At 51.2% G+C, this 548,602-nt stretch overlaps 33 protein-coding genes and 3 long non-coding RNA genes across 67 annotated transcripts; 20 read left to right on the forward strand and 16 right to left on the reverse strand.

The window, feature by feature from the left end:
* The first annotated feature begins 15,044 nt into the window (after positions 1 to 15,044).
* DCP1A (decapping mRNA 1A) lies at positions 15,045 to 46,990 on the forward strand. Of its 2 annotated transcripts, none has more exons than XM_051811567.1 (10): positions 15,045 to 15,255; positions 16,369 to 16,409; positions 18,185 to 18,312; positions 26,552 to 26,618; positions 31,061 to 31,199; positions 34,535 to 34,654; positions 37,961 to 38,716; positions 39,145 to 39,210; positions 41,239 to 41,457; positions 42,989 to 46,989. In XM_051811567.1, the coding sequence occupies exons 1-10, from the start codon at positions 15,121 to 15,123 to the stop codon at positions 43,067 to 43,069; spliced, it is 1,752 nt and encodes a 583-aa protein (XP_051667527.1). In that variant the 5' UTR covers positions 15,045 to 15,120; the 3' UTR covers positions 43,070 to 46,989. The 2 variants fall into 2 exon arrangements, with proteins under 2 accessions (XP_051667527.1, XP_051667526.1); XM_051811566.1 differs by lacking the exon at positions 15,045 to 15,255 and adding an exon at positions 15,508 to 16,278 and having other exon boundaries at positions 42,989 to 46,990.
* On the reverse strand, positions 19,708 to 76,229 carry LOC127481837 (uncharacterized). The gene is made up of 6 exons (XR_007908340.1): positions 76,102 to 76,229; positions 71,162 to 71,229; positions 70,011 to 70,232; positions 55,246 to 55,406; positions 37,086 to 37,186; positions 19,708 to 22,510 (listed from the first exon to the last, which is right to left on the reverse strand). It is a non-coding gene; the product is annotated as an uncharacterized LOC127481837 (long non-coding RNA).
* LOC127481842 (uncharacterized) lies at positions 47,834 to 53,806 on the forward strand. Its single transcript, XR_007908345.1, has 3 exons — positions 47,834 to 48,896; positions 50,878 to 50,925; positions 53,063 to 53,806. It is a non-coding gene; the product is annotated as an uncharacterized LOC127481842 (long non-coding RNA).
* On the forward strand, positions 56,692 to 79,832 carry TKT (transketolase). The gene is made up of 14 exons (XM_051811552.1): positions 56,692 to 56,925; positions 61,735 to 61,852; positions 63,155 to 63,268; positions 63,948 to 64,045; positions 65,703 to 65,894; positions 66,707 to 66,825; positions 68,490 to 68,683; positions 69,277 to 69,441; positions 70,038 to 70,194; positions 74,423 to 74,553; positions 75,860 to 75,943; positions 76,122 to 76,215; positions 77,823 to 77,945; positions 79,529 to 79,832. The coding sequence occupies exons 1-14, from the start codon at positions 56,819 to 56,821 to the stop codon at positions 79,714 to 79,716; spliced, it is 1,884 nt and encodes a 627-aa protein (XP_051667512.1). The 5' UTR covers positions 56,692 to 56,818; the 3' UTR covers positions 79,717 to 79,832.
* A 1,691-nt stretch (positions 79,833 to 81,523) lies between these two features.
* On the reverse strand, positions 81,524 to 98,208 carry TMEM40 (transmembrane protein 40). Of its 7 annotated transcripts, none has more exons than XM_051811572.1 (14): positions 97,368 to 98,208; positions 92,918 to 92,972; positions 89,512 to 89,568; positions 88,770 to 88,909; positions 88,060 to 88,213; positions 86,569 to 86,676; positions 85,677 to 85,730; positions 84,942 to 84,977; positions 84,029 to 84,061; positions 83,541 to 83,606; positions 83,179 to 83,250; positions 83,024 to 83,098; positions 82,273 to 82,335; positions 81,524 to 81,824 (listed from the first exon to the last, which is right to left on the reverse strand). In XM_051811572.1, the coding sequence occupies exons 3-14, from the start codon at positions 89,558 to 89,560 to the stop codon at positions 81,805 to 81,807; spliced, it is 870 nt and encodes a 289-aa protein (XP_051667532.1). In that variant the 5' UTR covers positions 89,561 to 89,568; positions 92,918 to 92,972; positions 97,368 to 98,208; the 3' UTR covers positions 81,524 to 81,804. The 7 variants fall into 7 exon arrangements, with proteins under 7 accessions (XP_051667532.1, XP_051667533.1, XP_051667536.1 ...); XM_051811573.1 differs by lacking the exon at positions 97,368 to 98,208 and adding an exon at positions 93,352 to 94,337; XM_051811576.1 differs by lacking the exon at positions 88,770 to 88,909.
* A 1,660-nt stretch (positions 98,209 to 99,868) lies between these two features.
* On the reverse strand, positions 99,869 to 100,406 carry BRK1 (BRICK1 subunit of SCAR/WAVE actin nucleating complex). The gene is made up of 3 exons (XM_051811582.1): positions 100,260 to 100,406; positions 100,093 to 100,175; positions 99,869 to 100,009 (listed from the first exon to the last, which is right to left on the reverse strand). The coding sequence occupies exons 1-3, from the start codon at positions 100,375 to 100,377 to the stop codon at positions 99,983 to 99,985; spliced, it is 228 nt and encodes a 75-aa protein (XP_051667542.1). The 5' UTR covers positions 100,378 to 100,406; the 3' UTR covers positions 99,869 to 99,982.
* Positions 100,407 to 100,544: 138 nt separating this feature from the next.
* On the reverse strand, positions 100,545 to 136,585 carry FANCD2 (FA complementation group D2). Its single transcript, XM_051811302.1, has 43 exons — positions 136,565 to 136,585; positions 135,318 to 135,407; positions 135,034 to 135,168; positions 134,365 to 134,432; positions 132,858 to 132,961; positions 132,241 to 132,304; positions 131,084 to 131,136; positions 130,074 to 130,152; positions 129,241 to 129,365; positions 128,181 to 128,268; positions 127,142 to 127,246; positions 126,367 to 126,467; positions 125,770 to 125,878; positions 124,984 to 125,019; positions 124,468 to 124,611; positions 123,610 to 123,744; positions 122,439 to 122,570; positions 120,589 to 120,696; positions 118,995 to 119,104; positions 118,615 to 118,672; positions 117,788 to 117,913; positions 117,400 to 117,473; positions 117,171 to 117,311; positions 116,101 to 116,201; positions 115,682 to 115,797; positions 115,375 to 115,483; positions 114,690 to 114,788; positions 113,778 to 113,887; positions 112,683 to 112,829; positions 111,450 to 111,566; positions 110,506 to 110,634; positions 110,191 to 110,306; positions 109,627 to 109,740; positions 108,941 to 109,068; positions 107,975 to 108,074; positions 107,260 to 107,382; positions 106,346 to 106,439; positions 105,790 to 105,861; positions 104,964 to 105,002; positions 104,650 to 104,724; positions 103,803 to 103,877; positions 101,205 to 101,351; positions 100,545 to 100,693 (listed from the first exon to the last, which is right to left on the reverse strand). The coding sequence occupies exons 2-43, from the start codon at positions 135,382 to 135,384 to the stop codon at positions 100,547 to 100,549; spliced, it is 4,320 nt and encodes a 1,439-aa protein (XP_051667262.1). The 5' UTR covers positions 135,385 to 135,407; positions 136,565 to 136,585; the 3' UTR covers positions 100,545 to 100,546.
* Positions 136,586 to 136,687: 102 nt separating this feature from the next.
* Positions 136,688 to 141,664, forward strand: EMC3 (ER membrane protein complex subunit 3). The gene is made up of 8 exons (XM_051811305.1): positions 136,688 to 136,909; positions 136,989 to 137,046; positions 137,772 to 137,865; positions 138,533 to 138,637; positions 139,116 to 139,197; positions 139,350 to 139,429; positions 140,011 to 140,093; positions 141,419 to 141,664. The coding sequence occupies exons 1-8, from the start codon at positions 136,755 to 136,757 to the stop codon at positions 141,545 to 141,547; spliced, it is 786 nt and encodes a 261-aa protein (XP_051667265.1). The 5' UTR covers positions 136,688 to 136,754; the 3' UTR covers positions 141,548 to 141,664.
* Positions 141,665 to 143,184: 1,520 nt separating this feature from the next.
* Positions 143,185 to 176,685, reverse strand: USP4 (ubiquitin specific peptidase 4). Of its 2 annotated transcripts, XM_051811303.1 has the most exons (22): positions 176,539 to 176,685; positions 176,234 to 176,391; positions 175,888 to 176,018; positions 172,313 to 172,439; positions 171,071 to 171,216; positions 170,825 to 170,886; positions 164,294 to 164,437; positions 163,556 to 163,673; positions 162,173 to 162,346; positions 161,380 to 161,538; positions 160,346 to 160,570; positions 159,545 to 159,628; positions 158,721 to 158,815; positions 150,584 to 150,775; positions 149,953 to 150,041; positions 148,861 to 149,076; positions 148,711 to 148,781; positions 148,021 to 148,136; positions 147,029 to 147,178; positions 146,251 to 146,354; positions 145,403 to 145,491; positions 143,185 to 145,280 (listed from the first exon to the last, which is right to left on the reverse strand). In XM_051811303.1, exons 1-22 carry the CDS (start codon positions 176,643 to 176,645, stop codon positions 145,179 to 145,181), a joined length of 2,859 nt encoding a protein of 952 aa, XP_051667263.1. In that variant the 5' UTR covers positions 176,646 to 176,685; the 3' UTR covers positions 143,185 to 145,178. The 2 variants fall into 2 exon arrangements, with proteins under 2 accessions (XP_051667263.1, XP_051667264.1); XM_051811304.1 differs by lacking the exon at positions 164,294 to 164,437.
* A 4,565-nt stretch (positions 176,686 to 181,250) lies between these two features.
* GPX1 (glutathione peroxidase 1) lies at positions 181,251 to 182,273 on the reverse strand. The gene is made up of 2 exons (XM_051811501.1): positions 182,004 to 182,273; positions 181,251 to 181,866 (listed from the first exon to the last, which is right to left on the reverse strand). Exons 1-2 carry the CDS (start codon positions 182,256 to 182,258, stop codon positions 181,516 to 181,518), a joined length of 606 nt encoding a protein of 201 aa, XP_051667461.1. The 5' UTR covers positions 182,259 to 182,273; the 3' UTR covers positions 181,251 to 181,515.
* A 3,507-nt stretch (positions 182,274 to 185,780) lies between these two features.
* RHOA (ras homolog family member A) lies at positions 185,781 to 210,800 on the reverse strand. The gene is made up of 5 exons (XM_051811313.1): positions 210,658 to 210,800; positions 193,012 to 193,169; positions 190,133 to 190,253; positions 187,899 to 188,029; positions 185,781 to 187,049 (listed from the first exon to the last, which is right to left on the reverse strand). The coding sequence occupies exons 2-5, from the start codon at positions 193,165 to 193,167 to the stop codon at positions 186,876 to 186,878; spliced, it is 582 nt and encodes a 193-aa protein (XP_051667273.1). The 5' UTR covers positions 193,168 to 193,169; positions 210,658 to 210,800; the 3' UTR covers positions 185,781 to 186,875.
* A 171-nt stretch (positions 210,801 to 210,971) lies between these two features.
* Positions 210,972 to 218,453, forward strand: LOC127481816 (uncharacterized). The gene is made up of 3 exons (XR_007908330.1): positions 210,972 to 211,277; positions 212,332 to 212,431; positions 214,656 to 218,453. It is a non-coding gene; the product is annotated as an uncharacterized LOC127481816 (long non-coding RNA).
* A 4,645-nt stretch (positions 218,454 to 223,098) lies between these two features.
* On the forward strand, positions 223,099 to 262,309 carry TEX264 (testis expressed 264, ER-phagy receptor). Of its 2 annotated transcripts, none has more exons than XM_051811343.1 (6): positions 223,099 to 223,226; positions 224,361 to 224,414; positions 225,591 to 225,882; positions 231,181 to 231,402; positions 254,202 to 254,373; positions 261,472 to 262,309. In XM_051811343.1, the coding sequence occupies exons 3-6, from the start codon at positions 225,625 to 225,627 to the stop codon at positions 261,783 to 261,785; spliced, it is 966 nt and encodes a 321-aa protein (XP_051667303.1). In that variant the 5' UTR covers positions 223,099 to 223,226; positions 224,361 to 224,414; positions 225,591 to 225,624; the 3' UTR covers positions 261,786 to 262,309. The 2 variants fall into 2 exon arrangements, with proteins under 2 accessions (XP_051667303.1, XP_051667304.1); XM_051811344.1 differs by lacking the exon at positions 223,099 to 223,226 and adding an exon at positions 224,001 to 224,221.
* A 2,387-nt stretch (positions 262,310 to 264,696) lies between these two features.
* Positions 264,697 to 274,023, forward strand: GRM2 (glutamate metabotropic receptor 2). Of its 2 annotated transcripts, XM_051811366.1 has the most exons (6): positions 264,697 to 264,820; positions 267,628 to 268,248; positions 269,712 to 270,549; positions 271,258 to 272,321; positions 273,202 to 273,376; positions 273,913 to 274,023. In XM_051811366.1, exons 2-6 carry the CDS (start codon positions 267,790 to 267,792, stop codon positions 273,984 to 273,986), a joined length of 2,610 nt encoding a protein of 869 aa, XP_051667326.1. In that variant the 5' UTR covers positions 264,697 to 264,820; positions 267,628 to 267,789; the 3' UTR covers positions 273,987 to 274,023. The 2 variants fall into 2 exon arrangements, with proteins under 2 accessions (XP_051667326.1, XP_051667327.1); XM_051811367.1 differs by lacking the exon at positions 264,697 to 264,820 and having other exon boundaries at positions 267,570 to 268,248.
* A 1,055-nt stretch (positions 274,024 to 275,078) lies between these two features.
* Positions 275,079 to 278,517, reverse strand: RRP9 (ribosomal RNA processing 9, U3 small nucleolar RNA binding protein). The gene is made up of 15 exons (XM_051811353.1): positions 278,440 to 278,517; positions 278,225 to 278,307; positions 278,010 to 278,128; positions 277,854 to 277,930; positions 277,703 to 277,744; positions 277,416 to 277,542; positions 277,049 to 277,173; positions 276,705 to 276,797; positions 276,492 to 276,592; positions 276,238 to 276,372; positions 275,998 to 276,060; positions 275,775 to 275,920; positions 275,607 to 275,686; positions 275,391 to 275,464; positions 275,079 to 275,298 (listed from the first exon to the last, which is right to left on the reverse strand). Exons 1-15 carry the CDS (start codon positions 278,515 to 278,517, stop codon positions 275,193 to 275,195), a joined length of 1,449 nt encoding a protein of 482 aa, XP_051667313.1. The 3' UTR covers positions 275,079 to 275,192.
* A 1,709-nt stretch (positions 278,518 to 280,226) lies between these two features.
* On the forward strand, positions 280,227 to 282,532 carry NAA80 (N-alpha-acetyltransferase 80, NatH catalytic subunit). 2 transcript variants are annotated; one of them, XM_051811358.1, is made up of 2 exons: positions 280,227 to 280,254; positions 281,745 to 282,532. In XM_051811358.1, the coding sequence occupies exon 2, from the start codon at positions 281,753 to 281,755 to the stop codon at positions 282,464 to 282,466; it is 714 nt and encodes a 237-aa protein (XP_051667318.1). In that variant the 5' UTR covers positions 280,227 to 280,254; positions 281,745 to 281,752; the 3' UTR covers positions 282,467 to 282,532. The 2 variants fall into 2 exon arrangements, with proteins under 2 accessions (XP_051667318.1, XP_051667317.1); XM_051811357.1 differs by lacking the exon at positions 280,227 to 280,254 and adding an exon at positions 280,275 to 280,890.
* A 123-nt stretch (positions 282,533 to 282,655) lies between these two features.
* Positions 282,656 to 285,716, forward strand: HYAL3 (hyaluronidase 3). The gene is made up of 3 exons (XM_051811354.1): positions 282,656 to 284,582; positions 284,691 to 284,780; positions 284,939 to 285,716. Exons 1-3 carry the CDS (start codon positions 283,686 to 283,688, stop codon positions 285,290 to 285,292), a joined length of 1,341 nt encoding a protein of 446 aa, XP_051667314.1. The 5' UTR covers positions 282,656 to 283,685; the 3' UTR covers positions 285,293 to 285,716.
* Positions 285,717 to 285,768: 52 nt separating this feature from the next.
* On the forward strand, positions 285,769 to 288,497 carry LSMEM2 (leucine rich single-pass membrane protein 2). The gene is made up of 4 exons (XM_051811360.1): positions 285,769 to 285,848; positions 287,058 to 287,198; positions 287,280 to 287,489; positions 287,571 to 288,497. Exons 1-4 carry the CDS (start codon positions 285,827 to 285,829, stop codon positions 287,705 to 287,707), a joined length of 510 nt encoding a protein of 169 aa, XP_051667320.1. The 5' UTR covers positions 285,769 to 285,826; the 3' UTR covers positions 287,708 to 288,497.
* On the reverse strand, positions 287,944 to 291,596 carry IFRD2 (interferon related developmental regulator 2). Of its 2 annotated transcripts, none has more exons than XM_051811355.1 (12): positions 291,505 to 291,596; positions 291,278 to 291,394; positions 291,101 to 291,185; positions 290,844 to 290,968; positions 290,534 to 290,712; positions 290,350 to 290,400; positions 289,839 to 290,008; positions 289,642 to 289,747; positions 289,300 to 289,437; positions 289,026 to 289,154; positions 288,856 to 288,951; positions 287,944 to 288,743 (listed from the first exon to the last, which is right to left on the reverse strand). In XM_051811355.1, the coding sequence occupies exons 1-12, from the start codon at positions 291,530 to 291,532 to the stop codon at positions 288,663 to 288,665; spliced, it is 1,305 nt and encodes a 434-aa protein (XP_051667315.1). In that variant the 5' UTR covers positions 291,533 to 291,596; the 3' UTR covers positions 287,944 to 288,662. The 2 variants fall into 2 exon arrangements, with proteins under 2 accessions (XP_051667315.1, XP_051667316.1); XM_051811356.1 differs by having other exon boundaries at positions 290,611 to 290,768; positions 291,505 to 291,595.
* Positions 291,597 to 294,039: 2,443 nt separating this feature from the next.
* LOC127481749 (2'-5'-oligoadenylate synthase 1-like) lies at positions 294,040 to 296,469 on the forward strand. Its single transcript, XM_051811363.1, has 6 exons — positions 294,040 to 294,459; positions 294,634 to 294,934; positions 295,014 to 295,189; positions 295,270 to 295,508; positions 295,596 to 295,731; positions 295,816 to 296,469. The coding sequence occupies exons 1-6, from the start codon at positions 294,265 to 294,267 to the stop codon at positions 296,341 to 296,343; spliced, it is 1,575 nt and encodes a 524-aa protein (XP_051667323.1). The 5' UTR covers positions 294,040 to 294,264; the 3' UTR covers positions 296,344 to 296,469.
* A 537-nt stretch (positions 296,470 to 297,006) lies between these two features.
* On the reverse strand, positions 297,007 to 308,542 carry SEMA3B (semaphorin 3B). Of its 2 annotated transcripts, none has more exons than XM_051811361.1 (18): positions 308,200 to 308,542; positions 302,288 to 302,415; positions 301,297 to 301,454; positions 301,158 to 301,220; positions 300,961 to 301,080; positions 300,793 to 300,886; positions 300,585 to 300,704; positions 300,125 to 300,270; positions 299,917 to 300,031; positions 299,761 to 299,830; positions 299,533 to 299,677; positions 299,205 to 299,424; positions 299,025 to 299,116; positions 298,811 to 298,852; positions 298,558 to 298,715; positions 298,391 to 298,446; positions 298,174 to 298,313; positions 297,007 to 298,085 (listed from the first exon to the last, which is right to left on the reverse strand). In XM_051811361.1, the coding sequence occupies exons 2-18, from the start codon at positions 302,385 to 302,387 to the stop codon at positions 297,645 to 297,647; spliced, it is 2,280 nt and encodes a 759-aa protein (XP_051667321.1). In that variant the 5' UTR covers positions 302,388 to 302,415; positions 308,200 to 308,542; the 3' UTR covers positions 297,007 to 297,644. The 2 variants fall into 2 exon arrangements, with proteins under 2 accessions (XP_051667321.1, XP_051667322.1); XM_051811362.1 differs by lacking the exon at positions 308,200 to 308,542 and adding an exon at positions 304,118 to 304,285.
* Positions 308,543 to 316,699: 8,157 nt separating this feature from the next.
* On the forward strand, positions 316,700 to 331,030 carry SLC38A3 (solute carrier family 38 member 3). Of its 2 annotated transcripts, none has more exons than XM_051811321.1 (16): positions 316,700 to 316,839; positions 324,220 to 324,371; positions 324,506 to 324,590; positions 324,683 to 324,798; positions 325,218 to 325,291; positions 325,372 to 325,464; positions 325,561 to 325,642; positions 326,216 to 326,298; positions 326,448 to 326,506; positions 326,969 to 327,142; positions 327,255 to 327,334; positions 327,988 to 328,088; positions 328,189 to 328,313; positions 328,587 to 328,731; positions 329,209 to 329,312; positions 329,421 to 331,030. In XM_051811321.1, exons 2-16 carry the CDS (start codon positions 324,262 to 324,264, stop codon positions 329,523 to 329,525), a joined length of 1,536 nt encoding a protein of 511 aa, XP_051667281.1. In that variant the 5' UTR covers positions 316,700 to 316,839; positions 324,220 to 324,261; the 3' UTR covers positions 329,526 to 331,030. The 2 variants fall into 2 exon arrangements, with proteins under 2 accessions (XP_051667281.1, XP_051667280.1); XM_051811320.1 differs by lacking the exon at positions 316,700 to 316,839 and adding an exon at positions 322,483 to 323,673.
* A 1,665-nt stretch (positions 331,031 to 332,695) lies between these two features.
* Positions 332,696 to 347,228, forward strand: GNAI2 (G protein subunit alpha i2). The gene is made up of 9 exons (XM_051811322.1): positions 332,696 to 332,874; positions 340,975 to 341,017; positions 341,187 to 341,328; positions 341,708 to 341,868; positions 344,295 to 344,423; positions 345,578 to 345,707; positions 345,931 to 346,084; positions 346,453 to 346,659; positions 346,801 to 347,228. The coding sequence occupies exons 1-8, from the start codon at positions 332,757 to 332,759 to the stop codon at positions 346,641 to 346,643; spliced, it is 1,068 nt and encodes a 355-aa protein (XP_051667282.1). The 5' UTR covers positions 332,696 to 332,756; the 3' UTR covers positions 346,644 to 346,659; positions 346,801 to 347,228.
* Positions 347,229 to 348,646: 1,418 nt separating this feature from the next.
* Positions 348,647 to 351,934, reverse strand: GNAT1 (G protein subunit alpha transducin 1). Its single transcript, XM_051811643.1, has 8 exons — positions 351,687 to 351,934; positions 350,330 to 350,372; positions 349,994 to 350,135; positions 349,765 to 349,922; positions 349,550 to 349,678; positions 349,337 to 349,466; positions 349,097 to 349,250; positions 348,647 to 348,879 (listed from the first exon to the last, which is right to left on the reverse strand). The coding sequence occupies exons 1-8, from the start codon at positions 351,790 to 351,792 to the stop codon at positions 348,689 to 348,691; spliced, it is 1,053 nt and encodes a 350-aa protein (XP_051667603.1). The 5' UTR covers positions 351,793 to 351,934; the 3' UTR covers positions 348,647 to 348,688.
* A 2,967-nt stretch (positions 351,935 to 354,901) lies between these two features.
* Positions 354,902 to 376,667, reverse strand: SEMA3F (semaphorin 3F). Of its 2 annotated transcripts, XM_051811364.1 has the most exons (19): positions 376,542 to 376,667; positions 373,427 to 373,589; positions 364,935 to 365,095; positions 364,685 to 364,747; positions 364,104 to 364,223; positions 362,682 to 362,762; positions 360,532 to 360,625; positions 360,022 to 360,141; positions 358,951 to 359,090; positions 358,750 to 358,864; positions 358,496 to 358,565; positions 358,249 to 358,393; positions 357,932 to 358,154; positions 357,027 to 357,115; positions 356,691 to 356,732; positions 356,370 to 356,527; positions 356,223 to 356,290; positions 355,469 to 355,602; positions 354,902 to 355,384 (listed from the first exon to the last, which is right to left on the reverse strand). In XM_051811364.1, exons 2-19 carry the CDS (start codon positions 373,536 to 373,538, stop codon positions 354,974 to 354,976), a joined length of 2,346 nt encoding a protein of 781 aa, XP_051667324.1. In that variant the 5' UTR covers positions 373,539 to 373,589; positions 376,542 to 376,667; the 3' UTR covers positions 354,902 to 354,973. The 2 variants fall into 2 exon arrangements, with proteins under 2 accessions (XP_051667324.1, XP_051667325.1); XM_051811365.1 differs by lacking the exon at positions 362,682 to 362,762.
* An 18,894-nt stretch (positions 376,668 to 395,561) lies between these two features.
* On the reverse strand, positions 395,562 to 410,779 carry RBM5 (RNA binding motif protein 5). The gene is made up of 24 exons (XM_051811310.1): positions 410,625 to 410,779; positions 410,063 to 410,507; positions 409,699 to 409,854; positions 407,762 to 407,831; positions 407,194 to 407,267; positions 404,818 to 404,901; positions 404,051 to 404,111; positions 403,829 to 403,894; positions 403,492 to 403,652; positions 402,466 to 402,563; positions 401,918 to 402,005; positions 401,647 to 401,724; positions 401,489 to 401,558; positions 400,889 to 400,974; positions 400,476 to 400,554; positions 400,117 to 400,208; positions 399,409 to 399,573; positions 398,789 to 398,935; positions 398,636 to 398,707; positions 397,708 to 397,887; positions 397,439 to 397,513; positions 396,928 to 397,025; positions 396,721 to 396,850; positions 395,562 to 396,215 (listed from the first exon to the last, which is right to left on the reverse strand). Exons 1-24 carry the CDS (start codon positions 410,639 to 410,641, stop codon positions 396,090 to 396,092), a joined length of 2,718 nt encoding a protein of 905 aa, XP_051667270.1. The 5' UTR covers positions 410,642 to 410,779; the 3' UTR covers positions 395,562 to 396,089.
* A 1,065-nt stretch (positions 410,780 to 411,844) lies between these two features.
* Positions 411,845 to 420,682, forward strand: PARP3 (poly(ADP-ribose) polymerase family member 3). Of its 7 annotated transcripts, none has more exons than XM_051811324.1 (11): positions 411,845 to 411,932; positions 412,554 to 412,788; positions 412,992 to 413,117; positions 417,749 to 417,940; positions 418,231 to 418,438; positions 418,680 to 418,906; positions 419,063 to 419,209; positions 419,361 to 419,438; positions 419,680 to 419,857; positions 420,087 to 420,233; positions 420,349 to 420,682. In XM_051811324.1, the coding sequence occupies exons 2-11, from the start codon at positions 412,606 to 412,608 to the stop codon at positions 420,516 to 420,518; spliced, it is 1,656 nt and encodes a 551-aa protein (XP_051667284.1). In that variant the 5' UTR covers positions 411,845 to 411,932; positions 412,554 to 412,605; the 3' UTR covers positions 420,519 to 420,682. The 7 variants fall into 7 exon arrangements, with proteins under 7 accessions (XP_051667284.1, XP_051667283.1, XP_051667288.1 ...); XM_051811323.1 differs by lacking the exon at positions 412,992 to 413,117 and adding an exon at positions 417,209 to 417,334; XM_051811328.1 differs by having other exon boundaries at positions 418,303 to 418,438; positions 420,349 to 420,680.
* A 659-nt stretch (positions 420,683 to 421,341) lies between these two features.
* On the forward strand, positions 421,342 to 423,742 carry LOC127481734 (probable G-protein coupled receptor). Of its 2 annotated transcripts, XM_051811338.1 has the most exons (2): positions 421,342 to 422,046; positions 422,142 to 423,742. In XM_051811338.1, the coding sequence occupies exon 2, from the start codon at positions 422,200 to 422,202 to the stop codon at positions 423,202 to 423,204; it is 1,005 nt and encodes a 334-aa protein (XP_051667298.1). In that variant the 5' UTR covers positions 421,342 to 422,046; positions 422,142 to 422,199; the 3' UTR covers positions 423,205 to 423,742. The 2 variants fall into 2 exon arrangements, with proteins under 2 accessions (XP_051667298.1, XP_051667297.1); XM_051811337.1 differs by having other exon boundaries at positions 421,342 to 423,742.
* A 982-nt stretch (positions 423,743 to 424,724) lies between these two features.
* On the reverse strand, positions 424,725 to 430,593 carry PCBP4 (poly(rC) binding protein 4). Of its 2 annotated transcripts, none has more exons than XM_051811330.1 (13): positions 430,485 to 430,593; positions 428,884 to 428,999; positions 428,570 to 428,593; positions 428,460 to 428,492; positions 428,087 to 428,203; positions 427,873 to 428,001; positions 427,493 to 427,621; positions 427,162 to 427,236; positions 426,962 to 427,006; positions 426,705 to 426,780; positions 426,254 to 426,306; positions 425,657 to 425,826; positions 424,725 to 425,369 (listed from the first exon to the last, which is right to left on the reverse strand). In XM_051811330.1, the coding sequence occupies exons 2-13, from the start codon at positions 428,977 to 428,979 to the stop codon at positions 425,054 to 425,056; spliced, it is 1,263 nt and encodes a 420-aa protein (XP_051667290.1). In that variant the 5' UTR covers positions 428,980 to 428,999; positions 430,485 to 430,593; the 3' UTR covers positions 424,725 to 425,053. The 2 variants fall into 2 exon arrangements, with proteins under 2 accessions (XP_051667290.1, XP_051667291.1); XM_051811331.1 differs by lacking the exon at positions 430,485 to 430,593 and adding an exon at positions 429,544 to 429,686.
* Positions 430,594 to 431,808: 1,215 nt separating this feature from the next.
* ABHD14B (abhydrolase domain containing 14B) lies at positions 431,809 to 434,257 on the reverse strand. Of its 2 annotated transcripts, none has more exons than XM_051811341.1 (4): positions 434,129 to 434,257; positions 432,879 to 433,088; positions 432,475 to 432,716; positions 431,809 to 432,154 (listed from the first exon to the last, which is right to left on the reverse strand). In XM_051811341.1, the coding sequence occupies exons 2-4, from the start codon at positions 433,084 to 433,086 to the stop codon at positions 431,972 to 431,974; spliced, it is 633 nt and encodes a 210-aa protein (XP_051667301.1). In that variant the 5' UTR covers positions 433,087 to 433,088; positions 434,129 to 434,257; the 3' UTR covers positions 431,809 to 431,971. The 2 variants fall into 2 exon arrangements, with proteins under 2 accessions (XP_051667301.1, XP_051667300.1); XM_051811340.1 differs by lacking the exon at positions 434,129 to 434,257 and adding an exon at positions 433,289 to 433,549.
* On the forward strand, positions 433,789 to 435,649 carry ABHD14A (abhydrolase domain containing 14A). The gene is made up of 4 exons (XM_051811339.1): positions 433,789 to 434,299; positions 434,388 to 434,503; positions 434,819 to 435,054; positions 435,283 to 435,649. The coding sequence occupies exons 1-4, from the start codon at positions 434,076 to 434,078 to the stop codon at positions 435,463 to 435,465; spliced, it is 759 nt and encodes a 252-aa protein (XP_051667299.1). The 5' UTR covers positions 433,789 to 434,075; the 3' UTR covers positions 435,466 to 435,649.
* A 145-nt stretch (positions 435,650 to 435,794) lies between these two features.
* Positions 435,795 to 441,694, forward strand: ACY1 (aminoacylase 1). Of its 4 annotated transcripts, none has more exons than XM_051811335.1 (15): positions 435,795 to 435,885; positions 437,098 to 437,230; positions 437,859 to 437,923; positions 438,477 to 438,581; positions 438,696 to 438,790; positions 438,981 to 439,057; positions 439,306 to 439,395; positions 439,618 to 439,674; positions 439,784 to 439,857; positions 439,961 to 440,010; positions 440,189 to 440,333; positions 440,414 to 440,482; positions 440,577 to 440,656; positions 440,942 to 441,002; positions 441,128 to 441,694. In XM_051811335.1, exons 2-15 carry the CDS (start codon positions 437,122 to 437,124, stop codon positions 441,290 to 441,292), a joined length of 1,242 nt encoding a protein of 413 aa, XP_051667295.1. In that variant the 5' UTR covers positions 435,795 to 435,885; positions 437,098 to 437,121; the 3' UTR covers positions 441,293 to 441,694. The 4 variants fall into 4 exon arrangements, with proteins under 4 accessions (XP_051667295.1, XP_051667294.1, XP_051667296.1 ...); XM_051811334.1 differs by having other exon boundaries at positions 435,807 to 435,951; XM_051811332.1 differs by having other exon boundaries at positions 435,840 to 435,994.
* Positions 441,695 to 442,958: 1,264 nt separating this feature from the next.
* Positions 442,959 to 454,807, forward strand: SEMA3G (semaphorin 3G). Of its 2 annotated transcripts, XM_051811370.1 has the most exons (16): positions 442,959 to 443,215; positions 446,602 to 446,762; positions 447,756 to 447,818; positions 449,184 to 449,303; positions 450,004 to 450,094; positions 450,176 to 450,292; positions 450,528 to 450,670; positions 450,750 to 450,864; positions 450,968 to 451,037; positions 451,233 to 451,377; positions 451,618 to 451,849; positions 451,958 to 452,049; positions 452,294 to 452,335; positions 452,496 to 452,721; positions 453,024 to 453,163; positions 453,256 to 454,807. In XM_051811370.1, exons 1-16 carry the CDS (start codon positions 443,122 to 443,124, stop codon positions 453,718 to 453,720), a joined length of 2,316 nt encoding a protein of 771 aa, XP_051667330.1. In that variant the 5' UTR covers positions 442,959 to 443,121; the 3' UTR covers positions 453,721 to 454,807. The 2 variants fall into 2 exon arrangements, with proteins under 2 accessions (XP_051667330.1, XP_051667329.1); XM_051811369.1 differs by having other exon boundaries at positions 450,004 to 450,292.
* Positions 454,808 to 456,926: 2,119 nt separating this feature from the next.
* On the forward strand, positions 456,927 to 469,472 carry BAP1 (BRCA1 associated protein 1). 3 transcript variants are annotated; one of them, XM_051811415.1, is made up of 17 exons: positions 456,927 to 457,072; positions 460,033 to 460,062; positions 460,161 to 460,215; positions 460,868 to 461,000; positions 461,363 to 461,482; positions 461,902 to 461,963; positions 462,041 to 462,183; positions 462,861 to 462,939; positions 463,619 to 463,742; positions 464,068 to 464,185; positions 464,369 to 464,556; positions 464,836 to 464,969; positions 465,560 to 466,032; positions 466,159 to 466,319; positions 466,999 to 467,091; positions 467,615 to 467,687; positions 467,958 to 469,472. In XM_051811415.1, the coding sequence occupies exons 1-17, from the start codon at positions 457,036 to 457,038 to the stop codon at positions 468,089 to 468,091; spliced, it is 2,157 nt and encodes a 718-aa protein (XP_051667375.1). In that variant the 5' UTR covers positions 456,927 to 457,035; the 3' UTR covers positions 468,092 to 469,472. The 3 variants fall into 3 exon arrangements, with proteins under 3 accessions (XP_051667375.1, XP_051667376.1, XP_051667378.1); XM_051811416.1 differs by having other exon boundaries at positions 456,928 to 457,072; positions 466,159 to 466,265; XM_051811418.1 differs by lacking the exons at positions 456,927 to 457,072; positions 460,033 to 460,062; positions 460,161 to 460,215; positions 460,868 to 461,000 and having other exon boundaries at positions 461,393 to 461,482; positions 461,775 to 461,963.
* Positions 469,473 to 469,521: 49 nt separating this feature from the next.
* On the reverse strand, positions 469,522 to 543,313 carry DNAH1 (dynein axonemal heavy chain 1). 2 transcript variants are annotated; one of them, XM_051811373.1, is made up of 79 exons: positions 543,235 to 543,313; positions 538,648 to 538,894; positions 537,998 to 538,070; positions 535,303 to 535,477; positions 534,636 to 534,792; positions 533,977 to 534,109; positions 532,456 to 532,617; positions 531,665 to 531,917; positions 530,255 to 530,412; positions 529,213 to 529,424; positions 527,681 to 527,970; positions 526,529 to 526,679; positions 525,767 to 525,960; positions 524,560 to 524,785; positions 523,804 to 523,923; positions 522,927 to 523,009; positions 521,376 to 521,517; positions 520,104 to 520,259; positions 518,938 to 519,136; positions 516,802 to 517,055; positions 515,685 to 515,897; positions 513,877 to 514,041; positions 513,056 to 513,177; positions 512,366 to 512,471; positions 511,174 to 511,353; positions 510,167 to 510,307; positions 509,379 to 509,542; positions 508,819 to 508,932; positions 508,029 to 508,217; positions 506,875 to 506,980; positions 505,690 to 505,803; positions 505,229 to 505,378; positions 504,647 to 504,733; positions 504,367 to 504,553; positions 504,162 to 504,253; positions 503,527 to 503,681; positions 501,709 to 501,886; positions 501,399 to 501,593; positions 500,606 to 500,725; positions 499,825 to 499,983; positions 499,422 to 499,526; positions 498,138 to 498,278; positions 497,504 to 497,664; positions 496,650 to 496,807; positions 496,350 to 496,523; positions 495,941 to 495,979; positions 494,687 to 494,865; positions 493,674 to 493,904; positions 492,140 to 492,336; positions 491,626 to 491,761; positions 490,272 to 490,480; positions 489,315 to 489,486; positions 488,767 to 488,958; positions 488,134 to 488,244; positions 486,874 to 487,059; positions 481,870 to 482,061; positions 481,248 to 481,415; positions 480,437 to 480,628; positions 479,887 to 480,018; positions 479,540 to 479,665; positions 478,920 to 479,039; positions 478,002 to 478,151; positions 477,451 to 477,611; positions 477,117 to 477,342; positions 476,837 to 477,032; positions 476,105 to 476,256; positions 475,437 to 475,633; positions 474,892 to 475,036; positions 474,291 to 474,449; positions 473,748 to 473,879; positions 473,390 to 473,560; positions 472,771 to 472,950; positions 472,515 to 472,691; positions 472,167 to 472,337; positions 471,854 to 471,984; positions 471,345 to 471,489; positions 470,893 to 471,099; positions 470,240 to 470,474; positions 469,522 to 469,868 (listed from the first exon to the last, which is right to left on the reverse strand). In XM_051811373.1, exons 2-79 carry the CDS (start codon positions 538,852 to 538,854, stop codon positions 469,747 to 469,749), a joined length of 12,660 nt encoding a protein of 4,219 aa, XP_051667333.1. In that variant the 5' UTR covers positions 538,855 to 538,894; positions 543,235 to 543,313; the 3' UTR covers positions 469,522 to 469,746. The 2 variants fall into 2 exon arrangements, with proteins under 2 accessions (XP_051667333.1, XP_051667332.1); XM_051811372.1 differs by lacking the exon at positions 543,235 to 543,313 and adding an exon at positions 543,010 to 543,180.
* LOC127481765 (HAUS augmin-like complex subunit 3) lies at positions 482,582 to 485,943 on the forward strand. Its single transcript, XM_051811419.1, has 4 exons — positions 482,582 to 483,799; positions 483,975 to 484,417; positions 485,062 to 485,278; positions 485,689 to 485,943. Exons 1-4 carry the CDS (start codon positions 482,582 to 482,584, stop codon positions 485,941 to 485,943), a joined length of 2,133 nt encoding a protein of 710 aa, XP_051667379.1.
* Positions 543,314 to 548,602: the final 5,289 nt, after the last annotated feature.

Consider the following 548,602-nt stretch of genomic DNA (forward strand, 5'->3'; position numbering starts at 1 on the left):
GAAGCACACTGTGTAATAAGGACACAAATCCTACTTCAGGGAGAAATGTGGCAAAACACTTCTAGTTGGAGAAATAAATTTCCTATCCTTTGGGAAATTGAGGCATTTCAAAGTTTATTTTCATCCTTAGTGGATAAAAAAATATTGAAACCCTAAAATGTTTGGTGAAATGTGGATTGCACCACCTTAATTGAGGAATATCAACCAGGTCCTTTTGAAATATTTTTACAGTAATATTGAAATACTACAGTACAGCTAAAAGTTTGAACAAGAAAAAATATCCCAATGAAAAACAGGAATGTTGAAATGCAGCATTAAGTTTCATTTTTAAAATATTTTAAATGTTTTCCATATCAAGTTCTTCTTCCATACTACTAGAAGATATTTTGAATTAGGTATTTTCCAACAGTAAAAAGTCTTTTTTTTCTACAGCTTATTGGAAATTTTAAATTTTATCAGCTTTCAAAGCAGTAAAATTAGATAGAATCACCTGAAGCTGCCCTGACATTTAGGAATGTGTCTGCACTTGCATACATTTTATAAATCATACACCCTGTGTCTGTGATCCATAATCAGGGAGGGAGGGAAAAAAAGAGACTAGGAAGAGCTGCTACTTTTTTAGTGTGTATGCCAAATTCATAGAATATAAAGTTTAAATGTGCTTAAAATGCACTGGACATTTTCTAAACTCAATATTTTATATTAACAGGAAAAGGAATTACAATACCTCTCCTGAAAAGATATAAATAGGTACTTTTTTCTTTTTTACAAGGTTCATCCTTGTGAACCACTAAAGACACCTTAAAATTTGCTTTTATTCCAAAAATAGCTTCCACATCACCTTTTTTTACACGGTTAGTTTCAAAGCCTTAAATGACCTCCAGCCAGTCAGAAACGTGTCAAATTATTCAGCACCTATTACTTTACTATACTCCAGACCCAAAGCCCAGATTTTTTAATCAGAATTCTGAGCATACAGGAGACATTCAAGCATGAAGTCTGGGCAAGGTCAGCATGATCTCTGCCTGGGCTGGAAATGATGTGGGAACTTCCACTTGGTTGGTCTCAGTGCAGTTTGAAAACAGTGCAAAAAGGATTCTAGGGAAGCAAAGCTGTGGAGGACATTCGTCCTGAGCTCTGCAAGGTGGGAGTCCTCACAGTGAAAGGCAGTATCAGCTTTTCCAGCAAGGCATCCCAGCTTGTATGAGGGAAAGCCTGGTAGATACAGGGATATATAACAGCAGCAAAATGACCTCATGGTGGATGTTTCATCCACTGTTTCGTTCCTGTCCAAGCCTTGTGGCAAGAGGAAAAGGAGCCAGTTTCCTGCAGAATGCAGGGATAGGCCTGTTCCACCAGCTCCTCAGTGGAGGGTGAGGGAGCAGAGGAAGTGCCTCTGAGTCAGGGTGAAATACAAACACTTATCCACAAATGAAAGAGGGAAAATAAAATTTTTCACAATAGTTTTGCAATTCTTTTCCCAGTTGAAGGTTATATTAATTACTTCCTGAAGGTCATTAGAACAGATCTAAGTGTAAGATCCACAAAGTAGACAGGAATTACAGTGAAAAAACAGGAGCCAGAATAATCCTATGCTAGTATATACTTGGGGATTAAAGGCAATTTAACCCCTGTCATCAGTGTGGAGGTTGTGCAGTTGTAAAATCCCTCGCACTCAACCCTCCAGTACATTCTAAACCAACATCATCTTAAAGCTGATCCCTCAGCAGTGCAAACAGGCTGGTTTAAAGGCACCTTTGATACCCTGACACACAGGAAGGTCTCGTTGCAAAAAAAAAAAAAATAGATATGGGACAGGACTTTGAAGATAATCAATTCACTGGAGAAAAAAGCCTCCCAGGCTCTGGCAGGTCTTTCTCATACATATGGAGTGTCTGTGCATCATAAAATGTGAGTGAGATCAGTCAGCATGTCAGCATTAACGAATGAGGAGAACCACAAAGGAGAAGTCAAAGCATGAGTGCAATGGACAGTGACAGCTTCAATGAGTTTTTTATCTCACAAGTTACAGGTGTGCTTTCTGAAATATGAAATGAAACTGAGTTACAGAGTCCAGAGTGCACAATTCAAGTCCTTTGCAACATCAAATATAAGGAATCCATGAAAATTGCTTCTCTCAAACTAATGATCTTCATATACTCACCTGGAGGTGTGCATGGAGTCAGTATGAGCGGCCCAGGATCAAATCAAACTTCAGCTACTTTTGCAAAAACAAAAGACAGCAACTCCAGTGGTCAGCAAGGTACAGGAGCTGCAATAGTGACCACTGATGAACAATCCCCCAGATCTTTCCTAAGAGCTAACTGGCACCACCATCTGAAAGGTTGCTGAATTCAGCATAATTCTTTATCTCATTCCACTCAACCATTTAATTTAAATGAAAGCATTCTAAACAACATTTAAGAACATTTCAGTAAGGAGATTTTTTTTAAAATAAGAAAGAAATCATCATCATTTGAAAGGATCATTACTAACCCCTTCTACCTTGAAAACCAACTTTTTAAATAAAACAAAAATGTATTCAGAGGACCACGGGGTTCTGCTCCTCCTTTACCTGTAAGACTAGTTCAGTTTTGCTACTCATGTGGAAAATGTTCTGAACCAATTCGAGGTCAAACCCACTAAAGCCTAAAAATTATCTGGTCTGTGTTGCCCACACCCCTGATTTCTGGTCTGTAACAAGAGGATAGTACAATGTTTCAGCTTTGTTCTTTGACACATTCTTGTCCCGGTGTGAGTTAGTTGCCTCCATTATGAAAGATTTATTTTCTGTGTTGTTTACTGCCTTAATATTCTAAAATTGTGGGATGACATAACAGCAAATCTGCCCTACCACAAACATCACTAAAGAATGGGCAGGTCAAGGAAGAACCAACAGACACCAAAACTTATCATTTAGGTCTCTGCCTATTACATACGAAAATCTACAATTATAGTTTCTTTTTTTGTACCATGCACATTTCATTAACAACAAAGTTTTATGATTTCACATAAATTCAAGATGTGGTAGAAAAGTTCTAGGTAAAATTAAAATGTAAATTATTTTAACAAATAGACAAGAAAGGATTTTAAATTCTTTTCTGTGACCATACTATGGAGTACAGTCATATATATTTAAACTAGAGTTACCAAGCTAGGTCTCCAGTTTTATTACAGTTGCTTGTAATGGGGGTCTCTTCAAATTAATCTGCAGCACACTAAACTATTCAGTATGCTAAGATATGGAGCTAAACTTTGTTTTCACTGGAAAAAAATATACTGCAACAGATGAACTACAATGTCATGCAGAATAATGTTTTAACACTTGTTAAAGTGCTCAGTTTTGTAGGAATCATGTATTGGAAAGCAGTACCCAAAAACGGGAGTGTGCTTCCTCCCTGGTCAGCATATCCCAGCATTAAACTGACCACTGGTATCATTCAGTAATATCTGGGAAATACCTGTGTATTCCTTTTGTGTACCAAGATATCTTAGATATGCTGCCAGGACTGGCCCTAAAAAACAGAGTTAGACCCAACCATCAAAACTATTGACCTTCCACTTTCACAATTTATACAGTAGGATGTTATATATGTATCAATAGATACCATCTGATAAGACATTAGAGTAACAGAAAGCTTGTGCTTTTTTCAAATTGCTGAGAAGAATGACTACAGTACAAAGCCTCTCTTTTCAAAATAACAGCTGTCTGTACCCTGCAGGAATGATGAAGAAAAGAAATTGGGCTATTTGATTCCAGCAGGGGTTCAGCAAAAGGGATAAAGAGCTGGCAAATTTCAGAAGGCTGCCTTAACACATACCTGCTACCAGCAGATCTTCTGTTTATAAAACAACAACAAAAATTAGAGGGGGGGCAGCAGAGTGTGATGGTGTGACTTGTACTGACAAAACGAGGTGTTGATTCCAGACCATATGTATTGAATTCTCCCCCAGAAACCGAAAGAACAGTCACAGAGTCCATCTGGTCTCTGTAGTGCAGAATAAAGCCTCCTCTGCTCAGAGCACTCGGTGCAGCACATGTACACAATTCAGCTTCACCTTCCCGTAATTATCTTGGTACATTCCCCAGAAAGCTTGTCTTATCCACTAGACAGAGGCTAAGTGATCTGGGCAGACCCCAGTGCTGTCACTGGGCTGGTGGCATGTTAATGGACAGCCCCACAAAGATGTGACAGGGCAGCCGAGCAAAAGGTTTATCAGGCATTTCCTCCGCACATTTCCCAAGCCACTGCACCGGCGTCAGCACTTAGTGGGGCTGATTCTCCCTATCTAAGCAGCCTTGCCAGGGCTATGACAGTGACTCCTGCTTGAAATGTTATTCTGCATTCCAAACCAGGCCAAGATTGCATTAACCATGGAGGAAAAGGATAGTCAATAACTATCTGAAATTATGGCACATCCTCACTTGAGGATCTAATTCACTGAGCTCTGTGATCCAAGAGAAAGGTGTGAAAGAAAGGTTGGTAAGCAATTGAGAATATATGCCCTGTATTTCCTTACATCTCTTTTGCCATTAATATACCAAATAATTAGTGCTTTATTATAAAATACTGTTGGGGCTGCCTCAATAGTCTTGTAGTTATTTAATAAATTACTCAGCAAAAGGAGTGGATTTAGCCAGGTGTCCACTGGTGAGGAGACTGCTAATTAACTGATATCCAGGCAGGCAGCAATTACCCTTCTCCTCCCAGACAAGAAGAATATCTCTATTCCAAATATGTGTCCAGAAAGAATTAAGAGCTATAAAACGTACGCCTCTTCCAGTAGGAAGTGATTCGAAATGGTATAGCAGTCAACCTAAAGATTTCAAATCATGTGAACTAAATACAAGACAAGATAAAATAAAGAATCTGTGCTTTATGAAGGGAGTGAACTGGCTTCAGAAATAAGTTTCCAGCTGGGACCAGATTGCAAATGCCTTTATTCACTCTGCGGGAGCAGTTATTCACGCGAACAGTCCCTGTAAAGCCAGGGAAACGAACTCACAGGAGCATGTAGTCACGACTGTGAACATGAAGCTTGCCATCTGACCTCCAAAAGCAACAGAATTTTGTGATGTTTTTACTGAAAATACCCCAGGGATGTTGGGGTTGTTTTTATTTTCCTTAGATATGGTTCTGCTGCCATTTTATGTAATATGTCTTAGGAGGAAACGAACCGATTTCGTTTTCATTTATGGAGAGTTTTTCATTCTTACACATTGGGTCAAATTTACAGGCTGGAGTCTCAGCAGCAGATTTGTAGCAAACAGGATGCTAGGATTTATCAGGCTTGCACTCATTTTGGGTTTTGCAGTGTCCAGCCATAAAACAGACTTCCCACGGCCACCTGGGGCTGAGGCTCTGCTGCTGGGCACCCACCCACCTGCACATCACACAAGTGAGAGCACAAAGGCAACCAAAAGACTCCTCATGCCAAGCAGGAATCAGGGATCCCTGGAGGAGTGTCCAAACAGCTCTGCATCCTCAGTTTAATGACCCATGAGAAAAGGGATGTGTTTAGAATAGAGCTGTTCCGATTACAAGAGCTTTACATAAGGGCTGAAAGAGAACTCTAAGGAGCACAGTTAGTGCCCTAAGGGGAAAATTTCAAAAGCACATATAAAATTTTAAGTGCCAAGCTGCAATAAGCAGTTGGAGCTAATATCCAACTCCAGAATCCAAGCCTAAGACAAGAAGTGATCTGGCACCCAAAGACCAGCAGCGAGGCTAAATACCAAAGGTCAAGAGCCTGAGCTAGAAATGAAGATACAAGCCAAAGGTTGGGACTTAAATAGGTCCTGGATGCAAGTCAAAGGGCACAAAATGAGCATTTTCAAATAGCCACACACCTCATCTACTGACTAGTCAGAGAACAAATTTAGATGCTCCTCTAAATAGCACTGATGTTACCAGTGTGAGCATTCCCAGGATGACCACAGTCACCATGGCTGTGGACTTGCTGGAAGGGTCAGCTCAACCATCAGTCCTTATCAGCCCACCACTGAGGTCAATCTGGGCCATCCAGATCCAGACTAAAGCTGGGAACAGCTCCCCTGGATTACATAGATGAGTGAAGCCCATAACAGCCACACATACATTGGCAAAGTTTCCCATTGGAAAAATAAGTTATGGAGATTTACAAAGTTCCTGTCTTGCATAAGCTTGGTGGAAGTGCAAAAAAAGGCAATTCCAGACGAAATATGAGGGAAAACTGGGCCCCAAGGAGATTGTAGTAGCCTCAGAAACCCGGGAACTAACTACAGATCTTGCTACAGATCTACATTTCAGTTGCTTTTTTCCTCTATTACCCTTTTGCTGATTATATTTAAAGTCTATATACAGGCCCTGTTGCTACAGACATATAAGCAAGGTATTCTTCTTTGACAATTTTACAAGATAAACATTTTCCATTATTAGCTTACTTTTAATGAGAAATGCGTAACAAAAGTATCAAAAATAACATTTTTATGTATAAATTAAAATAATAAATTCATCTTAATGTCCCATTATACACCTCATTAGCACATCCCCTGGAGAACACTTGATGGCTTTGGGAGCATTTCAAGAGCCAGCACAATGTTGCTTAAAATGACAATTAAGAGAAATCTTAAATAATAATCTCAGTGAACAGTTTGCAAATAGCCCATTACCAGAATAGGTTTTTGCAGACATTAATAATTCAATTCTGACTAGAGATGCAAATGAAAAATCAACTTAAAGAAATAGAATATGGACAATTTCTTTATCTTCCTCTCTGATTTTTTTGTCAAAGTTATAAAGAACTAACGGGGATTGAAATAAGTTTAATAAGTCTCTCTCTGTTCTGCTGACATGATGATGATAAAATACATTTGTACAATTACCTTCATTATGATGCATTTATTTTTTTTATTTCTCAAAGTGTTTGACAAAATGCTCTTATTCTGGCAGTCATGTTTTCCTGATAAAGTAAGCATTTCAGTTACTAGCTTTCACTTGTAGTGCATTTCACTTAGTGAGTCTCTCATTGATTAAAACCAAACAAATAGTTATCACCCTTCACAGCTCTCAGCAGTTGGCTTGGGGCCACTAAGACAGGGAGAGCTCTTTGCAGAAGTGTGACCATTACACAGGCACCATGAATAGCTTGGAGCCTATAAAAGGAATATTTGAGGTTGAATAAATGTAAAAATCCTGATATTACACAATATTTGGGGGGATTTTCTAAAGGAACAAGAAAAACAGGTTATTGCCCTTTTAACTTCAGCATTCCCCACAGCTGTTAGTAAGCCAACAGCGTTGCCTGGCTCTTGTGTCACAGAAGCTCATGAATCACGTGGTGGCCCTGAAGAGCTAAATCTTAGAAGTTTAAACAGCCTACTTGGCCAGCTCCCCACTATAGCTGGAATTTAAGACTGAGTCCAAAAATAAAACAAAACAAAACAAAAAACCCAAACTCACAGGGGAAAAAAGAAAAAAAAAAAACAAAACCAAACAAACCAAAAAACCAACAGAATATAACAGGAGAATCTTACAAAAATATATGCCCATGTTATAAATGTTATAAACAGTCCCCTTACCACATAAATATATTACAAAGACATGTCTGCCTCTTGAGACCTTCCTTCAGGCTCAACTCCCCTGCTCCTCAGTGGACACTTGCTACCAAAGGCTAAGGCAAAGAGCAGGAGGAACAGCCTTTCCCTCAGCTGGTCCCTCACCCCTTTCCATGCACTGCAGGTACACTGACAGCTCTCCTTCTGTGCCCAGTTAACCTCCCAGACATAACCACCCACTAGTTATCCATGTAACAACTCCATCAGGAAAACAGAGCTGATCAGAATTTTTCTCAGTCCAACACAGGATGTCAGTTTTATCTCAGAGTGAAAACATTTCATGGAGGCAATGTTTTGTTCTATCTTTGGGCAGTTGGATTTGCATATCTTTCTGTTAGAGTGGACTCTGGCCCCTGTAGGACAGTTCATCACTTCTGGAACTCAGTTCTCCTGCTTGACAGGTCTTTTTTGTGGGGGAAGTGCCAAGCTTCCTAAAAATGCCCCGTCCCTGTCTGGCCAATGCCAGGTGCACCCAGTGACAGGGGAAAGGCAAGCATGGCAAGCTTCACCCACCCATCATGGATTTCTGTGCCAGCTGTCATCAGCCACAGATTGTCCTCCCGGGCAGAGGAGGAGCTGGGCACTCAGGCAGGCACTGTGTCACCCCAGGGCTGCAGAGCCTGGCTGAACCTGCCAGCTCTGGGAGGCGTCACACCAGAAGGAAAAAGCAAGATGAGATGTGGTCCTTCAGCTGTTTGTGCATATGTGCATTGTTTACACTGCAGCTCTCAAAGTCTGTTAGATTTAATTGTTTTGAAAATCACATGGCTTATGCAGACTTTAAAAGAGGTAGTAATTCTGAAAATGGGAAATAGTTGTACTGATTGTGAGAGTCTTGAAAGAACCTACTGGAGCCTGTCATGAAAACTGGTACTCAAGAGGTGTTTAAATAATTATTTGAGATTATTACAATCCATTGTAGAGATGCTCATCAGCTCTTCAATCCATACCTGACACAATCTATCACCTCTGCACAAACTCTTTGGATTCAACAGTTCAGTACACTAATTGCACATGCAAAACTAATTTTATTGTGACATGCCTCTGGGGAAAAATTTCTGTATGAATGTAGTGGATGGTTTCAACATACAACATATTAGTCAGCTCTTTTTCCTTGAAAACATGCCTAAGCAAGCAACCTAATGTGTAGATCAATCTCTAAAGTTACATTTATTTTCAAAATGAAAACTCAGTAAATCTGTACACAGAATTTTGTAGAAAGTTCTGCAGGAAATAACTGACTGCCATTTTGCTGTATGCACGTAACTGCACACAGCCCATCTGAAAGTAATTAAATAAGCTGTTACTGCTTTTGTTCTTAAGTAACACATTACTACCAGATCATTTATTTTCTTACACCAGAGTCAAGGGACATGAGGTCCCAAAATGAAAGGCTGCAATTGCACTTCCATCACAGCCCTCAAGGCCTGCCTGAGTGTCTTACCCTAAGCTCTGTCCTACTCTGGTTGCAAATTTCCACACCATTGTGTGTTAATGCCTCCCCTTGAAACGCCCTTCCCGTGCCACTCCTCCCACATCTTATCCACAGGGCTCCCCTGAGGATCTCTGGCAGACAACTTTATGGCTCCCTTCTCAGTGACTACAGCAAAGGAATTCTCCATCAGCCAGAACTTAATTGGTGAAAAGAAGCCAAATAAGAGCTTAGGATCTCATTCAGTTCATTTCCTTAGTCATGATGTAATCGAGCTTCCCTTTTCACCAAGTATGGTGACTCCTTCCCACTCCTTAGCCCACCTTCCTCACCCCTTGGAGGAAAGCCATCCCATCCCAGAGCAGGTGAGTCTGCCTCCAAGTTTGATTTCAAAGCAGAAACACATTATGGACTCCTGACTGCAACTGATAGAGGCAGAATTTAGCACACAACACACATTCAATCCACGTGGTTATGTCACTGAATACTCTTGGATGTGACACAACCTCAGGAAAGCTGACAAAGCAAAGAGCAAGAGATCCATGTGCAGGAGGGAACCGGTGCTGTGCCCGAGGTCTCTGGCTACACCTGGGCATGTTCCCATGTGCAGCCCAGCCCCAGCAGCAGATGAGCACCCAGAGAAGGTGTTGGGTGGCACTGAGGGGCCCGAGGACACCCCCCCTGCCAGAGCAGAGCAACCCTGCGTGCCTGTTCCTGTGCCATCATAGCACCACAATGCAGCTGCTGCCCTCACCTTCAAAGGAGATTTTGTGATACCTCAGCAACCCACCAGCCCTTCCCTGGAGCAGTGAAATATCCTCAGAACACCTACTGCTTATATTGTGTTTCGAAAAAGTATTTCAATGAAATTTATAATGATGAGTGAATGTATTGTACTCATTTTATGTCTCGGAAAATGAAGGCACAGAGAGCTGAAGTGGTTTAATAACCTATGAAATGAATGCAGGTTTACTAATTCCCATTCCTCTGACACTGGAAAACCCAAGAAGCATCAAAAGCAGCTCAAATCACCTGGCTGTTCTACATTCTATTTGTTCTCAGTTGTGTCTGAAAAGCTCCAGAAGCTATTTACTCTCAGAATTGTGTTGCATCTTCTTTATTAGTACTGTGCCACATCAAGAAAAGACTATTGAAAAATACACATTTGGTCATAAAAAATTTATCTCACCTATTTTAAACATGATTGCCCTGTGCCTATTTTGCAAGAGGGTCAGATAAAAATATGAAAAAGGAATTCTGACTTGCTATTTTACAGCAAGGCTTCAAAGATAAAGAGCATAGAAACCTACATTTTAAAATTTATGTGACAGTCTCAGTATTTAAAGGGCTAGATACATGGAGGCATCAAAAGTGGCTCAGGAACAAAAGGATGCTTACAGGAAGACAAAAATATAAGCACACAATAATGCCATAAAGCTGACAGAGTATATTTAACATAGATAACTCAGTAATTAAAAATTGGCTGAGTTAAAAACTAACATAGTTCTACCAAGGTAGCTTTCTCAAGGCTCAAGGTTTCTACTGTGATACACAATTATTCCTGATGTATTTCTCACTGTAGAGAGCAGGACCTTGTTAATCTAATTGTCTTGTTTGGGTCTTTTTTTAACTGTGCAGTCTAGAATCTATACAAGAGGGCTTAGGGGAACAGGCTACTCTGCTTGTGATAGTAATTGAATATTTTTTTCCTAATGTTATTATACCAATAAAACAGAAACTACATGCAAAATGAAATTAGCAATTGAAAATCACTGATCACCTTTGCTACTGCAATATTTTGTCCAATGGATATTTGCTATACAGTTCATTTTCAGCAATGAAATTAGCACTATCAAATATATTTAGCAGCAGGCCTTGAGGCTACTGCTGGATAAAATATCACAGAAGTGGCTAAAGATGTATGTTCAAAGCCAAATGTATTACATGAAGCAAATCAAGCAATAAAAGTCAGGCTGCAGATCTACATCTAATGTACCTACAGATCCTGCCATCACTGAAAGGCTTGTATTCAAACATAAGTTGTATTTATTTTTTTTCTAGAAATTTAGTCAGGAAAAACACATTATTGGATATTTATGCAAAGTGCAGGGTCTCAGGAATAACATTTCCTCTCTAGTTCTGATTTATGTCAATGATAAACTACTCTATTTATGCTGTCAGTGACAGATTAGAACTGAGGGTGAACATGGTACAATTTCTGAGCTGAACCTCTGCGCTCTCATTACAAAAAAGTTCATTTTACCTGTCTAATTTCACTACCTACCTTCATCAGAGAAGAGCTGTCATATTTTGAAGCAAGTTCCAGCAATTTACATGTTTCAAGCTGGCAGGCAATGTCTTCCTAGAAAAACTTGCCACCCTTCCACAACCTCCTGTGAAACGGCAAACCAGGTTAGAAAGATAGAGGAGATTGGATTACCTGTCTGCACCAGATCATTGTTTCTAGGAGATAATCCATAAATGATTAATCCTTCTAATGTTATTGAGCAATGTAAGGAGGGCTGCCTGTGACCTATTTCACCCTCTTACACTGTTGTTGTGAGAACAGCTTTATTGTATAAATCGAATTGAATATTTTCAGACTCTTGTTTTTATTGAATTGTAACTGTAATTTAATGGTTTCTCTTTGCTTCTTTCAATTTTTTTTTAGCATCTCTTAGAAGAACCATAACTGTTGGTAATACGTCCAAAATGGCAGTGAACACATAGATGGCTAAATGCTTTTTTGTGTCATTTCCCTTGTACTCTTTTAAATTATGTTATTTCAGAAAATGCTGTTGTTTTTAATGCATCCTGGTTCATATTTTCTAGAACACTTTGTCGGTTTAATAAGGAGGGGGAAAAAAAGAAAAAAAAAAAAGAAAGAAAAGAAAAAGAAAGAAAAAAAGGGAAAAAAAAGAAAGTCATGCATTCGTTTTACAGAATCATTCCTGCAAATATTTCCTGACAAAATGAGACCAAAGAAATTCCTGGTTAAATTCAGATTTCAGTATTGCAACACCTGTGAAACTCAGATACTACACATTTTATGTACAGCATGGAAACAGGAAAAAATCCCATGTCTACAGCGGGTAGGTCAGTGTGACAGCCCTCCAAAACCAGAGTTCCCTTTACACACCATCCTATCCCATGGATTTTAATTGTTTAGCTTAACACTGCTCTGGATCCCTCTGGACTGTATTCACAGCTATTTATACCACTTTAATGTGTTACAATTTAGAAAAGTTTTCTCCAGAGCTGGAAAATGATTTTTCACAGCTAGAAATAAATATTTGTACCCATGATTATTCAACAAGGTTCCTGTGGCTGCAGCATTAGTGCAGAAGGAGCACATGGCAAGCTGGAATTCCTATGAAAGGCTTGTGATCCACTTGCCACTCCTAAGGATCAAAACAACTGCTAGGGAAGGTAACTTTTCCTTATGCCATAAATTTGGTATAAACTGTTCTTGAGTAGCATGCAAGACCCTTTCTGTGTTAATCCTCAAAAGGTGAGATTTTTACAAATCCCATTTACAGAGGTGGTTCATAATGTCTAACTGCAGCAGTTCTCAGTTGTCCTTTATGAGCCTGGAAAAACACCACAGGAAGAACTATTTGTACAGTGAGGTATAGCAAGGACACCGAATTTCAGGAATGGCAAAGATCAAATGTGCTTTCACAGCAGACCAAAGAATACAACTGAAGTAAATGCTGTAATAATAATAAGCAAATAAAAACGCTCAAGTAATGCTTCCTGTGAAATGAAAGGATTTTTCAAACAAAATGGCAGCCCTTACAAAATTCTAGCATCCCCTCCCCCTTGTTTTTTTTTAACCACTCAGAGAACTAAAATGCAAAACAGAAGTTCATTGACTGAGAAAGGGCAAATTGTCCTGGTGATAACTATCTACGACTAAGCCCAAATAAAAAGTCTGTAAAATTACAGCCATCATCACTGAAATTTAAGGTAGAGATAACAATCCAATTACTAATCAATAGCCCAGGAATTGCCTCCACTTACAATTCAAAGAAAAACACCTGCAAGCAAAACAACAGAAACGAGTCATTTGCAAAGCAGCTCACAAACCCAGGAATTTCTGACAATTGCTTCAAGTGGAAAACTGCAAAGACAGACTATGAGTTCCATGAGTCACTCAGATTTGCAGGACTCGCTGGACCCTAATTCAGCCTGGAGTAATAACAGAAAATTGACTGACTGGGAGTTCTTCTCCCTCATCCCAACAGCAGCAATATATTCTTTGCTGAGGATACTCAGCTAACAAGGGAAAAACAACGGGACTGCAAATTGAAGGAGACTTTTCTGTAGGAAATTTAAAGGAGTGACTGCAGCTCAAATAAGTTCTGAGAATATGTAAATAATCTACTGTGTAAAAACAGGGGCCAGAAAAAGAGTTTGTTTAACAGAACTGTCAACAGCCAGGAGCAAACATCAACACAGTCCCAGCCACGCTGTTACAAGCAACTGAAAGAATAAAAGAAGGTCTTTATTACTTCACCTACCTTAATATTAACATATATTAAGCAGATAACAGTACTTAGGGTAACAAATCATCATATGCTGTCCTATAAAACCTCAGCAGAAACTGAAAATGTCTTCAGCATAACCAAAATATAGAACACAATGTTCTCTTCACTTGTTGAAACACAAATGGAATCTGTCCCACTCACAGAGACAACATGAAAAGGGCATTATGTGCATCATCCCACCTCTGCCTGGTTCCGTGCAAGAATCAGCAACAGGGAGTGACAGAGGAACATTTCCCCAGCAGTAACTCCTGCACAGCTCCGAGGAGGGCCAGGGAAATTTGTAACATACAATAATCACAGAACAAGCCTGAGCAGCTACAAGTAATTGCAGTTTACACCGAGGTCAGGGCTTGGCTCTGAGTATCCGACATACCTGGGTGTGCTTCAAGGCTGAGGAAGCAGATGACAGGCCACGGATCACTTCTGGTACAAAATATTTGATTCTAATGCAACAACAGTGGGATGGGCAGGGAGGATAAATTCAGTGAAATGCAGAACTGGAGTTAGTAGACGAAGAGGAAAACCATAACCAAACCCCAGCACTTCCCTTTCTTCATTGCTGCTCCCCGTGTTTCAGTTTAAGTCAAGGACTTCTCACACCTGAAGAGATTTCACACACTTTGTCAATAAGCTTTTTAATTTGAAAGATTTACAATCCTGGTTTTCTGTCAAATTGAACAAAACCCTACAAAGACAGTTGAATTTTAGGGATCTTATCTTAGAAGTAATTCATACCTTGGTTGTGATGAGTATTCTATACTTTCTTGTTCCTAAAATCCACTAATGACTGAAAAAAATTGCAGGAAAAATCTCAGTGCACTACATATTCCTTTATTCTTGTTCCAGCAAATATAAGTACATCCCACATAGGTCTGTACCTTTACATAGAACATTTTACTGTCCTGTGTACCTTTACTATACCTGAGAAACACACCTATGTACGTTTACTGTACCTGAGAAAAATAATCAATCCTAAAATTCTTCTAAAATACTGAAAACTCCCTATCCCACTCCAGACTGTGAAACATTCATATACCAGATGATGGCAAACACAGGAACGCACAGGATCACCCCCACAGTGCTGGAAGAAAATTCTAGTGAATTATCCAGATGACCCAGCTCATCACATTCATAGGCCAGCCTGCAGTAAACTCAGAAACCTCTTTATTACTAACGCGAGTAAATAAATAACAACAACGACGCGAACCCAGCCCTCGGCCCTGCCCACGGGGGTCGGAGGGGGCACGGCCCCCTGCCCAAACCGCACGGGCCCAGAGGTGGGTAGAGCGGCCCCGGGGAAGGGCTGCGGGGCCCGCAGATGTGAAGAGGAGCCCCGGGGAAGCGGCTGCGGGTCGGGAGGTGGGAGAGGGGCCGCGGGAGGGCTGCAGGCCCGAGGGGCCGAAGGGCTCTGGGCGTGTGGGGCCCGCCCGGCGGGCGGAACGGCAGGCGCGGGCCGGTTGTTCCGGCGGGCGGGGGGCCTGGAACGCCGTGGCACCGTGGCGGTTGTCGCCGTTGCGTGGGCGGGGCTGCCCGGATCCAAGATGGAGGCGGCGGGCAGAGCGGGGCAGGAGATGAGTCTGGCGGCCCTGCGGCAGCACGACCCCTTCATCACCGGCATCGCCGACGTGACCGGGCAGGTCGCTCTCTACAGCTTCAGCCCCAAGGACAACGAGTGGGTGAGTCCGGCGGGGCGCGCCCGGCTGTGCCCGAGCCCCGGCAGCCGCCCGGCCCGGCGCCTCCGCACGGGGCCCGCGCGGGGCTGCGCTCGCCCCGGGGGAACTTTGGGGGTTTGGGCGCGTTCACCACGCGGAGGTGACGAACCCGAAGGGTGTTTGTGCTGGGGGAGAGGGGAAAGGAGAGAGAGGGGAAAGGAGAGGGAGAGGGAGGGGAGAGGAAAAAGAAGGGGGGAGAGAGAGGAAGAGGGAGGAGGAGAAGGAAGAGGGAGAGGAGGAGGAAAGGAAGAGGGAGAGGAGGAGGAAAGGAAGAGGGAGAGGAGGAGGAAAGGAAGAGGGAGAGGAGGGGAAGAGAGAGAGGAAGAGAAGAGGAGAAGAAGAGAGAGGGAGAGGCGAGGCCGTGTGTGCGCTCGGGGGTTCGCTGTGACGGGGCAGCGCTGGGGCCGGAGGCGCTTTGGTTCCTGGTGCCCGTTGGCTTTTTCTCTTTTCTCATTGTACTTTGTTGTTGTTGCTCTCGCCTGTTGCGCAGCGCCCTGATTCGGGAAGAGTGGGATTTGAGAGGTGTTAGTGTTCGTCACTGCATTAAAACACAAGTTTTGGCCTGAGCGCCGGTTTTGTCACACAGCTACAGAAGCGGAAATTCGGGGAACTTCAGGCCTGGAGCTGCACGAACTTTCTGTGCTTGTGGGTCACAAGCCCGTGGTACAGGTTGCTCTGGAAACTGGAGTATGAAACAGCCGTGGCCTGTAGTTCTGTTGTGGTGTTTCTGGCTGTGCTGTCATTGCTGTTCTTTCAGTAACACTGTGGAAAACAACCTGTCTGATATTTAAAGGCTGCCCTTACAGGATCAGCTTTGGAAGGTTGTGGAATACTGTAGATCACATCATCATGTTGTTAGCATGAGAAAGTTTTTGGAAGTGAGATTAATGCCCTAATCTTTGTAAAAAAAAAAAATAGGTAGTTTCTGAAAATAGGAGATCGTTTTTAGCCCTGTGATGTCAAACCTTATGGAAAGTTAAGGCTATTGTAAGTCTCTGTAATTAAAACATTCTAAAACATAACTACATAACTGTGTGAACAAGCACATCCCTGAAATGCATTTGCTGTCTTTTGTAGGAGAAAACCGACATAGAAGGGACCTTATTTGTGTACAGAAGGTAAGGGTTGATTTGTTGGTTTGGAGTTTCTTAGGGGGGGATACAGGGGTGGTGATGTTTGTTTTCCTGCCTTAAGAAAACAAACTTCAGATATCTCCATGTAGAGCTTTCATACTCAGAGTTCCTTATTTGTCCAGCTGTTAACAGCTGTATACATTTTCAAAAAGAATAAACTCTGCACAGGGGTAAATAACTCTGTCAAAAGCTCCTAAAAGTACTGCTGAGAAATCATAAAACTTAATGAACCCACATAAAACCCCAGTTTGTTGAGCTTATTTTGTTATTCCAGTATAATTTGTTACAGTTTGTTAAATGCCAAGTTGTCCTTTGTCTCCTAAAATCCATGAAGTTGATTATGAAAACAGTAGACATGACAAATTAAATAATCTGTTCTAACCTACTTCTGGAAAATGGCAAAAATTTTTGTAAATGGATGAAGTTGCCCAAAAGCTGGAGCTGTGCTGGTGTCTGGTTTTAGGGACTATTTGATTTCCTTATGAAAACCATGAAAGAAATTTCCAGTTCTGTGGGAGGGGGGAAAGAGGTGAGAGCACATAAAACCAATCATGAATTTAAGTTTTAAATAACAAGCAAATAAAAAATCTAAATGAAATAAAACTTTGTTGAATGTAAGACATAGAAATAATGCTGGCTAAAGCCACCCTGAAGCAGACTGTCATAGCTCAGTCATTACAATAGTTTGTCCTAGCACTGTGAAGGGATTTGAGTAGCCAGTTCCTGTTACTTCAGCTCCCAGCTTCCAAATACTTAGTGTAAGAAAGTGAACCAAATTTAAGAAACAAACCCAAAAAGCAAAGCAAAGGGTTTCTGTGTAACTAGCTGATAATTTCAAACAGGTTCTATCAGGTGCATTAAAAGACTGACCTGTGGTGGTAAGGATTGTTTACCCTTTCCTTGGAAGCTCTTGATGGGTTTTTGTTGTCTATTATTAGGTAAAGGTGGCCTCATTTTTACAGAAATCTTAATATTTACTAGCTAATTGTGTCTGGTTTTTATCCTGCCTTCATCATGCTGTGTTGTTGATTATGTGACTGCTTACAGGCACAGCTGAGTGCTGACATGACATTTATGCAGCAAGAGAAAACACATCTAAAACTATCTTGAACTTCCAGTGCTTGCTTGGTGTTTTTGAACCTGGTGTCCAGCAAATATCTAGATAATAAAAATAGTTTCACTAAGCAGTATAATTCTGAATAATTTAATATGTACTTTGAGGACACCAGGGTAACTCCTTCTTTTCAGAGTTTCACTTTAGGAAGAAATTACTGCTTATGGTTCCCCCAGAAGTGCATTTCATGCTATTTAAGAGAGCAGCCCTTTTTTATTGTCATGTCTATTTACAGTAAGGGAAATGATGCTGTGTAAGTGGTTTGGGTTTTTCTCCTTTAATAAAAGAATTCTAAAATGCCTCAAAACTGTCTCATGTCAAGTATTGAATACACTTGAATTTTAATGCTGGACCTGCCCTAGTTTTTTTGAATAGGGTTTTTTTAGAGGCATATCTTTGATTCAGCAGTTTAACAGTGTAGAACTGTAATGCTAATCCTAATCCTGCTTTGAGGAAAGTGTAGTTTGAAATTGAAATTAGGTGGCAGCCAAGAAATGGCATAGAAGAAAAACTGAGAGCTTCAGGACTGCTAAAGCTCCACCTAATAAAGCAATGGAGATTTGAAGATTAATTCATAACTCAGTTTCAGAAAATTATTGATGTCAATGAAGATATTAATCCTTGGTTTTGTTTTCATTGAAACAAGGTCAGCTTCTCCTTATCATGGTTTTACGATAGTGAATCGACTGAACATGCACAACCTGGTTGAGCCAGTAAATAAAGACTTGGAGTTTCAGCTCCATGAACCTTTTCTTCTCTACAGAAATGCCAGCTGTGAGTATAACTTTCTCTAAACCATATAAACTTGAGGTTCTGTTTTATAACCTTGATCACTTCTGATTACTGTGATATCTGTTTCAAGTATAATGTAATGGGGCAGGTTCCAGTGAAATGTCTGGTGATGTTTTCTGTCTGCAGGGCTAAATTTACTTAAATAGCTGTGCTAGTATATTATGATCATCACCTGCTTTCAATAAAAAGAGAATATACTGTCAAAGTGCAATATTGCTATATTCTTTTAAAGTAATGATCTGATAGGTGTAATCTAAACATATACACAGTGCTATAGGATTAATAAAAACTAAGAAAGAATAATGAAGATTGATAGATTTTTAAAGTATTTAACAGCAAGGACAGATCTAAGAACTTCCTCTTGCAAGCAAAAAAAAAAAATATTAATCATTAGCTTCTAAAAGAAGTGGAGAAAATTGCTAAGCTCTAGGTTGAAGGTTTCTTTCTCCACAATAGGCTTTGGACTCAGCAGATAGTTGTCTATTCTAAATTTCCTGCAGTTTAGACTCCAGCAAGTTTGGGTGCAGATGAGTGGTGAAATAGTACTTGGGATCTTCTCGCTGCATTTTGAATTCTAGCAGTGTTTTGTGCCATCAGTTGAGCCTCAGTTCCAGTGTACTACGTTCCAGTTGGGTACACTGAAAGTGCTGGTGCTCCAGAGAGCTCAAAGTGTAAATTATGCAGCCCTTACAAAGAGGAGGAGGGACTATGTGGGTAAATGAACTTTACATGAGGTTAAATAGATAAATAGAAGTCACCCCATAGAGCAGGGGGTTCTCATGGTGCACAGAGGGTTCTCATGGTGCAAAGGTGTCATTTCAGAATTGCAGCTGTGAAATTGGTGACATGGGAAGCAAGGAGTTGATTTGTTTGTTTGTTGAAGCTGCTGATGGTATCAGGAGCTGCTGTGGAATTACCAGGTGTACACCAGTGGGAGTGAATAGAGGATCACTTTAAGGAAGGAATCATTGAATTGTTTAGGTTGGAAAAGACCTTTAAGATCAAGCCCAACTGTTATCCCAGCAATGCCAGGTCCACCACTAACCCACATCCCTAAGCACCACAGCTGCACAGCTTTTAAATCCCTCCAGGGATGGCTACTCCACTGCTTCCCTGGGCAGCCTGTTCCAGTGCTTGACAACCCCTTCCATGAAGAAATTTTTCTTTATGTCCAATCTAAATCTCTCTGGCACAGCTTGAGGTCATTTTCTCTTGTCCTACTGTTTTCTTCTTGGGAGAAGAGACCAACCCCTGTCTTGCTACAACCTCCTTTCAGGTAGTTGTAATCAGAGAAGATATAGGCCATGTGTGAGTTCATTAGAAACCCCAAAGCTGCTTGTTTTCCTTTGATAAAAGCTCTCCTTTTCCTGTGGAACATTGGTTTGTAAGATATGTGGGAGGCTCATGGGACTTAGGATAGAGATGACATAGAAGAGTATGAGGAAGGAAGGAATTTATGCAAAGGTGAGCAAGGAAAAATTATAGACTGGTTGTGGGAAATAATTGCATTCTGAGATAACCAAGAGTATTTTTTTCCTCTTATTTCTTTCCCACTGTCATGTTAAAAGACTCTAGTCAGAAACTGTCCTTTCTTTCATCACTCTATCCTGTCTCCACCAACTGCAGATTGCAAATGTTCAATGTAGTTAGTATGTCATTGGTTATTTTCCCGAGTGCCACAAATAAACAGATGAGTTTTTGTGTCCTCTGCTTGTGTTCACTTTGTTCAAACACAAGCTGAAAAGCATTGAAAATGGCATCTGAGGTTTTTATCATTTATGATTTCAACACCATTAACTCCCTACATTGTGCATTTAGTTGTTGTGTTTTGGGTTTTCTTTCTTACATGAGACTTTCCAAATTTTCTGGCCTCTGTCCCTTGAATTAGCTAGAAAAAACCAACTTATATGATGGAAATGTATTAAAGCTTTTTGCCTCTATCAGCATAGCATTTGTGAAACTTTAAAAAACAAGACCAAACTAAAACCCCCTTCAGGCTTGGTTTGAATTTGCAGACAAATTCCAACATGTGTACGTTTTATTTGTATGGGCAGATCAGGGGATTCTTATCCAGGTTCTCTTTGTGTGAAAGGATGTCCATTTCTGCTCAGTTGCCTGCTGGCATGAAAAACTCTGCATTTTTGGGACTAATTCAAATCAGAGCTTTAAGCTAGTGGTTAATGTAATGTGTATCTCTGAGGGCTTAATGTGCTGTGTCTCTAAGTGAAGTTCTGCTGAGATCCCTTAATGACTGAAAGAGGATGGACTGCTGGCTTGTGTAAGGAAAAGCTGCCTCTTACACAGTGTTGGCAACAGCCCTGTTTCTTGTAGAGTGGAGTTTTTTGTATCCTTGAAGAAATATACTGGGATCATTACAAACTCTTAAGGGTAAGTTGTCCTGTTAAGATTGCTGAGTGATTGAACTGCTGATTCTGTTTCCTTAGCTTACAGATGGGGGATGGTTCAAACTACTTGGTAAAAACCTAAAATCATGTTTATTAATACTGCTGTTGGGCAGAGAAACATGTTTTGCACCTGTATAGTTCGGTTGTAACAGGATCAGTGACAGAGATTTACACTTCATCAGGGCATGGTACAAATAGCAGATGATCAAAGCAAAATTATGTCACTGCATATTTGGGGAAGATTCTGTCTCAACAGTATTTGTAACTGAATAGGATACTACTGTTTTATAAACTCCACATTTTCACTTTGTTCTGGGATTCTGTCTTGACTTAAAAAGATAATAAGGGCCAAGTGTGTTACAGGCACCAGCTCAGACCTCTGGCATTTCTGTCCTAAACGGCCCGAGAGCTGTTCTGAGGATGCCGAGTAATGTGGGCTCCAGCCTGTGCAGAGCTGCTCACAAGTTATGTGAGGAACTCTGCAAGCAGCACACAACCATTGATTTTGCTTGGCTGGAGGCTGTAAGAATGATTTGCCTGTCGTGCTAGACCATAATATTTTTGGTGGGGTTTTACCATTCTTTTGTAGTTTGATTTCTTCAAATACCTACTGTTACTATACAATGACATTGTTAGTTTGCTGCATGTAAGAACTTAGTTTTGTTAAGCTGTAGACATGAGGTACTTTATCCAGTTGCACAGATGCTTTTTCACACTTAGACCAAGACTAGCTAATTGCTATTTTATTCTCACTGGAACAGTACCTTTCTTCTGTCTACCTTTTGGTGTGTTCTCTGAGCAAAATGGAAGACATTTGGGTCACTTTGTTACTCATTACACTGTGAGGTTTCCCCCCCCAATCATACCCTTCTCATATTTTAGCTGTTAATGGGGAAATCTTTCCCAACTCCAGAAATTTTGTTGTCAAAATTATTCTGTCTTCACAATGTGGTTCCAGCCCCAAAAGAACACTGGACCCTAAAAGTTCACTATAACACTGCCCCAAAGCTTACACCACTTCCTTGTGAGGCATCAGACCCTATAGCAGAAATGATAGAGGGTGTGACTAACAAGCTGTGAGACAATACACCACTTACAGTAGTAAATAGAAAAAAAGTATTCTGCTTTTCATTGTTATAAAGAATTAATGAAAATAAATATCTCCAAAGGTGAACAAAGCAAGAAATTAACAAATCGAAAGGAGGTTGTTTGACTTACTGTAACATATTTTAAATTTGGAATTCCTCTTAAAAGATAAAAATTTTTAGATTATACTTAATATGCCATTTATTATTTCTTAGTCTGCTGGGTATAGTTGATCCTTGTTGAACTTTCCCACTGGACACCTGCACATTCTTTAGAGTATTCAGCGTATTTGTTCATGAAGCACTGAATCCCATTGACCTATTTTTTTTAAATGAACCTAAGCTTGTTTTCTGTTGTCTGTGTTCTGTGAAAAGTATGTTAAACTCTGTTTCAAAAAATGCATACAGTTCTGCCAGTACTAACAGTCCAGTCTGAAAGTTCAGTACTTTCACTCAATCTATAATGTGAGAATTTGGAGCTGACAGTTCATAGTTTGCTTAATCATAGAGGAAAATTAGGCAAAGTTTCAAGGAATGGCCAACTTACCTGTTAAAGTCTGCAGGAACACTTCTTCTGAGCCTTTCTCATTTATAACTTTCCCTCTGTATCGATGGTGTTGGTCTTGATTAAAAGAGTTTCTAATCCAAGTCAGTTCACTTGGGAGGTCAGGCAGGTTGATTTCCATGGTGCTGAAAAGACAGATGCTCAGCATAAAACCTGGGTATTAAAATAAGTGGTCCTTGTCTGGTGGGGGGGGTTTGTTTGGGGGGGTGGGGTTTCTTGCTTCTTATTCCTATCCAAGATAAGAGTTAGTAATACAAAAATGGTGGATTTTGAAGAGGTTTATACGTTAAAGTGGAAAACTCAGTTACAAAGTGCTGTCTTCTGGGCTTGTATTATTGATGAAAACAACTTGTATTCAGAACAGCAAAAGTAAAATGAGTTGTATTTTAAATCTTTGAAAGAGCTCCTAACTGGTTTCAGAAGTGGGAAGGAAAGTCTCTCCTTATCACCTGTGTCCCCAGCTGGCAGCACTTTAAGTGTAACACATCTCTGTGATTGCCGAGGCTGACGGGCTCTCCAGCAAGCACATTAACCCAGTGCTTTAGGCTGAGATAAGAAAGGAGCCTGTTCTTCATATCTCTGGAGCAGGAGAAGCAATGCAAGCTGGAGGAGGGGAGGAACGATTGAAAACTGTTAAGAACTTCTAAAAATAGGTATTTTGACCTGAAAGATGGCACTCAAACTACGAGGGGCTTTCGGTTCAGTGTTGCAGAGCAGCAATCCTTCTCATTCCATACAATCCTGTCAGATGGCAGTTGGTTAAAGTGTTCCTGATCTCAGATGCTGTTTGCCACCTGAGGAATTGCTCCAGTGCTAATGCTTGTGGCATTGTGCTGTGAGCTGTGTTAGTGAAATGGCCTCAGACACTCAAAACAATAAGAAAGGAAGGAACTTTTTTTTATTCATTCTAATGATTTATAAATCTATGTGGCAAGGTAATACATACACTGAGGAAATAAAAATGAGGAATGTCAGAGAAGATACTAGAGCTGACTGAGGAGAGGTGGTACTTCAGCTAACTAGAAGAAATACAAGCTTTAAGAGAGATGGCTTTATGTGATTTTACCTTAAACTGTGTTTGAAGTGTAAAGTGATGCATATACATTCATTTCTTTATGGGAGATGGGGTTTTAGAATAGGAGTCCTTTCATTCCAGAGTTTGAAGGGTTATTGTCCTCCACTTCCAGTTGTTCTGCCGCATTGTATGGTAACACCTACATTGGAACTGTAAAAATAATGGCAAAGCTGTGGCAATGTGAGGGTGGTGACACTGCCTCTCTGCTTACTTAAACTGAGAACTGAAGTGAAACTACAGCTCTGGGACGCAGCTTCATTTCATGTTGCCAAAGAGTGAGGCTTCTGCGTTGCAGTGGCACTTGACTCTTCCCACTCTTAGTTCAGATCTCAGAGCAGTGGCACAGTGACCTGACTGTCCCATGGAGCAGTGGGAGCACAATGGAGAAGAGTCCAAGGCCTTCCTTTTAGTACCATCCAGCTGTTAGGGTTGAGCAAGAAGACTTCCACAATGCTTCTGTTCTCTCAATATCTCTCTGGTTTTCCGTTGCAATTTCAATCAAGTTTTAATCAATGAAGTTTTAATTTCAATCAAGTTTGGAGAGGAGTTTTGTTATGTGTTTAGAGAAATATTTGTGGGTCAGTATTTCTAATAAAAATTACATATGTCAGAGGAGAACAAAGATAAAGATAACAGATGACTTGTTTTAGTTTTATGAAACCTGATTTGTCTGTGGTATGGGTTACTCATTACTTCAGGTGTGTCAAAGTGTAATGTGAATCCTACTGAAAGATATTGCTGATGATGATTACAAACTGCTGTTACTTGATTTTTAAAGATGCTACCCAGCATTCACTGTAGAAAAGTTGGATGTAAAGTGTTTAACTAGATGGAAAAATGAGTCACTTAATTCAGTGGCTTCTGTTGGGTGAAACTCTTGAAAGAACTGCAAGGAGAAAGGTGCCATTAGACATGTGAACGTTCAGCTAATGTTTATGCTGGGTGTAGCAAAAAAATCACATATTTAAAAAGAGCTGGTAAGAACCAACTCTGATATAAGGCTGTTCATAGCTGGAACTGCATGTAAGAAATACATCAAATGTAGTAATGCAGTTGGGACACACACACACTCCAGGGGCAAGGGAGCTGAAGTGGTAGTACACAAGTTCCCTTTTGGAAAGAGGAAGGTAAACATTCCAGCTTGTTGGACGTACGTTAATGCCTGAGTTTACTTGTTCATAACCTGCTTTACATCTTTGCAATATTGTTAATGTTCTGCAGTGGCTCCCTACAGTTGCTTGCCAGTAGTACCAAGTGGAGATTTGGATCTACTTCTGATCTTGTGTAGGCCTGTTTCTGGCAGAATTGAGTGTGACTGTATCATTTGTCCCATTAAGATATCATTATGGGTTCCTTATCTTCCTTTCTTCAGCAAGTATGCTTTTGAAGCAGCTTTCTCCTCTTGGCAGTTGGTCTGATAATGAAGTCAGGGAAGGGAAAGAGCTTTGCTTCAGTGTTAAAATATGTTACATGACTAAAGAAGTAGCTCAAACTGGAAATTTTTATAGGTTTCTCTGCAGCAGACAATCCAGTTGTATTAAACTGTAAATTTTAATACAAGCATTTCATAAGCATTGGCTTGTATGGCTTATAAGCATAAGCATGTATGAAATGCTTTTGTATTGGCTTATGTCTTTTGTGCATTGATTTCTTTGTTTATGACTTGAAAAGCTTTGTTGTCTTGAGCTGGAACCTCTAAAGAAACAAACACCCAAATGAATACAGTTGTTATTGAGTAAAAGAAAAAGAACAATTTCAATTTGTCTTATGATATTGTTCTAGAAATGAGGTGTGTATGTGAGTTTTTGAGGATGTAAGCCTGGGATAACTGGAACGTCTAGAGAAAACATTTGGCAAATAATTGCTCTCTTTGCCATGGCTTGACATAATTTTGAGTGGACTGGCTTGAGGCTTTTGAGTATTTTGAGAAGGGAAAAAAAAAGTGAGTGAAGAAAGAAAAGGATTTTGCTTTGAAATAAAAATCTACATCTGGCTGGAAAAAGTTGCGTATTTTTTTTAAACATTCCTTTCCTTCACTTTAAGTTATATTTTTATAATCAGTGATTTCAACTTCATAATAACATCAGCATTAACTGCAGTATAAACGTGAGTTTTACAAGGCTAAAAGCATTTTTCCAGAGATTAAAGTACTTTAATGGTAACATATATAAAGTGTCTAATTGCCTTTAATGTACTTGCACACTGTGCATTGACAAACTTTGTAGGTGAGTTAAGATTTAATATAATCTGTTATGTGGGTTGGATTCAATACAATTCTGAAAAAAGTTCTGCAGCTTTGTGGTGTTGACACAACTGTGGGACAGTGAGGAGATGAGCTCGTGTGTGGGTGAGAGGCCTTTGGAAGTGGGATTCCTGGGGAAGGAGCAGCACATGGCACTACTGACAAAGTTTCTCCCTCTGATGGAGTATCTTCAGCTCAGCAGTCAGGCTCCAACTCTGCCAACTTGCAGTGGAATTTTACTTCTGAAAGCCAGAATGGGGCTGAGTGTCTTGCTGAGCTGGAACCCCTTTGCCCTCATTGCTTTGTCCTTGATACCTTCAAAGAGTAGGGGTTACTATGAGTCTATTTTGAAGCTGCTCCGTGGCTGTGACAGCGTGATTGGAGCTTTGGTACTGCTTCCTTCTGGATGGGGAACCTTCCAGAGAGCCCCTGAGGGAACTGTCATTCTGTAATTCAAACTAATATTTTTGTTGATTTTCAGAAATTGACAAACTTTAAAATTTTTTTTTTTTTTAAATGGATATTCTTTGGCCTAGTTTAAATGGTAAAGTCAGCAATTCAGAACAGGAGGCTGCAACTGCAGACGGCATTTGCTGGTTCAAACTTCATTTTCTTGCCACTTTTATTTACAACCAGTATCGGCATTTTGTAGTTCTTGTTTTTATTCTAACTAAAGATATTTGTGTTTGCACAGGTGCTATTTCTGATTATTTTATAGTCCTTGGTCACACACAATATTTGAGTGGAAATTGATGGTAATTCACGTTGCAGATCTAATTCACTTTGGTTTTTTACTTTTTTCCTATGCATTTGATTTCTTTGCCTTACACTTTTTTTCTTATTTTCTAGTGTCAATTTACAGTATTTGGTTTTACGACAAGAATGACTGTCATCGAATAGCAAAACTCATGGCTAAGTAAGTACTGGGACCTTATTATTCTGTAATTCTTTTATGCAATACAGGAAAAAAATCTGAACCTGTTAAATTGCCTGCTTTTTTCTCACTCTCCTAATATGGAGAAATACAACATTCTTGCTGGTACCAGGTTTTTTAGTAATGAAAATGATAGTTTTGTTTTTAAAAAACCTCCAAGATTAAAATTTTCTGTTAAGTGATAAGAAGAATCAGTTAAGTATTAGTTGGCATTCTCCAAAGGAAGCATGCACGAGCACTGTTCATTATTTTAAATTGTTTTGTAGAGGGATGCTGGCAAAAGACTTTCTAATACAGAAAGTATAACGAAATAAAGGATGGTTGGGGTTTTTTTGGTTGGTTTTGTGGTGGGCTGTTTCTTGTATGAGTTTGTGGTTTGTTTGGGGTTTTTTTTAAGAGTTATTATTCCTGACTAAAGTGAAGAGATGGGAGAATAGCAGGAGAACTAGGTAGAATCTTCCAGAATTAAAACAAATCTTCAGTGTCCTTAGGATGGAGCTCGAATTGTGAGACAGGGTTGTTGCACCACCACAAATGCACAATGTAGATGTCCTGCACAGGGTGTCTTCTCATCCCTTGTTCTTGGCTTTGCTTCCCTTCACTATCACACCACTTTCCTGAACTTCCTTAACTATTGTGTGCCTTAATCAGCATGACATGGCTTGCAAGTCAGGGCATCTTGAAGGCTTGCAAAATTCTATGGAAATATATAATATTTAATTATATGGAAACCAGTCACAATGTAGACATTTTCAGCTGAATTCTGATTTCCTAATCTGGAGTTCTTGCAGTGAGTTATTTTGGCTTTTCCACACAGAAGCAGTGTGAGACAACATAAATTACAGACTTTGATATCAAGATCTCTTTCTAAAATCTTTTTCTTTTTTCTTATCCTGATAACCCCCTACAGTTCCCATTTCCTGCTTTTGTTTTTTTCTTCCCAGTTGGGTTGAACTTTTTGCTGTTACTTGGCTTCTCCAAATATAAGGAGTTAATGGAAAACATTGGGTGAAACAGACTCTTTGGATATTGTTACCAAAACAAATAACAAAACCTCGCTTGCCTCTCCTCTTTATAAACAGAGCATCAGAAGGGCATGGGTTTCTTTGTTTAATGCACCTTTTAATTTACAGCCATGATTCATGTTTGAAGTGGGAGAGAAAGCTGAACCCTTCAAACTCTGCCATGTTGCTGTTCTGTCATGCACAGCTGCAGTGCAGCTCTAAGTGGCACAGAGCAAACCTTGAGTCCATCTGGTGTTAAACGAGTCTGGCCACTGTAGCACCAACCGTGGCTACAGATACCTCAGGAATCTTTAGAAGTATCAGGTAACAGACCAGTCCAGCCATAGCATAACAGTCCATAAAGCACATTTATCCTTTTTGCTGGATTGCAATATTTACATTTTCTTCCAAGGGTATTAATTTTTTTTCACAGTTTTTTTGTCTTTGTCTGGAGTGGAAATTTAGATTTATACCCTTGTGTTAAGGTGAGTTTTTCTTAATCACTGATAGGAAGGAGTACTGCCTTTATAGTACCTCAGCACTTTAAAAACATAACCATAAAAGGTTTCAAGGAGATTTGCATTCTCTTCCCTGCTGTTTGACTTGACCTTATTGTGCCAGACTGAGTTAACAAGATTGCAGGCCATCCATTTATATTTTGGTGGCTTATCTTTCAAAAGAAAAGCAAATTAGTGTTTGCTTTGTAATCACAGACGTCACTTCTCACTCTCTCCCTGCCCCCTGCCCTTTTGTGAGGTTGTGCCAGGTATGTTTTCAAGGCTTTAACTGCAGATATTCTTCAACAAACTGTCACAGCAGCTCCTGTGTCCCTGAAGGAATGTGTGCCTCTTCCACTATCCAATATAATGGAAAGAAACAGCAGGCCTTGCTTGAAAAAGATTTAATCCTGGATTGCACACAGAGCGTGCTCAGTGTACACATTTGCATTAGTTGGCTATTTTTTCCCAGGAAAGGTATTCAATTTACAGAACTTTTTGTTCTTTTTTTTCCAAAGAATTCTAGAATTTTCTGAAATGAAAACATTTTATGGCAGTCGTCAAGCTCCTGACTTCAGAAACAATTAACTTGGCTCTAGTTAAGTCAGGATGATTGATTGAGGGATAAGCTTTCTAGAAGAAGTAGGACAGAAACTGGGGGGTTTCAAATATTTGTGAATCTATTGCATTCTGACTGATAAATCAGGGAGGGGGAGGTATTTTTAGCTTTGTTGATAAGCTTGTTTTACCCTGTTTCAACTCAAAGTGGCTTCTGAGATACAGGCAGCAGGCTAGAACTGGGAGAGATCTCAGAGTTCTGGGGATGCAGTTTCACATTTAGTCATCACCACCATCTAAATGTAACCTGCACAAGACAGGATGGAGTTGGAGCTACCACACAATTATCTACATGAGAAAATAAACTGTTATTCTTCAACAAAAAAAATAAATTTTAAAAAGGTAACAAACACTTCATAATGAACAAGAGAAAAATATTATGAAATGTTTTTCAGAAATATTTGTGAAACATTTCTGTGAAATGGATGTACTCCTTGAAGATGTTTTAATATGAGACCAACTAGTACTGTTTTCACTGGAGGATGTTTCATTGAAACCTGGGCCAAGTAGTTAAGAGCAGACAGAGAGTCTCGAGTGAAGCCTTTGCTTCCCTATCAGGCAGCACTCATGTGACCTCAGTTGTCCAGAATTTTTCCTTTAACTGAAGTATTTCTTTTTTCTCATACAATTATACTAACACTTAAAAACACAGCCAAGTATTGTGATTTTTTTTTTTGTACGTTGCTCTTTCTCATCCTTAGTTCTGGAGTGAGTTTAGACAGGTTCTAAGTCAGGACTGGGTGACCATGTGGGATGCGTGAACAAAATGTTCTCTCAGGGTGTCACCATAGAAACACTTGTGGAGTGTTGAGCTGCTCCATCCAAACGAGCACATGCTGCAGTTCTTGGAAATTGCCAGGGTGTAGATTGGCCCCCCTACTGTGAGTTACCTTTCTAGGTGTCTGCTGCTTGCAGAGAAAGCTGTACTAATAACCAGAAGCTGGTTAAATAACCAGCTTGTGTCATTAAAAATTCTGAAAGCAACACTGAATTGTTAAAAGCCAGATCTAACCCTTTTTCAAATAAACACAACTAAACTCCAGTGAAGTAAAGGGGCTTGGTTGTTAGAAAACTGGGAAGAAACTTCCAAGACTTGAAACTATTTCTTTCCTCAGAAATATCAACATAGAGGTGCATATAAATAATTACAGTCTACAAAATCTAGAGTTTGTCCTGAATCCTAACTGACCCAAAGAAACTGGAGGCTGGAATGATTGACACTGCCTGTGATTGTTGTGACGGCACCTCTTGGCTCCCCCATCAGCCATCAGTTCCACAGCATGCAAGTTCTCAAGTGACATGCCAGCTCCAGAGCTCTGCCCTGTTTACAGTGCTTGTTTTTTCTTAACATATTTGATTAATGCAGGCTTAAAAAAGAAGGGATTACAGGCTGGTGTGTGTTTATTTCAAGAGGATAAGCTCTAGCGCGTTGCACAGCCATGTATATCTTGTGAACTGCATATGGATTAGGAGTATGTGCTGCCTTTCCTTTTATTAATGAAATGTGCCACGTACACATCATCTTCCTGCGTACCTTAACTATCTTTTGAATTGAAGTTTTGGATACTTGAGGCAAGTAGGAGTGGAATAGAAGTGGTGAGTGAACTGTAGGCACCAGAGGCTGGCAGGAACACCGTGTTTCCAGCCTGCAGGTAACTGGAATGACTACAGGGCAGCTCCGGAAGAAAATGGTTTGCTGTTCTCTCCAGAGTCTTGGATGGGGCTGTGAGGAGTCACTTGCTCTGCATCTCCTTGCAGACTGACTCCAGAGACATCTGGTGTGAGCCAACTCTCTTCTTTCCCACTGTCTTAGTTTTGTTGTATAATGCTCAGCCTCATCCTACATTAGAACTGTTTGGTAATAGATTCTGCTGAATAATACAGCTTGATTTGGCTAAATATGGAAAAAATGCATGTGAGGAAGAGTAAAACAATGTATCTTAACCTACACTATAACCCATGTTCTTTGTATATCACATGTTTGGATGTCCATGTATTTTATTATAAAAATGTCTAAACAGGAGAGTTTTATAGAAGTGGCATTTACTGTAGGCAAACTGTGTGAGAGAGACAGCCTAGTGCTCTCTGAGTTGGAGATAAATCCTACAGACCATTTGACAATTTGACTTGTATAAACCTTGTAGCAGATGAAATCCTGAGTAACTTTGGTCAGATGAGTGTTACATTTTTATTCAGGCAGAAGAAATGTGTTAGTATGCTGAGAGTACCTTTTTCTATACTGCTTTTTGCAAGATGTTAACTCTAGATAAAATTTTTAAGTGCTGTTTCTCCTTTCCTGTTACAGAGTGGTTGAACAAGAAGCTCAGAGATCACAGCAAGTTTCCCAGGACAGAAAAAGTCCCAGCAGAACCAATGGCTGCAATGAAAACAGGCCCATTGACATCCTGGAAATGCTCAGTAAAGCCAAGGATGAATATGAACGAGTAAGTAAATGTCTCTTTTCAGGAAACTAGTTTTTAGCACATCAGCTGTGCTTTGTTTAAAGGGTGGGCTGTCTCTGCCATGTTCCAGCAGCCTTGTTTTCAGACTGATGTCTTGTTCCCTCCCTCAGGTACACTGTACTAGGAAACAGTCTCTGCTTTCAGGCAAGATGGATTGAATACTGATCATGTGATCCAACTTGAAGTGTAGCTTGATAGGCCCATTTTACAGTGATTTCTCCTGCTGTGAGAAAATTTTGTCTCTGGGAATAGCAAATAAAAATTGCCCAACAGCATCTGTCTCTTCTTAGTCTCAAAAGATGTCTTGTGATATTACAGATTGAGTCATTCAGTACATCTGTAGGCTCTAAGAAACACATTTTTAATAGTTGTAGACTAAATGTAACAATACTGTGCCCCTGTCTTTCTGTTACCCAATTTACTACTTCTGTCCTGTCTACTGTGTCTGTGCTTTTAATAAATTAACTCATTTTGGAAGGAAAAGTCTGTTATCTTTTGCCAGTGCTAAATTCACAAGATTACATAGTGAAGCATGTTAGTTCCCTTAGGAAAGAATTACTTTATATAGTTGTGAGGACCAAATTCATACTGCAGGATGAATATAAAGGTAGTGTGTGGGAGATCCTAAAAAGGAAACAAAGATTCTGAACACTCCTCTTCCCAAGTACAATGATACAGGAATGTGCAGTAGTAAAGCCACGTGTGAGTATTTCATTGCAGAGCTGTGCTGTAGGTTCTTGGTGGCAGAAGGGGGGGCACATTAGTGCAGTGCTTGATTCCTTCCAGAAGTTGCTTGTGCAGCAGAGTTCCTTTAAGCACTTGGGATTCGAGGCTTTGTGGGATTCTAGGTGGTTACAGTACAATGTGGGATGAGGAGAAAGGAATAAGCATGTGGATTAAGCCTTGTATGAACCAATTTATCTTGTCACTGTCTCATGTAGCTTGATGGCCAGTGAATGTGACAAACAATCCAATATCTTTGACCCAGGCTAGATATTAATGTCCAAGAAAAAGCCTGTCTTTTTTCAATGCTTTAAAATACAGATTAAAAAAATAATTCTGATTGTGTGTGCATCAGTGCTGTTTGGGGAGGTCTTTGTGTGAAGGCCAGCATTGTGGAAGTAGCACCTTTTGTGAGATCGCAGAAGGAAACGTCGAAACCTGAATGGTTCATCTTTCAATGGTGTATCAATTTAGACAGATTTGAAGAAACTGAAGTAGTTTTGGAAAGGAGGAAAAAAAACCCCACCACAAGAACACCTGTTTTGGTGCCCTCTTAGGATGTGATGAAGCAATATTGGTTAATACACATTTCCAACAGATGGCTTATGGAGACTTGGGATATTCCACGTTGTCTTCTAATTTTCAGATCTTTTTCATTGAGACTACTGAAAAGCTAGAAAAAAAGTTACAAGAATCATGGACAAGTAAAATTCTGTTAAAGAGGCAATGGGTATGTGCAGATTATTTTTAGTGGACGGTCAATGTCTGTGGTATCAGTAATACAACAGGGAAATATGCAGGGCATAGGTTACAGTAGAGTTACTTCAAAATTAGGGGGGTTGATTTCTTGTTGTTTTATGTGTGTGTGATTATGTCTTGATGCTTGTAGAACGCTGGTGAAACTGCAATAGTGACTTCATTTCCTTTTTGTGTGACATGAACTGCAAGCTGGATCTGTTCAACATGATCCCATCATAGCCCTCTGTGACTGTAGTTGTGTAGCAGTTGCCAGATAAGCAGAATTGAACAATGTTGGTCATGTTTCAAACAAGCTTCTTTGGAGAATGTTTTGTTGACCACCTCAGCTTTAACAGCAAACCTCTGGCACGTTAACTCTGGAACTCCTTGTAGCCAAGGTGTGCCAACCTTAACATGATAAAGAAACCAACTCGTTTGGAGCATGGCTTCTTGAGAGACCTTTCCTGTCTTAATTTTTCCTTTTTAAGGAATGTTATGGCACTTGGTAATTACACATGAATTTGTATTTAGGAGCAGAAAGTACTTATCTGCCTGGTACATTCCAGATGGATCATACAGTAATCCTTGTGTGCAGCCCACATGAGATTGGCAGAGTGTCAGCATGAGAAGGGGGCAGAGGGAGTGAAAAAGAGATTTATGAAGGTCTGAGTGATTTAATCTAGGATTCCAAATCAGCTTAATCCTTCAAGTACACACTACATCAAGCCCATATGTGAAAATGAATGAACTCTGAAATTTTTTTTTTTAATGAAGTGAATGGATGCTTTTTATAGTGTGGTTTGGGTGTGTATTTCAGTATGAGCATGGAAACATACTGCAGCTCATCCTCTAGTGAAAAGAACACTGCCTTTCCTGATTTTGTAACTAGAAGGCCTCCAGCATTTCAGGCACAAAGAGTTTTGACCTTCAAGTTGGTGGCTAAACGAAAGATGGGACAATTTGCTTCTCGCCTCTCTCCCTAAATCACAATATATCATCTTGATTTTGTATTTATTGCTTTCAATTAGAATTTGAAAACAAAAGAATAAAGCTCAGATTGATTTTTAATCTGTTGCTAAAAAGTTTAACCTGTATTTTACTGCTGTAAGTGACCAGGGCAATCATTGTGTGTTGTCCAGTGCTGAGCTATATCATGTGCATAAGGTGTAGTTTATCCACTGAAAGCTGGATTGTTTTACAGATTGGGGTTTTTCAGTGGTGATGTAAACTGTAATACAGTTTCTGTAGTTGTTTATGTATATATTTATTAAAGATGAAAGTCAACTCAATCTGTAAACATACTGCCTGTTATAGTGCAACTTGCTTGTCTGTTTTTGTCTTGTTCACAGAAAATTAAATTACCACCTGAAAATATATGTACATGTTTGGTTAAACCTGGTGGAAATAAGATGGTGACAAGCTCTCTTTCAGCCACTTGGAGTGATTTCCATCAGGATTTTTTTTTCTAAGCAGTTCCTAGATTGGGTTCTTGATTTAAAGAAGTGCAGCAAACTTCCTCATTAGGAGCTAATGCAGACACAGGATGTGAAAAGCCCACCTTTTCTTTAATATGTAGTTTTCTTTCTTGGTGAAAACGTATAAAACCAGTCGTGTTTTGGTTTGGGGTTTTTTATACAATAATAAAGAGTAAGAGCTTTATGACTACATAGCAGATTCTGGATGTCTTGGTAGGATTTTTATTTCCTAAAATTTGTGAATTTGACAGTGTCTCACAAGAATCATTGCTTTGTACATCTGTATTTCAGTCCAAGTGCCATGTAAACAGGATTTTATAGTGGGTAAATGCAGATTTTAAACCTATGTATTTATATTAATTTTTTTTTTTGCCCCCTCAGAATCAGATCAGTGACTTAAGTATTGTATCAAGTTGTGGAATGCAACAAAATTCAAATCCTCCAAAGCCAGAAAGCACAGAGCCTTCAGAACAAAAGCCTTCATTACAAGTGCAAGAGCAGGTATGTTTCATCCAACCCTAAATGAAGGGCTCTTTTTTTTTTTCCCCATTTAGAACTTTGTTTCAGTACTAAAGTTGGTTTGTTTGGTAGAATGCCTGCAGTGTTTTCTGCTGAATGTATTATCACGAATAAACTAATGAGTTTGAAGACTTTTAGGATCCTAAATTCTGTCTTTTGACTTAGCATTTTAAAAATATGAGGAAATGTCCACACTGCTGTGAATATCCAAGTATGTTTAAATGGGCCAGCTTGAATTCTGGAAGAAGTCAGACTGTGGTAATGTGCAGGATGACTTGAGAGACAGGAAGCAAGAAAAACTGGCCTGTGCCACAGTATTGCAGTGAATCAGTCAGGTGGACATAATGTTGCAGCCTTTCACACATGAGCTCAAAGCCCTGAGTTCTCATGTCTCAGACCTTAAGGCTTGTCTGTGCTGCCTTCGAAGTTACAGTTACCATCCTGCACAAAAAGCTGTAGCTTCATACAAGACATTTTAGAGATAAATTTAGGAAAAAAAGTAAATTCTGCAGTAAGTAAGACACGAAGTGCCTTGGGCCTGCTTGCAGTGCCACCCAGTGGGCACGGGAGGGGCAGTGCTGGTGCTCCTCAGAAGATGCCCCACAGAGGAGAGGAGCTTTAGTTCCCTGCCGTAGTTCACTGGTGTGTTCGTGATGCAATAAACCACCGTGTTGGAGAAGTGAAGTGCCCTATGAAAACGTGGGCAACCTTGCACTTAGTACTTTTAAACACAATACTTAGTTTGGAGTAGTAGTAGTTTCTAGTGCAGTTAAGGCTGGGGTATGGGCAGCAGGAATCTGTTTTAGGGGATGGGGTAGGAACAGTTAATGAATTAAAGTAAGGGGTGGGGAGTTTGCTGGGATATTCGCTATCACAGCACCTCTGCTTTTGGGTCAGCATAAGTGCTGGAGTGACCCCTGGCAGCAGAGTTGCCTGAGGCTTTGCTTTAAAAGCAGATATTTTCTTTTGGGTCATTCCATATAGACTGTACAAAATCAGCTGAAGTGCTCCACCTGACAGCACATGGAATTGGGGAACAGGAATCAAATAACTAGTAAAGGAAAAACTGGAAAGATAAGATTCTAACAAATTGCTCTGGATTAATTAAAGGGAAAGTCGATTTATAGAACATGTAAAATGTCAGAATTTTAATTCTGTTGAGCTATTTAAAATATTAGCTGCAGAGATACTGGAAAAAATTACTTGGGTAGCATAAATGATAATTCTGTAAAGCCAGTTAACTGGCTTTGAATATATCACAGTTGTGTTGGTGCTGAACCACATTTTTAATAATGTGGACAACTGGAAGACTACTGGAAAGACATTCCATTTCAACTATAAAAATACATTTTTCATCTAATTGAAACAGATGCCTAAAAAATAGTGTGCATATGCTAAGTATGGTGAGATTCCTAAACTCCCTCCAAAATGTCACACTTGAATGTTGATTGACTAACTTCATCTCATGCTAAAGATACCACATGTTTGGGAATAAAAATAAATGTCTGCTCTATGATACTGTGAAGTGAAGTGTTGTATCTTGGCCATTCAAAATTAAAATCAGTTGTATCATGCAATGCTTTCGTGCCAGCAATCAGCAAAACTGAACCAGAACACTGATACTGAACCCTGAATTGGCAGTCAGAGGTCCTACTGTAAAGTTTAACTTACCTGAAATGATTTCTGGAGAAACCCTTTGAGCAGCAGCAGTTGCACCTGCACTCTGTTCCTATCAAATAAAGTGGTCATGTTGCCTTTTTGCAACCCCTGTTGATCTGTCTTCATGACACACTGAGTTGATGATATGCTCAAAGTATACTTCAGCCAGAGGTGGACAAAGGCAAAAGGTGGGGTTTGTACTTCATGCTGGAAACTAACTTCATGTTTGAGACTATCCATGTAAGGGGGCTGGTCTGAGTTGGCTCAAGAGCATGGCAGAGATGTCAGTTGATTACTTGACTGTTGTAATGTATTAATAAAGGAAAGTTAGTCAATTAATCATACTGAAGTCAAAAGCAGAGTTTGAAATGATCTGGAACAGTGATTTTTCTCTTAATGGAATCTTAATAGTTGAAGCACAGGTCTCTGGAACAGTAATACCAGTGGAGGAAAGTAAGAACAACTTTCTAGGAAAAAATTCCTAACATAATTAACAAGGTTTATAAACTATAGAATGTCTCAGCTGCAAAATGAAAGTGTGCCTGACTAGAAGCTGGCTAAAAATGAGTAACAATGGCAGTAGAGGTGAGTAACAAGGGCAAAAGTGAGTGTGATTTCAAGCCCAAGGTTTTTTTAGGCACCTGTATTGCCATGGCTTCACTGCTGTTATCTGTGCTGGGAAAATTGGAGCCAGCAGAGCAATGTCATGGTACAGTAGTTGTCATTGTGAAGTAGTGTCTTTGTTTAGACATACCATCAGAATACACTGGAATTGTGCTGCAGGCCATTCAGGCTTCTGAACAGAATGTTGTATTTCAGTCCAGCTGTTTTACATAACTTCTAGTCCTGTGCAACCTCAAAAAAAAAAAGGAAAGAAAGGAAAATTTTGAGATTATGGGTGGTATTAATAGTTGTTTCTTTTCTCTTTAGTAAAATACATTTTAAAATATTTTCAGTAAAATATTAAGAAGATGATATCCTTAAAATCATTTTTCTAACAATGTCAGTGGTGTAACTAGATGCATATTTTTGGGAGAGACTTAAAGGACTGGTAGATGTAACTGTCTACATGTATATACACACTTTTCAAGGAGGTATATACACATATGTTTAGGTGTATACAGATTCTTTTACCTGTTGTGACATCTATTGCATTGTTAATGAAAAGGGTGAGGAAAACTGTCTAGGCATGTATTGCTAGTTCAGTTGTGTAGCTTCTATTTTCTGTGTTCCTTTCCCATCTTTTAGGCCATTTCATTATTTCCAACTTCATAAATTCAGTGAGGATTTTGTTCAACATGTCTGTTTTTCCCCACATCCCCCCAGAATGCCTTGTGTAGTTCTGGCTGATGGATGATGGCAGGTGCCATGTTCATGACACAGTCCATAGCCTTCCCCCTTCCTTACTGCTAGTGCAGTCTGTCCCAGGAAGGCTGTAAAGAAAAAGCATCCATATCCAGGATGTTCCTTGTAAATTAAATTAATTTCAAAATTCCTGTAAATAGGGCACACTTGATTTTACATGCATTTGACCTAGTTGTCTCTTGTAGTTTTCTTGAATTTGTAATAGACCCTGGGAGTTGCTGTCTATATTTCTAAGCTTAAAACTTCTTTTTCCCTTCTTTTTAGCCATTTCAGTCAAGGCAGAAGCATCTGACTTTGGAGGAACTGTTTGGAACCTCTGTACAAAAGGAACAGCCCACTGCTCCGTATCCCAACGCAGAGAGAATGGAGAAGCTGCAGACAGATGCATCTGCCAGAGAGCAGCACAGTTTGCTTTTGCCTTTTTCCTTTGACCAGTCACCAGTAATGCAACAATCCCTCGGGAAATCAGAAAGTCCAGGCGTTAAAACCAGTGCCAATCAGCAGGACTGTTTAACACCTATGCTAATGCCTCCAGCTTCAGTTTCCCAGCCTGATATAAAAAATGTTTCAAGCTATTCAGTTCGTTTAAGCCCTGTTCTTAATTCAGCCTCGACAATGGAAGCTGCCCCTGCTCAGATGCTTCCTGGCCTAAAACAAAGCAACAGTATAATGCAAGTTATGCAGCAAGCTGCCAAGCCCATATCCCCACTGGTGAATCAGCCGCCGTCTGAGGGGAACCACGCTCCACAAAACCTAATGGCTGGCCAAAGCCAGCTCATAGCACCCTTGACAACAACCAACACGGGAACTGTCTCAAATCCATCTCATACAAGTGTTGATCTTCTCCAGAAACTCAGGTTGACCCCCCAGCATGACCAAATGCAACAGCAGTCTCTCACTAAAACGTCCTTAACACCGAACATCTCTGCCTCGGTTGGCCAACTTGCAACACCAGAGAGCTTCAAAGAATCTCACACTAAGCCATCAGCCTTGAACAGCAAGATAATCCCTCCCCTTCAGGTATTCTGATATCCCTGAAGTTTTAGGCTGTTTTTAGACTATGTGTATTTTTCCCTTGGAAACGTGCTGTTGTATAGTAGCCTTTTAGAAATAATGAAGGACTTCCACTGTGTCATATTGATTGAATTGCCAAGTTAGACATTCAGTTCCATTAGTTCTATATCATTAGCATCTGCTACCAGTGACAGACCTGTCTGTAGAGGAGGAGGTTTTTCAAACTAGTGCTTTTAGTGGGTGGTGAGTGGGTCCTAAAGAATTCACCTGTACTTGTGTCATAAACAGACTGCTCAGAGCTGCTGATCTGAGAAGGGACAGAAGGTCACAGGCCAGGGGTTGCCAGGGGTGATGCTGTGGAAGTGGAGCCTGTACCTTATTTAAAAGTATAAAATTAACAATTTCCTTTTTCTTTTTTTTTTTTTTTAATTTAGACTGTACAACAAAACAAAGAACCAGAAGTGTTTCCACAGCCGAAGACTTTGTCTAAGGCAAGTCAAGTAAGTGAACAAGTACCTCTGCTAATTGTTTATTGGTTTTCTTAGAAAAGAGAAAACCCAGCTGTGGTTCACTGTTGATCTCTCAAATAGTCATCACCCACGGGCCATATTTAAAGAGCTGTTATGAAGCAGAAAGAAGCTGCACTAAAGGAAGGGGGAGTTCTTGACTGCCTCTTATTGTTGGTTCTAATGTGGAAATGAGAACACATTTTTGGATTTGCAGCCTTGCAATGAGTTTGCACCATTTGAACTGGATTTTTTTAATGTTTCAAACAAGCAGTACTAATGCCATAATATTGTAGCAGGGGCTATTAGCCTTAACCCAGCCTTAAGGACCCCAGAGGCATAAAATGTAGCCCTTGCCTTACTGTCACTTAGTTTTCCTGTGGTAACCTTGTATTTTATGAAAAGATACAAAGTGAAAGAAATGGAAGATGGAGGAAGAAAAGAATAACAAGCATCTGTTATTGCAAGACTGTCTAATAGCAAGTTTTAGTGATCTAAATTCAGATTTAACATTATTAGAACTGTCTTGGGTAAGAGTTCAAAATAATGTCAATTTTAAATTTCAGATTGCAGTTAAAAAATAACTGGTAATAGTCAAGCCTTCAAGAATTATTTTAATTACCTTTTTGTTATGTGTTATTTTTAGGATACCATCTGTAATTTAATTCTACTTTTCCTTTACCCACCCCCTCCTTTTTCAAATCTCTGAAATTGCCTCATTCTTGTCAAACTTGCACTACATGAAAGCAGTTTTAGTAGCATGCCCAGATCTGATTGTGAAGGCAGTAAAAATGGTGCTACTTAAAGTAAAATGCTGTTCTAGCTACTGGCCTGCTATGAGATAAGATCTACAGTCTGTTCATGACCCAGTTAGTAAATAATAACCAAACTAAAAACATTTTATATGGATTTGGGAATTTTAAGGAATGTGTGCATGTTGTGTAGTAAACGGTATTTGTGGGTTTAAACACATTGTCTTCAGCTGAAATCCCACGCTATGAGTCTTCACAGTTTTGACTACAGCAAAATCAGTTTTCTGGTTCTGCTGCTCTTGATGTTATTAAATACACATTAACTTCAGATGGTCTTGGAGGGTTTTTTCTTCTGAAAATCTTTGGTTATCCAAGGGGAACTCCTTTTACTGGCATATCAAATATCTATATATATCACATTTAGTGTTGCTGTTCTTTTGAGTGAGATTGGCTTGTTTATTTTCTTTTTTCTTTCACCATGTTGGTCATTCTGGAGGCCTGAGCAAGACATTGATTATGACACTGACTAATGATTGCAGTTATCAGGAGATGGCAGAGCTGCTCAAAGAAGATGTTTACTCATGTTCACTTTATGCAAATATAGTAGTCTTATAAATTTGCAATTTTTTGTTTAAAAGGAAAAGTGGTAAAGGCAGTATGTGGATTTTTGTCATGAAATGGAGATAGACCTGTGGAAGAATGAGGTGGGATGATGGTCCTCAAAATATCCCCATCCCATATTCCCCACAAGGGAAAATGTACTTTAAATGAGAGTATTTCAGTGTACTCCAACAATTTAATTATAATTCAGCAATCTCTTTAAATATTTTTGAGATACATTTCGAATTTGAAGTAAAATATTCGTAGGAGACCACAGAAGCAGGGGGGGCAGGAAGCAGGACTGCCTTTCTGTGAACCCCCAAGGAAAATAATAATCTGCAAAACAGCTACCAACTCCTTTGATTAGCTCGGTGAAAAGCTCATCTTTCATTATATGTGTTATGTTTCAAAAATTCTGGAAGGTAGCAAGGAGTCTGCATGCAAGCATGTTCAAGGCTGCTGCTTTCTTTAGCTTTGAAAATGAGAATTACTATTGGTATTAATCTTCATAGATAGATATTTCTTAATTAACAGCACCTGTTTTGTAATATCTGACTGAATTATTGTGGCTACAGTTTATTTAATTTTCTTTTTGCTTATCTCTCCAGCCTTTACAACATCATTCATTCTTACTGGAAATGGTGCTTATTAATTTTCTGTTCTCTTACAGGTCGCACCCCCACAGTTTGTTACAGCCACGACAACAGTAACACCTTCAGTCCTCTTGTCTCCCAGTGTGTTTCAGCAATCAGCTACAAAGGCTACTGAAGTGGAGAATAAAGCCAGTTCTTCTTCGCCTTTAACACTTGGAACAACAGAAATTCAAACTACACCTCCTACTGTTCTCAGTAGGTCTCAGCTGCAAGAAGCACTGATACATCTAATAAAGGTACTGTCTATACAGAGCTCAATCTCTGAGGGAGAGTTCCAAGTACAGAAGCCAGCACTGAGCAATTCCATACCCCTGTAACTCCTTTTGCTCTGAAACATTACAAAATACGTTCTTTTGTCTTGGAATTACTCCACACTGTGCACATAGTATGGCACAGTTTGCTCCTCTTGGTTGAGATGTGGAGCAATTAGAACAGAGTTCATGGGATGTGTCCTCTCACATCCATATGAATTTGTAGAGAAGTGATGAATAAGTGATGCTCTAGTAGAAGCTGGTGTGGGGATGGAGGGAGTTGATTTTGCTGTCTTTGTAAGTTTTCTGCTTCCCCAAGGAAAGCTTTCCTGTTTTCAGTTCCCTAGAACCTCTCCTCATCTTTACCTGAAGTATTTTTCTTTGAAATGGAAATTGCAAAGTTTTACTTCTGCTATTTCTAGGGACTAAAAAGTTCAGTTGCATTAAGCCTGTGATGTTGGGAAGCAGCCATACATTGAGATGATTTTGACCTCTAATGCCATGGTGAAGTTGCCATGAATGACAAAGGGTTCTTTCTTAACTTGGAATTCTCTTGCCCTCTCCATGCTGATGTGCAGAGCTTACACTCAAAATGCAAGTCTAAAAATAACAAACAATATCTTCCCAGTGGTCAAGTTTTAGGACCAAAAAGGGCCACTACCAGATCCCATCACTAGGTTGCTTGATTTATCTGTTGTTCCATTTTACGTAACCTTTTCCTGTATTGGTTTGTATGGGTTTTCTCATTAAAGACTTAAACTAGTCTTGCAAGCAAGGCTAAGTGCCAGTAGTCTGAGTGATAACTTTAGAGAGCTGACAGGAATCTTTGTCTCCAGTCTTTATAGAGAGAGCTGAATGAAGACCAAAACAGGCATATCCTGCAGCACAGGAGTACTCACACAGCACTCCAAGCAGGATACCAAATGTGCTGTTCAATCTTGTAAAGAGAATATTACACCCCCAAGCTAGTTGGTTAGATACCAGTTCTGTAAACTTGTCATGTGAATGAATTAGACTCAAAAAATATCTCTAAATATTGTCTCTAAGTTAAACTAATCCATTGCCCAGTCATGCTTTGCCATGAGTGTTCTTGTAGAACACACTGCAGTCCCATTCAGGCTGCTGTGACAGACAGAAGTACCATCACTTGTGATGCTCAGGCAGACTGTATTTGGGAACCTGTACACAGAATGAAATTCTTTGTGTCTAAGACTAAGGTTTGGACTCTGGAGGGAAGTGAAATGTGAAAGGTTGTTTGTTTGAGCACCCAGTGTGCTCAGTGATCCCTTCACCTGTCTGACAGCGCTGTGGTTCACAGCCCGTGAGGGGTTCAAACAGCACTGCCTCTTGTGTCCAGCTACTTCCCTTCTCTTAACTCTGGCAGCTGCCACTGTAAGGAATCTTTATGCACAACTTAGGCATTAAATTAAACTTTCTTGCTTCTTTTTACTAAGGCATTAAACTTTTTTGCATCTTTTTACTAATGTTTCTAATGTGCTTCTTTTTTTTCCTGCAGAATGATTCCCATTTTCTCAGCACTATCCATGAAGTCTACTTGCAAGTCCTAACCAAGAGTACAGACAACATTAAGCTATAATTGAAGCTGAATCTATTTAAAATGTGTCCATTTTAGAAACAATTATGCCTCATCTATAAAACTAATATTTTTGTAAAAGAATATTTAGTTTTCAATGTCTTGAATTTGAACCTGTTAGGAAAGACTATTCCTTAAATAGTTATGAAAGTAATGTTCTCAGAATGATCTAGGTTTTCACTGTGATCATCACCAGCAAACCTTTCTTTTATTGGGGAGGGGACTTAAGTTGCATTTGAGCTCTCATTAGCATTAAGTGAATGTGCAAATGTTTGCTCTGGCTCTCATTCCCAGCTGTATTCACTGTTCAAGGATTACAGACTCAACACTCTTTCAACCAGCAAATACACAGTACAGTACACTACAGCACACCAAGACAGAATTCAGTTGTGGGGAAACTAGTTCCAGTTGAAGGACTAAGGAAAAGGAGAGCAAAATGCCTTGTGATTAAACTGGCAGGTGTGGGGAAGGAACAGATCTGGAAGCCAGGCCTTTGGAGCTAAATCTTTAACAAAAGGTCTAAAAATGTGATTTGCTCGATACATGCAGTTATTGCACGTAAATTCATCTTTCAATATTTCATTAATCTTACTTGCTTTTGTGTTACTTGCATTAAACAGGTATCCAAGTGAGTAAGGCCATTTTCTCTAAAAAGGAAAATCTGAAATATGCAAAATCTTCAGTGATTGTATAATTTTTTTTAAAGTAGTTCTGTTGCATGTTGAAGTTCTCTTGTTTTAAATTTATAGTTAGGAGACCACCACTGGAAAACCCTCTTCCTCTTCAGCGGTGTTTGATAAAATTTAAATACTTTGTTCCCTTTTAGCTTAAGGATGGACCACATCATAGTTGGTTTTCATTCCTCAGTTGTGTTGGAACTGCAGTGTTGAAGACTATGCAGATGGGAAACAAATGCATGCTTTTCTTCTGTTGCCCTCTCCCCAGATTGTTAGTGCACACTTCATAGTCTGAAGTTTATCTAATTAAAATGTTATTGCTTTGTATATGTGATTTAGTAAGTCCCTATTCACTAACTAAGAATTTAACTGGTTACCTTCCCATTTGAAATTGGAAAATTTCTAATTATACTTTCTTATGCTGCTGTGTTGGTTTATCCATGGCTTGTATTTATTTCTTAAAGGCATGCAGAGGTGATTAATCTGACTCCAGCTTCCAACTTTCTCCAGCAATAGTAGTTTTAAAGGATGCTTTTTCAGTAGAAAACTGTTGGGTTATTGAGTAAAAAGATAATCTGTAGTGAGTTATGATGCACTGCTTTGTTCTTTTCCCTCAAGCACTATTGAAATATGAGGAAAAATATTGTTTGGCTCCTTGCAACATATATGTATGATATATATATATCCTAAGGATTAGTTAATATTGCCATAGTCAAGGTGCATGGCCATTTCATTGGAAACTAGTAACTGAGCTTTAATTGTGACTTGTTCACAAATTGGGATGTTTTAGATACAACAAATATTTACATTTTTATGTATTTGATCTATTTTAGTTTTTTTCATAGCTTTTTAGTGGAAAATATATTTTGTTTAGCACTACCTGCCTTCTGAAAATATTTTCTCAGCCTTTGAGTTCAGTGTTTCCAGTTAAAATACATACTGTATTGTTAGAAAAACGTGCAAGATTCAGGGAAAGATGCTAATGTCATGCACATTCATCCAGAAATATATTGGATTTAATAGTAGCATTTGAATTCAGCAATATAAACTCAGCCTTGTTAAGGAAGATAGAACCTTCCTCCATAAATCCTAGAGTTGTAATACTGTGTATGCACATAAACAGTGAGACTCAGATCTAAGGTCTAAATTAATTTTTGTGTTGGGTTTTTTAGGAAAAGTTTCACTAAAAGGGTCGAACCAATGAGCAGTTCCTCTGAACAAAAATGGACAGTCTAAACCAAATAGAGAGTTGCTTTTATCTGGATTTAGCAAAGATGCCTTCTCACTTCTCGTGGGCAGCTTACAGTTTCTTCAAAGAAAGATTGGGTAAAAGTTTGTCAGAATAGAAATGCTGGAAGCTGATAGTGTTCATGGGTGCTGTTTGCTAAATACAGTCATATCCAAAGATCTGTAGAAATGATATGAAGGAGTTGTATTTTGAGTTCTTCAGCCACCTACAGTTGACAAAAGTAATACTGCTCTGAATATCCTTAAGTTTTGAGGGTGCCTGGCCAGCTGGAAACAAGCAGTGGCAGATTCTTCCTTGCCTTTGGTTTTGTAGTGTCCTGGTAGCAGCAGACTCTTGGTTTACCCCCCCTGCCCCAGCTTTCAGAACGAACTGGCAGAGAACCAGAGTTGAAATCCCAGCAGACAGACTGTTCATCCTGGACACGTGCCCGTGTTTGTTCCAACCTCTGCCCGTCCCAACCTCAGTGGCAGCAGACACAGAACCAACCTGGGTGTTGCCCAGCACTGCAGAGGTTTGACAAGTGCCAGGGTAGTGGCTTTAACAGATAAACTCCTTGCATGAAGAGTTAATTGTAAAACACAAGCTCAGTTATAGTGTAAAATTTGAATATTTTTTTTAAATGTGGACTGTGTATTTAAAAACTTTTTTTTCCCTAATTATTTTAACTTTTTGTATAAGTTTAAAATTACCAGCTTGTTGAAGTGCTTGATTCGTGTTTTCCACATGTAGGGATAACCAGGGTATAGCAAGTTACCAGGGGTCATCACAGGAAATGATTGTGACCATTTTCAAGTGATTTTGATTTTTTGTTTTTGTTATTTTTTTAGCTACTGGCTTAATGGGATTTTACCTGTTATTTCTGAGAATTAAAGATTATTAGTTCAGACTGTAGTCCCCAAATTAATTCTTATCTAAGCATGTGTTTCGTGGCTCATGTTAAGTCACTTCTGGGGAAAAAATGAGAGTCCAAACTCAAACCTAATAAAAGACAGTTTTAAAACCTACAGATGCTTAATTGTTCAGGAAAATCAAAATTCTCAGTTTTGTAGTTAGACTTTCTCTGCTGTTATTTACAATGCAAAGTTTATATGAAAGGTGCCTAACAGCTAATAACTTTAGAAGCAGTATATCTTTCCAGATTAAACAAGATTTGCAGAATGAGTGATAAAGTTTAAAAAAAAAAATTTAAGTGATGCATCTTGATTTCATAGAAACTGTTTAATTCTCTGTATAAATGCTCAGTATTACATTTAAACACTGCTGGATGTTTCTCAGTTTTGCTTGCATTTCTAATTACTTCATTTTGCTTTATTTCTGAAACACATTATGCCATGTGTAGCCACTGATACAATTGCTGAAATACTCTGGAAAGCAAACTTTAATTTGGGACTTGTTGGTTTTTAAAAGTATTCTAAACAAATCAGCCACCTTTTTGCCAGGTATTTGAGTTGCTTTGTACAGCATATCTTAACAGGAGGAATGTGTGCAATATGTATCACCTCAGTTTTGTCTGGCAATGTTACGAAAATGTTAAGATGCAATATCTTCTTTTCACTTCAAATTTGAAAAACTGCAGTATCTCTGATTTGGTGGTGTATTTATTTTTATCTATTCAGTGTATGGACATATGGTTAGTTAGGTTTTTTATGTACACTATGTGCTTTAGTAATTTCTGAGTTTTAATCACTTCTGTGGATGCACCAGTTGTAGCCATTTGCATGTTCTTTCAATATGAAGACCATGGGGAAGGGAGCTTCAGGAAAGATTTCTGGAAACCGGAATAATTGTAAGTCAGTAAATGTAGATACTGCATCATTAACGTTTTTGGTATGGTATGGATTTTATAGCACCTATGTATGTTTGCAGTTATTAAGTTATTGCATAAATGTTTAAGAATGAACATTTTTTTCATCCAAAATTTTGTATGTTTGCAAATATATTTTTGTAATAAAACTTCAAAACAAATGTTTCAGCACCTCCTAAAATCTTGTGATGTTTCCTTTTATTTCTAGAGTCCTGTTAGCCTACTGGAAGATTCAGTTTTTTGTTTAGGGTTAATATTTTCCAGAGGAGAAACTCAAATTCCTTACTCCATACTGGGGGTAGAACTAATTTGCATTTGTCTGCTAAGGAAGTGCAACCTGCCTGCTTGAGGGACAGTTGGGAATAGCCCCTGTCACTTGTAACAGCTTCTGTATTGCTGTCAGCGTGCTTGTGGTTTGAATTTGCTAAACAGATCCATTTCCTTTCACACTGAGAAATGCAGCTACAAATTCACTGTCATAAGTACAGCTGTAACTGGGTTTAGTGCCTTTCCATATAACTTTTTTATGGTATCCCCCTCATCCACAGACATGGCATAGGATACTCAATCCCGTGTTGGTCTTTGATCCAATTCACTGGAAATTGCAGTTGTCCTGTTTCCATATCTGATATTATGCAACAGATCAATCCAAATTTCACAAAGTCAAATTGGGAAGCTGATGAGGAGGAAAACCATAGCAGAACTTCTGCTGAAAGCATCTTGAAACAAAACCTTATCCCTAAGTCCCTTAATCTTAGCTGGATGCTTGTTCCCATTCTAACTACCCATAGGAGCTGGGATTGTGGGGCATATCCAATGTCAGGGAGGCCACTGGAGAACAGGTTTGTTGCTCTAGTGGTTCATATTGAACTGATTCCTGCACTATATCCAAAAGCAGATTCTTCTAATAGAAGACTACAAGTACAGAAGTCATGGGATTTACTGTAAGATAATTGAGGGAAAAGTGGAACCAACTTAGAATCAAACTTGAAATTCTAGAATCAAGATTTAAATTCTGTGTTAGGTGTGTTGCCTGTTTGGTCAATAGCAAGAATATTTTTTTATTGTTGATGCTGTTAATCTTTTTGTCTTCTCTGGATCCAGGTGTTCTCTTCACTGTTATTCATGTGAAGTGCTCCCCTTTGATTTGGAAACAGGTAATACTTCTGAATTTGTATTTGTAGGTCCAGCTAAACCAGGCACTGTACAAAAAGTTTATGCAAACCAAACTCTCTTGGGCCTTTTCTCTCTTATCCTGTGTCCTCTACAGTTGTGTTTTCTGAAAGTGCCTGAGGGAATAGTCAATCCCTGCTGTGATGGTGATATGCACTGGGTAGAACCAGGGTGAAAACATCAGGCTTCCTAAAGCTCATCCCCTAAAATTCAGATTTTATTTGCAGGCTTGCAGAATGAAATAACAAGTTGCAGCTTGTGTTTATGGGCCATTAATTGAAGTCAGTGGATTCATTTATTTAGTAAGGATTCAACTACACTTCCTGCTCAATATACAAGGTACTGGGTCAGGTTAACATGAGTACAGAGTATAAGACACCTCATTCTTACAGCTTTTCTTCATTTGTGAACAGGATGCCTTCAATCACTAAATAGCTTTAGTATGGCTGAGGTAAATTTCAGTTTAGTTTTCTAACCAAAATATTAGAAATTATAAGATATGTTAAACAACTTTGAAAGACATTTTCAGTGTCCAATACTGGAAATTTTTTCTTCTATCTTCACCCAGCTACAAGTGTGAATCAGCTTTTTTCTCTCTTCCAAGTTTTGATTGAGGGATTTTACTTTTGCACTGACCTACTAATTTGGGAGAGTTAAAGTGCAGTGATAGACCTGTAACTGAAATACGGCCCTTAACTGTAAAGCTCATCCTTGGCAGTTATGCAACGATTTTTCACTTCCTCTTAGAATCCTTCTTCATATGACACCCCTAATTAGGCTCAAAAAGCATTGAGAAAGGAGGGCAGTGAAGAGATATTTTTATCAGTTACTGCATTTTGAAAGAGCACTTGCAATAAAACAAAAGGGAAAGAACCAGTGGATAGAAGATTCCTGAGAGGAGAACAAGGGAAGGAATAGCAGAAGAGTGTAAGTAAATATGAAAGGGAATATTGTGCAGAGATAAGTATGGCCTGTGAAGGTATTTCCTGAAGCAGAGAAAAATTTGAATTACAGTTTTGTTTCTGTACTGCTACATGTCTCCAGGTGTCCTCAAAGCTCAAATGTGGATTGCCTGTAAGAATTCAGAATATTTCAGGGTGTGTTAAAAATGACTGGGGAGGCACAATTTCCCTGCTAAGGGTTTTTTTAACCTCTGGTAATGAAGCAGCATAATGGAATTGGCTGATTCACAGCAGTACCTAATTTTTATCTCTGCTTGATGGCCTCACATTACAGCTTAAAGTCTGCTACAAAGAACAAGGCTGCTCATACCTAGTTGCATTTTGTCTTTCATTTTAAATAGACCTTTAAAAATATTTCTACCATAATCCATTATTTAAAATTCAAGAAAAGCTTCATTTTACAAAACCAACCTTGGGAAATACAACCACAAAAGGATGAGCTTTATATGCTGGCTGAAATGAAAGCACTTGCCCTCAGGCCTTTCTTGGAAACACGCAGGTATGTGATGTAAATGCACAAGTTGTGTTTCTTTTCTCCTCATAAATAAGTCAAGAAGCTTTAAGAGCATCTAGAGAGCAAAGATCTCCTGTATGCAAAACTCTGTGTGGCCTTTATTTAGAGAGCATATGACTTGCACATCCTGCTCTACTTCTTGTGGTTCAGAAGAGGAATGGGAGAGGCTTAGCAGGTTATCCAGCTTTCTCTGAGATTTATGGATGATGCTACGTGCCCCCTCTGGTTTACTTTTTAAGCATCAAATAAATAAACTTCTGTTCTCTGGGGACACAGTTCTCTCATGTAACAAAATTGCTGTAAAGGAAGCTTCTGCTATCTTAAACTCACACAAGAATTGAGATACAAGGGTGCACTTAAAGCCTGCAGGATTTGGATGTGTCTGGAGCCTGTTGTGGTTTACAGCAAGCCCTGCTCCTGATGTAATGTTCAGGATGGAAGGCACAGGGCACCCACTATAAAGACAGATCTCTGCTTTCCAATGGTTTAATAGGAAAATCTTGCCACAAGAGAAGCCTGAACAGAAATCCCAAAGGTTTGGTTAGAAACACATGCAGTACTTTTGATGGGGGGTCGAAAATAAATTAGTATTCTGCAGATGTGAGGAAAGTTGTCTGAGGGGAAACTGCTAAGATAAAAGAAGTATGTGAAAGTAATGTAGATTCATACTATGTAGTGCCTGAGCCTGGGCCTGTGATGTAGCTTTATCTGTAACTTCATTTTAGATAAAAAAGCTTGATCTTACTACTGCACCTCTGCCTGTTGCCATGCAGTACGTATCATTTCTTACAATTCTTGATGCAATGCTGCACAGAAATTGGAGATTTTTTTTTTTTCACAATTCATTAGCAGCTAACTAATGTTATTACTGAAGATGAGCTGAACAATCTGTTCCATGTCTAACTGAAGCCACTGTGGTTTTGCATGTGGAAGGATGCTCTGGTGATGCATAATGGTCTGAATAATGAGAGAATGCTTTGGCATCAGTCCATCTCATCCATTCTTGAACGATTTCCTTCTTGAAGGGCTTCTAATGCAACTGCTCTTTCAAAGGGCAAGAACAGTCAAAGCCTGTTGTGCTGCAGAGGTCAAGCTGAAGAAAATTTTTTTCACTTCCTTTCCACATGCATTACAGCACAAATAAATCCTGCTTTTTTTGGTCATTATAGCTCTTGTACCTTCTCTCTGAATTTACACAGCCTATGAAACTGTTGCTGTTTTGGGCGATTTCTTTTAGCACAAGTTATTGTTGGTAACTTTATTCTTTTGATTTTGCCAAATTCAGTTATTTGAATACAGACACTCATTTAAACCAAGACTAAAGAGACTAATAACCTCTCAGCTTGTTTTAAGAGTGTTATGGAACTTGAATTAAGAATCAAGTAGAGAAAGCAAATATGATGCAGTAACTTTGGAACATCTGTGTATTCAGGAGGACTTTCAAGCACAGATGCAGGCAAATGCCTCAAACTCCTATTGTGTAAGTATTTCTTACTTATCTTAAGAGATAATAGGAAAGAATTGCAACAAGTGAAAAGTCAGATTGTAAATTTAAAAAATTTTGTCAATAATATTATTGTGATTATAGTAAACCAATCCAAATACCCCAAAATACTGTAATATTGGCATTACAAACTTCAATTTAAATAGTGGCATTTTCTTGCACTGCTAGCAGAAATGCTTTCCTAAATATTATCAAATAGCAGAGCAATTACCAAAACCAGTCACAGGGAGTTCCTTTTAACTGTGTGAGACATGCAATGACTTGATTTTTCTCTGACGGGCTACATGTTAGATAGAGATAAAAAAGTCTCATTGTATAAACCTTTTCTCATATTATTTGACCTATTTGGTTTAATCTGAACATTTTTCATGTATCATAAAATTGTGATAATATTTTGGAAATTTTCCAATTTTTTGTTTGCTTTCCAGTCTTTTTTTTTTTTTGCTGTTGTTGTTAGTAAATGACATTTTATTTAGAGACAACATAAAAATTACTGTGTTTTAAAATTATTTTTATCCAGCATTTGTCTGCCTGTAACTCAAAAATGGTCTGTTCTGTTAAGGAGCTTCTCATAAACATTCTTCCTTTTCCAAATTACTTTGCCAGCTGTATCAGAGAAGGTTTTAGTTGAGTTGAGCTATGAATATATTCTGCTTGTATGTATCTTTTTCCTGTATTTTGCTCTTATAGACCTCAAAGGTGAACTGATTTCCCTGTCTGGGTATTTCTGGATCAGGTGCTCCACGAGAACCTTGCATTTTCCAGGTTGCTGGTTAGAGCTGTTTGTAGCCTGTGTAGCACAAACTGCTGTTCTATGGCAACTAAAGGATGTTTAGAGTGTTTTTCATGCTCCAATGGGAACTGCAGAGCTGATCATTATTTCACAGCCTGCTGAATATTCTTTTCACAGGGTATTTACTTGAGTGTGCACTTGTGCTTATCTAAAAACACTTGCTATCGATGATGAAAGAACAGAATTTATTTGGAGTAAGATGTGACAGCATGGACTGAATCTCTGGAAAAGCTGCAGCACCAGATTTGCTCTGAGAATGTACTGCCTTCCCATCCAACAGGCTACAACGACTGGAACTCCACCACATAACTTCTCTTTTTTAAGGTCCCCTGCAAATGGAATGAACCCCTGTGCACTGTGCAGAGATGTTCAGGACTAGCAAGGTTACAATCCAGGACAGCAGTGAGTGGCAGATTCCAGCTCCGTTTGGAATCTGTACAGTGCTTAAACTGCAGTTGCACAGCCTGTTGGTCCCTTCCCACGCCTGCACACGTTTTCTTTACTCACTACTGTTTGGATTTTGTAGTGATGAGCTCTTACAAGACTTGGGTTTGGGAATTTCTTTTGAGAGCCCCTTGGTAGCCAACTGGCCTGAATTCCAGCAGTGCTCAGTGCATGCAGCTCCTGCTCTGGTAAACAGGGTTGCATGTACTTATGTCAGCAATGCATTTTTGCAGTATCTCAGCAAATGACAGTCATAGCTGAGCTTTCATGCTTCTGCTGCACAATAATGCCCTGCCACTGAAACATGTGGAGGAAGGGATGGAAAAACCCAGTTATCCTGTGTATGTATTTAATAAGCTGCCTAGTCTAGTAGTTAATACTGAAGCTAACGAGATGTGATTGTATGTTCTGAAGCAAGACTGTTTGTCCATACATCTGCATCCTTGTTTTAATCATATCTTATGTGGTTTCAGAGGCAAATCCCAGGAATGTGGAAGAAATGTTGACTGCAGTATGCAATGTATACCATGACTTTAGCTATTGCTTTACAGTCCATCACACTTAGTCAGAGTTGCAGAAATAACATGCCTCTTCAGTAGATCAAAGTGGAGGCACTGACACAAGGTGGAATTTCACCCTGTGTATGCTTGAGCTGCTGTTTTAACAACACAGAACCATAATAAGCACTCGGTGATGCAGCACAAGGATTCAGGGAAAACAGGGTGAGTTGTGGGCAGTAATCTCCCAATGACATTATCTAAGCTAAGTCTATCTTAAAGTCTTTCTACCATCCAGATAACAATGGAGGAAACAAAGGAAGTTGTGAGCCTTAGTAATACTGGTCTGATCCAGATCAGTCCCCTTATTTTCTTACAGGAGGGAAACAAGAAAGCACCTTATGTCCAGCCTGAGAAGGCACTTGTTAAGACTGCTATTGATAGGAGAGACAGTTTCATCCTTACAAGAAAGACTCAAGAGCATCTTCACTGTAACCACAGAGACTTGATCACAGGCTTTGCTCTTCATCCATGAATGGAATCAGCCTGGCCCAGTAAAGTCAAAAGTGAGGCTGTGATCTGGCCAGTGTATATTTAAAAGAATTGTGAGAGAAAATGAAAGCCATTGACTAAGGAGGAGGGAGTGATTGAACTCTTTCAGTTCACTATTTTATCACTTTACCACTAGCACTGATGTATGCAGAGAGAAACAGTAACAGCCTGGCAATGCTGACTTCCTAATCATACTGTATAGACAGAAAACAGGGAGTAAATTAATCTATAAGAAGCAAACACTTTGTGTAGAAATTACTTGATTGTTCTCATGATACCTGCTGCTATTATATTTTTCTCCCGGGTTTATAGATACTACCAGCCATCCAGAAAGATGAAGTACTCATATCTCTAAAGTAAGCTTTTTGTTTCCTGATGCAAATATGTTTAGGAAGTTTTTTGAAACTTATTTTCTGCAGCTGAAATTGGGTGTACAACCATGTTTTCTTAAAGTATCTTCAGCCAATACAAAATACTGTGGAGTTTGGCATCATAACCATGATTTCACTTACACTTGGCCTCATTTGAAGAACTTATGCACCTCTTCTAAATCACTGATTAGGGAAAACCAAATTATCCTGCCTAACCTCACTCAACTGACACAGAGAACTCCATGTCACTGAGATGATGGTTGAGCCAAATGTCATCTGTCTAAAGAACAGTGTTTAAGCAGCAGGGGTGTAAATTGTCGTTTACTCCCCTGGCACAGGTAGTATTTTAACAACTGCTCTTGATCAGTGAGCATGGAGCAGAGCTCAAGCTAAGAAATGCTGCTGTGCTGCTAAAATGACTCTGTGGCTTCGACCACATCAGCAGGTGGGAGATTCCAGTGGAGCAGGTCTAGAGAGCACCTGAGAAAGTACTGAGGGCTCCCCATCTGCTCTGTGTGTGTTTGAATTCTGCTCCAGACGAGCTCTTGTCTGGCTTGTTGGACTGAATATTCATTAACAGCTGGGCTGCATTAGCTGCTCAGACTGAATATTCTGTTTCATCTTTATTTGAAAGGAATCCAGTTCATGAGCTATGGGACTGCTCAGCAGGGAAAGCCAAAGCACTGTGAGCAAGGAATGATCAGGAGCCTTGATCCAGGATAGTACTTGTGGCTCAAGCTACCTTAGACTTACCTTCTGACCATATGGCTGCAGCCAGACTCAAGTGTGCTGTTGCCTTGAGAAAGACTGGCTCAGACTTCTCTGAGCAAGTTGCACAGTGAAGTTGGTTACCCTCACTCTACAAGATTAGTCTGGTTTTAGGTCTAACTGAGACTATGGCACAACTAGATGCAGATATTTGGTGGTGTATAGCATATACAAGGTTCAGTTAAGGATCTTTTACTGGGAACTTAGGTTTGAATTTACTGTTACCTTGCCAGTAGTTAAGGCAGATTTTATAATTGAAACTCTGCAAAGGAGGAGCCTTAAATCAGTAATTCCCTTGTAGATGCTATTTGCAATCTTTAGATCTTTCATAGTCCCCTACTGACCATATTCTTGGCACTGCTCTGCCTTTGAAAGCTCTTGGCACTATAGGCCATGTCTTCAGAGTCCCTAAATTTAAACCAGAGTTCCTGAACTTAAACCAAGGCTTATGGGGTTCTCATCAGGTTCTTCCATATTCCAATTTTATTGTCATATCATTTCAAAGTGTATTACTGAAATTAAAAGATTTGGGTAACTAGTTCTACCAAACAAACAAACAAAAAGTAGTTGGCCTACCTAATTATTGTAAAGTTGGATATAGATTGGAGCACAGCAAATGGCAGTTGCAGCAGTTAACCTTTGTATAGTGCTCTCTAGAATGAACTCTGCACTTTGCTACCGTCAAATCTGGTTGTTCCTGGCATGTAGCCTATTTCCAGTCTAGTGTTCCTTCTGAAGTATTTTATTAAAAAGATTTTTAAAAAGACAACTGATGAAACAGTCTATGAAAGCAGTTAAGCTAAGGGAGTGGTGTCTGCTTTTATTTCTTCTAACAAAGTGGTTTGTTTAGGGAAAAAAAGTTTTCTCTTACCTTGCTGAGAGTTTCACATGTTACTTCTCAGTGGCAGTTTGCCAAGTGAGTGTGGCTGGATGCTCTGCACATGGAGGTGGTTTCTTTTGCTGCTGAAACCCAAACTCTGCAGTTTTGAAGATCAAAGTGTAGTTTTTCTAATGTCAACATTTCAGTGTATTCTGAAATTAGATGATGATAGCATTAGTTCACTACATGTAACTGTTTAACTTTAAAACAGATTTTAAAATATATTAATATTTTTAAATTTATATAGTACAGCTTCTAGGACAAATACCAGTGGACAGAACACTGAAATAGAAAAGTGCAGTGCAGGAATACCAGGTTTCATGAGAAAGATCTGAAGTATTTGTTTTTATTGTCTGTTTAAACTTTTTTTGGTTTTAGATTGTGACCTCTAGTGCTGCTTAAGCTTTCTAGAACAAATATGAAATATTTAATTTGCCTAGTTAAGTCTGTAGCTCTAATCACATAGTGTTCAGAATTGCTAGAGAAAATGTATTTGCTGCAATATTTAATGCAAAAGACTCCATATTTGTCACATTTTTTAACATATATTATGGAAATATGAATTGTTTCCTGGAAGGAAGCCACATGGGGTAAGTCTGTTACTGTTTCTCTAGACTGTGTGGAGGAAACAGGTCACTCTTAAGGTGTGGGATACTGTGAACATTCTTTTACAGACAGGAACAGACCCTTAGCAACAGTTTTATTGAACAGGGGTTGAAGTGAAGAGGTTGAAGGAGCTGATCCTGCCCCTCCACTCGGCCCTGGTGAGGCAGACCTGGAGTCAGTTCTGGGGTCCTCAGTACGAGAGACAAGTAGCTCCTGGAGAGGGTCCAGCAGAGATCATAAAGATGATGAGAGTCTGGAGCATTTCTCCTATGAGAGATGAAGTAGCTGGGCCTAATTGGTCTGGAGAGGACTGAGGGGATCACATCAATACGTATAAATGCCTCAAAGGTGGGTGCCACGAGAATGGTACCAGACTCTTTTCAGTGGTGCCCAGGACCAGGACGAGTAGCAATGGCCATAAACTAAAACGCAAGAAGTTCCACCTCAAGATGAGGCAGAACTTTACACTGAGGGAGGCAGAGCAGGGGAACAGGCTGCCCAGGGAGGGTGTGGAGTCTCCCTCTCCAGAGACATCAAACATCCACCTGGACGCGCTCCTGTGTCACCTGCTCCAAGTGACCCTGGCAGGGGGGTGGGACTGGGTGATCTCCAGAGGTCCCTTACAAACCCGAACGAGTCCGTGACTCTATGAAGGGTGGAACACAGGAGCGCGGGTCCACACCCGCACCCTGCGCTCAGCGCTCCCCTCCAGCACGAGGGAAATGGCGCCCGCGGGCGGGGCTGGGGGAGCCGCCGGGCCCGCACAGCCCCGTCCGCCCCTCCCGCGGGCGGGCCCGGCCGGGGGCGGGAGGCGGGAGGCGGCCGCCCCTCGCTGCTCTCTCCGCCCCGCGCTCGGCCCGGGTGAGCCGCGCCGCCGCAGCCTTCGCGGAGCCCAGCCCCAGGTGCAGCCACCGCCGCCCGAGCCTCGCAGCCGCCGCGGCCCTCCCGCCTCGCCCCCATGGAGGATTACCACAAGCCCGACCAGCAGACGCTGCAGGCGCTGAAGGACACGGCCAACCGGCTCCGCATCAGCTCCATCAAGGCCACGACCGCGGCCGGCTCCGGGTGAGGGAGGGAGGGAGGGAGGCAGGCGGGCAGAGCCCGGCCGCACACCGGAGCCGCGCTCCCGCAGCCCGGGGCGGCATCCGGGCTCGGGATGGGGCTGGGAGGGGCCCGGGCACGCGCCCGTGTCCTGGGGCAGAGGCCCCGCTCCGGCTGTGCGGGGATGCTGCGGGAGCGGCGGGGATGGGGAGCGGGGCAGGGATGACCCGGCCACAGCCCCGCACCCCCCGCGCCGCTGGATGCGGCGGTGGCACATCTGGAAATGGCGGCCGGGGCCGGGGGCTGCGCGGGCAGAGCCCGCCCGGGCCGCGCCGGGCGCCGGTGCCCGCGGGTGTTGTGACTGCGAGAGAGGCCGGGAATGCTAAGTTGGTGCAGGACTGGAAACCAAAGAATTTGTGCCCGAGGCGCAAGCGGCTTCTTTTTCATTGCGTGCCCGTCAGTTGGAACTAATTCTGTACAGAATTTCAAGTGAGCCCAAGTGGGATTATCTGTGCCATGCCCGCGGTCTCCAATGGGCAGCTTATTCAGGCCTCTGGACAGGATTTAGTGTGGGCTCTGATGTGTGCAGATTCCAGGGTTATCCTTCCTTTGATCGTGCTTTACCTATGGAAAAAAAATCTCTGCAAACAATCCTCTTTTACTCATATAAAATTAAAGCCGTTTTTTCTGCTTGAATAATGTATTTCAGTACCTCCATATAAAGTGCTGGCCTTTTTTTTAATCTCTCCCATCTTGTTGCAATTTCCTCCTTTGGACCTCTTTGAAACTGGCTGCAGTGTTTAAAAAAAAAAATTTTAAAAGTCTGAAGGAATCTCTTGGGTGCTGAGGTTCGTGTGGAGAAGGGTAGTATGTAAAAGGTTATAAAGCTTCTTTGAATTGCCTTACAGTCTCCACCCTGTGCCTGGCATGAGCTGCCTCACATGGCAGAGAAACTGAACTTTACTCGTTCTGTTTGCAGACAGCGAATGGAAATGCTCCTGTGGTTCTTCCTGCGAAATGGGGTGTTGGGACGCGGGAAACCTCTCGGCCTCCTTGGGGGTGGGTTTTTTGGGTCCAGTCTGGAGAGAGAAGTGCTGGATACCCAACAGCTGCTCTTTTACTTCTTGATTTGTTTCAAAGCTGCAGTGTACAGGCATTATTACACAAGCCTGTGTGAAATTGTAGGTAAGAAAAATTGTGCTAAATCTGCTTAGTAGAGCTTGGGCTTCAGTATCGAGCTTCTAGTATGTATTTTAAGCAGGCCTAGGGATGCGTGGTATTACTTGTCTTATCGGCAGATAAAATTATTTCTCTGCTTTGTCTGATATGCTGTTGAAGGATAAGGTTCATGCTACAGCCTCTGCTTCTCTTCTGTGGTCCATGGAATTCAGCAGTAAAACCATTCCCATCATACTGATGAACAGACAGTAAAGTATTTTTTCTCAAGCTTTTTATTCCCGGTTCATGTGTGCTACAATACCGAGTCCTTCTTGCACAAAGGCATTTCATTAATCCCTCTGGTTTATTCTGCCACTGGAGTTGTGTAGTCTGAAATTATTACACAACCTGATAACGAGCAGATTATGAAAGATGGACTCTGGAGGGAAGGTTCTGTTGGCAAGTCATTTATTTTCTTAATAAGATTTGATTGCCAAGATGATGGTGTAGTAACATACCTAAAAGACAGTCAGTCTGTTGTGGAGTTAGACAAAGCACACGTACTTCTAAAACATCTGTACATTATGAATATGTTTCCCAAAAATTGAAGGAGACAGTACACTTTGATTAAATTGCTGGTGTGCACCAAGAATACGGAAAGATGTTTGAATGCAAGTTAAATAGAAGCTCACAGTTAATTAAAAAAATAAATTGTTTCATGCTTGCTTTGACTTTGGTAAGGAAATTTGTGTTTGTTGAAGGTGTAGTTGGTAAAAGCTGAAGGAAATACTTCCAGTAAAAGCACTTCAGACAAAACAGGACCTGCCTACTACTTTCAAGGAAGTAATTTCTGTAAAATGTGGTGTGCATTGCAACACAAGTGGTGCTGTGGTAGATCCGACACACCAGTTCTTGCAGCCTTTACTTGTCCTACCTTTTGTTAAAAAAAGTACAGCCTTTGCCTGGGCAAGAGCAAAGTCGGTCTGATCCTGAAGTTGCTCAAACACATCACTTTGAGTGCTTCACCAGCCGTGGTGGAAAAGTTCAGTGAACTGGAAAAAAATTTTGTGTTTAAAATGACTTACGTGGGCAAAAAATTTGATTGAGTTAGTTGTAAGGATTGAACATACTTGCTTTGGGGCGTGGAAGAAGGTGGGTTTTTTTAGATAAGTAGTGCAGACATTTCCTTCAGAACATGTGGAGTCTCTTCTGTAGCTGATGATACATTTTTACAGTTTTGAAACAGTTTTTGGGCTTCCTAGAGGTGGCTGGTTACATTCTTAAAAGTGGAAGTTGTAAGAGTTTCTTAAGAGGCAGTTAAGTTTCGTAAGTGTGGTGTGATCACTTGTTGCAGATTAGTTTTTCTTCAATTTTTTAGCTTTTCTCTTGGACTCAGTGTTCCATTTTAACTTTCCACCACAGTCCTTTTTAGTTGAAATGTGGACATGTGTAGATGGAGATAATTGATGCAGAGTAATAAAAAACACCTACGAAACTACTTTTTTGGAGTAATCATCTTACTCTTGGTTTATGTGGATCCAAGATTTCAGTGTCCCAATGGACTTCAGTTTGGTTTCCTCCTGAAGGGCTGTATTTCAAAGTTAAGGCTTCAGTAGGACCTTTCAAAGAGTAGTAATGGGACCAGCACCACGAGGTTCTGGGTTGTTCATCCATCAGGATACAGTTGATTTTTACAATGATTTCTGATATCTGATAAGCAGTTAAATTTTTGGTTATTTCTGATAGTAGGAATTCATGTAATTACCTGTAGCTTTAACAAGATTTTTTTTTTTTTCAATTTTCAGGTAATTTATTAAATTTTTCTGCTTTTTTTTTATTTCCACGCGCTACCATTTTAGGTGGTTTAAAACTTTTTTTACCAAGACCAGGAGTTCATAGAAGTATGGTTAAGTATAAAGTTAATAAAATTAAAGGAATGAAAGCTTTAAACAAGCATGTAAGGCTTCTTGATTAACTCAAACACATAAATATTTACTAATATGTTTGAACCATGGTTTAAAGCTAATTCTTTTGTTTCCCTGTGTGAGTACTTACTAAGGGATGGACACTAACTGTAATTTGTATTTTGCTAGTGTTTTGCATGTTTTTATTCTCTTATTACAGCACCGTTGGGGATGTTGGGAGGGAAGGTTTATTACTATCAAAAGAATATTCTGGTTAAAGTTCTAGTGAAAGTGTTGTCTAATCCTAACATGCATGGTAATGTACATGTGGGAAATGAAATGTGACACTTTCATAGTCAGTTCGTCCTGTTTTATAAGTAGGGTCAAATATTTTAAGAATATTGTGTTAAAGATGAAAAATATATGTTGGTAAAAGAGAAAGTGAGATGAAACTGCAAGTTATTTTCAGCCTTCTTACTGTTCAGCATCCACTTTCCTGTACTTCAGTAGCAACAACTGATATCCAAAATGATCCTATTTACACCAGTAAAATACGAAAAATGCTACTTTCCACATTTAATAAAGATTTTTAAAGAGCCTCCTTACTCCTTTTAAGCTTTATTGCAACTGAAAAGCCAAGGCTGGTGGTCAAGTAGTGCCATCCCTTCCAGGTGCATAGCAACATTGATCAATATTTTAATTACAGTAATGTAGATAAATAAAAGTAATTATATGCCCTTCTTTTGCACTTCAAATGAAATATAAAACTCGTTATTTGCCACTCGAAATAACCCTTTTCAGGGAGTTCTGTATTTGCTTGTTGGTACTTATTGGCACAATTGCCTCTGGGGCCTGAAATGGGCCTATGTGTTTCTAAGGCAAGTTGTAGTTGAAGTATTAATTCATGCTGCTGTTGAAGAATGTTCCAAATGTTATCCCAGATAGTTCAGTGGGAGAGACTATCTCACATCACAGAATCACAGATACTTATAAATGTTTGATGAACCAACTAGTACCATATTTCAAAGTGATAGAGATGTTCTCCCAGCCAGAGATTAAGCAAGTTAGTATTTTATAGCATGTATCTGGGTGTTTACTGGAGACAGTAAATTTCTGAATCCAGTTTCAGTAGAAGATGAAATACAAGAGTTGCATTATTTAATGCCCTCTTTAGAAATCAGAATTTTAATTCTGTCAGCTCTAACATGGTAAAATGAAGTGGTTCCTGTGTTATACTATGGTAAATGTTCCAGAACTTTCTGCAGAAGTTAATCTGGTGTTACCAATCCCTGCCTGTGCATCAGGGCCTGAACAAGTCCTGGTGCCACACTTTTAATTCCTTCACTCAGTGAGTGGCTCAAGTACTGTGGAAAGCTGCCCTTGTTTCCTCTGCATCCGTGTGAATTTCTGTGGGATAAATCTGTGGAGTCTGATTTCAGGCCCAAGGTTGTACAGGTTCCTGTGCTTCATGGTCACCCCTCAGGGTGGTGGTCCTTGGCATGGAGAAGAACAGAGAGCTCTAAAAGATATGTCCTTGAGCTGTCAGCAGGGTCTAGATTGAGCATCCACTTCAACTAGATAAGAGGCTCCCTTTGTCTCAAAGTACAACTAATTTGCATTGGGGGAATGGCAGATGGGATGTGTTTTCAAACACTTCAGGTTGTATATTTTAATTCTGAGGAGTTGGGGACTGGTAAAGTGATATTTTAAAGATATGGGCCTGAGCAAACAATAACAAGAAGTGGTAATCTTGGGTCTTCTTGACTTGTAGCCACCCTACATCATGTTGCAGTGCAGCAGAGATTATGTCTGTGCTGTTTTTCCATACCATGAGGTACAAAGTGCAAGACCCCAGAAATGCCAGCAACGACCGGTTTGTTCTTTCAAAGGTAAATAATAACTGTTTTGTGATCCTGTTCACTCTGCTAGGAAAGAGCTGCCTGTCTGTAGATTAAGTTGACTGGTCTTCCTTGACTTGTGCGTACTTACACTTGCATCTGCACAGAAATTTATTGGAAATATTTGAGAGCTTGGAATTGCTTCAGAAAGACAAATAAAAGTTGGTTGAATTAAGATGTAGCATAACTTAAAGATGGTTTGAAAGTGACTGTATAAAGTTTCTTGATAAGTCTTCGCTTTGTTCTAGTGTTAAGTAATAAATGTTATTATATTGTCTATAAAATCTATCAGGATACATTAAGGTCTGTTTTATTTTGGCATAACCAATTTTCTAACAAGGCAGTCAGCTCCTGTGCTGTCCTTGTTAACTGCAGCCCTGCTGTTCTGCCTGCAGCCACATCCCAGTGGGCACTAATTCCTGCCAGCTTCTCAGGGCAGTTAGTGAGTAGTTTGCATTCCTACTGTGCCAGGATGATATTAAAGTCAGTGCTACTTCTGAAGCCACTGTGGGTTAGAAAACTGTAAATCTCATGTCTGGGCTGGCTGTTAATGTTTATATCCCCTTTTACTTTATGCCCTTAGAAATCGCAGGGGCATTTTGATCATATGACATTAAGGCAGGTGAGGGGCCTTCAGAAAACATAACTGTGTAAAACATGGCACATCTCTCCTGCTCCACTGAGACAGAATTCTTCATGTGGTGGCTCAGAGTAGTGCTGTGTAGCCCATCATGTATGTTCTGGCAGTGGATATAGCAACTGTTGCCACTTCTGATGCCCATTCTAAACCAAGGAATTTGGTAAGAAGCAAGCAGCTGATGCTGAGGGGGTAAAAGCACTGAGAGTTGCTTCTTCATGTTTGCTTTACCTCTCTAATTAATCAGGGTCTCTGCCCAGAGCTGCTAAATGGCTTCAAACCTCTGCATGCTCTTGTGACTCCTGATGGCTCCAGGGTGGAAGATGACTGCTGCTTTAGAGTTATCATGTTGGACCTGGCCACAAGGGTCTGAGGGTATAAAGCTTAAAACTTTGCCTGTTGTCACACACTGCATCTTACCTGAGTACACTGAAGAAGTTCTAGGGGGATAACACTTGCTCATTGATCTGGGATGCTCTAAACAGGGGTGTGGGAAACTTGGAAGCAAGCATTAGTGTGAATGTTGTGCTGTAAAAGTATTTTATAATTCAGTGTTACAAGAACACAGGAACCTGATTTCAGGGTTTGTCAGCTTTGTATTGATCCTAGGAAGTTGTGAAACTTGTGCTTTGTTTAAAATTTCTGTTTCTCCCTAGGGTCATGCAGCACCAATTTTGTATTCTGTTTGGGCAGAGGCTGGATTTCTACAAGAAGGAGAATTACTGAACTTGAGGAAAATTGATTCTGTCCTAGAAGGACACCCAGTTCCAGTAAGTGCTTGTAACCTTTGATATAAAATGATGTTTTCTGTGAAACAATAAGAGCATGTATTTTATGGCAGTTCTTGGTTGCCATCTGTACTGTACAGGAAAGATAAAGACTTTTAAGAAGGATGATGATACTTACGGCTTCACAACTGAATTGGTGTCTGTGTTTGAGTGAACATGTAAAAATTACCTTTATTGTTGTAGTAAAGTTCCCCCACAGTCCTGCATGTCAATATTTTCCATTTTAAAAAAGGCTTATGTAAAGTTCCATCCAGGCTTTACTTGTCCTTTAAGCAGCTTTGAGGTATTTCAAGAGTTTACATCCAGTTTTGTAACCTCGTTGGTCTTTCCATTCTCAGCCAGTTAGTTGTTTCTTTTGAAGAAAGTTGATCCTTTTTTACACAAAATCATCAATTCTTAACTGCTGCCATCCAAAGCATAGCTGAGAAATTTGTGGCCATAGTTACCATTCCCTTTCAGAGAACCTGGTTAGTTTGTGACACTGACCATCAAGGTACACACATTGCAGAGAGAGAAGGATTTTGGGGCAAGATTTAGAGAGACTTGTATGTTGTTATGGCTGAGAGGCTGCATTTTGATGTATGTTGAACCATCTTCTAGCACTGGAATTTAGTTCCTTTGTTTCTTAATTGTAAAATAATTGCTCTCTTCTTATTCTCAGAGACAAGCATTCACTGATGTGGCTACTGGATCCCTTGGGCAGGGTCTTGGTGCTGCATGTGGAATGGCATACACTGGCAAGTTCTTTGACAGAGCCAGGTAATTCCATCTTCATATTTTATGATTATAGGCATTCAGTGGGAAAATTTTGTGAAAATAAATCCTTAGTCAGGGAAAAACAAAACTACTTTATTCTATTCTCCATTCCCAAATCTAATTTCAAATTCAGGTTTTCAGTGATAGATTACGAGCCTGGTAATTACGAAGCTGTTGCCAGCGAAACTACAAGGGTTTAAAGGTTAACAAGAATTAGTGCATATGTGTGTTCCTGTTGTAACCTGACAGCATTGCAAGGTAGTATTCCTGAGTAGAGAAGACAGTAAGTTGTTGGAACAGCCTCTAACTCCCAGAGAGTAATTGATAGCCATGTTGAGGCTGGACGTGTCCCCTTAGAAGAACGGCACAAGCCAAAAATGTGTCTGTTCAAAGTCAGATGACAAATAATGGAGAACATTAGATAAGGAACTGTTATGGTCAATAATAACATCATTGGATCATAAAGTAGGTCTCCAAAATGTTATCAGAAAGGCACTCAACTCCACAGAGACAAAAATGACTGCTTCTGCCATTTGTTTTGTGCACAAGAAAAGAAGATGTCTAAAGGCAATCTGTGTGAGGAGGAAAATAGCCTGATGTAGTTGATGTATTTTATGTGACAGTTCTAGTACATTCGAGCATAGGCTGCCCAGTTAATGTGTCCTACACTTCACTAGCTTGAAATCATTTCTGTGAAAGATGACTTGCTGATTTTAATTGAGTTTAACAGATGCTACGTGTGGAAAAAATCTAACCAGTGCTTACATGACAAAAGGAAAAGGTGGTCTTGCGTGCAGCACTGGGGAGCAGCTTCAGTGAAAGGAGTTCAGATTTAGCCGAAGGCAGGTGGGATTCAGAGCAAGATTCTCTTACAGCTTAATGTCTAGTAAGAAAAAAATCTCCAACAGCCATCTCGATTATTTTGTTTTAAAATTGTATATTTGAAGGCTAATTTACTATTCTGTTTTAATTTTAGTGGGTAATAAACATTTACAAAGCTTTGTCATCCAAAAAAAAGAGAGTGGTAATAGAAGAAAAATGCAGGGGATGAATTCTGCAGGGATGAGGCAGTGCTCCTGCTAACTGAATTTTACCTGAATAAAAGGCTTAGTGTTTAGAGAAATAGTCTATGAAGTCATATCGTATTGGTTATCTTTTTCCTGAATTCTGAATTTGGTTATGCAGCATGCTTTAAACCATAGCTGAATTCATCCACAGTTTAGAGTTGCCTGAAATTCAGGTGCTGGTTGCCCTTCCAGAGAGTCCATGGTAGGAAGGAGGAAGCAGCCAGTAACCGTTCCTGCATTGTTCAGATCCTGCTGAGTCACAGTGACAGTGTTCAATGGGCCTGTTCAGTCAAGCCTTGCAATGGGAGGCTTAAGACTTGAATTTTTTGAGACAAAGGTTTGGAAGGCAAAGCAATGTTTCTCATCTTATTTTTCTAATGTGTACCAGCTCAAAAATATTTTAATTTGATTTGTCTAAGATTACTATGTAATGTTATCTGAGGTGAATGCATTGAGCAATGGGAGTTGAGTTTGGGATAGAAAAAAAGCAGTGAATTCTCACTCTGAATTGTTTAGAGGGGGTTTGGTTTTTTGTTTAATGGTGTTTACACATCAAACTTAATTTATTTTCATTTTTTTTTAATTTCTTCTAGCTATCGAGTGTATTGTCTGCTTGGAGATGGAGAGTTATCTGAGGGCTCTGTTTGGGAGGCAATGGCCTTTGCTGGCTTTTACAAGCTGGATAATCTCGTTGCCATATTTGATGTTAACCGTCTTGGACAAAGTGACCCCGCTCCTCTGCAGCACCACGTGGAAATCTACCAGAAACGCTGCGAGGCCTTTGGGTAAGTGAGGGGAAGGAGCTCAGGATAATCTCTCAGTCCAAACTGTGTGTTTTATTTGCTTCTCAGAATTGTTCAAATGAGCTTTCAGCTCTAAAGGCTGCCATCACCAAGGAAGGTGGTCTTTCGTAATCCCTGATATTGGTCGACTTAATGGGTACGGCAGGAATATTAAAAGGGGCAGAATTTGTTGTTTAGAGGAAAAATAAGACTTGTTTACTCAGATACATTTGTTAGAGGATCTTAAAACTGTTTTTATCATATTAAATACAGATTTTATGACTGTGTGACCACATGTACTGTCATAGCAAGTAGAGCAAAAATACAGCATGGAAATGATGAGAATTCTTTGTGTATTGGCTTTCATTTAGTTTCATATTTCTATGTAGATGCAAAACCCATGATAAAAAACTGTCATATACAATAGCAGCCATGCAAATTATGATGGAGCATTTTTTTTTTTAAATCAGCTTCCATTGTCAGTTTTTATCTTATTTCTAGATGTTTGATTTGCTCTTGTTACTAAAAATGGCCATTATATCTGAAGAAATGTAGGATAACTTAGTTATCTGTGGGCTGTGAATTTTGCTTGTAGCTGTTGATGCCTCTGTGACTCTTTTTTTATTATAAAAAAGCGACTGTGGTATTTTTTATGATATCAAATAAATGCTAGTTTGTGTTTCTGGCACACTTTGGGTCCCTTAAAAAGACACTGCATTGGAATGGCATTAGTATTCGTTATTGTTATTGCTGACTCCCAGAGAGTGTCACATGCTAAAACCCTTTAGAAACAGTTGATCTGTTTGTGTTCTTAGCTGGCATGCTATCATTGTGGATGGACACAGTGTGGAGGAGCTTTGCAAAGCCTTTGGCCAGGCCAAACACCAGCCAACAGCCATCATTGCAAAGACTTACAAAGGCAAAGGCATATCAGGTAATAAAACATCTCTTGCTGTGCAGGCTCATGTGTATGATATGTGCATGGTACTGCAATAAAGGTGCCATTAGTGAAAAATAAAGAAGTTTAACGTTTCATACATTGGAAATACATTGTATCCTGTCAGCTTTTTGACTTGATAATCCTTCCATACAATCTGAAAACTCAGAATTTCACCCTATTGTCTCCTTCCTTTGTTGCCTTTTCTTAAGGAGGACAATCAGCCTGAGGCTTCATTGGAGGCCGGCAAAGATGTGACTCAGTTCTTCATGTTACCAGGGTGCACTTGGACTGGGCTGTTACAGCTCCCTTGTTGCAGAGCAGGATTTCCTCTGCTGGCAGCTGTTCTTGAGTTGTTACTTTATAAAAAGTCTTTTCTAGTCTGGAAGGTGGCTGGGGACAGGGGAAACATTGAACCGTATGACTTGCTCTTGAAAGTTGTCCTGGTAAATGAGGGCCACTTTCTTGGTGTGCCCTTGATCCCTAGACTCACAGAGACTACTCTGAGAAGGGAGTAGCTTTGTCACAGAAGGTCCCTGTTCCCTGTGTTGCAGGTGGCTGGGTCTGCTGTTCCCACAGGCAGTATTTTCCAATGCATGGAAAATAAGGAGCAGTGTTGCAGTTACAGCTTTGACAAAGCTGCATGAGACAGGGTCCATCAGCTACCAGGTCATACTGCAGCTGAATTCTTATCTGATGTGGAATTCATTGAGATAGAGGGTACAGTAGCCTGTAGAAATTATTTCACAGGTTAGCAGCTGTTTGAGTTTTTTCACAGTGTCTCTAAGATCCTTCGGAATTTTTACATGGTGTGAGACTCACATAAATATCACTGTCCAGGGGACAGGTGTGTACCTGCACATCTGAGCAATAGCAGGCAGAAAGTCTTTCAAACTCTCTGCACTTCTCAACACCATTATTGCTGAGAAAGTTACCATGGTTCTTGCAAGTGAGATGTGTCCCAGCTAACAGAGCCTTGTATCCATGGAGTGGAGTAAATGCATGTTCAGTTGTCAGGGGTTGCCGTGATTCTCTTCAGCTCCAGCTTTCAGCAGCACTCTGCGAGTTTGCCTTTCTGACCAGATAAATATGAATAACAGGAGTGAATATGTTCATTCCTTTTCTTTGAGTAAGCAAGCAAAATTCATTATTCGGGGTAACTTGCTCAGGGAAAGCAGTGTATCCATTAGAGAGGTAATTTGGCTGTTAGTGCCAGGTGCACAGAGAAGAGTCATCAGAAACTATTAAAATAAAGCTGTAAAACGTCAGCTTTTTGAATTAGACAGCTTGGTTAACTGTTGTTTCAAACTTAACTGAGTTTGTTTAATCAGGCCCAACTGTTAAATTTCATGTGAAATGTTCACACTGATTTACTGATCGCTTCCTGCCACACTTACAGACCAGGTCTGTTAGGTGCCAATTTAAAAGTAGAAGACACTGGGATTTTGTCACAAGTTTGGAGTAAATTATTCCTCTTATGTGTTTAAACGTGTCTGTCTTAATATAATTGATTACTATTGTAATTGTTTAAGGAATTTCTTCCTTGGAAGACAATATTAGACTGTCATACTCCACTGCACTTACCTGGGTAAAATCTGCAGCTAAAAACCTAGATTGTTTTTATACTTTTCTTACTTGTAATGTGATTTTTAAATACACAGGTGTTGAAGATAAGGAAAGCTGGCATGGAAAGCCCCTTCCAAAAAATATGGCTGAACAAGTAATTCAGGAAATAGATGATAGAATCCAAAATAAGAAAAAGCTTTCTCCGGCCCTCCCAGAAGAAGATGCACCTATAGTAAATATTAGAAACATTAAGATGCCATCTCCACCAACTTACAAAGTGGGAGAAAAGGTATTCCCTTCTTTTTCACTGTTTGTCAGATATTTCAAAATGTGAGACTGTATAAATGCATGGCAGGAGGTTTTGTGTTATCCCTTCCCACAGTTTCAACAACCCACCTCAGCAGGCAAACACCTGCTTCTGTGGTGTGAGACAATCAACTCACTGGCTATTGAAAGGGTATATTAAAATAGGAAGACTCAAATCACTCTTCTTCATTTTGTGACTATTATCAATTATCTGAACTACTTTATGTGCATTTAAAATTAAAGAAATTCCATGAAGTTCAGTGAATTTCCATGATTAGAAAGCAAGGTTTTAAAAATTTCCTAGCTGGATTGGTAGGGAGTTGCCAATTCCAATACATTAGGACACAATGTGTCCTAATGCTGCATTGTGGTTTTCTTTTTCCTTTTCTTATTTACTCTTCTGTGTGTCACCGTTCTCATATGTACTTTTGATACTGCTATCATTTAAAATGCCCTTGGCTGTGTTTTGGTTCTGATTGTATGTTCATAGACTTAACGGCAAAACAAAACGGGAAGGAAAAAAATACCTGTAGAAACAGAAAGTTCCAACAGCCCTGCTGTGTTTTCCTTTCCCAGTGGGCTACACGCAAAGCTTACGGGGTTGCACTGGCAAAACTGGGCCATGCCAATGATCGAGTGATTGCTTTGGATGGGGACACGAAGAACTCCACCTTCTCAGAGCTCTTCAAGAAGGAACACCCCAGTCGCTACATCGAGTGCTACATTGCTGAGCAGAACATGGTAACTGCCCTCCTGCCTTTACCAAAGACTGGTGTTGCCAGGCAGTGAGTCTCCATAGAGTGGGGTTCTAATACTTGCTTGTCAAATAAATATATGGGGTAATTGTAGCAATAAACAATTTAGGAGTCTTGTTCTAGTTTCCATTTTGCTAAAGGAGAGCCCTTTTAGTAAATACCAGTCCAAATAACACAGGTAAATCCATTCCCTCTCGGTAATGATAATTTTTGCCCGCTGGAGATAGCAAAACTGTGTCCTTTGGGCTGAAAGTGTAAGCTTTTGATCCAGTAAAAGAAAGGGGGATAATTCTTAAAGTTCAGTGAAAGGCTGTTTGGAGCAGATAGAGAAAAGAAGCTGCCAGTAAGAATCAACAACAGCTAGCAGTTGAAGCAAGGAGCAGAGGAGATGCAAGAGGATAAATAGTGGGAGAGCAAGTTGCTTCCTCTCCATGTTGGAAAAGCCAACAATTAGGAGCAGGACTGGACAGAGACTTTTAATCTGCTAAATTTTTAGGGCAAGGAGTCCCACGGATGGACGATGTCTCAGAAACAACTGATAAATGAGGAACTCACTGTTCTTGTACGTTCTCCCTGCTCCAGGTGAGCGTTGCAGTCGGCTGTGCCACTCGGGACAGAACCGTTGCCTTTGCCAGCACCTTCGCCACCTTCTTCACGCGGGCGTTCGACCAGATCCGCATGGCCGCCATCTCCGAGAGCAACATCAACCTCTGCGGCTCCCACTGCGGCGTCTCCATCGGTGAGGGCACCTCCCATCCAGGCAGGGGTGGTCATGCTCTGGGGAGACAAGCAGTGCTGTAGCTGGGGTGCTGTAGCAGTGTGACACTGATGGCAGGAAGTCATATTTGCAAATTCACTTTTGTGAGACGCAGTGTTGTATTTAGAAAGAATGAGGCAGATTTCAAGCCCTCACCTGCTTTTTTTTCTCTTTGGCCCGATGAAAATAGGATTTTTTCCTACAAGCTTTTGTACTGTGCCAGTAAAGACTGATATAAAGGGATTTGATGGAAACTGAGGAGTTTAGATTCCTGTTCATCTTTGCAGTCATGTGCTTCTATTTTGTTTCCCAGTCTCTAAAGAGAGAAACTAATGATACTCTTCTTGCCCAGATGCTCTTGTCTATCAATCTCAAAAACCCTTCAAAGATCACCAGTTTGAAATAACTGCTTCAATGTATCTCAGTACTTTTTACTACTGGAAGTGTCCATGCATTGATTAAAAAAAAACCAAAATCTCTAAGTGTGATGAAACAGGAACTGTGAAGCTGTTATGTAATTTAGGTAATTGAATCATAGAAAGGTTTGGGTTGGAAAGGAACTTAAATGTCACCTTATTCCAACCCCTCTGCCATGGGTAGGGACACCTTCCCTTAGACCAGGTTGCTCAAAATCAGGTAGGATGTCCTGAATCACCTCCTGTGCTCCATGTGCCTTAGCACAGCTTCTAGGAGGATCTGTTCCAGGATCTTCCCAGGCACAGGGTGGTAGCTGGTAGTTCCCAGGGTCCTCTCTTTTCCCCACTTTAAAACTGGGTGCAGTGTTTCCGTTTCTCCAGTCACCAGGGACTTCACCTGACTGCCATGACTTTTCAAATATCATGGAGAGTGTCTTGGCAACTACATCAGCCAGTTCCCTTGGGACTCTGGGATGCATCCTATCAGCTCCCATAGATTTACATATGTAGAGGTTCCTCAGGTGGTAATGTACCTGATCTGTTGGGGTTTAATCCCAGCTGGCAACCAAGTACCTCACAGCTGCTCTCACAGTCCCTGCCCCTACAGTGGGATGGGGAGAACAGAAAAAAACTCGTGTTGAGATAAGAGCAGTTTAGTAATTGAAACAAAGTAAAATATACTATTACTACTACTAATAATTGTAAATAAAAAAATAACCCCCAGGAAAAATAAGCACACTACAATTGCTCACCACCCACTGACTGATGTCCAGCCTGTCCCTGAGCTGTGATCAGCCACTTCCAGTTAGCTGTCCAGGCTGTGCTCCCTCCCAACTTCTTGTCCACCTCCTCACTGGCAGACATGAGGACACTGAAAAGCCCTTGACTTAAGGTAGACAGCACACAGCAACAACCAAAACATCAGTGTGTTATCAACAGTATATACCAAAGCAGTGCAGCCTGAGAGCAACAGGCTGAGGGCCCTTGCCAGCAGAACCTTCCCTGGTCTTGGCTTCCCATCCTAGCTCTTTGGAACACGTCAGATCATATTAGGGTTTGACTTTGGTTTGAGGAAGGAAGGGAGTTTGTTTGGTTTTTTTTTAACATAAATGTGTAGACATCACCCATGAAAACAGGAACAGACTTGCATACCAAGAAGGAAAATGCAAGTAGACATTCATGCTTGAAAAAGTAGTGGGTATTTATAGGGAAAACGAAAGGGAGGCAGAGCTGACAGGGGTAGTAAATGAAGGCTCTCTGCATACATCACTTTTGCAGTTGATTTAATAGTTCTGGCTGGCAGTATGGTTTGGAGAAAACTTGGAGGGTTTATGTTTAAAACAAAATAGTTAATTTGACCTGTAATATTGGTAAAGATTTAAAGATACTTTGTAAATGTGTGTACTATCACCCAGAGCCTCAAACTTGCTACATATATATACTTGATATAAATTTTCTGCTGTGTAGAATATACTGTAGTAGTGGAGACTGTATGTAGAGTGTATCAGATTATGGCTTTTGTATGTCATTAAGGGAGGGATTCTTTTACAAGTCTCTTTTCTTGTTAAAATCAGTCCTCCCACCTCATCATAGTCTAGTTCAATCCAGTTTAAGACTTTTAGCAAGCAGCAAAGTGTGTTGGGGCAAAAGCCAATTAGTTTTGGTCTTTGCTCATTTAAGAAGATAAAACTCATTTGAGCTACCCAAATTGTCTCCTAGAACTACACTTCCAGGTTTCAATTTTCAGCACTTGGAATGTTCTGCTGGGAGCTGTGATTGCCAAGTGCATACTTGGATTTATAAAGTCGTTGGAATTACAAATCTCATTCAGGCCTCAACTTTGATTTTCAAAAAAGAATTTCAACCCAGAGTTGAAATGCAACTAATATAAAGAATTGCATAAAGTTTATATAAGTTTTACAACTTATATAAAGAGTTATAAAGAAAATTACTCAGAGAAACCGTTGAGCAGTTAAAAAATTCAATTTTAAATGGAAGGGTATGAATTAAGTGTATGTCCTACTAGAACTTTGGGCCTGCATGGAATTCAAAATCTGCATGGAATTCAGAATCTGATCTGGATCTGTGGTGAAAATTGAAGTTTTATGTATGCAGTTCTAGGTAGACCTGGGCTTCTACTGCACTGAAATTTGGACCCATTACATTTATGAGAATTGACCTTCTGAACCTGTACTAAGTTCACTCCTAGACCAATAGTGGCTGATGGACCGAAACATTAAATAAGTTTTAAGGTCGTAAGAGAGTAATGGAAAAATCTGTATTTTCCAAAGTGAATATGCAAGGAAAGAAATCATAGTGTACATCTGTCAAAAATAGAAATATCAGTTGTTTAGACAGTTTTATATCCTGGACATTTGATACTGTTTATATTAAGCACTCACTTTTTTTATTAAGCTATGAATCGAGGTTTTGAGAGTTATTCTCTCTTTTGATCTATGGTACTCTAAAACCGTGTAAATTGGGATTTTCTTAAAGACTTGGGGCCAAACAACTTAGTACTACTCTGTAAATTTCTGGTATGAGCTATGAGTGCTGGTGGTATTGGCACCACTGTAGCAAAAGCAGGAAAAGCATGATACCTTGGATAAGATTCGAATTCAGGTACCTGATAATTTTATTCTTCATAATTACACTTTTCTTCTATGTCTGCATTGTGTGGGTGCATTTTAGGAAAGGCAAATGCCCACTGAGATCCCACTCATTCACTCAAGAGTGCACACAGATTTAGAAGCTGATGTTGAGAGGTTTTTCTCATGTCATGACTGAAAGCAGAGAAGCTCTCCCTGGTTGGTGGTTACTTTACTAGGCATGTACAGTGGCAGAGTTCAATGCTTGATTTCTTTAACATATTTAAAGTTCTTCAGAGTTTTGTGCTGCCCTTATGAAAATAGTCTCCTCCTTCCTCGTGAACTCGTCCTTCTTGACTAACAGGTAGCGGGTGCATGTGGGAAGGCTCATGGCCCTGCTGCTGCAGGCTGGGACATGACTGGATTCAGAGCTCTTTGCATGGCTGGTTTGGAGCAGTGCCATTCCCAAAGCTCCCTTACATAAGGTCACTGGGGGCGGGGGGGGTTGTGGTGGTTGTTTCTTTAACCATGGAAATCCATGGCATCCAGCACGTGTCCTGGCTAGGGATTCCTTTCCATGGATCTGCAGGTTATGCCATGAGGCGCTCGAGTTGTTAAATTAACAACACGGATGCCCTGCTGCCCCTTAAAACACCTTGTTATGGTATTGAAAAATGCATACATACCCTTCATTTAATCTTGAAATGAGCCCAAGGATTTGAGAGCAGTTGCACCAATTGCACTCTCCATTTCTGATGGAACACATGCCATTCTCCTTTCACATTTCCAGCAGTTTAAATCTGGAGGAACACTTATTGACAAGTATCAATTTTGCTTGTGTAGCCTCAATACATGTAAATCTGAAGATGCTCAGATATCTCGTGACCCTCTTTCTGTATCTGTACCCTTCCAATTTGTTGTATTCCTTTTGTGTTGTTTTATTGTTACACTTTATTTCCTATTTTTCTTTTTAATCCCAGCTCTCTTTCTTTTTAGTCTCTTTCTATCCTTATTTACTGTTTAGATGGTTCCAAGTTTAAGGAGAAGATGATTCTTTTCTCAAGCAGGTAGACTTGCATGTCGTGTGTGTGCCTGATTTTATACTTTTCTCTTTTTTGCCTGGTTTACATTGACCCTCACTGCTGTGTTGAGTGATTGCCAGAAATGTGCACTTGCCCTTTTGTAACCCTGGTTTAATTCTTTCAGGTGAGGATGGGCCGTCTCAGATGGGACTGGAGGACCTGTGCATGTTCCGGGCTATTCCCAACTCCACTGTGTTTTATCCCAGTGATGCTGTAGCCACCGAAAGAGCAGTGGAAATAGCTGCCAACACCAAGGTTTGCATCACAGTATTTCTGAGCCAGAGAATAATTCTGTCTTTTGTACTACTCTTGTTGCTTCTGGCACGTTTCTTGCACGTCTCTACCCACATAAATTCTTTCAAAGGCTCCAGTGTGGCAGTGGGATGTTTTCTATGCAAGGAAAGGTTGCAGACATTCTCTCCAGGCTAGTGCAGAATGAACAGTCTGGAATGCTGTGGGCCAGATTTAGGGAGATGTAAATGATTACAGGGCAATTGCAGTTTGAATATGTACTGGCTCAGAATAAGGTTAAGTGTAACTCTCTTAGGTATCAGCAAACTTAGAAGTGCACTCCCAGTACGACGTCTCTGGGGTCAAAATTGAAGCTGGATGTGGAAAGATAAATTCATCTTGAGGATTTTGATCATCAGGTGCCTGCAGGTGGAAGCTCAGGAGTCAGGTGCTCTGTCAGTCTAAGGCTACAGCTCCTGGGGGCACTGGGAGCTGGGGCTCACACGAGTTCCCAGTCCCACGGGCCACCCTTTGCTCCCCTGTTGCCAGTGATGGATTGCAGTTAAATTGAACTGTGGCTGAAGACAACTAAGACTTCCCACTTGGCTGTGAGAGTTTCTGATCTCTCAGACCTTCAGCTTGGACATAGCAATGGTCAAATGCCATGGGCAGCACTGGGTTGGATCATCTCCTTAATGTAGCAGTATTTCTTGAGAAAGGAGCAAATAATTTGAAATTTTTCAGTCTTGCTACTACAGCTTTTCAGTGAAGGAGTGTAGAAATTTGGAGTGTAACAAATGTAATGAACAGTTTGTGACAAAAAGATGGAGGGTAGGGAAAGGAGCGTGAGGGAGAGATTAAAGTACAAGTTTGTTCTTCTTGAAGGGCATCTGAACATTAACTGATGGAAAGCATTTTTCCTTTCAGCCCAGCCTTTCTTCTTTTGCTTTAAAATTGATAAGAATAACATTTGCACATATATGGCAAGCTTCTAAGATTCTAATTAACTTGAGTAGGATTCTCCATTTCCATGAGAGAACCAAAGAGAAATAAAGATCTTGGAGTCAGAAAGGAAATTGTAAGTTATCAGTGTGCTCTAAGAGGAGGTGAAGTGTTTTGTGATGTTTGAAACAAGCAGCTACCAAAAAAGGACTAATGGGAATTGGTGGGGCAGGGGGGAGTTAACTCAGTAGAACCAGAGGTGACATAGAAGGATGAACACTACACAAATAGAAAGTTGGTTTGCTGTATTTTTTTCATAGGGTTTACCGACTAGAATGTCAACACCTTTCTATTTTTGTAACTTCTCACATGTTTACTTTGGAAACAGGGCATTTGTTTCATCAGAACTAGTCGTCCTGAAAATCCTGTCATTTACAACAACAACGAGGACTTCCATATTGGACAGGCAAAGGTAAATATTGCACAGATAAACAGAATCAGAAAAAATATTCACTGATCTTCTTGTAAAAGCCCTTTTCCCTCTAAAGCACTGCAATGCCAAAGATTTGATCTTTTTAATAAAATCTCTAGAAATGTAAAAAAATCTGTGAGATTTATTGTTAAAAATACCTGGACATGTTTTCTTGCAGGTGATTTTGAAGAGCAAGGATGACCAAGTGACTGTGATCGGAGCAGGAGTCACTCTGCACGAGGCTCTGGCTGCAGCAGAGCAGCTGAGGAAAGGTGGGGCTTTTTTCCTTTTCTGTCATTTAACACAGCAAAAAAAAAAAATCAATACCAGTCAGCCTAACTGCTCACCCTTTGTACTGGTAAACATTAATGAAACTGTTCTAGGCAAGTAGTCAATCACATGGTACCCACCTGCCAGTCTTGCCTAAAATGGAGTGGGGTTTAGTTGTCTTAGCAGCATTAATAGCCATGAAAATTGCCAAACTGACCAGATCAAGGTCTTCTTAGAACTGCTAATCTGTGTGATAGTGCGCTGGGCAGAGGCTTGCAGACAGCGTGTGAGAAGCAGGAGTGCCACATGGTCACAGCACAACGGGCTGCAAACAGGCTGGGGCCAGGGACCAAACCACAGCCTGTCCCCGTGTGCCAGGACACTGCCCCGCAGGACACGGCCCGGGGTCGCGGCTGCCCTGGGCTTCTCTGAGTGAATGGATCAGCTCTGTGATAGCCTGGGAGGAGGCACAGGTCCACTGCAGTGCTCAAGTGCACTGACATCTCACAGCCATGATAATCCTTCAGTGAAATAAGAAGAAAAAGAACCCGTGAAAGCCCCATCTGTGAGTCAGGGGACTGCACCCAGGAAGAGATTACAAATAGCAGGAGATAATACAGTTAATGCTGCCCGTGGCTTACGGGGAGCTTTGTGTGCAGTGTCTGGGTGGACTGATGCTTTGTCATGACCTCGAGTCACCAGCCTTAGGACATTTTAAAAGTTGCATTTTCAGAACCATTGTTACTTTTCTGCATTTTACCATGCTTTGCAATGCTCTGCTGATTTTGAAGTGTGAGTTACCACCTCTGGAGAGATAATCCCTCAAGGCAGAGGCAGTATCTAATACCCAAAATGTATTGGCTACTAAAGAGCCTTCAGTCATAAAACTGTGACAATAGGGCCTCTTCATGTGTAGGAGTTGAGCCAGTGTTCAGCTCCCCAGGGTCAGACAAAACCTCAGCAATTGCTATTCTTTATAAACAATTGCCATTTGTGTGCAGTTTTAACGAGCCATCTGGGCCTGCCTTATGAGCACAGAACAGATCCTGGGTTTGGTGCCAACCTTAAGGGTGCCCCAAGCAGGGCTGGGGCAGTTCAGACAGACATACCTGGGACGTGGCAGCCTGCAGTGAAGAAAAAACTCAAAATGCCTACAAAAGCAAAGAATCAGGAGGAAATTATGCCTGGCTTGACAGTAAAGTTAAAGGTAAAATAAAGGTCCAGGAAAAAAATTGCGGCTGACAATCTGAATAAGGAGGGTTTTCTCTGAGTGGATTCTGCTCTTACCTGGGGGAAGGCCAGTTACATGTCTTGCTGATGGGCACTCCTAGTGACCTTGAGTCACTTACCCAAGGCTTTTCTGTCTTGTCTGTGAATGAATGGATGTTACTATGGATATATATGGATATTACTATTTCACAAGAAATGGAGAAAGAATGCATACAAAAAAAATTAGGGTTGGTTGAGTTCTGTGGTAGACAAGCCATAGGTTCAGGTACCTGGGAGTTTTCATAATGGTCTAGTAGGTCACAGTGATTGCCTGTGCCACTGGCATTGTCCTGCATGCTCCACATTCATGTTGCAAATCATTTCATTCTGTTTTCTGCAGAGAAAATCTTCATCCGTGTGATTGATCCCTTCACTATAAAGCCCCTGGATAAGAAGACAATACTTGAAAGTGCAAGAGCAACCAAGGGCAGAATCATCACTGTTGAGGACCACTACCATGAAGGTGAGCAGGGTCCAGGAGGTTACAGCTGTCAGGGACTGGAAGCTCCCAGCAGAGGAGTAGGGGACCTGATGCTGTTGTTCCATTAAAGCCAAAGAGAGATTTCAGCCTTTTTTGTTGCTGTTAGGATTATCAAGTGACACTGAGGGTTGAAAGTTTCCTCAGATGCAGTGGTTTAATCAGGGCTGCCTTTCTGATGCCCTTCTGTGCTTGGTCCAAGTGAAGTCTGGATTCGTTTGTGCCCAGTGAAATTGTAAATTCCTGTTGTGCTGCAGGGGCTCTGCACAGGAGTGTTCTCTGAGTGGCTGTACAGCAGCTGCTCTGCAGGTGTGAAATTGCAGGAGAGACCATTGCTGTGCAAACTTCTTAAGTATTCCCTGTGTCCAAAAGCTTGGCTCCATGTTGCCTGAAATCAGAAGTTTTTGGCAGTTTCTGCAGTCCCTCTGGGATAAATTCCTCCCTCTTTCTTCTCTGCTGTTGTAGATGTCTACTACTAGAAATTAGTAGATATAATTATGATAATATTGCTTACCCTACTTTAAGGTGAGCATCACTCTTGCCAGGTACCTGAAGTGAGCTAGATCTACCATAAGTGCTGGATACAGCATACTTTTGTTCCAGACTCTGGATGGTGATAGGTCACTGAACCTCATAATTTTCAAGCTTAGTGTTCAACTCTGGACAAGTATTATACTGCAGATTTGCAAGATGGCAAATCATGACACTGTGAGGTGCTGAACAGGCTATTTAAGCTCTCTGGAGCAGGCAGGGCAGGGCAGGGCAGCTGTACGAGCATCAGAACCCTGAGTGTGTTGCAGGCCCCATCAGGCTGATCTTACCAGCTGCCCTGCAGAGGTGCCCCTGGCTGCAGGCTCAGTTCGACTGGTTACATCCCACCATGCCCAAGCTGTGGGAAGGCCTCCCAGATACACCCTGACTGAAGGGCAGCACCAAGGTGTCTCTCCTACCAGGTCCCAGAGCACGTGCTTTGGACACAAGTCACATGTTTTCTTCTTCCCTAGTACTCTTGCTTCCAGGGTCTCTCCTGCCTCCACGCAGTTCCCGTTGCATCCTTTGTCCCTGTCAGTGATAGTGACTCAGTGTGAGCTGAGCTCCCAGCAAAGGTTGCAAGTGTGTTACATAACCAGAGAGGTGCCCAGCGGCACGTACAGCACTGGGGAGAGATGGAGCTCTGAAATGCTACTGAGATTGGTTGGAATTTCAGCACGTTAAGTACACTCCTAAATACTCTTCAGTCTAAATGTATTTTTAAACCTATCCCTCGGTGGCTGCTGCCGAGGTGCTGAGAGCTTGCTGACACTCCTGTGCCCTTGAGAGGCAGGTGTGTCTGGCTGCTGATTGGGAAGTACTTCAGAAATGTCAGGCTGCCTGTCCTCGAAATGCCTTTGATACAGGGAAAGGTTTTCATTTCACACTTGGCCAACTCAGATACACGTGATTGGTGTTTTCATAAGCCTGGGGACCGAGGCTGTACGTTGCAGGGCCCTTTGCTCAGGCACACACAGAGCCTGTGTGTTCCCTGCTCAGATGCTCTGGTCTAGGCCGTGTTTGCCCTCTCTCCGCAGGTGGCATCGGCGAGGCCGTGAGTGCCGCGGTGGTGGGCGAGCCCGGCGTCACCGTGAGCCGCCTGGCCGTGTCCCAGGTGCCCCGCAGCGGGAAGTCAGCGGAGCTCCTGAGGATGTTTGGCATCGACAAGGATGCCATCATGCAGGCTGTGAGGGCGGCCGTGTCCAAGTCCAGGAACGCCGAGTAGATCGAAGCATCTCGTGCTGTGTTACGGAAGAGCTTGTTCGGAGAGGTGCTGTCAGTACAAGGCAGGCAAAGGTGCTTTATGTAGAGAGTTCTAATAAAAATACCAGCTTAAAAAACCTCCTGGGCTTTCATCCCTTTTTTTCTCTGTGGGGTTTGGTGTGGTGGGGTAACAGCTGAGTGTTTTCAGTCCCTCCTCTCTGTGCTGCCCCCCAGCCATTTAAAGCCAAAGGCAAGGAGGAAGTACCTGATGTGCTGGGAAAGTGGGGATGAGGGCCAGCATAGCACTGGGAATGAGCAATGAGCCCTGGGCTCAGGGAGGACATGCTGAATGGTGGTGCAGTGAGCACAAGCTCATGAAGGAGGTTGAAACTTTTCATAGGAACTTGTATTTTTGAGTGCTTGGCCAGTGCTGCAGCAAGGGTGACGCTGAGAAGGACTAAAGGAGGATCTGGAAGAAGGGCAGGAAATTCCCAGGTACCCAAGAGGAAGCAGCTGAACGTGTAAGTTGCTTTTTTTCTATCAAATTGACTTTTCTCAGGTGAGCTGCTCTAAGCTGGCTGAGCATTTCATTTTGCATAGTGGGATGCACTGGGTCATTTTTTAAATTTTTTGCTGTTTTTAAACGTTTTGCTTGTTTTACCCTTAAGTTTCTGTTAAAAAAAAATTTAAAAATTCATTGTTGTGACTGCAGAGTACCCAGTTAAAAACATTTAGTACTGAAATATGTTTCTCATCCTGACTGTTCCACAAATTGCCTTTCAGAAAGATGTTACACAGCAGAGAACACTAAAAAAGCCTTTTTCATCAGAGCAGGGTAACTGTAGTTCTCAGTTCACCCAAAAGCCATTTGCCATTGACAAGGCTACACTGGTCTGAGCAAGGCTGTATTTGCAGACTAACACAAAATATACAGTATTTTAGGATGACACAATATTTCTGCAAAGACATGGAAATAGTACACGTAAATGAGAATATAAGTATTATGAAATAACTGGTATTCATCCTTCTTGCACAATTTAGCCCTGAGGTGTTGGGTGGGTGCTGTGCTGTGTTGGTGCAGGCCTGGGTGCAATTGTTAGTGTTTCTGGCAGTGCAGGTGGAACTGCAGGACCAAGTGATTGACACTGGTGCTTAAAATTAAGCACAACCAAAAAGGCATCTAATTTTCTGAGCAAGGCTTGAAATTGTTTGTCTAAACCTCTGGGCTGTTTGGGTTAATGGTTTTCAGATCCGCATTTCCTTACAATCCCATGTTTCATGGCTTTTTCTGTTCAACTTGTTGCCTTCATCATTCTATGGGTATGAAGACCTTACATTTTTACTAAAAATTTAAAGGTACACTTTTTGTTGCAGTCTGCCTATGATTGCATTAGCCCTACATATATAATTTGTAACATGGCCCTATAAAATGAAAGGGATGCCAGAGTTCCACTTTATTCTACTCAAACACTGGGGGATGAGTCAAATCAAGCACTTTATTTTTTCCCCTCAGGAGAAGAGATGAAATTTGCTGTTGTTAATAATCTCATTACTGCACCATTATGTCAGTGCATGTAACATCTCCCCAGCTCTCCCCAGGTGCAATCCTTGCCCGCCCACTGCTCCGAGTTCTGCCACAGTTAATCTGCCTCAGCTCTGCTGCACTGCTGGGGCTCAGCTGTGAGCTGAGCTGTGAGCTGTGCTCTGGGCATCACAGGGAGGGAGGAGGAGGTGCCTCTGGGGCTGCCAGGATTCCTACTGAAACATCCAGAGCCTCATCCAGAACCAGCACAGGACATTTTGTTGATTTTGATGCAGGCAGAATCACATGGAGAATGTGTTCATATTTAATGGAATTAAGGCAATCACAGTCTACATGTTGGTTTGTGTTTGAGCTTTGCTGAGCCACAAACCCCTTCAGAAGCAAGAATGGGCCCTGTACCCCTGTTTCAGGTTTATTTTTGAGGGGAAGGAGTGATGTCTTTCAGTGGTTTGACATTTCAATATTTCACATTGGCCATTCAGTTTTTAGGTTCACCTCATAAAGCAGTTCTTCTAGTACTGAGAATTCAGACAGCATGGTTTGTGGAACTCTCCTGAAACGTTCCTCCTAGGCAGCTTTCCTCACACCTGTGTCATGAAGAAAAAGACAGCTGTGTTCAAATTGTCCTGTATCCATGCAGCTTTCCAGCATTCTTCATGCTTTGTGTCCATGAATATGGATAAACGTGAGCCAGGAGTCTGTTTGAAGACCCGACGTGCAAAAACTCCCCCCACTCCCTGAGTTTTATTTGAGCTATAGAATTCTTATGCAGACACTGCCAGGAGTAGTTAATACCCCATACGGGGGTATTAAAAATGTAAAAATGCTCTGCCACAGGGAAAGAGTCAAGAATAATCCATTTTCAAACCCAAGCAGCTGTAATGAACTGTAGTAAAATATTTCTTTTTTTTTTTAACTAAAGAAATAAGATTGGAAATTGTAATTTAGAGAACTTGATCTTAATACTTGACCAAACCAAAGTACCCAGGAAGGTCTAGGGAAGACACACACTGTCAGTAAAAAGAGCACTGTTACCTCTTGGCCTGAATTTGTCAATCAGAGGAACAAAGCTGTCAAGGACGCTCCGAATCCGATACACTGGTTGTGAAAACAAACACATTTACATAAAACATAAAAAAAACAGGAAAATGGCAAAACCCAAATACTGACACTTGTTTAAACAAGCACCTCTGTGATACCATTAATAACAAAATAGTGACCAGACTGATTCCTGAGAGAACCACCCCCAGCCCAGTGAAATGGTGGCACCAGGTTACAGAGGATGTTAAAAGTTCCTGGCTGGGGAGCCCAAACTGGCTGCTGTTTGCACCTCTCCTCTGCCATCCCTAGGGATTGCTAAAATGCTTATTTTTTTAGTATTCCCAGTAGCTGCTGCCATCCAGGTTCTGCTGGGAGCTGTCCTCAGTCCCAGGGGAATGGATGGCAGGCGGAGTGAGCAGAGTGAGCAGAGCATCTTATCGGGTGGATCTGGGAAGACTCGGCCTTGCTGCTAAAATTACCCGTTGTCATGGCAACACAGCATTCGGCCATTGCTGCTGAAAGAGGTGACTCAGGGTCTTGTGAGCATTGAGAAGGAAAAATGAGTCAACCTCTGCCTTCAGGGGCACCAAGGCTGCTCCTCTGCAGTCCCACTGTAACTGTGGAGGGGATGTTGGGGGACAGTTCTGCAGGGAGTTATGGAATCTCAACCCCCACAGCCCCGAGTGGTGACTGTATGACCTTGTCCTAAGTGCAGGGACAGAGCTGCTGCTGTAGGGACACTTACCTAGACCAAAGTATATCCCAGTGGTTTCCAGGGAAGCAAAGGTGATTAAACCAATTCCAAGAGAAATAGTCCAATCTAAGGCAAAAAAATAAATGTTGGCTTTGTTCATTTTCCTAGAGTTCAACAATTTATCCTTCTATTGAATCTTGCCTTACCTTGGTGGTAGTAGTAGCAAACTAGTAAAGCTCCAATTGCAAAGCAAAGAATGACAAAATGAAAGAATTCATCTGAAATTGAGAAGGAAGATTAAGTCACAACTGTATCCAAGGCCATCTGGAAAGCACCTTCAAGTCCAGGCTATCACTGAGGGAATAGTCTTGTGCACTAGGACCAACTGCACAATGGACCTGCACACAAGGTGCTGGGAGAAGCCTTGATGATTTTCATCAAGAAGTCTTGATGCACTTCAGCAAAGTACTCATGTCAGGAAAATAAAGGTTTTTTGAACCAGAGATCTTATTTGTGGACTGGACTAAGGTTCAACAGGTTCAATTAAAAAAAAAATCAAAAAAATTACCATCCTTCCGTATGCCCATCCACCGAACTGCCCACTGAGTGTGGGGAGTGCTCTGGTTCTCATATGCTGCAAAAAAAGAAATGTCTTTTATTGCCATGGAACTCAGAAATTAAGGAGTTTGAAGTTTATTTCCCTTTTTGTATCTGAAATAGATTCTCAGAGCAGAATATGTGTAAAACTGTTTGTTCAAATAAAAGACCTGTGAACCTTTCAGAAAGATCAAATTAGCAATTTTAAAATCACCTCAAAGAGCAAGTTTTTTTAAAAAAATTTAAAAACAAAAGTGTAACCAGATGGCTGTATTAACAATACTGAATTGTTTTAAAGCACTCTGGGTCTCTTCTGTCTCTTCTGGGACAATCCATAGTCTCAGAATTACAGCGGGGGAATAAAGCTGTAGTACAAGGGAGCCTCAGTTTGATTCCTGGGTGCTTTGCACAAACACAGCTACAAGAATACAAGATAAACTTCTGTTTGCTTGTACTTACCATCTGCAATTGAATCTTCTCTTCTGGTAATCTCTGAAAAGCAATATAGTTATGTTATTTGTGATGGTAAAAATACCAATTAATACCAATAATACACAGCTGCTAAAACTGAAACTAAACCCGGGCAGAGCTGGGATCACGAGCTGCAAGTGTGTGTGACCTGAACCTGCCCAGCACAGCAGACACAGTGTCCTGCACTAGACAAACATTTTCAGTTTGGAGTATTGAACTAATCTAGAACTGAAGCAACAAAGGCTGGAGCAAGTAGTAGAGAGGCCAAACACCAACTGGAAAAGTACTGGGACCCTCTTTCTGCACTTGGCAATGTGGGGAGAATATGGCACTGCAACCTATTCTCTGCCCTGGTGTTTTGTGGAGCTCCTTGGGGACAGGTAAAAACCTCCTCAAGGGGTTATGCTGCAATTTATATCTTCTCTACTGCACAGAAGAGAAGGTTAAGCAGGTGTCCCCTCAAAAAGGCCACTCCACTGGGCTGTCACTCCTAACTCATGCATGTGGCCTCAGCCTGGATGCAGGAGGAGTGGGGTCAGTAATGCAATTAAGCCATGAAGACTTCCTGCTCTGGGCTTTTTACATCCATTCTGCTGCTGCACAGAAGTGCCTGGTAAGAGGAAATCTGCCTTCCCACTGGCTGATGCAGCCCATGTAACCCTCTTATCTGGCACTGTTCTGTTGCTTGTCATCTGGCTTTCACCTGGCACCTCCTGCTGGGAATGCTCTGAGCTAAGGCAGGAGCTTTCTGCAACAGAATGTCTGCACCATGCCCAGGTCTAACTGGACAGCAAGGGATTTACAGCCAGGGGTTATTTTTTAGTGTATCAGCAGGTCAGTAAGAAGATTCTGCAGTTATAAACATCCTTCCAGCAGGAGGAGGTTACCTGGGAACGCTTACCTGAATCTCTGTAGGGAACCATCTCTGCTGGTGTGCCTAAAACATGATGCAAAGATGATATAGGTTAATATTTGGAGTGAGTGTGGTGTCTGGTGCCAACCTGCCTGAAATCAGTGCAGGTGTGTAACGGTGACAAAGTAGAGACCAACTCTTAACTCCTTAGAGAGGGCAGCTCTGCTGTGGGTTATAGAGTTTGAAAGTGAGAAACATGACTGGATTATTACCCCCCCCACATTCCATCCCTCAAGTCAGATAGAATCAGACTCCAGTGAGACAAATTAGATCTCCTAATGTCAATTTAAATGAGCTGCTCTTACATCTGGGCTGAGCTCAGTTTAAGACATTAGTTAAAATATTAAAGCCTTACATTTTTTACATCCATAGTTCTATAGCTATTTCTGTGTATTGACACAACTCATTTTCTTTATCTGCACTATCCTTCTTTTCCATCTTTCCTTTGGAAGGGAGAGAAAAGCCTCAGGAACAAGGTGGTCCTCAATGATAATCTTGTTCAACTCTAAGCACAAGGCATGGCTGAGTGTCAGTATCAGTTCAGCTTCATCTTGTAGGAAATGTCCTTCCTACAGCCAAATTCTGCCTTGTCATGCTCCTATGTCTACACCTGTTAATATACCTTTGTTCAACAGTCAGAACAAAGAATGCATAAAATTATCCTTTTTTAGTTTATGTTGGTTGTCTCCAGTAAAAGCCAATACTGTTGCCACTTTGTCCTACCTCCGAGTAATTGGCCTTCAGTCTTCTGTCTTCCTAAATCTTCCTCATCACTGTCTGGGTAGAGAAGGTGTTTTTTCATCAGATTAAAGAAGAATGTGCCAGAAGTATCAGAAACAACAGCACTGTAGTTGTTTGCTCATAGTATAATCATGTGAAGGTAAAAATCAAAGCTTTCAAATGTAAGGATTGCTATTGGTTGCTTTTGCCTCACAGCTCTCTTCAAAGCTGGCTGAATAGCTGAAACCCAACAAAATCTGAATAACTTGAATAAAGGGGTGTAGTGAGAAAGTTCTTATTTAAAAAACATACATCAGCAGCACTGCTAATTAGCTTGAAAAAATTATTTCTAAATACAACATATTTGAAGTTAATCAGCTTTCTGTAACAGAGTAAGCCAATATCAGCATTACCACTTCCATGTTGCCTGTCACTTCATCTCTCTTGTTTTCCATGAATGAAATGGTCTTTGGTGGCAGCCAAAGTGTCTCTTGACACACAGTTGATGTTTGCAAATAAGAAATGCTAGAGAAGTACCACAGCACTGCCAGCTACTGTCATACACTGACTATTCTTCCCCTCCTGCTATAGCTCAAGCTTCAGTCACACCATAAGCCATAGGAGGTCACAGATCTTTTATTTGGGAAGGAACCCTGCAGTAGATTTCTATGCTTCTGAAACCTCCAGCTTCCCACAAGAGTGGGAGGCAGCCACTGTTTTGCTGATGTAAAGGTACTGATGATTTTCTGTGTTCTCTTTTTTGCACCATTTCCTACTTTTTTCAGAGCTCTGCAGAATTGCCTCTGAATTGCTGCACATCTGCTATGTCAATCTCTTATGAACATGCAATCAGACTAAGTTATTTATCAGGGAAAATAAAATAAATCCTCTTTACCTTGTGTATCTTCATCCATGGATTCATGGGATGAATTTTCAGCCTTTTGTTCCTCCTGTGAAAGTACAAGATTCTTTTCCAGTCTCTTCAGGAGTTTCAACTTTTCATCTGTTTTATATATAAAGAAAAAAACATTATCAATGACTACATTTTCTCTCTTTTTCAGCAACAGATTTCACCATGCTTTATTAAGGTTCCCTGACAGGAAATCAGACCCTTAGTCTTACTTCAGCTGTATTTTTGCACACAATGAGTCATACAAAGCATTACAAATAAAGCATCGTACACGCTACAGCTTAGACTTTCTTAAATGGTTGTGGTAGATGCCTAAAGTTTCATATTCTGGCCTTTAATTTACTCATAATGTCACCCCTGTGCAAATTCCCACTCCCTGAAACAACAGCAGCTGCAGCTGAACGATGCTTTAGCTGGAGAAGAGTGGCTCACCCTTCCCTGGGCTACCTGTGCTGTCACCCCGGTGGCTGCTGCGGGCTCCCTGTGCCGATGCCGCGGTTCCAGCTCCCTCTCGTGGCACAGGAGCACATCCCTCAAAGCCGGATCACCAGGGCAGGCACCTGCAGGGCGCTGAGGCGGCCCAGGCACTTTAGTGCAGGTGAATCCTTACAGCCTCACGTCCAGCTCAGGGCTGAGGGCCGGGGGTCTGAGCAGTGCTCCATTATTAGGGGCAGTATTTGGGCACAGAAAGGTAGATGTGATTCCTTCCCCCTGGCTGCTCAGGCTCTCACTGCACAAGGGTAGGAGGGTCCTCCTGTGACAAACAGTCCTGCCCTGACAGATGACCAATGCTGGGCTGTGCTCCGGGGTGGGAGGTCTTTCCCCTTCGGGAACATGTTTGATCAAGGTAGAAAAAGGAACAGGATGTCCTTAAGGATCTCCAGTTAAATTCAAGGTCATCTTAAGTGATTGCAGCTCTGTCATCTATTAAAGACAATTAATGACTTTATGGACCCTGTGGAACTGCCCTTAGTTTCTTACTAGGCAAATAAGAAATGCAGTGGAATCTATTTGTATCCTGCTGCTAGATTCAGCATCCTGAGTGCCATCCTCTAGCCATTCCTTTTAGTTTTACTACATGTAAACTATTAGTAAAAATATTTTTAGTGGCTCAGCTCTGATTTCTTACCACTGTAAGAGTTCAGAGGGGTCCTGGGTGTCATCAGTCCAGCCAGATGGGAACACTGGGGCACCATGGCAAGTCAGAAATTTCTCTGGCAGCATCATCCCAGGACATCCTCTCCCTAAACACACAGGGTTTTTCCCCCAGAAGAAGCCAATTCAAACTACAGTAAAATACTGTCTTTGGCTCCCATTACCACCATACATAACTGCCCTTCCTAAGCAGTACTTGTAGACATTTCAGTTGGTCACTAACAATCACTTCCAAGCACATATCAGAGTTTTCAAGCTGCTGTCAAGTGCCACTGGCACTGCAGTAACAAAATAGCTGACAGGCAGACAGGGAGGACTCACCCTTTCCCTTGGAGCTGGGCAGCTGTCTGTATCCAGATGGATTGGATGCCTTCAGCAAGAGGTAAAGAACAGCCATTGCCCTGACTCCTTTCTCCTCTATGGCTTTCAGGCAGGCAGCACAGCCCCCAGGCAGGACATTGCAGCTGTTGAGGAGCTGAAACAAAAGTAAGTCCTTCCAATAACACACAACCTGGAAAAACCACACCCTGATGTACAAGTGAATGTATCTCATCCTGTCTGTGGAAATGTAACCCCCTGCCCCTACCATACAAGTGGGAAATCAGGGGCAAAGAGTAAAGCCAAAGATGGAAAGAGAATGTATATTCAGAGTAGAGCTGTCAACTGGGAACAAAAAGCATGATGGGCAATATTTAACTATTTAAAGAGCTGGAGAAATACAGCTACAGGGTCTGAAAATGGACATGCAATCTCTGCAGTGCCTTACAATAAAATGTCACTAACAGTGGTCCTACCTAGAAAATAGCGAGCTGAACTGATCCTGAGGAATTTATACAAAGCCAGTTATTTTGTACATGGAGAGCAATGAAGTAAAAAATAGTGCCCTGAATCTCATTTATCTAAATGCCCTTTTAAACCTTTTAGCATATTTCAGCATATCAGATGACTGGACTACAAATTTTCTCTCCCCAGAGTATAGTAGGAAAGTACAAAAGTATATAACAAGGATACATGTTCCTTTAGTAACTTACATTGTTCTTTTCTTCAGTATTCAGGATAGGTGGGTCAGTGGTGGCTAAACATTTTACAAGTGATTCCCAAAAGGACTGGTTCATTTTCTCGTGATTCTCCAAGTGATTGGCATCAGCAGTAAAAACCCTCTGGAACATGTCTGGGAGAAAAAACAAGCCTATGACTGTGCAGCAGCAGAGGTGGGCTGCATGGCAGTGTTTCTGTGGTGCTCAGTGTAGGTGTGGTGACAGACACCAGGCTCTAACATGTTGCCCAGCACCAGAACACAGGAAAGAAAGTAGTGCTTTATTGTATAAAGGGTCTTGGTCTGCCAGAAAACAGTAGGAGAATATCCATACAAATAACTGATGCCCCTATGATGCCACTGTCTCAGAGAAACAGGGCACGTGTTTCCAAAGTATTCCTAGCTATTTAAGGGGTGCTTATTCTGACCATGCTATTTTACAGACAGGCACAAAGACCCCAAGGGCTGGATACCAGGGTACTGGGATTGCTCATTAGGCATTTGATGTGCAGCAAAGTCTCCTTCGTGCACCTAAATTCCCACTATCACATGCCCAAGGTCTGACAGAAGTGTGTGGAAGAGCTGGGAACTGACTGCTGATCTCTCTTTCACAAGCGAGGGCATGGATGGAGTGTGTTTCCAGAGGAACCAGATTTCACTGACTCACGACCACCCTGGCAAACACTGCTGTGGAGTGTGGATGAGCTGAAACTTTGATATTTGTGTGCTCCCCTTACCTTGCTGCTCTTCAGTAAGATCTGAGACCAGGACATTCAAGTTCTCCATTGCTGTGCCTGTTCAAAAGTGGAGAAAAAGCATATTAGAATCACATCACTGACCTTCTCTGGTTTTCTGTCTTATGTTCAATTTTCTGCAAACATGGCATGTATCTCTGGCCCTTCAGCTATTAAATCACTTCCCTGTTGCAATGGGAGTTTCACATCATGATTCCTTTACCCTCCTGGGACCCAATTCTCGATTCCTCTGAGTGAGTCCTGCTGGGTTGGCCTTTGGTTATTAGGAAAGAACAAAAGTTTGATCATCGTGAGTAAAACAAAAAGAAGTTGGACTTGATCATTCACATTGTTGTTTTTTACAGCTACCAAGGTGTCTAATTAACTATTTACCACAGATGTGAGTAACTTAATAGGTCCTGTTCCATTCACAAAACAGAATGATTATTTTGTATCTTTGACATCTTAATACTTCAAATATATTGACCAGGGAGAATAGTTCATAGGAAAGTCCCACAAGACTTTGAATTTTTGTCTCACAGAAGACTTTGATGCTTCAACATCTGTTCTTCCCAACAAGGAAATTTCCATTAACTTCAGCTTTATGCCTACTGTGGTCCAGGTATCCCACACTGATGCTTCTCCCCTCATGTAACATTTCAACTAATTCACTATTGTACTGAGATGCAGAAGATGATGCTCAGGGAGCCTGAAGCACAGTTTCTATTATGTAGGGTGCAACAGGAAAGCAGTTTATACATCCACACTTTTTCTTAAAATATGATTTTTGTATCCATTCAACAAAACATTTCAATCAAGTAGTTTAAAAACTAAGTATTTCTTTCAAATATTCCAGAGGGAAACCTGGTTTTTTTCCTACAGGCACTTTCACTTCTCTAGAGACCACCACACCAATCAAAAAAATATTCTAATACAAAACCCCAGACAGGTCAGTTAATATCTTCAGAAGGACAGTGTAACACACAATCAAACATTCAAACAGAACAGCTTTTTAGGGTGCCAATTCTCAGAGGAAATTAGATAACAAACAGACCCCAAAGTAGCTGTAAAACCCATCTCTCCTTTGGGACTAAGGTCAAGATCCCACATTTTCAGTATGTTGGTAATTCTGGGGGCTTTCTCCTTTCCTAGCCTGCAAGTGCTCTTCAAGTGATGAGGTCCTTAGTTTGAAACTCCTTTCAGCCACTGCTTAGGCTCTGAGAAAATTACATAAACTCTTTAACCACTTCTAAAGGCTGAGCCCAAAAAACTGCTTACCTGCCTCTGAGGTGTATTGTGAGGAAACACTTTGAAATTATTTCCAATGATGAGTCCATGCAAAAGCTCTACAATGGCAGATCATCCCTTTGCCTGACTTACATCCAGCCTTTGCTGCTGTGGCTGTGGCAGCAGCACTGTGAGCCTGTGAGCACCTGATAGGGAATGCAGGAAATGCATTTGTCCCCCTGCCAGGTCAGCAACCGCTGATGTTGAAATGCAGGAACCCAGCACACCACGCCCCAGCCAGACTCGTTCTTGGCTGCACAACGAAGAGCGTCACTTCTGTGCAGTTATGTATCTCCACCTATGGTTTCTGCCTTTTTCAGTTTCTTTCTTGCCTTCCTATTTGCTCAGCTTAAACCTTGCAACAGTGTTTGCTTGTTTAAGTTAAATCCTTTAGGCCTCTTTCTGGACCGCAGGGTTGAAATACCAGACCTAAAGGAACAAAAGTACTTACAATATAAACACTTCTTTTCTGACTGATGAATTCCACTTCATAAAATAATTTACAAATATCCACAGCTTTTATTGCTGAGTGAAATTCAGGAGGTTTGTCTTTGGGGTTCCTAATACCTGGTGAAGGCCACTTTCATTGGCACATTTGAGCCATGTTGCTCTTTCTGTGACCTGAACACAGAAAGTGCAGCAGCTGCCCTGTGCCAGCTTTGTGTCATCCCTAAGACAAAATGAGCAGGTGGGCACTACCTGACCTGTCCCACCACACTCAAGAGCAGATTGAACATTGAGGGCAGAGCAGACACTTCACCCTCATGTGCTGTCAGAGTGATTTACCTTAAAACTTCCCCTTTGCTGGCCCAAATGACTGGAATTTCCAGGAACAGAAACACCTTTGCCTAATGCACTTATGCATCCTGCTATGGTAAGGCCTGGATGCCACAGGAGGATTCAGGAGCAGCCAGCATCTGCTCCCATCTCCCTTTCTGTGCCTCCAGCACAGCTCAGCCCAGTCAGTCACCAAGATTTACGTAACAAAGGAAGTTGGGCACCTAATTTCTCTTAGACTATGCACAGTTAATTTCCCTGTGGCTCTTCTGGAAAGAAAATCAGATCTAAACAAAGGATAAGTATAGGTGCTTAGTTATTGTATATTTTAAAAGTGATTTAGTTGATTATACCTCATAATGACAAAAGGATGATAATATACTGACAGTTCACCCTGGCCATGAGCTCATTGGAGAATGACACAAACAACAGACCTCACCTTGCTTTCCCCACAGTAAATCAGAACTTAATTGCAGTGAGGTCTTCTTAGCAAGTTAGAATAAAATTTGTGTGCAGAGTCAGATTTAGAAAGTGAGGCTAATAACTGGCATACACAAAAACTTTTTGCTTAGCTGCTGAAATATATCTGAAGGAAATTGCTCAATGGGATTACAAAAATGTAAATAAAGTAAAATAAGGTTGTTTTGATTTCAAGACAAAAACAAGACAATCCTAAACCTTTCCCCTTTGAAACTACTTTTACCTTTCATTTTAAGTTATATGCAGATACTGAATATTGCTAAATTTTATTTCAAACCTAAACGTTAAGTCCCTCCCTGCCTTTCTCTAAAACCAAACCAAACCAAACCAACTTCTTAAAGCACACCTGCAAGTCTTAGGTCACAGCAGCTGCTTCCACACAAAGATGTCCTGGAGGGCTGTGGTGAAAGCTGTTTCTATCAGTGAGACAACAAAAACTTATCCACGCTGGCTCGGTTTGAAACCATTCCTGCTCCAGTCTCCTCAGGCTGTGACACCAGTGAGGTAATTCTGCTACCCCTCTGCTTGCCTTCCTGCTGCCAAATATAGCTGAAATGCGACACAGAAGTAGCAAAACTCAAAAGACTTCATTCTTTACAGTGTCCTTGAACACAGGCATGTGGAGAGACCCAGCATGTCCCTGCAGGAAGGGGGGAGAAGGGAGCAGGCGCAACCCACCCACTCCTTGCCACAGCTCCATCACTTCCTTCCTCTCCTGGCTTTCACAGCAAGCCCAGACACGGTGGCTGCACTGCTGCCAGCCTCACACCTGGAAACCCAGAGCAGTTTGCTCGCTGCCTGTTTTCCAGCTCTGCTGGGAATGGCAGTGCTCCCATAAGCATTTACATACAACATTCGAAATTACCTGGTTTGTATTTCTCCTTTAGCACTGTGCGCTTCTCTGTGGTCACTGCAAAGTTCTGAAGGAAAGAAAATGAGCTCATCAGAAGCCAGAGGAGCTTGTAGTCTTAAGTTAAGGCAAAAAACTCTTCGTTCCTTAACTTAAGGCAAAAAAAAGTTAAGTTAAGGCAAAAAACTCTTCCTCTCATTCAGTGTAGGGCTTGCCATGAGGATTTCAGAGAAAAAAAATATTTATAAGATGAGGAAGCTGAGTCAAGAAGTCGCAGAGGTTACAGGGAAGTCCCGTGGCTCACCCCCCCAGCACCAGAACCCTTGTACAGTGGTTTGATGCCTCGGACAGCAACCAACAACCCAACTGTGTACCAAAAGCAAGGACACAACCCTGAAACACCTCGAGCTTGACCCCAAGAAGCTCCTAAACCCCTCCCAAGCACTCACCTGCAAGGCTGTGCAGTGGTTCAGGATCCCAGGGGCAGAGATCCCAGTGCCAGCCCTGGCTTGTGGTGGCGGGTGGGCGGGAAGGCGTCGGGGCTGGTGCTGGGGCCTCACGTGGCCACCCCTGACTCACAGGGTGAGCAGTGGCAGCTCCGCAGCGTCCTCTGGCCACTGCCAGTTCCACTCATGGTGTGTTCTCATGTCCCTGAGCTCTGGGGAAGGCACCAAGGCCCAATCCCACCAGGGGAGAGGAGCTGGGCAGCTCCCAGCCTGCTTCAGGTACCAATGGGCTCAGCTGCCCTGACTAGTCAGCACCCCTCACCCCTGCCCATGGCTGCTCCAGCACAGCCCGTTTGAGCTGGAGGGCCAGGCCTGCTTGTTTGGCTTCTCTAGGACATGAGGAGGACACTGGAGATGCAGGGATCCCACTCTGAGGAGAAAGGCCCTGGGCTCCCATAAAGCTGAGCAGTGGCACCATGACAGGGGTTCAGAAGCCCAGGCATGTTGCCCTCCTGCCCAGGGCATCCCCAGGCTCAGGGAGGAAGGCACACGTGGAATGTCTGACAGGGAAGGGAAACATGCCCTCTCTCCCACCTCCAGCAGCCAAAGAGAGGGTGCTGAAAACACAAAGCCTCTGCTTGGCTCTACTCATCCCATACCCACAGTAAGCTCATCAGTGCTCCCCTCCCAGCTCTTCTCAGTCACCTCTAACTCACATCACTCTTTCAGCACCATTTTCACTAGAGCCACCCCAAGGCTGTTTAGAGGAGCTGCTCCTTCACTGGCACATGATGGTTTCTGACCCAGCCAGCCTTCAGCAGAAGGCCACAAGAGTAGCAGAGGAGCAGAGCCCCCTGGTGCACATGAGCCAAAACAGGCAGCACGATGCTGGTCACCCGAAAATGTGTGTGAGGAGCAACAGCAGCGTCACAGGAAAGTCCCAGGCACAGGATTCCAACAGCACAGTGCCTATTGATTACACAAGGTGTGGTCGTGTTAAGTCATTTGTCACATTAAGGTAACGGTTTCACCCTGGTGCAGTTGGTGCCCCAGGAGGGGTGTGTGGGGCAGGCTGTACACCTTCCCTCTGCCCTCCTCACTTCTTCATCTACTGATGCTTCTGGAGAGCCTGGGACACAGGTAAAGTCAGTCATACTTCCTGTAGTACACGTGCATAGATTTTTCTTTACCAGTTTGTTTGGGGTTTTGTTGGGGTTTTTTATATTTTTTTAGAGGAAGGATTGGGTTTTGGGGTTAAGTCGTTTCACTAGTTTTCTACAAGTGTTCAAGTGCCTTGTCTCACCTACCCTGCCATATTTAATTACATTTAACACTTAAAAAAGCTAATACTCTGCACCTGCTTCTGCTGGGAAGAATATTATCTCATGAATTATAATGTTTTATCATGTATTACATGTGTTAATTTGGCCCTTATTTGGGAACTGTCCTCTGAGAGAGTTAGCAGAATGGTGATTTATTCTTTGTATGCTGGGAAAATTGCTTCCAGGAGGGGTTTAGAGAGGTGAGACACATGCAGAGCAGCTCTTAGCTTGACACTAATTGGGTACAGCGTGTGTATGGATTTGTCACATGGGCAGGTTGCATGAGAAATGTAGAAATACTTCTAAGTGAGTGTAGGAGAGGCCCAGGGATGGTACATAGAGCAGTAATTGCTCCTTTAGTCATCACATTTCTGACAGATTAAAACATTCCCAAGACATCTCTTGCCCTACCCTTTTATCCAATGAGTTGGTTACATTAGTCCCTTCTGTGCACTTACTTAGTCGCTACTTATTTTCCTTTAAATAAAGTCTGCTTCAACAATTGTTGTGAGACTACAGAGCACAAGTAACTGAGGGGGGATTATGCCTCACAGTCAGCTGCATTTTGCAGACTACAGCTAATTTACAGCTACCTTTTCACTTTTAAACTCTGAAACTTTTGAGAAGGAAAAAGCAAGAAGCAGTAAGTACAACCCATTCCCTCACTTTCCAGACCACCACCAAACTAGTAACACCCTGAACACCCTGTTATGCTGAGATCATGAGAAGGCAGCTGTTTACCTCTGGCAGAGAGAAAGCCTGAGGTTTAGCCATGAAAGCCTTTGCAGAACCATATGGGAGAGTGGAACATAACATTGCCCCTTACTTAGATCTTCTGGAATTTTTTTTCTCATTCTGTACTCTTCTGTGGAATTACTTGCCATAATAAATAATTCACTATATTGGTATTTCAAATTAACACAGTAAAATTTTAGCTAAAGCCTGTTAAATTTAAGAACTAGGCCTGTCTGAACAGGTTAAATCAACAGAAACTGTAGGCCAGGATGTATCACTCACTCCCTTGATGGTTATTGACCTCCTCAGGTTCTGTTGTCAACGGGTCCTGAGGCTAAAGAATGAGTGATTCCAGTACTGAGACAAGCACAAGATCCCCTCCAGAACAGCTGTGGGTAATGATGGTAATGTTCTCTCATTAGGGGAGCTCCCCTTTGTTATGGGTCGGCTCACAAATTGCTCTGTGAGCTGAGGCTCTGCAGGAGGGAGGGGGTTGTCCAGCCTCTGGGGCAGTGGTTGCTGCTCCTTCTAATTTAGCTAAAATGGCAGTTTTCCAGTTAAAGGGCGGCTGCTGAAACCCAGGGCCATCAGTGGGATGGATAGTGTGGCCCCAACACAAAGCATAAGTCCATAAAGGGCAGGTAATATTTAGTCCCACAGTACCTTAACAATATTCCTGAACCTCATGCTAATGACTGAGTTTCATAGGTAGACAAAGACCGACCCAGCCTTTCTCCTCTCCCTCAACACCATTTTCTCCTGTCCCACCAGCTGCCTCAGCACTTTCTAGCTGTGGTACCTCACTCTGTGAGGATGCCTTTCCCACAGCAAGCCAGGGCTCTGGCCTTCTTATACTCCTTGGAAGAGGCAAAAACAAAGGCTGAAAACCAGTCCCAGTTGTGCACTTGCTACAACCTGAGCCAGGGTGCAGGAAATACAGGCAGAAGTGGGGAACAGTGAGGTGCACCCAGCTGCTGGCCTGGCTGAGCCAAGTGCTGCAGCAAGCACAAGGATCAGGAGCTCTGAGGACAATCTCCCCAAAGGACTGCTTCTAGGAGCAACCTGCAAAAAAACCTGCTCAAAATCAGGACCTCTCCTCTTCCTTGTTCTCCCAGTTCCCTGGGGTCCCCTCACATCTCCATTTTTTCTGGTCTAGCAATAGGGCTGGAAGTGCCTTGTGGAAGCAGAGCCACAGGCAGGGGAGCACACATGCTTCCTGGGAAGTAAAAGGAGCAGGAGGGACAATTCCCTGCTTCAGCTGATCCTCTTGATAAAGCTCCTTTCCTCAGCCCTTCTAAGCACACAGGCAACGCCAAGGATTTCGATATTTAATCCTGACATTTTGTGGAATGGGTTTGGTCCTAGAACCCATTTTGTAACCCTGTCGGCAAGGCAAGGCAGGCTGAGACCTGTCCTCGCACTGCTTTCTCACCGATGTGCCTGCTGGGAGATGGCAAGGCCAGGAAGCAGAAAAGCTTCGGGGTAGTGAAGCACATGTGGGGTTACCTGTTGGCACAGCAGGGCTGGGGCTGGGCCAGCAGCTCCGTGCTGCACCGACAAACCTGGCTGGAACATCCCCCAGCCAAGGCAAACCTCGAACCTGCCACAGGTGTGACTGAAGCCGACAAGACTCCAAGTCTGATCTATCCATTGTTTCCCCAGGATGTTACTGTCAAACTTTTGCTTCAGGATATACCCAGTGAGAATCCTCCCCTTCCCAAAAAGAGGGTTTGTGTTTCTGTGATACAAAGTGAAAATGTGTGGGCTGCATCAGACTGCACAGGGAGTGATGGGGAAGGTGAGCTGACACCCTAAAGCTAAATATGCTCTAGGACCAGGTCCCAGGTCCTCAGGCTCTGCAGAGCTCAGAGCAGTACTACTGGCAGCTTCTGGAAACTGGACACAGAAATCTCAGTGAATCTGGAGACCTCCCATACCCTGTGACCTCCCCAGCTCACTGACCTGGGGATCAGCAGCAATCCCAGGCAGGCAAGGCCAATCTTCTCTTTGGGAGACAGCTACCTTAGTACCAGGATGCAAGCAGACACCATCTTCTGGGATCTTTAAAATTCAGCTCTGTCAAGTTATTAAAGTGCAGCTCTCCCTCAACACAGCTGTGTCCTAACACATTCTGCTCTCGAGATCACCTCAGCTCACTGAATGATTATCAGCTTCAATCACCTGCAACATAAATGGGATGAAGGTACATTTGACTTTAAAGTCGTTTCTTAAAATCAAGACTCTGCTCCTAGTAGGCACAGAGAGAGCCCAAAGGTTTTTTATTAGAACTATTTAAGCCTGATCCAATCCATTCATCTCAAAATATGTGCTTTGGAACGGAGACTACAATCTTGGAGGGTTATGCAAAGCTTGAATTCAAGCTCTATCTCCCTCTTCTGCTGACACCACAAAAATGGTGATGCCAACCTCGTCTCCTGCCCGAGATCAAAATGCTACTGCTCATTCCCAAATCTTGGAACCTCAAATGGGGACTGCCCAACTGTTCCAGTCGCTCCATGAGCGACAATGAGCACGACAAGCCCCCTATTTGCCATCTGAGTGAGAAACTTTCTCAAGCTACAGATTGGCTCAGGCTCTGTAGGTCCATTCTGGCACCTTTGTAAGGGGCTTCAAACTGCTTCCTCTGCAGTTCAGGCTCTGGGAAAAGGTCTCAGATACCACCAAAATGTCTCAGATACAAATAATCAGAGCTGTGGGGGTGCCCAAGCACCCGTCTCTCTCAGGACATGCTCTGAGCACACAGAGCATGTTGCCATCTCCTGCTACATTAAGTGTGAGGTGGGGATAACAGCAGCACCAACACGACACATAAATCAGTCTTCTAAATTAGAATACACAAATCCACTCCAGAAAAGTTTAATGTGGGTTCCTGGGGCATCATATTCTGAAAAAAAAAAAAAAAAAAAAAAAAAAGCCAAAATACAGTACAAGGAAAAAAAGGCAAACAGAATTCCCCAGTCCTTAAAATAATGAAATATAATCAGAGCTACATCTATTTACAGGGCTGCACATCACAGCAGCTGCTAGAAAAAGCAGTGTCACAACCTGAGGACCAGAAGGCTTCTCCACCTCCCAGAGATGGCCTGGCAAAAGCAGTACTCAAACCAGAAAGCCTAGTCTTGCAGAGTTCTAGGGAACTACTAAGACTTCCTCAAAGGAAAAGGGCAGAACTCAGTATCACAGTGAGCTGCCCAGCATTCCAGCTGGGAGATGAACCAGACAGGCTGATCCCAGAGTGCTGAAGCTCCATGAGAGCACAGGTCCTGGGAGAAGTGGTACCTTCTATCAGATCCCTGTTCCAAAACTGTTTGGCCACACCAACTGCGTGGCAAAACCTACTCCTTTGAGAAATCCTGGGGTCAGAGGAAAAAGAGAGAACCATTACAACAGCCTGTCAGGAGACCAAGGAGGGATCCAAGGGAGACACAGCACACTACGAGCTGGGAACAGGAACAAACAATGGATCTAACAAGGTCTACCCAGAACAGCCACAGTCCCAGGGATGTCTGTGGTAGCCATTCACTCTTTGGGTGAAGAATCTTAATCATTTCCATGGGCCTTGTGCACTAAAAGCAGCTAAGCCTCCCTGATGTGCAGCCCAACCTGAATGTAACCACTGAGAGAGCTGGGGAAAAGGCTGGAGGAGCACTTATTCAAACAATGGAAAACACAGAGATTCCTACAGAGAAAAAAACTGTGAGCTTGGAGGAGAACCTATATTGAGGAGCAACCAGCTGATGTCAGACAACCTCAAAAATATAAAGAACATTAAGTTACCCAGGTGCTCAGTAAACACTGCAAACATCACATGGCCATCATGAAAAAACTAAGATTTCAGTTGGAGAATAATATACCAAGACATTTAAAGCCCACTGGGAAGCAATAAAACCTTTACTGTAGATACCAACTCCATGGACTTCCCAACAAATGCTAAATATGAGCAGTGAGTGTGCAGATCTAGATGCCCACTGGAAAACTGAGATAAAGAAAGGAGTGGTGGGAAGGGCTGAGAGACTTTCTTCTCCTTGCCACTCGCCTCCCAGAGATGAGGATAAGCACCTCTTCCCAGGTGCTGGCAAGGGGCTCTCTCCTGTGGTATGTGCACTGTGCACCATGCCAGGTGAGCCTCCTGTCCCCACATTGCCCTGGCGTGTGCACGTGAAGGCTGAGACATCCTCCAGACCACTGGGATCACCAGATTTCTGCTGTGACCCCCAAAGGAGCACAAAGCACCTCAGAGGCTGGTCAGGTACTTCCCGGAGCTGACAACAGCCAGGCCCGCGGCCTCTGTGGCACAGCCCCCACGTGTGGGGAGGAACCGTGGCCAGACCCCATGGATCGAGCAGATGGAGGGGCAGGCTCTAGACATCCAGGATGGTGGCAGGGAGCCGGGCATCCCTTGGCCCGGCCCCAGGCAGGCAGGCAGGCAGAGAGCAGGCAGGGCAGGAGCACAGCGGTTTATTGGCAACACGAGTAGAGGCGGCGGCGGTGGCGGCGGGCCCCGAGCGGGGTGGGGGGCGGCGGTGCTCCGGCGGGGGGCCGGGGCCGCCCCGGGCCTATGTCAGCGTCTCCCCCTTGGTGACCTATGGGAAGAGGAAAGGCCTCAGCCAAGGCCGGCCCCAGGCCAGAACCGCCCCCCCCACCCTGCCGCCGCCCCGCTGCTCACCCGGGCTTCGATGTACTCGATCCTGCGCTCCAGCGCCGTCAGCTTCTCATTCAGGGTGGCCAGCCGGGACCGGCACGACATGTCTGCGGGGAGGCGGCAGTGAGACACCGCGGGCCCCCGCCCCGCCCGGCCCGCCCGCAGCCCCCGCCGCCGCCCTGCGCCCTCACCGAAGGAGTTGAGGAAGTCCGCGATCTTCTTGATGGAGCTGGTGATCACCTCGATGTACTCGCGGTTGGCCCAGTCCTGGTGGATCTCCCGCTGCACCGGGTCCTCCTGCACCGACATGGCCGCCGCCGCCGCCGCGCCTGCGCGGGGCCCGGCCCCGCCCGCCCGCCCGCCCGCCGCCTCAGGGCCGCGCCGGCCCGGCCCCGCCGCGCCCCGCGCTGCCTTCCGTGTCCGTGTCCGCCTCCGTGTCCGTGCCGCTGCCGCTCGGCTCCTGCGGGACACACCGCCCTCAGAGCCCGCGCTGCACCCCCTGCTCGCCCCCGCCTGCGCTGCCAGGCGGCCCCTGAAGTACCTCCTCAGTGGGTCCCGCCGCAGAGTCCTCCGAGCCCTCGTCCGAGTCCCGCTCCTCGGAGGGCTGAGTCAAGATTTCTTCTCCCTGAGTTGAAAGCAGAAGACCTGCACTGAGCGTATGAGGGGCAGCCTCTGTTCCTTCCCCCGGGGTGGGAAGGAAGTAATAGGCATTTTGTTGCCTTCTTAAATAAAAAGCTTTCAAGTAAAAAAAAAAAAAAAGAGGTTTTGTTTAACTATCTTGCTTCTACAGTGAAAGATGAAGGCAAGAGCCAAGATTGGGTTCTGTTAAAACCACACACGAGAGTGTGTGAAGGTGTTCAAGTGACCTTTATCTCCCCCATACCAATTCATTACAGACAATCAAATCTGACCCCTCAGTGTGAGACCCTCCCAGCAAAGCAGCCCCAGAGATGCAGGTCTTAATCTTGAAATAAAATGTTTCTTTCTGCTGCGCTAGACATGATTGTACTACAGTCACACTGAATTTGGCCTTTTAGCTCTGTCCTTACACAAAGGCAGAGTTACAGTTGTCTGGGAAAGATGAGCACTGTCCTTTCCCAGATTGTAATTGCCCCGGGCAGGGCAGTAATTCTCACCTGGAGATCCCGATTTTTGAGGATGCCGACCCAGAAGGCCTCCTGGCAGTGGTTGAATGCCAGCATTGCCTTCACTCGGTACACAAATTGTTCCAGTGACTTCTTCAACAAAGGGACATGGTTGGTCAGTCCAATATCTTGGTGAATCTATGAAACAGTAAAACACAACTATGATTGATTCTTGCCTAAGTGCTCTGGCTGTTTAAAATCCATTGGTTATCAGGTGGGAAGGATGGGACATGATCCCCACAAAAGGGATCCATGCCTGGATTGTGTCACTTCTTGGCCAAATTATGGCTATTGTTAAAAAATAAAGCTCTGATCAGTGTTTGTGTAAGGCTGCAAAATGATCCCTTGCAGCAATCCAAATTAAAACAGAAGGAGCCTCAGCTTTTGTCATGAATTCTAGAGAAGAGGCTAGTATCTCTCCTCTGCTGAATTCCCAAGCTCAGAGGAATAAAAATGGAAAAGGTACTGAGTATACCACTTCAATCACATCTTTTCTTGCTCAGTGCCTCATGCAATCCCTTTATCCCAGCTACATGGAATGTGTGCACACTATAATCTACAAAGCCAGTTTCTCCAGATCAAAGAAGCTGGGCTTTTGGAGAACTAGGACAGGAAGGAACAGATGGAGTTGGTGTGAGAAAAAACCATGAGAGGAAGGGCAGTTATGCCAGGTATTGTGTGAGATTCAGCTCCAAGTGAGCACCTCCTCCCGACAGGCTTCGATCTGCAGTTCAGAACAGTCATTGCTAAAACAGAAAACCTGCCAACCTGACAAAACCTGCAATTATTTTGTGCACAAGTCTTTTCCTCTTTCATGAGAATACTTTGTAACCTTCTGGCATTAAGATGCTCTCATTAGCTATATTCTGAATTCAGGTCATCTGCATTTCTTGGAAGATTTCAACATGTCTGGGCACTGCTTTGCTTCGAGTTCTGCCAACAGGGAATGAGTAACTGATTTCCAACAGCAAGCTGTTCTCTAGCCTGTGTAACAGGCAGGACCTAGCAATCACCAGCACTAATCAGAACCAAATCAGCAAACCCTTGCTAAAGACACAATCAACACTCACAGTGCTCTCTGAGTCCTGGAACCTGCCCAACTGTCTGCAGGCAGTCTGGAGACTTAAAGTACCACAGCATTGGCAAAAATCTGCCTCCAGAAACTGTCCTTATGTCCAGCATAAGATATGTAAACAGAAGAGAGGCTTGGTGTGAAAGAGGAAATGACGAATACTTAGGAAATGACAGGTGAAGCTGATTGCTATTGTGTGATGCTCCTTAAAGATACATGTTCTGAGGGAGAGTAACAAGGTCACACTGCATGATACCTCAGTGAGCATCTGCTAGGTCTGTATGAAAGGGAAATCAAGGTTCCTCTGACAAATGTTGGCATGAACTCAGTTTGAAATGGGTATGGAGCATTCACGGCATACATTTACTTGACCATATTCAGCTTCTCCCTTCTCATTCTTGCAAAATGATTTGGCACAGAGACCTGTTCAGACTGCAGCAGGTACAAGAGCAGTGGCAGAACATGGGTGTTCACTAATGACAGCTCTGTGCTAACAGGGACCATGGGACATGGCACTTGAAAATGCTGCCCAAGCGCAAAGACAAACATGACATGGCAACCTGCAGTGCTGTTATCCTGCCTCCAAGGTGAATTGTGACTTCAGAGCAGGCATGAGGATTTCACTTTCAAATGCAAGGACATTTTAGCATCTTCAGGGTTTGTGCCAGCTCTCTTCTTGTGAGAGCTGCAATGGCATGTTCTGATCTCAAACTAAATTTCTATGCTCCTGATGGCAGCTCTGGACTAAATTGGTAGCAAATCTGGCTGAAGAGCCAGTCTGGTAGCTGGCTTTCTCCCTTCAACTACTTTGGCAAAGCTCCCTTCTCAGATGTGTTCTTGAACCTCTTAGGAGTCTGACAGGAACAAAGCAGCACACATGGAGTTCTTTCCAACTGCCTTCTCCCATGTGTTTCTGTGTTGCAATAAGCACCATCTCTTCACACTGTAAGCAGTGTTAATCCTCTCCTTCCTTCCTGTCCCAAGTCTCCTAAAGAGACTGGCAGACTGTGTGTTACCACCTTCCTCTCCTCCCTTTGCCCTCTTCCCTGGTATCAACATAATATCATAAAAGACACCTCAAGAGGACTTTGAGCATCATTTTTCCCTGTCTGCCACCTTTGCTGATTCTTCTGACTCACAAGGCTGTTGATCTTTGGCAAAGCTTCTCTCCCATATTATCAGTCTGGCATCTATACTTTGTGTAAGGTCTGTCTCTAAGGTCTTAGCTTGAGTCCTCAGAAACACCCCTTTACAGATGCCAACAACCAAAGATGTCCAGAACCTCTGTCCCTAAAAATGATAACCTGATCTGAAATCCAAGTTAGCCACTTCCAGAACAAATGCTTCAACTTTTGGGCCATTAATCAAGGCTGTTTCACCTTCTCTCAGAGTTTTTGCTTATACAGACACTGCTGGAAGCACGCAGGTAGAACCTGCCTATGCCCTGGAAGAGCAGTGGAAGGGAAAGAAACCATTATTAGGACAGGAGTTCGTGCTGCAATTGGAACTTATCTTACCTTGGAATGGCCACACATGTGATGAAGTTGTCTGGTACTCAGCTGCAAGGTTTTCAGCAAACTCTGCACATCATCCTGCAATAAATAAGTAGACCAGCAAATCATTCTCAGAGAATTTTTCCATAAGGGAAACAAGAATATTGAAACAGCATTAGTCCTAGCAATCCTTTCCAAGGGTTATGGGACAGAGGTATGATGTGTGTGTGCAGGAAACATCAGACAAACAGGATCAGGCCACAGGAGACTTGCACTGTGCATCTAAGTCAAGTAACTGGTAATAAAAGTCTGACCACATGTCATAAGGTCAAGCACTTTAAACTGAAACTCATTTTGAACTGAAGTTTGGAATGAATGCCTATCAGTGAAAGCTGAGGCAATTAAAATTAAGACAACTTGGTCACATCTTGGGTACAACTTCTGAATAGGGGAACCAGAGAAAAAGTTTAAAACATACTGCTGGGTTGTGCTATTTGAAACACATCCAACATGAACTCCAGATATCAAAGCTCTGTATTGAGCAACCTGCCTGCTCACACAAGCTTCCTACTCTGAGAGTGACACCTCTGTGGTAATTACTTTTGAAGCAGATGGAGGCTGAAAGGACTTCATTTGCTAACAGTGGAGTCATTCGACCAGAGTGATGGCAAGTTGGGGAACAGTGTTTGCTGGGAGAGCACTGGACAGGCAAGTGAACAGGGCAGAGCACAGCTGGACACATTCAGACGAGTTTGTCATAAGGGTCACAAGTGTCCTGCCAACATGTGGCCAGAGACAGGAAGCTCCTTCTAGCAAGTATCAGTCATGCTTCCCAACTGGTTCCAGACAGTTCTGCTCCCACAAGGCTCACCCTGTGCTTTTTAAAGCTGTGGTCCAGGAGAGGCATGGCAAGCTTCAGAAAGGCTTCTACAAATTGACGGCCGTACTGTAAGAGAATGATAAATATACCAAAAGGTAAATTTAAACTCCTTTTCAAAGAACCATCCCAAAGTCAGATGAGATAATGATATATTCTTTCAAGATAACAATACATTCATTGCCAGAGGCTTAGTAAGACTACATCCATGTGAAGGTTGTACTGGAATATACAGGATCAGTAATGGGCAATGATTCAAGAAAGCTGCTATTAAACTGCTTTCTTCAGTATTTTGAACACTTGCTCACCTTCAGGCAGATGCTGAGTACAGGCCTGCTGTCAAATACCTACTCGGGTGAGAGGAAGAAAGAGTCAGATCATTCCACAAGTATAAAGGAAGCAATCATTACTTCAGCTATGACAAAAGCAAAGAGTAATGATGAACCTAAGCAAGGAGAAAAGTGCAGTTGTATCTGTCATCTTCTGCCCAAACCAGGGTCACACTCAGTGACACTGAATGAACCAGCCCCAAAACTGACAGAAAGAAGGGAGTATTTCATCCAGTGGGGCTGGCCTTGAGTTCATCACCACAGGATGGCATGAACTGTCAGCAGGAGTCAAAGGAAGATCCTATGTTACCACAAGAGAAAGTGGAGCTGAGGGTTATGAGGCAAGTTACAGACAGGAATCCAAGCCTCCTGTTCTGAGTATTTGCCAGCCTTCAGCTGAGTACATCAGGAAAGCGTTTTCTTCTGGCAGATGTTATTCCAGATCTACCAGAAGGGTTTGTCCCATCTGCCTCCCGCACAGCTGGCAGTGGACTCTGTCAGTCACAAAACCCTGTACTAGGAAATTGGGGGTTTCATCCAGTCCTTTTTCTGCACTTCCTTACATCACCCTGTCTTTGTACAGGCTTATTATTTGTGTAAGAACTGTGGTAGTAAGGTGTGCAGGCTGTAAGAATTAAGTAGTATTGAAGTGAAAGCTAAATGGGAACCCTTGTACACAGATTATAACCGGCTTTATTCACCACCTTCAGGTTGTTCCACTAGTCAGCCATGCTTCATGAACCTGGATACACCAGGCTTTGCTGGGAATTTGAAGGTAAAGGCAGAAAAACAACCAAAACCTCACCTTGACCAAGTTAATGAGGATATGGAAATTCCGCACAGCGATGTTCCAGCGCAGCAGCTTCTCCAGTTGCACCTACAGGATGCAAGGGGACAATAACCCAAGATGAAGTATTTCCTCTCACCTTGCTGGATGTGCTTTCAGCAGTGTTGAAAGCATTGTTGTTGAAGACAGAGGAACAAAGCTTCAACACAGACAGATTTATCACAGCAAAAACACTTCATGGCAATTCCAGCCTGATCAGTGGCTTAAAATGCTAAGAGTTAATTCACTTCCTTATTCTCAGAGCAGCTCTTGGTTGCAAAATAATGTTGTGCTCCCACACAGGAGTTCACACCAACTGCACATCTACTAGATTTTTGGCATGGTACAAATCAGGAAAAAAAGGTGCTACTTATATGTTACCCTGTATATCCAAGTTTGGTGATGAATGAAGCTGTCTGACTGCATTTCCTAGACAAAGAAAGTAAATTCCTTTCCAGTTTATACATCTTTTTTGTACTGTGCAGTTTAACTTGTCTTCTTCGCCTCAAAGAGTCCAGTGGATTTATTTTCCTACCTCACTTGAGTCCGATGGTTTTCCAGCTGGGATGCTTTTCACTGAACTTTCTAGCTGAGCCATCATTACTCTGAAGAAAACTGGGAATGTGTGCCTGTGGAGAAAGTGAAAAAACTAAAAGCCAGCTCTGAGCCTCTAGATGAGCTGTTTGTCACCAGAATGATGTGGAAAATTTGATGGTTATCCAGCTGGGCATCCTCAGTCAGAAATCACAGGAGATTGACCCTGGGACTCATAAGCATGTCTAGCCCAGCCCAATTGCCCAGACAGATGGAGAATCCTGGGAAGTCACTACCACTTCCCCAGTATGAACCACACTTAGACACCACCACTTCTTTGTAACTCTGGGGGTGCACAGTGGAAGGTTTGCAGCTCTCAGCATAAGACAATTCTGGTAGTTTTAAAGTGCAGGAACTTTGTTCATCCCTGTTTAAACCATGCTTCCAAATTCCTGTGCTAGAAGCAGAAACACTCTGAAATCCACGCTTCCAAATTCCTATGCCAGTAGCAGAAGCATCCTGAGAGTGCTTTTCCACACTGTATACCAGCCCAGGTTTCCCTACAGACACCCCAGGCCTCTGATGCTGACTTTTGGAGTGCTTTATACCACCACAGTAGCACAGAGAGAGACAACACACCTGACAACAGACAGCAGTTCATTCTCCAATTAAAATAGCTCACAGCAATAAACTCGACATTGTGTTAATGCTCAGGACATTCCACCTTGACACAAAGCTAACCATATCCTATCTTGCTGTGTACTGCCAAAAGAATGTTTACAAGTGCCCAGAGAACCCCACTGCAGTACTAACATGAAACCATAACAGACCACAAAATAGGAAAACTAAATATTTAAAAGCAGAAATTGCCATTATGCATATCATAGAATTCCAAGTTTCTATTGATATAATTACCTGCTTAGTGTAGGATATGTAGAAGAACATCCATCTTTGGCAGAGTCGATCAGTTCAGAAACACCAACACTGGAGATTTCCTCGATAGCTTTCAGGATGTTATCTGTGTGCTCCAGGTAGACACTAAATCCAAGACCAGCAGAGTTGATCAATAAATATGATGCAGAATAACACAACAAGGCCTTGAACACTGGCTTAAAATAGTCAAGCTCTTCCTTATGCCAAAGGCAATCACATGTAGGAAATCCAAAGCAATACTTAGAACTGTCACAGTGATGTCATTAAAAGCTACCGGGATTCTTGCCATGAGGCTGGAACAGGGAGACCTCCAGAGTCCCTTCCAAGCTCAACCATTCTGAGTCTGTGATTGTATTTTACCTAATACTCAGTCCTGCTCTCCTTGACTTTAGGGAGAGCTTACCTGCTTTCAGCTTAGTGAAAGCAAGACACTTTGGTTCAGACCCACATTCATATGTGTAGGTATGCACATAAACTTACAGATGTGTTGATACACCCTGACAAGGTCTAGTCTAGTAAACATGGCTAACAGTTCTTCCTATCACTCACTGTCTTTCAATGCTGTAGAAACAGTGCTTTAGGCCAAGCTGTGTAAGCACGAGGGTTATGATTCAGAGGGGTCATCCCTCTGCAGCAACAGTAATTATTAGAAAAAGAGTGTCTTGGGCATTGCCTGGGGCAATGGCTCGAGCCTTACCAGAGCAGAGTGTGCAGAGCACTGTTGAACTGGCTGCCCTTCTCTCGGTCTCCACTGGGCTTCACCCACGACTGGCAGAGGAACTGCTTTGCTAGTGAAGCTGGGAAAGATAAGGGATAACTTACTGAAAGAAGAATCCAAGAAAATCTCCTTCATCCACACAAAAGCAGTGAGTCCAAATGTCTTTTTAAAAGATGACAATATCGATACCCTTCACGTGCCTGAACTTTGCTAAGTCAGAATGCATTTTCTCTAAAAAGCAGAAAGGTCACATAGGACATATATCACAATAACAAAATACACGCCTATCTAGCGTGTTCCTGGCCTGGAATACATGTAACATCAGAACCATGATCCACCTCTGGCCATTTCTCTACAAACTCATGTTAAACCTTATTTGTTTGGTAGCTCCTGCAGTGTGCCATCTGTTTGTTTTTAATTAGGCCACATGCAGCCCTTCAGGTATCCATTTCTAGAAATGGAATTCCAATAACAAGAGACTTGACCTTTTGGCCACAGCACTGTAATAGTAAATGTGAACAGACAGTGTAAAGCTTACAGATTTCTTAAATCAAAACTTCTAACAAACCTGACAGTCTCTTGGTCTCCAAGCTACATTGGATTAAGTCTATGATCAATCACCTCCATTACCAATGATTAAGCTGGTACCAAAATTGAACAACAGGTTTGTGCTTAGAACTCTTAAAAGTTGATTTTTAAGATGACCAGCTGACAGAGTTGGAGTCTGCCTGTGGCTGAGGCACAGCAGAACAACACCAAAGACATTCCAATATATTTACTGCTGTTTCTTTTATTAACAGCTAGGACTGTTTACCCAGTGAGATTATTAGGATACAGAAAGGAAATCTTTCCCTCAGAAGATGCACTCTCTACATAGAACCCAAGATTTACAAGGAGAAGATCACACGAAAATTAATCTGAGATTAGTGGTTCTTCACAGATTACCCATTTTCTCTCTCTTCCAGCCAGCCATTGGTTTCTCAGCGATGGCAATCAGGAGCTGAGTGAGGATGTGTGCACACTGGAAGCTGGGAACACTCTGCTGGAAATTCAGTAGGTACTGAAAACTGTCACTAGATATGACAGGAAAGGGAAAAGGTAAAAACAGGGTAGGCAGAGTAATCTCTCAGAAACACATCAATAAAAAGGAAGCATTAGACCATCTCAGATCCAAGGTCTCCCTATCCCAGTATTCTGGCTCCAGCAGTGCCCTTCTGAAGAAGGGGAGGTCAGCCACTAGTATGTCAAAATTCAGTCACTGAGAAACTACTCTCAAGCCCCAGCCACTCTAAGTGTAGCAACATCTTTATATACTGCTTTTGCCTAGTGTACCTGTAAGCATCCTAACTATCCAGAACATGCTCATTCCTTCTGTGAATCCTACTAAACTCCTTGTCTAAAACAGCCTACAAACAAATGAGATCCATAGATTCATGCATATTTTATAGTCCAGTGTCTCCTTTTCATTAGGTTTGACTGCACTGCTGTTCAACTAAATACAAAGCTCTGTTTGAAGCAAACGTGGTCTCCGTGAGAGCTTCCAAACACACATTTACCCACTATGCCCACACAAAACAGGGAAAAGTGCTTGAAATTTGTCCATTTCAAACCTTGTGAAATACAGATTTTACCTTATCAGTTCCTCAAGAAGAAGAAACTCTGTCTCTCCAGGCTTTAGCCTGTCTGCAAGCACCTGGAGAGCTGATCTCAGCAAGTCAGTATTTTCATGTTGAGAAAAACCATTCCTGAGGGGGGGGAAAAGTCCAGTTCATCATCAGACTAGAAGGAAGAGTACAAATCAGGTACAAATGCATATCTGGGCATATTGTGCATATTGTGCAAGACGAAAAATAAGGAAGCTGGATACTCAAGAATAGTCCTGCACAGGCTTTTTGTCAATGAAATACGAAGTTTGCCAGTCTGCCTCATGCTGGTCTTGACCCAAAAAGCCCATTGATTGAATTGTATCAGGTCAGTGCTTCATCACCTACAGTTGTAGCTCAGCTCAGGATGAGACAATAAAGCCTGGCCTAACTATGAAGTGCTTAAAAGTCTCCAGCCATGCAGTGGGTTGTTTTGCATGGCTGACAGGCCACTGGCAGGGTACAAACACTTTAAAGAAAAGGAAAAAGAAGAGGAAGCAATAAATGGGCTTTCCTCATGGAGGCAACTGTATACTTTTCTTTTAAACTCACCAAGCAAATAAGGAGCGAAAAGTTAGAAACAGCTGTTGGTAGCAAGAGGACATCAGCTGGTGCTCCTGGATGTTCACTCCTAGTTCATCTTCTGCACCCTGATTTTGTACAACTGTCTTTAATACAGAACAAATAATTCATTAAACACCATCCCAAAGAAAGATAAGGGCACAAGAATCCATTTCCATAAATTCCATGTTTAAAAAAACCTGAAGAAAACCACATGACTCTTTTTCCCCACAAACAAAATGAAAAATATCTTCACAGGAGACAAAACTTGACAGTTTTTTGAGTCAAAAAACTGAGCCCACTGACCTGGAAGTAGTTGTGCATGTTCTCCATGTGCTTACACAGTGGCTTTAGTAGATCAACTACACACATAGCAACTTCCTTGGGGGATCTCTGACACAGATGGGAAAAGCCAATATCCTTGTAGCCTCTTTCCTGCAGCAAACCCAAAAGATTAAAGTTGCTTCATCAGCCTTTCTTGAGAATAACTTCAAGTGCTACATCTTAGACTGTTGCCAAGCAGTGCAATTCCCAATGTCATACATGATCAGGAAGAGTCAGAGAGTTGAAAAGTTGGCTTCTGCTGAACAACCACCACCAACTCAGACACGTGGACAACATTTGACTACAAGAATAAAACTGATGTGACACGTAGGATCATAGAATCATTTAGGTTGGAAAAGACCTTTAAGATCATAGAGTCCAACACTTTACTCAGTGTTGAGAAGGCAGTCTCTTCACGTGGGAATTAAGATAGGTAGAAAGACAAGGAGAAAGAACAACAAATATGACTGAGCCCATCAAGTTGTAGTGAATTTCTCATAGTTTAACAGTGGGAAATGTGTTTACTTTTCTCCCAAAGGCATCAGCAAGGAGTCCCTGCACTCAGGGGAGTTTTTCTAATGCAGAAAAAAACCAGAAACATGGATGCAGCAGCAGCCAGTCTCCCCAGGGAGGGCTAAGAAAAGGGTCACTTGAGTTTTGAGGCTACAAGAATTTCCCTCCATTAAATACCCTTTTGTAAGATATGCAGAGAAGGAAGTGCTGCAAACACTTCAGTGAGGGCAGTGGTACACAAGTCTCTTCTGAAAGAGCAATTGCTGCTCTGGCACACAGCTAGGCCTCAGACTTCCATTTAACTGTCAGGTGAAAATAATCCTGAAAAACATCTCTCTCGGGAAAGGCCTGGAGGCCTTTGGTGTGCTCTGCCTCAGCCCAGGCCTGGACCCACTGCCTGCTGCTGTACTTGCCTTTGGAAAGGGCACTCTCCTTGTGGAGCCTGAGGGCAGCACATGCTCCAGCTTCCAGCACAGGTCATCCAGAAGGAAGCAGAGTTCAGCAGGCCCCAGCTGCACAACTTCACGAGCCTGCAATTAAAAGAACAGGCAATCCCAGGACCCAGATGTAACTGTAGTGCCTTGAAGCTCAAGTTCACTCTCTCCATTTCCAGTTATGACTCCTGGCTCAGTTAACCTCGGGAGGGACCTGTTTGGTATATGCTTGGGTTTTATGGCTCCCCAATGGCAGGTGTGGGACATTGGTTCTGGTTACAGAAAGCATGAAGCCACCCTGATGCTCTAAACATAGCTGAGGCAATGTCAGGACAACTTAACTACTGACAAAGAACTGATTTATATACATTGATGTTGAAAATTATCTCCTAAGGATAAAAAGAGGTTTCAGCCCAGAAATTTACCAACTGAGTAACAGCCAAGAAGTAATTTGAAATAATGCCACATGGCTCAAGAGACCTGTCAAAGTCTTTCAGTTGGAGGAAGATTGCATGCACAGAGAGAGCTGTCCTGCAAGGGCAGGCCAGGCTGTGCTCCAGCCTGCCATGGCCTTTTCACATTTTATGCATTTTACTAAAGCCTGACAAAATGAGACTCCAGATGGACTCAGTCTGCCTACAAATAGGTAACAAAATGAAGCACTTCTACTTTCCACATCCCTAGTGATGCAGTTTTATATAAGCTCCCAGATGATACACAGGACCCTGCTCTCTGATAGCACCTCCATGGCACCATCCCACATTTGTGCTGTTTCCAGTCTCCTGATGCCTTGAGACATCTGTCTTTTTGCACCATGGGCTTTACTTAGATGTCATAGGTTCTTTTTGATAGGCAAGTGGTCACTCAGTGTATTTTACACCCTGTGGCCCAGCAGTGTTCAATATTAAGGCCCTTTTCTTTCCATGAGGTCTATACATGTTATACTGCATCTTTCTCCTTCTATGTGATATTTACATCACTTTCTTTTTAACATTGCTACACTACATGTCTGCTCTTCTCAGGAGAGTCCTCTTTTCCTCAGTGCCTTGAAGTACTTGGCTTTCTTTAGGGTCAAATGCTGTCCTGGTCCCCGGACCAACACATCTTAACACCAACCTGCTGTCCACTTAAATGGAGCAGAAAGTGCCAAGGCCTCCGAGAAGGGTTGTAACACAAAGCCTTATCAGTGTGGCTTTAGGCTGTTCCACTCACCTCCGTGTGCATCTCTGTGTCCAAGACAGACTTGGTGAGCAGCCCACAGTGCAGCACAGTGAACACCTCGAGGTCCAGCTCTCGGAAGTACGGGCGATAGCTCTGCAGCTGGGCCAGAGGATTTCCTGCCTCTCTGTCAGCAGCACTCTGCAAAGGAAATGGCAGGAGTAAGGCTGCAACCTGCAAGACTTTTGACCTCAAATAAAGCTTAGATGAATTCCTTTCCAAACTTATTTGAGATTCTGCTTATTCCCTGTAACTTAAGTGACTTTGTTATCATATCTGACTCAGTTATCATCTCTGTACAACAGCACAGGAGAAGTGTATTTGCCTGGCTGAAACTGATAAAATGGACTCTGAATAACATTTATTAGTAGCACTGGTAGACATGGGAAGTTATGGGATGTTTATGAGATCCCAGCATCCAGGATGCTGAGCCCAAAGCTGGGCACACTTCCCTGGCTTCTCTCTTTTAGACAGCACAGATCTTTCACTCCAGACATGATAACAATACTGTAAGAGCTTATTCAAAAGAACAAGAAATAAAATCCAGTTCATTACATGATAGGTTTGGGAAATAGTTCTTAGCAGGTGATGAAAATGCATAATTTTAAAGATGCTTCATCATGAATACATTAATTAAATACCTCAAGGAACGTTTGCAAAATGAGCACCCATGACTGAAGCAGACTAGAACAGCAGGAGGGATGGTCCTCACCAGGGTTTGCATTTTCCAGATTCATCTCACAATTTCTGACCTAAATCTAGGAATGGCAGGTTATTGCAGTAATTTGAGAGATGGGATGCTGTCTTAAACAGAAACCCTCCATAGTCTCAATCAGAAGTAACTAATAGTATTATTGATAATCCTGCACTCTGGCACTGCCCTGGCCCACACTCCCTGGTGGAGAGTGGTTGGCCTCTGCAGGCACAATTTTCAAAATTCTGAGGAGAGGCACGTGCCAGAAAGCAGAATTGAACTTCATCATGATTAACTTTTGAAATGAACAACCCCTCTCTCACAGCTCCTGTTTATGTTCTATGCCACCTTCCCTAGCCCATCTTCCCTGCAAGTCCCCAGGGATATACACCTACCTTCTCCAGCTCAGAGAGCTCAGTATCAAGCTGATTTCCCTCAGAACTATCATCCACTTGAGAACGATCTGCAGAGCTGGCTTTGCTGCCATCAGCCTTCTTTTTCCTTCCTTAAAGAGAAAAGCAACTTCAGAATCAAAGGCTACACTGTGCTCTGCACTAGACAGCACTTGCAGCCAGGCAAACAGCACAGCCTGTACTTTAATGAGCATTAAGAAAGCATGGAGCATGCATAGGTTGTGTCATCCATAGCCAGGATCACAGACAAAAAATAAAAAGAGTCAAATGCATTTGGGGTTCCCTCATAATCAGCTTCTCTTTTACAAAGTCACAATACAAAATTAAACCAAGTCTCACTGTTCTCAATGTAGTTTAAGTATTATGAAGTGATTGCAAAAATGAGTGGAACATCATCTTAAAAAATGCTTGAACCAAAATTTAATGCTTCTTCCTCAGACACAGTATTGAGAAAGGAAGAGGACCTGGAAAAGGAAGATGACACAACTACAGAAGGGACTTGCAGGGATGCCAAGCCAACAGCAGAGTAACTCATTGAACCAAAGCCACAGGTTCAGGACCAGACAATGCCATGAATCCATCAAAGACAGAACTTACTGCTGCAGAAAACACTTTGGTAGGTGAAAACAATCAGTGAAAGCCCTAGATTTTCACTGTTAAACACTATGCATCCGCTTTCCCAGGAAGACAGACTATCCAACACCTGTTTGGTGTAGGATATTTTTACATCTCCACTTCAGCTGCAACAGGAGTTGATGAGGTAAAATTTCAAGGTAGACAACACTCTGCCAGTAATTTAGTGCTTCACACACACACAAATGCAGTGGCTGCAGTGCAGTACCCCAGTCAACTCCCATCTCATCTGTTTGCTTAAACATTTTAAGCTTTCTTTACCACTCCTTTTTCTCGCTGGACCAGCAGCATTAACAGATGGTGCGGCCTCTGGGGCTTCAGAGTCAAAAGTAGCTGGTGGTGGGACATAGCCAGGGGTTGCTGGAAGAGCCAAAACGTAGAAGTGGGGTTAGGTCAGCTCCCAAATGACAACATACAGGCAAGATACATATCCAAAGGAAATACCATACATTTCACTGTCCTGGTGAATGGCCCTGTTTTTCTGCTGCAGTGCATTTAGCTCCAATTATCTTTATCATCACCGGTCAGAACTGTCAATCAGTATCTTGGTCTGGCTGAACTCTGTGCCTGATCACCACTGTCCTGTCTTTTTATCAAGTACTTTCTTATCTGTATTTCAGTGTAACTTCGTGATCATCTGTATGTGCAGGCATGTGCTGCAAGGACTAAATGCCAACTACTGGAGAGAACTGTGTGAGTAAATGTGAATGTTCCTGTGCTTGGGGCTCTAGAGTGTGTCATTTGTGTGCTCCTCACTGATGAGGTGATTGAGAAGGGCAGTTTGGACTTGGACAAACTGAAAACAATATCTCTGCATGCACCAACTCTTAGGCCATTGTAAAACTGCAGTGTGTGTTACCATAGACTTCCCCCATTGATGTCGAAAACAACCCCTTTCACTTCACAGCAGGTACAGGCCCAGAACGTACAAATGTTTCATACTCACCTGCCAAGCATTTTCCCAGCACATTCTGCAGCTCTGTGATGTTCTGTAATCGAGTCAAAACTTTCCCCTTCATCTCAGCATCCTGTTGCTGGCAGAAGGCATTTACAACCTAGAGACACAAACCAAACTCACTGACTTAGGGAGATTTGTACCCACTTATACTATTGTTTCTTTTCTGAATAACATTCTCAAGTCTTGAGTAAGCACACAACACAACACAAATGAGCTGTGCAATGAGGTCCTGACTGCAAACAAAGCTCTGCAGCAGCCCATAAGAACATGGACATAACTGGTGCAATCTACTCACCTCACGAAACCAGTTGAGAGCATAGAACAGGAGAGAGCAGAGAAATTCCCGTTCCTGTTTGGACAAAGAGTCCAGCTTTCCTTCAACCTCCAGGTCTGTCAGGTACAGGGGACAACCTGGCAGAGAGTAAGAGAAGTACACATTGAACTGTGTTTGCTACCCATGCTTTGGTCTCTGCATGGACAAAGTCTTTCACCACAGCCTGTATCAATTCCAATGCCTCTTTGGAGTAAGCCCTGTCAGCCACTCCATCCCCAGGCAAACCAGTTGTCTCCCCTGCCTCTCCTCCACTGTGTGGGCACAGAACATCTCAGCCTCCTTCCCAAACTGCACAATTCTTCCCACAGCTGCAGGAAGTCTTTGCAGACCTGGGACAGGAACAAGACAGCCAGACTCCATACAAAGTCCCTTTCCCATACCTAATAAGGCATCAATCTCCTCCAGGCTTCCACTGTTTTGCTCTGCAGTGTAGAGCCTCAGCAATCGGAAACAGGGTGACAGACATATGGGTGACACTGCCCTGGGGGAAAAAAAGAAATGGAGTGAGTCCTGTGTTTTATGTATCTCCAGAATGCCCATCACTTCTCCATTATGTCCTCTGTCCTCCCCAGGCCACCTTGCCTATGCCTTCTATTTTGCTTCTTGCAAGTCCCAGCAACCCAGAGCAGAAATGCACTGTGTGGTTAGAGAAAAAATATAAAACACTGGTGATTACCAGTTTTCTGGAAAAGCATATAAGGGCAGAAAAATGGTTGTAATGAACAAAAATGGGGTCAGATTTATTTCTGGTGGAAACCAAAAGTTGAAGAATTCAGAAAGAACTGTAAGAAATTGTGCACAACACAGCTGTGACCAGTGGAGAAACTCCCTTGGAAGTTTTGTAGTGTGCCACTGCTCACATTCTCAGGACAATGAACATTTTTCCATAGATGCATGTAAAATAGCTATATTTTCTTTTATTTTAAAGTACTTGTGTCTTTTTAAAAGCACAACTGAAATCTCAACAAAATCCTATGATAATAAATTACACAGGCTGAGAAGCTGCAAATAAAAAAAAAAAAGCCTTGTGTAACCTTAATGATCCTATGATTCTATGATGCTTTTTAACTTTGATGCCCTACTGTTTAATTACTTTTATTTCTTATGTGCTTCCTGTTCCATTTTCCAAAAACAATGCCCTTATTTCTCAGTCAAATTTCATTTTTGGCTGCATGTTTGTGGTTTTAGCACAGTCTACCCACATGACTTACCCACAATCACCTAAACAGCCTGAGCCACAACAGACTGACAGTTCCCAACCAGCTTATGCCTCTAGACCTATCTGAATATGTGTAACAGCAAGAGAAGGAAAACAACACTGCAAACTGATAAATTCTCTGACCAGCTCTTTATCAGGCACTTTGGGAGGCAGGGCTGTAGCAGTGAAGTGCAGCAAATGAAAACAATTATTTTACCTTTACAGTCACCCCACAGATAAATGTCAAAGTACCTTTTACTTTGGCTACTCACTCCACCAGTGACCCTGCCAAGCTCACTCTGTGACACCAGTGGTAAGAGGTTAATAGCAATTGCTTCCTGACTCTGATCTTCATCCAGATTATATAAGGACTTCACTGGGAACAAGAATGAACTGCAAGGAAAGACAGAGAAGCTCTTGTTGACCACCTCAGCTCTCAGTGACAGAAACATTACCAATATTTTATCTATGATTAGCATACCCATCCACTGTGGGGTTGAGATCCACCACAAAGTCACTGGGAAAATCCTCCACCAGACTCTTTCCAAATTCATCCTATAAAGGAAGGAAAAAACCTGCTCAGCAAAGTTTAAAGTTCTTTCAGATTCTACTTTTGTCTATGAATCTTAACAGCATGCTTAATTTCCTTTAAAAGGCTTCCCTGTTGTCAGGTAAAAACTCACATAAAGGAAGCTATTAAAGCACAATGAAGAATCTGCCACAATCAAAAAAAGCCAGGAGAGCAGAAAGATTATTTTTTGTATCTGACCAATCTCTTACAGAACAAAAAAAGTTCTCAGACTGGAGTGAAATCCTCAAATCAACTCTGTCCTGCCAATGCCTGAAGAACATGTTTCTCTATAACCTACCAGGAGCTGCAAGTCCAAATTGCCCTTCTGCTTCTCAATCAAATTGGCAAGTTCATCATAGTACAGAGCCAAGACTTCTGGTCTTTGCTCACAGCAGAAGCCCACAAGGTCCAGCAGGGTAGACAGCTGAAAGGAGAGAGAACAGTGTGCAAAAAGGGTAAGGTTAAAGATCCAACTCAGGCTTCAGTCCTCTTCACATTAATTTATTCTGAGGCATATCCAAAGCTTTATCTCTAGAGTAACAGTCCATGGTGAACATTCTTGCAAAGACCCAGTTTTTAAGAAGGAACATGGGCCTTTTAGGGTCCTTGCCCAGCTCCCCCATGAAATAACACAAAAGAGTCTGCCCACAACCACTGACAGAGTGCCAGCCTAGAAGAAGGTTCTTCAACATGAATTAAGGACAAAGGCCAAGGCTGGGCCAACCCTGTACAGCAGAAATACTTTCTCTAGGTGGCCTGAAAGGCACAGCTGCCAAGCTCAGAGGATGGCAAAGCCTTTGGCTCACTGAAGCAGATTGCCCTGTTTCTTTCCTCTGTATTTGAAAATAACAGCTGGAGAGAAGACTTCCACTAAATGGCTGCAGTGTTGCTTGTCCTGGACTAGCAGTAAGCAAGACCAGCAGGTCCTATCTTAATATAGACTTTTGTTTCTCCAAAAACATTTTTAATAGACTCTTGGCTCTGCAGTCAGTGTACAAGAATCCAGGCTCAGGAAAGGTAGTTCCCAGAGCCACACACTACTTCAGTTAAGACTGTGTTTCCAACACCCCTCCTTGCTGGCCATACCCTCCCTGTCTCCCACAGTGCCCCATTCTTGGCACTCACCTGCCCATCACGCTCACTGTTCAGCTCTGGTCTCTCCAAGGAACCATCTCCTTCAGTCCTGAAAGCAATTGATAACCTTGCTTTTGTGGCACAACACTCAAGAGACAGGAAAACCCATCACACACACAGGGCTCTCTCTCCAGAAATTAGAGAATTATGCATGAAAGGGATGGTTTCTGGAACACATGTCTTTGCTGTTAAGACACGGGTTATCACCTGTAGTCATCACTTCTTCTGAAAACCATTGACACTCATCACCATAAGCCTGATATCTGTGGCTGTATGTGCATGATCTCAAAGGCAATGCATTCCTGACTTTGTTCCACTCCAGGTTTGGTCTGAATTGAAAGTATGTTAAACTCTGCTACGTTCTCTCTCACCTTTTTAATGCCACGCTGCCTATCATGGTAACAGCACCAATAATCCCCATTTGCTTGTGGTTGGGAACTGTGCTGGAGAGCCATTTCCTGATCACCATATGCATGTCATCCTAAAAAAAGAGACACAGATAACATCACCACAAAGGTACTTGAGTACATCAATCACACTTCTATTGGTCTCTTTGCTTAATGTCATCTCCAAAGGTTACAGGGGATGGTTTATTGGGATTACAGTTTTGCAAAAGCAAGGTGCATTCTGATGTTTCCTTTACTATGAAAATACTGGTCCCAACTCTAAGTAAGGATGCAAACAGCATTAAAAGTGACTTGCTTTTACTTTTGTCTAATTACTTGGGTTTCAGAAGTACACAGAAAAGGTAAAGAGGAAGCAGGCTCCCAGGATATCAATTTCTTTCGTTATGTACCCCGAAGTCTTTGGTATCTTGGAAGACAGAGTCAAGTTGCCAGCCTTGGATCTCCACGGTTACCAAGTCTCAGCTCAGAATAAATTCTAGAGCTTACACTCCTCCCCTTCTTTTCACAACTTATGAGGGTGTCAGGCAGAACACTTCTCCCTGATGGCAAGTCCTCCTGGGCTGCACAGTCCTGTGTTGCCAAGGCAATTTTCACAAGTCACACATATGAGAGATGTGGGGTAGGAGGTGGGGAAATCACTGAGGAAAGTAGTCCAGAAAGGAGCTAAACCTGCCACACAACTGGAAATTTAGGCAGTGAAGAGCTCCAATTGAACAGAGTGGGAAGGTCTGAAATGACTACAGACATGCTGTTTTACATGCCACAGACCAATTGGGAAGAAAGAGCAGTTTTCCTTTATAGTCTCAAGCTGGTGTGTGCAAACATACCCACAAACTATGCAGGGACTCAAAGAAAGACAAGCAGTCCTTATTTCTAAGAGCTGAACTTTATGAATGGGAAGATTTTAAACCCAGACATCTCCATTGTGAAATAAATGTCTTTGAGACATTTCTTTATCCGATCACTGCTGTGCTCAAGGTGTGAAGTCTGCCACTTCACAGCAGAGTCCTCTGCTCTGGGTAGTTCAGTTCTTTTAACATGAGGGTCTTTGTTGTCTCTGGTGTGCAGACATTAAGCAGCTGAATCAAGACGAACATCTCGGGGAAGAAGCTGGACTCTGCTTTCTGAATGCCTTCAAGTGATGGAGAAACAGAGTTTGGGAAAGAGGCTGCTGAATTTACACTTTTACAGGCCTTCGAGGCTCAGCTGGACAAAGCATCAGCCACCCTGATATAATGTGAGTGACAGTCCCACTTGGACTGGGATGTTAAGATTTGAGGATGCCATCCCTTCCACCACCATTTCTAACAACTCTACCTTTCTCAGATGTGCAAGTAAAGAGGATCTTTCTGGGAAAGATGCAAGGCACAGTCACTGTGATAAGTCACTGAAAAGTCTGGAGCTGCAAGCTGGCTTGCAGCCACTAAGAGAGAAGAGAATTTTAAGCCGAAGGACATCCTGACATCAATCACTGTTCATAGATGAGACCACTAGTTAGTTAATCTAGCAAAAGAACCAATGCACAGCCTGAACAACTTTCTGTTGTGTCTCTGCTTACCTGAATATAGCTGCCTTCTTGCCTCTGGCTGAATGCCAGCGTGCTGAGAATGTAGAAGAGCTTTCGGATCTGGCAAGGATTCAGTTTCTGTGTAGAGTCCAAAATAGTCTGTAGGAGAAGCCACAAATGAGCTCAGATGTACAAAGAATCCCTTTCCATATTCTCAAAACCACATCAGTTGTCAACCTCAGGGAAGACTATTTGCTTTACCTTTTTTGTATGTGCACAAAAAAGCTACATTCAAATTAAATACACATAAATGCCAAACTATTGCTCTGGCCTTAATTATGGCAGTTCATTTTATCAGAGGTTGAATGGGAAGAACAGCTTGGCTACCCTAAGCATTTTAGGAGTGCTCAGCACAATAGCACAGCTATTTATCTTCTATCACAGGTCTGGTTACAGGATTAAAAGTATTTGACAAAATTAACATTATGAATTTCTTACTAATATCTCCATTACAAGCCCTGTAGCAGTCAAGTTGTTGATGATCTAAAGTTTGAATTTTCTCTGCTGGGCTGGCATCTTCAGGATATTTCCTCTTCCAGTGCTTCAGTGAAAAATAGTCCAGCTGTTTCCAGAGGCAAGCTAGTTTTCCTACCACTGACAGAGTTTTTCATTGCCATTATTTTTCTTCTACAAGTGGCCAACCTCAAGCAGGATTTGGAACAAGGCGTCGAGTTTGACAGGATTAAATAACCAGTTTTGCAACCTCAAGAAAATTCACCCAGTTTTAAGATTAAGAAATAGCTGTTAGAGGAGATGATTCATGCTAAGATCTGCATGTTCTCTCTGTGCTGGAGAGGTTTCAGCTCAGTGTCAAATAAGCCAGGCACCTGCAGCTCTACAGACCTTTAGAGGTAACTGGCCAGTGTCTCAATCACCCCTGAGATGCAGGTCATACACTGCCAGCCCTGAGGTGTGGCCAGAGCCCTGATTAATGTGTTTCACATACCAGCTTTGGTAACACATCAAAGATCATCCTGTAGAAATCATAATCTGCAAGTGATTTGCCAGCACAAGAACATGCAAACAAGGTCAGGAGGAAGATCAGGAGGAAGGTCAGGAGGTCTTAGTGGACTGCTGTGAGCAAGAACTCCCCATCACACTTCTGACAACACATTCCATTATGGGTAGGATTTCAGGTTGCCTCATTCAAGGACTACTGTCAATCCTGAGTCCTTATCACATCTACCCTCTGCCAGGAGGCAAGCCAGTCCCATTTCTTTCTGTTATACCCATCAAATGTGTGACAGATTGCACTGCAAATTCTTATGGTAGATCTTAATGCCTTTTTAGCATATTTTAAGCAAGTAATTTGGAAACAGGTGACTGGGCAGGTGTGACCCTGCCTGTCATTCTCAGAAGTCAACAGTCCATTTTTTTTCTCCCTATTGAGTACTTTCTTCTTTTAAATTTTAGGACATAAGTCTTTTTCCACCCCTGCCAGGAGTTTATCTTAGGACTCAAATACTGGGTAAAGTACTATCAGTGTTTCAATAGGTAGAACAGGCATTCCACAGAGGGGGCAGGTTTTTGCCAAGTATTTGAAATAGTTCACGTTAATAAAGACAGCATTTTCCCTCCATCACAGGCATCATTCCATGCCTGCAATTTAAGCATTGTCCATCTCAATTTCCCCTGCCAAAAAATCACACACAGTCCTGTCTTACAGCTCACACTTTGACAGCAGACATCTTGCACTTCTGACCACTGCATTTCTCCAGGCAGCTTTACAGGTACCAGTTGTTCCAACACCTCTGTTTCAGAGCAGCACTGACCTATTCTGGGCCTGAGGCAAAGTGGTGTAAGGACCCTTAAATCCAGAAAGCCCCCAGAAACACAGGTACCTTCACGAAGGCAGCGTAGCGCATCAGCAGGGCCGTGTGCAGCACCACCAGGTCCCTGAGCACATCCAGGGAAATGTCCAGCTCTGTCTCACTTCCACTGCACACGTGAGTCACCAGAGCAGTCACAACCTCCTAAGGAAAAAGCCCCCAGAGGAACCAGAGTGAAATACCAACCAAAAAAAGGCTGCGTTGCTCTGTTCCTACGTGATGTGCTGCTCAAGTACAGACTGTCATCCTGAAACTCAGTCATATTATTCTAAAGCCCTTCTTGGTTTGCTCTTTAATTCTCAATATCCACAATACTGACTTTCTCCATGAGCCTGAATTTTATTCAGTTCTAAAAGTTCCCATGATTCCATAAAGCAGCTCTTCCCCAATTTTTGCCTGCCTGTGAACACTATCACAGCTTCTGCTCTTTGCTACAGCACATCTGATGACAAAAATCCTCCCTATTTTCTTAGGCATACAGAACACTGCACCATACCCAGGTGGACACCATCTCTAACTTCAGCAGTTCCAGTGTCTTCACAATCTTTATCAACAGTAATTCAAAACTGGCAAAAGGTTCTTATGGCCTTACTTTAGTTTACTTCAGGACAGGAATCTCTCTCCACTACCACTTACTGTCTTAGGCTCTAGGCCTTTCCTGTGCCACTAATTGCTACTACTCCTTTGAAATTCTTAACATCTCCAAGTATTACTGGACTCACTAACTTGTGGCAGATGACACAGTATGTCTTCACATCTCAGGTTTTTCCAACTTGCAATTTTTATTTATTTCTTAATTTCGTAGTAATAACTAATATAGATACAACACTGCAAATAGTCTTAATTACAAACATATTGTGCCCTAAAAAGTGCAAACACATTAAAAAACTTCGGCAGAGCTGTCTGTCTTCAATCCCCAAATTTCCTGATGTCAGCAAGTGTGAAGGAACTCATACTCAGAGCTAAAAGTCTAATCTGTGATTAGTTCAGAGTACACAGCTTGATCCACTTGCTACCAGTGTTGCTGTGATTATTCCCCACCTTCTTCCTGGCCTGTTCCATGGCACAGACCTCTCTCTGAAGGCTTCCAACTGCCCCAAATCCTCTCCCCCTAAAGGATCATGCCATACACTAGAAGAAAGTGCAAACACAAAGCAAACAGCTGCCACCCATCACACTCTACCTGCTGGCAGTAAGAGTCAAAGGCTGCAAAAGCTTGTTTGTACATGCAGCTGCCAAAGGAGACGATGGCTGGGTGTGCAGAGTGCAGAAACACCTGGGCAAGTGCCAGGATCGAAGGGAAGAAGTCTTTGATAACCTGAAATACAGACATCATGAAAGACTTGCTGCTTGTTTACAATACACTCAGTTCTCCAAAGAAAGCATGTGCTACAGCCCATCCCAAAAGCTTTGCACAGTTTAGTAGGAGCTTTCCCACCTTTTCCAACTGCCCCCATTCAGAAATGGGAAACGAGCAGGTAAGGCCCACCAGAATGTGTTTCTCCAACCTTCTCCACAGAAAGGAGTGACAGATTAGTCAAGAAGCCAACCTGCAAAGCTGCAGAGCTCACAGCAGCATATCACTTATGGGTGACACTAAGCAAGTCCCAAGCAACACTGTGTCCTTTTTTCATTAACCTCTTCAGTAATGGTAATACATACATACAGCAAATATATATATTTAGACCTATAAAACATTGCAGTTGAAAAACAGTGCATGTAAACATATGAACTTCTAAAAATACTGTGGGAGACAACAGCATGCTTGGAACACACAGTGAAGCTCTTGGGCTAGATCAGGTCTCTTAGGCTGAGAGATTTTGCACCACAATAAAAAGTCCATCCAGTGCTGAGAAAAGGTTGTCTCTAAAAAACCACGTGACAGTTACAAAAGGGCATTGATCTGGGCCAAAAATTTTTAAAAAAAAAGTAAGTGTAAATAACTGGAAAGGTATAAATAATGCAGCAGAGGGTTAAATCATCATGTGACAAAGTCTTTGAGAGAGAAAAGAGGGAGTCCCAAAGCAGAACCAGCACTGACCGTTGAATGGTTTTGGAAGGTGTTCTGCATCAGCTGCTCTGGGATGCAGCCCAGGCGGATTTTGCTCTTCAGTACCTTCTCAGTTTGCTTTCTGTTCTTGGTGTTTGTAGAATGGATTAGCAGCAAAACTATCAGATCCAGAACCTTTCAGAGGAAATAACCACCATTCATTATGCTGAAAAGATTAAACAGTCCAGACAACTACAAGTCTTGAAGTCAAAATTGAGAAGAAAATCAAGACCTCAGAAAGTCCTGACAGATGCAACTGCAGAAAAACCTTATTAGCCCAACAGGACAGAACTAAAGCAGGATAACTCTGTCCCTTGACATTTAGAAGGGATGAACCAAGAGTTACAAAGATGGTTGTTATACTGGGAACAAGTCAAATACCAGAAGAACCATCCATGAAACATCCCTGGCAGTTTCTGCTCCAACTGGAACAATCTCTTCATCTACAAACATGAAGAAAGCCCTTGAGAACACCAGCAGAAGAGGGTACTCCCAGAGAAGTATTACCTTATGGTCAGACACAGATGTGCTGTTCTCAATAGCCTGAGAGAAAACAAACAAACAAACAAACAAGAAAGCTGTTATGCTACAGTACAACACTATATTTCAAAACCAAATCAAAAAAGGTACACACCAAAGTCTGTGACACAGTCACAGACTTCTCTCCTCTATAGTAGGATACCTATCAAAGCTAGCAAAGTGAATCTTGCCAAAGAATCCAGAAAGCATTCAAAAAACAAGCCACAATTTGAGTTTGAACAAGGACATTCTCAAATAACATCAGGCTTGACAAAGGAACTGAGGTACTGAGCAATGAAGGACTGAGAACAAGAAACAGTGTCATAGTTGATACTGAAGTGCAATTTTAAATTAAAATTAGACCAATACCAGCCAATATTGATTTCTAGCAGAACATTTTTAAGCACCTTAAGGCTTCACACAGCTCAGTCTCAATATATGGATATATAGCTTTCCTCTCTTGCAGACAGAAAAAAAAAAACCTACTTTTTCCAAAACACTCTCCTGAACATGTAGAACCAGGTTTGCCCTGCACTTCAAGAGTCTGTACAGAGAAGCCTCACAGCCCTCTTGCAAACACTGTGAAATTGGTAACTGAGGAAGAAAGCAGACTCCTGAAAAGTCACTGCTAATTTGGAACAGAATTAAATCTGTATCAGTAAAATGAAAGGCTAACATTTGTCTTTTGATATCACATCTGATTACAAGAAAGGCTCAGGCTCAACCTAGGAGTCCAAATAAATAAGGAAGCAAGGACTTAAGCATGTATTTTACCTTAATCCATGCTTCAGAGACATCTTTCTGAAATCTCACAGCTAACTTGATCACATCAAAAAGTAGCTTCACACAATTCTGGCTGGTGGTTACTTGGCTCGTGGAAGAACTGCAAATGATCAGAAAGGAGACTCAGTCTCTGCAAATATTGTACAAGGAACAAGGCAGCACAGCAGTCACAGCAGTTACTTGAAGCAGCCATTCTCTAGAGGGAATGCTCTGGCAACAACAGGGAGTTTCAGAAGAGGGTGGAAGGAGAGGTCACAGAATCAACTGAAAATATACTGGAGGGAACTTAAAACAGATTAACTGGCAGCAACATTATTATAAATGAAGTTTCTTATCCCCCTGCAGACGTGGATGCAGGTAGCTCAAAGAGAACTACATCCATGGCAGGGGAAGCTGGCTGGGCAAGGACTGGCAAATGTTATAATAGTACCAAGCAGGAAGGAATAAAGGTGACACTCTTATCTATATACATAAGATAAATTAGGCTCATGTATGTAGCCAATTGTGCCAGAGAGACCAGATAAGGGAGAGTTGAAGTCCTCTTGTCCCATCTTACCCTTGGAGAATCATGTAAACCTATTCAAGTACCTGGCCTGGACTTGGCTTTTAATCTTTTTCTGGGAACTGAGGATCTGGAGGGGCAGAACACATGATGACAGATCCAAGTTCTTACGAAGATCAGAAATCACCTGTACAATACAAATCCATGCACAAATCACTGTGACATATAAGGGAGGAACAGAAAAAGCTGAGGAAAAGAAAACACAATTTCCCAGAATAACTCTAAAATTACAAATCAAAAACCTCAAGTATTTGTAAAGATTCATAAGTATTGACCTGTGCTCAATTACTTTTTTTAAACTTAGAAAATGAACCAGCAAAAATTTGCTGTTCACTCACGATGTTGCAGATGCATGCAGAAAAGCAGGAAAGGATTTTTCAAGAGTTACTCCATGGAATTCCCACCTGTATCTTCTGTATGCTGCTGTGAACTACTTTTATCCTGTTTAGCAGCTGAGCAAGACATTAGACAGCCACAGGAATTCTGGGCATGCAAGTTCACCAACCTGACTGTTGTTGAATTGCAGTGTATCAGCACAGACTGGCTTGCATGTCACAGGCACACTGTTTGCATAGGGGTGTCCCTGAAAGGTTTGGGCAGATCACAGACCTCATCTGGCTTAGGCTGAGGTTTCCTCAATGTATGAAAAACCCTATATTAAATAATTCAGCAAGGCTGGCTTGGATTCTTGGCAATATTAAAATTGTACTTGAAGACATTAAAACATACAGCTCTGTGTATGAAGCAAATTCTCTCTGTTAAAACACGGACTGGCCCTTTAGTATGAGAAAAATACTGTACCTCCACTGCATCTGCTGCCTTGACATTTTGGAGGATGAATTTTACCACTACAGGCAAATCTTCCAGTTTTACAGAAGGCACAATGGTCATGGCAGACTGTCGCACCTGAGGAGAGAGCAATGCTCCATCAGCTGGAAAACCACGGTTCACAGTTGTAGTCATGTTACTGGGAAGGAATCTTTGGAGAGTTATAGTCCAGCCCTCTGCTCAGAGTGGGAATATTGTCGGTACCAGATCAGACTTGCCCTGGTTTTCCTGACTCTTGAAGATATCCAAGCCCTGCCACCTCTCTGATAATTTCTGTCAGTGCTGCAGACCCTGAGTCATTTTTCCAGATGTCCAAACTGAACCTCCCAGGCTGTCATTTGTGGTTGTTGTCCCTTCACTTGGCACTCCTGAGAAGAGCTTGGCTCCATCATTTGTTAACTGCCTTTCAAAAAGGAAAAGCATGGAGACGAGCAGCCTGTTATGCAGCATCAGCCTTTTGGGACTATGTAAAACACTAGTTAATGCACTCAAATGAACCAATTTTATTTTTATTCATAAGAAGCCCAACTCCAAGAAGTGCAGCAATGCAGCATGTCCAAAAGGCACAAGGCACATCATCATCTCTTCTCCTTTATCAGCATTCTGCAGAGAAAACTTACTTAATTATTTAATCACCAATCTGCCTTTACTTAGAATATAACAGTCTAGTCTGGTCACTGCACTTCAAAGCAATGAATTATTGACAATAAGCAGGTTTGAGACAGGCAGTAAAAATTTACTGGAGCAGGACAAGTGCTTTTGCATTTGCTAAAACAGCTGTGTTTGAAATTTCTGAATGCACATTGTAACAGCCAGAAAACTTCTCTCTGCTCTTCACTGAAGCACTCATAGATGTTACCTTCTGACCTCTTTCCAACCTCAGGAGTTTGGGACTTCTGAAGGCCCACAGGAGTCAGATTTAGCAAAGTACTTTGAATGACCAAACAGCTGCAGCTCTCATGTTTCTAAGCAGGGGCTGGGGTCTGCTGAACTGCTCAGGAAAAGCTCTTACCTCAGCCAGAAGTCCTGCATCAAGATCCAGACGAGAAAGGGCATCCAGGATTGGAACTGTCAGCCGTCTGCCCTGCTTCAGTAAGCCACTGATAACATGGAAAAGAAAACAAATGGTCCTCTTAACAAAGTCATTGTGTATTGTACAGTTCCAGTAGCTTTTGTGGTCACTGCAAAAAAAAGCTCTGAAACTGCCAACAGCATGTGTCCCTGGCATTATGGAAAACTTGTTCCCTAAATTATTACTCCTCATGCAGGGAATGCACCTGTGTTTAATCGCCTCAAGGATTTCCCAAAATCCATCTAATCATTTTTGGCCGACATCTCAGTTTCTTTTAAACTTTTTCTAGAAAGAAGTTCTACTTTATCTGTGTAATAATAAGAATCAGAAACACTAAGACTACTAAAATTATTGTGTAAAACTAATACACTATTAAAAAAGACAGATGTAAGGGCTAGCCTAAGGCAGTGGTCCCTGGAAGGATAACTATTGGTATTAGGTTCTCCAGTTCTTTGGGGTATTAAATATGCTTGAGAAAAGTACATAAAATAGTCAGAAAGTTCTGCTTTATGCACACATGTTCCGTGTTTGGGTGTTTTTTTTAATTAAAAAAGTGGGTTGTTTTTTTTTTTTAATTAATAAAAACAGTGTTGGTCCTTACTACAGCAGAGTCCAAGACAAATCAGAAGCTGTTAATCATAATATCCAAGTGATTGATCACAGACTGATCCAGCAAAAGCAGTGAGTACTTAACTGGATTCTACCTGTGCTGTATCCAGGTAGCCAAGAGTTTAACAACTGTTTGGATAAAAGCAGTTTTGGAGCATTCTCTAAATACAAAGTCTTTTGCTGCATTGTCTATGGTCTCTTTAAGAGCATAACTGCACAAATGAAACATCCCAAGCCAGTGCTAGGTGTCTCCAAATGTTAGCATACATGTTAACAGGAACAGACTGCTGTCCTAATACTTCAGTCAGTCCCAGAGCAACCTGCATTAATGAACCTTGTGCTTTTCTGCTGAGTGCAAGGGGAAAAAACAACCAACCAAAATCATCTGTACCTGAGCTCTCTGGCAACCTCACTTTGCTGGGAATCCTCCAGGATCTCAGGTAAACTGGTGATGATATCATGCTGGATTGGTACTGGAGAGACACTGATCATCTGCATTAACTTCTTGATGAGATCCTGCAGACAAGAGCAGGTGAAAGGCACCAATCTCAACATGAGCAAGCAGTTCATCAGCACTACAACATTCTGCTCATAAGGTCACTCAGTCCAACACCTGTCTGGATTTTTGCCAACTGTCCCTTAACTCATCATCCCACTGTAAGTCATGAAGCACAGCACAGACTTTTGTGGAACAATGGTATTTTACAGGTAGGATATAATGATGTTGGGGAGCAAAGGAAACTGGGAAACACAACAGCAAGCTTCCCAGTGTTTAGTACAATTTCCTGATTCACTTAATTCTAGGACTCTCCAGTAACAGCCCTCTAGTCCAAAGTAAACCTGACTGACTTAGGAAAAGAAGGAAAAGAACCACCCCCAAATGTTTGTGAGTATCCAGTATCTTGTTAAAATTAAACAAGAGGACACTGTAACTTCCTGCCAGCAACATCTTTAGAACAGGATCACCTGTGTGAATATATATACAGATAGAAATTGATGTAAAAGACTTAAAGCAAGGAAAGAAGAGAAATAGTAAAAGGGGATGTTCAGAAGTCACTGAAGGCAACCATAACAAAACAGAAAAAAAATAAATCTCTGCTTCAGCATGTGAATATAAAACCAATACCAGCTCTCACAGCATAATAACTGATCTAATCCCACTTGACAGGCATTCCAGAAGTTGTTTGGAAAAAGCATACATGTGATTACACCATTGGTACTCACCTGGCTGTCAAGAAGCCTGTCAAGCCACTTAAACTGGTTGACAATGAGCCGGGGGAAATTTGTTCCGAAGGTGCCCACGCTAAACCAGCAGAAAATGGCACAGATTAGTCAGACCTGCAGACTCAAAAGCTTTGCTGCTGGTCAGCAAGAGCAACTAACCTCATTTTTAACTGGTCATTAATACATAGAAAAAGCTTCACTCTTCTTACAGTTTGACAGGACACAAGTGTAACAACACCCATTTTTAAGAATTCCCAGTGCAATTAATAACAGCTTATGTAGATCCTTTAGAGTTCTTAGGTGAAAACAGTTCAGTCCCTGTGACTGTCTGTGTTAAACCTTCCTCAAACAAGATTTCATTATGAGACAATTTCTTGGACTCAACCTCTGTGCAGCTTATCCTGTTTGATACTCAGCACTGGAGCAAATACTGTGTCAGGAACAGTCTCAGCTTTTTTCTGCCCCTTGACCTGCTCCACTAACTCCATAGTGAGCATAGGACAACGGGAGAAGAGCTTAAGTGTCCAAGTCTTGCCTGTGTTGTGCTTCAAGATCTCTCACTCTGCTATGATGTCCTATGTTCAAAAATCAAACAGATGTGTCTTCAATTTTCTTTGTTTGAGCACAATCTGCATTTTTAAAAGGAGGTCTGTTTGCATCTCACAGCCTCCTAAAACTCTGCCAGCCACTTTTATCTTTTCTTTGAATAACAAGACACTCCATAGTCTCTCTGCTGAAATAATTCCCAAACTTATGTCAGTAGCCACAAAAACCACAATCAATCACAGGGTGTGCCTGTGGTGCTTCTGGAAATTTGTCTTCTGCTTTATGCACCCACAAATTTGGAGTCATGGTGCCTCACATATAATTTTACACATGTATGAAGAAAAAAACCACATAAGTGCAAACAGTCATTCAGGTAAATTTGAAGTAACAGTTAAAGTCAAACAACTGGTGATTGTCCAAAAGAAATTTAATTTCAAGGCAGAGAGAGGCCAGTTTATACTCACACGTCAAAAAAGAATTCAGGGATCTTCTCCAACAACAGTGTTATGACAGCAGGCTAAAAGAAAGGGAAAAAGACAGTCTTAGGGTGATTTACTGGTTGTGCTGTGGCATTGCCACCAAACTGAACTTTCACAAAAGATGAAACAGAGAATAAAATACTCCAAAAGACCAATAAAAGTATTTCCTGTGTAAAGAAATCTCTTGCCTAATGCCAGAAAGGAGGCAAACAGCCTGAAAAGTGAAAACCACCAATGCCAAGAGTGGTATAAACTATCCACTTAATCCAACAGAATCAGAGCATACAGGCAGGATGTACAATGCCTCTGGGCCAACCTCTCTTAAACCTCTCTTTCTCAGACCCAGCTGAGTTGTTTTTCACCACACAGGAAACTAAAACATCAACTTTAGATAAGTTTGTAAATAGTGCCCACATGCTTTTGTCATTCCCTTTGCAGCTCTAATTCTTTGCCCCTTTAATCCTGGTCCAAATGCAATTCTAAAACTGTATTTAAGATAAGAACTTTTAAAACATTTTAATTATAAGAGGATTGAAATCCACAGCTGCACTCAGGTCTCCCATGCCTTGGTGAGACATCTGTCATCTTCAACTCCATACACATCTCTGTGCAATCTGTATACAGCTTAACAATTTGTTCTTGCCAGCAGGTTGCTCGGTGTCTTACCCATTTTTAAACACTTTTAAGATTCAAATTCCTCCAATAATGGAGATTCAGTCACCTCTCTAGCCTACCTGTTCTACCACTTAAAAAAACCCAACATTGTGCAGAGTGGAAGTGGTCACATCCTATCAGAATTTCCCATGGTTGACCTGAGCCATCATCTCTCATTCTGCCCCTGTTCACCTTTGAGAAGAGCCTGTCTGTGTTCCCTACACCATGCAACCAGATATTTGAAAACCACAAAATTTCCCTTAATCTTCTCTTAAGACTGAAGAAACACAGTTCCCCTTGTCTCTGCTTGTATGCCATGTGCCTCAGAGCCTGGGCATCTTTGTGTCCCTAAAGAAACTACAAACTGGGCACTATTCCAGACACAGCCTCACCTGCCTCACAAACAGTTCTATTAATCCTTTATTTACATAAGCAAAAGGATCCCTACAATCAACACCAATTTAAAGAGCAAACTAAGGTGCCCCTACCTGTAAGATCTTAATTCCAAGCAGCAGTTTAATGAGGCTTTCACAATACGAGTGCACCAGATTCCTGCAAGATGAAAGATTCCACCACAGTTGTAACAAAAACATGTCAGGAGAACAGGCTGTAACTCTTTCCATGACTGTTTTTTTTGAAAAACCACATATGACAAATTACAGTAACATGTGGTAACCACAGTTTTAAAACTGCACTTCAGCTCTGAACCAGCTCACTCTCTACAAGACTAGTGTGAGTTGGAAATGCAAAAGTCTGTGGTTAAGTTCTATCTCCTGGAAAAAAAAAAAAATCTCAAAAAAGGAAATGATCTTCACCAGCTCTGCCAATTTTTTTTTTCCCCTCCAGTATGAGGTTCTTGCCATAAAATGCCATGGAGGCCAACACGTGCCATGGGCAGAGAGTAAACTCTGTGACTTGCCACTTGGAGCTCACTGCTACTGAACAGCAGTGCACTACACCAGCCCCTCCTTGTAGTGTATGAGCTGGAGCTGTGGCCCTTCCCTCCACTCTGCTCAGTGTTACAGGACATTTGACTGGAGCATTTAACAGGACATTTAACATTTAAGCTCTGACTAAAGGGGAAGGAAAAATACATTTTCTCTACCTCGACCCCTCAGTCCGTACGGGAGCGCACGGCAAAAGGCAGTTCTTGAACTGGTTCCTGTCCTTGATGTGAGATTCCAAGCCACTGATAAACTGCTTCACAACCTGCAAAGCAGAGGGAAGTTATCCATCCTGAAGAGATGCCCTGCTCAGCTGCTGGCCTTTAGGAAGCATTTTGCAAGAAGATACTGAACACAGGGAAGAGGTAAGCCAAGGAACTGCAGACAGACAGAAACTGTGAGGAAGGGATGATGGATAATAAATGAACTCTAGTCTAGACCATTTCCAAAAGGAAACACTGATTGTTCTGCAAAATAACTCCAAAACATGTGTCTCGCATTTTACCTTGATTTAAAAAGGCTTTGCCTTTCTTCCTATTCAGCTGAGACAGTACCATTTCATATGACAAGACCTGCACCCAAAAAACATTTGCAGTTCAATCATTGGCCCCCAGACTTTCACACTGGGCTTGCTGACTGGAGAGGAACCACGACGTGGCAGTTTTAATGCTGCCAACTCCCACCCAACACAAAACCAAACACAGCCTCCACCACAAAGCTAAGCAAGTGATTTTCCTCCCATAAGAGTCTTTATCTATTGACTAATACTGCCAATGAATTATTCTGATAGGGTATAGTGGTGGAAATGCAGAACTTTTCCTTGGAATCGTGCGAAGGCAATCTTGGAGTATTGTCCTGGTTTCAGCTGGGATAGAGTTAATTTCCTTCCTAGTGGCTGGCACAGTGCTGTGTTTTGGATTTAGGATGAGAACAGTGCTGATAAGCCACTGATGTTTTAGTTGTTGCTGAGCAGGCCCTGCACAGAGTCAGGGACTTTTCAGCTCCTCACCCCAGCAGTGAGGAGGTTTGGGGGCACAAGAAGCTGGGAGGGGTCACAGCCAGGACAGCTGACCCCAAATGGCTCAAGGGATATTCCAGGCCATGTGGCACCATGCTCAGTATATGAACTGTGGGAAAGCTGGATGGGGCCACTGCTTGGGAACTGGCTGGGCATTGATCAGCAGGCGGTGAGCAACTGCACTGAGCATTAATTGTTTTGTATGTTCTAATTTTTTATCATTATCACTGTCATCATTACTATTCTCTATTCCATTTCTGTTCTATTAAACTGCCTTTATCTCAACTTCCAAATTCCCCCCCCTCAATTCTCTCCCCATACCACTGTGGGAGGAGGGAGTGAATGAATGGCTGTGTGTTCAGCTGGTAAACTATGACCAGCACACACACCAAGGCTGTAATAACAGAGGCACAGGCTGGTCATCTTTTTCTGACTATTCAGATATAGCAGCTGAGAAGAAACAGAAGCAGTAGAAGGACAACAGGACCAAAAAGCTGGAACAGTGACATTGAGAGAACTGGAAAATCTGGACCACAGAAATCCAAGATAAGCTCCTGTGTTGCACACTTTTGTCTGGACAGGCAGCTGCATTTGCATTTTTTGCTACTCAGCAAACAGTTTGAAAGGGGGTTCCTGCCAAAGTTACTTACAGCTGGGTAAGTAGGGTGCTTCTCCAGGGCCAGGCAGAGCTTCTTCTGGAAAGCCATTTGATCAACAGCTATGGAGAAAGTTTAAAAAGAAAATAAAGAACCTGACACATTTTATCCACAGAACATCACAACAACAGCTACACCAAATACAAGTTCTCAAGCCCATCCACCAAGACTTCTGCATTTGCTCTACTGAGAAGTCCAGTTAGCAAAAGCCTGAGTGGAACCACCATTTGTGCTTTCTCCAGTCAGGGCTGAGAGTAGCTGACAGCATTGAAAAGGTTTAGCACAAGAATTCCTGAAAGCCTTGTCTGAAAAGCAACAATGGCATGTTTGTTTTCCCATCTTGGAGTTCCTGACTCTGTAATTCAACACTGTAATCACAGATGCAGTCTAATCTTTTTCCATACTCCAATAATCTTTCAGAAGTCCTTAGACTTACCATGTATATACCGAAAAAACTGGTATAAGGGGGGTTAGGTGATGCACTGAATTCAGTAGGAATAAGAGGTACATAACAAATAAGAGGCCAGATGAAGGTTTGCTTGAATTTTGGAACGAGCTGGCTTAAGCATTTTTACTCTGCAAGTAAAACACATCTTTTTTTTATACCAGACATCTTTGCAGGTTTTCAGCTACAAGCAGAAAGAGCAAGTGCTAAACTCCTACCTATTTCATTCTGTCCCTCCCCAGCTTTCAGCACAATTCCTGATGTTCTAAGGAGCTCTTCAAAGACTCCTTCACCCTCCACTCCGAAGTGGGCAGAGACATTTTCCTTATCACAAATCCGCAACTTCTTTGTTTCTGTGAAAACAAGACATATATTAAAAAAATAAACAGTGTCATTAACAATCAGCAATACCAAAATTGCCACTTTGACCTTCTCCCTGCTCAGGAGTCATTGCCTCTACCAAGGGGTTTCCACCCCTGTAAGGTTATACACGAGCACCTACTTGCCAAGTCTGTCTTGCAGCTCTCTTCAGAAGCTTCACCTTTTGACAATTTCCTTTTTGAAACCATGGTAACAAAACCTTTGTTGCTGCCTGTAAAAAGGCAGAAAAGATACAAGTTTTTAGTTCATGTTTTTTTAAGCAAATCAGGGATGTATTAGTGAATAGTTAAAGGGAGTGTTCTAGAGATTGAAAGTGTTCAAAGAAAGACTGCCTGGGTAACCAGTATCACACACATTCTTCTGCTGTACAGTCTGGAATTTCAGAGCTTGTCATATTTAAACTGCTTAATACATCACTTTTTTCTAAAATTCAGTTTCTCAGAAAACAGAGCTTGGGTTTCCACTCATACACCAAGCAAATTATATGGCAAGTTAAAGTCAGCAGCTATGAGGTCTCAGATCATACACACTGACCTAAACTCGTGATCCTCTCCCCGTGCCTGGACAAAGCAACAAAGGATTCACAGGTGAGTGTTTATGAGCCCAACCTCGTTAACTGCCCCTGTTCATGTACCACGACAAATGAGTTCTGTCAGCACAAACCTCCATCCAACCTGCCCTCTTCTGGGGGGTTTCAGTGATTAAAAAGAAAAAATAAATCTTGACTTACCTTTAAAAGTCAAAGGTTGTTAAAAAAAGATGTGTGATCACCTCACACTAACTTTCAATTGCTCAGCAGACATTAGTAAAATATCAGTGTGGAACTGTAAAACTTCAAAACCAAAAATGCAGTAAGTATTTTGTGGCTGTTCTAATAATATAAATACCTCAAAGGCAGGTGCCCAGGCGATGGTGCCAGACTTTTTTGGGTGGTGCCCAGCGACAGCACGAGGAGCAATGGCCATAAACTAAAACAGAAGTTTCACCTCCACGTGAGGAAGGACTTCTTTCCATTCAGGGTGGCAAAGTACGGGAACAGGCTGCCCAGGGAGGGTGTGGAATGTCTCCAGAGAGGGAGACTCCACACGCACCTGGACGCGCTCCTGCGCCACCCGCTCCAGGTGAGCCTGCCTGGGCAGGGGGTTGGACTGGGTGATACCCAGACGTCCCTTCCAACCGTGACAATTCTGTGACTTGGCTCTGGACGCGAAGCGCACCCTGTCAGCCCACAGAAGGGAAGCCTCTCTCCATCGCACCTGCTCCCAAAGGCTCGGCAGTGCCCGCGGCAGCCATTTCACCTCAGCTCAGCTCACCTGAGCCGAGTCCACCCCGCCGCGCCTCCCCTCACCTCCCCTCACCTCCCCTCACCTCAGGGCGGGCGGGTCCCTCCGCTCTCCCCTCACGCCGTTCCCGCCGCTCCCGCTCGAGTTTCCCGCCCGCCCCGCCCTCTCCTTTCCCGTTCCGGCGGCGGCGGAAGGGTCGGGCCCGGAAAGGGAAGCGGCAGCGGGGCCTGCGGCGGGGCCGGGGCCGGAGCCGGGCCCGAGGCGGCACCGCCGCGATGAGCGAGCCCGAGCTGCTGCTGGACTCAAACATCCGTCTGTGGGTGGTGCTGCCCATCGTCTTCATCACCTTCTTCGTGGGCATGATCCGGCACTACGTGTCCATCCTGCTGCAGAGCGACAAGCGCCTCACGCAGGAGCAGGTGTCCGACAGGTCAGGGCCGCCCTCACTCCCGCCCGACCCCCGGGCCCCCCGGCCCTGCCCCCGCTAACGCCGCCTGTCTCTCTTCCAGCCAAGTCCTGATCCGGAGCAGAGTCCTTCGGGAAAACGGAAAATACATTCCAAAGCAGGTACGGAGCTGCGTGGGTGAGGTTTTACGAAGAGGATGGCTGTGGAGGGAGCACAGAGCGCGGGGTGTGTCGGGGCAGTGCCCCGGGCGGAGCGGCCTGGGGTCGGACACTGCCGGGTGTCCCCTGTCCCGGGGCCGTGTCCCGGGAATCCTTCTCCCTGATATTAATGTCTGTTGACGCTGCTCGGTGTTTTAGCTGCACGTTTTAGCTGCATGCTGAAATGAGGCCTCTGCCCCTGAACTATCGTGTTTAATACCTGCCAGCAAGCGCAGGGATGTAATACAAGCTTGGGATAACGAGGTGGTGGTACAGTGTCAGCTGCAATGTTTGCTTAACTAAAAATCTGTTGCTCGTGTTGGCTCTGTTGCTGACAAATATGTAATTTTGTGAAATCCAGAGGTCAGCTGGGGGGGTGAACATATCCCTTGTACTGGTACTGGGGCTGAACCAGCACAAAGAATTTGCACAAAGGGCTAAAAGCTCTTTAATTAACATGGACTCTTCTTCAGAGACTTCTTAGGACTATTATAAGAATTTCAGAGAGCTGATACTCTGGATGCAGGGCAAAGTGAGGAGCTTTAGAGCACATGGGCAATGAAGTACCTCTCCAGGAAAGAAGGATGTGCTGTGAAAGAGCTCATAAGATGTCTGCATGTCTGAGCAAGAAATAATGCTTCTGTCCTTTCATTTCTCATGGTGTTGGCATTGGCTCTTTCTGTTTTCAGTCTTTCCTGTCCCGGAAATATTTTTTTAATAACCCAGAGGATGGATTTTTTAAGAAAACGAAAAGAAAGGTAGTGCCTCCTTCACCAATGACAGGTATGTTGAGGTACCATAACTGCAGCCAGGCAGAAAAGCCTGTCACTTTGTGTCAAGGGAGGAAGGTGAACCAGCTTTGCAGGGAGCTCAGGGAGTGTGAGGGAGGGGGTGGGACTGTTCAGCTCTGTACTGGAGAGGGGGAGCAAGATCCCTCTCTTGGGTAGCAACACATTAGGTCACTTCATTTTGCTTAACTCCAACCTCCAGCTGCTTGCAGTGTCTCACGAGAGCACAACCACCTCCGTGTTGCCAGAAGTGGGAATTCCAGCTCTCACTTGTGTCCATTTGTCAGTGTTTTGCACCAGCTCTTGCAGGATCTTCTCTAAACTGATTTAACTTATGTGTCCACAGCAGCAAAACAGCTGGGTAGTTAATTGTCCTTTTTCTACCCAAATCATCTCACAGAGAGGTCAAGCAAGTTCTGCAGTCTGAGGCAAGGGATGGGATCAGACACAGCACAGAACACAACACCCCTTTGGCAGCAGCCACTACCACATTGGCTGCTCATCTCATTTTACAAATAATTTTCAACAGTGGAAAATAAAGTTATTGGGATAGGACTGTTTTCTCTCTCATGCAGTTTCTTAATTAAAGTAGCTGACAATTAATGTCATGTTTCCCTTTATTGTGATACACTGCTACTTCACACTGAGTCTGTGATTTGCAGATCCTACCATGCTGACAGATATGATGAAAGGGAATGTAACCAATGTTCTGCCTATGATCCTCATCGGGGGTTGGATCAACATGACATTTTCAGGATTTGTCACAAGTAAGTGTCTGGAATAACATGGGTTTGGCTGTGTTTCTGACCTTGAGGGTCTGGGCTGCATCAGAGATTTGCTCTACCTGAAAGCAGTCAGTTGGAAGCAGCATGAATTTGGCTTGTGGCACTGCTGCTCTTCACTCCATGGACTTGCTGTGTAATGCAGGGTGCACACATCAAAAATACTTCCTTAAATTCACAGTTCTGGGTTTTATTCTATAGTGTTTATGTGATAACTGTTTCTTTAACAAAATACATTCCCCTTCTCAGTCATGAAGCAATACTTGTGAGGGTTTGGTCATCTAAGTTTCAAAAGTTTCTATGTTTCAAAAAACACTTCATATTGAAATGAATACAGAACTGCAGCTCACAAGTTAACTTGTTATTGTACACATTGCATTCAGACCAGATAAGATGTAATAAAAGATACCATGGCTTTGCAGTGTCACTTTGTGAAACTGGGCTTCTTTTCTTCATCCTGCAGCAAAGGTCCCATTTCCTCTGACACTGCGTTTTAAGCCAATGTTGCAGCAGGGAATTGAACTGCTCACTTTGGATGCGTCCTGGTAAGCCTGTCCTCAGCCAGCAAGGTGGAATTCCCACTTGGAAAATGTTGAATGTGTTAATAATAACCCTTGAATGGTCTGTACGAGCTGCTGGAATGAGGTCAGGAGCCAGCTTTGAACTGACATCAACCCTGCTTGTTCTGATTTGTCAGGGTGAGCTCTGCTTCCTGGTACTTCTTGAATGTGTTTGGACTCAGAAGCATTTATACTCTTATCCTGGGCCAAGATAATGGTAAGACACTGTCCTTTCTGGGAAAGAACTGGATTCTCCTTCCACAGGATGTCTTCTGAGGGAGGCTGGGGAAGGATTTCTAAGTTTTCAGCCAAAAAGCCTTTGAAAGCCTTTCACTCCTGTGAGGTTACTCTCCCAAGCCAGGTTTGATATCACCTGCAGCAAGTACCCAAATCTCCTGCACCAGCCATTGGCTCATAAACTTGGTCTAGCCCACACCTTCCTTCCCACCAAAACAGTGTGCAAAAGTTCTGCTCTCAGGCTTGCTTTTATTTCTAGCAAGTATTAGTTTTAAGGAAAACTGCAAAGATTTCTTAATATTAGATGTGGGGCAGGACAAATATGTATTGGGAATATAGAAGACCGTTATTTTCCTCAATTGTTCTGCGTGTTTTATGTAAATCTGGCTCAGATGTAGGGGGTGGGAACAAGATGTCTTGTGAGAACTCTTTCTGGCATGGTAGTATCGCATTCTGGGTGTTTCTGCAACATTCTCATCTGTAGTCAGATACCAGCCTGCTGGCACTGTGCTCTAGAAAATGCTGTTTAAATGACACAGAAATCTCATTTCTCATCTGCAGCTGCAGATCAGTCCAGGGTGATGCAGGAACAAATGACAGGGGCAGCAATGGCCATGCCAGCAGATACCAACAAAGCATTTAAGGTACAGTACTCCCACCTGCATTCCTGTTTGCTGTGAGCTTGCAGGCTCACAGGCTGTGTGTAACTCAGCCTCTCCCTATGTCAAGTAAGGGAATTGCTCTGAATTCCTGTTCCTAAAAATAGAGCTGACAGCTGATGAAGGCTGTGGGAGTTGCTCTAGGTCTGGCAGAGCCCGAATACCCTGAAGTAAACCTGATAAGTCAGTCATTCCTGGTACAAAAGCTGAATTCATGGGCCATCTTCTGTTTTTTGCAAAGGAAGGGTTTTTTTTTTACCTTGAAGTATAGCTCCAAAGCAGAAGCTGGTTCCTCAAAAGTTATTAGTGCCACTGAGCAGAAGTCCAGCAGGCACCTGATGGAACTTGTGTAAGAAAATAAGTAAGCAAGTCAGCTCAGCAGAAAATCTGTCAGGATTTGACTGTGTGATGGAGTTCTCCTAAGCACTCTCCATAGGCACTGCTTGTTAGACTCCCTCTGCCTTTCACAGCCCGAGTTTGTGCATGAAGGGACAGTCCTGGTTTCCTGTTTTATGTACTGTAGTAGAGGTTTAGCCACACACAACTTGCTGCCTGGGAGGCTGGGATGGTCTGCTCCCAGTTTCCTGTCTTCAGTCTTTCCTGGTTAAAAAATCCCACACCACCCACCCAGAGGCTCAGCCAGGGAAGGGAGTGGCTGCAGTTTGCAGCTGTGCTGAAGCAGTGGCTGTTCTGTCACCGACTGTCAGCACTGAAGTGCAATTCCAGCCAGTACCATGAATTCCCCTGGCTCACATCCCTCTGCTTCCATCCTGTACTGCCTACCCACAGCTCTTCTGCTGTTCAGCCCTGCAGGGACCTGAACCCACAATATGCTCCAGCAGAACAAGGGAAAAACCCATATTGCAGAAGTGTTCTGGCCAAGAAATACAAATCTCTTGCTGGGCATCACATGACATGATTTTGCAGGCACAAGTCTGTGACTGGTTGCAAAATATTTGTCCTCTAACTTGTTATTGAACATCTCTAGACTAAAGAATTAACTAAGTACAAAGGACTCAACCCCCTAGAACAGAACTGGCTGTGTTTCTAGAAACAGCTGCACTGGACTGTTTCACATTAGAGGGTTTGCAAGAAGTAGATAATGTAGTTTTTCCAATTTCTGTGATGCACTTTTTATTGATCAACTAGTATCTAATTAAGCATAAAACACTGATTTCAACAAGTTGACAGGATTGCCAGGTTTTTAATAGAACTTGGGGTTTGTTGCAGTTTTTTAAGTGTAGTTTGTGTAGTTCTTGTCTAATACTGTGTTGCTTTCCCTTCTCTACCTCTGTTCACTGCCAATGCAGACGGAATGGGAAGCCTTAGAATTGACAGATCATCAGTGGGCCTTAGAAGATGTAGAAGAAGAGCTCATGGCAAAAGACCTCCACTTTGAAGGCATGTTTAAGGAAGAACTTCAGACCTCCATCTTCTGAATTTGAGAACATGCTTTTGTCTCTTCTCGTGAAAGTTATTTGAAAAGAAATGTTACTTAAAACTATATAATGTATTTTAGCAAGGCTGAGAATAAAACAAAACCATCATGTTCAGAACTGCAGAGTGCCCTCACTTTGATTTGAGCCCCAGGACTGAGGGTGTTGTATCTCAGCCAGAGGCTCCGTGTGGGTTTTGAGCTGGAGTTCTGTTTCTCTTCCTAGGAAATATATGCTGGAGAAAAGACCTAAAATTTCAAGTTCACAAAGAGCAAGCTTGCTGGAGTTAAGGTTTCTGAGAGTAAAAAAGTACAAGTTGTGCCTATTTTTCTTGTTTTATCCTTTTAAATAAATGCACAGCGAGTTATCCTTTGCTTTTGAACAATTAGGACATCACATAAGCAATTCAAACTTGGCTTAGTGACAAAGTACCTACTGCATCTTCAAAAGTAGCATCAAGATTCAGCTTCTGAAAGCAGTTCTTGCCCTCATTCTTTTTTCCTGTTAAAATAATCAGGATTTGATGCTTTCACAAGAAAAAAAGCATGAGGGGGATACTCACCATGTGCCCACAGCAAAGCATAGGACAGCTCACCTACCTTCCTCTGGTATCCAGGCCTGGAAGGCTCCCTGGAACTGCACAGTCCCCTGTGCCTGCTCCTGGTCCAGGCAACCTGCTGGGCATCCTGGCACCTTCTGCCCCCTCCTTGCTGCTCTGGTTCCTGGGCAGAGCAGATCCTCAGAGGCCTTTGGGCAGCAGAGAGCCAGAGATGGCACTGCTATGCAGAGGTAGCAAACACACACAATTTCCCCACTAATTTAATCCTTCCCAAGTCCATTTATAAGCACCTCAGAGTGCCCACATAGCCCCTCCAGCCTGCCATGCCCAGGGTGACCAGGAGCAAGGGTGCCTGGCTGCTCCCTGCCATCCCTGTTCTGTTCTTTACTGGGCAGGTGGGGATAGGAAATGCCTTAAGTGCCTGCCTGGCCATCTTCTTGCACTGAAGAGAACAGGGAGCAACTGTTCCTGGCTTGTTCATCTGCAGGAGCTCCTCAGAACTCCAGGGAAAGCAGTCCTAACCTGGGCAAATGCTTCAACAGAAGCTCTTCCATATTCTGTGGCTGTTGCTTTCTTTTTTTTTTCCCTCCTCTTTATTCTGAGCACTTTTCTCAGGGTCAAACTGCACATTCTCTTCAAAGCAGGGGCTGAGCCAGGACTGTGACAGAGCCTGGTTTTAGTTCTAACCAAACTATCCCAGTGGTCCAGACACAAGCAGCCCCAATACTGTATACAGAGAAAACAGACAGAAGGAAGACCAGGACCCCCAGGGATCTGCAGAGGAAGAGGAATGATGATGAAACCATAGCTGAGGCTTCCCAGTGCCTCAGAAAAGCAAGGACAGGCTTTGCTGAGCACCAGATACCAACAACCCAGCACTGCAGGCAAGAAAAGGCAACCCTGGAGCAAACACAACTCTCAGCTGGACAGAGCAGTGCCCTGAACAGCTGATCTCCAAAATCCTCACTGGTTGCCAAGGACTCGCCCTTCCCCAGCCCAAATCAGTCCTGGAGCACCAGGCACCCCCACAACCAGCAGTCTTGGGCCACATAACGAAAGCTGAAAATACAACAAAATCCAGTTTCAGTGCAAACCACTCTTTAATTTTCCTCTTTGTACAACAGAGCCAGCCACTTACAAAGTGCTAGTCTAAAAAAACAGTCTGGTATTACAGCACACACACATCAGCTGAAGCCCAGCAGCTCAGAGGCAGAGAAAGCAAGAGCTGGGCCACTTGTTCTGCAGTACAACAGAGTCTGTTCAGCATCTGAGCATCACAGATTTAGCCCCACGATGCTTTTCTGTGTCAGCACAGGCAGGGAGGCGAGAAGGAGAACAAAGGCTATTTCAGATTGATTTCTCTTTTAAAAAGGACTTGTACTCCCCTCCCTTTCCTCTATTCTCTATTTTGGAATGCCCATATGACTTACTTTTAGGATAAAACGAACAAAAAAATGCTGATTAGAGTAATTTCAGTGCAGTGCTACAGCTTAAAAATTGCTTTTTGGATGCTCCCATCGGTAATGAGGAAAAAAAAAAAAGAAATACAATATTAAGAGTTGCAAAAAAACAAAACAAAAAAACTCCACCAGAACAGCAGAAGCAACTAAGCAATTGTGATCTCAAAATTCAAATTTCAATGTTTTAAAAGCAAAATTCCACAGAGGATCACACCAGTAGCATGCTGGCTAGAGGCAGCCCTCCCTTCTCCAAGAAAGAAAAAACCTCCTGTTTGGTTTGTCATTGAGCTAGATTTGTCCCTAAAAAAAACACAGGCTAAAGCTCTAGATTTTTTCCCATTTTTCACATGGAAGACCAGGTCTCCACCAAGGAGAGACTCACAGGAGTCCACATTCAAGAAGAAAGCTGGACTTGAGTCTTACAAGTACCACAGACAGCAAAGGAGGACAGAGGGAAGAGCATTTGCCACTTGAGCCGAAAGGATAGAACAGAACCATTGAACAGCAAAGGCAAAGGGGAGCTGGGACAGGACTGTCACACCTGCAGCCCCACAGAAGGTGAAAAGGTGGGGATCTAAAGGGCAGCGCTCAAGGGAGGAGGAGGAAGGCTGAAAAAGCAGTCCAAAAAAAACCAAAGTTGCAAAAGGCTGAAAACTCACACAATCCATTGCATTGGGCTGTCACACTTACAGGTGACACAGTGCTGAGCCTGGCTGGAGAAAAAGCTCCAAGGAACCACATAAACGAGCAAAAAAAGGATAAAAATGCTGTCACGGCACAAACCATAGGAGAAAAGCCGGAGGCAGAAAAGTGCTTTACAGAGCAGCCCGGAAGTGAGGGGTGTAGGAGATGGATGGAGAAGACAAGAAATCATCAGTGTTATGGATGGTATTTTCTCTGCAGAAGAACAGGAGCCAGATCAGCCTGCACATGTGCCACACCACAGGCAGGTATGAGTCACTTCTGGCCAAGGTTCCTACATTACAGGATTCAGTGTTCACATGAAAAAGGCTGAGTCAAAACTGCCCTGAAGAGCATAAAATGCATCAGTGAAAAGGATGGAAGCAAGAAAAATGTTTGCTGCTTAGCCAGGGAACCAAGGTACAATGGCAGAGACTGCAGCAGACAGGCCAGGTGTACAAAGATCTGAATTGAGCTCCAGAAAGGGTGTAGGAGCCTCCCTGACACAGGCAGGGCCCAAAAGCAACACCAGAGTTGGCAGGAAGCCCCAATGCCGATTCACAGAATCGTACCCACCACACTCCTCCCCGGGCCCCTGCGAGGCTCAGCTGTGACTGGCCTCCAGCTCAGACTGTCCTCTCCCGACCCCAACTACAACCAAGAACCACAGCCCCAACCCCTGCCTCTAGCCACACAGCTCAGCCAGATTTTAAAAAGAACTTTATTGAAGCTCCAATATATATTATTTTTGGCCTCTAAATACCCAAGTGTCAGCACCTATTCCTGGCTCTCCAGTGCTACTCTGCAACCCCCAGCACTGAATCTTACAGCGCTCGATCTTCTGCTTGACCCCTACAGAAGGAAGGAAAATTTTCAGATGCCTCAGGCATTGCTTTAGAAGAGGAACTGCTACCATGGTGGCTGGAGGTGATGCTTAGTTGGTGTCCATGCCGTCACACTCTTCCTGGGGAGGACATGGGGCACTATGTTCCTCATTGTTTCGGCGCTGATAAAACAGCACATATGCAGCTTTTGTCTACCAAACAAAAAGAAAACCCATCTGAAACCATCTGCACGGCTTGGCTTGAAATGTCACACCCAAAGCAGGGAACCACACTTTCAGCACAAACTCAGAATGGCCTCGGGCCAAATACTCACCACTATTTGGTCTTCTGAAGCCACTGATACGCTGCTGTCATCGAAGTAGTACCACTTGTCATTCACTTTGTTCTTGGCGTAGGCAGTGTCTGCCACGGGGAGAAACTGAGCTCAGCTTTGACATTACCCACCCCAAGCCTAGTTCACCAACACACACATCTTCTGCAACATGCTGGCTGGTCCTAGTCTAGGACAGTGTCCCACATACCAGAGAGACACAGGGCAAAGAAACTGAGGAAAAGAATTATAGTGTTTTGTTCACCTGCCTTGAGCCAGAGTTTTCCCAAACACATTGTTTAAGACTCTGCATTTTCACATGAAGGAGAAGTTTTCTGTTGATGATGGATCTGATCTACTGTTTGCACGAGTCCTCACTCAAGAAGTAAGTTAAAAGTCCTGCAAAATCTCGTCCAGCCAAGACTTCTGTGACTGTGATCCCCAATCTCAGAGCATATCCCCCTTCAGCTGTGACCCTCCCCAGCACTCTCCAGTAAAAAGGTCATTTTCATAATTTCAAGTTCAGCATTGAAAAGTCTTGACTTCACTCATAAACTGGGGAACACCATCACACACACTAATGACTACTAACCAGGATCCCACAGGCATCAGAGTCAGAGTCAGACCTCAGGCAACTGCAAAGTACACAAACTGGTTATCTGCCCTACAGAGCCTAACAAGAAGGATATTACCTCCCAATATGGTATTCACCTGCACACAGAACACAGGTACATTTTGGGGACTAGAAACCCTTAGTGAGGGCTACTGCAGGTGTCCAACACACAGAGCCCTCCCAGGACCCTTCTGCCCACATTTCCTTGTGCCCAAGGGACAGAGCAGCAGTTACTCACAGTGGCCCACTCCCATGGCTCCATAGTGATTGGAAACTGCAATGAGGTCGTACACATACGAGCCTGCTCTTGGGTCGCAGACAAACTCGGACATGTTTAAACCCCTGGAAGGAAACCCAAAAGCATCAGCACAGCAGTAACCAGCACTTTTTAGGAAGAGCTGCATGACACCAGTGAAGCTCTGCAGGCAGCACTGGTGCAGCAGGGCTGCTCTACTGCTCAAGGGCCAGGCATTATTAGCGTGAAGACCAGACTTGTTACCCGTCCCACACATGGCAGGTCCTGGTAAACACATCAAGCACTGCCAAAAGGTTTAGAGGGAGGTGCTGAATAAAACACAGTTCAGTGTGTCCCTGTGTAGGCATGAAAAGTGAGATAGGAGTAAGTAAGTAATACGCTTCATCCCACAGCAAGGTGCTGACAAGCAGAAACAGAGGGACCAGGCAGGCTTTCATCTTGTACTTGTGCAATACTCAGTAGTACAAGTGCAGCTCTGCCCAACAATTTTTTTAAATCACTACAGAAGTTCTCATGGTCCAGCAGAATCACATTAACTAATGTTCTTTGAGATGTATAGAACTGATTAATCCTAACAAAAACAACCCCACTAAAAACTAACCAACTCAACTCATGCCTGCTGTCGAGCTGCTCAAACCCAGAAGACAGCTGTTCCAGTTACAGCTTTCATAACAAGCCCACCCACCAACAGAAACATCAGAAGCAGATTCTTCTTGACCAGATTCTTCAAATTCTTCCTGGCTTGAGGGAAGAATCCTACCTGATAGGGAATTCCACAACAGTGTCAAGTTTATCCCTCCAGTATCTGCTGTATGAGAAGCGTTTTAAATGCACCACCAAAATCTTGGGCAAAGACCACAGGTCAAACTTCTTTGTGGCCTGTTGATGTTTCTTACAGTTAGGGCAGTACCTGAGGAAGGAATAACAAATAAGGAAGTTAATAACTACATTAAAAGAAAAGCTTCTGGCCTTCCATTAAAGATTCCTCACTAGCACAGTACAGTCCCTGCCTTACAGAAGGCACATTGCTGTGGAATATGCAGGTGAACACACTGCCTCAGAGAATTCCAAACTGCAGCTTGCTTTCACTTCATAGGCAAAATGCCCTATGACAAGTGTATTAACTGAACATTGTACAAAAATTAATTTTCCTTTCATAAATTAAAAAAAATAAGTTTAAAGATCCCATTACTTTTCTATTATCCCCTGATGCAGCTCAAACAGGTCACAGTTGCAAACATATCTGCACCATGTAATTGGAAATTAGTAATAAACAATCTCCTAGTACACTTTAAGTTATTTTCTTACACAGCTATCAAACAACTTCCAAAGATCCTCTGCACACATGGTAATCACATTTTGGTCACTTGGGATCTGCTGTATCTCGTCCCTCTGGACTAGGCAATTTTGGTAGAGTTGGGAGCAGGTCAGGAGTGGTTCAAGTTAGAAATAATACAGGATTAAATACTAAGGTAGGCACATACTTTCAGTCTTTATTACCACACTGTCTGACACTGTCTAGAAGACAAATGTATGCCTGGGAATTGAAAATGACCTGATCTTTGGAAGCTTCATATCCCCTGACACTTTGCCTGCAGCCTATGGAGTCAATCACTTAGTAGAGATCTTACAGACTTCTCACAGGTGAACATAAAAGGACAGACCTGGGAAATTATCAGAATCCCGTGACAAGTAACATGAACTCAAATAGTTATAGCACTTTATGATAAACATGCAGGCACAGGCTCCTACCATGGGTCATGTTCACCAAGTGTTTCCATAGTAGTGAAGAGCTCTATGCAGTCTCTGAGGGCTACTACAGCCTTCTTCTTCTGTGGTTGTAGCATGCTGCCATGTTTTTCAAATGCCTAGTGAAAGAGATGGATGCTTTATTCAATTCCATATACTCTGTAATCCTTTACATCACAAAATTACAGGCTCACCTTCCCCATGCCGCCTGTTTCTGCCCCCTCCCTTCCCCAGCCACACACTCCTCTCAAGCTTCCAGCCACTCCTTTCTTGTCCATAAGAAAAAAATATAAACAAACTAAAAGTTGGTGGGTTTAGGGCTTTTATCAAGACAATAAAACCAGCTTCTTTTGTTACAAAAGATGATCCAGCAGAGCTCTCACAGAAGGAATACTGAGCTTTGTGTTAGGCTCTATGAATTTGGCTTCAGATTTGAGTTTTGTTTTGTGAGTGGACCATGAACTAGACCACTTAGTTTTGAAATTAAAAGGTCTGCTTTTTTTCAGAACACACTAGAAACAGATCAGCAACTACAGATCCATAGACTTTACTACTAATAGATTTTAAGTAAACCTATCTCATGCCAGTGACTTCAGTTTTTATGGAGGGAACTACACCTAAATTTCACCATTTACTGTCATCTTTTAAGTACCATGCAAGTTTACATATAGATTATTTATGAAAAGAGCATACCTGTGCCTCCTGTTCATCATAAAGTAGCCTCCGTGTATCAGAATCCCAGTCAATAGCAACTGCAGAAAAAGCTACAAGAAAGAAGAAACATTTATTGCAAAGGTGTAAGGAGAAGGAAGAAAAAAAAAAAGACAGCAAGAAAATAATTACCACTCAGTTTTAAGATTTTTCCTTCAACAATGGAGTTTATCTCAGAGGTCCCAGAGGAATTCACGAGGCTAAAAGTGAAATGCTGTTTCTTGCAAGGCTGCAGGTCTCTTGCTGCCTCCACCTGCATACAACCCTCGGAGTGGCAGGGATCAGCTTCAGTCAGCTTTTCCTTGCCTTCCTCTCCACCATCCTGATGCTCCATCTCTTCAATGTCACCTGGCAAAATTTACAACAAGGACAATATTAAAGGGCTCACAGAAAAAGAAACCCCTGCTTGCTGCCCACTCCATCTGAAGTTGTATTTTTCCCTTTAGCACATGCCAGGTAATGTGCTGGATTTTATATCCTAGAATCAGATATGATGGAGAGTGCTCAGCTGGTAGTAGGTTAACAATGACACCTTCTGACAGCACACCCTAAGAAATATCCCCAAGAGAGAATCAACAAGGTTGCAGCTGAGTGTCTTTACAGAAGGGAATATGTAAGTCTCCAAGAACGTTACTTCCATTCTTAGGGAAAAAATGGGCAGATTTTTTTCCCCCCATTTAACTTCTTCTAGTTGTTACCCTCAGGGTTACAGGAGTGAATTATTTCAAAGAAGAAAGGGAAACATGCATTTGCCATCAGCATTAAAAGTGTCTTAGTAAGCATGTAGCCTTGGGATGAGACCTCATGATTCTAGGTCCTCCAACAGAAAATACCATTTCCACTTTATTTCTCCACAACTTATTTTTTGTGACCTAACAGGCCAATTTTCATCAGCAAAGGACACATCAAGAAAGGATTTGCCTCTGGAGGGAGGCACCTGAACACCTCACAGGTAAGCAAGGACTTCCCTAACATCGAGGATGAATGCACACCACACCTTGTTCCCCAGATGCCTCTTACACACATCTGATCTCCCTGTAGAGGAAGATGTTCTACAAGAATTCCCCCCCATCCCATGCAGAAGTCCTACACAAATAGTGTGGTTTAATCATGGTGAAGAAACAATCTGCTGAAGTTTAACTGAATACACATAGCACAAACCAAACGCCAATAAAAAACTTAAAAGTGCTGAAAAGTTTCCAACCAATTTTGAAAGAACTTTACCTTCAACCACCCCATTGGAGCCATTGCAGGTCCCTCTGTCTGGGCAGGGTGCAGAGTATTCTTCTGCCAAAGGGAGTTTCACATAGCGGCTAAAAAGAGGGGTATGTTTGTCACACAACCAGACTGAAGCTGAGCATCAGAACAGTAGCACCCCCCTGTCATCAGTTCTTGCTGCCCTGTCCCCCTCAGCAAAGCAGAACCTGTCCTGTACAGCAGCATTTAGAGGCCAAGAGCCCTCAGAATGAGTCAAACAACAATTCAGTAAGTCTCTGCTCTCGCTGCTTGTTCTGAGTTTTACTGGCAGTAGACTGAAAGGCAAAAGGAAGTTATGGTGGCCCCATCTGTCAGCCTTGAAAACATGGCCTGAGTTCTGCTCCTCACCTGTTTTGCAACACTGAGCAAACAGCTCCCCTTCTGACCACCACCAGAAGTGTCTTTTAGAGAGCCAAAAAAAACAGGACCTTGAAATGTCCCTGGGGCCTCCAGACAGCAATGCAACACAAATCCTGGTTTACACATCCCACACAAAAATTCTTCCTGTTAGCAAGGATGCAGTAATCCTATTACAATGTAATTGAATAAGTGACCTCTAGAACTTGGCACAGGATTCAAAGGCACAGACATGACTTACCTGATCTGCTTCAAAACCACACTGTACAGGTGATCCACAGTGAGTTTGTGTTTGGGCACAGATATGAGCAGAGGCTGCCCAAAGAGCACAGTCCCTGCAGTGTTGCTGGATTGTCTTGTCGTCTTCTCCCGAAAGTAAATAGAGAGAGTAACATACTCTGAGCTGTCCTCACTTGGCTTGCAAACTTCATACCTGTTTGAAAGACAGGCATTTCCATGGGTTATTTCCACTGCCAAGAAGCACAGCACATAGAACCAATATGAACTCAATCCAGTAACTCTCTGCACCAGGTACAAAGGGTTGTACTATGTGCTCATGCTACAGAGCAGTTTCCTGAACACTCCCCATGGCTCACAGTGGCACAGGATACAGACCTGCCACCAACTTGACTGCCACCTGCCCTCTGTATTCCCAATTCAAATCTCTGCTGCCACTCACCTCCCAAGACACACCCTGACAACTACACTGTGCTTCAACCAGATCACAGCATCAACACAAATACTAAATTTACTTGGAAATTCCTCTGACTGTTTGTGTCCCCTGGAGAAAGACACCCACTTGACACCTTTGGGTCTTGCATTCTCACACAGTTTAATGGCCTGAGCTCCCATCACTTAGCAGCTAACATTTCACAAAACCAAGAGTCTGGAAACATCTGCTTCACAGAAAACTCCAAGGACAGGAAGCAAACAAGAAAAATTCTAGAAGACAACAAACAGCTAGGCAGAGCAGAAAGGAGACTGAGATGCAGCTCATGAACTGGGTGAAACAGCAAATGAGATATTTGCAGAGGTCAGAATTGAAAGAAACCACGTGGTCCAACATTATTGCACTGTTTGCTTCAGGGCTATTCATTACATAAGGTTCATTTTCAGGAATGCCAAGTCACACTACTCTTTAATTTGGTGAGTCACCTGTCTCAGAATTATCTTAAAACTGAAAGAGAAAGAAAGATTTCATGAAAGATGTCACTACACATAATGACCAAGACCACAATCACACATCTGAATGCACTCAACTCCTAACAGTCCTCTTACATTAGACAAGCCACTTCCCTTCTCTCAAGAGCCGAGAAACATTTTTATTCCTGTGTTCAGAATGGCCTTGCAGAGCAGGGAAAAGAACAAATTTCAGAGTTGTAGTTCTGGTTCATCCTAATTAAAACAAAAAAAGATCCCAGTCTGGGGTTTGCACTGAGTCAGTAGAACATATGAAGGAAAACATCCTTCCAGAGAGTCCCAGCCCACCAAGAGCACAAGAGCTCAGAGTCAGCATAAGACAGTCCAACACCAATGGCTCTGTGGAGGTTTTCTAGGCTGTCAGTGCTAATCAGCTGGACACCAGCACTGCATACAGTTCACATTTTCTAAAGTTTCCTGACAAATGGCACCACAAAGAGGTGAATTATTTTACTTAGTACTGTTTAAGTAACAAAAGGCCATACTCAGTCCCAGAATATCATCTGTGATTAATTCCAGGTCCTACGAGACCCTTAAGTTGGACTCACATAACACAGCTCAGAACATGACACACTCAGGACATGACTGCCTCTCACACCACCTACACTATGCTCTGCAAGCAGCAATTAATGCAACCCCCACTTACACTCCACCCTCAAGCACCTGAATGAAGCCCTGCCCATGGAATGGAACAGATGGGACAGAGAGAAAAAGCTACTACACCAGGCAGAAGTCATCTATCACCAACAGCCAGCACACTGCACCCCACAGCACTCTGCAGGAGAGCATCTTGCACACTTCTCACCAAAACAGAACAGATTTGGTTACCCAAGTGTCCCTCTACCCACTCCACCTCAGAACAGCTTTTACATACTAGTACTAGAAGCAGACAAAGCAGAATCAGGATCTGTCATTTTTCTGATCTCTTGAGCAACAGCTCAAACATTCCCTGTAAAAAAAAAGAATCTAAGAATAAGTACTTTATGTACAGTTTAAGGAAGGTTATAGAGCTGATACTGGGAATTACTGAACAATAAACCATAATTCTGTATCTTACAACTTCCCTGAAATAATAGAACATAAAGATGATGCTAGTCCAGACTACACAACATGGTTTTAAAAGTCAGGGACATCAGTTCAGCTGCTACCACACCGCAAAATACTGGCTTGGCTGCCTTTGTAATTACCAACAACTCTAAAAAGTGTCTGAAAACTGCTAAGCAATAGGGTAGGACTTGACCAGCCCTCATCAGCTTTATGAAGGCTTCAGGTCTGTGGTTACAATTCAGAAAGGAGGCAGTGAGCAATGAGGGAACTTTTGTTCCCTTGCACACTTAAGTTAAGCAAGTGCACAGGAGCATGGAAAGCTACAGAAGACCAGGCAGAGCTACATGAAAGGGCACTGAAAGCAAAACATATTCTGAGCTAAACACCAGGTTGTATGTTACTGAAACATTCCCTCCCAAGTGCTGGGGTCTATGATATTAACTCCAGCTGCAAAAACACTGTGTGGACCCCAAGTCAGTCTCCAGCAACAACTAGGAAGTGTATTTTGTAAGAGAATGGAGAAAGGCAGGAAAAAATGCCATTGTAGAAGCTGAGAAACAGATCTTTCTGAACAGGGTTACTACTGCACACCCACCCAGAGATGCTGTTGTGAAATCACTACAGGATCAAAAGTAGACAGTAAGAATAAACAGAGACCTGGAAAAAACCGGGTGAAACTACTGCACATATTCTGATCTCTTCTAGGAAGTGGAGATACTCCTAAAATCTTTTTACTTTCTTTCATAATACCAGAACACCCACCATAATACCAGACAAGTAACTGAGGAGATAAGAGACTGCATATGTAGTTTTTAAATGTTTTTTACAGGGCAGCTTGCCCTGTAGAAGCTGATCACAGGATTTTTCTAGTCTTGCAGCAGAATAAGATTAAAAGTGATGAGGGAATTCAACCAGGAAGATTTTTACAAAGCTTAAAAAAATACAAGTTCATTGCAGAAAGGACCCAAACTCATTTCAAACACGAAAACCCCATTTCAGCAAGACCAGTCTGCTACAAGATCTCATACATGTTTCACATGTTTCACATAAAACTACCAGACTAGCTGGTCTGCTGACCTCATTAACTCATTCAATAATTGCTGTAGCCTCAGTCACATTAACAAACCTACATTTCTGCAGCCAGTCATGGTTTTGCAAGACCATGAACTCACTTAAATGTACCACACAGTATGTTGTAGGAGAAGGCAGAAAGCATGGCATGTATGGCAAAGTATATCCTACTCAAATATGCACACTTTGATAGGTTAAAGGTGACCTGCAAATCAATTTGTGAAAATTTCATCAGTGTAAACAACACGTTATATAATAATGCCCCATTAGCCAGGCTAAGAGAACAGCAGGATCTAGTTTATCCATCAAAACAGTTTTCTTCTTAGTTCCTGAGAACTAAAAAGAACTACAATGAGGGATACCCTTGAAATGGGCCGTGGAGTTTGTTTTCAAGTGGCACTTACCTGACCCCTTGTACCGGCTCCAAGCTCCAGCAGGATCCCTGGTGATGGGATATCACCAGCATGGTGCATGTGTGGGGGTTACACTGGAGCGGGAGCCGGAGGTCCTACTGGGGCTGGACTTCCCAGAACCTAAGGAAAAGAAATAGCAAGTGTTTGGGTTGTGTGCTGAACGCTGTTCTCTGCTTAGCCTGGGGAATGAGAGCATTCAGCACAAACACTGAACTCATGGCACCAAATTGATTTGCAGGCCACCTTTATGTGAGTGAGCTCTGAGCATTTGCCACAGACCTCCCTGTCCTGCCACAGAACGAGATGCCTGGAGAGAGACATTTCCAACACTATGAGAAGCTGTAGTGTCACTGATTTTTGCCTCAAGGCTTCTACCAACTCCTTACATTTCTGCATCCCACCTCTTCTCTGATGCTAAATATTAATACATCTTGCACCAGGACTACCCAACATTTCCAAGCCTGTCATGATGAGAAAGAGACAAGTGTAAAGCCTCATGAAAGAACAGGTTTGGAGAATTCCAGACCCACATTCTCCTCCCCTTTCAGGTGACTTGGGGAAGAAAATATATAGTGTTGTCCTGAGGAGACAAATCTTGAGGAGAGCCAAGGCCCACTCCAGTTGCTCTGCTCCTGCTGCAACGTGTTGTGCGAGTTCCTGTTCAGTGACATTTCCAAATACAGCACTTCATGGAAATCCATGTTCTGCTCATAACAGAGGCCTAAACTGAAAGTTGGGATTTAACAGACACTGGTGTCAAAAGCAAGACAACAGTACTTTAATTTTTTTTTTTAAATCACATCCCTGCTGGGGCACAGATCTCCTGTGGTGTTAAGTCTTCAAATTTTGAATTGAGAGATGTGCTGCCAGCTGGCCAGAGCACAGCACTAAAATCAGAAGTCTGTCAAACCACAGGAATACTGTTGTCACATGCAGACCCAGGGCTGACTACTGCCTTCAGCAAAGCAAACCTGCAGAAATACTGTAAGAAACTGACATTTATATTTAAAGTTTTCAATCCTGAGACAACTTAAGGTGATTGCAAGAAACATAAAGAAGGCAAGAACTGCCAGTTTAAGTTACAATCAGACCCTAAAAAGCTTCATAACCATTGAAACAACTTATTTCTGTTACAGAAGACAGTCACACAGGTGATCAACCTGCTGGTCTCTGTTTGGAGGGGGGACAAGGAAATCAAGGAACAAAGGAAGAATTGGATGGCAGTTGCTCATAAAATCAGAGCCTGAGGGCCTTGTACTCCCCCATCACTACATTCTTTGCATTCTCAGAGTCCAGCAAATAACCACAGACAATAAGAAACACAACCTTGGTTTGCTTATGCCAGTGGAAAAGAGGAGTGCTTTTCAAGTGAGGAAACTGTTACACCTTTAAAAGGACAATTAAACACCAGCATGGAAGGGTGCAGTCTTCAGTTTATCACAGCTTCTCTCAGAATTCACTCAGTGTGGCCACCAGGAAGGAACAAATGAAAAGAACCTGAGAGTACATCCAAATTCAAAGACCAGGCAGCAAAACCCTTTAGGAAAAGACCTCAAAAACTGGTAAGACCCACTGAGCCATCTCTAAAATTTAAAAGTACAAGTTTGGGGAACGCACACATAAGTTGTGGGAAAATACACATGAGAAATCTATTTCTGAATATGTTGTACTGATTCAACTATTTTGGATCACTTCCTTCTCCAAACTTTGTTTTCTAACCAGTGGAAGAAACTTAGCATCTAACTTCAATTACTTAAAACAAGGAGTGAGATGTACACATTACAGTTTGCCAACAGGGAAGTCTTGCCACTGGACATCGCTGGAAAATAAGAGCATATGATGAGTATATAAAAGGGACAGGATCAATAAAACATGAATTAAGAAAGAGTTCAAGTACATGAGACACTGCATACCATGCTAATTTAAATACAAGAGACATCTGGATTCTAGTAAACATCTCACATAAATACAATTAACTAATGGTCCTCAGTAATATCCCAGGTTGCATATTATATGTCAACTTAACACACATCTAGGATAATATTTAGTGCCCAAGAACACACCCTGCAAAAGGTACCACGACTACCAGACAACCCCTCTCCTGTTTGTTTTTCCCTGACAAAGCTCTCACTTTGGTTTTTAAGTCATAAAAATCTTAAACTAAGATTTAGAAAGCCTGAAAAAACTTATATAAGTCAGTTTCAACTTAATGATAAGTTTAAATTCACAGAGATCTCATAGGATTCCTCAGACCCTGGGCTAAATGAAAAGAAAAAATGAGAAGCACTTCTTCAAAGGAGAAACTAAAGAAAAATCAAAATTTCTCATAAAGATACTGAAAGCACATAAAATATGCTGTAACAACAACAAAAAAAAAGCCTTCTGCATATCCTTCATGTGGTCAGTTTGAAAGAGCACAATGAACTAAAAACTTAACAGTCACGTCCTCTCATGGACAATTTTGAAAGTTTCTCCCAGTGCCACCACACTGTCACAGCCTGCTCACATCAGGCTCTACAAGCAACAGCAAAAGGGTAAAAATCCCTAAAGTAAAAGGGTAAAAATCCCTAAAGTAAAAGGGTAAAAATCCCTAAAGTAAAAGGGTAAAAATCCCTAAAGTAAAAGGGTAAAAATCCCTAAAGTAAAAGGGTAAAAATCCCTAAAGTAAAAGGGTAAAAATCCCTAAAGTAAAAGGGTAAAAATCCCTAAAGTATCACTCAAAACTGCAGCTCAGAAATCCCAAATTGAAGACCCACCCCGAATGATCCCACCTTTGTCCAATTTTAAGATGAAACACTGTCTGTCCCTCCTTTCACACCCACGTCAGCAGATGACCTGAACAGATGGAAACCAAAGGGAATTCAAGAACCTTCACACTGCTATTACCATTTCTTGAATGATTTCATTAAATCTTAGAACACCTAATTGCAGACTTTTTATAACCAGAGAAGGTAGGTAGATTGTCCACAGTGAATGTAACTCTGCCTTTAAAGAAGCTTTGCTCTTTATTGAACAAGTGTTTCTCTCTTGTGTTTTTGAGACAAGACTTCCTTTCAATAAAAGAACGTTGGGTTTTAGCTGTAGTTAGAATATTACTTTATAGATCTTTTTCCTGGCAGAAACACCCACTAAAGGGACTTCCTATGAGTGGCTTTTTCCTAATTCTTGCCCTGGTGCCTGGCTGCTTTCTCTTGCCCCTTAGTGCTGAAAAGATCTTGGAGGGTGTACACGGAAAAACAACAGGATTCGCAAAACTTCCTCCTGCTACCTCTCCTCTTCCTTGGAGGGTTATTTTTAACTCAGGTCAGTTCATTCACCATGACTCACAGCATCACCTCATTTACAGTTGCCCTGCACATAAAAGGAAGTGCCAATTGCAAAGGAAAATACACTTGGAGCTGCAGTTCAGCCAATGCTTCCCCCACACCCCAGAGCAGACCTGATTCAGACACTTGTTTTCTGTGCAGGGATATGATGTTATGCCTGTAAGAAAGCAGGGCTTTTTTGCAATTACCATTGTAATATCATGCTTCTTGTTTTTTCAGTGTTTTATTGGCTTTGGAGACAGACTTACAAAACTAACACTTCCCAATACTCTCCCAGACAGATTTCACAGAAGCCAAACATCCTCCCCAGCCATCCTAACCAGCCACACCTTTAGATGCAATTGAGGACAACAACAACACGAGAAAACTTTTCAAAACAAACTCCTACATTGCATCTCAGCAAAGAGGTCACACAGAGAGCAGGACAACAGTGCAACAAGCAGAATGTCACAGCATCCCACCCAGTGAAAGGCTCCCAGTGCACCAGAGGATGTTAGGGCACGTCTTCACAGTGACCCAACAGTTTCATGGAAGCTACAATCTTGCACTGGAATGCTCTCATGTGAGGAAGACTGGACCTGTGATGGAGGGCTGGATTTGACCCTTCAGCCCCAGGTTCAGTTGTGAGCTTCAAAGTCCACTTTGCACTTAACATGCAAAAGTTTTCAATTTCCAGCTGCAATAGAGGAACAACTTTTGCTCTCCTCACTGGATTTCAGAGGTGACTGCAGATATCTCATCCACCACACACAAGTAGAACATCAAGCAGAACCAAATCCTCAGCTTCCCTTAAGTCCTTCACAACCACACATTTAAGAAACAAACAGTGTTTAGCACCAGTCAAGAGTCTATAAAGAACCCCCAGTCAGAGTTAGCTGGGTGCTGTTACAGCTATGATGGATTTTGGAAAGGCAGAGTACAACATCTTAAACTCCACACTCCAAGGCTCTTGGTTGATTTGGAACATAACAGTAAGCCTGAGCTAGACGAAAAATGCCAGTGGGAGTATAACTGCAATCCAGACATAGATTATCATCTCTGAAAGAGGCTTGTAGGACGTTCTAAACAACAGGACACACACCAAACTAGAAGTTCATTATTACCCAATGGTCATGACCTCCTTTGCATTAGAAAAATATCTACTAAACATTCCACGTGCTGATCTGCTGGTACGAGCAGTGCTGCATTACTCTAAGTCATGCAAAAGGTCTACAGGAAAGCTTAGGGTTTGAGGGGGGACAGGAGTTGGGTTTTATAACCTGAAACCAAAGCAAATGTTTTGCAGTATTCTTCACATGTGGTATCTTCCCACTTTACTCACACAAAGATGTCGTCTTTTGGCATGATATGATTTAACCCTTCATCCATTTGGAAGATTTTGTGGAACCGGTGATTATACACGTCTGTCACCACCATCTAGAACAGCAAGGGATATTTGCAAAGAGATTATAGTAAAAGTTCATGTAAATTTAGGCAAACTACCTTTAAATTCAAGCAACAGTTTATTCTAGTTCTCTATTTGAATTTTCAGTGCACCAACATCAGTTGTATCTGTTAAGACTGATCAGAAAACCAAAGCAATTAATAAGATTGATTTTATGCAGGTACTGAGGGGATGCAACTCCACGTCAGTCTGGTGGAAACAGCAGCACAGATCCCAGCATCAAAGTGGCACCAGGCTAGGAATTCAGGCATGGCTCACTCACATCTGTAACTAACTGAAATAAACTGAAGTGCTGCACTGGCATCCTAAAAAATACCCCACCAATTGAATTCCCCCTGGAATTCAGGAAATATTCACCTGATCCTTCATTATTAAAAGGACATCCAAGAAGAGTTGGACCCAAACCAGACATTGAACACCTCTCAGTACTAAGAAACTACACTATCAGAAGTGTTGGGGGTGAGGGCTACCTTTCTGTTCCTTTTCTTAAACCTCTCTACTGCACTGGAACTATCAGGATAAACACAGATTGTTTCATGAATCTTCTTCATTGTACAATCAAAGCACAGCATTTCAACTTGTCAGGGTTTTGTCACTAGTCCATAAAGTTCAGCTTATCACCCATTTTTAAAAGCTAAGCCACCAAAACACTTCAAGAAGAACAAACATTTATCAAAATTACTGTCTCCAGTTATCCTTACATTTTCTGCAGGAACACCAGAGAGTTTGGAAAGTGATTCACACAGATCTGAGATGGCCCCCATCATCGGCACCACAATCCGGTACTAGAAACAAAGAGAACATCATGTTTTACACCAGGCAAAATACACCAGGCAAGGCAGGGAGCAAGAAAACAGAAATGAAATCTTAAAAACTCTTAAATCTTTCATTTATAGGAGTTCAGTTCAAGTTAAGGTCACAGCCACACACTTCAAGATCTTTTGGATCTCAGGTCTACCTTATAAAGCAGGGATTTGGAGGGAATGAAAGCCTTGCACAGTTGGCCTTCTGCTGTGATCAGGCTCAGCAGTAGTAAAACCCAGAAAAAAAATAAAATCACCAGACACAGCAGCCTGCTCAGAACACAAAATTGCTTTTTCTTTATGTGATAAAAAACATCTTAGAACCATTCTCTCCACTGCCGCTGGAGGTCAAGTCAAAAGTCTTGAAAGACATTGAAATACTGTCAATCAGTTCTTCTAAAACTGCATCAGGGCATCCAGTCACTCTGCATGGGCCCCCCACATCTTTAAAATCAGTCTATTGAAAAGGCTTTAAAAGCAAAAGGACAATTTTTCTTTTTTTTTTTTTTCTTACCAAGAGGGATTGGTTTTTCATTTCTGTTTGAAATTCAGAAGCCTTACCCATTTAGAATCATAGAATATGCTGAGTTGGAAGGGATCCATCAGGATCATCGAGTCCAAAGTTGGCCCTGTCAACTTTGAAACCTAAGAGAAGGGTTGGGATGACTTAAAGAAATCTGTGTCTTCAACAAGCCTCACCTGGACAGGTCTGCGCTGTGGGTCTGCATATACCAGGGTAACTTCCATGAGACGATCTCTCCTCAAGGGCAGTGGGAGGGTTAAGTAACAGAAGGGATCAAAGGTCACAGAAACTTTGGAGCATTTGGGACAAACAAGGGTAGACTTGAAAAGACCATGAAAAATATCCACAATGATAGAATCGTTCCTCAGCCTATGATTCTCCCAGGCCTCTTTTGCCACCTCCTATAAAAATATAAATAAAAAATTATTAGAAGTTATTTCTTTCAAAGATTTCTATAGCAAGGTGAGCACTGGGACCAAAGAAAACTCAGGAAATTGATACTGATGGGTAAATTACACAGGAAAGGGGGTCTACCAGTATGTCCAGCACAACACACTGGGATTTCTCAGAGAGAAAAAAAAAGATTAAATAAATATACTGCTTCTTGGGGTGTTGCCACATGCACTGTATTGTACAAGAAAAGACACACTGCCTGTTGAGAGGAAAAACCAGTCACATACACTTCCTAAAAACAGTTTTTGCACCTGGCTTTTCAATGTTCCTAAAGCACTTTTTCACCCAATCCACTTACTCTGGACTCTGCAGTTGTCAGTATGTTGCAGCTGTGTGACTGTGACAAGCCACAAAAGCCTGATCAGGGGAGCATGAGTTCACTGAGGAAAAGACATTTCACCATTATGTGTCTGATTGCATGAGAGCAGGGTGTTTGCCAACTTCGGGGGAACAAAGTGTCTGCAAGGGGCTCACATATCAGTGCTGACTGGGAAACAGGATAGGAAAAGGCAGGAAAATAAAACAAACAGAAGAGACTTTTTGGGTCTCTATAAGGAAAACCTCATAAGAGAATTACTCTTCTCCATTTAGGTAGAGTGCCACAAAGCATGACAGGGTTCTCTCATCCCAGGTACACCACTTTGTAGGGAGGATGTTCGTGTGGCCTGTGAGCAGGAAGGTCAGGAAGTGTCCCAGAATCCAACTAAACACCCTGGGAAGCACCACCTGCCCTGTGCTCAAGTAAAGGGACCCATACCGAATCAGGTCTGCCATTGGCATCCTTCAGCTCCAAGTAGGGCTTCTTCTTCACTCTGTTCAAATCCTCGTGCAAACCATCTAGAAGAAAAGCCAAGAGCTCCTGGGAATCTTGCTGCTGGTATCCTGAAAACTGAGGAGCAAATCGGCCAACCTGTGTCTGAAACACAAAGGTAAGAGTGAGGGGGGTGAGCATTACCTGTGTGCAGAAGATAGAAATAAAACCACTCAGGTCCTGGCTTTTGCAGAGATCAACTCCCACTACCTTGTGTTGGCAGGAGGCCACAGGGAACTGGATGCTAACACACTAAAGGGTGCCAGAACAATTTTCCCTTCTACTTACAGTATTTCAGCTGAAAGCAACTCTTCACACTAAAGCAATGAGAAATAATGTTACAGACTCTGGGGATGCATTTTGCTCGCCACTTTTATAATTTCACTTTTTAGATTTGTACCTTGCACATCTTTTCTCACTGATCAAAGCTCAGAGCTGGCAATTCACATGACCTGGTCTAGTTTTGTTGCAAAGATCATTCTGATTCATCTGTAAACAGCTCTCAGGCTTGGAGGTCATTTACTAAGTAACACCAAGAGCAGAAACCAACTCTGAGGAATGACAGTACTCGTTGGCAAGTTCCTGCCTGTACCCTGGAAAGCATTTATACAGAACATGAAACAACACTGAAGCAATTCTGTCCTTACTGCTTTCACAACAACAAAATGTGTGGCAGGCACATCAGCTTTCACTGTTCCTTCTGCCTCAGAGCTGTGCTCCAAGAACACGACACACTTACTTTAAACATCCGTGGGGCCACGTGGGACTGTCTCCCAGACCACATCTGTTTAATGAGCTCCGCGTAGGCTTCTGCAATCTCTCCCCTCATCCCCAGTGGGTTGTTCTGATTTATTTCAGCTTCATATTTATCTTCCAGGAAATAATCAGTCAGAGGAGGAGTATTGCTCAGACACTGAAAAAGCATTAAGGAAATGAACTTACTGCACAGGGCAATAAATCTGTGTGACAATGAAAAAACAAATTCAAATTTCACATCAGAACGGGTACCAAGTTAACGAAACTGGGGAGACCTAATTTGAGTACATGTTTAGGAAAAGAAAAAAAAAAAGAAAGAAATTAAGGCAGAAATTTGTATTTGAAGGACTGACGACTAGAAAATTAAAGCCTAATGTAAATACAAGAAAGAAAGTAACTGGTCCTTAACATGATTAGTTTGCATGATAAATTAAGCTTGAAGTGCGTTTAGATTAAGTTACTTTGACAATGAAAATTAATTTTAGAAACTCTGTCCTAGCTATGAAGTCCAAAAAAGCATAAACTGATTTAAGGTTACCACGGTACAACTGAAAATACAGTCATGTTGAACAAAAAGAGGGGCAGTCCAAGTTTATTGTGGTACCCTGAATACCACATGCATAATGCATTAGCTATTTTAGGGCCTGTTCTATCTTTCAAACCTACCACAGAGTGACTGAAGCCATTCCACAGTATTTGTACCACGCTAGAAGTTTGCCCATTGCTTAAATCAAAGTTCATACAATTTGGCTCACAGTTTGTTTAGACTTCTTAGGAAAAAACTATCCCTAACAAGTTTCTGCACTGTTTAAAATGAAGAAAACAATCCCAAGCAATTAAGTTTAAAAGTAAAGAATCAATTATCAGCTTTGCATAACTGTTACAACCTCAACACCCCACACAATGACCCTGAACCTTTCCTGTGGCCATACATACTCCTAATTTTTCAAGAATCTTCAAACATGGACCCAGAACTGCAAGCAGTGACCTGCTCATGTGGCTTTTGCAGCCCACACGTGTCAGAATATCCTCCATGTCAGCCCATTTTTGGCAGAGCACAGCACTGGGACCTTATGTTACAGCTGAGCACCTTTCACTGCTTCCCCCACAGCCTGTTCAGAAGCCACATATTTCAGATCCAGTCCCTAATATTGTAATATGTTTCATAGTACTAGTGTCCTGCACATAAGCCAAACTCAATATGAATTGATTTTTTTTTGTCTGGGTTTTTTGGATTTTATGAGTTTTGGGAGGTGTAGTCTCCTCACTGAATCACATTAAAACATCCTTTTATTTTCACCAATTTTAATCCACAATCTCTATGATCTTTCATTTGATTTTAGAGAGGGGTCTTTCTAATTCTCACCTGTAATGCAGAATTCATGAAGCAGGTGTTTCCAAGGTTACTGAGTCCACAAAGTCCAGGCTGTGACAGGGAAGCACTGTCCCTGCAGTTGTAAGAGTTACAGACAAATCCAGAACCTCTGGAAAAGAAGACAGCACAGTGAACTCCACAATGAGTTTATCAAGTCTCAGTACTACTTAAAAGTCACAGCAAACACAAGTCAAAAAACTGTTTAATGAAATTGTTTAACCAGACTATGTGTTTCTGCTGCTTCATAGTGGCTAATACTGAATACCAGGAACATGAAGTGTACGTGCTAACATTGGAAACATTAATCCTTACACAGTCTATTATTAATTTATGTCTCATAACACATAAATTTCCTCTAAGTACACAGCACACTATCCTAATGCAGCAAGAGTCTATGTAGTACAGAAAGAACAAGAAAATTCTCATCTGTACCTGGAAAGGCTTCCACCATAATGGCAGACGGAGAAAAGAATATAATCCCTTCCCTCATACCCCCAATCCCCTCAAAATCAGGCAATGCTTTTGCAGTTAGTAAGCTCTGGAACTTTTGCAAGTGAGCAAGGAAGAGCAGAAGGCAGTGGCTTCCAAGAGTAAAGTCTGATAAACAGGTACACAAGAGAGGTAGAACTCCTCACAGGGCACCATCACACTCCTTCTCTGTGCTGGCAAGGATGCAAGGGATTATTCACACGAAGGATGGAGAAACAAAAAGAACATTCCTGCTCTTACCCCCTGCCCAGGTGGGAGCTGTTCAGTCCATAGGAGTTACTGCTATCACCGTTAGTAATGACAGAAGTGGCAGACACTGAGGAATAAGAACTTGATGATGATTTTGAAGAGGTAGTAAAGTTTCTGCTAGTTGCAGTGCTTGATCTGGGAGAAAGGAAAAAGAAGTAGAAACAGTGCTACTACTTTTTTCATCCCCAACCCCACCTCCCACAAAAGTCCAAGGACTTGCCACGCTACAGTTAGTTACCCCATGCAGAATTTACTGCTTTGATTGTGCAACCACACTTCCAAACACTTGTCTGGAACAGAACATCAGGAAAAAAGTATCAGAAGCAGGAGCAACAATTCTTGCTTAAAGCAAAATCTGGGTCCTAGACAGAAGTAAGTAGCAATTCAGATGGTGTGAGTGAGAGGGAAGCAAGCTTTAAGTTTATCAGTAAATCACCTTGAAACAAGCAAGCAAAACCCCCTAAATCTTAACACCAAAACACACCCAATCAGCATTAAAAAGTGACCAGGTCAGTCCTTCCCCACCTGACACCCAGACCACCCATTCAAACAGAACATTAAACAGAAAGAAGATAACCAGGATGGGCACAAAGCAGTTTTTTCCTTAGCCTGGTTGATTCAACTACATTGTGGTACAACTACACATTGCAGACAAGACACACCATTATGTACATGTAGCATGCACAGCAACCCTCAGCATTTTGAGACTGGAGATATTGAAACAGATTAAAAAAGGTCATATATCCCAAGTTTATCTGGTTGTGAATCCCACACTACTACTGTCCTCACCCCCAGAACAGAACACAAGACCAAAAAAGCATTAAAGTTCAACAGTGTCTTGACATAGACAGCTCCATAAAAAAAGCAAACCTACAAGATAGTAATACACTAATAAGCTTAAATAAATTATTTGGACACTAATTAATTTATCTACAGCAAGAGCTGACTGGGAAATGGTCTATTCTCTCCATCTTTGCCCAAATAAACATGTAAAACCAAAAGCAAAAAGTGCAGGACACCAACAGCCACTCAACAGTGGCTACTACCCCAACGCAGAGTAGAGTGCCAGCAGAGGACAGGGCCCTCAAGTTTTGGTTTGTCCACTTATCTTTTTTAATGTGGCACTCATTCTCAAATGATGCTAACTGAAAATGCGTATTCATGGCTCAGATGGTGCTAAAAGAACTATGTTGGAAAACCTCTGTGGGGCAAAAACTATGACAATGAACAAGCCATAATGGCCATGACGAGGCAGAACAGCTAGACAGCCTTCAAAGTTTGGAAATATAACAGCAGTAAATACCAGCAAAATAAACACAGAAGTAAGCAAGTTACAACAGGATCTTGCAGATGAAAACACCAAACTCAAACACCATCAAAACCTGAAATATGTTAGGGGAAAAAAAAACAAACACCAGCCAGCACAACCAGAAAGTACACTGGAAAGTATCCTAGAAAGAATGAGATCTACCAAAATAACTAAGGTAACCGTTTCTGGGACAATAAATGCCTTTCTGTCATTGCATGTTGGAGGTGGGACTTCTCAAGATTACCTGGACACAAAAATAAGTTCAATGAGAGAACCAAAGGGGTCTGGACTAAACAACAATTATCACACTCATGCTGGATGAGTTTCAAGGGTCAAGAATAAACTAATTTAGCTAACAACAGCATGTAAATCTGCTCAGACCACATTTTAAAAGTTTGAAGGAGTGAATTATCTAGAAGCAAAGAAGGGCAATCTAGAAAATGCTAAACTTGAAAACCCAGCATCTCCGCTTGACACGTTTGATCCCAGTGAGAGAACAGAAAAAGATGTTCAGAAAATAACATGAAGAAAATCTATTAGGGAAAAAAAGAAAAGGAGGGCAAGCTCTTAAGGGATTTCAACGTTTCAAGTAGAAGCACAGAGACAGTGCATAATCAAGAGTCACATGGCAACAGAACAGTCACAAGCACTTCAACAGTATCCCACACACACACAAAAAAGCTAAGAAATATGGGGGAGGATAAAAAAGGGATCAGAAAGCAAAGACAAGAGACAAGTCACAGAGTGGGAGAAGGTCTACCTACAAAGACATCAAGGGCCTCAAGCGAATTCCTGTTAGAAAATTGCAAAGGTTCATATAAGCAGTAAAAAAATAGAAGAGAGCCCAAAACAGCTCTTCAAGCAGGGAGACAAAAAACCAAATCAAATACACTTGGGAAGATAAAAAAATTCTAAGTACTCTTATATTTTACAGGTTATCTATCTGTAATATCTGAAGGATCTAGTAAGCACAGCTGCTCCCCCTTATTTCACAAGATGTTCACAAAGGGAGTCATGATTCCAGGTGAAGGGCATAGAAAGCAGCTGAGAAAAACATTTTTCTCTGAAAGCTTCCCATTTTAAGCCTGGGAAGCTACTGTCAATGACCCCACAGTACTGCAGGCTCTCAAGAAGACTGCCTCATTCACATAGAGGTGACAAAAGAAGTCCTGGATGCCAAGTATTTATCCCCAGTGCCCCATGTTTCACAGAAACATGAAGACTTTGACTGGTCAAAGGCATCTGCCCTCTCCACTGACATGTCTCACAGGATGTGACTTCTGCTCCCTTGGAAATGGAGGCCCCAAGACCTTGCTCTGCAGGAAAAGACAACTGTTATTTCTTCTTTGAAGTTTGTGACTTAGTACCTTCCCAAATGTTCTGGGCTATTCAGTGGGTTACCACTGAAACTACCCTCAGTTTGCTTAGTTTGCTCTTTGTATGCACAATAGCCACTGGACTGGACTGGAAGGTGCCAAGCTCCTGCAGCTTCCCTTTGACCACCACAATGTTTCTGACAGGGAGAAACACATTCATTTACATCTGATCAACAAAACCTATACAAGAGTAAACTATAGTAAAGAAAGACTTCATATAACCATGCAACAGTACAGGGCTTGAGAAAGTAACTTCACAGCTTTGAGGACAAGACTCCAAGGCACAACTGCTCAGTCAGTCTTCCTGCTTAAGCACAATTTAAGTCTCTCAAATTAAAACCTGTCTGAGCTAAAATACACCTAGAAAAAACTCCCACCACAGTTTCACAGTGGCCAGCACCAGCCAATCCAACAGAGCACAGATAAACTCTCCCAAGGATCAATACCCCTTACAGTCAGAAGAAATGTGCATTTCATGTGCAGCACAACTCCTGGCTTCATCATCTGGACATTGGTTTTTGCTCATCTCTGTCTGATGCCTGGAGAGTTCCTTCTTCAATTTTCATTTCTCATATCCCATAGAAGCCTTTAAGTGTTACAATCACCTTTTAAATTTCTCACCAGTATAATACTTTAACTACCAGCACAAAAACTCTTTGCTAATTCTTCAACAATTCTCTTGGCTCCTTCTGAAACCTCTCATAGTCTACTTTCCAAATTTCCTGACAACCTCACGGGACATGATCATTTCCACACACAGTTTTATTAGTGTGCATCAGAAGACTTTTTTGGTAACTGGCACACCAATTCAGGAGAATTGGCACTCCCAGGAGACTGAACCAGGACTGGAATCACATTCCTACAGAGTCCAACATGTATTTGGGGCTCATGTTCTTCACCCCATGTACACAACTTCATCTCACAATACTGATGCACACTGCTCCTGGCTGCAGGTAAAGACAGTTGGTTTATGTCTCGCTGCAAAACACGTCAAAACCCCACATAAATGACAAATGAGGAGAAATCTGGACAGTTGCAGCATAAAGAGGACAAGGTCAGATTAATCTAGTACAGAAACTGAAGCCATATGGTTGATAAGCAGAAAAACTGCTAAGCTGAACAGCTTGAAAAAAATACTGTAAAAGGAAAGAGAGGGATAGAAAAAGTGTTTCAATTGAGGGTTCCTTCAGAGCTTACAATAGAATTAGTCCTCCTCCTTTAAACTACCAATAATAAAATACTAATACTGTGACAAAGGGTTTTTGTCAGAGCGAGAAAAACTAGGATTTCCATTTAACTGACAATAAGAGATTTTAATTTAGGAAGTTCCTACATGCAAATGCCTCCTTAGCTTATGTTACACACTTAATGCTCCTCTGCAAGCTCGGCATCTGCTACAAACTCAAGCACTTCAAAGTCAGGGAATAAGGATCTGCACACATAATATTTAGCCCAGTGGTTGAAGGGGTCCTTTATAAATCACACAGTGTCAGGACACAGTGCCATCAGTCAATAGAAGAGGAAACAGCAGGAAAATTCTAGCTCCAATCAAAGAACCAAACTGTATTTTACTGCTGAATATTGCAAAGGGAGGCAGACAGTTAACGAGGCAGATGCTAAATACATATTCACTCCTGTTTTCAAATATACCACCTCATGGAAAAGATGCTATTTTTATAGATCTAACAATTTCTTGTTTGCTTTTGATAAGAAAATGATACCAAGGATAAAAAAAATGTGTGCTAAGGCTGAGCTGGAACTCTGCTAGCTCAGGATTTTATTTTGGAGTCTTGTAAGTAACAAAGAGTACCAAGTTCCACAGAGTCATTGATAGAGTCTCCCTTCAGAAACAAAGTATGCCCCCAGTTCTGAAATTCCTACAATGAGTATAATCAATTCTGTCTTCTGAAACCTACTTTAGTAGTAAAAATGGTTTCAAACTACAAGAAGAAATTATTTTTGTTCTTTAGGGAGCAGCAAACTAACAAACAGGAGTGGCCAAGCATAGGCCAAATATACCACCCAAGGACTGCTGTGGAGTTTAAGAGCGTTTTTCCTGTAAAATATCAGCCAGTTGATGGTTGGGGAAACACACAGAAGGCTGCCAAACATGTGGAAAAGCTACTTCCTCTGGCAGGGGCCAGTGCCTCTGACAAGCAGCAAATGGTGTTGAAAAATGCTCACTACACAGAACCCACCCACCCCACAGTCACCTTGCACACAAGTGCTGTGAGCAGTGACTGACAAGAATTCCCAGCTTTCCAGACCTTCTTTAGGCACACAGGCAATGATTCAGGGGCTCACCATTTCTCTACCAACACTCTGTTTGGTTTATGTCATCAAAACTCTAAATTTGGGGCAAACTCTCTCATAAGCTTCTAGCATTAAAGTGATGCAGCTCAAAGGAAGAATACCAAATACTGAAGTTCTCCATGGTGTTGACTAAACAGTATTTTCTCCAGATGAGAAACAGAACATTGAAGTTGTCAATGTTTGCCTGAGATAGGATTAAGCACAAGTACAAAAGAACAGGTAATCTTGTACATATGACATAGAACAATTCTTTCAGCCACCATTATCAGCATCAAGTCAAACACTTTCACAGGTTTCATGTTATAATAAGCAAATATTCATTTTTTTGCCATTGGAAAATATTAATCTGCATACCAATAACAATTTTCATTTACTTATCACTGGAGATTAAATCAAAGCCTTTACACAGCAGACTTGCTGTTGAAAAAGGACAATTCTGAAGCCTGGGAATGCTACAGGGCTTCTTTTTAGCTTTGCTTCATGTGGAAACAAAACATTATGATCTGGTCTTGCACAGCTGTCTCTCTAATACTGTCAACCAGTACTTGAGTAGGTACATGATATGAATGTTTAGTTGCTTTTCACGTGATACTCCTACAGAAAGTTCACTGTAATCCCATTGGAACTCTAGTGATTCATTTACCCAGTATGATCTCTCAAAAGTGTTGTTTCAAAATAGGTTTCACTGACCTACCTGATCCATTCTTCAAGTTTAACACTAGTGTTATCTTGACCTCAAATGAGATCACTTGGCAGCAAGTTCTGTAAGTTAACTGTATTGTACAGAAAAGCATCATCAGTATCAAGACTGATGGCTCCCAGGATGGGAACTGAGTAAGCCCATCAGACCAGGAAAAAACCTCAAATTCTGCTTTCTGTAGTAGGACTTGATACGAGCAGTTCCTTATCATTCCAAGCAACTTCCATTCTACACCATTCACTCTATACACACATTATTTCACCAAGTCCCCCTCCTACCCATCTCTTCCCTAAATCAGACAGCAGCAAGAGGATCTGTGTCATATTTACAGGCTTCTACAATTGCCTCTGGGGGCAGTGGGGTTGGTCAGCTACTTATCTACCCTTTTAAAGGGGGAACTCCCAGAACTCTGAGCATTCACTACTGGCAGCTTTGGAAATATACTCAAAGATCCTTTCTGTCCTACAACAGTAAAAGACAGATTGTTTCTCCATGCAGTCTGCAGAGGTAGCTTTTTAAGTAGACCAGTTCAATGCAAATAGCACTTTTGTCTTCTAAGCACTATAGAAACCCTAAGCTATTTAATCCTCACACAACCTACTGGAAACAGGCTTTCAAACAGAGCCATTTGCTAAGACAAGGGACCAGCAACGGAACCACTGAAGAATATTTATATTTGAGATTTTCTCTGCTTCAAAATAACCAAAGCAAAGCAAGCCACAACAGCCATTGATAACCAGGCTTCCACAGAGAACACGTGGTCACTAAAGCCTAGCAAACAAGCTGGACAACATAACAGAAGCCTTTAGAACATGCTTGCTTACTTTGCCAGGAAATGCTGTCCAGGCCACGTGCCATCTTCATTTTTCACTTCTATTAGAACCACCTGAAAGAGAGTGCAGGTAATAAAGGTAACTGCAAGTCTGTTACACATTTTGCAAAAGCATAAACAAATCACATTATCAATGTTTGCTCAAAGCACACAAAAGCAAGTTAAAAAAAAAAGTACATGAGACTGAAAAGAAAAAAAGAAAAAAAAAACAAAAAAAGAGAAAAGTTATGCCCCTTACCTGACCCTGATAGAGCCCTGCATCTTGCACTGTGCTATCCAGCTTGCTGAGCTGTTCATAGGTGTTACTCATATACCTGTTCCATAACCTGGTTTCCTTCTCAGCTGGGATATTAAATAGTTTTCTCATTTCTTTCTCGATGGTAGCTGTTCAGGAGGAAAAAAAAAAAACAACACCAAAATCCCTAAAACATGAGTGCTCTTGAAAAATAACAAAGGCAAACCAGACATTTTACATCATTGATCCTTCAAGTTCATTTGAGTAGAAAATGTATCGTGGAAGTTATAACTACTCATACAATCTGTCTAATATTAGGTCTGAAAGAATGAAAAACTTCTGGTTTACATCATGTATATGCCTGTCAAGCCTTCAAATCAATAAAGTGCAGAACACATTGAGAACTTTCTGCCCCAAGGACAACTTCTATGAAACAGTCAATATTTGACAACACAGGCTCAAGACAGGAGTGTTTTCAGTTACTCCTGTCAAGCCAAACTGAAAAAAGCATCTTTATGGACATAGAGGACAGCTGACAATTCTGCATTTTCACATGTGAAAAATATAGTAATGAGAGAGAGAGAGAAACCAAATTTCAGGACAAGAGAAGTGTAGAAAAAGCCAATAAGATGATGTCTAAAATACTCACACACTAGGGAGAAGGAATTGTAGAAGAATCAGAGAATCAACTGCTTTACATGAGTGACATGGATGTTTAAGGACATGTTAAGCCATGTGCTCCATAAGCTCTCAACCACAACTCCCTGTGTTGCACACAGAATCACTGTGGCTGGAAGAACCTAAGGAGGTTCCTAGTCCAACCACCCTAAGTCAGGGATCAACACTGAATTCAGACCAGGCTGCTTGGGGCTTATCCAATCAGGTGTTCAACATTCGCAAGGAGATCCCCACCCCTCTGGGCCCTGCTCACATGCCTTGCTGTCCTAATATGGAAAATGTTTTTATTATTTTCAGTTGGAATCTGTCCTGTTTCAATTTACAACTATTGCCTGTTGTGACTCAGTAAACAGCCTGACTCCAAGTTCTCAGTAACCTCTGCATAGGTGCTACGAGGTTCCCCCAAAGCCTTCTCTTCTCCAGGTCAAAGGCAGCTCCCTCAGCCTCTTCTCACACACCACATGCTCCAACCCTGTCCAGTTTAACAGCATCCTTCTTGCTCTGGGGGTACAAATCACCTCTTGAAGCTGTGCTCTGAGGCTGCCTCATCTACCAGAGAATACTCACCCACAGTATCTGCTTTGCTGAAGTGGCAGCTGACGACATTGTCGGGGTCGCTGCTCTTGCACAGCTTCAGCTCCAGGAGATAAACTTCAACCTTGTAGTGCTTCACAAACAGCCCATACTCCACCACCTGCAACACAGAACAGAGCAGCACGAAGCTGAAATCCTGGGCAGTCCTCTGTGGTACACTGCTCTAAACAATGCAAGCTTCTAAGAGTCCTGAGAGTCAAGCCATGAACTGAACACTGTCCTCAGTCCAGATTCAGTCACCTGTATCAGCTTGTTTGGGGGGTTTTTCTTTTGTTTTTAAAACACAGGAAATCCCAGTGCTTTCCTTCCACAGTGCAAAGTTCCCAAGGTCCCCCATCGCAGCTGAACTGATAGTGTCAGCTAATTATCCTTGAAAAACATTTGATCACACAGAGAATTCTAGAAAAAAAATTATCTTTTGCCTCCTGCCTTTGGCTAAGGTTTACATAGAGAAGGAAACAAGCCTGGAACACTTGGGCAAAATCTCTTCTATTAGAAGAGAGCAAGACAAAGCATCAATTGTTTTTCTGCATGGTACACAGAATCTGCCTCATTACTCTCTCCTTGCAAGAACAGAAAAAAGCCTTTGAAGTTGTTTTGATGACATTGCTTTACTTCAGAGTAGTTTTCAAATCAATTTTGCATTGGAGAGAATACTCCAGTAGGTGCATTTACCCATCCCAGGATATTCCAGCACATTTTTAGAAACGTTTTCTCTAAGACTGGAAACCACTTTTTACCTACACATCATAAGGCACACTGAGCCAGAAAGAAAAGCACATTCCAAGGGCCAGTTATGAGACAACTGCAACATAACAGGAGAAGAAAGTAAAAAAAAAACACACCTCACCCAACAATAACAAAGAAAAAGAAAACCCCACACCTCAATTATCTCCCAGGTTCTTGGCAGCTATAAAGCCTCTGAAATTGAGACCATATTTCATTGAACAAGCTGGTATAGTTTTTAAGAGTAACAGTGTTTGAGAGGCCTTTGGACAATGCCCTTAATTTGCATTAAGTTTCAGTCAGCCCTGAATTGGTCAGGCAGCAGGACTAGATGATTAAGTCCCTTCCAACAGAAATATTCCATTCTATTCATGTGACACCAGACTTGGTATGAGCTCCATCTTCAACATTTTACAGAAAAAAACTTCACCCAGCTTTGAAAGGAAACAAACAATTAAGTGAGAATTACACTAAATTGTGCTTCCCTCTTCTGAGCTTTTAGAGGGTTGTGTTAAATATGCAAGGTGCTTTAAATTAACAAACACATTTGGAAAGATCTTCAGTATTTTGCTGTTACAACAGAAAGAGAAACTAAAGCTCCCTGGTTCAACAGCTTCTTGATAGGCAGAGTAGACTTTTTTTAAGAAAGCAAAGGAACTAAATCACAAGTTCTCCATTTCTTTTTCAGAAGGAATTTCACTAAACATGACTTCCTGTTCTCCAGTATTACATAGTTAGGAACAAATAAAGAGCCATATTCAGAAATGGAAGAGTGCTTTCCAAGAAGTTCCTGTGTTCATTAGGATGAATGAAGGGTAAGAAGAGTCTCTAATCACCTGCAGATGCTTTTTAAACACTCTCTGAGCAGTCTGTTTGTTCTCTGAGCACAACAATTCAACAGCTGAGGAAGCACATTAAAACACTTTCTAGTGGGACTCTATAGAAGACTGATCAAAAATATGGTTTGAGACTATCAAAAGAAACCTGAATCACAAATAAATCTAATCTAAGCCTCCTGTACTTGTTTTTGATCATCAAACACAGAAATGGAAGAAATATCGCCTTGTAAAATCGAAGATGCCTGAAAATTACTTCCCAGATCCTACTTTTATGGTTATTTCAATGTATGAATTACAGTTGATCCAGCTTTAGGAAAAGGCTTAAAGCATTCAAGGACCACAAGTTTAAGTGCTTTACTTCCAGTGCTACCTGGAGAATACTGTAACCAGATCCTTCCCATGTTCTACTCAGGTGCAGCGCTGCAGCTCCTGTGTCCCACTGACCCACTCTGTATTTTGGTAAGAGGCTCTTACATCCCACAAACCCACTGTTCTGCTGCATTTCAGCATCTTTTTAGATATAAAAATCCACTTTGGTTACCAGGTTGACATTTAATAGAGACAGTCTCATAGCAAAACTTTAAAAACTGACTCTTAACTGGACCAGGATAACGTGGCATGTTCTGTCTGAACTCTACCCCTTGGTAATTACAGTGTTGAAAGTGGCATCTGATACCCCAAGAAAAGGAGGCTCATACAGTTAAGCCTGTCACACAGGTGTTTCCCCAGTAGCTCCCAAATCCCTTGTTAACTTCTAAATCATTCAGAAAAGGGAGTGTGCAATAACAGGACAGGCTTTGTGAAATCAATTAGCCAGTTTAGGAAGGAAAGCATCCCCACTGAGAGAGGCACTGATCAGTAACAGTTCCATTCTCCCTCTCAGTGCAGACTTGCTATTCCTCAAGAAGTTCTCTGTTTATCTAAACCCACATCTCCCTTATGTGCTGTAATTAATTCTTTCCCACTTCCCTGCTTCTTGTTTACAAGGGAGTTTTGTCTACTCAGCTGAGTGAACCGAGGGTCACCTGGTGATCATTTAGGGGTTCTGAAGATGTCAGATTTTCTCCTTACATACCATTTCTAGCCCACACTGATTGACAACATTCCACTACCACTGACCAGCACAAGCAGGCCTGCAAGAAAGGGATCATAGTTCCTTTCCAGTGCCACACTTTCCTGGGTCTTGCACACCTTGAAGCAACCCTTACTGTAACACAGTGCTACTTAAATGTAAGAGATACTAATTCTGTTCATGTACCAGTGCTATTTCACTTGGTGTAGAGATTAGTCTTTATGAATCCCCCAGACTGGCACTGCTCAATTCAGTCCCTGCAAAAACACAAGACTAAAATAAAACAAACAACCCCTTTTGCCCATAAACAAGAGTCTGACAGATTTCCAAAAAAGCAACTTACAAATTCCACCTTCTGGAACTCCGAACACATAAATTACTGCATTTGCCAGACAAAAGTGAGACTTACAGGACAAAATCACAAATATGTCTCAAGATTTTTGAATCACAGAATTTTGGAAGAGAAAACAAGAATCACCTTAAACTCCAGAGGAAGTTCCTAAGCCATCTGTACCAGAAGACAATTTATTCAAATGCCTCATTCTGTCCTGGAAGATCTACGGGCTTGACCAACAACCTGCATTTGTCAACAAAGCACAAACTATTCTATGCAACTTAAAAGCACTGCACCAGTCCAAACAATCATTATGTAAAAAGTTAACCAGGACAAGGTTCATGGTTCTCACCCCTGAATAATGTATCAACTGAGAACCCCGGAATATTCAGGCATTTAACTGCAATATAGGCAGGTCATTCATTCAGACAACAAGGCAAAAAGACCTCTTGTTATTATCTCCAAAGAGCTGCTGAGGATCCTGTCTTAGCTGATATCTACAAAATAAACCGTCTAAGTTTGAGGGAGAACAGAAAATGAAACCAGGACGAGGAGAACTCGATTCACCCGTACTTACTTTCCTCACAATAGGCTGCTGCCCGTCTATGCAGCCATACCACGATACTAGTTTGTTCCAGGCTTCAGTGGGCACCAACACGTAATCCAGCTCATCAATGAGGTGTTCTTTCAAACTCTGAGTTTCCGGATCTAAAAGGGAGACAGAGGGCAGAGCGTTCGGCATCAGACAGCACCTTTACATCCCCAGACCCACACACGCGCTGCCAGGGCAGGCAGAGCCCCGCCGGTCCCGCACGCACAGGGCGGTGCGGCCGTGTGCCCCCTCCGAACAGCCGGCTCCGAAAGCGAAAGCAGCGCAGGGAAGTTCCCCGGGCGAGCCCGAGGCGCGCTGCCCCAGCACTCACCGTCGAACAGGCCCGAGTTGTCGATGGGCCCCGGGAACAGGCCCGCGTTGTCCACGGGCCCCGGGAACAGGCTGGGATCGCCCGCGCCGAACATCTCCCAGTTGTCGAAGCCCACGTACTTCTTCCACTGCTTGAACCACCGGCTCTCCACCAGGTACCTGTAACGCACGGCCCCGCCCGGCGCGGCCGCTCAGCGGCGGCGCGGCCCGGCCCGCAGGCCCCGCCGCCCGCAGGGGAGGGGGACGGGAGAAGGGGACCGGGAGGGAGGGAGAGAGGGAGAGGAGGGGAGGCCCGTCCGCGCTCACCAGGACTCTCCGGGCCGGAGGGCCGTGGCCAGGAGCGGCCCCAGCTCCGCCCGCTGCGCCGCCGGGTCCGGCCGGGCCCGCTCCGCGCCGCCCGCGGCCGCCGCCATGTCCGTGCGCGAGACCCGGCGCGGGCGGAGGTCGGGGCGCGCGCGCACGCACTCGCGGACACGAGCGTGGGGAAGGGGGAGGGACGGGACCCGCCCCGCCCGCGCGCGCCCTGTGACGAAAGGGCTGGGCGGGGCCGCGCGCGCCGTGGCGGCGGCCGCCATGTTGGGGCGGTACCGTGAGGGGCCCGCGGGGGGTGCGGGAGCCGCCGCCATGAGCGTCCAACCCGGGCCGGGAGCCGGGGGCGCTGCGGGACTCAGCCCGCGGGGAGGGGTCTCGTTACCGGGGCAGCCTCTTCAAGTGCTTCAAATAAAGACACACCTGCCAACACTCTGTTCCCTTCTGTCTCTGCAGCAGCACCAACCCAGTGAAAGGGGTTGTTATCACTGTTAAATATTTTTGCTTAGCTTGCCCGAGAAACTTGCCAGTCTCACTGTTGAGTGAATTCTTTGTTTCACCATCATTCGCCAGACCTGCTGCCAGCCCGCTGCTCTGGGCTCCAGACACCTTGTGCTTTACTTTCTCACCAAGAGTCTTCTCCCTGAGCTATGGCTCAGTGTTTTCCACAGGCTTTGAAGATTAAACCCCGTTCTTCATAAATATTTTATTCTTCTCTCTCCCAGGGCGGCCTCTGCGAAAGCAGGTGGCAGAAACACTTTGGTTGGACTGTGGCTCCACTTCCTCTCGTCCTTCAGGGAGCACAGTGGTCAGGGGATAGATTGGGGAAAGGGACTTCAAATCGTTATGGTAGCAAACAGGAGATTTTGAAAGTGTCTCAGGAGAAAACTTCAGGCATTTTTCCCTCAAGTAGCCCATCCTGTGCTGTTCGGGGAGCCTGTCCTTGAGAAGTGGGAGAATTGGGAATGACAGTTCAGACTTTGAAACGTGCCTTAAACGGATACCCCAAAGAAATCCATTCACCTTATGGAAAAAAAAAAAAAAAAGAGGCAGGGGTGATGTGCTGAGGCTGTGACTGCCTGCACCGGGAGAGTTCTGGTAGCACCATAGGCTGGTGGGCTCTGCCTCCTGCCAGCAAGCTGGGCAGTGCTGCAGCTGTGGGGTAACACGATAAAGGGTTCTTATCTTTCTGAGGGCAAGTCAGTTTACTTAACACTGAAAAGGCCATTTTCTCCTTCCAGTAAGTGTTAAGTGTTACTTATTCCAGTTTTCCTCAAAGGACCGGCCCCTTTGGGCTCTAACACACCCTGTTATGGCAAGGGTGGGTGTGTTTTTAGAATGAGTCAGCTATTCTGAGATAGTGCTTACATGGCTGACCTCACTGCTAATGAATTACCTGCTCCTCACAGAAAGTGTGGTAAACAATTAAATGCTTTCATTCAGACTTTTCTGATTCAGAACAAGGAAATTATATTGTTACAGTTTCACTGTAGAGAGGAGTGTCTCCATTCTCCTCAAGCACTTTCAGCCATTTGACTTCCTGCTCTTGCCTCCAGCTGAACCCGATGGCTGCAAGAGTGGCACTGACAGGAGCAAAGCCCTCTCAAGTGCCACACAACTGGAAGCAGGTGTTTCCTACCTGCCTTACAATGGCAATGATCAAACACGGTGACTGAAAGCTGTCTTAAAAGTGACTGGGTGCAACAAAGCTCAGCAGGAGGAGAAAGGGATTCTAAATAGCTGAAAGAACCTTGAACAGGCTGAGTAAGGATGGTCTCAGACTCCAGCATTCCTGTTCAGAAGACACTTCTGAACACCACATCTCACCAGCCAAGATTTCAGGAGATGGGACAGGGTTTGGTGGGCAGAACACTAGGGAATGTGGGAGAGAGAGGTGGGGAGCGGAAGGATAATTTTCCTTGGAACTAGTTAACACCTGACAGCTTCAAATATCTGAACTTTAGTTTAAAGATTTAAGAAGTTGGTGGCAACCACCAGCAGCTAAAGGGGGGAGGGAATCATTTGGAGGGGAGAGGAGAGGGGGCAAACACTTTCTAGAAAGGAGAGAATATATGGAACTCGCATGGGTAGAGGAATGGAAAAGCAGGGGAATACTGGCAGAGGGATTAGCTGCTTGCAATAAAAGTGTAGAAGGAGCGAAAAATAGTGTAGGAGTATAGATTTGACAGATGGGAGATGCTGAAAGGACAACATCCTCAAGCCAGGGAAGCACCCAAGTGTGCTAAGGTAGTGTTTATTTTAAGGTTTCCCTCTGAGTCAGTCTGTTTCTCTCTGAAATTACAGAAATTACAGAAATAGAACTGGGCTGGTTTATAATCCCTGTGGAATCGCCTGGGATTATTCATTTCTCCCCTCAGCACAGAGCTGCTCCCTGTAGTGAAACATCTTCATCCCCTCTGGTCACGACACCAACCAAGGTTTGGATGTGAGATCCTGTGTGTGGGCCGTGCTCAGCTGCCCCTGTCACTGCCAGAGGGCTCCAGCCCGTGCCCTTTGCACCACAGCCCACTGGAGCCCAGAGCCAGCTATTCCAGGGAATGTGAAACATGCCAGGGAATAACAAGGCTGGGTGGCTTTCATCCACACTGCAGAGTTCCTGCTGGTGTGCTTACACTGGGAAGGTTCATTTTCCTGCTAGCATGGCTGATTTTCGTCCTGGAATCACGTCACTGTGCTGCTGCTGGCATGGCTGGATCTGTTCTGGAGCTGTTGCTTTGTTTTTCTGCTCTCACAGCCCCTGCAGCCGGAAGGTAAATAAATCCCTTGGCCTGAATAAGCACAGTGTAAAGTGCCTTTCTGACCAGCAGGGTCGGCCAGAGGCCCTTTTTGGCAGGATGGAACAGCAGCAGGTGTTGGGGTGTGCTCCCTGTGGCAGTGGGGCTCAGTCAGAGCCTGGTGAGGAACTGGCAGAGCAAAGGAGGCCCCACTCAAATGGCTCGAGTTTGGTGAGTCAGGACTGAGGAAGTGCCACAGCTCACGTTGAGAAAGATTTTTCAGTGCCGTGAGCTCCTGCTGAGAGCCCCTGGGCTCTTCACATATTTCAACATCCTGCATTAGTGAGGGAAGTGAACTTAACTGAAAAAATAATCCCCTAAACCATATATCATCTGCTCTAAAGCAGAAATAGCTGCTGAAAACATCCTGTTGTTTTCTACGAAGCTGCACTGGAAGTTAAGAAATAGCCCGGTGAGGATTGTGCAATCTGAATTCAAAGCTCAATGACTCAGGGGTACAGAGTGGTGCCAACTGGAGGATCTGCCCCAGTCTCTCCTCAGCCTCGAGAGAGCCTTGGATGTAGGTACAGTAACAAAGCAGCTGGTGAATTTGTGAAGTGAGAAGCTACAAACAGGAAAAAAAACCCCAAACCCTCAAATCTCAAATGTTTTTATTATGAAAACTAATGCTTGAAAGTGTTACACCTTCCCTTTGAGAGCCCAAGTTTCTAGTCTGGGTTAGGACTCCTCAGTCCCACACCAAGTTTATAATCAGTGCTATGAGGCCTTGTGAGGAGTGGCTTGTAATGAAAATGTGCTCACAGAGCCATTTAAGGAGTGAAAATGTCCCTGCAGAAGGACCTGAGCCACTGGGCAGAAGGACAGCCAGTAAAATTTGGCACAGGCTCACAGTTTTTCAGGGAAAACCAATCCTAATTCCAGCCATTCAGCAGCAGTCTATAAAACTGGGATTGCTGTGCAGGGACAACATGCAGAATTATTATTGAATCATAGAATCATTAAGGTTGGAAAATACCTCTAAGATTATCGAGTCCAGTTGTAGCAACTCCATTAAATACTTTGTCAGCTTAGTGGTTGCCAGAAGTCAAAAAAGTGTTAGGGAAGGAGTAAGAAAAGAGAAAATATTTCGTGAACCCTGACAGACCTGCACTTGGAGTGTCACATGCATTTCCCATGCCCAAAGGGCAACAAGGACACTCCAAGGCGAGGCACAGTTCCATGGGAGAAGTGGCTGAATGGGCTGGTATTGTACTGGGAACAGGACAGAACTGGTTATTTGTGTGATTCCTGCACTGCAAGGTGTTGGGGATGCACAAAGGGGATTTAGGTTTCACGTAGGGCTGAGCTAGTATGTAGGGATCCATGCTGAGCTACCAGCAGTGCAAAAGGCCATAGAGCCAGGAGACACTAAGGCAGTGAGGGTGCAGTGGCTCTGGGACAAGGGGAGGTGCAGCAACAACAGCAGGTGCTGCTCCTGTTCTAGGTGCACCCGCTAACAGAGGGCAGATAATGAGATGGGCCTTGGCCAACAGGCTCTTCTTACCCCAGCCCAGGCTGCAGGATCACTCATCTCCCTGCCCCAACAGTTATCAACGTGTTGCAGCCTGTCGCTGGTAGCTACGCTGGGAACTTGTCAGTGTAAAATCACCCCCTGGCCATGTGCCAGCATGTTCCCTCTGCAGGGAAGCTCTGAGGGAGGTCCAGTAAGCAGTGGGGTGAAGTCTGTCTGTTCCATGCCACCCTCCCGCTCTGCCAGGCTCGCTACACAGGGGGCAGACTCTGGTTCACAGCTTGCAGAGTTCATGAAGGTTGTTTGCCCGTCACGCTGCCCTCAGCCTGACTGCACCACCACACTCGAGTGCTCTGAGTCTGTGAGCACCCATGCAGGCTGATGAACAGCTAATGCACCCACCACGTTTCACCCCATTCACCCAGATTTATCAAGCCACAGCCTTAAAGGAAGTACACATTTTTTTATTCAGAGAATCACAGTAAGGTACTGCGATTCACAGCTGCTTGCCCTGGCTTCGCTTCCCAAACATTCCCGTGCAACTTTTGAAAACATCAGGTACACTTCAAGGATTTGGAAGATGCGCCATCATAAGCAAAACCTGCACGAGACATTGGGATTTCTGCCAGAGCAGCAGCTCCCTGCGAGAAAAATAAGAAGGTGCACAGTGAGGGGAGCGGGGAGCGAGGGGAATGGGCAGAGGACTTTCTAGGGAGCCTTCTGCAGAAGCAACTCGATGTCGTCCTGGATCTTGATGGTTTCGAAACGCCGGCTGTAGCGTTTGAAGGGCACCCCGTCGGGGCCGATGAGGAACTTCTCGAAGTTCCAGGCGATGTCGTTGCGGCAGACCGGGGACCAGATGATGTACTGCGGGTTGGTCATCAGCGAGGAGGGGTCGTCGTGCGGGAAGGGCAGCGCCTCTTTCAGGAACGTGAAGAGCGGGTGCGCGTCCTTCCCGTTCACCTCGCACTTCTCGAACACGATGAAATTGGGCTTGAACCCGTTGCCAGGACGAACGTGCTCCAGCATGGGCAGGATCTCATCGTTGGTGCCATTTTCCTGGGGAAAACAAAAACAAGCCCGCCCCGCGCAAAGCCCGTGAGAGCCCGCATGGGGCGAGTGGCTCCTCCCCGCTCCCCGGTCCCGCTCCCCGGCCCCGCTCCCCGGCCCCGCTCCCGGCCCCGCTCCCGCCGTACCTGGTGGCCGAACTGGTTGCAGGGGAAGCCGAGCACCTGGAGCCCGCGGGGCCCGTAGCGCTCCTGCAGCTCGTTGAGCTGCAGGTAGTCGCGGGTGGTGGTGCCTCAGAGCGACGCCACGTTCACCACCAGCAGCACCTTCCCCCGCAGCGAGCCCAGCGACAGCGGCTCCGCCGCGCCGAGCGGCCGCGCCGCCAGCCCCGCCAGCCCCGCCGCCAGCCCCGCTGCTCGCCCGCCCGCGCCCGCCGCCGCCATGGTCCGCACTGAGCTCCCGCCGCCGCGATCGGCCTGCCCCGAACCACCGGGACCCGCCTCCGCCACCGCCCCGAGCCGCCGGGACCCGCCTCCGCCACCGCCCCGAGCCGCCGGGACCCGCCTCCGCCACCACCCTGAACTGCCGGCACAGCCCTGCCGAGCCCTGCCCCGCCCGCGGCATCGGCGCCCGATGGAGGAGTCCCGGGGAGAATCGGGCCCCAGGCGTGTCGGCTCTGAGAGGCTCGGCGGGTCTCTGAGCGGTGGAAGGCACGGAGCGGGGCGGTTTGTTACATCCGCGGGTAGTGGATGTAGCATCCACAGGGAAGTGTCGCAGCTCCTCGGGAACGCTGTGGAAAAAAGCAGCAAAACGCAAATTGGTCAGGGAGAGTGGTCAAACGTTGGAATGGGCTGCCCAGGGAGGTGGTGGATTCACCGTCCCTGGAGGTATTTAAGAAGAGACTGGATGTGGCACTTAGTGCCGTGGTCTAGGAAGCAAGGTGGTGTTAAGTGAAAGGTTGGACTTGATGATTTCAGAGGTCTTTTCCAACCTAGCTGATTCTGTGATTCTGTGATCCCAGGAGCTCCAGCCTTTGTGGTGACAGCGCAGCACCAGGGCTGCAGCATCCTCCGAGGGCACTGCTGCTACTGAGAGTGGCTTCAGGGAGAGGAACACCTTCAGTTTGTGTCCAAGAGGGGCCATAAATTCCCTTCTAGTATCCTTCTATAGTTTTTCCACTTCTTTGAGGCTGGTAAAGCGTACATACATAGGGCCATAAGACTGCTCTTTTTTCCCATGGATTCAAGGCAGCCCTAAGTGAACTAGGCTGTGCCCACACCAGGCAATGTGGCCCAGCCCCTCCTCCACGGGTCTTTGTGAAACACTGCCCTCCTCCAGAGCACCTCATGGAGGGGCAGGTCCGGGGTCAGGCCTCGAGGCCATGTCCATGGGTTGGACCAACAGGGACCGTGGGGAAGCACAGCTTGGCAGGGACAAAGAGCCAGGGCCTCAGCTCCAGCGCAGCTCCCAGGGGGAAGCAGGGAGCCCCTGCTGAGGCTCCTGCCAGCATCTGTGCCAAGTGAGCTCCGTTCACAACAGCCCAAGGTCAGACAGCTGCTTATCAGCCCTGGCTCCCAGCCAAGGCAGCCTGGGCCCCGCATGGGGGATGCACTCAGGCCCCCCCCCGTGCTGTCTGCCTCTTTCATGCTTGGGAGCGGGGACTTGTCACAAAATGCCAGCTGTCACTAACGGGCACCACACAATGCTCTGTCTCTGGTCTGGGTGCCCAGGTGACTGCAGGGTCTGGGGGTTTTGCTTTAAGCCACTTCTGGCACCTGCCCTCACAATTGGGAGCTGGAATAGTTCCACTTCCTGGTTGTGGCAAGTTCTGGGGACTTGCCCGATTGTCTTGCATCTTTGGGGACCTGCAGTGTGTTGCAGCAGCAATGGCATGAGCCATGACAAGTGTCCTGAGAGAGATCAGAGCTGGAAAAACGGCTGATGGATGAGCAGAAACACATGACTTCTTGAGTAAATTGATGGTTACAGTCTGCACAGACTCCTCCTCACCTGCCCCCCTGGGCACGGCAAGCCAGGGTTCCTGAAGAAGAGGAATTGCCCTTCGGGGTGACCTCTAGGGCAGGGCCACAGAGGCATCTCTGCTGCCACTTTTGACACTTGCTCAGACTGGCACCTTCAGTCCTGTCTGGACTTGAGGAGTTCATCTGAAGTAGGGAGTTTACTGCTGGGGCCCTGCCCTTTTCAGAGAAGTGCAGGTTAGGGCTTTCCTGTCCTTGATGAGCGAGTTTAAGGACACAGAATGAGCTGAACTTCCTTTTTGGCTCAGGGTGATGGCCTGTGCCTGGACACATTCTGTGGAGCCAGCTGAACTTGGAGCCAGAGGAGTGCCAGAAGCTCCCGAGGGACTAGATGGGCTCAAGGGACACCTTTTGAGGTGTGTGACAAGTGACAGTTGTCCTACAAGGTCAGAAAACTGCTGTTTAACAGCAGTGAGGAATCACAAAGGCCACAAAACCACACCTTCTGGCCTCCTGCTTACACCATCTCCCCAGTTCAGGCGATGAACTCCCTCCCCTGCTCAGGGGGCTGGCACTCCCAGCTTTTCCCTTGCCCCTTGCCAGCCTGGATCACTCTGCACAAGTGCCAAGCTCTCATTTCCCAGGTCAGGTCTGGCTGTCTGTCTCCTCAGCTCGGTTTCATCCAGAAAAAACGTGGCTTCCAGAGGTGACAGATGTGGCAGGAACCAAAAGGGAGCCAGGCTGCCAGCCCTCGAAGGCAGGAAGGCTGAGGAATCAGGTGGTGTTGGAGGTCAGCAAGAGCTTAAAATTGGGATAACAGTCACTGCTGGGTGGAAGTACATCCACAGATACACAGCTGGCTCTGAGGAGCAGGCCTGACTCCAGGCCCCTGAAGAGCTGCTCTGTAACTGTGACCACAGCAAATTGCAACCCTCTTGCCCTGCAAGACTGAAAAGCCCCGGTTTTGTTCAACTGCAACACCTCCCCAAAAAAGGGAACTGCAAGTGAGTAACTAAACTTGTCAGCAGGGCAGCGAATGAAATCCTCCCAGGCAGCCCCCGCTGCAGCTGTGAACTTCCTGCTCTGTTCAGCACAGTCACCCGCGGGGGGAGGACAAACACCCAGGAGAGGAAGGAGGGAAGGGTGGGGCAGGTGACACCATCGGGCTGGCCAGAGGCTCACTCTGTGGCTGCACAGGGAGCACAAGGACCAGAGGTACTGGGCACTCCTATGGCTGGGTCTGTGTCTCCTTTGCTGCAGGAAAAAGAATCGGGAACACTGTCCAGAAAAGAAAAAAGAGTGATGTGGGTGTTTTGTAGGCCATTATGGGATGCAGCCAGGTGCTCACTGACATGGGCTGTCAGCAGCAATTGGACTCCCTCCTGCTCAGCCCAGCGTGGAGGCTCTTGGCTCAGCAGCAGCTGCTGTAAATCCCAGTGTGAGTGTGGAGATGCCCGCTGCTGTTCCCTGTCATTTCTCCCCCAGGAGCAGCACAATCTGCTCTCCAGCCTGGGTGCAGCACAGGGCCTACACTTTGAGCCCAGCCCTTGTTGCAGCGCTCCAAGGCATCCCTCATGGAACAGCCCAGCAAACACCTTGCCAACCACCTGCAAACCATCACATGCTCCCACAGCAACACTGCTCCTCCCTTCCTCCTGCACAGCCTCCTCCTGCTCCTCTAATCTTGTGCTCAGAACCAACAAGTTCAGCTCAACTGATGGCCTCTTGTCTGAGTATCAAAAGCTCCTGGGAAGCTTTGCTGCTCACTGCAGGGGCCAGGTGAGATATTCCACCTCTGCTCTGCTGCAGCACTCGGAAACCACCGTGAGCAGTGGACGGTATCACTTGCTGGGAAACAAAAATGAGTATTAAAGCACTTGCAACTGCTCAGTGAATCCTCTCACAGCTGTATCAAAAATGGTATTTCTGATTCAGGCTGTCAGATGCTGGGCCAAAAACCCAGAGTGAGGAATACAGACACCAGGATACAGGGAGCTTAGAAAACTGCCTTTATTCTATTAGTTCTTGGAAAAATGAAAATACAGAAAGAGTTTAGTTGGCTGCAGAACAGCAAGAAGTTCACAGGTTAGGAGTCTGATCACTACATGGTAACCAAACTTACACAAAAAGTTTCTTTTTTTTTTTTTTTAAAGTTTTGAAACTGGGTCCAGCAATGAATTTAAGGCAACTGAACAGTTCAGAAGCTTTGAGTGTGAGCAGGCTCTTTTCTCATCCCTACATCACGTCATGGAAAAAACTCCTCCTGGGTGTGCAGACCACTCAAATCATTCGAATGGGTCAGACTCTTACAAATGAACGGGGAAGAGGATCAGCTGCTTTCCATCGGACTTTATTTTCAAATACAGTTTCTTAAAAAACCCAGAACACCTTAACGCAGAGGTTACAAGTAACAGTATTAGGAAATCCAATTATACAAAAAATACTACATCTAAGCTGGGGTAAATAGATTTATTTTTGGTAACATACATTTAAACTGGCACTAATTACACAGTAACTAAAAGGTAACTAACATGAAACCACAGAACCCTCACTTTTCCTTAGCTGAATGGGACTTGGTCATTTCAGAGTGATCACATTTTCAAACTCATGTTTTTACACCACCGAGCCATGAAAATCAGATCTTCCTAAATGTGATAGCACTGAAGCTACGCTCGATTCCATACAGCCTTGTAACTGTTGTACTCAATTAGAATAGGACGTTAGTTATAAAGTAGTTACAGACCAATCCTCTGTGTTGACAGCTTTTTCTCTTTCTAGAGAGAAGAAAGAAGATAGAGAATTGTCTTCAATTAGCGCCTGGCATATCCTGTGAGTGCAGAAAAGGTTTGTTAGAGGAATGTTGAGGTTAACCTTGGGTGCACAGATGAATTTGATGCAGATTGTTATAAAAATCATGGTTGGCTTCTAAATACTGGTAGCAAGATGACTCGATTTTTAAATCTCTTAAGTAAATTATAGATAATGAAAAAGGCCAGTAATCATACACTAAGATTAATAAACAGCACTTCAAAATTACTCAAGTGCAGGGTGCTGCTTTGGCCATCTTCCTCTGGCCACGCTTTATAAGAGAAGGCACCCGGACTTTTTCTTGCCACGCCGGGCTTGCAAAGCAGCTCTAGTGGCCATTTCAAACACCTCCCTCACACCGTCTTTGGTCTTTGCCGAACACTCCATGTACCCGAATGCACCAATGCGGTTTGCCATATCCCGGCCTTCCTCGGGCTTGACAGGCTCCTGAAACAGCACAAAACCAGCAGGTGAGGTCAATCCAAACCCACACTGATCCTCCTCTTCCCACCCGGCTTCCCAACAAATGCAAAGGAATTTCTGGACTCAGTGCACATAATTAACTGGATAGTTAAGAATCCAATGCCTGAGGACATGATCAGTTTTCTGACACCTCTAAGCCTGAAGGCTGCAAGACCCTTTGCAACTTGAGCAAATGATTGCTTATTTCTGAGGAAACATTTATGCAATTCTTCACTACAACTGCAAAAAACCCTATGAACAAATCCCAAAATTAATGCCTCAGTCTTTGTGTAAGAACCTCAAATATTATGCTGCAGGAGCAAAAATTCCAGGACAGAGCAGAATATCTGCAGTCCCATTCCCAAGATGGGGGTTTCAGGCTCAATCTGAAAATGAAACCTCGTGATAGGCTCAGGAATGAGCTACAGCACCTGTGGTTATCACCTCAGAACACCCACCAATAAAGCCATTTCCTTTCACATCCTGAACACACCAAATAAAGAACAGCTCCGGAGTGCCTGCTCTGATGTGCTGATCGTCTCCTAATTAATTCCTTTCTACCTCAGGGATCCAGCTCTGCAGCAGAGAGCAGCTGACTGTTAGTAACCCCATACAGCCATTCTCATTGCTGAGGATGCCTTCTCTAAAAATTACATCTCCAAATAGGAAAAAAGAGACAGTTAAAGGCAATAGATACTCGTGGTGTCTGCCATGGGCAGGTGTTGATCACACAGCCCACAGCAGCTGACAGCCAGCTGTGGGTGCCTGTTTAATGTTCTGCTACAACCACCACATGTGTCTTCCTTTTATTGTAAGACTCCCAAAGGAACCTGCCTGCTTCATTTTGGCCAGCTCTCGTCTTGTGTGCTCGTCATTCCTCAAGTCCTTCTTGTTTCCTACCAAGATGATAGGCACGTTGGGGCAGAAATGCTTCACCTCTGGGGTCCATTTCTCTGGGATGTTTTCTGAAAGAAATAAATAGAAGTATGACTGTACTAAAACTCACTTCTGGGGAGTTTTATTTTAAAGCTTTTACCTGAGTGGTTGCATCTTGCTAATCCACACCGATGCCCTTTTTTTTTTACTCAACATGGGAAGCAAATAAACTGTTCTGGTATTGCCAAAAAAACCAAGCCTGTCTGTGGTAATTTGAAGGCTGAAGGGCACGTAACCTCTTGGCTTCTCTACATCTCTCAGTAGATACCTGGCAAGGGTTAGCACAGAGACTGCAAAGAACAGCATGCAGAAGAATTCTGAAGTAGAAAGTTATGGAATATTTTGCTTCAAGAGAAACATTTTATTCATCTCCAGAAGCTAAAGATGGGTGCAACACTGAAGCCTAAGTTTTAACTTCACTTCTTTTTATAAAGCAACATCAAACAACCGCTCCCAACTCTGCCATTAACTGTAGCAGAAATGTTCCACACCCTAATTACAGATATACAAAACCAAATGCTTTGTGTAAGTCATTTCCAATCTGCCATTTCTCCCTACCTGTAGCAAATGAATTTGTGCTCATATACAAGAAACCTTCTTCTCCTCCTCACGGCCCTCCATGACTTTATCTTTTTAACGGAAGGATGACTTAAGGGCTTTTGAAAGCAAAACCTTGATAAATTGTGTAGAGCAGGAAGTGCTGAACAGCCCAAAACATCTGGCTTTGCTTTCAGAAGCTCTCAGACATTTGAGATTCACCTGTGGATGTACTTGTAGGCTGTGTAACCCCATTTTATCTTCATGAAATTACATTCAGCTTTTGAACAGACATTCACTATTATGTATTATGGTATATTTTCTTGCTTGAAAGAACAACTTAAGGATTTTGAAGCCAGCTTTTGCTCTACAGCCAAATCATCAATTCTGCAGCTGCACCTGGAGTGCTCAGGTGTGCTGGCCTTTAGATACTGCACAGCTGAAAAGCTCTTCACTGCTCCCAGGCACCCTGGGATACTGGTGAGCAGGAAGGGAGGAGAGGAAAGAAAATTTTTACAGAAACTTACTTCTTTGAAAAAATGCTACCACCATGTATTTGTTTAGCAGACTACACTGGATGGATGGAGTAATTACCATTTTAAAGGGACAGAAATCAAAGTTCCAGAGATGCTGAGTCTTAGAAATGAGAGTATCTCTATCTCCTGCTCCTTATCCTCTTCAAAAACATCTTTGCAAGATCAAGTACATCAACATCTACAAATTAGATTTATATATCAATCAGTGAAGACTTGGACTGCACACAGAAGAGGTGCCCATCAAATACACACTTTTGAAATGTATTGTTTTTAGAGCTCAGAAGTCATAAATCAGGCAACTCTTTTCTCCATCACAAGCAGATGGAAATCTCCATCCCTTGAAAGCAGCCTAGGAGAGTGTAAATCTCCAGTCCCTGATCATTTCCACCCATGAGAGAGCCCCCTCCAGTGCAGCTCTAGCCCATGTTTTTAACTCACGAAACAAAGAGCAAAAACCCTGGGGTTATTTGGGACCAGTAACTCACAGTATTTCAAGCTTGAACAAATGGGAGGGAGGGTGGAAGGGAAGAAAACACAAAGCTAGTTCTCCCATTTACATAGAAAGTTACTCCATTTTCCTGGATACAGTGTGGTCTTGAGTGTATAAGAACCTACAACTTCCAAAGAGAAATTAAAAAAAGAAGTAAAATTAAAACCTGGGAGGGCCATACCCCTCAGTGGTCCCCTTCTGTACTCACAGGGCTCCTGGACACAGCAGTGTAGCTGCAGCCTCTGTGTGCTGGGGGTCCCCAAGGCAGCCCCTCCAAGGGACAGGCACTCAGCTGGGCTGGGTGCTGACCTAGGGGAGCTGCCCCCCCTGCTCAAATTAGGCAGCAGAGCCCTGGCAAACACAGAGTGTGCTGTGGCTCTCGTGACCCTCAGTGCTGCTGAAGAACACAGGTTCCTTTAAGGTCCTATGTCTGACAACTGTACACTCAAATCAGCCCGAATTCTGGAACTAGGAAAACTCTCAAGTGAAAATATATTCCACAGCATGATTTCCAAGGGGAATACAGTGATACAGAGAAGTGGTTCCAACTCAGTGAGTGATCTACTTACCTAAACTATCAGGACTATCAATTGAAAAACACATAAGTATAACATCAGTATCTGGATAAGAAAGCGGTCTAAGTCGATCATAATCTTCCTGTCCTGCTGTATCCCACAAAGCCAACTCAACCTGCAAAATAAACATAAGGAGTTAGATCACCAGAGATGTTCTGATTCAGAAGCCAGTTACCAAACAGGAGTGGATAAAATATTTCAGTCAACGCCGCTCAAAAGGAGGAGACTATGGCACGAACCGCTTTGACAGGAGAACTGTGAGGAATTTTACATTCTGTAACCCCAAAAATCAATTTATTGCAGCTTATGACATTTTTCTTTATATCCGTGACCAGTGTCAATTCTTTGAAAAGCAAGACAGAAGAATCAAAGTGAATCAGCTCCAAAGGGCTGGTAATCTCTGACAAGCATCCCAGAAACACCAGTTTGCAGTGAAAGTGGACTAAGTATATACTTTTTACGATTATGCATGTTTTCAATGGGTTACAGCTGGAACCTGTAGTGACTAAGAAATGTTAAGATTGTACTTATTTGTGCACAAATTCATTACAACTCCATCACAGCAGAAATGTACACTTGTAATTTGCTTTGAAACAAACCTGATTTGTGTGCAAAGCTTCCGGTTACTAAGAAGAAAGTACAGTACCTAATGTTCTGAATATTTCTACTTATGCTGGAGCCTGGGGAGAACACACCCACCATAGGATTGTTTAAAACTACAGAAGGAATTAGCCAACATTTAATCCAGGAAATTTAAAAACTATAATCAAGCTCTTGAGGCATACTCTAGCTTGAGATTCTCCGATGAGTCTGCCTTCGCAAAGGAGTGGGTTCCTTCTTGTTTAAACTCTTATGTTCAAAAACTCCAGGAAAGAAGTCCACAGCAGCTCAGATAAAGACAGATGGGCAGAACTGGAACGCAAATGTGAGCCTGAATGTGCAATGCAACTGTTTAGTTAAATTGTGAAGAGACAAAGCCTTAAGTTGCACACATATACAAAAATAATGTTCTGTACTTCTGTCAGAAACACTCCTCCTCTCAGAGTCACTTCTGCACTTGCAGATGTGAATTCTGTGGCAAATGTTTATATTTTTTAGAGAGCTGTCTGTTGAGGGTTCCCTCTCATGACACTGGAATCGTTTCCTTTGCTCTACCTAAAAAACCACATCTCCTTCCATCACTTTTTTGTCTTCATGTGATTTCTGGACATTTCTGGTAATTCTCTTCTAGGAAAACAGAGGTAAGTGGCTGGCAAACAGAACAGGCTTAAGCACTGCTCTTCTATAAACTTCTGTAATCAAGTTTTCTGAAGACAAAGTCCTTGGATAAAATATATCCTCCAGTTACAAAAATAAAATCAGCTGACACTGCTCAAGCTGCTCATGCAATTTTTCTTTAGCTACCGGCTGCATATAGGCATGACTGCTGATAGGGCATGACTCCCTGTTCACTCATTCAGAGATGCAGAGATTCAGGCAGAAGGGAATGAGGAAGTTTGATTCAGTGATAAGAGAGAAATGGATCTCATACATGTTTCAAACAATACTCCTTAGAGTCTAAGATACAATATAGAAACTGTAGAAACTGTCACTTGGGGAAAAAGACATGTTCTAACATTAGTCTAAAAGTAAATTTTCTCTTACCAATTTATATTATGGGAGAGATAAGATCAACTAGCATGAACTATCACAACTAAACCCACAAGAAACCCATCCCTGTAACAGCAGGAAATCAAATGTAACATAAAGCCCCAAACTAGCCCAAAAAACTTTTTTGCTCCGATGAGGATCAAAACTGAGCAGTTTCAATCCATCAGTCACTGCATCTAAACTAGAATGGACTGAAAGATGTTCTGGCTGTACCTGAACCCAGAGCAAAGGCACATGTCACAGCAAGAGAGGACACAGGGAAGCTCAGCACCAAACCTGCCACAGGCCTGACCTGCAGATCCACGGCACCGAGTCAGCTCTGTGTGGTTACGGGAACAAAACAGACACAGGCTGTGGCTGCCTGAGAGGGTTTGGAAATAGCTGAGCTTTCAAGGTGCAAACTTTCTGCTTTGTGTGCTTCCAGAGTATCCTGGAAAGTGACAATTTTACACATCACCCAGCACCTTGCTGACGTAAGTGCAGAAGGCAACCCACCCAGGGATCAGAGAGCAGCCTGGCAGCTGCCTCTGGGAGCAGGTGTCTGGCATGTCTCCTTGTTTGGTAAACAAAAGGACTCAAGAGCTCCACAAATTGAAAACCAATTTTCAAAATATTTAAAATTAAAATGAAATATTTTAATGATTAATTTACTGAAGTACAAACTAAAGATGAAGCTCAGTGAGCCCTGGGCATGCCTGGCTGCTAAGAATTTTGCAGAACAGATGACGCTGATGTGCACTACAAATATCAACCACCTTTGAAGCCTGTCAGTCTTCTGTTCTCAAAAGGATCCTGCACATGTCCAGGAGTGGGCATGAAATAAAAGACTCTCCAGGAGTTAGTCTTTGTTAATCCAGATAGGTCCCTATCAAAGGAGGGACTCCATTCCAAAAGCCATTAGCCCTGGGTTCTCAGCATGTCTTTGAATTGCTCCATCCCCTCCCACCTGCTGCAACACTCTACTTGGACTAACTACGTGACTTTTAGAACCTCATTTTGTGTAAGGTTAGAAGCAGGTTGTTAAACACACATTGGATATGAGCAGGCTCTAGCAAGGCAAATATTTTTTCCACAGGAACGTGCTTAATATTGAAAAATATATTTACAACAAAAGAACTACTCACACTTACTTATTAAACAACTCATTAAAGGAGCACGGAGATCTCCACGCTATTCTGAACAAACACAAGTTCATTCTGGCTCTTACAGAGGGGTTCACATACCTGCTTTCCATCCACTTCAATATCTGCTACGTAGTTTTCAAAGACGGTGGGAACATAAACTTCAGGGAACTGGTCTTTGCTAAATACAATCAGCAGACAGGTCTTTCCACAGGCACCATCTCCCACTATAACCAGCTTTTTTCGAATGGCTGCCATAGCTGAAAAACAAAATGACAACTTATTAATTCAACCGCTACAGCTTTTCACTGAGATGCTGCTAATAATTAATAACCACTAAGTTTTCAATTAATGAGAACTTTTAAATCCACTCTACGTGTCCGTCAGAGATGCAGACAGATGTCTCGAGTGAGTTCAAATTCCCATCCCTTTAAGAAAAAACATTCCCCAGAACTTGTCAACACACTGATAAGCCACTAGGTGCAAAAATAACAGAAAGGAGAGGAGATGGGTCTGGTTAAGCATTTATTGATCTGTTCTAAAGGTTAAGAGAGGAACACCCAGAGAAAGTGAGTGAGTGAGCAGCACTGTCTGAGAGCACCTTCTCAAAAGTGTATTCCAGGCACTCAAATATGAGATGCTTCGATTCAAGGGCAGGAACATCATCTTGTTGCACTGAGTTGCCTTAACTACAAAGTGCCAGTCAGCTGGACTGAGGAGCACCTGCTGCCACGTCAGAGCACCAAAAGCAGGATCTTGAGGCAACCAGCCTGTTCCTCAGATTCCAACCACCACACTGCAAAGGATTTGGGCAGGGCACATCTCACTCCTCAACCCACTTTCCCCGGCATTGCTGCTACCAGGTTAATCCCCCCTGCTACCAGCCTGCAGTAAGTAAAGGGGGGACACAGAAGGGGAGACCCCCGTGATGCTCCACACAGATCTCTGCTGTGCAATGGGTCAATTTGTACATCCATCACCTGCTCACAAGCAACTTTGACCTTTAGAAGATAGTATGGAAGCTTTAAAGGTTTAAGGAAAGCCAAGAGTCAGGGTGAGACTGAAGAGGATGTTTGTATTGGATCTGGCAAATCAAACAAAACCAGCACTATATATGTGCCTGCTCTCTTCTTTCTTTTCTCCAGGCACTTATTTGTGACCAGTGCTGGAACAAGCCAGAGATTTAGGGAGTGGCCTGGCTACGAGGGACTGGAATGAGGACAGAACCATAACTACTTTCTTCTCCATAACATAAAGGCACTCCAGGGGAAGCCGCTTAGTCATCCTGTGAAGCTTCCTGGAAATGGAGCAAACAGCAACGCCACCACAATACCTATGACTGCATGACCAAAACACCACAGAGAGAGCACTCCTCTGAGTTAACTTTTGCCATGACAAATCCAGAACAAAGTTTATGAGGATGACTAGGGCTGCTGGCGAGGAGGGAGGGGCTCAAAGAAGCACAGAAGAGATTTAAAGGATACAGCAAAAATATATTCCCCTTTTCACCTCTTCTCTTGCCTTATGAAATTAAGTAAAAAGGTAGAACTACCCATCTAAAAGCAACCTTTAGTACTGGTATATGGTGAAGAAGCAGTGGATTTTACAGAGATTCTGTACTTCTGCAAACAGAGAAGGACCATTTCAGCCCATCAAGCAGCAAGGGCTCAAGGATTTGTAGAGCATAGCTTTGCCAGACACCACTGCTCAAGAGATCCAAATCTATCTCTAAAGTGAGATTCTTTCACCTTGTGAATATATATGTACACAAACTCAAGTTTTTTACTCTGGGGATTTGGGGTTATTTTTACATTTGTGGAAGGTTTTAAATGATCCAAGCTTTAAAAAGGTGGGTTTTTTTCAGTGGTTCTAGATGGGTTTGAACACTTTCTAGCAGTGGTAGTATTTGAATTTTACAGAACTGGAAATCATCTGTCCTCTGTACCACATCAAAATCAACTACTTACAAGTTCTACCTAACATCAGCTTTGGCTAATCTGCTCTTCAAGTCCTACAAAACCCTTGAAGCCGTCTACTCTTGTGCTCCACAATATTTAATAGCAGAAAACTTCCCCCAATAGTACCCTCAACCTTCTTTGATGTAAGCACATTACTGTTTATCCTATTTGTCACAGCCACTGCAGAATAGATTATTCCCTTTCCCCAGTGCAGTTGAGAATACGTGTCTTCATTTAGTCTTCTCTTCGGGCAAAACAATTCCACTTTATTCAAGCCTTCTCTGTAAATCGTATTTCTTAGACCTTCCCGTTGCTCCCTTCTGGGCAGAGTCCAATTGGTACAAACGTACCCAAGGGTGGAGCCCAAAAGCTGAATCCAGTATTTCTCCTAGGGCTGTATGAACAGTGCCTAGAGCTGAAGGATTATTTCACACTGATCTTTCAGGATACCCTGCTGCTTAAACACCAATCTGGAAGTGTATGACTTTTTCTTCCTTCCTCCCCTCCTCAGAAGACAGCACTGTTGATACACCCAGGTTTTAATTCCTAATAACTCCCAGATCTTTTTCATCTGGACAGCTATACAGTAAATAGTCCTCTATTCACACAGCTGAATGTTCCAGTGTCAGGCTTTTATTTATCCTTCCGCTCATTGATGTTTTATTCTACCTCCAGGTCCTAGCTCTGTCCTCCAGCTTAATCACAGTCTGTCAGATGCAAGTTTAATAACCATGATTCCCAGATAATTATCTAGGCCATTGATGAAACCACCCTGGAGACAAAGTAGGTGGATGACGGAATGGGATAACCTGTCCTTCCTTGGTATCCTCCCTCTCTCTCCCCTCTGTGCCAGTGGCTGGGGCTCTGGCCTTTGATCACCTGTGTCACCTGCAATAGCACTTGGGGTAGGTGACCTTTTTGGCATCACCTACGGATAACTGTATTTTTCAATGGATTATCAGATCAACTCTTCCTTTATCTTCCTCTAAATACTTCCATCACTCAGATTATTTTTTAAGTGCTCCTTGCCAGTTCAATCTCATTTTATGCTTTGGCCTTCTACATACTTATGCCTCAGGTCTACGAGGAAACTACAATTCTGTTTAAAAAAAAAAATCATTATCATCTAACGTATTGCTTTCTACAAATCCTTCCCTATAAAAGCTTGAAAAATTTATGTATATATATGTAAAAAAATTATTTCAGCAGCTTTATTTTATCTCCTCGATATCTTTTTCCTGAGAAAAGCTTATCATGAAACTCTCCCTGCCTGAATGCTTCCTGAGATCCGTTGACATCATTCTGACCCAAGATGCCCTTCAGCAGTGTTTGCTCAACCACTTCCTTCCCACTGCTCAGGACCCGCCCCATGAGACTCTCTCCTGCTCACAGTCTTATGTGCAGGACAGTCCTCAGGGCATCTCAAACCTGCTGAGCAGTCCCCTCCATCTAGCACACTGAAAAACTAGGGAATTAAAATTCCCTCATTGCCAGCTTCTAGAGGATCCTTCTGGACGGTCACAAAAAGCCTCCACCACCTCATTTTTTTTTTTGGTGACTATGGCATCCTCATCTTTTTTACTTTAGTTTCACCTTTGAGAGCAATACCACAGAAGAATTCCTTCTGGAACAAGTGTGTTGTATAAAATTCAATTCAGGATGCAAAGATCACCACTTATAACCTCAAATTTTCAGAAACAGCCCAGATTATAAATGCTGGGTAGACACAGATGCCTCAGGATGTCAGGTCTGATCACTAGATAGACCCCTGATCCGGCTCAGAAGGAAGTCACCAAACACCACGACCATGTCTTCCTTCCTGACGTTATCAAGGAACCACAGAATGGTTTGGGTTGGAAGAGACCTTCACCATCATCTCGTTCCAACCCCCGTCATGGGCAGGGACACCTTCTACTAGACCAGGTTGCTCCAAGCCCTGTCCAACCTGGCCTTGAACACTTCCAGGGATGGGGCAGCCACAACTTCCCCGGGCAACCTGTGCCAGGGCCTCACCACCCTCACAGGGAAGAATTTCTTCCCAACCTCTAATCTAACCCAACCCTGCTCTGTCAGTTTAAAGCAGTTATCCCTTGTCCTATCACTACATGCCCCTGCCAGAAGTTCCCTTTCCAGCTCTCTTGTAGCCCCTTTAGGTACCACAAGATGCTCTAAGGTTTTCTCAGAGCCTTCTCCTCTCCAGGATGAACAGCCTCAACTCCCTCAACGTGTCTCCAGCCCTCTGATCATCCTTCTGTCCCTCCTCTGGACCTGCTCCAACAGGTCCACATCCTTCCTGGAGGTACTGGAGCCCCAGAGCTGGATGCAGCACTGCAGGTGGGGTCCCACCAGAGCAGAGCAGAGGGGCAGGATTAGCCCCCTCCTCCAGCTGCTTTTGACACAGCCCAGGACACGTCTGGTTTTCTGGGCTGTGAGTGCACATTGCTGGGTCACGTGGAGCTTCCTGTCAACCAACACCCCCAAGTCCTTCTCCTCAGGGCTGCTCTCAATCTGTTCATCCCCCAGCCTGTACCTGCACTTGGGATTGCCCCAACCCAGGTGCAGGGCCTTGCCCTTGGCCTGAACTTCACGAATTTAACCACATTAGTGGTTACAAACTTTACAGCTTTATGGTACCTGAAGTTTCTTCTCTCTGGTGAGGGTGAACTCTTACTGGCTGCCAGAACACCACACTTCACTTCTACTGAACCTGCTCAGGGATGGACATTGCTGGTGAGCCTGCAACCAGCTTTCTTCTCATGACAAATTCATCTTGTCTGGACCACTCAAAGTGTCTGTGTATGGAAACCGGTCTACTGGTGCCACAATGTCCCAAATCCCCACGTGTGGTCCTCAAATTTTAGCAGCTATCTGGCCATGGCAACAGCAGCCCGTCATTCATGCATTAACACATTTACAGTAATAATTTCCTAATTTAGAGGATTCGGCCTGCAGATCAGCATCTTTCAGCTGGTTATTTTTAGATAAAATAAATACATTCCTCTCCAGTGGGCAGCTGTAAGGGATTGTCGGGTCTGGCAAAGACTCAGAAAAACAACATCTTGGTAGTACAATAGAGAAAAAAATTGATTGTTAGGACGGAGCTATGTCTTAGTGGTGAGTATCACAAGGACAACACTAAGAGCATTCACAGCAGTAGGGTCTTTCTGCTGCATTTTGACATGCCCTGGTTTTCTTAATCAAGTATTCTGAAACATGGAAATACATCAAATTTGTACCAGCAGTGTGTGGGAATCAAAGCACTTTGCTGGGCTGAAGAGTTTAATTTAAGATGGCCATTACACACAATTTAGTATTTGCTGCAGCCCAGCCTGTCACCAGTGAGTGTGTGTCTACATTTAAAGCTAAAAAACCTAAGAGGATGTAACAAATAGACCAAATCCAAGCTACTACTACCCCACTGGAACTGCACACAACTGCTACACATTCATCCTTTTACACAACACGTAGAGCAGGGAGAGACCAATAAATCCAGAAAGCTGCTGGAACTGCATCACTGATGATGCACACAGAACATTGAGCAAGAAATGTTCTATCTCAATTAGTGTGGCAGAATGGCTGCAATGATCTTCTAGGAGAATCTGTGCTGTCTTCTGCAGCAAGACAAGAGATCTGAAATTTTTCCTACTCTTAAATGAACCACTCCTCCCACCTTTGCATTTATAGGATTCTCAAAACCAGCTAGTCTGCTAGATTCAAAGTGGAAACTCTCACAGTGTGACTCAAGTGACTCATCTGAATGGAAGAGATTCAATTCTGACATTTCCTCAACCTAGGCCAGTGTCTTTCACAGGAGTTTTAGCCATCATTTACTCAATCCCACTAACATCACAGGAGGTTACAACACAAGGAGCTCCTGTTTGCAGAGTTGCCACACTAATATCCTTGTTACATTAGGCTGCTGTTTCTAAGGGCAGTAACGCTCCCAGACCTCTGCAGCATAAAGCCCTGCTTGTTAAGGGAATCTACTCCAGAAGTACTCCAGAAGAATTGGAAATGGGAAAAATATTTTTTTCCTGTGTTTTAAATGTACTCCCCCCCAAGTATTACTGTTTACTGCAAGGGAATTTGCCTCTTCAGCATGCTATTTATTTTTCCAAAAAACAACTTTTCCAGTGCCTCCTCTCCTGCAAATCCCAAGGCCACATAGCATAAGTGAGGATTGTGGACACTGCTGACATTCTGAAGTTGGATAGGCTGCCAGGTTTGTCTGTCTCACTACAGATCTCATCCTGGAGAAAGATGGAAGAAACAGCCCTTTACCATCACATAGATATCATGACTAGATTTAATTTCAATTACCAGTTAACTACTACCAACTTTATACTGCCTGCTTTACCACAGGGGCAGATCCCTTGTATAATGCAGAATTTTGTCCAAAAAAAAAATCTGGATTATTGCATGTTAGCAAGTACCCAGTAGAAGCAGTTCAGCAGGATCATTAAGGATGTTTCTGATGCTGGGGTAGGGGAAACATCCTTTAAATCCTTTCCCACCTAATCTTTCTGAAGTCCTTAAAACTAGAACGTTGGAAGGCAAAGGTTTTGAAATCTTAGAAAGGCTGCCTTGCTGCTGACTCCTCCACACAGCACTTACAGAGTTTGCTGCTGAGTGAATTACAGCCTGGCACTCTTCTTGCTTGCTTCATTTCCCCTTCATTCCCTCAGCCCTGCCCTGGGAGGGACCAGAAGACAAAACACTGCTCAAGTGTCCCCCACCCTGACCAGTCAGGCCCTGCCCTCTACCTACCACACGGGAGAACTGCCCCTTCACCAGCATCTGAACTGCCTTGGCACCAGCACCTGGATTTACTCTTAAAATAGACTCACTTTTGTTCAAGTCTGAGGGGAACAAGGAAAGATTTTACCCAGAGACTCCAGTGATGAAGAGTGGATAAGCAGGTTTTTCCCATAGTTTTCTTCTGGCCATCTAGCAAGATCCAGCATCAAAACTGAGAACTACCAAAGCAGTTTGGAGCTCAAAGCAGATCAGCCCAGAGGCAAATAGGTCTGCTTTTAGGGCAGTGTGTACAGCCAGTGAAGAAAAAGACTGAACATGGAGCATCTGACTGGGTGAAATGGTCCAAAGACCATGACCAGGGAATGGGGAGGGGACAGGCAAACATGCCAGGAGGAAGATGGCAGAAGAGTGTAACAGCTCAAATCCACTCTTCCCTAGAGCAGAATCCAGGATTCCCACATCTCCCAACAGGGGGCAAGAGTCTCGACCTTCTCCACGGAAGTCCCAATGGAAAATGTCAGGAACTATACATTTTGTAATTCTTTTTCACCACTGCACTTCTCATTAGTGAAAACATGTATAAACAGCAGTCAGAAACATTGCAGCTTGCTGCTGAAATGCTAATCCTGCTACCTTAAATCAGCTTCTTTGAGCATATGCAAGCCTATATGTGCTGTCATGCCTTTTCTTTCCCACATAACCAGCACAGGATGGCCACGCTCTTACACAGCGATAGTTGTGAAGTAAAGGAAAGTAGGACCCCAATTCACCTCTTAGAAAAGGTGCCAAACAGGGAGCAAACAGCCTTGGGACTGTAACAAGAAAAAAAATTAAAGAAATAGGTGACTCAATCACACCAAGGAGTCAGATAAAACCCATGTTTCTGCTACAGGGTTCCTAAAGGATCCTGGAAGAAGTACACACCCCAAAACATTCTGCAGGTGACCACTTATTTATTGTCCTGAACTTATCTGTACAGCTGCACTGACAGTAAACCCAGACACACTCTGTGCTCAGAGTGATCTGCTCTTTTGACACCACGTACAACCCGAAATCAAGCACTACTGGGGTGGAAATACAGCTCAATTACAACCCACTGGAATACAAACACTAAAAACATGAATGCAGTCTTTGCTATTGAGGAGACAGTCAACACAGTTTATTGCAATAATTGAGATTTTCTTAATTCTGTGCAAGTTTGCCTGTGAACACTTGCACTCATAAACCAAAAAGCCACGCTATTTAAAGCGTTGCTAACAAGGCCTTTGGGAAACAACTATATTTATATTTCTTACTGCAGCCAGCACATAAAGCAGTTTGACAGTACTGCAAAATAGACCTATTTCTAACTACAGCACTATGTGGGAGCAGTTGGTGAGAAAAAGCTATCTGCTGGGGTTTTTTTGGACGGTTACATATGAAATTCAACACTTCCAAAAAGTCCCAAAGCTGGCAAATAACAGGGCAGGCTACTGATGTTGCACGTTAAATGTAATCCACAGAGAAATGGAAATTTTCTGTTTTAAGACTGAAGTACAATTGAAAAACTGACATAGAAGGACAGTGTAGTATCCAACAGGATTAAATACTGAACATGGGAAGGTCCTTGGACAGGGCAGGCTGAGTCCTTTCTGCTAGCAGTTCATTCAGACCGTGTGTTAACCAGGCTCAAGTCTGGCAAATTTTACTAGTTTGGAAAAAGTGCCTTGCAAACAGAGCTGTACATTTCCAGAGCCAGCTTTAAATCGAGAGCAGGGCAGCTGTGTTCACCCCCATCTAATGAACCTCCCCAGGTCTCAGCTAACTCCACAAACAACCAGCTCAAGCCTCTCCGTACCACATCACCAGAACTGGGAGCAGTGTCAGCTTAACTGCATTAGGTCTTTGCAACATTGGCTGCCAGCCCCAGTGAACCCTTAATGACTGAATAATTTTATACTGTCATTACGAGTTATCAAAAAATATAAAATACATGTTTCATAGGCACAGGCATACGATGCATCTCCGTTCAGCACACTGTGTTGTTCATGCTGCCTCTGCAGTGGCTGAGATGGGGCAGGAGATTCCACATCCAGCACAAAGCCTGCCAGTGCAACTTTGGAGGAAACCTGAATCACCTGTCAGCACTAGATCTGTGTTGAGTGTCATGTGGACACAGTACGTCTAATCCGAGATATCATGTGAAGTCTCAAAGCAGGATTCATCCTATCAAGTTGCAGCCTTTGCCCTTGCTTTCCTCTTCAGGATAAATCTGTATGACAACACTCAACTCATCTCCCTCTCAGAGAAGAAAATTGCTTTGGATTCTAATAAATTTCCTTGATTTTTAACCACCACAGGGAAGAGCAAAACACTGTGCTTTGCTCTCCTGCCCTGTACAGCCCACCTGCCCCTGCTTTATGGGAACGACGCCCCAGCACCATCAAACTGGTGAGAACACACAAACTAGCTTTTGTTAAAACACACAAACCACAATCTGTGCAACCTTCTACACCCAGCACTGAGTCCCACAAGCAGCTCCAACACAGACACTGACCACTGGACCAACTTGTCCTTGCAGCTAAACTTAACATTTCCTATACCTCGAGACTCACAGACCATCCTTTGCTACAGGTCTGCACACATACGGGAATGGGTATTTGGAACTGGAGCATTCCAGATGACCTTAGGGTTGGATTCCTTTGCAAAAGGAAAAGAGGACAGATGAATGAGAAGATTCCCTCTCCATGCTCTCCAACCATTTTCAGCTCAGGAGCTTCTTGGGTCAGATGTGGTTCCCATGAATCTGGTAACCTCAAACAGATTTCTCTTCCACGAGCTTGTCCAGACTCCCTTTGAACCCATGTAAACTTCCAGTACACACAATATCCTGTTGGAGGGAGTTCCCACAGCTTAATTACACATTGTGTGTAAAGCCACTTCCTTTAAATTCAAGATTGTCCCTATTAGTTGCTTTTACTGCCTCCTAACTCTGAAATGGAAAAAGAATGAACACTTTACCTCACTCACCCTCTTCCTGCTGCTCACGCAACAGACTTTCCAGACTGCAGCATCCTAATATAGAGCTGGTTATTTTTTTTTTAAATTACCTTTACACCTTTGACAGTAGTTACTGTCTGCTCCCAGCATAAAGAATAACAAAGTGGTAGAGGTGTCACAGTGAAGTGCTTCGGCTGGGAGGGCTCTTGAAAGCCCAGCAGCACAGCTCCGTGTACCTGCCCATCCCTTCTCCATCCCACCCCCAAATGCCCCTGGGCTGCTGCAGCAGCTCCAGGAGCGGGAGCCTGGAGGGACACCCCTATTTTGACAAGGTGTGCTGTTAAATCCATTTATGCCATATCAGAGAACCACACCCTGAGCTGCGCTTCAAGTGCAAACAAGCCACAGCTTGGCCATTCCCTGGTACACGTCTCACTTGGTGCATTAACTCAAGTGCAGACTACCTTGACTCTAAAATAGAAGTAACAGAGAACCCTGGACCAAGCTCCTGCTCCAGCAGTTGGTTACATTTTCTGCATCACAATGAGGTTTTACTTGTCACTTCCTCATTTCTTCAATCTCTGCCAACTTCCCATTATTGGCATTTTACGTTTTCTCCAGGTGACCACTAAGAAACACAACCCAATAGCCCAAATCCTTCATGTTCTCACTAGACACAGACTTACCTGAGCCTTCACTTGCCTTTTACAGCTGTCCTCTTTCTACTAAATTTAATATGAACCATATTGATTTTGTTCTGGCTTAGTTTCTCACTGAAAATGATGTGCAATTACTGTCAAGTGCTAACCGAAGGCTAAGATGAACACTTGCACTTAGGAACCAAACTAAAACAATTAACACCAATTGTTTCTATTTCCCCCACTCCAGGTTGAGTGACATTGCCTTAATTCTTTCCTGAACGCTTTGTTACTTATGCCATTATTGTGCCTGGGATTGATGTCTTAGTCTGATGGGATTATAATCATTAAGCTTGTCCTACTTCTCTTTATTATTACTGCATATTAGCATTCTTTCAAACTCAAACTGTGGCAGTATGTAAAGAACTTTCTGGAAAAAAAAGTTACATAAACCCCCTCCATTCTCAGGCCTGAGATCTTCAGAGCTGAGATACATCTCAAAACAGAGGTGTCAATTACCACCATTAGGTGTGCAGTATAATTCAACCTTTTCTTTTTTTTAAACTTAATGAGATAATCGAAATACCTGATTACAGGGAAGTTCCCTGTGTATAGATAAATAAGTGCCAAAAGATAGGAAACTGGATAGAAAGAAATGCTCAGCACACTAAGAAAATCACCCGCGGAACCTGCACAGTTTGACATTCATAAATGACCTGAAAAAGTGAGGAAAAACAGCAATACAACAAAATTTACTGATGATGTCAAGATTTACAGGTAGTAAAGGCAAGGGCTTAGTGTGATGAATTTCAGAACCTTAACAGGCTCTGTGCCTGAGCAATAAAATTTGAAATAGATAAATGTGAAGTGATACACAAGGTAAAAACCAAATTCAACTTCCTATGTGAAATTATGGACTGGGAGCTGATCACTGTAACCCAAGGACAGTATTTTAAGGTTATAGAGTTAACTCCTTTAAAATACAAGCTCAATACTCTGAAGTGCTACAATTTTTGTTTAAGATACCAGTATTAAGAACTAGGAAAAAGCGACCAAAACAGATATCTTTAACATGATGTGGGACTAACGCCTGTATTTTCTGACAGTGTGCAGCTGTGATCCTGCCCGTGTCAAAAGGCTGTACAGGAACTGGAAATGACTCAGAGCAGAGCACACGGATGATTGAACTACATAACAGTGACCATATGAGGAACAACTATGGCAGAACTGGGAAAAAAAAACTGGAAGAGACGCGACCAAGGAAGAAAACGACCAAGCACTGTGCTAAGATCCTAAGGAGAGGTGAGGAAAGCTGGGCCTGAAACAAGGACAAGGGTACAGGGGATGAGCCAGGTTGGAAGCAAAGGCAGGCCCAGCAGGACACATGGCAAGGCCTTGTTGTTTCTACCACATTTAAACTTTTTAGATTCCATAATTTCTTAGTCATCGGCTTCTCTTTGAGCTCCCTTTTCCTCCCAGTTACTTGCCATGATTTTGAGTTTCTGTTTTCTATTTTCTACATTCAATTTCTGCTTTTCTCCTATTTCATCTGTAGGGCTCTCTTGCATTGTTTTTTAAGTGTGAACAAAACAGATGCCTTCATTTCCTTTCCAAGCCAGGTTATTTAATTCACATTCAACACTTGATGGGGGAAAAATAGCACAAAAGAAGGTTCCTGAAAAATCTTTTTTAAGCATGTTTAAGCCAAAATTGTTAGAAACTAGAGCAGCAATATGGGCAAGCAAAACTCTCTTTTAACATTGTCACTGTGCATCCTGTTTTGCTAACACCAAACTTAGCAAGGCCCTCCTGATCTACTACAAGTTGTTCTGAACTATCTGCAAAGTTCACCTCACACTGTTCACCTCCCTATTGTTATATAATTAGTAAATTAACACTATTTCAGAACCCAAGGAAGAAGCCTAATTTGAGCATTTCTCCCCTGCCTTACTCTACCACGCCAAGTCCCTCTCCAAGGCTGAAGGCAAAGTTTGGATTACAGGGGCAGGAAGCAGGATTTTGTCCTCAGGATCTGTGGCTGCCATTGCTGTCCTTCCACCCTCACTTCACATTCCTGCTACTTTGCCCCTGACTACATCTTTGCTATCTGCAGGCACGGGGACTTAAGAGAGCACTTCTCTTATGCAATACCGAGTCCCAAGATTACTTGGCACAAAATGAGATTAGGGCTTAATATTGAGGTAATTATAGTAGATCTCTGGATTTCCACGTGTGTGTAATCTGCAAAACGCTTTGCATTTGGGCCAGTTTTTTCTTGGAGTCCTCTCTTCCCAGACACCTCCAGCATGTCACATGGGATGTGGGGCACCACACACTGAACGAGGCAGGTTCTGCTGGGGTGTGAGGTGGCTCTGTCTCCTGCTGCCCCACAGCAGGCAGCAAAGCACATATGGACAAGAAAAACTAACACTAACTCTTCTAGACAACCATCTTCTTGTACCCACAGCTGACACTCACCTGTGTTCCTTCTCCTCTCTCACCACAAGATATCTGCTGCAACTGCACAGGCTCAGATCAAACACCCAACAAGTCCAGCACCCTGCCTGACACATGCAGGGATCTCAGATGACTGAGTAAAAGAAGGAACAAACACACTGATGCCTCTGAAAGTGTATTTTCTCAGTTTCCAGTTTGGGGGGGTTATTTTTTGACAGCATTTTCTCCTGTGATTTCATCTGTTGGGCTCTGGAGCCACGTAAATCGTTGTCATTCAGAGCACTCTGTGGCGCTGCATTCTGCGGTCTCGGTGCAGACTGAGGGAGAGGCACCATCGGTTTTGATCTAGACCAGACTGTGCTCAGTCATGTCTTTGCCAAGCTGAAGAGTTCAAATCTTTTTTAAGCATCCCTTGTATGGAATCCATTCCTTATCTCTGATCACTTTTTTCAGCCTCATCTTTGCTTTTCCAGTTGCAATGTATCTCCAAGTGCATCTCCCTTTGTGCCAACCCCCTGTAATCAGTGTGCTGAGAACTGAGCCGTGATGCTTTCCCCCTGTTTTCCTTTTTTATTCCTTTCCCAAAGCCTCTCACACTTGCTCATATGATCACTGTTGAACAGTAAACTTGCATTTTCACAGAATTATGACAAGCTCTTCCTTTTAAGTGGCAATAATTAACTTTCACCCCATCAGTGCATAAACAAATTAAGACTTCCCCCCCCTTGTATTTATCTGGAACAAATTTAATTTGGCATTTTGCTGCCTGTAATTCATGTCAGAAGGACAAGTTGCAATTCTTCCTAGCCAGCTCTTGTTGTTTCTTCCCTTTCTACTCAACACCTTTCTCACCAGAACATTTATGAGTATGCCGAGCAGTAGAGGTGTAACACACATCCCTATTCTCCTGCCCCAAACTTCCCTTCTCTGTCCTTGTTGAGTCATTTAAAACCTCCAACAGATATAACCTGCACTGTTTCCTTTGCAAAAGTCACACCAGCTTTCTCCTACTGTAAGTTTATAGTCCATCTGGTTACTTCCTTTTACCATTTATTTTTTAAAAAGGCATTGAACTCTGTGATATCCTGCTGAACTATCTTTAAGAACTGCTACCATGTAAATCATCTTCTATTTCTCTGGCTTCAAGGTATTAAGTGAGAAGTTACACAGCGTAATTAATAATTTGGTCATTTCAGGCCCAAGTTTCCTTTGGAACCCTTGGGTGAGCACCATCTGGTCTTGGCATCTCGTAACTGTATTTATCACTTTGCTCTAAAAATTACTTTGCTGACAATTCAAGCACAGACAGATCTTCCAATGAGTCCTGTTCCCCATAAAGAGAATTTCTGGCATAGGAACCTCTCTGGACTCCTGGACTCCTCCACGGGAAACAGGAACACACATAAGTCATCTAACTTTCTACTCATGCCTTCATCATCAAATATTCCTTTCACTTCTTCACTCCAGCACCTTTCTGCTTCTGATGTACTTGGAAAATGGTTTTTTTGGGTTTTTTTTGCCATTAGTATGACATTGCTCAGAGTCTCTCTGGCAAGTCCTTGTATTTTTCATTTGACTTGCCAGAGTTCACGTTTTTATTTACTTTTCTGGTCAACTTCATGACTTAAAACTTTCTGAAGGCTGTACTCTTATTTCTAATACTTTCTTTATCCCAAACTGCATGCTCATTCTCATCTGTCAACATTCCACGGTGTAATTTAAAATCTTCCCAAAAATATTTTCAATTTCAAGCGCAGAAGCCTAGTTCTGCTGCGGTTTACATGGAACCCAGCCTTTCCAAACAGCTCCTGGACTGAGGTTCAAAAAATGAGCCAATTCACTTGGTCAGTACCAAGTCAAGATCCCACTGTAAGATGGCCTTCTCACCTCCCACAGTTGCAACAGAGCAGACAGGAGGTGAAGAATAAAGAGCCTCCAGGTGTGAAATGTAAGAAAAACGAAATGTTAGCACAGAATGCAAACAGAGATAACTGGTACTTGGAGAGCTGCTGGTTCTTTCAAACCCCTGACACAGGCAAGGATAACTTTCATTAAAACTGTGAAGATGAGGAGGAGGAATCACTGTGTACACATCCACACTGGTGACCTGCTCCAAATGTGACAGTTCAGGCCAGGTGAGACAGAACTATTTGTGGTTGCAAAGCACTGCTAATTAACTGAGCAAAGAGATTGAATTGAGCCCTGTTTCTGATTAAAAAACAACAATAAAAAAGCAAGCAGAAAACCCACAACTGTCAGAGCCTGAGGAAAGCAAAACCTCATATTTGTTGTGGGTGTACTGCCCAATTCTACTGGGTATATTTGTGACTTTCCATCTGTTCCTTTTACCAGGGACCCTGGTCATGAAGGATGGTCAGGGAAAGACAGCAAACCTTCTCCTCATTAGTTTAATTAGATGATTCACTTAGGAAGGACTGGCTGTTAGTTGTGTGGATGGCAAATATCTTAATTAAAAGGTGGTCTATGGATACCTTAGTTCTTTTACAGTCTCAAATGTTCTTCCCAAGTGAAAACATGGTGATAGTAAAATGACAGAAGAGAGTATGGACAATGCAGTGTTGTCCTACCAACTCCAATTAAGCTTTTGGTACTTTTATTCAGAGTCCAGAATGAGTGATAATAAAGGCCAGAAAGCACCCAGACACCTGGCACTGGTGTAAAAGCAACAATAACTTAACCAGTGTACCACAGTCTTTTAGGATATTTGTGCTTATTTTTGAGATGATCTCAACAGTAATATGCAACTACTTCTTTCTATTTAGCTACTCAGCTATTCACAGCAGGAGAGGAATCCCATCAGCAGGCAAGGAGCAGAGGATTTCCATCCAGGTGTGTGCAGATGCATGGCTGTACCCTGGGAGGGAAGGTCAGCTGCCATTTGGTGCATTTATTTGTTCTGTATCAGAGAGTTTTACCCCTTACTACGTGTTTACTGGGACAGAGTCAAGGAGCTACCGTGAAAAAACACGAGCAAAGATGACGAACGTTCCAAGCCCCCTCCAAAATATCAAACTGCTTTTTATCTGGAATTTGCTTATCTGAAGAGCCATCACCAGTCCTACATCCTCGTGGTGGTTAGGATCATTTAGGATGTTTTTACTGTCAATTCCTGGCTCAGAGAACTCCCCGCCTCTGGCGCTCGGCCGCTGTGGCACCGAGCCAGAGCGTGAGCTTGGAGAACGAGGAGGGATAACATGAGAGCTGCTCAGCTGAGCTCTGCTGTGACTGAGTTTATTTTGCCCCTCGTGTGAAGGTGCATTTATGTCTTGAGAAACTTTTTTAAAAAAAAAACAACCCTCCATGTATTCTAGTGTTAAATGGTACAAATCGCCTGTTCAAATTAATTTACGTCAAGCGTTTATGCTGAAAACGCTGTTAAACATCCCAGTGAACTAATTAAAGTGAAATAAGGCTAATGGCAGTTTTTCTTTTTTTAAACATGCAGCCTCGGTCCAAATCAGAGCCAGAATTAGACTGTATATCTGAGAGAAGAGAAATGTCAGTGCTGTGTGACTGGAGACCTGGGTAAGGCCAGAACAGGGCAGGAGGAAGGCACACAGACGCATCAGAGGAGCCTTCAACAGAAAGCAAATATTTTCACAAATAATCTTTTCAGAGAGGGAGAGAGTTTATATTTCCATACTGGGAAAAAAATCCCCAAATAAAGCCATTGGAGAATGTAATACTTTCAGTCACAAACAACACTTAGGGCACGTAAAACTAACTTTTGAGATTTTTGAGAGGATAAAAGTTTGCTTCTAGAAGAAACAGGCCATTTCAAAGTCACACAGATGGCAGAGTTGTTACCTAGTTAAACCTCTGGGGTTAAAAAAAAAAGCAACAACAAACATAACATTCCCTAGATAGGTCTTAGGGTTTAGTTTTCTGCAAATCCTGTATCACACAGAGAAAGGGTGGGTGGGAACCACTACTCATGAAGAGTTCCCTAAAACAAACAGGTGAACTGCACCAGAGAGAAACAAAAGCTGGATATGAGACAGCAACTAAAAACAAACAAACCTCCCCTCCAGACACCTCGCAGGGACAGACTTAAAGGGATATCAAAGTAGCTGTGGTATCATTTGAGTGGGAAAAATACTTTGTCCTGAGCCTCTATAATGACTTTAACTCTGCAAATCTCTATGAGAAGTTTTTGGGTCATTTTTTCAGACTGAAACACAACCGCGAAGTGGTCTCGAAGCTCCTCTCGCCCCTTGGCACGCACGGTTCGGGCAGCTTGTAGTTTAAGGCCGGGCAGTTTCAGGACCCCGATTGTGCCAAAACCCGCCGGGCGCTCCCCGGCACACCCGCCCCGGCAGAAAACCACCCCCCAAACTTTGCCGTCTCGCTCCGGAGGGGGATTCCTCCCCGAGCTACAAGTTGAACCCCGCACAACCCCCGGGCAGCCCCTTCCGCAGGGACCCCCGGGCGGGACCCCGGGGCGACCCCCGGGGCGGGCGGGGCGCGGCCCCGGCGGCGGTGACGTCACACCCCGGGCCGCCCCTCACCGGGACACCCCCAGTGCCGCCCGTGTCACCGCGCGGGGGCCGCGCCGCCCCCGCCTCGCCCCGCACCGCCCACGGCCGGGCGGCGGCACCGAGACCCGGGCGGGGCGCGGGCGGCTCCGCCGGGGGAGCCCCGGGGCCGCGCCCCTCCGTCTCCTCCCCTCCCCCGCTCCCGCCGCCCGGAAAAGGCCCCGTTACCGGGCTCCGGCAACTCGCGGAGGGGCCGCCGCCGCCCGCCCTCCCTCCCTTTTGTGCGCGGTGGTGGCGGCGAGAGGCCCGGCCGAGCCCGGCCGCCCCCGCCCGCAAGGCCGCGGGCTGCCGGCGGGGGCGGGCGGGCCCCACCCGGCGGCGGCAGCGGCGGCGGGAAGGGAGCAGAGAAGCCGGCGAGCCGCCCTCACACCGTCCCCGTCCGGCGCGGAGCCCCCCCAGTACCTGCGGCCTGCGCTGGTCCGGCTCCCGCCGCCTCCTGCTCCACAGGCCCAAGCGCGAGCGGCGGCGGCGGCGGAAACGGGCGGGGCGGGGCGGGCCGTGCGCGCTCCCGGCTCCGCGCGCCGCGCGCGCCCCCGCCCGGCCGGCCCAGCCCCGCCCGGCTCGCGCGCGCCCGCCCCGCCCCCGGCCACTCGCGGGCCAATCGGCGGCGGCTGCGCGCGGGGCATGCCGGGAAGGGGCGCTATAAAAGCCCCGGTGCTATTTACGCCGCGCGGTTTTGGGGTGTGGCGGGGCCCGGGGAAGGAGGAGTATGAGGAGATCTGAGCACCCGACGCCGGGGATTCGTGTAACAGTGCCTCGTTTGCCTGCAGTCCGCTCAGTTCCTTGTTTTCTTCTAGTGGATTCCTATCTCGAGTGCTGTGCCCAGCTCTGGGTCCCTCAGTTCGGGAGGGACTCTGAGGCGCTGGAGCGGGTCCAGACAAGGGCAGCAGAGCTGGTGAGGGGTCTGGAGCACAAGTCCTGTGAGGAGCGGCTGAGGGAGCTGGTGGTGTTCAGCTTGGAGAGAAGGAGGCTCAGGACTGACCTTATAATTCTGCAGCTCCGTGAAAGGAAGTTGTAGCCAGGTTGGGATTGACCTTTTTCTCCCAGGCAGCCGGTGATAGGACAAGAGGACACAGTCTTAAGCTGTGCCACGGGAGGTTTGGGTTGGACATTAGGAAGAATTTCTTCACAGAAAGGGTGATTATTGGAATGGCTGCCCAAGGGGGTGGTGGAGTTGCCATCCCTGGAGGTGCTTAGGAAACACTGGATGTGGCACTTAATGCTGTGTTGATTTGGTGTTTGGTCATAGGTTGGACTCGATGATGTCAGAGGTCTTTTCCAACATAATCGACTCACTGGAAGGCATACATGGACTTGTATCACTGTGCTCCATTTGCCTTTGGGCCTTTCAGTTCCCTCCTGCTTCCAGTGGAGCCGGTGAGCTGTGCTGTTGACAGACACTGGGCAGAGCTGTTGGAGCTGGAGGAAGCCAGGGAGCTCACAGGCAGTGTAGGAGGGGGCTGGAAGGGTTGGATTCACTGCCACTTCTCACTGACAGGATCTCCTGAGCATGTCTATGGTCAGCCTGATGGCAAGGATTGCCCTTGTCCCAGGATGCAGAGCCCTGTGGTTGGTGCAGTGTATCCTAGAGGAAGGGTACTACCTCATTCTTGTTTCCCTCCTTGCCCACCTGAGAAGGTTCAACAGGTGGAACTGGCACTAGGGGACTTGGGGGGGCATCACTGGGAAGGGAATGCGTGTACAGAGGGGGTTGATGACAAATACTGTCTGCTGTCTTTCAGGGTTCCCTTGTGCAGCAGGCACAGGAGCCTTTAGCTGGCATGTGGGGATAACCTATTTAACCTGGGTTTCCCTAGAAGCTGGTGCTGTGCCAATCCTCGTACATGATCTTAAGTGCTTGTCCCCATCCCTGCTCCTTCCTTATTTGACAGCATTTGCATTGCCAGCTAACTTTAGCCTGACCTTTTTATGGCCTGCACTCTGTCTGTAGAGGAAGGAGCTGCTTAGCTCCTGTCACTAAGCATGTCCCTGTAAAGCATTGCAAGGAACTGACTTTTTTTAATCAAGCAAATGTTTGATACAAACTGGTAAATGCTCGGTACTGATTCTTGACAGACAGCTGACAGCGTGCACAGTCAAGAGGCCTGTGATAGTTTTCCCTGTGACTGACCAGTACACCTCCACCTCTGACATTGGGACAGAAGTCCATTTATCTGTCAGTGTTGTCTGTTCTAGAGCTATAAGCAGAGCAGTGTGTTTTACTGTCTACCCCAGTAAAAATGTGGGTTTGTGTGTGGCATTTAAAAAAAAAACCAAACCAAAAATCTCCAACAACTTACCCTTTGCAGCTGATTTGGATATCCATCTCCTCCTAAAGTCAGGAACTTTCATCTGAACCCAGGCTGCTCACATTCATAAAGGATGAAAATTAGCAGGTCAAGCCACTCCAAATATACAAAGTGTCTTCCCAGGTTCCTCATATGTGACCTAATTAAGCAAATGGGAACTCTCCCAATGGTGCCAGTATAAAAAAAAAATGAGCAGCAGAGCCCAAACCAAAAGGAGATCTATTTCTTCCATGTAGGACATCATTCTTTCTCTCTCCCCAGTCTACACCGCATTTGGGCCAAGTGCAGGCCTTGGTCAAGTTAGTTTTTGATCTGTCTCACAGATAAAGAATCCTGAAGGGCAAGTCACCTGTCTGAAGTCCTGAAGGAAGTGGCCACCTTGAAAGCCAGACCTTTAGCCTCCTCCTTCCCTGTTGCTGTAGCAATTAACTCGCCTGTGTCTGTCCATGGGCGGTAGCTTCCAGCTGGGCCTGTGGGTGCTGTCAATGTGCTGCTGCCACGACAGCCCCAACAAAGGGGAGAATTCCAGTGCTCTGGACAGGGGGTTTTCACAGAGAGGGTTTTCACAGGGATAGGGAAATCCAAAGCCTCTGATATGCAGAGGGGGAACAGAAGCTCCCAAAAGTTGCTGGCCTCTAGTCCAACACAGGCTCTTGGGCGTGGTTGGAGAAATGAAGCCTATGAGCCCCAGCTCAGTGCAGTTGAAGTGTCTGACACAGACACAGGTTTGTGTGGGGCACAGGCACCTCCAAGCTGGCATGGGTCAGGCTTCCCTGTTGCAGGATTGCAGGAGAAAGGAGCTCTGTATTTCCCACTGAGAGAATCCCTGCTATGGAAACACTCGAGGCTCAGAGGAACACAGGCCTTTAAAATCCTACAGCAAAGCCATCAGAAATCTTTGTGTTCTGTACTCTCTGCCCAAGTGTGGGATCCTCCTGGTTTCCTCCTGTGAAGATTTATTACCTGAACTGAAGGTTTATCTCGTGTCCCTACCTGGGATTGTGTATCCAGGAGGCTGTACCTCTTCGAGACCCTGGCTGGCTCTTGGGCATGACAGCTCCAGACAGCAGTGACTTGCATAAGCTCATCCCTTAATCCCAGTGTGACCCATCTTCCTCTCTCCCACAAATAGAGCACAAGCAGCTCCTCCTGCAGTCCTGAAAGCCTTTCCCGTATTTCACTATCATTGTTTTACAAGTTGTTTATTTTTTGCATAATTCTCTTAGGTTGTGTCTCAGTTGAAAGCTGAACAATTATTTCATTTATTTCATACCAACACAGCAGCCTTGCTTCAAGTGCGTGGTAGCTGCTGTGGCAAGAAAATGCAATGGCAATGAGTAAGCTTACCTTGTGGTATGTGCAGAGAGACTTAATTGAATTAAAAACCCTATCAGAAAAATCTACAGTTTTCCTAGCAGGCAGCAAGCAAGACCAGTGAAGTCCAGTTTATGCTCAAAGACTAAATTATCCCAGAACTCTGAGTTTGTAAATGGAGCAGAACAGACAAAATTCAGAGATGTTTAGTAGGATCCAACAATAACTCTGTTAGACAAACTTTAATGCTTTGTAAAACAATAGAGAATAGAGGGGGAATAGAAGATTTGAATTGTACAGTAAGGCATCTAATATTGACTCTTTTTGTGCAGTTTAAGATAATCTGATTGTTTTCTTCCTGTTTTCTGAATTTAGAAATATTTGAAGGAGCTCTAGTAAACTATACCACAAGACAGTGAAATAAAACCACTTTCCACTTTAAATTTTAAAGGATAAACTGAAGAGAATATATTGATGCATCTTGATCCTGAAATAATTAAGCTTCCCCAACATTTTACTAGTATTTCAAAATTGTTTTTTCTGTGAAGTGCCCATGCCCTCCTTTTCCAATTTTGTTTCAAGAACCAGCATAAAAGCCCTTTAACCCTAAGCATGAGGCACAAAAACGTTCAGCACATGCAACACTCCACTTATATCCCAGGCTGGCATGTCAGCAGTGGGATCACATCAGGGATAGCATCCCCCTGGGACTAAATTTTCATTTGTAGTTTCAACCTCCCACTAAATTCTCAGTAAATCCAATATTTTTTCTTGCAGGCAGAAGGAAAGGACTGGTGGGTACCCCCTCAGTGTGAAAGAGGCTGTAGCTGGGCAGGAAGGACAGACAGACCTGGCAGTGACCTACTACAGGAACCTGCAGTCCTGCCTGGGCAGGACAGTGCCTGTGCTCTACTCCCTTCTTGCTGCTGCACTCTGGAGAAGCCAAACCTCAGAAGGACAAGAGCAGGACACATGGCATGAGCTTTCACAGCTGGAAGGGAAAGCAGATCCTGGCCATACCCTGCTCCTGTGAGAGGCTCACCCAGCTCAACTGCAGCAGCGCAGGATGAGAACTGGAGCTTTAGCAGCACTCGGTGCATTTGGCAGGAGGGTCCTGTACCACCGGGAAACTCCTGTCTGCATGCAAAAGGTGAGACAAAATGCATAATAACCTTGGCTATTCAAGTCTCCTGCTCCAAGTGACGCTCGGACAGACTTTTAGGCCGCTCGCTTTTAGTGCTTTCTGACAGAGGAGGGAGCTGTCAGCTCAGCTTTGAGTTGCTCAGCAGGCAGACGTGCCCACCTGGGAGCTGACTAAGCTGTCCGGGCAGCCCACCGAAGGGAGATGTTAAGCCTGACTTGCAGGAGGTGGAATGCTGACCTGAAAGTGCTTAAATCTTTTGCTTTAAGTGCATCTATGGGGTGTTTTGTGTCCCTGTACAATGAAAACCACAGTCACCGGCCTGCAGGGACAGTGGGAGCAGCAGACTTGAGCTGTTTGAAGGTGGAACATTTGGCAGTGGGGTCTTGCACTTTCCCTGGAAAACTGGAGCCTGTGCAAGACCTTCCTGTTAATGTCCAGAGCCAGAGCAGCCTCCTCTGTGCCTGGGCGATGCAAGCAGCCCTTTTATCTGGGAGACCTGCCAGGCAGCAGAAGCAGGCAAGGAAACAGCAAAGTTAAACTGGTCTGAGGTTGACTCAAGCCAACGTGAACTGGTCTGAAGTGGAATAACAACCTGATCCTATCAGCCATTTCTCCTGGTACGACCCGTCAGTGGCCTTCCTGCCACAGCCAGTGGCAGTGTTACGAGGTATGGCTTAATTACAGCCCTGAAATAAAAAAGAATTTCTTCATTAGATGTTGCTTTACAGCTGCATCAGTCATCTTCTGTCCAGCTGCTCGTGGCAGAGCTCCAGGTGGGCTGAATGGGGCTGGTTTGGCAGGTAGGAAGGGAGGTGGTGGTTGGAGCGTGCAGCTGGGCAGAGCGGGGCTGAGTCAGAAGCTCCTGGTGACGTTGCTAAATGCAGTTTGCCACAAAGATCTTTTTCTCCTTCACACTGGAGCTGTGTTTATGCAGTCTTTCTGCCTTCAGAAATGTGGCTCGGACCCAGTCCCTGAGAGTCACACTCATTCATTCCTTGAACGTTGAAAAAAGGCAAGTAGGAAAACGTGGTGTCTGTGTTACATATTTGGGGACTGGTTTCCACCACGCTTGTCTTCTGACAGTAGTTAGGCGACAAAGATTGAAAGCCTGTCTTCCCACCCAGGGTATTGTGCTTTATTTCTCAAGCCACAGAGATAACCCCTGGCAGATGACTTCATTTTAAATTGTAGTGAGACCCTGAACTGATGATTTAGGAGCACCTGTTTTCTTTGTTGTGGTTCTGATTTTGGTGTGTTGCTTTGTGCCCCAGAAAGATGGATTGTTACTTGGCTAAGGCTAAATGAGGAGGTTATACCAAAAGCTGTGTGAAATGGAATCTCTTTCCAGTCTGAGTCAGTCCTTCCAAATCCTGTTCCTCTTTCCCCCAGGTACTGGTGCTAGAAACCAACAGCCTTTCCTCCACCTCAGTTGATGCACCAGCATCAGCTTAGTGCTAATGTTCTGAACTGCTCTGAATTAATGGTAAATCTTATGTGTCTTGTATAGCAGAGACTGACTCACATCAGCTCACTTGATCACTTATTCCAGGAAAATAACACTCAAATTTGCCAGAGAACTGTCCCTGACACACTGAAATACTTGTGACTTCAAAGCTTTTGCAACTCAGAATGGCAATTTCTGTATGTTTTCCTTTAAAATTGTTCATATTTAAATATGGGAATTGCACCAAGAACCTTGAAAGACTCTTCAATTTGAGAAGATTTTAAAATTGATCACATTCAGGAACCTTTGTTTCAGGCAACTCAGCTCAGACTAATGTAGAGTTGCACAAAAACCTCCCTAAGAAAAACCAAGGCATAAACTTGGGATTTAATGTCTCAAATTCATGCAGAGTTTGTTTTAAAGAATATTTTAGTCTCAGTAACCCAGGAAAGGGCTGTATTTATCTGGAAAAAGCGTCTTTTCCCAGTGATAGACTTAATTCAGTCCTTTTACATTTTTTTTTCTGTCATTTTTTTTGGACAAGAAGCAAAAGGTGCAGGAGCAAATACTGCAGAGGCATAAAAGTTCCCCTCTTGTATGAGAGGAGCAGAGGTTTAAATGGGAAAAAGGCTTGCTTTTAGACTTCTGAGTTTTGGCACAAGTCCCAGTGGGATGTGTGTGACTGGCCCTCCCCAGCTTCTGCACAGTGTTGCATTTCTTCACAAAAATAGGACCTTTGCTGGTACCGGGGTAAACAGGGAAAAACGTAGGGGAAATGCTCTGGGCAAGGGGGAGCAAAGGGGGTGTGAGGTGTGTGACAGATGGCTCTGGGTTAACTGCTCCTGCTGAGTACCTTTATCATTCAATATGCTCAGTAAGGCTGTATCCCAGGGCTGCTGGACCCTCCTGCTCTCTCAGACCTTGAGGGACTCTGTAAGGGTAGTTCATACGTGGCTGACTGATCCCTGCCTGGCAGCAGGACGAGTTACATCTCAGAACCACCTCATAAACCTCTAAAATCTTGGAAAACTGATTTCCTTGCAAAAGCCAAGACAAAATATGCAACGTTGAGCCAAAATAACATTTTGTTATTTGGAGATTGACCTCAACCCAATTTCTGACGCTGGGTCCAGGCTCAGCTGCTGCTTAAGAGCCAGCCAGAGAAATTGTGTGTGTGTGTGTGTGCTGTTACCCCCTGGAAGTGAAGGTGCTGAGGTGAAGCCTGACCAAGCCACAGAGGGTGAAGCTGTGTTATGTAGAGGAGGGCAGTGCAATTTCTAGTGGTCACTGCTGTTCTGGTGCAATGCAAGGGTTTCTCACACGTTATCCTCCCCTCTACAGCAGCAACAAACTTTATTGCAGATGTGCAATATAAAAGACAAGAACATTGCAGTGCTTTATTGTGACACTCTGTTCCTTCTCCTCCCCATGCTGCTGGTAGAGCTCTGCACTCAAAATTCAGATGCAGCTCACATTTGGCGTGATAGCAGAATAAACCATAGGATTAAAAATGTTCCTGGATCTCCCTTTAAATGCTTTCCCTTCTCGCTATGGCATCCTTGGCATCCCTGGGGATGGGATTTGCACTTCTGTGCTCTGTTGCTGCAAAATTAAGCCTATGGCAGTGACACTTGGAGGAGGGAAGGGAGGTCGTGTTGAGGTGGACTAATGTCAGAAATCACTTGTGTTTAATAGCTTTTGCTATGAATAATATGTCCCCTACAACATGAGGTAGTAGGAAAAGGAAGGGAAATATGAGAGTATATATAATCAGTTTCTGAAAATCCTTTTGGAAGTGCTCCCCCTCCTCATATTTACAGCAGCTCCCTACAGATGTTCTTTAGCTGGAAGAGGTTCATGAAGTATTTTTTCAAGACAGCTTTTTTGTCAGGAAGAGATGAAAATCTTAAACCAAAAATGTCTTTCAACTTTAAATTTGGAGTTGTTGTCATAATGTATTTCTTCACAGAGCTGCCAAAGAGGTTTTTAAAAGCGCTATTTATGCATGTGCATTAAAAGCAGGAGCACACCATGGCTATATGAAATTAATTTTCTGGTTTTGAAGCTTGCAATTAAGGTTGGGACAAATGTTCCTGCTGGTTGTTCCTCCTGCAGTCACTCTTGTAAAACTAAAGGAGAACCACTGACATGAAAGCTCTGTTGGTGTCGTTACTGCTGGGCTGCTTTGCTTTGTGGAGCGTCAGCTCCTCTCTGGTTAGAGTGACATTGTGTAAGGCTCTTAAAATCCTGCTGAAATCCCTGAAGCCTGTGAGGGGATCCCTCATTAAAAATGCTGGAAGACAGTCTAAAGTGTCACTCGCTGTAGAAATGAGCTTGTTGACAAGACCACATTAAACTCAGCACTTTTCGCAAGCACAGTTTGCAAACCCAGAGAGATGGAGCATAACGTGTTCCTGCTTCCCTTCTTGTTTCTGTCTGGATGGAAAACGGAAAAACACTCTGGGGAAACTATCTCATGTTTTCAGTGAGAAAAAACCTAGCTTAATCTAGACTTCATGTACAAGAGAGGAGGTTAAAAACAAAGACAGCAAGACCTGGTTTGTAGATGTGTATTCTTGTGCAGCTCAAAGGCAATGTAAGATCATCCTCAGGATGAAGTAGGAAGTACACAATCACTGCTAAGACAATGAAAATTGAAGACATGCCACAGGAGGAGAAATTAAGATAATATTTCAATGCAAGTGTCCCTATAAAATACATTTTTCACCACGAAAAGATGTGGATAGCCCTGTGCTTCGTGAGCGTGTGATACGCTGCAGTAGGATCTACAAATATTCCCGGCACAGGTAAAGGGAGAGAGTCTCCTCTGGATCAAACACAGATGTCTGTGAGAAGCATTGCTACTGATGTGAGAACAGAGGATGGCTGTGGAGCAGAGATCCCTCTGAGCACTGGCCCTTGGCTGGCATCACCAAAGGAATTTGGCCAGACCTGTTTGGTCATGAGTCAAAGTTGTGCACCTGAGTTCCAAACGACTGGAGCTATAAACAGTTTAAGCTGATTTTCAGTGGAGTTCAAAGATGAATAATGCATCTCTTCAGGCTCGTAAGTGATCTTTTATTCACAGAAAATCAAAGCGATGTACAAGTGCAGTTGCTGGCCTTGGGGAGGGGAGTCTGAATGACTGCTCGTCATTCACAGCAGCTACCAGAGGTGATGTGACATCTGAAAGGAAGAGATGAGAGCTCCATGGCAATTTGTTAAATAAAAAACACCTCAGTATCTCACTAAATAGCTGATAATCAAAGGTGCAGAATTCTAATCTGCTGTTCAGGGCTTCAGTAGCAAAAAGAGGAGCTCACAGGTTACAGCCTACAAAAGTTTTTCTTCCATAACTTCATGGAAATTTGCTTGTATCCATGGAAATTCCCTGTGACAGAATTCCTTGTCCTGCTACTGTAAGTCTGTGCTGCTCAAGACACTCTGCAGGCACTACTGAGTGTTTTGTCCATCACTGCAGTCCATTCTGTTTGGTTGGGTGGCTAAAGTTTTGTTTTAGCCACTAGATCCTACACCATCCAGGATGGTGTATGGTTCAGGACTGGGATCTGAACACAAGGTGAGAATCTAAACTTGGCCCTTCTGGTTTCCAAAGGCAGGAGATAGGAAAACTTACATGTCTGCCTGAAAAGTTCCTGCCATAACTTAAAAATTTTGCATTTAATTATAAGACTATTTCTGCTAACAGATCAAGGAGAAAGATAGTTTGCTCTTTAGCATTTGTGGCCTAAATAGACAGTTAACCATATTTTGCATATTTCTTAACACTTTTGAGTTTGTTTGAAAAGATGTAAATGCCTTTCCTTACTCTGTAACAGTAAATTTTTTATTCCTGTCATGAGAAAGAAATGTTCCCCTGCCCTGCAGTGGGAAATGAATCTAAATCTGAGGGCAAACTAACAGATCAATAGTTAATCCTTCAGTGCATCCCCTCTTTTGCATTAGCAGAGGCACGAAAAGGTGAAGGGTTGAAGTGCTCCTCACGCTGCTTGCCTTTCACAGGCCTGGCTCCCGTGGGGTGTCAGGACATGTGTGAGCCCTTCCTAGTCGTCTCGAGTTTTCCCATCAACAGCAGTTGCATTTTGACAAATGAATAATGCTTCAGAAAATTTATTGATTGGTACAAGAAGCTCCAGAGTGGCAAATACTAAAAGTTTGTGGTACCAGTACTGGGTGATGAGAAGTGGAATCCTTTATGCAGAGGGGATGCAGACCCTTTATGCTGTCCTGTGTAGCCTTTGGGGATGATTCCCAGAGAGTCTTCTGCTCTCAGCACCTGCCAGTGACACTAACTCTGTGCTTTGGGGGGCCAGTGGCCAAAACCTTACTGGCTTAAAATCTGAGCCATGGCCTGGTCCTGGCTCACTGGACTAAGCAGCATCTGAATATACGTCTGTGCCCTCACCCTGTGCACACAGCCCAGTCCTGCCCTCTACCAGCTCAGTCCCTGCCCTCCACAGTGTTTTTCCTCTGTATAGGACCTACCAGGTGGGCATTTTCTGTGCCTGTGCTGCCTTCCTTCAAGTTACTCCTTCAACTGATGGTCTCCCTTGGCTGTAAGGGACCCAGTGCTGGTGCAGTAATGTGGAGTTGCCGTGTTTTGGGCAGCCAGGAAGGACTTCGGAGTGGAGCCCATCTATGTCAGTGCTGATGGAAAATTCCCAGAGCTGTGCACTCTGTTCCAGCCTCTTGCCTGCCCCTCCAGGGAGGGTATTTCCATGCAGAGTTAGTCAGAGCTGTTTGTGTTTTGCCATGTTCCCAAGGCAATCAGCATCCTTATCACACCTATTTGCCTGCTGGGCAACCAAAGTGAACTTCACAAAGCTCTGCTCACCTTGTCCAGCAGGTAAAGGCAACTGAGAGAGGAAGGACAACGAAGTATCTTGTTGGGTCACTGGAGCAGGTGAGGGCAGAACTGGGAGGCCAAAGTCTGGGCCACAGGCTGAGCTGAATGTCCTGGCACAGGAACCACGTACCCTGCTGAGATGACGTGGAGCACTGGGGGAGGGAGATGTGATGACTGCTCTGTTGAGCATCATTTCTGACTGTTACTGCTGGGATGAAGCTGGAGTCCCTCCCTACAGTGGCTAAGGTGGATGGAGAAATATTACCTGGATCTTGAGAGGCAGGACTGTGCAAGGCCAGCTTGCCCACATCTGCTCCTGCTCAAAACCCACCTCACTTTCTGACTGCCACTAAGAGAATTTAAATGTGAATGGGCTGATCTGCATCCCCCATTAGAGATGTGAGGGGCCCAGCAGGGCCCAAAGAAGTCTGCTGAGACGAAGTGTCTGCCATAGCCCAACACCCAGGGCCTCACTGGACAGTACATCCTTCTGCCTCACCTCTTCTCGATGTACTGGATCAGAGTGAAGGCACAAAGCTGCTAAATGAGACCAAATTTTAGGGACTAGTGTTATAATGGGAAAACATATGCTAAGTATTAAATGTGTGCTGACAAATAACTTCAAGACTGGAGGAAGGAGAAGTGTGTGATGGTCAGAGCTGGCAGTTACAGGGCTTTTGAGTTCTGTTCCTCTTCCTGCCAGTGATTCACTGCACGGCTCCAGGCGAGACACGTAACCAAGCTGGAATATTTTCTTCCAGCTGCAAAAGAGCTGTAGTGCCACACACAAGGAGGGCCTCTGAGGTTTAACTAATTCCAGTTTATGGGAAGCCTCGAGGTCCTCACTAGGAAGCTGCTGGAGAAAGGCAAGTATGACAGTATTTCACACTGCTGTTCATAAATGAGCTGCACATCGGTGAAAAGCACCAATTGGTGCTGGACTCCCCCTTTAAACAGCCCTGATGGAGGAGGCTGGGATGGATGGGAATGGATGTGAAACCACAGCAGGAGAGGCAGCAGCAAACTCCACTGCTCCTTGTTGCTGCATCTGAAGGTGGCTCATGTGCCAGTAGAGAGCAAACTTGCCCTGGTAAGAGGGTTGAAGAGGTTGGAGAAAGATCAGAGAGGTGCGAAGGTTGCTTTTATACGGGGGAAGAAAAGAAGTGAAGATGTTTCTGACAGGTTGTGACAGCCCCAGCAATGGAATCTGCAAGTGGCTGCTCAGAACCCTCTCTGGGTTTGGTGGGAAGGGCTCGGGTGCTGCAGAGCAGCTCTGCCACTGCCCCGACCAGCCAGGCTGTGTGGTCAGGGCTGGTGCAGGGTGGCACCTGATTGTCCAGGGCCCGAGGGGAGGGCTCCAGTCACCAGAGGCTCTGGCTGTTATGGAGGCTGAGGCTCAGGGGTCACCCAGGCAGGATGCTGCCGCAGCCCCAGCACAGGGGAAGCTGTAGGACACAGCGCTACCATTCACGACCAGCAGTGCCGTGGACAGAGCACGGGCGGGGGGGGGGGAGAGGAGAGCCCGCCTTGCTGCAGGGGCTTGGGGGTCCTGCGCAGTGCCAGGGTTGGGCGAGCGGGGAAGCGCTGGGAAGAGCATGGGAAGGGCCGGGAGGAGCAGGGGGGGCCAGGCCCTTGGAGACCCGGGAGGACTCGAACCCGCGTTCCCGTGATGGCCGAGCCCGCCCGCCAGGGGGCGCTCTCCTCGCGGGGCGTTGCCGTAGGGGGGGCGCGAGCCTTCGGGGGCCCCGCCCCCAGAGGAAACCACGCCCCCGTCCTGGCACCGCTGGCCCGCCCTCCGGCGGCCCCGCCCCCCGGCCCCGCGCGTACCGCCCCCTGGCGGCGGGGCGGGGCGGCGCCGGGATCGCTCCGGGCCGGCCGCACCGGGAGCCCCGGGTGAGAGCGCGGGCGGCGCCGGGACCCCCGCCCGACATCGCGGCGGGGGCGGCTCCGCGGGGCCCCGCGGGGCCAGGGCGGCAGCGCCGCGCCGGGCCCTTCCCCAGGGCCGCGGCCTGCTTGGCGCCGGGGGGCGCCGGCCGGGTCCCGCACCGCCCAGGCGGTGGGTGCGGCGGCGGCTGCACCGGTGCCGGTGCGGAGGGCGCTGCCGCGGGCAGGCGCGGCCCAGGGCTGCGGCTCCCGGCGGGCAGGCCGGGTTGCGGGGTCGCTCGGGGCAGAGCCTCCCCTCCGCCGGGCACGGGCACCGGGAGGTGGACACACCGGCCGGGCAGGGGCCGGGGGACTCCCCTCCGCTGCCCGTGGGGAGGGCAGGGGGCAGCCGGCAGTGCCGGCGGGGAGCGAGCCACGGGAACCGGGAGGAACGGCCCAAAATACTCTGCTCTCCTCTGGGGCGGCTGCCATCAGGGCCCTGGGGCTGGGCGTGGGGCCGGCGGCTCGGGGGAGCCACCGGGGCCGTGATTGGAGGTGCCGGGTCCGTGTCGGTTACAGGGAGGAGCCGGGGCGCTGCGGGAGCGGTGCGGCCACCGGGAGCGGTGTGTCCCCCCGCGAGCAGTGTTGTTCCCCCGGGAGCGGTGTGTCCCCCCGGGAGCGGTGTGTCCCCCGGGAGCGGTGCGTCCCCCCGGGAGCGGTGCGTCCCCCCGGGAGCGGTGCGTCCCCCCGGCAGCAGTGTGTCCCCCTGGGAGCGGTGTGTCCCCCGGGAGCGGTGTTGTCCCCCCGGGAGCGGTGTTGTCCCCCCGGGAGCGCTCCGCTGCCGGGGCACCGGGGAGCAGCCCCGGTGCGGCTCAGGTGACCCCGGGGATCGCCGGGCTGGGGCGGCTGCAGGACATCGTCCTCCTTCGCCGTCCCTTTCCCGTTTCCGTGTTTGTCGGTGCCTCGTGTGTTCAGCCGCAGAGTTTTGGGAAGAAACCTTGGCCTGCGGGGTCCTGCAGGAGCAGGTGCTCCTCGGGACACCCCTGCTCTGGGCAGCTGGTCCGAGGCCACCGGGTGCCTTTCGGCTGCTCTGGCGTGGCTTGTTTTTCTTTTGGTCTCGTGAGTTTGAGAGGAAGCAATGATACTTATTTTTTCCTGCTGCAGCGCCGAAGATCCTGCACTCCTGTGGATGCCGTGAAGCGTTTCTGGGTGTTTCAGGTGAGTGGGGTCAGGGTGTGAGACGGTGCCTGGCCCAGGAGCGTGGCCGGTGCTGTGGCTCGGCAGGGCTTGGTTTTGCCATCCCTCTGCCTGCTGGGGCCGAGCAGAGCGGAGCCGCCTGCGCTTCCTACCAGGATGTGGCTTTTCTCTTGCCATAAAGCTGAGCGAACAAGCAGCAGCCTCTGTGAACAACTCTTTGTGGACAAAGTGTGTTTATAAAACAGAGGTAAAGGTGAATTGTTTACTTCAGCGTTCGCTTCCAAACCTGTCTCCTGTGAAAGTCCAAGGGGAGTGTCCCAGCTAGTCCCTGTGGCCAGAGCTGTGTTTCAAGGGAGTATAAAACACAAACAACTCTCCTGAAATGTTTTGGGTTGCAACTCCTCAGAGTGGTTGCACTTGGTGGGTGACAACAAGCAGGAGGCATTCACCAACCAGGCTGCTGTGTCCCACAGTCAGCACAAGAGAAAAGATGCCAAACAAAACAGGAAGCCTTTGTTGGGGTTATAAAAACTCTTCTAGTTTAAAAAAAAAACTATCTAAAAGGAATACCAGTAATTCATTGCACCTGAGTGTGTTGGGGATGCTTTTTCTAGCTGGGTCTTCAGCTTCCTCTGAGTGTCTCTGGGTACTTGGATCTGGATACAGGGCTCAGTTCTGAACTGGCATGGTCCTCATTTGGATCATTGCAGGAAGGCCTGGTCTTCTAGATTTGCTGACAAAGACGCTTCCCTGGTCACAACCTTGGGCATGGTATCTATAAATGATAAATTATTTTACTGTGATCCCCTGATCCTTAGCCCAGTGCTGTGTATCTGTTACCTGTTGGGTGATGCAGGCTCCCAGGGTGGCTTTTGGTCTCTCCTGGATGCAAAATTGGACTTGAGCAGTTCTGAGGAGATGGGGATGGTGCCTCTCTGTCCTCCCTTCATAACCACCTTATTCCCAAGAGGCACTGAAGCAGTATAATTTGTACCTGGTGACCAATTGGAACAGGCTGATGCAATGTGAGACTAATATACAGGAGGCTTCTGGGGGGTTTCCACTCCTTTCAAGCTTCACACATCAGAGGAATTGAACGAGAGTGCTTTTGCTGCACATAAATAACTTCAGAAAGCGATTGCTTGCCCAAGTGCTGGCTTGACTGCCCTCCTTTTTCTCCTCTGCCCTTGCTGCCAGTGCATCAGGAACCGTGGCGCACCAGGTGTCCATCATGACCGACTGGGTGCTCCTGGGGCTGATCGCAGCGGTGGTCGCGCTGCTGCTGCTCACGGTCTTCGGTTTCGTTGTGTACTCGGGGCTCTTCACGGAGGTGGTTGTGAGCGCTGGCTCCCCCCCTGTCGGCACCATGACTCTGGCCTACAAGTTCAGGGTGGGCCCTTATGGAGAATCCGGGCAGCTCTTCACGGACGGCTGCAGCATCTCCTCGAAGCTCTGCTCCATCGGCGTCTACTACGACAACCCTCACACGGTAAGGGGTGCCCCGGGAGGCCACGGGCTCCCACAGTCAGCACACGGGTTCTCAGCTTGGGATGCTTCCTGATCGTGTTTCAGGCACTGGCGTTCACAAAGTTCTCCCAGGTCAGCAGAGGATGATGCTTTGTGAGGAAAGGCACCTGAAAGCAGATGGGTTTTTGGATAACCCTAACTGGAAGGCACTGGGTGAGCAAAGCTTGCTCTCTTCTGATAGCCTCTGCTGAATAGGTTATCAGCAGGATAACGGAGTTGGTTATGGAGCAGAGGGGAATGTTTGTGACCCCAGGATGAGACATAACTTGGCAGATTTCTTGGCTGCTGGAAGTGTAGTCCTTCTGGGCTTGCAGCTCTATGGTTGAAAGCAAGTGGTCTCTTCAGCTCGGTCTATTCTCATCCCTACTCCTTCTCTTGTTTCTAGTGCTCTCATGTGTTTCTGAGCTTCCCTGTAGTTCTTCCGTCCCCTGAGAGTTGTTACTGAAACCTCAGGTGCTGCCTGCTGAGGGCTCCTGTCTGATGAAACAGTTGCTCCATGATTCTCTCCAGGCTGAGAGGTGAGCGGAAAGCGTGCTGCCTGACGGCTGTCAGCCAGAGCCAAGTACTCTGATGGGAACAATCCAAGACAAGGAACAAACAGAAGTGCATCAGAACTCGCCGGGGGGTGAGGATGGGTGACACTGGGGTCTCCAAATTATGGCATGTGGGCATTTGTCTGGGGCAGACAGCCTGGCTCCCCAGTAATTCTGCAGTAGCTAGCGTGACCGTGGAGGAATCCATGGGGAGGAGGGATAACAGTGGCCAGCAGCTGTGCATGTGTGCTTGGGCACGTGTGTTGGGTCTGGCACAGGGCACAGTGCTTGGGCTGATAGCTCTCACCCAGCACTTCTGCTCTGAGAGTGGCTGGCCCTGTTTTAGGAACCCTGTTTCATGGTTTGCAAGATGGTGCTCCCAAGGGTTGGACCTGCTTTGAGGGAACTTGTCCGTGAAAATGTAGTGCTGAGAGAACTGTGACAGGAAGATATTGGAGGTGAGAAAGCCTGAGCTTGGCTGTGCTCAGTGGAGCCTGGTGTGCTCAGCCACCTTGTGTCTTGGTATCCTGTGACGTGCTGACTTATCTTTGCCTTCCTGGATCATGGGAGGCAGAGAGGACACTATGATGCCTCTTCCTGGCCTGGGAAGGAGGATGACAAAGAAGACTCCTCCCCTAGGGATGAGCTGGGCCGAGGCATGGTTTGACTTGGCGTGCTTAGACCGTTTTCTCTGAAAGAAGTGTCACGGCTGGAGTGGGAGCTGTGGGGAGTGCCCGGTATGTGAGGGCCCACATGGTCAGTGGCCATTTCACCACCTCTGCTTTGTGTCCTTGTCCTTGAGTGAGGTCCTTGCCTGGAGCTGAGAATCCTGGTGCTGCTGTTTGTTCCCCATGGTCTCTGGGGATGGAGCAGGGCAGTCAGTGCTGTTGGAAGGGCTCAGTGTCCATTCCTGGTGCTGTCCTGCTCCAGGGACCTGATGTGGACATGCCTGTGGTTGCTGTGCAGACCTTCTGCTGGCATTGTGGCAAAGGCATTGTGCCTTACCTCTTTGTTTGCCAAAACCTGGGCTAGTGAAAGCCTGTCCTGCTGAGGCCCACAGATAGGGATAAGGATATTTGTGGTAATGCTTGCCCTGGCTGGCACAGGGAATGCTCTCCCTGGTAGCACCAGGTGAGGCTGGGAAGGAGCAACTCCTACCTGACCATGAAAATTTGGGCTGTCCATGCAGGATCAAGCTGCCTTCCCTTTCTGGTCCTGTCTTTTTTCCCCTCTTCCTGCATCTGTTGCATCTCTGCCCTCATCCCTGTGGTTGGAGCAGGCAGTGGAGTTGCTGAACTTGTCTCATGTGGCCATCCAGGGTTTTGAAAGCAGCTGTTTCTCTTTGTGGCAGGAGCTTAACCTGCCCTCCAAGGCTTGGCAGGCAGCCCCATGGACCTTGCCCTTCTCTGGATGGGCTGCCTTTGCTCGTGACACTGGGCAGGTGACGTGGGCCTGAACCTCCTACCTCTGTAGCCACTGTAGTGGCTGGGACACAGGGGACATGCAGAATGAAACTGCAGTGCCTGTGGCTCTGCTTGGGGACAGGAGCCTCCTCTCACCTGCCATCCCTGAGCACAGTGTCACACCTGGGTGTGCTGGAGCACCTCTGGTGCTGGTCAGACCTTCCACTTGCTGATCTGTGGCTCCTGAATTGATTCCCACAGAGATTCATGTCTCACCAACAGGCAGGTCAGGCCAGGCAGGGTGCTGGGAGTGAGGATGTCTTTGGGCAGATGGCCGTCTTCCCTCTGGGCAGGTGAAGAAAGGGCCAGTTTTGGGTGGGTCACTTGGCTGGAGACTGGCTCATACCTGATGTGCTGGCTCAGGTGCACGTATCCACTGAGTCATGGTGGCATGGGAGATGGTGTGCACTGCTGGCTTCTTATTTCTTGGAGGTCCAGCAGGGTGGGATCAGTCACCCAGACTGCCTTTCCCCTGGAAGGAAGATATGACCTCCTCCTCTTCCTCCTCATTCTCAGTGCTCTCCTGACCTCAGTGGAGCACCCTGTGGCAGGGCTGGCCCGCCCAGAGCTGGCGACCTGCCACGGATGTTGACTTGTCTCCAAAAATAGGCCTTTTGTCATCAGGCAGCAGAATGTGCTGGCTGTGTCTTGTGGCGTCCCTGGCTGAGCGCCCATGGGCCCTGCCCAGACAGCCGCCCCCAGCCCAGCTTTTGGCTCCTGGGGGTTTTGGTGCCCCCAGCATGGTGGCAGGAAGGGGTCGGTGACCAGCAGGTGACATGTGGCGAGTGCTGTGCTGGTGGACTCATGGTCGAAGGAAGCTCTGCCCAAGAGAGAGGATGGGAATGCCAGAGCTGGAGAGCAGGGTCGACCTGCTGGCTCTTGGCTGGGAGTGGGGCTGGGGGCAGCCCATGACCTGGAACGTGTGGGCTGCCTCAGGGTCATGCCAGGTCTCAGGGCAGCCACTGCCACCAGCATCCCTGGGGCTCCCTGCTGACTCCTGGCTCTCCAACATTCACACAAGGATGCTGCCTGAGTGCTGCCGAACCGCTGCCAGCAACGTTTTATGTGTTTTAATGGACAAGATTAATATTAATTTGGACTCCTTTTTTTTTCCTTTTTTCCTTTTTATTTAATATTTAGCAGCCCAGAGGACTTCTCCCTCCTTTTCCCTCCTTCTCCCACCTCTGGCAGGAACAGAAATAACTCCTCAGCAAGGACTGATGTGGCGGGCGGGTTTGTGCTCAGCTTCAGCCAAGCCCCTGCTCACATAGAGCTGTAGGCACGTGCCAGGGCCTTTTGCCTGCAGTCCACGTGCTCAGCGACCAGCCTGTGCCCAAGTGTTGGAGGGATGAGGCCAAAATGCTCTCTGAATGCAGGAATGGGTTTTGCTCCCATCGGCAAAGCTGCCAGATAGGTTAACTAATCATTTCCAGAACTGTGTCAGGATGCTTGGGGGAACAAAGGCTTTGATCAGCACCTGCCTACCGGAAAGATTTGTTAGGGAAAGGCTGGTTTTAAGTGGAATATTTCCTTCCTTCCCTTGAGATGGGCTTTGCCAGGCAGGGGAGAAGGCAAATCTGCCTTGCTGCTGCCCTTGGGAAAGCGCCTGTGGGGCTGCACAGTATGAAAAAGAAAGGTAAAAGAAGAAAGGAGGAAGCAAATGTGCCTAGTCCCAGTGGTGCTGCCTGCACCATCAGCTCCAGTCATGACAGTTGCTCTGGGCCTGGGATTGAACTGTCTTTGCTCAGGACATAAATGGAGATTGCATATTTGAAGAAATTTTACCTAGATTTCCCTTATCTCCTTGATTCATCTGGGCCTTTCCCCCATGGATGCCTTTTACTGCTGACTCTTGCTGTCTTTGGGGTGGATCTGCTTCTCTTTCCCTGCTCGGAGCGTGGATGGATGCTGGGCACAGCCGTGTCTGCAGCTCCCTCTTGCAGCGCAGGAGGGCAAGAGCGAGCCGTGAGGCGCGTCCTCAGCCTCATGGATGCTGCTCCCCAGGCTGCTTTCTTCCTTCCACTTACATCTGCTTGTGTTCCCCCTCCGGGATGGTCCTGCTGTGGGACATCAAAAGGTGTTTAAGGGAAAAGCAGGGGAGAGTAGTTACACTGCAGGAGCTTTAGCTCACTGTTGGTGAGCACAGCAAAGTTAGGGATGAGATTGGGAAGCACAGAGCAGAGTTCCCCTTGTGGGAGTGTGTGGGGATGGGAAGTGGTAACACACTGGCCTTGTGTGCATCCTGTCTCTGCTTCACATTGTCCCTGCAAGAGCTTTGTGCCACCTTTGTGCCCTTAGGTGGTATCAGGGGAAGTGGTTGGGTTCTCCTGCCCATGTTCCTGCCCAGTGCCATGGGTCAGCTTGAACTCGAGTGGTGGGATTCTGTTAAAAACCAGAAATGAAAACTGTGGCCTGGGTCATCTTTGGTGTGGAGATTGCCCAAGTCCTTTGGGCCATCACTGTGTTGGGAGCAGAGTCTTGAGCACCCCTATTTCTGGACTGGGAGCCCTGCACCCAGTGTCTTACTGGGAGGAATTCCCAAATTTGGAAAGAGAACATGCTTTAGGTTCAGCATGATGTTGGGATCCAGGATAGAAGTGAATGTGTTTCTGTTTGTGTTACTATGAACAACTTGGTGGCTGCCTGCAAGTCTTACCTGCCTCAGTTTCCCCACCCCTAACAGTGCCATGCTGAGTGTGCTTGCTTAGGAGGGACCCAGCAGCCTCTGGATTTCTCTCCAGCTTAGTGCCAGTGGCCTGTGCTGGTTGGTGGCATGTCCAGGTGGCTGTACAGTGACCTCCTTGGGGGTGGAGTGGAGGCAAGCTGGGCAAGTTGTGGTCACATCTCTCAGCCCCTCCCTGAGTTTCAGGGTGTCCTGCAGATGGCAATGGTGGTGAGCACGTCTTGACAGTCGGGTCTCTGATGGGGAGTCGGGAGAGACACTTCCTGCAGTGACTGTTGCTTGTGGCAGGTTTGGGTGAGCAGCTCGGTGGGGTTTAGTTCTTCTCTGCTGCAAGTCCCTCTGCCCTCCAAGCAGGGATGCAGCACCTTCCCCACAGGGCTGTGCACTTAGGCTGGGAGGAATGTAGATGATTTAGGCCTGGCTCAGCCTTGTTTGGGAGCAGACACCTGCTTTGGTGTGCCAGATTGTGCTGGGTCACTGCATTTACCCTGGTTCATGGTGGTCTCCTTTCTCCATGCTCAGCAGGTTGAGGTTTTGGCCAGATTAAGCCTCTCCTGACCCTGTCTCTCCCCTTCCATCAGGTGTCTCCAGAGAAGTGCCGCTTTGCCATAGGCCGAATCCTGAGCGAGGGAGACGCGAAGCCGTCGGAAGAGCAGATCAAACGGTTCCAGAAGTACGGCTTTAAGATCTTCACCTTCCCTGCTCCCAGCCACGTGGTCATGGCGACCTTCCCGTTCACCACACCGCTGTCCATCCATCTAGCAGTGAACCGTGTCCACCCAGCCCTTGACACTTACATCAAGGTAAGTGAGTGTGGCGTGAGGAGCGTTGTGTGTGTTTGGTGGGCTGTCAGAGGCTTCTCTTCCTGACAGCTGATGGGGCTGCTCTGACGTGTCATCTCTTAATGTCTTCCCTTGGGCACTACCATCAAGATCTCCTCCTTTTCCAATCTGGCAGGTAGTTCCCCAGTAGGGATGTCCTTCCATTCGCTCTGTAGATGCAGGGGTGTCTTTTCTGCTGTTTTGTGTTTACGACAAGCAAGTTCTCGTCTAATGACTTGCTGCTTTTCTCCTTAAGGCAGAGATAAAAGCTGATTTTCCCCTTGAGTCTCTTTCTTGCTGTTAGGATCTGGCAGGTATGTGCCCTTCGGTGTAATGCTTTGTGCCATGGAACTTCTGTTTTGAGTGCCAGCCTCACCAGTGGGGCAGCTGTCTTCTGCAGGGACAGGAGGAGAAGTTAGAAACTTTCTGACCTGTGGGTTTATGAAAATTTTGTTTCAAGCAATGCATTGAAATTTGTGGCCCTTGGCCCTGGCTGGGCAACTGGCTGCTGTGAGCTGTGCTTGCCCTTGCCCCTGAGTGGAGCACGTGGCCATCCCCACTGCTTCTGGTCTTTTTGAAGCCAACTCTGCTGCCGTGTTCTGTCTGCCAGACCAGCTGTGGCAAGGGTGTTCCCAAGCAGCACATCTGACACAGACACCTCCAGATCTAGGCTTTCCAGAGAGCAAGGAAGGTCCTGGCCAGCTGGGTGATGGAGAGAAGGGACTGCCCTACCTGGTGTGGGAGGATGCTGTGGAGGGGCCGGCACTCAGCCCTTGGCTTATCTGACTGTCGAGTTCTGACGCTTTGGTTTGTTCGTGTTGAAACACACTATTTATAAACTTGCTTTTCCTGGCGAAACTCCCAGCCTTGTGGGGGAACGGTGTGAATCCCTCCAGCCTGTGCTGTGCTGCAGGATGGCTGCCTGGGTGCCAACCCTGGAACTTCATCCGGGGGCTCTTTGCCGACCCTCTTGTCCGCCCCAGCCGCAGGCAGCTGCCTGCTGGTACCGGCAGAAGACGAGTAGGTGAGACCACCACCTCGTGCCCCCTGTGCTGGGGAGCTGGTGGGGAGCAGAACCAGTTCCCCATTCCCATGTTCTGTGTCTCTCCCTGGAGCTGTGCCGGCTGTTTTGCTGCGGGGGGTGTCGGGCACTGCTGCCAGCCCTGCGGATGCGCGGGCGGGCACGGAGGGGGCTGGCTGGGGTGGGAGCATCAGGTTGGCTGCGGGAGCGCTCGGCGACGCCGGGCTGACGCTGCCTTTGCTGGGGAAAGGTCCCGGCAGCGCAGCTGTCGCGTGAGGGATGGAATTGTTAAGAGCTAAAAAGGGAACCACGGGTTGTTCTGGGAGCACCTGGCAGCGTTTAATGGGAGCGGCCGAATTTGAGTTAAAATAACTGGAATCCTACGGAAACACAGCACCAGAGGGAGGGGACGCATTTTGATCTCTGCCCCAGTCCCAGCAGCACGTGAGTCAGGGTGTGTGCTTGTGTCTGTCCAGATGTCCTGCAGCAGAGGACAGCCTCCCTGCCTATCTGGCACTGACTGTGGGGACACAGGCAGGGGGACAAGGGAGTTGCCTTGCTGGGTGGAGCAGGGGGCAGTGGGCTCACCGTGGGGATGCCCTGCCTTTCTCCAGTGTGAAGTCAAGGCATGGAGGACTTTGGAGGCTGTTTGCACCCATGCCAGGAGCATCCCTGCCACTTCTCCTGCATCGCTGCTGCTTCTCCCTCGGGCTGGACTGCCTGCACCCCTGGGGCTGTGCTGGCACTTCCTGGGGTGGAGGGATGGGGAGGGAAGGGGGAAACTTTAGTGGAAACAGGTGACCTGTGCCCGCTTGGTGGTGGGAATGGGGGTTGCCATGGAGACAGCTTCTCCAAATAGCATCCTTCATCCCACCCCCAGAGCCCAGCTCCCTTAAGCAACCCGAGACAGCGAGACAGAGATTTGTTTTATTTATTTATTTCATGCTGTGCCTGCTTTGAGAAGGGCGCTGCTAATGAGAGCCGGGGGTCAGGCCTGCCGAGTGCGGGTCCCTCTGCTGTCCTTCCATCCCAGCAGCCACAGGGAGAAAGGGAGTGGGATGGCAAAAGCCAGGAGGCACAAAAGGGGACTCACTGGCAGAGATGAAACACTGGCTCCTGTTAAGAGAGAGGGAATTAGCTGAAGTGGAGGGAGGATGACATGGCTGCCTAGTCATAGAAAGGAGGTGTGAGAGAGCAGGGGATGGAGAAGGAACTGGAGGAGGCAGGGAGAGGGGTGGAATGTGAGGAGTGAGGGTGGAGAAACCTTTGGAGATGCTGAAAAATAGGGAAGAGGAACAAGAGGAGAAGGGGACTGGAGGGGAGATGTGTGGGGCAAAGGAGCTGAAGGTTTGGGGTCCAGCTGAGGGAACAGGACAGTGATAGGTCGTAGGAAGTCTGGGGCCAGAGCTGGAGGAAGCCTCACCACAGCTGGCTCTCCAACAGCATTCCCACGGCATCCCCTGAGGTTAACTTGGGGACATCTAGTCCCAAAGGCTGGTGGACAAGGAGGAGGAATGTGGCTCCCTCTGAAGTCACTGGTGCTGAGCGGAAGTTACTGGGAATGCTTGTGTTTCCTGAGCAGTGAGGGTGCAGTGGTGCCGGCTTTCAGCAGGCTGGGCTTTGTGTTTCCCAGTCTGCTGCTGCTTCAGAGGGATAGGAAACATTAAAAATAAAATTTATAACAATAATTAAAAACAAGACATAGGATGACAGAGTCTCCTTTCATTAGGGATGGAAGGGAGATGAGCTGACATGGAGCAGGATGTATTGTCCATCCTTCCCACCCTCACCCCCTCCCCCAGCTCCTGTGGGGCTCAGGAGCTGGCATTTCCATATGCAGGCACAGCTGTCAGGATCTGTGGGGAAATGGCTGTAGCCATCCCTGGCAGGTAAGAGGACATCCTTCCCTTGGGATGGCACATTGGCAGCAACTTGCTGGCTAGAATGGCCTTTGGAGAGGCCCAGGAGAGCCCACTGGCTTGTTACTCTGAGTGTGGGTTATTTAAGGCATAGACATATTTAGTGTCCTTTGAAAGAATTTCTTCCATAATAACTCCTGCTGATGCCTCTCCCTGTCTCCAAGTAGGTATGCCCTGCTTTCCTGGGGGGTTACACTCCTGCACCTTGACACAGCTGCCTGTCAGACCTGGCAGTGTCGACTCCTGAGCAAGGAAGAGCTCCAGCAAAGCTCTTCCCTGGTGGGAACCCTTTCTGACAGCTCTGGAAGCTGTCCTGCCATTTCAAGGAGTCCTGTAGCCTCCTGCCATTTCAAGGAGTGTTTATTCTGGTTTGGGTATAATGAGCTCTCTGTGGTGGGCTGTGTGTACCTCCATCTCTCTGCTCTGTGCTGGCATCCAGCAGGCACTGCCAGGCAGGTGGGCTTGGACCTCCCAGCCCCTGGATTCCTGTGGCAGCCAGAGAGGTGGCTAAGGCAGGGCTGAGGTGTCTCCTGCTGCAGCCCTACAAGAGCCTGGCTCAAGCTGGCCTCTTTCTGTGGGTTTTAGAGTCAGTTTTGTGCTTTCTTCAGCCAAGGAGGATGTGGAGGTGGAGGGGTGCCAGTATCATCCTGACTGCTTTGCACCATCCTAAGAACCAGAACACCATCTGACTGGCCTTAGGCTCTGCCTAACTTGGAAAACTGTAGTTTAACCTCTTTAGATGGTCTTGTAAGGGTATACTCCAACTTCAGCAAAACTTCAGCTTTTTTTCTTCCCCTGGGCTCTGTATTCACACCTTCCACACTTCTATGGGTTGTGAATCGCTCCTTTGCAGTGCACATCTCGGGCAGCAGTGGCTGGTACGGGCTCTGTGATGCCAGGGAGGATTTGGGAGGCTCTCAGGTTGGCTCCTGCCTGACACAGGCTGTCATGTTCCTCCACACCTTGGCTCCCTGCAGAGGGAGCAGGGTGCTCCACAAGGTACTAGAGAGACACGGCTTGCTCCTGTTCACAGCCAGGGAAATGTGTTATTCCTTTGACCAGTAGCTTGGAGCAAGCTTTGTTCCACTTGTCAGCTACGGCAGTTTAGGATGCAGTCACCTCTCGCCTCTCTCTTTGCTAAGCTAAATATACAGAGCTTGTAAAGTCCTCCACTGCCATATTTTCCAATGTTTTCCATATTTTCTGCTCTTAATTCCTGGGTTCTTTTTTGGACTTTTTTTTTGTACCTGCTTTCAGCTTATAAAGTTCTCTGACTTGTCAGCAGCACAAATGGATCCTTTATTTCAGCTTTGGTCTTATTGCTGTGACACACAGATCTCTGGTGGAGATCTTGTCCCCTGCCAAAGCCCCCCCCAGTCATGGATTTGTTCTGAGCCAGCTAATAGCATCTTCAAGTGCATGCCTCTGTCCTTTGATGGAGTTGTAGTTTCTCAATTAAAAATGGGAAATGATGCCAAGTCCTGCATCTTCTCGGAGCCTGATTGAGTGGCATGGGTGCCGATTTGTTTATCGGTCAAGCCTGCCTTCCCCACAAAAATAAATCATGTTTGCCAACAGGATCTGACAGCTGTAAACGTGTGTTGGTTGGCAATAATTATGCTGGTCTCCTGTGCTTCTTAGTGATCTGGTCCAGTTGCAGCCATCCATTTATTTTGCCTTGGCTCAGTCTTTTCCTGACCAGCCTGTGCTTACCCACTGAATGTTGGCAGGTACAGGCTGCTGTCTCTCCTGGGACTTTCCAGCATCTCCAGCTGGCCAGAAATCACCCTTTGACATGTGGACAGCTTGTTAGTGGGGAGTTCAGCATGTTGAAATGTGTGTTATCTGGGCCTGTGAGCTGTGTTTTATATCTTCCCATGGAAGAGCAAACATTTCACTGGCATCCTCTGCCCATGTCGTCTGGCTTTGTCCTAAATTCAGTACAGAAATACTCCATGAACACTCCTCCCTTCTCTCTGGTGCTGCTGTGGTTTCCCCTGCTGACATGTCCGGGATCTGTGCCATCCTTGAGACTCTCCTCCTCTACCCAGTGCCCCAAACAGCTCTGTAACGTGGATGCCTTTCTGTCTGTGGGGGACTGGGAACCTGCCCATGGTCCATAGTCCAGCTGAGCCTCGGTGCCCAGCGCCCTTCTTGAGTATGGCTGCACCTTGTCTTTCCCTTCCTGCTTCCCTGACCACACTGCTGAGGCTGCTGACTTTGCTCAAATGTGTGGAAAATCCTTTTCTCCCAGCTGTTACAAATGAAGGTCTGTGGAGCTGTGTTCCCATTCCAGGTTTGTGTTTTAAAGGCGAAACAGTGAAGCAATCTTTTTGCTTGGCTGTGTCAGGAGGCTGAGGCTGGGGGGTTGGGAGCTGGTAAAACATTTGCAAACAGGGCTCAATTATTTGGATGTTTTTCCACTTAAATTCTTTCTCCTGGATGATTTAGTTTATTTATTTTGGGCTCTGTGCATGAAGCATTTTTAAATGTCAGCTTGTCGTATGAGAGCAGTCCAGACTGCAGTCTGCACGTGCGTGAGAGCTGATCACAGTGGTAGCTTCAGATGATCAATTCCTGCCTGAATTTTCCTCCAGAGGTCTAGGAAGCACTACAGATGCCCAGCCCTCTCTGCTGGTGCTGTTCTTCAGTCACAACTTCATTTGTCCTCATGAACTCCTTTGGTCTCCTGCAAGCTCTGGGGACTGTGGGCTGAAGACCAGTGCCCAAGGTGGAGCCCTTACTGAGCCAAGGCCACTCAGTCTCATACCTGTCTATCCAGGCAGGAGGAGGAGCAGGGTATCTTTATCCAGAACTTAGAACCACCAGCTTGGGACTATGCTGCCCTCAATGCCTCATCATGTGGACTGGAAGGACTCATCTGGATGACCTTCTCCCTCCTTGTATCGATGGATCACACTGCAGAATATACCTGTGTGGCTTTCTGGGAGATGGAGCTCTCCATCTGCCTCGTGCCCTTTTCCCATGCTCCAAAATGACTGTGGGGATTGGTTTGCTGAAAGAGGATGCTGGGGGGAACAGGTGGTGCCTCAGCTGCCTGGTTGAGTGGGTTGACCATCAGTTTAAGCCCATGTGCACTTGGAAATAGGTCTGTAGAGTTCCCAGGAAGACAGGAGGTTACATGATGCTGTTGGTAAGTGATCCTTGCACACCAAATAATAACGGGGGAAAGAAGTCCTAGAGAGTCATAGAGGATTTGACGTGTCTAACTCATATTGATGGTGGGGACGAGACCAGAGCTGACAGTGTGACAGGCTGCTGGGCCCTGGGCTGGCAGGCATTTGGAGTAAGGATACAGACTCCAGGAAAAGTGTTTTTGGAGCCCTTGAATGGGTTTCAAGCCAGGCTATAGGTCTGGTCGCACGTGGCTTGTGCACTGCACACAGACCATTCCTGATTGCCCACCAGCCTGGCTGGTGTTGAGGATGAGCACTGGAGTGACTGGATGGAGAACACCTTTGGTATGTGCTCTCTGCCAGGAGCCACTGAAGCTCTGGATCTTGGGCTGAGTGGGAGGAGCAGGCAAGGGGTGGGCACCGTGATGCTCCAGCTGAGCCTGTCCGAAAGGTGACATGCAGCAACAGGAAGAGGAGAGGGACCCTGAGGGGTCTGTGCCTTTGCGGGCACGTTCATCTCTCGCTGACCTGCACTGACAGCTGGTTTTCAGTGGGCCCTCTCTCCAGCAAGGCTGCTCGCTCCTGGTTGGCAACCCCCAGCTGCATGTCACATCACATCAGTTCGCGCGTTCGCAGCGACTTTTATTTATTAAATATTTTTAGCGACGAAACCATCCGAGGATGTTTCAGTCCTGTGACCTCGCCTTCAGCATGGAGCGGGCAGGGGAGGGCAGGATGCCCACGAGGTCAGACTGGGAGCTGAGCCAGGTGGGGAAGGGAGTTTTGGTGGGCAATGTCGTTTAGCGCCGCAGGGACCTTTGGGCCGTGCTCGGAGTTGGCTCGTGCAGCGGAGCAGGTCCGTTTAACCTGAGTCTGCAGGGGAACGTGCTCCTCCTGCGCGGCTAATGGAACATATGGGGATCCGGGGCTCTGCGTCACATCTCCTGCCACTCGCAGCAGGCATCCCCTGTTCCCCATTTCCCCAGAGGAATCTGGCAGCCCCAGGCCACTACTCATCTGCTGTCAGCTTCTCCCTGGTCCTTGCGGGTGGGCGGTGAATAAACACTGACCGTGCTTCATATTCAGCGCTGGCATGGCCAAGCTGTGCCAGGCACACCAGTGAGTGCCAACCGATGTGTGCTGGTTTCCCAACCTCTGCCTAAGTGCCATTCCTGCTTCTCCACTGCCTTGTGCCTGCAAGCACCTTTCTTCTTGCAAGCACAAGTGTGCAGTGTCTGTTTTGGCTCTGCTGTTCTGTTGCACGGGGGGGCAGGTGTAAAACTGCAGCTCTGACAGCATCACTGCTTTGACCAGAAAAGGTTTTCTGACCAGCTTTAAGTTTTGGTAGTTACAAAGGCTCCTTTCCTGCCTCTGCAGCTGATGTCATGTGAAATCACCCATTTTTTTTCCCCAAATTTTTGTTGACTGCATGCAAGAGTCTGTTCCAGCAGCAGGCAGGGGAGTCCTGATCCCGGGGAAGCAACTGGTGTGTGATGCAGGCTCCTGGCCACTGTGGCCTCCCCAGTTCCAATTACTCACAAAATGGGAACAGACTGGGTTGTAAGATACCTGGAAAAAGAGTCTGGTCCAACCTTTCATGGAAAAGGGAGCATGGAGGAGCTTGTCTAGCATCCAGTTGCATCTTGAAAGCCTATAGTGATGAGGACATCACCACAACCCTGGGGAGGTCATTCCAGCTGGCAGCTCAGCCCCAGGTCTCTGCCACCCTGGATGGTTTCCTGTGATGCCCAGCAGTTCAATCCTATTACCATCCTGGCTCCTTTTCCAGGAGCATTTCCAAAGGCAGCTCCTGGAAGAAGAACAAATTTCAAGCACTTGCTTTCCCATGCATGCCAAACTGTGTGGGCATCTCTGATGACCTGACAGCCAAAAGCCTGACCCAGTGCTGGCTGTCATTTAGTGGTCCTGCTGGGGGGCTTTTTCATCCCAGGAGATAGCAGGAAGCCACCTCACTCTCCCAGCTGCTGCTTTGGAAAGCTGGGAGAGCAATGACTTACCCAACCTTGCAAAATTATCACAGAGGTGAATCTGCTCAGAGACAAAGATGTTCTCTCCTCTCTCCTTTGCAGTGAGGATTAATGATCATGGAGGAAGCCGTGGATATTTCATCCAGCTGTCCAAGGGAGAGAAAGAACTGAAATGGTTTGCCTTGGGCAAGGAGGGACAGTAAAATACTACAGTGCTTTTCTGTCAAATCTCTTTATCGACTCAATCTGCACGTATGCTTTCCCCAGATGTATTTATAGAGAATCCCAGAGGATACAGTCAGCTCAAAAGGTTGTCTTTGTCAGGCATTAGAGATGTGTCTTGCTCTTTCCAGCAGCAACAGTGTCCCAAACCTTGGGGTCTTCCCTTCTTGACAGCTAGTCAATTAATTCAAGGATGAGATTGATCTGCCTCACTGCAATTATTTTAGCTGCTTTCTAATGAGTTTTGTCTGGACAGGTTCTTCCCCATAGCCCTCTGAGCCAGACCTTGCCAGCTGTGCCAGGCTTGAGAAGCCGCAAAATGAACCGGATGAAATGTGAATCACCTTCTTAGAAGTATTGCTCTTTTCCAACAAACGCTGTTGGCCCAGTTTCCCTGGCTGTGAAGCTCCCACTTTGAAACCTGTGGAGCAGGCAGATAATACATTTGAAAGCAGTGGCATTTTTACCTCTAGAAAAGGGACCATTGTGCTATGACTAACTTGCACTTTTTCCTTTCTAGTTAGGTATAAAAGGACAGGAAAGGCCCCGCTTCGGGGAACTCAGGAGAATGAAAACATTTCTCTTCTGCACAGAGTCAAAATATGGATGGATGAGTTGCGGGGTTGGGTAGTGATTGGATCACAGGGATGAAAGAAAATAATCAGTTCTTGCTCCTTCTCCTGCTGGGAGCTTACGTACCATAGGCAAGGCACAGGCTCTGGGGTTGCACCGGCAGCTGGAGCACCAGAGGGGCAGCTGAGCCCAGCTGTTTGCTCCAAAGCAGAGGGTCACACTGGAAGTCCCTCGGGGGTCTCCTTTTGACAGGGAGATAAATATACATACACACAACCCCCTGTCATCTCTGCCTGCCTGCAGCAGCTGCTGCCCTGTGGGTGCTGTTTGAGTTGATGCCACTGCGTGCTGGTGGCCCTGGGCAGAGGCAGCAGGCTGGAGGTGTCCAGAGCTGCCAGTCCTTAAGAGTGTGGCAGGTGTGGAGGTGCTCACATCCTGGGGAGGCTTTCATGGGCTCAGTGTGTGCTTTTCCTCTGTTTGTGCTGTTTGTTGCCTGGTAGTTGTCTCTCTGCCTGGACCCATAGGGACTCACAGCTTTTGAGGAGTGGGTGCAGGGTACAGAGAGGTGCAGCGGTTCAGTGCACACCTACATACAAGCAGTACCTCCCATCCTGCTTTGAGGAGCAAATACCCAGTGCTGAAGTCAGGTTGTCCCAACAGGCTGTGGAAAATCATGCTGCCAAATCCTGCAGCTTGCAGCCTGGTCCTCCTTGAAAGAGGAAGGTTGAGCTGTGCTTAATTATTGGCTTGCAGGTTTTTGGAGAGTGGCTGTAAACCCTCAGCTCCAGGACTCCTTTTGTGCCTTTTCTTTTCCAGTATGTGGCAGCTTATTCCAGCCTGTGCTTCAGCCAAACCAGAGGAAATCAGAGCCTTTAATAGAAATGTTGGCAGTTTGTAACTCCACCACCCATGCCCAGGGCTACCAGGCATTGCTTCGTGGCCAGTGTGCTGGGTGGGTAATCATCTGGCCCCAGATGTGTTGGGCATCTGACTTTGCCTGACTATGTAGGAGTGAGGAAAGCCTTTCATTCCCCTGCTGTCAGACCACAGTGGGCAGAGGGGGCTGAGCTCCCTGGAGCCTGGCTGAGCCATGAGTCAGTGCTTGTCCTCTGTCACCCTTGAGCTGACTTCTCTCAGGATCTGGTGTGGTGCCTAGTGATGGGAAGACACCGAAGGTACCCATAACCCCCCAGAGCAGATCAGCACCTGATGGACCAGTGCCTCCAGCTGTGCCAAGGCACCATCCTGTTTCTTTGTCCCCAGCCCACCTGATGTTTGCCTTTCCTGGGCTCCTCGATGCTGCAATGAGTGTGAGGAGGTGGAGGCTCGTGCCTGGCTTGAGCATGGGCTCATGTTTTCTGCTGGGATTGCTGGAGATCAGCTCTCCCTTAGTAGGGTGCCTCTGCTGTGCCAGGGCTGGTAGAAGGGCTGGGGCTGTAGTCCAAAAAAGGATGTGCCTCCAGCACAGAGGAGAGGAACAAACCTGCCTAAGAAGGGAGATGCCAAGGGGGAGTCACCTCTCCTGGGTACCAGAGACGAACTGGAAAGAGGTTTCTGTGCTGACTTGGAGCAGAGCCCTGATACAGCTTTTGGGATAGGATCTTCCTCTGGCACTGGGATGGCAAAAGAGAGACACTGGGGCCACAAAATGGAGTCACTGGTGGGGCTGGGGTGTGCTTGTCTTCCAGGCCACTGACATCTGGGTTTTGCACATGTACATTTTGCATGGCTGCGTTCCTCCTAAGCTCAGCGAGGCTCTGCTGATCTGAGGCTGAGCTCTAAATTAAATGACACCGAACAGTGCAGCTTTACATTTCAAAGGCTCGGAGCGGAAGGATGCCTGGGACTTTCTGGTGCTATGGAGTAATTGGGGTGATTTTTTTTTGGCGGCTTGCACGATGACCGCTGGGTGCTCGCTCCGCAGATGGATGGTTTCACCTCTTCATCTTCTGCTAATGCGAGGAATTATAACAACACTGCGGGGATGAAGGGGGGTGACAGAACACAGTGCACTGGGGAGAGCAAGTTAGTAACTGCTCTGCATCCCTGACTCTGACTGCTTATGACAGTGATAACTTGTGGATGGACACACATTTGCATCACAGGACCCCTGAAAACTTCTGCTTCTCTTCTCCCCTTCCACATAGCACCAACCAGAAGATCTCCTGGTATATTTAAAGCTGCTACAGTGTCTATTTCCCTTACCTGCGCAGCTCTGCAGGATGGATCCTAAGGCAAAAGTGCTGCTTGAAGGTCAAAGACAGAACTCTAAGGCAGCTGGGAGAGTGGTTGGTCTGGGAGTCCCTGTCCCAGCACTGCACTGGGGGCTGTTGCCTTTCAGATTAAACCCAAAGGGATGTCCTGGCCCTGTGGGAATGAAGAGGATTGGCTGGTCACAGAACTGCCCTGTCTGCAGCTGCCTGCTGGCTTCATGCATTTGCTGATGGGCTCTGTTCCCACCCCATGTGGTTATAAGGTATCCTGGGAAGGCTGGAAGGAGGAAAACCATGGCTTTGTTCCCACTGTGGATACCTGCATTTTCACCCTGGCACTGGATGGCCAGTTACTCTCACCTACTCCTCTGGGCTTTGTTTCTACCGGGAGCTGATGGCAGCTCCTTGACATGCAGGAAGGTAGATATCTATCATCTGCTGTGGCCAGCTGCTCTGCTTTTCACGCTGTGCGCATTCACAGCTTGGGGTAACGTCTGCCCAGCGATACAGTAACCAGAGCGTGAGTTGGCAAAAGCTTATCAAGAGATCAGTGTCGGAGAAACACTTGCTCCGGTACTTTTTTGCGGTTCAGGCGAGGAACAAAGAGGAAGCGGCTGCTGTGGCTGCAGGAGCTGCCTGATGCTGTGGGCTCACACTGGAGGAGCCATCGGCTCCTCTCTGTGCATCTTCCTCCTCCTCTCTCACATGCACCTGTAGCTGCCATGTTCACCTGTCCCTCCCTTGCTCAATTCTTGCCACCCCAAGAAGCCCTTGGCTGTGTCTCCCACCAGTTCCCCTGCAAAGCTCTGTCTCCTGGTGGGAGCTACTTTGGGACCCATAGCATTGGCTCAGCTCTGGCCTTGTGCTGCTGTTCCATGGGGCTCAGGACCAGTGTCCAAATCCCTCCCTTCTTGCTATCCAAGAACCAGCACCCTTCCTTGGACAGGGCTGCAGAGGGCAGTGTACATTTTCTGCCCATGACAAGCCACATCTGCTTGGGGAAGGGCAGATGGGGACAGAGGACATATCTGGGGATAGATATGCTTCCCCAAAGCCCTCCCCATCCTCCAGGTACCTGGAGCTTGAGGAAGAGGACATCACAGCACTGGGAAGAGGAAGGATGTCCTGCAGGTCTCAGAGGGCACTAGTGAGGATCTGGGCCAGCTCTGGAGGCTGGTGTGCTGCCATCAGTGATGTTACACAGGGCTGTGTATGGTTTGGGGTACCTGGGAGAGCAGAGCAGTGATGGAGGTGGGGAGTTGGCTCCCTAGCAGGGGAAGATCTGGAAAGCTGAGAAGATCTGGTGCATCCCTGGAGTGTTACCAGCTCGTTGCACCTTTGGGAGCATATGGGACCCAGAAAGCCACAGGCTTTTGGAAGGACAGTGAGGCTGGGCTCTGTCCTTGCCTAACTGCTTCTATTTCACCTCCTGATTGATCTGCGCAGTCAAACTGATGATCCAGTGCTGGCGGAGGAGCCGTCGCCAGACTGCAAAGGTCGCTGGAAGCAGCTGCTCCCCTCCCCTGCTGCCTCTGTTGCCGGCAGAAGAGCCTGGCTTTGGAGGCACTCGGTTTGTGTCCCTGCTGGCACCGCCAGCCATTGCCTCCCCGCACGCCCGGCACACCGCGGCAGAGCGCTCAGCAGGCGCTCTCTTCTCCAGACCGAGGTAATGAGCCCCCTGGGACCCTGTGCTGGGGTCCCTGGTGGGCCGGGGTGGAGGAGGTGAGGGCTGCAGAGGACAGGCAGGCGCCCAGCCTCACCTCGCCTCCCCATGTCAGCTCTGAGCAGCGCGGATGGAAAGGTCAGTCAGCACGTGCGGCCGCCGAAATGGCACATCCCGGCTCGGGGACACCTGGAGCTGTCCCGAGGTCCCTGATGAAGTTGCCTGGTGCCGCTCATTCACCTCCCTTACCCCCTCCTAGCCTCTCGTGCGTTCCCACCCCCTCCCGCATTGCAGGCAGCCTGCCCGTCCCTGTGCCGTTCGCTTTCTGCCCGCCAGCGCTGTTTGTTCGCACTGGGGATTTCCTCGGGCGAATCCTTGCCGCCGCTGGCGTGCGGTGGCTGGGGGCTCTGGGGGCTTCGTTAGCCGAGCTCACTGGAGGAATTGTCACTCTTTGCCCTTTGCCCCGCAGGATTGCCGCCTTTTTGGGGAGAGGTGCAGGCTCTTGGACGTGGGGGTTTGTAGGCGGCTTTCCTGGAAGCCTGTGAGGAAATGCCTCTTGTTCATTTATAAACATTCAGAAAGGAGCTTGTCCCGGGCTCTGGCTTGCTTTTAAAACATGGGGATGTCTGTCCCTGGAGCAAGGGAAGGAGGAGCAGGCAGAGCAGTGAACCGAGGGTGAGTGGTGGCCCGTGGTTGTGTGTTTTACAGCAGAGAGCCTGGGCAGGATCCCTGTCACTCAAGTCAAACCTGGATTTCCCTGAGCAGGAGCTCAAGCAATCTTTCTCCACTGTTGGCTGCACTTAGCTGATAGCTTGGAAGATCCTCCTGTCCTGAAAACTTGCTTTCTGATGTCAGATTTGCCAACGTGTTGTACTTGGGATGGATCATCTTGCCTATTCCTTCTCAGAAAACCAGGCTGAAAACTGCTTGATCTTCCTCTTTGGTGACTTTCCCTGCCTTCCAAATGAGGCCAATAAGCCTGACAGTAAGTCCCCGTGGGTGGGGAGGGAAGGACTATTTTGTCTGGGAATCAGACGGTTGCATCGTGGCTTTGCCCTGAGATGCTGGTGGCTTTATCTCTGCAAGTTCAGCGAGGTTAGGTTCTTCAGCTTCCCTTTTTGGCTTTCTCAGCTGTGAAGGGATGGTGTGAGGCTGAGCTTAGCTCATCGTGAAATGTATTCCATGTAGCCTGGGAACTGGGGGCGTTGCAGAAAGACAAGGTTGTTCAAGGAGGTAGGAAGGGACAGCAGGGTATTTATTCCACTGCGCCATTTTCTTCCTGGGGGTATTAATGTGACACGTGTCCTGAGTTTGTCCTGGTGACAGACAGGCTGTGGAAGAGCAGCTGGAGATGCCTGCAATCCAGAGAGCAAGAGGAAAGGGTTGAGATTTGGAAGGGGCAGCCTGGTCCTTGGTTCGGGAGACTGAGAGCTCCCACATACTGTGGACACCAGGCAGTACTGCTCCTGCTCCATCTCTGTTGCTTTGACTTTGCCACTCAAGGATTTCATCACAGGACCTGTTGCAGGAGAGAAGGCTGGGAATGAAAAGCCCCCACCGGACATCCCTGTTGTGGAAGGGCAGGTACTCAAGCAAGGGGTGGCCCAGGAGAAAGCCATCCATGTGGGTTGGGAATGTCCACTTGGATGAGGAGAACTCCAAGTTAGCCGTGGAAGAAGATCTCTCACCAGAAGAAACCACCTGCTGTTGGGTGTCTCTGGACAGGATGGGGCAGATTACTCTAGGCTGGGGCTTACCCTCCCTGCAATCAGCCTAACAAAGGCACGTTTCAAAGAAGCTCTTTTTAGCTGCGTGGTGCCCCACACAGAGTGGGAGGCTGCAGTGCAGTGGGCTGCCTGGCCGAGGCAAGACAGACCGGAGAACATCTTGGATAATGATCCCTTTCCTGAAAGGCCCTGCCTTGACAGGAGTCAGAGAAATTGCCACAGCTGCTGCTCCTGGCAGCCTCGCCGAAGCAACAGAGCAGACAAAGCGATTTAGCATCACTCCAGTCACCCGTGATGGCAGAGATCATGGCATCAACCCCTTCAGCTTGGCGATTAATGCTGAAGAAGCATCCTCCGAGGGCTGGGAAGAGCGTTGGTCCCTGGAGATCTGCTCTCCGAAGCAGAGGCAGCCCTCTCCAGCTGTGGTCCTCCTCTCCTGCAGTCTCATCCACCTCCTTTTGTGTGCAGCTGTTGACCCGTGTGCTCCCACAGTGATGGAGTTCCTAGGAACTGGGGCAGGAGCACAGGACTGGTTCCTCTGGCAAGGAGAGATTATGTGGATTTACACGGGTTTCTTGTTGTATAATGACTCAAATCCAGTATTTGAGCTTTCAGAGTGGTTAAACCCAAAGTCCCCTTCAGAGAGCTAGCGTGTGGCTGTGATGGGGAGGGAGGAGGAGAAAATGGGATGTGGTGGGGTCGGGTAGGAGGAAGAGTGTGAGAACATAAGAGTGGAGCTCTGGGAAGCTGGTGAGAGCCGTCAGCTCAGCTGGCTTCACTTACCCATGGTGGGTATAGGAGCAAGGCAGAACTAGGGGATGTGGAAAGCACTGAGTCTTTAGGAAAATACGTCTTTTTTAATGCAAAAGTTTGCTTCACTTCTGAAACTCTCTGCTCCAGGACTAATTACTACCAAATAACCATAACACCAGGGGGGACCCAAGCCCCATGAATTGTGTGTATTTGCACCATCTGCTCCTTATTTTGCAGGTGACATTCCCATGGTTGGAGGCAGTAGGATACATCCCTGAAAGCACATGGACTAATGTACCTGAGCATGTCTGGGCTGACAACTTTGTCCAGGGCTTGTCCTTCCTCCACACTGGGCACTCTGACTGCTCCTGGCTACTTTCTGAAAGGTTTTATCTCGTTGGGACTTGCTGCTCATCTCATCTCTGAAGATGGGGGATGCTCCTGCATGTGCTACAGAATTTCTCTTACAGCTCAATTGGGTTCTGAAAGGGGAGGAGATCCAGAGCATGTCTGCATCTGCAGTGAGGCAGGGGCTGGAGCTTTCTCCCTTTTGCTGGAGGATAGGATGTAATGTCCCACCATGCTAGGGAGGAAGAAACATGTTCATGACTCTGACAGCAGCTTCCAGCAGTGACCTGGGCGCCTGTGCCTTGTCCCTGTCAGCCTTCTCAGGGTGCTGGGACCTCACAAACCCACCAGCCCACCCAGGCTCATTCCTTTGCCTCTTAGTTTGGCTGTGCCGTTTTGCAGCTCCCACCCGGAGGAGCCATGGGAGCAGCTGGGTGATCCGGCCCCGGGAAGCGCAGGCGGGCGAGGTGTAAATTGCATGGCGGGCTGCCTTCGCTGAGGTGAAAATGAAAAACTCTCCCAGCTATCGAGCCCGGTGTTTCACAGCTCCCGTGGTCCAAATGCACTCCCACTCCCTCTCAGTGCTGGGGAGAGGATCTCGGGGGCTGATTTTCACCTGCCTGTCCCGAAGCCACAGCGCTGCCGTGTCGGCAGGGCAGTGTGTCCTGGCTGCAGGCAGGACACGGGCCTGCTGTGGGACATGTGTTAGTGCTGAGGGCAGGGAGGGATGCTGATAGCGTGGGAGGTGCTAATTGCCAGGCGCTGTATCCTGCTACCTGGAGGATTTGTTATCCTTTGGCAAGACTTTGTTTTCTGCTGCTGTAGTGCTGGTTCTTCCTGCTGGCTGACGGAAACGGCCTTTTCGTGATTGCAATAATATCACCTTCTGTTTCTGAAACACCTTGCAGCCCAGAGGATTTGAAAGTAAAGTGCACGTGTGTGGGAGCAGTTTCACTACCTCTGAAATGTGCGTTTCTCCAGGCTGGGAAGCAGCAGCTGTTCTGCAGCCCTTGGCAGCCTGGTGTTGGCGGCTGTGCCGTGTGCTGGAGCTGGCTCTGAGTGCCATCCCACCAGGAGGCAGGGCCTGCCCGGCTCCACGTGCACCCAGCTTGGCCTGCAAGCTGAGGCATTGGGGTTTCCTTGATGCTTGAGATATTAAAGTATGTCTGCTTGCCTCTCCCTCCAGCAACGTGTCCTCCCTTCTGCCCAAACCATCTCTTGGGCTGATGGCTCCTTCCCAGCCCCTGCCTGACTTCTGTCCCTTGGCAGGCAGTCCTGGGCACCCAAGCTTCATCCCTGTCTCCCATGGTCAGGCTGTGGCTCAGCAGGGAGGATCAGAATCAGGACTGGGTTTGGAAGGGGCCTTCAAAGGTCATTCAGTCCAACCCCCTGCTGTGGGTAGGGACATCTTTCACTAGACCAGGTTGCTCAAAATCCTATCCAGCCTGGCCTTGAACACTTCAGGGATGGGACATCCACAGCTTCTCTGGGCAACCACTTCCAGTGCCTCACCACCCTCATCACAAGGCATGTCTTCCTCACATCCAATCTAAACCTGCCCTTTTTCAGTTTAAAACCACTACCCCTTTTCCTGTCCCTGAAGGCCCTGGTCAAAAGTCTCTGTTTCATACAAGCCCCCTCTAGGTACTGGAAGGCTGCAGTGAGGTCTCCTTGGAGTCTTCTCCAGGCTAAACAACCCCAGCTCTCTCAGCCTATCTCCATAGGTGCTCCAGCTCTTGGATGGTTTCTGTGGCTTCCTCTGGACCCACTCTGATGTGTCCACAACTGTCTCATGCTGGGGACCCCAGAGCTGGAGGCAGTATTCCGGGTTGGGTCTCACAAGAGTGGAGCAGAGGGGGAATATCCCCCATCCCCTCCCTCAGACTGCTGTCCACGCTGCTTCAAATGAGGCCCGGGATGTGCTTGGCTTTCTGGACTGCCAATGCACGTTGAAACCAAGTTTGAAACCCGAGGAGGAAGGGATGCCTCTACTTTTTTTGCTTTCATCATCTCAAATGTGGGACCGAAGCGGTGTTTAGCCTCAAGCTGCTGTCTGGGCAAGGAGAAATGGAAACAGGGACATCCCTGGTCTGTGTACGGGACAGAGGGATGGCCCAGCAAGGAGTCTGTCCCCTGGCTGAACTGGGAGAGTGCTGAAGGGCGCTGGGTGCTGTGCAAAATGAATTGCAAAGCCTCCCTGGACTACCTAGCGCCCGTGTTCTAAGATAAGCAGGGATGACACACCGAACATGGAGCTTGTGAGGAAGCGAGGAGGATGTGGCACACAGCGCGCTCCCTCCAGTCCTCGCTGGTGGCTCAGTTTCAGCTTTTAATTTTAGCAACTGATTTGGGGCCGTTCAGCTCCAAGCAGTTTTGTTGTTTCTTTAAAATCCCCGGGACTGAAGCGTCCGACCCCATCACTGAGAGGATGGATGCCTCCAGCTGGAAGGAAGATGTGGGGGAGTTATGTTGTCTGAGCAGGCAGGAGCTGCTGGCGTGTGAGGACAGAGCTGGTGGGTCCCCCGGGGGTCTCCCCACGCTCTGCCAGGTGCCAGCTGACTTGCCAGCACTAACCAGAGCAGCCCAAGAGCCAGAAGCACAGGTGAAGGGAGGCTTGTGACAATGAGGGTGTGATGATGCTCCAACTGGTTGGGGGGATGCTGGTGAGACTCCCCAGCTTAACCATCACCCTGTGAGCTGTACCAGGAGGTCACGATGAGGACTCAAAGGGAACTGTGGGGACAGAGGGCTTGTAGCCAGAAGCAAGGTGAGGACAGTAGCTGCCTCTGCACCACCATCCCTGCAACCCTGGAAGCATTCTGGGATCAGCTGGAGCCTGGTCGCCAGCGTGCCCGGGCATGGCGAGGATCCAGAGAGCATCCACAAGGCTTGTTTGTGGTCTCCTAACAAGACGAATTCTTCCAGCAGTGGGAGATGAAGCAGATTCAGTTGGTGACATTTGAATTCCTGAGCAGATGAGCTTCACAGAGTGACAAAGCCGGTCCCCGCAGTGCCCCAGCTCACCTTCTGCTTCCCAGCAGGTGCTGAGGGGCACAGTATGATGCCAGCACCCTGCCGCCTCCTTCCTCCTGTGCACAGTTCTGCTGGGATTGCAACGACTGTGGGTCATGTCTCAGCCCCCTGGTCATGTGTCCCATAGCCCTAGGGCTGCTCTCCTGCCCACCTGGGAAAGTGGGGGCATTTTCAGTCTGGGAGGCTGTGTCCAAAGCCATTCCATGGGCAGATGATGGAGTCTGTTCCCTATGGACAAGTAGTAGAAGGAAAATTTGTGCTGCCGAAGAGGTGCCACCTCCTGCTGCTTGGGAAGCTCTCCCAAAATTCTGATTCGGTGCATAATCCTGTTGTCCTTTCTGATGCATGAGGCCAGGAGGTTCTCCATTCCTAGAGGGATGAGAGCAACCTGAAGGAAGGAGAGTCAGGGAGTCAGTGATGGTTGGTGATTTGCAAACAACCTGGGGTAAAGACTGGGTAAGATGCTGTTTCACTTGGGAAACAGTATGCAAGAGTCTTCCCTTAAAAAACCCTTGTTCCCAAGAAGGTGGTGAAAAGCGGCCTGCCATGTTCCTCAGACGGGCCGAGAAGTTGGCTTTGTGGGAAGCAGTGGGTCTGACACAGCAGGAGTATTCTGGAGCTGCCGTGCCTGTTGGGATTGAACATGTGGACTCTGGATGCATTTGCCTTTGCTGGGTGTGTGTAGATTGGCTGTATGGATTATGTGCAGTGACTCCCGTGCTTCGGGTGCCTGGTGGAGGGTCCCGCAGAGCAATATCTTTGTGTGCGGCGCTGCCGCCTCCGTCTTTGCTGTAGGAAGGGAAAGTTCCCAGCACAGGCTGAGGAGGGAGGTGTCACCACATGACCTTGTGAAGGGATGAATCCCCTTCTCTGCCCTACTTACTGGTCCTGCTGTCCTAGCCAGCAGCCTGGCCTGACGCCGTCGGTGTCCCACTGTTCACCTCTCGCTGAGCTCCTCCGCCCGTGTGAGACAGCATTGGATTTGACTCCAGGGCTCTGCCTTGCAAACTCTGTGTCCCCCGTGCTGCTCCATCTGTTGGTTTAGCAGCACAGCTAGCGAGGGGCTCCCTCCTCAGCGGCACTGCAGCATTGCCTGTTGAGCCTCTCTGTTGTTTTGCCATGTTGTTGAGCCTTTGCTAATTCGCTCTCTGCTTACGCCTTCGCCTTTGGACTCTGCTCTCCAGTCTCTCCGAGTTGTTTCTTTGCCTTGCAGCAGCCTTTCAGCCTTTCTCTCCACTGGGATAATCCCAAACATGTTCTGTCCCGTGCTGGCACCAGCCTCCTGATTGCATTTTGCTTCACTGTGCTTGCCCGGCCTCTGCCTGCTTCCTAATCTCCTTTGGTATGATCACAAGGCTGATCTCCCTGATCCCCTTTGGATGATCCCCTTGTCCATTTTTTTGGATGATCCCCTTATCCATTTCCATTGTCATGACTCCCCATTTCATTGCCTCTGCCCTTTCCTCAAGTCTTTAGGTAGCCTCATCCTTTTGTCATAGGCTGGATGGGACAGCATTCCCAGCTGCCACCTCTCTGCTCCTTCTTGGGGATGTTGTCGTCTCCTGAGCCCACCTGTCAGTGCTGAGCTCTGTAGCAGCCCTGCCAGGAGCTAGGGCCAGCTAACTTGCCTGGATCCCAATTTGGTTTGTATAGGCATAAATTAGCATTGCCAGATCTGGTTTCTCTCCATTTCCTTTTGGGCAAAACCCTGGATGAAATGGGAAGAAGTCAAGTGTTGTAGCTGTCCATAATAAGGCAGGTGTGGGTTTTACAGTGAGTGTTTGGCCACTTCAGTGTCATCCCACCGACCTGGTTCCTGGCCATGGGTTTTGGCTCCAGGGCACTTGTGCTCCTCTGGCTTCAGGGACACAAAGCTACTTCCCACTCTGGCAGGGTGGAGCATCCTTATATCTCTTATGGGATAATCTGTGAGTATGAAACAGCATTTAGCTCAAGAGCCAGTCCAGGACTCTGCTCTTCACAGAGGTGTGCATTTTTATTCCTTAAAAAGCCAAGATTCCCGTATTTCATGTGTGTGGAGGGGGTGTTTTTTGTGCTTTGGGGGAGTCACTACTATGGCTGTGTGATTGGAAGGGCAGTTGAAGCAGCCTAAATATACTGTAGGGAGAGTTTATGTCCCAGATCTGCTCTTTTGGAGTCTCAGGATGGCCTTTGGAAAGTCATCTTGGGGTGTCTTGGAGGCCAGGGTGGAGCCCTGAGGTTTTAGACTGGTTAGAGACCTCATATGAGTTTAGTGAAGGTCTCTTTGCTCTAAGATCCTTTGAGTTGTCCCCATCTGCATTAAGTGGTGGAGGGCCAGCTGGATGCATCCAAAAAAAACCCCTGCAAATCTTGGAGATACCCGTCTCTGGTGTGTGTTGCAGTAACCTAAAATAACGAGCTGAGCTGAAGATTGGCGGATGGGCTTGTGGTTGGTAGAGCAAGGGGCAGAGCAGCGGGGAGGGTTCTTGTCTGCGTTGTTGCTGAAAAAGCAGGAGTGATATGAGCCGCCTCTGCTCTGCTGCTAAAAACAGCCCGGCTTGTTTTTATTTAATACAGTTTTGATCCACAGGCCTCAGTGTTTCACCTGCCCGCGAGTGGGAACTCCGGGCTCCAAGCTCCTTGGAAGCCCGCCCGCGTCCCTGCGCGTTCCTGCGGCACCGGGAGCGCGAATGTGGTTCCTCCTCGGCTGGAGGGGGAAACTGTGCTGGAATTCAGGCTCGGAGACATTGGGATGGGATGGGTAAAGCTTCTGCTGGAGTCGTGCTTCTGCCGCTGTGGTGCTGCTGGGTAAACTGGGGCTCTGCATTGCCAGCTCCTGCAGGCTTTCCCAGGAGAATGGACCCAAAAACTGCTCATGTGGGATTTTCTCTTACTTGCGCAGCGTCCTGGCAGCGTGGAGGTGGCTCTTCAGGTATCCTTGCTGCCAGCACTGGGAAGAGGGTCAGTGTTGGCCTGTATTGTGAATCCTGCCTGGTGCCGGCATTTGTCTAGGAAATAAATGATTCTTAATCACATTGGTCCATCCCCAGGGGTGAAGGAGGTCAGGAATAAACAGGCTTTTGTAAGGTCATGATTGATGTGCCTATAGAGCTCATCCTTGGAGCGGGGCCAGACATGGCTAAGGAGAGTCCCAGAGGGATGGGGACCCTGCTGGAGGATGTCTGGGCAAGCCACATCAGTGGGCTGTGATGGAGGAGGATAACTGAGGATAGCTGAGGAAGAGGAAAATTGTTGGGTCAGGGAAGAAGAAGAGAATAGTCAGGGCAAGAGGGAGGAAGAGAATAGGGAGCAGGAGGAGGAGGATAATCGGGGTGGTTGCAGGGTTAAATAAAAGCTGTCAGTGATTTGAAAAGGGGAAAGAAAGAAAAAGAAAATCCGCTGAAGAGACACTCTCCTTTCTCACCCGGCTTGTAATCAGCCGCCCCCTCTACCAGCGAGCAGCTGGCGGGCAGGCGGGTGAGGAGGGGGTGGCAAGAGGGGTCCAGCTGCTCCTCGGCCCTGCCCCGGCACCCTGAGAGTCCCCACAGCCCTGGCTCGGCGTGGGCTGCACAGCCCAGGGGGACATGCCCCTGTCATGGGTCCCTGGCAGGCTGGGGAGTCTGAGGTCCTGAGGAGTGCTGCCAGGGGGAGGTGGGGCGAGGAAGAGGAGGAGAGGGACTTGTCTGAAATGCCAGGGATTCATCTCCCACTCCCCCTGCCCTCGCCGTTCTGAAAGGAGCTGCTTGAGCTGTCGGCTCTGGATTATATTAATTAGTGGAGAAGTGCTACGCCTGCTCGTGGGGCCGGGCTGCCGGGGGGAACCAGAGATTTGGCAGGTCTCTGCGAAGCAGCTGCCCGGCTCCCCAAAACCCCTCGCTCCAGCCCAAAATGAGTACACCAAAGCCAAGGCTGAGCTGGGGGAAATGAATCTCTCGTGGTCTTCTGCATCTCCTCCTGGAGCCTGACTGGCTGCTTACCCCCAGGGCCAAACCTGCCTGCCCTGGTATGTGCAGGCTGTTGTGACAGGGAAGGCACCCTGTGGTTTTGGGATGGGACCCACAGCTCCTCAGTGGGTCTCCATGTCTGTAGGCAGAGTGGGTCAGTCTATGACACAGCCAGGCCGGCAGGTCCATGTAGTGGGGGGCTGCTGGGGTGGGGGGCAAAGGCACACCCCTGACTCGTGGCTGCCTGCTGTCTTTCAGGAGAGGAAGCTGTGTGCCCACCCCCGGATCGAGATCTACAAGCAGGACCGCATCTACTTCGTGTGTCCCCTGGCACGCCAAGGGGACTTCTATGTGCCTGAAATGAAAGAACTGGAGAGGAAGAGCAGGGCTGCTGCAGCTGAGGCTGAGGACGCCCAGACAGACATCACAGGTATCCGTGGTTTGCACATGGGCTCCATCTTCAATGAGCATCAGCCCTCACAAAGGTGGGGGTCCTGGTGTCCTCTGCCTGAGCAGACAGAGAGGGACTGACCTGTGCCTGCCTGGTGCCCAACCACTGAGTCTCAGCACACATCTTTCCCTCAGCCTGGGCTGATCCCCAAGGATCTTGTCTCCAGGGTGTCATGCCGTGCCTCAGGGAGCACCCAGGAACCCCTGCAGTGTCTGGGCGAGGACCAAGCTACCACTTGAGCCACTGTCCTACTGTTGTTAGTGCAGAGCTGAATCTCACAGCTTTTGGTTGCAGCTGGGCTTGTTTTTCTCTTTGTCATATACATCTTCCTTGATCTCATCTTCATCTGTTACATATTGGGACTGCAAAGAGCTTAAATACCAGGTTGCTGTAGCTGGTGGTGGAGTTGCCTGAGAGCATCTGCTCAGCAAGATCTGTTGGAGCCTGGATGTATTCATACAGGAAGGGACCACAATGGCTGTAGGCGCAGAACAGGAGTGCTATAGTAACCTAAAATGCTGGTTGCTGTCACCAGCCCACGTGCTCCCGTGCCTGTGAGATGTGGGAGCCGACTATCCAAGCATTCCCAGGCGCTGGACAGCGCACCCGAGCTGGCTGCTGGCAGGGGCAGCCGCCTCCTCGAGCCCCACATGCTTGTGTAATGGGCATGAAAAAACCATGATGGCTCTACTCGCCTGCTGGGCAGTTGGGTCATTTATTTTAACACGTCTTCAGGTTTGGGTTGCTTTAATTCTTAATCGCGTGCGGCGTAAAAGCAACCCAGGGAATTGCTTTCTGGGAGCTCTGTCCTTTTAGCGCCGCAGTAAGGAGTCTAATTGGAGCTGTTTCCCAGCGCTTTGAGGTCCTGTGTTTTCACAGTGCTCACTCAGCTCTTCTCCTCTTTTCCTTGTGTCAGGGTGGCTGCTGTGGGCACCAGCGTGGCTTGGCCCCAAAGCCCACTTGCTCTGACTTCTTCCCGTGGTTGTTCCTTGGTTTCAGAGACGGATGGCAGGACCCATGGGAGCAAAAGCAGCTTTAGGGTGGTGCCTTCCGTAGCTGGGCGTGCTCCTTTCTGCCCCACTCAGGCAGTGCGTGATCCTGCAGAACATTCAGGGATGCTGGGAGCAGCCACTGCCCTGCACCGTGGCTGTCTCAGTGCTTTCCCTGGGATGCCACTGCCAGCGTCCCTGTGGTGTGGGAGTACCCTGCCTTGCAGGAAGTAGTGCTAGGAAGGTCTTCCCAGTTTTAGACAACAAATGATGTTGGACTTTCTCATGTGGGAGACCCCAGGCTGGGCTCCCTGGCAGCAGCTGTGGACCAGCTTCTCCAACCCCCCTCCCCTTCCAGCCACACAGATGAGCTTTTGTTGGTGCAGTCTGATGCAGTGTCATCTGCTGAGTCTGCACAAAACCAGCTTAAAATAATAATAATAGCTGTGAGGTTGGCCCTGCCTCTAAGGCTAAAGAGCTGGGCTTGGATGTTGCACTGTGATTGTCACTGCTGGGCACAGTGGCAGAGCCAGGTCTGGCAGGGGGTCACATCCTTGCTCTGGCCATTGGAGAGGGTCAAGGATGTGGCAAGCCTCCGAGTTGCTTGTGCAGCTCCTACCTGAGGATCTTGGTGGTCCCTGTGATCTCCTGCATCCCTGTAATGTCACAGTGCCCCAGACTGGCACAGCTGCTGACAGCTGGGGAGGATGGTGCTGTGTGGGGAGGTCCTGGGCTTGTGCAAAGGGAAATGGTGCCCAGTGAGCATCCTTGTCCCACTGCCACTGGCCTGCTGACACCAGGAACTTGGTTTGTAGCTGTCAGGCTGCCCCTGGTTCAAAAGCAGGGTCAAAGTCAGGAGGTGAGGTGGGAGTGGGCAGCTGGTCTTGTCAGGCTTCACATCTCCCATCTGCCCAGCTGCTCCCTGGAGATGCCTTGAAGGAGATGCCTTGAAGATGACACCTTGTAGATTGAGACTCATCCTCCCTTCCCAAGGATTTTCTGTGTTGGGATCTGTGCAACCACCTCTGAGTTGAAGAAAGAGAAAGCTCCAGTCTCTTTTCACATCGTTTTTACTCCTCCTTCCCTGGGCAGCTGCTCAAGGAGAAAGGTCCACTTAGCCACAGCCCCTTCAACAGGCATGACAGCCATGAGATCTTCATGACCCAGCAGATCCCAGGGTGCCTGTGACAGCTTTTGAGCTTTCCTCTGCCAGATGGAGGATGGGCACAGCAATGTCCCCTTCTGCTTGTCAATATGATTCCCCCTCAACCCCAATTGCATGGATTTGGATGATTTCTTGATCCACTTCAGCTCTGCCAGTGTTTCAAGTGGTCCTGCCCTGATGGAGGCTCAGGCAGTGCTGGAATGCTCCTGGGAGAGTGGGAGAGAGTGGTAGTCCCTGATGGTGGCAGTCAGCTTCTCTGGCTGTGCAAATCCAGGTGTAGGGCTTTGACACCCTGCTGCCTTGTAGAGTGAGTGGAGACTGGGAAGGTGCTGAGCCCCCTTTTCTCTCCCAAAGGCAGCTGAGGATGCTGTATGTACAGCAGCCTTGGGCTCTCACTCCTGATGTGACAGCAGATGAAGCCTGCTCTTCCCCCCTCCAAAAATACTGTAATAACAGCATTAAGCCTGTGATTTCAGAGTGAGCATCATGTTTAGGAATGCTCTGTGTGGACACAGCACCTGTTGGTCATAGCTCATGAAACTCCCTGCCAGCGGCTGGATTATGCTTTCCTCGCATTAAAGGCTTGAGATGTTCCAAGTGGAAGGTGTTGCCATTTCTCCTCACCTGTTGTTGTGGCTGGTGCCAGACAGTACCGAGTGACTTGGATGTGTAAGAAAAGCCTGGATTTGTTTTCTTGAACCTCCTGACCTTGGAGCACATCTCTCCATTCAGGCTGTCATCTGCTGTCCTTGTTCCTGAGCTCACCCTGCAAGGTGCTGGGTGCCTGTGGCTCTGAGCGAAGCCAGTGACCACAAAGGCTGTGGTGTATGGTCCAAGGTCTCTGCTTTCTGCTGCTGCTCTGCACAGAGCAGGGTGCTGGCAGCTCCGCTGAGGACAGACACACTCAATATGCAAGGAAGGGGCCAGGGGCTGTGGCTGCCTCTGCAATAATTCTGTCCCTTCTTCGGGAACGTCAGGGTCATCAGAAAGACAGGGAGCATTTTTGGAAGGCGGCTGATGGGTCTCCAGGGGGCCAGTGTCAATCATGGTTAGTTGTTTTGTGCTTAATTATTTTCTGGGGCCTTGGCATCAGCACGGTGCTCAGCGGGCCCTCGCTCCCGGCTCCCTCTCGGCAGCGCTGACCCCGCTGCGGCACATGGAAGGTGAAAGCAAACGAAAGCAGCCTCTTGACACAGGCTTGCTGGCAGGAACATAGATGGTTCCTGAGCACGTGGCTCTGCCCAGAGTCTCAGGTGATCATTTTGCTCGAGCTGAGTCTATCCAGCAGCGTTCAGGTACAACTGATGGATGGCATCACCCACTGAGCCCCAGTGCCATGGGGGGGCACCTTCCCTCATGCGTTCTGCCTCATCCCCACTTCTGTCCTCTGAAGAGCTCTGCCTGTTCCTGCCTGCCCCTACATCCCAAGAAGGGGCTCAGCACACAGCTCCTGCCAAGCCTTCCTGCTGGTCTGCCTGCGCCAGCCCCTCTCCTGGTGGCTTATGTGCGAGCTTCGGCAAGCATGGAGGAGCTGTGCCCCCAGCAGCACACTGATCTAGTGTTCAGGGACAGTGAATATTTGGTCAAACAGGGGAAAAGAGAGGGCCTGGGAGCACCAAGAGGAGAGCGGTGCTCAGGCAGCAGTGTCACACTGGGGCAATGCAGAAGGGGAGGCAGACCTCATTCTGGATCTGGAAATGGGATGACACAGGGCTGAACTCCCTTTATGAGTGGTTCCTCTTGCATCCCTGGCTGGTCTCTTGAAGCTGGCAGCTTGACTTCCCTTCTTCCTAGGTGGCCCTGTCCTTTTTGGGGCTCCTCAGCACCCTGGCGTGGCTTCACCCCAGGCTTCACCCCTCTGTTGCCCAGATGAAAGCTTCCTGGGTACCGTGTTCCTACGGAGTTAAGGTGCAGTGGGATGGCTACACCATCCTTGGAAGAGCAGAACAGAGGAGGGGTTTCCACAGGGTGGCTGGCACCTTGCTGCGTGCCAGAGGGAAAAGCCACACTTGGTTGGGGTGCTGGTCTGGCTCTTGGTGCAGGAGCTGGCCTTGAGAAGGTGGATGCAGGGAATGGGCAGTGGCTCATAGGGAAACCAAGCAAGGTGTGCGGGGAAGGATGGACAAATGGGTGTGACAGCTGCTGGAAGCCTCTGCCTGTAAGATAAGAGCTGAACCCCTGCTCGCCCTTCCAATGAGGTTTTTGGTTGCCTTCTTGGAGCCCCCTGCACTGCCTGCCTGGCCTCCCTGGGCTGTGCTGGGACAGCTGGGTGTTCCTGCCACATCCTCTGCCCGAGCTGAGCCCTCACGGTCCCCAGCTCCGTCTGTCACCGTGCCCACCCCAGACATCCATCCCGGCCAGGCGGAGTGGCCGCGCCAGAGCTGGCCTTGTCCTGTGTGGAGGAGAGCGAGGCTGCTGAAACGGGCAAATTTGCCAGCTGATGCTGCTCAAACATGATCAGAAGCGACAGAGCAGTGACAAAGTGCTTGGCTGAAAGGAAACAGGACTCGATTTATTGTCACCCTTTGAGCAAGGGAGAGGGAGGCGGCTACGAGGGTGAGGACATCAGTGCTTTCCCACGGTGGTGGCTTGGAGCAGTGTGTAGGTCAGCTTCATCCGCATCTTCCCCTTCCTGAGCTGCTGCTCCTCTCCTCAGGACCTTCTTTGCTGTGTGGCATGGGGTTATGTGACAGCTTCTGACCCAAAATGGCCCTGGAGGTGCCAGGGGAAGAGTGCTGTGCAGGCAGGGCACAGCTTGGGGGGTCGGTGTCACTCCTGTCCCGGGTTTCAGAGGGACACAAGATGACTACAAATGACGTGAGCTGTCATGAAGCTGTGGTGGGAATGTGTCCATGTCACCTCGGGCCACCACTTTGGCCAAACTGGATTATTTCTTTTCTTGATATCTTCACTAGAGATCTGGCAAACCCTTAGTTGGCTTCAAAGCTTGGGGGTCGCACACTCTCATCCATCTCCTGCAGCTCTCTGTCTTCCCAGAGGCTCCCTGCTGACCCACTGCCCTGCCCAGGTCCTGCCAGGTGGGACAGCACCTCCCACCTTTCTGCTGCCCACTCAGTGGCTGCCGTCCCCTTCAGCGAGCGCCTCACCACAGCGTGCAGAACATCCTTTTTAACTTAGAGCAAATGTACTTTCCGTGTCGAGGCGCTCCCTGATGCTGCAGCAGAGGCGGTGCGTGTCAGCGGGCAGCCGTTCGCTCCTTTACGTGGGGGGGTCACCAGACATCGCCTGGGGTGGCTCAGCTGGTGGCAGCTGCCAGAGGGTTTGCACACTATGGCCAAGGTGACAGGGTGGAGGCTCAGGCTCCTTTCCGAGCGGGATGAAGCCAATATGCCATCCAGGTGGGATGGAGCAGTGGGTGCGCTGTGTCTGCGGATCTTTTCTGGCTACTCCTCATCCCGCTGCCACTGCTCGGTCCTCTCCGAGCAGCCGTCACTCAGCCGGCAGGACCGTGGGATGATGCTGCTCAGAAGGCAGAGGACTGCCATTTACAAGCAGTTCTGCTGGCAGCTGCCCAGGCTGGGAAGAAAAACAGCTCAAAGAGGGATTTAAGGATGTTTGGAAGGCAAGTTCCCTCCTTGGTGGGTCTCCTCCAGATCAGTGGCTGCCACACAGCTGGAGGAGAGTGAGCAGCCCAGCCCTGGGCACTGCGGAGGGAGGCTGGAAATGCCTGTGGGAGTCTGGGACAACCCTGTGTCTGAAGCTGAGGATGGAGCTGCACCAGCAGGAGACAGTGTGGAGGAGAGGACTCTCCTCTCCCACCTGGGAGCCTCTCTGTGGTCATTGTCATCTTCTTCACCACTCCCCAGCCCTGTTGGTGGCAAGCTGCAGCCCTCCAGCAGTGCTGCTGCTGAGGGGGGCTCCTCCTGGTTTCCCTCCTGGTGTGGGGCATGATCCTCGGCAAGGTCATCCAACCTGGCATGGATGGAGGTGCCAGGAAGCAACAGAGCCCGGCACACACTTCTCATCAGTGTTAGGCAAGGGGGGAGAAGGTGGAGCAGGGAGGGCCATGATGGAGGAGCCTGTCCAGTGTTTGCTGCCGTGTCGTAATTAACAACATGTATCTGTGATGTCATAATTAACCATGGGGATCTCTGATGTCGTAATTAGCAATGATTAACATTTTTTAGGAGGGTTTTGTCTCCTGGCTGGTTGCTCTGGCAACAGCACCGAGCTGCTGGTCTCAATCTGACACGTTCCTCTCCTTGTCGACTCCTTAATTGTGTTGTCGATGGAGCTAATGAGACAGGGATCCAGGGAGGGGGCGGAGAGCCCAGGGGTCTGCCCCGGCAGGCAGGGGCAGCCCCCGGGGGGGCTGGGTCATGAGAGGAGGTGTGGGCTGGCAGTCAGGTGATGTGGAGAATCGCCAAGTAAGGTGGGAAGGCTCCCCCCATCCTCTGGCGCCCTGAGTCCTGTCTGCTGCTACCCTGCCTCCCTTCACACTGCTGCCAGAGCTGCGGGGAGCCACGGAGGGAGTGGGAGCAGGTTGTTGGGTGCTGAAGGCACCAGGATGTCCTGGCACGAGGCTAAACCTACACCTGCCTCTGACAGCAGCACATCTGAGAACCTACCCGTGTGCCACCATCCCCTCAGGCGCTCGAGCATGGTGCCCTGCCAAGGGCAAGGTTGTCCCCCAGCTCCCAGGCTATACATTCTTCCTAAAAAAGGGCTTGCCAGGTCCTTGGCGTGTGCATGGAGAGCAGCCATGGGGCCAGGAGGTCAGGGCACGGCTGGAAGCTGGGGGTTGTTTATACTGTTTATACTTGGTGCCCTGATTTCAGGGAGCTGCTTGAGTCCAGCTTCTTGTCTTAGCCTGGTCACATCTCAAAGGCACAGGAGGTGACAAGACATAGGAGCTGGTCCTTCCCGCAGCATTCACTCCCTCCCCTTCTCTTTCCATCCCAGGGGTCGACACCATGAGTGAGGCAAGCTCCATCAGCATGGAGGCTACAACTGACAGCAGAGACACCTCGGTGGCCACCTCCATCCTGCTGCCCTTCCCAGCCAGCCGTGGCCGGGAGGAGGCGGACAACCGCAGCGAGCACAGCTACAGCGAGTCGGGAGCCAGCGGCTCTTCCTTCGAGGAGCTGGACCTGGAGGTCACCGGGGACGGAGAGGGAGCCCCGGGTCTGCTACCTGATGTGGGCTACGCAGGCAACCAGGAGGTCGCAGACAAGTGGACCAAGGAACCCATTGCTGCTGAGAGAGGAGAGGAGTGAAGCAGAGACCTGGCTGCCTCGCCTCCCGCCAGGGTCTGAGTTACTGGGAACCAGTCGCCTTTCCCACCTCCTTCCTCTCCAGCCAAGAGATTTCGGTTGCTGATTCCCCCCAGGACCTGCTCTCCCTCTTTGCAGAAAGGGTGTTTGACTGTTTTGGGGGTGCTGGGAGGTGGGGGGGTTTTCTGTGGCGCTCGGCGGTGCCGGGTGGGCGCGGGCTGGGGGAACAGCGAAATGCATTTGCCGTCTGTGTGTGTCTGGGTGCGTCGCAAACTCCTCGCAGGTGTCTCGGGGGTGGTGGTGGATGGTAGAGGTGTCCCCCCTTGTCTCTGCCTCTCTCACCCACAGCTCCTCTCTGCCACACCACCACATTTTCTAGCACCAAAGAGCTGTGAGGTGGGTCGGTTGGGTTTGTTCCTCTCTTCTCTTCCCCTTGCTGAACAATGGAAACATCCCATGTAAACGTGGTCCTCCTGGCACTGCCATGGGCGCTTTGGGGTCTGTAATAAAGTGGATGCTTTTCCTCACTGGTGGCTGGTGTGTTGCTCTCTGCCTCTTGGCCAGTCGTGCCATCCTGCCTCATGGTGGAGAGTGGGCTGTGGGTGGAGGCTGCTGGTGGGCTGCCCTGTGCCCCCTGACTGAGCCAGGGAGCTGCCCAGGGGCTCTGCATCCCTGCTGCTCACACTTGCTCCCTGCCTGGGCAACCCAGTGGGGCCACAGACACCATCCTGAGCTTCTGCAAGTGGTGGGGGGAGCAGAGAAGGGTCCCAGTCACTGTGCCGAGCTGGGCTGAGATGGAGGGAGGTGGCATCCCTGCTCCTCATGGGAATATGCAGAGAGTAACACCAGTAAAGCCAGGTCCCTAGGCTGCTGATAGGCCTCCTCCTGTGGCAGGCGACACCAGACTGCCTGCACTGTGCCTTCCTGACATCCTATCTGCCTGGTCCTGCACCTGTGGAGTGCAGGCAGGGAGGGCTGCCCATGCTGGTCCCAGTTCCCTGTCCCTCAGCTTGGGACAAGGGAGCAGCCTGGACATCACTGCCATAAGTGTCCCGGGGCAATCCCAGCTGCCAGAGCACTTTGCTGAGTGCCTTTGGTGCCTCCAGCAGCCCAGGGATTGTTTCCTGGTGGTCAGACACGGCAGCCCAAAACCTGGGACTTGGGGTGGGAGTGCAAGGAGCAGGGGAGGCCTGGCTGTCCCTCCGTGGTGGGAATGTGTCCTCCCTGGCTTGGAAAGGTCATGATTAGTCCTCAGCCAGTGATTGACATGAGATTGTTCATAAATATTTTGTGCGCTGAGTGATAAAATATTAAACTCCTCCAGCCCACATGGAAAAATATTGCTCTTCCTGGTGTTTATCTTTGTTGCTGGTTATTACAAAACTGCCAAGCCCCCTGAAATATTTATACCTGGCTGAGGCTCTATGGGGGGTTGGAGCCAGATAGCAGATCCCAGTGCTGCTGGTCCCCTAACCCTGCTGAAGTTGGGGGCCAAGGAGGCTTTACTGTCATCCTCCTGACATGGGCAGCACCAAAGCAGCAGCAGCTGGGACGATGCAGCCAGTGCCAAGGTGTGTGTGAGGCTGGTGCCAGGTCCCATCTGCTGGGGGAGAGGTGGGACCATGGCAGGGCCAGCATCCCTTGGCACAGCACATCCTCAGTCCTCCCCAGCTCTCTGTCCCCCCTGCCTCGCAGTGACAAGGTCACCCAGCCCAGGCATCCTCCTGTCCCCAGTGTCCTGCTCCATCTGTGCTAACAGTCTTGAAAGGAGACAGGCTGGTGGGGTCTGGGGTCCTGCTGCCAGGGGACTCCTGGGGGGATCTTGCCATGGGAGCTCTGGGTTCTCTCCCCCAAAACAGGATTGCTGTGGGAACAGAGTCCAGCAGAGCGGGTCTGACTCACTGAAGTCCCCTGACCCACAGCCTGCAGGTGCAGGAGCTGGCAGGGAGGCAACTTAGGCAGGGGCAGTGAGGTGGATATTTTGATGAGATGTCCCAGAAACACTCCTGTCCCCTGTGTTATCCCCTGTCCCATTCTTGTCCCGAAGTCACAGAGCTCTCCAAGGCAGCTGAGCTGCCAGCATAGGGACAGGCAGGGTCCTGGGCAGCTGAAAGGCTCTAGAAGGAGTTTGGGTAAGTGGTGGAGACCTGGAAAGCTAAACCTTGCCAGTGCCTTTGTCTTTGGATGGTCCAAATCCTTCCCCAGCTGGGTGCTTGGACTGATGGTGAGTGCTGAGGACTGTGTGGAGTGCAGAGGGGCAGGGGGGTGATGCTTGGTCCCCGGGTTCCTCCCAAGGGCTTGAGGAGCAGGGGCAGGCCAGGCAAGGGAGGAACAGCACCTGAGGCACCAGCTTGTGGCTGTAGAGCTTGAGCTGGGGCTGGAACCCCTCTTACTGGGCTGGCAGTGAGCTGGGGGGTCTGAGGCCAGGGGAGCAGGTGCTGAGCTGTGCCCTGCCAGGTCTGCCAGGGTGCAGAGCAGGTCCTGCCTGCTCTGGCCATGTCCTGCCTCTGCCCAGCCTGGATTTGACCATCCCTTGCCTGCATCTAGCCATGCCTTGCCTGTGTCTTGCCTGGATCTGGTTGTGCCCTGTCTTCTCTGGCCATGTCCTGCTTGTGTCCCGCCTGTGCTCTGGCTCAGCGTGGCCATCCCTTGCCTGGATCTGGCTGTGTCTTGCCTGTGTTCTGCCTTCTCTGGCCGTGTCCTGCCTGTTCCCTGCCTTCCCTGCCCGTATCCAGCCTCTACCCTGCTCGGACCTGACCATTTGCCCCCGGCTTTACCCCAGCCCCGCCGGTGCCCTGCCTGGCCCTGCCGGTGCCGGAGCGAGCGGAGGGCAAGCGAGGCGGCCCCGGGGGTGCCGCTGCCCGCCGGGCCGGACCGGGGCCGGGCCGGGGCGGGGGCCGGGGCCGGGCCGGGCGGGGGGCGGAGCGGCTCTGCTCGGCTGGGGCTGGCGGAGTGTCAGAGGCGGCGGCGGGAGGCGGCGGCAGCCGCAGCTCCGAGGCAGCCGCGGCACCGGCACCGGCTCCTGGCACATCCCCCAGGTAAGGGATGCGATCCCACCCCGGCGCTCCTGTCCCCGTGGCCTCGGGCCCCGCCGTTCCCCGGTGGCGTTCCGCCGCCTCCAGAGCCCCAGTGCCCGCGGCGAAGCGGCACCGCGACCGGCGATCCCCCGCAGCCGTCGGGGCCGCGGCACGGCGGGGCTCGGCGAACAGTGCCCGGTGCCGGGGCTCCCGGAGCCGCGGGAGGGGAGCGGAGCCCGGGCATCGGCACCGGCACCGGAGGGTCGGGCGTGCGGGCGGTCCGGGTGGCACCGGGGCCGCTCCCGCCGCTCCCCGCTGCCCGGCGCAAGACGCGAGGCTCTGGCAGAAGGTCCTGGGGGGTCCCCGTTCCCCGCCGTGCCCCGGCAGCGCCGAGCCCGCAATAGGAACCCAGCGGGACCCGTCGCCGCAGCCCCCGGCCGGGGCCGCCCGCCGGCACCGGGGCAGGGGAGCGGGGTGACCGCCCGGCGCGGCGGGGACAGACCCCTCCGCCCCTGCTGTTCCCTCGGGTCTCCCCTCAGGGTGTCCGTGCGGGGGGCAGCAGTGGCGTTGCGGGGGGCTGTGTTTGTGCCGGGGCAGCCGGACCTCAGGGCGCGTTTGGGACGGGATGTGGGGCGGCCGCGGTGGCGGGGGGCGCCGGGGGAGTGCCCCGGGAAGGCGCCTCGGTCCCGCGGGGCACCGGGGCTGGCAGCCCGTGGGACAAGGGGGAGATGGGGGCTCCTGGTAGAGCTCAGCGATAGTGGGACCTCTGGGACCCCCGTGGGAGGTGACATTCTCCCGGCGCTCCCGCAGCGCTGCCGCTCCCGCACACGTCCCAGTTCTCACCCACCCCCAGGGGCGCTGGTGTCGGAGAGGTCAGAGCACCTGGCAGAGGATGGGAAGCTCTCAGGGCACGGAGGAATCACGGCCCCTTCTCACCCACCCCACTCGTGATGCGTTTGAGAGGGGAGGCTGCCCGCAGCCGGCAGGAGCTTCCCACTGTACTGTGGCTGTAGGGATGGACTTGGCTCTGCCCTGCCTGGTGCTTCACCTCCCCAGATGTTCTACAGAGGTTCCCGCGGGCTGTCCCCCTGGCACTATGCCAGCCCAGCTGAGCAGCTGCAGGAATGGTGGCAGCCCTGCTCACGCATCCATCAGGCTAGGTGATGGTTTGCCCTTCAGAAGAGCTTGGCCTGAAGGTGCCTTTCATGTGGTAGGTCCTGCCAGCTGCCCCAGAAGAGCTGGACCACAAGGACCCGATCTGGTGCCACCAGACCCCTGTGTCAGGCTCAGCCTGGCAGCGATGGGCTCCATCAATTATCCATGTGCCTGTGCCCTCTTTCCTGCTTTAGGAAACCCTGGGTCCCTTAAAAGCATTCACTGCCTGAAATAAGGCAGGGACTCCTGTTTGTCTGTTCCCCAAAGTCCTTCAAATTGATGGGTCAGGTAGTAGATGTCCTGAGTCGGCTGGAGGCTTGTCACCAGCAGGCAGCACCCAGGGACAGGCACTTTGGGGTGTGGAGGAGGAGGTCTGCGTGTGTCTCATCACCCCACCCTGTTACATCCTGTGGCACACTGCTGCCCACATCCCCCTGGGCATCACCACCAGCTCTGGCTGCTTGCCAGAGGGCTCCTCCAGCACGGTCATTACCTGTCCAGGAGCAGCATGGGGGCATCGAGGGGTGCTCTGCTCCTGCTCGGGGAGAGAGGCCTCAGTACTGGCTGTGGGGAGCTGCAGGGGGGACCAGCACTCTCCAGCATCACCCTCCCACCCTGTGTGCCCCCGTGAGCTCTGCTGAGCTGCAGGCGAGCCCTGAGTCCCACCGCGGCACCGGCAGCTTCCCGTGCCAGAGCAGCCTGAGGCTTCTGGGCTGCCAAGGGGTTTCCTTCTCCCATGGCCCCTGAAACATCAGCCCTTTGGGATTTCAGCAGTCAGCTTCAAATGGGAAACAAATCTCTCCCGATCTGGGAAAAGACAATGGATCTCTGAGGGGACTGCACCTCCTGCCAAAACAAGGCCTGTCTGCTGCAAAAGCCTTTGATTCCCCCGTGCCTCCATGCTTTCTGCAGAGGGAGTCAGCAAACCTGGCTCTTACTTTTACTGAAATCTCTGAATTTAGTATACAGGGAAGGAAGGGGCGGTGGTGAAAGAACAGACTCTGAAGCACCACGACTGCCAGAGCCCCGCATGTCGCTGCGGGAGGATGAAGCCAGTGACGAGTCCCTGCTCCAGCCCTGGTGCCATGGACAGCCCTGGGGGCAGCGGCAGGGCGGGTGGGCTCCATGGTTATGGGAAGGGGATTAAAACAGTGTGGGTGCTGGGTGCTGCAGGCACGGTGAGCTCGTGGCCGGCTGCTTTTGGCAGCGCTCTTGGCTGGAGGTTGGGAGCTGTCGGCACCCCTGATGCTGCTGCGTGGGTTGGGGGCTCAGCTTGGAGCTGGCTTTGGTTCTACCCGCCCAGCCTGGGCTCCCTGTGCCAGGTGATATCCCTGGCTCTTTCCCCCTCCTTGGTATTTTAGGGCTGGCAAGCTGCCCCCTGGCAGGCTGCTCTGCCCGGTGCTGTCAGAGGGGCTAGCTCTGTGCCCACCCCTGTGCCAGTTCATCCCTGGGAGTGCTGTGGGGAGACCAGTGCCTGTGCCCTTCCTTGTCCCCTGGGATCTCTGTCACTTGTGTATGTACTGGGGGTCCCATGTCACTGTGGGAACTATTGCACCTCTTCACCTCACCCTTCTGCCCTTGCCCACCAGTGCAGCACCGACACTGCCCCTGGGGACGGTCCCTGTCTTGTCTTGCAGCCCACAGACCTAGTGGCTTTTCTTTTGCTTTTCCAGGTGCTGAGGGCTCTGCTGGGGTGGTACGACCCCTCTCTCAGTGACACCACGCCGCGCCACCCCCTGCCACCCAATGCCTGGGGACTGCCTTCCCTTGCCTTGAAGGGTGGCAGCAGGTGACACGGGGTGGCGCGGGTCCCCCAGCTGGTGCCAGCACACCCCATGGCGGTCCCCTTGGCCGCCTGGCTGTGGCTGATGCACCTGGCCACCTGCCTGGCTGCAGGGCACGGCATGGCTGGCAAGAAGGAGATCAGCATGGATGGGGACCTGGTGATTGGGGGCCTCTTCCCTGTCCACGAGAAAGGAGTGGGGAGCGAGGACTGCGGCAAGATCAATGAGCACCGGGGCATCCAGCGCCTGGAGGCCATGCTCTTCGCCCTGGACGAGATCAACAAGGACAGGAGCATCCTGCCGGGGGTGAAGCTGGGCGCCCACATCCTCGACACCTGCTCTAAGGATACCTACGCCCTGGAGCAGTCCCTGGACTTTGTCCGTGCTTCCCTCACTAGGGTGGACGGCTCCGAGCACATCTGCCCTGACGGCTCCTACGCTGTCCACGATGACGTGCCCACTGCCATCACCGGCGTCATCGGGGGCTCCTACAGTGACGTTTCCATCCAGGTACTGCCCAGGAAACCCAGCTGTGGGAAACCTCCAACCTGCCATAAGCCATGGGAGCCAAGCCTGTCCTGATTGGGGGTGGTGCATGGCACATGGCTCAGCTCCTCATCCCGGGATGATCTTGATACTCATGTCTATGCTGTGGCAGGCAGAGCAGCACTGTGCCCTCCGCCACCCCAAAATCCAGCCTGAGAGGTGCAGCTGGCTGCAAGGGATATACACATCTGAGGGGCTCAGCCATAGGGCTGCTTGGCCAAAGCAGGGTGGGCACACGAGAGCATTGCCCCCACATCCCCCATGATCCCATGGGAACAGGCACCTCAAGCCTTGGACCTGGCTGTCACCCTGGATGGGATGCAGCTCAGTCCCCAAAACCCGGGGGTGGCCATTGAGCCATGTGCCTGCTGAGACCTAACAAGTCTCCAGCATGTGTCAGACCATGTCTCCCAGTCCCTGGGGTCCCTGAATCCCCCAGCCACAGGACGAAGGAAGCTGGGGCTGGATGATGGAGGCAGCATCCTGGTCCAGCCCACCTGGCCGTATGTCCCTTCCCTTGCTGGGGACCTCGTGTGTCCCCACAACAAGGGGCACTCTCCGGACCCTGGACAGGCAGGTAGCAGCAGGGGCAGAGTGTGGGATGGCTGGGGAGCATGGGGGTCACTGGGGGGTGCATGGCAGGCTGGCATTGCTGTGCTCGGGGACCTTATTGCCGTTAGGGGACTTTGTTGTCGAGATCATTTGTCCACGTTAATTAAGCTGTGTCTCTTGCCTGGGGAGCAGTGAGATGTGGGCAGGCTCCGCAGCCCAGCCAGCACACCCGAGCCCCCCTTGCTGCTCCCAGAGCCTGGGTTTTAACAGCCTCATTAGCAGGCTTTTTTTCCCCTTTGAAGCTAACAAGGGCTTCTGCCAAGGGCTGGAAGGTGCCAGTCCTGCTGGGGCTCCCAATATGCGATGCACAAGTGCCAGTCCCCTTACCCAGCTCTGCAGCATCGCCCAGACTGGGTGGGGGGCTCTGTCCTGGCCTCCAGCCCTCAGAACCATTCCCACCCTGCGCTGTGGGGCTACCAGGCATCCTGGCTTTCTCCTTGCCTACAAGCATGTCCCACAGGTCACCCACGGCAGAGTTTCTGCTTTTGCCACTGGTCTATTTGTCCCATCCACAGACCCAAATTTCAGAGGGGAGTTTTGAAATACTAAAAAAAAAAAAAAAAAAAAAAGAAAAAAAGAGAAATGTACATGTCTGAGGGCTCAGGCACTCTGTGGATATTCCACCTGCTCTTCTTCTCTGGTCCCTCCACAGACCAGGATGCTCCAGGTCAGGGTGGGTTGCTCATCAGCCCATGGTAGTGCTTGGTAGTGCTTGGGAGCACCGTGCAACACTGGATGTTGGGCAGGGGTCCTCCAGTGGGAATGTCCCTTACTGGGCCACATCTTCAGGAACTCACCTCTCCTCCTCCACTCAGGTGGCCAACCTGCTGAGGCTCTTCCAGATCCCACAGATCAGCTATGCCTCCACCAGCGCCAAGCTCAGTGACAAGTCCCGCTACGACTACTTTGCCCGCACTGTCCCGCCAGACTTCTACCAAGCCAAAGCCATGGCAGAGATCCTCCGCTTCTTCAACTGGACCTACGTCTCCACCGTGGCCTCGGAGGGTGACTATGGGGAGACGGGGATCGAGGCCTTTGAGCAAGAAGCCCGCATGCGAAACATCTGCATCGCTACCTCGGAGAAGGTGGGGCGCTCCATGAACAAGAAGACCTACGACGGGGTGGTCCGGGCTCTGCTGCAGAAGCCCAATGCCAGAGTGGTCGTGCTCTTCACTCGCAGTGAAGATGCCCGGGAGCTGCTGGCGGCTGCCCAGAGAGCCAATGTGTCCTTCATGTGGGTGGCCAGTGATGGGTGGGGAGCCCTGGAGAGCGTAGTGGCCGGGAGCGAAGCGGTGGCAGAGGGAGCCATCACCATCGAGTTGGCAGCCTACCCCATTAAGGAGTTTGCTTCCTATTTCCTTAACCTCCATCCCTACAATAACAGCCGAAATCCCTGGTTTCGGGAATTTTGGGAACAGAGGTTTAAGTGCAGCTTCCACACGCAGGACTGTAGCCGGTATTCCCTCAAGGCAGGCAAGTTTGAGCCGGAGTCCAAGATCACGTTTGTGATCAATGCTGTCTATGCCATGGCTCACTCTCTCCACAACATGCACCGGGCACTGTGCCCCAATGACACCAAGCTCTGTGATGCCATGAAGCCCGTCAATGGCAAGAGGTTCTACAAGGACTTTATTCTCAATGTCAATTTTGATGGTGAGTCCAAGGTGGAGGTGGGGTTTGGCTGCCAAAGTGGAAAGAGATGGGTGGTGGGACAGGAAAGACGGAGACCCAAATTTGACCCAAGACCCTCCAGTTCCTCCAGCCTGCCCACACCCAGGGACCTGTGTGCCATGGGCTGTGGTTGTCCCAGGCTGCCAACAGCCCACCATCATCCTTGGGCCTTGTGTCCCCAGTGGAGACATGTGTGGAGAAGCTGGTGAACAATTCCATCCTGCTTCAGCTGGATGGGACCCGCTCCACAAGGAACCCTTCCTTGGAGCGTTCGCTTGCAAGTGTTGTGATTTATTCACATTTCAGGGATTAAAATGAAGGGATACCCTTGATCAGGGACTCACATAGTTTGGGGTGAATTAGAAACATGTCCTCTATGACTTGGGCTGAGCCTGGCTATTCAGCTGTCACTGAGCGCCATGCAGGGTGCACAATTCCCCTCCTTGCCCCTGCAGAGCTGACTGGGGCTGACAGCCTCTCAGGCAGGTGGGGAGGTAGTTCTCCACCTTTGCTTTCCTGCTCCTAATATGTACACAGGCAGCAAGGATGGGACCGAAGGCAAGAAACAGATTAGACATTAAAATGTGGCCATGATAGGATGTGACCCTTTGAAGGAGCCCTGCCTCCAGGCTGGGAGCAAGTGTTCTCCTGCCTCATGGCAGTGACAATCTCCCCTTGTCCTCTCTCCAGCTCCGTTCAGGCCAGCAGACACGGAGAGTGTTGTTCGATTTGATCGCTATGGTGATGGGATTGGGCGCTACAACATCTTCAACTATCACCACGTGGACGGGCGGTATCGGTACCAGAAAGTGGGCTACTGGGCAGAGGGGCTCATCCTCGACACCAGCCTAATCCCGTGGGCTGAGGCCTCCATCCCTGTGTCCCAGTGCAGTGATCCCTGCAAAAAGAATGAAATCAAGAGCATGCAGCCTGGAGATATTTGCTGCTGGATCTGCATCCCCTGCCAGCCCTATGAGTACTTGCTGGATGAGTTCACCTGCATGGACTGCGGTCTTGGTTACTGGCCCAACGAGACCCTGAATGGCTGCTACGAGCTGCCCCAAGAGTACATCCGCTGGAAAGATGTCTGGGCCATTGGTCCCGTCACTATCTCTTGTCTGGGCTTTATCTCTACGCTCTTTGTTATCGGAGTCTTCGTGAAGAATAACGACACCCCCATTGTGAAGGCCTCCGGCCGGGAGCTGTGTTACATCCTCCTGACTGGAGTCCTCATGTGCTACAGCATGACCTTCATCTTCATCGCGAAGCCCTCCACCGAGGTGTGCACGCTCCGGCGCCTGGGGCTGGGCACGTCCTTCGCCGTCTGCTACTCGGCCCTCCTGACCAAAACGAACCGCATCGCCAGGATCTTCAGCGGGGTGAAGGAGGGGGTCCAGCGCCCCCGGTTCATAAGCCCCACGTCACAGGTGGTCATCTGCATGGCCCTCATCTCTTGCCAGCTCATCATCGTCATCATCTGGCTGCTGGTGGAGACCCCCGGCACAGGCAAGGAGACTGAGCCTGACAAGAGGTACATCGTCACCCTCAAGTGCAACAACCGCGACTCCAACATGCTCATTTCGCTCACCTACAATGTCCTCTTGATTGTCCTCTGCACGGTCTATGCCTTCAAGACACGGAAATGCCCTGAAAACTTCAACGAGGCCAAGTTCATTGGGTTCACCATGTACACGACCTGCATCATCTGGCTGGCCTTCCTGCCCATCTTCTACGTGACCTCCAGCGACTACCGTGTAAGAGCTTGAGCTTTGGGGGGCTCTAATAGGGCTTGATCTAAGTGGTCCTGGAGATTTGGGCCCCGTGGGGTTTGTGATTTGGAGATTTGTGGGCCTGGGGAAGGGTCTTCATCCGTACACCTCTGCACTGATGGTCACCTCTGCACTGGGGCATTCGGGACCAGGTGAAAGATCTTGAAAGGCTGTGGCTGAGGGGGTAATGAGTCCTGGAGAGAGGACCCACTCCCTTCCGCTTTGCTAGGGTGAGGATGGAAAATGGCCCTGAGACCTCCAGAGAGCCCCTCAGCTGATCATGGAGGAGTGATGTGTCATCCTTCAGCCTTGTGACATGAAAGCATGAGTCACTGGCCCATCCAGATGTCTCACCCCAGGGCATGAAGGTCAACCCCAGGGCCAGCATGGTCCCTGGGGAGCTGGACAATGCCAGGGACTAGAGAGCACAGGATGCACCCTGCAGCACCTCAGGCTCCCTGGCAGGGCAACCAAACATGTTTCTGACAGGCCTTGAGGACTCGGTGGGGGCAGCTACAGCCGTGGGCTTCCAGAAAGGATCTGCATCCTCCAGAGGGAGTGGGCACTGGGGTGGGGGGTTCTGGGCTCTGCCCCCAGGCACTGTACCAAAGCAGCATGTTGGCAGGGCTGGGATGCTGCTCAGGGTGTACCTGCTTTGCAGGGGTGACATGATCCCAAAAGGGTATTCCCCATCTTCTGCCCATGGGTCTGACAGAGGGATGTGGTGTGGTATGGGGTGGGATGTCCCTGCAGGGTGGAGTCCGTGCCCAGTGGGGCTGGCCAGTGCCACTGGGGCTTCATCCTGCCCTCCGTGGGGTAGACGGTTCGTGGGTGGAGCACCTGATGCCCCCCACTCTGTCTCCAGGTCCAGACCACCACCATGTGCATCTCAGTGAGCCTCAGCGGCACCGTGGTCCTCGGCTGCCTCTTCACCCCCAAGCTCCACATCATACTCTTCCAGCCGCAGAAGAACGTGGCCAGTCACCGCGTGGGCACCGCTCGGTTCAGCGTGGCAGCTGCCAGCTCCAGCCAGTCCCAAGGTGAGCACAGTGAGGCTGGGGAAGGGCTGGGGGGGCAGCATCCCCTTCCTGGTGGGGGTGTGTGTGGGAGTACCCCAGCATGGGCTCCTGAAGGAAAGTGGAGGGTGGGGTAGGGCCTGATGGGAAGTGGGGAGGATGAAGGATGCTGTGTCCCCAGCAGCTCTTCCCTGTCCCTTGTCCCAGTGCCTCATCTCCCAGGACAGCACAGCTGCCAGAGGGGTACTGCTCCTGGGGGCATGTCATTGCTCTGAGGGAACATGGCCATCCCCCAGCACTCTCCACCTCAGTCCCAGGGGGACATAGCCACTCCAGGCACCCTCCACCCCAGCCCAGGGGATTCAGCTGCCCCCAAGTGCCTGTCACCATCCCAGGAACCCTCCACTTCACCCCCCAGGGGCTATGGCCACCCCTGGGCACCTTTCATCAGCCAGGGGGTAAAATAGTCACATTGGGTACCCATAGCCCACTGCAGTGGGGTGCTGTGAGGTGCTGCTGCCAGACCCCAACCCACCCCTGACTGCTGCCTTCCTGGCCAGGCTCAGCCTCGCAGTACGTGCCCACGGTGTGCAATGGTCGCGAGGTGGTGGACTCCACAACGTCGTCCTTGTGAAGGATGGGGGGGCCAGGCTGTGGTGCTGCCACACGGCACCTCCCCAGGGAGAGCAGTGCCCACAGCATGGCCCGACCGGGTGCCGAATGCAGCCGGGAGGCTCAGCCCCTGCCCCAGCACGAGCTACACATCCCACCTGTCAGGTCATGGTACGTGTCACCCTTCCCTTGCACCGAGCCACGTTACATGTCCTCTGCACCCTGCACTGAGCCATGGTGAACATCCTCAACCCCTGCACTGAGCCATGGTGAACATCCCCAAGCCCTGCACTGAGCCACGGCGCATGTCCCTCTGCGTCACCTGCACTGAGCCACTGTGCTCCCCCACCCCCTGCACTGAGCCATGGTGAATGTCCCTGTCCCTTGCACTGAGCCGTAGTGCACATTGCACGGACCTTGCACCAAGCTGTGGTGTGTGACCCCCATTCCCTACACCGCCTGTGGCACAAATACCCCCTTCCTGTCCCTTGCACTGAGCCCTGGTGCACAACGTGACTCCCTCTCGCAAAGCCACATTCCAGCTCCTGCTTTTCTTGTGCCAATCCACGCTGCACCTCCTGCTCCCTCCACGCCGAGCTCCATGCTGGCACACACTGCCCACCACGCTTTCCCTGTCACCCTGTGGCAAGCTGTGCTCCACGTCACACTTTTCCTGGCGCTTCGTAGTTTCACTTTTCCTCCTGGTTTGGGCCCAGTAGAGCTGCCAAGCGTGGCTGGGCTGGGCCCAAGCCCCCCATCACTCCCCTCCCTGTGAGTGGCACTTCTCACCCCTGTATGGGAGACGGGGCAGGAGCAGGGGCAGATGAATTCCCGCTGGCCCCCAGCCCCGGCAGATCCCAGAGGGGCCGTTGGAGGCTCAGGGCGAGTAACGGGATCCAGGTATTTGAGCCCAACCACGTTTTTAAGAGTAGATATTTTTCTGTGAGCAAGAATGTGATTTTTTTTTTTTTTTGTAATTTATGTAAATAAAGTCGTTTTGGTGGTTTGTTTTTTTTACAAAATGGACTGTTCCAGAGCTCAGGTCTGGCCGAACCTGAGGGAAGGGGACAGACCCTCGCAGAGGGCAGAGCCACATCACAACACGGGGGCCAGCAAGGCTGTGTGACACCCCCTACTCACATCCTGCCAGCCCCAGGGGGGTGGCTGCACCAAGGATGCATCAAGGTGCAGCTCCAGGGACAGAATGACCTGCTTCACGACCCGGGGGCTAGGAGCTGCCAGGAGATTCAGGGCCAGAGGCCGTGGCTCTCTGTTTAAGGGGGATGATGCAGATGCTGTTTTTGGCTTCTTTGATTCTCCACCACCGTCCAAGCCTGCGGATGAGAGAGATGAGGGTCACACTCCAGCAAGCACCAGAGGAAAGGGGGCTGCACCCCCAGGCAGCGCCAGGGAGGAGGGTCAGTACCGGTGCTCCTGCCCGATGCCAGCCACCAGGAAGTCACCAGATGACGAGAACTTGAGGCTGTTGACAAAGCCCACCTGGAGGGGACAGGGCAGGGTGAAGGGACAGGGCAGGTTAAGGGGATCCCATAGCCTCCTCCTGCTGACCAGGGAGGGGAGCCCCTGCAGTGAGACCCTCCAGCCCAGCTCCAGCATTCCCAACCTGCCCATCAATCCATACCAAGGGGATGTCCCAGAGGTGCTCCAGCTTCCGAAATCCCTCACCACACTTCCAGAGCTTCACGCTGGCACTGTGGGATCCTGGGACAGAGAAAGGAGATTGTCACGGACCCCAACCCAGGGATGGGAGGAGGACCTCCCCCACACCCTCAAAGTGGCTGCCACACACCTGTAGCCAGGAGGTCACTGTTGCGCAGGGCGGCCACCGCTGAGATCCAGTAGGGCTGCTCCAGGCCCTGGGCATCCTGCATGCCGTGCGCCTGCCGAGCCAGCGCCAGAGGCTTCTTCTTTGTCAGCCCCCAGAGGGCTAAAGACCTGACGGGGACGTGAGGGGTGAGGGGGCTGAGGGGGCACCCTGCCCACCCCTGGCACTGCCCCAGCCCCGTGCTCACCCGTCATCGGCGCCGGACACCATGTGCTCCTCATTGATGAGCTGAATACAGTCGATGGAGCCCCTGTGAAGAGAAGGGGTAACTGTCAGCAGTTACAAGTGTGCTTTGGGATCCTGTTCAGATGTGGGCTCGCCAGGGTATCAGCATCCCCAGGGTGCTCCCCGAGATGCTTGGCAGCCACACACCACTGCCCCAGCTGGGCATGCCTGCCCACAGCCTCCTCTCCCACCCCAGACCTACTGGTGCCCAGAAAACACTAGCTGTGTCTCCTCAGGGATCTTCCAGAGCCGCACGGTACCATCCCGTCCCCCCGCCGTCACACAGCACTCCCGGCTCAGGCTGTCCAGCCCCGTGATGACATCCTGGTGCCCAAATCTGGAGGAGGAGATGGTAAAGAGACGTGGCAAGCATGGCCCTCTGCCCCCTCACCTTGCCTCCCCCAGGGATGCTGGCACACCCTTTGGCAGGGTCAGTGGGATCCCCCCCGGCCTTACAGGGTCTCCACATAGGCGTTCTCTGCCACGTTCCAGACTTTGACGCAGCGGTCATGGGAAGCGCTGTACAGCTGGTGTGTCCCCTTGCGGAAGGACAGGCCCTGCAGACAGACAGATGGACAGGGCACAGCAGTGACGGAGGGGCACCAGAGAGGATGGGGCTGCCCAGCCCCACAGGCATCACAGGCACCACACCTGATGCCCCTGACTCACTGAGACAGCGTCACGGTGCCCTGTGAAGATGTGCAGGCGCTTGCAGGTGGCTGTGTCCCAGATCATGATCAACTTGTTCCTGTCTCCTGTGGCCTGGCAGACAGCAGGGGATGCCCAAGACCTGCCTCTCAGAGACCCATGGCCCACCCCAGCCTCCACTCCCATGCCAGCCTCCATTCCCACCCCATATGATTTCGGGTGATCCCGGGGACCCATCCTTAAATCTGCAGCGGATAGGGGCTGCTTTAACCGGGCAAGGCACATCTGGGCATGAGACACAACCCACAGGACCCTGGGAGGAGATGCAGTCCCCATGGCCACCTCTCTGTCCCCTGTCCCCGTACCAGGTACTTGCCATCCGATGAGATGGCCATGCAGAGGATGTGGGATGCGTGTCCCATGTGCCGCTCCTCCGTGCCCTTCTTCCCCCCGGGCACCACGCACAGCCTCTTCCCGCTGTCCACCTCCCCTGTGGGAAAGGTACGGCCACCATCACCCTCTGGGAGCCTCCCACCACTCCCAAAAGTGCTAATGAGCCTCCAACGAAGCCCAGAACCATTCCCAAAAGTGCTAACGAGCCTCCTACAGATCCCAAAACAATGCACATTCCCAGAGCAGCCAAGGGCTAAGTCACCACCACAGGCACCCACAGCCCTGATGCTGCAGGGTCCCCTGCAGAACAGCCAGTTGCAGCCTCAGGTGAACACTTGCATTTGATGAGGGAGCCGTCCTTGGACCCAGAAAAGATGAACTTGTCATCGGGAGAGATGACCAGGCAGGTGACAGGCAGCTGGTGTCCCCGCAGCACACGGATGCTGGCTGGATCCGGAGGCTGCACCTGCAGGGAGAGTGGGATGTGAGCTGGGCTGCCCCGGCCCCTTCCCCAGGCTTGGGAGTACCCCAGCACGGCACTGTGGGCAGGAGAAGGGCCGCGGGGTGCTGGCCATGCCCGAGTGTCCCCCAAAGCTGGCACTTATGGTCTGGCACCGGGCACTTACATCTTTGGCGACCAGGCGCTGCAGCCGGCCCTTCTGCTCGAGCTGGGGGAGAAGTGGGAGGCTCAGCGGAGGCGGCCCCAGCCCCGGTCCCGCGGGAGGGGCACAGAGCCCACCACCGGGACCGCGGGGCCGCGCCCGCCCCCCCGCTCACCACGTCCTCCTTCAGTCGGTCGCCGATGAGATCCGCCGGCTGGGTTTCCTCCTCCTCCTCCTCCGCCCGTTCCTCCTCTGCGGCGGGACAGTGCGTGAGAGCCGAGCCCAGTGCCCGGGCCGCCCCGCCGGGGCACCGGGGCCGGGCGGGACTCACCGAGCTGGCGGAGCTCCTCCAGGTACTGCTTGGCCAGGCGCAGCTTCTTCTCCTGCGGCGTCTCCTCCACCTCCTCCTCCGCCGCCGCCGCCTCTCGCCGCCGCCGCCCCAACGACAGGCTGCGGGGACACGTGTGCGTGAGCACCCCCGGCACCGACACCCTCCCGGTACCGGCACCCACTCCAGCACCGGCACCTCCCTGGTGCATCTCTTACCTCTCCGTCTCGGAGTCGCTGGACACCTCCTCGTCGGCGGGCCGGCCGGCCGCCGCCCGCGGTCTCCCCTGGGCGTTCGGGACCTGCGGGACCGGGCGGATCAACACGGGAACGGGCGCGGCGAAACGCGCGACGGCGGCCACCCCGCCGGGACAGCCCCTCCTCGCCCCCCTCCCTCCCTCCCTCCCTCCCTCCTTCCCCGTGCCGGCCCTCACCGCCGGGCGCTGCCGCCGCCGTCCCGCGGCCCCGCGCGGGGCCTTGGCCCTCCTGCCGCTCGCCGCCGCCGCCGCCATGCTGCCGGGACACGTGGGGCCGCCTGCCGCCCGCCGGCACCGGGCCCCGCCCCCGGCAGCGCCCATTGGCTGCAGGCGGCCGGGCCCCGCCTCCCATTGGCCCTCCTTGTCTCGGAATCGCCTTCCCGCCCTCCCGCCCGGGCGGAGGCGGTGCTGTCACTCAGCGGTGAGGCCCCGCCCCCTCTGAGATAGACCACGCCTCTCAGCTCTTAGCCCCGCCCATGCCGAGATAAGCCCCGCCGCGCGTGTCGGGGACCCGCACCCCGAGCCCGGTTGTCACACCCCTAGCCCTCCCTCCTCTGCCCCCCATGGCTCCTCGGGCCCTGCCCCGCAGCCCCCGTCGCAGCTGGTGGCCCCCAGACCTAGAGTCGCGATGGCGGTGACAGGGAATGGGTGGCTGCTTCCCAAATCACGGTCACCTTCTGCCTCTCAGGGACCCTCAGCCAGGGGGGCACGGCCTCTGGTCCCGTCCCGTGTTCTTCAGGGGGTCTCAGGGACCCGTCCTTGGCTGTGCCGGGGTAGTGCCTCTCTGTCTGGGAGAGGTGATGCTCTAAAGAGCTAAAATCTGTTTTGGGGCATAAACTTTATTTTACACAATCAGCTTCTTTTCTCCTTGGCACTAATGGAGGCAGGGAAGGACAAAGGGAATGTCCTGCACTGGTCTCTGTAAGGCGACAGGCTTAGGAAGGGAGCAGCTGTCTGGCTGCTCTCTGGAGGATTCTGGCTGAGGTCTCTTCTCTCCTGTCAGATTTCGGGAAGAGCAGATCCCCCAACCTGCAGAGCATCCTAGGGCTCAGACTGCTGCTTTCTTGTGCCCCAGCAGAGTCCTCGCTGGAGAAGCTTACTGAGCAGCAGAGATGCCACAACCACCACCATCAGGGACACAGTGGCAGTGCTCAGAGCCTGTCCCAGCCCGTGCAGGTAGATGCACCAGCTGGGGAATGATGTTATTCCCAGGCTCAGCACCCCAGGACATACAAGGGGAGCCAATCTCTCTGGCTGGGGCTACAAAGTTTTGGCCTTGGTGGCCCCAGGCTGCTGCGGAGCTGTTGTCCAGGCTGAGGCTGCAGGAAGCCATGCCAGGGGCGGTCTGGAGGCAGATAGATGGGCAAGGACTCACCACCCCATCCATCCAGGCAGCAGGTGCAGAAAGGCAGCAGTGGGCAGGGAGGGGGGCTCTGCCTGGGGACTCAGCAAGCTGGACCTCAGGGGGACACATCTGAAGGGTCCAGTGCCAGCACTGCACTACCCAAAGGACCGGCTAGGTGGGGAATCCCATCCTGGCCACGCTCTTGTCCTGGTCGTGCAGGTGAAGGAGCAGCGGCAGCAGCAGTGCAGGGCTGTCCCGCACCTCCTTTTTCATCAGCTTCATCTCAGCCATGAGGCCCATCACCACTCGGAAGAGACGGATGGAGAGCTCCCCCACGGTGTCCGACTCCTTGGGGAGGAGGGAAGGAGGACCTCGGGCAGCTCTGCTCCAGAGGGAAGCGGAGCTGCGGCACTGCAGGTCTGCCATGGGGTCCTTGGGGCTGGCGGCTGGAGAGGAAGGCACTGCGGAGGGCCGGGGGCTAAGGGTGGGTGTGCCGCCGTCCTGCCACGGCCAAGGCTGGGTGAGCGGCTGCGGGGAATTCGGGATCGGGGCACGGGCGGTGCGTCCTCCGGCCGCCCGGGGGCGCGCGGGGTGGGGCGGGGCGGGCGGGGCGCGGGAAGTGACGGCGGCGGCGGGGCCGGAGAGCGGTACGGGCGGGACCGGGCGGGACCGGGGCACGGCGGGAGGGGAACGGGACGGGGCAGGGGCCGGGGGCGGGGCGGTGACGGGGCAGTGGTGGGCTTGTGGTGGTTCAGTGCTGGGGTCTGTGATGAGACCAGTGATGGGGCAGTGGTGTGGTCAGTAGTGGGATCAACGATGGGCCAGCGGTGGGACAATAATGGGGTCGATAATGTGTCAGTGATGGTCAGTGCTGGGTGATGGGGTCAGTGATGGGTCAGAGATGGGGTCAGTGCTGGGGTCAGCGATGGATCAGTGGTGGGTCAGTGATGGTCAGCGATGGTGGTCAGTGGTGGGGTGGGTACCGTGTGTTCAGGACGTGCAGCCATGAGGTGGGGGCAGCGATCAGCTGGGTGAAGCAGTTTCTATTTGTGCACCATGTGTGGGTGCTGAGTGCTTTGGAGCGATGGCGGGATGCAGGCAGGATGGGTGTCCTGTGTCGGGGTCCAGGGTGGGGAAGTGGGGTTGCCGCGGGGCCCTGGACAGACGTGTCACTCACACCAGGGAAGCAGAACCAGGCTCTGTGGTTGGTCATGAGCCTGGGCTGCTTCCTGCCGTGCTGCTGCGCAGGCACCGAAGGCACAGGAGCCGGCAGAGCAGGCAGGGTGAGTGTGAGCAGGGTGAGTGTGGGCAGGTTAAGTGTGGACAGGGTGAGTGTGAGCAGGGGGAGAGCGAGCAGGGTAAGCACAGGGAAGGTGAGTGCAGGCTGAGTGGCAGGCAGGTGCTGTTGGGGTCCTGGTGTGGGTTTGCTGGGTGGATAGAAGAAAACCATCACCCACTGAGGGTGCCAGTGGGGTCTTGGGGTGCTGTCTGGCCTCTGAAGGGGTCATTGCAGGCTGAGCTGGGAGTCAGGGATCTTGGAGCTAGGGGGGCTACTGGGGGGCACCCTGAGGGTGTGGGAGGGCGAGCCCAAGCTCTCCCCACCCCCCAGAGGGGAAGTGGAGCAGTTTGCTCAACCCCATTCTATAAACGGGTGTGGCGGTTCCTCCTGCCTTTTGCCTGCGGCTTCTCCTTCACAATGGGAACAGCCACTGGGCTGGGAGAGGGATCCCCACCACATGGTGGTTGTGACCCCTCAGAGGCTGTCAGGACCCCCTGGAACCCCCATGCTGGGGACACATGTAATGAGCTGGCTGGTCTGACAGGTGCCCAGGTGGCAGGAGCTAGTGGCAGAGCTGGGGAAGGGGCAAGGCCAGCACTGTGCCTCCTGCCCCTCTGCTGGTTTGGCAGTGCCAGACCTGCCTGCAAGTCTCAAGGCACAGATTCCTGGAGCTGGCACCACGTGGCACTTCCCTACCACTGTTGTTTGGCCTTGGACCTGCCGCTAATCCCTATGAACTCATCTGTCTGCACTGCTGGGGAACTGTGCCCGCACTGGGGCCAGTGCTGGGCTTGGGGGGGACGCACACGATCTGTCCCCCACTGCCTCTAAACTGTGGCCTGCTTGGTTTCCTGTCAGTGAGAAGAATGGGCTCGGTGTCAGAGGAGCTCAGCTTGGTCCCCCTGCACCAGAGGCCGGAGCTGCTGGAAGCCTGTGCCGAGCTGCTGCGCGAGGAGTGGGGGAAGAGCCGGGCGTCGCGGCTCCACACGCTCCAGCGCTCCTCGGACGCCTTTCCCATCTGCCTGCTGCTGCTGCGGAGCCAGGGCCCCACCGAGATCCCTGGCCCCCGGGAGGGTCCCTGCCAGCTGGTGGGCCATGTCCGACTCTCCCGCGTGGTCGGCCGTCCCCGTGACCTCTACGTGGAGAGCGTGGTGGTGGCCCGGGCACTGCGGGGCCAGGGCTACGGGCGGCGGCTGATGGAGGCCACTGAGCGGTGGGCCCGGGCCCAGGGGTTTGGCTGCCTGCACCTCACCACCCACGACAAGCAGCATTTCTATGCCCACCTGGGCTACGTCCTGGGTGAGCCGGTGCAGAGCGTGGCCTTCCTCAGCCCTGCCATATCCTCCGAGGTGCTGCGGCTCTTCTCCGCCCCTCCTGGTGCTGCCATCACCATCAGGCCAAGGGTACCCTCTGCCCCCCCGCCTCCCCTCCCACCCCTCACTGTCCCACCACCACCCCCTCCACCGACTGTGATCTGGGCGAGGGGTGTCCTGGCTGAGAACAGCAAGCAGAGCCTCCTGAAAACCCCCCACCGCGACGCCAAAGGGCTCCCCATCTTCTGGATGAAAAAGGACATCTGAGGGCCTGGGGCCCCAAGACGGTGATTAAAAGCAGTGCAGGCAGGAGCTGCCTGCTGTGGCGCTGCCTGACTGCCTGCCATTCTTCAGGGCTGGCACCAGCTCCCCCAGCCTCCCTGGTTCACCCTGGCCCCATTGCTGGGTGGGTCCTCACACCCTGCCCTGCCTGGGCACACTGATTCCACTCCCACCTGGCTCCCGGCTCGCCTGGCCATGGCTCTGGGACCACCAGTGTGGCAGGGAGCCAGGTCCAGTCTAGGCCGTGGGGCTGGGACTGATCCCAGGAGTGCCACCCAGTCCCAGCAGTGTCTCCTCCACTCAGGGGATTCACTGAAGGGCAGCTGGGGCTGATGGTGTGTGGTGGTCTCCAGCATGGCCACTGCTCTTGCCACTGAGCAGCCATGGGTAAACCAAGGCACACGATGGCTGGAGGGGCACCAGGGGGAGTATGGCATGGCAGTGGGGCTGCAGAGTCGGGTCCCTGAGCTGCATGGCGAGGGGGGCAGGTGGCCAAGCCCCCCACCCCGAGGCAGCCGTCATCAGTGAGAGCTAGAGGCATGGCAGCGGGAAGGTCAGGGAGAGCGTCCGGCCTCGCGCCGGGGGATTAGCGCTGCCCTTGCTGCATCACGCGGCCACCGGGCCCGTCCGCCGTCTAATCCCCTTGTCCCGGGCAGCTGGCCAGCACTGGGCAGGGGCACCAGCCCCCTCTGGTTCTGCCTGGTCTGTGAGGGACCCAGCTGTGCCTTTGGCTCCACCACGCCTCTTGTGGGGCTTGGTCCTTCAGCAGGGCACCCAGCTGGGCAAGGTGCTGTGGTGAAATGGGGAGGAGGGGTCATGGTGCCCCCACTACAGGCAGGATTGGGAGCCAGCAGGAAAATGGAAGCACCAGGGTCTGTGGCTTGCAGTGCCACTCCAGAGCTGTGCCATGGCTGTGCTGGTGGCAGGCAGGGGCTTGACCCCAGCGTGCAGCAGGCAGAGGTGCCCACTGCCAGTGCTGAGGCAGGAGGGGTCTGAAACCCTCAAGTTTACCAAGTCCTGTGGGGTTTTTGGGTGGGCAGCACGTGCTTGCGGGGCACCTGACACCTGTGTTTGATCCTAGCCTGCCGCATGCCAGGGTGGCAGTGCCAGCATGGCTGGGGTGCCTGCTGTGCCCTGCAGCCTCACCCCCACTGCTTTCTTTTCCCTGCAGGGTGCTGGCCCCGCAGGCAGCCAGTGAGGGGGGATGGTGCTGGTGCTGGTGCTGTGGGTGTGCCTGGCACTGGGCACCACCAGCGGGGAGAGCCCAGCACCTGAGCCCCTGTCAGGCGGCCAGCCCTTTGCCGTGGTGTGGAACGTCCCCACTGGGCGCTGCCAGTGCCGCTTCGGTGTGGCGCTGCCTCTCAGTGACTATGGCATCGTGGAGAACCAGGACGGCTGCTTCATGGGCCAGAACATCACCATCTTCTACAAGAACAAGTTTGGGCTGTACCCCTACCTGTCACGGCAGGGTGTCCCCCACAATGGGGGCATCCCCCAGCGCGTCCCCCTTGGCTCCCACCTCGCCAGGGTGGCTGAGGACATCCGCCTTCTCCTGCGCCCTGCTTTCCATGGCTTGGCCGTGGTGGACTGGGAGGAGTGGAGGCCCCTCTGGGCCCAAAATTGGGGGACCAAAAAGATATACCGGGCAGCCTCGAAGCAGTGGGTGCGGGACCGGCATGGCACCCTGCCGGCACGGCGGCTGCTCCGGCTGGCCCAGCAGGAGTTTGAGCAGGCGGCAGAGGCTCTGATGGAAGAGACGCTTCTGCTGGGCCAGACCCTGCGCCCAAGAGGGCTTTGGGGTTTCTACCGCTTCCCTGACTGCCTCAATGGAAACTGGGCCAAGGTGGCCAACTACACCGGGCAGTGCCAGCCGGCAGAGGTGCAGCGCAACAACCGGCTGGGCTGGCTCTGGGCTGCCTCTTCGGCCCTCTACCCCAGCATCTACCTGCCACCGGCACTGCCACCTGCCCTGCGCCACCGCTACGTCCACCACCGGCTGCGTGAGGCCCTGCGTGTGGCCGCCTTCGGGGCCCATGGCCTCCTGCCCGTGATCGCCTATTCCCGACTCTCCTTCCGCCGCTCACCCCAGTTCCTGGAGCTGGTAAGCACTGTGGGGCTGGAGTTGGTATTGTGTGTGCCAGGGGGTTCTGCGTGGCACAGGGACACAGCCTGTGCCTCCCCAGCCTGGTCATGTCTCTGTTCCTGGCAGGCTGACCTGGTGCACACCATTGGGGAGAGTGCAGCGCTGGGAGCAGCTGGACTCGTGCTCTGGGGAGACATGTCCTATTCCCGCTCAGCTGTGAGTATGGCCCCGCACTGCACTGGAGCCGGCACGTGGTGGGCAGGAGGAGGTGGCATGGGACATACAGGATGGCCATGTCCCTGATGCCTCCTGGGGAGGGGTGACCAGAGGGTCTCCGGTTCCGGGGCGGGTTCTCACTGGTGCTTCCTCCCCAGGAGAGCTGTGCCAGCCTGCGCCACTACCTGGTGTCCACCCTGGGCCCCTACGTGGCCAATGTGACGGCGGCGGCCCGAGAGTGCAGCTACAGGCAGTGCCATGGACACGGGCGCTGCGTGCGCCGGCAGCCCCATGACCTGGGCAGCCTCCTGCACCTCGGACCCAGTGCCAGCCCGCCGGCTGCCTTCCGCTGCCACTGCTACCGTGGCTGGGCAGGCGAACGCTGTGCGCAGCAGGTTTGGCCTGGCCCTGCTGCCTCCTGCCTGGTGCCCACCCACACTCACAGCCTTTATGGGCATAAGGACCTCCTGCCCTCTGATACCTGCCCACCACAGGGCACGTGGGGCTGGTGACCCGGGCTGGGGACCACCACGGTCCCCTAGCCTGGCAGCACTGCTGCTGGCACTTCTTAACGGTCTCATTAACTTAAATAAATCCTCCTGGCAGAGCTGGCATGGTCCTTGTGGGCAAAGCTGGGGTGGGGGGGCTTTGTGGTGCCCCCAGGCTGGGCACAATTGCTATTGCTACTGAGAGATGGCACAGACCCCAGTTTGGCTCTGGATGGGTCCAGTGGGGCCTCAGTTTCCCTGCATGGACTCTGCCCTGATCCCCAGGTGAGCTGGCAGCCCCTTTACCCTGGGAAAAGGTATGGGACACTGCCACAACCTGCTGTCCCTTTGCCACACTGGCACTGTGCTGCTGGCAGCCCTGTCCACGCCACCAGGCCCCCCTCCCCACAGCTATTTTTATCCCCCCCCAACTGTGTTTCTCACTATCCTATTTTAAGCAGCGCAGTTGGCGCACTGGCAACCCAGTGCCCAGCTCCCAGGGGCCCCGCACCTCCTCACTGCCCACTCACACTGCCCGGGCGCAGGGCAGAGGGAGCCATGCCCAGGGAGGCTGCAGAAGGTACACTGGGAGCGGGCTGGGGGCTGGTGGGGGCCCTGGCACCCCAGGGGGGACTGGGTGGCATGGGACTGTGGGGTTGGGATAGAAGCAGTGGCCAGATGGTGCCTTCTGCCAGGGGGACTGTGGGCAGAGATGCCTGCCCAGGGAAGAAGAGGGTCCTGGAGGGCTGCAGGTGCAGGGCAGCAGGGTTTGGGGAGGGGGCAGGCAGCTGGCTGGCACAGCCCCCTGCACCAAACCTATGCGACAGCCCCCTGCACCAAACCTATGCGACCAGCTCTGTCCCCCAGCTGGGGGGAAGCAGATGCAGGGGTGATGGGGATACCCACGGGCCAGCTCCCGGCCAAAGGCAGGGCCCTGGGGAGGGTCTGAGGGGACCTGGGTACCAGCTGAGGCTCCCCAGCCCTGATGCCCACCAACCTGCAGGGTGACTCACAGTCTGGACAGCAGCAGCATGGCGCCACGCTGCCCTGCGACACGCCACTGACCCCGGGAGGGATTGGCACAGTGCCAGCCTGCCCCGCTCCGCCACGGGCACAGCACGTGGGCCCTGCCCGCTGCTCAAAAATGTGCAAACACCTAGAAAAGAACCCTTTCCCTCAACCCCATGCTTGCTTCCTGAAATGGTGCTGGAGCCATGCCTACTTCCAAAAAGCTCCCTCACTCCCATGAGGGATGTGCCCACTTGGGCAGTGGGCACCAGGTCCCCCTGGCACAGCACACATCCCACATCTCCATCTGTGCATCCCCAAGCAATGCCTGAGCACGGTGCCTGCAGGGCAAGCCGAGCCACACCACCGGCTGGCACTGCCCTGGCCCTGCCCACTGCCTCCCAGCTGGCCCTGGGAGCCCCAGCCAGCCCCAAAGTGCCCGGGCTATCGGGACCACGGGGTGGCACATTCCTGCCCCCAAGCCAGGGCCAGATTCCAGTCCCACTAACGAGGCTCCGGGAGGCTCTGGAATGGTGGCCACCAGGTGCCTGCCTGCTAAGTGCTCCGATGACAGCCAGGGCCGGGGGGCACAGCCAGTGCTTGCCTGCCGCGCCTGCAGGGCTGTGCCAAGGGAACACCGGCCTTGGCTGCCCGCCCCACCACAGCACTGGGCTGCCAAGGTTGGGATCCCCCCCCGAGGGGTCTGGTCCCACAGGGGTGCCTGGGGCAGGGAGGGGTTGTGGGCAGGGCACACGCTGACCCTTTGCCTCTGCTCCAGCAGACAGCATGGGAAGGGCTGAGGGTGCTGCACCAGCAGAGCCCGGGGACCCCGACAGCAGTGAGCCGGGAGCCATCAGCCTGTGCCCCGTGGAGTCCATCAGCGACCTGCACTTGGCCTCGGGCGGGCAGAAGGGCACAGAGGGTGAGAACGCTGGGGGGTGGTCCTGCCAGCCCTGGCTGTGCTTGCGACTGGGTTCTGACCTCTTCTCTCCCCTGCCTGCAGGCAACGGCCCGGCTCCCTCCAGCAGCCTGCGCCGGACTCCACCTCGGCCCGTGTCCCCCGTGCCCCCAGCGCTACTGCCTACCCTGCGCCCCGTGCCCCCTGCCAGCCCCTGCCCCTGCCTCGGCCCTGGCCACCCCCTGCTGCTGGCTTTGCTGGTGCTCCTGGCACTGGCGAGCCTGGTCCTGGCCACGCTGGCCATCTACCTGAGTGGTACGTGACACTGGGCAGGGCGGGGGGCTGGGGTGCTGCAGGGGAGCCTGTCCCCAACATGTCCCCCTCCTCTCCCCGCAGTCCTGCAGAGCCAGTCCGTGCGGGCACTGGCCCAGTGGCTGGAGAGCCAGGAGGATGCCGTGCACCAGCTGCGGGCAGCCAGCAGGCAGCTCTGGGCTCGCCTCAACGCCAGCACCCAGCCCGGCGGGCACCGCTGAGCTGCTCCCAGCCCCACCACGGGCTCCAGGCCACCACGGGAAGGGGCAGCGAAGGGCAGGAGGGGGCAACAGGCAGCCTTACCTGCTCAGACCTGGCAGCATTGCCTCTCGGGGCACAGGGGCAATCCTGGCTCCCGCCCCAGGCTGCGAGAGAAAGGGACAGGGCTGTAAGGACCGGCACCCGCCTCTGTGACAGCCCTTCCTCTTAACAAGGCAGAAGGCACCCTCCAATTAGCCTTTTAATTACCTCTTACAATCAAAGTCTTAGAAAATCACCATGATAGATACATTCCCGGAGTGGCAGGCACTGCCAGCTGGCACAGCCCCATGCCTGCCTGGGCAGTTGCCCCCCCGTAATTAATTTCCCCCAAGATTACTATTTCATATAAAGCATTTGGCTGAAAAAAGGACTAAGAGTGAGCAGCTGGCTGGGCTGAGCAAGGCCTGCCACCCTACACTGCTCTGCCACCACCCCTGGTGCCAGGCTGGCTGTGGAGGCAGGGGCTGTGCCCAGCGTGGCAAGTGAAAGCGAGTGCTCCTGCCACAGGCACAGACACCAGGCCAACTGCCCCACAGCCTCGCACAGCTCTGCCCTCTCAATCACCCCTCAGGCTGTGCCAGGCCACCCTGGTGTCCCCAACAGGACTGGGGACATGAGCCTTGCCTCTAAAAGGGGCTGCAGGAGCTCTGGTGAAAGCCCTTCCCACTGTGCCACACAGAGCCTCAGCCGCAGAGCAGGCACACAGCAGACACGCCACCACCTCCCCCTGCTCTTCTTTTATCCTTCCTTTCTTTGGTTAAAAAAATAAAAGAGGGGGCAGCCCCCGGTGGGGCAGCTCCAGGCATTAAATACTCTGCTGTACATGAATAAAAGCCCAAAGGCCAGGGGCACCTGCCCCTCACAGTGCTGGGTCTGCAGTCCAGGTGGGCTGGGGGCTCTGCCCCCCTCTGCCCATCACAGCACATCCGCCCGCTTGTCCCGCACACGGCTCCGGGCTTTCGTGCGGGCTTTGAAGGCGGCCGAGTTGTAGAGGTGCTGGAAGGAGAGGGAAGAAGAGATGGGTTAGGGATGCTCCATCAGCGCCCGCTAGATTCAATCAGCGGCACAGGAGGGGACTGTGGGCATAAATCTGGGAGGTGGAACACACCTTCTCGAAGCGGGAGACTTTGCTGGCTTTTAAAGCAGCTGCATCCAGCACCAAGGGGGGCCCGAGGCCGAAGATCTCCCGTAGCAGCTCGTTGTTCTGCAGAAGCAGGGGCATGTCAGCACCCACCAGCACCAGCCTGGCACTCCCTGGTGCCTCTGCCCAGCCCCTACCTGGAGGTGGTGGCGGATGCCAGAGCCCAGCACCTCTTTAAAGGCTTGGTAGGTCCGCTGGCGTGCCCAGCTGTCCAGGTACATGCACTCCAGGCCAAATCGGATGGTCTCCTCCTGGTACTCCCCACTCTGAACAGAGAGAGGGGCATCAGCAATAACCCAGGTACCAGCCCTACGTGTCCCTGGCTCTCCATGGAGGGGAATCACCAGGCAGCTGGGCAGCAGCCATACAGCGAGGGACTCGGCAGGGAAGGGCACCACCAGCCTCCAGCACCTCAATGAAACGCAGGATGTCCCGGAAGATGGATCGCTGCTTCCGTCGGTCTGTCTTGGCTCGGTACTTGTTGCTCTCAGTAGCCAGGACCTTGAGCTGGGCACACAAGAGCTCTGTATCTTGGTGGCACAAGTCCTCCTGCCAAAAAGCAGGGGATTTGGAGGGACGTGGCTCCAGGCACTGCCACCATGGCCATGACAGGGCAGGGGGATCGCCCAGGCCAGACCCTCTGCCTGGACACCTGCTGGTGACTCCAGTCAGTGCCAGCTCAGCCACGGCACGGGCAGGGTGCTGCTGCCTGCAGCTCCCTCCCACCTGGCTACTGCCCACCCACTGTTGTACCTCCAGGTCCTGGGCCAGCTCAAACACCAGTGCGATGGTTTCCCCGGCCAGGATGCGCAGGGCAACGCTGCTGCTGGACAGCAGTGGGGGCAGCTGCAGCCAGCGACTGGGACAGAGAGGCAGGAGGACAGTCAGGGACTCTCTACTCCACAGCTGGCTACCCCACACCAGTCTCCATCACCCCACACCCCACTCACTTGTCCAAAATGCTCCTGAGGTGGGAGGGGGGGCAGATGGTCAGGAGCAGGGACCATGACTGGAGCGCGCTGCAGTGCAGAGGCCCGTGCTGGGCAGGTGCTGAGCCTGCCTCACCTGTGCTGGGGGGGCTGAAGACCCCCTCCAAGCAGGACAGGCACGAAATCAGGTCCTGGAGGGGAGAAACTCACCAGTCAGACCACAGCTGACATGAAGATGCCATAGTGAGCTGTGCACTGGGGACTGAAGGGGACCCACCATGCCCAGGGGCACCAGGAACTCCCTGAGACAGGAGAGACTCCTCCACCCAGAACACCCCATCTCTGCAAGGCAGGCCTCCCCCCAGCTCAGCTCCACACTGCCCAGGGAAGGGGCCTGGGCTGTCACTGATGTCCCTGTACCCCTACCCCAGCTCAGCTCCAGGCTGCCCTGGCATCGTGGGCTGAGGGCAGGTGGCACAGCAGCCCCGGGTGCCCTCCTGCAGGGGTACGGGCGACACTCAGGCGCAGTTACCTCGAGGTCAGCAGCAGCAATGTAGCAGCACATGCCCAAGGCCATGGCACACTGGTGAGAGGAGTGAGGAAAGGGCAGTCAGAGGAGGTAGTGCCAGGACAGATCCAGCACCCAACCAAAGAGAAGCCAGGCAGGGGTGCCTCTGCCTTGCCCCCCTGCTCTGTACAACACCCAATCCCATCACCTTCCGGCAACTGCAGGGGCCCCAAAGGCTCTCCCCAGCACCGAGGTGTCCCCAGGAGGAAAGGGGCCGGGCCTTACGCTCTGCCGGGCGCTGGGGCTGGCCGTGCTGTCTGTCAGGACGCTGACGAGCAGGGGCTTCAGGCTGCGGAACACCTCTTCTCCCTCCGGGCCGGAGCCCATCTGGAGGCAGAGGAGGGTGAGGACGGTGCCCGCCAGCGCCTGTTCGTCCCCTTTACCTGTGGGCAGCACGAGAGACCTCCCTCAGACCCGGGTCACCAGCCCCGCCGCCCGCAGCCCGCCCGCGCCCTGACCTTTCTTGAGACACTTCTCCAGCGAGTCGGTGAGCGTGAGGCGGCGCTCCAGCAGGAACTCGGACAGGGTTTTGGAGGACAAGGCCAGGCGCAGGCTCTGCAGTGCCGCCTGTCGCGTCTTGGCGCTACGAGAGATCGCGGGACGTCACAGTCCGGGGTGCCCCGGGACATGGCACGTCCCTGCCCTCGGCTGGCAGCGCTGGCAGGGATGGGCAGCGCGCCAGGAGCGCCCACGGCTGGTGGCAGCCGCTCCTCACCTCTTGTCCAGGAGGTTGTCCATGTGCTCCTTCAGCCGGTCCTCTGCCTCCTCCTCCTGGCCTTGCTCACTCGCCGCCTCGCTCCCTGCCCGGGCGGCACCACGTGAAGGCGGGAAGCCCGCGGGTGGGGGACACCGCCACTCACGTGGGGACACCAGGGGGGTCCGCGGGGCTCACCTGGTCCCTCCTCGGCTGGGCTGGCGCCCTCGCTGGCGCTGCTGCAGTGGCTCAGCACCTCGCTGCCGGCCTCCTCCTCGCTGCCGGGCGAGCCCGCCCGGGCGCTGCCGGGGCCGCCTGCGGAGGTGCGGGACAGACACGTGTCAGACCGGCCGCGTCACCCGTGTCACAAATGTCACACCTGTCACACGTGTCCCCGGCCCCCCCTCCCGGCTCCCCCCACTCACGGCGCGCAGCGCGGCGGGACCGCGGCATGGCCGGCGCGCGCGGACCCCACGCCCCTCCCCCGACGGGAGGCCCCGCCCCCGGACCCGCCCCCCGCGCGGCCCCCTGGGAGCGCCCTCCGCCGTCTGCGCATGCGCCGTGGGACCTGTCCGTATCCCTGTCCTGTCCCTGCCTGTACTCCTTCCCTGCCCGTCCTGCTGGAATCCCTGTCCGTGCTTGTGTCGCTGTCCCTGCCCGTATCCCTGTCCTGTCCCTGCCTGTACTCCTTCCCTGCCCGTCCTGCTGGAATCCCTGTCCGTGCTTGTGTCGCTGTCCCTGCCTGTATCCCTGCCCTGCCCGTATCCCTGTCCCTGGCTCTGCTTTTCTCCCTGCCCCTGTCCCTGCCCCTCTCTCTGTCCTGACACTGTCTTCACCCCTGGCTCCTCATTATCCCTGCCTATATCCCTTGGGCTGGGTGTGAAATGCTCCTGACACCTATCCTTGCCTACAGCCCTGCCCCTGCCTGTACCCCTCTCCCCACTGCTGGTCCTCTCCCTGCCTACATCCCTGCCTGTATTCTTGCCCCATTGTCACCCACAATTAAGGGGACACCTGTCCCTGCTTCTGCCCATATCCCTGCCCTGCCGCTTAGTATTTCTCCCATGAAGTGTTATGACCTTTATTAAGATCTATACACCAACAGTTCCCTTGTTCACTGCATAGCTATGGTTGGGTAGGAATGGCAGCAGGGCCCCAGCTCTGGAGGAGGAGGACAGCCCCACCACAAAAGATGAAGGCTACTCCTGGACTCCTCAGATAAGACCAGCACCCTGGGCCCTCCCATTATCTGGCCTCACCCCTTAAGATAGTGAGACTGACTCCAAAACAAGGAAGAAAGGATGCCAAAATCATGGTTGCACTGGCTTTGCAAAGCCATGGGGAGTGTAGGGACTGGTGAAACCCTGCTGTGCCTCAGCACTCAAAGGGTGCGAGAGCCATGTGTGAACCACGTTTGGAGTGCCCCAATTTGGCTGGGACACCCTTTGGGTATGAATAAAGAATGTCTCTTGTCATGATCACCTTGGTGTCTTGGTCTTGGTGCTTGGGCCTCGTGGACCAGGTGTGAAATGCTCCTGACACCTGTCCCTGCCCACAGCCCTGCCCCTGCCTGTACCCCTGTGCCCACTGCTGGTCCTCTCCCTGCCTATATCCCTCCTGATATCCCTTTCTCTGCCTGTTTTCCTGCCCTGTTGTCACCCATCACTAAGGGGACACCTGTCCCTGCTCCTGCTCATATCCCTGCCCTGGCCATGTTGCTGCTGCTACCAATATCTCTACTTCTGTTCTTCTCCCTGCCCCTGCCTGTATTCCTGTCCCTGCCTATCTCTGCTCGGTCCAGTCCGTACCCCTATGCTGTCCCTGACCCTGACTGGACCCCATCTCCCTCTTACACATATCCCTGCCCCTGCTGCTGATGCTTCCCTGCCTCATCCTTGTCCCTATCCCTGTCCCTTACTGCCTCCTCTCCCTAGCCCCTGCCTGTCTTCTGCCAGTGTCCTGATCCCTTGCCCCTTCGTGCTCCTGCCCCTGTTCCCTATCCCCTTTTCCCCACTTTCTGCCAGCCGCAGCTCCCGGAAGCCCACTGTCCCCTCGCCTGCAGCCCCCGCCCGTCCTCCTGGCCCCGCCTGACCCCGCCCCGAGTTTCCAGGCATGAGTTTGACTATTCCTAGTTTGTTTGGACCAAGAGGGCACTCGCGGAGCGCTTTCTACTTTCGTTTCCAGCTAGGACAAGTCAGAAACCGAAACCGCAGTCGCGGAAGGAGCAGAAATCGAAACTCCCGATTCCCCGGCTCCGGCGCTTAAGGCAGCACGGGCAGCAACATCCAGCCTGCGCCTCCCGCTGCCGGGCTCGAGGGTCACTGGGAGCTCCGGTGATGCCGGCACCGGCTGCATCCCACTGCAAGGGAGGGCACCAGAACTCCTGGTGATGCTGGCACCAGCCATGCGCCACTGTCGGTGTTGACACCAGGATCCTCGGTGGCACTGTCCCTGGACATGTCTCATTGTCAGAAGTGACACCAGGGCCCCCAGTGGTGCCGGCATTGGCCATGTCCCATTACTTGGGGTGACTCCAGGACCCCCGGTGGCACTGGCACTGTCTGCATCTCATTGCCTACAATGATGCCAGGGCATCTGCTGACGCTGCTGACAGACACATTCCATTGCCCCTGGTGATATCAAGGCCCCTGGTTGCACTGGCCAAGTCCCATTACTCCTGGTGACACTGTGCTGCCAGCACGAGCCATGTCCCGGCACTGGCTGCGCCCCAGCCCGGACACCTGAGCCCCTGGCATGGGTACAGGCAGGCACGGGCTGGCACCGGGTCCCAATGGTGGGACCTCTGTCCAGCTGGGCACCCAGGGGAGACCCTGTGCCACCGCAGGCACCTGGGCTGTGAGGTCCTACAGGGTTCCAGAGCCAACCTCAGGCAGCCACCTGCACTGCCACCACCACTTCCATCGGATGTCAGGGTGATGCGCAGCCCCTCCGGCCCCCTTCGAGCCCCCGCGGTGGTGGCAACTCGGACACCCGGGGGACCCCGTCGGCAGGACCCGGGACCACCTTAAGTTCCCAGTGGTGACGGCATAGGGGCGGTGGCCTGGGGAGCTTTAAAAGCTGCTGCAGATACGAGCAGGCTGTGGGAGGCAGATAAGTGAAGGCAGGAGTGGGCATAGGAGGCAGCAAGTCAGTAGAGAGCAACAGGAGTGAGCCCACCTGGCAACATGAGTGTGGGCCAGGTGTCATTCATGAGCGGACTGAGTACAGTGTCTGCCAAAATCCTGGATGGCTGGATCGCGCAGAACCTGGAGCCCAGCACAGCTTTCTCCATGCAGGTGAAGCAGACAGTGAGGAGGATCTGCGACTTCTTGAAGGAGGACTGCTTTGGGACCGAAATCCATGTCAACAAGACAGTCAAGGTGAGTGCTGCCCTGCTCAGGGGCTAGCTGGCACCTCTGCTGTTGCCCTTCCCTCTATCCTGCTGCTCCAGCTCCTGCCCTGCCTCAGTTTCCCTTGGCAGTTCCAGGAGTGGTGGCAGGCGATCCCAGTGCTGAGGGGCAGCGGTGCTGAGCAGGCAGGGTATCTCTCTGCAGGGTGGCTCAGCGGGCAAGGGCACGGCCCTGAAGAACAACTCTGATGCTGATGTGGTGCTCTTCCTCAGCTGCTTATCCAGCTACCAAGAGCAGAAGGAGAAGAGAAAGAATATGCTGGATTTGATCAAAATAAGGCTGATTGCCTTATTTTGCAGGAAGAACTTGCAATTCACCCTGTGCATCAGTGAACCCCGTTACAAGGGTCCTGACAATGCACCACGCTCCCTCAGCCTCACTCTCTCCTCCAAGGAGAACGGAGAGTCCATTGATGTGGACATTCTGCCTGCCTATGATGCCTTGGGTAAGTGCTGTAGGCTGGCATGGGGCCAGGCAGTGGTGTCAGTGATGGGATGGCTCTCACCCTCCTTCTCGCCCCACAGGGCAGGTAATGGAGGACGCCCCGCCAAGGGCAGATGTGTACGTGGAGCTCCTGAATGCCTGCAGCCACCCTGGGGAGTTTTCCCCCTGCTTCACTGAGCTGCAGAAGAAGTTTGTGAAGCGTCTCCCTGCCAAGCCGAAGAACCTCCTGCGACTGGTCAAGTACTGGTACAAGGAGGTGAGGGGCTGCCCAACTTTCCCAGCTCCCATTAGGCACCCACCCCAGCCAGCTCTCACCCGTCTCTGTCTTCTCCCCAGCTGAAGCTAAAGAACCCTAGAGCGGACCTGCCCCCCAAGTATGCCCTGGAGCTGCTGACCATCTATGCCTGGGAGGAGGGCACAGGCTCCTGCGACTCCTTTGTCATGGCTCAAGGCTTCCTTACAGTGCTGAAGCTGCTGTGCCAGTACCAGGACATCTGCATCTACTGGGAGAAGTACTACTCGCTCAAGGACAGCAAGATTGGTGACCATGTCAAGGGGCTGCTGAGCAGCGACCGGTGAGGACTGTGTCTTATGGCACCTGTGCCACTGGCCCCATGGCACTGCCCAGGGCTGACAGCAGTGCCCACTCTTTGTGTTTGCAGCCCTGTCATTCTGGACCCTGCTGACCCCACGGGGATCCTGGGCCAAGGCAAGAACTGGGGCCTGATGGCACGGGCAGCTGCCAGCAGCTGCAGCTCACTGCCCTGCCTTGCAGGTATCCAGCCCTGGGAGGTGCAGGTAAGGCTGCCTGAGCCTGTGGGCATCATGGCCCCCCATCCCTGCCCCTGGTGGCTTTGCCAACCCACTCTCCTGTCCCTGCAGCCAGCCCGGCGCGTGAACGTTGAGGTGAGGCAGCTGTCGGGCACCAGACTGAGCTTGACCATCAGCCCCTCTGACACCATTAGGAAGGTGAAGGAGGAGATCCAGCAGAAGTGGGGCATCCCCTTTTGCAGGCAGAACTTGGCACAGCAGGAGCCAGGTAGGAACAACATCAACCTACAGGATAGCAAGACCCTGGCTGAATATGGCATCTTCTACAGCACCAAGCTGGTGCTGCTGCAGATCGAGCCCCAGGAGATGGAGGTCTTCGTGCAGGGTGATAAGAACCGCAGCATTACCTACACGGTGCTGCCCACCGACACTGTCCGGAAGCTGAAGGAGCAGATCCAGAGCCGGCAGGGGCCTTCTGCTGACCAGCAGTACCTCATCTATAACACCAGGGAGATGGAGGACCGGCACACACTGGCACATTACAATGTTCAGCCCAAGACCACCATCCACATGTCCCTGCGGCTCCGGGGGGGTGCAGGCCCCCAGCATCCCCAGTTCCCTGCCTGCTCACCCTCCTGAGCATTGCCCTCAGCACCAGCCCATGCCTCTGTGTACCCCGTCACACTAGAAATAAATGCCTTGGTGGATCCTTGGTAGCTGCTTGCTTGGTTGGGGACAGTGTCAAGTGTCACATGGGGTGGTGAAGGGGTTGGGGTCACCCATCCCCATTGGGATGAGGGGCAACTTCAATGCCACCAGCTGCTCGGATGGCACAGGGACACACGGGTGCAGAGCAGCAGTGCTGCCCAAATCCAGGGTGCCTGGTGGGGTCAGGGGTACCAGCCTGCTGTTAGCTGGACCACAGGAGAAAAAATTAGTGCTATCCTCTGCCTCATCTCTGCCTGCACCAGTGCCTGCCTGTGCCCATGCAGGGGGCTCAAGTGTCTGGGCTGAGGTGCAGCCTGTGCTGGGACATGGCTCATGCTGGTGGCATGGTGTCACCAGAGGCAATGGGATGTGGCCAGTGCCACCAGGGGTCCTGATACCACTGCAGACACCAGACTCTGAAGTCACCTTTGGTCACTGCCTTAATTGCTGCCTGTTGGCACTGGGGAGGCTTCGGTTTTCATCTCCCAGAAATGAAAGTGGAACTGAAAGCATGGGGACCTGGAAGCCTGGGAGGACCCCATCAAACTTGACGATATTCCTGCAAGTCTTGGCTACCCCAGCCCTCCAGGAGCTGCTGAACACCTCGCCTCTTGGCTCAATGCTGAGGGGTCCCCACTGTGGGGCACCAGACTGCCCCAAGTGCTTCCTGGGGCTCTGGGGCAGACGCGAGACCCTGGGCTGAATCTCTGCTTTATTGTGCTCAATTAGTACAAGGTCCCCTGTGCCACTACTCTGCACCCAGGGCAGTGGATGCCACCTTTATGCACCTCCACATCTCCCCTTTACACCCCCCTCCTCCTGCTGGGCCCCTGTGTCCCACCAGCGCCTGTCCTGCCCCTCCATGGTCCCACTCCTGCGTGCAGCCCCCTTGGGACCCAAGGGTGAACCTGCTGTGCTGTCCCCCTGCAGTGCGATGCTGGGGGGGCACTGTCTGGCCCTGCAGGTTTACATTCATCGTAACAGTCGTTAATAAATATTTTGGTGACTCTGCGATGCCGGCAGCCGGCTGGGTCCCCACCGGTGCTGGAGCCAGTGGCAAGGGCAATCGGCAGCCCCTCAGGGAGCTGCTCATCTCGGCTGCCCTCCTGTGGCCCCGGAGCTTCAACCCCCCGCCACTGCCCACGCAGTGCTGCTGGTAGGGCGGTCGAGGCTGTGCCCCACCTGCGGCCCCGCTCTTAGGCAGAGCCTGGCGCCCGGGGCCGACCCCCGGGTCACCAGGGGGATGCGCTGCGGGGACCACGCTCAGCCCGCGGCCCCTCATGGGTGCGCCGGCGGCGGGCTTTGCGTGGCTCCTCACCCTGCCCGCGGCCAGGGGGTCCGGCGTGGGTGCGGGGCGGAGGTGGGGGTCTTCCCCGGCTCCGGAGCCTCTGGCAGACCTTGTCTGTGGCTCCCAGTGGTGGGCGCTCCACCAGCTGGAGGAAGTCCTGGTACCAGACCTTGCGGCCGGGAGCCCCGGCGGTGAGCTGGGAGTCTCCAGCAGGTGCCATGCCTGCAGCCTGCCAGGCACTGATCACCTCCAGCGAGAGCCGCAGCAGGGGCTGGGTGAAGCCGTGCTCGGTGGCGTGGCAGAGGTAGAGGCCGGCGTCGGCGCGCTGCACGCTGCGCAGCAGCACACCCCGCTCCGTCCGCACCACCCGCTCGTCCATCTGCACCTGCAGCACCCGTGGGGATGGGCAGTCAGCTCGGCGTGGCAGAGCCTGGCACAGCCCTGCCGGTAGAACCTGGCCAGGGAGAGCCTACCTCTCGCTGGGGGTCATCCAGGGTGCGCTGGTATGTCCAGAGGACGCGGGCTTGCAGGGATTTGGGGACACACTCCAGGAAAGCGGTGCTGCCCTCCACGCCGTAGAGCTGCTTCTGGGGCACGCTGCCCCGCCGAGGGTCTGGGGGGACATGGCCTGGATGTCAATCCCCCACCACAGCAGGGTTGACCCCAACCTCTGTCTGGGTCCCAGCTCACCTTCAGAGCAGAGCATGTTGGGGTCACCGTTGCGGACGTCCTGCCGGCGGAAGCGCCTGTGGGAAGGTGGTGCAGGAGCAGGGGCTGCGGCAGCGTGACCTGTGCCCCTCACTCTGGCCTCAGGGCAGAGTGGCTGCCCTAGCACAACACACTGGCATGTCACCTACCTCTTGGTATTGGGCACATAGCGGGTGCAGGTGGTGCCATCCCAGGCGCAATATGGGTCCCGGGCCAGGCAGCACTCGGCACAGGCTTTGCCATAGGCACCGCAGCGGTGCAGGGGCAGCTGGGCCAGTGCTGTGGTGGAGCCAGCGTAGAGCTGATGCTGGGGGGAGAGCAGAGCTGAGCACCCCCATGCCACGGCACGGGGCTAGGCAGAACCATAGTGGGACATGGGGACACTCTGGGGTCCCCCCTTACCCGCTTGGAGGAGAGCTGCAGGCTGGTGATGGGGGAGGCATCCTGAGGGCAGAGCACGGGCAGGAGTTAAGGGTGTGTGTGGGAGACTTGGGCTGCCGGCTCCTGGCTCCCATGTCCTGGCAGCTGGACTGCCCTGGCACAACCCAGAGCATGGGCAGCACAAGGGAGTGCTGGGGGAAGGTCTGACTGGGGGGATGCAGAGCCTGCCTCTCACCTGGAAGACCTGCAGCTCCTCCAGCAGCAGTGGCTCCATGTGGTGCCAGCTCTCCTTGGGCACTGAGACCACCTTCAGCACCGTGCCCACATCTGTGGGCAGGGAGGGGTGAGCCCGGGGTCCCGGCAGCAGCATCCCCCTGCTCTCCCCCACTGCCTCAGCTCTGGGGTCACCACATACTTGTGCCAATGAAGAGGACATCGTAGTGGCCATCAGCAGCGGTGACACGGTCCACGGCGATGCGGGTGAAGGTGTAGGGCACTGCAGCTTGCAGGAAGAGGGGGCGCTGGCCGTGGGGCAACACAGGGTTGTACATCAGTGGGTGATGCCGAGCAAACTGGATCACCTCATCTGGGAAGTCCTTGGTGGAGCCGAAGGTGCCGAAGGTTTTGCTGGGGCACTGTGGGGAGACAGCAATGGCTAAGCAGGGTCTTGTATCCCAATGACCCCACCCCAGCTAGTGGCATCCCGCTGCTGGCACCAGCCAGGACACCCCCACACCACATACCATGCCCGGGCGGGGGTATGGCACACGCCCCTGGTACGACACCCACTGGTAGTTGGGACCTTCCTTGTGTGCAAAGGGGCCCAGGAAAGCCCGGCGGATGTCGGCCATGGTGTAGACACAGACAGCCGAGCCCTGGAAAACAGAGCTGGTGGGAGAGAGAGGGGATGATGTGAGGGGGCAAGGGGGGCACCACTGGGTATGAGCAGAGTGGTGGGGAGGGGGCTTGACCTGGATGTGGAGAAGATGGCGTAGACAAGAGGGTTCCGCTTGTCCCTTGTCTGCAGCAGGAAAACGTCCCCTGCAAGCAGGGAAGGCATCAGTGCTGCCCCAATATGCCAGCAATGCCCACAGCTACCCTGAAGGGCCGCATCCCTTTGCACTCACGGAGCTCATTGAAGTGAGTGTCTGCCCCATCGGGTCCTGGCACGGCACAGACAAGCCGAGCCTTCAGAAAGGTCGTCCACTTGTTCACCAAGCTGCGCTGCCCACCCATGTCATTCTGCCAGGGAAAGGAGGGCACCAGTGTCAGCAGCAGCAGGTGGCACCCCCGGGCTCCTCGGCCCCCAGCCCACCCGCCCACAGATGCCCTCACCCGGCAGATCTGGCCGATACGGGCAAAGCTGGTCTTGCCCAGCCCCTGCTGCCGCTCAACCGCTGTCTCACGGAAGAAGAAGTAGATCTTGTCGTCGTCGGGGTCTTCACTCTCTGGCACCCAAAAAACGGCCACGAACTTGGGCTCTGGGGACAGAGGGGTGATGCCTCCAATGCCTTCACTATCTCTGCTCCCCAGGGACCCTGGGACACCTGTCGGGGTCCCATGAGGCTGCAGAACCAACCCTGCCCAGCTGCTGGGCAGAGTGAGGATGGGACCCCACCAGATATCAGGGCTCTGCAAGGGACACAGAGACTCCTGAAATCACCCTCTGAAGGCATGAGAGGACAGGGTACAGCTGAGCCTGGAGAATTCATTGCCCTGATGCCTCCAGGGAGCAGCAACACCGTGCTGGGGTGTCGGTGGACCCCCTGCCACCCTCCCACTCCCCAGCACTGACCGTTGAGCCAGCGGGAGTCATGCTGCTCTGTGCGGATGGAGGGACGCCGGCCCAGGCTGCGGAAGATGGTAAAGTCACGGCCCATCAGATCGGTGGCCACCCCAGAGTAGAGCTCCTCGCCTGGCAGGCACCAAGGGAAGCGTTACGGGGGACCCCTCGGCACCCCCCTGCCGTGCTGCACCCAACACTGGGCTCGGCTCTCCCTTACCCACGAGGACGGAGGCGGCTGTGTGCCGGGGGTCGTACGGGCTCTTCCCCTTGCCGTCCTCAGTGTGGCGTGGGTCTAACTTGAAGATGGGCTCCTGGAGAGGGGTAAGGATGGGAGGTGGGCAGGTGGCAGCAGCCAGGGCCCATGGCAGTGCTGGGGGGGGCTCACTTCTGCATGCTGGCCGGCCTCCACAAAGGCACAGACGGGGTGGAAGGCACCGGTGCCGCAGGCGTACAGGTGGGTCCGGTTGTAGGGATGCAGGATCTTCACAAAGTTCATGCACTCAGTCTGGGGATGGAGGGCACAGGGGGTGAGGTGGTGCTGAGGCAGGCCCCTGGCACCCCATAACACCTCCCGGCACTCACGGTGATGTCCTTGCCAGCCCAGTTGCATTCTTCCCTCCACTCCACTGGAGCCGGCCAGTAGATCTGCAGGTGGAAAAGGGGATGCTCACAGCCCCCAGTGTCCCCCAGGCTGCCCCGCCAGCATCTCCCCCACTGTTACCTTCCTATTCCGCTGGTTGATGTCATCCAGGGCCAGGGAGAGGAGGTGGTTTTGGGCACCAGCGAAGAGGCGGCCACGCTCCTCGTCCAGCAGCAGGGCCTCATAGCAGCACGAGCGCTCAAGCGAGAAGAGGCGCAGCCCATGGCGAGCCCGCAGCTCTGCCGGGACCCACCGGCACTGATCAGCCCAGCCCCGCCACCGCCCAGCACCTTCCCCTGCCCTAGATACACGCTCCAGAGTGACCTGGGTCAGGCCATGGCCATCCCCTCCCCCAAACCTGTCCCACTGGCTTGACCAGCTTCACCAAGCCTGAGCTGGTCCAGCACCCATCCCCACGCCAGTCCAACACCCATCCCTGTGTCCCCTGACACCCATCCCCATGCTCCCAGTACCCATCCCTGCACCACCCACCCGGCAGCAGGCAGTGGGGGAGAAGGGGCCATTCCCTGCCCTGCGGAGCTAATCCCACCACGGCGGGAACAAACAGCCCTTTGTCAGGCTGGGAGGAGAGCTCTTGCTGGGACCCGCCGCTGGACAAAGCCCCCTGCGCCGTGCCAGAGCCCACAGAGTGGCCAGTCAGGACACGGCACCAGCCCTACTGCCGGCACGGCGTTCTCACCAGGCATGGCACAGCTGTGGCTAGGGAGTGCCACCACGGTACATGTAGGGGTAGGGGCACCTGAGCTGCCACGTCCTGGGGGGCCGGGAGTGAGGTCCCAAGTGCAGGCATGGCCCCAAGGGCATGCAGGTGGCCCTGGAGGAGCTGGCATCAGGCAAGGAATGTGGCAGCCAATACCAACACGTGGTAGCCCGCGGGGAGAGCGGCAGCAGTGCCGGGAAGGCATCCGTGCTGGTGTTTCACACCCCTCCCACCACGCTGCCCCCCCAGATGCTCCTGTCCCTCGGGATGATGCTGGGTGCTGCTGACACGGAACCGGTGCCCCTGCACCTGACCCCACGTCCCCCCACCCTGCCCGTGTCCCACGCTCACCGGGAAAGGTCAGCTTGAGGCGGGGGGTGGCAGCGGGCGGGGGGTGGCCGGCGGCGAGGCCGCGCAGCAGGAGCAGAAGCAGGATCATTGTGCGGCTCATGGCCGGGGTCTGGATGGTGGCGCTGCGGCTGGGGCAGAGAAACAAGACCTCAGCTCGGGTTACAGCCCCCTCCCCGCTGTCCCCAGACCGCGATCCCTCTCCGATGCTGCTGATGGTATCTGGAGAGTCCCGAGCATCGGCACAGGGCAACCCCAGGCATGGCACGAGGGGAACCCCCACTGGGCTCGACCTAGTGATTGGAGGGGACATGAGCCAGCCACATCCCTTCTTTAAGCCCTTATTAATCCAACCCCAAAACTAATGGGCTCTGGGAACAGTTCTCCTGCTCCTACTCCTTAGGAAACTGAGGCAGCCCAGCTGAGCAGCATCCAGCCCTCCCCATGCCTGCCTGAGCCTGTCGGCAGGAGACTGCTGGGCTCTGCCCATTCCTGCCGGTAAGCACAGAGCTGTCCTATAGGAATGGGGACAAGGACAGAGTATGCACCAAAGTGGTGACAATCAGACAGGGCAACCTGGGCGGTCAGTGGGCTCCTAAGCACTGGACAAGCTGTCCATCATGGGAATCATGGGGTCCCATGCCTCAGTTTTCCCCACTGCTACAGCCCCCACCATTGGTCCCTGTCCCTCCTTGTACCACCCTGTGAATTGGAGCAGGGTTTGGGGGGCTCTGGCTAAGTGGGTGTCCACAATCCCCAGAGGGGCCCATGCTGGTGTGCCCGCCACCCTGATGGGTGCCCACCACAGGGTAGGGAAGCGTTTCTCTGGCTCCAGCAGTAGCATGTTCTCCCCTGGGGAGTGGGAGGTGATGGTTATCAGAGCATGAACTGTGCCAAAAAAACACAGATCCCACCTTGCCCCTTGGCCATGCTGCAGCACTTCCCTGTGCTGCATGCGAGGCACAAGCTGGGCTATGCTGATCATCAGTCCCTGTGGATTTCACTCACGGCACACCACAGGGGCCTCACTAGGACACCGGGTGACAACCAAGGCCCCACTGCAGCACCGGGACACAGTGCAATCACTCCAGGCTCTGCCGCCCTGCTCAGGCACGGCCTGACCTGGGCACCGGTGGGTGCCAACCTGGAGGGTCACACATGCAGAGCAGTGCCCGGCATGGGTCGGGCACATCTGCTGCTGCCTGCACAGTTCCTGCAGGCAGGGGCAGCCCCGTCTGGGCTGGCAGGTGGGGGTGAGCCCGGGGCAGGCAGCGGGCAGCAGGCAGTGGGCAGCAGGCAGCGAGCAGGGCCCAGCCGGGCGCAGTGCCGGCTCTGGCTGCCCGGTGTCCCGGAGCGAAGGCGGCCGGCGCTAATGGCATTTACAGAGGCGCCGGGACGAGCCGCGGGACCCGCCGGGCTCTGCCAGCCCCGATGGCTGCCGCCAGCCAGGGCCATGCCGGGGTACTGGGGGCCTCTTGCCTGCCCAGACCTGCCAAGCGGTCCGGGCAGACCCCCGGGCGCGAACCCCCGGGCGGGGACCCCCGAGCACGGACCGTCGGGGCACTGACCCGGCTGTCACAGAGGGCAGGGTGGAGGAGCAGGCAGCAGCGGCAGCACCACAGACGCCCGGTGCCAACCCTCGCAGATCCAGCCCCCGAGACCCTTCGTACCAGCCCCGCCGCCGGTCCTCGGTGCCAGCAAGAACACGAACCCCGCCGCCAGCACCTTGGTACGAGCCCGGGCAGCCCCCCCGACGGCAGCGCAGAGACCCCAGCCCGGGACAACCCTCAGCCACCCCCGTGCCCTGCCCGTTCCCCAGTCCCCGATACCCACCTGTGTCCCGGCTCGGCTCGGCCCGGCGCGGCCCCGCCCGCCGCCTCCGCCGGGAGGGAGCGGGGCGGCCCCGCGGGGCGGGGCGAGGCGGGGCTGGGGGCGCGCACAGGGACACGCACACGCGTGTGAGAACATCCACACACTGGCAAACGCGCGGACACCCTCACACAAACACACAAACACACCCGCGTGCGAACGCTGACCGTCACTCACACACTCACACAGCTGTGCTGCCACCTCACGCAGCCCGGGGTGTAACCGGCAGGGACACCCCCGGTGGCACCCGCTGTCCCCGGGGCAGAGCTGAGGATGCCACGCTCAGCACACGCGTGGCACAGCACAGGAGTGGCGGGGCTACCTCCTCCCTGGGGCAGCTGCCTGCTCGGGAGTGGGGTGTGGGGGTCGTGCCGGGGGGTGCTGGGACCATACTGGGAGTGTGGGGGGCCAGTCCCGCGCCCCATTCAGCTGCAACCCAGATGTCTGGCCCGGGCCCAGCACGGAGCAAACAAAATTCCTCCGCTGCCTCCCATTTTCCAGCCACCGCTGCCAAGAATAGCAAGTGCCGAGTGGTGCCGGCAGCGGGGCCACGCGTGCCTCGGCGGGCAGGGCTCGGCGCGGGGGGAACCCGGGCTGCCCTGGGGGCCACACCTGCCCTGTCCTCACCGTGCCCCTGACTGTCCCTACCCGCGGGTGTGGGAGTCCAGGAAGGCAGGTCCAGCATGACTGGGGAGGCAGAGGTGCAGGCAGGGGTGCAGGCAGCAGCGGGTGCAAGCAGTGCAGGGTGAGTGGGGAGGCAGGCATGCAGGCAGAAGCGGGTGTAGGCAGGTGCAGGCAGTGAGTGCCAGCAGGCAGCAAGTGCAGGTGGGCTGGCAGGCAGTGCAGGCAGGTCAGGTGCAGGTGCTGGCAGACAGCTGGCACAAGCAGGCAGTGGGTTCAGTAGGCAGCGGAAGCCATGCAGGCAGGCACAGGCAGGCCAGCTGCAGGCCAGCCACAGGCAGGAGGAGCTGTGCCAGGCAAGGTGCCTGGGCAATGCCCTTCTGTCCCACTGCCAGTAACCCTTCTGCTGCCAGGCCCAGTGCATGTTGGCAGGCTCTGCCTCAGCACTACCACTTGTTGTCCTGGCTGTGCCACAGTGCCGAGTGCCATCTCTGCTTTGTGGGCTGCAAGGGGTCAGGGACAGCGAGGGGGATGGGGGCAGATGGCAGGGGAGCACTGGCACCAGTATGGCAGGCATTACACTGCCATAAGACTTTGCCCAGATGCCACAGCAGGACTTTGGGTTGAGTGGCCCCCACACAGTTGGGCACGGCATCCCTGTGCCTGGTGTCCCAGGATGGCAGGCTGAGATGGCAGGGATAGGGACATCGTGTCCAGCCCTGCACAGTGGGCACATTCCTGCACTGTGCCAGCACTGTGCCTCAGTGTCCCTTCACCCAGCTGGGACTTTTCCAACCACCGCCACTCCCGGCACGCGTGGCGAGGTGGCCAGGTGACGTCATCACCACCCCAGCCCTGGAGCCCTGCGGGGACCTTGCTGGCAGTGGCTCCGCCTGGAGAAACCATCAGGCGTCAGAAGGGCCGGGCTTCCATCCCGGAAAAAACGGCGCGGGAGGGACGCGCCACGTCGGCCACCGGCCACCCCTTCCTGCCCCACAGGGTGTTCCTGGCAAGCGCCGGAGCCACTGGGCGCTGGCAGGGTGACGGTCCCCAGCTGGAATGGGTATCGCCACCAGCATCCCGCCCTCATCCCTGCACTCTCTGCCAGCCCGCCAAAGGCGTCCCGGCCAGGTGTCGGTGGCCTGGCCCCCTGCCAGCGCGGGGGTGTCACCGCCAACGGCACCAGCAGGTGCTGGCGCCTTCGCTCTTTGATCCCGTCCCTGCCGCTGGCAGATCCGCACCCAGGGATCGCTGCCTCGGCCAAATTTCCCCCGGCGGTTCCGGCTCCAGCGAGCATCGGTAGCTCCGCCGGCAGCCGCCCCAGCCCCCGGCAGTGTTTGCGGTAGGAAGCGGCTCCTCTCCACCTCCGCAGGGCTCCCGAGGGCAGCACGGCAGCAGGCAACGGCCAACGCTGCTGCATTTCCTGTGCCCGCGTGTGAGCCAGAAGGGAGTCCACCTGTGGCATGGTGTTGGGCTGTGGGATGGCACGGGCTTCATGTGGCCACCACATCACTGGTGTAGGGGGAGGATGTGCCAGGCAGGGGACAGAGCCTGTGGTGCCCCAAGTGTGTCAGTGCTAGGGCTTGGCTGGCAGTGAGAAATGTGCCCAAGCCATTTGCATCCTCGTAGCACAGAATGGTGGCAGTGTCCCAGGGGGACACCAGCTCTAGGCTCACACCCTGTCTGTGGATACACCTGCCCTGACCCTATGTCCACCCCCCATCATAACATGCTGGTGTGAGACCCCAGCAGCAGAGACCCTTGTGGCCCCAGTGCATTCCTGCTGGGATTAGGTACCGGCTCCCGGCAGTGCCATGCTGGTGTAGCCCAGATAATCCCTTTTTAATTGTCCCAACCCCGTGCTGGGCTGATCTGGGCTCCCCAGGGGATGTGGGGTGTTGAGTGCACCCCAGTGCCTGAGTACATCCAGGGTGCTGTCATCACATGTCCCTGCTGTGGGACCGAGCTGTGGGGTACATGTGAACCTTTGGGGTGGTGATGAAGAAGGAGGCATCCATCCTCCTGGTGCAGCACAATGGCTTTTAGGGAAAGAGAGGGATCCTGGTGTCACAGGATCCTATCCTACTGACCCAGGGTGACCATCTGCCCTTTGGCTTTGTGTCTGCTGGCAACCAGGCTCTGGGGCAGGCAGAGGGGCCATGTCTCATGCACTGAAAACCACTGAGCCTGAAGCTCCTCAAAATCACACCAGTGGGGCAGGAGCAGGACATGGAGGGTTTCTGTCACCAACCCAGCCCTCTCCCTATCCCAGTGGGAGGGCAGGGGAGAGGCTGGCTTATCCCCCTTGACTGCTGCCCTGCCCATGCCACTTCGGTCCTACCCTGCGCCACACCGACCAGTGGCATTCAGCTCCTTCAGCTTTAAAAATAGGCTAGTGTCCCTGCCACGGCACAAGTAATTTTAGCCAGGGCGTGTCCCGCTGGGAAGCATGCAGGACCATTCATCTGCTCCTGCTGGCCCAGCTGCATCCACACCCGGGGCTGATGTCAGCCCCTTGATGCCCACTTGCTCATCACTGCCCCAGGGCAATGCAGTACAGCCATGGCCACCTTGGGCACAGGCATTGTCTGGTGGGATGGTGAGGGCAGGGGAGTGAGGATAGGTATGTCCATCTACCCCTTAAGCCTGCCTGCTCCCTGTCCTGGGCTTCTTGCCCCCAAAGCCTGTGGCACCGGGGAGCACAGCATCTCATGGCACCCATCAGCACCCAGCCAGACAGTGGCAGAGGAGTCCTGGCACTGTGCCCTCTCCTCTCACCCTTCTCCTCTCACCCTGGCCCCCCAACACAACAGCCACTTCAGATCACCTCCCACAGCGCTCCCGCGGGGCTGTGCCGGCTGGGAAGGCTGCGGGGGCCGCCGCCGAGCATAATGGGGCTATTGACGGGTGAGCCAGCGGCCCCAGCACGGCACAATAGGGCCTTGTCTGCTGGCCCGGCTCCCGTTCCTGCCCTGCCCCATGCCCAGCTTCAGGATCCCCCCTTTCCCAATCGCCAGAGACCTCACCCAGGTGCCAGCCAGGGCAAGCTCTGCCTGTGACTGAGCCGGTGAGCACAGTGAAAGAGCCACAGGTGGAAATGCACTGGGTGAAACCCCTTTTCCTATAAACCAAGAGGCATTGCTTGGGAAACCTCCCAACACGGCGGTGCTCATCCCAGCCACCCCAGATGGGACAGGGCTTAAGAGTCCCTACTCATCTGTGGAGTGACAGAGATAAGGAGGTGTCACATGCCCAGCGATGCCTCCACTTCCTTCTAGGAACCGTGTTCAAACCCACTGGCATGCAGCACACACTGAGAGGAGGCAGGGACCTCACCACTCCCCAGGGAGCTACATGGCCTCAGTCCCCCAATCCCATGGCCCCTCTCGGTGGGTCAGCCTGGTACCCCAAATCCGCAATCTCACCTGCTATGGTGTGTGGGCTCTGCCGGAGCTCGCCTGCCTCCTTGCCCGGTGGGTAAGCTGGGGCTGTGACAGCCGCCTGCTCTTTAAACCCCAAATCCCCGGTGCTGAGCGCCAGTCCCGCCAGCGGCGGGGGTGGAGGGAGGGGACGCAAAGCCCGGTCCCAGCTCCCGGGGCCGGCACCAACAAAAGACAACTGTGCTGCGTGTCCTCTCTGTGCACCCAGCGACCTGGCTGGCTGCTCGGGGACAGCCCCTCGGGACCCCGGGGCTCCCTGGGGTGCCGCCCCCTCCTCCGCCTGCACTGGGAGGGTAGGAGAGGTGTGAGCAAGCCCTGGATCCCCGATCACATTTGCAAAACATTCCACTCTCCCCAAGGACGCTTCCCTGCCTGCTTGGTCCTGTTCCTGCCAGGAGGAGTGCCAGGGCAAAGGTGCACGTTTGAGTGCCTCATCTGTCCCTTTGTCTCACCTGCTCCTGCAAAACCCAGCCCAGCAGGGCTGGAGGAGGAGGGAACGGATGTGGCTGCTGCCACACTGCCTGTTCTAGGGGAACTCACCTCGTGGTACCCCCATAGCTGCCCTGGGGCCGGCTGGCTGCCTGCGAAGCATCCCTGTGGTCCGAAGGCCGAGCAGCCCGTGCCGCCTCATTAATGCAGGGTAAATGTGTAACAAGCTCTCAGCTGGGCCGGGGTAGTTCGAGAGCACGGCTCTTCTTGCCTTTCCGGCATGCCGGGAGCTGGAGATTCAGTGGCTCTATCCCAGTAGGAGCCACGCAGCTGGAGCAGGAGGGAGAAGGAAGGTCTGTCTTGTAGCCCGGCATGCTGGGGTGTCCAGTGCTGGCTGGGAGGAATGGAGTGGGCAGTGCACTGAGCTGGGATGTGCACAAGCCCATTGCTGATCTCAGCCCATCCTCCCTCCAAGAGGGCATGAGGTGAGGGAGCCAAGGGAACCAGGCTCTGCTCAGTGGTGTCTGCCAGCATGGGAGGCAATGGGCACCATTTTAATAAAAAAAAACAAACAGGAAATTCCATCTGAAGGCAAGGGAATGCTTTTTTCTGCTTTGGCAGTGGCCAGGTGCTGACATGGCTGTGCCAGAGGCTGCAGAGCATCCAGCCATGAGGATCCATGCCCGAGCAGCTGGCACCAGCTGAGCCACTCCTGCTGTGGGGTGGTCTTGGGGCAGTTGGGGGCTCTGCCAGCACTGTGCCAGGCCCCAGCCTCCCTCCTGGCAGCTGTGCCCATGCAGGAGGAGAGAGGATGGAACACATGATTCCGGGATGCCAGTGCCACCACAGAGCCGGGCTCTTGCCATGATGTCCCAGAGCTGATGCTGTGTGGATTGCTGTGCTGTGCCATGTGGTGCCATGTGAAGCCACAGGGCACCTCAGAGTGCTGAGCTCCATGAGAAGCACTGGGGTGGATGGAGGCCTTGGGGTGCAGGTGACCCCCACGGGAGAGGTGCCAGGCAGCACAGCCACCACTTCCCACTGGACAGACTGAGAGGGACTGGGGCTGTCCCATGAAGGGGCAGGCAGAGTGCTGGGGTGCAAGTGAAGGGAGAGGGCTTGGGGGGACACAGGCCTGGGGTCATATGGGTGTGACATGGCGGTGGGTGCTAAGGGAGCTCTAGTGAGGCCAGGCTGGGTGCAGGCAGGGTGCAGGCAGCGGCTGGGCAGGGTGCAGACAAGGTGCGGGCAGGGTGTGGGCAGTGAGTCGACAGGGTGCAGAGTGCGAGCAGGGTGCAGGCAGGGTGCGGGCAGTGGTTGGGCAGAGTATGGGCAGGGGGCGGTGGGCAGGCAGGGGGCGGGCAGGGGGTGCGGTCAGCGGGCAGGCAGGGTCCGGGCAGGGAGCGGCAGTGCCACCGGCTGGCGCCAGAGGGCGGTCGGGCTCCGGTCCGGGCCGTGCCGCTCAGCTCCGGCCGCGCTCGCCCGCGGTGCCCCCGTGGGCTCTCCGATGCTCCCCCGGCCGTGGCCGCGGTGCCGGGCAGGGGCATCACCAGCCACGGCCGTGCCCCTGCCCACACAGTCACGGTACGGCGATGTCCCGCGTGGGTGGTGTGGGGTCACCGGCGCCGTCCCCATCCCTGCAGCCGGCGGGAACTGGGAGCGGCCGGCGGAGGGATGGCGGGGGCTGGCGCTGCCATGGCACCGCGCTGACCTTGCCGGCGGCAGAGCGGGAGCGGGCAGCGCTCTGGGCAGAACCGGCGGAGCTGGAGGTGCTGCCCGTGCCCTGGCACCCATGGCCTGACCTCCCGAGGGACTGCAGCAGTGCCGGGAGGGCAGCTGGGAGCCCACCCTGGCCATGGTGCCTCCATTGTGCCGCCATGGCCACCGGTGCCCCCATACCCATCACTGCCCCCGTCTGTGCTTTCTTCAGCCCACCGAACCCACTGCTGGTGGCAGGGGGGCCCTGCTGGTCACAGGCAGGGTGGGACTCCTGCGAGTGTCATGGAGCTATAGGGACTTCGGGTGGCGTGGGATGTGCCGAGGAGGACTGAGACTGGCGCTGGCCTCTGGCATTTCCCAGGCATCTGGTGGAACAGGGGTGCCTCTCTGACAGGGGAGATCTGGGAAGGATGTGGGGGGATTTCCATGAAGCACCATACTCTACTGGTGGGAAGGGGTTTCAGTGAACTGGGCTGTAGGGGAAGCATGTGAGGTGGCTGGGTAGAGCTGACACATGCATGCCCCTGACGCATGCTGGCCCCTGCTGCCAAAGGACTGGCCATGGCCGGCCCGCAGCCCCACGGACTGACCCAGCCCCATGGCAAACAGCCCTGAACTGGGCAAGCCAACTCTTCGATTGGGCAAGGAGAGATGGCCACGCACTCAGGGCCAGTGGTCTCAGGGCTGCCCTGGCTGGACCTCACTTTTTCCAGTGCAGGCATTACCTTTGACAGTACAGTGGGGTTTATCCTAGTTCATGTTTCCTCCTCCCAGCTCAGCCCCTGCAGTCCCTGGGCTCACTCCTGGCTGCAGGGCAGGTAGGTCGGTACCATCAGCCCCCTGGCAGCACTGGGCAGGGTGGTGCTGCCAGCTCTGCCATGTGACGGGGGTCCCAGGGACAGGAGCACTGGGAGTGTCGGAGCTGGCTGCACGCCAGCAGTGGTAGGAGCCGGCTGGGGCTGTTTTCCTCTCTGTTTGCTCGGCCCTGGGGATGGCCAGCGATGCGGATCAAGGCCGGTGTCCTTTGGGCAGCCAATTGTCGGCTAGCTTGGAGGGGAGGGAGAGGGGCAGCTGCCCCGGGGCTTTCCCAACCCTGGAGAGAGCCACCATGCCAGCACTGACCAGCCTGAAACAGTGCCAGGCTCAGTCCACCCAAACACAAGGCTGGATGATGCCACTCGACACTCCCCAGCCACCCCCTGGTTGGGGCGGGCACCCCCACATCCCACCCCTGTGGGAGCTCGGGAGCCCTGGTGCTGGGAGACACGGCAACCTCAGTCCTGAGCACCAGCACATCCTTTTGTGCTGCTCCTGCTGAGTCTTTCCCCTGATGGACCATGAAAGGGCCTTTATCCCCTCTCCTTCTCGTGGCTGGATCACACCCGACAGGAGCCTGTGCTGGAATGTCTGGCCCTGGGTCTGACAGTCACCCCAGCAAGGGTGGGGGCCCAGAATGGCCCTGTTGGTGCCTGTGTGGGGAGTGGGAGCAGATTGCCTTTCACTGGGACTGCAGGAACCATATCTGCTCCTTGGTCGGCTCTGGACCAACCACGGCCCCCAGGGAGAAATGGGACATGGCTGTGGCCACATCTCCGTTTTTGGCCCAGTTATTTACGTCTCTAAACAAGGATGCTACAGTTGTCTAGGCTGAAAGGTGTTCCTGGTCCTCCCCTGCTCCCTCGTCCCCAGTTCCCCAGCCATCTGCCACTCTCCTGCCCAGGCCCTGGGCAGCAAGCCCAGCATCCCTGGGGGGACTCCCAGCCGGCTCCGCGCTCCTGGCAGCTGGAAGCTTGGAGCTGAACAGGAGAGCCCCCTTCCCAGGGACTGGAGCCCCCTCAACGCTGCCCCACATTTCCTTCTGCTGGCTCATGCTGGAGTCCTGCTACTGCTCTGCTAAATGCTCAGCACCCCTCTTGGCTGTGACTTGTCTGTGGACCTGGTGTCACAGGGGATTTGGGGTGTAGGGCAGCCCAGCACTGCTGTTCTGTGCTGCTGGCATAGCCTGTGCCTCCTCATAGGCTTTGGCAGCTGCCTGGGCTCCCTCCCCATCCTCAGGAAGCCTGGGTGGTTGCAATGTGGGATGCAGAGCTCCCTGAGGTATGGAGGAGCCTGAGGCTTGGGGAGCTGATGAAAGGCAGCTCCCAGCCCAGAGAGACTCAGGCCCTGTACACATGGGAGTGTTTCCCATGCAGAGTGGGGCCACACCACCATCCTGAGGGATAGCTGCCAGAGCATCCCTCCAGCAGCTGGTGGTAGTCAACACCTCTTTGCCCACCCAAGGGAAGACACTGCCAGCCCCATGCCTACTTTCCAGTGGGATGCGGGAAGCAACAGGGCCCAGCAGCTGGGGACACTGTGTAAATGGTCCAGTACTCAGGGGAGCTGGGCACTGGGGGCCTGATGTTTCAGGAGCATCATTGCTACTTGGGTTTGTTTGGCTTGAGAGGAATTTGAGTTGCATTTAAAGGCATTAAAGTCCTTGCTAAGTCCTTGTTTAATTACCTTAAAGGCATTTAAGCCTTTGCTGCAGGACGGTCAGCCCATGGAATCAAAGCCTCTGACCCTGGTGGGGCTGTGGGTGCTGCCAGTGGGGACAGCAGGGACATGGCTGCCCTGCCTGGGTGGCAGAGCTGAATAGGCTGCTGCCACCCCCTCCGGTGGGGACTGAAGGGACAGTCTCCCTATGCCAATAGGAACAGTTTATCCCCACCACTTGGGGCTCAGGGCATCCTCCTGCCCTCGAGTGCTTCCAAGCAGCAGTGTGCTTGATGGCTGGGAGCTGGGGGAGCCTGTGTGTGACCAGCATCCCAGAGGGGACTGCAGGAGCTGAGGGATCTAGTACCCTCTCCCAGCCTCACAGTGGTGTAGGGAGAAGCATTGGGGTTACCCCGGGGCTCGTCCTAGGGCCCTTGCTTCCCAGCTTGTCGCTTGGCAGGGAGGCGATTGAGCACAGAGATAACCCACCCTTCAGGTCTGCTGAGCAGTGCTTTGCTTCTGGCTTCTGTAAAGTTAATTGGTTTCGAGGTTCCAGGAACAAACGAAGGAGAAAAACCCACTCTCCAATGTGCGGGATCATTGAATGCTCTCTGGTGAGTTATAATTGCAAATCATGTTTTGAAATCACATTAACCAATTAGCCCGTGTTGTTGTTGTGCCCTGCCACATGACAGCATGTGCCGCAAGGGAGGCGGCGGTCAAGGGCGAGGGAGGGGGCCACCAGCTGCTCCCTGCCACCTCTAGGTCCAGGTACCCTTCTGCCAGCACTGGGGGGTTCCTGTGGAGGGTGGGCTGGGGGTAGGAAGGGTCCAACCTTGGGCATGGCCTCAGACAGGAGTTCACCCAGCCCATGCTTTGGGCCGCAGACATCCCTCTCCTCTTATTGCCAGCATTCCCAGTCCCTTTTGTGCCTTGGTTGCTTCATGGTTATGGGGTTGGGGTGGCAGAGGAGTCTCAGAGCCCCTGGTGGGTGCTGGCACTGTGTCTGTGGGATGGCCAGTGCTGGGGACCAGAGGCACCCGCTCGTGTGTTCCCAGCAAGGTCAAGTTCCGGGAAACTTACTGTTTCGAGAGGTCACAGTAGTGGTGGGGGGAACACTGCTTGGGCTGCAAATCTAACCATTACCTCTGCCATATCTTCCTGCCATCTGGGTCCTGGGAACAGCGGGCAGCAGCAGGCAGCAGCAGGCAGCAGGTGCAGGCGCCAGGTGAGGAAGCCGGGCATGACAAGGAGAGCACGCCCTGGCCACGCATGGCACCCACTGCTTCGTGCCTGGGTCCCAGCTGTCCTTGTCCATGCTGGGATGTTGTTGAGGCTGAGGGGTTTTATGGGCTCACTTTAATCTGTTCAATCTCTGAGCATGGCTGAAGGATGAAAAATAGGGCGGCTTTTGGCGGGGGGAAATGGTGAGAAAGTAAACCCCACAAAGGTGGGCTGTGGAAGATGGCTCTGGCACAGTGCTCAGCTCCCTGCCACCGGTGAGGCAGGATGCTGCTGGTGAGATGAGCCGTGCTGTGCCGGGCTCCCCTGAAGGCTCCTCACATCCGGGAATCCCGCGTCAAACTTTCCAGACAGCTGGAGAAAACCGCATGGTTTTGCAATCCACTGGAGCCCAGGCACAGCCCTGACACCACCAGAGCCATCGGTGAAATGGCCTGGGAAGAACTGGCAGTCAGTTCAAGGGTTCAAGAGAAGGGTCTTAGCCCTTCCCCTTGCATGGCTCCCCTCTGCATGGCCAGCCTGGCATGAGGCTGGAGCTGCTGTGTGCCAGCTGTGGGGACACTGGGACAGGCTCTGGGAGGCTTGGGGACATCTTTGCTCCCTTTTCCTCCTCTCCTTCTCACTGCTTTGATTTTCTGCAAAGCTTCCTCTGGGCACAGAGGAGCCCATCTCCCCCACCCACCTGGAGAGCGGAAACACTGGAGAGTGGTGTCACATGCTGGACAAGAGAGAGGATGATAAAAAGGAGATATGGCTGCATTTGTGCCAACAGGAGAAGGGAAGGGCATTTGGAGGCTGGGAAGGAGCAGACAGCATCCAAGTCACTGCCCACACCCTGGTCCTCCAGCATGCCCCCCCCATGACAGGCACTGCACCCTGTGCCATGGGGCCATACCGTCCCCGTCCCCAGCACCTGTGCTGTGTTTGCTTACAGGGTGGGAGCTCTTGGTCTCACTTTACAACCTCGGCAAGGTGTGTTGCCGCCCGTCCCGCGATGTCTCTGCACCGGTGCCACGTGGCTGCTCCCGCCTTTGCCAGGGCAGGGGAAGGGTTAAGCTGGTGGCTTGAGGCCAACCGTGCCCATCCTCTGGGTGCCTCCGGCTCCCCGTCACACTGCCAAATCTGGCTGTCTCCACTCCCCCCGGCGTGCCAGCCAGCGCTGGTTCAGCACTTACGCATGCTGCTGTTATTAGAAATTAGTTAATGGATGTATGTATCCAGCCAAGGGAGAGCGGCAGTAACAGGAGCCGCGGGATTGCCGGGAGCGTGAGGGCACAGCTGCCACTGAATATTTAACATCCCTCGATGTCCAGGTGAGAGAGTGCCGCTGCTGCGAGGGGACGTTTTCCGCCTCTCATCCCGACGGCGATGCTCGCTGCTGCCTGGCAAAGCCATTTCCATCCCAGGCTGCCCAAGGCTTCGCAAGGATTTATGAAAGATATGCATAACACAAATAAAACCTTCCAGCACTGAGCAGAGCCATCCTGCCAGTGAGCTGGGAAGGGCTCATGGCTCAGCATAGGAGATGGGTGGACCCCCAAGCATGGACCTCCAAGATTTTCCTCTGAGGTAAAAGCCAGGCAGGGCAGATGAGCAGGAGGTAGTTTAGGGGTGACAGCCCTTGGAAAGGGGCAAGGAATCTTTGGGGATATGGCTGGTGACTGACCACGAGCTCCTGGCTCTCCCTGAAGTGTACAGGATACACTTGGGAGAAGAAATTTCCTCTTTATGGTACTTTCATGGGGATAGACCCCAACATTGTGTCTCCATGAAAAAAGAGGTGTTTCAGCTCAAGTGGGGAAGTTTGATGGAGACTGGAGGAGGGGATCAGACTGTCCCACTCACTCTGGGTCATGTTGGGATGATCCCACATGGACTGTTTGCTCCTAGTGTTCTGAGGTGCTGGGGCAGGCACCCTGAGCAGGGCAGCCAGCTGGGCTGGTTTAACGTGGGAGCAGCTTGAGCTTCTCAAGCCAGGGGGAGAATCTGGCTGGGGAAAGTTGCTGCTGGGTGACCTTGCCCCCGCTGGGTGACCCCGCCCCTGCCTAAGATGGGAGAAAACCCAGTGCCAGCACTCAGCACATGCTGGAACTACTGTTTCAGGTTAGATTAGAGCAACTGCCCCTGCCCTGTAGCTTGGAGAGCAGCCACTGGCCTCTAGCAGCAGCCCTGTCTGCTCGGGGTAGGGATGTCCGATGGAGTGATCGTGCCTGGAGGGGCACCAATACCAAGTGGGGTGGCCATGTGCAGTGGAGTGGGGATGCTTGGTGAGGTACCGATTCCAGGTGGGGCAGGGCTGCCTGGTGGGACACTGATGCTCAGTGGGGGACGATGCGTGGCTGGGGGGGTGCAGGGGGTGATGTCTAGTGGGACATTGATGCCCGGTGAGGGAATGATGCCCGGCAGGACAGTGACGCCCGGTGAGGGGGTAATGCCCGGCGGTCAGCCGTGTCTCATGAGACACCGATGCGCGGTGGGGCGGCGATGCCCGAGGGGCGATGGTCCCTCCGGAGCGGGGCGGGGCAGGGGCCGGTCGGCGCGGGGCGGTCGCTCCCCCCTCGGCCGGTCCCTCCCCGGCACTGCCCCTGACGCTGTCCCGGCGGAGCGGAGATTGGGAGCCGCGCTGGGGGCGGGCCCGGCTCCGGTTTAATCTCCGGCTCCGCCGGGATTACGGTCGTACGATAGTCTCTAATCCGCGACACCGGCCACCGGGGGCTGCTCGCCCCAGCCCGCAGCAAAGGCACAGCGGAGAGGGGGCAGGTAGGTCCCTCTGGTCTCCCCCGGTGCTCGCACCCCTGGGCTCGCTGACTTGTCCTCCGGGAAGCTCCGTGGCTGGAGGCTGCCGGGCGCTCGGACCCCTCACCTCCCCGTTTTCTCCTCCGCACGCCATCGAGCCCTCCCTGACCTATCGCGCTTCGCCGGCCCGGCTTTCCTCCCGCAGCCCGGCTTTCTCTCCTCTTCCTCCTCCTCCTCCCGGCGCCGAGCAGCAAGGGGGAGACTCCGGGGCTCGGCAGTCCTGGCAGGTGGCAGCGCCCCGGGTCTGTTTGCTTTTCTGTCCTCCTGCTACTTCCCTCCTTAGCGCCTGGCACCTTCCCACGGGTGGGTGACATATCCCGCGAGAGCAGGGGGAGGCAGAGCTCTGCCGTCCCACCTGGGTACCCCAGCGCTCTGGCACAGCCCCTGCCCGGGTCGTGGTGCGGGGGCTTCGGCGTGGCCGCTTGCTCTGCTGATACTCATAGTGACACCAGCCTCAAACTCCCTTTACTTTCCTTTTGTTCTGCTTTAATTTTTAATCGCCCGTGGGAATGACATATGTTTCTGAAGGCTGGAATCGGCTGCTGCCGGGATCGGGTGTCAGGGTGTTGGGGTGCCGGAGCGGGGGGCGCGGGCAGGGAGAGTGATGCCGGCCGTCACGGGCGCTGCTGGGGCTGGCCGGGCCCTGCGTGCGGAGATCCCACAGGCTGTGGTATTTATAGAGCCTGGCTTCCCGGGACAGCGGCGTGGAAAGCCAGGCAGCACATTGCGTTCCTGCTGGCCACGCGTGTCCCATGCCAGCCGGTGTGGTGGCCCGCTCTGCCAGGGCAGCTTTGAAGGTCCCACTGGAGAGAAGTGTTCCCCAAGGGAAACTGAGGCACAGCAGGTGGCTGCTGGACTTGGGGTCCCTGAGCTGGGCTAGCTCTGTGGTGTCACAGGTGAGACAGGGGACCCGGCAAGTCCCCAACAGGTGGGATGGAGGGGAAGTAGAGCCCCGGCTGGCTGCGGAGGGCATGACTGTGGCTGAGCTGCCACGGAGGAGATGGGGAATTTTCCACTGGTGTTTGGATCAGGCCCAAGGTGAGCTGGTAGACCTGCTGGGTTCCTGCTGCTGGCCTCCCTGTGGCTTTATGGGGGTACCCCAGAGAAAGCCCTCTGTGCCCTGTGACACTGACCTGTCTCCCAGAACCAAGCACTGGTGTGGCCTGGCTCCAGTGGCCAGGGGTGCTGGGGGGGCAGTGGGACACCCCAGCCCACCCGTGGGTGGCATGGGGGGTGCCGGCACTGCGGGGGACCCTGGCTGAGGCGCAAAGGGCCCCGCAGCACCCGGCCGTGCTGCAGCTGTAATCACACGCCGGGGCTGCAGCCACGGCAAACAAACAGGCATCGGCAGAGCCTATTTTCCTTGGCACATGGGGACGGGGGGAAGGAGCGGGATCCCACGGGCTCCTTTGGAAGTGCAGCCCTTGAGAAAACAGAGGCGGGTCAGGCACAGGATGGGCCCCCCATGTCCCCAGCTCTCCTCACTGCGTGGGTCTCAGCCGCCCCGTGCCTCCCCAGCTGCTGACGCAGGTCTGGGGCTGGATGGGTCCCCCATGCCAGCAGGGCACAACCAGCCCAGTCCTGGTGTCCCCATGAAGCAGATGCCAGGCTGGCAGGGTGTTCCAGTGGTGAGAGTGGCACAGGCAGGGGCAGAGGTGATACCATGGGGCTTGGGCAGATCATGGCCCCTGGTTAGGACAGGGGGATGTGCTGGGGGTGCTGGGGGCACATGGGGTTGTGGCTGAGGCCAGTCCCTCCTGTGACCCCAGTGCTGCCTGCAGCAAATGGCAGCTTGGATATTTTGCCACTGACAACTTGGTGTCATCCTGCCAGGGACGGGTGTGTTTTGGGGAGTGGGAACTCCTGGAAAGCACCTCGCTTTCAAGACAAAATGCATCTCCAGAGGTGCGATAGAAAACCTGACATGTTCTTTTACAGGCATTATCTGCCCATCAGTCCCTGCAGTACCACCACCTGTGCCACCATCTTCCCTGGATGACCGTGTGCTCCTGACGGGCAGCGTTTTAAGTTTAAAGCAAAACCTGTCACATAGCCTAGAACTGCCAGAGATGTTTTGGGCTCAAGCTGGCATCTCACCCAGCCTTCCATAGAGCCACACTGGGTGCCACCAGCTTTGTGCTGTGCCCACCCTGTCCCTGTGCCCAGGCTGTCAGTCGCCTCTGCTGCCTGACCTTGTACCACGCAGACTCAAGCCGGCCTGTGTCAGAAACAGCCTGGGCTGTCCCAGTGCTGGACACTGCAACCCTTGCCTGGCCTCAGCTTCCCCAGTGCTCTTCCCAAGTTGCCTCGGTACTGGTGCTTGGATGTGGGAGGATGTGGTGGGGACGTGGTGGCCGATACCTGCGCCACGGCCCCATCTTGGGGTGTGCACCTGGCAGGGGATGCTGTGGCTGAGCCACACCATGGCTCTGGTGCTGGAAAATGCACCCCGCAGCCCCACCATGATGTTTGGCTCTACCACCCCCTTCCCTGCACTGCCCTTCCCCTTCCTGATGTGTCCCAGACCCCAGCACGTCTGTTGCTTTGGGGCAGTGGCCACGGGCCAGCTCAGCTGTCGGCACGTTCTGTCTGCAGGCACATTCCCAGGCTCAGGCAGAGCTATCCCCCAGGACATGGGTGCCACTTGTGCTCTTTGAGGGAAGACCCTGGATGGGCACTGCTGTCGGCATGATGGGGCAGAGATGGCCCAGAACTGCCCGTGCAGGTGTTGGTGCTGCCAGAGCCCTGTTAGCCAGGACAACAGCTTCCAGAGCCACTTGATCCTTCTTGTTACTACCAATTCTGCCCTGGCTGCAGCACGGGGGGCATTGCCTGAGCCATGGTGTGGTATTTGGGGTTGAAAGCCCAGGTAGCCCTGGGGTGAGGGGAGCCCAGGTAGCCCTGGGGTGAGGGGAGCCCAGGAGCAGCGCCCACTTTGCCCAGCTTGTGCTGGGAGCGTGAGTGGGGCAGGCTGGCATGACTGGCTGGTGGGGCTGTCATCTCCTGAGGAGCTCTGGTGGGGCTATCTCAGGAGGGTCTCCAGCAGATCTCTTTAGGGAGGGACTACAGCAGAGCAACCCAGAGGGGCTCTCCAGCCACGCACCAGGCAGGTTGTCTCCAATTGTCCCCCCCTACAGCTGCTGGGGTCCCCATGCCCATGGGGGTTACCCCCAGAGCCCTTGCCCCAAAGGTGAGGTGCCTGACCATCCCCTGAACAGCTGGATTTGCCCCTTTGGGTGGCTGCTTCCCCTGGGAGACATGGGACCATGAGACTGCCTATTCTTGGCTGGGAGATGGAGGAGGGGAACGCCATAGGTTAAAACCAGGTTTGGGGTGCTAATTTTAGGAAGGCAGGTTGTGGGGAAAGCCACAGCTGTGTGTGCTTCAGGGGAAGAGCAGACCTTGCTGGCAAGGCTGCCCCAGAATGTCGTCTGTGAAGGGGCAATGGGATAGGGGGTTCTCTGCTGTGTGCTCTGCTGGGGTCAGCTTCCCTGGGGAGGTGTTGCCCAGGGACCCCTGAGGTTTGGACTGTTGCCCCAGATCTGCCCCTGTGCCCACACATCCCCACACCCACAGCAGTGCTGGAGGCTGACCACGGACCCCAGGCTGACCACCATGCCCCATGGTGGTGCTGGGGGTAACCCTGGGCCCGGGGCTGATGGCAGTGGGGGGACACAAGTGGCATCCCTGCCCAGTTGCCCACACTGCCCGTCTCTCTGGGCACATTCTGTCACCAGCACAGCCCCAGGGAACATGAGACCTGTGTGTCCAGCTCCGCTGAAACCCGAACGGCCACCTGGGCAGGCGGGCATGGGCGGGGGGGCTACTGTGCCCCTGGCACACACCGGAGGCAGCGGGATACCTGGCTGCCATCACGCAGGCCGGCAGCTGCGGCAGGCTTGGCGCTAAAGCCGGATTACCACCCGGAATAGTCCCACGGCCCCAGATGGGCCGGATTAGTGAGGATTCATCTGCAGAGGGAGAGAAGATGGGGAGGGGGGTCTCTGCCCTGTGGGGGTCCCTGGCCTGGGGCAGCGCTCACCTGCTGCCACAGAAACCTTCATTCCCCATGCTTGGGAGCAAGTGGGTGCTCCCAGGTGGGTGACGTGGGCTGGGGGGACGCAGTGGGTGGTGGCCCCTCAGGCTGGTGCTGCCTGGTGCAGGCTGGCAGGCACTGGCTGCCTTTCTCTATGCGTACCATGCTCCCACTGGCACAGCATGTGCTGGTAGGGGCTGTGCCATGCCGAGGCTTGACCAGGGTAACCAGCACAGTGCAAGAGCCAGGCTTTCCCAGGATGGTACCTGTCCTCCTGGACACATTACCAGATGCAATGGACCGCCATCCGACCTTGTCTGCTGGCATTGCCGGCAGAGCTCCCCAGCCCCCTGCTCCTGCCTGTGCCTTGCTCCCAGATGGGATTTTCCACCTTTTAAAAAAGTCTTTGTGGCAGAGGGATGCAGCCCCTTCCAGGACCAGAACCCCACCATGGTGCCCTGGTCCCCAAGGAGGGCTGGCAGGGGGGTGGGGTGAGTCTAGGACTGCCCTCCTGCCAAGGCAGGGCAGGGATCTGGGAACCCTGCCGTCCTAAACACGTCCCTATCCCAGCGAGGGAGGGCAGGCGTCTGTGCTGGCTGGGATGCAGCGTGCGAGACCAAACGTAGCCTCCCCTGGTGTGCAGACGTGGCCAGCAGGAGGGTACGTGCTGCATCCAGCTCCGTGTTCCGTCTGCGGGGACTGCGGGACGGCACCAGGGCCTGGCTCGGGCTGCCTGGCCATGACAGTGGGACAGCAGGAGCAGCCTGTGAGAGGTGGGAGGTCTGTCTGCAGTGGGGCTGTCCCTGTCATGTTCACCCAGAGCTGGCAGCCAGTGGGGAGGTGCATGCCAGGAAATCGATGCAGCTTGCTCAGCACCCCCAGGAACACGGCCCTGGGTGCTGCAGCTGGGGGGGTTCTGTGCCCGTGCACGTGGCCAGGACCACACCATCAGGCTGGGCGAGTGGGTGCTGGGGCTGCTGGTCAGGAGGGGGATGATGCCAGGCAGCACATGGGCTGCCCAATGTGGCAGAGAAGATGGCAGCACCTCATCTGTGTGGTGGCACCCTAAGGGAACTGATCCCTGGGGAGATGCTCTTTGCCTGGAGCAGAGGTGGGCACACAGTGAGAAAGGTGAAAACACCCCCCCCCCAGCCCAGGGGGACCCACGCCACCCCCTCAGGGCCACCCGCCACTCTGTATTTGTTGTTCTGCCCAGCCTTATCACAAGGCAAACAGCGGCAGGCAGGGCATGCGCTGCCCGATCGAAGCGTCTTCCGCTCCCTCCCCTTTCATCTCCCCCCCTGCCCTGGCCACTGCCACCAGGAGACCCTGGCTGAGGGGCAAAGGCCAGGGCCAGCTGGGGAGGTGGTAGCAAGTGGTGCCGTGGTTGTGCCAGGGCTGTGCCAGGGCAGTGCCAGGGCTGCCTGGCGGGAGGAAGCGTCTGGGTGGCAGCACGAAGCCTGGTGCATGCTGAATGAGCCCGGCCCTGCCGCTTGCTATTCCGAGAGACGCTTGGGGGAAGAAGCTGGTATTTCCTGAGCTGCCCAGAGAGGTGTAATTATAACCTGGGAGAAGAAAGGGTCTGCAGAGGAGAGTGCCCAGCCTTCCTGGCGCCCGCGGGGGAGCGGACAGGGGAGCGGGCAGCTCCTGCCTGCCACTGGTGGGATGTGGTGAGCCCTGACCGCAGGCAGCACGGTGGCAATGGGGGGCTTAGGGACCTGCTGGAGCATCAGGGATCTGGTGGTCCCCCTTGATACCACACCAGGAGTGGTGGGTTTGGTGTTGCCTGCCCATGGCAGTGGGAAGGCGCAGAGTTAACGGTGGCGTTTGGACGTGCTGGCAGCCTTGTTTGTGCCTGGATCCATCCCAAGCGGAGGCCTAGTGGAGGGGATAAATCATCACCCAGAGCCCGCCCTGCGCTTCCCTCTCATCCCCCGCATGTCTGAGCCTTCCCATTCTGATCCCTGCTGGCCTGTGTTCTGCCTCAGTTTCCCCACCTGGCTCAGTGCTGTAGGCAGGGTGGCCCAGACATGTGCCCCCCATCTTGGGCCAACGTTATGGGCTCAGCCCACCTGACAGTGCCAGGAGCTGTTGTGTGGCCTGGGATGACCCTGCCAGGTTGCCTTTGTGGCCTGGATGGGCAGGGACAGGCAGGGCAGCAGCTCAGGAGACCGGAGGTACTGGCACCCACACCCTGCCGTGTCATCCTTCGCTTGCGTGCCAGGAGGATGGCTGTACCTGACTGTGCTGTGGGAAGGCTCCTCTGGTCTCTAGGGACACCAATCCCCTGCAAACATAAAGATGAGCATGTCCCCTGCTCACCCCACGGAGATCCCAGGCACCGGGGGGACGGGGTAGCAGCATCCTCCCGGGGTTGGGGACCAGACTGCATCCCGGCCAGCCCTCATTTCCAGGTGGGTGGCATCGTCTTTTGGCCGGATGCAGCCCCAGCAAGGAGCCCCCTGGCCAGCCGGACAGGACCCCAGCCCCCCGGGGCGGCGGGGGGTGGCGGGACCCTGCCCCGGCTGCCAGCCTGCCCCAGAAAGCCACCCTGTGCCGTTTCCCAGCGGGGCGGGGAGGGCCGGGGCTTGCACAGAGGCGGCTTTGTGCGGCGTGCCAAGGCGTCCCGCGCTCGGCAGCCCTGCCGCTTTCCCCTGCCAAGGAGCTGTCTCCCGGCCCCGCGCTCTTTCCTGCTCCGTTTGTCCAGCCCTGACGTGCCCTCGAGCCCCCCGCCTTGGCACCCCGGCAGCGGCGGGACGCGGGTGAGCCCTTCGAGCCGGGCAGCACCACGGGCTTCACATAACAGTGGGGGGGTCCCCAAGCTCCCCACCCCGTCCTCAGCCTCTCCCTCAAACAGCCCTGCTCGCCTGTCGGCGCCCGTCTTCAGGAGGGGAAACTGAGGCACGGAGCCGGGAGCTGCGGGCAGGGCAGCAGAGGTGGGCAGGCGGCGGGGATGGGGGCTCTGGGGCTGGGCAGCACCGTGGTGCGGGCAAGGAGGTGGGGTGGGCTGTGGGACGGCTGACCAGGTGAGGGGACTGTCCCCTCTTGGGACACCAGTGTAGCTGTTGGAACTGGGGCAGAACTCCATGGGGCATTGTGTGCTGAGCGGGCAAAAGGGAGAAGCCCAGACATGGTGATGCCTGGCTGGGTGACCCTCTCATCCCCAGGTACCTTTCCCTGTAATGCCGCCAGCGCTGGTGCTGAGCCCAGCTCCAGTGTCATTGGTGGATGCAGGGCTTTTGAGACTTTAGGCCAGCCCCTCTGGTGCTCCTGCCTGGAGCTGGACCTCTGTTGACCCCCTCTTGCAGAGCCCGAGGAGAGCCCACAGCGAGCCCAGCTGTCTCCCAACCATGGATACCACGGACGTGCCCCTCCAGGCCGAGATGGTGGAGCTGGTGCCCAATGGGAAGCACACGGCCACGCTCAGCGCCTCCGCTCTCCCCTCGCTGGCAGGTGACAGGTAGGGACCCTGGGGCAAGCAGGAGTGCCAGGGACTGGGGGAGGTCCTCCCAGCTGCTCCCTGCCCTTGCAGTACCAGCCAGTGCTGATGGCCCCTGGCTCTGCTTTGGCTTCACCCCCTTCCTCCATGGCCAGATTTGAGGAGAACCAGACTGGCGTGGCAGAGATGGAGGAGTTCCTGCCCCATGGTGCTGAGAAGAAGCAAACGCACTTCACTGACGTGAGTACTGGCACGGGCACGGTGGTGGGGATGGGATGGGGCTGGTTCCCAGTGGACTGGTGCATCCCCTCCTTGTTGTGTCCTGTGAACAGTTCGAAGGGAAGACGTCTTTTGGGATGTCTGTCTTCAACCTGAGCAATGCCATCATGGGCAGTGGCATCCTGGGGCTGGCCTATGCCATGGCCAACACCGGCATCATCCTCTTCCTGTGAGTGCCATGGGGGTCTGTGGGGGTCTGTGGGTGCAGGAAAGAAAGAAGTCTCTGACTTGAGGTGATGCAGGGACCAGTGTCCTGCTGGCTGAGCAATGCCCATTGCTGGCATGAGCCTGCCTGCCCTGTGACCCACTGGGGACGCGGAGGAGAAGGGTAAAGGTTTGCTTTCTTACTACAAGTTCAGATTTCCACAAGTGACCCAAAGGATGTGAGTGCCAGCTCCATTGGGCATGGAGATGTGGGTCACAGGGTCCCTGCACCCTACAGCCTGTCTGCCCTGTGAGCACCCAGCCGGTGAGGGGCTGGTGTCCTGCCAGGACAGGCAGGCAGAACCTGTCTGTGCAGAGTTTGCTCCACAGCTGTGTCTGAGCCCTGTGCTGTGACCCACTGGTGACTGTGCTGTCCTCCTGCAGCTTCCTCCTGACAGCAGTGGCCCTGCTCTCCAGCTACTCCATCCATCTGCTGCTCAAGTCCTCGGGCATTGTAGGTGAGTGCCAGGTCCTTGGCAGGGCTGTGCCAGGGGGTCCCATCCTGACCCTCACCCCACCACTGCTCCCCATCCCACAGGCATCCGCGCCTATGAGCAGCTGGGCTACCGAGCCTTTGGCACGCCAGGGAAGCTGGCAGCAGCCATTGCCATCACGCTGCAGAACATCGGAGGTGAGGATGGGGCTGGGGAGACCTGTTGAGGCTGGGAATGAGGGATGGATGGGACCAGAGCACACCAGAACAGTACGACCTTGCTCTGCCCTGCAGCCATGTCCAGCTACCTGTACATTGTCAAATCCGAAGTGCCTCTGGTCATCCAGACCTTCCTCAACCTGGAGGAGAAGACCACGTGAGTGGCTCCTGCCCACGCTGCCTGCGTGCCTTCCCCGGACAGGCGCCGGCGCTCCGACTCCAGCTGTGCAGCCCATGGCAGGGATTTACTATCATTAAGCCACTACTATTTTTGATAACTGTCAGTGCTGAATAAGCCCCTGGGTGAGATTAAACTGAGCTGAACTTCCAATCCCCGCTCCTCACATCCCCTTGGGATCAGGCTTTCCTCCTTGAGCAGAACCTGGGGCTGTGGGGTGGGGGACAGGAGCTCTGGTTAGGAATAGGTCCCCCTACCCCATGCCCACATCCACACCAGCAGCTCTAGTCCTTGGGGGTGTACCACTGTGGGGGTAGGCAGGACCCAGCTGAAGGGCCCTCAGGCATGCTGCCCTCAGGGGTCCGTAAGGATGCCATCTCAGGGGGCCCTGGGGATGTTAGCACAGGAGGGATATCAGCCTTAGGGGACACCAGTATCCCTGGGGTTTGCCAGCTTCAGGGACCCTACAAATGGCAGACAGCCCCTACAGTGGCTGCCTCTGCCTCCGTTGCCCCAGCAGAGTGGGGTGGTGAGCAGGCCCTCTACCTACAGGGACTGGTACATGAATGGGAACTACCTGGTGATCCTGGTTTCTGTCACCGTTATCCTGCCCCTGGCCCTCATGAAGCAGCTGGGTAAGTCAGAGGGATGCCACCCCATGGTCTGGCACCCTGAGTCCCCTGCTGGATTGCAGTGCCAGCCTGGAGGTGCTAGGAATGGAGGGGGTACCTAGGCAGTGTGAGGGTCCTGCCTGTACCCACCGGCCACTCTCCTTCCTCCTTAGGCTACCTTGGCTATGCCAGTGGCTTCTCCCTCAGCTGTATGGTCTTCTTCCTCATCTCGGTGAGCACCCGCTGGCACGTGCCGGCGCCTTGGGGTGCCAAGCATCCCTCCTGCAGGGAGGTGCGGCCAGACTGGTTGCTGTGGGGACAGCGGAGACAGCAGGGACAGCGGGCGCTCGAGGCTGCGGAGACGCTGTGGCGGTGCTGTCAAGCTGCTGGGTTATTTTCGGCTGAAGGAACTGAGTGTCATGGAAAGGGAGAGGGAGAGGGTGCCGGGGGGGAAAATCACACATGTGGCCCCTCCACGTGCCGCTGCCCTGCTCTGCCCCACTGCCCACCCTCACAGGGGCAGGTGGGGGGGAACCAGCATTGCCATGGGGCAACGCCAGCAAAGGATGCCCCATAGAGGGGTCCCAGCAGGGGCACTGGCACCCTCCTGCTGGGCATTGTGCTGGCTTGGGTATTGGGTGCTGGGAGTTGGTGGCATCAAGAGCTGACCATTCCCATGTGCCCTCTACCCCAGGTCATCTACAAGAAGTTCCAGATCCCCTGCCCACTCCCTGAGCAGGAGGGGAACCTTACGGGCATCCTCAACATCACTTCTGTCAGCACTAGTGACTACCAGAATGGCTACACTGTCCTCCAGGCCCCTGAGCAGGACACCTGCAGCCCCAGCTTCTTCACCCTGAACTCCCAGGTAAGGTCCCCTGAGGCTCTGGGTGAGCCCCCTCCCTGTGCACTCCATGAAGACAGGTGGTCCTGGTGCTGGCACTTGGCACCCAGCAGTCAGTCGCCTTCCTCTTGCACAGACAGCGTACACCATCCCCATCATGGCCTTCGCCTTCGTCTGCCACCCCGAGGTCCTGCCCATCTACACCGAGCTGAAGGAGTGAGTCCTGGGTGGGGGCACCCACGGGGAGGGGTGGGCTTCGTCCGGTGCCCACCCAAAGGCAGTGCCGTCCGTGTGTGGGACCTGCGCCGGGGCATCGTGGGGAGGTGGGTGATATGACCCTGGGTGGGTGGGCGGGGGTGGTGGGTGACAGGACCTGGGATGGGTGAGCAGGTGGATGGTGGGTGATATAACACCTGGGAGATTGATGATATAACCCGGCTTAGGTGATATCATCCCTGGGGGGGGGGGGTCATGTGGGTCAGGATGGCTGGTGGGTGATACGACCCCTAAGAAGTGGATGCCATGCCCCAGGTTGGGTGGTATGACCCTTGGGAGGTAGGTGTTATGGCCCAGGGTGGGTGGGTGGTGGTAAGTGGTATCACCCCTGGGAGGTGGGTGATGCGACATGGAATGGGTGGTGGGTGGTATGACCCCTTTGAGGTGGGTGTTGTGACCCGAGATGGGTGGGTGGGTGGGTGACTGGTGGTGGGTGATCCAACACACCACCCAGCCCAGGAAGGGGGGGTGCAGCCCTTCTCTGCACAACCCTTACACACCCCAAGGTGCTCTGGCAACACCCCTCCTTGTTGGGTGGGCGCTCGGTGCCAGGGGGTGCCAGGGGGCTGTGCTGAGCCCACCGTCTCCCACAGCCCCTCCAAGAAGAAGATGCAGTGCATCTCCAACATCTCCATCACAGTCATGTACCTCATGTACTTCTTGGCTGCCCTCTTTGGCTACCTCACGTTTTATGGTGAGCCCTCAGGGAGGGGGCTGGGTGCCCTGCTGGCACGTGGTGCCAGGGGAGTGGTGGTGCTGGGTCTCACCCAGCAGCTCCCCACTGGTGTCTGCAGGCCGTGTGGAGTCAGAGCTGCTGCACACGTACAACAAAGTGGACCCCTTTGACGTGCTCATCCTGTGTGTGCGGGTGGCTGTGCTGACAGCTGTCACCCTCACTGTCCCCATCGTCCTCTTCCCGGTGAGTGGCCCTGCAGGAATGCCAGGTGGCTTCAGCACCAGGCTTTGAGAGGGGAAACTGAGGCAGCAATGAGGACAGGAATTGGGGAACAGGACGTGCTGGGTGCCAGGAACAGGGCTGGGGCAGAGAGATGGGTGATGGGGACCAGTGGGGCATGAGGGTCAGGGCTTGGGCAGGGGAAGGGGTGATGGTGACCAGCAGGATTGCAATGACAGGGGATGGGATGGACCTTGGCTCCAAGGATGGAGTGTGACACCCTGTCCCTGTCCCCAGGTGCGCCGGGCCATCCAGCAGATGCTGTTCCAAGGGAAAGACTTCAGCTGGATCCGCCACATCATCATTGCAGTGGTCCTGCTGACCTTCATCAACCTCCTGGTCATCTTTGCCCCCTCCATTCTTGGCATCTTCGGCTTGATTGGTAGGTGGCAGTGCCCTACTCCTGTCCCCCCTTGGGCAGTGGGTATTGCAGCAGCACACCAGCCACTGTCCTGGATGGTGCTTGGCTTTGTCTGACCCCCCTGTGCCTCACTTTCCCCTTCCCATCATGCCAGGACCAGCTGGTGTATGGGGCATCCCCCATCCCATCCCCATCCTGGAAGGCTGGTTCCTGCAGTGCAGTGGCAGCACTTTCTCTTCCCCTGCGTGTTTCTCTTGATCCCCCCAGCCCGGCTCCCCCCTCTCGGCGCTCAGCTCCGTGCCAAGGCCCTGGCTGCAGGAGGGGGGTGGGGACAGTGCCAGCACACCGAGTCCCTGGGTTCCTGGAAGGCTTTGCCAGGCCTTGGAGGGGGGTGAGGGGGTGGAACGGGGGGGAACAAGACCTGGCCTGGCAGTGGGGCTGGCAAGGCTGAGCCACGGCGTGGGAGGCCCCTGCCCACTCTGTCCCTGTCTGCTCCAGGTGCCACCTCTGCTCCCTGCCTCATCTTCATCTTCCCCGCCATCTTCTACATCCGCATCATGCCCAAGGACAAGGAGCCGATGCGCTCCACCCCCAAAATATTGGTAAGTGTGGGCAGAGGGTACAAGGATGGGGATGGGGATGGGGGTTCTGAGGCTGGCTGGGAACCCCATCACCCTGACTGCCCCTGAGCCCCTTCCTTGTCCCCACAGGCTGCCTGCTTCGCCCTCCTTGGGGTGGTCTTCATGATCATGAGCTTGAGCTTCATCATCATCGACTGGGCCACGGGTGGGGGCAAGAGCGGCGGCAGCCACTAGCCAGCACCGGGTGCCCATGCCAACCCCCCCCAGCGGTGCCCCAGGGAGAGCCAGCCCCGGGCTCAGCCCCCGTGCTGCAGCCACACTGGGATTCCCTGGGGAATTCTGCCCATCACCTCTGGTGGTGGTGAGGGGGCATGAGCCATGGCAGGCATGGGGACTCCTTGACCTGTGCCTGGGATGGGGCAGTGAGCCTGGGGCAGGTCCTGTGCCCCCCAGCCACTCCAGCAGGTACTCTCCCTGCTCCGCGCCTCAGTTTCCCCATCCGTGAAATGGGGACAATAATACTGCCCTACCTCACCCGGAGCTGGCTGTCAGGTGGGGCTCATCTCTGCACCCCCAGAGCCGCCAGCAGCAGGCACTGCCAGGGGCGTGGGGCACTGTCCACCATGGGGACCGAGGACTGGGGACACTTTCCTGGCACCCCCCCTCCGCCCCCCCCCCCCCCCCCCCCCCCGACAGCATCAAGAGCCCTGATGAACACTGTCCCTGGTGGCTGGAATCTATCAGGGCAGTCAGATCTGTGACAGCACCTGTGCCCAAGCCACCCACCCTCTCCTTCTGCTGTCCCCCAGTCCCCAGAAAGATGCCACCCCACTGCCCTGGCATCATGGGTGTACTCCAGTCCCCATGGGCAAGGGTGGTCCTGCTGCTGTGGCTGGTGGTACCCAGCCCTCTGCTCTTGAGCCTGCTGGGTTCCTGGTGCCTGCTGATGGGACCCTGCTGACCCCTAGGCCATGTTTGGGGACTGGCTGCATTGCTCTGGGGAGGTGACACGCACGCCAGGGGCTTGGTGCCCACTGGCATCCTGCCCGTGCTGCAGCTTGGCTGCCAGAGGCCTGGCCCACCCAAGGGACACAAGGGGATGTGGGGTGGTCTGGGGACAGTGCTCACGGGGGGCCAGCTCAGGACTGCGGAGGCACCCCGTCTGTGTGCCCAGACGCCAGGGTGATGGGCACCCCAGCAAACCAAGCTGTCCCTGCTCACCTTGCACCCTGGGCCAGCACCCAGGCCCCCACAGCCCTCACCGATCCATCCATCCATCCATCCATGCTGCTGGGACACCCCAAACCATGCCAAAAGCTGGACAGTGGCTCTCCCACCCCTGGCCTCCCTTCCCAGCACGGAGGGCAGCCTGGCAGGGTGGGCAGCACGGGTGAGGGGGGGGGTCTGTCCTGCAGCAAAGTACATAAGAGATGTATTTTTTTATTGGGTGGTGGAGGCTGGGATGCTTTTTATAAATACTGTACATAAGAGTAGATCTTTTTTAATGTGTTGTGTTGCTCTGGGTAGCTCTGTATAATGTACGTATCACACGGGGAGGGGAGGGGGGACACCGTCGTGGACCCTCGCCACCTGCCCGGGAACTGCCGGCTGCAGTGTGGCCCCGGTGTCCGTGTCCCCAGCCCAGCTGCCCTGTGGCCATCCTTGACACGTGTAAATTATTGGGGGAGGTGGTGCTGGTGGCGGCGGGAGGCCGGTGGTGAAAATAAAGATGTGAATGTGCCCAGGTCTCGGGCGTCACTGGGGCAGACGAGGAGCTGGCACGCAGGCTGGCATCCGGCACACAGCGTCCCGAGGTGGCACGGACAGACGGACACGCATGCACGGACGTGTGTGAGGACAGCAGGGACATGCGGACATGGATGTGCAGGGTTAGTGCATGTGCATGCTCGGCAGGACAGAGAGCATGGATGTACAGCAGGACAGCACAGATACACGGACACAGATGTGCGGGGACCCCTGTGGGAACAGGACCCTCGTGGGCATTGGACCCTGGGGAAACAGAACTCCTGGGGAGCAAAACCCTAGGGGAGCAGGACACCTGTGAGAGCAGGACCCCCAGGACAGTGGGGCATGTATGGGAGCAAGACTCTGGCGAGTGGGACAAGTTTGGGAGCAGGACCCCCAGGGAGCAGGACTCATGTGGGAGCAGGAACCCCGGGAAGCGGGACTGCCGTGGCACTAGTATCCCTGGGGAGTGGGGCTCCTGTGGAAGCAGGGCTGCAGTAGAAGTGGGGCTGGGGCATCTTGTGCCCCGGGCCAGGGCAGGGGGTGCACCAAGTGCTCCCCGGGCCAGCCCAAAGCCCCTCAGCCCTCACCCACGGCACAGTGTGGCATGGGGGTGAGCCCCCCGGCTCCCCCAGCCCTGGCCCCTCGCTCCTCTCCGCCGGCCCCAGGCCCGGGCTCAGTGCCAGCTCGTTAGTGAAGCCTTATTAGCACGGCAGCCCGCTCCCACGGGAACAGCCCTGCTCCTGCCACGCCAAGCCCACGGGTGTAGACCCCACGGAACATGCTGCCCCCGTCCCCCTGGTATTGCTCTTCTGAGTTAGAGCATCCTTTGCTGTCCCCACCCTGCTTGGTGGGTGCCAGTGGAGGGGGTGGGGAGGGGCTGAGGGGTCCGGGCAGGCATGAGATGCTGCTGTAGGGCTGGCACGGAGTGAAGGCGGCTGCCTGGGCACGGGCCAGCCCCGTGGGGCAACTTGCACAGCCTGCCCACCTCCTCAGGTGGCATGGGGGGTCTAGTTCCCAAGGGAGCAGCCGTGGGATGGGGCAAGCGCCTAGGGTGCCCCCTGTTCTGGCAGAGAGCTGCAGATACCCCATCCAGGCCAGTCCCATCCTGCCCCATCCCTTGCCACAGGCACCCCCAGCCCTGGTACCCACCCAGGAGCCCCCTCCTCTGTCAGTGTGGCACGTGGGTCCCTGAGGGCTGAGCCCCAGGGGCAATGATGGAATCAGGGGATCCCCACGGTCTGAGCCACCACCCCATGACACCGTGTCCCCGCAGAAGGTGGCCCTGAGACACAGCATCACCCACACCGCTGACCCCACGGCTGCACCTATTGCTCTGCATCCAAAGGGCCCCAGCCCCAAAATGCAGCACCCAGACTCCATCACCCCCGCCACGTCTGTCCCGTCGCACGCCGTGGCCGGTGCCCGCCTGTCCCTTCACACACCGTGTCCTGCCCCACTCCTGTCCCTTCACACGCCGTGTCCCTCCTCAATTCCCGTCCCCATGTCCCCCCCGCGCCGTTTCCCGCCATTGCCACGCGGGGGCCCGCGCTCCGGCGGGCACGAGGCCCCGCCCCCTCGGGCCCGCCCCACCGGCGCCCCGCCCTACTGGCCCCGCCCCGGCCCCACCCCCTCGGGCGCGCGCAGGGGCGGGGCCTGTCGGGGCGGGCCGGGCCGGCAGAGCCGCGGGCGCGCGCAGCAGCCGCCGCCGCCGCCGCCATGGGCTGCACCGTGAGCGCCGAGGACAAGGCGGCCGCCGAGCGCTCCCGCATGATCGACAAGAACCTGCGGGAGGACGGCGAGAAGGCGGCGAGGGAGGTGAAGCTGCTGCTGCTCGGTGAGACCCCCCCCCACCCCGGGGCCCGCCCCCCCCCGGAACCCCCCACCTCCCCACTTGGCTTCCCCGCCCGGCCTGGCCCGGCCCGGTCCTGCCGAAACCGAGCGGATCCGCCGCCTCCGCCCCGCGTTGCCCCGGAGCCACGCTGGGTACCAGCGCCGGGGGTGCCCGCCCCGCCCCGCCCCGCCCCGGGGATCCCCCATGAGTGGGATGCTGGCCCCAGCCCAGGCTGCGGGGTCCCCGCTCAGTGGGCTGTCGGCTTCCTCTCGGGCCCCGGGGATCCCCCAGGGAGCGGGGGACCTGCCCCGCCCCAGGCTTCCGGGTCACCGCCCCCCCCGAGTGGGGTGCTGGCCTCGCAGCAGGCCTTGGGAATCCCCCCCAGAAGTGCGGTGTTGACCCCACAGCAGACCCTGGGGATCCCCTCTGCGGTGGGATGCCTTCCCCACCCCTCTGTAAACAAGATGCCAGCCCCACTTCAGACTTTGGGGATCTCCCTGGGAGTGGAGTGCTTGCCATACAGCAAGCCTTGGGTGTCCCTTGGGAGTGGGTGCCACCCCACCCTGGGCTGGGGGGTTCCCCCTAGAAGTGGCTGCCTCTCCAGTACTGTACTGTTCCCCCAGCCCGGTCCAGCCTGGGCACAACCCTTTGGGACACAGGCAGGGGCATCCTCACCCTCCTGTTGGATGGACCTCCCCCAGCAAAGGCCCTGCAAGCCCAGGCACCCTGTCCTGCCTGCCCAGGACCCCCAGCTGCCCAGCTGTGCTGGGGAGTTCCTCTGTGGGCTCCTCTCATCCTGGCCTCGGGTTAGCTGTGGTGGAGGTAATGGGGTCGACAGGCACCCGTTGCCCTGTGCTTCCCCCCTCTGGGGCACTGGGAAAGGCCTGAGCCCCTCCATCACCTCCCCTTTCTGTGGGTAGCGGGAGGCTCAAGCCACTGCCCATGGTGGGCAGGACCCCCACAGCCCAGGGGCTCTCTGCCCCACGGACACTCGATTTTGGTGCTGATAACGGGCCGCTTGCGTTCTTCAAAGCAGCCCAGCGATGCTCCCGTGGGCGTTCACAGCCCTGCCCTGTGCCTGCGGGCAAGGCAGCCACTTCGTTATTTTAATTTATTATTTCTTCTAATGACTCCCAGTTGGGCTGTTTATTCCCTTTACAAAATTCCCAGGGAGAGCCCCGCTCCAGGTGTGAGGTGGGAGCGCACGGGGCTCCCACGGCACTGTGGGGCTGTGGGGTGGGCAGAGGGATCCCTGGCAGAAAACGTCTTTTGGGTTCATCGCCGTCGGCAGAGGAAGCTGCCGGCAGCAGGAAGTCACGCCGAAATCCGGCAGCCCTTTATTTGCTCAGCCCCTGCCTGCCTTGAGAAATACGTAATTAACACCTCGAAACGCTCCTTTATCAGAACGCCTCGCGTGTTTTCGTTTTGTTTAATTCTGATTTTGTTTTTGCCTTGGCGTGAGCTGTGCTGGTAGCAGGACCTGTCGTGGGGGTTTTTGGAGGGGGTCTGTGCTGTTGGGGGGGCTCACTGGTTAGGCACACTCTCCGCCCCACTTCTTTTTGGGTGGGGGGGAAGAGTGAGGGGAGTGAAACCCCCCGTGGGGTTTGTGGAATGGTGGGGAAACACGTGGTCCCCCTTTGCCGTGAGCTGCTCCCGTGCTGGCCTCGCTGCTGGCTTGGCTCCTCTCGGACCGCTGCCTGGTGGGGAGTAATGGGGATTGTAGCTGGCCAGGGGGTTTGGAACCTCCTATGGGAGGCTCCTGGGACTGTCTGGGATGGGAAGCATCACTCCAGTGGCACTGAGCGTCACCGAGGGGTGGTTAGGGGCTTACCAGAGAGCAGGGATCATGGTCTGGGCTGACTGGCTGATGTCCTTTCCTGGGTCTCGGTCTGTCCCGAAGGGGAGGTGGGAGGAGGAGGAGGATGTCCACACTCCCTTCTGCTGGGGCCGGCATTTACGAGCGGCATTTCTGAACTCAGTTGGTTTCTAAAGCCAAAAATAGAGCTGAGTGGCTCTTTCTGTACATTTTCTAAGGTTTTTTTTCCCTTCCCCTTGAAGCTGTTGAGGTGTCAATAGCATCAGAGCCTTGGGTCATCAGTGCCCATTTCTGAACCCAGCCACTGCCAGAAAATCCTTCCAAGCTGGTCAGGGAGTGGCTGGGGAGATGTGGCCAGCACTGCCCTCCCACCCTGGGGGCTGCTGCTTGTAACATCCCCCACCTCTGCAAGAACCCCTTTGGTGGGACCACAGTGCCAGGGGGTGCTCTCACTACCCTGCTGCTCACCCTTCCTATGGCTTATTTTTTTCCCCTATGGTCAGGGGAAGCTTTGAGGAGACCCAAGGCCTCACACGAGGCCAGGTGGGCGCTTTTTGGTCAACCCCCTCAGCTCCTGGTTGCATTCAGCAAGGCAGAGCTCCACAGTCCTCCCCTGGGGGCTGCAGCCCTCCTGCCTCCTTCAGGAAAAGGGAGGGGCAAAACCTAAGGAGAAAAACAGCTTTACCCTTTGTGCCGCATCAACCTGTGGCGTGAGGAGGAGATGCCTCTTCCAAGCGTGGCATGTTTTTTGCTGGCAACCTGTGCTGTCCCACAGCCAAAGCTTGGAGCTGGGACACCGCTGCCGGCAGGACGTGGTGTGAGCAGAGGGTGACGGTCTTGGTGTGCGGCAGTGGCATCGCGACTGTAGGACCATGGAGGGCTTGGGGCTGACTGGTGCAGCTGCCTTGGCTCTGTGCCGTGCCCTGTGTGTGATGAGCCTGCTTCTGCCTTTCCTGTGCTGTGGCAGTGAGCTGGAGAGGGATGGACACACTGTCAGTGCAGGACCCCTCGCAATGGAGTGTGGCTCCGCAGGCGTGGACGCAGCACTGTTCTTGCCGTGCCACCTCTCGATGTCTGCAGGTTTTCCTCTGCTGGCAAACACATTGTGTGCTGGAAAGTTTGAAACTCCAGTGTCTGACAGGAAGACCCAGACAAAGCGATCCTCCCCAGACGAAGCAATTCCCCATAAACAAAGCAATGTCCCCCTCCCTGCCAATGGAAACCTGCAGTCTCCCAAGGTTTTGGAGCTGGGAGAGGCCAGGAGCCACCACTGACAACTGAAAGCACCTGGAGCATCTGCCTTGTGCAGCAGCATTTCTAGCACCTCCTGGTGCCACTGTTGGCTCCTGGGCATCACCAGGACTCAGACCCCTGAAGCCACAACCTCCTTCTGGAGGCTGTGTTCTGACCATCCCACCTCCCTGCTCTGGGCGGGATGCAGGATTGGCAGCAGGCAAGCGATCACTGTGTTCAAACTCCCTTATCCCTTATCTTCGGAGCATTAGGAAAGCAAAAGGATTTCTCAGCTGCACTAGAGATGGGGAAGGCACTGGTGGGTTGGTCATGTCGATCCCCAGAGGTTTGCAGTGCTGCAGGTGCAGACCCCAGGACGAGGACGCTGCCCTCGCACCCCCCTGGCGCGGTGGCACCGGAGGACGTCACGCAGGAGCTGCCTGTTCCAGCCGTGGCCAGGGCAAGGGCGGCCAGGGCAGGGCTCGGAAGCCACTTTGTTGGGTTTTTTTTTTTAGGCTTGCATAAAAATAGAGGAAGGGAGGGACCAGCTGTGACTTTCAGAGGCTGTGTGGCCCCGGCACTGCCCTGAGTTCCGTATGAGCCGCCTGGTTTGTTATGCTTCATCCTGTCTTGGGGAGTTGTTTCTGTCCTTCCTCCTGCCCCAGCCCTGGGTGATGGGCTGTGTTGCCTTCACTGTGACCACAGACCACGAGGTGTCATGGTGAACAGGGAAAAACTCAGTGCTGTTAGATCCAGAGAGGACCCCACATCCAACCCCCTGGAGCTGGTGTATGAACTTGGGATGGGTTAGGGTGGGATGGGATGGGAGGAAGGACCCCAGCACCCAAGCCCTGGGATGAGTCACTCTCATGCCCCCACTGGTGAAATCCCAGAGGCAGGCAGCTGCCCTCTGCTCCAAGATGAGCACTTAGGCTTTGCCCAGGGGAAGCAGCAGGCTTATATGTATATATTTTACATATATTTTCACATACTTATTAGAAATATATTTTCTATTTTTAAATATATATAAATTGCATTTTGTGTATATATGTGTATACACACATTGCTCTTTTGTATGGAGCAATATATACATTGATTTATGTGTATCAAAAAGTGTATATATATATATTGCTTTACCTATATATATTTAGCTTTATGGAAGAAGATCTCCCGTGGTCTGAGCCCACCCAGGGCTGTGGGTGCCAGTGAGTGCTGTGGGATCACGGTGTCCCCAAGCACTGTTTATAGCCAGGGCTGGCCTGGCCTTTCCGCAGCCACCGGGTTTCCTGCTCCAGGCCCGGAGCGCGGGTTTCCGGGCTGGAGACTGGTTGAATCACCAGAGCGGGGGGAGCTGAGTAATCCTCCATCCCACTGGTGGGAAACTCAGGTGGGGGGATTTGGGTGCCAGCGGGTGAGCCCCCATCCCGTCAGGGCAGCATGGAGGGGATGGCATGGCTGGCACCCAGTCCTGGGGGCACTCAGCGGAGGGGGAGAGGGACCACTCTGGCTGTGGCAGGGTCAGAAACTGAGCAGCAAAGTTCCAGGATTCCTGGAAAAAGCCCGGCACAAGGGTAGTTTTGTCCAGCTTGCGAACACCGGCGGGCCTTGTTGGCATTTTCCATGCTCCCCCTGGGAAACCATACCCAGCCCACCTCCTCCCTGTGTGCTCCGAGCATCCTTCCTGCTGCCAGTTTATTTCTATTTTATTTACTTTTGTTGGGTTTTTTTTCTGCATCTCCATCGGCTGCCTTGGACAGGGGGGTCTGTGCCTCCCTAGTGCCCCCCAGTTTTTTGAGGTCCTGCCTGGGGACGTGGCATCCACCAGCTGTTGATGCACAGGCTCCTTCTGGGAAGCAGCCAGCCCTGTGCTGGAATGGGACGGCCCTTGGGAAAAACGCCCTATGTCACCGTGGGGTTTTAAAAAAATGTGATTATTTTTACAGCAATTTTCCATCTATTTTGGGTAGGAAGGAAAATGTTGAGGGGAATCTCTTTTTATTGTTAGTTTTTGAGTCTTTAGGGTAACTCTGCTTTTAAGACACCCCTTTGACAGTCCCATTTGATGATGGGGACCCCACAGGTGCTGAGGGGGGGTGGGCTCCACAGCCATCCCTCTGTTCAGCCATCTGTCTGTCCTGCAGGGAAAGGAATTGGTGTGTTTGTCCAGAACTAAAACCTATCAGTAAATCCATGCTCAAATAATAGCTGCTGTTTGCCAGGCTGGGAAAACTTGCCGGGACAGTGTCTGGGGATGGGGCTTCAGCTGCTGGGGATGGAGATGGCTCTGGACCCACTGGTGGATTGAATTCCAGTTTTTCCCCCATAATAAGGCAAATTTTCCAGCTGTGCATCGCTTCCATCCATGCCTGGATATTTGAAGGCATAGAACGTGATGGTGCCGTGTGGAAAAATGGAAAATCCGCTCTTGGTGATGCGGGATGAGGTGGATCCTGAAACCTGTGGCCAGCTCCTAAAATATAGGGATTACATATGTGCTGCCCAGAACTATGTGCGTATATTGCATTAAATATCTACTGCCCAGAAAGCGTCATAAATCGTGGGCTGCAAAATATATATGTTGGCTCAATAAACTTTTTGCCAGTCGATCAGCAGGGTGTTCTGGAGCTGGGCAGCTGCTTGCTTATTTTAAGTTTTGAAGATTATTTTTAACAAAAAAAGGAGGAAATGAGCTCTAGAGAGAGCTCTCCTCCTGTTTTGCCAGGCACTGCTCTGGGAACTGCCTGCTTCTGGCACAGAGGCAGGGCTGGAGGGAGCACAGCTGTGGGGTCAGCCCGTGGTGGTAGGGAGGGTCTCTCTGTCCCCCCTGATGCTGCCAGGGGGGGCTGGAGGAGGCAAAGCCCCTCTGACAACACCTCGTCCTGCCTGGGCTGGGCTTGAGGGTGGAAGCTGGCTGTTGGCTTCCAGCCCAGGAATTGTTTTGGGGCTGAATGGGCGGCAGCTGGGGTTTTCCGGGGATTGGAAACCCTTCCCCTCTGCCGCCCTCACCGGGGGGGCCGGGGAGGGTTCCCCACACAGGAGGGAGGGTATTAATTACACAGGCTCTTGTGCTAGGTGAGCTCCTGGTGGCAGGCAGAGGTGCTGACTTGAAACAGGGGGAAACAGCATGGCCACCTTCCTCATGGAGCAGGGAAGAAGCTGGGAGACGCTGGGGAAGTTTGCGAGGAAATGGTCAGCCTTGGTGATGGTCACCCTGGGACTGTCACTCCTGCAGGCAGGAGGTCCCAGGGGGATTGTTCCCTCCTGGCAGGGAGCAAATGTCAGGATAAGGCAGAGCAGGAGAATGGGAAACAGCTGTCTGGCTGTCTGGCACCTCACCCCAGGGATGCCGATAAGCAGGGTCCTTGCTTGCCACGTGCCTCAGTTTCCCTGTCCAGGCACCCGTCAGGGAAGGGCAGGGTGAGTGCAGCTGGCTCTAGCTGCCCGACCCAGCGGTACACGGTGTCAGAAACCAGAGGTATTTAATGGAAAAAATGAAGGGATATGCTGAGTCCTTCCCCCCTGCTCCCAGCTCCGGGCAGGAGTTGCCAGCACTGACCACGAGCGCTGGCTGGACTGCGCTGGGTGCCGCGTCAGCATCCTGAGGGCGCCAGAGGAGGATCGGTCGGCAGTGCCGGAGAGCCCCTGCAGTGCCGAATGGTGACCTCTGAGCTGAGCAGAGCCTCTCCCTCGACACATATGGCAGGGAACCATGGAGCAGGGTGCTCATGGCAATGAATACAGGATCTGCATAGCCTCAGTGTGGCCCTGGCATCAGGGTGCTCTGTACCCTGAGCAGTGCTGCCGTGGTGTCCCTGGGGGTACATGCCCATCACCTGGGTGGCATTCAGGCCGGGGACATGTGCAGAAGGAGTTTACTCCCTGTGCCATGTCCCAGTTGGCATGATGGGCCCTGTTATTGCCAGTTAATTTTAGCATAATCTCCTTTTTTTTTTTCTAATTTTTTTTTAACCTCCTTGTAATCTCTCTGCCCCCTCTGCGGCTGTGCTGGCGCAGCCCTTGGGGCCCCCCGTAAGGGCAGCTCCGTGGCCAAGGGCAGTGTTGGGGAGACAGGAATGGACTGAAAATGGACAGGAAGAGGACACAGGAATGGACTTGGCTTGGGGAGATCCCCTGGGACCTGCACCCAGAGGCAAGGACCACACTGGTCCTCAGCCAAAGAGGCTGGTGAGGGTCTCGGGGCGAGACAAGACAGGCACTCATCCATCTCGTGGGGACAAGGGACATGCACCACCCCTTTCAGCTTCCCCTTTCAGCTTCCCCTTTCTTGCAGCCGGGGTGACTTTGCTCCTTCCCTGCTTGCAGCCTGGGGAGAGAGGGCTGGGCCAGGCTGCACGTTGCCTGCGTAGGGATGACATCCCTAAGGGGGACAGGGTGGAGGAGGGGGAACCTTGGGCACCCTGGCTGTCCCTCTGAACTTCTGGAACCCTGCGTTTGGATGCTGAAGAACAGAATGACCCCAAAAGCCATCGACTTTCCCTGCTGGCAGCTGCCTCTGCAGTGAGCTGGGACACAGGACCCGGCAGGTTGGGAAGTGTGTGCTATTTAAGAACCAACCCGGGGGCGGCTGGTCCCGCTGGGATCGCTCAAGCTGGCTGGTGGAGGTGGCAGCTTCTTCCTGAGTTCCCTGCCCATACCTGGTGACATGAGCATCCCTGCATCCTGGCCTCTGCCAGCTCCAGCTGTGGGCACGCAGTGAACATACCCCAAAGCTGGGGTATCCAGTTGGCTGTGGTGTGCTGGGATCATGGGGAAATGTTAGTGTGTTGGTGCCATTTTCCTGGCCCAGAGCAGGTGTCATTTCTCCCCTCAGGAACTATTGCAAGGTCCCCCATAGGCTCCCCTTTTCCTCCCTCTTTCTTAGTCCTGATATTTCCGGTGCCCATCCAAACATCCACTCTCACCAATGCTGGGAGCTCTTCTCCGATGGCTGAGGCACCTGCCGTGTTCCCTCCCTGGGCTGGAGGGGTGTCCCAGTCGGGTGGGGGTCCCTGGCTTTGAGCAGGACCTCATCTTCCCTTCTCATTTCTCCGCAGGTGCCGGCGAGTCTGGGAAGAGCACCATTGTCAAACAGATGAAGTGAGTGGTCCCTGCACTGTCGCTGTGGGCAACACCACTCAGACCTCATACCTTTCCCCTCGATTGGGGAAGGCTCCCCATCGGTGTTGCCACAGAGCATGGGTGGGGAGCAGCACCCTGGGGTGCCCCCCAAAGGGCTGACCTTGTCTGTGTCTCTCCCCTGCTCCAGGATCATCCACGAGGATGGCTACTCAGAGGAGGAGTGCCGGCAGTACAAAGCTGTGGTCTACAGCAACACCATCCAGTCCATCATGGCCATCATCAAGGCCATGGGGAACCTGCAGATTGACTTTGGAGACTCCTCCAGAGCGGTGGGTGCCCTCCTGCTCTCACCACAGCTGGCAGGGATGGGGGTTCTCGGGGGCTAAAGCAGATGTGCCCAAAGCTGGACCAGGATTAAGAGTGGCCCTGCCCAAGCCCTGCTGTTCCCTGGATGACTGTGTCCTCCTGTCTCTGGCACTGAAGATGGGAGGACCCAAAGCATAACCCATGGGTGGCTGCACTGGCACAGCCCCTGATGGGTGCAGGGGTGGGGGTCCTGCTGCTTCCATTGGGTCTCATCCCCATCCACCACAGGAGCTTCCACCGTGCTGTCTGCGTGGGCTCTGTTGGGCTCCAGTCAGGTCCTCTGGAGCAGAGTGAACTTTGCTGATCCGGTGCCGGTGCTCAAGCTCTGTTTTTTCCCTGCAGGATGATGCTCGGCAGCTGTTTGCGCTCTCCTGCACTGCTGAGGAGCAGGGCATCATGCCGGAGGACTTGGCCAATGTCATCCGGAGGCTGTGGGCTGACAACGGGGTCCAGGCCTGTTTCAACCGCTCCAGAGAGTACCAGCTGAACGACTCTGCTGCCTAGTGAGTACCCCTGCTCCTCTGCCCCAGCTTGGCTGATCTGGGCCCTGTGGACCGCGGCGCTTTTATCGAGCAGCAGAAAATCCCTCTGGGGGCCTCTGTTCTCCATTGCCAGGCTTGGGGCTGGTGCTGCCACTTCCCACGCGATGCTGGGGCTGAGCTGGAGCAGAAATGGGAAGACGGATGTTTCAAAAGCTGTTTCCTCCTCTAGTGGGGTGCTGTGTCCCCTGGGAGGGGGGGCACCGGGGCATCTCCCTCCTTCCACTGCTTGGTGCCCGCTGCCCTTCCCCAGGGGATGCTCCTCAGTGGCTCCCCTATATGAACACAGCTGGGATCCTGCCCACCCTCCTCACCCTTCATGGGCCATGAAGGCAAGAAAAAACCCCAAGGAAAGCACTGGGGACACTTAGGTCTGAAGAGGATGAGTAGAACGTTCAAGAGGCTTTTGTTTTTCTTTTTAACTGATTTTATATGGAAAGACGGCTTTAAACTGGCACATTATCCAGCAAACCAGTGTTTAGGTAGATAAATTGATGCATCTGGTTGGGTTTATCCTTGAAGAGATTAATAAATAAGTTAATCTGCCTAATGTACCGTTGCTGGAGAGGGCAACACAGATGAATCTGCATTTAGCTTGCACAGTGCCCTCGTGGTAAAGTGTGGCAGGGGAGCTCATGGTGTGCCAGGAACACCCCGCCAAGCCTGGCTCCACCAGCACGCTTGGGACTCACTGCCAGCCCAGGGCTGTCCAACCCCCAGCTATCCCCTCCTGCGTGGCACTGCTGGGTCCCCCTTCTGTACTGAGGTCGTTGTGGGGAAGAGGTTGCAGGAAAGCTCATGGCAAGTGCCAACCCTGGAGAAGCTCCTGGCAGAGCTTTCCCCCAACACCCATGGGTTTCACTTCCTCCTGACTGGCACACACCCGCCCTCCCTGGCTCCTGTCTGCTCAGCCCCATCACTGAGGCATTTCCCCAGCAGTGGGTGCAGGTTTGGGGGCAGGGGGCACCCGGCAGGTACCTGGCAGCTCACACACAAAGCTGGAGCAACTGTATTTGCACAGTGTCTACGAATTGTATATTGCTGTTAGAGCTGTTATGGAGCATGGCGGGGGCTGGACAACCATTAATTAGGAGTGCCCTCAAGCTGTTGCTCCAGCCCATTTCCAGCCCTGTAGAGATGCTAGTGCGGTGGTTGATGCCCTGCCCATCCCGTGGGAATGACGTTGTGCTCGCTGTGCTGCTGGCAGAGAGCAGCCCGGGGATAAGGAGCCCTTTGCTGTGCCTGGCACGCAGCCCACCTGTGCCCCAGCCCTCTGCAGCAGCTGCAGCCTCCTCCTCCACAGTGCCTTAGGATTCCAGGAGCTTGGGGTGCCAGGGTGGTGCTCACCAGCACCCTGGGGCTTGGCGCAAGGTCCGAGAGCCGCTGGCGCAGCGCAGGGCCCTGCCGCGGTGTTTCCTGTTTTTTTGTCAGCCGGAGGCTGTCTGTGTTTCCGGCTGTTTTTGAGCTGCTCTGCAGCGACGACGTGCCGGCCCCCCACCCTCACACACACGGCAGGGTCCTGGTGCACCTCCAGCCCGGCCTTGTCCCGGCACACTGCAGGGTTTCCCAGGAGCTGGCGAGCGGCCGTGCTGCCGCCAGAGCCAAGGATCCCTATGGCCTTGCGGGCTGTAATCTGGCTTTCACCAGATTATGACTCTGCAAATACCTTAATTAAGACAAGCCTAATTTGCTTAAAGGAGCCCGTTTGCAGTAACCCAATTAAAGCAATGTGAGCTGGAAAAATCAAAACCCGCCTTGATCCCCCCCGGCAGTTCTTGGTTGTCACGGTCACGGTGGGTGCTGCGCCTTGGGGACCCGGCCACCGCCGCTACTGGGAGCCTGTGTGGGCAGCAGGGCAGGCGATGGCCGGGGATGGCCGCAGTCCCCCGCTGTGCTGCTCCCTGTCTCTCCGGCCGCCCGCCTCCCGCTTCCTCCCAGGACGCCGTCCCTTTGTGTTTTTGACTATAAATGGCACGGCGCCATCGATTGTTTCCGCCGGTGCTGCGGCTGGTTGCCATAGCGCTGAATATTTTCCCCTTGCCATTTCCCCCCTGTGCAAACGGCCAGGGGAACAGGGTGAGCCCCTCTGCTCTGGCTGCATCCTCTGCCTGGCTCCCAGCACCAGCACACTGCCCCCCAGTCCCTCAGTCCTGTGTGTCCCGTGCCACCCCTGGTGTCCTGCCCTGCCTGTGTCTGGCAGGGACACGGGGTGACCCTGGGGTGCAGATGGGGCCCCCACTGTGCTGCCCAGCTCGGCACTGCCCACCCTGAATGGACGATGCTGGGAGATGGCCAGGGGATGTCTGGGATGGTGTGGGGATGTCCTGTGGGATTTGGTGGGTTGTGCCCCACAGTCCAGCTCCCACAGCACCTTTCCTCTTACTCCCCAGCTACCTGAACGACCTGGAGAGGATAGCTCGTGCCGATTACATCCCCACCCAGCAGGATGTGCTGCGCACCAGGGTGAAGACCACTGGCATTGTAGAAACCCACTTCACCTTCAAGGACCTGCACTTCAAGTATGTCCGACCCTTTCCCTTTTGCCTTTCCCATGGCAAAAAAAAAAAACCCTCCTCCCCATGCCGGGATGGATCCTGGTTGCATGCTGCATACACCGAGTTCCCCTGCCCCGGGTTTGCTCATGGTGGGAACTGCTGCCTCAGAGAGAGCGGAAACCGCTGAAAGAGCTGGAACGGCCTCAAAAACGCGTCGCAGGGCTCAGCCCAGGGGCGGATCCAGGCTCTGGCACGGAGGGGAAGGGGGAAGGCATCCATCCTCCGGGTGCAGTGACGCTGCTTCCGTTGTGGGAAGGGCACTGGGGAGGAGCTGGGGTCTTGGGGTCAGGCACTGGCACTGCTGCCTGCTGGCACCCCGCAGTTGCTTTCCACTGAAACCCACGGGAAATAGTCAGGGCTCCAGTTTCTGAGGCAAAAAGCTGGCATTGTGCACATCCCAGGGGATTTAGTCCCATGGCAACAGGGCTGATGTCAGAAGGATCTACTGGGGTCCTCTCTGAATGCAGGAGGCTCTCAGGGACCCCTGTGCCACCCTGGTGGGATGGAGATGCTTGGTCACACATCACCAGGGCAGTGCTTTGGAGGTGGCAGTGGTGGGGGTCTTGGGGGGGTGGGATGCAGTGAGTCCCAGTGGGAAAGCCTTCCTACCAGCCCCAGTGAACGTGGCCATGGTGCTGCTGCTGTGCTTTTCCCTGTGGAGGCAGGGCGTCCTCTGCTGCCCGTGGCAGGAGAGGCACACAGTGCACTGGGGTCATCCTTGAACCCTTGTGCTCCTGCAGTCCTGCTGAGCCTGCAGCCACTTGGCTTCCCTTGGTCCAAGGTCTCTGGCAAAGCCCAGCAGTGCCCACTCTGGAACAGGTCCCTGGGAAGCATCACACTGACACCTCCTGGGAAAGGTGGCCTGATCCTGCCCTGGCTCACATCAGGAATCCGCTCCAGTTGGGAAAAGAGCCTGGACACTGCCCTGTCCCTGAGATAGGCAGCAGGTGCCAGGGCAGATTTTCAGCACTGGCAAAACCCTTGGGCAGAGGGACTGTGCTGTGCCCATGCCTGTACTGCTCCTGCTCTGGGCAGCTGGGGACACTGAGTCAGGGCATGGGGCAAGGGCTGTGGGGCCAGGAGCTGCTGCCCATCCCCACATCACCTCTCTGCTGCAGGATGTTCGACGTGGGTGGCCAGCGCTCGGAGCGGAAGAAGTGGATCCACTGCTTCGAGGGGGTGACTGCTATCATTTTCTGCGTGGCCCTGAGCGCCTATGACCTGGTCCTGGCTGAAGATGAGGAGATGGTGAGTCACAGAGATGGAATCAGTGCTGTGAGCCATTCCCTCCTTGAGGGACTGGGGGAGCACCCCCTCCTCTGCAGGCTGCCAGTGTGGTCCAAGCCTTGCAGGCCCATTGGCATCCCCTGCCTGGGCAGGCAGGAACATGGGAGGTGGCAGGGTGGGGAGCAGTGGGGTAGGTGCTGCTTGGGGTTCCCTGTCCAGCTCACACTGCCATCTCCCCTACCAGAACCGGATGCACGAGAGCATGAAGCTGTTTGACAGCATCTGCAATAACAAGTGGTTCACAGACACGTCCATCATCCTTTTCCTCAACAAGAAGGACCTCTTTGAGGAGAAGATCGTGCACAGCTCCCTCACCATCTGCTTCCCCGAGTACACAGGTACCACTGGGACCTGCAGTACCCCCCTGGTCTCCTTGCAGGGGTATTGGGCCGAGTAGTAGGAGGTGTTGGGGATGGAGATGGCTCTCCTGTTGAGGAGCAGTGTGTTGGGGCAGCAAGTGGGGTGTGGTGGTGTTTGGAGTGTCCCAGGGGATGGGGGAAGATGTGGGAGGACACAACACGAGGGGCAGCAGCCCTAGGGCATTAGGTGAGGCTCACTCTGCCTTTGGAGCATCAGTTTGGCATTGGGGCAGTGGCTGTGGCAGCACGGGGAGCCAAGGCAGGCCCAAAACTCTTTGGTGCCAGTGGCAGTGGGTGCCGGTGGCCGTGGGCGACTGTGGGGCAGCCCAGTGTCTCCTCCTCCCCAGGGGCCAACAAGTATGACGAGGCAGCCAGCTACATCCAGAGCAAGTTTGAGGACCTGAACAAGCGGAAGGACACCAAGGAGATCTACACCCACTTCACCTGCGCCACCGACACCAAGAACGTGCAGTTCGTCTTTGACGCCGTCACCGACGTCATCATCAAAAACAACCTGAAGGACTGTGGGCTCTTCTGAGTGTGGCGCTGCCCAGGTGGGTGATGATCCCAGTGGTGACCCCCCCAAAATAGGGTGGTCATGAAGCATCCTCTGGGGATGGGCTGGGCACTGCCTGCCACCTGGAGGCTGCCCCCTGTCCCCAGACCCTCCCCTGCTCACCTCTACTCTCTTCTAGGACCCCCAAAGGAAGGACCACGCCACCCCCCACTCCTGCTTCTCTTTGGATTCATCCCTCCGTCCCCACCCCATAAAGAGACTTTTTGGGTGCCAGCACGGTGGCAGGGCTCATGTCCCTCCTGCCACCCGTGCTTGCCCCCCACCATTGTCCTCCTCCTCCTCCTCGCCGGCGTCGCCCTTCCCAGGGAAGACAAGGTTTTAATCTTGGTTTGTAACCCCTGAACCGCTCCAGCCCCCACTTCATTCACTCTGAGCCCTGGTGCTCTTCTCACTGTTTACATTGCAAGTGTTGCTGGCATGGGGGGCACAGGGTCCCCTCGGGGATGCCCACCTGGCCACAAACACGACCGATGACATTCCTTTTAGTAAACCAGAAAAGAAAGAAGAAGAAGAAAAAAAAAAAAAAAAAAGGAAAAGAAAAAACAACCCAAACCCAAAACCATGCAAAAAATACCACACCACACCGGTTGGGGCCAGGTTGCTTTTTAAAGAAACCTTTTTACCAAACTATTTAAAAGCATCAAGTGCTACGTGGTGGCAGCGTCCTCCGTGGCCAGCCCACCCCCCAACCGTGTGCCTTGGGGGGGAGGGTCTGCACCCCACCCCGCCTCACTGCCCCCATCCCAACGGGCAGCCCGGGCAGGAGGGTGGGCAGGGGGTGCTGCCCGCTGCCTCTATTCCCCCCCCCTCTTTCTAAGCCTAGTTTTTAGGTCTAGCCGTTGCGTTGGGCGAGGAGAGCCCGCTGTACAGAGCGGCCCCCGCTGTCCCCCCCAGCCCAAGGGGGACCCTTCAGCCGGTGCCTGCGGCCTCGCTTTTCCCACAGGATGTTTTTCCGAATTGTTCACACGGTTTGAAATAATAAAATGTAGAAAGGAAAAAAAAAAAAAAAAAGAAAAAAGACATGTAAGAAACTGCCTTTGTGACACGGGGGTGGGCAGGGGGGCTTCATCTCTGTGGGTGGGGTGGGAGGGGCCCTGGGGTGGGAGAGGGACACGAGGTGGGCTGGTATCCCACCAGGATCAGCAGAAGCCCCTGGGTATATGGGAGGTGGGAGCAGGGGTGGGGCCCTCAGGGATGGAGCTGGGATGCTGCTTCGGGGCTGAGCCCCACCCTGAGGGGGCTACAGGGTGGGGATGGACACATGACCACCCCCTGGCTCTGCAGCTAGGGGATGGTGGCAACCAGGAGGCCCTGGTATCACACAGTCCTTGGGGACACTCAGTGCCCTGGAGAACCCAGTGACCTGTAGCCCAGAGAGAGATGTAGCACCCTTTGCACCTAGCAGCCTGCAAGGACCCCCAGATCCAGGGAGCACCCATGGGCACCCCACACCAAAAGGACTCCCAGCTCCAAGGGCTTCCTGGAGACTTCCAACATCCCCCAGCTCCGCGGTGCACTCATGGACATCCAGAAACACCCAAGGGACCCCCCCCCCAGCAACCCCCAGCTCCAAAGGATATCTAGGACACCCCAGCACTCAAGGGAACCCCTAGCACCCCTCAGCTCCAAAGGGGTACCAGGGATTCCCAGCACCAAGGGGCACCTGAAGTCCCCCAGTCTCCCCAGAGCCAAGGGTCGTCTGGAGACCCCTAGCACCCCTCAGCTCCAAAGGGAACCCAGGGACCCACAGCACCCAAGAGTCTCCAGCACCATGTAGCACCCAGGACCACCCAGGGACCCCCAGTGGCACTGGGTGCCCCACAGTGCTGGCTGGTGGGGGGACTGGTGGGAAGGGGGAGTGAGTTTGTGACCCCAGCCCAAGAGTGTCTCTGGGGTCACATCCTGAGGCAAATAGAGATGATTGTGGAGGTGGGGTGGGGGTAGCAACAGTGCTGGGTCTCAGAGGAGGGGGAGACTGGACTGGGGACGGGGCACTGGTCTGGGGCTCAGAAGAGCCCGCAGTCCTTGAGGTTCTCCTTGATGATGATGTCAGTGACGGCGTCGAAGACAAACTTGACGTTCTCGGTATCGGTGGCGCAGGTCATGTGGGAGTAGATCTCCTTCACATCCCGCCGCATGTTCAGCTCCAGGAACTGCACCTTGATGTAGTTGCCCGCGTCATCGTACGTGTTGGGACCTGGTGGCATGGCAGTGAGTGGGGTCCCCTCCTGGGCTGGTGTCCCCCTAAGGGGATGACACTGGCCCAGTGTCATCCAACACTCCCTCGGGTGGGCAAGGCTCGTGTGGCATCACTTACACGGGGTACTGAGGACACCTGGTGGGGGACTGCGGCGGGGTGGTGGCACCCAACCCTCCACCAGCACCACACCACCAGCAGCTGCTGCTGCACTCACCGTCATAGTCGGGGAAGCAGATGCTGAGATGGGCCTTCTTGATCTTCTCCAGGAAGACATCCTTCTTGTTGAGGAAGAGGACGATGGAGGTGGTGGCGAAGTAGCGGTGGTTGCAGATGCTGTTGAAGAGGTGCAGGCTCTCGTGCATGCGATTCTGTGGAGGGACACAGCCCCATGGTGACCCCCCATGTCATGATGGGGACACAGGAGAGAGGGTGTGATGTGGTAAGCCTTCCTCACCACTTCGTCATCCTCCACCAGGACCATGTCGTAGGCGCTGAGGGCCGCGATGAAGATGATGCAGGTCACCCCCTCGAAGCAGTGGATCCACTTCTTCCGCTCTGAGCGCTGTCCACCCACATCAAACATCCTGGGCAGGACAAGGAAGAGTCAGTGTCCCCCATCCCCCTGTCCACCCCTGGCACCAGCCTTCGTTGGAAGCTTGGCCCCCACCTGAAGTTGAGGTCTTTGAAGGAGAACTGGGTCTCGATGATGCCGGTTGTCTTGACCCGGGAACGCAGCACGTCCTGCTCTGTGGGGACGTAGCCGGGGGTCACCAGGCGCTCCAGGTCCGACAGATAGCTGGCCAGGCACGTGGTGGGCATGAGACACAGGTTGGCACCCCCTGCCTGACCCCTCCCCCTGCCCACACCCCCCACCCCACATACTAGCCCGCAGAGTCATTGAGCTGGTACTCGGAGGCACGGTCAAAGCAGGCTTGGATGCCTGAGTCCTTCCAGAGCCGCCCGATGATTTCCGACATCTCCTTGGGCATGGTGCCCTCCTCAATGGTGTCTGAGAGGTGCAGCAGCTTGCGGGCATCATCCTGCGAGGGAGAGGGGTTCAGTGGGGCCAGGGGGCTGCAGGGACCCTCTGCCAGCATGGGATGCTCCTCACCTGGCGAGCTGTGTCCCCGTACTGGATGCTGAGGGTGGTCATGGCCCTCACGATGGCCAGCATGGACTGGAGTGTGTTGCTGTAGATGATGGCAATGAACTCCAGGCATTCCTCCAGCGAGTAACCGTCCTGGTGGATGATCCTGGCCAGAGAGGGAGTCATGGGGCTGAGCTGGGTGCAATGGGGCTGAGCCACACACTAAGGGGTGGGCACACCCCATGGCTGTGGCATGGGGCAGAGCCAGGCATGGTGGGACAGGGGCACCCCGTGGCTGTGTTGTGGGACAGGCACATGGCACTGTGGGGCATGGCCGAGTGACCCCTCCTTGGCACTTACTTCATTTGCTTGACAATGGTGCTCTTTCCCGACTCTCCTGCTCCTGAAGGGACAGAACATAGGTCATGGCAGTGCCCATGCCATGGGTGCCTCAAACTGTGCCTCACGCTGTCCCACTGGGACCCCTGGAGTCTGACACGGCTCAGGGCCCTGTTGGCTGTGCCAGGTCCATGGCTCAGGGCGTGCAGAGGGATTACAGCCGGTGCCAGTGGCATTAAGACTGGGCTGAGCTGCTGTGGCTAATGGGATCTGCGCAGCTCAGCTGGGAATGCACTCGGGGACCCAAGGGAGGGGTTGGGGACATGGTGGCATGGCAACCCCGCCACCCACCACTCAATGCCCCAAGCCTGTTGGCAGGGCAGAGGGACATGTCCTGGGCCAGGCCATGATTGCAGCCATGGCCTCACCAAATACAAGGCATCCCAGTCCTCAGGCACCACCAGGAGGGACTGGGAAGGATCTGCAGTACGAGGGGGCTGCATGGGGATCCTTAGGAGGAGGGGGGGCTGATGGGATGGGGTGCTGTTAGGTGCTTCTGCTGAAGGCTCTTGGGATGGATTGGTTGGGGTTGGGGGGCCTGGGAGTGGGGGGATGTTGGGGTAGCTGGTTGGGTTTAGGGGTGTTGACAGGGAGAGGAAAACACTGTGTGGGGTTTTGGGGTTGGCTGGTTGCGTTTAGTGGTGCTGAGGGTGAGGGAAACGGGAGGTTGTTGGCAAGGGCTGGTTGGGTCTAGGGGTGCTGAGGGTGTGAGGGAAACATGAGGTAGGCTGGTGGGGTGTGCTGGTTGCTTTTAGGGGTGCCAAGCAAGTCAGGGGACTGTTAGGGTGGGCTGGATGGGTTTAGGGTGCCTAGGAGCAGGGGCTGTTGTGTGGACTGTTGGACTGGTTGGGTTTAGCAGGCAGTCAGAGAAACTTTAGTTGGGTTATAGGGGAGGGGTTGGTTGGTTTTAGGTATGTCTGGGAGTGGGAGGTTGTTGGGGACACTCTTGGGCTGTGCTGGTCTGGTTTAGGGATGCTGGAGGCATCAGGGAAACATTGGATGGGCTGTTGAGATGGGAAGGTTGGTTTTAGGGCTGCCTGGAAATGGGAGTGCTGTTGGAGTTTGGGCTGCTTGTTTTTAGGAGTGCTGGGGAAGTCAGGGGAATGTTAAGTGAGCTGTGAGGGTGGGTTGCTTGGTTTTAGGGGATCCATCTGGGGGCCAGGAGAACATTGGGTGGGCTAGTTGGTTTGGGGGGGGCTGTGGGATGTGCTGGTTGGGTTGAGGGGTGTTGGTAGGTGCTAGAGGAGCATTGGGTGGGCTCTTAGGGTGGGATGCACAAAGGATAGGTATGTCCCCCAGGGTGTCGTCTCCCCCTTACCCAGCAGCAGAAGCTTGACAGTCCTGGCATCCTTCTCAGCGTCTTCCTTGAGCTTCTTCTCCAGCTCCCGGGAATGCTTCTCCTCGGCACTGGCCCCGGCGCCCATCCTCGGCCCCGCGGCCCTGCGGCTCACCACCCGCTCCTTGGAGGTCAGCACCAGGATGGGCAACGAGCTCCAGCCCCCCGCCGCCTCCAGCGCTCTCTCCCTGTGCCCGCCGCTGCCGCTGCCCGCCCGATGTGGGACAAGGACGGGGCCAAGGTCCTGGGGGGCCGCCTGCGGGGGGCTGTGCTCAGCACCCGGGGCTTAAGCCAGGCCCCCCCGATAAACCCCCTTCAATCTGCAGCAGGCTGAGCTCAGCAATCCTGTAGCTCCCGGTGTCAGCGCTTCTGCAGGGGGGGGCAGACCAACCAGCCCCCTGTTTTGCTCCCACCCTGGGGCTGGAGCAGTGATCCAGCCACCCTGGGGGATGTGGGACCCCCACCCACATGCAGCTCTGCTGTGGACCCCAGGAGTTTGGAATTGGGGGAATGAGAGTGTGTGTCTGCTGGGGTCTGGTCACAGTGTGTGGAAATGTCCCCATTGTCCCCATCTCACCTGGTCATACCCCCGCTCTGGACGAGTGCCCAGAGCCCCTCCCCAACAAGCCATCCCAGTGTCCCTGGTCCTCTGTGCCCGGTGACTCCAGGGTTACTCTCCCTAGTGATTGAAAGGCAGCCCCAGTCTCCCCACCCTGGGTCCCCAGGGCCCTTCCAGGACCCTCCATCAATGTGCCCATGACACTGGGTGCCCTCCTTAGCATCCCCAGCCACCCACCAGCACACTCCCAGTGCCACCAGGACAACTCAGTATCAACTCCATAGTGTCCCCAGGCCCTCCAGCAACACCTACACAAGTGTCCTCAGGGATGCCCGTGTACCCTCCCCAGGATCTCCAAGGCCCTCTCCAGTAACACATCCCAGTAATCCAAGAAGAAATCTCAGTGTCCCCAAACAATTCCAGTTCCCTGTGTGGTGACCACCCAAAAAAAGAACCCTGCCCAACGTCCACGGGCACCTCAGTGCCACACCTATGATACCCCACAGTGAGCCCCCACAATGTCCTTAGGCTCTTCAATGTCCCTTCCCAGTGCCCACCTCCTGTGTCCCCAGTGCCTCCCATCGCCCTCGTGGCCACCACAGTAATATCGAGTGTCCCCAGAAACACCTCGGTAACTCCCCAGTGTCCCCTCACCTCCGGTGACCCCAGGTCCTGCCAGGATTCCCCCAGTGACCCCAGTACAGCCCAGTGCCCCCGTGTTCCCCAGGCTGTTCCCGGCGCTTCGCCGTTCCCAAAGCGGGAGGTTCCTGCAGTGCCGCGCTCGGCTGCCAGAGGGCGGAAGCTCCCAGCGCAGCTCCCAGCGCAGCCCAGCGCCCCCAGTACGGCCCTGCACGCCCCTAGCACAGCCCACGCCCCTGCATCACCCCCGGTACAGCCCTGCACCACTCCTAGTACAGCCCTGCACCACCACCAGTACAGCCCAGTGCCCCAGTACAGCCCTGCACCCAGTCACTGTGCCCAGTGCTGCCCCCAGCAGAGCCCCAGTCCGCTCCAGCACTCACACCAAGGCTGCCCAGAGGAGCCCAGTACTGCCTCCATTGCCCCAGTACTGAACAGTGCCCTACTATGGCCCAGTATCACCCACTACAGCCCCCAGTGACCCCTATACAGCCCACTACCACTGCCCAAACAGTGCTCGCAGTACCACCAAGCACCAGCTCCCAGTGCCAAATCCCAATGCCCCAGTATTTCTCCTGGTGCTCCCATTACTGACTCTGAGTGTCCCTAGTGCTTCCAGTATCAGCTTCCAGTGTCCACGTTACTATCCCCAGTACAGCCCAGGACCCTCCAGCACTGACCCCAGGAGCTCCTGGCACAGCTCAGAGGAGCCTGGTACCACCCCAATTGCCTGTCCATACTGATCAAAGTGCTCCCAGTACAGTCCAGTGTCACCAACTACCAACCCCACAATCCTGCAAAGTCTCTATCCTGCCCCATGGCCCCATGACCACCAAATACCAGCTCCCATTACAAAATCCTAAGGCTCCAGTACTTTCCCCAGTGCTCCCAGTACCAACTCTGAGTGCTCCCAGTGCCTTCAGCAAGAGCCAGTACTGGTGCCAGCCAACAGCCCAGCCCAGTGTACCCCAACATCCAGAAGTACCGCCCAGTACTGCCACCTCTCAGTGACCCCTGTGCTGCCCCCCTGGCACTCAGTGCCCCAGTGTTCCCCCAGGGAGCTGCAGCCCAGCCCTCTGCACCCCAGCAGGGCTCAGGGGATTACGTGGTGGGGGCCAGGCCCGTCCCCAACAGAGCACATGGAGGCACCCACATCTGTCCCAAAGCCACTGTTTATTTGGGGGTGCCCCCAGCCGCAGCACAGGGCACTTGCTCACCCTTGGCTGCCCCTGTGCTTCCCATGTACAACTATTTACAACTCCCCACACCCACTGGGATGCCCCAAGGGGGTGGCTAATGGGCCAGGTGCCCCAAACACTTCTGGGTGCCACTGTCACTGAGTGCCAGCAACTCGAGGTTTTACCCCAGCACACCCCCTTCTCCTTTCCCTCTCTACCCAATGATTCTGGCAAGCCCCCACCATGGCCTGAACTCCTCAGTCTTGTCTTGAGGGTTCAATCTCCTCCCTGCCAAGCCCCCAAGGAGGGGACAGGGTCCAGTACCCTTCTCCCATAGCCCACTTCTCCTCAGTTTGCCTGGTGATCTGCAGCATCCCCATGGAAAGCACTTGTTCCTATGTGGGGAAACTGAAGCACAAAGCTACAACAGCCATGTGCAGGTTGTGCTGGGTAGACCTTGCCTGGGTTGCCTCTCCTCCTGCCTCACCTTCCCTGGTTGGGATTTGTCCCCCCTCCCACACCTGGACCTCCATCCCCCAGCACAGTGCTGTGCCCCAGCTGCAGGGGGACAGTGGTTGTGGTGACTGGTGGTCCCTGCACAAGAACAGGGGTACTGGGCAGGGGGAAAGACAGCAATGCTGGCTGTGGGCACCTCAGGGGTCCCTGCTCCTCCCTGGGGCCAGGAGGCAGGGGTCTCATTGCCCCAGTGAGTATGTACAACCTACAAATAAATACCACCTCCCGTGGGAGGGGGGAGTGCATGTGTCTGTGCGTGTGTGTGTGCGTGGATGTATATATATATATATATATATATTTATTTATTTATAGATATTTTTAATATTAAAAGGGGGGAAAAATAGACCACTGTGCTAGCAAAGTCCCTGATGATGGTTTCATGTATGCCCATAGGCCTCTGGCTGGTGATTCCGGCGGTTTCGAGGCTTCTTCTGGTCCTGCTGCTCCTTGGCTTTGAGGCCAGCCAGCGGCTGCGGGGGGCTGGCAGCCGTGTGCCGCCAGTAGCCCTGGCAGTACTGGTCCAGGAGTCCCATTTCGGGCTGGGTGAGGAGCTGCAGCAGATCCTGGTAGCGGGGAGTGGGGGCACCCGGCAGGCCAGGAGGGGTCTCCGCCTGGACCAGCACGGCGTGGACGGCGCGGCTGCTGAGGACGCGGAGCTGCACCTTGGTCACCGTGTGCTTGAAGTTGTTCTCAGTGGCGGTGCACGAGTAGAGGCCGCTGTCGCCGAGCTGGAGGGCGCGCAGCAGCAAGCCCTGCTCCGTCCGCAGCACCCGGCCCTCCACCCGCAGCTGGGGGACAGGGGACACGGCTCAGCTGGCTGGCACATGGCACCCCCCGCACCCCCACACCCCCGGAGCAGTGCCCTGTCCTACCTCTTTCCGCCGGTCGCTGTTGTCCTTCTGCAGCAGCCACTTGACGCTGGCCTGGGGCGAGCGGGGCTGGCACTCCAGGAAGGCAGTGCTGCCCTCCACCCCGTACTGCACGGCCTCCACCGCATTCTTGTTGGCTGCAGGGGGCAGCCAGGTCATGCGTCTCCAGACCCACACCACTCTACACTCCTGCCCTGCCCACTGATCCTCCAAGGGAGAGCTCCCATCCACCTCCAGCCACACACCCGCTGGGTGTCTGTCCATCCGTCCATCCATCCATCCATCCCCCCTCATGTTCATCTTCCTCTGAAGTATCCATATACACCCACGCATTCCTTTATGCACCCATGATTTGCAGTCATCCTTCTCTCCACTGTATCCATTCATCCATCCATCCACCCATTCAAATCTGTTCAATCTCCTCCCCAGCATATCCATCTATCCATCCATGTTCCACCCCCAATGTATTAATTTATCCATCTATGTTCATTCTACTCCCTAATGTATCCCATCCATCCATCCATCCACCAACACCATCTGTGTTCATCCTCATCCCAATGTATCCCATGTTTGTCTTCCTCCCCAGTATATCTATCCATTCATCCACCCACCCACACAACCATCCATGTATCTTCCCACATATCCACCCACAAAATCATCAACCCACCCCTGTGTCCCCTGCCTCCCGCCCTCTGCCCTCAGCCTCCCCTCCCAGCTGCCCCTCATGCCGTGGGGCCGTGCCCCACACCTCCCTCACCGTTGGAGTTGTAGCCACGGCACTGCCGGATGGGGTTGCCGTGCCTGATGTCCTGCCGCCGGCTCCGCCTGTGGGGAGGCAGGAAGTGAGAGGGGGAGCCTGCGGCTGGGGGGTCCCTCCCTGCTGCTGCCCCCCGGCCCCCCGTACCTCTTGGAGGAGGCGGAGTAGCGGGTGCAGGCGCTGCCGTCCCAGGCGCAGTAGGGGTCCCGCGCCAGGCAGCAGTCGGCACAGGCCTCCCCGTACACATCGCAGCGGTGCAGGGCCAGGTGGGTCACGCCTACGGCCGAGGACACATACAGCTGTTGCTGTTGGGGACAGAGAGCACAGGGTGAGATGCTGCCTCATCCCCACCCTGCAAGGACCCCTGTGAGTCTCCTGCTCCAGCACAGTGGTGATGCTGGGCAGTGCCGTGGCTGGGCCCGTGATGGGATCTGCCCACCCAGCCCCCTGCCACGTGCTGTGACTCACCCTCTTGGAGGAGATGGTCATCGTCTTGATGGGTGCTGGCACCTGGACAGGGCGGGAGTGAAGAAGATGGAGGGGTGACAGCTTGGACTGAAGCTGCAGCCCTGGGGTGGGTACCTCAGACCCACCACAGGCAGCTGGAGCAGGGACAGGCAGGAGGAGATGTGAGGGGGCAGCAGGCAGGAGGGCCAATGCTTGGAGTCCCTCCAGAGCTGGCCAAGGGGTGGTTGGTGTCCCATGGGGCTTACTGATGTCCCAGAGGGCTGGCTGGTGTCCCAAGGGGCTGGTTGGCTGGGTCAAAAACACTCATCAGAGGGTGCAGGACAGGTAAGCCCTTACCTTGAACACCTCAATCTCTTCCAGCATTAGCTCCTCTGTCTCCATGTCATCCCGGGGGAGCACGATGACCTTCTGCACGGTGCCCCGATCTGCAAGACACCATGGTGCCCAGGGGCTCAGTGCCACCTCTGGGCACCTGTGCCCTCCCTGCCTGGGAGGGGGGTCCCTGCTGAGACTGGGGGTGGGAAGGATCCCCCAAGTCCATCCCCATCTCTCTCCTGCCGTGGCAGGTGACTGTGCCTGGGGTGCAGTGTACCAGCTCAGGTCACCACCTGTGGCTAGGGACTGCCACCACCCAGGGCAGGATGGGGACAGCAGCCAGGGAAGGACCACGATGGATCATGGTGGCTCTGGGATATGAGTTAAGAGAGGGGGAAGCACTGGGCTGAATGATGATGTGCCCAGGATGGGCACTAGGGTCTGGGAAGGACAGGGCTGGATGCCAGTGCTTCTAGGATGGGCAAGGGGGCAGGGGAGGTACAAGGCTGGATGATGGTGGGCTTAGCATGGGCAACAGGAAGCATGTAGGATAGATGCTAGGATCAGGAATAGGGTGAGACTGGATGATGAGGCCCCTGGGATGGGCACCAGGGCAGGTAGAGGATCAGGCTGGATCCCTAGAATGGGAGGTATTATGTTGGATCGTTGACTTCAAAGATGGGAACTGGGCTAAAGGAAGGACCAGGTTGGGTGGTTCAGTCCATAGGATGGGCACTGGGGCAGGGGAAGGACCAGGCCGGAGCCTTGAGGAGGGGCAGGGATCTCGGGGGGGAGAGTGGTCTCAGCCCCTCACCCCACTCTATCGTGGTGGAGGGCACCGTGCTCTGGCCAGCCCTGGTGGTGCCCGTGCCCTCCGGGGCCGCGCCGGAGCATGCTGCGTTCCCCGCGGTGCGCGGCGTGGGTACCTGTGCCCAGGAAAAGCACCTCATAGCGCCCGTCTGCCGCGTCCACCTGGTCCACGGCCACGGTGGTGAAGCGGTAGTTGACGTTGGTGCGGACCACCAGCGGCTGGCGGTGCGTGGGGTACACGGCGTGGTACATCAGCGGGTGTGAGCGCATGAAGTTGATCACTTCATCAGGGTAGTCCTTGGTCGACTTCATGGATGGGGTGAAGGTCCCCCCAGGGCACTGTGGCACAACCATATTCAGGCACGGGTCCGAGGATTCCAGCTGCCTGTCAGGCGCCAGCTCACCTCCCCATGGGTGCCCAGGGAGTACTTACGGTGCCCGGACGGGGATAGGGCATTTTGCCCGTGTAGGGCATCCACTGGTAGTTGGGTCCCTCCTTGTGTGCAAAGGGCCCGTTGAAGACCATGCGGATGTCGGCCATGGAGTAGACACACACGGCAGAGCCCTTGAAGACTGACCTGGGAGGAAGGATCTGCTGCCACCCTTTGGCTTGGTGCTGCCTGCCCACCCAGCTGGGACCCCTTCCTCTGCTGCACTGTGCCAGGAGGGTCAGCACTCACCCCGAAGCAGAGAACACGGCGTAGATAACAGGGTTCTTGGTGTCCTGAGTCTGCTGGATGAAGACGTCCTCTTGGGACAGAAAGATGGAGGTGTCACCATGGGGAAGGTGGGCAGGGGCACCAGGGCATAGGGAGAGTGGCTACCCACGGGAAAATACGGTGAGGGGCAGCAAGGGTGTCCCCAGCCCTCCCCACGGTGATCCCCAAGCCTGCAGGGGTAGAGATGACTCCTGTCTCCCTTCTCGCCCACTCACGGAGCTCGTCGAAGTGCGTTTCAATTCCATCGGGTCCCGGCACGGAGCAGACAAGCCGGGCCTTCAGGAAGGTGCTCCACTTGTTCACAAGGCAGCAGTGGCCCCCATCGTCATTCTGCAACAGCGACACCCCTGCGGTCAGCCCCGTGCATTCCCCTTCCCTGCCTGCTCCCCTGCCTGCCTGTTGCTTGCTCCACCTACCAGGCAGATGCGCCCAATGCGGGAATAGACCCCAGGGCTCAGCGGGGCATCGGCTGACTTCTCTCGGAAGAAGAAGTAGAGCTTGTCATCGTTCCTCTCGCTGCTGTCAGGGATGAGCTGGGCACGAACGAAGGCTGGGTCTGGAAAGGCACGACACAACATCAACCCAGCAGCATTCCTGCACCATACCATGGCAGGATGTTGAGCCTCGCTCTTCTCCAGCATCATCCTGCTCCTGGCAAAGCACTGCTGGGGTCACAGGGTGAGAGCTGAAGAACTGGGTCTCTGGTGACCATCAGTGCACCAGGAGGGGCTCGGAGCATCCCTGAGGACCTGGGAGCATTCCCAAGGAACACAGGTTGAAGAGATCCATCAGTTCTACGAGCAGGGTGGTGGGAACCAGTCTTCCCCCCCGAAGGAAACACACAGCATGGAAGCTTCTCAGGAAGCTTCTCCCTGCCATCCATCAGCCAGTGCCCAGCCTGTGCTGACAGCTCCCCCTCTTCGGGTTACCGCCCCGCCGGCTCCCCGGCCTGGCAGGATCATCCCATCTGCTCTGCTCTGTTTACTCAGCTGCCGTCCTGCGGGCAGGGGTGCTCCGAGAGGGGCAGGATTAGCGTTCGGGGTCACCGACTGCAGGCAACATGGTTGACATCTCAGCCCTGCAGAAATCCCTATACGGACACTGGCAGAGCCAGCCCCACCGGCTGCTACCCAGCAAAGCTCCAGGCATGTCTGTCATTGCCCCACACAGCTATCCCTCTGCTCTTTTGCATCCATCCATCCATCCACCATCCATTTATCCATCATCCATCCATCATCATCCACCCATCCATCATCCACCCATACATCTTCTGTCCATCCATCCGTCCACCTATCCATCAGTCATCAACTGTCAACCATCCATCCACCCATCTATCCATCCATCCATCCACCCACCCATCCACCTGCCCATGCTGGTTGCTGTCTCTGTCTTGGCAGAAGGATGCAGTATGACACGACAGGTGTCATCTCTAGGCCTGGAGCCATGGGGTCCCCAGGGCACCTGGGTCAGCTGACACCTGAACTCACCGTTGAGCCAGCGGGAATTGTACTGGTCTGTCCTCATGGCCGTCTGCTTGCCCATGGTGCGGAAGATGGCTGCGTCCGTGCCCATGAAGTCAATGTACACACCAGCATAGAGCTCTTCATCTGCAGAGGGCAGAGATCAGCCAGGAATGCCCCCCAGTCCCATCCACCCACCTTCTCCAACTTCCCCAGGCTTCATCCAGCCCCAGTCCCAGCTGGTAGTCACTGGGTAACCAAGAGCCGCTGCCTGTGGCCATCCCAGAGAGCTCTGGAGGTTGGTACTGGCCTGTAACCAGGAACCCCACCTCTGCTGGGCCAAGTGCCCAAGGACTGGGCATCCTGGGTGCCCAGTCATCACTGCTGGGGCAGTAAGGGGTGGCAGGGGCAGGAATTTGACTCCTGGAGGATATTTGGACAACGCAGAAAGATGGTGGAAGCAGCTGTTCCATCTTGCCTGCATGTTCCCTCTGCCCAGTGCTGGCAGCACTGGCCCCAGGGAGCCACAGGACTCACTTATTAATGCAGAGACGGTGTCTACTTTGGGGTCGTAGGAACACTTCCCCTTGCCTGACTCCAGCCTGTCTGGCTCCAGGTAGAAGATATAATCCTGGAGAGGTAAGCAAATAGAGGAGCTGATTAGACTTTCATCCCTCCATCCCCGTGGCACCTTCCAAAGCCCACCAGGTGAGGCAGCCTCCTCTGGGATAGTGCCCAGCAGTGAGGATGGATGTGGATGGACCACAGAAGGGGTCTGCAGGTCTCCCGGGAAGCTGAAGCCCCTGTGAGTGACTCCTCCAACAGTGCTGGGTGCTTCTCCATGCCCTCCACCACTTGGAGACTTGGCTGAGCCACCAGGCTGAAATAGGACATCCATTCCCCAGATCCGGAAAAACATCCCCCTTTGGCTGCCTCTTCACTCCAGCTGGCTGTGCTGCACATCACTGCTTGGCCAGATCCAGGTCACACAGTTCCAACAGCTTCAGCAAGCAGGGTTTGGCCTGTGGCATAGCTCAGCTGCCAGACCCACCATGCTCCTCTTGCCAGGACCCATTTTCCAGTGGTTTTCTTCACAGGGTGAGATGCTGTGTCTGCTCCATGAGATGTCTCCCCACTGTCAGCTCTGCCATGGCCATCCCTGGCACCATCACACATCCACAGCCAGGGGTGAGACTGACGCTGTCCCCAGAGACCCACACAGAATCCTCTGCCGGTGCCACCTGGGGGCAGGCAGGGCCAGGTTGGCCAGCCAGGTCACCCCTCCCCCTGGCACAGGGATCACCTTAAGCTGAGATGAAGCAGCATCACAGGAGCATCCATGGGAAGCCTGGGCCTGGGGGGGACCTTCAGCAACCAAATCAGGCTGGTGGAGCTGCCTGCTGGCCCTGTGCCCTGACTCTGGTGCAGGGGTGATGGACATGGTGACAGCTGCCCTCCATCGAGAGGCCAGTAGGGTTCTGGCAGAGCCCCAGCTCTGGGAAGGGCAGGAGGGGGTGAGGAGCCAGGATCTCACCATGAGCATCTCCCACTGGAGGGTGTGCTCACACCAGCTCCTCCTCCTGGGACACCCAGCCCTGGAGATGGACACAGTCATGTTTCTGCCATCCCCATCGCTGCATTGTGCAGGTTGTGCCACTGTCACCATCACAAATGCCTCTGCCCAGTGCTGGACCTGGTCCTGAGCTGGGCAAACCTCTCACAGGGACAACCTGTCTCTCTCCAGTGCAGCCCTTGCCATGGCTGCACCATGTCACCCTCCCAGCCAGACAACCCATGAGCCATCATGGTGCCAGCCCTGCTGTTTGGCTTAACACGTCTTGAAATGCACTGGAGTTGCCGGGAAGGAGGTGCTGGCAGCCCCCAGGGAGCTCCTGCTGGGGCACACACCCTGTCCCCAGCATGGAGGGAGGAACTGTGGGGACCCAAGGGGGCTGAAATGGCAACGGTGCTTCCTCGAGCTGGCAGCAGGAGCTGCCAGGCAGATGCTCACTGCCAATATCATCCTGTGCCCCCCCGATCACCCCAGGGGCAGGGGAGCCCCAGGCTGCTGTGGGGTGCCCATGCCCCGTGTGCTCCCTGGCCCATGCACTGCCCCATGTTAGTCCGGAGGGGAGAGGCTTGGGGGTGACACTGTCAGGGTGGGCTGGATGCTGGGGTGTTCCCAAAAGCCAGGATGCTGTCACCTCCCTGAGCCCACTTGCCTCTGAGGATGACATGAGTCCCTCACAGGGCAAGACAAAGCAGCTGCGATGTTTCTGTAGACCCTACCCAAACACCTTCTCCACATCACATTGGCATCCTCCCCTGAATCATCCTGAGCCCAGTGGCTCTGCCAACACATGGTCCCACTTCTAAGGGACATAGCAAGCTGGAAACTGGGCAAAGCTGGCGGTGGGCAGAGAGCCACCATCCCTGACAGTGTCCCCCATGGGGGGGATCCTACATGGACTGGGAGAAAGGAGTTAGTGAGAGGAGGAGAGCCGACGCCAGGCCGGTGGCCGGGAGATGCTGTGCTGAGAGGGAAGGGGATGGCAGGGCTGCCCATGGCACAGGGCACCTGGACCGGGGGTTGGAAGCATGCCAGTGGGACGAAGGAGCCCGCGGCTCTGGCGTGCCCCTGGGGACAGGTGGGTACGGCTGCGGCGGGCTCCCAGACCGGTTCCCACCTTGCTTTGTGCTGGTCTCGGGCTGAGGGGGCTGTCGGTGGATCTGCTTTCCCGGCCTCCCGGCTGGCTCGGCGGAAACCCCTGGGGAAAAGGAGCAGGGCAGACAGTTAGCGCTGGCGGGGGGAAGGACCCCCCAGGGCAGGGGCGAGCGAGGGACCCCAAGAGCCGGGGTGATGGATACCCATGGAGCAGCAGCACTGCAGTCCCCCTGGGTGATGCTTGTGGGGGTCCCTGAATGCTTCAGGCTGGGGTGGCCTCTGCTCTCTCCTGCAGAACTGGGGTGCCCTGGCATGGGGCAGGAGAGAGAGGAGAGGCAACTGCCCACAGGCAGCCAGGCTGGGCTCACACCTGGGGATGCAAAAATGGCACCTGCCACCCAGCTGGCAGCACCCTGTACCAAGGAGCAATACCCCAGTACCAAAGGTACTGGCACCATGGGGTCACTGAAACCCCCAGTCCTTGCCACACTGCCGCTGGCTCTGCTGAAGGGACACATGCACCAGCACCCTTGGTCCTCCTCAAATGCTGCCACTGCCCAGCCTAGTCCCAGTCCAGTCCCAGTCCAATACCAATTTGGAGTGGCCTGAGCAGCATCCACCTCTCTCAGTGCCCATGCCAGGCTTGGGAGCACTGAGGCAGACATCCATCCTTCACGTCCAGCGCCGTGATCCTCCCTCGGCTTGGGCTGGTGGCCCTCTCTCCAACCACAGGAAAGGACACAGCCTGAGACCTACCACCCCAGCACAGAGGTGACAGACACCTCACAGGGCTTGGGACTCCTGGGACACCTGTGTTGCTACTTGCAGAGACTGGCTCCCTCCTGGGGTTGAACTGAAAGTGCTCCTCTGTCTGCCGTGCATCCGGTCTGGTGGCATGCAGCTTCAATGCCACCCTCTCACTGCATGTTGTGGTCCTTGGGGCTGGATGACATCCATCAAGGACAACCCTGATTTGGCCACATGTGCTGGCACAGCCCCTGCCATGGTTCTTCCTGTACAATGCCAGTGTCGTGGTGTCGGGCATCCTTGGAATCTGCGGTGAGGGGCTCAGCAGCCTGGCAGTGGGTGGCACAGTGGGATGACATGTTCCTCGTCCTGGTGGAGATTCAGCAGCAGCTTCAGCCAGCAGGGTGGGAGGGCATGTCACATGGAAGCTGCCATCAGGTTCCAGACAGGGGGGCACAGTTCCAGTGCGAAGAGAAGTCCTCGGTCTGCAGAGATGGCTCGGCCCCACTCAGCAGCACAACACCGTTAGCCACGGTCACTCCCAGCCTGCCACTGCCCACCCAAGCCTCTGCCCCCCTCACCCCAGCACCAGCCGGCAGAGCTGAGCCCTCATGCACCCTGCTGCAGGCCCATGGTGGCTGTGCCAGCACCACCCTGCCCAGCACCAGCTCAGCACCCCATCCCTCCCACCCCTCACCTGGGCTTTGCGCCCGCGGTTGACGAAGGCGCAGATGGGGTTGTAGGCACCGGTGCCACACACATAGAGGTGTGTCCGGTTCCAGGGCTGGATCAGGCGGATGAAGTTGCCACACTCCCCCTGAGAAGCAGAGTAGAGGGTATCAACCCCAGCAAGGGGCCATAGGTTGGGGTGGGGCCATGGTTGGTGTGGGCATGTGATGGTGTGATGTGGGCCATGGGATGGAATGTCATTGGATGGCATGTGACATGGGACAGCATGGATCAAGGGTTAGCATGGGCCACAAGGTGTCAAACCAGAGAGCCCAGCCCTGGCTGGAGGGAGGAAGCAGCATGGGGAGCTCAACCTCCTACTCTCCCGGGAATCTCTCCTTGACTTGCATGGTTGGGACAGAGGGGGTGGCAGGACACTGTGACACTCTGGAGTGCCAACCCATTCCAGCACAGTTACAGATGCTGTCACACTACAGGGGACTCAGGGGATGGCTTTTCCAGGGTAGGACACAAGGACATGAATTCCCCTCCAGTGCCCTCCACCAGCCCTCCTCAGCTACCAGAAGGGGGTTCATGGTGGCCACTCACGTTGCTGTTTTTGCCTGACAGGATGCACTCCTCAATCCTCTGCTGGGACGCAGGCCAGTGGATCTGCAGAGACACCAACTCAGGGGAGACCAGGGCTCCCACCCAGCCCCATCAGCACCCACCACTTCCCCATCAGCACCAGCTGAGCCCATCATGCCCATCGAGCTCTTGCCCTGGCATCAAAAACACCCCTCAGACGCCTGGTTGTCCCTCTTCCACTTGCCCCCCCCGCCCTGCGACAGCAGCTTACGATGAGGGGCTCGCGGTTGATGTCGTGCAGGTCCAGCGACAGGACGTAGTCCTTGCTGCCCACGTACATGCGGTCGTGGTCCTCGTCCTTCAGCAGGATGCGGTAGTCGCTGGAGTTGAGGAGGAAGTTGAAGAAGTGGGCTGTGCCCGTCGCCTTCAGCTCTAGAAGGGGAAAGCACCCCAGGGTCAGCACCCCAGGGACTCCCGTCTTCCCCAGCGCCATCCCTGCCCCTGAGTCCAAGCCTGGTCCCAGCTGCAGGAGGGTGAGTCCCGTGACAAGAAGTGCCCACCTCCCAGGCCATGGTGCCCACCTTCCAGTCTCATAGTACCTTCTTTCCCCTCCGTGAGCACCATGATGCTGTCACCTCTGTGCAGGACATGGGACAATGACAGAGATGCTCATGGCCACTTGGGACAACCAAGACCGGCCAGGAGAGAGGGCAGCAGGACCTGGGCTCAGGAGACCCAGCACACCACAGCAGGGAGTGGAGTTCACCATTAAGATAGGGCAAGAGGTGGGGGCTCCCTGACATGTCAGCCCAGGGACTAAAACCTCTGGCATCATCCTTCTGCCCTGTGACCCCATGCCCAAGCCAAGCCTCTGTCTCTTAGGATGGGGGAGCTGGGACCCCAGGGAGCCAGCTCCTGGGGAGGGGATGAGCCTCTCCCCTACCCTGCACACCCCACCCCCCTTGGAAAGTTATTTTTAGCCTGAGTGTGGGAGCAAGGAGTGAAAGAGGATAATGAGGGTCATGAATATTCACAAGTGCAGTGAGGCAGCCAGATGGAAGGCAGAAGTGCTGCAGATGATGTGGGCCAGTGCCAAGAACCATGAGGCAGGGACCAGGACACGAGTGAGACAGAGCACGCTACCCTGACAGGACACTACCTGCCCTTGATGCCACTTTTTGGAGGTGCCACTCGCCTTGCAGGTGTCACCCCCTTTTGATGCTACACCCAGATATCAGATGCCACCTCCATGGGATGACATCTGCTCTGGATGCCTCTCCCTTTGGAGGTGCCATCCCTTTAGATGCCACCAACAACCATCGGATGCCACTCCAAGCCATCAGATGCCATCCCCATAGGACATCATTCTACCCATATGCTTCCCTTTGGAGGTGCCACTCTCTTTAGATTATACCAACAGCCATTGGATGCCACCTCCTTGTGTTGCCATCTCCCTCTGAAGGCAACCCCTCTGGAAATGCCACTCTTTCTGGAGGTATAACCCCCTTTGGATGCCACCTACAGCCATCAGATGACATTCCCATAGTACACTGGTCCAATGAGTATCCTCACCCTGTGGAGTTTGTCCCTTTGTGCAGGCACTGGGAGCTGGGAGCACCCCTGGGGACCCCCCTTCCTGGGGAGGAACAGAGAAGGTCCTGCAGGTCAGAGTCAGGAAGGAGCCTGCTGGCTTCCAGGCAGGGCTGGGCAGGGCTCCAGTGGCCAGCTGCCATTCCCAGTGGGAGGCCAAGTGCCTGCAGATCTCCCTGACCTCCCAGCCTCACAGAGGACTGGCAACATCCCACCAGTGTCCCCAGGGTCCCTTCTCATCCTGGGCACCCACTCTGTCCCACAGCTGCCAGTGGTGCTCCCCAGTCCCATGGTGGAGCCCACTCAGCTGTGGTGGTGAGGCCAATGCACTCCAGGCACCACGGGGTTGGAATGTGCTGGAGCAGGCTGCAGGAAACTGCATCATGGGACAGGAGATCAACCTCCCCCAGCCTGGGGGTCTGCCCTTCTGCCAGGGCTGGATGGACAGGACAAGCACAGTGGGTATGAGGAGGGGCTGGCAGTTTGGGCTGCAGGCGGGGGGTCCACGGCAGAGGTGGGATGGAACAGTGCCAAGGATGGAGGGCTGGGGAGCTGCTCAGCCACCCACGGCATGCTCCTCCTCCTGCCTGTCCCATCTGGGCTCCAGATGCTCCCTGTGGCGGGTGCTGGCTCGCCTGCCACCCATGGTGTCCCCAGTCTGTCCTGTAGCCTTCCCTGCCTGTCCCACAGTGTCCCTGCCTGTCCCATGGCGCACTGGGTCTGGTGCCTGCCTGTCCCATGTCCTGCAGCCGCCCCACTGTGTGTGTACTTGTGTGTACATGTGTGTGCCCCACAATATGTGTGCGCGCGCTGGTGCTTCCCCTGGTGGGACACTGATGTTGGTGGGGACTGGAGTTTGGGAGCCAGGGAAGGGTAGGGCAGCTCCAGCAGCGGGTGAGGCAGAGCAGAACAGCTCGTCCCCAGCTGCCGATGATGTAACTGCATGCCCAGCTATCCCAGTCAGGACAGAGACACCTGGAGCAGGCAGACAGGAATGGCAGCTAAACTGGGAAGGAGCCCCCATGACAGGACAGACCCCCATCCTCACTGCCCGGCCTGGGGATGCCATGTTCAACCTCCCAGGAGACGTGCTCCCATCCTCGCCCTCCTGGCCGGGACCCTGGGGCTGAGCCGGGCAGCACCAGGACGCTGGTGGCAGAGGGTCCCATGACAGTGACAACTGCAAATATCTGACAGCCACTAGGATGGGCGTCCCCAGGACTTGGCAGGTGACAAGGCCAGCAGCACAAAAGGCCCTGGCCCCCTGCCGGGGGCTCCATTCAGCCCCCCACGGCCCAGCGATCAGAGGGGGCACTCCCTAGGCAGGGTGGTGACAGATCCACTGCCCCGTAACGCCCTCTCTAAAGGCGATGGAGGGGCGGGCGAGCCCCTGCCCCAACCTCTGACCTTCCAAACCTCCATCCCCCTGCCCTCCCTGCCTAATCCCCTATTGCCACTGTGCTCCCAAACCTGCCCCCAGCAGCTGCGGGGTGTCCTGGGGCTGGAGAAGGGGCACCCCCGGGCTGGAGAAGCCGGCTCATTAGCTGATGCGCCCCGATGAGCATACACTCTCCTGCACCCCCGTTGCCAATCCCGGCACCAGCAGAGCTTCCCTGGCTGGCCGGGAGCCTAATCCCATTTTAATTGCCCAGCACCGGAGCCAGGAGCTGCTCAGGCATCACAGCCAGGGTGGCCTCCCTGGGGATCGTCCCCAGGCATTCACCTCTCCCAGAATCATTCCGTGGCCTTGGGCGTTGAGATTTAATTACCCTGCACCCTCAAGCAATGCCAGTGGCCAGGAGCCCGAGGGCTGGCAACAACGGGAAATGCTTTTCTCTGCCTGTGGCACCACCGCCCCACTGCACGATCTGCGAAGCCAAATTCCCCCTGCAATGCCAAACTCGGGCTGCATTCCCAGCCCTGGCAGCTGCCCATGCTGCCATCCTTGCTGGCTGCCACCACTGGCCTCCACGGGCAGGGGTGAGCAGTCCCTACCCATCACCCATTGGCATGGAGACCCAAAGCAAAGGGGAGATTTGGGGAATTCCCAATAAACCAAACACCCCCAAGGGCTTCTCACCCCACCCTAGCCCTCCAAATCCCCCTCGACCCCCCCCCAAAACATCACAAGGGCACCAGCATGAAGAGTGAAATGCCATTAGGACCTGAGCGGGGCACGTCCCCAGGTGCACCATCACTGCATTCCCCAAAACCAATTACAGGCGCTCTCACCTAATTAGATTCTAATTATGGGCTTGTAGCGCATTCAACATAATTAGCATGTAAATTACACGGCGTGTTTATATTCAATAACTGCTCTCCCCCCCGCGGCTGGCGGAGCCAGCGCCTTTCGGGAGCCCTTTCTTTGCATGAGGGAGAATGAATTCACTCTAAATGCCGATGGAGAAGCCCAGCATTGATCCCAAGGGAGCCTGGCACGGCAGGGATAAATCCCATCTCCATCCTGCAGCGTTTTATCCCACAAATTTAGAAGCATGTCCCATATTTTGATGATGTTCCCTGCTAATTTTTTCCCTACTTGAAATTTGGGATGTAGTAGATGATGCAGTCAGAGAGGCAGGATAGGGAGCAATGCCAGGAGAGGGATGGGGGGCTGAACATGTCCCCTCGCGTGGTTAAAGCATTTGTTGTTATTGGGGCTGATCAAAGAGCTGGGTGGGTCGTCCGATGAAAGCAGAATTGCTTATTTGTTTGAGCGTCACTCCGCTACCCCTTGATGGGTTATTTATGATGTAATTAAGCTAATTACATGTAATAAGAGAGTTTCCGTGGCCCCCAGCCAAGCTCTTTTCCCATTTAACCGATTCACAGGTGGGAGGAAACCGAAGCTGCCTTGCAGGGGCTTGGGAGATGAAATGACTCTGGCTCCCGCTCGCTGCCTTCCACTCCCGATCATCTCCAGCCCCCCCGGAGCACCACCCCATGCCGGCACTCGTGGCAGGGGACAGGTGCTGCGGCCGCCCGGGTCAAATCCCTTGGGATGAAAGCGGTGCCGGCCGGGTGCTCCGTGCAGCCATCGCCGCCCGGCCGGTTGGGTGCAAGCCAAAAGGAAAAAAAAACGGGGAAAAAAAAAAAAAAAGAAAGAAAGAAAAAACAGATTTTTTCAGCCGAAACCGCTGATTCATCCCCCGGCCAGCCTGCCCCAAGCGCTGGTGGGTGGATGTGCCCCAGCGAGCAGCGCTGGCAGTGGGGAACCCCATCCCCACTGAGCATCACTCCGCAGTGGTGACCCCGAATCCCTGCTGGGAGCTGGGTCAGGGGATGCTCCAGCAGCAAGAAAACCCCTTCAGGAAAGAGCTTGGCTTCAGAAAAAAAAGACTTTAATCCCCCCAAAAGCAAAGAGCTGAGCCGAGGTGTCCCCACCCGCCGGCTTTTAGGCTTTTTTTGTTTAACTTTTGGACATTATTTCCTTCCGCAGCCCCTGAGGGCAGGGCACAGTGCCAGGCGGAGAGCACTGCTGCTCCGGGCCCTCTGCTCTGTGCCCAAGCAGCACCAGAGCAGGGGGAACACCCGTGCCAGGACCCCAGGAAGGGCCATGCTGCTCCATAAGCAGCATTGTTAATTTGAGGGATAACTAGCTTATTAGACATAGGCTTGGGGGGGATGAAATCACATCGGGGTTTTTTGGGGGGGAGGAAGGTTTAAGGAGCTTATGGAGCTTCGCAGCCGGAGCCAGGGAGCTCAGCCCCAGCAGCAGCCGGTCCCAGCGGGTGGGGGAGCCCTGCCACAGCCCCCCACTGTCCCAGCCAAGGAAATCCTCTTAGGGGTCAAAGAGTTCAGCCCCATGTCCCCGCCTCCAGAGCGCGGGAAAGGGGACTGCGACATCCCCCTGACCTTTGTGGGGTCTGAGGAGCAGTGTGGGGATCCAGCACACCCCCAAACTCACGCCAGGGTGGGGACCAACAGTGCCAGCACTGCCTGGCACGTTCCCAGGACTGGCTGTCCCCAAGCCCTTGGCCCTTCCTGCACCCCCGTGCCCCCCCATGTTTATTCCATCCTGCTGTCGCCAAGTGGTGCCCACAGCTGCGGCAGCTTAGGAGGGCGCCTGGGCGGCCCAGGGACACAGTCCCCTGTCCGGGCTCCTCTCCAGCCATCTGCCACCCCCTGGCCTGGATCAAGAATGCTGATATCCCCTGGCCACCGGCAGAGATGCCAGCAGGGTGAGGGGGGAAACTGAGGCACGAGGCAGGCAGGAGAGAGGGCACACAGGCGGCTGGCAGCGAAGCCAAGAGGGGACTCCATGCTTGATTTATTCTTTCTAAAGTGATTTTTTTCCCCTTGCAGGAACTGCCCTGCCTCTCACCCAGCCCCTCCCTACCAGGGCTGCCCCTGCTGGACGTGGGCCACAGATTTTCCGAGAGGTGCCAGCACGGCTGTTCCCCTCACCGTGGGGAGCGGCTCCTGTTTTGAAGCCCCACGGAGAGACCTGACCTCGACGGCTTCCCACAGCGATGCGGGGTGAGAGCCCACCCTTCCTTCCCGCACGCTTTTCCCACGCCGGACAGGGAGCAGGACATGGAGGGATGAATCACCATCATCATCACCTCCTGCATCCTCGTGGGGAACGGGCCAGCCTCTCCGGTGCCTGAGCCCCCAGCCCGGAGGAAGGCCCAGAGGAGAGGGGGCCGCAGGATGTGTACGGGAATGGGGGGGGGGGAATTTCTAGCAAGGAGATGATTAAAAATATCCACCCTATTTCTGGCCAGCACTGGGCTGGGATCTGGGAAGAGCTGTTGGCAAAAGGGAGCTGTGCCGGAGCCGCTCCCAGCACTGTTCTTTCCATGCCGGTCACCTTCCTCCTGCCGACACACGGACAGGAAAGCCTTGAGAGGAGGACAGACGTAAGGACACCATGGGGGTGACGGGATGGGGGGAGGACCGGGGGAGGACCCTGCCCAGCCCATCAGGGCACAGGAGCTTGGCTCCCACCCCTTCCCTATCGCTTTGGTATTTTATGTATGTATTTTTTTAACACACTCAGAGACGCCGGGGCTCCGTGGAGGATGACGCAGGCCCCGGGGAGCTGCGACAAACCTCTGGCGCGCGATAACAAGCAAAGGCAAACAAACCCAGAGACGCTCCCGGGGCTGGCAGGGCTCCAGGCAGCGTGGCTGCTGAGGCACGGCACTGGGGGACACACACGGGGACATGGCGGCCCCTTCCCCAGCACTCTGCTGTGCTTATGGCCACCTTGACCCCACAGTGCAGTGCCCTGGCACAGGGATGCTTTAGCCAGAGGGATGTTTGGTGGTGGGGACACTGCACCCCAAACCCAGCAGCATCCCTCCAGCTGTGCCCACACCAATGGCCTCCAGGTTCTCTGTGGCACCACAGCCATGTCCCTGATGGCAAAGTCCAGCCCAGCTCATCACAGCAGTGTCCCCCAGCCCAGACCCATCACAGCCAGCCCCACTGCCTGCATCTGTCCTGGGGGATTTGGGGCCAGGGATGTGGGTACCAGCCCTGGCTCCCCAGGCAAGAGGAGGGGCTGGACCCTCCAGGATGTGCCACTGCCATCCCACATCTCATGGTCCCATGACTTTGGGGATGCTGCTCACTGACAGTTCAGTGTGTGGAGTCCAGCTGGCCCTTGAGGAAGACCCTGGGATAATTCTCTGCTGCCACCAGCGCTGCAAGAATGCAGGCAGGGAAGAGGTGAGTGGAATTCCTTCCCAATTCTGATGTGCTTGGATCCAGCATGCCACTGGCATTTCTTCTCTGTGTGTCAGTGCAAACCAGTCCTTCTCCCACTGCAAATCCCCTCTCTGGGCAGCAAGGGCAAGGGGAGCTCTGCCAGACCTCCTAGGACAGGAAGGAGTGGAGAACCTGACACAGGCACTTGGGTGATGCTCCCAGGTCCCCTGAGTGCAGCCAGGGGCCCTTGCTCCAGCCAACCGGGGTGAAAAAATACCAAGTCCAAACCAGCCCCCAACATGCAGCTTAACCATGTCTATCTGGAATTCAGCTTCCCCCTGGGACACACCGTGGCAGTGGGCACCAGATCCAACTGGGGCTTCACTGGAGCCTCCCCTCCCCGCAACACAGCTGTGAGGAAGAGATGCTCTGAGCCAGGGTGGGGAGGCATCCCTACAGCAGCCAAAGTGCCCCAGCAGCCCCCAAAATCCTCAGAAAACACCTTTCTGAGAGGAAAGCTCTGCCTGCCTCTGGGGAGGAACTGCTCACTACTTTCCAGCCTGGACTTGTCCCCAGACTCTTCATACCAGCCCTTTTTCCTGCCGAGACCAGCCCGTAACACCCTCGACCAGCCCTGCCCTGCCGTGTTTGCCGCCAGCCCCCCGGCCCCTCCTGCCCTGTGCTCATCGTCGGTTCTGCCACCACATCCTGGGCTCGCCGGTTCGGTTCCTGACTGGAGGGCAAAGGCACGGTGGGACAGCACAGCAGGGGCACAGGCAGCACAAGCAGCACAGCCCCAGCTCTCCCAAGGACTCGAAGGGGAAGGCAGACACGAGACTCCTCGTGTCTGTCACCTCCTGACACGCATCCAAGCAGACAAACCCCCAGCAGGGACAATTTCCATTCCACTCCTCGAGGTTTGCAGCCCTCGGACTTGTCTCATCGGCCCCAGCCCACCCCACTCAGCATCCACAAAGCAGGAGCTCACGATAAACCCCTTCACCAATGTGCACCCCAAAGCTGACCTAGGGGTCCCCCCACAGCTCCTGGAGTTGGTGGGTGGGCTGAGCAGCCCCGGCATCAAAGGGTTAAACACCTTCCCCCCACCCGGCACCCTCCCCTCCTGCCTCTCCCGGCTCCCTGCCAGCTCCCAGGCATTAATACCAGCTGGGGGGGTCGGGGCGGCGTCAAGCTGCTGTCTGGAATCGGGGTGCCGCTGGGGGGGGGCTTCCTGCACCTCAGCATCCACTTTTGCCAGATGGAGAGAGCTACCCACTCACTAGGGAAAGCATGTTGGGGGAATCAGGCAGGTTACCAGCCCTCCCAGACTGTGTGCTGGGGCAGACTGGGAGCTCAGCCACACCTGAATATGGATTCCCATGGAGATTTCTGGGGATGCAGCTTGCTGATGCCCCCCGAGTGAGAAGAGGAGGAGAAGCAGCCTGCACTGGACTGCCCCTGGTTTCCTTCATCTTGGTGTCCCACCCTACCCCCCGACTCCCACCGCCAGGCTCTTACCTTTGAAGGAGAGCTGGACCCTGGGAGTGGCCAAGCTGTGGTCCTTAGGGTGGGCAGCCCGCCAGCCCAGAGTCAGCAGGGTGGCCCAGAGGAGGACGCCGACCACGGGCATGGTGGGCACGCGCCTGGGCGCTGAGACTGAGGGGAGTCCGGGGGTCTGAGCCTGCCAAGGACGGCACATGGGGGAGGGATGTCAGTTCACTGCACCCACTATCCCCCGGGGAGTACAAGCCCCACATCTCCCCATCCCGCTCTCCATCATCTGCTGGCAGGCAGCATCCTCTGGGGAGGGCTGGAAGTCAGCCCGGGGGGCTGAACTACACTCTGCAGGCTGGGGGGTGGGGGGACAGGAATTGGGAAGGGGGGAGGCCCAGCCTCACCTCCTTGGGTGCCCAGCCAAGCACGCAGGGCGAGGCGAGCGCAGCCAGAACTGCTGCAGCACGCTCCTCCACCCAAGCCAGTGAGCCTTGCCCAGGTGAGGAGCATCCCTCCATCCCTCCTCACACCCCCCCTCAGCTGCAGCATCCCCCTCCCCAGAGGGGTCCCACTCCTAGCCCTCCCCACCTCTCCTCCCAGCCCCCAGCAAAGCTACAGCGAGCAGAGCTGGGATCAAATCTTTCCAACATGAAGGAAATCTGGACTTCATTATTCCAAGAACGTACAAAAAAAAAAAAAAAAGGGGATTTTTTTTTTTTTCATAAATAAAAGAGGAAGAAAAAGAAGAGGAAAAAAAAGCCCTGCCTGTGTGCCAGGCAGCTGGACTCCCTGGGGCTCCAGCACTGAGTGGAGTCCGCCAAGCTGCCTCCAGCAAGCCACACATGCACCCCGGCACCGTGCGCAGTGCCCCCCGCACACCCCACTGCCCCTCCTGGAGGGACCATCCCCTGGGCCAGCCCCCTCACCCGAGGCAGTACCTTCCTGGGGGTCCACAGGATGCCCAGGGCAGGATTTGAGAGGAGGCCCGCGGTGTCCCCAGGTAGCTGCACGCTTGGGTGGGATGTGCTGTGCCACAGTACCGGGTGGGCTCGGGCATGCGAGGAATGTCCGGCCAGCCCAGCCAAAGGGGCTCTGCCTGTGGCGATGGGGGGGTCCCCACCACACCACTCCCACAGGGCCATGCCCTCCGGGGATCTGTCACTGCACCGCGCCACGGGGGACAGGCACACCCAAAGCCAGGCAGATGGCTGGGAACCCTCCGGGGCACCCCGGAGAGGGATGCTGGGCTGCAAGAGAGGCAATCCCGCACCCCACCCGGGTGGTCTGGCCGGCGTCTCCTGGAGTGCACAGCACCCGTGCCGCCAGCCCCGAGTGGGACAAGGGCAGAAGCACTGTCACCAGCGGCAGGGCAAGACCCTGAGCGTGGTGGCACTGCCGTTCCCTGGGGCTTCATATTTTTTTTCTCCTTTTTGCTTTTGGGGTAAGTAAATATTTCAATTTGCTCCTCTGCCCCTGAGCACACCCAGCTCTGCTCCATTGTACTGGCATTCGATTCCCTTTCAGGCTGCCTTCCCCCTTCTCCCACCCATTCCCGGGCTCTGCCCTTCCCATCAGCGCCGGGCTGGGACAGCCTGCACCCCCAGTTCCTCCACCAGCCAAAACTCCAGTTGGTTGCAGTTAAATAACCCCCCTCCATCCAAACCTCCCCCCTCTCCCCGGCAGCTTTAGGAAATAATTCTGGCAAATCCCACTATTGCATTTGGATGGAGCGGCGTACGCGTCAGAGACAGGGAGCGAGATGGCAAACAAAGGAAAAGAGGGAGAGGAGGGGAGCGCAGCAAGCGCAGGGCGAGGAGGGGGGAAAAGGCCGGCGGCGACTGGGGGGCACCCAGGCCCGGCCGGGAAAGGCAAATTCCAAGGAAGCAAAAAGGGAAACGGGCCATTGGAGTGCACCTTGGCCAGGAAATCTCCATTTCCAGGGTCATCTGCACTCCGGGGAAACTGAGAACTCCAGGGGAGAGCGGCCACATTCCTGCCCCCCAGCCTCCGGGCTGTCTGGGCTTGGAGGGGTTTTTTTGGCAATTAAAGTTTGGCCATTGCCGGTGCCGCCGCAGGAAGATCAAAATCCTTCTCGGCTTTATCCCCCCTCCCCAGGCTGGTCAATGCAGCGCCGCCGAGCCCAGGCAATTAGGGAAAGGTTTTCTCGGCTGGAATAGGGGCTCCTTTGGGGGGATCGAACCCCCAAAAAGGGCTGAGGGGATGCCTCGGGAATGCCCTCGGGGTGCCCGGGGGGGGCTGAGGGGTAGGGCTGCCTGCACGCCTGGTCCCCGTGGGCTCGGGAGAGAGTAGGAAACATTTTGGGAGGGAAAAGCAATAGAGGCAGGATAGGCAGCGGGAGGGGAGCCTGGCCCACCTCCGGCCGCGGCGCGCGATGCCACAAGCGGGAAGGGGGGAAAAGTAGGTAATAAAACAACGGAATACAGTATAATAATGCTAAATGTCCAGCGCGGCCCCGCGCACCCGGGAAATAACTTTGCACAACTTCGCGCTCCGGCACGACTGGCCTGTCCTGTTCCCAGGGAGCGCCGACTGTCCCCTGCGCCCCTCGCCCGGGTGCCCTCCGCGCACCCCCAGCCCGCCGGGGCGCGGAGTCCCGCCGGGGCTCGGCGTTCCACCTCGGCGGGCTCCGGCAGCCTGCTCGGCCGTGCCGGGCGTTCTCCGGGGGGTGTGTGTGTCCCGGCACCCCCTCCCGGGCACCCCTCGCCGCCGAGCCCTGCCGCAGCCCCCCTGCCCCGGGGGCTCCCTGCCAGCCCCCATCCTCTTGGACAGTCCCCCCGCTCCGAGCGGGACAGGGGCGCGCTGCCCAGCCGCGGCTGCCGGGAGCGGGGGTACCGGCACGGATCCCCCACCCCGGTACTACCCCTCTGCGAGGCGGGCAGCGCGGGGGCTCCACAGCACCCGGTGCCGCCGCCAGCGCGGGGCTGGGGTCCCAGCACCACACCGCCGGCTCCAGCCCGCGCCCCACCTGCCCACTTCACCGGCAAGTTGCGGCGTGGGGTGGTGGTGGTGGTGGGGTGAGAGACCGACCCACATACGCGCGAGTTCCGAGCGGAGGAAAGTTTCTCCCGGGGCGCCCCCCGCGCCGGGCACCCGCCCCGCCGCCCGGCGAGGCTCTTACCTCCGCGGGGGTCCCGGCGGCGGCTGCGGGGGTGCGGAGGGCGGCGTGGCTCAGCGCCGCGCCGGGGTCCCGCGGCCCCCCGCCATCTCTCGGCCGCGACTGCCGCCGCGGCCCCGGCCCGTGAGCGGCGGGCGGGGCGGGGCGGGCACCGGGCGGGGCTCGGCCCCCACTGGGCCCCGTTGCGGGGCGCCGCGGGGGGCGTCCTTTGCATGGACACGCCCTCCAGTAACGCCCCTCCCTGCCCCGGGCCGCAGGTTCGAGCCCCGGCGCCGCCCCCGCCTCTCACCTCTGGCTCCGGCCCTTTGTTGCGGGGTGCAGGCGGTGCCCCCGGTGCCGTGCCAGCCCGCCGGCGGATCGCTGTTACCTCCGCGGCACACCGCCCTCCCGCCGGTCCCGGGAAGGAGGCGGATAAATAAGTGCCGTCCCTCCTTTGTCTGCCGCGGCGGGGGGCGGCCCGGGGCGGCGGGGGGCTGCGGGGAGCCGAGCCCCGGCGAGTCGGCGGCTTTGTGAGAGCTCCGGCGAGAAACCGTCTCTCACACACGGTATCTCCAAAGGCTGTGAGTGGGGCGCCGTCCCTGGCCCCACCTTGCTCGTTCTGCCACCCCCCACTCCGGGTACCCCCACCGGTGACACCCGTCCCACTCTGGTTCCTTGGGTCGCAGGCAGGTGACCCCTTCCCTGCTCTGGTCCTCCGGCATCCCACCACCTCGGGATCTGCTGGCACCTGGGTGATCCCAGCTGTACCCTGGCATCCCTCTACTCCAGGATCTGCTGGCCTCTGGGGTATTCTTCCATGGGACCATTCTCCCCCTGCACTGACCGATCCCTGCCTAGCACCATTCTCCCTGCACACCACTGTACGCTCCCCTCCAAGGCATCAAATGGCAGATGTCATGCAGCTAAGCCCCATAGCTCTGCTCTGTTCTTTCCTGCCCGAGCTGGCCTCCTTGGGGCCCCTTAGAGCCCCTAAAATGCCAGGCACATGACTCAGTTACCCTGCTCTGCTTCTGCCAGGCTGGGGGCCTCCCCCAGACGGGAGCACAACCCCTGCAAGCGCCACAAAGCTTGGCCCAATACCCCCATCTCAAGCAGGACCCTCCTCCTTGGCCTCAGAGGTCCCACACACAGGTTTGCTGCCTCTCCTTCTACTCCCCTGCTCCTAGATGGGGTAATGAGGTGTTAAGGATGCTTAAAAAGCAGAAAAAGGGGTGCTGGAGGGGAAAGTGCCCTGATCTTAGACCCATCACTTGCCTCTGAGCCAGGCTCCCTGGATAGGAGCAGGGCAGAGGGAAGCCAGGACATCCTGGAACAAGGACCAGGGGACGGAGAGCAGAAGTCGCCCAGAAGCAGGAATTGATGCTGGAGCAATTCCTCCCCTGGGTGCAGCTTCCTGCCCTGTCCTGGTGTCCTTCCATCCCCCCATTTACCCCACAGGAAGAGGGGACAGTCTGGGGGGTAGGATCTCCAGCCAGGCAGGGCCACCTTGTCACCCAGGCACTGTTGGGGATTGAGGAAGGGGCCGAGGGGGTGTCTGCTCCCCACTGCAATCTGACCCTGCTGCCACCTCCTTTCCCAGGGTTGACTCCTCCAAAATAATCTGGCGCCGTCCTTCACTCTCACACATCTCCTCTGTCTTCCTCTGAAAAATGAGGAGTTTGTCGCCGGATTCTCACCACCAGCCACTCTGTGTGCGGGAGGGCAGCCGCAATGGCCCCAGTCAGCAGCACAAATAAATGGCCCGAAACACGATACGCGGGAGCTCCCTGGGATAAAAGAATTTCTAAGGAGAGGTTTTATTTTCCCCTCAGAGCCCCAGTCTCTCGTGATCTGGTCTGAACACAAAGACTGTCCTGAATTTCCAGTCTCACTTTCTCTCCTGGCAGCTGGTGAGCTGGGTGATGCTTTGAGGCACCCTGTCCCTTGTGCTGGTTCCTGTGGTGGTGGCAGGTCATCTGACCCGCCCACAACCCCAGGGCCATCGGGCTCTGGTGCAGCCTCCTGGTTGCAGTTCTGGGGGTGGTGACACACATTTGGCAGCAAATTAAACTGGGGCAGCCACAGCCAGAGGCTGCTCTCAGCCCCCCTCCTCCACTACCTCCCTGGTGCTTGAGGGGGCTGCGAGTGCTCCCTCAGGCTGTGGTGTGGGGACACCAGGCAGGAGAAGGGGTGTCCAGCCCTGCCCCAGGCCACTTTCCTGGGACTTGGCCCCCAGAAGGGGTGTGGATGTCCCAGAGACCTGCAAAGGAGCAGCTGGCTCCCCACCATCCTTTCCCATCCCCAAGATCCCTGGCTCACTGGCACGGAAAGGGTCCTGGACCTCCCGGTGTATCATTAACCCAGAACTGAGCCATTAACTCTCCCAAGTCCCCATCCTTATAAATCAGCCTTCCTGTAACTTCCTTCTCCCCTGCTGCAGTTTAAGCCTGTGGCTTCCTGTCCTAATTAGCCAGTGAGGTTAATTGGCCCCCAGCCTCTTTACACTTCCAAGCCTTTCTGAGGAGTGGGTCACTGCATCCCCTGTTCGTGCATTGACCCTCGGACCCTTTCCCTCACCATGAGCTCTTCCCCCAGCATCAGGGACGGGAAGTGCTGACATGACCACATCCATGCCATGGCTGAGGGTGTCTGCCTGCCTGTTCCAGCTCCTGCTAGCTGCCTGCCCCAAGCCTGGGTGGATACTCACTGCCTATCTGGCACCCTACCCATCTTCATCTCTGTTCCTGTCCCAATTTCCATCCCTATTCCCATCCCTGTCTGTCTCCATCCCCACCCCCATTCACATCCCTATTCCTATCCCCATTGCTGTTTCTGTCCCTTTTCCTGTCTTCATCACCATTTCTGCCCCCGTTCCCATCCCTGTTCCTCCCCATTCCCATTCCAGCTCCTGTCCCCATTCCCACTCCTGTCCCCATTCCCATCGATATCCTTGTCCTCATCCCTGTTTCTGTACCCATTCCTCCCATTCCCAATCTGTCCCCTCTCCTTCCTGGCCCTGCTGTGTGGCAGTGCCAGGGGCCCCTGGCAGCTCCTGGATGCCTTGGCTCAGCCTGTGCCAGCTCCATGCTCTGGCCATCTGTCCCCCACCTGCCTGTCGTCTCACGCCTCCTCCTTGAGGCCAGGGGTCCCCGTCTTGCCTGTCCCAGCCTGGGGATGCCAGAGGGACCACAGTGGGTGTCCCCAGGGAGGAGGAGGCAGTCAGTGGGTGTCCCCAGGAAGTACGATGATGCCAAGAGGGAGCTGGGCAATGCTGACAGAAGAGCAGTGCAGGTTTGGTGGCCCATCTGTGCCAGTCTGGGGACCAGCCCACTGCTACCCACCCCAGGGAGCCTGCAAGGACCCCAGGACCTGCTCAGCCCTTTGGGTCATGCCCATGTCCCAAAGTGTTCCCCCAGGTGCCCTCAGTGCCAGCTCCTGGGCAGTGCTGCCATCCCCTGCTGGGCTGGCAGGCATCGCCTGCCATGTCCTGCTGCTGGGGAAGCATTCCTTCTTTTTGTAGCCCTGCTGAGGCTCCCCAGCTGTCTGCCCTCCTGCCTGCCTGCTGCCTGCACTGCCTTTCTGCCCATCCTGCCTGCTGCCTGCCTGCCCGGGCATGGCCGGGGAGGGGGCGGGGGGGGGGCCGGGGGCTGCAGGGCCCGTCGGACCTGCACAGCTGCATAGCTTGTCTCCAGCTATTAAACAAACTCCTCCATCTCCCCCCTCCTCCCGGTCCCCTTCCCGCCGCCAGACGCTGCTTAACCCTCTGCTGTCCCGCTCCTCGTCCCGCAGCAGCGGGAAGTGGCGTCTGCCTCTCGCTACCCGCCGCACGTTTGACTCCCAGAAGAGACCTCACCGCACTGCCAGTGCCTCCCGACCTGGCTGGGCAGCGGGAGTGGCCATCCTGATTTCCGGAGGTGCCCACAGCCTGGCACCATCCTGGGTACTCACCCTGCGGGCAGGGCAGGAGAGCTGGCAGCTGAGGCTGTGAAGGGCAGGGGGATGGAGGGAAGGGGGATGCATGATCTGGGAATGCAGGATCAGGGGAATTTAGGCACGGTGTTGCAGGGAGTGGTGGATGCAGGATGGGGAGAGAGAGGAGCTGCAGTGCAGGGCAGGGGGGGTGCATGAGCTGGAGGAGAGGCAGAGGGATGCAGCGTGAGGGACTGGACCTCTCCTGACCCATCCCAGCCCTCTACCATTCCCACCCCACAGTAGGAAGTGATGCTGGGGGGTGCTCCAGCCCCCAGGAGAGCTCCAGCTGCAGATCTTCCCTGAAGGGCCAGTAAAGGAGGCAGGAGGGCACAGGGGCCCTGGGGTTCTCCCCAGGGTGGCTGCTGAGATCTGCACACCTCGGTTTGCAGTACCACAGATTCCACTTCCAGCCCAGCTTGGCCTGGCAATGCCAGGAGAACAGCTTCCATTCCTCCAGTCCTCACCAGCTGCCTGCCCCCCCCCACCTCTCACCCCCCTGCAGCTCTCAGAGACACCAGCTTCACATGGAAACCTGAGCAGCTCCCAGCTCAGAAATCGCTGCAGGGGATGGGATGCAAGGAAGGAGCAGAATTCGCCCCTCCAGGCTGAGTTGAGCCCTCCGGAAGGGTTGACGTGGTGATGCCACGCTCTGCTGCCACCATCCCAGGACACTGTGGAGAGGACAGACACTGCCCGGCCCCTCCAGGACCTCCCTGATTGCCCTCTGCCTTCCACGCTCCCTCCCACGCTCCCTCCCCCAGATGTTTGGGATATCTGGTCCTTTCCCGCTCCAGCCCAGTGACGAATGCTTGCCTGAGCAGGGTTTATTATTGTAAGAGCCTGGAGTTGCCTCTGGCCAACTTTCTGCCTGGGGCTAAGCCAGCAGCTGCAGGGCACCCTTCGGCACAGGCACCCCAGGGACCAGTTGTCCCCACCCCGGGCACCCTCTGCGTGCCAAGGGGTTGGGGACCGACCCCCTGACATTGTCCAGCATCCCGTGGGTGTGAGGGGCCCAGGGCAACCCCCCAGCCCCAGGCGGGGGATGAAGGTGAATGCTCCACCCTTCACCCGGCAGCGCTGGGAGAGGGGTGGGGAGTTTTGCCGAGATCCCCTCCGAACTCCCTGATGTTTCTCCCCTGTTCCTCTCCCCGGCTGGGCTGTCGTGGGCTGGAGCGCAGCGGGCTCGGTGATCGATGGCTGAGGCGTGGGCTTGCCAAGCCCTGCGTGTTTGGAAGGCTCCGTGTTTGTCTTGGCAGGAGCAGGGATGTCATCTCCTCTGCCTTGCACCATGACAAGCTGGGAAAGCCAACGGGGGGTTGTGCAGAGCGGGTGCCCAAGTGGGTGCCCTGGCAGCAGCAGAGGGGTCTGCCCCAGATGGGCAGAGTGAGGTGCCAGCGAGGCGAGAGGACAAGCAGAGGCACCCAGTGGGTGCAGTAAGAGTGACGTGGGGACAAACTGAGCCTGTTTCCCCCTGACAGAGCAGGTTGGGCCATCCAGGTGCACCCTGCCCCTGGCAGAGCTGCCCCCAGCCCAGCCTTGGTGCCAGTGCTGCCCCCGGCGTCACCGAGCCTGCGCTGTGCTGGAGGGGAAACTGAGGCAGGAAGGCAGCACCAGCTGGTTGAGGGGCTGGGAGCAGGACAGGCACCAGGCAGAGCAGTCTCTTGGGCAGGGAACAGCCCAGCTGCAGCTCTTCCAGGAAGGGGGTGCAGTGGGGACATAGAAGGTGGTGACGGATCGATGTTCAGCCCAGCGCCGACGGCAAAGGCATTTGAAGAGCAGCTCCTGCTACTGATGGTGAGGCACTTGGCAGATCGATAGTTGCCTGCAAAGGCAAGGTTAGATCCTTCTGGGGGTCCCCAGGCAGAGCAGAAGCTCATGAGGGAGGGGAGATGAGTGCCCTGGTAGTGTCTGCAGTGTGACGTACTGGTGGGCATGGGGCTGAGGAGAGGTCAAGTCTCCTGGAATGGGAATTGCTGGAGTCAGTGCTGCCCCTGGGACTGAGGCATTTCACTTCTCAGCTGCGTTCCAGGAGGCTTGGTGTCACTGTGCCAGCACAAAACCCCTGCCTAGCATCATGGGCAAGGGATAGCTGGTGCTGCCTGCACTGAATCTGACTGGGACTCATCCTGCTCTGCCCCTGTGCTGGTTTCTGAGCCAGGGGAAAAAGTAGGATGCCCACCCCTTGCTGCAGTTTGATTGGCAGTGCTGAGGTCCTCCATCCTTGCAGCTCTCTACACTCCAGAGAAAGGATCCATCACCTACCCTTGCATGGGCACAGCCCCATCTTGTCCATCCTTCTCCCTGGCCCCCCAGGCTCATCCTCAGGCTCTGCAGCACTGGGGGCATCCGAGTGGTGTGTCTGACTGGGACTGAGCATTCTTGGTGCCCTCTGGCTCACATGCATGTGGGACTGTGGCCTGGTGTGGGACCACATCTGTTTCACCCCACATGTTGCCATGGAAATGGTCAGAAGCTGTGCTGATGGAACACAGACCTGGGCTGGTGGCCTCAGCTCCCAGTGAGCCAGTCCCAGCACCCCTCACTTTGCCATGGGGTGCTTTGGGCACCCCATGCAGCTCCCTGTGCCTGGGGAGCTGGTGTAGAGGGACACTGGGGCACAGGGATGTGCACAGGGTGGTAAGAATGTGTCATAGAATGCAGCTATGCCACAGGGTTGGGCTGTGTCCCCTCCAGCGTATCCCCATTCACACCAAATTTAGGAATACCAGTATTTTGGGGGGCTACAAGATCCTTTTTCTGTTCTAGGGGGAGGCTGGGGCCATGGCTGGGACTGTGGCTGCAGTGGCCATTCAGGAGGTGGAACCAGGAGCCAAGCCACCAGGCCAGGAGAATTATCAGGGCAAAGGCAGCAATGGTCAATGTCCAGAATCTCTGGGCTGCCCTTCACTGCTGCCTGGAGCCATTTCCAGCCCCCACAAATGCAGGGAGATGCCTGATGTTGGCTGTGGGAGAAGGACAATTGAGTAACTCAGAAGTTTTTAAGATAACTTCCCAATTTTCTGAGCTGCCTAAGGGCTTCCAAGACCTGGGAAGGCAATGTGGGCAGAGGGTGGGGGCCAGCAGCTCTGCGGCCCGGCCCTGCCGTGCCGGTGTGCCATGTAAGTGGGTCAGTGGTACAGCCGTGGGCATTGGCGGGCACGGAGGAGCTGGAGAGGACAGAACGGTGGCAGCTGGAATGGCTCAAGGGCTGAAAGAAACTGGGACACCTCCATGCATGTGGGTCTTCCCAAAGAAGTTGGTCTGGGAGCTGGATCAGCACACAGGGATAAAAGAGCACCAGGCAATCGGAGAGGATGTTTGGCTGTGGGACTCAGAGATCACTCAGCAACAAGGCCCCTCAATGGGATGTGTCCAGGCGTGGCTGCCTCATCCTGGCAAGGACAGATGGATGCTGGTCACAGGCTGGCATGGCCCAGCCAACCCCTGCATCCTTCTGGGGAGGAAGAAGGATGGTTAACCCAGTATGGATCTGGAACCCAGACTGGGTTTGTGGTGGGAATACTAGTGGAAGGGTCCTCCATGGAGACTGGGGGAACTGAGAGAGCCCTGACCCCCCTCTCCTCTCCCAGAAACACAACCTGCCTCTCTCTTTTCCGGCAAAATCCTGTGGAAATGATGCTCCTGCTCCTGGGTCGCCGTGGCAACAGCAAGCGCAACAAGGAGGGGATGCAGGATCCAAATTCCATCTCTCCCTCCAACCCAGGACCACTGCCCGGTACTTCCACATCTCCATCACCCCAGGGCTGGCTCCATGCTGAAGAGCTGCCCCCTCCCCCAGGCCAGGCTTCAGCCAAGGGGTGAGGGAGGCCCAGGCAGCCGATGCCGACTCGATGCCGGCACGTGCCTTGTGGGAAGCTGTCTCCCTGCCTTGCCCTTCACCACATCCCTCCCCAGCTGCTGCCTGAACTTCAAAGCCTCCAATGGCCTGGAGCATCTTCTCTGCATCACTTCCAGGGAGGAGAAGATGCTTTGAAACCTCCTGGCCCTTTTCCCCTCCTCTGCAGGGTAATTTCCATTTTTTTCAAAACCCCACAAAAAAAGGAGCCTTTTTCCTCTTTGTTTCTCTTCTCTCTCTCTCTCTCTTTTTTTTTTCCCCTTGTCTTTGTCAGCTAAAAATATGCAACCCACCAGGGAGGGCGGGTGAGGGGTAGCTGCCGCTGTGCTGAAGTTTAACACCAAGCTGGGCTTGAAAAGCCACTCGTGGGGAATGCAGGTGCTCCCCACACCATTTGGGAGGGGTCCTGCCCCAGAAGAACCCCTGTTGCTCAGGCTGGGGGTCAGGGCTTAGCCCCTGACGTCCTGAGGGCGTGCGTGGGAGGCAGCGAAGTTTGGAGGCAGAGCCTGCTCGAGACATGGTGTGACATGACACTCGGTGAAGGGGCCAGACGCAGATCCATCTGTGCCGGTTGTTTCCCAGGAGCTGGGAGATGCCCAGGGATGCCCATCAGCTGTAGTCGGGATGTCCAGGCACCCCGTGGGGGGATGACCCCGCAGGGCAGGGATCAAAGCAGCCGGGGGCAGACAGGCAGCTCCAGGCTGGAGCGTGGGAGGAAGGTGGGCGGCCGTGGCGGAGGAAGGATGTGATTTATCTAATATCCCGCTCCAACCACAGAACGGATGGAGGAGAAAAACAACCCGGGGGCTCGATGTCTTGGGGAGACGCTGTCAGGGGCTGAAAGGCACCAAGCGGTGCCAAAGCCAGCTGGGAAATTAAATTGGGATGAATCACCCAGAGCTGGGAGCGTTCACCTGAGCCATAAACCCGCCACGCATCTAGAGAAGACACATTTCCCAGCTCCCAGGTTTGCAATCTTAAGCCTCATCCAACTTTGCAGAAAGGTGACAGACTTCGAAATTGGCTTATTTTTCCCTCTCCCCCTCCCCCTCATCCCCCACTCCACAAGGGTGGGAATGTTGCAGCAGGATGTCTCTGCGTGGAGGTAAATGACCAGCCACGGGCTCCCCTCCGGAGATGGTGACCTGGCAGCGGGATGCTGGAGCCAGGACTCTCAGGCAGGACCGAGCCTTGGGTGTCCTGCAGGGCTAAGGGCAGGATCTGAGAGGGGGTGAGAGGGGTGAGACAGGCAGGAGATGGGCTTGGATGCTACAGCGTGGCAGGATGAGACGCTGAGAACCAGGAGAATCCACTGTAGAGTCAAACTTGTTGGGAAGGCAGGAAACAGTAGGAAAAAATTCCCAGGGCAGCTGTGTGTCAGGGGATTTACTGGAGCCCTGGGATGGAGGTGTGAGGAGCAGGGAGGTGACAGAGCTGCTGCTGCTGCTAAAGTGGGGAGACCGACACAGGGGGCACCAGATAGTGCTGCTTGAGCTGGGGGGGTTGGCCACCTCCCTATAGTGGCCTTTGTGGCTAAGAGGAATGCCTTGGCTACTTGAAACAAGCTGGCAGCCCCCAGACCCGCAGTGCAGCTCGGTGGGAGGGGGGAGGGCGGGATTTATGGAGCAGGGAGGAGGAGGAGGCGGCAGCGGGGCACACATGGCAGGCGCTGACAGAGGGGAAAGGGCTGCCGAAGCAGGACGGGGGTGAGTCCCAGGTGGCCAGGCTAGAAATTCCTCAGCCTTCCCCAGAGCTCGGATTTAGCCTCCCGGCGATGGAGATGGCCCCACAGGGCAGTGTGGGGGCTCAGGACACGTCTGCTTGTCAGGGAAGCATCCTGGTGCTCAGCTGCAGGGAGAGAGCAGGGTATGTCCCAGGTGGGGGACTGGCAGGACAGATCTCCACCTTCCTCCCATGGCCCAGGCATCCAACCCTCCTTCTCAGAGGAGACATCTGGGAGGAGAGGCATTTGGCAGAGGGTAAACTGAGGCACGGTGGGGGTTGACTCTCCGAGTGTCATGAGCCAGGACTTGGCAGCTGTGGGATTCCCAGCCACAGCTCAATCTGGGGCCCCAGGAGCTGGTGGACCAGCTCCTCCGCTGCCTGATGGGCACTGAGTGTTTGGAGAGCCCTCAGCACCTCTGCCGGATGGCGATCTGCCCGTGGGAGCAAGGACATCCCGGATCCTGCCCACGCACCAGGGCAGGTGGCATCGGGTGTCCACAGCTGCGAGCCGCCTTTCATCCGCTTCCAGCCCGGGGCTCGCTTTCCGTCACCTGCTGCCCTCCCGGCCCGGGGCCAAGAGCCCGCCGGCAGGGCCGATGTGCGAGACGTGGCTGCTCTGCCCGCACGTCCTCTGGCTGCAGGGGGGGCAGTGACACGCCTGGGGCGGGCCACGGGTGCCAAGGCAGCATCCTGCCCCATGCACCCCACTGCCAGATCCTTGGCTCAGGGTGGGCTTGGCTGGGATGGGGCCTGGCAAAGCCCCAGTCCAAAGACAGCAGACATTCCCTGCAAAACTTTCCTCTGCTTTCAGCTTCTGCAATAGGCAGAAAGAGCAGGAGCTGGGGAGCAGGCGGGGATGTGCGTGTGGGTGTTGCTGGAACACATGTGGTCAGCAGTGTGTGCGTGTCTGGGCACACGTGTGTGTGTGTCAGCAACGTGTGTGCTCAGGAGCGAGTGCATCTGTGGGGAGATACACAGACATACAGATCTCCCTGTGCATCTCTAGCGGGTGCTGCACGCCTGTGAGACTGCAGCATCCCTTTGCTGCGGTGTTTCTCAGCGTGTGCAGCCTAATGAGCTGGCACAGCGGAGTTAATTGAGGGGACAGATGAGCAGAGCTTGTCATTAAGGAAAGCGCTGCAGCAGGTACCAGTGACAAGATGCTGCCTGTCCCCCCAGGCTGATGGCAGCCCCCGCAGGGGACAGTGACAGCCTGAGTCCCAAGGAAAGATGGCTGAAGATGAGCGTCCCACCTGCTGCAGCCCTCACCCAGGGCCGGCTCCATTAGCAAAAGCAGCCAGGGAGTGTGAATTGCTCCTGTCTGCGTGGAGGAATGAATCTGCCAGACCTGTCAGGATGGGCCTGGCAGCAGGTACCAAGCCCTGGACCTGGTGGCTTCTCTACAGCCCTGGCTGCATCCTGCCTGGAGCCCCACTTGCACCTTCCACCAGGAATGTGTCCCTGCTGATGCAACTTGCACAGTGTGAGGATGCCCTGGCTGCCAAAGCTGCCCCCTCAGCTCCCACCATTAGGTTCTAGAGTGAACATGCAGCAGAGGGGACAGAACAGCCGGCTCCCAGCAGCATGGTGAGCCTGTGCCAACAGCCCACAAGGACGGGGAGCCTTGCTCAGGGCTGTCAGATTCTCGCTAGAGAAGCTCAGAGAGCTGGAAAGGAGCCTTCACCGCCTCCGTAGCCAGGAGCTCCCACTCTCCGCCTCCCTCCTCTGCTCCCTTGCTGGCCATGCCTCTCCCTGGGGGGCCATGTCCTCACAAGACATGTCCACAGATCCCCCCTTGGAACCCGGCTGTTGCTATGGGCATCCCCATCCCGAGGGCTTGGAAAGTCTTGTTCTGTCACTTCCAGTAAGTGTTCACTCTGATACCTAATGGTGGGGCAAGAGCCTGTCCTGAAGGGAGGAATGGATCCTGCTGGAGCAGAACCCCCCCCTCTGCCTTCTGCCTCCTCCTTGCCTTCCGTCACTGCAGCCCTGCACCCCCTGTCCCAGCCACCAGTGCTGCAGGCGGAATAAAACCTTCCGGAGTGAGAATCCCCCCGGCCGGATTCACTCTGCTCCCTGACGAGAGGCTCAGTCAGGAGCTGCTGGGCTCCTGTCAGAGGGACCTGAGTGTTTATGAGTTGAGAACCTTATCACAGACACATCCCTAATTAAGCTTGTTAGCTCTTTATGATAAACAACATATGGGCTGGGGCTGGGGGGCTCCGTGGGGCCATGCGCTCTTCAACAGCCCATGGGGCAGTGCAGACAGGATAACAAGCAGCCCTGTGTTTGTGCCTGACTCTCCCTTCCCTTCCCAAAATGGACCTTCAACCCTGTGGCTTCACTGACCCTCCAACCCTAATATCAGTCCTGGCTTTCTCCTCTGAACTGGGGTGGGCAGGAAGGGGTTTGGATTGGACAAAGCTTCCAAGGCTTTGTTGGTGTTACAGGACCCCTTCCTACTCCTGCAGGGTCTAGGGCAGTACAAGAGAGATCTATAGTGTCTCAAGGGCCAGGAGGCGAAGGAATGGTGGAGAGCAGCAGTTCTGTACTCTTCATGGAGAGAAATGAAGGGACAGCAGCTCAACCTGCTCTTGAGTGTGTGACCCTCAGGAATTACAAAGGGCCTGCAACCCACCCCAGGACAGTTTCTTCATCCATCAACTGGTTAGTAGCTGGAGTTATCCATCTGTACACCCACACATCCGACTCACCCAGGCATCCACCCCACCATCCATCCCTGTCTTCATTCCTTCTCCCCCATCTATCCACCAGACATCATCCCTCGCCTTCACCCCTGCTTCTGCCCCATTAACCCACCTCATCATCCACCCTTGCCTTCATTCCTCTTCCTGCTCCTGTCTCTGCTCTCCCCAGGCTCAGGGTGCTGCTCATCACCTTTCCCCCCCACCGTGCTCATTAATTACCAGCCCACGTCTCCGAGGCCAGACCTGCTGTTGGGTTGCAGGGAGGGCACCCGCTCACTCCCCCTTCTCACAGCTCCGCGCTTCTTATCTCCGAGATCCCACCTTGCTGGTGGAGGAGCAAGGCAGGATGACGCTTCCCTGGGGAATGGCAAGCCAAGCGATAACGAAATCGTAGCGTGAGGAGAAATTACCTTGCCTGAATTTTAAAAACTTCTCGTCAAGGTTGCCGTGGTAACTGAAAGGTGCATCACGTTGCTCTGACAACCCTGAAACAGCCAGGTTTTGCCTGGCGGGATCCGAAGCGGCAGGTTTTGGGGAGGGAGGAGCCCAGTGAAGTGGGGAGCCGGGATGTTCAGCCCCGGGCACTCCCCAAGACAGGGACATCTCTCTCTCCACAGCCACCAGCTGCATGACCACTCCACCATTTCCAACCTCTGCCCATCCATCTCTCCTGGGAAGCACTGAAGGAAGAGGACTGATGGGCTTCAAGCCCAACCATGCAGTCCTCTGAGAAGGTGTCAGAGAGGTGGGATGGGCTCCAGATTGGTCCACCCTGCAGTGGGCATCCCTGGCACTGCAGGAGTTGCTGAGAGCCCCAGCAGGCAGCCTGAGGACCCTCTTTGCACCCTGCTCAGGGGGTGGGCTGTGCACCCAGCATGGCTTTGGGCTCCAAGCCCCCAGGCAAGTGCCAACAGCATTGTCCCAGTCCGTGTAAATCACTGACACGGAAATAGCCCCAGTGGGGTCGAAAAATAGCAGGTGACTCACGCAGAGCAAAGGGTCCAAAATAGCCCCTCCGGAGCACTCCTAAAATTAGTCTCCCTCCTGGGAGGTCCCGACCACTGTGTCCTTGCCAGGGCACAGCCGTGGTGTTGAGCCTGCCTGGCTGCTGCCACCATGGCTGCTTCCCTGTGGGGTGGGGGTTGCAGGGCTCCGTTTGCTGCTCCTACCTCTCCAGTATCTCCTGAAAACCCACCCCTGGGTGTGGCTGAACCGTGCATCTCAGAGTCTCCAGCAGGTCCCTGTGACTCCTGTGGCTGCAGGCTGCTCTTTGGGGGTTCCCACATGCAACATCCCTGGCCCCCAGCAAGACCCGGGCATCAAAAAAACACAGCCTTGAAAGCCATAAACTATCAGGATGCCAAGGGCTTGGCCCTCATCCTGCTCCCTTTGCTTGGATTTCAGTGGAAGAGTTGGCAAGGCAGCAGATCAGGTGTTTTCCAGTGATAGTGAGTCCCCCAGAGATTCGGGTTTCCCTGCTCGCCCACCTCACCATTCCACCCTGACAGGGCAGCACCAGCCTGCTGCTCCCACCGGCTGCTGGTGCTGGAAGGCAGGCGGGGCTGGGGGGGGATACACGGAGGGGCCCCGGGAGCAGCATCCGCTCTGCTGGCATGGCCGGGAGCGCTCCCCGTGCCGGGGCATCGCTCCTGCGCGGGTGAGCAGTACCCAGTTAATTAGAGGAAGGGATGAATAATTCCTTTTTATAATGCAACGTCGCACGGCAGATGCCGTCTGCCTCGTCTCGGCGCGCCGCGCGCGGGAGCCCGCGTTATTCTGCTCTCAGCAGAGTTATTTATACACTGGGACATTTTTCAAAGCGCCGCTTTGATGGTCTTCCACCAGCTCGGAAAAAAAAGTAGTCCATCCCAAAATAACCCGAGTGAAAGTCACAGCTCTTCATTACGAGCAGCTTCAACCGGGGGGCTCGGAGAACAAAAACCCGTCACATTCCTCCCATCAAATCCGCCCTTTTCAAGTGCATTTCAAATGGGTTCAAGCAGCCGCGGCGGTGACTAGACGAGCGCTAATGATGCTGCGGGCACATCCCGCCGAGGAGAGGGATGGACCTGGGGGGGAGGTGGGTTTTAAGCAGCTTCCAGAGCCCACAGATGTTTTGGGGTGCCCAGGACAGGGTCAACACTTCAGCGACCACAGTGGAATAAGCAGGGAGAAACACAGCCCCTTTCTTGCCCGGTTTTTCCTGCTGCAGGAAGCAGTTTCTCTCCCCAAACCAGGCTTCAGAGGAGGGGAACAAGCACCAAATAAATTTTTCTTAGGAACTGTAGCAAAACGGCCCCAGTCCCCATTTCCCCATCACACCTGCATGCACGCACCCCTCAGGTCTGGTTGCCGCTAAAAGGGAAAAAAAAAAAGGGTGGAGGTAAAGTGATTTTTGTAAGTGGTGACAAATTCCTGTGAAAGCGTTTTTGACATGAAATCGTCTCCCATCCAAGTTCCCTCCCGGCAGAGACGGTGAGCAGGCCCCCTACTCCCACACCTGGCAAAGGATCCGAGCTGCTCACCCCCCTCTCTGCCTTGACACGACCTTGCCCAGCTGCCCGCGGCCCCTCGGTCCCGCCGGCCAGCCCCCCTCGCCCTCTCCCCCCGAGGCTCGCCTCCACTGCCTGCGGCTCTGTGCAGCATCCACCCAGCACTCCGCGGCTCCAGGGCTGCCTGGCTGGTGATCGACGGCTCACTGCCGGAGGCAGGGAAGAGTCTCTGCTGGGAAAACCATTTCTTTACCCTCTAAATCAGCCTGTTTCAGCATTTCTGCAAGGCTGGAGCATCTCTCCTGAGAGAGCCAGGCGCTGGAAGGTGTCCAAGTGCCCAGGACAGCACGAGCTGCCTGGACAAGGGATAACCATGCTGGATGCAGCCGCAGGTCCCAGGCCCCGGGATGCCAGCCCCCATCTGGTTTTGGTTTCTTCCAACAGCAACAGAGCCCCCCCACTCCAACCCCCAAGGCTGCAAACTGTGTCCATGTTGCTGCAGATGGCGAGTCAATTAAAACCATCTTTTTTCACTCCCCAGCAGGGAAACCTGGACAGTGTAGTCCCCAAGCCAGAACCGGGCTCTTGGTCAAAATAGCCGAGGGATGAGGGACACATCTTTTTTAACTCACCCACCCTGGTACTGTGGGACTGTGCAGAGAGGTTGGCCAGGGTGACATGGCCACTTGTCCAAGGCCACAGGGACTCTGTGCCATGGGGCAGGAGGGGGTGCTGGCACCGTTTGGAGCAGGGTGCCAGCACTCCCTCAGGGAAGGAGCTGCCTTTTTACCTTTTCACCCTCCCCCTCAGCTGCTCTCTTCCTGTCCTTGGAGCATCCACCCAGCAAACAGGTGGGCTGCAGGGGGACCACAGCAGTACCCATGATGTGCTGGCAGGATGCCACACTGTGGGCCTGCCCATCCTCCCACCACAGCCCCACGGCTGAGGCCAGAGCCAGATGGTCATGGGACATTTGGGTAAAATAGGGAAAGCTATTCCAGGACAATTTCAAAGTAGTTCAGACACATCTAGTAGCTCAGGAGAGGATGGACCACCATGAAGGGGAAGGGGAAGCAGCCGTGTTAAATCCCCCATGGCAGGTGGGGAAAGGCAGTGGAGGGAAGCATGAGCACATGTGTGCAGAGGTGAATAAACACACACACGTGTTTGCCTGTGCCCCCCACCTCAGGTTCTCCCATGGCAGCAAACACCACCTCCTGTTCCAGATCATCTTTTGGCATCAGGATACAAACCCCATGGAGCTGTGGGTGCCTGGCTTTGGCTGGCACTCGGCACACGGACAGCCAAGGTGGTGCTGGGTCACGTCTCTCTCCATGCCTGTCCTGCTGGGCACCAGAGGCTTTTTGGCAGAGGGGAAACACACAAGAGCCAACCCAAATTGCACCAAGCCCTGAGGCCCAGCCAAGCCCCTGTGAGCACCCCAAGCATGTGTTGCTGCAGTGGGGGCTCCAGACTGGTCACCTGCACCCCGGGTCTCTGGCAGCCCCGACCAGCAGTGCAGGGATGTTTTCCTGTCTGCCAGCAGCATTTCAGTGATTGTGCAAGCGAGCAAGGCAAGCCTGGGGCTGGCCATGCAGAGTGCTGAGCTCTGCCATGGGTTAGGTAACTCCAGCGGTTAAGGAGTGCTCAGGAGAGAAGCTGTTCACACTAACAATTTGGCCAGTTTCCTTGCCTCAATTAGCATGCAGGAGCTCACAATGCTCCCAAGGCCTCCTGGAAAGCCAGGGCATATCAGGCTCAGGAGTTTTATTATTAATAATGCTGAAAGCCAGCCAGAAAAATCCCAAACCTTAAAACCACACCAACAGGGACCTTGGATTCTGCATATTGTAGTTGCAGTCCTGCTGGAGCCGAGGCCCTGGAAGTCACTCAGCAGCTGCCCCGTGCCTGGAAGGAGCCCCAGCCTGCAATTCTGCTCTCATGTGCCTATTGCCCCTTGCAAAGGGCACAGGGTTCCTTTGGGTGTCCCCAGCTAGAGTCTGGGGTCTCAGCCTGCTCTGGGATTTGGTCCCTTTACTCTCCCACTGTCAGCCACAGAGGAGAGACTTTCTGGCTGCTCAGCAATAGGGAAACTGAGGCACAGGAGTGCAACGCAGCTCTGCCCAGCCAGGGACTGCTCTGTATCTCCTCCTACCACTACCCGGCTGCAAAAGCCTTTCTCCAGCACACTGTGTCCCTCTGCATTCCTAGTGGGAGCAGCTTTAGACCCCTGGCATTTCGGCCATGGTACCCTGCATCAGGATCAGGCTTGGCTGCTCAGCCCTGGTGGGAGGCTGTGCCTGAGGGAGCTCCCCTCTGCTCCGGAGGGGATCCTGCCTCCTCACTGTACACTTCTGGGGCTGGCTTCTCCTCCCACCCCCAGAGGTCGGTCCCCAGGGAGGCAGGGACACCACGTCCCTCTGAAGGCAGTGGGCCATGGCACATTCAGTCACGAACAGCCGCGCTGTGCTGCCTAAATTGGAGTGCGGGTGCTGGCAGGCGGCAGTGTCTCCATGCCCTGCTCCGGTGCCTGGCATGGGGCTCTGGAGCATGTCTGGAACTAGAGGAGTTGCACATCCCCACAGCTTCTCCTGTTCCCTCGGTGCCCAGCAGCAACACCTTCCACCACGTTAAACCATCCACCAAGTGGGCTGTGAGCCCAGGACCCTATTAAAACCTTGCCCCAGGCAGGGGCCCTGCTTTGGGCACCCTGTTCTAGCAGTTATCCCTGGAGCAGGAAGTGGGGTCCCTGTGCCCCCATGGCACGCTCCTGGCTCCCCACTGCAACTGTTCTGCTGGAGATACTGGCTGAGGCTGGCTCAGCTTCTGGCCCTGGGGCAGCGCTTTGCTGCAGCAAAGAGGGACAGCCTGGCAGGAGCCAGACAGAGCCAGGACAAAGCTGTGCTATATCCACTGCAGGCCCTCTCCTCCCTGTGCCCAGGGTATCACCCCTCATCAGGATGATGTGCTGGGAAGGGGATCGATGGGCTGGCAAGAAGCTGAGCTACATAAATGCACTTTATCGACCCACGGAGCCCACCTGCTGGGAAACAGACCGCCCCATTTACAGCCCAGAGCAGCAAAGCACTTCATCACTTTGCCAGCCGGGGCACAGAGATGAGAGAGCTGCCACAGCCGTCCCCACTGCAGTGCACCAGGCCTGCCTTCCCTCCCCTGATCCTGGGGGGAAGCTGAGGCAGGGAGCTAAAACTTTGGTTTAAAGCCACCCGGCTTCCTCTGCAGAGCAGAAGGGGGGATGTCGAACACTGGGACGCAGCCCAGCTGCAATCCCCTGCCCTGGAGCCTCGGCGATGCTTGGCTGTCCTGCACGGAGGGAACGTGCCACGACAGGGTTGTCACAGCCTGGCTGTCACAGCCTGGCTGTCACAGCCGGGCCACGCCTGCCACCTGGTGGCACCGCCCGGGCACTCGGGCAGGGACCACAACCCCTCAGGTCCCGGTCCTGAGGCAAGGGTGGAGGGATTCCCCACCTCGGATCACCCCAAGACACCCGTCAAAGATCAGGCAGCAGCCTGACCGTGGCACAGAGTGCAGAGGCAGCTGCAGCAGCCGGCAAAACGGGATTCCCATCCCAAACAGCAGCCCCGGGGAGCTGGGCTCAACCCACAGAAAGGCCTTGCACCAAGAGCGAGTGCTGAAGCTGCTCCTGCTTCATCCTAACCTGTTCCTGTGCCCATATGGACAGTAGGAAAGACCACACCCAGCTTCTGTGTGGAGGCTGAGCAAGACCCAGAGCCAGCAGCATCGGTAAAGGCAGAGCTCAGGGCTGAGCCTTGCCCTGCTTATCTTGGTTCTTGGGAAGAGGACAGGATGGACAAGGCAGGCACAACACAGGCAGAGGAACAGGAAGGCAGTAATGAACAGCTGCAAGACACCTCAGGAAGGACAAGGTTCACTGTCACCCAGCCTGCAGCAGATCCCCAGGCTGTGTCCAGGGAGGCCAGAGGAAGCTGAGGTGGAGCACAGGAACCTCCCCACAGGTGCCACACATTCTGGCCCCCCACCGGGCCAGCAGAGGCTCCTGGGCAGGACCACAAGCTGCAGACACTGCTGCTGGTTCTCTCCTGCTCCTACAGCTCTGACAGGAAGGGCTACACAGAGATCTGACACTCCACCAGCCACCATCCATGCTGGAGCTGTGAGAAAGACACTGGTAACAAGGCACAGTGCAGAGATAAAAGGAGGGAGGCGAGCTGAGTGCCATGTGGAGCAGACTCCAGGATGAAGTCTCATCAAAGAAGAAGTAGAATGACAGAAAGGACAAGCAGCATTGGCAACTTAATTCTTCATTCACCCACCAACAAACAGAAATAGGATAATTTCTGGATGTATTTCTTTTGGAAATGAGCCAAACTGGCAACTAGAATCAAAGTCTTCAAAAAGTCTATACAAAGATGTATCATACAAAATGTACAGGAAAATTTTCCAAAAAAACAAAGACAGACAATACAACAAAAGGAGAGCAGAGACTGAAACCACAGCTAACAGGTCCTGCTGCTGCTCCAGAGGGCAGGAGCAGCAGCTGGACAACACACTAAAACACAGAATACATTACACTATATACACGACCATACAAAGATCAGTGTCCCCCTTGGTCTAACGAGGAGCTCTCCAGCATGAAGTTGGGTCAGTTCAAACAATCTGCTCATGGAAGTGTTACATGCCGAGCAGGGAACAACGTCCAAGGGAATGAAATGGTCAGCTCTAAACCAAAACCAGAATATAGCCAGGTCACCAAGGCTACAGAGATTAACAGTCAGTTCTTGCTAACGAGGAAGTGCTTCGCAGGCCAGAGGTGTTACTCCATCTCCGTGAAGCGGGCGAACATGGCTTTCCGCACGGCATCTTTGTACGAATCCGCAGTGGAGACGCCGTAGGAACTGCCCTTGGCTCCCAAGCCAGCTCCTCTCATTCGTACTTGGGCCTGTAGGGGAAGAGACACGTTTCAGCTCTCCAGTGAGTGGCCACATCACCATGAGGGCACTGCCAAAAAACTCATCAGTCCAGCCAACCTTCCCAAGTTCCCGTGTGGATCCCCACAGCCATAAACACAGACACAGGAGACCAGAGTACACACACCACCTCATGTTCACTGCCTTCACGCTACTCTGACCCCACCCCAACAGGAGCAGGAATGAAACTGCACAGAACAGTTCCTAACAGTGTATGCAAGGCCAGGAAAGGCAACAGGACGAAGCCCATTCTGGGGTACCACTGTCACAGACCCTCATGAGTGAAGTGCCAAAGGAAGGAAGCACAGCCCTGCCTCTGCTTTAGCACCTGATGGGACAAACAGGCACAAGAGCCAACGTGAACAGCGGCAGCTTTACTGTGAATGGCAGAGCTTATTCCTCCAGAGATCTTGAGCAGCAACTGCTTCTGGTTAAAAAGAAAAGCACCAAACCTCCTCAAGGAGACATCCCTCTTACCTCAATGGGTGCTGTGATGCCCTGACATTTCCTTCCCAAGCCTGAACCTTCCCTCCAGCCCATGGCCTGCAGCATCTTGTTGCCAATATTACTGTTGTCGAGGCCATCTTTGGTGGGCTGCTCGTAATTCCTGCAGGAAGAAGAGATGAGTAAACCTAACTGCTCATTGTGCACTGAAGCCATGGGTGAGCAGCTTTGGATACATACACTGTGCCAGCATCATAGACCTTCTTGCGCTTGGGCTCTGGGGGCTCTGGGATGCCGTACTTCTCCCGCCTCTCAGCCGCTCTGTCTCTGTATTTCATCTGCATAAAGCAAACACAGTTACCATGGATTCCAAGACACTTCTGTTCATCTTTGAGCTATGGGAGTCAGCTAAATGCCTGCTGCTGCAGAAAGCTATATATTGTAGCCGACTAAAATTAAAACCACAGACCCAAGTCCCTGGAGAACATCTGAAGCTGCACTGAGGTACAAAAGTTTCTGGTCCCAGTCTGGCAGCCCTGAGCTGGAGGTGGAATGACCCTTCCCTGCTAAGCAGTAGCTGTGGTTTATGGGACACTTTTTTCCATGTAACAGGGCAGCTCTGAACCTTGACCGGAGAAGGGGTTGGCTTACGAGGATTATTCCGAGTGACGTGTGTCAGGATAAGGAGAGCTCAGCAGATCACCTATGCAGGTTTTCCATTAGCTACTCATCTGCTCATCTCAACACTGACCTCTCTCTCACGCAGCTCCAAGGCTTCAAGTTCCTGCTCAGAAAGCTTTGATCTTCTATAGATATCCATGTTTTGCTGAAACAAGAAGAGATTCACTTTAACAACATGAAGTGCACAACAGTTCTTTTAAAGTAGTTGAATTTTGGGAGAGCAACAATCCACTTGCACCTATTTTTAACAGTTTTCCAAACAGCAATATGCATCATGGCTTCGGTTTACACACTGAATTATGGCATTCAAGTACCTTCCTGACCACATAGTGCAAATACCTTGTGCAAGTCAGATAGCTGCTGATGCCTAATCAGAGCATCTTTGTTTGGGAACTGCCTTCTACACAACAGACAAGCCATCTTCTTCCAGTCAGTCAGCTTCTCTTCCTCATTCTCCATTCTTTCCAGTAAGTCCTCATCGTTATCGCTGTCACCGCTGTAGGCAGCCACGAGGCCACGCTGGAAAGGAAGGACAGCATTAAGGGCAGTGCCAACAGTTGGCAGCAGATGTGTGTTTATCACAGGAGGAGCACTGCTCTACCATTGCTAAGGATGAAATCACAGAATGGGTAAGTTTGGAAGAGACCACTGGAGGCCATCTAGAATGACCTCCCTGCTCAAGCAGGGTCCCCCAGCACACACTGCTCAGGAGTGTGTTCTGACAACTTTTAAGTATCTCCAGGGAAGGAGACTCCACAACCTCTCTACAAAACCTGTTCCAGTGCTCAGTCACCCTCACAGTGATAGTTCTTGTGTTCTCCTGGGGCAGATTCCAAAGGGCTGGCCTTGGTAGTGAAGACTGAAGCAAAGGTAGTGTTCAGTATTTCAGACTTCCCTGCCACCTCTGTTGCAAGGGTCCGTGTTCTATTCAGTAATGGTCCACATTTTTATAGCACTGCAGCTCAAAAGAACCACATGCTACATGGCTGTTAGACTTATTTTCCACTAGCCAAACAATACTTTTAAGTACGCCATATTTAGAAACCTCAAAACCTCAGCTGAGATCTTGAGGTTAGAAGGAATCACAGCCTTTCTCAGCGTATCTCAGTCACTCACCCTATTGCACTTGCACCGTCAATACTGCAACCACCACTTTTTACAGGTGATATCATGGACATGCAGGCTGGAAAGCAAGTATCTGCTAGAGCTCCTCTCCAGTGCTTTACCAGTAACCTTTGGTAACACCTCTGCTAGGTATCACACTCACCTTCAGTGGATTTTCATCATCCCCGTTTTTCAACACCTCTGGCAAGATCTGCTGTCGCTCAGACAGAGCTCCCTGGATGAGACAAGACCACCATGAGAACTGAGCTCTCTGCCACACCACCCCCCTGCCACACACCACTGCCAGCACCTTCACCTTTTTCTCAAAGAGTGCAAAGCCTGCATCTGCAGCTGCTGACTCCTTCCGCTCCTCCTCCCTGGTGCTCAGTGGCTGGAAGCTGTTCTTGAAGTTCTCTTTCTGCTTGTTCAAGCTCTTTGCCCAGCGCTCCATGTCTTTAGCAATCTGAAATGCCGAGTGGTTTGCTCACACAGCTTCCCTCACAGCTATCAATCTCTTATGGCACACATTCAATCTCACATGCAGTTTCAGAAGAAGTCAACCCACTACCTTTTATTTTTAAATCCCGGCACACTGGATGTAGTGCAGCTGTTTCCCTGTATACAGTGTTCAAAGATACCGCAGCTTGCTGCTTTTACTGTACAAAACCTTCTTATCAAGCTAATCCTCTAAGTGACGGCTCAGTTATACTCCCACTGGTCCTGGCAGGATTCCATAAGCACTCCTCCTATGCGGAGCTTATTTCTGCACTGAAGCCTTGCCAACTCCACCTCTCCTCAGCCCCCTACAATGCCTGCAGATTGCAGGCATGCACCCCCATTTAATAACCTAGGATTTCCTTTGCCATGAAAAAGGAGAACTATTATCACATTCCACAGAACACTTCATCCCCGTTGTGATCCCATTCTGTCGTTTACCTGTTGAGCTGTTTTACTTTTAGGCTTCTCTTTCTTCTCCTTCACTTCTTTGGTGGTGGTTGTGGTAGCTGTCTGTTGGTACGTGACACCTTCTGCAGCAGGCATGTACGTCTCCTTCTCGCCATCCCAGTACAGGTACTGCTGGGTTAAGGCATTGTAGTAATACTGCCAGAGGGAAGGAGAGGTAGACAGTTAAAACAACTCACATGAGCTCGGTGTCCACGGGAGAACCCAAGCAAGCTGATTCAGACTACTGCATCACACGGGAAGGCGTTTTGTAGAGTCCAAACAAGTTCTGCAGACTCCACAGAGGAGTCAAAAGACAGGAAGTGGCTGAAGCCTCTGTCCCCAAACACAGGCGGTGCTGCCCAACAGCACTACGGAGAACCTTTTGCTTCTCCCAAGAGACGACCCACCAGAGCCCAGAGCTGGGTGCACTTTGCTGGGCACTCCGCAACGACATAGCTCAGTTACAGTGGCTGTGACAAGTGCTAATCCTATATGGGCCAAATTTGGAGGAAAATTAAGGAAAGGAAAGAAAAATGAAGGGCTATACCAGGGGGAAGTCAAGTCCCAGCTCTACACACACTGCCGAGAGTTATCTGCAACATTTGGTATGTTGTGCACTTCAAATGTCACTCATATGATGAGAGATAGGAAACTAATGGACCTTAACAGTTAAGACATGTGGGAAGAACTTGTGTTTACCTGGGAATTAGGATCATAGTAGAGCCCTGTTATAGGATCATAATAATATCCTGAAGATTCATCATATTGGTAGGTGGAAGTGTCAGGGACAGCTGTAAAAAAATTAAAGTGTGGGACATGGTCGTTCCAGACGAATTCAGACAGGTATCTTTCTACATTTCAGGTAAAATTCGGAGATTATTTAGCAGCCACGACGGCAGACACGTCTGTAAAGGGCTCTTAAACAACCGTGCAGCGAACGCGTTCCAGGGGCAGCTTCACCACGACACACGGTGACAGAGCACTCGGCCAGAGCCGAGTCCCTCTCTTGCTACACAGTGACAGAAACCTGTCCCCACGAGCAGCTCCCGAGCACTTACCGTACTTGGTTCCAGGCACGACGCCAGTCGGGGGAGCCGCCTGTGCCTGCGTGCTAGTGGTAGGTGGTGCTGATTGTGTCTGAAAAAAAAACCCCAAGCCGGTAACCTCCATTAGAAAATCTGTCACCAAGGCGCAAGAAAACAAGGACAGTGAGCCAAGGCATGAGCAGCCCACCCCATGCTACAACAGCCAACTCCTCCTCACCAGGACACCTGGCACTCACCTTCACCAAAGAGCAAAACGATCACAGAAAACAAATGGCAGGTGACTTGCAAACACAAGCGCTGTGACTAACCCATGGACACTCAGTCGCTTTCTGTACCACCCACTTTAAAAAGCAAAGGCTACAGCTGAGCCTGTATCCCACATAACCCTGGCTTTGACAGCAAGGACTCATCAGTGCTGTAATTACCGGAGAGTCAGGTGAGTTTGTCTGCTGATTATACAGCTGAGGACTCTGGGACACAACTGCAGCTGTGGTGGTAGTGACCGGAGCTCCTGCCAACAGAGAGCAGTAATGCGTAAGCCCGCTAATTTGTAAAACAAGACTGCATCCTAGGGCTAAAATTACTTTGTTTATAGTTTCAGCTCCTAATTCCAGCTCGAGCAGCCAAACAAGGCAATAAGCATTCAAAAGGAGACAGATACACAGTGAGTATTTTCTACACAGACAAGGAATAGTTTCCTTTTCGGGAGGAAATATTCTGTTCCCAAAGTCAGCAATTCCTGGCCTCTGACAACGCTAGTGCTGAACACTTGCTAGAGCTGCTCACATTGTTCTCATGAGTTCAAGGCCTTTGCCAACAGTTTGAAACAGAGGTTTCTCTCTCATCTTGCACAAGCAGTTGCACTTCAGCAAATCTGTTACAGTTCTCTATCAACACAACCTCAGATGCCTCAAAAGCAAAATAAGCCAAGTCTCCTTTTACACAGCAAAATAACATAAAGGCTGAGGCAAAATACTATCACTATTTCAAAATTAGCATTACAAACAATAACATATCAGCACTACCTGATATGGTAGCTGTGTCTGTGTCCAACACTCCTTGATTTTGGTAGTACTGCTGATAATCCTGGGAATACTAAAAAGAGAAATGAATGACAACACAAGGTGAGTGGATACTCAACTTACAACAACCTACTGGTTACAGCACAACCTCCACTACTAACCTGAGCATACTGTGAGTAGCCATCCTGTCCTGACTGGAGGTAGCTGTAGTCAAGGGTGCTGCCCTCTCCAGTCTGTGGCTGAAATTCAAGCAAGGTGATTTTTGTCAGGAACAGGTAAGTTACTGCATTTAAGAATTTCAACACTGCTTAGGCTCCAAACTGACTGTCAGAGCAGATGTGTCAAAGCCAGATCTGCCACTGGTCAATTCAATCAGGCAAGTGGCCAGCAGGGAAATTATGTGGTCTATGAACAACAGCCCCCAAGTCATACCTGAGTGGACGACCACTGAGCTGCAGCGATGGCTGTACTTGCCACAGAGAAGGCGCTGACTCTGTTACCGTCTGGGAGAAGCAGGTCTCTGCAATCACAAAAATCAGCCATCTCAGTAAATGTTGTTTTCGTTCTGAAGTGTCTCCCTTTGCAAGGAGGTCGTCTGCCCCTACATTTTGAATGTAATGAATGAGCCAAAGCACTGCTTGGCAAGCAAGGGAACTTCAGGTTCATTGTTGTACAGTCAGTAATAAGTCAGTGGGTCTCCAAGGAAACAAGTGTGCTATGCACACAAGCAGTTATGCTGTTATCTTCAGAGGACTGGAAAAAGGGGAGGTGGGAAATACTGCTTTCACTCTCCTCGTACACAGTGAAAAGCAAGATGCATGCAACACAGGATACATAAGGGAAACAAAACTCTGGAGTTAGAATAATTTAGAATAATCTTAATAAAAGCCTGGGTGACAACAATAAACCTCCAATATAAATGGGGGGGGGAAGTGTGAATAAAAAACCAAAAACCATAATCGACTGCTATTGCAACTCACTTTCTGGCACTCTTTGCAAAGTCAACACCAATTGTTTTGCCGTCAATTTTTAACGGTGGCTGAAGACTTTGTAAAATCTGCAGCAGTTGAGAAGCATCCTACAATAAGAAATACTCATTATTATGAAAGGCAGGTTACTGAGGGGGATTCAGAAGTTCCCAAAGCTCCACCTTTTCACATGCAGCTGCTGAAAAGAGCTTAAGTCATAAGAACACCTCCATCTCTTCATGCTAGTGCAACCGATCATATACTGAGCTTTTCCATGGGTTGTTCAGTATGAAAAACATTCCAAAATCTTAGCTTTATAAAGCCCCAAATTACTCCAAACGGGAGGCCAGCAAGATTGAGATCAGGCACCCATTTAAGTCCAACAACCTGCTCCACTTTGACTGAAGAAGATCCAAACAGATCATACTGCTGATCAAGTTTGGTATATAGACTCATTATTTAGGTTGGAAAGGACCTTGAAGATCATCGAGTCCAACTGTTAATCCAGCACTGCCAAGTCCACCACTAAACCACATTCCTCAGTGCCACATGTACCTCTAGAAACACAGACTCCAGCACTCTTCAGGGACCTCATGCCAGTACCTAACCTCCCTGAAACTTAAGAGGTTTTCCTTGTACCTCACTGCAATTTCCCATGTTTCAATTTATGACTGTTCCCCATTGTCCTATCTATGTATACTCGACAATATATGTCATCTGCTGTCCCCACAACCTCCCACTGGATGCTGCAGAGAAGAGCAACATCTGCCTCCCCCTCCTTTCTCAAGGTGGAAGAAGCCTAATTCCATGCACCTTCTCCCACATGATATGCCCCAGATCTTAATTTCTGTGAACAAAAAATCCCAGACCATCTTCTTTCAAACTGCAGCTACTGACGAACAGCTCTGACACACTGAATGTCCATTAACCCTCAGAGACCTGGGGCAGTCCTTCAGACAGCTCAAGACCTCTAAATGCTGCAGCCAGAAAAGCAGGTTAACCTGCTGTTTCTCTTGAGCACATGAGTAAGGCCCTCACCATGGCAGACGACAGCTGCACAAACGCAAAGCCTCTGTTCTGCTGGGTCTGCTTGTCTTTGATAAGACGAATATTGTTGACGGCCAGGGATGCGTACGGAGACAAGGCAGTCATGATGGATTCCACTACTGTGTGAGGAGCAATGTTTCGGAGAATGATGGCTGGGGAGAAGAGGTACAACATCAGTGCACACATTAAGGCTCGGCAGAGTATTTCACGTCCTTCAGCGGGCAGGCTGAGATATGGGAAGGACTTTTAGTACATTTCACATTCTACAATACATTTTACATTCACATGTATACATTTCATATTCTACAATAAGTCAAAGATAACTTACTATCACAATAATAATCCACAGACTGAACGGCTTCTGCTGCTCCAGGTGGTACCTCCTGTTCTGAATCTTCGTAAGAAGAGAAAATATTTTAGTCAGGACATGGCTCATTCAGTCAAGCTCGAATTTCACAAGCCAGTCTAGGACCTACAATAAACTTTGCTTCCTACACAGGTCAGGATTTCCCACAAAATCAAACACAATAAAGAGATCGAGGTAACATACCAAATTTGTCTGCTCCACAGCGGAAGCATTTTAGTCTCCTTCTGAAGTTGTAGAGGCAGCACTATGATGAACAAGAGAAGACCAGTAAGAACTTGGATAATTTGTAATAATGCTGCAGTTGCTGTAAAATAACAAAACTCAGACATTCACACAAAATAACACAACAAAGCTAAACCCACCACATTAATCCAGAACATCAAAAGCCACCCTTATCTGCACCACAGCTGCTTTTCAGAACATCCCAGCTACTTTTTCCCTAGTCATCCCAAATCAGTTAGTTATTTTAACCGTGTGGTCTTTAACTTACAATCCCAGGCACAGTAACTGCTTTTAAAAGCACAATGGAACGCAGGCTGGGGAGTAAGTTTACTTTATGGGTAAAAGGTGTAGTTAAAGGCTGACAGAACAGCCTGGTCTTCATCTTACTAAATCATCTCACCTTTGAGAGGTTAAACGAGCAGTGCACAGCAGGTTGTAGCAGAACAGCAGCTTTTTGACACTAGATTAGTCATCATCTGATGACTTCATACTCAGTATCAAGGACAGCTCATGCCCATCTGTGTGTCTCTGGGGGCAACACTGCTGTCTCTCTGTCTCCATGGCCATCACAGCTATGAATCTTTTTCATTCCCTCATCTCACTATGCCTACCATGTCCTATGGACAGTAGGAGGGCATCTGAATCACGTGTCACTTTGTTCAAACCACTGAGCTAGTGGAGAGCACCGAGTCAAGACAAACTTCCTCCAACAAAAACACACGTTGTACCTTGTTGCAAAGCCAGTCCTCAAATTTAGGTCTGGGGTTGCTGTAGTGCATTGCGATCTGCTTCCCTTGAATCACCAGCTTTTTCTGCAAAAGAAGTGGTTTCAATTATTCCTGTATCGAGACACACATGTTCATTTTCCCATGGCAGAGCACCCTTCGGAGGAATCAGTGCTCCTGAATTAAATGGACAACATATGGGGAGGATGTGGAGGACAACCACGGCCACCTACACCCTGCCCATCCAATCCTGCAGAGAGGAGGACGAGGGCAGTAAGAGAATGGGATGTGGAGCAAAGATAAACGGAATCAGGGAGTGTTGAAAAAGCTGCCAAACTCTAAACGCTGACATGGAACCAGGAAGTGTCTCGAAGGAGACAAAGTCCTAATCTGTTGCGTTCAGGATTAACACATTTTTAGGAGTCTCTTTGCCCCCACATTTCTATTCACTGCTGGTATAGCACTGAGCAACTTTTTAAACGTGTCCTTAGGTAACTGCTTCACTTCATCCCCTACTCCAAATACCCCAGACCTTTTAACCACCATATTTGGATTACTTTTCCAAGCACACTTCAGAAGTGTCCCTTTGAAAATACAGTAATTCCTCCCAAAGGGACCCTGCTTAGACTTCTTGAAGGCTGGATTACAAGTGGCATCAACTGAAACATAACTCAAGTGGTTTCATTTGACTAATGCCTTGGTTCAATTGGAAGCCTGCACGAGAGGTTTGTGTTCTTCATTCAGGCAGGAGCTCTCCAAAATGAGTAACTAGACTGCATGCGAAGCTTCTCCAGGGGTAGGAAAAGTTCATAATGCTTTCAGCATGTCCTCTCACTCTGACTTCAGAGGAGTTAGGAATTTACAGCTATTTAAGAAGCCTTGACTCTCAGCCTCACGCTTTGCCAAGCATGGGTATGCAGAATGCCCTTTCAAAATATGGCCATCAACATATTTTGGTCAAACAGGTGGAAGCATGTCTGAGGAAGTGCGTGTTAGAGGCCAAACCCCAGACATTGCAACAGAAAAACCATTTTTTTTTGCAGGTTGATTTACTGCAGAGGTACCACAGAGTGTCAGGATCAGTGGCTTTTCTGACAACAGGGTCTGACAGATCTAGCACGTAGCATGAATAAGGCTCTCACATTCTGCACAACTAAATAGGGCAAAGCCATTGCTCCTACCGGCAGGAGGGAGGGTTGGAGGGCCCAGCACTCACTGGATGTGCACACATAGAAACAAGGCTGCTGGCATAGTTGCAATACATCATTCTGTCATGTAAGTCAGCAACCCGGCTGCTGGGGACAGGCTACGTTTTCCCTACTACTGGGGTGGTTGGTTACCGGAGTGAATTTGAATATATTTCAATAAGTTACGGATCAGTACAGCTTTGTATACATTAAAATAATCTCATTTCTGAAAATGCGCTCAGCATTAATTTCTTGATATAGGTCTTTTCACTGCATCCACCAGACCTACTGAGCAGCATGTCAGGAAAACAGAATCCGAAGGCTGCTCTCTGGCTGGAACATCACCCATGGCGTGGGACTTGTGAAACATTATTCCAGCACAAGGCACAAAAGTTCCATCTGTTGGAACTGCCGTGAATCCCATTACAGTGCCATTGTTTTATTATAACATAAACAGAGCAGAAAACTATTCATCATGCTGCCCCAGGACCTTTGCATCAAATACTCAGGTGCAAGAGAAAACAGTGACTTGATAGTTTTCTCATTTTGAGAGTATTTTTAAGGTCTGTTGTTAAAACATGTTATGAATACTCAAAAGCAGCAAAAGCAAGTGAAGCTGCAGTACCACAGGAAAACCTCATGGGAAAACAAACCAGAGGACTCTTACTGTGTTTTGGCTCCTGATGAAGTCACACTAACTAAAAAGCCAAAATACAGAGAATAACAGGTGTGAGAACTCACTCTACCTAATTTAGTTGGATAAACATGCTTTTTCCTCTAGAAGTGCCAGTTCTCCCTCTTTAAGTGGGGGAACAGCCACTTGTCTTTCAGGGTTAATAACTACGTAACACGGAGATGCGGTGCTTTCTCTGACAGCAGAGAAGGAAACACCAAGTGGAAATGAGCTAGGATTTTCTAAGGGCTACTAGCCAAATCTTCATGAGCCAATTAAATCACAACCAAGCCATTTAAAAGAACGACACATTTTACCAGAGAGTGCTCAAAATGGTCAATTTTCTCTCCTAATATTTCTCTCCTTATATTTTGTCCTACTGTTACAAATTTTAATATATACAAAGCTTTTAGTATTTTAAACCACTCCTTCCACCTCTATTTTTTTCCTTTTTTTTTTTTTTAACTGTACAGACTTGTTCCATTTTCAGGAATATCTAGACTTGGTGAGTGAAGCAACCTGATTGGCTTCCATCCAGCTGGTAGCATCTTGAAAGTGATAAAACTCCACGAAGGCGAAACCACGGCTTACACCTAGAGACAGCATTCAGATATAGACGGGATACTTGTGTTAGTCAGTTCCTTTAAAACAGGCGAATCTCTCTCCAACTGCTTCATTACTTCATGACAAAGCAGCTTTACAAATGCGACGTCAACTGCTGGGATCTGCTCGTTATTTTGCCATGGCAAGGAACCAAGCTGCCTTAACTGGCTACATTTCACTCGATTCGAATCCACGTTTAAAGGTAACCATGCAACAGACTACATATTATTAAATGGGTTTACACTATTATTACTTACCAATACCTGTTAACAAAACCCCCTGTAGACAGACTTCTTTTAACATGTTGACCAGCTATCTATAAGTCTTCCAAAAAGCCACATTCCTTAGCCATGGCAAACCCTTTTTTTTTTGTTTTTTTTTTTTTTTGGTAATGCATGTGCTTGCAGTTTGGGGACAATTCTGGATACTCTTTTGGGCTGGGGAAGAGGAAGGTGATGTCAAAAACTGGATTAAGAGCTCTCACCTGTCTTTCTCTTCATCAGCCTCACGTCTGCAGGCTGAGGACCTTCAAAGGACTCAATAAGCTCGCGAATCTGTGTAAGATTTTGATCAAACAGTTAAATTTTTCACATCTTGGCAGACAGTTAGAAGTCACAAAAGCAACCTACAGTACATACAAGTGGTACACAAAACATCAACAGTCTCAGCGCTGTCTCGGAGACAAAGAAAACCTTTATGGAGAACCCAACAGGGTTCTGACAAGCACCAGAGAGCCCACACAGCCCTTTCCTACACTAAACCGTCATCCTCACTCGGGCCACAGAATCATCCAGAATCTGAATCCCTATGATGTTGTGTTCCAAGGTAATTTGTGCTAGATTTGGCTAACACTATGCTTGACCCCAAGTTTTTAAAAGGAACATCCCTCTCTCCCTGCATATCTAAATATCCCTCGCTCCTGGCAATGAAACACAAGCAGCCTACACTGCAGGGCTCCATGGTGAATGTATTGCTAAGTCTCATGCTGAAGTTCTCATCCTCTAATAGATCCCCTCCAGTTTTTCAGGAGATAAAGCAGATTTGTGAAGAACGTGTCCTCAAAGAAAACGCTACAGAGACATCAGTTCTTCAGCTATAATAAAGCTGCTTAGGCTGCGGCACAGGACACGTAAATTGCTGGGGGAGGCATGAAGGAAAAAGAAACACCAAGTTTTTAATGCCACAGCAGAAGACAAAAGGTCTTTCAGCAGCTTTCACAGAATTCAAACGACATTACATACAACAAGGTTGCTCAGCAGAATCAAAACTGATCTTAAGCTACTCATTTTTATGCTGACTGTAATTAGTATCTTCAATGCAAGTAGCTTTTTCTCATGAAAAATGTGGAAAAAGCTGAAAATTGCATACACAGCCAGAAGTGTTGAAGTAATGTTAACTTAAGAAAACAACTAGCAGTTCTGAGATGCATTGCCTACACTCCCAAGATGAGTCCACAATTAAACATTCATATAAACTATGCTACAGTTACTGCACGACTGTAGAGCTACAATATCAATACCTCAGAAACAAAAAGTGTTCTGAAACGCTTGTGAAAATATTAGAGCAGTAAGTGGTGATTAAGACATTCAATATTAGGAGGGCAGCAAGTAATCAGTAAAAAAAAAAAAAAAGGAAAACAAAACGCCGCAGAAACGGTGCAAAAGCATTCTCTGTGTTAGCAATCAACACACAAACACCTCAGAGGCAGAGGAGTCGCCTGCCTGAAAACAAACTGGAATAGCTCAGCTTTTACAGGGCTAACCCTCAAATAACAGTTGTGGGCGTACAGCTTGGTAACCAAAATAATCCAGCAAGGAAGGAAAAAAAAACCTAACACTACAATCAAAAAACCTAAAGCTTTAACATCTTTCTATTCAAGGAATTAGACAAGCAAGTACCAAGCTCACATATACTTGCTCTGTCAGCTCAGCAGCAGCCATTTTATGACTCCCGCAGCCGTGCCTGCACAAAGCAGCTTTGTGCGGGGCTGTGCTTGGCTGAGGAGCTCGGTGTCTGTGTGAGACCCCATCAGGCACAACTTCTGACCTCAATAAAGACCAGAAAAACTGAAGGAAGTGCTGCCTCTGTGCCTCAGTCCCCCTCCCCTCTCGCTGCGGTGGGAAGAAGCAAACGCCTGCCTCTTCCCTCCAATAAAGAAAAGCAGCGAACAGCACGTAGCTTAAAATCCACTCTTGCAGAAAGCATTCAAACATGCATGAAAAAACAACTATTCGCGGATTGTTTCATTTGAAAGAAAGTCGTTAACGCTGAACTGACCTCTGTCACTCTAACAGTGACAGTTCAAACGCTTTCAGGACTCAAAATGGCAGCTCGGCAGCGCTGGAGAGGGGCCACCATGATGCAGCGTTCAACAAAATGGCAGCAGCCGCCGCTCCCGCACAGCCCTGCCCGGCTACTCACATCGTTCTCCGTAACCGTGATGGGGAGCCCACGCAACATGATGGTCTTGCTTTCTTTCTCATCGTTAATATCGTTCCTGTAGTCGTGCTCTCCGTAATCGCCATCGGAATGGTATCCATCCTCTGACTTGTCGCTGTTCCTGCGCTCCCGCTCCCTCTGGAAGCCAGCGCCCAGGATTAGCCCCCGCGACTGCCCGCAGCGTGTGCCCGCAGTGCCACCGGCCCAGGACAGACACGGACACCGAGCCCCGGCCCGGGGCTGGTCCCCACGGCCTCGGGCATCGCCCCGGGTCGCACCCGGCCCCCCCAGCCCCGCACACCCCGCCGTGCCGGCCCCGCTCCAGGTTCCCCCCGGCACCGCTCACCTCGGGGCTATCGTAATCGCGGCTGTCGTAGTCTCTGTCGTAGTCTCGGCTATCGCGACTGTCGTAGTCTCGGCAATCCCGGCTGTCGTAGTCCCGGCAATCGTAGTCTCGGCTGTCTCTGCTGTCGTAGTCGCGGCAATCGCGGCTATCGTAGTCGCGGCAATCGCGGCTGTCGCGACTGTCGTAGTCCCGGCAGACACGGCTGTCTCGGCTGTCGTAGTCCCGGCTGTCGTAGTCGCGGCAGTCTCGGCTATCGCGGCTATCATAGTCTCGGCTGTCGTAGTCCCGGCTATCGTAGTCGCGATAGTCATCGTAGCGGTCACCGCGGCGCTCCTCACTAGACCTCTTGTAATCATCCCTGCGCCGGCTGCGGGACTCCCGCTCGTCGCGGTCCTCCCTCTCCACGATGGAGCCGTAGCGGCCGCTCCGCTCCGTCCTGCTCACCCTGCGGCACAACAGCGGGCCGAGCTCAGAGCGTGAAGCGCCCGCCGCGACTCCGCCACTGCTTGCCTGCCCGCCCGCCCCCCTCCCGTCTCCCCCTCGCCCTCCCGTCGCCGCTCACCTCTTGTCCGAGCCCATGCCGCCGCCTAGAATCCGCAGGCAGCCTGCACAGCGCTGTCCGGCACCTCACGCCGAGCACACCCGCACAGCGCCTCTCGCTGCCTCGCCACAAAATGGCGCCGAGTGGACCGCCCGTCTTCTACCCAGCGGCCACCGCGCGCCACGACTGGAAGCTTCCAGACGGGCGCATGCGCAAAGGGCGGACACGCCGCGAGGCACGACGGGAGATGTAGTTCGGGGCCGCGCAGGCGCCGTTTAAAGAGGTCTCCGGCCCGGCCCCCCCACGCGGGACTGGGATACTCAGAGCCCTGTCCAGCCTGGCCTGGGACACTGGCAGGGATCGCAGCTGCTCTGGGAAACGAGTGCCAGTGCTTCACCACACTCAGCATAAACATTTCTTCTTTATGTTCAATCTAACCCTGCCCTATGTCACTTTAAAGCTGTTACCCCTTGTCCTGTCGCTCCACACTCCTGTCCAAAGTCCCTCTCCAGGTCTCCTGAAAGCCCCTTTAGGTACTGAAGGGGCTCTAAGGTCTCCCTGGAGCCTTCTCTTCTCCAGACAGAACAAACCCAACTCCTCCAGCCTATCACTAATTAAAAAGCTACCACGGGCTGCAGCCCTTTGAGGGGACACCATGAAACTAAATCACCCAGGGGAGCACAGGGGGCTGTGCCCCCGCCTGCACAGCTTGGGCTGATGTGGCCAAGCCCAAGAGTTATAAAGCCAGCAAGGCTTTGGCCCCAGCAAGGTTGTTCTATCCGTGTTCCCAGCACAAGGTGCAGCTCTGCCTCCTGCCCATGACAGCGGTCCCTGCTGCCTGCACAGCCACCCTGCCCACACCCACACCCCTCAGAGTGGGGCTGCAGGCAGGAGGAGGAAGCTATTGTTGAGAACCCCCCAAGCTACATTCAGCTCCCAGGATGTGTTCAGGTTTTCCTCTCTGCCTGACCCTCAGCCCTGCCTGTTTGATGGGGACAAAAGAAAAGATATTTAACACAAAGAATGACACTGGCGACATTAACTCTTCAAGACTGTTTTCTTTGTCTCAGACCATGGCGAGGGGGGGTGGCTGGATGGAAGGGCAGTCACTGACAGGGTCACCACTTGTCCAGAGACTGTTTGGCAGTGCAGGCAGCAGTGCAGGCAGTGCAGGCAGCAGGCAGTCCTGCCACAGGGTGTGTGCGCTATCTGGGGGTGTGGCAGCTGTTTCTGCTGTCATCCCTGCCTGTTGCCTAGGGAAAAAGTTTCTTCTTCGGGCCGAAGACTGTCGGAGGCTCCTCGACAGGCAACCCCAGGCAGCAGGAGCAGGTAGGACATGGCTGCTCCCCGCTCCTCTGCCCCCTTTGCTGCCCTCACCACCACTAGCTCGGCTGGGACCAGGGGTCTGAAGGAGACAGGGGCTACCTGAGACCACCCGTGCCCAATTCAAAGCACTTCACTGGGCTTGGGAGGGACTGGAAGGCATTGTGTGTTTGGGGGGGATTGGTGTTGCATGGTTTCCTCTCCCGCATGGCCCTGGGGGCACAGAGCTGTGGGAGCTGTGGGGATACACTCCTGTGGATTGGGGGTCCTTGGTGAGGGGAGGTTGGGGCCAGCAGGGCTTTCTCAGCTCCCCCCACCTCTCCAGCAGACCCTCATCCTCTTCCAGCTCTTCTGACATGAGTTTGCTGAGCATGCAGCTGTGCTCCTTCCCCCATGATCCCCCTCAGCTCTGTGTCACTGGGCTGTTTTCATTTTGGGGTCCCATGGGGGCTGAAAAGTGCTGAGAGGCTCTGTCCCCCGTGCCAAATACAGGGTTAAGGCTGAGACATTTTGTGGGCAGAGGTCCCATCCCTTCCTCCAACCCAGCTGTGGGCTGGAGGAGGAAGGAAAACTGAAATTTCTTGGAAGGACTTGGCGTCTCTCACCTCCTGCTCTGCCTTTCCCCAGAGGACTTTGCTGGAGGATTAAGGCTGAGCTGTGCCCGCGTGGAGGCTGAGTCATGGCTTCCAAGTGCCCTGCATCCTCCTCCACACAGCCAGATGGCAGGGAAAAGGAAGTGAAAGAAGAAGAGGGGGATGACACCCGGAGCTCCACCTTGGCAGCCCTCAAAACTGCCTCCAGGGAGAAGCCCCCTGCCACCATCGATGGGCTGTGCCCCCTGAGCACGACACCAGGTGCCCAGGTGAGAGTGGGGCTGAGGTACCAGAGGGGCTGGGATGGGGGGACATGGGCAGCAGGGGGAACACCTGGGCAGCCACCTGCTGACACATAGGCAGCTCCAATTTTCCATGCAGACCCCCCTGTATCCCTGCTGGGACATCTCTGCACCCTCCCCATCCCCAAATGCTGCCCAGGTGCCAGCCCAGGCCATGCCATTCACTGTAGGTCTACGAGGACTACGACTGCACCCTGAACCAGACCAACATCAGTGCCAACAACAACAAGTTCTACATCATCCAGCTCCTTGAGCACAATGGTGCTCACAGTGTCTGGACCCGCTGGGGCCGTGTGGTGAGTCCACCCTGGCACTGCATGCCCACCCACCTCCAGCTGTCCCCACCCTGCCTTTAGACCCCCAAAGGTTGAGGGTGAACCTGGTGGTCCCCATCCCTTTTTCCTGGTCCCGAAGCAAGCAATGAAGTGTCCTGTTATAGCCCTTTGCTTGGGGGGCTTCAAGGACTTTCCCACCCATGACATGGTGGATGTGGCTGGGGCACATGGCACCTGTCACTGCAGTGAATGTGAATGTGACATTACAACAAGGAGTCCTGGAGTCTCTTCCCATGCTGGTGGCTCAGCACATTCCTACTCCCCGCCCACCAGCCCTGCAATTGCAACCCCCCTGAACCCTGCCTGCTCCCTCCAGCATGGGGCAGGTGGGGCAGGGATGTAGGAGAGGTCCTGAGCACTGCTATCCACTGTCAGGGGGAGGTGGGCCAGTCCAAGCTCATGTCCTGCGCCTCCCTGGAGGCTGCCAAGAAGGTCTTTGAGAAGAAGTTTCGGGAGAAGACCAAGAACAGGTGGGCCTCAAAGGAAAACTTCGTTGCCAAGGAAGGGAAGTACACACTCATCGAGGTGCAGCCAAGGGTTGGGCAGAAGGTGGAGGTTGCCCTCAGGGTGAGTACAACAGGCAGCTGGGGTGTCACCACAGTGGTGACATATCCCACTCCTGGGCTACTGGACACCAGTATAGGTTTCTTACAGGACATTAAAGGGGGTCACCAGGTCCCTGACAGGTCCCGGGATGCCACGCAGACCTCGAATATTGGTAGGAGGTGATGGATGGCATGTGCTGGGTCTGGGGGCTTCAGCTGGGGTGTGCAGGTGGAGGGGTGAGTGGGGCAGAGGTACTGATGGATTTTAGAGCATCCCCTCTGCCATCCCGGCACCTGGTGGGACTGTGGATACCCTGTGCCGAGTGCCTGCATGTGCCCGTGGTGATGCTTGGAGGTTCTTGTGAGGCCAGTGGGGTGGATGAGATCACCTGTGCCCTCCCCAACACCCTCCAGACGTGAAGAAGATACCACTGGGGAAGCTGAGCAAGCAGCAGATCGCGAGGGGCTTTGAGGCACTGGAGGAGCTGGAGGCAGCGCTGAAGAAGCAGCCCCCCGATGCCTCTTGCCTGGAGGAGCTCTCCTCCCGCTTCTACACCATCGTCCCCCACAACTTTCGGCGGAAACAGCCACCCCCCATCAACTCCCTTGATCTGCTCCGTGCCAAGAAGGACATGCTGTTGGTGAGACGCCAGGGCACGTGGTGGGTGGCATCCCTCCCCAAGGAGGGCTCCTGCATGTGGGGCAGGGAGCTGCTGGCAGGAGTTTGGGCTTGCCCTGGTCCCCCAGTACGGTGCCCGGCACTGGTGGTGAGCATGTCTCTGGTCTGTCCCCACCAGATGCTGGCTGGCAGTGAGTTGGCACAGAGCCTGCAGGCACAGAAAGTGAAGGAGGAGGAGATCCCTACGCTGGACGACCTTTCCTACAAGTTTTCTCAGCTGGGCTCACCTTCCCATTGATAAGGGGTGATCAAAATATAAAGTGGTGATAAAAGATAGTAGCCTTAAACGCTTAATAGAGTTAATTTTTAGATAGAATACTGTTAAATTAGAATAAGGCCTTGCTTGCTTTTGCTAACTTACAAATATGGTTAACTTTATAATGAGGATTCTAGCAGAAACAGAGGCCTTGGAGTTGTGGTAAGGAGCTTTGAGAAGGACCTTGAAGATTGATAAAGGGGGGCTCCAAGAGAAGGAGACAAGATGAAACCGGTTTTGAGGTGAGTGGCCAGTGCCAGCACCACATTTCTTGCAAAGGTGAAAAACTCAGAGCCGAGGAAGATGTCTTATTTCATCCAAAAGACCCTCAGTGAAGACCCCCAAGGGGCGTTCTGAGGCGGAGTTATAAGAGTGGTATATGTTAATGATTTCCCCTCCCAATTTTCAGGAATTTGCTGACACAGCTAATGCGTATGTAACACAGCTAACGTATATGTAACATGACTAACGTTTATATAACATTCTATCACATAAAAAGGGCTGAACAAAGGGAGTAGGTGTGCATGTTATTGCAAGGCTACTCCCCATGCACCCAGCGCTGCAAATAAACATATCTGCTTCAATACTCTTTGTGATTTTTGGGGTTTGATTCCGCAAGTCACTGGGAATATCAGATGCTCCTTGTGCCAGAGTGTCTCCTGAAAGCCCCTTTAGGTACTGAAGGGGCTCTAAGGTCTCCCTGGAGCCTTCTCTTCTCCAGACAGAACAAACCCAACTCCTCCAGCCTATCACTAATTAAAAAGCTACCACGGGCTGCAGCCCTTTGAGGGGACACCATGAAACTAAATCACCCAGGGGAGCACAGGGGGCTGTGCCCCCGCCTGCACAGCTTGGGCTGATGTGGCCAAGCCCAAGAGTTATAAAGCCAGCAAGGCTTTGGCCCCAGCAAGGTTGTTCTCTTCGTGTTCTCAGCACGAGGTGCAGCTCTGCCTCCTGCCCATGACAGCGGTCCCTGCTGCCTGCACAGCCACCCTGCCCACACCCACACCCCTCAGAGTGGGGCTGCAGGCAGGAGGAGGCAGCTATTGTTGAGAACCCCCCAAGCTACATTCAGCTCCCAGGATGTGCTCAAGTTTTCCTCCCCGCTTGACCCACAGCCATTCCTGTTTGATGGGGACTCAAGAAAAGATATTTTAACACGCAAAATGACGCTGGCGACATTAACTCTTCAAGACTGTTTTCTTTGTCTCAGAGCATGACCAGGGGAGGTGGTGGGATGGAAGAGCAGCCACTGACAGGGTCACCTCTCGTCCAGAGAGTGTTTGGCAGTGCAGGCAGCAGTGCAGGCAGTACAGGCAACACTGCAGGCAGTGCAGGCAGTGCAGGCAGCAGGCAGGCCTGCCACAGGGTGCATGCGCTACCCGGAGGCGTGGCAGCTGTTTCCGCTGTCGTCCCTGCCTGTTGCCTAGGGAAAAAGTTTCTCCTCCGGGCAGGCTGCCCAGCCAGCCCGAAGGCTGTAGGAGACTCCTCGACAGGCAACCCCAGGCAGCAGGAGCAGGTAGGACACGGCTGCTCCCCGCTCCTCTGCCCCCTTTGCTGCCCTCACCACCACTAGCTTGGCTGGGACCAGGGGTCTGAAGGAGACAGGGGCTACCTGAGACCACCGGTGCCCAATTCAAAGCACTTCACTGGGCTTGGGAGGGACTGGAAGGCATTGTGTGTTTGGGGGGGATTGGTGTTGCATGGTTTCCTCTCCCGCATGGCCCTGGGGGCACAGAGCTGTGGGAGCTGTGGGGATACACTCCTGTGGATTGGGGGTCCTTGGTGAGGGGAGGTTGGGGCCAGCAGGGCTTTCCCAGTTCCCCCCACCTCTCCAGCAGACCCTCATCCTCTTCCAGCTCTTCTGACATGAGTTTGCTGAACATGCAGCTGCGCTCCTTCCCCCATGATCCCCCTCAGCTCTGTGTCACTGGGCTGTTTTCATTTTGGGGTCCCATGGGGGCTGAAAAGTGCTGAGAGGCTCTGTCCCCCGTGCCAAATACAGGGTTAAGGCTGAGACATTTTGTGGGCAGAGGTCCCATCCCTTCTTCCAACGCGGCTGTGGGCTGGAGGATGAGGAAAAGCTGGACTTTCCCGGAAGGACTTGGCATCTCTCACCTCCTACCCTGCCTCTCCCCAAAGGACTTTGCTGGAGGATTAAGGCTGAGCTGCCCCCTCGGGGAGGCTGAGTCATGGCTTCCAAGCGCCCTTCGTCCTCCTCAACACAGCACAGGGAAAAGAAAGCGAAAGGGAAAGATGGGGATGACACCTGGAGCTCCACCTTGGCAGCCCTCAAAACTGCCTCCAGGGAGAAGCCCCCTGCCACCATCGATGGGCTGTGCCCCCTGAGCACGACACCAGGTGCCCAGGTGAGAGTGGGGCTGAGGTACCAGAGGGGCTGGGATGGGGGGACATGGGCAGCAGGGTGAACCTCTGGGCAGCCACCTGCTGACACATAGGCAGCTCCAATTTTCCATGCAGACCCCCCTGTATCCCTGCTGGGACATCTCTGCACCCTCCCCATCCCCAAATGCTGCCCAGGTGCCAGCCCAGGCCGTGCCATTCACTGTAGGTCTACGAGGACTACGACTGCACCCTGAACCAGACCAACATCAGTGCCAACAACAACAAGTTCTACATCATCCAGCTCCTTGAGCACAATGGTGCTCACAGTGTCTGGACCCGCTGGGGCCGTGTGGTGAGTCCACCCTGGCACTGCATGCCCACCCACCTCCAGCTGTCCCCAGCCTGCCTTCGGATCCCCAAAGGTTGAGGGTGAACCTGGTGGTCCCCATCCCTTTTTCCTGGTCCTGAAGCAAGCAATGAAGTGCCCTGTTATAGCCCTTTGCTTGGGGGGCTTCAAGGACTTTCCCACCCATGACATGGTGAACGTGGCTGGGGCACATGGCACCTGTCACTGCAGTGAATGTGAATGTGACATTACAACAAGGAGTCCTGGAGTCTCTTCCCATGCTGGTGACTCAGCACGTTCCTACTCCCCGCCCACCAGCCCTGCAATTGCAACCCCCCTGAACCCTGCCTGCTCCCTCCAGCATGGGGCAGGTGGGGCAGGGATGTAGGAGAGGTCCTGAGCACTGCTATCCACTGTCAGGGGGAGGTGGGCCAGTCCAAGCTCATGCCCTGCGCCTCCCTGGAGGCTGCCAAGAAGGACTTTGAGAAGAAGTTTCGGGAGAAGACCAAGAACAGGTGGGCCTCAAAGGAAAACTTCGTTGCCCAGCCAGGGAAGTACACACTCATCGAGGTGCAGCCAGGGGCTGGGCAGGAGCTGGAGGTTACCCTCAAGGTGAGTACAACGGGCAGCTAGGGTGTCACCACAGTGGGATAGTCCTCATATCCCACTACTGGGCTACTGGACACCAGTACAGGTGTCCTACAGGACATCCAAGGGGGTCACCAGGATGTGGTGGGTTCCGAGGAGGGTCTGGGTGCGTGCTGAAACAGTCTGCAGGCAGAGATTTGGGGCTAATGGGTTGAAATGGAGTGGGAGGGCATCCCAAATGAGAACCATGGGCTTCTGGGTGGAATCAGTCATGGAAAATGGAGGCAGCACCTGCCTATTGCTTTGCTGTCCAGGGGCTGGGCTCTCCCCATCAGGCAGCTCCCACAGCCTCTCACAGGCTCACAGGTGATGCTGGGGATCTGCAGGTGGATGATGTGGATGGGAATAAGGTCTGCAAGCAGCGGATGCTGCCCTGCACCTTGGACAAGGACACACAGGAGCTGGTGTCCCTCATCTTCAGCAGTGACATGTTCCGGGATGCCATGCAGACCATGAATATCGGTAGGAGGTGATGGATGGCATGTGTTGGGTCTGGGGGCTTCAGCTGGGGTGTGCAGGTGGAGGGGTGAGTGGGGCAGAGGTGCTGATGGATTTTAGAGCATCCCCTCTGCCATCCCGGCACCTGGTGGGACTGTGGATACCCTGTGCCGAGTGCCTGCATGTGCCCGTGGTGATGCTTGGAGGTTCTTGTGAGGCCAGTGGGGTGGATGGGATCACCTGTGCCCTCCCCAACACCCTCCAGATGTGAAGAAGATGCCGCTGGGGAAGCTGAGCAAGCAGCAGATCGCGAGGGGCTTTGAGGCACTGGAGGAGCTGGAGGCAGCGCTGAAGAAGCAGCCCCCCGATGCCTCTTGCCTGGAGGAGCTCTCCTCCCGCTTCTACACCATCGTCCCCCACAACTTTGGGCGGGCACGGCCACCCCCCATCAACTCCCTTGATCTGCTCCGTGCCAAGAAGGACATGCTGTTGGTGAGACGCCAGGGCACGTGGTGGGTGGCATCCCTCCCCAAGGAGGGCTCCTGCATGTGGGGCAGGGAGCTGCTGGCAGGAGTTTGGGCTTGCCCTGGTCCCCCAGTACGGTGCCTGGCACTGGTGGTGAGCATGTCTCTGGTCTGTCCCTGCCAGGTGCTGGCCGACATTGAGTTGGCACAGAGCCTGCAGGCACAGAAAGTGAAGGAGGAGGAGAAAGAAGTCCCGCATCCGCTGGATCAGGATTATGCCCTGCTCTGCTGCCAGCTTTCCCTGCTGGACTCAGCTTCCCGGGAATATCAGGTGGTCCTTGTGCCACAGTGTCTCATAATGGGGAGCAACTGTGCCAGGCCTGTGGGCACACCAAAAGGTCCCCACTGTCCCAGGGGCACCCTGGGCATTGCTGGGATGGCTGCCTGTGGTGACATTGCTTTCCTGCCTCCCTCCCTGGCAGCTGATCCAAAACTACGTGACACAGACTGGGCACAACCTCCACATCCTCAACATCTGGCAGGTGGCCCGAGCTGGTGAGGTGAGGTGGAGATGATTTGCCCCATCTTACAGTGTGGAAGCCCTGGTTGCACCCCAGGATTGTGTTAGGGCTCTGGGCTTCTTTACCCAGTGGGGGCTTCAGCCCAGCTGGCCAGGGTTGCCCGCTTTCCTGCCCCTCCATCTGGGCTCTGGAGTTGGCCTGGGGTAGTGGGTGGCAGCCCTCCATGCCTGGGCATCCACATCTCCCTCTGTGGACAGCCCTTAGCTGTGCGTCTCTCCAGGATGAGCGCTTCAAAGCCCACGACCTCCTGGAGCACCGGCGCCTGCTTTGGCACGGCACCAACGTGGCGGTGGTGGCGGCCATCCTGAAGAGCGGGCTGCGCATCATGCCACACTCAGGAGGGCGTGTGGGCAAGGGCATCTACTTTGCCTCTGAGAACAGCAAATCAGCCTGCTATGGTGAGGGTCCTGGGATGAGCAAGGCTGCTTGGGATGCCCGCAGGGTCAATGTGAGCCCGGCTGCCTTCGCATGACCCCTGCCAGGCAGCTGTGGGCTGGCAGGCATGTGGACATGCCAAGCCCCTTCCCTGCATGGCAACTGGTCTTTCTGTCCCAGCATGGTCTGGGCACAACGAGATGGGAACACCAAGGGTGGTGTTATTATCTCCATCCCTTTCTCCCATGTCAGTGGGCTGCACATCCAAGAATGTTGGCATCATGTTCCTGACGGAGGTGGCCCTGGGCAAGCCCTACCGCATCACCCGTGATGACCCCTCACTGTGTCAGCCACCTGCTGGCTATGACAGTGTCCTGGCCTGTGGCCAGACAGAGCCAGGTGAGTCTGGGGCAGGAAGGGTATGGGATTTGTGGGGCAGGAGTGAGCACAGGGCAGGGGGGTGGGAGGCAAGCTCTCAGGCTTGACGTGTTGATGGGGGCGACTTCTGGCCCAGACCCTGCACAGGATGAGGAGGTGCTGCTGGATGGCAAGAAGGTGCTGGTGTGCCAAGGCAAGCCCATCCCCATACCTGCCTACAAGAACTCCTCCTTCAGCCAGAGTGAGTACCTCATCTACCAGGAAAGCCAGTGCCGGATCCGCTACCTAGTCCAGCTCCGCTTCTGAGGGTGCCCAGGAATCCTGTGGCCCTGGCCCAGCACCAGCTGGTGATGCCCACCAGCCCAGAGGATAGTGATCTGTACTCTGGCCACCTCACCTGGGGCTTGGCAAGGAACAGGCTGGTGTGGGGACAGAGGTTGCTTTGAGGTGAATAAAAGCACCATGCCTTGTACCGAACAGTGCTCGTGCTTTCCTGCCCTCGGCAATTTGCATGTGGTGTAGGGAAGGGTGGAGGTGGGTCCCTGAAGGGGTGGCAGCGGGTGACTCTGGAGGGGCTACAGCCTTCAGAGATAAAATCTGGTGGCTTTGAGAGCCAGCTGCCCTTGTCCCTTTAGCAAGGCACACGGCTCATGCCCATCACCATGGCATCAGAGCTATAAAGGATGAGCAAGATCTGCTTCCCTGCCTGGGCATGGAGGAACATCCTGAGGGTGAGTGCCTGCCCTGACTCTAGTGCCATTCTTGGTGCCGTGCCTGCTGCCCTGCCCCAGCCTGGCAGCCATGCCAAGCCCCTTTCCATGCTCACTTGTGCCAGAGAAGGGCAACTCCCAGCTGTGTTACCCCGATGCCCCATGAGCATCCATGTGCCAGTGGAGAGGAGTTGCTGCAGACCTGCCTGTGGCTCTGACCCTCAAGCCCTGGTGACCCAGAGGCTGAACTGTTCTTGTGGAAGGATCAGGCTTGGTGCAGCGGGTGGCCCTTCTGAGGGGGGCAGGTCTTGGGGACCCAGGCTCCCCCCTTCCCGAGCCCCTGCCGGCTGCTAGGACCCAGCAGCTGTCCCCGTGGGACTGCCACGAGTGCAGGCAGCGCAGGCAGCGCCGGGAGTGACAGCTGGTGCCATCCGCAGCTGGCGGGCTGCGGGCAAACAGGATGACGAGCGGGTGACGGGAGCGGGGAAGGGGGAGCGTGGCCTCACACAGGGCCCACAGCCCCTGTTCTGCTGCGGGAGCGACACCGGCAAGAGGGACCCTGGCAAGGAGAGGAGCATCACCCACCTCTCCAGGAGCAAAGGTGCGCTGAATCCCACCCACCCCAGTGTCCCCTGTGGCTGGAGCAAGAGGATTGGGGCAGGCAGGTTGTGCTGTCCCTCCCGGGGACATGGTGGTGCTGTTGGGGCAGGGGGACAGGGTGTTAGCCTGGCATGGGTGCCTGCAGGTCCCAGCAGTGCTGTCTCTGGCCAGGCTGGGGACAGCCTGGGTGCCAGCTTTGGGACAGGCAGGTGCTGTGATCTCACTGGCTATCTCTCCTTCCTCCAGCACCTTGGAAGTGTACTGGTTGTCTTTATGTTTCTTTGTGGCTCTTCTTCATTTTGTTTTTTCTACTTCACACCCCACTCCCATTCCCAACAGGCAAGAAGATAAAGGCCATGGTTGTGGTGGGGTTTCCCTCTATGGGATGCAGGAGAAGAACCCTTGCTGCCCAGGCACTGGAGCTGCTGGCTTAGCCCTTGAGGGGGATGGCGAGCCGAACAGGGCCAAACACCACGGACAGCCTAGAGCTGCTCTCCGTCCCCGAGTACTCCATTGCCCAGGAGGTGGTGGGCCTCTTCTGCATGATCCTACTCACCCTCACTGCCCTGGTGGCCAACACCGTGGTGTTGGTAGTCATTCTCAAAACCCCCCTTTTCAGGAAGTTCATCTTCGTCTGCCACCTCTGTGTGGTCGATCTCCTCTCTGCCATTTTCCTCATGCCCCTGGGAATCATCTCCAGCTCCTCCTGCTTCAACAGGGTGATCTTCAGCATTGCCGAGTGCAAGGCCTTGATATTCCTGAATATCTGTTTCATCAGTGCTTCCATTCTCACCATTGCCATCATCAGTGTGGAGAGGTACTACTACATCGTCCACCCCCTGAGGTATGAGGTCAAGATGACCATCAGGTTGGCGGTGGCTGGAGTGATCTTCATTTGGGTCAAGTCTGCTCTCATCACTATCTTGGCACTGGTGGCGTGGCCTCAAGGCAACGGGGCCACCAGCGCCAGCCGCTGCACAGTCTACTGGAGCCCTGGGGCCCACAAGAAGGTTTTTGTGATCCTCTTCAGCATCACCTGCTTTTTTCTGCCCACTGTCATCATCCTTGCTGTCTACAGCAGCATCTACCGTGTGGCCCGAACTGTGTCCCTACAGCAGGCGCCAGTGCCAGTGCCAGCACAGGCAGTTGCACCCAGGCACCGATGCGACTCCATCGCCAGCCAAGTGACCATCATCATTGCCAGGATCCTGCCGCTGCCCAAGCTGATCCCAGATCGCCTTTTGGGAAGTAACAAGGCCATCCTCACCTTGGTCCTCATTGTGGGACAGTTCTTGTGCTGCTGGCTGCCCTTCTTTGCTTTCCACTTGCACTCCTCTGTCACTGTTGGCACTCTGGGTGGTGGGCATGGGGAGATGGTGGTCACCTGGATTGCCTACTCCTCCTTTGCCATCAATCCCTTCTTCTATGGGCTGCTGAACCGCCAGATCCGTGAAGAGCTGGCCCGGCTCCGGCGCAGCTGTCTCAACCGGCCGCTGGCTCAGGAGCTCTGTCTTTCCATCTCAGAGGCTTCTGTCCAGGAAAACTTCTTACAGTTCCTCCAGAGAGCAACTTGCACGCTGGAGACCCACACCAGCTGCATCAGCCCCAGCCCCCGGAACAGGCTGGACCAGACCACAACAGGCTTCCCCCTCCCAGGTCAAGTTCCTGAACAGAGCAGCTGAGAAGCAGGAGGCTCTGTCCCACTGTGCTGGGCAGGAAACCTACCTGGGACCCACCAGACTTGCTTGGACCCAGCCTCTTGGATTTGGAGGAGTCTTTGTTTGGGTTTTGCCTCTCTCTGAGCTTATGGTGGAAGATGGTTTCTCTGCTGGGGGAAGGCAGCAGATCTGGTGAAGCCCTAGGTCTCTTCTGCAGGCTGGCTCCACCAGCACAGCCCAGTTGCATGGATGGGCTCTCCTCAGGATGCCAAGGGGCTCCTGAGCAGGGGCAGGGGTCACCTCTATCTCCATCACCCTGCTGGAACCACTCATGGCCAACAGGGAGGGCAGATGTCCCTTGCACTCACTCTACCTGGGAGCAATGTCCCAGCTAACACCACTAACACCAGTAACAGCAGGGCCCCGGCTACCCCACTGAGCCTGGATGGCAGACATGGAAACCTCCATCCTTGGCTGTTAAACCCAAAACTAATGTCTGTGTGGAGGAGCTCCTGCTCCCTGTGGTACTGATCGGGGGCACACACCCATGGGGCTGCCTCTGGCCGTGTCACTGTTTGTCCTGCTGGCATGGCAGCACACAGTGCCTGTGGGAATGCCTGGTTGTGCCCTCTGTCCCCCCTGCCTGCCAGGGGCCGCCCCTCTGGGGGGGAACTGGCTGCCTGAGGGTCTGTGCCAGGCTGTTTATGGACACAGCTGTCCAGCTGAAGCCCAGCCACGTGCCAGCTGAACTGGGCTGCTGGCCAGGTGGGGGGACATGGTGACACAGGGTGATGGAGGTGGCTGTGTGGGGTGCTCCCAGGCGGCAGCAGCCAGAGAGGATCAGAAGCTGCTGTTCCCCTTTGGTCTCATTGCTTCTGCAGGACCTCCCACGGGGTCCTCAGTGTCAGAAAGGGGACTGGACCCTTTTGGGGGATGCTGCAGGGGTACATCAACCTCAGCCCACCCACAAAGGTCCAAGGAATGGTGTTGGCATGGTGGGTTGGATACGTCCTTACCCCGGTAATAACTGGGGGCCTGAGGGAGAACTGCCCCATGGCCTCTCAAACTCCCCCATGGCAGGGAGTGGGCTCCAGGAAGACCCCCAGAGAGATGAGGCTGAAGGCCAGCCCCCTCCCCGCCCCAGACACAGGGATGCCCCTCCAGCCACCACCCCATGTCCCTAGGAGCTGGGGCTGCTCCTGCTGTGGGAGAAGTCTCCACCCAGGGTGGGGGATATTATTATTATTATTTTCTTGTAAATTTTATCTTTTTATTAAACCATTGATAAGTTACAAAGGAGGAAAAAATATAGACTTATATATACAGCATTTCCAAGCCAGCAGGGACTGGCTCTTGGATGGGGTTGCTGGGAGGCGACTGCCCCAGGGTGGCCCTGGGAGGGCCCCCCACCAGAGCCAAGGGAAGAGGGACTCCTGCAGAGGCCAGGCAGTCCCTCATCCAGTGGGACCTGACTTTTGGGTGTCAGACAAGAGTGTGGGCAGCAGCAGGATGGCAGGGTAGGCAGGGGGAGGAGCAGGAGGCAGGGGTCCCATGCTGGCACAGGGCACTGGGAGAAGGGACCCTAGGCCAGCAGGAACAGCCCCCCCACCCAATACCAGGACATGTGGTCTCTGTGCAGGAAAATCAGGGAGGGGGGCACAGTGCTGCTGGGACTGGCAGCAGGCAATGAAGCAGCCCCTTCCTCCAGCGGGCATTGCCGCCAGGAAGACCCTTCCCTTCCCTGGGGTGGGGGGCAAGGAGGTCCACTCTGGGCATGGGGCACCTGGCAGGGGCTGGGGACCAGAGTGAGTGGCAGGGAGATGTCTCTGGTACCAAGTGGCACCCTGGACACCCTGGCCTGGCCCACCGAGGCTCAGTAGGGCGAGAACTTCTGCCGGTCAGCTTTCTTGGTGCCGTTGGCCGCTGAGATCTTGGTCGTGTAGGTGGCGGTGCCACCGTTGGGACTCGCCACAGAGGACGGGGACAGTGCCAGGAAGGACACCGGCTTCAGGCCGATGAAGTTGGAGAGGGAGATGGCGTAGGGGGTGCCCAGCAGGGCTGGAGGGGCCGGTGCAACGGCGGGAAGCGCTGCGCCAGAGCCCGGGGCGAGAGGCTGGGAGAAACCCATGCCGAGGTCCATGGAGCCAGGGCCCGGTGGCACCTGGGAGGTAGATTTAGCCGTCTCTAAGCTGGGGAGGCAAGCAAGAAGGATGGGATGGTGAGTACCACGGTGACAGAATGAGTTTCCCAAACGCCCCAGCCCTTGTCACAGGTCTCCATGGCACATTCTGAGTAGGATTAAAACCTGGGGCTCAAACCCGGTGCGATCCTGCACCTACCATCTCAGGACCTCAAAGCACCACCCAGCTCATCCTTCTTGTGGATGCTGGGGTAGGGGTGCCCCCTAAAGCTGGGGAAGTGCCACCCCTCACATGCATCCAGCATGTGTGTGTCCCCCCCCCAGTCTGGCACCTACCAGGTTGTGATGAGGTACTGAGCCAGGGTGATGCTGACGGGGGTCCCCGTGATGGTCACGTGCCGCTCGCTGGAGCCCTCGGTCTGGTTCCCAATCTTGATGTGGGCGCCCGACATCTGCCTGATCTCGCTGATCTTGCTGCCGTGCCGGCCGATGATGCAGCCGATGAGCTGAAGGGGCAGGGACCAGGGTGAGCTGGGAGCAGCTGGAGCAGCCACGCCAAGCAGGGAGCTCCCAGGGGCTCACCCAGACACCTGCTATGCCTGGGAGGGTTGGGGAAACTGCAGAATGCAGTGGGAGGGCAGGGCAGGGCAGGGCAGACCCTGCTTTTTGGTCTCGCTCAAGCCTCCCTTGCTGGCATTGCTGGGCTGCCACATGCCAAGGCCCTTCCTCAGCATCAGCCAAGCCCTTTTGCCCCCTCATGTGCCTCAGTTTCCCTTTTCTTCTGCCCCAGCAGCCCCCTCCTGCTCCTGAGCTCTGGCAGAGCCTGCTCTGTGAGGAGCAGAGGTTCCTGGCCCCTGCAAAGTGCCTGCAGGATGGGACACATGGCTGGGGGCAGGTTCTGGTCCCTCTTGCCATCCCCAGACCAATACATACGTCATTGGGCACCAGGAACTCCTGGGAGCTGCTCTGGGAGCTGGCATCCAGGCCTGGAGAAAGAGACAGGGATGTTAGCAATGAGGAGGTGGGTCTCCAGTAGCTCCATGCCCCCTCCTCAGACCTGTGCCAGGAGAGCTAGTGGCCCTGGGGACAAACCTGGAGGATCCCTGGGGAGAGGCAGGGAGGACAGGACACAGGCACCAGCCATAATTTGGTGCTGGTGCTCTCCCATTGCAGGGTTGGGGGGTACTGGTGGGTCCAGGGACCCCAGGAAATCAACAAAGGGTTGTGCTGGGGGAGCGGGTAGCCATGCCAGGGGGGACAGGACTGGAGAGGTTGCAGGGGTTGGGGACCTCCTCCTCAGGGTCAGGTGTCTGGGTGTGCCAGGAGGGGCACCCCACACCCCCAGCCTTGGGGCAGACATGGGAGATGTCCCCTGGTAGCTCACCTGGCATCATGGCAGGTGTATGGCCCAGGGGGGCGAAGGGGAGCGTGTGCCCTGACAGCTGCTGCAGCTTTGTCACCTGCCCGGGCAGCGGGAGGAGGAGGAAAGAGGCATTAGTGGTGATGGCAGAGAGTCCCCTGTGCCCCTGCTGGGGCTGAACATTGGCACCCAGCACCTCCCAGGACAGGAATCCCCAGCAGCACCTGTCCTGGTGGGCATGGACCCAGTGCCCACAGAAGCTGCCACAGGGACAGACTCACCTCTGCAGGAGAGACCCCACTGTACTGGCCTTGCATGGAGAAGCCCTGAGGGGGAGAAAATAGGGTATCAGTTGGGAGCCAGGTGGGGACCACTGTCTCAGCCCCCCACCCCCAGGGCAGAGAGGCCACCATGAGCCCACCAGAGTTGCCTCTTGCTGGGTGAAGCTGCTCTGTGCCCCAGGGGGGCTGTGCCCTCTTACCTGGTTGGCAGAGAGCAGGATGGTGCCCAGGGAGAGGCCAGGGTGGTAGGGTATGGTGGCCCCCTTCGGAGGTGACTGGAGACAGAAGGAAGGAGGTGGAGAGGATGAGAGATGAGGCTGAATGACCCCTACAGCCCCATGGACCCTCTGCCCCCTCATGTCCCCAACAAGCTGGGCACAGCCCTCAGCACCACTGAGGCAGGGTGCTCCTATAGGCTTCCACGCAGGGGGACCATGGTGTTTGGGTCCAGGTGGGCACAGCAAGCCTTGGGGAGGGGGAAGTGGGTAGCACACGCCCCTGGGCTGGGCATGGGGCTTGGGAGGTAGGTACCTCTAGGATGACGGCGCAGATCTGCCTCACGCACTGGATGATGGTGTCTGGCACTCCCGAGACAGTGACGGCCCGTTCCGTGGAGTTGGGCAGCAGGTCACCAGCCACCTGCACCTGTGCCCCTGTGCTCTGGGGGGAGCAAAGGGAGATGCTGGTATCCCTCAGCCACACCCTGCAAGGGCTCAGCACCTCACACCTCCCCTGTCCCCCTCCTGAGCTCCCAGGGACCATTGCAGGACCTGCAGGGTGATGCTCTCTGCCCCCGCATCACCTGCATCACTTCCCACAGCCCCTGCGGGACTGTGGCAGCTCCCACACTGAGGGCTCTGTGCTCCCTGGGGGAAAAAAGGATCCCACGCCCAGGGCATCCTCAGCCTCACCTCCCGGATCTCCCGGATCTTAGATCCTGCCTTGCCGATGAGGGAGCCGCACTGGCTGGCTGGGATGACAAGGCGCAGGGTCACCGGAGCTCTGCCTGCTGCCACCCCATCGCTCCCTACTCCCAGGTCCTGTGAGGGAAGGGGGATTCAGCATCAGACCCCCAGGATCCCGCAGGTGTGGGGGCACCCAGCAGGGTATGGGAGGGCTGCCTACCTCCTCCAGCTTGAAGGCGATCATGGAGACGGCTCGGAAGACGGCATCAGTGGAGCCGGTGATGGTGGTGATGCGCTCGGGGCAGGACCCCTCTGAGATGGTGATGCGTGCGCTGCTCTGGGGACAGTGTCACACCTCGTTAGGGATGTCACAGACCCTGTGCTCCATGACTTCTCCCAGGGATAGGTTATCGGGCGAGACTGATGCCTTCAGATCTGAGCTTCCCCCCTCCCACCTGCCCCAGGCAGCCTTCCCTGCAGTACCACTGTGTTTCCCCTGGATCCCCTTGGGTTTTGGGGCCCAGGCATATGGGAGCCACCAGGCACAGGCAACACAGGCATCAGGACCTGGCAGTCCCCCAGCATGCCCTTACCTGCTCTCGTATCCTCTTAACAGTCTCTCCTTTCTGCAGGGAGAGGAACAGGGCAGGTGTCAGGTCCAGGGGAGCCCAGGGCTGCCGGTGCCCTGGACCCCAAATCTTACCTTGCCAATGATGCTGCCGATCTCCTGCAAAGCCAGAGACAAGAGTGGCCCCATCAGCAGGCAGCTCCCTGCCTGCCGAATCCCTCCTCTGCCCACTGCTTGGCACACCTGCAATGGACAGGCCCTGCCCCGGGGCCACTGGGACACTGAGTGGCTTAACTGGTGACACTGGGGCATGGGAACCCCTCCCTGGCATAGGATGGGCAAAGACATCCTTCTAGGAATGCTGTTCCCAGGGAGGATTGGAGCTCCAGCATGGCCCCTCAGCCCAGGCATTGCTGACCTCCTGGAAGTGCTGAGCCCCCTGCCATTACCTTGCCGTGCATGAGCATGCGGAGGGTCAGGGTGATGCTGAGCTCCGTCTCCTCAGGGCTGCCGCCCACGCCGCTGACTCCATCCGGCGATGCCATGGCGGGGGGGCGAGCTGAGCCTGCGGGCACGGCAGCCTTCAGAAAGGGGGCAGGCACCAACTAACCCCCTGCTCCCAGATCTGCAGCTTGAAAATCCTATGGCTGGGAAATGGGGAAACTGAGGCAGGGGCAACACTGTGCCCTCCCCTGGCAGAGGAGGTTTGCAAGGCTCCGTGGTACCCCATGGGTGCCCTGCACTCCTGCCTGACACTCCCCAAAAGGCCCACTGCTATGTGTCTGCCAGAGCTGCCTTCAGCCTGTCCTGCACATAGCCAGGAACTGGACGGACTGAGGGGAAGGGGAAAGGTGTGGGGAACGTGGCAGCGAGGTGAGGTTCAGTTTGCAGACACTTGCTGGGGTGAGGGGAGCAGAGATGACCTGGGTGGTCTTGCAGGCTGTGTGAGCCTCCCTCCTCCTCCCTTCCTTCTGCCCATGCGCAAAGTCCCAGGGGAAACGGAGGCAAAGCTCCTTGATGGAGATTGCCAGTCTGATATGAACCATGGCGTGATGCCTGATGTTGCTGCACCCTGTTTTCCCCCAGAGCACCCCAAGGCCCTCCCAGACCCTGTGCCTGGGGGCCGGGGGCGGGCAGGGCCCCTGGGAGGAGGACAATCGCCGTGTGTCCAGGGCCGGGTGGGCGGCTGCGGCACCGCTGGCTCCCGGCAAGCCGAGCGATGCCAAGCGGCTTTGAAACAAAGCACCCGTGTTGGGGCTGGGGCCGTGTCTTCGGGCATGGCGGGCGGGGGGGGGGCAGCTATTTTAGGTGCTGGCAGGACTCGTCACCGCTATGGCACATCTCCTGCATCAGGGTAACGGGGGGCAGGGAGGGGGCAGGTTGGTCCCCTGTGCACCCCGTAAGTGCTTATGGCTCGCACCCCCGGGGTGGTTTAACGCCTCATCTTCACCTGCCTGTTCCTGTGGGCTGGAGAAAGGGGGAAAGACTGAGGAAGGAGAATATTCCTGTTCCCGATGGAGGGGAGCCTGAAGTAGGGTGGAGGGGGTGGGACGTGCCCTTCTATAACTCCCTGCCCGCAGCATCCGGAGCTGTGTGCGGTGCCGGCAGGGACGCGCAGCCCGCCAGGGTCCCCCGTTCCCCCGGGGATGAACGGCAGCGGGAACCCGCCGGGGACAAAAGACCCTGCGGGGCAGAGAATGACGAGGCTGGCAGTGGGACAAGGGGGAGGCAGCAGGGCCACGGTGTGTTCCCCCACTGCCACAGGCTATGTCGGGGGGTCTGCGGGCAGGGTGTGCTCACCTCCAGGTGAGCAAGGCTGGCAGGGACGCCAAAGGCCCCGGTGATGGGCACAGGTCACCTGCCATGGCTGGCATTGGGACAGCCACGAAGCTGGGCACCGCCCGTCCTTCGGGGCACCTCTGGGTGGCAAAGGGAGGTGTCGGGGGACAGAAGGAAGCCCCCACCCCGTCCCAGGGCGTCGCTGTCTCCGCTCACCCTCCCGGCCGCCCCAAGCCCCCCGGTCCCCGCGGGAGCGGGGCCTGGCGGGTACCTTTCCGTGCGCCTCGTCCCTCCGCCGCCGGCCGCCCCGCTCAGTGCCACATTGTCCCCGGCGGCGCCCAGTGACACCCGGGGCAGGAACAATGAGCCGCTTGACAGGCCAGGGCCAGGCTGGCAGCCCCGGCCCCCACCCCGGTCCACGCCGGGGCCCCCCTCGCTCTTCCCCTCTCCCACATCCCTCCCTCCGGGATCCTATTACAGCGGATAAGAGACACTAAAAGGAACAATGCACCCTGGGTAAGGCCATCTGCCACCGCTGGGGACATTCCTGGCCCCCCCTCCCGGTCCCCCCTCCCTTGGCTCACACATCACCCCTCTTTGTAATTGCGTGGTTTTTTTCCTGGAAGCTGATCAGCTGGCAGGGCTCAAGGGCTCAAGGACACCGGAGCGGGCAGGGATGGGGCAGCTGGCACCCCAGGGCCCATTGGCACTCCGGGCTGCTGCTGGGAGGGAGTGCCTGGAGGGCTGTGGGGCAGGAGGCACTCCTGTATGGGGAGGGCCAGGGCTGTAACAGGGGACCTGAACCAGGTGTGGGGTCAGGGATGCTCCAGACCGGGGTCCTGCCATATCACCAGGGCAGGCACCAGCTCCTGCATCCTTGGCACTGCCTTGTGGCCCCCACATGAGCATCCTGCACCCACATAAAAGTGCCCCCCCCTCTGTTACCTCCCCCACTAAATCCTCCTGGGCCCTGGCGTAAGCAGCTAAAGCCCAGGCAGGCTTGTGGAAGGGGGGGCATTGGGGGGGCACCCTGCTGCTGGCTCCATCTGTGCCCCTGAGTGCCCAGTGCAGCAGCACTAAAGAGGAAGGAGGCAGGTGGCAGGCAGGGGTCTTGTCCCCCTATCTGTCAGGCCTCCCCACCCGCCCCCTCATCTGTTCATAGCAGCCACTCCTTGGGTAAATCTGCCCCCACCTCCCTGGGGCGCTGGGCTGGCAGTTCCCTTTTAAGCCCCTGTGGATTACCCTGGACTTGGGTGCATGCTAGGAGAGGTGGGAGGAGGAAGAGGAAGCAAGAAGGCTGGGGACACGGCTGTCAGTACCTTGGGGAACCTACCTGTCCCTGACCGCAGCCCCAGGGCTCCCTGGGCACCCTCTGAGGCACATGGGGGTCCTGCTAGAAGTGGTGGGTGGGCTCCAGTGAGGCTGGCACTTGCCAATCCACAGGGCAATGATCCCCAACTGTACCATCCCTCAGTGGCTGCACCTTCCCTGCTATCACCCCCCAAACTTGCACAGGACAGCAGCCACAGAGGTGGGGACTGGGGAAGGAGGTGGGAAGGGTGGAAAGAAGCAGGATGAAGGTGGCAGGAAAGCAGTGGCAGAGCTTGGGGTTTTATTTGGCCCCAAGGGAGGTGGGTGATGGCGTAGGCCAGAGTGGTGTGGGTGCCAGGCAAGCGGCTGAGCTGGCACGAGGGTGCATGTGCAGGCAGAGGGATGGGTGGGCTGGTCACATCCTCCTGCCTCATGGTCCCATCCTGCTCACACCAGCTGCTGCAGGAAGGCCAGGAGTCCACGGTGCCACTCATTGGGCTTGTCCAGGTAGCAGGGGTGTCCAGCACCCTGCAGCATCAGCACCTGATGCTCAGGGAGGTGCCGCAGGTTGTTCAGGCTGGTCTCCCCCAGCTCCACGTCCTGGTCCCCATACACGATCAGCGTGGGGGTCTGCAGAGGGGGAATGCAGAGGGGCAGCCTGTGAGTGGGATCCAGGCACCCAGGCACTTGTTCCTCCTGGCCAGGAACACCCTAGAGGGGATACACTTGCCCTTCTATCCCACTCATCAGGACAAGAGGCTCACACTCCTGGGTCTCTTTCCCTTCTGCTATCCCACATCACATTCCTTCATCATGATGTTCTCCTTTTCCAGTGGCAACACAGTTTCTGGCCTGTTTAGTCTTTCCCCACTCAACTCCAGTGCCAAGGCCCCCTTTTCACCATCCCCTCCCAGTTCCCTGACCTCCCCCAGTGCCCCTCCAGGCCGTACTTTGATCTGGGCATACTGCTCCACCGTGAATTTGTCAGTGCAGATGGGTGCCACAGGTACATATGCCTTGACCAGGTGGCTGTGCTCTAGGAGGAAGGGCAGGGAGTACATGCCGCTGAGCGATGGGCTGATCACCACAGCTGGACCAAGGCACAGAGCCTCCGAAACTGCCTTCAGGAATTCTGCCGGCGCTGGCTGGCCCACGGGCGCTGGGGCCACGGCATCCTTGGAGCGCCCCAGCCCTGAGAGACACAAGTGGCCCTGTCAGGCTCCCTGCTGCCTCAGTGAGCAGGAGAAGCTGGCAAAGCACAGCTGGATGCCGGGGTTGCCATCCTGGCACCACAAACCCAGTGGGTGCATCGGCCCCACCTGGCTCCAGGGCTTTGGTCACCGTCACACCTTACCCGGCTGGTCGATGGCCACGGCTCGGTAGCCGTTTTCGGCCAGTGTGGCGAGCGTCCCCACCTGCAGCCAGGTGTCGGAGGAGAAGCGGATGCCGTGCAGCAGCAGCACCGTCAGCCTCGGCGCCGCCTGGGCGGGCTCAGCCTGGCGGTAGAACAGGGTCTGTCCTTGCACGGTGACGGTGCTCTCAGTGAGCCGTGGGGTGGCCATGCCTGGGGGTTGGGGGGCTGTTAGTGCGGGCGAGTGGTGGGAATGGGAGGGGTGACGTGCCTTGTGCCGCCGTCGAGGCACGGGTGGCCACGGGGGGGTCACACCGGCATCATCCTCACTGCGGGGACACCGGCGGGGCCGCTGATGTGCCAGGCGGGCTCACGGAGCCGCCCCTGCCTCAGTTTCCCCGTCCGGCCCTTACCTGCTGCTCCGTGCCCGGGGCCGGCCGCCGTTCGCCTCCTCCCCGCCCCCCGCCGCACCACCGGGCCGGGAGAGCCGCGTCCCGGGGCCAAAGGCCTGCGGGGCGGGGAAGAGGCGAGCGGCGGCACCGCCTCATGGAGCGCAAGGTCCGGGGCGGCCCCGGGAACGGCTGCGGCCCCGCCGGGCCGGGCCGAGCGGAGCAGAGCCGAGCTTTGCCGAGCTCAAGCCGAGCCGAGCTCAAGCCGAGCTTTGCCGAGCTCCACCCGAGACCTGCCGAGCGCAGCTGAGCCCAACCCGAGCTCTACCGAGCTCTGCCGAGCCCAACCCGAGCTCTGCCGAGCCCAACCCGAGCCCTTGACGAACTAAGCTGAGTCCAGCCGAGCTCAGCTGAGCCCCTGCCGAGCCCCGCCAAGCCTCTCCGGCCCAGCCGATGCCCCGGCCGTTCTGTCCCGAGAGCTCTGCCGCGGCCCGGCGGGGCAGTGCCGGGGGTCGGGGCCGTGTCGGGGTCGAGGCCCTGCCGGGGTCGGGGCCGTGCCGGGCAGTGCCCCGCTCCCCGCTCCCCGCGCCCGGAGCCTGCAGTGCCACGCGGTGCCGCCGGGCGGGGCCCGTGGGCGCGGCGGCGCCGGGCGGAGCGGGCCGGGCCGGGCCGGGCCGGGCCGGGCGGGGGGCGCGGGCTGGGCCGGAGCTGAGCGGAGCAGCGGGGACCGGGACCTGCTCCCCGCCCGCAGCAGCGGGGTTGGGGGCCCGCAGCCCCGCGCTGCCGCTCTCCTTTTCCAGCGGGAGCGGAGATGCTGCTGGCCCGCAGCCGCCTGGCGCTGCTGCTCCTCGGGGCGCTCCTCACCTTCCTCCTGTACCTCCTCCTCCCGGCCGCCCGGCACGGGCAGCGCTCCCGGCCTGACGAGGGGAAGCGCGGCCGGCGGGCGGCCAACGGCACGGCGAGGATGGGGATGGCTGCGGGAGAGCCCCCCGTCTTCTACAGGGAGGTTCCCGCAGGAACTGCCGGCCCCGGGAGGTGGGTCAGCCCAGCCTCGGGTCTGTCATCACCAGCTGCAGGCATGGCATCGTCCCTGAACCCTTTCCCGCCTGTCTTCCCCCCGCAGGCCTGATGTCCTGTTCCTGCACGGCCAGGCGTTCACCTCCAAGACGTGGGAGGCCTTGGGCACGCTGGCACTGCTCGCTGGAGAAGGCTACCGTGCAGTCGCAATAGATCTGCCCGGTAGGACCATGGCACTGTGTTTAGTTGATCCCTCTGGGCAGCTCCAGCCCCTGGCCTCAGCTGGGCTCTGGAGCATTTTGGAGAGAGGGCTCTGGATAGCTAGACAGATCCCTGGGGCAGTGTGCCTGGGATTTGGCTCTGCCCTGGGGCGTTGGTCTCCATCACGTGGTGAGGCTGGTGTGAGGCTTGGGCTATACAGCCACTGGGGCTTGATCAGGTGCCCATTTTTTGCCAAGCCACTGAACTTGGTGGGGAGAGAGCAGTGGAGACTGCACAATGCCCCCTGCCCACCCTGCACCCTCTTCCCCATGCCAGGCTACGGGGATTCGCCCCCAGTGGAGACGTTAGTGACAGCACAGGGCAGAGTGGCTTTCCTGGACCATGTTCTCCAGGAGCTGGGCATGCGGAGGCCCGTTCTTGTGAGCCCCTCCATGAGTGGCCGCTTTTCCCTGCCCTTCCTGCTGGAGCATGGAGACTGGCTGTCCGGCTTTGTGCCCATTGCACCCGTGGGCACCAAGGACTACACTGCTGAGCAGTACCGGCGGGTCCAGGTGAGATGTGTCATTGGGCTCCTTGGGGGGGTCCCCTGGGTGCTGCTGAGCCTCTCGCTGTAGGGGTGAGTGAGGGGGACCTGTGCCCCCCCCGCTCATGGGAGAGCTGGCACCTGCCTCCCCTTGGCTTTGCAGCCCCCTGGTGATGCATGGAGGTGGGCACAGCCCAGGGGAAGCGCAGTGGCCATTTACCCCTCTGACAACAGTTCTGCTTTTCTCTCTCCCAAGACGCCCACCCTGATCCTGTACGGTGACCGCGACACAGGCCTGGCTCCCCAGGCCCTGCAGAACCTCCAGCACCTCCCTGAGCACCATGTAGTCATCCTGCCTGGTGCTGGCCATGCCTGCTACCTGGACAAGCCTGAGGACTTCCACCGCGCTCTGCTGGGCTTCCTGCGCCAGCTGAAGTGAGCACCACCTCCTCCCTGCCGAGCAGAGGACGGGGGCTGGGGCATCCGAGGGACTGGGAGGCACACACAGCTGGTGTGAGGGGTGCTGCTCCCTTTTGGGGTGGCCCCAGGGTGGCAGGGGTGGGGACTCGAGGTGTCCCTCGCTGGCAGGACAGAGTGTCGCCTGTCACGAGGCCAATAAACTGATGCTGCTCTGTTTTCTGCGTGTGTCCCCAAGCGCCGCGGGGCTCCCCCGGTCCCAGCCCCATCTCTCTAGCGTGGGGCAGGAGGGTGCCCTGCGCGCTTTGCCTGTACCCCGCCCCTTGCCTGCCCGTCCTGCGCCCCCGCTCCTCCCCTGCCCGCCCCCTGCCCGCTGCCGCCGGCGGGGCGGAGCGGAGCGGGCGGAGCGGGGCCGGGCAGCGCCGGCAGCAGCAGCGCCGAGGTAGGGCCGGGGCGGCGGGAGGCCGAGGAGCGGGGTCGGGCAGCAGGAGCGCCCGGCAGCCCGCGGGTGGGTGCCCCGGTGCCTTCGCCCCCTTCAAGCCCGCAGCACGGTACCCTGCAACCCCCCCTTGCACCCCTCCGCTACGCCCCTGCGCCCGCTTACCACGGTGTTGTGCACCCCTCTGCCTTCTTGCCCGTGCTGCCCCTGCACCCCTAACCATGGTGCTCTGCACCTCCCTGCACCCCTAACCATGATACCCTGCCCTCTGCTTCACTCCCCAGCCCCCTTAACCACGCTATCCCTGCATCCCTACCCACGGGACCCTGCACTCCCCACAACTCTAACCATGATGTCCCTGCATCCCAACTGCAGTACCCCTGCACCGCACTGTGCCCCCTTCCTGCACCCCAGCCATGGTATCCCTATACCTCACCTGTGCCCCTTTGCATCCCCAGCCACAGTACCTCCACCCCTAACCAGGGTCTCACTGCAGCTCTCATAGCCTCTCTGCACCCCCTGCTTCCACCCCCCCATGTTCCCCTTCACGCCTCCTACTGTACCCCTGTGTGCCCCTAAGCAGCCCACATCCTCCTGCTCCTCCAGCCACCCAGCACTTTTCAAACAGCTCCCCCAGTAGCCTGTCATCCTAATGTGGCCCCCTAGTCCTTCTGTCTTCTGCAAGCACTCGATCCCCATTCACCACTCCCATTTCCCTGCACCCCCAGCGCCTTTCCTTGCAGTTCTCCTGCACCCCCTAAGCAGCCAGTGTCCCCCTTTCCTTACCTGCACCTCCTTACACCAGCATCCTGTCTGCACTCCTCAGCATCCCTGGCTACCCCAAACTACCACGTGCCCCTGCCCTACACACACTTCTTCCCCCCATAACCCCCTTCCCCACCTGGTTCCCCCTTTTCCTCTCAGCTAGCCCTTTCCCGGATCTCCCCCCAGGCCTGGCCACCACAGGCTGCCCTGGCACTGTGTTTGTGGCAGGAAGATGTGCTTTGGGGGAAGAATGACAGGACAGTTTGGGAAGTACACTCCATCCTGCCCTGTGGCCGAAGTGGGGGGATTTCTCCCATGTTGGCAGTGTCCCAGGACTCACACGGGGCAGACCTTTGCCCTGTCTCACTTCAGTTTCTGTGACAACCGAGCTTGCCGGCGGACTTTGGAGGGGCCGGTGGGTGATTAACCATCTTGCCACTCTTCCCCCAGAGCTTTGCAGCCCCGGTCCCAGATATGGCACCTGGGAAGCCCGGGAAGAGCACAGGGGCCTCGGAGAACTCCTCGGTTACGCTTTTCCGGGAGTACCTGAGGATTGACACTGTCCACCCCAAACCTGACTATGGTGAGGATGGGGGAACAGGACAGGGAGCCACGTGGGGATCTGCCAATGCGGCTTTGCAGCTCTGGTCTTTGGACCCAAGTGCCCAAGTCCTGTGCCGGTGCTGTTTTGATCATGGTATTAAGGAGCAAACTCCTTTGTGTCTTATCTTTGCTCGTGCCTTTGGTTGGGGCAGGGATGTCCCAAGTGCACCCAGAGCTGCTGTTTGCACCCTCCAGCCCTGTGCCCCTTGCTCCCCCTTTCCATGCTGCCCTGGCTCTGGGATGGATGAACTCCTTCCATGCAGATCTCCTTCTGTTAGCATTTGTGTCCTCCCACTAAGGCACATTGAGATTTTTTTATTGGTGAGGATCTCACAAAACTCCAGTGGAGGACCATTCCCCCTGAACTCACCCCCTTCAATTTTTATTTTTTCGTATTCCCCAAGTCCTCATCCCAAAGGGATGGTAACGAGCTGCTTCTGTCCCTGTTCCTGGCCACCTCTTGTGCCCAGGACCTCCATCACCTGCCCTCTCTGGTTACCTCTTTCCTTGTCCTTAGGAACCCCACAGAGCCTTGGGGACCCTGGGGGGTTGCAGTGAGAGGGGAGGGAGACCCCGATGTAACTCCAGGCATCCCTGCTCTTCCCTAGATGCGGCTGTCCGATTTCTGGAGCGTGTTGGCACCGACTTGGGCTTGGCCTGCCAAAAAGTGGAGGTGAGCAAGGCGAGGAGCCGCCTCCAGTCCATCTGTCCATCCATCCATCCACCTGTGCCCAGGTCCTTAGTGACTGGGCTGTTCCCTTGCCTGTACACCAGAGCTGGGCAGGAGTGAATCCCCTCTGCCTGTAATCCTCGGCTGACCTAAGCCCTTCCTTAAGCCAGTATTCCGGCTGCTCCCTGCTGACCTTTGCAGCTGCCTGTGCTATGATTAGCTGGGGACCTGCAGGGTCACGTTGGCTGGGGCTGTCCTTCCTGCTGGGCACCGGCTGTCCCAGGGGATTCCCAGGCACCAGGGGAAGATCCTGGGTTTGTCTTCCTTCCTTGGAAGTGTAGCCAGGTCTGGCACCTGCAGCCAGACTCTGTCTGGCTGTGGGGAGTGCAGGCATGTCTGCTTCTGCTGCCTGCCCTCTCCCAGCAGAGAAAGGGGTGACCTGCCAGGTGGCATCCAGAAATTTTTCCCAAGCTGATGCTTTTTGGCTCCAGTCCACCACTCCCAGCACCTCTGTCCCCATCCTGGACCCTGGTGACACCCTACCTTCGCTCCACAGGTGTGCCAGGGCCATGTGGTGCTGATCCTGACCTGGCAGGGCACGAATCCCCGCCTGCGCTCCATCCTCCTCAACTCCCACACCGATGTCGTGCCCGTCTTTGAGGTGCTGGGACAGGGCGAGGGATGGGACGGGCATGGTGGAGAGGATTGGGTGGCAGGAGGATGGGAGCTGGGGCCTGCTGTGCCCCTCTACCATGCTGACCACTCTCCCCCACAGGAGCACTGGACTTACCCACCCTTCGAGGCTGTTAAGGACTCGCAAGGCAACATCTATGCCCGAGGTGCCCAGGATATGAAGTGTGTCTCCATCCAGTGAGTGGAGGGCTCTGTGCCTGCCGAGTGGGCACGGTGCTGGTGGTGCCTCTGAGTGATGCAGGACAGGATGCAGCCATCCCCAGGGTTGCTGGGTCTGAGGGTGCCACCTCTTGACCCACCCTGAGGTGGCTCAGAGCACACAAGCCCCTCTCCTCCATGATGACCAGACACTACTTTCCCCCTGCAGGTACCTTGAGGCCATCCGGAGGCTGAAGGCAGAGGGAAAGTCTTTTGCCCGCACCATCCACCTCACCTTTGTGCCTGGTGAGTCCCCAGGCTGTCCCCTCTCAGGGGCACAGAAGGGGTGGGCAGCTGGCTGATGCTCTGGAGTCCCCCATGGCATGGCAGCTGCCAGGCTGTCCATATTTTGAGCTCTAGCTCAAGGCCGGAGAGGTTTCCATGTCCAAGGATAGATATCTGATGGCACCCAGGCTGGCATGGAAGGAGGATCAGGAGGTGGTGGGCTGGGGGATGCCCCAGTTCCTTCCTCCATGCCACGCTCTCCCCTGCAGATGAGGAGGTGGGTGGACACAAGGGCATGGAGATGTTCGTGCAGCGCCCCGAGTTCAAAGCGCTCAACGTGGGCTTTGCCATGGATGAGGGTGAGTGGTGGTAGGGCTGGCACAGGCATGTGTCTCCTCCTGGCACACACCCTGGCATTACCCCCAGGCATTGGCACCCAGCACACTTTCAGGCACCCCCTTGGGGAATCCTTCTCCTGGACAGTGACCCACACGGTGCCAGCCTGGAGGGGAAATGCTGCCAGGGCAGAGCAGAGGGGGGTATGTTATGGCACACTGACTCCCTGTCTGTGCCCACCACAGGCCTGGCCAGCCCATCTGACACCTTCAGTGTCTTCTATGGCGAGAAGAGCCCATGGTGTGAGTACCTGCGTGCCCACTACCCCGTCCCTGGCTCTGCTGGGTGCTGGGGCACTGGTGCTATCCCAAGCTTGCTGCACATCATCTCCCTCTATCCCCACTGCTGCAGGGATAAAGGTGAAGTGCATGGGTAGCCCCGGGCATGGGTCCCGCTTCATCAGCAACACAGCAGCTGAGAAGATGGTAAGAGAGGGGGTACACCATGTGCAACCCCCGTGCCTGCCCTGTGCCTACCCAGGCACCTGCCCACAGGGCTGATCCTCACCTGCTGCCCTTCTCTCCCTAGCAAAAAGTCATCAACTCCTTCCTGGCCTTCAGGGAGAGCGAGAAGCAGAGGTAGGAGACAGGCAGTGGTATGGTTGTAGCTTGTTTGGTCCATGAAGGGGGTCCTTGGGATCCCAAGTCAGGCTCTGATCCAGTGCTGCCACCCTGTGCCTCACTTTCCCCATTCGGGATGGGGGGGCACTTGTCCTCTCCAAGTGGCACAGAGTGACTCTCCCTTGCATCCCACGAGGCTCAAGACTGACTCAAGCCTGACCCTGGGGGACGTCACCTCGCTCAACATGACCATGCTGGAGGGGGGTGTCTCCTTCAACGTGGTGCCCTCAGAGATGGCTGCCAGCTTTGACATCCGCATCCCACCCACTGTGGACCTAAAGGTGGGCGCCACACTAGCCCCACCAAGGAGGGGAGCAGGACTGGGGATATCCTGCTCACACTCCTCTGGTCTCCGCCTCAGGCCTTCGAGGAGCAGGTGGCCAAGTGGTGCCGTGGTGCTGGGGATGGTGTCACTTATGAGTTTCACCAGGTGAGGGGTCTCAGCCACCCAGGCACATTGCACCCATCCCTCCCCTGCCAAGTGCTCACCCGCTTGCCCCTCACCTGCCCTCTCCCTCCATCAGAAATGCATGGACCAACACATAACCTCCACTGACGAGTCGGACCCATGGTGGAAGGCCTTCAGTGGGGTCTGTAGGGACATGTGAGTAGTGTCCCCAGGAAGAGCAAGGTCATCATGGTGGGGACATCCTCTGGTGGGAGTCAAGTGGTCCCCAGGGGTCTCTGGGGTTATGGCAGTGGTTGGAATAGGGTGCTCTGTGCTGTGCCAAAGCATCTCCCTTGTGTCTCACCCTCCAAAGGAATGGGATTGAGTGTCCTGCAGGGCTGAGGGACCTTCCTGTCACAGTCTCTTTGCCCACTGGGTGTCAGGGGGACAGGGGACCTGGCTGCCCTCATGCCCATGCTGACACAGGGTCTCACTTGTCAGGAAACTGCAGCTCAAGCTTGAGATCTTCCCGGCTGCCACCGACAGCCGCTACATCCGAGCGGTGAGTGCGATGCCCACCTGCCCGTGGGTCCCCCATCTGGGGTAAGACCTGCAGCCCCAAGCAGGAGCCTTTTCCAGGTGGAAGGGGGGCAGCTCTGACCTCACCTCGTGCCTCCCCACCTCCAGGCAGGACACCCGGCTATCGGCTTCTCGCCCATGAACCGCACGCCAGTGCTGCTCCACGACCACAACGAGTTCCTCAACGAGCAAGTCTTCCTGCGGGGCATCGAGATCTACGCCCGCCTCCTGAGCGCCCTGGCCTCGGTGCCCCCGCTCCCTGCCGAGGGCTGAGCGCCCGGGCAGGGGCAGGATAGGGGGTGCCATGGAAAGCTTTAAAAACGGGGCAGGGGGTGGGCACAGTGGATATCTGCCAGTGTACTGGGGATGCAGATGGCATAGTGCCATGTTGGCTGTGTTCAGGGCTGGCCTGCTGGTGATGCCCGAGGGGTTGTGTCCCCCTTGCCCATGTGCCAGCAGAGCCCTGTGTCCAGGTGCCTCCAGCCTTTTCTGTTGGCAGTGCCTCCTGCTGTCCCTGTTCCACCTCTGGCTGCAGGGGCTGGGTGGTGAGGGGCTGGCCAGTTGCCCGCTCTGCCTGCCCACACCTTGTCCTGCCTCCCTGCCTGCTTGCCAGGGGAGCTGGGGCCAAGTGCCACCTGTCCTTCCCGTGCAGGTCAATAAATCTTGGTAAGCACAGCCAGGAGCGGGCTGGTCTGTCTGTCTGTCCATGGTGCTGCCCATGGAGTCTCACCCAGGCACCGCAGATTTCCTTGCTCAGTGGGGCCAGCTGGGGTGCTCCTGCTCCCCTGGGTTCATTGGGCTGGGGGACAGCAGTGCAGGCAGGATCCTGCCTGGGCAGGCTGTAGGGCCTCTGCTCCCAATCAGCCTCAGGGGACTGGTGCTGGGCTTCATCCTGCTCCTTCCCTCCCTCCCTCCATCAGCTCCTGCTGCCGTAAGCCCTCGGGTCCAGGCAGGCAGTGTGCGGGTCTGGGCAGGCACCTCAGCTTATCTGCCAGAGCTGCCACTGGCTGCATCTCCTCCTTGCTTGTTCCCAGCCCCACACAGCTCTGCAGCACCCAGGGGTGCCGGATCTGTCCCAGCCATGCTGTTCCTTGGGGAAACCGAGGGCTCACTGAGAGAACTAGGATGGTTTTATGGTGCTTGGGGGCTTGCAGAGGTGCTCCATTACAAAAGGTTGAGGGTGAGCCAGGGCCCCCCAGCCTCCTGACCTGTGTTTTAATTAAAAAAGATGCTGGAACCCTGGGGGGGCTGGGGATAATGAGGCTGCCCAGTGGCAGGCTGGGAGAAGGGATGAGGCTGGTGGTGATGAAGCACTGAGGGAGAAGCTGCCAGCTCCTTGGCTCCTTCCCCTCCATCTAGCACAGGGCTTTTGTGTGAGGGACACACCTGCCTGTGCACCGAGGCTCCTGTGGGAAGCCAGTGTAGATTCTCTGATGTCTCATATGACGATGTCCCCTGACCCTGCTGTCCTGGGGTAGGATGGCATGGGAGTGGGGTGGGTACCATGGGGGCCTTGCTGGCCAGGATCCCTGTTCAGGGTGCTGGCACCTTTGCTGGGAGATAGCAGTGCATCCCCTGCCCTGTGGGTGCACCAGGGCTGCATGTGGCACCCTGTGCACCCCCCTCGATCCTGCTCAGCCCCTTTCCCCAACCATCCTTCTGTATCCAGCTTGCCTGGCACTGAGATGGGACCTGAGAGCTGGGTGCTTGCTGGTGCTTGGAGATCACCCCACGCTCAGCATCCTTCTCGGGGAGCAGGTCTGTGTGCCCTCTCCTTCTCCTCCAGGAGGGCAAGGCTGGGAGACCCTAGCTTCCCTCCCTTGCTCCCCATCATCAGGGATGAGCGGAAGGGGCTGGCAGGGTCAGCTGCGGGAGGGGGCTGTGGTAAAGCCTAAAGCGCTGGTGGCAGGGGGACACTTTGGGGATGTGTGGAGTTCTCGGGGTCCCCCCAGGGATGGAGCCGTCCCCTCGCGCATCCCCGCCGCCCTTGAGGATGAGGGATGGCGGGGCCGGGGCGGGGCGGGCCGGGGCGGGCCGGGGGCGGTCGGATGTCGGCCCCATAAAACCTCAGTGCCACCGGCGGCCCCGGGTGCGGCGGCGGGATGCGGACGGCGGTGGCCTTGGCGGTGTCGCTGTCGCTGTGCTGGCTGGGGGCGACGGGGCACAGCTTGCCCCGGCTCCGCCTGTCCTACCGCGGTGAGCCGGGCCGGGGGCACCTGCTGCGGGACGGGGGGGCTGCCCCCCGAGGGGTGTCCTCGGGGTCCTCTCTGCGGGGGTTGCGCGGGGGCTTGGGGAGCTGCGGGTGCTGCGCCCGGAGTGCAGGTTTTTTGGGGGAGAGGTTTCGTGGGCACCTTGCGCTGGGGGCTCGGGTTGGGCTGCGGTTTTGGTGAGTGGCCGCCCGGCACCCCTCCGTTCCCCACGCGGGACGTGGAGGGCCCCCGGGGAGAAGGGGGAGGAAGTGGGGAGCCCAATGATGGGGAGAGGAGATGTGCAGCCGGGATCCGCGCCAGCCCCGTCGCTTCCCACGAGGGATCGTCTCCCACGTCGAGTGCGGGGAAACTGAGGCACGGCACTGTCCCGGCCCCGGCACGCTCTGCCGTGTGTGTTGGGGGCGTGCTGCGGTGCGTGGGTGGTCCCCCCGCCTGGGCACCCCCGGGGGTGGGTGCTCAGCAACCTCGGCTGGGCGGGGGGTCCCCGGGGTGCGCCCTCTGAGCCCCGCCGTGCTGCGGTGCGGGTGCCAGGGTGCCGGAGCCCCTCGGGGGGCTGCGGGGGCAGTGTTTGGTTTTAATTAAAACTCTCCCTGTGATCCTGCTCTGACTCGCCGCATCCCCCGCTTTGCCAGCCTAATCCACGGGCTGCTCCAGCCAAACTTGACAGAGCCTGGGGCGCCCCAATCTCCTTCTGGCCTCAAAGCAATGAACCTACTCGTAAAAAAATTAACATAAAATAAATTACATAAGGTATATCTTCCCCGTTCCCAGCGAGAGGAAAGGCATGATCAGTCCAGGGCTTGGAGAGCCACGGGAGCTGCAGAGCACCTCCCTGTGCCAGGGAGAAGTCTGCTCCTGTGCTACCTGGGCTGGGGGTTCCCAAAGCTGCCTCTGTCCTGGGGCACAGCAGGCGACCCAGGGGCTGCCTCCCTGTGGAAGGGGAAATTGAGGCGCTCAGTGGTCCCTGCTTACCCTGGGAGCCAGCACGCACCCAGGACGGCTAGTGGCTCTCCCCCTTGATGGGATCCGGCGTCCTCAGGTTGTGCTTGGCAACAGGGCAAGGGGGTCTGGAGTCACAGCAGGGCTGGGTCGTGGGGCTCAGGGTCTGGCTTTGTGTCTGATCCACTCCAGCACAAAGTCCGGCCGTGCTGGGCCATTCCCCAGGTGTGAAGGGCTCCTCAGGGCCCGGGCGGGGGGCGCTCCTCAGCTTCTCACGGGGAGGAGCCACCTTTGAAAGCCTTTTTTTTTTTTTTTCCCTCTTCTTAGGCTGATTATTCCATTCGTCTTCCAAATTGGAAACAGAAACTGAAATTTCCCATGAAACAAATTCTGCCACCGCCTTCTCCCCGAGGGGAAGAAAAAGAAAATGAAAATTTCAATTAAAGCCATTAGAGCCTCCGAAATGAAAGGGGCGAGCCGGAGCTGTTTACGCACATCTCCTCGGTCTGGGCTCTGCCTGGCGAGCGGCTCTGGGTGCGGGGTGGCATTTGTGGGGTGACAGGGATAGGCTTTGTGCTGTGAGTGCAGGGATGACCACGTCCCCAGCTCTCCCTCACACTTCAAGCCACTCTTCTCCTTTTGTTTCGAATTTCAGCAGTGGCTCATGTAAGAGGGGAAAGAGCATTTTGCTGCTATGTGCACTGCAGCACAGCCCAATGCTCTCTTGCTGTCCCTTCCCCGGGGCTCCCCCCACTGGGGTAAAGGGGTCCCAGGAATGGATGGGCCATGGCAGGGGGCTATTCCCTGGGGAGATGAAGCCGGGGGGGGGGGGGGGAAGAGCCCTGGGCTGGTGTAACCCGAGGCGCAGGAGGAATTCGCCAGGTCTGGGGGAGAAGGGGAAGCCTCGCCTGAAACAATAAAAGGAGCCCGACGACTTTGCTGATGTTATTCTGAGCTGGGAAAATATTATTGCTGGGCAAGAATAGAAGGAGACGACAGCATTTTCCTGTGCTGAACCAGGCGATATGGGAGGACCTGAGATGCTGTGAGGACACAGGGGGAGGGTACCCCCAGGGAGACGGGGTGGAGGGGCCGCCAGAGCCTGGTGCCAGCTCTGCTGGCAGGCACAGGGGGCTTCCCGATGGGGATGGAGCCACTGAGGCTCTATCCTTCTGTGTCGCTGGCATCACCAGTCAGGGCACTGGGACTGCCCTTGAGCAGCCTGGCAGGGATGGGAGCTGTGTGTGATGGGATGGAGGTTGCCATTGTCCCCCACCAGGGATGGACCTTGTCTCCCTTGCAGGCCCCAGAAGACACATTTCCCACCAGGATGGGGGCATGGCATGGCCACCTCCTTGCTGGAGGTGATAAATGGCCCCCCTGGCAAGAGCAGGGCTTGGTACCCCAGTGTCTTGGGCTGCTGGCAACTGGGCTTGTCCCAGCACCACCTCCCCTCTCATGGGGTCATGTGGGGGGGATGCTCGTGCTGGGGGTTTCCCTGGGGTCAGCAGCAGCAGCTAGCAGGAGGGTGTTTGGGGACATGGCTGTGCTCATCAATGGCTCTTTGTCCTCCTCTTCTGTCTGGAGGTCACAGTGGCCTGGCCTGTGTTCAGGGCAGTTGCTGGGATGGGTTTTCAGAGCCCTATGAAGCTGAGCCATTCCCTCTTGCTCTCTCCCTCTGTGGCAGCTGTGTGGGCGCCACTGTGCCGGCTTGATGACCCTGAAAGTCATTTCCTGCTGCAAACCAGTCATGCCACTTCCCCCGCGGTGTCGTCACCATGAGGGTCCCCTTGGCATCCCATGAAATTTATGCTTGGACCTGCTTTGGGGGTCTTGATATCAGACCCTGTTTCTTTGGGATGTGATGTCCATCCCAGGGATGCAGAATTCCCATTCCAGTGCCTCTGCCCAAGTGCCATCCCCATGGTGTGATGTGGAGGAAACCTCCCTGTCAGCGAGGTCTGCTGGTGGTGGCAGCAGCAGACTTTGTGTGCCATGGCACTGGCTGGTTGCCTGCTATTATGTCCTTGGCTGGCACCTGGCAGGGACAGGACCTATTTTCTGCCCACCCCATGTGTGATCTCATCACCCTCCTGGCTGGGGCTGGTGGCACAGCCCAACTCACTGTGGCACAGCCACGGTAGAAGGCTGGACTGGTTTAGCCAAACCTTGCTGGGGGCAGCAACCTTGCCTGGTACCCTGTTGCCAATTGGCTCTGCAGCTTTTTCCTTGGCTGGCAGGGAGAGCAGCACTTCAGCCAAGTTGAGTCTGGGATGCCCGCACCTCTGGGAAGGGATGGAGAAGGATGATGCTGTCCGGGGAGGCTGGGAGCAACTCTTCTGGCTCCAGGACAGCTCTGTGATAGAAGCAGCAGCTTGTAGGGACCCTTGAGGCCAGGATGGCTCCTCCTGATGTGCCTTGTCTCCCTGGCAGAGCTTTCAGGCAGCAACCGCTCCGTCCTCTTCTTCGGTCACCGAGGCTTCCTGGGCTTCCGCTCCCTCTACTTGGATGAGTACCGGGATCGGCTCTTCATCGGAGGGAAGGATGTGCTCTACTCCCTGCTCCTGGATGGGGCCAGTGCAGATGCCAAGGAGGTGAGCTGGGTGCTGCTGAGCTTCATCCCTATGGACTCCTCGCCCCTCTGAGTGGATGGTGCCCAACTGAGCCAGGCAAAGTCACCCTGAAACAAGACCTGCCCTGGGGGTGTCCCCATCTCAAGCACCCTGAAGTGATTCTGAAAACTTGTAGTGCCTGGCAGAGGTGGTCTGGCTGTGGTGGCTGGAGGGCAGTTAGCCAGTGATTAGTCACGAGCAGCAGCATAGGACACTGGTGGTGCAGCCCACCAGTGATTCCTGGGTGCTGAGCAGGGTTTTGGATCCCACCCTTTTAAAAAACTGCCATTGGGAGAGTGAGTGCTGCCCATCCCCATCTGGGCATCCCCTTCACAGGCCAAATAGACAAGCCTGCAGAGACAAGGAGCTAAAGGCATCTATCATTGCAACAAGCTCTGTCAGGGCTCTCAGAGGCCCCCGGCCTCTCCTGGATCCTCGGTGGGAGAGGTGACAGACCACAGCAATAGTGCTGGGTGGTCCTTCACCCTCTCCACTTTGGCTTGCTGTTTTTCAAACAAGGCTCTGGACTGTTTCTAGCTGAAGAAAGGGGAGGAGGAAATGAAGTGCCCTTAGTGTGTTGGGTCACTGTGATGGGGTCAAGGGCTTGTGTACCCAAGCTGCCCTTGGTCTGAGAGCTGCCAAAATCTGTGGGGGACATGGGCTCCATCACTCATGCTGTCCCCTGGCACTCTTTCCCCAGGCTACCCACAAGCCCACCCCCTTCCAGGCCAGCTTCAGCCATCCTCAGCATGACCACCCAAATCCAGTTGGGCTATGGGCTGTGACCGCTGGGGTGCCTCTCCCCAGGAGGAAGGGTTCTGCCTGAGGTTGCAGGGTGGGAGCCCTGGACTGGGTGGGCTCTGGAGAGCCGTGGTCCTTCTCTCTGTCCCTCTCTCCATGCCTGGGGACATGCATTTGCAAGGCTGAGTTCCTGCTGTCCCCCCTCCCTGCTCCAACAGATCCTTTGTGTTTCAGATCTACTGGCCACCCCTCCCGGGGCAGACGGAGGAGTGTTTTCGGAAGGGGAAGGATCCAGGGGTGAGTGTCTCCCCATGTGTGCTCTGCCCTGAGCTGGGGGTCCCCACAGCTGGGGCTGTGCCGTGTCATCCTGCTGGGAGTGACCCCATGGGGCTCACAGGCCAGTTAATGCCGGAGTAGAGCATGAGGGAAACTGAGGCAGGAAGTCAGTGGCCAAGCCTGGCCATGTGAGAGGCTTGTTCCAGGCTCTGGGAATGCTGTCTCAATCACTCTGCTCAGCCCCGTGGCCACAGAGTCGTGGCCAGTGTGTCCCAGAGTGGCTACACTGAGTGGGCAGGGATAGCCAGGCTCTGGGACCTGAGCTTGGAGGGACCACAACCCCCATGCTGTGCTCCAGACCCCAGCAACACTGGCCCATCCTGGCTGTCCCCAATGATGGGAAATCTGTAATTCAGTCAGGCTCAGTGACCTTGCTCCCCAAACCTTACCCCTCTTTGCATCACCCTGCCTCAATATGAAGCAGGACTATGGCAGGGATAAAGTCCCCGAGGCTCCCTCGACCCAGACTAATTGCTCCCAGGAGTCCCTGTCCTGCTCTGTGTGTTTATTTTACAAGCTCTCACCGACAGATCCAAGCCAGGGCAGGCTCAACTTTTTATTTTCCTTGAACATATATTTTTTTTTCACTTGCTATTTTAGAGGCTCTTTGCAAAGGGAAAATAAACAGCAGGAGGCTGGGAACCCCTAGGGCGGCTCAGGAGCGGTGTTCCCAGCAGATGAGGGGCCTCCTGCTGTGGGGGGAGGTGTGGGGGGGGACAATGGGGGCAGGCAGGGCTGGCGCTGACCAGGGGGAGCCGCCAAGCAAACAGTGGAGAAGGATGGGAGCCCTTTTCCAGTGGGAACTGCCAGGAGAGAATGCGCGAGGTCAGAGGTGGCAGGTCTCCAGCCCTGGGAGTGTCATAGCTACTGTCCACCAAAGAAGAGGACAATTCCAGACAGCAGCAGTCAAAGCTGTTCTAGAGGCAGCTCAGGACGTTTGAGGTTTCTGTCTCTGGTGTTTCCTCCTTTTGTTTCATCCCCGGTGTGTGCAGGAACACGATGGGAAAGGATGTCCCTGCATCTGGTCACATCCTGGGCGCCAGGGGTTGGGGGCTGAGTTTGGAGCTTGCTAGGCAGGTGACCTTGCTCCCCTGGCATGGGCTGTGTGACAGGGTGAGTGCACAGGTGCCCAGGGACAGGAAGACCAGTAAAAAGCATTGCCCTTTTGCAGTGGGCTGGGGACCACCTAGATGAAGTCTGTGCAAGTCCTGTCACTGGGTACAAGCTGCCATCTCACACCCCTGGCACTAGGCTAGAGGCAGGGAGCTGGGAGTGGGCAAAGCACCAATATCCTGTGACCCTTCCTCTCCCCTGCTGTCTCCCCAGACTGACTGTGCCAACTATGTCCGTGTGCTGCATCCCTACAACCGGACACACTTGCTGGCCTGTGGGACAGGCGCCTTCCACCCTGTCTGCACCTTCGTCTATGTGGGGCCCCGTGGCGAGGTAGGGAAGCACTGTGGAGGGTGCCCACCCTGAGCATCTATGGTGGGACACCCCTGGGAAGTAGATCCTCATCACTTGCCTCCCTCCTGAGTGGCCTTGAGACTGTGTGGGGATGCTGGATAGTATGTCAGAGACTGTGTGGGGATGCTGGATGTGGTGTTTGCCCCATCCTAAATACTGAGGGGGGACGGTATCAGGAAGCAGCTCCCTGTTGTCCCTTTGAGCTTCTGCTACCCCCTTCCCCAGCTGACCCACCTGTCTGGGCTGGCACCCCCTTTCCAGACATGGGAAACACTCATACAGAGGCTGGTGTCCTGCCAGGGGCTGACGCATGGGTGGCATTTCCTCTTCTCCCAGCTCACTGCTCATAAATCAAGTTGGCTGGGATGGAATGGCAGGGGCCTCTGTTCCCTCCTCACAGCCCAGCACCATGTGGGCAGCAGGAGCCCTGCCTGTACCGTGATGACTGACCAGGCTAACAGGCAAGCAGTGGGGCTGGCAGATCCCTCCAACTGCTGTGTGTCCTCATAGGATCAGTCCTGCCTCAAAAAGCATGGATTTCATTTCCAGACAGTCTCTTTGGGTGGGCTGGTGCTGAGGATGCTTGCAGCGAAGTGCCTGTGAGCTGGGCAGGGACCAGAGCTGGCCCCTGCCTGCCCAGGCACAGCCCAGGGCTCACCTGCCTGCTCCCCCTCCCCAGCACACCTTCAGCCTGGACCCCGCCAGTGTGGAGACCGGCCGGGGCAGGTGCCCGCACGAGCCCAGCCGTGCTTTCGCCAGCACTGTCATCGGTGGGTTGTCTTCCTTGGGATCCATGAGCCTCTGGGGTGCTGGCCAGGGATGGTCCCTGTGCAAGCTGGGTGTTTTTGCAGGTGGGGAGCTGTATGCCGGCCTCACCGCGGATTTCCTGGGACGTGATCCCGGCGTGTTCCGCAGTTTGGGGACCCGCTCCGCCCTGCGCACCGAGGTGGACCAGCGCCTACTCCATGGTAAGGACTTCCCTCTGCCCCTCCTCCTGCCCCCTGGCTGGGCTAGTGCTGGGGACCATGAGCCTTGCAGTGGCCATGGTGCAGCATCCCTCATGGCCGGTATGAGCAGGGCAAGGCACCAGGAAGCAAGGTCTGGGGGTCCTCCTGGCTGGCATCCAGCCCCAGCGTGGTGTGGGGCTGGAGGTGGCTGCTGTGCCCTCTTACCCCACCTGACATGGCCAGCTCTTGCTTGTAGACCCCAAATTTGTGGCAGCCCACTTAATCCCAGACAATGACGACCGGGACAATGACAAAGCCTACTTCTTCTTCACGGAGAAGGTGGTGGATGCAGACAGCAAGGAGCACGCCATTGTCAGCCGTGTGGGGCGTGTCTGTGTGGTAAGATGCTGGTGGGGACCATGGGGGACAGGGATGGACAAAGTCACAGCAGTGGCCCTGATGCTTCCTGTCCCTGCAGAATGATGCTGGTGGCCAGAGGGTGCTGGTCAACAAATGGAGTACCTTCAACAAAGCCCGGCTGGTGTGCTCTGTCCCTGGCCCTGGTGGCATTGACACCTACTTCGATGAGCTGGGTAAGGGGTGTCTGGGTCTGTACCTCACCAGGGCTAGTCCCTGAGTTGGTGGCTTCAGGAAACCCTGGGGATTCTAGGAGAAACCCCATGCTCTCATTTTCAGAGGATGTCTTCTTGCTGAGGACAAAGGATGGGAAGAATCCAGAGATATATGCCCTTTTCAGCACTGTCAGGTGGGTGGTCCAGCTCCAGCCTCTGGGGACATCCAGCTGCAGCCACCCATGACCTGCCCTGTCACTGTCACCAAGGCTTGCTGGTCGCTCCCCAGCTCTGCTCTGGTCTGCATGGGGATGTTGGTGCTCCCATGAGCCCCACTGCCACAGGCACCAAGTATGGCTCTGCTCATCCTGTTCTCCATCTCCTTTCAGCCATGTCTTTCAGGGCTCTGCTGTCTGTGTGTACCGCGTAGCCGACATCCGGGAGGTCTTCAACGGGCCCTTTGCCCACCGGGAGAGCCCCCACCATCAGTGGGGTGCCTACGAGGGCAAGGTGCCCTACCCACGGCCTGGTGTGGTGAGTGACTCCCTGCAGCTCTGGGCCTTCTTCCCCCTTCTTCTCACCTGCTGGGGTGGGCTCCCTATGGGATCCACCCCTGGTCAGCTGTGGACCAAAGTCTGGCAAAGGGGTGGAGAAGATGGATTCCAAATTGGAAGGCAAGGAGGGGTCCAAACCAGCTTTGAGGGGCGATGGAGGGCGAAGGAGGGGTGGGTGGTGGTGTGGCTGGGCTGAGCTGGGCCCCTCTCATCCCCACAGTGTCCCAGCAAGACCACCAACCAGCCCCGGCGGCAGTACGGCACCACCAAGGACTTCCCTGACGAGGTGCTGCACTTTGCCCGCGCTCACCCCCTCATGTACAGGCCCGTGTACCCCCGGCACCGCCGGCCCCTCCTGGTGAAGACCGACCTGCCCCACCGGCTGCGCCAGATCGTGGTGGACCGGGTGGAGGCCGAGGACGGGCAGCACGACGTCCTCTTCCTCGGGACAGGTGAGCAGCAGGATCAGCACGCAGGAAGCAGCCCGAGTGCTGGGGTTACCACACCTCTGGGCTTTGTGATGGCAGGGTGCTCACACCTCCATCCTCCTTGGCCCCCAGATGCCGGCTCGGTGCTGAAGGTGGTGGTCTTGCAGAAGACAAGCTCAGCCACGACTGAGGAAGTCATCCTGGAGGAGCTGCAGGTTTTTAAGGTGACATTTTCTGCCCCGCTTGCAAGGGAGGGGGCAGGAGGGTGAGCTCAGGTTGGGGAAACACATGAGGAGGGAGGCTCAGGGTTGTCACCGCAGTGTTGGGCACTGGAAGGTCTCGGGGTTGTGAGGGCAGAGGGTGGCCCAAAACATTCCTGATGCCCTCCAAAGCCCTGGCAGCTCTGAATGAGCCAGGCTCTCCGTGGCGAGGTTTAGCCAGCCTGACATCCTCTCTCCTCCCCTGCAGGTGCCTGTGCCCATCACCCAGATGGAGATCTCTGTCAAGCGTGTGAGTATAGACATGGCTCGGCCACAGGGCTGGGGACTGAGCTGTGGTCACCAACCTCTCAGAGCCGCATGGTGCTTGCCCTGGGGAGATCTTGGCTGGCCCCCTGGGTGCTGTGCCCATGGGGCCTGCGAGCATCACCACCTTGGTGCTGTTCCCCCAGCAAACACTCTACGTGGGCTCCAGCCTGGGGGTGGCCCAGGTACGGCTGCACCGGTGCGAGTCCTACGGCTCGGCTTGTGCCGAATGCTGCCTGGCCAGGGATCCCTACTGCGCCTGGGATGGCACTGCCTGCACCCACTACCAGCCCTCTGGCAAGCGCCGCCATCGCCGCCAGGACGCCCGTCATGGTAACCCTGCACACCAGTGTCTGGACCAGAACCTGACTGGTGAGAGACTGGGGGGACCACAGGGATGAGGGGTTCCTCTAAGTGCCCCAAGGTGTCCTGACATCCACAGCCCTCAGCACAGAGAAGGGCTTGTCGCCATCGGGATGGGCTGGGGAACCCTCATCTCCCTGTCCCATAGACCAAGGGGTGCCCCAAGAGAAGGTGGGTGCTGCTGGGGTTGGGGTCTGTCCCCAGGGAGAGAAGGGGGCTGAAGCCACACGGTGGCCCAGGGGGGCTGACACACAGGCAGGTGGAAGCCTGGCTCTGCCCTCCTCATGAGCCCGTGCCTGTCTTTGCCCCAGTGGATGATTTTGAGACTGTTGAGGAGAAGGTGCTTTATGGGGCGGAGGACAACAGCACCTTCCTGGAGTGCGTGCCCCGGTCCCCGCAGGCCACTGTGCAGTGGTTTGTCCAGAGGCCCCCGGACGAGCAGCGGGATGAGGTGAGGCTGCCCCTGCACTTTCTTCCCTTGTGGGGACATGGGAGGGATGTAGGGCCAGACCTGGACTCCCCCAACCTTGTGGTGGCCGGCAGGTGAAGACGGACGATCGGATCCTGCAGACGGAGCACGGGCTGCTCTTCCGCAAGCTGCACCGGCATGACACCGGCACCTACTACTGCAAAACCCTGGAGCACGGCTTCACCCAGACCGTGGCCAAGACGGCCCTGGAGGTGATCCCTGGCGAGCAGCTGGCACACACCCTCCCCAGGGAGCGGGGTGATGAGCCCCCACGCCTGCTCTGCTCCGAGCCCCGGCTGGCGCCACAGGCTCCCAAAGCCTGGTTCAAGGACATCATGCACCTGATCAGCTCCCAGAACCTGCGGCGGGTGGAGGAGTACTGTGCCCGCCTCTGGTGCAGTGGCCGCCCCCACCACCGCAAGAGCAAGCTGGCCCAGGCCAAGCTGGCCCTGGCTGGAGTGGACGTGGGCAAGAAGGGACAGGTGGCCAAACCCCACGGCGAGAGGAACCGTGTGCCCCGGCAAGTGCCAGCCACTTAGAGAGGGCAGGGTGACGGACGTGGGGTGGCCGTGGGCGAGCACCAGCTCCCCGTGCTGCTGGCAGCCCCGAGGGTCTCCTGCCCTGGCAGTGCTGCCAGCCTGGTCCCCTCAGACAGGTGGGTGGGCAGGTCCCCATCACCCTCAGTGGCTGCAGGGTCACCTCCGAAATGGACGGTGAGGGGGGATGCATTGTCCCCCCCCTTGCTCTTGCTGGGTGCTGTGGCAGTTGGGGGCCGTGGTCCCTGGGTGTGTTGGGGCTTGGCAGGTGTGGTGGCACTGCTGTGCTGTCACTCCAGGAGCTGGCTGGCTTCCTCTGGGAATAAAGGGGCTGAACGTGGCACCACGGGGAGCAGCTGATGGCTTTGGGCTCTTTCCATCCAGCCCAGAGCCTGTGGAAGATGATGCCTGCTCTTATGGGGGGAAAAACTGAGCATTACCCCAGAAAACATCTGTGTCCAGGATGAGCCCTGTCACCTGCTGTGCCTGGGGTGCTGGAGCCGTGCTGTGCCACTCAGGGCATATCCTGGAGGACAGGGCTCCTTCCTACTTTCCCTTGGCACCAGGACTCACTCAGCAGCGCCTGGGTGCAGCTCCCCATTTCCCCTCTGTCCCCCAGGGTCAGGGAGAAAAGCAAATGTCTGTGGGCAGGTTAGACCTGTTCCTGGGTAAACATGGGAGAGGCACTGATGCCATCCCTGTCACTGTGCCCAGGTAGGAGCAGGGACAGGCAGAAGGCACAGTTTGGGGGGCTGCACCACAGCTGGGGTGTGTCTCTGCTGGCTGGTGGCCCTGCAGGGCGGGGTGGGACGAGGCTGGTTTGGGTGGGCTCGTGGTGGCTGGTGGAGCCAAACCAGCACCTGGGGTCTCCCCCAAATGCAGGGGCTGGGGTAGGTGCATGGTGAGGTGCTCCTTGCTTTCCTCCCCCGACATGAGCTCACTCCTGGTCAGGCCCGGGGTGATAAAGATCTGCCCCTTCCTGAGGCAGGGCAGCCCCACACAATGGTGTGAACCTCGGCCCCGCTGGGATGGGCATTGTTCGGAGCCGGAGGGACGGGAAAGAAAAATAATAATAATAATAATAATTAAAAGGCCCTAAATAGCTCACACAAAGCCAGGTTGTGATATCATCTCTCCTCCCTGTGAGTGTGTGCGTTTGTGCTGCAGCACAGCTCGCGGGGAGCAAAGTCCATGGGCAGCACTGCCGTTGCCCAGGGAGAGGGGCTGGGGGTCCTGGCCCCCTTCTCCAGCTCCCTTGCAAGCTCCAGGTGCCTGCTCAGGGTGTCTCCTGGGATGGGAGAGCTGTGGTGGGGCTGGCAGGCCAGGACACGTCCCGCAGGGAGGGGAGCGGTGCTGGCAGCACTGACTTGTGGGGCCAGGCTGGAGCCAAGCACGTGGATTTGGATAATCACAGGCCTGGGGGGCATGGGAGAATGACAACCAACAAGTGGAGACAAGGAGGGACCTGGGTGTAGAGCCAGAAAGGAGAGACAGGAGTCTGATTCCTCAGGGCCTGGATTAAAGGGCTCAACAGTGCCTGCACTGACCCATGCTGGAATGCCTGTGCCCTGCTGCCTCTGAGCGACTCTCTGAGCTCCACAGGGCAGGGGATGAGCTGCTCGTCTGGGGGGAGGCAGCAAGAAGGGTTCTGAGGCCACGCTGTGAGTGGGACCCAAACCTGAGCTCCTGTGGGACCCACCTGGAGGTGGCACCAGGGCCAGCAATGCTTCAAACTGAGCAGGAACAGAGACCAGAAGAAAACAGTCCCCCAAACGGCCTATCGCGCCTCCCAGTAAATCTCAGGGATGGCTGAGCCTGGCCCTCCTGGGTAGATTTACACCGCTAAGGCTGGAGCAGGAGGGATTTTGTCAGGACTGCCTGTCTTGGGATCACCAGCAGCTGAGGTGACCTGAGTCCCTGGAAACTTCCATGTGCTGAACGACCAGGAACACATCCTCAGGCCCCCAGGGGGTGGAAGGAGACACAATCCATGGGCAGATTCAGCACCTGCAGCATGAGGGGAACAAGCCCTACCTGGGGCTTGGTGCTGTCCCAGGGCAGAGCGGGGTGAGGGGGGCGCCGGGGGACGGGGTGTGTGTGGGAACGGCCGCAGAACAAAGCCGTGGAGGTGGGGGAAACAGGCACAGCCATTCCCGCTCCTATTTTTATCTCACTTCCTAAGGAAGTGCAGCGCGGGGGCGCACGCTCGCCCAGGGAGCCTTCCAGCCTCCTGAGGCGGAGAAAGTGGAGCTGCTGGCCAGGGCAGGGCCGGCACGGGTGGCACCTCAACACAGAGTCACAGGATCACTTAGGTTGGGAAAGACCCCTGAGACCATCGAGTCCGACAGAATACTGGTTCCCAACCCTAAAAAACCCAGCACTCAACCCCACAAACAAACAAAAGAACAACAAACCCCTCAACCCACCAGGCAGATGCACCCACATTATCGTGCCTGCTATTCCTTTCCACCCAACATGCACGTTTTTGGAGCCCTTGCTATGAGCACAACGCAGGGGGTCCCTCCAACGTTCTGGGACGTTGCAAATCCTGGTAGATGCCTGTACTCTCAGCGGTGCTGTTAAGTGTTGCAATAAGCAGATCCTCCTTGAAGGGCACAGGGGCAGAACTAAGAAAGTACTGAAGTATCACAGTGCGTATGGAATCACAGGAATAAAGTTCAGCAACAAGTGCTGCAAACTAAATTCCCTAAAAGAATTAAATTTTTATATAGTATATATAATATAGCATATATGTTTTTATACTGTACATATTATCTTATAGTATAGTATATTATTATATATATTATCTAAATATGTTAACCATGATATATTATTATATTATCTTATATTGTTATATCTATTATATTAGATATATTACATATAATACAGTATATTTATTATAATATAATGTTTACTTATTATAGTTAATAAATAGAAGTAGCAGCATAGAGTGAGGAAAGGGAGAGAAGAGACGATGTAAATCGGTCGGCAGAAAAGTGAGGAGCGAGTCGTGACAAACCCCATTATTTTAAATGCAATAAACTCTGAACATCCACTGCACGCTGTGGCAGAAAGAAAAACACACTAGCATGGTTTAGACAAGCCGTTTTCCATGGAACCGCCCCGATCCCGGTGCCCCCACCGGTCCCTTTGTGCCTCCGCCTCCCCCTCGCGCCCCACGTGGCGTCACTGGGGACACGCGTCGCGCCCGCGTGACGTCACGGCGCGTCGCGTCGCGCTACGATGACGCGGCGGGGCGAGCGACGGAGGGTCCCGTAGAGGGGCTGCACATGGCGGCGCGGCCGGGCCCGCGGGAAGATGAATAAGGGCTGGCTGGAGCTGGAGAGCGACCCCGGTGCGCGGGGGCGGGCTGGGGGGTGGCCGGGGGGGCTCCCAGAAACGGGCCGCGGCGGCCAGGGGGCTCTGAGGGGCGCGCGGGGAGCGGGGCCTGGGCTGGGGGGGTGCGTAGGGGAGAGGCCGGCGGGCCCTGAGGGGCGGGCAGGGCATGTGGGGTGCACAGGTGGGACTTTGGGGAAGTGGGGTGCACAGGTGGAAGTTTGGGGCGTCTCGGGTGCACAGGTGGAAGTTTGGGGGGCTGGGAGTGTGGGATGCGGTTTTGGAGGGTGTGGGGTGCACAGGTGGAAGTTTGGGGGGCTGTGTGTGTGGGGAGATGCCTGGGGAGGGTTGTGGGGTGCAGGCTCGAAGTAGGAGGAGCAGGAGTTGTGGGAGGGTGTGGAATGGGAACAAAGGCTGGAAAGGGGTTGCAGGGAGGGGAGAGGTGCCAAGAGGGTGCCTGGGGCAGAGGGTTGGGAAGGCAGGTGAGGGTGTAAGGGGTGCGGGGCCTGCAGGGAAAGGGGACTGTGGGGGGTTACAGAGCCCATGGGTGGGTCAGGGAGAGGTTAAAGGGGTGCAGGGCAGGCTGGCTATGGGAGTGCAGGTGTGTGGAGGGCAGGGATGGGGTGGATGGGGCTGCAGGAGCACTATGAAGGCTCAGAGTGGGGCTAGGGCTCAGGGGGCACCCGTACACAGGGTGTGGTGCCCCAGACACTGTGTGTGTGTGTGGGGGGTGATAAACCTGGGGGTCTCTGTGGGAAACATCTGCAACACTGTGAGGTGCAGCATGAGGCATTCCTATTGTTTGCAAACACACCCTGGAATATCGCTGAAACACAGGCTGGGGGTGTGTGTGTGGAATGCCCTGTGCTGCAGGAATGGCCTTGGCTGGAGATTTCAGGGGACTGAGGATACCCTGTGTCACTTGGAGTACATGAGGGGGTGTCCCCATCGTGTGTGTCACACCCTGCCATGGCTGTGCAGGGTTACACCCTCTCCCCCAGGGAGTCCAGGAAAGGTGCTGCAAAGCCCAGAGTGGAGCAGAAGGATCACAGGCATCTCCCTCCTGTGTTGGAGAAGGTGGATTCTGTGATGGAGTCCTGAAATTGTTTCACAGGTTGGGATTTGGGGGCCAGAGCTGGTGTGGGTGGGGGCATTGTCTGAGTATTGTTTTAGCACTGCTGAGTTGCTGCAGTAGGAGCTGCTCTGTGGGATGGGGTGGTGAGTTTTTGAGGCTGTGAGTGAGGAAATTGGTTCTCTGGAATTACACTGGTCTCCTGTGCTCAGTGAAGGATTCTGTTTGTCTGTTCCCAGTCATGCTGGGCTTTGCTGCTGTTTGTCCTCTTTACTGGTGCTTGGGAACTGCTGAAATCATTCCCATCCACTCCATCTTCACCACAGCAAAGCTGAAGACAGGGCATGGTTTGGATTCTTATAGCTGGGGGGGATGATTTGCCTGGGAGATAACCTGTTGGTGCAGAGGAAGGTTTTCTTTGGGATGTGGCAGTTCTGTTGCAAAGGTGGCAGCTAAGACAGCTGTTAGGAGTGACCAATGTGCTGCTCTCAGCCTTCAGCACATCCCATGAGCTGCCCAGCCCTCGCCATGGGGCTTGGGATTGAGATCTTTGGGTGCTTTTCTGGTCAGGAAGGGTCGGGAGATCCAGGTTTGGGTGGAGAGGGGAGCCTTGGGAACACCCAGGCTGCTGGTGTTTGTTGTGTGTGCTTGTGGATACCAGAACGTGTCCCAGGTGACCCAAATAATTTGAGATGGGGGTTTGGGTGTTCCAGGAGCAATGGCAACAGCAGGACTGTGCGTTTCAGGGATGCTGAGGTAGTGCAATTGGAGAAGAAGGGAGGGTTGGAAGGGACCAGGATGGCGCCGGGATTTGGTGTGATGGTGTGGCACGGGGGGAGCAGGCTCTCTCTGGTTTGAAGCACATTATTTCTGCAACATATTTCTTCCCATTGACAATTTTGTAAGAAATAAGAAGTTTTCTGCTAAATTAAGGAAGACTTTTTGCTCCCAGAAGTTTTCTCCTTGTTTTAATAATTTTAACTTTGGTGTGGAAGCTTCTGGGTCTCTTCACTTCTTAACTGAGCTACTTACTTCAGGGTCCTTAAATCTGTTGCTTACAGGGACGTTTCTCAGGATTTAATCCTTCTTATTGGTATTCCCTGGACTTCCTCCCAGGCTTTCAACAGCCTTTATGTGGGAGATAAAGAAGCAGTTTTGTTATTCCAGTCTCGAGCTCGCTCACTCCATGTGCAGGGTGACTGCCTGGAAATCGGGCTGACTGCTTTGCTGCGGCATCACAGTGGCAGCTGCCACTCAGTTGCTGATGTCTGATAATCCTTTGGTCTCCTTGCTGTTGTCTCTGTGTCCCTGGTTATGTCCTCCTGGACAGGAAATTTTGTAGTCACTGGAGACAGGCTCTTAGATTTGGTCCCCCAAGAAAGAGAGAGATGAAGATGAGCCTTTCGGCCCTTGGACTTCCTTGCAGTCCTGTTGCTGTGAGCTGCTTTCCTTTCACTGCCTGTCTTTCACTAACAAGAACAGAAATTATCTTCCTTTAAAATCTCCTAAGGTCTACTCAACCATTTTTCCCTCTGGTTGAAAGCGTGTGTGCTGTTCAGGTGTTCCCTGCTGCTGCTCACAGTGGGGATTTACTTCTTGGCCGGTCACCTGCAGTGGCTCAGGGTGCCCAAGGTGGGTCTGACTGCACTGGGCTGTGGTAAGAGAGGGCTGGTTCAGATCCTCTCGAGGAAGAGGGTGATAAATTGGGATGGAGGGATGAAGGTAGTCAGAGCCAGGACTCAACATCCCTGCTGCTGGGACTCAGTGTGATCCTGGTGCTGCTCTGCCATGGACTTTCCAGCTGTGCTGTCGCCTGGGACCATGTGGGACCTATGGGGGACTGTGGCAGCTGGTTTCCTTCTGCCTTCTTCAGACAGAAGTAACCTGTAGGTTTTGTTCCTTTCCAGGTCTTTTCACACTCCTGGTGGAAGATTTTGGTGAGTCCAAGAAGCCTTTCTTTGAAGTCAGTTTTGTGCCTGATGTTACCCCATCCTTTCTGGTGGGCTTTACACCATCTTCTGCCCTTTGTCTGCAGGGGTCAAGGGAGTACAGGTTGAAGAGATTTATGATCTGCAGAGCAAATGCCAAGGGTAAGTCAGAGGCCTCAGAGTGTGAGTTTTGTGAAGTGGAGTGGTCTGTGGACCTGGGAACTCATTGCTAGGCATTCAGAGGGGCTGTGTGAGCTCATCTGAGTCATGGAGGTCAGTGCTGTATGTGATGGACTAGGAGGGTTTTGTCAGGTTTGGGGCAGGTGTGGGACACAGTGCAAGGGATTCGTCTCTCTCTCCCCATGGAGAGGTGCAGTGCCCACCAGTGTTCTTGCAGCATGGGATTTCTGCCTGTCCCAGTGCTGTGAAATGGCTTTGAGACTATTGCTTCTTAAAAGCCATTGCTGAACTCCTCCTGAGAATGAAGATGGGTGTAAAGGAGAGGTCATTTGGTGGTCAGGCACTGTTCTGCAGGTCAATCAGTGTCCAGAGAGGAATTTCCCTTTTTCTTTGTCTTCAGGCTCTTAAGACTTGTCAAACCCCAAAGTTTTCAAGCTTGATTGTTGGCTGAGCCTGGAGCATCAGCACAGGAGTAATGTGGGGCTGAGGGGATTGTGCCAGGGGTGGTGGTTCTGCTTTTCCTCCCTGTCTTTGCTCTGCCTGTGGTTTGAAACAGAAGGTTTCTGGCGCTGGGCAGGGCAGACCCCTGCTGTGGTTGGTCCAAGGTGCCACAGCTGCTGACTTCTCTCCTCAGCCCTGTGTATGGGTTCATCTTCCTGTTCAAGTGGATTGAGGAGCGCAGATCCCGCCGGAAGGTCTCCACGCTGGTGGATGAGACGTCGGTGATCGACGATGACATCGTTAATAACATGTTCTTTGCTCACCAGGTGAGGGAAAAGGGTGTGTGGGGGTGTCTACTGTGGCACCTCGGGGAAGCAGGGTGGTACTGAGAGGCTGCACTGCTCTTGCTGGTCATGGGGCAGCACCTCTTTCCTGGGAGTGTCTTCCCTGAGCTCCAGGTTGGAGGGAATGCAGTGAGGGCTGGGAGACTGTGGCCTGAGCTGTGAGCTCAGGGGGCACGATGTGACTCGCTGAGACTGACCACCCTCCTTCCATCCAGAGCCAAGACTGGGTTGCTGCTCTCACAAGTGACTCTTGTCAGTACTTTTCAATTGATATCCATGCTGAGGGGTTGTTGAAGGGCTGCCTTGTTCCTGCTGGTTAAGCTGGTCCTTGTGTCACCCTCCAGCTGATCCCCAATTCCTGTGCTACCCATGCCCTGCTGAGCGTTCTCCTGAACTGCAACAATGTTGACCTGGGCCCCACGCTGAGCCGCATGAAGGATTTCACCAAAGGCTTTAGCCCTGAGGTAGGGGGTGGGTGGGCAGGGCTGGTGCATGTGATTCTGCCTCTCACTGTCCTCTCGGGGTGATGCTCTATCGAGCTGGCTCCTTCCCTACCCTCCGTGGCTGCACACTGCAGCAGGATTGCCTCTTCTCTCTCATCACCCTGCCTTGCCTTGCTCAGAGCCTTGGTCCCCAGGCTGGGCACAGCTCTGAGCCTTCTGTCATGTTACTCCCTGTGTTCAAAATCCTTTCTCCTCCATTCAGACCTATTATGAAGTCTATGTTTCTCTCTGAGAGCTGTAATTTCTTCAGTAGAAATTGAGTTTGTGCCTGGAAATTGTTGTCCTGGTCCTGTGTGTGGATGGACGGAGGGAGTGGGCGAAGCATTTTGTTTGCCTCCTGTCACTTCTCAGCTGTTCTCCTCTCTTGCTGTTGGCTGCAGAGCAAAGGCTATGCCATCGGCAATGCCCCGGAGCTGGCCAAGGCCCACAACAGCCATGCCAGGTGAGTGAGGGGTGGGTGCCTCCAGGTCCCTCTCCCTGGAGGAGCAGACTCTCCACTGACCTCTCTTGCCCCCCCAGGCCGGAGCCGCGGCACCTGCCGGAGAAGCAGAACGGGATCAGCGCCGTGCGGACCATGGAGGCTTTTCACTTTGTCAGTTACGTCCCCATCAAGGGGCGGCTCTTTGAGCTGGACGGGCTGAAGGTCTATCCCATTGACCACGGTAAGAGCCCGCCTGCCCCTCCCCGTTGACACAGGTGAACAGCTCCCTGGTGTGTCCAAATGTATTGCTTTTCATTGCCGCTTAGTGTTAGCTGATGTTAGTGGAGCATCATTCCGATGGCTCCCAGATTTGTCCCGAGTTTTGATAGCTCATTTTGGAGCCTGTGCACGGTGCTGGGAACTGTGCCTAGAAGGCAGTTGTTTCTAAATATGTTGCATTGCTTTTTCAGCCTTGCCATTTTTCTCTCCACTTGCTCAGGGTCACAAGGTACTTCTGCAGCTCTGGAATAATGTGGTATCACAAGGACAATTTCTCTTCCTCACTTTCTCCTTGTGCCAAATAACCATTGCATGTTGAGGCACCAGGTCCCAACACAGATCCCAGCGAGCTGCCCAGGTTACTCCCTTCTTTTACAACATGACTGCTCAGTTCTGCCTTTCAAATATTTATCCTTGCTAGGACTTAGTTTCTGTGTGTCAGGCCCTTTGGTAAGGTACCACTTCGTGTACAGGCTGACACATAGTCCTTCTGCCTCCTGGGCCCCTTGCTGACTTGCCCCCTTGTATGTAAGGGAGCCATGGGATTGCCTCTGGTGGGGAAGGCAGGATCTGCTCTGTGAGTCTGAAGCAGGAGCCTTGGCCTTCTCTGCCAAGTCCAGCTATGTCTTGTTATCACAGGGCCATGGGCTGAGGACGAGGAATGGACGGACAAAGCCAGGAGAGTGATCATGGAGCGCATTGGCCTGGCCACTGCAGGGTAATCTCCCGAGCCATGGGGTGGGCACCAGCCCCCTGCCATTTTCCCCTGGATTGTTTCTGCTGTGGTCTCTGAGCAGCAAGCTGTGCAAGTAGGGGTGGAGAATGTACAGGTGCTCTGCCTCGTTGCCTTCTCTTGCCCACAGAGCACACAGAGAAGCTGCATTCTCTGTGTGATGCAGAGTCCCTGCAAATGGCTGCACAGTGTACGAGTGGCCTAACGAGGCCTCTGTTAGCTGGAGTCCATAGGAGAAGGAATGGTGCTTCTGACCCTGAGATGGGCCTCTGGGATGCTTGGGCATGAGAGTGACTGAACAGTGGCACAGGTTGCCCAGAGATGATGTGGAGTCTCCATCCTTGGAGATACACAAAAGCTTTCTGGTTGTGGTCCTGGTTACAAGCACTGGGTGAATCCTGCTGGAGCAGATGACTTCCTCAGGTCCCTTTCCACCTTACCCCACCAGTGAGCGTGAGGGATGTTTTGTGTGGTGGCTGAAGCAACCTTGCTCTGCTTCATCAGCCAGTGTGTGGTTTGACTTGGTTTGGGGGAGAAGCCTCGGGTGTGTCGGTGTTAGATGCCCGGGCAGGAGGTGGAGGTGGGGCTGGCAGCCTGCTGCCCTGTGCTGGGGGACAGGCTGTCACTGCTGGCCCACGGCTGAGCCCGCTGGCCCTTCCCACAGGGAGCCCTACCACGACATCCGCTTCAACCTGATGGCCGTGGTGCCCGACCGCAGGATGAAGTACGAGTCCAAACTGCACATCCTGAAGATGAACCGTCAGACTGTGCTCGAGGCCTTGCAGCAGGTAGGACAGCCCAGGCCCTGAGGGGGGGCAAGCCTGGGGTGGGAATAGGCTGTTTGTAGAGCATCTCCCTGTGTTACAGGGGCCCTGAATTTTGGGATTTTGTTTGGCCTTGGGAAATGGCTTGTGGGAAGAGAAGATAACCAGCCTTGCTGCTTGGCCTTTTGCTGCTCATGTGGGAGGTGGCTCACCATGGCACTGTCGGTTGTGCACCTGGATTCTCAGTGGTTGGCTCCCCCTCACAGGCTCTGCACTGCTGGAATGGGAGGGATGTGGTTTGGGTCACCCTAATCCAGCATTCACTTTCTGTCTGTCATTTGCCTTCAAGCTTATTCGAGTAACTCAGCCTGAGCTGATACAGACCCAGAAGTCTCAAGAGTCTCAACCTCCTGAAGAGGCAAAGCCAGCCAGCAGCAAGACTGTGACTCCAGAGACCACCCACCCAGGTAGGCCCCCATACCAGTGGAGCTTCAAAGTGGGAGGCTTAAGCTTGGGGACACTGGTGACAGCTGGAGATGGGGGTGATGGTGTGATGGAGCATAAGAGCTCTTCTGTGGGGTGGGCAAGAGGACAGGGAGTAGAAGGTGACAGTGCTGGTGATGAAAGGCTGTGCTGTGCTTGTGTGGCAGATGGCACTGATGAGCCCCCCAGCCAGGGCCACCCTGTGGCCACGCAGAGCCCATCCAACAAAGCCAAACTGGGGCCAAAGACATCAGTGTGCGGCATCAACGGGGCACCTCCAGGGAACCCCAACCCCATCGTGCAGAGGCTGCCAGCTTTCCTGGATAACCACAACTACGCCAAGTCCCCCATGCAGGTAGGCTGGAGCTCTGTGGGACTGTGGCTGTCAGCTGGCCTAAGCCTGGCCCAAGCCTGCCTGCCCTGGCACTAACCCGGGCTGGAAGGGGAGTCAATAAAGACTGACCTGGCAAAGGATGTTAGTGTTAACATGGGTCAACTGAGCGAGCAGGGGGAAGGGTCCCTGTCTCCTCTCAAAAGGGATGAGTCCTGGTGTTGGTCTGGACCAAGGATGTGTCCACTGGGCTCTTCCTTCTGGCCCCACTGCCAGCAGGCCTTCAGCAATGGTGTTTTGCAGGAGGAGGAAGACCTGGCAGCAGGAGTGGGTCGCAACCGGGTCCCAGTCCGACAGCACCAGCAGTACTCGGATGATGAGGATGACTATGATGATGATGAGGAGGAGGAAGTTCGTAACACCAACTCAGCCATCAGGTGAGTAACACCAACTCAGCCTCAGCTTGAGCTGAGGGCAGGGGCCAGAGAGCTGACATTTGCAGAACTGCCAACAGGGACTTCCATATCTCTTTCCTGAGCACTGATAGTTGTGTTCTCCTCTTCACCTCTATTTCACTGCTCACTCACTGGATTTTGTGTAGCCCTTCTGTAGCTCTTCACAACCAACCCTGAATTTCAGCTGCCCTGGGTGTAACTATGTATTGGCATCAGGCTTTGAGGAACAGTTGCCAGTTCATCTCCTGGTGACAGTGTTGGTGTGCTCAGACTGTTCTCAGGTCAGGAAGATGGGGTCATAGCAAGGGTGCTTTTAGGGCTTTGGAAGAAGAGCAGGGGTACGCAGCACCCTGTAACCCCTGGCTGTGTAGGGGTCCCTGGGACTGAGGAGTCAGTGGTGGTGGTATGCTGCCTGAGAAGCTGGTGGCACTGGGGGTGACCTAGAAATGTTTCAGGCCTTGTTTCATCCCAACAGGCAGCCTAGACTGCTGAATGCAGAGCTGGCAGTGGCTGTGCTGGGCCCCCACCTTCTTCTACCAGCTACTCACCTTCCCTGCTGTGTTCCTGGGCAGGTACAAGAGGAAAGGGCAGGTGAAGCAAGAGCATGTGGCGGGGGCTGCGGATGGCCAGCTCTCTGTCCTCCAGCCCAACACCATCAACGTCCTTGCTGAGAAGCTGAAGGAGTCTCAAAAGGATCTTTCCATTCCCTTGTCCATCAAGACGAGTGGCGGGGGTGCTGCCATGGCCGTGGTCACCCACTCCCAGCCCTCTCCCACCCCGAGCAACGAGAGCACAGACACCGCCTCCGAGATCGGCAGCGCCTTCAACTCCCCGCTGCGCTCCCCGATCCGCTCCGCCAACCCCACGCGCCCCTCCAGCCCCGTCACCTCCCACATCTCCAAGGTGCTCTTTGGGGAGGAGGACGGGCTGCTGCGTGTCGACTGCCTGCGCTACAACCGGGCCGTCAGGGACCTGGGGCCCATCGTCAGCTCCGGGCTGCTGCACCTCACCGAGGACGGCGTGTTCTGCCCACTGGCTGCTGCAGGTAGGTGCCTGCCAGCTTCTGTGGGGGTGGCATCTCCCCTGCAGTGACAGGAAGGTGTCCTTGGATTTCAGGAGTGGGTGCCAGTCCTTTGTGATGGCTCCTGATGCTTCCTTACCCTCTGTGCAGATGGGGGGAAAGGCTCCCCCTCTTCCATTAAACCCGGTGAAGAGGCCCCGGTCGCGATCAAACTGGAGGAGAAGGAGGGCAGTGAGGCCAGTGACAGCAAAGAGAAGGTGGGACTTGGCAGGACCAGTGATCACCCTGGGGGGGAAAAGTATTCTCCCAAGGTGAGTTTTGTGCTGCGACAGCCCTGGGAGCGTGGAGCTCAGCCGGAGGCGCAGCGGCGCTGGCAGTGACCGAACCGCATGTGCACGCTGTCCCGCTCGCGTGTCGTCGCAGCCGTGCCTCAGGGCACAGGGCAGTGCAGGTTTTCCTTGTCGTCTCGGGGACCTTTGCCTGAGCAGTGGGCACAGCCCCTGTCTCTGCAGCTGAGACGTTCAGCCTGCTGTGCTCTCCTCCGGGCCAGGGGCTGGTGAGAGCCTGCGTCCCCAAATCCCAGCCTGCTGGTGACTTCACGGCCTGTCTGTGCCCTCCAGCCAGGGACAGGACCAGGCTCAGGCAGCACAAGTTTGCCAGGGGAGGAGAGCTGGCTAGAAACTGCCACTCAAAAGGGAAGTCTATGGATTTTGTTTTTGAGGGGAAGCAGCCCCTGGGGTGTTACTCATCCCTTCCCTCTGTCCCAGAACCAGGTACAATGGGGCTGAGGCAGAACCCAGCTCCCCTGGGACCTGCCGTACTGAACTCCCTACAATGAACTGATCTCTCTTTGTTTTCCCTTGGCATGTGTTTTTCCTTTGTTGAATCCTCCCTTTCCCAGTGCAGAGAGGAACACCTGCCAGCTCACCCTGCTGGCTCCTGGGCTGTGGCTGGGTCTGTGCTCACATTTTGTCTGCTTGATACTGGTAGGAGCTGCTGGCGCTGCTGAAGTGTGTGGAGGCAGAGATTGCAAACTACGAGGCCTGCCTGAAGGAGGAGGTGGAGAAGAGGAAGAAATTCAAGGTGTGTTGATGGCTTGTTTGTGTTGCTGATTTTGCTCCCCAGAGGTTTCTGTCTGGGTTGTTTTTATGTAAAAATGGAGGGAGTGTGGTCCAGCTGAGAATGGCCATGGGGAGCATTCAGGGTTCCTTCCTCACTACCAAACAGCCCAGCGGGGCAGGGCTCCAGCCAGGGCAGACACAGCCCTGGGGCAGCACTGAGGAGGGTGGTGAAGTGCTGGGCTGTGCCACAGCTGAACATCAGCACCAACAGGAGGAAGGGGGCAGTCTGCCCCAAGGCCTGGCAGGATTCCTGCCCTGCCCACTCTTGCCTCTTCCCAGCTGCCCTTTATGGAAAAAGCTGGCATCTGAATGAGGATGGAGACAGTCCCAGTTGTGCACTGACCCAAGCTAGGCTGGGAAGTGGGTCCCTTCCTGCTCGGGTCTCCTTGGCCTGTGGGCTGGGCTAGGCAAGCCAGTTCTTTGTCCTGTTAGGCTTGAACTCTCCTTTCTCCCTGCCACTCACTTGTGGATTTGTCTCTTTGTAGATTGATGACCAGAGGAGAACCCACAACTACGATGAGTTCATCTGTACCTTCATCTCCATGCTGGCCCAGGAAGGTGAGCTGTGCTGTGCAGCTGAGGGGATGGGGAGTGGGGTTTGGGTTCAGCTGGGGAGCAGCAGCTGGGAGCCTGGGAAGCTCACCCTGCCTGGCTCCCTGTTTCTGCCCGGCCTGGGGAACACAGGGTAGCACTCACTCCAGGGAGCCAGGTCTCTGCTGTGTGTCTCGATTCATAGTCTCAGGAGGTGCCCACTGCTGGGTTTTGGGTGAGGGAGGGAGGGAGGTAATTCCAACCCTCCAGGCCCATGTCTGTGTGCTGTCCCTGCAGGCATGCTGGCCAGCCTCGTGGAGCAGAACATCTCGGTCCGCAGGCGGCAGGGGGTCAGCATCGGCCGCCTGCACAAGCAGAGGAAGCCGGACCGCCGGAAACGCTCCCGCCCGTACAAAGCCAAGCGCCAGTAGCTGGGAAGCCAGGACTGTGAGAAACAGCAGCTGGGGCTTTGTGCCTTTGGGCAATGACACTTGGATCTACCTTACCCTTTGCCCAAGGAAGAGGGACCACAGCGACAAGCCCTCGGCAGAGGTGGAGCCTGGGGACAAATGGAAATTGGGTTTTCCTCTGCACCTGAGCAGTGAAGGGCAGGAATATGTCTCGAGGAGTCCCTGCAGCAGAAGGCAATCCAGAGTGCCCCAGCTGCCTGACCATGCCATGGCAGTGCCCAGATGCCGTGGGGCTGTTTCTCAGCGCCGTGGCTGAGGACTGTGATGGGAAGGAAGGAGCCCACCCAGCTGGTGGTGGGTCTGGTGGTGTGGGAATGCTGGCAATGCCCACGTGGGGCTGTGCTGGCCACAGCTGGCTGTGGCTTGTGTCCTCCTGCATCCAGGCCTTCAGCTCTGTACTTCCCTGGGCTGTTCATGTCTGTGTTTTCTATCCTTCTCCCTCCCTTCCTCAAACTCATTTTTTGTCCTAACCCAGGCTTTGGCCATTCTGAGCAAGGTGGCTCTGGGACAGAGCCCCTTCTGCACCCACCCCCCACTGCACTGTCCCAGTGCCCAGTGCTGCCCGGGCTCCTGAGGATGGTGATACCACCCCAGTGTAGCTTCTCCCTGGTGGGCATGACAGATCTCTTGCTGGGTGAGCGTGGGCAGGCTTGTCCCTAGAGCTGGGCCTTGTGCCCAGCCCTCCGTGGTGGTGCTGGGGGTGGCCCATGGCTCTGCTGCCATGGCTGCTCCCCTTGGGACCAGCCCCGTGGCCCTGGCAGTGCCTGTAGGTCACGAGGGATTGTTCCAGTCCCTAGAGAAACTCCATGAATTATGTATGAACAGACCAGGTTCTTAGGGTGGCCTGGTGCTGCTGGGCACAGCACCAGGGTGGATGCTGGATGTGGCTCAGTGAAGCCTCTCAGCATGGGGAGAGGCAGCTGGTTGCTGCAGTGGTGGAGGTGGGATGGGGACAGCAGTGAAGGGAGCCTCCAGCTCCTCCTGCCCAAGCCCCTGGCTGGCTGCTAACCAGAGCTTGCTGGTGCAGCCTGGCTGCCTCTTTCCCACTGCCTCCTACCAGTGCTCTGCACATGCTCTCCTGCCTGACCCCCCAGCAGCCTGGCAGAAATCTGAGGTGTCAGAGGTGAGCACCGCCCTCCAGAGATGTCCTGTGGTGGAGGTGCCACAGGAGAGGACTGAATTTTTTAAAATGTGTACGGATCTTGACTATGAAATGAAAGAGTTCTTTTGGTATTTGTTGAAGGAAAGAAAATCCTTCTGTCTCTTGCTGTGTCTAATATCAAGTGCTGTAAATAATGGATCTGTCTGAAGGAATAAAGCTATCCTGTAACAGCCAGCCAAAGGAGAGGTGTGTGTGTGGCTGGGAGCACCGAGTGCCAGCTCCAGGCCATGTTTCCCCTGCTAGCAGCTCTTCCGAGGTGTAAAGACTTGAGGTGCAACACCACCAGGTGCCTGTGCTGCTGGTGGAGTCAGGCTCAATTTATTGACACACCTTAATAGGAGGAGGGCAGGAATCACCTCAACAGGAAGAGAGCAGGAGGAGAGGGAGCAGCGGCCTGGCTGAGACCCTCAGCTGCAATGGGTTCCTGGGCTGGCTGGGTGGGTGGGACTCCTGGCTAGAAGTCCAGGGCACAGATCAAGGCTGTGCCCCGTTTGATCCAGTGCTTCTGTGGCTTGTCCGTAGGAATCTCCACAGCAATCACGTAGTTGGTGGAGTGGCCCGTTGTTGACAGTGTGCCTGTAATGGGGGAAGCAAGGGGGTGGTGCTGCTGCACACTGACAGGGGAGTCCTGGACAAGTGACCCCCATCCAGGAGCCCCTGTCCCCCACTCTGAGCCAGGTGACAGGCTGAGCAGGGCTGGGGGAAACAGGCTTGTGAGCTTGTGGGGAGCCTGGCCAGGGGCACTGCTGCATAGCCACAGTGCCTGGCTGCTCCATCTCCACAACCACAGCAGGAGAAATCTTTGTCCCCTGGATGGCTTCAGCCTACAGTGCCTCACTCTATGCCAGTGTATGGCAGGAGGAACTCCTTCTGCCTCTCCTGGGCTGCCCCTCCAAGCTGTTCCTGCAGCTCCTGTGCTTCTGGAGATGTGTCTTTAGGGCACCTACCTGCACGGGTGAGAGTCTTGTAGATGGGGCACAGGTAGGAGCCGGACTCCGGAGGTTTGCGGTTGGCGACGGGCAGCAGCCAGATGACGGCCATCTCTGTGTAGAGCTCCTTGGGCCGGGACTCTGCCAGCTGACCCACTGCGGGGTCCCAGCGGGCGCCTTCCAGGAACAAGCCGTAGATGTAGCAGCCTATGTCGGGCTGGCGCTTCAGCTCCTTCACCGACTCCTTCATGACCTGCCAGGGGAGCGGGCATGGGGCCCTTGGGCAAGGCATGTCCCTGGGGGCTCAGCCCTAAGGAGCCTCATAAGCTGCTCTTAGTTAAGCCAGCACTGCCAAAGGTGAGCCTGCCCCAGCTCTCAGAGGGGCAGGGCTGTGTTTTTTGGCTGGTCACATCATGTGGGGCAGCCTGTGACAGAGTTGGTGGAGGGGGACATGAGCAGGTCTGGAGAGGCAGAGAAGCCTCTGCCAGCCTTGAGGAGGTGTCTGGCAGCGTGGGTGGGTATATTCAAGCCCAAAGGGAGTGATGGATCCACAGGCAGCTGTGCAGCTGGTGGCTTCACCTCTTGGGCAGGTCAGGGTTAAAACTGCTGCCTTTGTGGCCTTCTAGGAGCAGATTCCAAAAAATTCCAAAGCCTCCACCTGATTTACTGACCTTGAAGCTAAAAGAGATGGTGTCAATGGAGATGACAGACTTCCTGGCGAAGTTCTGCAGTGTCCCTGTGAGGAAGGCCTGAGGGAAGAAGAACCCACTGATCCAGAACACGGAGGGGATCCCGTGGCTGATCCAGTTCTGCAGGAATTCAATGCGCTGCACCAAGTCGTTCACCCAGGACGCCAAGGGCTTCAGCGATGGATAGGCCTGTGGGGGACCCACAGAGGGAGGTGCTGAATGCAGCCAAGGACAGCCCAGATTTTGTGCCACAGTCAGTGACAGCTGCCCGGAGCCCAGGGGCTGGGAAGAACTGTGAGCTGCACTAGGCAGGAGATATCTCTGTGCCAGGGGAGCAAGCATGTGACACAGCCTAGTACAGTGGTGGTGGCTGGTGACCCATTCCCCTGGTTTGGTGAGCTCTGGTGGGCAGCTGGGCTGGCTGGGGCATGTACCTTGGCATTCCATATCTCGGGAACAGTGTTGTTGTACAAGCTGCTGGCCATCAGCTCCAGTCGAGAGGACATCACAACCAAGCCCTTGAGAGCTTTCAGCAAATCATTCAGACTCTGAGCAACCTCCTCCAGGAGCTTGTTGTACCTACAGGGAAAGAGCAGAGGAAGCAGAGCAACTCTGTGCAGTGATTTATTGCCCATGCCTGCCCAGAGAGGGTATGGACAGCTCTGTACACGAGTGAAGCTCCTCCCTGTAACCCCCCAGCCCCATTCCTCTTCAACGGGGTCTCATAGCTGCGCCCCCAGCACTGAACTGCTGACAGTAGCAGATCATGGATCAGTCCCCACAGGGCAGGGATCAGCCAAAGGTCCTGGCTTGCACAACACAGTTGTTAGAGTGGCTGCCAACCCCACTGCCATGCTCAGCACTGAGGTTCCCCAAAGGTGGGTGGGAGAGGGGCCTGCCCATCTCTGCTGCTCCCCGGGATGTGATCCCACAGGGGTTTTACCTGATCACCTCCTGCACCAGCACTGTGTTCATGGACTCCTCATAGAGCAGTGGGTATTTGCGGATCACCTCCTGCAGGTTCATGGGGGCGGGCAGCTTTGCCAAGATGTCCTTGGAGGTCTCCTCCACGATCTGGAAGGAAGGCAGCAAGTGGGTGAGCATCTTTCTACTCCAGCTCCATGGCTGCTGAGAAGGGGAAGAGCTAACACCAAGTGCCACTGCTGGCACCCAGCACCTGCTGACAGCTGGTGTTTGTGGCCACTGCCCGCACTGGGCACTGGCTGCCAGAGCACTGGTGGGATCAGGGCACCCACCTCCTCCCTGCTGCGGCCTCCCAGTGAGATGGTCTTGGGTTGCAGCTGTGCAATGGCCCCCAGCAGGGCAAAGGTCTCGTTCTGAGCGAAGGTGATGTCGGCGTTGTCGTGTAAACCAAACAGCTCCGGGCTGTCGTTGAGCGGCAGGCCCTTGACATATTGGAGGTAGCCCTGGAGAGGAATCCACCCAGGCTGTGAGGCCAAGAGCAGCTGAAGATCCCAGGTTCTCACAAACTTATATTCCCCCCGAGAACTGGAAGTGCAGGGGGTTTCAGGGAGGAGAGACCCCTGTGCAGTATGATGATCCCCCTGCGTCTATGAGCTGCAATTTGTGACTTGAGTACTTACATTGAGGTCAGAAGAGGTACTGATCTGCTTGTAGATGCCCGATTCGGAATAGGCAAAGTCAGGATTTAAAACCTCAGGCTTGTAGAAATCTTCCAAAATGCTCATGATGCAGCGCCGGTCCCAGTCATCGGTAACACGGCCGCCGTAGTTGATCTCCCCAGCTGTGTACTTGAGAACCTGTGAGGGATCCCACCATGGCTTTCCAACCCCTTCATGCATCACGAGCCTGTTCCCTCACAGGAGGGGCAGCTCTTACCTTGTAGGGGATGTCTGCATACTCGTTCAAGAACATCTGCAGCTGACTGATGCAGATGCGGAGGTCTCCGTCCGTGAACTCATAGGGGATGTTGAACCCCAGAGGCCCAAACTTTCTCCTCTCCAGCATGTTCCCATGGAAGAAGCAAAGTGACAGCAGCAAGGATTTAAACTCAGTGACCTGTGGGCAGGGAAGCAGGGAGAGGAGTTGCTTAGTTTGGGAGGAGGCATCCTTGGTTGGAGCCAGGATCTGATGGGACCTGGCAGAGGAGATGTGCCAATTCAGTAGTGCCAACTGGGGCTTGGAGAGGGGGAAACTTCAGTCAGGTTGCTGTGCTGGGGAAGGCCATGGCCCACTCCTTGCTTAAAGAGAGCTGCCAGTGCTTTATGCCAGGCCCTCCCAAGCCTGTTACTGCTGTTTCTCAAAGTAAAACTTCTAAGTGGCTCATGACAGAGTAGATGGGAGTTTATGAGAAATACCTCCAGCCCTTCTCTGTCCCATGGGTGCTCTAATGAGGAGGAAGATCTATGCCTGGAGAAGAGCAACATCCAGGTGGAGACCATACACTGGAGCAGGCATGGAGTGGGGACAGCAAACCAAAGCACGACCTGGGTCTCACCTTGGAGCAAGAATTCAAGAAGTCATCACTGAAACTAATGTAGGACTTGAGTAGGTTGGCCTTGACCCCACGGGGGGGCTCAATGGTCATCTTGGAGCCGTTCTGGAGGATGGACACAGGGAAGTGGTTACTTGGTAGACTGGTGAGCCAGAGGCGAAAGTCCGGATGCACCTGGAAGTCCAGAAGGCAGCAAGTGCTCAGAGGGTGCAAGCACAGCCCCTGCAGCTGCTCCTGCACTGACCCTCTGGTTCTTTAGAGAACCTGTGGATGGGCCTGAACTAGATCTGGGCTCCTCCCAGGGCTCCAGCCTCCTGCCTGTTATCCTCAGAGCAGGCACCTGCTCAGTAAAACAGCTCACCTTGGTGGGGTCAATGGCCTCGATGAGTCTCTCCAGTGAGGGCATCCAGCTGGGGGCCAGGTGGCAGTTCTGGAAGAAGACCCAGTTGCCCTGCTCCATGGCACCGTGCAACATGGCTTCAGCACGGGGCCCCTGTGGAGGCAGAGAGAAAGAGCTCAGAGACCCTGGCCCACGGTGGGCTATGCCATGCTGAGCTGGACAGGGAGGGAGCAGCTGGGTGGAAGGACCACTGTCCAGAGCTAGGACAGTGTCTGGTGGCACAGCAAAGATTTTTTACAGTTTTTACAAGCCTGTGAGGGAGGGTGGAGGGAATGGAAGAACTGTGGATGGATTCAGGAAGTTAGAGGGCACTATAGTGGGAACTGCTGCAGCCCCCACCCCAAACTGGCTCTTCCTGCTAGCAGAAGGCTGGTGAGTAAGGGCCCAGGGGCAGGGGGATGTTTTCAATGTGCTGCCAATGGTGTGTGACCTACTTGGAGCTTGGTGAGATCAGTGGGAGTGCCAGCAACACACTGTTGCTCCAGGTGTGCACTGGCAGCTCACCTGTCCTTGGCCCAGAGAAATGGCAGAGAGCTTTTGTGTGAACTTCATTTCTTCAGCAAACTTGTAGAGGTCAGCAGCGGGGTCAGTGCCCGGGGACAGCACAAACACCAGTGGGGTGGTGGCAGTGGAGTCCTTGAAGACGACTGAGAGGTCAGTGGTCTGCAAAACAGAGAGTTAGTCAGAGCAGAGGAGCCACAGCAGCCCCACACAGCACCTCGTCACCCCGCCTGGCCTCCAGCTCCCCTCCAAGGCACCAGCGTGTTCCTGGGTGCCAAGGCCAGAAATATGTTTGGTAAGGACCAAGTACATCTCTCCTCTGGATTCAGTAGGGTTAGGGCAGGAACCACTTTCCCATTTGCCATTCAAACTCTTCCCTTGTACATCTACACTATCCGTCCCCTCCCAGTCTGGTTTAACTGGAGAACGTTGGGAAGGATATCCCTTGTCTAAGACATAGGAGTTTTCCCGGCTGTGGGAAGAACACTGCGGCTGCAGAGAGGCACAAGCACCCTCACTGCAAGTGCAAAATGCTGATGGACCACAAGCTTGAGTCCTCTTGCTCCACCCCAGTGCCCAGCAGTGCTTCCTCTTGGCTGGTTACCTGTGGCTCAATGAAGCGCTGGTCCAGGTGCAGCACCACGAAGTCCTGCATGGCATTGGTGATCTTATCTCCCCGCAGGCACCGCAGAACCAGCAGCTTCTGGAAGGCATCAAGCCCAGTTTCCCACTTCCCAGGCAGGGGCTCTCTGCAAAGCAATCAGGTGCATTTTGGCGGGATGTGCCAGATCCATCAGCTCCCCAAGAAGTACACAAGTTATGTGCAGGCAGCCACTGGGGCTTCAGAAAAGACAAGGATCTTCCAGTCCCTTGGTTGAGGTTGTTGTCTGTAGCTCTGAAACCATCAGCAGGCGAGCCAGAGCTGCTTCCACTGGGGAAACACCAGATACTCCTGGGTAAGGCACTGTGTGGCCCTTGGGTGGGAGGGCTACCCCTGAAGAGACAAGGCAGTGCCTCATCCTCTCCCTTGCACGGCACTGCACTGGGAGCAGAGCTGGCACTGTGGCTGTATCGGGTCCTCTTGCTCTCCCAGGACACCATTACAGCCAGGTGCAGTAGACCTAAGCTGACAAAGCAGGGGACACTTGCCTGTGAGGGTTAGGGCTGTCAAAAATGGTCCTGAACTCTTCAAGGTTGGCTGCAAAATCATTGTCGAAGTCAGAGAAATTCTTCAGGCTGCTCAAGGCCAGGATGTCTCCCCACGCTCTCTCGTTCACCCAGGATGGAGCTGGGTTGTCCTTCATTTCCTTTATGGCGCCTCCCGACAGCAGATACCGCCACTCATCCTGGGAACACGATAGGATGTGGTCATGGATTATAGCCCACCTGCCTGAGCCCAAGGCATGTGGCAATTAAAATCCTGTAGTATCTTTCTGGCTGCTGTCCTGCCTGGTGTGGGTGTCAAGGAGTAAGTGAACTGGAGGATCTGGTGAGATCAACATAGTGACTGTTCAGCTGCCACTCTGCTAAACCCTGCCTGCTCCCTCTGAACTCACTAACCTTTGCAGCAGTCTGGCAGTAAACTGGCAAAAGCTGCAGGTGATTCAGGCTAGGCAGCTCTGCATGTAGACACAGGGAACAGTTTAAAAGCTGAGTGAAGACAGAGGCCCTGTGTTTGCCCACCAGGCTGCCAAGCCTGTCCCCAGCCTCGGGGAACAAGGCTCCTTTTCCACCTAACACATTATTCTAGGGGCTGAACATGCTGGGCTTGAGCTGCCTTGATGGGATCCCATCAAGGACTAAGGTGACTTGCTCACCATGTCAATTTTCCCTTCATTCATCAGAATCCGGGCGCTGACCAGGAAGGCAAACATGAGCTTGTGCTTCTCAAAGAGACTACGGCACACGTTGCAGTAGAGACTGAAGGTGATGTAGTTGTTGATGTTTATCACCCGCTCCTTCAGTATGTCTGAAAAAAGGCAACAACCAGACAAGGGTGGTGGGTGCCATGAGTGTTGTGGAGGGGGCTCTCCACATCAGCTACGGGTTCCAGGCCACAGGGGCACACCCACACCCTGCCCAGGAAGAACAGGCGCTGCACTCAAACACAGACTTGGTGCAGAAATCCCAGTGAAAGCACAAGGCTGTGACTTGGAGCCCTGGTGCTGGGAGGGAGCCAACACTGCACCATGGCAGCTGCACAGCCACACACACAGCTGACACACACTGCTGGGCAGGGAAAGCTGCCCCAGGGACTGTGATGGAGGCAGCTCAGTGACAATCAGAGCCACACCAGGACCAGGATGGCATGTACCTCTTGCATGTGCCCTGCACCAACACCCCTCCCACCTGGCCAGACAGGGCAGCAGCAAAGAGGTGGGAAGAGAATGGACATGTGACCACATCTTCCCTTGCTGTGTGGACCATGCTGAAAGCCAATGCAAGTGGCCACGTTTGCCTTCAGTCTGCAGGTGCCTGAGCTTCTACTGCTCAGGATCAGGAGTGTGGGGCGAGGAAGAGGAGACAAAGGGGCTGCTCTGGGCAGGTACCTGCTTTCTCGGAGTTACGGATCCCCATGAGGAAGATGTTGAGGAACCACTCGAGTGAGTACTGGTACATGGGGTCCACATTGGACAGGTCTGAGACACAGAAGTAGAGGATCTGTGAGCGGACAGCTACAGGCACATACTCCAGGCGGGTGATGTTGATGTCCTTCTCTGTCTGCTCTGCCACTGCGACCTTGGCCTGCAGGACAGAAAAGATGTCATGGTTAGTGCAGTGCCAGCAGGGGATGCATAGCTGCAGGGGTAGAGCACCTCCACTTCTGACCTGGATCTCTCCTGCCTTCAGCTTGGATGCCTCCAACACTTTAATGAGCTCCAAGTCATCTACAGGGTTTCCTTCAGAAGTGCTGAGCCGATAGAGGATCTGGTCTTCTATCTCCTTCAGTTCCTGACGCATCTTGGCATTGCTAACAATCAGCTGGTTTCTGTCTTCTTCCAAGTCAGGCCGCTCTGCAGCCACCACTTCTCCCAACAGTTGGTCTTCCAGGCCACTACAACAAAAGTCATGGAGGTAACAGTGGGGGCAAGAGGCCCAAGGGTCTGAGGACTGCAAGGAAAGAGGCTGAGCAGCATAGGCAGATAATGGGGTAAGCAGGTACCTGGGTGAGAGGGTGAAGTTTATGAGGGTGAGCTTCGTGGAGACCTCAGGGCTGTAGTGAGGGTTGGGTAGTTTGGTTGTGATGTACATCTTGAAATCATCATGGTAGGGGATCACTGAATCCCCCAGCTTCAGCACAGTGTTGCCTTGCTGTTTGAAGGTCTGTATAGAGGGACAAATAGAGGAAAGTATGGCTACCTCTTGTGCCCTGGACTCTGCAGTGAGGAGAGAGTCTGAAGGCTCTCAGGACAGAGGAGCTCAAAGCCACCTGGCAGACCTGAAGGCCTGAACCTGAATACAGCAGCTGCATCCCATGGCCCTGCCTCCCAGGCAAAGATGCCTGCTGGAAGAAGACCAGAGTGTGCAAAAGGCTGTCATTGTATTGGAGCTCTGGCCAAGACATGGGAGCACAGGACAAGTAGCGTCCATGTGAGTTCTGCCTGCCCAGGGAGACCTACAAACCCACCACATCCCACAGCACCCTGGCCAGATGCCCCCTTACAGCTCAGCCAGGCACCCACTGCCCCTTCTTGCCAAGGTGGGACACAGGACCTCTTTCAGCAGGACAGGCTCAAGGACTGGATCCAGCTCCTCGCCGACATTCTCCAGCAGGAAGGGCTTCCCAAAGGTAATGGCATTCTCCAGAGTTGTGAGGAAGTCCCGATCACTCAGCTTGGCCACCTCCAGGCTGTTTGCCTTCTCCTGAAAGGCAGCAGGGGAGGGCAGGGTCTGTGTGATGTCCTGCCCACATTCACATCCAGCTCTGGTCATTGGTACAACTCTCATTGGGCTGATTTAGCTCCCTAGAGCAGTGGAAATAATCTCTTTTCTTGCTTGGCTACACTTTGGCTATTTTGGCAAGTTTAGCCCATGTCTGCAGGCACTAGAGACAGCTCAGTGGGGCAACAGAAAAGTTTGGGAACAGGGAGAACCTCCTTCAGAGAGCCATACCCCTCTGTAACCCCACGCTGATAACTCAGAGCTCATTTTCCTGCAAAGTGAGAGCAGCTGGGTGGTAAAAGTCCTCAGGGAGCAAAGCAGGAGCAGCTGCCTGAGCCTCCTGCCTGATCCTTCCAAAGGGCAGCGAGTGCCTCTCTAGAGAAGGGGTGGTGGTCAGTGTTCCCAGCACTTTGGCAGCAGGGAGTGTGTTCACTAGTCAGGTAATGTCTTGCTTCTGTTCTAGGGACCTGGAGGACCATTATGGGAGATGCTGGTGTTCTGAGATTCCCAGAGTGGAAATCTGATGCCTTGTTTGCTTACAGTAGGGCTCCTCCTGCCCTGTGCTGCTTTCCCCAAGAAGGGAAATCCATCTGGGATTAATGTGGATGTGGAACCTGTCTGGTGCGGGGGAGGATGGGCTGGGACAGTGCGGGGTCTTGCAGTTCTACAGCCCAAAGCCAGAGGTTGCTCCTGATGGAAAGCAGCTTCCCCTATCCTGGCAGACCTGGCTTTCCTCCCTGCAGCTCTTACCAGATTCTTGATCCACTTGTTTGCTTGTCCTTGGGGGTCTATGAAGTGAGTCCAGCGCAGGGAGAACCGGGTTATTACCCCATTCTCCACAGACAGGGCGTCGTTGGGTAAACCAGCAATCTAATGGGGTAGAAAAAGCTGTTGGACACCCGGCAGCACAACACAGGTGACCAGAGAGAAGCCCTTGTTGCCCTGGCCCAAGTGCTCCCAGGGTGTGTACAGGGGATGGTGGTGAGGGAACCTCTGCCAGCAGCTGGGCACAGAGCTGCAGCTCTGCTCACAGTGGCTGAGCCCTGGGATGGAGTTGTGCTGCAGGGTCAGGCTGGGGCAGGCTATGGCCAAGGCTTGGCTCTGGGCCTGTGGTTTGTAAAGGGCAAGCCTTACAGGTCAAGGCTGATGCCTTTGTTGCTGCTGTTTGCTGCTGCCCAGGTCCTGCTCTTTGTGCAAGGAGCCCAACAGCAACTCCAGATCTGCAGTGTGGAGGTGCTTGGTCATTATCCAGTGGTTTGATCTGAGGCCTGTCTTTTGGTACAGGTGATCCTACTGAGTGGTGAGCTGAGTGTTTTAGTCTCTGCTGGAGGTTCCTGCAACCTCAATTGTTGGGTTTTTCTGGAACTTGCCTGCCAGGAGCGGATTTCCACAGGGTCTCCGAGGGTGCTGATGAGGCTGGCATCTGTGCTGTGAGGGATGTTGTTTTCTGTCAGCTCCCTCATCCACTCCTCGGACAGTGCCATGCGGTAGTCTCCCTGCCGTGAGACACACCATCATAGCCTTTCTTTTAGCTGCAGCTAGTCTGCTGCAAACATCTTAACCCTCCTGTTCCCATTCAAATGAGGCCTTGTGCAGCCTCTGGCACAAATAGAAAGCCATCCAGGAGGGATCTTGCACCCTTGTGTCCTTGTTCCTTTCTCCCTGGCCAGGACAGCAGAGCTAACCGTACCCCTTGCAAGGAGCACTGCACACTTACTGTGAAGGGGCCCAGGTAGGCCACAAAGCCAGCTGCAACAAGCACGTCCCCACTGCTGTTGTTGATCTTGTCATCCAGGCTCTCCACAGTGTCCTGCCAGCGCACCTTCTCATCAGCCAGGCTGTTTATGAGCTGTGGGATAAGTTGCACACCTGAGAGCTGCTGTGTGGGCTAACCTTGTGTCCCAGACCTGCCACTCTCTGGGTAGTTTTGCAGGTGACTTCAGTGACCACAGGTTGGGGTGGCCCCTGATATATTCTGAATTCTGTTCCCAGCTTTGAGCACTTAATCCTGGGATTACTGGGCTGTTCTCAGCTGTCCTGGAGACCCATTGCTAGCTGAACAAGCTGTGCACAGGAGGACAGCAGCTTTTCACATCAGTGAAAAAGCTTAGCTTCTCAGTCCTGTTGTGCTGCTGAGATCTGGCCAGGCACCTTCAACCTAGGGTTGTCGTGAGCTGCCAGCCACGTGGATATTTTCCCCACTGCGCTGCCTGATCTGAAATCAGGTTGCCTCATGCAACTAGGCAGAAACCAGCTCTGTCCCTTACCACATCGGCACGGGCCAGTCTCTGCTGACACTGCTCACACTTCATCTCCAGCTCCTCCTTGTTGGCTTTGCAGCTGTCGTACTTGGCCTGCAGCAGGGCAATGCCATCTTCAACCTCCTTCAGGCGTTTCTTGGCTTCGTCAAGGACCAGCTGAGTGGCACGCAGGTCCTCTTCTGCCTCTCGCAAGGCTTGCTGGGGACATGCACAAGGAAACAGTGAGGATGTTGGGCATGGGGTCAGGCTCTTCCCCCAAAAGGCAGAGACCTTGGAGCAAGAGTTGGTTTTCCATAAAAGTGCTTGCTGATAAGCACTAGCTACTGGTATCTCAGTATCTCAGTCAATCCAATCCCTGGATGACAGAGGTTGACCTACCTAACTCCAGGACTAAAAGTAGGGGCAAAGAGGGCATTTCTGCATAGCTCCAAAAAGCCAAGAGCCTGTGTCAGCTTACACAAGCTCAGGATGTAGCCCATTGGTGAAGGGGAGGAAAGGTTCCTCTGCTTGTTCCAAACTTATAATAAAGAAATAGCTAGGCTTGGAGAGGCTGAAACACTAGTGAGGTGTGAGAAAGTTTCTGTAAGTACAGTTCATGCCGAGTTCCTGACTCAGCACTAAAAACAAGGTATCGCTTCTGTCCCAGTATATTCTAGGCTGATTTCTTCTATTTTATCCTGTTAATGGGTTTGGGGACTTTGGCTCTGCTAAGGCTTGGTCTGAATGTTATGTCCTGACTTGCAGAACATGTTGATTCCCAGCATCTCCTGCAGAAGGGAGCTGTTAGTAGTGTTCCCAAACACCTAAAGCCTCTTACCCGCTTGGGCTCCACAACCTTGGCCACAAAGTGGTACTTGTGCATGGCACGCACCCACTGGCAGATGGAGGTACAGGCTTTGGAGACCTTGGCGATGGCAGCTGGCTGAAACTCTTCATTGTCAATGTAGGGCTGGATGGCCTTGATCACATTGTCTGAAATATTGTCCTGCAAGGAAGGGTGTGAGAGAAATCAGTGATGAGCATGCTAAAGGTCAGATTGAGGAAAGTCTCAGAACTTTCCCCAGTGGCAGCAGCCTGCCCCTGGACCTTACAATGTGGTTAATGCATCACACTGAGGAGCAAGAGGAATCAAATTGCTGCATGTTCAGGCCTGGGAGGCATAGCTGTGGGATTGGGCACATCCCTTCCCATACCACTTCCATCCAGCTCCTCCACATGAAAGAGCAGAGGGACAGAAGAAGATCTGTGTGTCTAGGTCCCATTGCCCAAGGCAATGAAGTGCAGCCAGCTGACATGAGCACTTCAAGGCCAAATATGTCCCCCTCCTTGGTGCTGCTGAAGGGTGTTGCCCACAAGGAGCTCTAAGTTTTACTGCATGAGAAGGATGTCTGTGAGGCAGTATCTGATCCCAGTAGCAGCTTCCTTCTGCCCCTGCTTACCTTATCATACTCAGTCAGGCTGTTCAGGAACTGCACTGGGTCCTGAAGAAGGGCCCTGCCTGGCTCCCAGTAATCATCCACCTTGGTGCCTATTTTTTCTCCTGCCACCTTTTTGGGCTTTTTTCCTTGCATTATGCAGACAGCTTCAATCACTATCTTCACACCGGGGGGAGGCCGCTGCAGTGCTCGTACCTTCAAAACCCAAATGGAAACAGTGGGTTGACCTGGGAGATGGGGTGCTCATCCCTCCCTCAGTTGGACCAGAGGACACTGGGACTAGAGGCAGGACATTTAGAGGATGCAATACAGAGGCAGGAAAGACAGAGACATTTGAAGGCAAAGCTGGTTATCAGAAAGGGCATGGAGCAAACTACAGGTAAGCTGAAAAGGCCTGCCCTGATACTCTGATGGGTGTATTTTACAGGCTGAAAATATCTTGGCAAAGGAGCTAGATCTGTATGGCCCCAGGAAGAAGGCTGTATGGGAATGGGACACAGGCAGGCTTTCTTCTTTGCTCTCATTTGTCTTATGCCCCACCACAGCAATGCTGCACCCCATGAGCTGGTCTTCAGCACTTGTGGAGGGACTGCTTTAGTCTCCCCTCAAGCAGGCATCTAGGAGTGCTGCTGCAGCACCCTTGAGATGGCTGTGAGTGTCAGGACACTTGAGACTGACTCCTGCTTTTTCCTTTCTAGTGCTGACCATTCTTGCCATGTCCAGCTGGAGATACTCCCAGGCCTTCCCACTGGACACTGTCAACAGAGCAGCAGACTTTATGGCAACACTAAGGCTGATCTACCCCCATGCAGACACCCTCTGTGAGAAGGACTTCGAGTGGCTCTTTGACTGCCCTAAGACAAAGCAGTTCCTCGAGTGGTTCTGCAGCACAGTGGGTGAGGAGAACATGCTAAGCCCAGCTGAGGTGGAGGACTATGATGCCCTGCTGGCTGCAGGAAAGCCCATCTTAGAGGGTGATGCCCTTGAGGAGGCATTGCAGATGTGCTGCCAGGTCCCACAGCTCCCAAGCATGATACCAGAGGACAAGGGTCCCTCTCCAAAGGCCCTGCAGCAGGAGCTTCAGGAGCTGAAGGATTATCATGACCTGCAGTTCTGGCGGTACAGCAAGCTGCTGGCTTGGACAGACAAGCTGCAGCAGGAGCAGAGGTACTTGGAGGATGAGGAGAAAGTGGTGAAGCAGGACTTGAGGATGGCTCAGAGGGACTTGGAAATGAAGGTCTTCCAAACCAGAGCTGTCTTGAGCCAGGTCAGCAATGCTGAAAAGCAGCTGACAGAGTGTCATGGGAACATGGGGAAAGGCCAGCAGCCATCACTGCTGTGCCAGATGGATCTTGGCCCTTACATGGAGCTAGAACAAAAGGCCACTGATGCGTTTGAAAACTTCATTCAGCAGGTCCTACCAGGGAGAATCCAGGCTTCAGATGCTTGGGAAGCAAGGGCACAGGGAGAGAGCAGCCTGAAGGAAGGGCTGGAGGCTGGGACACAGATGGGCTCATACTGGGAAATATCAGAGCGAGGAAGAGGAGCTCCTTATCAAGAATGCGCAAAGACACCAGGCAAGGTGGCACCAGCAAGTCAGGGAATGCTGGTCCAAGAATCAAGGGCAGAGCTGCTAGTGGAGGGGAGCAATGAGAGGGAGGTGTTGAGTATGGAGGGTGAGGAGAAAAGAGATGACAACCAGGAAGTCACAGATAAAATGAACACTAAGAAAACATCGATGCCAGAAAGCCTTGGTAGTGATGAAGATGAGCTACTGGAGGATCAAGATTGCCTCTGGAAGGAGCTGGGACGAATAGAGACAGCACATATCTGCGCCCAGAGGGAGGTGATAGTCATGTCAGCAAAAGTGGAAGGCAACCATGCCGCGCTGGAGTGGGCCCAGAGGACTCTGGAAGCTCTTGAGGATAACCAGGTAGGGCCAATGCCCCCATTCCTCCACCATCCCCTGTGGCAGGGTCTGCCTGTGCTGCAGGAAGTCTCTCCTGCTGAATGTTGGAGCACAGATGACGTGTCAGGAGGGGATGGCAGGGCCAGGCAGCACATTGGTGCACCCTGACACCAGCCTGTCTTGCCTCCCCCCTGCACAGCACGCAGTCGAGGTGAAGCTCCAGGGCCAGGCTGAGGGGCTTCAGAACCAGATTCACATCCTGTGCTTCGACATGACACACACTCTGACCCACCAGCTACCGCCTCTGCTGAAGGCAGAGGCCCGCCGTGCTCACCTGCCCGCCCTGCACAGGCACCTCAGCCTGGAAGCTGCCTGGCTGCAGAACACTGCCAGGAGGCAGGAGGAGGCAGCTGCATGGGTGTTGGGCCAGCAGAACCGCATGGATCTGCTGGAGCTCCAGCTGGAACGGGACAGGCAGGAGCTGGAACACAAGGCTGCTTGGCTGGGGAAGGTTGAAAATGCCATGAGGGAAGAAGCCCAGAGCAGGCTGCAGGAGCAGCAGAACTACTTCAAAGATGCCAGCTCCTCCCAGAAGCATCGTCCACGCAAATGGATAGACCCCAAAGATGTCACTGCTGCACGGTGAGGGCCTGGGGGGGCTGTGTGCATGAGGAGCAAACTACATGTGGAGGAAGTGGCATGGGAATGGCAGAGGCAGGCAGCAGACCCAAGCTACCAGGCAGTCTAGCAGTGCTCTTCTGCCAATGCAGAGCCACCCTGACTCCACGGTGGTGTGAAATTCCCCAGAAGGTGCCATCTGCTTCTTTCTGGTTGGCCAGGGCTGACGCAGCAAAGTATGGGCTTGGAGAAGGGAATGAGTAGGGAGAACAGTTTTTCTAGCATGTTAAAGCAGAGAGTCTAGAGGCAAGTCTTCATCCATGGAAAAAGAGAGCTGGGCCCCAAGGAAGCACAAGTTGCTTGGAGCAAGGCCTTTCTCTGGCTACATTGGTTGGGTCTTCTCAGTCTTCCCCACACAGTTCTGTAGCAGCTGGTGCTGGTGTCTGCCAGAAAGGAGTCACAGACTGGCTCTTGAGTTAGCCTGGTCCTTTACGGTGCTCTTCCTAGATCTCCATGATATGGGCTGCTCACTGGGAGTGCCTATCCTCTCACTGTTGACCCACATCTGCTTGCATCCCACTCTCAGAGTGCACAATGACCTCTGAGCCCTGTTCTTCCTCAGTGCTGGCACTGCCCTCACACCTGTGGCTGGCTGTTCCACCCCGCAGGCTCTGGGACATGCTGATGCATGAAGATCACGAGAAGCAGCCTTTCCGCAGCTATGAGGCCATAGCAGCCAAGTGTTCCCAGTTGGTTGAGAAGAAGAGGGCACTGGAATCCCAGCTGGTAGCTCCTATGCCCCAGATACCTGCCCTGGAGGCCTCCATAGAGGTGCTCTACCGGCGGCTGTACAACAGCCACAACCAGCTGCAGCTCTCCTCGCCGGTAAGGAAGCACTCCTGCTCTCTGGGCCTTGCTGGGTGGAAGAGGGCTGGGTGTAAGAGCCCTCTGCCAATTCTCCTTGGGTGCAGGAGGGAGAACTCACTGCCTCTCAGCCTGCAGAGGGAAAGGAGGTTGAGCTGATCCTTGCCTTATCCCAAAAACTGTGCAGTGAGGTAGTGCGTGGCTGAGGCATAAAGGTGATTCTCACTGGGTCTCACATGTACTGTAAAGTGCCAAGATCAGGGTGCCTTAGCCAAGGTGTTCCAGTAAGCTACTGCTATTCCTTGGACTAGGAGGGTTTGGAGACCACAGCTCGGTGGGTAGTTTGGTTTTGGTGGGCTGAGATGTTCCAGAGGTGTGATGAAATCCCCCTCTTTCTGCATGTTCACATAACTTTGGGCTCTGCCCCTCAGGAGATCACCGAGCTGATGCAGCAACTGAAGATCATGCAGGACAAACTCTACAAAATGCTGGTAGACCTCTGGAGTGACTTGCAGGTCAAGCGCAGGTCTCTGCAGGAGAACCCCACCCTGCAGACAGAGCGCAACCTTTACGTGTATTTTTACTGCAATGAGGATCGGCTGAGAGAAGAGGTGGAGGAGCTCGAGAAGCAGGCAAGAGCTTCCTCCAAGGGATGCCTGATGGAGCTGCCCTATGCAAAGGAGTAGGTCAAAGGGATGTTTGCACCCTGCCTTAGTAGTGGTGTCTTCTTTTGGTTGGGCTGGGTCCTTAATCCTGGACTAGGAGAGAATTCTGGTGGTCTCTGCTCCATTGACAGGTTACTTGGGACATGGCCCAGCAGGGTTTAAAAGAAGCAGGGAGCTTATTCCTTAAATACAGAGTTTCCCAAAACTGGGTTAGATTATGTGTAAGAAATTGATGCATCTTGTGGCATTGGAAGCCTTGGGTAGACAAGACACTTCTCATGCCAACTGTACAAGAGGATGGGTGCTGCAGGCAAGTGGACTGACACTGTCTGTGTCCCACCTCCTGGGGAAGGGACTTTTGTGTCTTTTGGGGGGAATAAAAATGTGTGTTATTCATAACTGCAGAGCAATAAGCTGTCCCAGTGTGGTGAAATCTTGTACTTACTGAGTGTACTGTACTCTTGTAAAATGGGCTGTGGGCTGTGATGCTTGCCAGGCTCAGAATCACCCTTCTTTCTCTTGCTATCCTATTTCCTTGAATTCAGCCCACTGCCTCTTCTCTGCCTGTGTTTGATCCCCTTTCAAAGAGCCTGTGGATTCAGTGTCCTGCTGGCTCTGTCCCTGTGCTGTGCAATCAGTACTCGGGGTTGCATGGTGGTACCTGCTGCCTACCCCCATGGAGAGGCACCATGGGGTAAGCCCTCCTCCGTGCCCTCTCCAGGATAAACTGGAAACACCCAGGAGCCACTTACTGCCTCTGCCCTTTAACTTTCACTGAAGGAGTGAAGGTGAAAAGCTGCATGGGCAGCTGCCAAGACTGAGCACAGGGGGATGGATGGAGGTGCTGGAAAAGGCTGGGGATGTTGCAAACCTATAGAAGGGGAATTGCTGCAAAGTGAGGCTGTCCTTGACCAAACCCAGCTCTATCACCCTCTCCCTTGACACAGTTACCTCTGTAACATCGTTTCTGTTGAGATTCTTCAGGCTGGCAAGAGCAGCATCCAGGGCTGGGAGGGCTTCAGCCAAGTCCTTCTGAGCATCATCTGCAATGGCTTGGGCTGTCTGAGCTTTCTCATTAGCCTTTGCCTCCTCAGCCTGCACAGCACTTCTTGTCTCTTCAGCCACAGCTGTGTCCACCTGCAACACCAGAGACAGCCTCAGAAGCACGCTGGAGGCACAGCACCCCTTGGCTAGGTAAGGATCATAGCTGTCCTGGCAGCCTGTGTGTCTTCTTCCAGCAGAGACTGCAGGGACTGCAGGGACCTAATTGCTGGAGGGGATCCCCTTCCTGCATCATACCAGGAGAAGCCTGTATAAACCACCCACAAGCTCCAGCTCTGTCTGTGCCTGGAATGGTGTTAGTCTTCCAGGAATTAGCTACTCTACCCATTGGCACAAGGTGAGGATGCATAGGGGTGTAGATTTGTAGGGAGATGGAGGAATAAGAAGATACGCTTAGGTGTTTGTTTTTCAAACTGTCACTTCTACCTACCCCCAGGGCTGAAACACTACCAGGAGGGGTAAAGTAAATGTGGAATATAGCTAAATCCTTATCAGCTATGTGGGAATTTGGGAAATTGCAGACTCTTTCCCCTTTGCATGCATATGATATTAGTGTCTCTGTTCACTCTGTCCCAGTGTGGTCACTGACAGTAGGAGATGGGCTGGGAGGAACACAAGGAGAGAAGGCAGTGACAGTCAACACAGGACAGTTCCCTCTTCTGCAGTGGCATGAATGCCTGTGTGATGATCTCAGAGGTTTGGGCTAGCAGGGGCAGGCTGCAGCTGGATCAGCTCACTGGGGACGGGATGTGAGGCAATGATCCTATTCAGCAATACCAGTCTGGGCTTTGAGCTGCTCAGGCCACCTGAGGATTGTGTTAGGAGTGTTGCTAGTCTGTGCTTGCAAGAACCAGTGAGGAAAGGGAGCTGGTAGCTTGGCTGGCTGACCCCTGGCTGGTGGTTTCAGACAGGGGCACGTGAGCCACCACTTCTGCCAGCAACTGGCCCCACCAGCAGCAGAGCAGGACCCCAACAGAAGGCAGTTCTTGCTGGTAATGCTGCTCTGCACAAATACCTGCTGTGCCAACTTGAGGCATTTTTACAATAGATCAAGCAGGACCACACTGCCTGCCAGGCCCCCCAAGCTTTGTGTCCAGTCCAGTCTGAGCAGCCAGAGCTGGAAAGTGCAGGGCTGCCCAGCAGCCGTACCTTCAGCTGCTCGATGGTTGCCTCTGTGTCCTTGGCTGCCTGTGCCAGGAGAGGGCGGGAGGACTCCAGCTCCTCCTGCATCTTTGCTACATCCTCTGCTGTTCGCAGGAGCTGTGGAAGCAGAGCAGAGTGAGAGCTGGGCAGCAGCCACGGAAAACCCCAGGAAAAAACTGTGCTCCCCTGGGTGCTCCCTGCCCAGTGTCAGGCTGTACAAAGCAGGTCTTGCCCTGGTCCCTGCTTAAACAACACTGACACTGTGGTGTGCCTATGAACAGTAGTGCCTAATGGTGCCTGCACATATTGGGCATTACTTCATAAGCTCACGGCAATCAGGCAGCAGAACAATGTTTCTGTTATAGGGCTTCCAATTAGAAGGTTAATAAGGAACATCCTGAGAGATAGGCTACACAGAGGTCTGTGGTCCCCAAAGGCTGGGGACCATTATTCTTTTAGAGCTGTTACAGACTCAGACCTTCAGAAAGACTGACCCTGGCAGAAGGCATAGTTCTCACTTGCTTTAGTTTTTACACAGGAGATGTGTAGAGCATCTCATTGCATCTCTGCAGCTATAAATACACTGCTCAGAGTGGTTAAGGGGTGACCCTACAGCTCTCCTGGGTGTGAGGAACGAACCTTGTCCAGGCCACCTTTCATCCTGTTTTTGGCTGTCTTCAGTTCCTGTTGCTTCCTTCCGATGAGGGAACTGAAGATGCTGAGGAACTCAAGGTAGCTCTTGGGAGTGATATAATTGTGTCTGCCCAGCTCTGCTAGGAACAATTGACACTTCTTTGCCACACTCTGATGGATTGCTACACATACTTGAATCTACACGGAGAAAGGAAAAAAATAATCTTATTCAATACTGAACATGGGGTAGGCAAGTCTATGTGATGCCCAGAGAGAGCACAAAGGGCTGCCAAAGAGCCAAAGTATACAGTCACAGCAGAGCTTATGTATGTGTGTGGGCTTCAGTGCCACAGAGGGGTGACAAATGGCCATGCCTGTTTCAAGGCATACAAAAGCTATCCTGTTCTGCATTTGAACGACCTTGCCCTGAAACATTTCTGCTGCAGGGTGGGACCTTTCTGCAGTTGTGCCCTGCATCCATTGTCTTGGTGTATCTAGAGACATGGCACTCTGAACATACAGGAACAGTGTATTCTGTTGAGTGTGGCACCTACCATCCCACTGATATCTTCGTTACCACTACCAAGAAGTGGGACTTCATTCAAGAAGGAGGAGGCAACGCTCTCCAGGGCTTCAGCAGGCCACTGATTGAACCAGTCAATGGTACAGCAGTTCACAAGAGAGGGGAACTGCCTCAAGCGTGCGCGGAAGACTTCTCCAAGCGGGCTGAGGGTAAGGCATGCAGAAAATATGTTACAACCAGCTCAAAATACAAGGACAAAACAGCTTTCCTTCTTCCACAGAATCACCCTGAAGTGGGAAGAGAATTGCAGGTAAGAGGGCCAGGAATATACCCAAGGAAGGAGGGAAAAGGGGAATGAAAATTCAGGCAGTGAGCTGCTGGTCTCAGCTCACTCCTTGGAAGTCCTTGGTATATTCTGGGAGTATTAAGATGGTAGTAGGCTGATATTTTATGGGTCCCTCCTTAGGAAGAAAGACTCTTCAGGTAAATGTGCTCTGAAGTTTATTTCAAGCAGGTGGGTGCAGAGATCACATCACTAGACTAAAATTATGGCCCTGATTTTTCTATTTGTACTTGCACTGAGAGTGCCCTGTACCTTCTGGTATCCCTCCCACAAGCAAGCAAGCTGCTAATGGACTATGCACTAGATTCACGAGTAAACATGGTGCAACTGAGCCCCAAATTCAAGAAAGATGTTTTTGTAACAAATGGCTCAATGGTGTGTGAAGGAGCAGGAAGCTTGTAATTAATCTGGATCACATATAATCATATTCTCAAAATTTTCAAACCTCATCTTGAAACCAGCAATGTGTAGAAAAAAAAAAGAAATTATCCAATCTTATGGGAAGGTAAACTATACCCATATTTCTCCTCCTCCTCCAAAGTCTGGGGCTTGGAAATAAAGATCCCATCACAAAACGATGCAAGGCAAAGGAGGGGGAAGGAATAATTAAGATGAAAAGCACAAAGTCCTAGGCCTGAACCGTACCTCATGCACAGGACCAGGTGCATATTGCTGCGGACCCGCCCTGTGTATGCAGCCATCAAATTGGCCTTGGTGGGCTGCTGCCCGAGATCTCGAACAACAGGCTTCATGGCTGTCATGATCTGTTCTTGGTCATCAGGGTTGTAAATGTTGGGAACGTCACCGGAGTTGAGCAAGTTGTTGATATCTTCAAGGAAGGATTCATTTTTAATCTAAGTAGATGACAGGTAAAAAAAAAAAAGCACTTTCCTAAGTCAGAAGGCAGTCGTGTCTCACATGCCATGGAGATCATTTCTGCACAAATATAGCCCTCAGCCTGCGCTATAAGAAACCATTTATGTGATCACTTGGCTCCAGTAAAGCACACTCTGACTCTTGTGAGAGTTCCAATTGAACAATCATGTTCATCCATTTCAGGGATGGAGGTATGTGTCTGAGAACAAACCTCCTCATGCCCCTTCACTGCCTCCTTACAGACAAATTGAGCTCAGGCCCTCACTCCCTGCATCACAGTTGACTCTGGAGTCAGACCCCAGATATCTGGTTGCTCCGGGTCTTCGTTCTTCCATCACAGAACACTTCATTATTAAAATAAAGCTTATCAATGTGGGAGACAAAGTAATTGTAGGGATGTGTCACAGTCCGTGGGACGATCTCCCTCCAGTGCTACACTCACCTCTCCACCTTTGCTAAATCAGAAATACACAGAATCCATCTCCTTGACTAAATGAACCCTCCCGTGCCCCTCTGCTCCCACATATACTTCTCACTGCAGGGAGAAGGCTGCAAGAACAAGCAGCATTTGACTGATGCTCATCTCACTGCTTAGGGCTGTGCCACATGGGAGTGCTTCCTATGATAATGAAGGCAGCAAAAAAGCCTATGGGGAACATAACTGTGAATTCCAGAAGTTGGCCTAGTCATTAGCAAGTTACAGTTTACAGTTATAAGCCAACATAACCCTGAGGAACCAGCAGGTCCTAAATCTACTGGTATCTTTGAAAAGAAGAAGAATCCTGTTACTTAGGACTTCTAATATCAGTGGCCAACACAGTGCTCAGCTTCAGGCAGCTGGGTCTAAAATCTCTGAACCCACCAAACCCTTGTATGGAGCTGAAAGAAGCTTCCTTGAGCAAGAGAACAATCAGCCCACTCACACACCTCTCTACAGTCCCTCTAGCATAAATGCACCACCTCCAGTTTCCCTGGGGTTTTTTCATAAGATGATGAATGTAGGCTTCTGAAGAAATACAAGTTGTGTGTGGTTTGTATCAAACTCCTCAATCCCCTTTAGGAGGATTTACATGTGTTTCTGACTCCTTTTGAGATGGAATCCACCATGCAAATACTCCTGTACCTGTGTGTCTACAAACAGGAATGTCTTGGGTAGACTTTGAAGGCCTGCCTTCATCATGATCTTCCTCACATCTTCTCGCCATTCGGTCATGCCATAATTTTTGGACAGTTCGATCTGGAAACACTCATACTCTGACCTAAAGGAAAGAGAAGCCTGTGGAGTTACATCCAATTAAAATATCCTCTTCTGTCAATCCTGAGTATGTGTTGTGGACTCAGGGGGAAAGGACTCAAGCAAGTTGTTTTCCTACAATGAGTCTTGAGCACGTTTGTCCTTGTGCATGTTCAGCCACCAACCCAGGAGCAGGTTTTACTCAAAGCAGAGATACCCAAGCTAGCTACAAACCCAGTGCAGAGGTGCATGTTACTGAGCACTAGCTCTTGAGTCATTTGAAGAGTCAGCTGCCAGAAAAACGTGCAACTGGTAGTGGGAAGGGCAGAAAAAGAGATTCTCTGAATACAGCCCCAATGGAGCTGCTCCATGATACATGCATAGGTGGGAGTGCATTACTTACATGTGAGATGCCAGTCTGGTGAGGGACTGTCTACCACTTCCTCCAACGCCCAGGAGAAGAGCATTCCCTGGAGCCTGCCGCAGAATCCGGCTGATTCGGCAGATGTGCTGGATTGCATCCATGAAAAGCACAAGCTTCAGCTCTGGGGTGTTGTTTTGATTATACTCTTCCAGGTAATCCTCAATCACAACCTTCAACTGTGGGCAGAAACCCTCAATTGTGGCTACCAGATAAAAGCAATAGTGTGTGTGTGGGGAGGTGATTGCAGGCCAAGCCTGGACTGTGAGGGGGCAGAGCCTGGTGCTCAGCAGGGTCTGGGAGCAACTCTCCTCCTTGCTTTTATAGGAAGTGCCATTGGACTGGGCTGAATTTAGATAGTGGTGGTGGCGGCAGCTGCTGAACAGTGACCTTAAACTAACTCAGGCAAGTGACTAAGGTCTGCTGTTCCCAACAGTGCTGTTTGCCTGGAGAAACAGCAGGGTGTAGTTCAAAATAAAATAGCTTATGGCTGCCTGATCCATACTGCTCCAGGGCCTCCCTCTGGGACAGTTTCCTCGCTCTATAGCTGCCCATTGCCTGCTGCTGCACCCTGTGCAGGATCCTGGCTGGAAAGGGCAGGTGCTGGAAGAAAACAACACTGGCTGTAGATGGGTAGAGGAGCACACTCCTCTCCCAGTCCAGTCATCACATGGAACAGTTGCAGGAGCAGTTTCTCCTGCCCTTTCCAGGGCTCTTTTCAACAGCACCCTCAGGCCAGAGAAGGAGATGAAGCATGAAGATATCTGGGATTTGATCCTATCCCCTCAGCAATCTCACTGTGAACTTGGGCAAGCAACACCAGCTGGAATTCATACAGTGCTGGAATCCCTGCCTAGATGCCAAAGTCCTGTGTGCATCAGTGGACTGTGTGGCAGCCTGTAAGCCTGGCTGTCTCAGCTGTGCTCACCTCAGTGGGGGACAGGCCTAGATACTTTGCAAAAGGGATTGGAAAGCTCAGTTAATTACCAGTCCTTGTCACACAGCTATCACAAGAGGAGAGACGACAGGATAATCATCTGTCTCTGATAATGAGTGCAAAACGCGCTGCTCATTGCCTTCGCTTAATTACCACTACCGAAGTACTCGCAGTATCTTCTCCAACAGGGAATCTGGCAGTAACATTAATTACTTGTAAAGGTCAATTGTGAAGTCTTTAATGGCAAAAGTAGTATTGTTTGGGGGTAATGTGCCATTTCTTTCCACCAAATTTCACTTTGCAGTCCCAAGTGCAGCTCATTTCGGAGATTTGGCATAGCAGGCTGCCTCCAGGATTGAAAAGCAGAGACAGCTTGTTCCACCTCAATTTCCCATTGTGTCAAATACAGCTACTATCCATATACAGGGTAGAAGTTCACAGGAGACCCCTCAGAGGGTTTGTGGTTCCAGATACCTTCAATTACAGAAGCTCCACCATCACTATTAACTGTTTTCCTTTGTTTACAAAAGCCTTGGAAGATATGAACACAGTTCACATCATGATTCCCAAGGTCCTTACCTTTTCCTGGCTGTCAATTGCTTTGTATAGCTTGACATTGGCACCTGGCTCCATGAAGTCCCCAAACAGAACTGGCTGGGAGGGGATGACCTCCTCAAAAGTGGTGCCAAACTCCTCCATCTTCTTCATCATTAGGTTGTCAAACCAGGTCCGGTCCTCCTCGTTGACCAAGCGATCACAGAAGACCCGGCAGCTCTCATGGTACCACAGTCTCAGCAGGTCCAATTTGTTCTGGCAGGAAATCCCAGCAAAACAGCCCCGGTGAGAGAAGCAGAGAAGTGTTATGAGCATCACTGTCAGGAAAGCTGGTTCCTGCCCAGCATGTGGCCAACTCCACTCCTGCTAGAAGGCAGCTGGAGCGGAGAATGAACTGGGCGGAGGAAGCTGCTTTCCCTTCTCCCCTCAAAATCAACTCTTGTCAAAACAGCTGCTTTGCAGAGAGCTATTACAGCTTCAGCTAATTCCCTCCTCTATTTGTCCATATGCCGGGCTTTCTTTGAGAGATTTAAATTTTATGTTCTCTGTTCTTATCTTTCCCCAGTTTGATTTAATTTCTACAGTTTTCTTGTGTTTTTTGGGAAGAGCCCTTTATTAGGCTGGTAGCACAGAACTAGGATCCTAAGCACTTCCTGTGATAAGTCAATCTCTACTAGCCAGGCTGAAGCCAGAGCAAGGTCCTCAGGAGGGTTGAAGGGGCAGAAGCCTCCACTGACACAAGCAGGCAGGACAGCACCTCTGCCCCTGTCTGGCCCTCTCCAGCCCTGAATGGATGGGCTGTGTTGTACTGACTCACCTGCTTCCACGCCAAGGAAGGGCTGAGGTGAAAGAGGGGGTTTGTTTCCTATTGGTACCAGATAACACCCAAAGTGGGGCCCATCACATTCATTGAGCAATTCCAAAATGCAGTTTCAATGGGAAATTGAAGCCTACTTGCAGGCCTGTCGACGAGGCCTCAGCTGGAACATTTCTGGTCTTCCCCTGCGTGACACAGCTGTGCTGATGGGAGGACTCACCTCGACCTTGCTGGGCTCAGCCATGAGCATGCCCTGGAACACCTTGGACAGGTCTCTCAGGTTGAAAGTGTAATGAGACTTTGCTGGTGTGGGCAGCAGCTGGGATGTGATGGTCATATACATATGGATAGTGGCATCCACCAAGGGCTCATTCAAGTCTTTGACTGCAACTGCTCCAGCTGCAGAGAGACAGAGGAAGTTGGAGAGGATGCCAGTGAGGTGACTCTGGGCTGAGAAGGTCCCAACAGGGCAGGAAGGTGGTACTGAGCAGCAGAGGTGCTTGGGCAGGAACACACTTTTGTCTGCTTTCTTCTGCAGAGACTGTGAAGCACCTGACCAAGCACCTGCTCACTGCAGTGGACAGTTTCCAATGAGTTTCTCAACTAATGTGAACCAGATTTGGGGATGGAAGAACACATCACAATCATTCTGTGATGCAAAAACTTTATACCCCGCAGAGACAGAGGAGACACTGCCAGAAAGGCAATGGATGCCTACCTGAAATACTCCAGCCAGGTTTTCCTTCTCCTTCCTTATACTCCCACAGCAGAGTCTCAGCTACTTTTAAGCTAGAAGGTGTGAGTGCCCTCTTAGCTAAACCCCCTGCAAATCATTATGCTCAGCAAATGCAAAGCCACTGAGGAATAATTTCTTATGCAATAGTCTGGCAAGATTTAAACACAGCTGCCAGTTTCAGAGCATATTTTTTTTTTCTCTCAATGAAGTTTGTTACAAACATTCCTTAAGAAGTAGAGCCCTGTGACACCTCAGCATTTTGAACTTTTTTGCATGATTTCTGAAGTTCTTTAATTTCTCTTTAAATCACAGCTAGATGTTTCAGTGTGCCCCTGAACTCACAGCCATGTACTGGTACTTGTGAATATTGCAAGCACCCAGAAAGCTCTGCTTTGCTTCTCTCATAGCTGACTATTCTGACTCCTTTCTACTGGCAGATTTGCAGATGAGGGCACATTTACAAAGATGATCCTAAATTCCCACCCTGTCAAATACAAGAGGACTCATTTCACTCCAAATGAACCCTTTTTTCTGGGTGGCTGTAGCACCATGCTCAGATCCACCCTGCTCAGCTGTCCACAGGCTGCAGCAGATGGAGAGTAACAGAAGGCTCTGCTTGCACTGAGGGCTGTTGTCTGGGCAAGTGTGTGTCTGCTGAAAGCACAGGTAAGCTATGCCATGCTGTGCCCATCAGCTTGTTCTGTTCACTGTCTCTCTCATCTTTCTGCTCTTACTTACGCACTGGAGTTCTGTAACTTCTTTCTCCTAGGAGTCCATCTAGAAAAAGAAAAAAAACCTGAGTTCCAGCTTTACCTGCTGAGGTGAAGGATATCTGCATCATCCATCACAAATGAAATGCTCTTTGAAAGGCCCAGGCTATATGATATCTTATGGAACAGTGAAAGCTAAAGCTGAAGTTTGCTGATTTGCACGAGCAGAGTTTGGCCCTGAGATTAAACAGTGTATGAGCTCTCTGATTGCTAAGATTCATACAATGCTTTCCCAAAAGCATCTTCAAGTGACTGCAAGTTTCAGCTTCCAACATTTTGATTGGATCATCAGTATTAATCCCTCCCCTTCCAACCTCCATTATCAGCAGGGTGACTTCCAACATGAGGAGAAGGTGGCAGTTTTCTGCAGGACTTACCCATCCAGCTGCCAAGGATGTTGGAGAAGATAGTCTTCTTGCTGCTGTCATCCATCTCGGTGAAGGAGAGGTAGTTGAAATGGCGAGTGAAGCGTGGAGTGACAGGATTCCTTCCCCCTCCAGGAGGTCCCATGGCACAGACAAAATTAATATCTACCAGATTCTTAAAAGTACCTTGAAGAGTGCAAAATCAGGAATGAATGCTAAGTCGTAGCTGAAAACCCTGGCCACAGATTCCCACAGCAGGTGCACGTATCTAACAGGCCAACAAGAGCTCTGGGCTCAGGGTCTGGGTCATACCGATCTGTTTCCGGTCGTACCAGCCCCGGTGATCCATGTACTGCCGCAGCAGCTCGATGGGTGGCTGAGCACCATATTGCTCCAGCATGGGCATGTTCAAGTCATCGATAAAAAATATGAAGTATCGACCAACTGGAGGCCCGAACACACCTTTCCGCCTGTAAGGAGAGAACCCGTGAAAGGACACAGGACAACTCCTATTGCAAAGGTACTCCTATCTTGATCCAAAAGCACTCTTTTTTATCTCCAGGTGTTTCCTGAATCAACAGTTTCAGCTATTCTTATACTTAATAAACTCCATTATAAGGGCCTTTATATGGAAAAGATCTGGAGCAACGTTTGAGGCACTGGCTTCTTTCCAAACACAAGTGAAATTTTGTCTACTTATGCACAATGTCAGTGATTAAATGGGTGCAAATAAAAGCAAAACTTGAGCCCATGAATCTGTTGGAAACTTCGAAGCAGTGGCTGACCAGGGAGGCGAAATGGAAGCTGTTAACTGTGGGGAGTGGGACTGCGGGTGGACAGCCACATTTTCTCCCTTCATCACTTTCTGTAAAGATCCCACACCAGGGTTTGCAAACACCTGTGCTGTGAAATGTAGTATTTCTGGAATAACTAGAATTGGAGCAACTCTTACAGACCCTCACTAATCCTTCTCACTTCCTTGCCATTATATTAAGCTTTTACTGGCTCTCACAATCCCAGCTCAGATGTGCTGTGTGTTCTATTTGTTATCCACAGCTGTACGTGCTTGCGGCCCCTTCAGGTCTTGGGATGAAATTAAATGGCCAAGTTGACAGAAACACTGAGCTCAGGGATGCTGCTTTTGCACACACAGAAAGGAATCTTGCCTCTTATCCAGTTTGCTGTCAATGAGATCCTGGGTTTGGTTAGCAGAGGTGCGTGCTGAAAACATCAGGAAGTGGGTGATGTATTTGTTAGGCAAGTTCTTCAAAAGCTTGTCCGCAATTGTGAGAGTCTTCCCTGTGCCAGTGGGACCAATGCAGAGAACCTGGAAGCACAATCAGCAATGCAGCATAACACCAGGCAAGCAGTCTGTGTTTCCCAGCACTCTCACATTTGCTGGAGGAAATGCAGGTTACTGCTCACTTAGGAATCAAAAGGTTAGGCTTGTTTCGTCAGTAAGGTCAGCTGCCCAACAGATCTCCCGGTGTGGATGGAATCCAACCAGAGAAGCATGAAATCAAACTGTAGGAAACAGGTAAAGAGGGATGGTGATGGGCTATCTAGCAATTGCTGCATTTTGATTAAACAAATGACTCTTGACACACCTTTGAGGCACTGGCATGGTGCCTGGGGACTGAATGGAGAATTCTTAGGGCTTAAGCACAGATTTTGAGCAGAGAAATACAAATCCATGGGAGTGGGAAATAATCTCAAAGTGTCAGGTAGCTGTTAAGTTCTGACTGCACTGGGAGAGGAAAAGGCTGAATCAAAAATTCAAAGACAAGGCTGGGCACATACTGGCTTATAGTTGGTGAGCAACAGCTCCAGCAGAAATGCCATGCGGACTGTGTTCATTGTGGGCACAATAACATCACAGAAGTTGGTATCTGGAACCATGGTGAACTTTGCTGTAGGGTCCAGCCACACCTCCCAGTGCACCTGAAAGATATGAGTCTGCTTAGATGGGGCAGTCACAACTATCCCTTACAGGAAAAGAAAACTATTTCTGCTGTTTTCCCTGTCACCACTCCTTGTGTTATTAGCTCAGATTTTGATGAGGAATTCAGGTTTCCAGCCCCTCTGTTAGTCTTGCCACCCTTATCTTTCTGTATGGCAATGCTGTGAGCATTTGACTCACTTATTTTGAGTGGGAGAGAGCCCAAGAGTCAGAGTTTATTGCTCCAGCAGCAACACACTTGCCCTCCCTTCTGAGAACTGGGATCAAAGTGGGATGGAGCACTTTTGATATTTGCAAGAATGGGAATTCTGCCCATGGCAGAGGGCCAAAAGGGGTTTATCTGGGATCCTATCTTCACATTTGGTGCCATCAGTCACGTTGCACTCAGAGGCACATGAGGTTCTGTACTTGTACAAGACATGGATGACTTCTGCTAGATTCAAGCTGCAGATGAACCTCCCAGAGGCCACTATACAAGTGAGATAGAGGTTCTGCCAGGGATGTGCTGGAGAACACAGGAGATCTGTATTTCTGACCACATTGGCAGCTTCTGTTAAGCATCTGATGCTTATGTAGGGCTCTTTTCTTTGATTTCAGGAAGGGGAAGAGTTTTCCCTCTTTTTTTACTTTCTTTCAGCCCAGAGGCTGTTGACTGTCAGTCAAGATGGCCCTTACACGCCCTACTGCTGTCTCCTGTGAAAAAGATGGCATATTTGTCTTCTTTGCTGCTACTCTATACTCTGCTGCACACAGCTCTTCTGCTGTTGTGCACTGCTTTTTAACACAGGCAGATCTATCCATCTGAGCTTCTCCTTGTCCTTCTCCAGCAGCCACACCTGTAGAGCTCTCTCACTTTCCTGAGCACTGACAGAGGCACTCAAGTCTCAATTGACCAGCCTTTGGCTGGTTTGAGTAGATTTGAAAGATCTACTTCACGATCCTGAAGGCAAGAAGCTGCCTTTTTGATTCAGCAAAAAGCTTAATTTTGATTGAACATTCTTGTTTGGTTCCTATAGGCCTTTCTTATTTGCCCTTGATGAGAAAATCCTACCAAATCCTCCAGGACTTTGCTGCTTCCTGGTCCTTCCCCCTATATTACCCATTTTGGAGGTGAAATATTTTACCTCTCTAGTGACCTCTTCATCCACATCCTCTTCAGTACTACTAAGCCCAGCATCATCCAGCTTATAGTCAAAAACCAGTCCTTCTTTGGGGAAAAGTAACTGGATCTGTGAGAAAAAAAGCAGTGGTGAACCTGATTGCCACTAAGCTGAATTCATAGGAGTATCTGCACTACTTCAGAGAAAACTTTGCTAATGGGGTGCTGCCCAGGCCAGGGGGGCTCAGATTTCTCCCAGAACTTCTAGCTCCAGTGGTCCCTTTAAGTTTGAGACAGACTTAAAGGGAGTAGCCAAGATGCCAAGAAGAAGTCCATCCAAAGCCTCCAGACATTCAAGAAGCTCTGACTGCCATCCATCATTACTAATTCCTCTATAATGAGAGAGGATCTGCTTTTCCTTTACTCACCTTTTCCTTTGACATCTTACTTCTGAGCCACGAGCTGAAGGCCATGCGACTTTGGGCATCTCCAGTAGCACCCACACTCCAGATCAAGGCAAATATAAACCAGGGTTCAATCAGCTCTCCCATACGAGCAGCCTTCTCCCGGGGAATCGTCTTAATTCCCTTAGAACCAGAGACAAGCAGAAAAAAAGTTCTCAGCCATGGTTAAGGCACACAAAACCCAGACTCTTCCTTATTTTTTTGTAATTCTATTCAGCTTCTATGTAGCTTTTCCTAGCCAGCTTTTCACAGGCCTTGTTAATATATTCTGTGGATTAAAATTTGTTGTTTTATTGGTGTACTTGAGAGACTCCCCTTGCTGAACTAACGTCACTCAACAGGAGCTGGGAGAAGAATTTAGTCTTAGGTTTTTAATTTGAAAATTGTCCAACCTTCTCCAGTACTAATTCTCAAAGGACCTGCAATCTGAAGTGCATCGCTGCTCAGCTCTGATCTCTGCTTTCCACTTATTCTCCAATTCCCTCTGCTATAAATAAAAGTGAACCTCTGCCCTCCAGCCTGGTAGGCATGGAGCTTATCTTTTGTTTCTTCAGTGGGCAGAGCATAATCCTTCCAGGTTTACCTATGCTTTGCAGGATGTCATATTACTTCTGCACCGTAGATGAGCTACAGCATGACCTTTCTGCACCAACATCTTGTTCTCTGGTGACTAACCCTCTGCATTACTTGGTGTCCTTAAGAGTTACAGGCACAAATAATAGTGAAAGAGGTAGCAAAATCCTACCTTAATGGGAATGAAAGGCTGATACAAACATTCCAAGAGCACGAGGAGGCTCCTTGTGAGGTTACTGTCCGTTGAGGTAATTATCTCCTTCACAGAGCTCCTCACAAAGTCGATGGCATCCTGTAAGGAAAGGCAGGAACAGCTCAGTGTCACCATCCAGCATAGCTGACTTTGGTTTTACCTTCTCATTCTGGTTTCTCCTTGTCTCCCTCATGCTATGTTTAGCACATATAGTGACTGAAAATGCTGCCATTTCCAACTGCATCCCAAGTATCACTGTTCTGACTGGAGAAAAGCCAGTCAAATCCCTAGGTTCAGTCTTAACCCCAAGAAACCACTGGGCCTGCCTTTTGGTTCTGCACAACAGTGATGTGCATCTTGTGGCATCACTGCTGTTAAATGGTTAGCTCCTTTTGGAGCTTTCCTTTGCATCTCCAGGTTACTCATTACAATAATGGCTTAGCAGCAGAGTAGAAATAACAAGACAGGTTCATACAACTTTCTCCCTGGAGTTACTCCACTGTAAGCAGCAGCGTTGGGATGATTTTGTCCAGAAAATAATTTTAAAATGAAATAAAATAAACTATAATGACCAATAAGACTAAGTCACATCTACAGGGATCAGTGAGTAACATCTATTAAACCCAGAAAATTCACAGAGCAGTTTGTATGCTGGTAGTTTGAACTGTTCCCACAATGGCATTTAAATCCAGGCCTTGATGAGTCTGTGCTGGTTGATATGCAAGCTGACAAGCTTAAACTCTGGGAAGGCTGGAATGGCACGGTAGCTCACCTTGAGGAATTTCTTGAAGAGAGATGCTAGTTTCTGTGAGAAGCGCTGCATGATTTCTGGGATATTTTTCAGCCAGCATTCAACGAAGGGGTCCAGCCCCAAGATGCTGGGTTCCAGGTAAACCATGCCACAGCGGGAGACTGTGGCAGGGGAAGCAACAGCCAGATCCTGGACTTCAAACATCATGGTCATGCTCTGGAAATTGTAAAACAAAAGGAAGGATAAGGACTTGTTCACTTTTGATACATCTTTCAGTGCTGGGAGAGAGGAGTACAGACAGCAGGCAGCAAAAGCGAGAGGGATGAGTTACCTCTGTCATCTTTATGATTTCCCCTGAGCTGAGGCACAGCTTCTTATTGTCATCTAGCACTGTGTTCATGTTTTCAATCCACAAAGCATCAACTGGCCCATCAAACATATACCACTTCTTGGTGGTGTCAGTGGCCACAGTTCCCCGACGGATCAGTGTGGAGAAGATCCCATCTGTCCTGAAAGGTGTAAGGAAGGCAGGGCTTGGCCCATTCTGGTTTTGCTGAAATCAATGGCAAAGTTCCCACCATATAAGGCAACAGAGCCAGAATATTACCCTGGTTTATCTGCCCAAGGATACCTATGCCTCCCTTTTTGATGAGCTGCATAAAGGTCCACTTCATTCCTTTTTTTTTACTGAGATAAACATCTCAGCCTTAGTGACACCATGAAACAATTTCTTTGGGCATTAAATCTGGAATTCATATCATTTAACTGTAAAACATCAAGCTTTCCTTTAACATCTCTCTCCTCAATAACAAGTAAAGAGGCCTTGCTAGCATCCAGTTCAGGTCATAGGCAGGTTATCTGCTCTCTTGAGGTGCCTCTTTTTCTCCACCAAGTATAAAGGCAGACTCGGGTTACAAGGATAAATCCAGGCTAAAGGGCATGTCCCTACCCTCTTTATAACTGAAGTTCCCCATCCTCAACTGTCTGTGAACCCAGGTGGTGCTGGAGCTGGTGAACAGGAGAGCAGACACAAGGAATGCTGGCTGTTGACAGCAAGAACTTAATCTACACATGGAAACCTGGAGTGCAATTTCCATTCAGACCCTGGATAGACTCCACTCCTGCTATTAAATAATTATTTGTTATTTTTATAATGCTAGTGAATTCCAGGATATTGTTACTGAGATCAAGGGAAAACTGTCTGTTCTAAAGCTCAGCTGATTAAAACAGATGGATTTGTCTGTAAATACATTTTACATGGCTGCTGTATTTTTCTTTCTGTCATGTTGATGTGCCTGTGTGCTGCCCTTGGGTAGAGTCACATCATAAATAAAACTGTTGAGCTTAATTGGAACATCCTATAAAATGTCCTTCAGCAAATATACACCAGATTCTAAGTTGGGAAGCTCTGGTCTCAGCATCAGTAATGTTTACTTGCTTGCACTTTTCCTAGAGGTAGTTAGCTTCATATATATTTAGTTTCCCTCATTTTACAGAACACAATTTTTAGCTTTGCCCCTAAGCAAGTGCTGGCTGACAGGGCCAAAGGGAGATTCACACTGCTTCTCACACCTTAGGTTCCAGATAAAGTGAGCTGCAAAGTCAACCTCAGGTCACATATGAAAACATAAGCAGTAGGACCTGGCTGCAAAGAGGGCAAATGGGCCATTGGTTCTTGTTTCCAAAACATGCAAGCAAGCAGGAGTCCTGGTAACGGGAATGAAATGCCTCTTTATGCCTGAAAGTCACTCCTCATCATTCAAGGCTACCAGTGCATTTACACAGAACAATTCAAGTGCCCAGTACAGAGGTCACTTTTCTTCAGAAGCAAAGCAAGTGTTTTTAAGCTGCTGTATCTTAGAGCAGGGGCATGTGCTCCAAAGCTATTGAATTATTGTTATGCAGTTAATGCTGCGAGCTGAGCTGCAGGAACTGTCTGGGCATGTGCCGGCAGACGGGCCAAGCACACAATAAAAGATGTCAGCTTAAATCTCCGTGACTGGCTATTGTAGCTGGGTGAGGATAAGGACTTGATCGCTTCTGGTTTTGCGCCACCACCCTAAACGGTTCTCAGCCTTGAAGAGAAGACGCTCAAGACCAGAAAAGTGTTTTCTGTCTGGAAGGGAGGAAAGAAGGTTTTGTACTTTACCACTCATGCGTTAGCAAGTTGAACTCTCCATAAAGCTGGCCCATTGTGATGGATTTGGGATTCAGTATAAAGTAGTTGACTGCTTCGTAATTCCCACCACTGGCTGCAGGCTGACCTTTCAGTGATGTCATTGCAGCTGCCAGGACTTCATAACTCTGCAAAAGCAGGACAGCCAGAGAGTTAACTGCCATGCCTCCAGGATGACAAAGCCTCTTGCTCTCACAGCAACTGCATTCAAAAGGCAGTGAGAAAGGAGACAGAGCAGAGGGTAATATCATAGTAAAAAGATGCCTGGCTGAAATAAAAGCACAGAAATAAAGCATTCTACATGCAGTTAGATCTCCTGTGCAAGAGGCCTGAAGCACATCGAGGTGTCAAAGCATGTCTCAGCCTTAAAAATCTGCAGCAGAGCTAATAAGCCTTGTTCTAATCTCACAACTCACAATCCAAAAAGTGAGCTAGTAATATACTTTCCCATGGCTATAAATCAGTACTAACTGGCAGCATCTTTGTGCCCAGACTTCTATCTGAGAGAAGCTGGAAATGCCAGAGCGTGAGTCTTCTGTGAAACTTAAACCTCTGCATCACTAGGGGGGTGATGGTTTGCTGGGGCCAGCACAGTGTCTCACCCATACCTTTGTCTTCCCAGAACCCGTTGGTCCCACCAGCATAAGGCCATGACGGACCACAGTGGTCTCATACAGCTGGATGACCTTAGTCACAAAACCTGTAGAGGAAGATGATGCACAGTCAGTCTTGGAGCACATCTCTTTTCTAGGACAGCACACTGGACTGAAAGCCCAGACCCAGAGGGAGCTTGTGGAGAGCCTTTTCTCTCACCATCGACATCCTTCAGATTGGCTTGGATGCAGGATTTGCGGATGGCTTCTTCCAGGATGCCATAATCAACAGGCGTTTCTTTGATGTTTGGAAATAAATCTGAGACAATACCATTGAAGAGCTTGAGGTCATCCTGCAGGAATTTGGGCACATTGGCATCCCTAATAGCCCGCAGGCAGATGAGCTCCTGCAAGGATTAAAGAACTCAGGACTTCAGAGATCATTCCTCTCTTATAAGGCCACATTAGTCTATGGCAGTGTGAACTGCAAGCATATTTACCTCATCCATATCAGGATTTTCTCTTTTGAGGTTGCCAGCTGTTGAGATGACAGTCTTCACAGCTCTCATCCCAAAGTCATAGTGGTCCTGGAAAATGCACAGAGGAAACAATGTCATCAGACAGAGAAGCACCACCTGAAAAAGAGGAAACCTGTGCATGCACTCAGTTAGCAGGTAAGAAAACAAAATGAGAGAGTTATGCCTTCAGAACAACTCCTTCGTCCAATTCTGTTCTCAGGATCCTTGAAACAACTAACTAGTCCTCAGCTGTACAGGCTACAAGTGAAGAAGACATGAATAACTGCAGTATGAAAAATCCTAGATGGAAGGAAAAGCAGCAAGGCTGCTTGGCTGAACTGTCCTGACACTGTAATACTATCTAGGACTTAGGGTGAATGCAAGTCCAGCCACACAGGTGCAGAAATGAGAGTTAGAAAGGAGGGAGGAAGATGAAGAATGGGTATGGTGACCTTTTTGAGATATGCTATCATAAGGCACCAAGAGAACCATCCAGGCACTTTGTGCTTAGGCTGAGAAAGCCTCACATTAAATAAAAACATTCATGGACATTAAGGCATCTACCTGAGAGCTGAGCTGCTCTGACAATAGTTTGAATGTTGTGGTGATCTTCTTTGCAAGGACTTTGGCTTCATTAAACCCAAAGGAGTAGAGTGAGATCTCAGCAATCATGGAGTAATCTGGGACCATCATAGCCACAGGACGAAAGAGAGCCTGAAACATACAGATCCAACACAAGATCAAAAATCTGTTGCTTCTTGCTTTTTCCCCCAGCAAACTGGAAAGGCTGAGTATCTATCCAAGACTGTTTAGAGGTCACAGCACGAGTGTACCTGGCACCTGGCAGCAGACTGCAATCTGAGGACTGCCATTTGCTTACATATTGTGTTTCAAATCTCAAAGTCTAGAAACTTCCCAGAAGTGTTGCATCCTAACCCTTGCCATAGACACACTGGTGGGTCCAGGTAGCCTGCAGCACCTGTGTTGCCCCTCTGCTTTCTGTCTATGCAGCCTCCCCTCCTCACCTTCAGGTTATCGGGCAGCTCGGTACGCCCAGCATACCCCGGGTTCATTGTGATGAAGACGGCACAGGATGGCACCAGTGGGATCTCTGTGCCCTCAAATATGAAGGACTCCACCTGGAAAATTACAAATATGATTGTCCTCAAAGAACAGAGCCTGACCTACAAATTAAATAACGTAGCAGCATCTTCCATGAAAAGAACAATGGCTTTTAGTAGTTAAATTATCAAGCACATACACACACAGCTGCCCACAACTGTAGTGACTCAGTCTGGTCCCACTGCAGGAATCCAGTATTACCAGCAATATTTTCCCCTGCATAAGAAACTGGGATCATGGAAGATTTACTGATAGGATAAATTTTTTTTTTGACTCTTGAACAGACTCCTATGTCTCCAGCTGTAAACAAACATCTTTCCATTTATTTCGCGGTAGAGATCAGACCTGAATTAATTCATGGCAAAAAGGGCAAAGAGAAACCTAAATCCTTTTTAAAGCTGTGTAGGTAGTAATTTCAGATGGGGGAAAAGTAATGCAGAAGAATTTACGGAGAGCAAGTTTCTAATTCCAAGCCAAAGTCAAGGAGATTCAGGTCTTAACCCTTCTGAGCCTCCAGAGAACAAAGCAGAGACTGGCTGCTAGACTGGCTGACAGTAGAGTCTCCATTAAAGCCAACAATTCACTTTCCAATGCAACTCTGTGTGTACATGAATGTGCATTTTTCTGCACATACTGGGTTCTGTGAATCCACCAAAGCTTGGATAACACATTTAGACAAATTGGGTGCTGAGCAACTCATGGCAGAACACTGGCTGCCTTTATCACAGCTCTGATTTTTATCAGCTCAGTGGATCTGCATCAGAGTGTCTCCCACACCAAAGTCTGCTGGCACTGCAGCTCAAACTGAGATTTACTTCAGCCTGTGAGAGTGTGGGCAACTGTGGTAGCACACACTTGGGTTACAAACCTCGCCCCCCAGCATGCTGGCTGTGTAATGGTCTGATACGATGCAGCACAGCCAGGACATTGTTCAAACCTCTCCAAGCTTAAGGATGTCTGTCCAAGTCACCCCTGAGCACTGAAGTGAAGCAGTCCCCCATGAAGGTTTGCAGGGACAAGGACTTGCCTGAACTAGCTCAAGTGGAGATTTTTTTGTCTGCCTTTGTATCCACATGTTCCTTACGTACCCTCTGCTGCTGTGCTTTCTGGATGGTTGTGATCTGCTGGGCCACCACAGAGAGCACCTCGATATCGATGCGGTTGAACTCATCGAAGCAAGCCCACGCGCCAGAGCTGGGCAGGGAAGGAAAGATGGAGGGAGTCAGGGACATCCCACAGGAGCAAACTTGCAGTCAAAAGTTCAGCTAGATCTAGAAATTACAAATCCACATACTGGGGAGGTAAAACAGAGACTAGAAGTGAACCCCAAAGGCCCCTTATGTCCCATGGCAGGCAGTGACACAGCCACAGTGCCCTGGGACGGTGGAAGGGGCTGTAGCCCTTCACCCTGACTTCGCATCCCAGGCCATGTGATGAGTGACCGTGGCAATAACTGATCCTATAGCCTGGGACAAATTCTGCATGTTATAGATTTGAGCTTTAAAGAGCTGTCATGTTGAATTCCTGGTTTGTACCTGAGTTGTAAATGTAGCAGATACAATTTAGACAACTCTTAAGTCCATTTTTTAGAATTTGGAAGACTATGTATAAAGCTGGAAGCATGCCTATGAGGAAGGTGATCTTCCCACAAGGCATGGCTTAAGAAAGAAGTTAAATAACTGACAAAGAAAACATCTGAGAAAAGAATATCGCTTTTGTTGGAGTAACTAATTCAGATTCACCAGTGTGCAACAGACTAATTGGACCAGCTCTGTTTGAAACATAGAGAAGAGAGAAGCCTCTCTGAGAGGATCCCTCAGGGCTTAGAGCAGTCTCTCTTGGCTGCTCAATTTCGAATATTCTCAGCAGATTCTCTTCTTCTTAAGATTAAGCAGCTTGTGGGCTGAATCTCAGTTCAACAAGTATAATATTAAAATAAAGGCCAAAGCTGCAAACATTTGCACAGGTGGATTAGTGCACTGTGGATTAGTGCAAAGCATTTTAATTTTGCCTTAAATGAACAGGATCTCCTTTTATCTTTTTTTTTTCTTTAATTGGATCCAGTGTCCCCCCTTTCTGGCTGGAATTTTGTAACCTTCATTATTCTGGAACTCATTAACCCCCTTACTAGGGCTTTGCTTGTTCTTTTGGGCTGCTGTGAAAAATACCCACCAATTCCCAGTGGCCAGCATTCCTGGATCCTGCCTACTCCTCAACAATGACATGCAGCATTTCATTGTACCTGGCTAATCCCTTAAAAAACTTTCCCATTGCCATAAAGTCGAGTTGGTCAGAGCAGTTGAACACTACAGTTTGGATTGCTAGTGCTTTGCCCAGGTCTTTCGTTGTTTCTGTTTTGCCTGTTCCTGCTGGTCCTGCAGGTGCTCCTCCAAATTTCAGGTGCAGAGCTCCTGTAAGTGTCAGATAACACCTACGACAAAGAAGAGACCACATGATGAAAAAAAGCATTTGTACTACTGATTTCAGTCTCCTGTCCAGCTGGAGACAAGGAGGAATCCATCATTCATTATTCTGCAAAACTGCTTTGATATGCAGCATTCTGCAAAGGAGTTAGCTATGTGGCCTTGATTAGTATTCACAGGGGCCTGCATGGATAAATCCTTCTGCCACTGGCTACAAATTCACTCTCCAGAAAAAGGACAGTTACTAAAAGGTAAAACTATTATTTCTGCTGCATATCCTAGAGTACTAGATGCTATCTGCTGGCTTCTAGAAGAGCTCCTTAGCTATCAGCTGGGCATTTTATATGAGTCAAAGCACTACATTAAGAATTAGGAGAGTGAAAGCAATCAGCCTGAGCGCTGATCACCAGGAATACAGTAGTTACCAATGCCAGGATGTTCCTATGCCTTCATCTCAAGTAGTACTTTACTGTACAAATGGTTTCTATTTACACACAGTAAGCAGTAGGACCCACTTGGTCAGATCCTTGGTTTAATTCTGTTCATCCAGAAGAAAAAAAAACAGAAAAGAGAAAAAAATACACATTACCCAGAAAACAATCTCCTTACCTGTCAGTGAGGGGTGTGATAACCAGACGTCCAGTGTTCCCCAGATACTCATAGCCATAGATAAATTCAGCATTGACTGCTCTGATGTACAGGTCCTCCCTTGTCCAGTAGTACCTAATGATGAGTGAATATGACAGCAGAAAGATAAACAGTGGCTGGCAGACAGAACAGCAGCTCATGAGACCACAGCCTGCAGGTATGGAGACCTGCACTTCAAGGGATTTCCCTCTTGAGAGAAGAAGGAATAAGGTAACACAACAGGGTGGACAGGAGTTCTCACAGGACCTGAGATCAAGCATTGCACTCCTTGGGCAGGAGGATGTCTTCACAATGAAACATCATGGTATGGGTTAGTCTATACTGCCAAAGTGGATGCCATCAAAACCAGGTCTATCTCAGATGCCTTAGAACTAGCATCCTTAACAGACTTTAATACCACTCCTCATGTTAGAGGTAACTCAGGACTACTGCTTACAGATGGTGCAAACTTCTGTTTCTATTTGTCATGGACACAGCTGGCCAGGGAGGCCAGGTGAGGTTCAACAGCAATGCTCTCTAACCTGAGCTGGGAGATCCACTCGAAATCATTCATGCTCGTTACATTCTCCTCAATCAGCTTTGCTGCAACATCCTTGGCGTGGACCTCAATCACAATAAGAGCTGACAACACTGCTCGCTGCATCCTGGACAGTTTTCCACGGACCAGGGCAACCAAATCACCCAGCTGGGAGAGGAAAAGAAAGTACTCTGAAGCAATCCATTCAAAAAGCCAGGCTGCACTAACACAATGCATGCTAAACCTCAGATCATAGGCTGTGTCAGGGCCACTTCTGCCTTTTCTCTTGTCAGAGATACAAATGATTGCTCAGAACGCAGATCCTACTCAGGGCTGGCTCAGACCTGACTTTTGCCTACACCATTACCATATTCAGGTGAAAAGAAAGTGTTAGATCCATGATGAAGCCCAGAGCTAATAACTCCCAGGTATTAGGTGTGGTTGGATGCATGGAACAGACACGAAAGGTACAGTTTCATCTTGCACTGTCCATCACTTCCATTCTCCTTCACCTTCAACTTCTTGGGTGAAAGTTACCTTTCACCTTGTTATTGTCTTCAGGTCATGATCATATTATCAGTCCTGTACATTATTTGAGGTTTATGATGACAAATATCCTAATGATTAAGAAGACAAGAATCTGTTTTTTCACCTGTTTTGAACTGTGCTATGCAAAACTATGTCTCTCTTTCCCCCACAGTATGGTTCTGACTGTATTTATAATTTATCAAAGGTCTGATGATTCAAAAGTCACCATCTGGCAAAATCTCACCCTTTTATTCATTTTCATACCTGAGTACTCAGCTGTGGGTAAAGCCTGTCGGACAAATCTCCAGCTTCCAAGGCTTCAGACACTTCCTTTGTCCAGAAAATCTGACAGCCAGCAATGACCACTTGGCCAGGCCATTGCAAGACCCACGCAGTACGTGGAGTCTTAAAATAGAAAAAAATAGGGAAAAAAGGGTGGAAAACGGTGGTAAGACAATGACTGATTGATAGATTGATTGATTTCTATGTTCCCTTGCTGCTTGAGATGCATGATTAACAAATAAGAACTGAGTTCTTGTGTAAGAGGCTTTTCTTTTTTCCCCTCCTGTTGCTGTCAAAAAGTCTTCAGGCACTGGGTACAGCAGGTACCTTCTCTCCACTGTGCCACCTGCAGTAACCTGTTACAAGTAGCCCAGAGCAGGGGAAGAGCAGGAACTTGTAAGACCGAAAAGAATGTTTCCCCTCCTCTGGTCTATTCCAACTTTCCTACTTTCAAATTTTCAGTCTGAACAACAGAAATATCTGAGGCCTTTTTGTTTTTCAACCTTTCTTCCTGCTTAGACCTAACCAATTAGAAATTTAGACTTTATACCAGCATAGCTTTTACACAGAAGCCAGAGCCAAGATGCACTGATGGAAACCAACAACTGCCTTTGTTAATTTTACCAGGCCCTAACACACTGTGTGAGACATGAGAGCTGAAAGAGAAGATCCTTATAAAGAGGAAGCCATCTGGAGAGACAAACAGATATGGATTCATACAGGGTTGTTTTTATGGTAATAGGAAGCATTTTGTGGCTGTGAGGGAGTGTGCAGGATTTGCATTCTTCTGGACCATGAGCTTCTTGCTCAGCTGCACATTCTGCACTTGACCAACACATAACTGGATTAAAGGCTGTATTTTGAAAGTAGAATAGAAGAGAATATTCTAGTAGAATATTCCAAGTTCATCAGCCCCATCACTGGCGACCTCTGTGGCAAGCGTGGAAACAAGACATCAGAGACCTGGTGGTCTGTGATAAAACTCTTACCTCTGGATAGACACCAATTGATTTTTCTATGTTGTCCCGTACACTGGCCTTCATAGATTTTTCCACTTCCAGTAGCCAGTCTTCCACATTTTCAGAGGGATGGATGGGAGTAAACAGCTTCACCTCTTCTCCATCAGCAGAGTACATGTGCGTGATCTGTAGGTCCTCCTGGAACTTCAGCTAATGGAAGAAGCACGACATGAGATGTGAGCGGAGGATTTCCGTTCTATCCCTGCCTTCCTGCCCCTGGGGGACAGCCAGCCTGTACCAGTGTTTGCTCATTATAAACCTGGTGCCAAACTTGGTTGTCAGCGGGGATAAAAAAAGCGTGCGACAGACGCGCAAAATGACCTCTCCAAATAATGGAAGATGATTGTATGAAAACAAGAGATTCACATCGCTGGTTTAACTTGAGTGAAGCAAATCAAATTATAGGTAGGATGAACATTTCTCATTGCCTGTCTAGGATTCAAACCCTTGACTCCTGTTCAATTCTGTAGATTCAAATCATTTCCCTTGAGGTCACAGTGCCTGGTTTTAAGACTAAAACTTTAACAGCTTCTCCGGTGCCCCAGCATATCACTGAAAGTCCCCTTATTTATTCCAATGGCTTTGCACCAGGTTTCCAGTTCAATTTCCTTTCTATTTTTCCAAACTAATGACTAGGAGATTGGTTTTACCGTCTGAGTATTGTGGTGGTGCGAGCTGTGACTAGCTATGGAGTCTGAAGTCTATTAGGAATAACAAAGAGGAAAAATAGCCAGGTTAACTCCAGCTCCTAAGTAGGGGTGAAGGCAGAAACTAAATTCAGTTCAGGCTTGTTCACTCCTTGTCCCTTCTGAGGCTGCCAGCAAGAGTGGGATTCCATCCTAACAAGGTGCCTGCAAGTAGACAGCTAAGTCAGAGCTATTTCTCTTGGCCTCCATGGTGGGATGGACAGACATCTCCAAAGGGAGTGCTCTCTCTTCCTGAGATGGATATCTAAGTGGATTTCTCTAAGTTGTCCTTGGCAGATGCCCATTCCAGGACAGGCAGCACCTGGCAATGCCTATGTACAGTTACAGGTTCCCAGGAGACACATCTCCAAACAGCAGAATGTGAACACTGCTCCAGACCTCAGAACACCTCCAAGTTCCCGTGACACCAGCATTCCAAAGGTGGGCCAAGCCACTGGCATGCTTGGTTTGCCTACCTGTGCAATGTTCTCGAAGCATTTGTGGAGGTGAGGTTGTACAGCAGTGGGGTCTTTTGTCTGAGACAGTATTTCCAGCAGCTCATCATCCGAAAGGAAGTAGAACCTACAACACAGAGACAGGCATGATGAGAGGCTCTCTTTACTGCAGCATCAGGGGTTAAGTCCTGGCAAGCTGGGGAACAAGCCTTTTGCTAAAGACACCGTTTCTGACTGCTCGCTGGTCTCCTTGTATTTGTTCAGGAGATGAGCAGCCACAGTCCAGACATCTCCCTTCCTGTAGAGACAGACTTCTCCCTCTGCATGTCAGTTATTCCCAAGCAAAGAGGGTTTAAACAAGTATCAAAGAGGGTTTAAACAAGTATCAAAGAGTAGAAGTATTCCTTCAGGAATAAGAGACAAAGTTACCCAGAGGTGTTCATTTTACTCCCCCTTTTCTACACAAATCATGAGGCACAGATATGCAGCGGTGCTACCAGACTGCCCTTAGCTCACCACATTTGTGTGTGCCTGTTTTCTCCCCATCAGATGGCAGCATTGAAAGGCACAGCCCTGCTTATGTTTTGCAGCCTCATGAATATATCCTAAGCTTAGATGGTTTTGCTTTTTCTTGGCAGAGTGGAGTGAGCCTCTCCTTTCATATTTTCTGAACCAGGGAGCGCAATCCAGCCCACTGAAATTTGGGGTTACCTGGGAAAAGCAGCTCTCTTCGTCTCCAGATATTCACTCAGCCCTTTCTGCACAAGTTCGAGTAGTTTGTTAGCATTTTGCAGCTTCTCTAGTAGCACTGGATCAGGGCACAAAGAAATCACCTATAACAGAATGGAGAACAGAGGAAGCATCAGTATTCTAAGCATGTGGGAGATAAGGCAGTGGAGATAATTGGGTTGCCCACTGATGTTACTGATAGGATTTAAATGACTCATGCACAGGAACACTTTCACAGGGGTCTGGAGAGGTGTAAGCTTTGTGGGTAAGGAGGGGAAACAGCTCTTGTGGATGTGACAAGCACATTTCTGGGTTCCCCTAAATACCAACACTTGTAATACGGAATACAAGTGGTGATGGAGTCCTGGGAAGTGGAGACTGGAGAACAGAAGAGAGCAGAGCACTGCTAGCAGGACACAAAAACAATGGCTCTAAAAAACTCACAGAGTCAGTCTTGGGGAGGAATTGAGGGAGTTACCTTATGGCTTACAACCATAGCAGGGCTGGTTACGGGAGTCATAGGAGGCAGGGGGGCTGTTTGTTGAGGAGGAGGAATCTGATGGGGTGCAGAGTTTGGTGCAAGGCATTACAGAGAATGACTCTGTCCATTCTTACACCAGAACAGAAGGTCAAGTTCAAAGAGAAGAAACCCAGCACAGTGCCCCGGGCAAGGCTGCACAGTTAATACAGCACCACTCATGTCCACACCATTACAAAAACAACGACTCAAAGACACAGTCCTTCTGAGAGCACAGCTCCAAGGAGTTTGGGAGACCTGCACTGGCCTTCATCAAGGCACATACCTCGGGGTTTTCATTAGCATTCTTCATGATCTTCCTCCAATCCTTATCCACAGTCTGGTAGCGCTTGCTTTCCACTGGGAGCTGTCTTTTGATGTCCTCTGAGCTAAAGATTGGCTCCAAGTAGAGCCAAGAGCGCTGACAGTTCAGCCATTCCTCTAGGACATCCTAGTGGGAAGCAAGAAGAGCACATCAGAACCCCATGCTATAAACCTGTTCAACAAAACCATTCAAACTGTGTACCAGAATGAGTTTAAAAAAACAAGCAAGAAAAAAAAAGAAAAAAGAGGTGATGCTGCATTAGACCTTCCACAATTCTAAAATCTACCTGCAGGGTCAGGAGTTGGAATTTCCCTACCAAATAATTAACAACTTCCTAGCAATCCCCACTGATAACAGTTCTCAGCAGGCATTAGAATTAATACCCACTAGTTTATTGGGGATAGTTTAGAAATATGTGTAAGCCAATACTAAAGTTCAAAGGGACTCTGCGGTGCCAGGTCAAATTTCTGTGACTGGTATTTCTGGTTTTTTTACAGAAGCTGGTACAATGTGAGCACAGAGTAAAATGGGAATTTTATTCTGTGGAAAGAGTTTTTTTCAGGGGAAAAAGAATGACAAATAAAAGATGCCAGACTGCAATTCTGTCATATCCTCTCTCCTGCCTGAGGTACCTCAGCCCCAGCCTTGCCTACAAAATAATCCATCACAAGATCTTCAAACAACTCTCTGAATTAAGAGAATGAATGAAAAGCTAAATATTTAAGTTAAACACCAGGCAGGAAACCCTGTTTGTCAGGCATTCAAAGGAGCAAGAGAATTAGGTTTGAAGAACATCCTCCTTGTCCATTTGCAGGAGACTGGACAGCCTGGGGAACTTGCCCAACATTGCAAAGCAACTGAAAAGTGTTTGACTCCTTTTCAGACTGCCTTAGACACATGGTGCTATCTACAGTCCACCTGACCTAGCAAGAGCTGGAGTTTTCCAGGACTACAGACAACAATGTTTGCCATACTCCATCAGCTAACCCTGGCAAGCCCCTTCCCAGAGGCAGATTTATGGGCCCTTAGTGACACAATCAAAAGAAGGGGTAGGAAAGGCAGCGTGAAAACCTGTACACCATCACTGCCAAAACCACACATTAAGTAACTGAATTTCCCCATGTCACCTACTGCCATGGGGCTTGGAGCAGCATGTATCCTCATGAGCACTCCAGCAGTGGCCCAGGCACACACAGATGGTAAGCACCAATCGACAGAATAAGGTAGATATGAATAACAGACAGCAATACAGCTGTGCATCAAACACCAACATTTACACAGAGTTCTCCAGTCAGACACTTGTACTGGAACTTTTCTCCTGCACCAATGCTATTTTGCTGTCAGAGTCCTGCTGGGTGCTGCTGGTTTGAGGAACACACGCTGGCACAGTCTGCCAGATGCTGCTTAAAAGTAGTCATTCATGTGCTTTCCTACACTGAGATATGAATGATAGCATGGATTTCACAGAGTTTGTAAGAATCTGTGAGGTCCATTAGTATAGTATGATTAGAGACACCAGTAAGACTGTTTACAGCAATGGGAGAGATCTGGCCCCACCAAAACATATTGCAATAGGCAGCAAAAGAGCTGCATTATTTTACTAGAGTCAGAGGGCTTTGAAAGGCCCTATTCCTCCCTAAAGACTGATACTCTCTCAATAGCTGTCCTTCCAGCTCCCTAGCAGCAACTGCACAGTGTCCATGTCCCAGCATGGCAGCAGAGCCCAGCTGCCTGCCTTCACCACATGTGTGTGGGTAAGAAACCAATACCTGTGTCATCTTCAGCTTATTTTCCCATTCATTCATCCTTTCCTCAAAAGGCTTCTTGAAGGGTGAGAAGGACATGCTCTGAACCAGGACAATATGATCATCCAGGAGCTGAGAAATGTCATCGGTGCTTTTCAGAATATAGGTTTTTGTTTCTTTGTAAAGCATCACACCAAACACAACTGATTTCCATTCACTCTCTATCTTGTTGAGTGACTGAAACAGAGGGACAAAATTTAATTTTTAGATACAATCTGCAATGGTTATCCCAGCTTCCACAACTCTCTTAATGCCCTTCTCTAGGAAATGACAGATTTTCACTCCTGGATTCCACTAGAAACTGCAGCTGTGTATTTAATGCATGATACACTCAGCAACAGCACATTTCCTCTGCTTTTCCCAGAGATTCAACACCTCAACACCTGTGCTGAAAGGAACATCTTGAGGGAAAAAAATGGCAATTTCACCTTCAGGCCCATTTATGCTATGAGCTGCACAGAAGCTGCCAGCAAAGGGCCTGTTAAAGACTACAGTTAATGATGGCTTTGTCAAAGGGGGAAATATCCATGAGGAACTCACCTGAGATTTCAGGGAACAAGAGCTGCCACAGGGTCATGACTTTTAATCAAGACCATCTTAGATCGTATATGAACTGGTGAACTGATAGACTTTCAGACTATTTAACTTGTGAATCTCCAAAGCCAGCAAGTTTTTCCTGCACTGGTTTACTGTTTTAAAGGATTAGCCATCTCTGTTTCCAGTCCTAGCTAATCCCCTTGACATAACATTTGAATGGCAGAATGCAGACAGTCAATTTATTTTAACATAACCAGTCACTAATCCCAAAGTGAGGAGTGAGACCCGAGCAGTGGATCAGCATAACCATCAGGCAGTGCTGCTATGCTACAACTGAAATTCTACACAAGGTGGAATATGTTTGTCTAGTGTGTGAACTCAGTTGTGTGGCCATTGCTTCCCTCTGTAAGGGCAGCAGCCCTTTCACTTGTGCTGCAGAATGTGTCTCTGGGACAACAGGAACACCACCCAAGACAACAACTGCCTGCCCAGCTGAAGCATATTTGAGAAGCAACCAAAGATACAGCAAGTCCTCTCTGCTCACATTTTCGATGGCGTATTCCTTGCTGGCTGTCTCAGCCACTTTGAGAATGCTCTCAATGTGGTCCGGCAGGTTCAGCTCCAAGCAGCGACCAAGAGTCAGAGTGGGTTCCAGCTTGACATCGGGGCTAATTTTGTTCGACAGCATCTCCCAGTGCCGCTCTCTCATACCAGGATTGCGCAGCCCTTGAATTAAGGGGACGTATTGTTTGAATTCTTCAATCTTGTCTCGAAAGCTCATTGCGACACCCTGGCAGTCTTGCAGGGGGGGAAAGAGAACAACATCAGCAAAGTCTTGCAGGGGGAAAAAGAGAACAACATCAGCAAAAACACTGGGTGAGGAAGTTGCCTTAAGGAATTTCTAGAAGTTGTCTAAAGCCTGATGTGCGTGTAGTCACATGGTATGGGGTAGATAAGCAGCAGGAGAGAGCACTGGAAAATGCAGGTCGAAGTAATGAGGATATGAAGGATCTCTCTATATGGCCACTAAGGCAGGATTCAAGTCCACTCCCAGAAGCAGATCTGCCTGTCCGCCAAAAGCCATGCTAAGCAGAAGTGTGACTTAGGCTTGAGCTCACCAGAGGACAAGAAGTAAACAAATTAACCCCTTGATATGGGCTCAATCATGATGAAGCCTCATCTACCAGAAGGTATTTTAGAAGCTTTGGTCATCATTCCAAGACATTTACTTCTTAACAAGGCTACATTGTAAGTTATCTCACACCCCAGCTCAGTCCATCCTCCATAGAAGATGGACACTATATCTAGGAGCTAGAGACAGGCTGGAATCCCAGCCAGCTCTGGAAATGGGAAGCATGCAGGAGAGACCCTGCCAGCCTATAGCCATGCTAGGGACAAATGTACTTCTGCCTCATAGGAAGGACAAAGTGAAGGAATAGGCTTTTCTCTTTGGGGGCATCCTGGAAACCCCTGTCTCCTCAGTGTTCATATCCTGCCCTTTTTCCAGCTCATGCTACTGTGAGTAAAGCAATGGGTAGGCAAAGCACACGGGGCTTGCTTCCCTTTCAAAATGTGGCTACAGCATGTGCCTCCTTTGACTGAACCCTGAGTGGCTGCACTGCACACTCACAGCAAGGATGTGACTGCCACACACTCTCTGATGGGTGTATCCAAAGACAAGGCAGATTCAAGGACAAAACATATATATTTCCAGGTGCCAGGGGATATTGCAATGAATACGAGCAGGTATTCTTAGTATTTCTGTTTATCATAATGATTCATAGTTACTCATGCATCCACTCATCACCTCCTCCATTGGGGCTGATTCATGGCATTGTTTAAGAGCAAGTTCAAGTTAAAAAGGATGAATCAAAAATCACCCACAGCAAAGTATATTTCAATCTAAGCCATCTGGCAGGAGATTTTTAGAATCAGCTCTAAAGAATGACCAACACATCTCTGAGAATCAGGGAATGGGAAGTTAAGCTACAACTGAAGTCTCAATTCCAGCTTTATTAGGAGAAATAGTTAAAAGACCATCATGTGAATTGCAAGGGCTGGGTGCAATCATCTAAACCTCATACACATTCAGGCAAGAAGGAAAATTTTTATTATATTCCACAGATCATTTCCAGATTCTGCAATTTTGTTTTATTCATAACAAAATCAAGACCTCTTCTGGCTTTCCATTAAATTCATTGGCCAATAGAGAAATTAGGATTGGCCAAGAAAACAGCACCTGGAAGACCCAGATTCAAGTTCCCTCGCTGCCTGACTTGCGTAAGGGCTTAAACCCACATGTCTAGCCAGTGGGCTATATAGTAATTCTCTGTGACTAGCCAGGATTATTTCTCTTTATATATATGAGTAAATACTAACTGCAACATCAGAGGGTGGCTTTTATTTCAGTATCATCTTGGGAATTAGGTATAAAAGGGATTTGCAGCCTGGTAGTTTCCACACCAAATTGGTACTTCAAGCAGCTAACTAGCATCTAGATGTGAATCATCACTATTTCAGGAAAAAAAAGTGGAAAATAACTTTGCTAGCATCATTTTCTCAGCTGTCTCTAATACACACATGTGACATCTTGACAATCCCTGTTCAGAGCACTCCATGACATGCCTCACCTCAAAATGCCATTATGCACCAACTTCCTTTCCCCAGACTGTGTACCTACCTGGTGAATCCTTGAACTGCTTCACGCATCTCTGCATTGTCTTAAGAGAGTCATTGACATTCTTTTCTAGCTCCTCAGCCTCAATTTTAACAAGAGAATCATTCATCCAGCTCTCGTTCCAATTCATCCAGTCTGACACTGTAGTCCAGAGATCATAGTATGGCTGGAATTCCTTAGTCATCTTGGACACCACACCATACTTTGGAAAGAGAGAAAGAAAAGGCATAAGCAACAAGTATATTCACCTCTAGATGACAGATTTTGTGTCAAAAGGCCAAAAAAAGCCCAACTCTTTTTTTGAATCTGAAGCCAACACTGTACTTCAAGAGGATATATCAGACTACCTTCTCCTGGGACAACAATATATATTCCAAGGGAGGACAACCAGAAGAGCTGGGCTTGACAAATTCAGGACAAAATGCATCCAGTGGAGCTGTGCCTGCACAATGTATGTGGCATGGAAAGCACTCCCTCCACTTGCCTCTACAAATATTCTCCTGCAGAATGAAGATATTTTGATGGGCAGGCCCTACACAGTCAGTGAAAGCACACACTGCACAACCATATCAAAACTTGTCTCCTTACTGTGAAGGAGAAGTAACCACAGGCTGAGGGGTAGGAAAAGATCACGTGAACTCCACTTTTGGTCTGCAGCCAGACTAGGCTGGATGTGGATGACAATGACTCATTGGCAGCTGAGCAGCTACAAGCAAAATTGAGTGTTTGCAACTATATAAACTGTTGCCTTAAGAGAACACCACGCTCCGAGCCCAGCCAGCTGCCAGCACCCACCGTGCAACCACTCGCATTCACACCCATAGACCTGAAGCAACAGCCTTACAGAAATGGATGCATCTTAACTGCTGCTTCAAGACCTTCCCCAACCAATTCCTCCTCATCACCATCCCTCAGATCTCAGTGTGGGCACCCAAGTCTCTCACAGAAGTGATAATATCAGGCCCTGAGCAGCCTTCCACATTCTCCTGGGATCAGCACTTCTGCAGCACAGCATGGTCATTCTACAGGACTGAGAAGCAGATCACCAGATAAACCAAACCAGCATGAAGGATTCCTTCCTGAGGAACTACGTCTCATTATTTGCTCTACCTACCACCTAAAATGCCAACAAAGACTGGAGTCCTGCAGGTACAGGACCTGACACTTACATCGGTAACTTTGATGCCAAAGAGTCTTTCCCTGTTGTTGTACAGAACTGCCAAATCCTGAAGCTCCTTCAGCTGCTTCCGGACATCCCTTGCATATTCAGCAAACTCATGAGCTTGGTTAACATCTGACTGGATGGAAAATCCACCTACAGTCAGCTGGAAGAGAAAAGGCAGGCATAAGATGGGGCTCTGAAGCTGAGTGCTGCTTCTAGAGATCTCAGCTTCCTGGTGTCTCTTTGTTTCATTTAAAGGCAAGATTTTTATGCTCAAAATTTCACCTCCACCAAACCAATTCCAATTCTGTTTAGACCATGATGAAAGTGGTCTAAACACCACTGGTCAGGTCGCTGAAAGTGTAAATGTGGTGACCAGCTGCTTTTCATCTTTGTGACAACAGATGATCCCCAAGGAATAGGAGCAATAAGTCTGTGCCAAATTTCTTGATATTGAATTTATACTGTTATTAGGTATCTGTCATCAGAATCAGTAAAGTGCAAATGATAGCTCTACTGGTCACTCAGTTTTTATTCAAGAATTGTTTAACAACATATGTCTAGAACTTCCCTAATAATTTTTGTTTTGTTTTGGTGGGTTGGATTTGTTTGTTTGGTTTAGCTTTTGCTTCAGTGTTTTGTTTGGGTTTGGTTTCTTCTTTCTTTGGATTTTGTTTGTTTGTTGGTTTGGGTTTTTTTTTTTAATCCAGTGTTGGGGTATTATCATTTTGGGAATCTATTTCCAAGATATTCTAGCTCAGTGATTACAATCTTTCTAAGATGGCTTTTTTTTCCTGTATTTAACGCTTCCTGGTGAAAAAATAAAATTCAGACCGTTTAAGAGACACCAGAGGTATCTCAGCTCCAAAACTCTGCAATTATTTCAGTTTTTTTTCCCACAAGATGAGTTCCATGGCTGAATGCTGGATTTCCCCCCTTGATGGCAGCGTATTGTAGGAGATGCTCTGCAGGGAACTGAGTACACAAGTAGGAAAAAGGAAGTGCATGTGTTGCCCGAGCACCAAGAACTGGAACGTTGTATCTCGATGAGTACCTTCCCACTGAAAAATGAGTATTTCTGCATATTATTGTCTTTCACAGAAAAATGAAACTCTTAATCAAAAGCCAACAAAAAACCCCAAACAAACAGGGAGGGTGTGATAATTTTTGGTCCAACAGTACATTGACCTAAAACCTCACCTGAAAGTTTCCCACTTGCCTGACCACAAGAGCTTCAAGGCCCTCTTTTACGGACAGTTCATGTCAGGGGCTTTAATACCTGCATTTCATCCAGTTTGCCTTGAAATGAATTCTGATCCTGGATCTGCGCTTTGCGAAATTTCTCTTCATCCTCCACATGCTGGAGCCGAATGGCCTCTGTTTCCATAGACATTTTCACTGGCCAGTAACTTGCAGCCCACCTGCACTCACGTGATATAAGAAAAGAAGCAGAAAAAGGAAAAAAAAAGAAAAAAAGAGGAGAAAGGGAAAGAGAAGCTTTTTGAGCATATGTTTGAAATGCTGAAAATAACAGAATGAGAAAGCCAAATCCCACCAAACAAGGAAGCTTTACGACAACAGAAACACATGTGTTTTCAACAAAACATTTTTTTCCAGCTTGTCTTGTTGATATGCAGTCCTTGTGACTAGGCTATTCAGCTGGAGAGGGCTGGGGAGAAGTGGAGGGCCCTTTTAAAAGGAACAAATCCACTACATTGCTGAAAAGCTAGGAGACAGCAAAATAACAGTTGGCATCCAGAGGGAATGTCTGTCTTTGAATGTTTTCACAAGGAACTGAAGAAAATGGGGTCAGAGTCTTGGCTTATGGCTTTTCAGGGCTACTGAAAAAGCCAGTCTCCTGTTAAGCAGGGCAGTGAGGGGCCAGGGTAACCCAGATACAAGGAAGCCCTGGATAGCAAGGCTTTTGCAGAGTTCCCTGAGGAGAGTGTTGTAGATCCAGGAAAGGCTGCATAAAGTGGCTGCTTAGCCATGGCAGGTTTTGCTCAGCCTCAGCACACCCATTACTGACTCCATTTGGATTCCTCAGCCTGTGTGCAATGCCAGGTGCAAGTTTTGCAGCACTACACTCGGGGTCACACCCCTCCCAGAACCTGGGGATCAGCCATCTCCTAGGTCTCCTCTTTGTTTTTTTACTCAGATTGGGTCTTGACTGAGCCTCAGTAGCAGAGTCAGCTCACAAACACAGCCACGAGGCTTCTAAAGTCTGCTCAGCCTTGGAAGTACTTCTCATATGACATGTACTTGGCCCAGTGTGTCTACAACCTGAGTGAGTCTCTGCAGAGTGCTTCTGAAACTAGAAACATGGGGTGCAAAGGCTAAAAACCCTACAGAAGCTGCAGGAAAAGCAGCTCAGCCCTAGGACAGCTTGGCACAGGTTCTAAAAACATCTTACGGAGAAGAAGTGCAGTAATAATAAGGGTACAAGTTCCTTCCTACTCTTAAGAAAACTATGGGAGTGTTCCTGTCTTGGAAGTGTTCATTTAGTTTCAGACACAGACTGAAATGTGCACTTTGAGACCTTGCAAATGTCTCAAAAAAAACCCTCTAAAAGAACCCCACCAAGAGAAAGGGGCTTTACTATGCTAAACAGGTTAATAGGTACCGGTTTGCCTTGCCCCAGGCCAGAAGGCAGCATGAACTCACACCTCTTGTCTACGAACTTCATTTCAAGAATTCAGTGCTCATATAGCCTGAGAGACACTTAAAAGTTCTGCAGGAGCCCTTGATAGACACATGGCCCCTGAAGCACTGAGAATGGTAATTGCTGCAGAGTCCCACTTCGACAGTGGGAGAAATGCCTTGTGCTCACTTGTCACTGAAATCTTCTTCAGTGAGATTGTAAAGGAATTCCTCCATGACCTTGTAATCTTCCATGACTTCATGAATCAGTTGCTGCACAGGGTGAGAGAAAGAGACAAAAAGTATACACCTTTAGACCATGCTGATTCCAACTCTCTAGTGTGCACCTCATTTTCATGAGGTGCCTTTGAAGAGCATTAGTCACACAAGCTTAATGTGATGTGGGCTGCTTCTGTGCTATGTGAACAGTGGGAATGGATTTAAACCCCTTGTTCTGCGAATGATCACACCATCATCACCCTCTGTTCTATGTGAATGAAAAGACGTGTGACTTAGTGGATAAAGTGCTGGACAGAAATTGAGCGTTTTGGGTTATCCTCCAGGTTCTCTCCTTGGCATAGACAAGTCAGCTTACAGCTTGATGCCTTTGTTCCCCATTTGTTCAGCTGGGAAAAGACCTATGCTTTAAATAACTTTGAAATAACTCAGTACTAGAATGTCCTATTAGAAGAAATACATTAACAGCAATATAAACATTGGGTAACAGAAAGATTTTCTTGAAAATAGCATTCAGTTTTAAACGACAGCTATTCAGTACACAAATGCAGAATGGATCATGAAGGCAGTAAAATGCACACATAGGTATTTTAGGCAAGATTTTTAACTGCTATTTTGTTTTGCAAAGATATTTAAATTCATGATATGTGTATTTAAAAATACAAGTCTTAGGAATTATAAAAATACAAAGCCAGGAATCTCGTGCCATTACACGCAAAGACATTCAAGTAAAAAAACTGAAGTTCTGCTTTTGAGACACCACACATTGCAATGACAAACTTCCTCCTCGCTTCCCTTGGTATCCAAGTCCAAATGAGAGCGTGTCCTACCTCCTGCACAGCCAGCTGCTCAGGGATTCCCTTCATCCAGTCACGCAGCTCCGTCAGCTCCTCGATAGTCTTTGGTTTCTCATGAATTTTCCTGCTGACGGTCTCATATGCATCACAGATCTGCAGGAGGACACAGTGGAGAAAAGACCACCAAAAAGTCACTAATGGCTAATAAACAAACTGGAAAACCTGCCATAACCCACCCACTTCCCATATTGCAGGTGGTCTAAGTGATGAGTACATAGCCCTACTCTGTCTTTTTCACAGTCTTTCTCCATCCATCTCGTTTGAGCTCAAATGGAATGAAACTGCCAAAAAAAGAGGAAGAGGAACTGCAGGTGTATAGTGGAAATGATGACAATAACAGATTTAGACAACTGGCTGGCAGATGCAATTGTCTATATTCCAGTTATCCTCAGAGCAAGCAGAAGGACCTTCCAGTTGTCTACTAGACAGACCTTTTCAATCTACCAGCACATTTTATAAGATGGCAAGGTCTTGAAGAATTTCATCTCAAGAGCTACAGGTTTCAGGCAGGTAATCTATTGAGTATATTTAATACTTGATTTGGTTGAGTACGCATATCTCCCCTCTAGTTTTAATTTTAAATGTTCACTCCAATGTGATCTTTAAAATATCCTCATTAATGTGGCCTTTGGTGCTGTCTTTTGTCCATTTCACAAAAACACAGCGACTTCAAAAGCAGAAGGACAAGACAAGACGCAGACAGATAATCTACTGAACCAAGTAACTTACACTCTGCACCTTCACATGGAGGTTTTTAGCCAGCATGTCCAACACGGAAGTGGCAAGCACTTTGTATTTTCCAGACAGATTTTGCCTAATATATTCTATCCTGACATGGAAGGGACCAATGATAACAGAACTAGGGAGAACGTTGTCCATGTTCTCCTTTTCAGACAAGTACTTGCTTACTATTCTCATCACCTCCTGAGCAGGTGGAAATTGCTCTTCATAGTCTCTGTAAATAAAAACATCAATAAAAAAATAACAATATTTGAGCATCCAGACTGTTTGTAGGATGTCCAGATGTGTCTACACAAAGGATCAAGGCATTAAATTAATCTACTTGAATTTTTACAACTTTCTGCAAGCACAGACTGAGAAGGTGCCAATGTCTTCTGAGGAACATTATTGGGGAGCAAGGGAAGGGACAGACTCAAATCTGTAATGAGTTTTAGAGCACAATAGCTGTGGAATGGAATAAGAACACAAAATATTTTAGCTGTAGAAAGGGAGTAAAAGAAAGAGACAAAAGAGGAAGTAGGGCAAGAAGAGAGGGAGAAACAAAATAAAAGCACTGGTGTAAACAGGGCAAGATCAGGAAGCACCTCAGGGGAGGGTAGGCACTTCAGCATGTTCTGGGAAGAGACAGAAATTTGTCAGATAGGATTTGTAAATTGATTAAGCTGGAACAACAAAAGAAAAAGGGCTTCATTCCCACTGTTTGGAGAAAACGTGACACCCAAATAGAAGTCCTTTAAAGTAACAGAGGCTAAAGGACAGCATAGGTGCAAAGAGTTTTGGCAGTGAAAACAATGGGTTGAAACAAAAGAAAACATTACTGTCTACAGAAAGCTATCAGCCTGAACAGACACTATATGAAGGAGGTCAGGGTCAAGTATGCTAACTGGATTCTCAAGCAGGATGATTCATTTTTAGGGCCATTAATATCTCCAGTTACACTGACAAACATGACAGGAATGTGACTGCTGTCAGAGGTAGGAAGAAATTCTCACTGCCACCACCAATGTCCTCTAAAAGCATGGACCATCACCCATGGCTGAAATCTGCCTCTGATGGATGCCTGATCTCACATATGAGGCACGTGGTCTCAGAACAGGTCCCATGTTCTCACACAACACACAACAACCCATCCACACAACAGCTTCTGCAAAGGCTTGCCATTTGGGGCAGAGGTGCTTTGTCAGAAGCCACTTACTTTAGGAAGTACTGGATATCATTGTTATTTATCTCTAAGAACTTCTCATATCTCTTGCCGTAGGCTTGGAGAGGGATCTGTGTCTTTTGGATGGCAGTCTGCAGAGTCTCACGTAGCTCTTCCACTTCTGGTTCATGCAAACCCACTGATTCCAGCAAGGGTGTGCCTGTGATATCCATGTTCTCCAACACATACTGGAGGAGGAAGGATAGAGGTCTTTCAGAACTAGCAGAGCTAACTGTGCCTCCTCAGCAGAGGGGCATGACAAACACTGGTGGCCCCCTTGGGAACTCCTGCAATCCTGCATTGTGTCAGGAATTGTTTAATCACTTTTATGTTGCCCCTACTCCCCAAAGCAGGAGAATCTAGGGAGGCAGTAACAGGTAGAAGAATAAATATGCAGAAGAGACCAGCATTAAACTGACAGCATTGAAAACAGTGGTATTTCCTTTACGAGTCTGCTTTTCTCAGCTGCCATGCACTCAGGGGAACCAGGTTGCTTAGGACATGTGCCCACAGAACCTGCAGCACCAAAGCAGAGATAGCAACTAGACAGAAGAGCTATAAGGTTGGGGAGATTAAAGAAATCCTGTCAGAATTGAACTGCATTAGCACAGTGATGTGCCCTAATTGATTTAACTGCATTCCCAGCTACCTACTTCTGTGCCTCTCTCCCTCACTACAAGCTCAGGGGTGTCTATGCTGAGCTGCAATGCACTGAGACATTCACAGCTGTATCACTGTTGATGCAGAAGAGTTCACCTGCTCCAGCTGTGGGACGCTGTGAGTCGCCAGGATTCCCTTGTCGAACAGAGAACTGAGGGACATCTCAAAGGTCTCCACAGAGGGGCTGAAGACAATGCCACTGCTGTCTAGCACAAGGTCAGTTGTAAAGAGTGGATTCCTTTGAGGCCTACAGTGGGAAGAGATAAGAAAGAACAGGAATGCTTTTTGAGACAATGGCATACAACTGTATTGCTCTGGTGTTGCTATTAAAATGCCTTCTGGACAGAAAGGAAAAGCAGAGGAGAGGAGGACTGTCTCATGCAGATGAAGGTATGAAACACTGCATTCTAAATTTAAGACATTGAGAACACTTTTCTATCAAAAGTGAAGGAAGCATCAATCATGACATATCAGATTCCCCAGAAGTCAAAACCTTATCTTGCGAATTGGTGCTGCTTTACAGAAAAATTACTGATGCTCTTCAAACCAGACATTCAGTGTCTCCAATACACTCCTAAAGTGCACCTTCTGGAAGTTATATTAGTATCACCCAATTTGTATGTGACCAGCATGACTCAGGATCAGCTGAAGTCAGTGTCAAGACTTCCACTGATTTAAGGGTAAAAGGCCTCATGTGAGTGGCAGGGTTTTGTTGTTGTTGTTTTTTTTCTTCTGGTTTTCCATTTCTAAATGTTCCTTTTTTAATACCATAAAGGACAAAAATCCTCAAATCAATACCCAAAGGAATAAAATTCTGTGCACTGTGATAACCTAAATTTGGTATTCTTTAGAGATCCCAAGCCAGATCCTACTTCTGAGGTTTTATCCAAGAATGAAATACCTCCTGGTATTCTTTTTCCTGGCATCCAGAAAAAACCTAGCAGTAATAATTTGCTCCCCCAAGAATGCTGGAGGTGGCTGATCTTTAGAGCAGTACATCAAAGCAGCAGACCTTGGTTCTGATGGGCTGTCCCATATCACTAACAGCAGCTTGAAAGCTGTACCAACAGAGCAGCTCTGTGTCATTCTTCCATACTCAAACAAATGTGTCAGGTGGAGGACTGGGAGAAAGAGCTCAGCCTAAAGCCACCATACAGAGCAAAGTGCACTTGTGGAACAGTAGATAGAAAGACAACAGCACTAGGCTGTTTTGTTCTTTCCACCCCTTCTTTTTTCTTGCTTTCTTACATGTTGGCAAGGTCATCTCCCCATTCCATGTCCTTTGAGCAATGCAGGACACTCTGGCAAGCATCCAGCAAAAGCTGGGTGAAGCTGCTCAGTGAGTTCTGGACCAGAGACCGCAGAGAGTCCTGAAGCATGAATCTGATGCGTTCCATCAGCTTATACAGTTTGGATCTCTGGTAGGCATCCCAGTCACTCTGCTCCAGGTTGAACCAGTCTTTGTCTGCATCTCTAAGGCTGCTCTTTATTGCAGTCGTTATGTTATCAATCCAAGTATCCTTGAGAAATGTCTCAACCTAGGGCAAAGAAAAAAAAAACAAGATGAGTAACCCTCCAAGGGCTGATGGGAAAGCAGTATGGCAAGGTGAGCTACTAGCTGGGGCTGCTGGGCCTCTCTGGCACGAAAGAAAACTGTTCTCTCAGAGCTGTGGCAGCTAAATAGTAGCTCTCAAACCCATGCACACACACGTGGCATCTGAACCTGGTCATACATCTCCTTCACTGACAAAAGACCCACAAAAAGAAAGCCTGGTATTAAAAAGTGGGAGTGCTCTATTCTTTCTTTTTATACATCGTTCCTTTTTTGTTCTCTTTTCTATTGAACAGTATCCCTGGAGCTGCCTGTGTCAGGGTCCCTTACAAAAAGTTGTGTAGACAGTATGATGAGCAAATAAAGGACAGAATGTTGTCTTCTCTTGACAAGTGAGGAGAAAGAGCAGAAGAAGCCAAGGGCAGTAGCAGCAGTCTGCAGTGTTTTAATTTATTAAAATACCACCAAGTGTCACTTCTGCTCCACAGGCAGCTGCTGTTTGTGTGTAATAAAAGAACCTTAGTCACCAAGTGGATGACAACAGTACCTGGCTGAAACAGCATGGGACCGGGAAGGACCAGCACATGTTCTCTGCCACTGATTTAGTGTGCAACCCCGTGCAACCTGCTTGTATTGCCACAGCCAGGGTACAATGTGCTGCCCTCAATTAGAGGACACAAAGATCTTCTGGTGAGAGTTACCACGGAGTTGCAAATTTTTGTCCTACTCTGTCTGCTGGCATTGCAAGCAGAGCAATTTAATTAAGTACATAAAGAACATAGAGTGTAGAAAAGCACTACCCCCATGAATGCTTCAGGAGGAATCAAAGATCTTGTGCCTTGCAGCTGGATGGATGAGGAAATAAAGAAAAAGAAATAAAAAGAAAGGAAACTTTTGAGTGCCAACCAGGACTGTTATCTGCATGGAAACCAGGTGGAGGAGAGAGAGGCTGCAGCCTTATATGGCTACTTGCTCAACACATGGCTAAGAGCATGGTCAGCATTGGCTGATCCTAACTAGGGGGCTAGGGCCCTTTCAGCCCATTCTCCCCACATCCCAATCAATTTGACAGGCATATGCAAATTCCCCCCTGCCCCAGCCACAATGTCCCCTTCGACAGTTCATCAGATTTCAGGGAACAGATCTGCAGCTGCTGCATCTGTCTAATACACACTGACAGCACTGGTGGCTTCTCCATGTGTTCACCCCTCACGCTTCCTCTGCTCACCTGAGTGAAGGTCTGGGTCTGGATCTCCTCAAACTCCTCCAAAGAGACAAGTTTGGTTATGGATGAGTTAAAGAGAGACATGGCAACCACCTTGTTGCACTCATCCTGCACCTGTGCCAGGAGAAGGATGACTTCTGGCCTGCTCAGGAGTGAGATAGAGCTGAAACGTGTTTGTCGTTTACCAAAAGGGTAGTCTGGGATCCAGATGAGCCCTAGCACCAAAGAAAAGAATGTCATTGCCTGCAACAGCCATTCCAGCTCCTGCTTTTAGAGTAAGTACAGCTCCCTTTGGGACAGCATTTGTGAAAAGGGCTCTGCACTGATGTACAGGTCATTTTCACGTAGCAGCTTCAGCAGAGAGCTGGATGAAAAAGAGAGTCTCTGCTCTGCAGTAGAGATTTTCTGCAGCCTCCCATTAGGGGTTGAGGGGCTGTCTTAGTGCTTGACCTTCCCAAGGCTTTGGCTCATGAAGTTTCCATGAGAAACAACATTGGAATTGAAGAATCTTCCCACTGAGGCTTCAAGGCACAGCTGAGTCACCTCATCTGTAAGCTGCCACTTGTGAACCACCTCAAGGCCTTCCAGCCTTTGAAGTGCACAAAATACGGCACCCCATCTTTTACTGTTGCCTTTTTTCCTCCAGTTTGGGACTATAAAAGAGCCTGAGCCCTCTTTCACAGCTGAGGTGTGCCCCAGCTGAGCACAGCAGATGCAAGGCAGTCAGCTCCAGCACAGTGCAAAGCAGAAGGCAGTTGATCTAATCACACTGCCAAGCATTTGGTGCCACTAAAGGTACACTTGCAGAGTTACTGCAGCTTAGCTGGTGGGTGGTAATGTGTTATACTGAGGTAACATGAACATGCAAATATACCCTAAAAAACAGGAGATACACTCAAAAGTCTCACAATCTCCTGCTGCTGCCCCTTATGAGCCCTAATCATTACCCTGAACCTGAGAGTTCCTACAGCAAACTACGACTGCTGTTAAAGACAGGAGGTCCCATAACCACACTGAATTCAAACTGCTTCACTCTGTCCCCTACCTTTCTCTGGTATTTCCTTCTCCTCTTTGTCTGGCAGGGTGACATAAGAAAACATCTCAGGTTTGGAACTGACAACTCTGTCAAAGCTGATCCTGTTCATGGTGTGTTTATACTCTAATCTCACTTCTTCCTCCAGGTTGCACATGCAGTCTGACATGCTGTTACAAGACACAGAATCACTGATAATCCATGATGTTTGAGCAAAGTATGTCTGTAGCTTTACTGCAAACTCCACCCATCATTATCTCCCTTCTGAATTTGCTAATCCAGAAGCTCCCCTACTACCAACCAAATCAGGAGAGCTGTGCAGACAATCAAGCAGCCATCAAAGCTATCAACTGGACTTTTAATGACAGAGGCAAGAGGGGATCAAGGACTAGGACTGCAGCCTTATCAAGTGTCTTTTCACGTCAAAGCAAAATCTCCACTGGGGAGAAGCATTACAGAAGGGAAGAGAATTAACCAAAAACTGAGGAAGCTAGCTGGCAGTTCTGGAAAAGTTGGGCTATCCAAGCTGGCCTCTCATTTGCCTCCTGCTGAACACCTCTTGACATCAGTTTGCTCAGGCAGAACATGTGCATAAGTGCTGAAACCCTGCTCTGTTTGCCTTGGGAAATCATCATCCTTCACCTCAAGCAGGCAGAATACTTTCTTTATCCCTATATTTCTGCTCACAAACAGAGACTAATTACTCTCCTACTCTCTAGTTCAGGCTGGCAGACCATGCAGCCCTTCACACCTTCCTGTCTCTGAGCAGGGCAATCAGTCACGGCTGACTCCGAGCAACACCACCAATGGCTCATGATTCATCAGCCCAGGGACATTAAAATGCCTTCCTGTTATGAACTGCATCTCAGAGAGATACTTGATTATATCCAGGTGGAGATCTCCTGTTCTGTTTGCTTCCCCCCGTGCATATCTTATTTTGATTTGTTTTAGCAATAGGTTAATAGGTAAAAGAGTCACCAGCAGGCATCAGTCAGGTCTCTGGAGACAACTGGCAGTCTGCAGATCAATACAGCAATGACTGATCTGTTCTTTGAAAGCACAGGGAGACATCAAGGTCAGCCATGCCATTTTTACCAACCTTCCTGCTGTTGAAGGCCACTTAACTGCAGGTGTAAGCATGGTTTGGTGGATCTGCACATGAAATCTACTTCATGTGGGGACACTGACAGACCACCCACCCTGTACATGTGTCCCTGGGGCTCTTGTCCTACCTACTTCTGATGACACTCTGGGCAACAGAGTGGTGTGCAGGTGCACAGGCTGGAAGGCAGATGAGATCCATGCTCTGCGAGTTGGATGCTCAAGTTCTGCCTCCACTGACATTTGTTTTGTAGCCCTATGAAGTCCTGCAGTGTTTATGGACTGAAGGCGGAGCCCCCGGACATGGACGCGACGCTTTACCTCTTCTCATCCTTCAGTTTGGGTGTTTGCATAGCCAACAGCTTCATCCTCTGCAGGCTGTTCTCACTGATGTTGTGCAGTCCCTCTGTGGGCATGCAGTCCACATACAAGTGATACATGAGCAGCCCCTGCGTCTTCTTGCGCAACCTTTCGGCCGCGGCCACGCGCTCCGCGAACACCTGGGGATCCTCGGCCAGGAACATCAGGCAAACTCGTGGCACCCAGTACTGACACGGCAACAACGGAGCTCTTCCTGGGGAATGAGAGTAAAGCTTACAAGAGTCTGCGGGGAAAACAAAACTCAGAATGGCCTGCAGTGCTGACAGCAGCTTTTTGATAGACAGTATAATTGGGCTGGCTTACTGGAGATCAAAATGAGGGACCAGAGCTGAGGACAGCAAGAGATAAGCAGCATGGAGTTAGCAGCATCTCCAAACCTGTCAAAGAGAGGGGTGCTTCATCTTAATCTGTCCACATTCCCCTTCAAAATGGCATTGGGACCAGAAAGACCAACATTTTACTTTTCTAGAAGGGAGGAAAGATGGGAGATGGATTAAAAAGAAAGGTATCTCCAAAGGGAAAACCTCAAATAGAGTGTGAAATTAAGGTGTGGAGTTCTCTTCCCTGGAGATTTTTCAGACAGGTTAAACAGACACATGTCAAGAGCGATAACAAGGAAAGGATTAAATGACTTCCTGATGTCCTTCTCATTTCCACCTAGGACAAGTGTGGATAATGAGCTGGCTCTCAAACCATATGTGAGGTACCAAAAGGCCTTATTCAAAACACACCTTCTGCAGTTATTCCTCCATTGAGGATGGGTCTCCCTTCTTCATCCCGCACCAAACCATTGTCATCTGTTTTATGGACCAAGTAGAGATCTGTCTCCTTGTCATAATCCAGAACACCAACATTAATCCACTCATAGATCAAATCCTGGCTTTTGGGGTCCTCTGAGAAAATCAAGGATTAAAACAGAGTTAGTCCATTCTTCTGGACTCTACAGCAAATGGACTTTACCGATCAGAGCAGTGATGCTACAGTCAAAACCATCTGCTAGTTTGAATCTCAGTCAATCTCACATAATTTCTGCTGTGATCAATTAAATAATTAACTTAGGTTTCACAGATTAGAATTTCCAACTTTTCTTTCTTTTACCTCTGTGGGTTCCCTGTGGATGATCCACAATTCCTCCCAATTCCTTCATCTCTTGATCCAGGACCCCTCAATGTCCATGTGGGCACTGTGGGGATCCCATTCTCCTTTCCCATGTGCGCCTCTAGCTCTGTGTCACGCTCCACATGGGTCCTCATTCTTATAACTCAGAGTGGCCATAAAACCCTGCACCTTTTCCCCCAGTCTATTAATTCTCTGAGTCACTCCCAGGGCATCTAATTCTTAAATGTTCAGATCCTCTCAAATGCTGGGAGGTGCTAACTAGAGAGATATGTATTTATACTGATATCAGTATGGATACACATCAGGGGAGCATTATGCTGAAGTTGAAAACGGGCCTGAACCACAAGAATTTGCAAGAGTGCTGACTCTATACAGCTGTCAGTGGTCTCACCTTCCCCAGGGCCCAGAGAGTCTGACTGCCTGTGTGCAGAACAGTCCACTCAACCTGGGGAGTGATCAGGTGCAGTGTTTCCCAAGACAGCTGCAAGCAGAACTCACCATCACGTGCTGGCTGCCTGAGGATACACACAGCTTACGTTTTATGCTTTGGTTTTGCAGACAGCCAAGCCTCTGGAGGTTGCCCCAGAGCTGCAGGCAGCATGCCTGCCAGTTCCTATCCTTAAAACTACTGCAGATGTGTTGATATGAGCTGCAACCATGACAGGACATCAGTACAACTGTACCTAGTGATGCCTTCTCATTAAGAAGGCTCCAAGTAATAGGAAAACAATGTTCACACATTATTTGGCCCACTTACTACTTTTATGTTCGTTGTAGTCTGAATCTGTCTTTGGATCCTGCACTTGCAGTGAAATCCAGGCAGAAGATATTGTGTGCAAGCTAACTCCATGAAGATAGCTATGTATCAATATAGAGAAATTTTGACTGTACTGACTTCTAGGCACAAAAACAGAAAGGCAAAAGGCAGAGGCTACTTCTAAAACAGTGGGCAGGGCAGGACTGACAGTTGGTGAACCCCTGGTCTCTTGCTCTCACTGCCTGAACCTGGTCAAAATGAGATAAGGCTTTTCTGCTATTCAGAGCTACATTCATCAGACTCTACATGCTCCCTTCTGCTGAATGGGCCAGTAACTGTTAGTGTTGCCTTGCTTGAGCAAGCATTCAAGCTTTACCGTGTCCAAGTACATCATCCGTAGGTAAAAGTGCTTTTCCAGGCACTGGCTTTCTATCAGAAGATCCTGGCTCCAGTCCTAGTGAGATCCACTCTTCTGGAGTTCGACAGTCGTACTCGTCATTGTCAAATACCTAAAAAGCCAGGACATGAGTGAAATGCAGACTTACTTCAGAAAGAAGAAAACACCCAATGCAAAATTTCATGAGAGGAAAATTAACATTCAGCTCCTAAATGGGCTACAACAATGGAAACCAGTCCAGGTTCAAAAGCTGTGCTGATCTTTGGTCAACAATCTTCTCCCAGAAAGCAGTTATCTGTACCTCCAGTCCTTTCCTAGGGAGCACAGACCACCACCTGGAGAGGTCTCAATGCAGTAATACTGCTTAGTACTGCCTTCAGAAGGAAATGTGAGATGCCTTTCCTTTGGACACAAAAACGACAGTGAGGAGCATTCTCAAGGACTATCAGTTCTGATGGACATTGTAGGAACCCTGCAGAAGATGCTCAGCATCTTGTAGAGACCCTTCAGGGCCCAAACTGGCTCTAAAGCATTTCCTTGTTTTATTGCTTGTTTTGTCAACACTGGTGAAGTGTCCTGCCACCCTCAGAAACCTGCTGTGGTATAAGCAATCACAAACACCAAACGTGCTCTCTTACCTTTAATGGGAGGTAGATAGGAAAGACAGAATCTTTTGTCTCCTCAATAGGTGGGATATTGTCAGGGTCATAGTGCCTTGGCATCAGCTCATTGGAGTCTATCCCCTTCCTGGATAAGAGCTCAGCAATATCAAAGGTGAGATACAGCCGCCTCCTCCTGTTTTAAATCAGAAGAGGAAATAATCACCTCATGTGCCTGTAAGCATTCCCATGCCTACAACTCCACTCTTGACCCTGCACACCTACCAGTAAAAACATTTTTGAGCACATGTTGCATACATGTCTATTTCTTCATTTTTAGCATAAAACAGTTCAGTTGGAAGGGACCTGGAATGATCGCTTACTCGAATTTATAAATTAATTACATGTACCACTGTACCAATACATTATGCAAGCTTTAGAGCATACACAAAAGCAGAAATTAAAAAAGAATGAGAAAAAGATGACATAAACACTATTTAAAACCAGTATTTTCTTCCTGCATCCCAGTGAATTGTCTTTTGCACCCCCTGCAATGCGTGCACACCTCACTTTGGAGACCACTGCCTTACAGCATAGTATTTTCTTAAGGATATTTGACATGTTATGTCTTGAAAGCAAAAATTGACACCCTAATCTGCTGTGTCCATTCCATAATGACGCCTCTACCCACTTTCTAGTTACTTACCTCTCTACTTCAACCTTCCGAGGAGATTGCCCTGGAAGCCTTTCAAAAGGAATCTGCACTTTGGGCTTAAATGATTGTACTGGGAAATCTGACTCACTGAAGGTCTCAGTGGATGGTCCAACCACTTGCTTATCCAAGACACTTTTGAAGTCCTCAGGCATCTTGAATTGTGTGACTAAGAGACAAAGAGAAACACATGTCTAAAACCACCAGCCACCACTCTGCTTTACATTCACACCCAAAAAAGGACTCTGCTGTCTACTGGGTTGTCTGCAGAAGTCACTTCACTAGGATTTGTGAGATAAATCAAATTAGAAACAGAAAGAAGGACCTTTTTTTCCTGCTACAGTATGTCATTATGGTTTTCCAGTATCAAAATGATGGCATGGAAGAAGCCTCCACTGAGAATTACTGTCACGCAGCTTTTTAGGAGACAAGGCACTGACCTGGATCTAAGGAGCTCTGTTTTGTTCCCAGCTTTGCTACAGACCCTCTACATGATAGTGGACATGTTGCTGTCTCTAGTGCACAGCTTCCCTCACCCTCAGGAAGGGGTGGGATTCCCCTGCCTCCCTGAGGGGGCCCTGAGACCAAGAGTCAGTTGTATCTGGGAGGAACTTGGTCAAGGTGGTGATAAAGGGCTTATGAATATTGCAGGGGAGAAGAAGCTGCTCAGGTCATCTTTGTCTTCTGAAGTTCCTATTCACACCTTGGGACAAATCTCTCTCTCTTCAGCTTTTGCTCAAGCAAACCTCCCACTCACATCAGTGGTGGTGTGAGAAAAAAAACCTGAGTCAAACTGCTAACAGTCTCACCATTTGGCCAAATGTTTTCAATGGAAATTTGGACTAAGCAAAAAGCATACATTTCCAAGAATTGGCAGAAATTAAACCATGTCATTTACCCCATAAATAAACCAAACTGTTTATATTGCTAAACAAGTCGCAAATAATAGAACAGCAGCAAACTGGGAATTTGAAGCTTAACCTAAATTAAGTAATTGCATGCAAGCTTTAAAAAGCACTATTCCCTAGACAGAGCTAAGCATTGAACTAAAAATAGATTTTAGTGGAGTGAGAGCTTTTCCTTTGATGAACTTTCACACTCTCTCAAGGAGAAACTTAAGGTTCTGGCTTGTAATTGGGTATTGTGAACATCAAGCTTTGAACCCAATCATTCACCCCGCTCCAAGTGCTTCTTGAGTCATGGATGTGACCCTTGATTTCAAAGCAATTGTGCAGAGCAGCCAATAATGCTGAAGCCAGACATGTCTCAGGATGGTGAGGTACAGGAAGGATCCTCTAAGAAGTCATTCCCTTGTCCTTCTTAAATGGTCCCTGACTCAACCCTTGTAGCTGTATGTTGTCTGCTTAGAGACTAAAGGAAATGGTCACTGAACTGGCTCCTCTCTCTCTATTCCCCTCCCTTAGGAAGGGCAGTGAGCCTGGCATGAATGTGATCTTAAACACTTGCATGGTCCATGCCAATATGCAGGCTTATTATGATTTCAAGGAATCCCTAAAATGCAGCTCTTTAGCCCTGTGCATATCTCTTGCTTGGGGTCTTAACAGAATGGCCCTGATTTATATTTGTTGTCAGGGAGCACAGCTGTCCCATTTTTGTCACTTCATTGTTGCCAAATCCGTGGCACCATCCATTATGGCACTTTGTGCACTATCAACTATTTATGTCAATACTTAGTGTTTCATTTGCATTTACATTTCCAGCCTGATAGCTTCTTCCCCCTTGAAGAAGCAGCAGATCATAAATAGAGTTCTGTCTCCACTTGTTAAGGATGAGTCTAGCTTGTCAAGATTCACTCGAGGAAGCAATCATTTGTCCTCACTCATGAAAATAAATGTCACTTCTAAGCACAGGAAGGTGGTATGTACAGTTCCCATCTTTCTTTAAGACTAAAATCCTCTCACACACACACTTTCTTCCCACCTGCTGCCAGCCTATGATCCATATCCCCAGGAGTGCTCTAGGGGCCAGGAGAGTTGGCAAACCTTTCACCATGCTCTGTTCCTATATTTGAGCATCCATGATACAAGTTCTTGTAAGCAGGAGGAACCAGCAGCTCTGTACACACAGAGACCTCTTGCATCCAGGGAGAACAAACTGCTCTGGGGTGCAGCTGGATGCAAAATGAATAAATGAGAGAAAACTGTGATTTTGGGTATGGGTATCTAAATCCATATAGCTCTCTCATCTTAGGCAGGTCCCATTTTTGGAATTGTCACGTGCAGGGCCAGAAGTTGAACTTGCTGATCCTTGTGGGTCCTTTCTAAATCAGGATATTCTCTGATTCTATGGTTTTCACAGGAAAGGGCCACTGCTGGCTCCATATGCAATAAAAACACATGCAAATTCAGTGTTGTCCTGGTAGCAGGACCAGAACTCCTATAGGCAGCAGCACAGTCCACCTTGAACCCTGCAAGGAGTGGATATATCCAGGAGAAAAGAGAGCATGGTTTTACCACTCAGTCAGTTCGCTTTGCTTCACTTCTAAATGAAATTCACTGTTCACGAGATATTCAAGCAGCTCAGCACCATTCCTGAGCACTGAGAGGAGAATGAAAGCAGAGCACTAACCCAGTGTCAGCAGCCTAATTCCCAGCATGTCCACTATAGGCAACCTTAACAGTTATGGCCCCATTTCCTGCCCCACCACATTTCCTGCCAGTGTATTTACCTTTAGGGGTGTGGTGCTCGAGGTCCGACTGCCTCAGCAAAGACCGGTACATGTGGGGACCAGCAGAAACACTCTGGAATGCAACATTTGAGGGAAATGTCAGAGATAACAGAGCACAGCTGCAGCACAGTGCACGCAGAGGTCATAGAGTCCAGATAGAAAATGAGACTGTAAGACTGACCTTACCAGATCTTCAGGGGCAACTGAGACCTTGAGTAATGGTCAGAAAAAGCTGAGAGACACAAATATCTGGTAACACCAGCCCGGTGCACAGAGATAGGGGATCTGTCAGCAGAGTGCAGTCTGATGTCAGCTTAAGATGTAGACTGGGGGCTGATTAGGCAGCCAGTCATTTGGGTTTTACTACCAAATATCACCTGCACTCACAACCAACATGCCTGCCCTGCCATGCTGGCATCCTAAACCCAGGGAATCATGACAGTGCTATCTGGCTACTGAGGAAGGCAGCACAACTGTGACCAGGATGAGCCTCATGGCTTCACTTTTTAAGGGTCAAGATCTTGCACAAAGGCCTCTGATCAAAAGGAAGGGCTAGGACCTGGGTGAACCTATATATGTCCATACCAGGTGTACCATGGGTCTTTTCATTTTAGGTCAGTAGTGGAAAATGAATTGCTCTTTGCACTTACCCCTGAGCTACTGGAGGCTTCTCGAGTGAGGACATCAGAAGAAAATGTTCTTTCTCTAGAGGCCGAATGTTTTCTTGGCCCCTGGCTGGAGCTTTCAGAATGCAACAGGCTGGTTCCTGGACTGCAGTCCCTGCCTGAAGCCTCGTTGCTTGTACTGGGACGGCTCCTACCCACAAAATTAATCAACTCCTTCCTTGCTTTCTCCATCTTCTTAGGAGAAAAATGCTGTGAAGCAACTCCGGGCTTGCTGCAAGTGGAAAGACACCGAGCCTATCACACACTGTATATTTGGCACCCCTCCACACCCTCCTCCATGCTGGATATCCTTGACTTGCTATGATGAGTGGGTAACAAGGTGGGTTCGATCCCCTGATTTGATACCAAGCGCTGACTTCGTGGGCTGGGAGCCATTGGTCTCATGTGGCTGACTCAATAGCTCGCTAACCCTGGGATAAGAGACCGCTTTATTTTTCCAGATGGATTTTGGAGGGGGAAAACCAGCAATACACACACGAAAAGCTGCTTTCCTTAAGCAGCAGGGGCTTCCCGGATCTGTGGCAGCGTTCAAAAAGGCTGCCAGGAGAATTCGAATAAACTGGGACTACAAGAGAAGTCCTGCTTTTGCTGCACCCAAATCCCTTAAAAACCTTGTCACACTTTGCCCTAGCGGGAGTAGGCTACAGCCTAGGATACCAACACAGCTATTCCCAGGTGTAAGTCTGACTCTTTCATTTAAATAATTCACGACAGATGTTTAAGCATTGCCTAACGCATATTAAAATATAGCCAGAAGCTCCCCTCTCTCTCCTCCTGCAGGGGCTATTTTTGCTGGTGATCTCAGCTCACAAATAACCTCTACGCTTCCACCTTGGGAGACACAAGTCCAGACAAATAGCCCAGCTGTACAGCTTTATTTTATAAAAACCTTTGTGCACTGAGAGATACCAATTAAGAGCAGCCCTCAGACTTCTGGCATGAGGATAATGCAACCCTTGATTTTAGTCTTGTCTAAACACAGAGATGACTACTGTAACTAATTAGAACAGCTACAGTGACACAAACCCCTCCAGCCTGCACACACATGCGCTGATATAATGATGTACACATACCCGTGTAGCTGATTCCTATAAATTATGAGTCAAAGCTCTCCACAGTGTCTCTCAAAGATATTCCGAGGGCAATACAGTTTATTGATCCATTCCTGCTCAGGGCCAGACCCAGACTTCTCATCCAGCCCTACCTGACTAATGGTTTGTGTCCTGCACCCTTCTTAGGATCTTTCTTACTTCTGGAAGCCAAGCCTCTGCAGCAGGAGTCTTCCAGCTTCCCAAAGCTGAGTGCTGGAAAGACCTTGCCTGGTCTTGCAGGCCACAGCTGGCACAGTACTTGCCTGGAATCTCAACCTGACCTGGAGACAACACCACAGCACCCCTTCCTGCCATGCCCTCTCTGCTGTGCTCTTGAATGGAGTGAAAACTCTGCCTGTCCTATACACTTGATGAGAGAGGGCAATCTTTTCTAAATTTCACCTTGCTGCCTGTCTGTGAGAATGAATTGGGCACAGGCAGCAGAGAAAGCATTACATGCATGCCGGAGATAAGAGCGAATAACTGTGCTGGTTTATTACTGCAGGTTCAAGCCAGTGCACAATTTTGAGAGGTTGAATCAAAAAAGAAATCAGATAATAAATCAAGGTTACCACGATGTGAATCTTTTAAGCGAAATGGAGTAAACGAACAGATTGGAAAGACCTGGGAGACGAGATCAATAATACCCCCTCCTTTCCTTCAAGCTAGAAAATATCAAATCTTCCTCCTCTCAGCTTCGCTTTGGCATGGCAACTGGAACCTCACACCCTGAAGAATGAATTTTCCATGGAGGATTTTGTTTTTATTAGCTATTTTATGCTCTGGCCATATCTATTTTAGCAGCCCAGCAGGATTGATTGGTATCAGCCAAGATCCAAGGATTCCTGATGAATCACTGCTGGACTCTTTCGTGCCTGCTGCACCAGCACAGAGAACAGCAGCAAAGCGGAACGACCCTGTGGTGCCTCCCCTGATATGTCACCTGAGCATCCTCAGCCTGGAAGCAGGGCCAATGTGGCAACATGACTTGCTGTGCTTTTATGTCTTAGAACCAGAATCCCAAACTCACCCAATTCAAAAAAGCCAGCTCCAGGATGCCAGGTTCACCTAAACTTTTAGTAGGGTGAGTGACTGAGCCCACTCCCAGCTTAGCAGGACTGGCAATCTCTGCCTAAAAGCAAAATAATGTGGCTGCTGCTGCTGACAGCCGAGTTCCCATGATGGGGGAAGTGTGTACCAAGCCAGCCCACAGCAGGCCTAATTCTTTGCCACTTTTCTCCCCATGTACTCACACTTCTGTAAAGTCCTTCCCAAGCACTTATGTCAAGATAAAACAAGCCCTTACTCAGTGTCCAGCTCAAAAACATCCATCATGCTCTCTCAGCTGCACAGAGGGAAGGTCTGGTGTTTGCAACTGCAAAAAAACCCTGACACACACCACCCAAAATAAAGAACAAAACCAGGCTCCAAAGTGTTCCCAGTAATTCCCCAAACAAATTAGTAAAACAGCTTCTCTGAGTGCCCTAAAGCTGATATAGATATGGGAGAACTGCTAAGCACAAAGGGAATCCTACTCTCCTGCCACCTCAGCTGCTGGAATATGGCTAGCTTTTCCAGTAAGGAGGTTTCCCAGAGTATGGTGGGGAGCTCGCTCCAGTGCCAGCTAGCAGGTGTTTTGGTGCTCCCATCCAGCTCCCAGGAACAGTCTCCAGGCTGGTTTAAAAGAGGAGAAGAGAGACCCCCTCTCTTTTATTCAGCCTAGCTGCTGAGCCAAGGGCCTTATTGCAGAGCAGTTCACTCCTTCCCAGGCTCCAACTCCACCAACAGCACTGCCTGCCTTCCCACACCCCCAAAAGAATGAGCAGTGTGTAGACCTAGGGCTGTCCTCCCCTCCCTCCATCTGAGGGTGACCCCAGATCCTCATCCCTGGGCAGCAGACCTTGGCATGGGTTGCCCAGGCTTAAGGAAGGGACCACCTTCCATCCTGCTGCGAGCACCTGAAAGCAACTCCTCTGTCCACCTCAATAACCCTTCGCTCCCCCCTGCCCCTGCACATCTGGGAGCATCTCCCTGCTCTTCAACAGCAAACATCTGCCTGGCACCCAGCTGTCCCAGCTTTAGCTACAATAAGCTTGGAAAAATCTTTTCCTGACTGCTGAAGCACGTATCTTTGCAGCAGTTCAGTCATGCCCTCTCACATCTGAAAAGCAAGTTTCCTAGATATACCAAGTACAATGTATTATGCTAAACTGTTCAAAATGAGAGCATATTCTTATGGCACTGCTGACACAACACTAGCTACAGCGTCTGTGTGTCATTGTGGCAAAACTATAATTACAATTTCTCTGTAAATCCAGGCTTTACACATCCAAGAAGTCAAACTCCCACGTGTCTTGCTCAACGTCTGGTATGAGCTTTTTGATCTGTTGCCTCTACTTCAATTCTTTGATCCAAAGCTTTGACAAAATGGGACTCTTTTCTTTCAAATAAGGTTCAAAATGGCTAAAAATTGCAACAGAAAAAGAGAATAGTACTTTAAATATCATCTAACCCCTAAGCAAAACCACAGATTGAAATCTAGTATTTATCTGAAATCTATTTATCTGTGGATAGCCAGAACCCCAGCTACTACACCATCTGGACACCAACAAGTAGAAATTCCTTCTTCCTATAATTTAAGCCATACAATATAAGCTCCGACAAGGTGATGCGCCCTCAACAAACCGCTTTAAACATCACCCCGTACTTCAAATCCCTTCTACTCTAAAAAGAGAGTCGAAAGTAATTTCGAGTTTTATAGCAGCCCATTCCCTCCAACGATTTGCAGGGTTTTAAAATTGATTTTCCTCTGGGTTTTTAAATGCATTCTTTTCTCCACGGGAAAGCACCACATAACCAACCAGCTGAACGGGAGGGCGCGGGGAGGGGGAGCGGCAGGACGGGCGGCGGCCGGTGCTGCCCGTTACTGCTGCCCGGTGCTGCCCCTGCACCTTTTGGGGCGACAGGCGTGGTGGGTGCTGAGAGACACCCCGCCGACCCCCGGGACCGAGACTCCAGCAACGCCGGTTTCGTTTACGAAGCACAACACAAATGAAACAAGTGCTGCTGTTCGTTTCATCCATGAAACGAACCAGGGTGCGGGAGGAGCAGCCCAGGGGCTGCTGAACGCGCGACGTGAGGAGACGGGGCAGCGCCAGGGGAGCAGCTCCCCGTGCCCACCCTGCGCACCAGCCGCGGGGGACACCCCAATTCCAGTGCTCCGAGGAATCCTCACCCTGCCCGGCGTTTCCACTGCCTTCAAAGCACGCGGGGGCTCCCTCACCACCCTCACCACCCACACCTGCGTGCCCGCCCGCCGGCCCGGGGCACCCTCCCTTCCGCCAGGCCCGACCCGGGGGGCTCCATTCCGACCCCCGAGCCCTCCTCGGAGCCTTCAGCCCCGGGCCCGCTCCGGGGGCGGCGGGGGCCCTGCCCGGCCCTGCCTGCGGGCGGTACGCACCGGCCGGACCGAGTCCGCCCCGACGCCGCACTCGTTGCCACGGGAGAAAGGGGCGGGCACAAGGCTCGGACTGGAGATAGCGGCTTGTGCCCCCCCCGCGGGTCGTTGGGCTGGTCCGGAGGAGACGCCGGGCAGCGGGGGCCGGGCAGCACCACGCCCGGGGCGGGGGGGAGCGCCCTGATGGGGCGGCCGCGGCTGCCACGGCCCGCTGGTGCCAGCGCGGGGAGTGCAGGGCCCCCAGTGCCTCCTCAGAGCCACCATCACCTCAGCTGCCACCGCAGCGACACCGTAAAACCTCCGGTGCCACCTCAGAGCCACCATCACCTCAGCTGCCACCGCAGCGACACTGTAAAACCTCTGGTGCCACCTCAGAGCCATCAGCACCTCAGCTGCCACCGCAGCGACACCGTAAAACCTCCGGTGCCACCTCAGAGCCATCAACATCTCAGCCGACACCTCAAAGCCCCCGGTGCCACCTCAGAGCCGCCACCACCGAGCTGCCACTGGCGTTCCTGAGCTGCCACCGCGGGGACACCACAGTGTCACCTTGCTACCTCAGAGTCACCGCTGAGTCACCACCCCGGGGCCACCGCAGAGCTGCCACCAGAGGCCACTGCAGTGTGGCACCAAGTCACCCCCAGCCGTGCCTTCCAGGACTGCCAGCCCCAGGGTGCAGGTGGCACCCCCCAAGGAGCCACTGAGTGCCACTGGGGACAGCCCCCATTCCCTGTGCAAGGGCGGTGAGGGGCTGGGTGCCTGCTGCCCCAGTGTCACCTTCCATGCCAGCTGGCTACCAACCCCACCGGCCGCTGTCCAGGAAGGTCCAGCAGATCCCTCCTCCGTCCCATCCCTAAAACCATTGCAGGCAGGCAGACTGCTGATGCAGAGCTGCACCGTGGCTTGTCTATGACCAACCTTATGCACCCACGAAAGTCTTGAGCTAAGAGGTCACATTGGGTGGGGATGGGAGGCTACTGTCCCTTGAGAGCATGTCATTCCCTACGGAAGGAAAAGTGGCACTGAGTCCTGTTGGGAAGGCCCCAACAAGCTGGTCTGCCAGGGAGGAGATGGTGGGGAAGGGACAAGCAGTGCCAGCCCTGTGGGGGAGTGAGGGAGAACAGGTTTGGATTATTTCGGGGGAGAGGAAGGAGGTGGAAAAGCAGAGAGAAAAAGATTTAAAGCAAAAAAACCCAAACCATAAAAGTAAGAGATCTAGTGTGAGGGAGTACAAAGGGCAGAGGAGGAGGAGGAAAGGATGAAGCAGGAGGCGAGTAGAGGCTTCTGCAGGATGAGAACTGTGGGCAGGCGGATGGGCAGGGGCTGCTTCACAGCTCCTTTGAGACCCCTCAGGCCTGTCCAGTCTGGCAAAGTGCTGACAGTAAGTCCTGCTTCTGTCCAGCTCTGCACCCGGGGAGGGGTGCAAGTCCTAGAAAGCACGACCAGAGAAGCGGGGTTCTGCAGGGCTTCCTGAGGATAACACAGCAGGCAGGCTGGCCCAAGGGATGCCCATGTGGCCTTGCATGGGGGCAGAGGGTCAGGCAAAGTGGCACCAGGATGGGGGGCATGCCATGGGGAGGCAGCAGAGCCCAGGACATGACCACCGGCTCCTCTCCCTCCCTGAGCACCTGCCAGGTGCAAAGGGCTTGGGAGTCAAGGATGGAAAAGGCATTTGTACAGTCCAAAAATTTGCAAATAAGGGGATGTGAGGTTCGGGCAGAGAAAGGTGGAGGCTGTGGCAGGCAGAGCCTCAGAGAAGAAAAACAGGCTCCTCTAGATAAGCAAGCTCCCTCCCAGAAATGCTCAGCTGCTGCCTGATGCATTACATCCAGTAAGGTGTTCACTGGATCAGCCCCATGCAGCAAGGAGGTCTCTGGGTGGATTTGCACTCCATGTGGAACTGCTCCTGGCCCCACTGAAAGCAGCAGATGCTGCAGAAACTCCCAAGTGTGGGTCCTTTGTCATATTGCTGGCCTCATCGCTTTACTTAAGTAAGGAGTGCTGCTGGCTTGCCTCAATTATGTTTGATATAATTACAGCTCTTGCTGGAGTTCCCTGGAGTCGCATCCCAGATGGCTTCTCTGACTGGAAGGAAACAACGGTGGAGCCCTTTGCATGGGAAAAATACCTGTCCGTCCCATCCTGGCTTCATCCGCCCGCAGGCAGGTTGGGATTCACAGCAGGTCTTGCTGTCCCTGTGATTAGCTTGGCTTCTTTTTTGACCAGGCTTTCAAAGTTTGCCACAAAATGCTTCAGCGAGTCAGGAGATGAAAGCTGAGCTGATTCGAGTGGCTGGGCCTTCACAAACCCACCAGGCCAGAACAGAAAGCAGACAGGTGTGTGAGCCACCTGCTCTCCATCCATGTGCTGCCAGGACAGATTCATTCCCTGACCTGCCTTCAGAAGGGCCTTTTTGTTCCCTAGAGACTCATTCCAGGTGTTGCAGCGGGATGTGCTGGCACTGTATTTTGCTTCAATGGGTTCTCCTTTAGGCCAGGAAGATCAGGCAGGGGAACATGATGCCCACCCACTTGCAAAGGGCAGGTTCAAAGTGGCAGTGGTGGTGGTTGGCACAGCTGAGTGTTTCTGTGCTTTCACCTTCTCATATCAGTCCAAGCTGAGATGCTCTTCTCAGCAGGGTCAGCACAAAAGGTTTAGTGTTGTCTTTCTTCTGACAGTTCTTTCTGTTCCTTTCCTACCACGGGCTCTTTCGAGGCCACAGATCCATCCATAATTACAGATGATGCTGAGTTCCCAAGAAAACAGTTCTCCAAGAAGAGGTTCCCAAGTCCCTGCTGAAACAGGCTGATCAGTGACTTACCCAGTGTTTTCCTTAGTGCAAGGCTGATTTGGGAGAAGAGAAACACTTCTCTCCCTGTCCAGACAGCCACACCACTGGCATGAAAGCATGAGCAGAGTTTAGCAGAGTCTGAACTCATAAGAAGGGAGAGAACTCTCATCCCTCTCAGCTACCAGACACAAGAATCAAACCAGTTTCAACAGTTGTTAGGATGTGAGCTGACACTGGGAAGGAGAAATATGTGAAATGTGCTAATGGTTTATTTTGCCTCTGAGGCTCTTTCCTGGCTGAAGATCCCAGCTTCTCTCTTACATGGTCTGTGAGCTGTTGGAGCCACTTTTCCTGACCTCCACTTTCACTCCTTTGACTCTCATGCGTCTCTCCCAAGCCAATAGCTCAGAACACACCATTGCCAGGACTGGATATCACACTAAACTCACTTCTACGGAGAACAGCCTTCCCTTAGTTATGGGATGAATAATAAAATATCAAAAATCTCCACTTCTGTGGACCTCAGAGATGATGTACTGGTTGTTTTGTTTCATCACTTGCACCTACCCCCTACCGTGGGTGGCAGGCCCCTTCAGATTTAGCAGTTTTTCCATACCCACCCCACACACATTTTGCTGAAAGTGTAAATGATCCTCAAAGCACAAGGCCACTGGAGAATAAGGCCCTAGATTTCTCTGTCTCCACACCTACATGTGTTCCCACACACAAGATACAGCACTAATCTAGAGTAAAACAGCCCATGTTGACAATGCTAACAGTACATTTGACAGAAAGTCCTCAGATTGAATGCCAAAAACACAAAGCCACAAAAAAGTCATAAAACAGGGAGAATCAGGACAAGGTCTGGCTTCTTGTTTCCTGAGCACATCTCCTGAAGGGGCAGGTTGATTCTGGGAAGGCAACATCAAGCCAGGTTCTCTTTATATTCCTACTGCTTTCAACAGCCCTCTCAATGCAAGGCTGTTAACCTTGAATTCAGGCAGACTGGGACCGGGGAGTGGTTTGTAGCAGTCAGCTGAAAGTTCTCTACTTTCCAGCCAGATTTCACTGAAGCCTCAAAAAGCAAATGAGCCTTTGACTCGGTTAGTAACGCTCCTGTTTAGCCAACTTCATCTCTCATCTCCACCACTGTGCCACTGCACATCATCTCCCCTGGGGTGTGTTCTCTCACACTGGGGATCACACCATTAACCCAGCCAGAAGGTTTCCCCTGGGAATTTTCAGGCAGAGGCTACTTCCTCAAGGAAGGCATGCAAAAATATAGGGCTGTCTGGAAGCAGGGAGATGACAGTGAGGATTACCAGGGCCAAGCCTGAGCACACAGGGAGTGGTGGTGATTGAGAAGCTAAATAAGCCTCGATGGTGAGGTCTCAGCAGTGGTGGGCAGAGAAGCTTGCAGAAAGCTTTTTTACACAACTGGTTCAACTGAATTGGCCAGAACTGCCTCAAACACAGTGCTGCCAGCTTCTCCATGGGGCTGCAGGTAGAAAGAACTTGTCAGCCAGCAGCATTCTAGGAGATTTTTCCAAGAGCCAATATGTACTTTATAGGTCCCTTCATTTCAGAGCATATTATTAGCAGAGGTACTCTCAAGTATCCCTCTGGCTTCCAAATCTGCTGGGGTTAGACCCTCAAATTCCTCAGAAGCCCCAACCAGATTTCCTGCAGCCCCAGATGACAGATCATATGTCAGAACATACACAGGAGCCTGGGACTTGCTCCTCCAGCAAATATGGTGCAGGCACTTCCCTGCAACTTGACTGCTTTTAGAAAGGCTAGAAATTTTCCCTGAAGCTTCCAGAGGAACATCAAGCTTTTCATGAGAGACAGAGGCATCTTTGCTCCCTACCATGAGGGCACTTGCTGGGAAGTGTGGAGAGTTCTGGTTCTTTGTCTGTGGTCTAGACCAGACCCATCATGCTCAATATTGTATCTGCTCTCAGCAGGTAAGCATCAAATCACCTAGCTTTGAGCAAAAATTCCAGCCTTTGCTGACAAACAGTAACAGACTCCTGTGAAAAGCCTTTCTCTCAACCAACTGGCATCTGATCAAGGAATCCCGAACCTGTTCAGATTTTTTCCACACAGCATGTACCAAAAGCTGGGATAGATCCTCACCTGAACACCGTTTCAACAGGTGAACAGAGCAGGGCCTGAGCCAATGGGCCGAACAGAGAAGCACAACCAATGCACTTCTTTGCACCACGAGAGTACAAACTAACATTTTTGGATTTAGAATGGCTTAAAAACATACTTTCTTGAACTTGTTCATCAGCTGATTTATTGCACCAGGTGCCAGCCTGACTTCCTGCCATCATTGGCACAGTGCTGTCAGTAGTTGGACGTTCATATCATTTATCTGGCTGGTCCATCTACTCTTGAAGTACTTTCTCACTTGGCTGGGAATATTCTCCATAAATAGCCCTCTGAAACTAATAAAAACTTTTGGTGGAAAGCAACACAACAACAACAAACAAAAAACCCACAAAAACAAACAAACAAACCTCCACCTAAACAAAAGCAAATGAACAACCCAAGAGAACACAAACAAAACCCACA

This window comes from Manacus candei, unplaced genomic scaffold (genome assembly GCF_025592945.1).
Source record: "Manacus candei isolate 608988 ecotype Guabito, Panama unplaced genomic scaffold, ASM2559294v1 h1tg000082l, whole genome shotgun sequence".
Classification (NCBI taxonomy): domain Eukaryota; kingdom Metazoa; phylum Chordata; class Aves; order Passeriformes; family Pipridae; genus Manacus; species Manacus candei.

Coding starts and splice junctions, on each gene's coding strand:
- IFRD2 (XM_051811355.1), bottom strand. CDS start 291,532: ATGCCGCGGTCCCGCCGCGCTGCGCGCC. Junction 291,395..291,504: donor GTCCCGCCGCGCTGCGCGCC/GTGAGTGGGGGG, acceptor GCACCTCCGCAG/GCGGCCCCGGCAGCGCCCGG. Junction 289,438..289,641: donor AGCTGGCCCAGGACCTGGAG/GTACAACAGTGG, acceptor GCTTTTTGGCAG/GAGGACTTGTGCCACCAAGA.
- FANCD2 (XM_051811302.1), bottom strand. CDS start 135,384: ATGGTTTCAAAAAGGAAATTGTCAAAAGGTGAAGCTTCTGAAGAGAGC. Junction 132,962..134,364: donor AGCACCCTACTTACCCAGCT/GTAAGTAACTTT, acceptor TCTGCTTTGCAG/GTTGTGAAGCAGTTTATCAG. Junction 128,269..129,240: donor GAGGTTGCCAGAGAGCTCAG/GTACAGATGATT, acceptor CCATGTTATCAG/TGGCTTACTGAAGCAGGGCA.
- LOC127481765 (XM_051811419.1), top strand. CDS start 482,582: ATGTCCAGCTGGAGATACTCCCAGGCCTTCCCACTGGACACTGTCAAC. Junction 484,418..485,061: donor AAAGATGTCACTGCTGCACG/GTGAGGGCCTGG, acceptor TCCACCCCGCAG/GCTCTGGGACATGCTGATGC. Junction 485,279..485,688: donor AGCTGCAGCTCTCCTCGCCG/GTAAGGAAGCAC, acceptor TCTGCCCCTCAG/GAGATCACCGAGCTGATGCA.
- DNAH1 (XM_051811373.1), bottom strand. CDS start 538,854: ATGGAGAAAGCAAGGAAGGAGTTGATTAATTTTGTGGGTAGGAGCCGT. Junction 508,933..509,378: donor GAGTGGATCTCCCAGCTCAG/GTTAGAGAGCAT, acceptor ACTCATCATTAG/GTACTACTGGACAAGGGAGG. Junction 504,254..504,366: donor CAATCTGAAGGATGTCGATG/GTGAGAGAAAAG, acceptor CTTCCTCTACAG/GTTTTGTGACTAAGGTCATC.
- ABHD14A (XM_051811339.1), top strand. CDS start 434,076: ATGCTGCTGGCCCGCAGCCGCCTGGCGCTGCTGCTCCTCGGGGCGCTC. Junction 434,504..434,818: donor AGTCGCAATAGATCTGCCCG/GTAGGACCATGG, acceptor TCCCCATGCCAG/GCTACGGGGATTCGCCCCCA. Junction 435,055..435,282: donor AGCAGTACCGGCGGGTCCAG/GTGAGATGTGTC, acceptor CTCTCTCCCAAG/ACGCCCACCCTGATCCTGTA.
- ACY1 (XM_051811335.1), top strand. CDS start 437,122: ATGGCACCTGGGAAGCCCGGGAAGAGCACAGGGGCCTCGGAGAACTCC. Junction 438,791..438,980: donor ATGAAGTGTGTCTCCATCCA/GTGAGTGGAGGG, acceptor TTCCCCCTGCAG/GTACCTTGAGGCCATCCGGA. Junction 439,675..439,783: donor TGGCGAGAAGAGCCCATGGT/GTGAGTACCTGC, acceptor CCACTGCTGCAG/GGATAAAGGTGAAGTGCATG.
- BRK1 (XM_051811582.1), bottom strand. CDS start 100,377: ATGTCGGTGCAGGAGGACCCGGTGCAGCGGGAGATCCACCAGGACTGG. Junction 100,176..100,259: donor GGACTTCCTCAACTCCTTCG/GTGAGGGCGCAG, acceptor GCCTCCCCGCAG/ACATGTCGTGCCGGTCCCGG. Junction 100,010..100,092: donor TCGAGTACATCGAAGCCCGG/GTGAGCAGCGGG, acceptor CTCTTCCCATAG/GTCACCAAGGGGGAGACGCT.
- RRP9 (XM_051811353.1), bottom strand. CDS start 278,517: ATGGCGGCGGCGGCGGCGAGCGGCAGGAGGGCCAAGGCCCCGCGCGGG. Junction 278,308..278,439: donor GGCGGCGGCAGCGCCCGGCG/GTGAGGGCCGGC, acceptor CCGGTCCCGCAG/GTCCCGAACGCCCAGGGGAG. Junction 276,593..276,704: donor GGCACCGTGACGCTGTCTCA/GTGAGTCAGGGG, acceptor GTCTGTCTGCAG/GGCCTGTCCTTCCGCAAGGG.
- PARP3 (XM_051811324.1), top strand. CDS start 412,606: ATGGCTTCCAAGTGCCCTGCATCCTCCTCCACACAGCCAGATGGCAGG. Junction 417,941..418,230: donor AGCTGGAGGTTACCCTCAAG/GTGAGTACAACG, acceptor TTTGCTGTCCAG/GGGCTGGGCTCTCCCCATCA. Junction 418,439..418,679: donor CATGCAGACCATGAATATCG/GTAGGAGGTGAT, acceptor AACACCCTCCAG/ATGTGAAGAAGATGCCGCTG.
- LOC127481734 (XM_051811337.1), top strand. CDS start 421,969: ATGGCGAGCCGAACAGGGCCAAACACCACGGACAGCCTAGAGCTGCTC.
- HYAL3 (XM_051811354.1), top strand. CDS start 283,686: ATGGTGCTGGTGCTGGTGCTGTGGGTGTGCCTGGCACTGGGCACCACC. Junction 284,583..284,690: donor CACCCCAGTTCCTGGAGCTG/GTAAGCACTGTG, acceptor TGTTCCTGGCAG/GCTGACCTGGTGCACACCAT. Junction 284,781..284,938: donor TGTCCTATTCCCGCTCAGCT/GTGAGTATGGCC, acceptor CTTCCTCCCCAG/GAGAGCTGTGCCAGCCTGCG.
- TMEM40 (XM_051811571.1), bottom strand. CDS start 92,996: ATGAGCTCATTTTCTTTCCTTCAGAACTTTGCAGTGACCACAGAGAAG. Junction 89,569..92,917: donor AAAGGAGAAATACAAACCAG/GTAATTTCGAAT, acceptor ACTTTTGAACAG/GCACAGCAATGGAGAACTTG. Junction 84,062..84,941: donor GGTTCCCTACAGAGATTCAG/GTAAGCGTTCCC, acceptor ATTGCTTTTCAG/AGATTACCAGAAGAGAAGAT.
- SEMA3G (XM_051811369.1), top strand. CDS start 443,122: ATGCGGACGGCGGTGGCCTTGGCGGTGTCGCTGTCGCTGTGCTGGCTG. Junction 451,378..451,617: donor CCTACCCACGGCCTGGTGTG/GTGAGTGACTCC, acceptor TCATCCCCACAG/TGTCCCAGCAAGACCACCAA. Junction 451,850..451,957: donor CGTCCTCTTCCTCGGGACAG/GTGAGCAGCAGG, acceptor CTTGGCCCCCAG/ATGCCGGCTCGGTGCTGAAG.
- PCBP4 (XM_051811330.1), bottom strand. CDS start 428,979: ATGGCATCGCCGGATGGAGTCAGCGGCGTGGGCGGCAGCCCTGAGGAG. Junction 427,622..427,872: donor AGATCCGGGAGATCCGGGAG/GTGAGGCTGAGG, acceptor TGCTCCCCCCAG/AGCACAGGGGCACAGGTGCA. Junction 426,307..426,704: donor TACACCTGCCATGATGCCAG/GTGAGCTACCAG, acceptor CTCTTTCTCCAG/GCCTGGATGCCAGCTCCCAG.
- GNAT1 (XM_051811643.1), bottom strand. CDS start 351,792: ATGGGCGCCGGGGCCAGTGCCGAGGAGAAGCATTCCCGGGAGCTGGAG. Junction 350,136..350,329: donor ACCATTGTCAAGCAAATGAA/GTAAGTGCCAAG, acceptor CTCTCTGGCCAG/GATCATCCACCAGGACGGTT. Junction 349,467..349,549: donor TTCAAAGACCTCAACTTCAG/GTGGGGGCCAAG, acceptor TGTCCTGCCCAG/GATGTTTGATGTGGGTGGAC.
- BAP1 (XM_051811415.1), top strand. CDS start 457,036: ATGAATAAGGGCTGGCTGGAGCTGGAGAGCGACCCCG. Junction 464,557..464,835: donor ACGCCAAGTCCCCCATGCAG/GTAGGCTGGAGC, acceptor GGTGTTTTGCAG/GAGGAGGAAGACCTGGCAGC. Junction 466,320..466,998: donor GGGAAAAGTATTCTCCCAAG/GTGAGTTTTGTG, acceptor TGATACTGGTAG/GAGCTGCTGGCGCTGCTGAA.
- NAA80 (XM_051811357.1), top strand. CDS start 280,692: ATGGCGGGATGCAGGCAGGATGGGTGTCCTGTGTCGGGGTCCAGGGTG. Junction 280,891..281,744: donor GAGCCGGCAGAGCAGGCAGG/GTGAGTGTGAGC, acceptor GTTTCCTGTCAG/TGAGAAGAATGGGCTCGGTG.
- GRM2 (XM_051811366.1), top strand. CDS start 267,790: ATGGCGGTCCCCTTGGCCGCCTGGCTGTGGCTGATGCACCTGGCCACC. Junction 270,550..271,257: donor TCTCAATGTCAATTTTGATG/GTGAGTCCAAGG, acceptor TCCTCTCTCCAG/CTCCGTTCAGGCCAGCAGAC. Junction 272,322..273,201: donor TGACCTCCAGCGACTACCGT/GTAAGAGCTTGA, acceptor CTCTGTCTCCAG/GTCCAGACCACCACCATGTG.
- SEMA3F (XM_051811364.1), bottom strand. CDS start 373,538: ATGCCCGTGGTCGGCGTCCTCCTCTGGGCCACCCTGCTGACTCTGGGC. Junction 358,155..358,248: donor CCTATCCCCGTCCGGGCACC/GTAAGTACTCCC, acceptor GTTGTGCCACAG/TGCCCTGGGGGGACCTTCAC. Junction 355,385..355,468: donor ACAGCGACCGGCGGAAAGAG/GTAGGACAGGGC, acceptor CCTGTCCCCCAG/CTGCGGGTGGAGGGCCGGGT.
- TEX264 (XM_051811343.1), top strand. CDS start 225,625: ATGACCGACTGGGTGCTCCTGGGGCTGATCGCAGCGGTGGTCGCGCTG. Junction 225,883..231,180: donor ACTACGACAACCCTCACACG/GTAAGGGGTGCC, acceptor CCCTTCCATCAG/GTGTCTCCAGAGAAGTGCCG. Junction 254,374..261,471: donor CGCCCAGACAGACATCACAG/GTATCCGTGGTT, acceptor TTTCCATCCCAG/GGGTCGACACCATGAGTGAG.
- LSMEM2 (XM_051811360.1), top strand. CDS start 285,827: ATGCCCAGGGAGGCTGCAGAAG. Junction 285,849..287,057: donor GCCCAGGGAGGCTGCAGAAG/GTACACTGGGAG, acceptor CTGCTCCAGCAG/ACAGCATGGGAAGGGCTGAG. Junction 287,199..287,279: donor CGGGCAGAAGGGCACAGAGG/GTGAGAACGCTG, acceptor CCCTGCCTGCAG/GCAACGGCCCGGCTCCCTCC.
- SEMA3B (XM_051811361.1), bottom strand. CDS start 302,387: ATGAGCCGCACAATGATCCTGCTTCTGCTCCTGCTGCGCGGCCTCGCC. Junction 300,032..300,124: donor GTATCGGCCAGATCTGCCGG/GTGAGGGCATCT, acceptor TTTCCCTGGCAG/AATGACATGGGTGGGCAGCG. Junction 299,117..299,204: donor TGTCCTCTTCATTGGCACAA/GTATGTGGTGAC, acceptor CCCTGCCCACAG/ATGTGGGCACGGTGCTGAAG.
- RBM5 (XM_051811310.1), bottom strand. Junction 407,268..407,761: donor GCTGATGAAGAGAAAGACAG/GTGAGAGCTCTT, acceptor TGCTGTCTCTAG/GTGTAAGCCGTGGTTTCGCC. Junction 402,006..402,465: donor TTTGCAAAGAGTGCCAGAAA/GTGAGTTGCAAT, acceptor TTGTGATTGCAG/AGACCTGCTTCTCCCAGACG.
- DCP1A (XM_051811567.1), top strand. CDS start 15,121: ATGGAGGCGGCGGGCAGAGCGGGGCAGGAGATGAGTCTGGCGGCCCTG. Junction 18,313..26,551: donor TCTCTACAGAAATGCCAGCT/GTGAGTATAACT, acceptor CTTATTTTCTAG/TGTCAATTTACAGTATTTGG. Junction 41,458..42,988: donor CACTGATACATCTAATAAAG/GTACTGTCTATA, acceptor TTTTTCCTGCAG/AATGATTCCCATTTTCTCAG.
- TKT (XM_051811552.1), top strand. CDS start 56,819: ATGGAGGATTACCACAAGCCCGACCAGCAGACGCTGCAGGCGCTGAAG. Junction 56,926..61,734: donor ACGACCGCGGCCGGCTCCGG/GTGAGGGAGGGA, acceptor CTTGACTTGTAG/CCACCCTACATCATGTTGCA. Junction 64,046..65,702: donor AAGTTCTTTGACAGAGCCAG/GTAATTCCATCT, acceptor AATTTCTTCTAG/CTATCGAGTGTATTGTCTGC.
- ABHD14B (XM_051811341.1), bottom strand. CDS start 433,086: ATGGCCACCCCACGGCTCACTGAGAGCACCGTCACCGTGCAAGGACAG. Junction 432,717..432,878: donor CGTGGCCATCGACCAGCCGG/GTAAGGTGTGAC, acceptor TGTGTCTCTCAG/GGCTGGGGCGCTCCAAGGAT. Junction 432,155..432,474: donor AGCAGTATGCCCAGATCAAA/GTACGGCCTGGA, acceptor CCCCCTCTGCAG/ACCCCCACGCTGATCGTGTA.
- RHOA (XM_051811313.1), bottom strand. CDS start 193,167: ATGGCAGCCATTCGAAAAAAGCTGGTTATAGTGGGAGATGGTGCCTGT. Junction 188,030..190,132: donor TGATAGTCCTGATAGTTTAG/GTAAGTAGATCA, acceptor TATTTCTTTCAG/AAAACATCCCAGAGAAATGG. Junction 187,050..187,898: donor AGCTGGCCAAAATGAAGCAG/GCAGGTTCCTTT, acceptor GTGCTGTTTCAG/GAGCCTGTCAAGCCCGAGGA.
- SLC38A3 (XM_051811320.1), top strand. CDS start 322,942: ATGTGCCCCCCATCTTGGGCCAACGTTATGGGCTCAGCCCACCTGACA. Junction 324,372..324,505: donor CCCTCGCTGGCAGGTGACAG/GTAGGGACCCTG, acceptor CTCCATGGCCAG/ATTTGAGGAGAACCAGACTG. Junction 329,313..329,420: donor GCTCCACCCCCAAAATATTG/GTAAGTGTGGGC, acceptor TTGTCCCCACAG/GCTGCCTGCTTCGCCCTCCT.
- EMC3 (XM_051811305.1), top strand. CDS start 136,755: ATGAGCGAGCCCGAGCTGCTGCTGGACTCAAACATCCGTCTGTGGGTG. Junction 137,047..137,771: donor GAAAATACATTCCAAAGCAG/GTACGGAGCTGC, acceptor TTCTGTTTTCAG/TCTTTCCTGTCCCGGAAATA. Junction 139,430..140,010: donor TATCCTGGGCCAAGATAATG/GTAAGACACTGT, acceptor TCTCATCTGCAG/CTGCAGATCAGTCCAGGGTG.
- GNAI2 (XM_051811322.1), top strand. CDS start 332,757: ATGGGCTGCACCGTGAGCGCCGAGGACAAGGCGGCCGCCGAGCGCTCC. Junction 341,869..344,294: donor CTGAACGACTCTGCTGCCTA/GTGAGTACCCCT, acceptor CTTACTCCCCAG/CTACCTGAACGACCTGGAGA. Junction 344,424..345,577: donor TTCAAGGACCTGCACTTCAA/GTATGTCCGACC, acceptor TCTCTGCTGCAG/GATGTTCGACGTGGGTGGCC.
- USP4 (XM_051811303.1), bottom strand. CDS start 176,645: ATGGCGGCGGCCGCGGGCGGCGCGGAGCGGGCCCGGCCGGACCCGGCG. Junction 159,629..160,345: donor CACAGCGCAGACCTGTCCAG/GTGAGGCTTGTT, acceptor CTTTGTTTCTAG/TACCGGATTGTGGTGCCGAT. Junction 149,077..149,952: donor CTCCAATGGGGTGGTTGAAG/GTAAAGTTCTTT, acceptor AAATTTTGCCAG/GTGACATTGAAGAGATGGAG.
- LOC127481749 (XM_051811363.1), top strand. CDS start 294,265: ATGAGTGTGGGCCAGGTGTCATTCATGAGCGGACTGAGTACAGTGTCT. Junction 294,460..294,633: donor ATGTCAACAAGACAGTCAAG/GTGAGTGCTGCC, acceptor ATCTCTCTGCAG/GGTGGCTCAGCGGGCAAGGG. Junction 295,732..295,815: donor TCCAGCCCTGGGAGGTGCAG/GTAAGGCTGCCT, acceptor CTGTCCCTGCAG/CCAGCCCGGCGCGTGAACGT.